Source organism: Anthonomus grandis, chromosome 3 (genome assembly GCF_022605725.1).
Source record: "Anthonomus grandis grandis chromosome 3, icAntGran1.3, whole genome shotgun sequence".
Taxonomy (NCBI): Eukaryota; Metazoa; Arthropoda; class Insecta; order Coleoptera; family Curculionidae; genus Anthonomus; species Anthonomus grandis.
In genome coordinates this window covers 23,277,098-23,853,813 of record NC_065548.1, presented here as the reverse complement: position 1 = coordinate 23,853,813, position 576,716 = coordinate 23,277,098, and the positions used below count along the sequence as shown (strand labels likewise).

Genomic DNA, 576,716 nt, shown 5'->3' with positions numbered 1-576,716 from the left:
AATTTATTAGTGCCGCTAAATTGAAAAGAAATTAATGGTTAAAGGCAACAGGCTTAGGATTTGAGCATGTCACGAAAATATTTGTCTCAACTTTACAAGAAAGCTAGGGAATTTTGTAAGAATTCGAACATTTGCTGGGTGAAACAAATGAAAGTTTTCATAAAGAGGGACGAGAACAGTAAAGCCATTAATATTATTAGTGAGCACACTCTGGCTTCCGTGCTAGCATAACTATAAAACCATACCTTCTTATTTGTACTTTTCTAATTTCTTGTGGCAACTATTTTTTTTTTAATGACTTTGTCTCAGCAATTTTTTGTTTACTACCAAAACCCCAGAGGCTTTAGGACAAAGACCGTAGACTTTTATCAGTCTGCCTGCACCTGTCTATACGACTGTACCTCAATAACCAAGTCTTGGTTAAATCCCAACTTTTTGGACTCGGAGCTGTTTCCTAACAACTATAACGGTTTTAGACTTGATAGGAACGCTAACATTAGTGGCAAAAGTGATGGTGGTGGTGTCTTATTGGCGATTCGTGACGTATACTGCACGGAACTTGTCCCTAACCTGTGTAATTCTAACACAAAAATCGAAGACATATAGGTGAGTGTTACTTTAGAGGGGGGCACAAAATAATTTTTATGCACTGCTGATATTCCACCTCATGCGGTAGTAAATAAGTATCTGAACGTTTTTTATTTAAGCTGAGGAAATTACTAAAACTAAGGAATGCTGGATAAGAAACAGCAGATGCCAACAAGTCAAGGAACTGCTGTCAACTCCAAACAAAGCGAAGGCAGCCTGGGATCATCATGGGATCTCCACACTGACTACGTGATGAAATCAACAACCTGAACTGGAAAGTCTATAGGCTTCCCTTTACTTCGACGATAGGTGATAATTACTACTTTCATCTTAACGAATCTTCAATATTAAATCCATCTTCAATTGATTGATTAACCTAGAGATGAAATTATTTTTATATGATCACCTTCTTCTAAACGAAAATATATATTTTTTCTTTACAATTTTAATTTTTTGAATAACATATCTAGTATAGCTCTAGTTATAGCGAGGAGAAATAAGTTTTCTTAAAATATAGGGCACACTAATATTAAAATGAAATACAAACTAAAAAGAAAAGAGTCCTATAAAATGAATTGCAAATAAAAAACAATTCTCGCATTGTTTATTACTATTTGCCGTTAACAAACACCGTTTTTAAACTCGATTTTCGCCAGCACGTATCAATTTCCCAAGAGCCGAGTATTTTATTTATTTTGTGAAGAAAATGCTGAAAAACACATTTTTAGGTATATTTTTTCAATTTCGTTATGGCTTACTTTACGTTTCTTAGGAAATAAATAAAAGGTGAAATGTTTTTTATCATTTGTCAGTACTTTATAAGGCAATTTATTTATTAATAATGCTAAGTGACTTAAATAAAAGTAGTCAATAGCGTCTTTTAACATGGATGCAGAGGACGCATTTTTAAGACTGATCCTTAGTACATGACATTTGATTTACGTTACCCAAATTTATACATTTTAACATGTATTGTATTTAATTTAATTATGTGATCAAATTCCTTTAAGAATTATAATAATAAATTTAATAAAATCTCAAATTAATATAGTTAATTAAATTATATTTCTATTACATACCAACCACACCTGCAAGTAATTTAAAGTACTATTCAATTTACAAACGATGACGACCTGGTAGTCATTTGCCCGCGAAAAGTTTCGCGTATCGTAGACCGAGGGTGTCTCCTGGAGGGTCTATAGATAATCCCTAAAAAAGTAGTGCTCCTACTTTTTATAAGGAGACGTAACTTAGCATACCAATCATTGGTGCTCTGGAAGGTCTGCAGCTGAAATAATCCAGGACAAGACGATTTCGAGGAATGACACTTAATTCTAAACTCTCCCAGTACTATCATGCAGATATTAGGATCAAGAAGACCTCTTATCTATTTTGGAACTGCAGAAAGGCTTTCGGTAGCACATGGGATCTGTACCTTAAGATTTCTTATTGGATTTACTTATCTATTATTGAACATCTCACCTAAAATTATTGTTTGGTGGCTCCGCATGGGATCAGAAGTAACAGAAGTAAAACAAGTCCCCAGCTGGATCCCTTCACACTCCTCCGACCTTACTATACCCTGTATTGGCGTACAGGTATATGTATACATACATATACCCTGTACTGGCGTACAGTGTATGTATACCTGTAGGCATGATAGGGAGTGACTTATATGCCACATGTTACAGTCGTCTATGCGTATAACCCATATGATAGGCAGGGAGGAGTGGAGGACTCTCTTTCTGATCATAAATTAATATATTGCAATATTAAGACCGAAAATAAAAATCAAAGACCATCATATAATTTTAAATTTAGGCGTCTTAGTTCTATCTATAACGTACTATTTCAAACTGATCTTAAAAACATTCCCTGGCAGAGTTTTTATAAATTGGATAATGCTAACGATATGGTAGAGTTTCTAACTTCAAATTTAATTTGCCTTTTTCATGACCATGTGCCTTTAGTTATTGTAAAAGGCAAAACTAGCATACCCACTCTGTATAATATACAATATTCATCTCATGATAAAATTAGGTAACAAAGCTTTTAATAAATTCAAAGCAACTTAAAATCCGAATTATTGGGTACTCAATATTGTAAAGAACTTCGCAACCTGAAAGCATATTTAAATACAACTTTTCGACAGGGCAGCACCAAACAAAAATGGCAAAAGCTAAAAAACTAAATTTAATTAAAAATAAATGTAACAATATTCCTGAACACCTCTCTGACGTAGAGGGACTAAATAAATATTTTTCTTTTATTAACACAAAAAACCAAAATAGACATCAAGAACTACTGACATATTTTAATTAATCATTATTCCTATGGCTGAAACCTTTGGTGTGACATTCGAAAACTGAGTTTCAATCTGCTCGCGAAGATGCTTACATAGTTAGCGAAATACGTGTCGAGTAAAATCAAGAGATTTGGGTAGTGATAGAACTGTCTCGTGAATTTCGCTAATCATTGTTTACGTTCTGGTGTGTTTACAGAAAGTTGGAAACATGCAAATGTGATCCTTTTGTCTAAATATAACCACCCCAGAGAATTCAATGACCTTCGCTGTATTTCTATTTTACCTTTTTTATCTAAGAACGTTTTTTTTCTTCACTTTGGGGGCAGGTAAAAGGCACATCTATGAAGACCTTTTCGGGTGTTTTCTGTAATTGGCTCAATTTTGGGGCTCTTTTTAATTTAATTATGTTTTAAAGAAGTATCATCAACATTATTTAACACCGCCGAGTGATTATTTCCTAAAATCTTTTAAATGCTGTTATAGTAAAATTAAAAGCTTTACGAGAAGTGGAGAAACTAATTTTCATAATGAACATGTTTACGCTGATGAGAATTCCAATATCACGAAAGTAACTCATTTTCAACACGAGTTTAGGGTCAATGTGTGGGCGGGAATCATTGACAATTTTATAATCGCTCCTGTAATTTTACCACCAAGGCTAACTGGTATGAATTCGATAGTCGCGTGTAACGTGTTTTTAAAGGTTAAGGGTTTTTTTATTTATGCAAGAATTGTAAGATTGGAATGTTGACCTAACTTCAACTGTTTTTCCTCAACGTGTTGACTGATTATTGTCCTGGATCACTGATCGCCAACAGCTCTACCCTGGTTTAGCTCAAGTACCTGACTGAAACTCAGCTACACCTTTCGAAGTGACCACTTGGTTAATCACCTAATTCCAGTCGGAGGATATTTAAGGCCAGTTGTCATTTTCTTATAATATTAACATTCTGGTTAAATTAATATTCACCAATTATTTATTTAAAACTTTTATTATATAGATATTGTGACGAAATTCAGAAACATACTTTTAATGGCAATGTCAAAAACACTAACCTGGCTCGCGTTTATTGTTGTTTAATTATTTCCATGGTAAAAACTAAACAATTAATTAACTTAATTAACTAAATAAAATGTCGCAAACTGCGTCCCTTTGAAAAACCCATATTAAATGTTACTAAAATGGTACAAAAAGTAGGAGAATAATTATCGGATTTACATTTTCATAATAATATTAACAGTGACCTTAGGAGGCTGTCAGAAGTGTCAAGTAACTTAACCCTTCAGAATCCAGTACAGTTTTTTGTTATTGAATAATTTAAATTTAAAAATTGGCAACGAGAAAATAATATTTAAAGATCAAGCGAGGGATCTGGGTTTAATATTATATCATAAATCACGCTTTAAAAAACATGTCACATCAAAGCTCAGAATAGCGTATTTAACTTCAAAGATTTACAGATATTTATATATCTTTTTGATATACTTACATATAAATATTCGTATTTGATATATAGATATCAGATTAATTTTTTCGTTGCACGTGACTTCACATCGCACTTAATATGATTTCAGGCAACACGTACTTTATCAAAAAGATATTTATATATCTTTCTGATAAAGTAAAACTAAGAACCCCAGAACATACAGTAAACAACATAAAATTGTAAAGACAAATAACAGTAGACAGAATTTTATTTTATTTTTAAATTTTCTGCTTAAGTTCTGCTTTAATTGCCATATTTTTTAAAAAACGCTGTAATTACACACACATTTATTATATTAATTTAATATTTTAGTTTTTAAAATTTTAGAAACAAAATGAATACTTTGATTTAAACTTTTATTACGTTTAAAAAAGTGACCAACCTAATAATGAATTACTCGAAATTGTAGGACTATTCCAAACATAAAAGCTTTTACGAGAAATAAAAATATATTTTCTTATATATTTACTTGAAGATATCGTATCGTACAAGGAATACATACATATACAACATAGGAATAGTTATATGCATCTTAACACTATCCTTTACTGTACATATTCGAGATTTAAATACATGCTGTCTTCTTCTGTTTTTCTAAATTATAATCTATAAAAATACAATGTAAACATAAGAAAAAAAGACTGCCTGTTTTATAGTGTCTTTTATTTAATATTTTAATTTACTTATTTATTCATTTATTTGTAAACTCTAATGTGTCATTTCAAGCCCTAAAGACGCCCTAAATAAAGTCTGAAACGTCGGAATTTATTCTGAAATAAAATCAGTTTTATTTGAAGTCCTAAACCTCCGATACTTTTCTTCCATTTTACACTTAGGACGTTAAACTTATTAATTTTATGTGACCTTTCCTCCTTAATACAGACCATCCATAAAAGAGATTGACCCACATTTTCCCAATGGCTTTCCTGTGTCAGGTATTAGTAAATCAATAAAGCGAAGTAAAGTCCAACAAATGCGGATCTAGTAAATGTTTTTTTGCATTTATTTTTATGTAGTATCCTATTTAATGAAAAGGCATTTTTGGAGGAAAATATTAGGCTTAACCAAAAGAACTGAGTTTCAGCATACAAATTAAAATAATAAATACTTCGGTCTTTATGCTTTTCGATACAAAAATGCACGAGCGGACAGTTTTCAAATGGACACTGCATGCTAAATTTTCATAAAAGCCGGTAAATTTACATTTCGAGAGATTTGTTTTTAAATCTCTTCGGCAAAATTAAATTCTTTATTGACCGGGAAAAAATACTGGCCGTTTAACAAGGATTTCAATAAAATGTCTACTGAATTTTATAGCTTCTACTAAAGGAAGTTTATATACGAAAAAATCATTAACAGTAAGAATATAGATAAAATTTTATTATTAAATTATATAGATTAAATTTTCTAAATGGTTGATTTAATTTGAATATTTATAAAGAGACTGAAAAATGTTAGGAGCCTTATAAAATACAAGAGAAGTACAAAGTTAAAATTACAAGACCAATAAAGAAGTCAGAAACAAAAAAACAGTAATAAAACTAGAATATGATGGTTTCTCACCAGTTTTTATTACAACAACCTTTTTAAAAAAAAATCCAGTTTATAAGTAAATAAGAAATTTTTAAAAACTAAGAAAGACTAAAACGATAAAAAAATGTGAAAAAAAAATAAGAAGACTAAAGAAATCAGCATATTTTCGAAGGATTATGCAAGAACTAATAGTTTCATGATAAACAGTAAGAAGTAAATAATGGAATTAAAAAACTTAGAATAGTGTAATGAACAGATTCCAGGTACATCACTTTTACATTTTAAGTTCTTTTTGGGCTATGTGAGTTTCTTTTTTAATGAAAGACAATATAGTTTTCATTAGGTGACAAATTACTTATTTAGCAATCTATTAAAACAACGTTTCGCTGCTTGTCTCGCATTATTATTATGAGACTAAAATACATAAAATAAAATACGAATAAAAATTAGTCATGTTTTAACTTAATATGATAAAAATTTAGGAGGGAATTAACTCAGATTGCTTTAAAAAATGTAAAAAAGTTCTCATCACAACAGTAGACATGTCATATGCCATTTTTTTCCGATGGTCTCTAATTAACAAATGTAATAATTTAGCATGTTTTACCTAACAAAATCCGTTGCCTAACCCATATAAATACATTTTCATTATTTTAACAAAGAAGATCGATGTTGTTGCTGCAAATTAATAAAAACTTAGTTAAGATATTAAATGAAGCAAAAAACTTTTTGGTGCGCTATAGATGCAAGCAGTAGAGAATTAGAAATTATATAACTTCTCATATTCACACGAGGTGTTACTCAAGATTTTGAAGTCTTAGAAGAGTTATTAGGAATGTGTTCATTGAAAGGTCAAACCAAAGGAGTTGATATACTCAATGTACTTTTGGATGAGTGTTAAAAAACTGATTTGGACTTATCCAAATTATCGGGAGTTGCGACTGACGGTGCTCCTTCAATGAAGATCTCATGCAGTTTTACTGCATTATACACCAAGAAACCCTCTTTTCTTAAAAAAAATAAATTTCAAAATGTCATGAAAGTGGTAGTTTCGACTGTAAATTTCATAAAATCACGAGGACTCAATCACAGACAATTCAAACAATTCCTTGATGACATCGAAAGCGAATACGGAGACTTACTATATTATACAGAAGTAAGATAGCTAAGTCGTGGATTGACATTGAACGATTTCTAAATTTAATAGAAGAAATTGGAATATTTCTGGCTGAAAAGTAAGGAGATGTTCCGGAACTTAAAAATCCTGATTGGTTTTGAATGTCTTAAACACACGGCTTTAAGGCAAAAATCAACTGATATCCCAGCTCTACGCTCATGTATCATCCTTTCAATGCAAGCTGACACTTTTCAGATCACAATTGAATTCTGGAAATTACAATCATTTTCCGAATTATAAGAAAATGGCTAAATATTCAACAAAACTGCGATTAATTTCAGTCATGTAGAAAAGCTAGATATTTTGATTCAATCTTTTCAAAACAGATTTTCGAAGTTTAAAAAAGTGAAACCTCTGTTGGATATATTCAGCAATCCTTTCATAATTTCAGTTGAAAATGTGCCAGAGTCAATGCAGTTAGAATTTATCGACATTCAAAACGACCAAGATTTACGAGGAGACTTACTGAACTTTTACCGCTGCATTGATAAAAATATGTACAAAGAGTTGCGCATAAACGCTCTGAAATGTAGCAGCTTATTTGGTTCTACCTATATATGTAAACAAACTTTTTCAATACTAAATAATAATAAAACAAAAAATCGGAACTGCCTTGCAAATGAAAGTTTAGAAGCAGTTTTACGTGTTGCTATAAGTAAATTTGAGCCAAATGTAAAAAAGATTCAAAGCACTATGCTGTGCCACGCTTCAAATTAATAAATTCTTTTTCAATTTTAATAAATTATTATCAATTCTTTATTGTCTCTATTTACCTGTACTTTTGGAAGCTGGCCCGCCATCAGTTCATGATTTGCTCGATTGGCCCCTAGTCTTAATAAGTCTGTGCAACCATGCATTAATGAGAGTTTGACCAAGAAAAGGACTCAACCAGATTCTACGTAGATTACGGGTCTTTTCCATGCTAGTGAAAAGTGGATACTGGCACGTCGAGTTGGCCCTTGAAGATTAAGAAAAGTCGGCTCTCACGGTAGGTGCTATTTAACCTTATGCTATTTGGACTGTGCAATGGGCCTGTCACTTTTAAGCGCCTCATGGAAACGATTTTGGAAAGGCTGTCCTGGAAGACTTATTTGGCTTACATTGATTACATTGTTGTGATAAATAAAATCCTTCTGAGACTACAAGGTTATGGATTAAAGTTGTGCCTAAAGAAATGTCTTCTGTTTCAAAGGGCTGTGCACAAATCCAGAGGGTTAAGTGATAAGATAGATAAAGAGATTACACCAGTTTGACTTTCACAATCGAATTTCCTAATGTTGGAAGATGGACTCTTACAGAGGTAAATAGTTGACCACAATGACAAAAAAGAAAGAAGGCAAGTCGTTATGCCTTTGTTTGTGTCCGATTTCGGAGTTGCTAAAGAAAATCAATGCCGGTGTGTCAGGAGGACATCACAACAAAAAAAACCCTGGGAAAAGTAAGGAAAAATTTTACTGGGTCAATAGCAAGGCGGACACCAGTCCCTTACTGGTACAGGAAATGCCTTGTATATGCGGAAAGTAATGTGCCGCAAAGGAAGTAGATAGATTGATACTTTGATACGTTAGTACAATGTGGAAAGTCCCTTTGAAAGAATTGTTGGCCCGTTTCCCGAATCGGAAGTAAAGAATAAATACATCATGGTCCTGATGGACTACTTTAGCAAATGGATTAAAGCGTACCCTTTATCAAACTTAATGAAAGAATGAGTCTGTCGATATGGTATATCTTTGGAGATACATTCTGACCAAGAACCAGAACATCTGTAACACTAAATTGAACCATTAATTGTTACTTGGCGCAAGTAGCCTCTAGCCACCAAAGAGACTGGGATAGGTTTCTTCGCTTGTTCCTGCTGGCTTATCGACCGGCTAACCATGAAAGCACAGGAGAGTCTCCGGCTCAAATAGTGATGGGAAGAGAACTCTGTTTAGCATGCGATCTGAAATCTGCTTGCCAGCCAAGAATGACTCTCCAATTGCACCGCAAACGAGACGTATAGTAGTAGTTGTAAGTGAAAGGAGAAAAAAAGATCGCTTTACACGTTGATAAACAGTGGAAAATAGTAAACTTTGAAATTTAATAACTCCATTATTTAAAGAAATAAAATTTTTCTGATTGCACAACGTTAAAAATAAGCTTAAAATATATAAGAGTGAATTTAATATGAGAAATTGAATTTTTAGACGCTTAGATGGATTTCTTGATGAGGAATCACATCTGATGTCAGTGCCAAGAATCAGAGGTCTAACAACAGTGACTTGGTTTGGCTTTATAACCCTAAAAGACGGAAGAGTTTGTCACCGAAATTTTAAACATCCTGATGACCGAAAGACGGTACGGCGAGACTTATGAAGTTCATTAAGATCTGTTTACTGCTACAGCTGAGTATGCTCTGATACATTGTGTGGCTAAGGATTTACAAATATCTAGAGGAATAGCTGAGGTTTTCCGCAGAAAATTCGAAAAAAGATCAAGAATTGCATCGGTCTAACTCTAAGTCGGGTAAGCACTCAAGAAAACTGATGAAGAGGCCGTTAAAAAGATTTTTTACTTGGTTACCAAGGAGGCGTTATATCAGAAGCTAGCCTGTAAGGAAGCTTAAGACGCATTGTGTTCTCTAAAGAAAAAGTTCCTTGCAAGGGTTTTGAGAAGCATATCAATTACCAAACTCATATGCGGACTCGATAACTTAGACTAGATGCTGATTCGCCCTGTGAACCTAAGGTGATCCTCAGGTTCACAGGCAATCTTACAATTCTGGTGTGCTGTTATACTCCTCAACGTCGTTTTCTGGAGGTAAGCGTGTATTATTATTTTTATAAAAAGTTCTGTTGCAAGAGGGGAACCTTATGACAGTCGATATCGTCATAAGGTTCCATCATCTTTGAAATCATTTCGGGACAAAATGAGCTTAGGGGATAAGGTGACGATATTGACAGCGCCACGACTCTCAGCTGTCCTACGCCTTTCCGAAATCATCGCGGTGACGCAAGCAGGCACACAGCATACTAGTTGCAAACGCGTGGAAGGTTCCATATATTTCTAGCTTTATTAGCGGATTTATTAATGAGTCAATAATCAGTTAATCTGCTAATAAAGCTAAAAATATATGGAAAATAATAAACAACAACAGGGGAAGCAAGGAACGTCAGGGCCTAAGTGCGCAGATCTCCCCAAATGAGTTTAACAAGTTTGTCTCTGAAGTGGCTGGGAGTCTGGTTGGAGATGGGCCGTGCTCTATTGAGAATGTCCATTTTCGGCCGAATATTTAGCCCGAAACAGCTTTTGAATTTGGAGAGGTTGGTTTCATAGAGGTTAGAGACATCATAACCAACCTAAAAAACAAAGACTCACGGGATATCTTTGGTCTCTTCGTTAAACTTATTAAGGTGATTAAACCCATTATTGTATTGCCTCTTACAAAACTTATAAATATTTCCTTTAAAGAAAATACTTTTCCATCTTGTCTAAAACAGGCAATCATAATACTCATCTTTAAAAATGGAGATAAAACGGATGTTTCTAACTACCGCCCAATCTCCTTGCTCTCAGTCTTTGCAAAGGTATTACAAAAATGTATGACTTCTAGATTGGCGTTGTATCTTAAAGCAAATGCACATTTATGTGAGAAACAGTTTGAATTCAGGAAGAGCCGAAACACTGTTCAGCCTATCATAAATTTGGTATCATTCATTGGTTTTGAAAATAAAGATCATATTGGAACCATTTTCTGTGACCTTAGTGAGGCGTTCGACTGTGTATCCCATGATCTGCTTATCAGAAAACTTCATATTTATAACTTTACTCAAAATAGTACTAACTTGATGAGCACATACCTAGAGGGTCGTACCCAAAGGGTCGTGATTGGTGGTGTGTCATCGGACATAAGAACAATAGATATTGGGGTACCACAAGGATCTGTCACAGGTCCCTTACTATACTTGATTTACAATAATCTTTCCTACATCAAGGTAAAAGAACAGTATGTGCTATTTGCTGATGATACCATCATATCGGTCACGGAGCCTCAAGTGGAGACTTTGGAGAGTGAAGTGCGGGATGCACAGTCGAGAGCTAAAATCGGGTTTCGTAAAAATAGCCTTGCCCTAAATGAATCCAAGACTGGATATCTTCTCTTCACCCTAAGGGAAGCTAAAGATTGTACTCTGCCAATGGATAATGCATCATTCCTGGGGATCCAGATGGATAGTGGACTCAAGTGAGAGGCACATGTTGAGGGTTTGACTAAAAAGCTGAATAGAAGTTTATTTGCCTTGCGTAATATGTTGGGAATGGTGTCGGATAAAGTATTAAGGACTGCGTACTTTACCTTGTTGCACTCTGTCATGTTCTATGCTATCCTTGCGTGGGGACATAGCGCACAATGGCGCAGGGTTTTCGCTCTTCAGTGAAGGGCCATACGAATTGTTGGTGGACTAGATTATAGAGATGATTATAAGCAAAAACTCATAGAGTTAAATATTATTATATATTTAACACTTCCTAACGTGTTTATTTTAGAAAATCTAATCTATATAAAACAAAATCCTAATAAATATCCTACACATAAGTACCCGACCCGCTACGGCGGGCGGCTTGCTGTTCCGCTTTGTAGGCTTGAGAGGTGTCGAAGTGGCCCAAGATTATTGGGGCATAAAATATTACAATAAACCTCCAAATATCCTGAAGGCTTTGGCTGGCAGTGTGTTCAAGAGCAGGATTCGCCAAGTGCTCTTAAGCAATCCCTTATATGACCACATACAGTTTCTCTTAGAAAATATCTCCTTCAGTGGTGTCTAATTTATTCTTTTTGTTGATTGGTAATGTTTAGTGTCTTATATTTGTATTATGTGTATTTAAAAAAAATTACATGTTTAGAAGTGCGAACTGCTTATAACTGCTTATATATATTATAGTATATTTTAACTTTTCTTAGTATTAAATGTTTAATTGTATATTTTAATATTTTGAGGATAGTAGCTGACTGATTTTTTTTTCACTTGTGTAAACCTTTTTGGTATTCAACGTGAATAAATGATTAGATTTGATTTGATTTGAAGGTTAGAAAATCTTCCAAAACCATGGTCCGCCAATATATAAGAGGTCCGTGGTGCCGCGAGGTCATTTCAAGTCGGAACAGTGCTATATTTAATTTGACATAAATAGAAGTCAATAAATATAGTGACTATTTTTCTGCATCGAGTATTTTAATTCACAGCCGAACAAATGATAGACACTGCAGTATATTATGTAAAGTATATATCACGTATATGTTGTTAAATTTCCTTTATTAAGTAAACAGCTTTAAAAATTATTGTGCCAATGACCTCAATTTATTTTATCGTTAAGTTTTCTCCAACGAACCGAAAAAAAAACATAATAAATCTTAATACCAGAGTTTTTTTGCCCTAGTTTCCTGTTTTTACACGAAAAACCCACAATAAATGCAGTTAACATTAATTAAAATTCCTGCTACATTACAAAGAGTTAAATTCCCATATAACAACCCACGCATTGCAATAGGGGAACGTGAATTTCAGGTATCATTATTATTCCTGTTACAAGATCACAAAGTACACAAAATTCACTTATTTAAGCAATACTAGAAAAAAATATATTAAAAGTTTCCGCATCTCTATCCGCTGGGGGCCAAATTCAGTTGCCCCAACCAAAATTTCAGGCAAGAAATTGTCTAAACTTGTTCATTTCGTATGCAAAACGAGTTTCATTGCCCGATCGTCAGAAACCTCATGGCAACAAAAAAGAAAATAAGATGCACCAGAAGCGAACAGGGAAAAAAATAAGCACGAAATAGCGAGAGTGCGGGCGTCTGAAACGAGTTTTCTCTAAGATTTCGGAAAATTCCTGGCACGACGGTTCAGACAATATCTGTTACCCGGAAAATCCGGCACGATTCGATACATAAGCCGTCTTTTACGCCTGTACAACATGGGCGGAACCGAGGTTTTATTTTGGGATATGATATTAATAAATTATAATTAATATTATAATTAAAAACAAACTATAACTGATTATGTAAAAAACAATGATAGAAGTATTTATTTTGGATCTTTTTCCTATATCTGTATTTTTGCTATTTCACATTGAGTATAACACTAAATCATGTTAGGAGCTAGTATACGTATTATACCTGAATTTAAAATAAATTAGATGAGAAGCATTTCTATTCTTAAAAGAAATTTGAAGTTTATTTGGCCAAATAGTTGAAAAACAGAAAATGATCTTCTTACATAATATAATTAGTGCTATACGTGCTTCACGCTAATTTCTGAATATATTTATATGAATATTTTTTCATGATGCGTAAATTAAGATAACGATCAAAAGCATTTTAACCACTTTTTTATTTTTGTAAATAAAACAAGAAAATATTTACACATATCCTTTATTGCTTTTCAGCTTTTTAAAAATTTTAAACATTTTTTTTTTAATTTAAAAAGGAACAAGTATACAAAAATCACACGAAGTACATAAATATCACATTAAATTAAATATGCTACTAAGAAACAAACTAAATGAGGAACTCCAAATATAATTAATCAAAAGTTATGATATAGGATATGATATAAGCTGCTACTTTCTTTCAAAACTTCAACACTGATTTCCCCAATATTTTGTGAACCACTTTCACAGACTCAGAGTCGGAGGTAGAATTGTCTTTACATGTTTCATTTCGCCCTATAGCCCTTTTAGCTCGCATGTAGTATTTTTGCAATTTATTTCTCTTCATTTTTACTTGCAATCGTTATCTTGACAAGGAATTAAGGATGTTGTTAAGGACTAATCGGTCCACCGATATATATAAACACATCGCCGGCGTCAGTAGCATCGCGCATCTCACTGCGCTTGCGTTCATAGGAATATAAGTAAAACCACTGGTATGAAGGTTGAATGTGGCGGAGCGGAATAGTCTGCCACCCAAGATGGCCGATTGATTCTGATTGTCTAATTTTTGACGTACATCAAATATGACAATAGTGACGTTAATGACATTTTAACTGTCGTATTTGACGATTCTCTTTTTTAAGTTCTCTTTGGGTGGAAAACAAGCCAAGCCTCATGATTTTCTTCCAATTTAAAGTTTTTAAGTAATTTTATAGCTTTTTGTAGTATTTTGAGTCCTGGATTAATAAATTATTTTACAAACGTGCCAACATCGAATCATCGTGTAACTACATAAAGCAGGAGATAGGTAAATTTCAATTATGGCATACTTAAGTGTTTTCTAATAATGTTTAGGTGTATCTTGGATGTATTATCATTTTCCAGGATATAATAATTATAAATTTAAACCTATTTTGGACATATTTATCACTGTTCTCACTGTTCACTGTCACTTTTCTCAATTTAACTTTTTTTTTACAATTCAGTTTTAGTTCTTGAATCTTCACTGGGAAAATATCAATTATTTCTTTTTCTTTGTCTTCATCTAGATTAAGATATTCATGCAAATATCCTTTATTTACTAGTTTGTATATTATGAATTGGCCATCACAAGAAAGTCTCAGAAATCATAGATTTTTTAAATTTCCATTGAATCCAACCTTACAAAAATCTTGTCTGTCATGTCTGTCAAGTCCGACTAAAAATGTAACCAATTATCGAGTTTGCTTTAAACACTTTTCTGATTCTTGAGTAGAAATCATATTCACATGTAGTAGAAACACAACACCTATTTGTTCAATTTAACAAAAAAGATGACACATTTATACTTCTCAAAAACTGATGTCCCTAATCGACTTAATCCACCTTAAGTTATGCACATTTATGGATAGCCATGGTCATATTAGTCAATTTAGAGAAAAAGTTTTGGTTGGTTTATAAACATTTAAAGGATAAAATCAAAAGCCTACTTCAAAACCACAACAACAATCTTTAAGTGTTGGTCATTCTAGAAAACAGAATAAGTTTTGACAATCTAAAATGCCTTCAAAAAAACAAAAATCTTGAATATCCTCATTTAATACTAATGATGCACAATCAGATAATTTTGTTTTTTAACTTCTTAGCTAATGATACTAAGATTTTAGTATGTAATATCTTATTTTTTTAAATACCTAAATTATCTGAGACATTTTGATAGTAAATGCAATGTATATTTTTACAGTCCTATTTATTTACTGATCCATAATTAAAATCATGTTATTAGCTTAAATTAATTATTAATTTACTTATTTAATTATTAACTAAAATTATAGATTAATATGAAATCCTTTAAAGCATTTAACCCGATTAGAATATAATATTGTATACACAATACACTGTCCTAATCTGTTTTCTTATGTTTCATGTTCCATACTTACTGGAGACAACCCCACTGACTTGTGACATCTTTATCCGATTTTGATTAACCAAAAATCAAAAGTTATATTTTGTTTTTATTTGCTTATACTAAAAAAATAAAATGGAAAAAAACATGCACATGTACATATGTATTTGTGTTATATCTAGTCATTATTAATTAACTTATTTACAATGAGAAGCCAGATTTATTTCAAGAGATAGGTTCAGTTTCTGTCTTTATAAGAGCTTATATTTTGTTTGCCATAATTTCACGAATGGAGACATGTTACTTCTGAAAACAACATAGCTGATGTTTTATCAAGAGGCGTAATTCCTCATCAGATTTCAAAATTAGATACATGGTGAAATGGTCCATCGTTTTTGTACCAACCTGAGGAAAATTGGCCCACTTCCACTGTAACCATTCAAAACCTTTCTGAGTTACGTCCAAATGAAAAAATGTTTAGCTTTGTTTCAGTTAATTGTTAAGAACAGGTATTTAGTCAGTTTTCCGAGTTTTGGAAACTGGTAAAGTTTTTTGCTATCTGGTTAAGATATTTCCACAACTTGCATTGTAAAGTTTCAAAGAAACCAAATGAACATAGAAAGGGTCGCATTAATTTCTTTGAGTTGATTGAGTCTAGGAATACTTTAGTTAAAATTTCTCAACAGACTAGTTTTCCCGATGAGTATTTTTCATTGTTGACCGAAAAAGAACTGCATCCTAAAAGTAGAATATTAAGCTTAAATCCATTCATGGATAAGGATGGGATAATGTGTGGAGGCAGATTAAATCAATCTAATTATGATTTTAATAAGAAGCATCCTATGTTAATTTCATCAAAGCATCGTTTGGCTACCCTTATTTTTGAGTTCGAACATAAACATTTAATGCTTGTGGGACCACAGTTGTTACTCTCATCTGTGAGAGAAGTACATTGGCCTATTGCTGGCAGAAATTTGGCCAAGGCTGTCGTAAGAAGACGCTTGACATGTTTTCATTTTAAGCCGCAGCAGACCTATTATGGGTGATCTACCGAGAAACAGATTGATCCCTGGTAAAGTTTTTGACGTAGTTGGTGTTGACTACATGGGACCACTAAATTTTAAAGATAAAAAGGGACGCGGAGCAAGGCTGCTAAAATGTTATGTGAGTGTTTTTATGTGTTTTATAACGAAAGCTATTCACCTTAAAATCGTGTCGGATTTGAGTAGTGATGCTTTTATTTTGGCACTTCGCAGATTTGTTTCGCGTCGCGGAAAACGAACAGATCCAGTTGCACTTCATTCCAGTCAATTCTCCACATTTCGGTGGGTTATGGGAAGTGGGTATCAAATCTTCAAAACATCACCTAAAGAGGGTAGCAGATAACGCACATTTTACCTTGTGAAGAGTTGACAACTCTATTAGCCCCAATAGAGGCTATTTTGAACTCCCAGCCACTTACTTCCCATTCAACTGATCCCAACAATTATAATCCCCTTACTACGGCCCACTTTTTAATTCGGAAAAGCCTGAGTGTCACATCAGGAACGGATATTTCGGACCCGTTCCTGATCTGAAACTTATATCCGAAAATAGACTTTCCACAGATCAGCGCATTCAGCAAGTTAAACAAAATTTTTGGAAGCGCTGGAATAAAGAGTACGTAAGTGAACTCCAGCAAAGAACGAAATGGAAACAAACACAATCAGATATTAAGGTAAATAGTTTAGTCATCATCAAGGTTGGAAGTTGGGTAGAATTTTGTCGGTTTATCCCGGTAAAGAGAAGATTAATCGTGTTGTTGATATTTAGACTTCAAGTGGTGTGATCAAACGCGCGTTTTCTAAAATATGTCCTTTGCCAATTGACTGTTAAGGTTGAAGCTGATAAAGTGCAGTGCTTCAAGGCGAGAGGCATGTTAACATAGAGTAATTAAAAGTATGTTTTAAAGAGTAATTAAAAGTATTAAAAGTATGTTTAATATTCATTTCTCTATGCATGTTAAGGACTAATCGGTCCACCGATATATATAAACACATCGCCGGCGTCAGTAGCATCGCGCATCTCACCGTGCTTGCGTTCATAGAAATATAAGTAAAATGACCAATCGACGGTCGAGTCAGTCCCCGTACCAGAGACAACCAAAGAACTGTGCGCTAATAAAATATCCGATTATTTTCCATCTTTGTCTTTCTTCGTGAAAGGTAAACGTAGATGGCGCAGATAGCGTTTGCCGCCATAATTCAAACCTCGGCTATTAAGCATTTAATTATTTATTTTAATTAAAATCAGCCGTTATGTCTCAGAAGTTAGAACATCATTATGTTCTGAGACAGAACGGCTGATTTTAATTAAGACAAATACAAAGTAATTGATATGTTTTTAATTGCTCAGAACAATAGCAGACTTTAATTAACACAATGCAATCAAAATTTAAACTGGGGAACTAAATAAACTAAATATAATTCTGAAACATTTTGTATTGTATTTTCAGTATATGGTATAACTATAATATGTGCATGCATTTTCTTAATTATTTTCATAATTTATAATTTAAGATGGTAACAGTAACATGCATATACATAAATGCAATTAAAATATAAAAACATTTTAATTATCACAGTACTATTATAATATTCCAAAAAATATATCCTTTAGTGTAACACTTTTAAAATAAAAAAAGTTTAATGTTTTGCTGAAGATGCTAATATCGTTAGCGAAACAGGTATCCAGAAAAAATGAAATTGATTTGGTAAAGTGGTAAAACTGTTTTTCTACTAATTAGTAAAGAATAGGTAAGTCTGTTCTATTCTATAATAATGAATATACTGTTCAATTTGTATGTGTATGAAATACATATCTCTTAGCCGCTATATCTTATGTCTTATCTCAGTGAACACAGGAAGTGGTTTGATACGAGCAGTAAATAAAATAAAAAAATAGACAGTGCAAACCTTATAAATCAATTTACTAAATGATTCATGTAAAAAAAGACAAAATAAATGTTTAAATAAATATATATTTTAGTGTAAAGCCAGCGGTATCAGCATTAATAAAATTTGTAGAGAACTGATCAGAAGAAATTCTATAGCTCAAAGTCTTAATAATATTTACATTGCATATCCCTCTCCATGTTTTTCTTTTAATATGAACTGAAGGAAATTAAAGAAATCTTTTATTACTGTTTCTCAGAAACATTTAAAATATACATACTCTTACATCAAGGTCAGGAAAATTTCAATCAATTTTTAATTGTTGAATAGAAAATGAGAGGCCAGACATTTTGTAATATATATTTATAATCATCAAGTTAAAAATTAAATACTTGAAAAGTAAAACTTCTCCATTGAAATCAACTGAATTTGATTTTATTAAAGACTAAAGATTGACAATACAAAAACATAATAGTAATAAATAAAATCAGATTTTCTTACCAAATTAATTAAAACACTACTCCCAATATTGAAAGAGAACTTTTTAGAAAAAACGTCATAAATTTAAAATAACATCCTTAAAACAAATAGCAAACTCAACCCACGCTGGCATTCATTGAAATGAAAAACAAACTCAAATCTCAAATGGTATGACAATGAAAAATGATGTTCTATCAGTCAATGTCAACAACTGTCTGTCAGCTCCCTGTCAATTTTGCCAAGCAAGATGGCCGATATACGATTCCAATTTTCACCATAAAAGTTTCATCCATGTGGAACGAGAGAGACAACGAAATACAATATACAGATCGTGTTATCGTTTGTTACTTACAGGAAACCGCATAGAGGCGAAATCTTGCAACGTTGCGCGAGTACGAGTGCCTGCGACAGAGCACCGCCCCGGTCGGCCCGAGGATGGGATTAGTAAACATCTGACTTTCATGAGAGTTGCGTCGTTTGGCGACAAAATGTCCCGAAATATTACGCGAAAATCCAGGCATTTTTAAAAAATTTATTCTAATGCGGGTTTTACAGACATGATTATGTGTAAAACCCACATAGAATTGCAATCTTTAAATGTTTAATATGCTGTGTTTTGCATAATGAAAATTAAAGCGTTATTAAAAGCGTACTGATTTTTTATTATATAAAAATATTATAAAAAATCAGAAATAAAACTCTAATAAACAAACTTAACAACTTATCATTTTTTAAATCAAAGGCTCAAATAAACCGCCTTCTTTCGCTAAACAAAAACTTAACCTACCGTAAAAGCTATTTCGCAACTCGTCTAAATTTGTTGGCCTACTAAATTCATGCTTGTAAATGGTCTGCTTAAAAAACCCCACAGATAAAAGTCATTTGGAGACAAATCTGGAGATCTAGGAGGCCATTTAATATCACCAGTCCCACTAAAAAGGCGGTTAGGAAAAGTATTTGTTAAAAATTCTTTTACCCTAGTCACGTTATAAGCAGGACAACCATCTTGCTGAAAACATTTGTACCCATATTTTTTCCAGATACGAACAACAGTTTTATTGCTCATTCTCAGTTCCTCTCTATTCTATATCCTGGACCACTTCAACAGGTGGTTCTTGACGTTTTGTGTGGCATTTTTTACAATCTTGAAGACAAAAAGATGTCTCAACATTTGTAACCACATTTAAAGCCTTTTTTTTTTGCACAAGGAATCGGTCTATTCTCAAATGTCACTGAAAACAAATCTCTATATTGTACTGCCGAATTGCCTCCATAAAACCATTTAATTAGTTAAACTCTTTCGGAAGGGGTATAAACAGCCATAGTGAAAAAAAAGACGAAAATAACGCTCAAAAATTATTAATGCAACATGCAGTAAAACAGCAAAGTGAGGTCTGCTGACTCCCGGTTCAAAAAATAAAAACGAAAAATTCCGCCGCCTGCAACCCGCAACTAAGCGGTGTTGCCATTATTTTGGGTAATACGTAGCTCACGATAACACGATCTATATAAGGACAAGTACACGAAATCAAGCACTACTTTATTTTTATTTAATTTATTTAAAAGAATAAGCTTGATACTATATATATTTTAAATAGAACGCTTTATGCTGCGCAGCAAACTGTTGCGAAGTAGGTTAAAAAAATTGACGCTGTACAGCGTTGTGCCTATTTTTTAAGAATTTAATTTGACACCATATAGCGTGATCGCCCTTTAACGTGTTAAAATAGGCAAAATCTCAATATAACTTAGAAATAGAAAACATGTCGAACAAATCTCGCGCAGCTTGGTAGCTTATAATTAATTTTAATAATTAAAGTGCCTAAAAATTACATCTATATTTAGGCAAAAAAATGATTCTGAGTTATATATTAATTATCGTCCGATTGCCAATAAATCTCAATTTGGAAAAAGCTTTCCTGGATTTACTTGTAAATTATTTAGATGTAAACCAAACAATTACCCCTCATCAAAATGGTCTTGTAAAAAGTAAATATACAGAACGTGCATTAAATGAGAGCGTAAACTATGTACTTAATTCTTTAGAGAAAAAAAAAGGTTTTTTCTTTGACCGAGCGTTTGAAACAGTAGAACATAAGATTATTTTACATAAATTAAAAAAAGTTGGAATAAAAGGAACAGCACTTAAATGGATAAATTCATATTTAACTGACCGCTTTCACATGATAAGCTTGAGAAATGTAAACTTACTAAAGCTACCCAACAATGTTGCAGTTCCGCAAGGCACTTAACTTGCATGAACCTTATTCCTTCTTATGAATAACGACTTATTCGCGATTGGAGATACAAATATCTTTACAGCACTATCTGCAGACGATTTTAAATTTTATCCTTCAAATAAGTAAAATAATATCTAACATAGATTGCAAGGCTCTAGTCTGTAATATAGAGACCTAGGAGAACATAATATGCACTTAAAAAAACTCAACTAGTACTTTTTTTGCCTAAAACTTACCCCAATAAAGAGATTATTTACTTTTTAAATACTAACTATAAACAAAGTGTATGTACAGTCAACAAAATTGAAAATGTCCCTCGTTCCGTGGCTCTTTACCCATTTACATGTAATTTAAGCACAATTTGGCTACACTGTATGAATGAAGAAAGTATAGCGGCATTTTTCGAAAATAAGTAACGGGGGCTGATGCGGGGGCAGCTTATGCGATCGATCCCAATATAACATTGTGTGTAAGGTACCATTGTAAATTTTAAGATCTATTTTTAAGGAGCGTTTTTCCATATTAATTGGCGGCACGGGGATGCAGGTAAAATGTATAAGGTGGTAATTATAAATAAATTTGATGGTAAGTAGTATTGTACTGTCTTTTGTGTTTATAAGTGCCTCGAGTCTATTTACGTGTTTAATTTTTTTTTTACGTGTTTTATGTAATATTTTTTCATAATGCCAAGATTGCCTGGACAGAGGGAGAGTATCATGAAAATTCGTACTAGAATTATTGTTATGCATGAGATGGGTGCCACCTTACGAGAAATAGCAATAGCTACGGATCTTTCAGTAAGTTTTTTTCTGTATGCATTTCGTTTAAATTTTTTGTTAAGTAAAATCTATTTAAACTAAACTATGAAATTTGTCAAGAATCTTCAAAAATTCTCTTTAACTTTCATTAAAAAAAAAAAGGTTTGTTTTTATACAGAACCAACTTTTTTTGATATCCCGAAATAAGCTAATAAATTTAATAGATCAAAAACGAAAATTATTATCCCATCGTCCCGGGAATCTATTCAAATAGGAGTGATTTCGAGGGTAATTTATAATTTTTTCATTAAATTTTTTATTTAGAATAATTGGTGAAAATTACATATCTTAAGTTTAATTTATCGATAGATATCTAAAAAAGTTATAAAACTGACCTATATTTTTTAACAAAGAAAAATATACATGTTATTGGGTCTATCCAAAAAAAAATGTTTTTGTTTTATTTTTAAAGTAAAATCATTTTATATATGATTGATTGTTTTTTTTGAGGTAGTATTTTTTAAATCCAAGCAAACCTTATACAGGGTGAGTTTTTTAAAGTGTTGCAACGCGATATCTTGAAAACATTCAAGTTTTTTCTAAATATTTAAAAAACGAAGGTATAGTTTTTTTTAGATAATAAATAAATTTAATGCAGTACCATACCGTAAAAAAAGTATTAATGGGTTTAAAGGTTTCTCAAAAACGGTAGTCGAATGTAGTATAGATTGGCGATATTTTGAATTTTAAATTTAATATCTGACTCACTACTGCACCAGTTGAGGGTTAAGGGGAGTGGCCCTATTAAAAAATGTTTATTAAAATAATATTTAGTCCAAAACGCACCATGAGCCAATCCACTACCTATTTACCGCATTATTTGTATCCATCTAGTATATTTTTATATCCGTATTATTATTATACCTGTGAATGGGTTTTTTTATGCCAAATTTAAGCTTTACCTCGTTAATTATATTTATTCGATTTAGTAATATGATACATTATGTATATGCATTTTACGATATTAGACTGAGCATTGACATAAGCGAGCTTTGACATAGGTAATTTATGAAAAAGAAGAGAAGAATTCTATCGCCTGCTTTTATTATAATTTAAAATAATTTTGTCTCTTCGCGCCGATTGTTATTTTTAAATATGAAGGTTTTATAAAAGTCATAGCAAACATTTTAATCTGAAATATTTTCACTTTGAAAACTTTCTCAATATTTTCGCTTTATTTGCTTTTCACCATATATTTAAAAAAGTTGTTATAGAAATATATTTTGACGTAACGCTCTGAATGTTTTAAAAAAAACGTCAACAAATAATATAAAATTATATTATTGTTAAGAGACGCTGTTTATGCTTTTTTAATACCTACTTTATTAACTTATTCATAATAATAAAATATTTACTGCTATTTTTATCTATACCTATACATATAGGTCACCCCTTTGCTAAACTGTTGTCACTAACCTAATAGTATAACAGATATCTATTTAATTAATTAATACTAATTACTGCATTTGCTTTTAAACAGGTCAAACAAGTTAGACGCTGGATCCAACGTCAAGAGGCAGAAGGGCATGTAGAAACCAGACAACATCCTGGAAGGCGACCTGTATTTACCGAAAAAACATTTTTTTCGGACATAAGGTCCCATCAATTAGTGTGGAGACCTACAAGTATCAGATATGATTCCCATTATGTCCAAGAAACTGAAAAAAGCGGGAGAATAACATTGTCATTATCGGGTTGGATGACCCAAAATGGACCCGGAATGCTAGTAACCACGCCACCCCCAAAGAATTCCGCGGACTACGTGCACATTTTGGAAAATTCTTTTCTGCCTTCATACAGAATATTATATACGGCTGGACCAATATCCTTTATGCACGATAATTGTCCAATTCATACCTCCCGTATAGCGAGAACATGGTTTGAGGAACATCCGGAATTTAATTTAATTCCATGGCCATCCAGAAGCCCCGACTTAAACCCCATCGAAAATTTGTGGGCTGAAATGGTGAATTTTTGGGATACTTTTAATCAAGGCCAAATTAGATCGAAGGAAACGTTACTAGCCCACGCTCAAAGAGTTTGTGAATCTTTTAGAGGGAGACCCGATTTTAGTAATTACGCGGGATTAATGCGGAAAAGGCTGCAACAATGCATTGACGCAAATGGTTTTTATACCAAATATTAATTAAGAAGCCATACCAATACAAAATGCACTCTGTGATATTAGACGTTAATTATTATTAAAAAAAAAAGTGTAAGTTTCGAAAAAAACACAATACATAGGCTATTTAAAAGTTTAAATAAAAAAGTATTTTTATTGTAGATTTAAATTATAATTATACTTACTAAAGCTTGTTAGGAGTAGTGTTGAATGTTATTAATTGTTATTAAGATGTTATACTTAAAGAACTGTAATTTGTCATTAAATAGGAAATAAAATTTTCGCTTTGAAACTGACCTTTGATCCATTACTTATACGTTTTATAAGGTTTAAAAAAAAGTAAATAAAAAAAGATACGGGACTACTACAATTAAAGTTAAGTAATTAAAGTTAACTTCGCTTTAATAAAAAAAATATAAAAAATAGTTTTTTACCCAAGAAGAAATCACGAGAGTGCCTTATTTACAAACGGAAATATTACTTTATTCATCACTTCAGTAAAAAAGTGTGCTTTACTTATGAGAACCACATAGATTTTTTTCTACCTCTTACCAAAACATAGACATAAACAATTTAAAATATGGATTTGCCGAACAACATTTTGGGTTGGGTTGGGTTGGGTTGGGTTGGGTATGAAACCTTTAATGCCTTAAACAGGTTTGAGTTTACGTTTTTCATTTCCTAGACACACGATGAAAGAGAAAAATCTCAACATATACAACATATACCTATCGTTTCTGCTGTAGCACTTAAAGTTTCTATTATTATAATGTTTCCCTTTTTTATGATTACCTTTATTTTGGTTTACACATACTGGTTGCTGCCAGAATTAAAAAAAACTATTATTTTATCATAGAATTACATCTGTTTGTTTACTTATTTTTAAATACACATCATATATTTAAAAATAATATAAACAAATAGGTATTTTTTTAAATTATATTATTTTATACAATAACGCACACTTTAAAAGTAAAAAACAATTTAAAATTTGGATTGGTATTTTTATTTAAGTTGCATTTTATTTTTCAAATGTTGGGTGAGTAATATAAAGTAATACTTTGATAAAAAAAGTTTAAAGAAAAACATCGATTAGGATTTTTATGTAATGCATAAAAAAGTAAAAACGATTTTTTTTTCTATTTATTTTGACAACAAGCAGCATTTGACAACAAAAATATAGGTTGTGAAAGGTCAAGCAAAAAAATAATAATTTGGAGTTAAGAAATATAGTGTCCCAATAAAAAAATAACTGAAGGTAATTTCTCAAAAGTGATGAACCAAACAGAATTTTGAAGAGCGCATTTAGCCAACGTATAAAACACTATAGCGCATTGTCCTAAAAACTTTACATAAGGAAGAAAAACAAACTGATTGATTTTTTTTAATATCAGCTTGCACAGCCACAAAAATATTCGAAACGTCCCATTGCAAAAACCCCATCTACTGAAAAATGAGTTCCGTCACCCCTGCCTATTTATACACGACTAAACTCGATCGATACTCTACACCCTACCGCCCGCCGTACGCTACCCCTTTCAGTCAAAAGCCATGTTGCCAAATTGTAAGGCAACGAAGTCCGAGAGCAGATGAGAGGGACATTTTCAAATTTGCCGACTGTACATTCAAGTAGCGGTTTCAGACTACCTTATCGGAGCCATATTCCATGTCAATAAAAATATATAACCATTTGCCACAACATACTAAAGTAACTAATTACATAAATTGTTTTAAAAAACAACTTAAATAATTTTGGGTTCCCAAGGCTTTTTACTTACTCAATGAATTTCGAATTAAGAAAAGTAATGTTTGTAAAGTGTCTTTAATGTGTTCGGTAAGATAAATTTCATTAGTAACTGCAACAAATGACGTTTTCTTATATCATGTATTTTTGTCGATTTTTTGGAAGTAAATATTTTTATATTTTTAGTTTTTAGTACTTCATATTGTTTCGAACTCCATTTGGGCAACAATTTAGGTTACTTTAATTAATTTATTACAAATGCTGGTATTTTAAATCTTCTATAATTATTATACTTGCTTGCTTTGACTGTCATAAAATAATGAAGAAAATTCATTGTTTCATAAAGCATTAAAAAAAATGTAGAAACCTTTTAGTGTTTCCAATTTTTTTCATTAATTTTTAAAAAGGACTGCGTTTTGTGATATTTTAATGAGTTTTACTGCTTATCCTGAAAATAACGAAACAGTCAAAGCAAGTTAGGTGGAAAGTTTGACGCTGTCAAAAAAAATTGTGGGATCAACGTAACGAAATTTAAGTCACAAGTATTCCAACATGTATGCCAGTTGCTGGGAATCAATAAGACTCGCACAATCCCTTTATATCATCAGTCTGATGAAATAGTTAAAATATTAAATTGCCCTTTTAAACTCTATTTCAAAATTGTGGTAAGCTCTAAACAAACCAACTGGAATATCAAATGTTGTCATCGGTGCTAAACTTCGTTTACCCATTGATTATTACGTAGGAGTAGGTACGTTGACCATTTAATAACAACCAAAAGAGCATTTGCAAATGCTTTATGAACAGGTACGAGATAAACTTCACCTAGAAATTAACAAAATGAAATTAAGTTTTGACATCCAGGCAAATCCAACCGGTCTTAATCCTGGGGACAGAATCTGGTTATCTGGTATAATCTGATATAATCCACCTAGGACAAAAGGCAAGTCACGATAGCTCCAGAAGTATTGGAAAGGTTTATTTTATGTGGTCACCAGAAACAATGACGTGGTGTACCGGATCCAGCGACGTCCGGCAACAAAGATGAAAATTCTAGACATCATCTGGCTAGTATCTTATCATGACTGAGATGGCCTTTGGAGGTATTGATAGATTGAACAATCACTTAAGAACTTAAGGGGGGAATACGTCCAATAATCTGAAAGTATTTATTCTGTTTTGTTCTTACTTTCTTAGTCTAAATTGATTTGTTAAGTTCATTAAGGCTTCTACTTAAGTTGTGGATTTTATGATAGCTATTATGCCCACTTAAATGAAATCTGAATTGAGTTTGCTACGTATATATGATACGCTTAGCAGATGATTTTCTGCCTATAATGTATTTAATATACCTAAAAAAACAAAATTTATTTTGCGAAATAAATTTTAAAGGAAAACAAGTTATAAGAAAATGCCTCCTTATATAACTAATAAGTCCGACAAAGCATATTTTCCGTATATAATAAATTTTTACTAATATCGTTTTTAATAATGCAATTATATTTAATACAATAAAATAATCTCTATAATAAAAATATATAATATAATCAATAACATAAAAATAAAATAATTTGATAAATTTAACCAAGGACTTGCTGCTTTAATATATTCGGAATAATTAAGTAAACTCGTAAGATATAATGTCAGTTTTTTGGCCAAAATATAGTATTTTTATTATTAAATATATTGCATCAAAAGTCTATTTTAATAAAGCGAGTCTGATAGAAAATATCTTAATTTACAATAATTAGGGTTTTTTTTTAAACCGAAAATTTAGCTTTAATTGCATATTTATCATTATTTGTCCTTTTAGTCTGTAAAAAACAGTTAAGGTATAGTTTAAGTTAAAATAAAATTTAAAGTAACTTATTATATAATTTACATCATTTATACCATCAAACGATTACTGACAACCATGTAACCTATTGACCTAATTTATGATAGGCAATATATAGTTTAATAAGGCACGCAGTAAAACTCAGTTAAAAAAGTTAACGGAGACCTTTAACTATTTTAATATAACGTGAAATATTTCAGGAATATTTAGCAATTTGAATATTCCTGGAAAATTTTATTGTCACATTCACCAAATGTCAGTTATATCTAATTACTACCGCCGGGCTCTTTCCAGATTTGATACTCATAAATATGTCAAATCTCTATGCGTATTCTCTCTAATTTTTTGATTTATGCATATAAAGTTAATCATGAAAAATGCGTATAATTCGATACAAATTGAAGTTCTACCTATTTTTTTTAACCTAAACCACAATTATTTATTTATATGAACAAGAACAAGTGTTTAAACCCCGCATATATGACAATAGCAAAACAGAGTTTAAATTTAATATACCAGCAGGCATTAACCAAAAATTTAAAAAGCATAAATTCCTTTTAAAAAAATACTGCTAATTATGATAGTGAACTGGCAAAAAGATTTTTTTTTCGAATTTTTACTTCGAATTTTTATTACTGCCTGACTTATAACTAACTTAACTTAGTCTAAAATCTAGCTTTTAGTCTTTAGCGTAACTGCTCCTATAAGTAAACTAATCTTTGTAAAATAAGGAAAAAATCATATTATGTTAAATAGAGAAAAACATATATTAATAAGAGATTCATAATGCCTTCTTTCTAAGAAACGAGCTTACGGATGACTCAAAACTGGCGAAATTATATACGAAATTCTTAGCGAAAGACTTCGTCATAGCTATTTCTTAAGATATTCTTTGGTTCTATAATCTTGGTATGACTAGCTTCTGGATTATGAAGTAGCTGAATGTAGTTACTAGCAGAACATACAGTAGTGCGGTTCAAATGCTATTTCTTTATTAGTAAACAAGTTGATAGCCACAGCTATAAGTCATTTCTATGTTCAAAATGCAATAATTTAAGAACAGCACATAGGATACAGGATAGATATGTTAAATAATTTAGGGATTCGCTTTTAACAAAAAATGTTATTGTTGTATTTAACAAAAAAGATATTATTGTAATTACCAATTATTGTAAAAAAAACTCTTAACGTGTAACTTGGACTACCTTATTTATTGTGTATATTTTAATAATATACAGAGTATTCTGGAAAAGGTAGGAAATCTCTTGCATTGAGGTAGAAAATAAAAAAATATTACAGAACCTTCCTATAAAAAAAATTTCCTATAGGCCCTTCCTATGAAGATACGGCCCCTTAAAGACGCCCCTGGACATCGGTTTTTAATATATTTATTTATGTATTTAGCTTGAGCTAGATAGGTAATACATAATATAGATAATATAATACATATTTAAAAAAAATAACTTAAAAATTTACATCAGTACAAAAAAAATGCATGCATACAAAATAAATTACCAAAATAAAACAAGTGCGAATTGAAATTGTAAAACTAAAATAAAATAAATATACATACGAAACAACAAATACATAAACAAAGATAACATGAAGGATAAAACGGTAAATGAAAGTATGTATAAATAAAACTTAATAATAACTAAAAATTACTGTTTAAAAATGTATAAATAAAATGAAACAACTAAAAAAACTTTTTCTTAAATCACTTTTGAAGTACTTGGTATAATTTAATAAAAATTTTACGTCATCAATACTTCTACTACCTCTTAAAACGAATTCCTTAAAACACATTTACCTTGTTTATTTTACTAGGGGCGGACTAGGCTGCACATTATATATAATGCTTAAATTTTTAAAACCCTGTACGATAAAGACTCTGAAATAATAAATATGAATATCAATAAATGGATAAATAATGAAGCGTTTTGAAGAAAACGAAATTAAGGAATCACTGTTTTATTTTATTTAAAAATAAGCACGATATGTTCTTTTTTTCTCAGTGATACGACAGTTATTCAAACAACGAAGAAATTCCATTTTAAGGTGTTTAATCTGAAAAAGTACATGTTTTGTAAACGCACCATTCTTGCAAACGGTTCTATTGTATACAATAAACAAATACCTATCTTTCAACACTTACCATCTTTCACGTTGTGAATACATTGATCCGTTATTTCGATAAAAATTTATAGATTTTTAGATTTCTTGGTGCATTTAATTTGAATTAAGTCGAAATATGCAATTTACGTGTATTGAGTATGCAGATATGCATCTTATGTATAGTCTTGCCTCTTGCAATGCATTGGAAGCAAAAGTTTGTATAAAGAAAGATATCCTAATGCAAACCAAAACACCTTTTAACGAAATGAGAAACGTCTAAGGGAAACAGGTAGGCAACTCACACTTATTAAGATGATATTATGATTTTATTTAATGTAATTTTAGGAAATTTTGGGAAAAATAATATTGATGCTGGTCAGAAAAGAACTGTACGTGCAGTACAATTAGAGAAAAATATTTATTAGCTGTTTACTATTTATTTTTAGCTATTTACTCCTTTAACGAGCACTCGAATAATACATAAAGTCTTTGAAAATTATATACAGAAAGTGCATAAACTAACTTCTGAAGATTTTCCTCGTAGAATACAGTTCGCGAACTGGCTATTATATTAGCAGCGAACTAATCCAAACTTCATTGGCATTATTCTTTTTACTCATGAAGTCCTGCGACAGAGCACCGCCCCGGCCGGCCCAAGGACGGGATTAGTAAACATCTGACTTTCGTGGGAGCTGCGTCGTCTGGCGATAAAATGTCCCAAAATAATACGCGAAAATCCAGGCATTTTTTAAATATTTATTCTAATGCGGGTTTTACAGACATGACAATGTGTAAAACCCGCATATAATTGTATTCTTAAAATGTTTAATATGCTGTGTTGTATAATGAAAATTAAAGCGTTATTCTAATAATAAATAAAATATCAACTCTGATGAAAATATAATAAAAAATCAGAAATAAAACTCTAATAAACAAACTTAACAACATATAATTTTTTAAATAAAAGGCTCAAATAAACCGCCTTCTTTCGCTAAACAAAAACTTAACCTTTCGTAAAAGCTATTTCGCATCTCCAAAAGAGTTTCAGGTAAAATGGAATTGGCACCTTCAACAATTTTATTTCGCAACTCCTCTAAATTTGTTGGCCTACTAAATTCATGCTTGTAAATGGTCTGCTTAAGGTAACCCCACAAATAAAAGTGACTGAAAACTTCTGTGCTCGTTTTCCTGAGACCAATAACGAACAATGGAAGGATTGTGTTTTCCATGTAATGGAAAAGAAGATTCATCAGAAAAAAAATTTTATTGCTCATTCCCAGTTCCTCTCCAACACTTCTTTTGGACCATGTTGAATCAAGTTCTATATCCTGGATCACTTCAACAGATGGTTCTTGACGGTTTGTGTGGCATTTTTTAAAATCTTGAAGACAAAAAGATGTCTCAAAATTTGTAACCACATTTAAAACCGTTTTTGCACAAGGAATCGGTCTATTCTCAAATGTCACTGAAAACAAATCTCTACATTGTACTGCCGAATTGCCTCCATAAAACCATTTAATTAGTTGAACTCTTTCGGAAGGGGTATAAACAGCCATAGTGAAAAAAACACGAAAATAACGCTCAAAAATTATTAATGCAACGTGCAGTACCACAGCAAAGTGAAGTCTGCTGACTCCCGGTTCAAAAAATAAAAACGAGAAATTCCGCCGCCTGCTAGCCGCAACCAAGCGGTGTTGCCATTATTTTGGGTAATACGTAGCTCACGTTAACACGATCTGTATACAGATTAAAGAGAGCAACCAACAATAGGATAAAAATTTCTTTCTAGTTGCACGTCTCTTTGGTTGTCTCTGCCCGTACGATCGATGAAAGGTGAGGGTCTCGCGCGTCACCAAGCTCAAACATATGTGAGATGACGTCATTTTGTACTTCATTCAATTAATAACGTTTTCTGTACGTTTTGTTTAAACTTTATATTTCTTTCGATGTGTAATAAAAATACATTCCATATCTTTAAATTGTGTTATTAAATAAAGTCCACTATTATCGAAGGTGATAACAGATGTCTCGATTTAGTTTAACATTAATACTGTAAAAATTTTAATTTTCATTATACTTATCACATTTGCAATAATTTAACTTACTGAATAAAAATATCAATTTTTTATTTACAAATTGTCTTAATTACTATAACGAAAATGTATATTTTTATATATTTATTAATCCTTAAAAAATGTATAGGAAAAGATATTAAGCAGATATTTTAAAGATATATTCTATTGGACATATTAAAAATATCTTTAATAAGACATCTTAAAGATATATTTTACTGGTCTCAAGATATTAGTACGTTATTTAGATATAAAATAAGACATAAGACTTGAAAATGTCCTGTGGTATATGGGTATGAGTTCAAATCCCAACCTCGAGCAATTCGAACTTGTTCAAACCTGAAGGCCACACCATTTGAAAAAGAAAGCCCAAATGGGGCAATTTCTCTTCGATGGATAATCCCACGCAGACCCAGTTTTACAAGAATTGACAATACAGCGTTGCCTTGCTTAGCTTTAGGTTGCAGCGAGTACGGAAATCAATCTAATCCCAAAATGTAAAGTTAATAAAAAGTTTTATTTAGACCTCCTGGCTTAAAATGGTACTTAATATTATTGGTACATTGGTCCATCAGAGGCTGTAGCACTACGAAGTAAATAAGTAAAATAACTCAAAAATACCAGAAAGAATATACCATCAACGCTGCTGCGTAAACCAAAGAAATCGGCAGGTCATTAAAATTTTTATTTTAAGTTAGAATTCTTGCTATCTTCTTTTTAAATATCAGTGGCAGCAGCGAAGGTTCAATATTTTACTTTAAAAAAATATATTTCTCACTTCTGGTTGTTATAGAAAAATCATAAACATTTTGTTACTCTGAGGTTAAGAAAGCAGGTTGTAATAATGAGATAAAATGCTATTACACTATTACTGAATTTGAAAATGAATAATAATTCAATAATATGCATAATTGTAGAAACAATGAGGGTCCGGTAAAGTTAAAGCAACGTCTAAAAACCGATTTTTTTTTTTGAAAATATTTACGTAGGATGTTGAGTTTGAACATTTTATTGATAAAAATCTGAGGTTGAAGTAAAAAAATGCAAAATTTTAAAAATTATCAAGGATTTTCTACTTACGTATAATTCACAATTACACCCGGCTTAACTATACTCTATTTGCAACTAGCCATCACGTTGATCATTATATATGCTATTAATACAAATTTAAAGCCTTAAGTAACCAAATTCTGTAACTTACAGGATTTACATCACTTCTTTAGGTCATAAAACACAAATTTCCACGCGCAAATCAGGAATATCAAATATGTAAATACGGATTAATTCATAAATAAAAAAGACTGTCATATGTCACTTACGTCAACAAATATTATTTTACTATTTATTGGGAGTGGCTACTATACTAGTACGATTATCTTAATTTTCTGTCGTGTCCATATATATATGGACACGATTAGGGTCGATATAGATGACCCAAATCCCGATATTTCTGTTCTATTTTACTGACAGTACTTTGAGATATACGTGGCCTATCAGGATACTTGGCATGATAAATTTCACAGACTTACATCTGAGTGCGCATCCTGTTTCCATAACCAATCATCATCAAAATCTCTATTCGCTCTCGCTCACTAAGACGTACCATTTTTTGAAATTTTAATTTTATCTTTTGATAAACTTAACACAAGCAAAACTTTGCTTAGGCATCTAAATCAAACTAAATTCACTTAAAATTATTTGATGTCAATAAATTGTGACAAGTTAACAATCAAAAACACCAACCACAAATGTAAATAACCAAACAATAACTGATAGGTTGCTTGATATAAATAACTCTTCCAAAAATAGCCTTTTATTATGTTCAATCGTCAACGGTCGAGTTTAGGTATAGGACATGGTACATGAAATGTACTTAGAATTTGATGTAGAACCTAAATCTAAAATAAAAAATAGGTGTTTACATTTAAAAAAATTACGTTGATGACCGTAACTTATTTTTGGGCCACCCTGTATACATAAAATTATAGTAAGAAAACCCGCAGTTAAAAATAAAAATCGACATGTCCGAGCGTTTTTTTTTTGAACATACCCCTGAATTTTAAATGAATTTATTCCAGCCTTTACGTTCGCACTGTATATTTAAATCTTGTTTACTTTTAAATATTCAAAAAGCGGCTATTTACTAGATTCTTGCTTTAAAACCAGCAATCCTAGATATACTATACCATAGGTGTGACTGATAGTCAATGAGCTGAGCTTATAATGACCTAAGGTAGGTATACATAGTTGCCTTATAGTTCGCTGATGATATATATAACGAGTTTGTTACGACTATCCCCGTTTCTCGAAATCTAGCTTCTAACGCTTGTGATCTGTTCAGTTATGGGCGTGTAGACCTCTATCTTCGATTGCGTTTATTTTACTTCTTCTCTTCACGCTCTTCGTACCGCTTTTCCTGCGGTGTGTGAAGACCCACTACAGCATTCGTTTTGGCCATCATTGATCATTCATCCTTTTGACAATCATTCCATTTCATCTTTTTGCATTCTGTAGTTTCCAGGATGTCGATGTCTAGGCCTATACGCTCTCTGATTATAGTAATTTTCAGTCTGTCTTTTCTGGTTAGTTAGCAACATCTACGCTAGCAGTTCATTTCTATTGCTTTTATTTTGGAGACGGCTTTTTTATTCATATTTCAAAGTTCTCAACCATATGTAGCAATAATACATATATAGCAAAACTTTCTATGATACTTTCGTGATGATCAAATTTTTGTATGATGTGGTTTTTCCAGAATGTACTTTTTAATTGAGGTGTTGCTGAATTACCTTGACTAATTTCTAATTGCTATTTCCTTTTTGTTCCGACCATCATTTGTAATGCTTACACCGAGATATTTATTTCTGTAATTATGTTCGATTTATACGTTCCTTAGTTTTAAATACCTTCCTTCACTTCGCACTACTACATATTTTGTTTTTGATGGGTTGGTAGATAATACACTTCGTCTATTTTTCGTATCATGTACTGAATATCAACCTGATCTTCCACACTTATTACTGGATCATTCGCAAAATGCAAGCTGTAGAGTTTATGGTCGTCAATTGAAATACCAATAAGTTCACTTTTTGTTCAGGTTTCCAAAACCTCTTCAAATAAATCTGATCTTTGCCCAATCTTCATTGAACTAGTCTTTTTTCAATATAACTCCCTCACGGCATTAATGTACATCGGTGGAATCCTCTTATGATGCTTATTAAAATAAATTATTATTAAAATACATATCTTCAAAATTAAAAATCAAAAACTTCATAAGATTCGTTATTATGGAAAGTGTGAGTCCTAGAAAAAAAATAAAATATATCAGAATACATTTTATTTTTCTAGTCGGTAAGCAGAGTGAGCTTCGAATATATTAAGCTCTTTAGAATTTTCTAATGAAGTAATTTATATGACAGATGATACCACTATTATGTATCATTATAAAGACCAAAATTCTGTAAGATACTTCTTTATACTAAACACTATTAAAATAAAGAAATAAGTGCTTTTTCATATGCGACTAAATCTTTTAATGATCCAAGCTGTCTATATAATTTATCTTTTCTATAACAATCAGAGTAATTATGCTACTGGGAATTAGGTAAGCCTCTCATTAATCTCTCTATTTTAAATATTGCTTTCAATTTTATATTAAATATTATATTTGAGAAAAAATTGTATTCGTTAATATAAGCAAATTAATGGCGCTATAAAACCCTAGAAGTACAAATATAAAATCAAAATAATTTTTTAGCTGAACGCCACTGATCGGGTCCTTTTAGTGGTTTTCCGCATCCACTCGATTTTATCACTGATTGAAATTTATTTTCGGGAAGATGTACACATCAATTCCGCTTCGCTAGGTAGATTTGGTAGATTTTCTGCAATATAGTAGCTGTTAAAAGCAGTGCTCGAAACGCTGTACGAACAGCATTTATTTGAGAAGATATATTGCTATACAGTTTATTTTTTTGTAAGTAAATTGCCATTTAAATTTGGGTTGAAATATTGAAACTTAAATTAAAGTTTAAAATTATTCGGCTTTAAAACATATATTTTCATAGCTTTTAAAGACGTGGGCAAATATTACTGAAATGTTTATGGAAAACCCGCTATTTAAAAAAATGATTAAACAAAGGATATCTTTAGATGGAATGATTAAAAATCCTCTCGTTAAAAATCGTTAAGAATCCTAATTCTTCAGTTATAGTAGTAGCTCTTTTCCTGTTATCTCTGCAAATTTTCTTTCCAAATTGTTGTCTTTATTAGTTTGCTCGGATACCTGTTCTGCTGTAAGTCTTTGGTGATGTTTTCGATTTCCCTACTGAGGTCAACATTGTTGTATATTGTGGCTACCCATATACAGGATTTTACTTACTCCCACCATTGTTGAACTAGGATAATCGGTGTTGTACTTTAAGTATTCTCGTGTGTGTGTGCTTTTGCAATAAACTGATGTCTATCGTAAACTTGATGTTTTGCCTAATGTTATTAATGTGCTTCAGAACATGGGCTAGTTCTGTATCGCTTTTGTCCTTAATAATATATATGTCCTATATATGTTGGCTACCACTGGAGATGATGACGAGCCGATTAGAAGTAATTTGTCTTTAATGTAAAACCTGTCTTTGAATTGAAAGTAAGAGTTACAAAGACAAAAGATTTATCACTCCCTCTAGTGAAGATTTAGTGCGTTTTGTAAGTGTTGCGTCTTTCGCTGGTAACCTTAAAGGATCCTCCGAAAAGCAACTTTGTATGAGAGCTCTCAACATCAAAGTTTATCGGTGGGTCTAATATTACTGGCTGTTCAGACGTATTATCGAGTTCGACTAACTGAGCTGACTGAAGACGCGTGTGCAGATAAAAAGAATAAAAACTGCAAGTACTGTAAAAGTACAGGTACAATACACTTTTGTGCAGTATCTCCGTTATTTTTATGTTAGCGGGATGCAGTTTTTGCAACAGTGTGCTACTTTTTCGTGAAGCTAAAGATGTCGTTAACAAAATTTTCATAGCTCTCTTAGTTTTCAAAATACTGGACATTTTTGAAAATCTTGCATTTTGGGAATACCCTCATATCTTCGTTATCTTTAAGTTTTGAAAAGGTAAAATAATATTGTTATAATTTTTTCTGTAGAATACAGTGGTGTAAGTAATTGTTATTAAATATTTACTATATTACGCAAGGCATCCCTTCTTTGTGTATTTTAGAAAGCTCGTAAAAATATGGCGATCTTGACGTTGGTATCCCTTTTAAATCTTTAAGTGCAGTCCATTTCTGTCTCAAGATATTCCTTTTAGTTAAGTTTTTTTAAATTAATTTAAATTAATCAATTTGAAGTTTTAAACCGCCAGCCATAGCCCAGCAGTGATGAGAATTTCGCACTGAAGCCTAAAAGCAAAAAAAAAAATCTTGTTATGCTATAAATAATATTCCGGTAAGACTAACCGGTTTACAGGGATTATTTCTAGGGAGTTGAGTTTGTTCGACAGTCTTGATTTAAAAGTTCTAAACAACAAGAACAACTCCCTAGATCTGATAGGTTCCAGAAACCCTGTTAAATTTAAATGATGGAAAAAAAAGAACCCATCAGGCCGGCTTCGTGGGTTCTCTGTATGGTCAGTTGTCTCAGTCAGATTAACTCACTCAGTAAAACACCTTAATTTAATTTAAATAGGGTGTTTATTAAAGTTAATATCTTACTTCATCAGAGACAATGAGTTAAAGTTGTAAGGCAAACAAATTCTACATGGTAAGTAAATATAATTAAATATACATGATGGTCTTAAAGATGTAAACAAAAATAAACAAAAGATATACATATATAAGTTTATACCCAAAGGTATCTGAATTCGTCAGTGATCACTTCGGAAGCATTACATAATAAGGCGTAACATTGAAGTGTTTTAATTTACATAATTATAAGATAGATATAGTTTTAAAGATAAAAATGAGAAGGTGATAAATAAATAATATAGAAGAATAAATAATAAATAAATGATGATAAATAAATAATATAGAATAGAAGATAATAAATTCATGTTAAATCATACAAAAAAATCAAAAGAATATGGTTAAGATTAAAAGAATGTGCTTACGGGTCAAGTTCCATGGTGTTCTTCTTTCGGGGGCGAGAGCCCGCGATAAGCTATTTTTCACCACATAGGGTTTAAGGCATGATGTGGGTTGACGGGGCTAAGGGCGGCGAAATTCTGCTTTTAGGCTTCAGGGCGAAATCCTCATCACTGCTGGGTCATGGCTGGCGGTTTAAAACTTCATTTTTAAGGAGCCCTAAGAGATATTTCTCAATGGAAACACGAAACACCAAATAAAATGTCACCGACGGTGAAAACTACTTACGAAGTTTCGAGAGGCACCAAACCACTAAAAACCATCCTGCTTAAAAAATATTTGCTTGAAAATGAAGAAACACTAATGAATTATAGTTTTTAGTATTAATTTAGATAAAAATGTGCTGGCGGAGAGAGATGATACTAGATTTATTTCACTACACCATTAATCTCTCTCCGTCACAGCGTACAGCACGGTTCACCTTTGACAGACGCAGGAGCTGGAAAGACCCCCCAGGTGCGTCGCGGAACTGCTTAAGTAGTAGTCCAAAAGACGTCTGGGCGCAAGACCGAAGATTGAGGAACTTCGCTCGTTACTTTATGGGTTTAGCCGCTATGGGCCCAACCAAAGCCCATACGTAGATCACTAATAAGCAAACCATAGAGTGCCTGGTAGAAAGTACAAATACGGGCCAAATCGTAATAATTCGACACGCGGCGCCACTGGCGTCCGCTTTAGTAAACCGGTTGACCAATTCAATTGCCGTGAAATCTTCTCCATGCACAGCATATTGTAAACAATAACAAAGGATTAAAATGGTGATAATATTGATAGTGGTTCAATGAAAAATATTGGCGAATTTCATTAGGAGTCGAAGGCAATTGTAATTATGATGGGTGTCTCAGTCAGCAGTCTCGTACTTAATATAATAAAGTTTTTAAAAAAAAATTTAGAACAAGGTCATTTTTAAATATTTTAACCAAATGAATAAAAGTTAGGATTCTCCAGATCCCCTCTAAAGCGTAATTAATCCTGTACAAATTATTTATTTAATTTAATTAAGATATTCCTTTTAGTTAATTAATTTTCTTTTTCCGGTTAACTTAGAGTTAATTTATAGCAAAATTCATCCGCTTCTACTCAAGGTAAACTGATAGACTCTATAGAAGTGATAACATCTAGGAGCGTTGGCTTCGACGATACTACAAAATTAAACCCTTTGTTTAATACCTTTTCCTCAGTATTGGTTTTTCTCAAACACCTTGATTATGGTTTTTTTTAGAGAGATTGAGTCCGTCTTTCTTATGCATGTAGTTTTCAGTTTTTAAAACTTTAATTAATATTTAAGTTTCAAAATTCTGACTGAAAGATTGACTAATAGTTTTCATCCAAAGTAAATTCTTTGATTTTTTGGTAACATTGTTCGCAGTCATTTTCCAGCTGTGCCTTCTTCCAACCGTGTTATCTAAGTTGGAAATGCAGCAGTTCTTTACTGGCTCATGTTATAATGCTTACTGATCTTGTTCCGACATTGTGGATTATAATCGGAAACCCATCGGTAACATTGTTATCTCTGGCCTCTCGTAGAAAGTTGATGTGCTTTTCCTCCGTGTTCAATTTTAATCCTCAATTTTTAAGCATCTGAATAGGTTGCTGGTTTCGGGCCCGTCCTAGTTATCCAAATTTTTTTGAAGGTAGGTATCGGTACATGATAAGGTATAGCTCATATAAAGATATACTATAGTACAGGCACATCATCATAATTTCTGAAAAAATAAATGCGGTATAACTTCGTTAAAATATCAAAAAAGTTTTTTGTGCACCGTTACATATAAAAATTAATATCACTTTTAATAGAAAATTTATCAGAATACTTGAATTTGAAAGCATATTATATTATACATTTTTCAAATTTCACTGAAAAACGTAATTTTATACATAGAGAGAAGCGTCAGTAAACATCCATAGTACGGTAATTGCTAAGATCTAATAGAAAAAATGTTCAGTTACTAAAGAGAGAAAAAAGTGATACGAACGAATATATAAATCAGGTTAGCAATAGACTATTTACTACTAATAAGGACTCATTTCTTAAATATGAATATTTGAAAAAAAAATTGTTTCTTTGAAATGATGTATATGACTCAAGTATTTTTAGTGACAGACAAAAAGTTATAAGGGTTTTTTTTCTAAGTACAAACCTATTGTGTGCAATAACATATTTTTTTTAAATATGTTTCGGGTTTTTAGATAAATGGGCCGTTTCGATAATAAAACTAAAATATTCAAACTTGCGTTTCTTTAAATTAACATACGCTATTTGAAATATGCAAAGAAAAATAGGTTGATGGCTATCTTCTCAATAAAAATACCAGATGAATGTATTTCAAAAATTGAAATACATAAAATTTGATAAAATTGCTAAATATTCCAAGTAATAGAGAAAAAAAAATTATAGATATAGGTAGAGAAACTATTTTGCCATCATTTATAATTTTCTAATGGTTAAAAATGTGATAGGTCCGATAGAAATACTAGAAAATAAACTATTAACAAACTATATTTATAAAATTAAGAGAAAGCGAAATATACTTAAACAATGAAACACGTAACATTAATTTGATTTAAAATAAGGATCTGATTTTTATATAGGAGATATCAGAAACAATCTTCAAATTAACTTAGAAATATAATAAACTAAGTAGTATATCCTATAACAAGTATGGAACAACCAAAATTTTATCATTGAATAATTTCATTTATGTTGGACTTTATGACTTTGGACTGCGCCACATATACCTATTCTGAAATAAGTGCGAGACATGCTATTCCTTTATTAAAAGTCGGAATGCATATAATTCGTAATAGTCATATAAAAAAAATTTCTCTTTACCAAAGTAACCTGAAAGTACTAATTATTCATAGCACATTCCGAAAAGTAGCTATGAATATATTTACTTGGTTCAGGTGTTTGGAGTATATAAATTTGCAGAGGGACATACATTTAACAATAGATTCACTTCTTTCAAATCGTCACCTCATGATCCTTCATATTACTTTATATTAAAGAAATAAATAAGCAATGTCTTTATTACACTAAAATATACAAAGGCGAAGTCTAGCCTAGAGCTAATTAACTTAACCTATAATTACATGAACAAAAATAAATACCAAATTGCATAGATAGCAGTTATAGGAAAAAGATAATAAGAAACCCGCTAGATTCATGAAATCATTTCTGAGTTGAAAAATAAGCAATGACATAAAATTAAAAAGAGAAAAAATTACACATTTTCTCTTTAAATTATAAGATCTTTTGTAACATGAGAAAATGCAATTTTGATTTTACTTTACATTAAACATACATGGACATGTACTTAACCCTTATGTGACTGGAAAGGTACCCGGGTACCTTTTCAGTTTTCAGATCTGAATATCTTTTTAACTCACCTTCGATGAAGCTTGTACTTTTGTGACATTTCTTAATTTGTTTTTTTTAAGTTATTGTTAAAATTTGAAATTATTTTTTTTTTTTCAAAGTAAATAAGGTGTAAAAAATTTTCACCCATAGTTGACTGGATGGTTTTTCGGGTTACCTATACTATGTTTATAATAATAATAAAATTTTGAATAGTTAAATTCATATGTTTTAATATATATACAGTAATAAGAAGTCATAGAAAATTACAGTGAGGTACAAATTAACGCAACATAGCAAACAAACACTAAAAAACATTACTTATGAATTAAAGTTTTGACAAATAGTTTGAGCCACTGAATGCTCATTACAAACTGGTTTGGAGCACGATTTATAGGCTTTACGAGTTTTTCTCTGTTTAAGGGTTCGCTCTCGGCATATTTGGCAACTACCAACCACCTTTACACGTCCAGATGCATCTCGTTCACAAACTGCTTGTTCTCTAACTGGATTATCTAAAGGAACAGGCATTCGTCGGTGAAGTACCATTTCTATAGCCTGACAAGTAAAATAATTACCAACAACTTTTGGAATTTGGGATCTTATTTGGATACTTGACAAACATAGCTCATTACCAAGATCTTTTAAAAATCGCCGACGTTGATCAGTAGCTTTGAAAGAAGGATTAGGTTCCTTGTATATACAATAAGAAGCTAAACTAGCAACGTCAATTATGTTGAAAAAAAATGCTAATGGCCAGCGATTTGTTCTACGTTTGACAGTATATTCACATAGCATTTGGTCCATAGTGTCAACACCGCCTTTAGTTTTGTTATAATATTAATTTGTTATAATAAAATAATTGTTAATTTCAGGCTTTGCAACAGAAGTATTATCTACTTCGCCTGTTGTGTGCATAGTTGATAAAAAAATCACTGCCTTGTTTTTTTTTTGGAACATAAGAGCACAATGTAGCACCTTTGTTGAATGCAAAAATGGTTTAATGGCTCTATCTTTTTGTGCTTGCATATTGGAAGGTAAAAACGTTTTATTTTTTCTAACTGTTCCTACTAAAGTCATATTCCATGAATTTAAAGTACGAGCAAGTTGTAAACTTGTAAAAAAATTGTCTGTTGTGATATTTCTTCCTGATCTCTTATAATGTGCAACTAAGTCCAATACTGTTCTCTCACCAATATTTGCCTGACGTTCATCACCTGGTGGTTTTTCGGTATATAGCTGACCCTTTAGAGGATAGGAATTTATCGCATCACAAGCCCAAAAAACCTTTATTCCATATTTCGCTGGTTTCGAGAGAATGTACTGGGTAAACTTAGTGTGTCCTCTATACGGAAATAATTGTTCATCTACTGTAATACACTTTGTTGGCCGATAATTTTTTGCCAAATTTGAATTCAGCATAATCCAGATATCTCGAATTGGGGCTGCTTTATCTGTCTTTACACATTCTATACGCGTATTCTGGTCATAAAACCGAATAAACATTTTGAAGCGATCACGAGGCATAGCTGCCCGAAACAAAGGGAGCGAATCCATCTTCCACATTTCAGAAATATGTTCTTTATTGAACCTATGTTAACCAGCAGTAATTAGAATTCCGAAAAATACATCTAGTTCTACATGAGTAAATGGAATAAATACTTTTGGAGAAAATGTTTTCGGAGGCTTAGTTATTGCCAATAACCTTTGGTTATATTCCTCCGTAACTCTATTCCCTTTTTTATTGCTATATTTTAGAATGCGGATACACATTTCTAAATAATAGTTTATATGTTTATAAACAGTAAATAATAGTTTTGAAAATGTCTTTGGGCGTATATAAACGACTTAAGGCTGGTGCACCACTTTTTTTACGCAAAATATTTCGACCTACTTGTCGTTGTTTGTCGTTGTGATGTAGGTGAGTCTATCGGTGGCACTGAGTGCTATCTTTACTAGTCCAATGGAATTGTGAAGCTAAATCTGGATGAACGTCATCATCATCATCATACTCCGAATCTTCTAGCTCTACAACAGGATCGTTTTCAACATCAGAATCCTCGCCCTCTCCATCTGACAGTTGTGGAATATACTCCTCTTCATCAGAAGCAATAAATGGCTCTTCTTCTTCATCACTTAGGTGTTCTAAGGCTTCTTCTAATTCCGAATATGTCAACCTATTATAATATTCTTATTATTATTTAATTTACCTCCTTTTGTACTCTGTATTAACTTTGACATTTTACCTATTATGTAAAAATAATAAATATATTTGTTTTACCTTGTCTTCCGCTATCTTCCTCTTGCACTATCGCTTCGACTAAGACCGGCCTCGCTATCCGACATTTTAACGTATAAAAAATACTTTAGATTTAACGTAATTCAAACTCTACTCAAGTAGGTACAACGCGTTACTGACGAATATGAACTGATCTTGTGCAAAAACATAAACAGTCCGAGGCGCCAGAGATAGAGAAAAACCCACACAGATGTGCATGTTTATAGTTAAGGATAGAAATTCACAGAAAAAGCCACGGCTCTATATATATATATATGTTTTTTTCCCAGTCACATAAGGGTTAAGTGAATTTGGAAGCTCATTATACACCGAAACAGCAATAAAACGTAAACATCTGTGAAACAATGCAGAATGAAAACGAGGAGATGATAATTTACTTTTACATCTTAGATTGACGTCGTGCACATCTTTTCAAAATCTTAATTTTTTACGAAGGTAAGCAGGAGAGGATGTACCAGGCAATCGATGCACAAAAACAGCTAACTGATGAAGATAAAGATCCTCTACACCAAGAGTATACATTTTTTCTAAAACTCTGTCATATTTTCTGAAGTTAAAAATTAATCTATAGCACTCATTTTAAAGCTTCTGCAAACGACACAAGGTGATTTTATTTAAACAAGGAACATAACCAATTTTACAGTAGTTCATAATAGGAAGTACTAAAGACTTGCATAATTTCTTTCATACTTTGTAGTCAATGACACTTCTAGTAGCGTACAATGGCGTGGGCGTAAAATAGAATTTTTAAATTACATCAGAAACGTGGATTTTGATTCTCAAGTCCTTCTCAAAAATTACACCAAGATTTTTAATGTGATCAACTATTTTTAACTGCTTCCCCCACAAATAGTTGTAAATTTTTTTCTTATTTTTAGGAGAGAAACACATTACAGAATATTTTAATTTTAAATTCATTTATTCTTTATTTATTATTATATTCTTGATTTATTCCACTACAACCCAATACATCATCAGCTTTAAAAGAATAATAAATTTTTATATCATCCGCAAAGCCCTGAATACTGCAATATTTAATTACCTTATACATGTCTGCTATGTACATTAGAAATAATATAGGACCCAAGACGGATCCTTGAGGTACCCCAGAACATATATAAAAGTGGCCTTAATGATTTCTTGAGTATCTTGTAATAAGGCAGATATAGTGTAGTGCTACTTTCGGAAGTCAGACTAGCCCTGTGGAATTATGTTATTTGTGATAAAGAATTCATAAATCTGTGGTTGAATAAACTTTTCCAAAATTTTCGAAATTACTGGAATAATGGATATAGGTCTAAGATCGCAGTAGTACTTTGGACTACTGATTTTAGCTAAAGGCATTATAAGAGAAGTCTTCCAAACATCAGGAAAACAACCTGTTTGCAAACACGAGTTTATAACATAAGTCACGTGAGGAGCAAGAGGTTGAACACAATGTTGGAGCATATTCGCTGAGATGCGGTCAGTATCTTTAGATTTAAGGTCTAATAAAACTATTTTTGAAATTTCTGTTACAGTGTTCTGTTACAAATTTATGATTAAGAAAATATTCGACAGTCTCTGGGCAGTTATTTGAAGGACTATAAACTGGTAAAAAATAATCATTTATTTTGTCAGGATTTGGAAGGTCTACAGGTATAGAATGGTTAGAAGAAATTCTGAGGCTATGGTTTTTTATTGCTTTCCATAATTTTTTACTATTTCTTTTTTGATGAAGTTCCAAGTATGATTTCTTTTCCCGCCTAATCATCCCCACCACCGAATTTCGTAGTTGCTTATAGAATAGCCAATCAGCTAAACTCTTAGACTTTTTAAATATCGATACCGCTTTATTTTTTCCTTTTATAAATAGTTTAACGCTTTCGGTGATCTATGAAGGGCATAGAAATAAGAATAGGATTTTGTTTAGAAATCCTTGAGGTCATTAATGGGGCATGTTTCAAATAGTAAAGAAGTATTCTTTAATAAAAACTCGACTTTTTCACCCAAGCCATAAATATGGTAAATATTGTCCCAATTTATCTCCCCTAGATCAGCAAGAAGCAATGATTTTCTGTCAAAGAAACCTAAAATTACGGTTAATTAAGACCTTTATTTTATTTGTTTATTTTCAACCCTAATCCTGAGGTCACAAACGATTTTCATGGTGATCGAAAACTAAATCAGCATTTAGAGTATAAACGTACGACATTTGTGGCCTTGTTGAAATAAATCACATCAATCAAAGTTTGTGTACTAGCTGCTACACGAGTAGGCTCATTTCCTATCTGGACAAAATCTTATGCAGAAAATCAATCCAACAAAATATTGTCTGAAAAATGATAAATCTCCCCTTGGAGGCCTATAGAATGAGCCGACTAGAAAAAGGTCGTTTCTTAAACGTAATTAATGAATAAGCACTCCAGATCAAGGGAGAAATCAAAATCCTTGAAGGTTATAGAACTTTCAAGAGACTGCTGAACATATAGCAACCTTCCCTCCCTTCCCTCTTTTATTCCTTACAAAAAACTTTTAATTTGTAATTGAAAAACTGTAAGATCTATCGTCACTAAAAAGTCACAAATCTCAGAAATACACATAACGTCAATTCCACCTGATACAATCAAATCCGAGAGGTGATCAAAACCCGGAGACAGTGAACGTATGTTAAGGTGACCAAACTTAACATCACTTAAGATTTCAGGCATTATAAACTTATGTGGGAAATTAATTGTTATTAGTTAATAAGTAATGTTAAGATTGGATACTCTCCTTTTAGCAATATACTCTTCTTTAAGCAATATATATTTCACAGAAATCACGGAAAAGAGAATAAAACTGTGTTATATAAACTAAAGAGAGATTGCTTATTCGACTTTATATACATATATTATTTGGCCATGTTTTAGCTTATATTGGGTCTCAATTTATCAATCTGTATTGTGGTTAGATCTATTTGCGCCTTTACTTCGGTTTTTGAGAGTGTTCTTATGCCTTCGATCTTATTTAGTAAATAGGGTCAATAGACTTTTGCCATATACTCACAAAATTGCCTGTTTTAGGAATTATCATAACGAACTATATTAGTAGTCCTTTTTTTATCAATATTATCTTGTTGGGTAATTTTGATTGATGATAATGATACAGTATGGATAGTTGGTAGCTCCAGACATTCCATTGTAGAGCTGGCATGCCTGATATTAAATTCCTTTAACCCACCAACTTTATAAGTCTTTCCTCCTCTAAAAATGTGATATGATCTGGAAAATAATGAAACTTAATTTTTAATCATCAAAATATTACCTAAAGCGAAAACCTGGTATAAATTTCTGCTAGTGTTCTTACAAAAGAAAAAATATGGACCGCAACCCCCCAGGAAAACTTAAAATCAACCATCTCACTGATTTATGTTCATTTTAACAGCTATTACTAATAATTAAGATGTTAATATGCAGGCGGCGAGTCCACGGCTGGTTTACGGTATACGTGACTGGGTCAAAATAAAACTTGCGGGTGTCTGCAGTCCTTATTTACGGCAGAATTATACGAGCCACAACTGAATGAGGCACAACAGAACACCAAGCAGTGGCGCTTCTATACATGGATACAATAAATATAAGATATTTATTTATTTGAGATTTTTTATTGGAGCGAGAACTCGAACAGAAATTTTAGGCTATTCCTAAGTTATTATTCTTATTAGCATATAAATAAGCGTTTTATTGCTTTAATTACCATTAGGTGATTCAAACTAACTTTTTTTGCCTCAATGAAAATTAAAAAAAGTTTAAGTTTTAAAAAAGTGGATAAGAAGCCAGGCTGATCAGGGAGAAAAGCTTTCAATTAACATAAAAATTACTAACAGAATAAATTTTTAAAAGTAACGTTTTACCAACAAAATGCTTCTTAAGCAAAACTGTGTGCTATAGAAAAAAAGCGGCAAAAAGTATAATTAATTAATTTGGCATCCTGAACAAAAGAGGTTCGAAAAACGGGAACGTTAGTTAAAAAAAGGAGAAAAATTATCACAGCAAAGGGCTACATAGGTTTACAAAAGATACCGAAATCACGGTTAAGTAACTTTCTCGTCCTCGAAAATTCCGTTGAATTTTTCAGCCACATTTATTTTTGTGGCACCAGCGACCGCAGCATTGCGAGCCTAAAAAGGGGACTATAAAAGGGATAAAGAATATTTATTCCGCGTCATCAAATGTCTATTATTTTCTTTTTGTGCTAACTGAATCGGACGTAGAAAACCTTTTTGGTAGGATCCGGCGATACAATAGAGTATAAAATGGCTTCGAACGTCAGAGCCTGGGGTCAGCCCACAGCATTTAGATATTGTAGAATGTTAAATCCCTATAATTTTAAAAATTTTTATTACAGGGTGTTACAAAATTCGATGCAAATATTTTAAGGGCGTATTGTTAGAGTCAAAATAAGACTTTTTTACTATAAATTACTATGTGTCCTAAATTGTTTTCTCTCTAAGCTACAGCCCGCGCAAGTTGCTCAAAATAAAACGATTATTAAGAACACTGACTTTTGTAAATTTCCAAGTAATTTTTTTTAGTTTTTTAGTTTTTTTTGAGTGGTTTTGACATTTTTCATCCAAAAAATGATGTAAATCCAGATCCAGGGGGGCTTATCCTTATGGCAGCCCATCTTCTTGTTCTATCTTAATGCATCTGGTTTAACAGCTTATGTTAATGAAATTTAGGACTTGACCATTAAAAAAAATCGAATAGTAGTCGCATTGTCTGAGACATGCTTAACAGATAATATTTTGGACACAGAACTTGACGTTGCTGGTTATATTGTGCATTCTTGATAATCAATGTTCTGTTATCATAATTGGTGACTTGTGTCGATGTTGGAACTCGGAAATCAGAAAATTTTAAAAATATCTTAATTGATGTTAGTTTATTTAATATTGTATCTGACACAACCCGGTCAGGTAGATGTAAGGATTTAATTGATCTAGTATAAATAAATCAGAATATGTTTTAGGCAAGAGTATTAGAAAGTCCAAGAACTACTGATCACTACATAATTGAAATTTTGCACAACAATTTATATTCAAGAGAGCCAAAAATCTTGCAAAGTAGAAAGAGGTATATTGATTTTATCAGTATCATAATAAATACATTAGATGTTATAGCTCCGTTAAGAACAGTTCACATTTATTCTAGATATAAAGTTTGGCGGAATGATGTTGTGGAAGCTGCTACTAGAAATAGGGATGTAAGTTATAAGTTTTATACAAAAATTAAACTTCTAAAAACTTCAATAATTACGAAGAAATTAGCTCAATTGATAATTTGAAAAATTGTTATTAAAATTTTGACAATTGCAGAAAGCTGCATTTAAAACCTTATCACCTATTTCATCTATCAGTGACATGAGCAATTTCGGGAACATAAAGGACATTTCTTTATGATGAACTAAATACATCCTGTGGATTTAGATAGTACAAGATTTAATTCCGCTTGTATCTTCTATGTTTCTTAGCTATAAATGTGTCATAGCGACACATTTACAGATTGGATTTGGATTTAGATCGAAGAGTTATGTCATGGTTATGATATTTCAGTGTCTAATCTCATATTAGACATAAAATCGAGATAACTATACAAAATAGTTCAAAAATATTTTATACCATAATTATTATTTGAACTTGAAAAATAGAACCACCTATAATATAGTAAACCGAACAAGGCCAGGAAGTCAAGGAACAGACCAGTCCGCAGCAGTCAGCAGTTTTTATCTATTGCATTATAATCATTGTTACTAATTAAGTTTGTATAAATAGGAGAACTAAATAGATAGATACTACTAAACTGACCGCAGTAGTATTCATCTAAATATCCTTAAGGGCTAAAACCCCCCCTTATAAGTTAATCAACTAGAAGTCACATAAAAGGGCTTCACAACAGTTAAAGAGTTTGTCAAGAAATAATCTGGCATTTTTTCTCTTCATAGTCCTTCGAGCCTAAAAAAAAAACCCTGCGACCGAAAACTCTAAGCAATTTCAAGCAACTTCAGCAACTCCAACGCAATTTAAGTACCATAAAAAAAAAATACTTGGTTTGGCTTGGTACTCAAGAATCACACCCTCACAGCCATTCTTGCATAGTGGTGTAGACTATGCAGGACCATTTCAAATAAAAACAACAAAAGGACGAGGATTCAAATCTTATAAGGGCTACATAGCATTATTTGTATGCTTTGCAACAAAAGCTATTCATCTCGAAGTTGTCAGTGATATGTCAACTGACACCTTTTTGGCAGCATTTAGAAGATTCATTGCGAGAAGAGGTCGGTGCAGCGATATGTACAGCGACAATGGAACAAATTTTGTAGCAGCTAGCAAAATTCTTCACGACGAAATTAAAAATTCAATCAATACCAAAGAAGTTCAAGACCAATTAGTCAGAATGGGAACACAATGGCACTTCATACCACCATCAGCCCCACATTTTGGGGGCCTTTGGGACGCAGGAGTCAAGTCAATGAAATATAACTTAAGGCGAATTGTTGGAGAAAGACGGTTGACCTACGAAGAAATGAACACGTTGATCCATCAAATTGAAGCATGCCTGAATTCCAGGCCACTATGTCCATTGTCAAATGATCCGACAGACCTTGACGTTTTGACACCAGGTCACTTCCTTATAGGCAGACCATTGGTAGAACCTCCAGACATAATCACAACAGAAATAAACTTAAACCTTAATGAAAGATGGAAGCTAATTCAAAAGATTAAAAAAGACTTTTGGAAAGTTTGGACCTCAAACTATCTAAATCAACTTCAACAACGACACAAATGGAATGACAAAAAAGAATCGTTAAAAATTGGAGATTTGGTATTAATAAAAGAACAAGATATAAACCCAAGCAAATGGCCACTAGCAAGAATCATCGAAACACACCCAGCAAAAAACAGTGATGAAGTTAGAGTAGTTACACTGAAGAAATCTGATGGAAATCCAATAAAACGACCTATCCATAAACTAGTTCATTTACTAGAAAACAAACCAAGCGAACAGGATCCAGAAGAAAAACCGCAAAAAAGACCAGGCTATGGAGAATAGCTATTACAGCGATATAATTTTTAACAATGATAAAAAATTCGACAGCCGCTGATTACAGTATTCATTATCCACAGCCTGGAATCTACATTGAACAAATTGGTTACGCAAAGATAGACAGAGGCACATTTAGAATCGAACTGAAATTTGAGAAATTGAAAATAATCAACGATACCAAGAATGTGAACAACTCTATATCACAGCTAAACATTCTTTGTGAGAGGAAAAGGGAATTAGCTCATAACACTCAATGTATTTCGCTAATTCATCATTTGCAAGAAAAGCAGCAAGAAATTGAATGGATGAACTAATCTCATATTAGACATAAACTCGGGATAACTATACAAAATAGTTCAATAATATTTTTTACCATAATTATAATTAGAACTTGAAAAATAAAACCACCTATAACATAGCAAAACGAACGAGGCCAGGTACGCAGTCCGCAGCAGTCAGCAGTTTTTATCTATTGCATTATAATCATTGTTACTAATTATGTCACATATTGTATATAGTTAAGTTTGTATAAATAGGAGAAAATTACGTTATTAAAGACAGTACTGAACTGACCACAGTAGTATTCATCTAAATATCCTTAAGGACTAAAACCCCCTATGAGTTAATCGACTAGAAGTCACATGTAAGGGCTTCACAATAGTTAAAGAGTTTGTCAAGAAATAATCTGGCATTTTTCTGTAGAATACTGAAATTGCAAATTCCATTATTTGAAGTCTTCATTGATAAGTTTCTTTAGTAATTTTATAAAATTGTTTTGTATTTTTATCAGCTAAAACACATCCCGATAGAGCACTTTCAGGACGTGTTCTAAATATTTCGAATGATAGTAATAGAATGAATTTCTTTAAAATGTTATTCATTCAGAGCAAACAAGTTTTAATTCAGCTTGTATCTAAACTACAAATGTGTCCTCGTTTTATTGAATTCATATCAAAGGTTTGTGATGCTAGTACTTCAGACACTACTCCATATATTTTTATATTTCTGAACGTAGTGTCTTATATAAGTATCTTTTAGAAGGACTAATAAAACTCTTAGTTAAATATAAAAAGCTGTAATACAGGAACGATGTAAAAACCCACTTTTTTATAAAAAAAATAAGTAAATATATATTTCTTTTATACATACGTAAAAATGCGATTCAAGAGGCATAACTCTTCAAAAGAGAAGAAGTCATGTAATTAGCGCCCTCTGCAACTAAGGTCAAATCTAAATTTCTTTTGTTCAAATATTTTTGTTTGGTAGTTAGTGTTTTACTTTGTATTTTTAATAATAACCATTATATCCTAATCCATTAAATAAACCACTAGCCTGGCCGCAGGTAATTTTATTTAAAATATAGGTAATTACATTTTCCAGACTTTAATTTTGTTTCATACCATAAATATATTTAAATATTCTTTTTTACAGAATAATTATTATTTGCGGCTTTTTCTTTTAATAAATCGTAACACTTAATCTTAATTTAAGTGCAGAAAAGGGTATTTAAATAATAGGCAATATAAGTTTCTAATATTAAAAGAAAAATTATTTTAATTTCTATTTAAATTTCATAAGCTCCTGTTAAATTTGGATCTAAATAAAACCTGAAACCAAAAGATAAATTACCTTTTGGACAAAAAAAATGTTTTTATATTATGAATACAAATAAATAACCTACAAATAGATCTGATTTACAAGCATAACAAACATGACTCGTAATTTTGCTGCTAAAAAGTGTAAACATATTTCGATGGTTACTGTAATTTATAGGTGGGCAAATATTTGCTATACCGAGTGGAAACTATTGTAAGCAAACTTTTTAGATGAGATTAAAAATATTACTATAGATGTTATTTAGTTGATTTGTATTAGATTTATAAGTTAAAGAGTATTCTGTTTTGCATATGTCATACATTAACAAAAACAGGCGGTTTTTATAGTTATTTTCGTACGTTAAAATTTTAATTGAATTTGTCCTGTTTTTTGAAAATATTCACCAACCGCGCAAGACTTTTTTCCCAGTTTACAATAACTTTTTTGTTTTAACCACTGAGGTGTTTCACCAACGTAACAACCCTGAACCCTAAACAGGTAATTTTATATATCACATTGCTGCATAAATTTAGAAAAAAATTTCGGTTAGTTAACGTATTATATTTTATTATTTTAATGTGGGAAAACTTCAATGTGGTTTCAACTTGATCTGGAGGAACAGCACAAATTAAATCATCTGCGTATTAATAAATAAAAGGTATATGAAATGGTAAGTTGAGGATGGTATTATCTAATCGATAATCCAAAATAATAGTGGCTAAAATAGGACTTATAAAGGTCCCTATTTGACATATCAAAATTAGCTGAAGGAAAGGAGGATATTGACAGAACTTTTTTTAAATATACAACTTAACATCGCCCTGTATTGACGTATTATTATCTAAATTGACTTGTTTTTTTTAAGAGTAAAGGGGTGGTTCGTTTTGAAATGAAAAGTTTTTTTTTAACTTAATATTGTATAAAATAAAATAAAATCCTATCTTGAACCAAAATTTCGGTTTTATATGAATTAGTGAATTTTGGTTTTGTGTTAGTTATGATGGTATTCCTCTAAAAATACATAAATTATTTCGACCAATAAACCTTTTCTACTATAATAAATGTTTGATAAGATTTTATATAAAATAATTCTTCATTTTTTGTAAATAACCACTTATATACCAAATATCCAGTATGGATATTTTGAGTGTCTGGAAATTCAGCATCTCTGTCATATTTATTTTTAAAAAAGAATAAAAAACATGAACAAGTTAAAATCGTTCGAACTTTCTCGTAATCCAGATATTTCTGTTTATTTTCGATTACGATTTAGCGAGCACGAGGAGAAGGAAAGAAAAACGCAAAATCCAACAGATCCCGAGGAGAGCGCCCTTAACTTCCCGAATGATTCACGTTACTTTGCGGACGAGATAAAGGTTGAATTATGAAATAGCATAGGTAAATTGTATGAAATCACGCTGAGCACTACTGAAAACTGTATAAAGAAATAACAATTAAAATATTTAATATTACCAGTAAAGAATACTACTGTTTCTACCAACCTGCTGCGCTGTCAGGACCGACAATAAAGAATAAAAATGAAGAATTGTTTCGTGTGTGGTTTGTGTTTTGTGTTTTGAAAATTCTTTTCACCTCAAACCGAGTCGTTTCAGAGAGCGCACAAAAAAATTAATGACAAAAAATTAAAATACTTAGGGATATAATAAAAAATGCTAGATTAGCTCTACAAGGTTTGGCAAAGAATATAATTTGACAACCGAACGCTGCATAGCGGCATCAGAAGCAGTTTATAAAGTGAATACCTAAAGTTTAGAACTATACCGTCACTCCCATACTGAAGCGTCTGAACTCGAGCCAAGGGCCAGTGGAGAGGCAATTTTCGTTCGTTGTTATTACCACTAATGAACCTTCCTTAATATTTGGTACTGCCTAAGAACATTTTTAAAGAGAATTAATATAATCCCCAGTTCAATCTTACCAAAAATCACTCTTTATTCGCTGAACCAGTTGCCAGTGATTCAGGCGGGATATATGTAGGTGACTATGAGTTAATGCCTGCAAGTCATTGGTATCTGAGCTTGTTACTATTAGTGGGTGCAAATTTAAACTAGCTTCGGTTTGTGTGAGGAGTGTATAAAATTACTCGAAACACAAAATTTGATTACTTATAACTCAGTAAAAGTAATTTTTGAGAGACTTAATCGCAGCTTTGACTAAGCCGCTCAAATGAGGAGCACTAGGCAAGTTAAATTACCACAAAAAGGGACAATATCTGAGTTTGTTTTACAACGTCATTACTAGCTCCTTTGACATTCGTTCTTTGATCACTCCGCATCAATGTACATTGACCACGTCTGACCATGAATCTTCGAAAGGAAGCTGAAAATCCGAACTTAATTTGGAAGTTAATTCTGAATGGACAGCCTTGGTTGCGGTAGATACGAAAATATAGACATAAGCTCGTCAGTGCTTACTTATAAGCAAGAGAAAATGTCCCGCGAATCAGAAGCACGCAACGGCGCGGCGCAGCGAACCGCGAATTAAAGGCAGATCTGTCATAAATGGATTATAGGATTTAGATCGACATCGAAAACAGCGAATACTTTTGGATAAACATTGGTAAATTGAACTTTTAGGAGATAAAAGTCCAAAAACCCTGTTGAAAAAAAAATGCATGATTTGTAAGCCGTGATGCAAATTAAGTTTATGAGTTCATTTGATAATTAAATGAGTTAACCTTTGAACTTTGGATAAAAGAAGCGGGTAGTGGGCAAGAAAAATTACGTTTTTTGCAAACACCACCGACTCTAAGCAGCCCAGATTCGACAATAAAGTAGTACCAACTTTAGCAACCGCTTTGGCAAAAGTAGTGGACTTTGCTTCTATTATTTTAGGAGAATCACACAAGGCAAAATGGATTTGAAAAGGCCATAGTTGCTTCGATTTTAGGTCCGGTCCACTAAGATGAGAAATTAAAAAGTTGTGCTAGAATTAAACCACGACTGGCACAGTCGGAAGGATTTTGCTATGAGGCCACATATTGCCAAGAAGTTGCTGGTATTAATTCTTGAATATATCCAAGTAGATTTACGACAAAGGTGTTCCATATATGGGAAGAAGCAAAAATCCAAGTTAGTGCTATCATAGGATCATACCAGGCATATAACTCATGGAAATTAAAAATACCATTAGAACTTTGTTTAACAAATACTACTAGATCATCCATCAAGACAGCAGCCAAAAGTTATGATCTAGAAGTTGACTGGGTTTTAAGTGGAGATTCTCGACACTTTGCACAAAATAAATTTGTCTTGAAGATGTAAAGTGATGTATTGATGCTCAATTCTATAATATCCAGATTATTTTAATAAGCAAAGCTTTTATACGCTGCTTCCTCGTTAACTAACTGTTTTTTTCACTTCTTATCTTTTCATAAGTAGCCATTTAATAAGCTTGTTTTTTATTAATTCGCTTTGTGTTATGATAATAAAAAAGCATTATTTAGTTCACAAATCTGATTATGGTCATTTATTTTTTTTCGCCACACAATATTTCTAAATAGATCCAAGATACGCACTATTATACATTTCCCATCTTCTACTCTAGGTCATGGCAATCCTGGCCATTAACAATGCAATCCCGTCACGTAATACTCAATAAATTAAATCCAGTCTGCCTATCCAGACAAACAGGCCCGTTTTCTCAACAATAAGTGCATTTCAAACTATCTCCGACATGTTTTGTCCAGTGTTGCGGCGGCCACTTCGCTAGGGGACGCACGGGTTTACAAGTACTTACTCTATGCGATATTCATTAAGTTAAGAGGTTTCCCGTTTGCGGTCGAGTTTTTGCGTTCATTTTGAGGTAGCCCTCATAGGGTTATGTGTGGATACAAAAACTAGGCCTCTTTGGGCAAAAAGCGGGTGCAACACCACTTGAGAAATATTGAGGCTAGAATTAATTATATTGAAGTATGAGGTTAGGATAAAAATATTATATATAAAAAATATTTAAATTTAGTTTATTGGGGTGAAAATACTTCAGTAATATTTAAAATAATAGGCAAAATAAGGATTATTATTGTACAAAAAAAAATCTTGAAATAAATCACCTAAAGGAATAAAAAACATTAATTTTCAACTAATAATAGTTCTAACGTTTTAAAAATGACTTCATGAGAAATACCCTCAAGATCAACTTTTGCTAGTTCCTTTTTTAAAATATGAATTTTTTGGCTTCACAAATTATAGAACTTAGGCTTAATATTTTTGAAAATGTTTTAAAATTATTTTTTGGCGACATTCACCATCTATTTAATGGAAAATGGTATAATTGGATTAGAAACATAGTTTTCTTAGCAATAAATCTACACTTTCTACATTGTATGTAGAGAGTGCACTGATGTAGCGATTTTTCATGATTTCAGCAAGGCCTTTAACTATGTCGATCATGATAATCTTCTGTACAATATTTTTTTTCATATATTCCATTAATTGTATAAGAGATATTGGAAATGAAATTTTTTCACATGGCTGTGTCATATTGAGTTTTATATTGTTTGTCCAGAGTATTGGCCTGTCCTCTAGTTCATTTGATCTAGTAGAGTCTCCACTTTAGTAAGTTTTTTGACCATCGTTCTTTCTGTATTATAGCCACATGACCTGCAAAACTCCATTTAAGCTCAGATCTTTTTTCACCGGCAACTTTAACCTGGGTTACACGACTGTATTTATATACATGATATATTTATTTTGCTTTCTGTCAAGTAGTAACAGTGCAGGCATTTATATTTCTATCGCACGCTGTATTATTCCGAGTTTTTTCGTGATTTTTTTGTGATTTCGTATTTGGTAGGACACATTGGTTATATACTTTCAGAGTGTTCTTCAGTTTTCCAAAAGCTACCCATGTCAGTTTTCTTCTTCTTTCTATCTCTTGGGTCTAATTTTCTCTTCTCACTGGTAGTACATGACCTAGGCATATATAGTTTGATACATTCTTTGTTTTTTGATATCGAGTTTTTATTTGAGGGTTTCTTTACATAGCACCTTTGTCATTAAAAGGTTTATTTAGAGTCCGATTGTTTTCATTTTTTTTCAAGTTCCATTAACATTTCTCCTAGTTCCTCTATTTTTTTTTCGATATCAAAACCATATCATCTGCATACCTTAGAAACGAGGTGTGCAATATCTTCCCACTTATTGACATATCCTTTATTTTAGTTACTTGAAAGCATCTTCTAGGGCCAAGGTGAATAATTTTGGAGATAGCGGATCCACTTGCCTGATTTGTATTTTGATAGATTTCGTGATATTAATCAACAAAATATAAGAGGTGGCGTTTTCGTATATTACTGGAATACCTTCTATCTATTCTTGCAATTTGAATTAAAGACTTTTTGAAAATTTACAAACGCCAAATAGATTATTCCAAATTATATTCAATCGCTTTTTCCACTAGGATCCTCATTGTCAAAAGATGGTCGCACATAAAATACTGTTTTCTTAAACCCACTTGCTCAACGGGCTGGTATTAATCTAGATTATTGGTCAGTCTGTGCATGAAAATTTTTCTGAATTGTTTGTGTACTTGCGATAATAATGATATCGGGTGGAATTGTCTAAATTTGTTTTATCTACTTTCTTGTATAGAAATACTACAATAGCGCTGTTCAAATTTTAGGGGCATCTTTCTTTGCTCTATCTATTCATTGGACAGTATGCACAATCTTGACACCAATACGTCTCCCCTTATTATCGCATTTCTATGAGAATTGCATCTTCACCCGATGCCCTATTATTTTGGTGTTAGTACTTGGCTGGTTTTGTTAATGTTTTATTTGTGCTGTGTTTTACCACGTATTTTATTTATTTTTCAAGTCTTTCCCGGTATGTTTTCCTTCAACGTTTTTGAAATGTTTTCTTTTGTATGAGAATCTTCTTTATTCTCTTTTAGTTTCCAAAACTAAGTATACTTACATATACATCCAAATCTTAAATGGCCTAATCAAATTTTATACACAACAAAAATGTTAATGTAAATTAGTTTAGAGATCTTAAGAATACTTTTTATTACATTTATCCATTTAATTGGCCAAAATGTTGATGTCAAAGAAACGAAGTCGAACGAAACATGGTTTTTTTATTCTTCCGCCATCACAGCTAAAAATTATTACCTATTGTACTTTTATTGATAATTTTCTAATTTTTTGAATTTATAATTTTATCGAATGTGTGAAAATATTACCTGCTTTTAGCCTTGTCTTACCTTAATTGACTTAATTATAATAATTTATTTTCTCTGCGTTGGATGAAATGGAAGCACCTTGTTATAAACACATATCAAGAAAGAGAATTCTTAATAGTAACAAATTAATTGTTAATACTGTTTTTATGAATAGAAAAAAGTCTTGGATCACCTAGATGTTGTATGCACTCATTTAGGAATTGCTGTGTCCTTTTCGTAAAATAATCTAATTATACCTTAAATATTAAGACAATTCTATAAAAACCTGCAATTTATTCATCAAAAAAAAAACTATGCTGTTGACTGAAGTAAAAATAAAAAACTACCTATATTAATAAATTAATGAATATTTACTTATCATTCTATTTATATAAGTCTATCTTATAAACATTTATAATATCTGACAGTATTTGTACGATCTACGTTAGGTTTGTTCTGAGTGGGGCACCTTGTCTGCCCTAGGTCTATTGTGGCTTACTCGTAGGTATTAATACTTCCTCAATCAAGTACGCCCTCTTTAAGGCTTCGATAATTTAATGGAAGAAGCATTCTTAATATCTTCCGTCTTAGGTAAGGCATTGCCGAAAATGGCCTGCCTGATTTTCCCTAGTGCCGGACATCTGCATAGGATGTACAGTATATTCCAGCTCCTACTCCAAAATTGATTTTGAAGCCGTCTGAATATATTCGGATATCTGCTTTCTCTAGTTCCATCCATCTCTAATCCCAGTCCGCTCGGTCTGGTATGTTGAAGTATGAACTTGTGTTTAGTATTTTTCTAGGCATTAAATCTGATTCTTAACCAGTTCAGTTGATTCCATCTAGACTTTATTTGCCGAGGTGCCATTTATGACATCTTGCCACCTTTAAGTAGTTCTCATGGCTTTCCCCTGCAGGTATATGTACAGAGAGGTCAGTCCAAGTAGTACTTCCATGGCGGCGGTCCAGAGGCCTGTCTTTGAAGGCTGTTGAAGTTTTGTTTTGGCCAGTTGTTGTGTTGCTTTGCTCCATCATACTACAGAGCCATATTTTGTATTCATTTCATAGGTTTTTCCGCATATCCTGCGACAGTTCCAAAGGGACAATTTTGGTTTCTTAATTATTTGGTCAAGATACGAGTTCTTATTAAGTGTCCTATCTAAGGTTACCCCAACCTATATCGCCTGCGTTGCAAATTGGATGATTTCGCCTCTCAGGATTGGCGGTTTCAGTTTGCCCATATTCCTTTTTTTGATGAATGGCACTATTACCATTTTATGCAGATTAATGGACATTTCCTTCCTCTCGCTCCATTTTAGAATGATGTTTAGCACTTCTTGTAGTATTGTTGATTGAGATTGCTTTCTTATTTTTTCTTTTTAACATGATCACCAGATTATCTGCGTATGCTTGGACTTTGACTTCCCACAATCGAATTATGGTCAACAGATCGTTAACGAGTAGTGACTACAGAAGAGGAGATAGTACCCCTCCCTGCGGACAACTTCGCGCGACCCTGAAGTGCTCACGTTCGCCCTGGAAGGTGGTGGTCGTTATTCTTCTGTCAGTTATCATGGCTTTGATCCAGTTGCAGATAAGAAGCCTAACTCCTCTTGGTGCTGTCAATTTATCATTGAAGGTCCCTTTCTATGTCTAAAAAGGCCGCCAGTGCCACTTCCAATATTGAGCGGGCGTTTCTCCAGCGCGACATCTCTAATTTGTCCATCAATGACCAGGATCTTCAACAGAATAGATGTCAGGCTTATTGGCCTGAGCGAAGATACCTCGGCAATTGGTCGCCCGGCTTTCGGTATGTATATCACGTTGAAATGTACACCCGTGCTAGGCTAGCTCTAAGTAGTGCTAACAGGTAGAATAGAAGTCATTCCAGCCCTTGAAAAAGTGCTGAATCGATTCCGTCCCCTTCTAATGATTTAAAAGGCTAAAACGATTTAATAGCACCTTTAACCACACTAGGCGAAATTTTATTTCTAGTAAAAAGCCAGTTTACTTTAGGTGGTCGCCGGCATTTTGGCCCAGTTCTTCTGCCACCTGGTTTGAGCTCTTTAGGTCTCCCAGGTCCGCTCCCTCTGGGCAGTGAATGAGGTGCACGTTGCTTTAGAAGGCCGTTGTTATCGCCCTCTTCTCCCACCTTCCATCGTACGATCTCCCATTGGACGATCTAGGTTGTTTATATAAATATTCAATATTTAGTTAGCCTAAGGGTAAGTAGGTATCATTTCAGTTGTGTTTAATTAGACAAAACTCATTACAAGTAAGTAAAGGTTACTCACTGCTAAAAGAACCAATCACTTAGCTTCTGATGATTTTTTTTGAGGAACATTTTGTTTTTGGTATCGTAATAAATAATTTTAATTTAAATAGAGTTCTGACCCGGTATGTATTCTCCGTTATGTCCGTAATATATTATATAGCAGAGCATACCATATTTTAGCACGCAATTTTAAATATGCGACTATCATTATTTTGTCTACATTTGCATAGACCGTGTACTTTTTGTTTCTATTTGTTCCCATGTCATTCAATGTTTTGTTCGATAATACTCATCCTCCATGCGGTTTATCTAAGACTACTTTCTAGAAGTTACAGAAATTGCTTTCCGGGGTAAAGTAATTTATGCTTTCCTCTTATTTTTTTGATTTTTTTAAATATTGTTTTATGTTAAAGTTTTGGATGAATTCCGATGGGTTTGTTTCTTAAATTATTCCTTAATATATATACATTTTGGCCTAGAAATAGCTAATGTCCAAATTATTTTTGGTCTTCGACCACATATTTATTAATTATTAATATCAAAAAACATGTTTTAATTTATCGCTAAGCAATTTTAACCGATAAATCATAAGATAAAAGCGTCTTACCGAGCAAAACCTCTGTTCTGGCCTTTGATACCCTCTCGGGTCTAATATCGAATTGATGAAGTTTTGAAACAAATAGTCGGCGGAACAATGCTAGAACGGCGAATAATTCATTTTTATTACACACCCTAGAATAAATGATTTTCTACGCGTTTTTCTGTGATAAACTACCGCGTCGCTTGCCGGCGAAAAAGAAATAAAACTCTATAAACTTTTGTTTGCAAACTTTATATTGGTTTTTATGAAAAACTAGAGATAGAAGACTTTGTCGACAATTTTTTGGGTTATAAAATAAAGATCTTTGGTCGGTATATAACTGCGACAATATAAAAAGTCATAACAAAACTTAGCTTCATTTAAAGTATTTTATGAGGTTAAAAGGCAATTTTTAAACATGAAATGAGAATGAAAGAAGATATTAAATTTTAGTTTTAAATATATAAATATGGCACGCACTTTAAAAATTACGTTGTTTAGATGTTTATTTTAAAACTTTTTGTCTTCGTTTCTATTTTCTCATTTCTTTTTTTTTCCTATTTTGTCTTTTATTTCTTTACTACTCCTCTTTCTTTGTTTATAATTTATGTGTTGTCACGGTCTTTTTTATTTTGATCGCATACATTTTCAGCATATCATTTTTTGATAATATTTCATATTTGATAGAGGCGACAAAACTACCTTAAAAACTGTATTCATATAAATAAATATAAAAGGTACATTTAGACAAAAATCGATTTACTTTTGAAGTTTTCAAGTAATATAAGCTACAAAATAACAAGATACAGACTTTTCAATTCTACAGTCGATTCAGCAACAGCGACATTTTAAGTTTTCAGATTGGTTCTGTAAGGGCTTAAACTTTAAATGTGGAAGCTTGGATGCTCGAGGCGTCGTTATTATTATTTTTCAAAGTATCTAAAAGTCTTAATGCTATCAACTATGGAGTTTAGAGCCATTGTGTCTTTTCTCAATATAACAGAAGACGGGAAACCATTTTAACTTTTCCTTGCAACTGGGTTATTACTGAAATGACCCTTCCTCGGGTAATATTATAAAGTTTTATGTTTGTGCCAGACAATGTTATAAAGCTATCTGCTTAGTTTGGGTGGCATTTTGATATAGATAAATAACTTTAATTTATAAAATAGAAGTTCTAAGAAGTCTGTTAGTTTCAATAGTTAAGTTTGCAAAATTTTAAATTCAAAACTAATTTATAAGCACTTTTAAAAGCTTAATAAAATGTATCTTAACTTTCATTTTCTTGGTAGTCTCTTTTCTAGGAGTTAAAAGTTTTTCGAGAAACTTTAATAACCAGGAGTTCTTTTTTGGGTCTTTTCGTGGCTTTTCAGTTAAGTTACAACCTAAACCGAAAATCTATTCAAACTTATAAACTAGGTTATGATAAAAATGACCGCTTCCGGGTAGCATTACCAACTTTTATGATTATAAGTTTTACTACTCAAGAATATAAAGCGGTGTTTTTATTTTATAACAGTCGTTTTCATCGAGCCGTATGTTTCTCACCTTGGAAAAGGGCAAGTTTTATAACTTTGTAAGTTTACGGAAGACGCTACTAAAATATTAATTTTTCTTTCGAAAATCTATTCGTAAAATAATATGAATATAATAATAAAGTAAAAATTTCAATTTAGCGAATTTTTCTTATTAAAATAATGGAATATAAGTTATTTTATTAACTTAATTTGGTATTAAATGTTACAATGTATAGATTTTTAAATACAAAACATAAAAAGTTATGCTGCTCATTTACATAGTTTTTATGATAGTGTCAGTTTTTACAGAACGCTGGGATGATTTTACGATAAAAACAAACATAAAAGCACAATAATCACATTTGGCTAAGCTGTCTGCAAAAACCTATACATGTAAGAGTATTTATAAACAAACTAATAAATAGTTTCCGAGTGGGAAGCATGTTTTTTGTTATCGCAACCTAAAAAGACTAAATCTGTCTTTTTAATTAGACTCAATAGGCATGACATTCTGGCTTCGCGTCCCTTAGTCTCTGGAACCTAAAGCTCCGTAGTTGCCCTCTAGGTGGTTAGAGATTTCTTCCTCCTCTCGACATAACCTACCCATACTTTTGTGAGATTTTTATTTTTAAGTTATTAATTGGCTAGGATAAGATGAACTATTAAACTGTTAAAATTATAGGTCTTATCTAAATTCGGGTTTACCAGTTCTTACAAGTCTTTTAGCCTGCCTTTGCCCTAGGTTCTACAGCCACAAAGTGCAATTATCTTTTTGCTCAACTTTTAACTATTAAAAAATCTACAGATACTTCCCAAAGAACAGCCACAAGTCTATTAATTTATGGCTTAAATCTTTTAGTGCTGATGCCTTAACTAAGCTATAGTTCGTGATAAACTCAGGTATCTCTATGGCTGGGATGAAAATTTTTTCATACTCTAGTAATGAATGTGATGTCCTTGAAACTGCCTGTTTACTTTCGTTTATACGGCCTTTTCTCCCCAAGCAATTAAATTTGATGTCAATGTAGTGGTTACTACCATTTTGTACCCATATTTTATTAAGCTTTAGGTTTTTTCAGCTTTTGAAAGGAATCTAGGAGATAATATTCTAAAAGATGCCACTTTACTTCCACTGTGTCTTTATCTGGAATCCTTCCACTGTGCCTTTATCTAGCCAATTCATTGGATAGATAAAGTCCTCAAATACTTTAATTTAATTTTTTTATAAATCTCATGAATATTCAAACATCTCTCTCCTTAAAGAAGCCCATTTGCTCTCTTTAACTGTATGAGCTGATTTACCTTAGCCTCATCAAAATATGGAACGTGGATTCGGTGAAAGAATTATAGATTACAGATTAAAAGAACGTATTCTTTTTAGGGTTCTTCAGAGTTTTTATGCGAGCTGAAGTAATAAAATAATAATACAAATTCAATAATAATGAAAATGAAGCCTTTTAGCCTTTACTTACTTAGGCTAAAAGCCTTTGGTAGATCTCTCCTTACTTTTCACTATTTTCAAATGCATAACCTAAATGGGCATTGTATTTACCTTTTTCTTTACATAATATTTAATAAAAGGAAACATTTTGTTTGTTAGGAAAAATAAATGCCATAAAATCAATAAATAAAGTTGGCTATTGTACTATCTGCAGAACTTATTATTCAATTATTCCTTTGCAAAAACAAACAATTAATAGATTAAGAGCCAGTATTTGATAGATTAGTAGAGCTACGTACTCCTTTTGATAATTTAATATTGGATTGAGAAAATTCGAAAATCTTTAGTTAATTCAGGATTATCAGTTTTTAGAAATCTTTTAGCATGCCTCTGCCCCGGTCTCTACAGTTAGTAACTAGAATTGTTTGTCGTAGAATTGTAGAAGTGAAAGTCTACAATCAGTTTCCACAAAATAGGTCTAATCTTTTATGCCATGAATCTTTTGTTGCTAATGCATTTGCTTCTTCGTTTCTCTGATATAATTGGTAGCTTAGCATTTTATGTCCGACTTCCAGGAAGACATGAATAATTTTGGAAAATCTTTTTTGGACCAAAAGATGTAACTACAGCGCCACAATGGTCCAGTTATTATTTTGTCCGCCAGAGTTGTCAGACACGGCATATAATATTTCATCTCTGATATCCAATCTCTCAAAATACTTTAATAAGCAATACGCAAATTCATCGGAGCCCCTTTTTGCTAGACACATTCCATAAGTAGAAGTGTATATTAAAATTGTAGCACCACAACTTCTTCTTATAAAAACGTGTCCGGTTGCTAACTTTGAAATCGGCAGTGCTTGCTTCAAGTCAAATGTAATGAAACGATTCTTTTTTGACATGGTCTTAGCCTCTTCAACAGTGTTTTAAAAAATATTTCTAGCTGCTTCAGCCTTTCTGAGGTGCAGATCCTTAGAACCTTCCAATTCTTTTAGCAGCCCTTGATTTCCTGATTTCTTAGTTGTGGAAATCTTGATTTGATTTTCATCACATTTAGCGCATCTATCTGGATTTTGGACCCTTAAAGGAAATATTATACTCTTCAGTAAATATTGTCCTAAATTTATCACAAGATATTGGGGTTTTTCCTTCTTGAATGCGTTTCCTTGCAAGTTCTTTAAAAAGAGATGCGATTTTATACTCAGGACTCATGTAAAACTTGTCAGAATTTTTATTGTGGCTATAATGGCTCTTGTATTTTGGCAATGAGTCTATGAAATCTTTGATACCTTTAAGATCAACTTCACTATTTTTTTTGTGTTGTTGGTGTTTTCCTCTATGATCCAAAACAGGAACTGAATGTTGTTTATGACATTTTTTCACAAGGTATTCAAATCTTTCTCGGCCAATTCCATGGATTAATATAAATACTTGTTTGCAAATTTTATAAGTGGAATTATGTCATACAGGTTTGACGCGTATCTTTTTTTTGTTCGTCTCTTAATCGGGTTGGACTTAATACAGCCAACTAGATGTGCATTTCGTAGGTTGTAATTTGGTAAACCCCAAAAATCTTAAATAATTTTAGACGTAACAGCGTTGGGTACTATTTCAAAACAACATTTGCAACGATTGCCCTCCCGTTTTCTTTCAATTACTCGATCTTTTCTGCAGTATGTCTACTATTTTTCAGTTTATCATTTTATTCTGTACACCTCCTAGGCGAAGCCGTTTTCTGCCCTTGTAAGTTGCAGCAACATTTTAAAACAAAAGTATCAACGTAAAACTTATTAGGAATAACACTCAAGGTTAGAATGTAAAAGATGTTAAGTGCAGTAGACAACCTATTTTACATGAACCTTGATCCGCTAGAGTCATCAGAGTCACTACTTAAATAGTTTCATTTTTCACTTTTATACCCACAGCAACAAACACCTTTTAAGTACAGCGGTCATATTGATTTGGCACATAACACATTATACTTGCGGCGGTTATCAAGCACCGCGATTGAAAATAATTTACTTACTTCGAATGTGGCGCCATCTCTGATTAAATGGTAAAAGTAAATATTACCATGAAAAAAGATTGCATTTGACAACTTTTACAGCACAAAATCATGATTATACATTTTTCCTTTTCCTTTGTCGTTTCCTGATAGACCTAAAGAGTAGAAATGCCTACCGTAGAAGAAGTGCTAATCTAGTAAATAAAAATACACATGAGGATTAAAAAAAGAAACAGTGAAATATTTCTGAAAGTAAATAAAATAAAAATATTACTCGGCTAGCTAATTTATATTCCACTCAGAAAGAGGGTTCTTCTCAGTAAGCACGTCGTATACAGCGCCTAAACTTGCAGGTTCAAACTATGTTGGGGGAATCCCTTACATCACCTGCATCAATTAGCCGACCAAGAATTGGCTCTTTGGCCTGATGGAGAAAGAGACTTCCGGGGAAGGAGGTGAACTCCTAATAACGGAGGCCAGCAAACTCCCAAAACCACACAAGGTGGTGGCTTGGGTACCGGGTCCTATCGGGAAAGCGAAAGTACACAGGCTAGACGTACAAAACTACATCAACACGAGGGAGGACTAGAAGGGAAAAAGCTACCTGGCAACTTTTCTCACAGACAAGGGGTTATCGGTAAAAGTGAGGGAAGCGAAGCAATCTCAACTTGAGCAGCACAAAGCTGAGGTTCCTAAGTCCCAAGAGAACGGGGACCCACGCCGGGAACCTCCGCTCAATCGTAAATCACAGGCCTACATACAAGAACTGAGTGAGCTTAGGCGGCCAGTAAGAAAACTCTTTAACAGAGCCAAAAAAACTGAGGCGTGGAATCAATATAAACAAATCTGTAAATACCTCAAATAAAAATCATAATAAAATTTAAATTATTAACAAAATAATTCAAATCAGAGTAAATAGCGTGGGTTGCTCGATATATTTAATTCTATTAATTATATATATTTAATTCTATTGGTAACTATCTATGGGAGAAGAGTTTATTTATGAAGTTGAACTCTTTCGAGAAAATATTGATTTTGGTAAACTTTGTGCTTTTCTTTTAAAAGGAAACGAAGAGATCATCTACTATAATGAGCAGAATATGCTTCTCTTGCTTTCACTGAATATTTATTTACAACCCTTCTACTCTTCCTTTATCTAGCCAAATAAATTGGCTAGATATTACCTTAATTTCTTTAATTATATTTGTTTTTTGTATTAATTTGTTGAATATTTAAAAAAAAATCAGAGGAGAATTCCTCTGACTAATAACTATTTTTCTCTCTAAAAACGCTCATTTGATGTATTTCTCTTTAAATTCATGATCTGATTTACTTTAGCCTTATTAAAATGTGGAACTTAAATTTGGTGAAAGACTTAGATAATAGATTATAAATGTAATACAAAAAAATCATCCTTTTTTTTCGTTTTATTCCAGCTGGTTCAATGATTTCATGATAATTTTGATGATCAATTCATAAAGATTAATAGTAAATTCAAATGCATAGCCTAAACTTGCATTCTACCTACTTTTTTCTTCACAAAATATTTAATAGTAGGAAAAGTTTTTAGTTGCCCGGAAGAGTTAATGCGACAAAAATCAGTAAATAAGCTTAGCGACCATATATACTACCTACAAAAGATAACACTACGTTTATGCTTCGCAGAAACAAATAATTAATTAATTTCCAAGATTTCATAGATCTACGAGAATTCTTTTGATAATTCAGCATTAAATTAAGAAGGTAAGTGCAAGCTTTACTTTGGCTAAATAGAAGACTATAACTTGGAGGCTTATCTGCAGAAATATACAAAAACTATTTAAATTACTATTATTTGGGAAGATTGAAGTATCGCCTACTGTTATACTTTATACTGCTCTTTAAACGAATAAGACGGATTCATGGGAAAGGTCCTTACGTCAATAAAACGCCTCGCAGTCCAAGGACCTACAAAGTGCTCTTAAGGGAACGTGAACAGGAGTCCAAACAAAGTCTAAGCTTACGCAGATGATCTGGTGATCCTGTTAAAATGAAAAAATGAGAAAGCAATCTCAACAGTACTACAAGAAGTGCTGAATATCATTCTAAAATGGTGCGAAAGGGAGGAAATATCCATTAATCTGCATAAAATGGTAATTGTTCCATTCACCAGAAAAAAAAGAAATATAAGTTGGAATTCGCATCTTGACAAAACAATCAAGAAAGCAAAACTGTCCCTACGGAACTGTCGCAGGATGTACGGCAAAATCTGGAGAATGAATCCAAAACAAATGTAGTGATTATATACATATCAGATCTACGATATGCTACGGCTCTATGGTGTGGTGGATCAAAGCAACACAACAACTAGCTAAAACAAAACTTAATAGGCGCAGAATCTAATCTGGTAGGTCCAGAACCACCATTACGCATTGCCTACAATACGGCAAAACACACAATTAAAAATCTGGTGCATAACAAAGCAAAGACCTACGGGGAGGGCCACCAGGAGTACCAGGACATAACCTTGCGAAGGCTTTAACACCGGACGAGATGTCCGGCACTAGAGAGAATCAGGAAGGCCATCTTCGGAAACGCCTTACCTAAGACGGAAGATATTGACATTAGTATGCTTCTACCAAACAAATTATCGAACTCTTAAAGAGGGCGGACTTAATTGGAGAAGTGTAAACACCTAGGAGTGAGTCACTATCGACGTGGAGTCACAATGGTACTCCACAGGACCAGTGACCACAAGGTACTCCGCTCACAACGAACCTAACCTAACTATCTCTTCCAACTCAATAAAATATACCAGGGATTTTCAAAAGATTATTTATCTCATTAAAATATAGAATTCTACTGCGGTTAAGAGCTTATACAGTTGTACAGACAGCTTTTTTGACAATACTTATACGAAAGGTCAGAGCTAGGATATCTATATAAAGTAGTAACATCTAAATTACAGATAAACTCTAATAGTAGATACACTTCTTTACTATTGTTACTCCTTAATAGCTTAATCGTTTCTACACATAAAGATTGGGAAAGAAAAACTCGTTATACAGAGATCGGGAATAGAAAAGTAAATATCAAAATATTTATTTTGAATTTACCATTTGGCAAAAATTCATGAAATGATGCTTATGAAAAATTATTTTAAATAAAATCTACAATGTAAGAAAAAATGTATAAATTTCCAACTCTTATAACATTGTAAATCTGCGACCCTGCTAAACATATTTGGTTCGAAAAATCTTTCTATGAAAATAGTATTTTATTTTCTATTTTATTCAGCCTTTTTTGTTTTGTCGTTATAGTAAAACTACTTACATTGTGAATTACATGGTATTTTATAATAAGATTGGTTTTTACACTTGAATTCACTTTTTAATGAAAAGACGCAAACTTAAAAGCTTAGTGAATATGTTGTAAATAAAATTGTATAGAGACGTATAAAGTAAAAGTTGTACCTAAGAACAAAACTATGCGAATTCCATAAATATTAAACCAGAAAATAATGGTTATAAAAATTTATTTGAAATAAAATTTACATTGTACAACAAAGTGTATAAATTCACAAGCAAAATAAAAAAGTTTATAGCATAATAAACACATCAAAAAATAACCTGCTCGGCGCCTGAAATATATGTTTACTCCCTATTTCTTTTGACAAATAATGTCGACCGAAAAATCATTTTGTACCAGAAACAGTATATCCCATTATTCTTTTGGTGAAATGTTCTGGCGATCGATTCTTTATTGTATAAAAGAAAAGCGGATTTCGCGAAAACATATCATTTATTTTATTTTCCTGTTCAATGATGAATTCGGTGCTTTAGGAGCACCGAAGGTGTTAAAATGAAATTTTTCTTAAAAAGGACATTACGTAATAAAGAAAGTGTGGACTCCATCTTTTTATTTTATGTTATATGTTCCTAATAAATGCTTAAATTTAGTTTAAAAATATGTTTTAAATTTTTAGCATTTAATCCCAAAAATACTATTTACAAAATATATAGAATAATTGCCTCTTTATATTAAACTAGATAATACCACCGAATATAAACTAGAATCTTGTTCTTTATACTGTGATAATACATAAGCATCGCCATTACTAAATAAATTTAATAATAAACCAAAATACTTGTGGTATTCGCATAAAACACGAAAAAAATCCATATTTTGAATTTATTTTTACAAAACCGCTTATCTTATAACGATATTTTACGCAAACCAAAAACTCCTAATTTTTGTTTAAAGTAGTCGAAGTACTTAGATAGCTTGTGCAACCCTTATATATTAAACAATATATACAGGGTGTTTATTTGAAAACTTCCCACCACGGATTTATCGAAAACCACTTGTTCAGTAATGGCATTAGCATTACTTGCAGTAATTGTTTAAATACTTATATTAATCTCACCTCTCTAAGTAAATTTTAAATGACCTCTATATCTAAAAATATGTCTGCTCGCTAACACTAAAATTCCTCATTCCCCTCCTAAAAATGAACGAGGAACCAGACGTGAGAGGAGTGGACAAGCACTTAAAAGGGAACCATTTTCATGCATTCGAAGTATTTGAATGTATACTTCACTAGTACTCAATTTAAGTAACTAATCCCGTGAAACCTTGCCGATTATCGAAAATACCGGCCGGTAGCGGGAGTGACGGGCAGCTCAAGTATATAGAAGAAAGGAATCAACAGCCTATGGTATGTTCATTTTTATTATCCTTTTTCTCTCATAAATTTATTGCTCTCACCCCCACATGTTGGTCCTTCAAGCCCGTTATCCTTTCTAAAAAATACTGAGCCCACATACCATAATTCTCATGTTTTCAAAATTAAATAAAAAATAATTTTTAAAATCTCGTATTCATACATTTAGACCCTCTTAAAACCGTCATATCAGTTCCCTTATAGTTTCACTTGCTCATTATCGATAATATTAGTTTATTTATATGCGATATTAACTCGTAATCCAAATTTATTTTGTTTATTTATATTTTTTTTACCGAGCATAGTTGTATTGTTCACTGCAGAAATAAATTCTTGGCGCATTCTCGCGTAATTTTTTCTGGAATTCTTTAATATTTTGCGCTAGTTAAAGGACAACAACCGGCATTTGCTTTTTTAAAAAACAAATTTATTGAGAACAGGGACTAACTTAACTTACAACTAACTTGATTGATAGATAATGACTACATCGATTACTATATTAATTGTTATTGCTCTTGTCTATTACATTATATTTATACGTTCTAAAAATGATGACAATACAAACTAAGCTATTTCTAAATAAAGTATGCAGGGTCGGCATAAGGTGGCGGGTTGGTACCCGTAACTCCTCCCTCCTAAGAAATGAGCCCAGGGGTGAATTATATGACAATATGGCTCGGATTCTGTAGGGTTTCTTCGTCGTCACTGGTCGTGGTGGTGGTTTGGTGGGGATGTTTTCTTTTGATCTGGATTAATTTTCTTGTCTTTCTTAGCAACAGGAAGGCGGCTACAGTGGTCATCAGGATATACAGGATGATGGTCCATACGCTAACATTTGTTATATGGACAGGTCCTTGGCTGGTTTCTTCCATTTTCTTGGCTTGGATGTCCATCATGGTTTGAATGTTCTTAAGTTCATCGAAGTTTAAGCTATTGAGTTCAAAGGGCTGTAAATCAATAGCATTAGGGCGATCATTTAAGTCTAAGGTCAGCTTGGGTAATTCAATGTTGTGAAAATGGGTGTTTGTATCGTGGAAACTTCTAATCTGGAGGTCCTGAATTTGTATAGTGCAGCTAGGGTTTAACTCAAGGACAAGGGTGCCTTGGATTGGGATATTTTCTTTATTATGGCCACATTGTTGGACAGCTACGGTTTTTTGGGGTGAAACAATTATCCATTTTTCTTGTTCCAGCTTCTGGATTTTCAAAGACTTGACCTCGGTTTGAATGGCTCGACAATTTGAGGGATGTTTTGAATACAACATCATTTGTACTTCACATGGCGGATCCTCGGATACGCTCAGAGGGCTGTTTTCTTTGCAAAGGTAGATTTCTGTAGCTACCTCTTGACATTTGGCATTGAACAGTACATATGAGTGTTCATTTAGGATAAGGTATTGACTTTGAGGGATAATTATTTGGTAAATGGAATTTAAGGGTACGGGCAAAGGGTAGAGGTGATATAATACATAATTTTCAAGTTCAACTATAGGTACCTCTATTATAAAGAATATTTTGTTTTCCTTTGTATAACCCTTAATTTCGACAATTTTTTCGAATAGTAAAATGTTCTCTAAAGTTGCCGCAAATGGTAACTTAGTTTTACTTAAGTTAGGGCCAATTAATTTTATTTCATTTAGAAGTTCTTTTGGGTCGATTATAGAGCTGTGAAATATATTTAATTTCGAGAATGTTATCGCTATTTCGATGTTATCCAAGATATCGTATATATTTTGATACGCATTTATCACTTGAGAGACAAGTATTTCACTTAAAAAGAAAGAGTATGTATTTGTATTATTCAAATTCATTTGTTTAACCACCAATTCTAGTTTTTTTACACGATTTTTTAAAATACGTTGATTATGTGACAAATTTTTGCTTATGCTTTCGAAATGTTCGACAGATTTTTTAGATATAGTTATTTGCTCTTTTATAAAAGTTTTTTGCGAATTTTGGTTATTAGAGATTTCCAAAATAGCTTTGTCATATTTTTCAGCATCTTCTTGTGCGAGATTACCAGTTATGGTTTTTATAATGGAACCTAAGCCGGTAATAAGTCCACGTTTGTTTCGGTTGTTAAATAAGGGATTTAGTTGTTCAATTTGTAAGTTTACTTTAGCACTTAACGAATTGACTAGATTATAGGAGTTTAAAAAGGAGTTATTGTCAAAGAATTTATGAATTGATTCTTTTAGTTTTATAAAAGTCTGTTCTAGGTATTTGGTTTCTTGGATTATGTCACTTACGTCAAAAATTTGTACAAAGGACCAATAGTCTGCTGTGTTTTGGGCATTGCCGAGTTTAAGTGGTAGTAGTCCAGGGTTCTGGTTGAGGTTATGAAATTGGGGAAGGGCTAGTTCTCTTCCAACGAAGGTGAGGATTCTGTAACAATAGGGGGTTTTCTTAATTCTTTAACGTGAATTGTTGTTACCTTTTTAGATTGTTTATTTTTTACTTTAACTTTATTATGTTGTAGTAGTTGTAGTATTTCGTAGGGGCCTTTAAACTTATTGTCTTTTTTGTTTCTAGTGTTGTTAACTATATATACAGTTTGACCTATTTTAAATTGTGTTTGTTCTGGTCCGGCAGTGTTATGTTTTTCTACGATTTTTCTTTTTGTTTGATCGATGTTTTCTGTCACTTTTTGGTAAATGTGTTTGACTTTTTCCTTGTGATTCTTAACGTAATCATTATAGAATGTGGGTTCTATAATATCGCAGGGATCTCTACAATTAGTATGTCCAAGTGTTAGTTCAAAGGGAGTAAACTTTGTTGTTGAGTGTATAGAATTATTATAGGCAATTATTGCGTAATTCATTAAAGAAGTTACATTATCTGATTTATGTTTGTGTCTAAGAATTCGCAGGTGTTCAATTAGAGTCGAGTGGAATCTTTCAACAGGTGAATTAGATTCATGATGGAGTGGTGTAGTAAAATGTATTTTGATTTTGTGTGCTTTTAGTAATTTTTGTACAGTTTCATTCTTAAATTCGGAACCATTGTCCATTATAATTTTTTGGGGGATGCCATAAAATGAAAAATATTTTATTAGGGCATTAGAAATTTCGATAGCAGTTTTTCCAAAAATTGGAATTGCTTGTCCTAATTTTGTAAAGGGGTCAATTAATGTTAGGAAGTCTTGATTGTCGAATTTAAATACGTCAATGTGAATTAACTCAAAAGGTTTGCCTACTGTTTCGGTTAGAACCAGGGGAACATAAGGTTTTGTTCTGGAATATTTAGTCAGTTGACATGTTTCGCAATCATTAATATAGTTTGTAACATCTGTTTTCATGGAGGGCCAATAGTAATTTCTTTTAAGGTGTTCTAGAGTTTCGTTAATTCCTCTATGATTACATTTGCCTTCATGTTGGTGTTTTATTAATAATATTTTATGGTCGTATTCTCGTATGTTAGTGACTATTTTTGTACACTTAATTAGTTTCAGTCCAGAGCTATAGAAATTTTTTAAATACACTCTGTTAAAATCTAAATAAAGTGAGTCGTCATAAAAATATAGATAAAATGTTTTATTTCCGGTGGTGTAGGTTTTTAGTAAATTAAATATTAGTTGGTCGTTTGATTTAGGGATTTTTACTAAAAGAAGTTTTAGATGTTCGAACTTATCGTGTATAACATCAAGTTTGTTTATGGAATGTCTAGAGATGATCATTTGGTGTGGTTTGTTATTTATTATGTCATCTAGTATTTTAATTCCTTCACTAAGATTATCAGGGTCACTGCATGAATGCGGTGTTGCCAAAGTTGGGGTATTGTCTATGACTTCTAAATTCGTGTTATTGTTAGCTGGTCTTATTAAAATATCTTGCAATTTTTTAATTTTTGGGGACTTTCGTTGTTCGTTTTCATTAAGGTTTATGGTCGGGTTGGAGTTATAGTTGGTGCTTGTCGATGGTTGCGGGTTAAAGTATTGCGATTCAGGTGGATAAGGGCGGGAATAAATTGTATCATGATTTTCGAGAGGATTTTCAGCCATATTACGCAAAAAATCTAAAATGTCATTGTTGACTTCGCCTGGATTGTTAATGATGCTTTCGTTTTCTAAAGCGTTTATTTGAATTCTGGAAAGGGCATCGGCATTGGTGTTTTGAGTACCTTTTTTATAGATTATTTCGTAATCAAACTCTTCAAGCTTGAGGCGCCATCTGATAAGTTTACTATTTGGTTCTTTTAAACTAAAAAGCCAAACAAGAGGACGATGATCGCTATAAATTTTAAATTTCTTTCCATAGAGATAAGGGCGGAAGTATTTACATGCCCAAACTATTGCTAAAAGTTCTTTCTCAATAGTAGAATATCTGGATTCACTATCATTAAGTGTGCGGCTGGCATAAGCTACAGGTTTGTCATTTGGGACGTTGCCTTGTGAAAGAACGGCTCCTATTGCAAAATTACTTGCATCGGTGGTAAGGATGAATGTTTTTTCGAAATCGGGGTACTGAAGGATAGGGGCATTAATTAGCAGTTGTTTACAATGCTCGAAAGATCGGATAAATTCAGGGGAATGAACTACTTTTGAATCTTTTTTTAAGCAAGCTGTCATGGGCTTAGTTATTTTTGCAAAGTCTTTGATAAAACGTCTGTAATAGCCTAGAAGACCCAAAAAGGCTTTAATTTCTTTTGGACTTTTAGGAATTGGAAATTTCTGGATAGCAGATATTTTATCTGGATTTGGTTTGACTCCATTGGATGTAACGACATGTCCGAGATATTGGACTTCTTTCCTGAGAAACTCGCATTTGTCCAGTTGAACTTTAAAATTCGATTCACGAAGTCGTGAAAAAACTTGCTTTAGACGAGAAAGATGTTCTTCAAGGGATGTGCTAAATATTATTATGTCATCGAGATAAACTACGCAGATTTCATTTTGGAGGCCACGAAGGATGTTATCCATCACTCTCTGAAAGGTGGAGGGTGCGTTTTTAAGACCGAATGGCATTCGACAAAACTCAAAATGTCCAGACTCAGTAGAAAAAGCGGTTTTAGAAATATCATGTGGATCCATCTCGATTTGGTGGAAACCATTGGCGAGATCTAAAGTGGAAAAATACTGACTTCGACCAAGTTTGTCCAGAATATCGGCAATATTGGGAAGGGGGTATTTATCTCCTACAGTGCGCTCGTTTAATCGCCTGAAATCTATAACGACTCTCCATTTGCGTTTGCCAGAAGAATCAAGCTTTTTTGGAACGATCCATATTGGACTGGACCAGGGAGAAACTGAATTTCGAATAATTCCTTGATCTAGCATTTTAGAAACTTGTTCCTTGACTTCTTTTTTGTGAATCTCGGGGTAGCGGTAAGTTTTAGTGAAAATGGGGCTTTCGTCTGTTAAATTTATTTTGTGTTGAATTTGGTTTGTAAAAGTTAATGGGATTTTGTCACAATAAAAGATGTCTCTAAAATTAAAGCATAATTTTCTGAGCTTTTCTTTTTCTTCTTTATTACAGTGTTGTAAGCGTAAATTTTTCAGATTTTCTTTTAATAAATTGTCATGTTCGATGGTAAGAGTTTGTTCACTTTCCATTTTTTGACAAAAATTTACGTCTAAAGAATTTATTGGTTCAACGTTAAATGATTTATTTATGTTGATTTTGACGGGGGTCTCGTTAGAATTAGTGACCATAGTATAAGCGTAAAAGTTAGAAATGTTTACTAATGCTTTTGGAATTTCTACTCCATTTTCGAAATTTATGTAATCAAAAATTCCTAAACCAGATTCAATAGTCACAGGTAGTTTAATAACTTCTTGCGATCTTGGTGAAATGATTATAGAAAAGTTTTGAAAAAAATTGTCGGAATTATTATTGGTTATTTCTTTAGAGTTTTCGAAAATTATTGGAATGTCAGAGTTTTGTGTAGAAAGTTTACTATTTTTTAGGTCAATTTTAGCGTTTAGTTGTTTTAATAGATCAGTACCAATCAAACCATCATATTTTTGAGAGAAGCTAAATAAATAAAATTTGTGTGAGCCACGGGTGTTAAATATTTTAAAAATAGGGATGTTAGCAACTTCATCGTGAAAGGAATTAGCGTGTGCCGTCTGTATATTAAATATCTCATTTGAAATGTGATTCTTGAAACATTTGTATGCTAGTTGCGGACTCATCAAACTTCTCGAGCTTCCAGTGTCGATTAAAAAATAAGCTTGTATTTCTGGGATGTAAACGTACGGTAAATCTGATCTGATATTGTTAAGGTATATTATGTTACGGGTTCGTGGTTTGTGATTTCGTGAAAATTTTGCTGTTCAGATGTATTGTAGGGTTCATCGGAACTATGAGGTAGATGACTTTGATCGTGTGATGAACTATTATGAGGTTCATCGTATTGAGTTTCTGGGAATGCACCAGTTAATTGTGCATGTGGCGACAAAATTTCACTGTGATAATCAGAATAATTGTAATTTAAATTAATATAGGGGTCATTGGAATAATTATCAGGATCGTAGTAATTATTTTCTGAATATTCGGGGTAGGCGGATTCCAAATTATTATGGATAATTGTGTTGCCAGAACTTGTATCCATAGGCTCAGGTTGATTTCTTCGAATAATAGAACTTGCTCGGGGATTAAAATTATTTGGTCTACTTGGGGGTAGAAAGGGTTGTCTAAAAGTAGAGCTATTACTACTTCTCAAAAGGTGGGGCTGTGAAATAGAGTCAGTACGAGATCTATTTTGGAAGTTATTGCCTAGATGAACAGGGCCTTGAGGAAAATTTGAACGATTCAAATTTTGGGGAATTGATCCAATACCTTGTGGTACATTAGATCTGAAAATATTTTGAGGTAATGGGGTCGGTTGAAGAGCATTTCTATATGGAAAATTAGAGGTTGGAATATTCGTATATGGTCGTTGTTGGGGTTGATGCCTGGAAGAATGTGGGAAATTTCGAGGTGGTAAGGGTGGTAAAGTAAGCGGTCTTGAATAGTTTTGTTGAAAATTCTTGCCTTGAGAAAAATAAAGAAAGTTCTCTTCTTCTACGACTAAAGAAATTGCTTTTTCCAAAGTGTCAGGGTTTCTTAGCCTAACAACAAGTTGGATTTGGTAAGGTAATCCATTTAAAAATGTTTTAAGGGCAAAATCTTCGTAGTGTGCTAACTTAATTCTACGTTCATTTTCATCTGCAACGGAAGTATTGAGTTTTGAAAATAAGAGTGAACGAGCATCTTGCACTCTCATACCAAATTGAACAGGATTTTCATTTCTACGTATTTTTAGTAAAATTAAATCTTGTATCAAACATTCAATACTACGCTGATCTGAAAAAGCTATTAAAAGTGCGTCTTTAATTAATAACCATGAATTTAAATCTGAGTTAGAGCATATGAGATCGGCTGCACGACCTCTCAGTTTCATTAAAATTGTATCAATTAAAGCTAAATTTATCGGATTATTTAAATTAGTGGCATCTTGAAAGTTTTGAAGTACATGCTCACAAGCAGTGATAAATCTATTGAGTTGTCTTGGATTGCCATCAAAAGTAGGGATATTGTCAGCTTGATATCTTAACATACCAATATCTATTTGACTCATTTTCTTTTTTTCGATAGTAATTGAAGGTAAAGGTCTTAGTTCTTCGTGAGAAACGGTTTGCAAAAAATTTATGAACTCGTTGAGTTCTCTTATTTCATGCTCAGACATAAAAGAAATTCAAAAATCTAGTAAAATTTACAATTATTAACTGTAAAAATTGTAAAAATAAAGGTTATAAAAAGGTAAAGCGTCTTTTTTTAAAGAAATAAAAATAAATGGTAAAAACTTCAATTAAAATTGCACTCAAATAAAATAAAATACACCTTGGTAAATATTAAAATATACCAAAATACTCGAAAATAAATGTAAAAATATATCACCAAAAGGATTTAAAAATAATGGTAAGGAAAAATGTTCACTTACAGTAAGGTTCTTGCCAAAATTTCCATTTGTCTCTTAGCCTAATTTCCTAAAGGAATCGATTTTTGTATTCCCAAGACCTAAACTATAGCTGTTCTCAATCCGGTGCTGAACGGGTGGTTGCTTCAATTGGATCGCTGCAGGTACTTCCGACGATTCTTGTTCTTTGAAGGTTTCTGCAGATCTTCTTTTAGCTTCCAGGGATTGTAGCGGTCTTCAAACCGTAGAAACGGACCCAAAATATGGCGATTTTTGTCCAATAATGGAAAGACCGAACTACCGACTGCGCCAGTTAAAGGACAACAACCGGCATTTGCTTTTTTAAAAAACAAATTTATTGAGAACAGGGACTAACTTAACTTACAACTAACTTGATTGATAGATAATGACTACATCGATTACTATATTAATTGTTATTGCTCTTGTCTATTACATTATATTTATACGTTCTAAAAATGATGACAATACAAACTAAGCTATTTCTAAATAAAGTATGCAGGGTCGGCATAAGGTGGCGGGTTGGTACCCGTAACTCGCTTAAGAGTCCGAATCTTGTATGTAAATGGTTATTTGAATATTAAAATTATCATTATTATACACAAGAAAGCATATTTACATTCATTCTTATACGCGTACACATACACATTTTCTAACTTTCTTAAAAATGGCTGATCAAAAGAAGTTAAAACAATACATTGCTCAGCGCGATATTGAAATAACAAAAATGACAGAATTGCTTAAATTAGCGCAAGCAGCGCTAAGAGATCCTTCTCAGCACTCTATTTTTAAGTGTAGGTATAAGTTGATTGATGTTATATATGATAATTTTATGAAAATTCACAACAACATAATTGTATTAATTTCTGGACAGGAAAATTCTGAATTGGATAATCAAAAAGAAATTTTAGTGAATTTTGATAAAACTAATTTTGAAATTCAAGCTATATTTTCTACAAATTTTAAAGAAAATAATGGTACTCAAATTCAAACTCAATCAAAATATAATAACGCCAAACTTCCTAAAATTTCTGTACCTGTATTTGATGGAGATTTGAAAACCTTTATCGATATGTACGATTCTTTGATTCACAATAATGACTCTATCACTAATATTGAAAAGTTGAATTATTTGGTTAGTTATTTAAAAGACGCTCCTCTCTCTCTCGTTAAATGTACACCATTGACAAGCCAAAATTATATAGTTGCCTATAATGCATTAAATGCTAGGTATGATAATAAGCGTTTGATTGCTCATACTCACTGGCTCTCTATTCAATTAACTGTTCGAATTCCTTAGCTAGATACCTCTGCTCCTTTACGATTATTAGTGGATACTTTTTTGGAAAATATCTCAGTTTTGGAAAATTTAGGCTACTCTGTCAAGTTCTGGGATTTTATTTTATTTAATATGTTAATGGATCGATTGGATCAAGACTGCTACTCGTTTTGAATTAGAATGTGGTTCAGAATTAGTCAAAGATGAAAACTTACAAAACAACTTTTAAATACTTGTCAGTTTTTGAATACACAATGTTCAGCATTAGACACTGTTTTTTACTCTAATAGCTCTGTTAAAAGGTCGGAGTATGAGAAATCAAAGTCGCATTTTAAACTCAATGCTAAAAAACCAAATATTCACTTTCAGTATAAAGCAAAACCTACTTCTAGTTTTGTCGTTAACTCACAACAAAATCAGAGGAACAGTGTAATAAATAAGAAAATGTCCTGTCAGTTATGTCTTGAGGATCATCTTATATATAATTGCCCAATTTTTAGTGCAAAAAATCCAGGTGAAAGATTTTCTCTTATAAAAGAAAAGAGATGGTGCACTAATTGTTTGGGTATGAAAGACACGTCCTGGCACTGTAATTCTCGTGCAGTTTGTCAAATTTGCTCTAAAAAACATCACACACTCTTACATATGGACACTCCTCCAGTCATTAATAATAACTCTGGATCTGAAACCAATGTTCCTCTCTCCTCAAGTATTACGTCAAAGGTTGATTGTAACTTAGCCACTACAGCCTCGCTAGTCTCAAATAATTCTAGCACAGTATTATTAGCCACTGCTATTATAAAAGTCCGCGATGCAATGGGTATATATAAACCTGTTCGAGCTCTTCTAGATAGTGCCTCTCAAAGTAATTTTATAACCTCGAAATGTTTAAAAAAATTAGTCTATTAAGGTATTCTCTTTCTCTGGATATAAACGGTATCGCTCAAACTCACTCACAGGCTACAGGTGGCGTCTCATGTACTTTTAAGCCAGTAGGAAAACGCAACCCCTCTTATACACTCGATTTTGTTATTTTGTCCAAAATATGTAATAATCATGCTACTGTCTCTCTTCCTCAAGATTTTCTCATTTATCTCTCGCTGACTCAAAATTTTATGAATCTCGACCCATAGACATGCTCTTAGGTGCTGATATTTTTGGATATTTATTAAGCGGAAATTCTCTCTCTATGTCACTCGATAAACCTGTAGATACCTCTTTTGGATGGATTGTTATGGATAAAGTTTCTACCTCCCCCTCTCAAAATATCTCTCCTTCTAGTAATACTTATTTAACCTCTGTCAATAATCCCGAAGACACTATATAAAACAATTTTGGGAAATTGAAGACGATCCTGCAAGCTCTCAGTTATCTTCAAATGATGTTTTGGTTGAGGAGCATTATGAAAAGACCACTTTTAGAAATAATGATGGCAGATATGTTGTTGAACTACCGTTCAAGGTGGCGGAACCCTCCTTTGATGGATTCCGAGACATAGCTCTGCGAAGGTTTTTATCTCTTGAAAGAAAGCTCTTAAAAAATAACTCTCTTTACAATAAGTATAATGAATGTTTAAAAGAATATCTTGATTTGGGACATACGTATCCCATTGATATTTCGAAAAATACTGGATGCTTACGGTCTTACTACATACCTCATCATTGTGTTCTCAAACCAGATAGCTCTACTAGCAAGTTAAGAGTTGTTTTTGATGCTAGCGCACCTGATTTAAATGGGCAAAGTTTAAATAAATCTCTTTATGCAGGCCCTAAGCCTCAACAAAATATTGTTACTATTCTCTAAAATTTTAGATTCCCCTCTATTGTCTTTACTGCAAATATAAAGCAGATGTATAGACAAATTTTAGTAAACCCTAAGCACACTCCCTATCAACGAATATTGCATCGATTCTCCCCAATGATCCAATCCAGGACTTTGAATTGAAAACTGTTACTTTTGGCGTTAGTTATAGTCCCTATTCAGCCATCAAAACTATTTTGGAGGTAGGAAAAGAATGTTGTAAAGACTATTCGAAAGCTTCAGAAGTATTGAAAAATGATATTTTTGTTGATGATATTCTCTCAGGAGAAAACTCTTTGCAAGATGCATTACAGTTGCAAAACGATCTCATATTAATTCTTAGGTCTTCTGGTTTTGAACTACGAAAATGGGCCAGTAACCATCCCGATCTTCTCTCGCACTTACCTTTCTGTTCCAGGCTATTCGATCCTCTTTCATTTAAGTCAAGTGATGACTCTACTTTAAAAATTTTGGGACTCTCATGGAATTTCAATTTTGATAGTTTTACATTCAAAATTACTCAAAGAGATATGGCTTGCACTAAGAGAAACTTACTATTAGAACTTGCAAGAATATTTGATCCTCTGGGTTTTTTGTCTCCAGTGACAATATCTCTAAAGATTTTAATTTAAAGGCTTTGGAGTAGCGGGTGTGATTGGGATTACCAGCCTCCAAAAAATATCATAATAATAATAATAGACAGTTTATATTTCCTCATAAGATATTACATATGCTCACTCATAGATATAAATAAGTTTACAATATAAATACAAAGAAAAAGAAATCCATCAGTGTATATTAATTCAGCATGTAACTGTAAAAGGGAAATAAAGGTCATGTTTCAGCTACCCTCAAAAGAAGGAGCTGTTAGGACCTTGAATATTACACTTATGATTTAAAAAAAAAATATCGCGAACCGCATTATAAACTGTACGAGTAGCATGCATACCCTACATCCAAATCCAAACGAAAAGAAAAGAAATCTAAATTATCCTAGCTTACTTATTATTTAATAATAGGAGGCAGAAAAGGAGGAACGAGGGGTACAGGTATATTGACTATATTTCTGTTGTAAACTCTTATAGTAGAGCAAAATATACATATAAAAATTTATATTTCCAAACGCGCGCCAGATCCAAACACGGAATCCCGACACAAAAGAGAGCAGAACCAGGGCGACGATTTACCAGAGATGTCTTAAAAAGAAATAAGTATTAAAAAGAAATAACATAAATTATTTCAATGCATTAAATATTATTTTGTTTAAATAAAAGAACCATTTTTATTGATTTTTTAAAAGCCGATGTAGATTTATAAAAATCCCAAATTTTGTATTTATTAATTTTGGACACAATATTGTAAGAAAATGACTTTTTAAAGATTTCTTTCTTATGTAAAGGTATAGACAAAAGGTCATGTCGGCGAATATTTATATTGTGAACGTTAGTATGGTATCTGAGCTTATTATAGAGATATGGTGGTGCTTTAAATTTTATTATTTTATAAAAAAAACATATGGAGTGCAACTCTCGGCGATTTAACATATTAAGCCATTTAAGATCGACTAATTTATGTGATACCCTTTCCCTACGTCTAATTCCACAAATAAACCTTATTGACGAGTTCTGTAATTTTTGAATTCTTGCAGAGTTAGCGCAGTCTAAAAATGGTCCATATACTGTATCTGCATAATTAAAATGGGATAGAATAAATGAGTCGCATAAAATTTTTTTTGTTTCTTTTGACAAATAAGATCCATGCTTGTAAAGTTTTTTTAGCATTGAAAATACCGATATATGCCGATATTGATACCTGGACTAAAATAAGAATGCAACTTAATAATTTATCTCAATTAAAAATTCCTCGGCGAATCATTGAAAATGATTTAGTCTCATCTCAATTGCACGGATTTTGCGATTCTAGTCAGGACGCATATTGTGCAGTAGTATACTTACGAAATTTGTATAAAGATGGCTCAATAAAAACCAAATTTTTGATTTCAAAATCAAAGGTATGCCTTTTAAGAAGGATTTCTATTTTCCGCTTAGATTTATGCGCGGCCGTATTACTCTCAAAATTGGTAACTTATATTTTGAGAGTTTCCTCTAATAAAATTAAAATTAATGAGATTTTTGCTTGGACAGATTCAACAATTGTTTTGTGTTGGATAAAAAATGAGCCACGAAAATGGACAACCTTTGTCGCAAATAGAGTTGCTCATATCCAAGAATTAATTTTTCCCTCTAAATGGCATCATGTTATTTCAGAGGATAACCCGGCTGACCCAGGTTCCAGAGGTCTTTTTCCCTTGGATTTACTTACTAATAACTTATGGCGGGCGGGGCCCCCTTGGCTTACTCAACCTCATTCTAATTGGCTAACAAGCAATTTTGAACATTTCGAACACTCCGAAGAATGTTGCATTCAATGCTTATCGGCATTTGAGACTTCTTCTTTCTTTGCACTAATAATTAATCGATTTTCTTCTCTGACAAAGATTCAAAACACTGTTTGTTACTTAAAGAGATTTATTGATAATTGTAAAACTCAACCCTCAAATCGCAAATATGGAATGTTTTCAATTTTTGAATTGGAAGAATCCTTGCTCCTCCTCATAAAGTTTGTTCAACATGAATGTTTTTCAGTCGAAATACACGCTCTTAAATCTAATAAGTTTTTAACAAAAGTATTTCGCAAACTCACCCCATTTCTCAATAAAAGAGATATTTTACGCGTTGGCGGCCGTATTAAATATAGCCAAATTGATTTTGATAAAAAACATCCAATTCTCTTACCTTCCAATAATCGTTTAACGGATTTAATTATAGAATATACTCATAAAATTATGTTACACCCTGGCTTACAAACTCTTCAATATATTCTCTCGCAACAATACTGGATTATGGCTCCAAAACATACCATTCGTCGAATAATTTCTAAATGTCATAATTGTTTTCTCTCTAACCCTGCGCCAGTTCAACCTCTCATGGGTGACTTACCCCCTAGTCGACTAACAGCAGTAAAGGCCTTTGCTCATGTTGGTGTTGATTACACCGGACCCTTCTCTATAATCTCAAGCCGTGTTAGATGTATTAAGGTTTTAAAAGCATATGCTTGTCTTTTTTTATGTATGGCAACTATGGCTCTACATATAGAACTTGCTTCAGACATCAAGTGCCGTATTTTTGGCGGCCTTGGCCTTGCGCTCGAAGAGGTAGGGTGAACCACATTTATAGCGATCAGGGAAGAAACTTTACCGGTGCATCGAAAGAAATTAGTTCTTTTATGCATCTCGCCTCATAAGAAGAAAAAATTGAATGGCATTTTAATCCACCCTATGCTCCAAATTTCGGAGGTTTGTGGGAAGCAGGTGTCAAATCAGTAAAAACACACCTTGTTCGTGTAATTGGTTTGCAAACACTCACATTTGAAGAACTCAATACCATCCTCATTCAAATAGAAAGTGTTCTTAACTCTCGCCCCTTATGCCCTCAAAGCTCGGACCCAAATGATTTTAAGGTTTTAACTCCAGGACATTTCCTAACACTCGCCCCTTTGAATTCTTTTCCTGAACCTGACTTGGGTGCTATCAATATTGGTCGTCTTTCACGCTGGCAATTATTGCAACAACTTCATCAAAGTTTTTGGGCCAGATGGCACGCAGAATATTAACATACTATAATGCAACGCAGTAAATGGACAAAAAATACAGTACATATAATACCAAACACCTTAGTTTTAATTAAAGAAGATAATTTACCTCCCTATAAATGGTCTTTGGGTCGAGTTACTTACGCATATTTCGGTCGCGATGGCATCACAAGAGTTGTCACATTAAAAACTAATAAGGGAACTTTTATTCGCCCAGTAAATAAACTATGTCCTCTACCAGTTGGGACTACCGCGGGCGGTATGTTCAGTAATGGCATTAGCATTACTTGCAGTAATTATTTAGATACTCATATTAATCTCACTTCTCTAAGTAAATTTTTGAATGGCCCCTATATCTAAAAATATGCCTGCTCGCTAACACCAAAATTCCTCATTCCCCTCCTAAAAATGAACGAGGAACCAGACGTGAGAGGAGTGGACAAGCACTTAAAAGGGAACCATTTTCATGCATTCGAAGCATTTGAATGTATACTTCACTAGTACTCAAATTAAGTAACTAATCCCGTAACACCTTGCCGATTATCGAAAATAACGGCCGGTAGCGGGAGTGACGGGCAGCTCAAGTATATAGAAGAAAGGAATCAACAGCCTATGGTATGTTCACTTTTATTATCTTTTTTCTCTCATAAATTTATTGCTCTCACCCCCACACTCACTATTAAAAATTCTTAAAACTGAGGACTTACTAATTCCAGTTCTTGCCGCCATACGCCTTACACTTATTTCTGGATCTTCAGCAACCTGGACTAACACTTCTTCTTCTTGATCCACATTGCGTCTATTTGAACGCCCAACATCTCTCTTTGGCCTGAATGAACCCGTTTATTTGGATACAATTGCGCATAACGATGTCTAGGCATCTTAACCTAAAGTGATAAATAAAGACTACTGGAACTAACACTAACGCAACAAGTAAATATTAATAACAGAACTATTAATAACTAACAAAAATAATGCAATAAAGGGTAATAAAGTAACTAATCGTGTGAGCTATAATGCGCCACAGCAACTAAAAAAACATAAATCGTGACAGTGACAGTGACTTTGTTTGTTTTCATTTTTTTGTTAGACACAGCCTACTTATTTTTTTTTTCAGCTTAAAGTAGAAAAATATTCATTTTTTCTTGAGCGCATTGCAAGTTTTAAGTCCAAATATCTTGAGAACGGTAAATCCTAGTGATATTTTTAAAGTAAAAGAAAAACACTTGCAGAATAGAAATTTATAATAAAACATTACAATATACAAAGTGTAAAAAAGTTATGGAGTTTAAAAAAGACTAAAATAAGGCTGGTGGCGCCCTCTATGAGATATTTAAAAAAAATTTAAGTTTTATATTTAGCATATAAAGAAACTTCCACAGACCAAATTTCATTAAAAACAAAGAACAAATGCTTAAGTTATGAGCAAAATTTAAAAAAAAACTTAATGTTTATCACCCTGTATCTTGGTTGCATTTCATTTTCGGACTAGAAAAATTTGACCTAACCTCATTATTTTTATGAGAGGAATCTGCTGTTAAAATATTTACTATTATGAATGGGACTTCAACCATAATTGAAACCATAATTCCATTTCATTGAATTTTGTTCAGATTTACTTCCTAAGCATCCAAATCACTTTGATTTCTAATCAGTTTTCTTTGGCCCGAAATTTCTGCATACACCAGTCTATTAAACGTCTATACAGATTTTTTCGTATATTTCTCTCGCCATTTTAAAAAGTTTAAGGTTTTCTATACTTAAAACTTCCGTTATTAGCACACGCAAACGCGTAATTTTTTGTTAAGTTCTTTAAATGTGAGTGTTTGCAAAGCCAACTACATAAACAAAATGTGTTTTTACTGATTTGACCCCTGCCTACCATAAACCCCCGAAATTTGGAGCATAAAGTGGATTAAAATCTCACTCGATTTTTTTCTTCTTCTGAGGCCAGATGCATAAAAAAACTAATTTCTTTTCATGTACCGGTAAAGTTTTTTCCCTGTTCACTTTTAATGTGATTTACCCTCCTCTTCGAGTAATAAAATGGCGCAATACTGCCAAAAACGCAGCACTTGACATGTCTGAGGCAAGCTCTATAGGAGGAGCCTTGGTTGCCATACATATAAAAAGAACGACACGTGCTTCAAAAAGCTTAACACCTCTAGAACGGCTTGACGTTATAGAGTAGAATCCAGCTTAATAAACACCAATATGAACGAAGGCCTTTACTACCGTTAGACGACTAGGGGCTAAGTTACTTATGAGAATATGGAGTGGTGTAAGGTATACCGTAATCCAATATTTTTGAGAGAGACTATATTGCAGGGTTTGTAAACCAGGATGTAAAATAATGTTATGAGTATATTCTATAATTAAAGGCGTTAAACGATTATTGGAGGGTAAGAGAATTGGGAGGTTTTTATCAAAATCAATTTGGCTATGTTTAATAAGGTTTTCCAACGTTAAATATCCTTTATATCGAGAAATAGCGAGTTTGCAAAATATCTTTGATAATAATTTATTAGATTTAAAAGTATGTATTTTAACTAAAAAACATTCATGTTTAACAAATTTTGAGGAAGTGCAAGGATTCTGCTAATTCAAAAATTGAAAATACTCTACGTTTGCAATTTGACGGCTGCGTGTTACAGTTATCAATACATTTCCTCTGGTAACAGACAGTGTTTTAAATCTTGGTCAGAGACGACAAGCGATTGATTATTATTGCAAAAACAAAAAAACTCAAATACCGATAAGGATTGTATGCGACAGTCTCGGAGTTGAAAATTGTTTGTTGGCCTCCTAGAGAAAGGACCCCGCACGCCATAAGCAATTAATGAGCAAATCCAGGAGAAAATGACCTCTGAAACGTGTGTCAGCAGGGTTATCCTCTGAAATAACACGGTGCCATTTGAAGGGAGAAATTAATTCTTAGATATGAGAATGAGAAACACTATTTGCAACAAAAATTGTCTATTTTCGTGGCTCATTTTTTATTCAACATAAAACAATTGTGGAATCTGCCCAAGCAAAAACTTTATTAATTTTAATTTTATTAGAGAAAACCTCAACATTGTAAGTTACCAATTTTAAGAGTAATACTACTGCGCATAAGTCTAAGCGAGTAATAAAAATCTTTTTTTGAAGGGCATAGCTTTCATTTTAATGTGGGAATTTTTTGTTGTCTAGGGTATTTGAATGAAACTACTGGGGTTCATTTTAAAAAGAAGTATAATGATAAGGTTCGAAAATCCGGATAGATACGCATAGGAAAAACGATTTACACAGAGCACAGCTAGCTTATAAAATTATAACTTTAGGTACACAACTTTTACAGTCCAGGAACAGCGACTTTTCAACAATTCGTCTTGTCGTCTTAAATAATAACACCAAGACCCCGTCTGGATAATTGGCAATAAATTATCATCAAAGCAATACCGGTAATTAGTCAAGCGTCTCTCGACTAATATCTTTCGTCTTAACCCGGAAAAATGCTTTTTCACGTCTTTTCGTCAATCAATTAAAATATCGCTCTTAAAGCTCGAAAAAAACCCAACTCTCTGAAATGATGCAATCTTGTTAACCTAAAGATCTTTACCCCACCACGCTCCCCGCAATTGTCGATTGACTTCGGCGCGATATTCTTGCAACCACCTGAATAACAGTTTTTTGGAAAAAATTAAAAGACCGTTTCGCCAGAAAAAAACATGCTTGCATGTCTCACTGCCTTTGACGACGGCGTTTCCGTGAAAGTGTTTTCGCGCGGTATCTCTTTCTTATTAAATGCTTTATGTAACAAGTTATTGTCAGGGCGTTAAATACAAAAATAAACATAACTTATTGAAATAAAATGTAATCCCACATTAATATCAAAAAATTAGTTTTTATTCAGCCATATGTATATAAATTCCTTAAGTATACTACTGCATAATATACATCCTGACTGTAAAGTGTGAAAATTATTAAGCTGCACTCTTATTTTGGTCCAGGCATCAATAATATTTTAAGGAGGCTGGGTATCCCAATCATAGCCTTTACTCCAAAGCCTTTGAATTAAAATTTTTAAAGATAATGGAGACAAAAAACAAAAAGGATCAAATATTCTTGCAAACTCTGAGAGTAAGTATCTCCTAGTACAAGTTGAAATTCCATAAGAGGCCTAAAATTTTTAAAATAGATACATTCCTTGATTAAATGAAAGAGGATCAAACATTTCGGAATTAAAATGTAAATGCGAGAGAAGAGCGGGATGGTTACTGGCCAATTTTTGCAATTTGAAACCAAAAGACTTAAGAATTAATATAAGATCATTCTGCAACTTTAATGCATCTTTCAAAGAGTCTTCTTTTGAAAGAATATCGTCCACAAAAATGACATTCCTCAAAGATCGAAAGCTTTCGGATAGTGTTTAAAATATTCTTCTCCTACTTCCAAAATGGGTTTTATGGATAAATAGGGACTACAACTAGCAACGCCAAAAGTAACGATTTTTAATTGCAAGTCCTCAATTGGATCATTGGGGAGAATCGATGCAATATTCTTTGATAGGGAGCTAGGACTATAGGGCTTACTAAAATTTGCCTATACATCTGCTTTATATCCGTAGTAAAGATGATAAAGGGAAATCTAACATTTAAGAGAATAGTAACTGGGCTGATTTAACTTCAATAACACAGAAGACCATATTTTTTGTGGTTATAAATTTATTGACACCGTAACAAATGAGATAAATACAAAATGTATCAACAACGAAACATCTGATAAAGCCAAAATCACACTTCGTCGGTCGGCGGCGTCCTCCTCCACTCTTACGACAGGAAAAGCGATGTTACCGATGTGAATGTTGTAATAAACTCAACCAGTAACAATACTTGAAGCATATCTAAAGAGAAGTAACCTGCAAAAAGACTTTTGCACTTTTCTTTAGATCTTGCCCATTCAAATCAGTTGTACTATCATCGAAAACAACTCTTAACTGTTTAGTAGAGCTATCTGGTTTAAGAACACAATGGTGAGTATATAGGAAGATCTTAAGCATCCAATATTCTTCAAAATATCAATGAGAACCATATGTTCCAAATCAAGATTTTCTCTTAAACATTTAATATATTCGATAAAGAGTTATTTTTAAGAGCTTTCTTTCAACAAATAAAAACTTTCGTAGAGGTATATCTGGGGATCCATTATAGGAGGGTTCCGCCACCTTAAAGGGCAGTTCAAGAATATATCTGCCATAACTATTTTTAAAAGTGATCTTTTTATAATGCTCTTTAACCAAAACATCATTTCAAGATTGTTTAGAACTAACAGGAACCTCTTCTATTTCCCAAAATTGTTTAATAGTGTCTTCGAAATTATTGAGCTGACGAAAACTTCTTTGTTTGCCTCAATTTTTTTATGTTGGTCTCTTTGAGAATAACGAATGAGATTTTTGTATTTCAGATTATTGAGGTAAAATAATTATTACTAGAGCGAGCAATATTTTGAGTGGTGGAGCTATAAACTTTACTTATAATGATCCATGCAAAAGAGATGTCTAGTACTACAAGTTTATCGAGTGATCTTGAGAGAGAATTTCCGCTTGATATATATCCAAAAATATCAGTACCCATGAGCATGTCTATAGGTCGAGATTCATGAAATTTGATAATAAATGCGAAAAATTGTTATAATAATTATGAAACGCCACCTGTAACCCGTGAGTGAATTAAACCGATACCGTTTATATCTAGAGAAAGGAGATACCTTAAGAGTCCTAATTTATTAAAACTATTCAAGGTTATAAAATTTCTTTGGGAGGCACTATCTAGAAGAGCTCGAACAGGTTTATATGTGCCCATTGCACCGCGGACTTTTATAATACTGTGCTAAAATTATTAGAGACTAGTGAGGCTGTGGTAATTAAGTTACAATCAACATTTGATGTATTACTTGTCGAGGCTAATGAAACATTTGCCTGAGATCCAGAGTTACTATTAATGAGTGGATGAGTCTCCACATGTAAGAGTGTGTGATGTTTTTTAGAGTAAATTTGACATACGGCATGATAACTGCAGTGTCATGACATGTATTTCGTACGCAAGCAATTAGTGCACCATGTCTTTTCTTTAATAAGAGAAAATCTCTGACCAGGTTTTTCAACTAACAATTAACAATTTTTCAGATTTCCAACTAACAATCGTTAAGGACTAAAGATGTCTAGCTAAGAATTTCTAACTGTTGATAGAATAGATGGCCAATGAGTATGAGCAATTAAACGTTTACTATCATAGCTAGCTTTTAATGCATTATAGGCAACTATATAATTTTGGCTTGTCAATGCGGTACATTTAACAAGAGAGGGACGAGCATCTTTTAAATAACTAATCAAATAATTAACTGATTTAATATGTTCAATATTAGTGATAGAATCATTTGTGAATCAAGAAAGTCGTACATATCGATGAAGGTCTACAATTTTTTTAAATCCCCATCAAATACAAGTAAAGAAATTTGAGGAAGTTTGGAGTTATTAGGTTTTGATTCAGTTTGAATTTGAGTACTATTATTTTGATGGATAGAAGATTTACTTCGAATTTCAGCATTAGTTTTGTCAAAATCTACTAATTATATATTTAATATAATTAGTAGATAATATAATTATATAATTTTCATAAAATTATCATATATAACATCAATCATCTTGTACCTACATTTAAAAATGGAATAAGAGCAATAATTATGGAGAATTAATAATACCATAGGTTTCTGATTCCTTTCTTCTATAAACGTTTGTGCTACCCGCCATATACTAAGAATATTATTTATACAGTGAGGGCGCGCAAGTTGGAACAAATTTTTTTTAAATTCAGGGGTGTGTTCGAAAAAAAACGCTCAGACACGTCAATTTTTATTTTGTATTGCGATTTTTTTGATGATGAATTTATGTATACAGGGTGAACCAAAAATAAGCAACGACCATCAACTTCAATTTTTTAACTGGAAACATTCTGCATAGAATTTTAAGTATATTTTGTATACCTTGTCTTATAACTCATACTAAGATTATTAATAAATTTGCAACTGTTTGGGTCATTTGAGCATATTCAAACATGTTTTTTTAAAGTTTTTTAACAGGTATATTTGATTGTTGAGACCTTGTCACCATTTACTCGCATGGAAACAGTATGTATTACTTTACGTAAGTGTCAGTAAGTGTCAAGTGCAGTTACAAAGTTTAAAAGTATGGCGCGTTTAACTCACAAACAAAGAATTGAAATTTTGATGATAGTGGGATATGACGACAAGACTCGAACACAGGCCGAAGTTTGCGATATGTTTAACAATAAATACCCGGAGAGGCCTATTACATGTTCGGTAGTAAGTAAAATTGAAAAAAGTTTCGAGATTTTGGTCATGTTAGAGACAAACATGACCTGGACCGTCCCACGCTTCCAGAAAACAGACAATTGGATATTTTGCTCAATTTACAAGAAAATCCACATAAATCAACTCGACAAGTTGCTGCAGATCAGTCGGTTAGTAAATCATGTGTTCTAAAGTATTTGCATAGGAATAAATGGCATCCATATAAAATTCATTTAATTCAGGAGCTTATTGAAAATGATCACATCAATTAATGATGAATAAATGTAATGCAAATCCACAATTTTTAAGTAAGATTGTTTTTTCCGACGAGGCAAGTTTTTTTTTAAATGATTCTGTAAATAGACAAAATTTTCGTTATTGGGCACCAAAAAATCCATACTGGAGTATGGAAAGTTACACAAAATTTCCCAAGAAGTTAAACGTATAGGCAGAGGCATTGTGGATCCCTATTTTATTGAGGGCGCACTTACCTCTGAAAAATATATAGAGTGGCTTCAAAATCAGAAATACACAAAATCATTATTTTTTGAAGTACTTGTCCACAATACCCCTTCTTGTTCCTAGTTCATTTTAGGAGGGTAATGAGGAATTTTGGAGTTTGAGAGCAGACATACTTTTAAATATAGGGGTCATTCAAAATTTACTTGGAGAATTAAGACCAATATGTACATATCTTAAAATAATTAATTTAAATAATGCTTATGCCATTACTGAAAATTTCTGAATTTGATTATGTACTTTTGTATAATTACTGAACTGTAAAATTAAAGAGAGCTATCCCTACGTTTTTTTTAATTCTATTCCTTAGCATACAGTGTATTGTGCAATATGATGTTAAGCTGATATGTGGTTTGTTTTATGCATATGTAGTTGGTTGTGGTTGTTTTTTGAATTTGTGGTTCTATATTATCTATTTTATGGTTCAAAAATGATAATATATAACAATTGCACATATATATTTTTTTTATGTTAAGATCACTGAACTGATAATTTTTTACTTGAATTCTTCAGTTAAATTTTTCTTTCTTTTTTCTTCTGGATTTATTAAAAAATTTGATCTAATTTGCGATAATAAAGCTTTTTTTTATGAGATTTGATTTGAATATTGAGAAAAAAAAACAATTTTTATCATAGTAGTTAATTAGTTCGTTAAAATCAGTTTAAATAATAATTAACAAGAAGAAATAAAAGTAGTAATAAAATGACAAATTGTTATTTCAAATAAATCATATTTTAAATCAAGTACCTTTAATATTTGGAAATTTACTTCGTTTATGGTGGAGTTTAATGTTATAAATACCAGATTGGAACATTACTTACAAAAAGTCCCTCTTCGAAACAAAGATACCGTTACAGTTTTAATTTCTCCAAAAGTACCTACTACTGGCACTCAACCTCCTTTTCTATTTAAGATTTTAGGGGTATGTCCTTCCGCCCCTCCTAAAGGGTTATTGTACTTTTACTTACACCCTTGATTTGATTTTTTATAAGTCAAACAAACGAAAAAAAAACAATCAAAAAGCGTTTTCAAATATGTTAAAAACAGGTTAAAATAGTGATTTTTTCATTTTTTTTTGGATCCTTACTTCAACCGTCTATTACTGTCTAAATTTTCTAGAAGTTATATTTTTCTTACGTAATTTATATGACTACATACCAAAATTATCATTTTAGTACAATTATTTTTCATATCTAATAGTAAAAGTTAGATATACAGATTACAGGCTGAGTCGGAAAGAACGCACCAAACTCCAGGTGAGTATTGCACACGTGAAAATAATTTGAAAAGCCCCATATTTAAAATATATAAAATAATTTTAAAAACGTTTTAAATAGTTCACCGCTTCTTATAACAAATGCTGTACCTACCGATTATTTGGTCCTTTTTGTTGTTTTGACCTGAATGTGTTAGTGTCAGTGTATTAGTTTGTTCATGTTAGTGTAAAAAGTATTACCGACACGATGGAGCTTCCACACAGTTCGCTCGTCAGGTCAAGCAATATTTGATAACTTCCAACAATATGGACACCAGACCTCACACCAATTAAAGTTTTAAAAATCAGGTGCACAAAGTAGTCGACACTCGAGAGGCGTAATTCAACGCATTAGAAATGCGGCCGTGTTTGTCAAATAAAGACATGAATCACTTAGAAAAGCAACAAGAGCCCTTCCTAGACAAGGTAGAATGTGCTTAGAGGTTAATGCCGATATTTTTGAACATTTGCTAAAACAGCGCTATAATTAAAACCATGTTAATGTAGATTATTTTTTTTTTTTTTTTGTAAATACGTTATATTTTGAAGATAAATAAAAATCGCATAAGAACGTATTTGGTATTGAAAATTTTGTTTTTTGGCCTATTTAAAACATGTTTGACATGTTGAACATAAATTTTTTTTAATTATTTTTACTGTACAATACTCACCTGGAGTTTGGGGTGTTTCTTCCGACCCACCCTGTAGGTAAAAAATATTGTATTGGTACAATACTGATTTTTAAATTTTTATAAATAAATATTTTTGGCTCAAGTATATATTAGGATATATAGTATTCTAATGTAGTTTGATACCAAAAATTACCACTTTAACTATCTTAAATGAGTATATGTGTCTAATAAATGCTCCAAAATTAATAATGTTACTTCCTTGGAGAAGTATATTCACGACTCATTTGATAACTATTTGCTCTATTAGCTATTAGTTGTTCCTGAATATTACTCTTGTTTAGAATTTAATTAAACTTTAATTAAAGAGCTTCTAGATTGAGGAAATTATGCTGCAACTCCAGGAAACTATTGTGCTATTGTGATTAATTTTGTAAACTTTTAAATAAGAAATATAAGAGCGCGTAAATTATAAAACTTTCCGACGTCCATTTTTTGCTTTATAACTAAACTAATAAAGTTTTATTCCGAATAAATCGCCTCAAGAACAATGCGGGAGCTCCAAATATTTCATTTTTATTACACCTTCAGAAATCAAGGGTTTTCTTTCGTTTTAAAGTTGCCGGTTTTTCTATAATATATCGACGATACGTTAGCCGATGAAGAGAGAAAACTGGATAAAGTTTCACTGACAAACTTTATATTGGTTTTGACGAAAACTCCGACTGAGAAGAAACCGTACTTCTGAAGTTTTGAATGCGAAAGCCGAGCTTTCAAACGGTATTTGTCGCACTATATATTCTAGAAAATTTATGATGAACTCTATCTATGAAAATAATATATTTAAAATAAGATTTTTACGAGTTACAGAAAATAAACATCAAATACAAAAATTAAGTAAATAAACAATAATCACAAAAGCAGCTCCACATAAAATCACAAGTATAATACGACATACCGTAGCTGTTTTTATTTTCCTACCTCACTAAAAATTTATGATAAAACTAAAATAACATATTAATAATAAATTTAGTCAAAAAATTAAGTAGTCATACATTTGAGTTGTCAGAAACATTGACTGCGATACAAAATGGGACACACCGTACAGACGTTTAGTTAAGTGGTTCCGTTACAGTAGCCCCCCCCCCCCCCCCCAGTTGTTTAAGAGCATTAATTTTTTAGCACCCTATAGCTCTCACCTAGCACTACCTAGCACCCAACTTACAGAGCTAGCACCACACCCCCCAGCGAATTATAGGATATTTTCACCGGGGGAGGCTAATGTAACGCGAACCCCCCCCCCCCTTCCCCGTTTGTGTTATTTCTCCAAAATTTTAGCACCCGATAGCCCTTACCTAGCACTACCTAGCACCCAACTTAGAAAGCTAGCACCTCCTCCCCTAGTGAATTACAGAATATTTTAACATTTTTAGCGGGAGGGGGGAGGGGATTCGGGTAGAGTTAATTGGTTATATCGATAGACGCTGTTCGTCTTGAGATATGATTGAGACGTGTATGTTTTATTTTGTGTATTTATTGTATAAGATAAATTCAACTAATAAGAAGCCACGCGCGTCACATAAAAAAGTACAGAAAAGTGTATATTTCTTGAGATGGAAAAAGCGATTGGGTGGTGTAATTGCGAGATGGGGAATCAACGAGCTCGTTGCCGCTGATGACGCGGTGGCTTATTCTCAGTTGAATTTAAATCAACAGAGGTTTTTTTAAATTTTGCCTTCATTATTTGATTTATAACCTAAATACTTTTTTGACAATATTGTTTTTCTTACTCGATGACCTTGGTTAATTTATTATTTTACAAATTATGTACAGGATGGCCCAAATTCTAATAAATAATAATTTGATGCTTAAGAAAATTACGTTAAGAAATAAAAAAAAACATATATTAGCTTTTTAATTCGCAGATATAGGCAGGTCTACCAAAAACGAATATCTGTTAAAAATATAACCTTGCAAACAAAACTACATATATTATTTTCAGAATTTTCACTTTAAAGAAAATTTAATTAAAATAGTTCCCTCTCAAATCAAAAAATCAAGGAAAAAATCAATTCAGAATGAAAAATATAATTAACAGTATAATTTGTTGATTATTAAGTATATGCGTTGGTATTTAAGCCGCCAATTTGCTAATTTTTATTAATTCTTATAAATTATTGCTTAATTTTATTATATTTATCTTTTTCAATCTTATCATTCTCATCATCTCTCAATCTCAATCCTCAATTTGAACTAACCAATTGTCAGTTAAAGCGATATGTATGACAACTTACTTTATAGGGACAGAGAAATACGATATACGGAATACACGCAACCCGCAACACGCCGAAGCCCTGTGACCGGTCTCCCTAAATGTCAGTCAAGATGCTGGGATTCCCAATGCTCCTCTGATTTGTTTTAGGCTTGCTTTATTTACATTTACACGCGTTACCTGAAAAAGTGAAGTTGTACTTACATACACTTTTATTTTATTAATTGAAACTTCCTTTTTTAAAAACAATTCGTTTAATTAAAAAGAAGAATACAATTAAAGCAACTTACAAACTAACATGAAGTTTGCTTAAAGACTACCGTTTAATGACTAATTCGCGCCTGCAAAGCAACTGGTATATATATAAAATAAATGCTGAACAAGCTGGATGAAGCGAAAGAGAATGAATAAAAATATACATAGGCATAAATGGCCATATAACTCCTCCCCTCTTTAGGTCTCAGAAAACCGGGGTTGGTTTTCGAGGGATGTTAATTCTATGTCCATTTTTATATTATTCCTATGTTTCCTACAATAGTAATAATACATACATGCTACAAGAATAATTATAATAATTATAATTATCAATAGTGTGATTGATAGTCCTGAATTTACAATATCGAAATCTCTTAGAGGGTGGACAGATAATCGCTGAGCGTTCTCTAAATCTTCTTTTATGTTTTCAAGATTGATTTCTGTAAGTTCTAGAGGTTCAATATTTTGTACTAATTGATCGTCAATAGTTATTGAAGGCAATTTAAGTCTTAGACTAATAGTTTCTGGTTCTTGTGAATCGTAAACTTTGTCTTTAATTTTTACATTACATTCCGAAGGAATAATAAGGGATGGTTTACTAAGTGTTTCAATGCTGTGTTGATTTGGACATGTAAGGTAAATGTTTTGTTCTAGAGCTGGAATTACTATGATAGAATTATCACTTAATTGAGTAGCAGATGTGTCTGTGTACTTAGCAGGTATCATAGGGCAATGGCTTGTTAAGTTAATAGTTTGAATGATACAAGGTTCATTCTGGCGCAATAGGTAGTTTTGGCATAAAAACATGTCTTCTATTTTATAACAACTTTCTTTTACGTTGTAAAAATCATTACTTGATCTTAATAGATAGGGGTTGTTAATTTTTACTATTTGCCTATTAATGGGGATTGGATAAATGTGATAAAACATATAAGGATTATTAGATATTAAAGGGATCCCTACGTAAAATATGATTAGGTCGTTATTTATGGTTACGTCCGCATGTGCGACTTCATAATATTTGATAATATTATCAAAAGGAATTCTGGTTTTTGGGTCAAGTTTCATAATGATGTCATTTAACTGCTGATATTTAAAAATACTATGGTGCATGATGTTAATTTCGGCGAAGGTTATCGCGGTTTGTACATTGTTGTACGTCTCATATAATATGCGAATACTATTTTCTACATTGTCGAGTAAGAGAATAAAATAAGATGTTATGGTAGCGGATTGTGTTAACTGTTTCAAATCATTGACCTGGGTCATTAACTTTTGTTGATTGTTTTTAATATTACTCAGCTGTAAGTCTATATCTTTGGTTACATTTTTAACAATGGTCTGGGTTAAAGAAATATCATGGTGTAAGATATTTTGATTGTCTTGCAGGGTTTTAATATATTTATTATAACGTTCTGCATCATCATCGTCTAGGGTTCCAAACAAGAACTTTTGAGCTTTACCAATAATATTAAATAATCCTCTTTTAAACCTCGTTTGGGGTGTGGTATAATGTTCAATAAATAATTCAATCGATTTTATTTGATCGAATAAGTAATTTGTTCTGGTTAAGAGTAATTTATACAGGGGATAATAGGGTGATGTTACGCTAATATTACCAAGGGTCTTATTAATTTGTAATAGGGTGGATTTTGTCATATCTAGGCAATCTTTCATATTAGTTAAATTTACATGATAGTATACATGATGGTAATTGGTAACTCTATAACTATTTCCTTGATAGACTGGCAGCAAGGGATTGGTTAATTCTTCTATTTTATATTGAGCGTCTATTCCTATTAGTAGTGGAAGTAATAAGATTATTACAATCCTCATTTCCGTTCCTGAAAAATAATTACGAACGTCGTTTAATATTTTTAGGATGTCTTTGACCTTTAAATTTAGTTATTTTATATTTTGGTTGTAACTTCTGAGGTAATTTCCGCGGGGTACCTACTAATTGATTAGTAGCTTCGGGAATTTCTGGGTCATTTTCGCGTTTCTTGTTTAGTTTAGATAGAACATTTGCCTTTTTAGCATTTAGTTTTGAATTAATGTTTTCATTTAATTCTTTGAAAATTTCGGCAAGTTCATATACGTAATCAGTTTGCATTTGGTTAATATCTTTTTCGAAATTTAACTGATAGTTCAAGTTTCCTTTAAGAATTTGAAACGGAGTATATTCGTGTGAAGAGTGGATGCTATTATTATAATTTAATATTGCTATATCTACTAATTCTTGTATAGTTTTACTTCTATGATCATTTCTAAGAGCAATAAGGCTTTCTTGAAGGGTTGAGTGGAATCTTTCAACAGGTGAATTCGAGTTGGGGTTATAAGGGGTGGTAAAATGTAGTTCAATTCGATAAGTTTTACATAAATCTTGAATTAGATTACTCTTAAAAGATGTTCCGTTATCTGTTGTTATTTTACAGGGCGTTCCGTGATGTGAAAAGTATTTTATTAAACTTTGACATATCTCTATAGAGGTTTCGTTTATAGGATATGCTGTTGCGAATTTAGAGAAATTATCAATTAGGGTTAAATATTTTTGTCCAGATATAGAATAAATATCCATGTAAATATGTTCAAGAGGTTTTGATCCTGTTGGTGTAGGCTTATAAATTACTTTATATGGATGTCGATCGTATTTTGTCTTTTGACAAGTTTCACATGTATTTACAAAATTAATTACATCACGCTCTAAGCTTGGCCAATAATATCGTTGTTTGATATTTTTAATATTTTCCGTAATTCCTCGATGTGAAGTTTTCGTCGTATAGTATCTCTCGATAACTTCCTTTTGTTCATCAGGGGTTAAAATGTCTTCTAATAGGGTGTTTGAAATTAATAACTTATACGCGTTATGCTTAAACGTTTCCTGAAATATTCTTATGACAACTGGTTCTAATTCTTTGTTTTAAAAAAACAAACAATAAGTATCGGGTGGTAAGTTGTCTCTGAATAAGATTTGTATTTCATTAGTTATAGGGTTGTTATTTATAAAAATTATAAATCTCTTTTTTGTTTCAAATAATCGATCTTTCTGTATGTATGGCTTTTCTTTAGTTGTCCATTTAAAAATAATTTGGTTTTTAAATGTATTTATCAATTTATTTACATATGGTGCTCCTAAGATTGGGTCTTCTTGTGACGTATGCACCGTATCTGTTTCTGAGTTGTCTCTCTTGTATTTGTCCTTTTCTAGTTGTTCTAATGTCAATTTTTCCAATGAACTAGCTGTGTCTGTTTCTGAATTATCTTTTCCTAGTTTATCTACTATTTCCTTTTTACTTGTAGTAGGTTTTGGTGATTCTTGTTGTGGTAGGTCAGGTAGTTCATTAACCTTTGGTTGATCAGCTGGTCTTAATAAAACATTAGAGATTATATTTATTTTCTTTTTTTCTTTCTTTTTCTTTGGTCTTTCAAATAAGTTTTCTTGTGTATCAAAGAAATGTTTTATCTTATCATGCCATGTATATTGGTCTTAATCTTCGTTATCTTCACAAGTTGCTGACATATGCGTGGGTGATGGTTTTCTTATTTCCATAGGATGAATTTCTCTTGGTGGTCTAGAAAGTGCATCGGCATTGACGTTGTGTTTTCCTTTTTTATATTGAATGGTATATTCGTATTCTTGGAGTTTTAATCGCCATCTTACCAATTTTGAATTTGGTTTCTTAATCGAAAATAGCCACTGTAGTGGTTTATGATCTGTCACGATGGTAAATTTTCGACCAAATAAATATGGACGGAAGTATTTGGTTGCCCATACAATAGCCAATAATTCTTTCTCTATTGTGCTATAATTACATTCTGCTGTGTTTAGCGTTCTACTTGCAAAAGAGATAGGTAAATCTGATCCGATGGATCCTTGAGATAAAATTGCTCCTATTGCATATTCTGATGCGTCAGTTGTCAAGATGAAAGGTTTACTAAAGTCGGGGTACTGCAATATTGGATCGTTTGTTAAAATGTTTTTGCATAATTCAAAAGATGTACGAAATGCCTTATCGTGGACTATTTTTGCGTTTTTCTTTAAGCAGTTTGTCAGTGGTTTTGTAATTTTTGCGAAGTCTTTTATGAATTTCCTATAATATCCAATGAGACCTAAGAAGGATTTGATTTCTTTTGGTGTATTTGGTATTTTAAAGTTTTTAACAGCTTCTATTTTGCGAGGGTTGGGTTTAACACCTTCCGCAGTTACTATATGTCCTAAGAATTTGACTGTTTTTTGTAGGAATTCTGACTTATCTAGTTGTATGTTCATGTTGTGCGACATAAGTCTTTCAAATACTAATTTTAAGGAATTCATATGTTCTTGTGAGCTGGTAGAAAAAATTATAATATCATCCATGTAAACTAAACATATTTTTCCTAATAAACCGCGTAATATGTTGTCCATTGTACGTTGAAATGTAGCAGGTGCATTACTTAATCCAAATGGCATGCGTGTGTACTCATAATGTCCATGTTCGACATTGAATGCAGTTTTTGGGATGCTTTTAGGGTCCATTTCTTTTTGATCGAAGCCGCTAGCAAGGTCTAATGTGGTAAAGTAGTTACATTTTCCTAATTTGTCCAATATATCAGTGATGTTAGGTATTGGATATCTGTCACTGATCGTCTTCTCATTCACTTTTCTATAGTCAATCACCATTCTCCATTTCTTTTGTCCTGTTGCATCTAACTTCTTCGGTACTATCCATACTGGTGAACTCCATGGCGAATTAGATGGTTGAATTATTCCGCTGTCTAACATTTGTTCTATTTGTTTGTTTATTTCCTTTTTATGAATATAGGGATACCTGTAATTTTTTGTATATACTGGAATTTCATCTTTGGTGTTTATAACGTGTTTAACTTGACTAGAGAACGTTAATATGTCTCAAGATTTATGTAAAATGCTACTATATTTGTTAATTAAGTTAAAGAGTTGTTCTCGTTCTTCTTTATTTAGGTGTTCATGACGTAACAAGGTTTTTAAATCTAATGGTTCTGTACATTTAGATTGACTAGAATTTTCGCCTATTTGTATATTAAAGATTTCAAAGTTGTTAAGTTCGATTGGTTCAATTGGAAATCCATTATCTAAATTTCCTTCTAAAGCTATGTACCTGTTCGAACGATTATAAATATCTACAATATAGGAACTTTCTTTAATTGTAACAAGAGTGGGTTGAATTTCAATTTCACCGTCAAAGTAATATGGAACAAACCATGTTGTATCTTCGGGTAAATTTGTCTTAATCGGGGTTTTTTGTATAGTCTCTGGTGGTATTTCGACAATAAATTTTTCAAAATCCTGTCTATACTTAAATGGAATAGTTAAATAATCATTATATAGGGTTTGATTTTGTAAATCAACATTTAGATTTAATTTACGAAGATCTTTTATACCTAAAATTCCATCAAAGTAATCATGAAAGGAGTATAGAATAAATTCGATGGGTTCTGAAATAGCAAAGCTTGCGAATAAGGGTATAAGAGCTTTATATTTAGCTTTTTGCGAACCTGTACATGTTTGCAGGGTGCTAATATAAGGTCTTATGGTTTCTGGGAAAAACATTTCTACTATGGAGGGTCTAAGTAGTGAAGCATGTGAGCCTGTATCTATTAATAAACGAATCTTAAAATCAGGGCTCTTGATTTCTATAAAGGGTAGTTTATTTACCTGAAAGCTATTTAATGTTAAGCATGGTTTTGTTTCTCCGAGGCTTGGATATGAAAATTTTCGAATTGATCTGTTAAATCTTCTTCATAAGATTGTAATTGATTATTATCGAGGTTTCCATATTCTTGCTCATAGTCACAAAAATCAGAAAAATTAGGGTTATCATGATTAATAGAGTAATCATCTTGAGGGTAGGGGAAATTTAAATCGGTATTTTCAAGATGAGCTAAATCGTGTCTCATTTGAGGTTGAGGGATTTTTCTTGGTTGAACACTCACTCCGGACATAGGTTTTGGAAATTGGGATTTAGCTGAGGTATATTGTATACCTGACATTGGTTGTGGAAATTGATTTTTATTTTGTTGGGGGTTTCTTTGAGAGAAATCTTGATTTTGTGGACCTTGGGGTCTGACAAAGTTTTGATTCTGGTGCCTATAATTGGGATTAAATGGTCTATAACTACTATATTGATTCTGAGGTTTTGGAATCTGACTCGGGTAATGTTTATTTTGATTGTGATTGTTTTGTGTTCTTTGCATATTATTTTGAGGTTGATTTAAAGGTTTTTGTGTGTTTTGTTTGTGTGGGTTGTGATTTTGTAAATAGTTATTTTTAAAATGGTTCTGACTGATTAATATTTCATAATTAGTAATTATGTCAATTGCCTGATCTAGAGTTTAAGGGTTTTGCACTATTAATAATGTTCTCAATTCACTAGAGATATTAGCAAGAAGTATTTGAGTTGCTGTTAGCTCGTTTTGATTTATAAGTATAGTTCTGGCTTCTATATTATTTATTTCTGAGCAAATTTTATTATTAATTTTATTTACTAAAGCGTTTAATCTTTGAATGTAGTCATTTGTTGACTCATTTTTTCTAGTAAGGAAAATCAATTGTTGTTGTAGATTTGCTCTAGTTATAGGGTCACTGAATTTTTGCTGTAAGGCTAATTTAATTTCATTCCATGAATTCGAATCGCTTCTAGTAAGTAAAAAGTCTTCTGCTTCTCCTATGATTTTACTCTTAATAGCTAAAATAACATATTCCTGTTGCGATGGATCTGCATTGTAATATCTTGTGTGAAATAAGTTAATTTGGTTAATGAAAGTATCTAACCGTGATGGCGTACCGTCAAACGTTTTCAAAAGGGTTACAGTGGATCGCAAAGCATCAGCCATATTGTTATTATCTGATTTCAAATTAAAATCTAAATTATTTACAGTGGAACTTTCTGCAAAATTTTCGTTATTTACAAGACCTAGGGTTACTAAGCTATTCGCAGAAATTTCAGCGTATTGTTGTTCTAAACCTAAATTGCTAGAATCGTTTTCAAAAATTGTAGTTTCAGTACTACGACGACTAACTCTTGGATAAGTTATATCACTTAACCGATCATTAAATTTTTTCATTTATAGAACATGTGTTTCAATCTTAATTAACAAGAGGTACAACTATAAGAAACAATTCTGTAAACACTTACAATTGAAAGTTTCTCAGTTTCGTTCTTGTATCAACTATCTGCTGCTGCTGCCGTAGATGGTTGTAGTGGACACTAGCATACGCCAAATTGTCCTACTGGCCTCTCACAATGGCGAACCAATAATTGAGATGATCTGCCAGGAGCCAAAAATGTAGTCTTGTTGCCTGAGATGTTCTAGATCCTTCTTTAACTGTTAAAACAGATGAGCGTTGAACTCAATCGATTGGATGCTATCACTTACACTAAGTATCTAGTACTACTGACTATAAGATACTGGTAAGCACTGATAACTATCACTTAGCACTAATATCACTAGCACTCACGTACTCACTGAGTATTCGCGTACTCAATTTTCGTGTTACTCGAAATGGATCAACTTTTCGCTCTTAAAGGATCCTACCGACTGCGCCACTTTTATTTTATTAATTGAAACTTCCTTTTTTAAAAACAATTCGTTTAATTAAAAAGAAGAATACAATTAAAGCAACTTACAAACTAACATGAAGTTTGCTTAAAGACTACCGTTTAATGACTAATTCGCGCCTGCAAAGCAACTGGTATATATATAAAATAAATGCTGAACAAGCTGGATGAAGCGAAAGAGAATGAATAAAAATATACATAGGCATAAATGGCCATATAACTATACCTACGTAATTTTTGTTGTGTTTAGTTGAGTCATTGGTTGAGTTGGTCATTTTTCTTTTGATTCTGTTTATCTAAGAGGTAAGTGTATTAATACCAAACTAGCTGGTATCCGCTGACAGGACAAACATGTGAAGTAGTCAAAGGCACTAAGGCTGGGCCAAGAAAATCGAATTTTTTTTTTTGTAATGAAAAGCCTTGAGAATGTTATTCGTCATTAGAATGACGAAAAAAATATCACTATGTTATGATTATTTACGATTTTTTTCCTGAAAACTGCCAAACCATTGTGGTAAATTTTATATCTGTTCTAATTTTTGTAGGAAATTTAATTGCCTCCAAAAAACGTTTTACTAAAAATTTAGACCCATGTTTACTATTCCCTTTATAAATTTGTATTGTTTTGCTTTTTTTTACGTAGGTATTGATTTGTTGGGGTAATTAAAAAATTCGAAAATAAAATAGTCAAATCAAAAAACATGTAGTGTTAAAAACACTTATGTACATGTTATGGTGCTTGTGCTTACTTGGTTATTTTATAAACTAACCAATAATATTAGCTATTTGTTCGAATTATTAACTCAATTATTATTTTATCGGTGTAAGTTAAAGAGACCAGAAGAAATTCAGGCTAAGAAATCGAAAGGTCCGCGGCGAGACACTCAGTTTATTTTTCTTTCCTTATGAATGATCGTTATGTATTATCTAAGAACTGTTGTGTAGCCAAAGGATACCGCGGTCGATTTTGTCACGTAGAACCAGTTTGTGTAATTGTTTTAATATTTTAGACAGGGTGTCCCGAAATTAGCCGTCAATATTTTAACCACGTATTCTATGACTCAAAATAAGATTAAAATTTCATATACAGTGGGGTCCAAAACCTCTTAGTTTTTAAGATACAGGGTGTTAAAGATGAAGATTCAAAGATTCGATTTTCTTGGCCCAGTCTTACTGCCTTTGACTACTTCACATGTTTGTCCTATCAGCGGATACCAGCTAGTTTGGTATTAATACACTTACTTCTTAGATAAACAGAATCGAAAGAAAAATGGCCAAATTAACCAATGACTCAACTAAACACAACAAAAATTACGTAGGTATCTAAGTACAACTTTACTTTTTCAGTTAATGCGTGTAAATGTAAATAAAGCAAGCCTAAAACAAATTAAAGGAGCACTAGGAATCCCAGCGTCTTGACTGACATTTAGAGAGACCGGTCACAGGGCTTCGGCGTGTTGCGAGTTGCGTGTATTCCGTATATCGTATTTCTCTGTCCCTATAAAGTAAGTTGTCATACATATCGATTTAACTGACTATTGGTTAGTTCAAATTGAGGATTGAGATATGATGAGAATGATAAGATTAAAAAAATAAATATAATAAAATTAAGCAATAATTGATAAGAATTAATAAAAATTAGCAAATTGGCGGCTTTAATACCAACGTATATACTTAATAATCAACAAATTATACTGTTAATTATATTTTTGATTCTGGATTGATTTTTTCCTTGATTTTTTGATTTGAGAGGAAACTATTTTAATTAAATTTTCTTTAAAGTGAAAATTCTGAACAATAATATCGGTAGTTTTGTTTGCAAGGTTATATTTTTAACAGATATTCATTTTTGGTAGACCTGCCTATATCTACGAATTAAAAAGCTCTTATATATTTTTTTTAATTTCTTAACGTCATTTTCTTAAGCATCAAATTATTATTAATTAGAATTTGAGCCATCCTGTACATAATTTGTAAAATAATAACTGAGAATAAGTCACCGCGTCATCAGCGGCAACGAGCTCGTTGATTCCCCATCTCGCTTTTACACCACCCAATCGCTTTTTCCATCTCAAGAAATATACACTTTTCTGTCCTTTTTTATATGACGCGCGTGGCTTCTTCTTAGTTGAATTTATCTTCTACAATAAATACACAAAATAAAACATATACGTCTCAATCATATCTCAAGACGAACAGCGTCGATCGATATAGCCAATTAACTCTACCCGAACCCCCTCCCCCCTCCGGCTAAAAATGTTCAAATATTCTGTAATTCACTAGGGGAGTGTGGGTGCTAGGTAGTGCCAGCTGAGGGCTATCGGGTGCTAAAATTTTGGGGAAATACCACAAACGGGGGAGGGGGGGGGGGGGTCGCGTTACATTAGCCCCCCCGGTAAAAATGTTCTGTAATTCGCTAGGGGAGGTGGTGCTAGCGTTCTAAGTTGGGTGCTAGGTAGTGGTAGGTAAGGGCTATCGGGTGCTAAAATTTTGGGAAAATAACATAAACGGGGGGGGGGGGGGGGGGTTCGCGTTACATTAGCCCCCCCCCCGGTGAAAATATTCTATAACTCGCTGGGGGGTGTGGTGCTAGCTCTGTAAGTTGGGTACTAGGTAGTGCTAGGTGAGAGCTATAGGGTGCTAAAAAATTAATGCTCTTAAAAAACTGGGAGTGAACACATTGCATGTATTGTTCTAATAATTACTTTATATTCTTTACCACAATGGACTTCCGTCCGTCCCATCTGAGCCGTCTTTCGCCTAACCGGCTAAAATAAATTTTCGTTATTTCTAATATTCCTAATCGTCATTTTTTACGCCACTCTTAACTCGAAATATGTTTTTTTTTTCGTTTTTTGCTAGATTTAGCCACCTTGTTCAGCCTAGGGACATATTCAGTACAAAAAAAGGCTATTAATATAGCATTTAATCAATTATAGTTTTGTGTAATATAACATTATACAGGTTGTTTCATTAATATTGCGAAAAAATTCAGGGGGAGTGTCCTTACTTAAAAATAATAAAAAAAGTCCTTATTAACCTATGTCCGCGAATGCTTAATTTTTAAGATACAGGGTGTTACAGTTTTATTTTTTATTATTATTATTTTATTATATTGTTTTTTCCTAATAATTTTGGTAGTTATGCAGATATTTGAACGAAAATTGGCATCTGAGGGTTTTCTGATATGATAAATTCAAATTTAATATTACGAGAGTTCGCACTTGTAGAGGGCGCTACATACACGGTTTTTTATACTTTAAAAGTGTCATATCTTTTTTATGGTTGCTTAAAATTTTTTTTTAATGAAAAAGTAGATTTTTTCTATTATTTTTACGAAAACTTTAGCCTTAACATAATAATTATACCGAACGGGCTTAATAATTTTTAAATAATTAATTTTTTGCAATGGTTTACACAAATAGTGAGATGTCCGATGATATGCATTTTGTTTATGGTTTGGCCAACGGCATTAGCAGCCAGGCGTCTTTATGAGGAGAAATATCCTAATCGTGTTATCCCGCATTATACGATATTTGCCTGTCTCCATCAACGCCTTTATAACACTGGAAGTTTTCAACAACAAACTACTGATAACATGGGACCGCGCACAGCAGTCATGAAATTGAGGAAAATCCTGCAACAAGCACTACAAAGATTGCTTCAAAGTTAAATGTAAGTCCTTCTACAGTTTTCAGAATTTTAAAGAATAACTTTCTATACCCTTATCATATCCAGCGGCTAAGATGCACCAAAAAATTGGCGAAAACCTCCAGTTTTTAAGAGAAATATTATTTACGGATGAATCAAATTTTTCCAGAGAAGCCATAATGAACTTTCACAATAATCAGCTATGGGCGGATGAGAATCCACAGGCAATTTTAGAAGGCCGTCATCAACATCAATTTTCTCTTAACGTATGGGTTGGAATTGTTGCAGACCATTTGATAGGCCTGGAGAAATTTATCGTAATTTCCTCGAACACGAATTGCCCATACTTTTGGAGGATGTTTCATTGCATTAAGATTGCAAATGTACTTCATGCACGATAGAGCTCTACCTCATTTCAGTTTAATTGCACGTGAATATTTGAAAACAGTGTATCCGAATCGTTGAATAGGCCGAGGAGGAACTGAATCTTGGCCCCTCAGATCTTTTTCCTTTGGGGTCACCTTAAACATTTGGTTTATATAACCCCAGTAGGTACTGTGGAAGAATTAAGAAATCGCATTATCGCATCCTGTGAAACAATTAAACGCACACCCGGAATATTTGAACGAGTTCGCCAATCGATGCGTCGTAGAATAGACGCCTGTATTGCAGTTAGGGATTCATATTTTGAACAACTGTTATAACTTATGTTCCACCAAGTGGCTTTTTTAAAAGTAGATATTTGTCGTAAGAACTTTAGATATTTTTTTTTCACTAAATATTTTGTAAAAAAAAATATAAAATAAAACTTTATAAAATATTGACATTTATTTTAAAGTTTCAAAAGAGCATTGAATAGTGAATAAAAACTCCAGATTGCATATTTAAATCTGATGATATATCGAATCTAAAACGTTAAAATGTAATGCATTTATTATTTTAATTCCAAAAATCTTTAAAACGCTGGCTTGTAGCGACTTTGGCCAAGATATCGTTTTTACGTGAAAATAATAGATAAATTTATTTTTTTTGTAAAAAAAAAATATTAAACCAAACATAAGAAAAGTATGACGCTTTAAAGTATAAAAAACGGTGTATGTAGCGCCCTCTACAAGTGCGAACTCTCGTAATATCAAATTTGAATTTACCATATCAAAAAAACCCCAGATGCCAATTTTTGTTTAAATATCTGCATTTTGGTAGTTTACCAAAATTATTAAGAAAAAACCAAAATAAAGCTTTAACACCCTGTATCTTAGAAATTAAGAATTTGTGGACATATTTTTATAGGGACTTTTTTTATTATTTTTAAGCAAGGAAACTTCTGAATTTTTTCGCAATATTAATAAAACATAGTGTACAACGTAGTACAACGTAGTGTGTTCAAGATAAGGATGTCTATCATGGGGATCTTGTAAAATAAAAGAGATACGAAGATGGTTAAATTAGAGAAAAGTTGCGCATTTTTAAGGCTACCAAAATGTCGTTTATAAAGTTTTAATTTTCCGGATAGTTCTGGAGATAAAGCCGAAATTTGCCGATTTCGTTTTAATTTTTTCGTTTAAATCTGATGTTATTTAAAGGGTTATGGAAAAACAAAAGAAACTTTCTCTTGGCCACTTTTTAAGCTCTACAAAACAGCGTTGAGAGATTTTCCATACGACATTTTATTTTGGAGAAACCATCATCAACTTTATTTTTTTATATGGCGCGTAAAAAAAGTATACCCTCCCTGTATTGAATAATATAATTTATTACGAATATAACGGTGTATGACACAATACGATTCTGCAATATTTAAATTGAAAGAAAAAAATGACTTCTTATTAAATATTTAATGTTTTGGTGTAGGTAAACTGATGGCGCTGAGTAAATGTCAAAATAATTTTTATTGAAATGTTATATACTATGTTACAGCAACGCTATTGAAGCTAGTCGTATGTATTTAAATAACTATCTAAAGACAAAACAACCCAGTAAATTTTTGGGATAAAACAAGTATTGTCAAGAAATATAGTAAACTCTGCATTGGAAAAACAGAAAATAATGTAGTATTAGCTGTAATTGAAAATCCGGAAATATATAAGAAAAATTGATAATACCATTGAAATACCGAAATCTACTGCCCATTTCATTTCATTTTGAGAAAACAGAAATTCCACCCGTTTAAATTCAGAGTCAGTCAAGGCCTTAGACCAGGTAACGAGGAAAGGCAAAAAACATTTTATGAATGGTACATCAGGAACTGTCAGGAATATGTAACATTTCTCTATAGGATTGTCTAATCGCTTCAGAGTAGTGTTACAATTAATCGAATTTTTAACTGGAGAAATATCCATTATTGGTCAAGTAGCTAGACAAACAACAATTTCCTTTTCCGAAGCATTATCGCCACTTATTAGAACGCGATTTTGAAGAATCCTTGGACAATCCTCCACTTGCAAAGGTTAGAAACTGTTTGTTTCAGCAGATTTTTTTTCTGGAGGTATTGCAAAAACTGTGTTTTTGAATCTGACGATCAGCTGAAAAGAATCGTTTTTGAAGAATTCAAGACATTACAACTAATATGTTAAAAAGTGTTTTAAATTCGACAGTTAGATGGCGTTATCTGAGTTTAGAGAATAATGGTAATTTATTTGAATATTATCTATAATCTAAATTAGTAAATGACTGTAAGAATATAGACGCCGCTCCAACACACCGAAATAAGGGAGGTGATTCTCTGTTATAGAGGCACACCTTTAGTGAATACGTAATTAGCTCGATATGACGTAATAATTTAATGGTACTGATGACAATATGGTAAATCAACAATAAAATGGAAATTGCTCGGTTTACCCTAGTAGTAAATGGTTCATAGGATGTGGGCACAAGGGAACACCCCAATCAGCTCTGATTTATTAGTATTGCACATGACGCACTTCGATTTTTATCTCGCATGAGATACATTTACTGTTCAGTGATTACTACTACTACCTTTCTGGTATCGCACACAGATTCTGTAGTCAACTTTCGGCGGATAACCTCGGTCAAAATATCTCACTCCTCTCGCCCATAAGGTAAAATAGGATAAAAGAACACGGTTTTTTGAAAGGAACGTTGGAGTAAGAGAGTAAGGTAATGTAAGTTAGGTCGACTTTAAGTATTAATAATTTACCAAGAAATACGCGTGTTATACCGGGTGGACTTTTATATGCAAAACTAAAGTAACTAAATAAAAGTAAATAAAGTAATACCAAATTAACTATAAAATATTTGAAACGTTAAAGAAAACTTATAGTAATTAAAAACTAAGTAAGATTAGTAAAGAAGCATGAATGAGAGAAAACAAAACAACTGATATGTTTAATTAACTAACATACGACCTACCTACGTATCTGAATAAAGTTTTTAAATCGTAATAATAGCCTACTGCTCCATACTCAGCGCCATCATTTCACCACCTACTAAACCAAATCATTAGCAATTTATCATATTAATATATATTTATTTTTTAATAAATGCTATATTTCCATAGGTAAATTAGAAGCCGTTATATGATTACCTACCAATTTCTAATATTGTTATTTTATGCTTGTTAGATATCCAGAGAGAAGGCAACCGGTTCTTTGTGTATTAGCTTCTTATAGGACAATTTACTTGAGCACGGTTCTTTCGTTCAGCCACGTCCCAAAGCATACAATAGAGAAAATAGGGAGAAAACAGAAATAATTGTTTTAGCGTATATACAAGCAACACATTCGAACTAATACAGAAAAATCGAAAAATTGGTGTCCCAAAAACTAATGCACACTATATTTTGTAAAGAATAGTCTTCTATAAAGAATAGATGACTATTCTTTACAAAATATAGTAAGTTTTTAAGAATGTACAAGGATGGCAAGTTAAGTATTCCCAACTCTATAAAACTACGTATACAATTATCACTAAACCCTAAATTACTCAGTATCCTAACAGCCTTTCTTTGGAGATTAAAAAGACCTTTGGTGTTAGAAGCATGGCCTCAAACCAGGATGGTGTAAGCAAAGCCTGAGTGAAAAGTGGAAAAATACGCAGCTTATAGGCGTATATGTAGCAGCTTATAGGTTTAGACTTTTTTTTACTTAGCCTTTATAGGCTTTTAGTGAGCTTTGAAGCCCTACTTTCCAACTGTGCATTCCAGCTGGCCACAGAATCAATGTGTACCCCAAGGAACTTAGTTTGATGAATGGCGTTAGTCTCAGGTCCGACAAGATTTTTCAGGGTGAAAACCAAACAGTTCGTTTTATTTTGGTTTGAAAGTAGCTTGTTTGATTCAAACCACTTTTAAGCCATTCTCTGCCTCGATGGAACCCTGCAATGCAGCTTTGAAAGCCTTTGCTTGCATAGATATGATAGTGTCATCAGCGAAAAGCGTTCAGTTGGCTATCTTATTTAAATTATTATCACAGAGGTAGATCATTCACATAAATAAGGAAAAAACTGGGCCAAAGATAGACGCCTAAGGTACTGTTCTAGGTAAGGTAATGATGGCGTCCCCTTTCAGTCGATGACACAGCCATGACTTTATCGAAAGCTTTGAAAATTATGGGAAGGAGAGAGATTGGGCTATAGTTTTCGACATCATCTATATGTTACCGAAATATCAGCCGAATCTGACATAGGAATCAATTTAAAAAACTTTACTAAGCGAGTGTTTAAAACGCGTTGAAAGTACAGAACAAGTATGCTTGCTGGCTGTTTCCATGATTATTGATTCACAGTTTAAGAAAATGTATTTTAGCAGCCCATTAAACTGCGAAAGAGCTGTTCAGAATTTTCAACATGAGATGCACGAGGACATTCTAAAGGATGCAGTGGAAAGCGGAATTGAGTTGAACACGGGAAATGAAATGACATCAGGTTATAAATGCTTTTTTTAACTTTTATAATACATATCTAACTTTTGTATTTATTTATTTGCGAATAGATCTTTTCATTTATGTGAGACACACGAGAAAATAATTCGCGAAAATCAGAAGGAACACAAAGATATATTACATTTTTTTTCAAACTAAGCATCATTCTGAGAGATCCAGTAATCCAGTAGTACCTTGAAAACCTGTTTTCGGCTGTTTATCCTATTCTAGCTAAAGCGGCTAAAAAATATTTAGGATTAGTGGCCAAGTATAATAAAGTGGATATCGGAAAAAGTAAATTCTTCAACTTTATCACCCTGTAGTGTAGAATCTAAGACTTTTAGGATATGTGTTAGAAACATTTTTGCTTGATTTCGTCCATGGAAAAATTCTCTGAATTTTGTCGCCATTTAAAAAAAAAAGACACCCTGTATACTTACGGATTCCTAATTTCAAAGAAATACAAAATGTTTAAAAAAAAACAATTGGAACCCTAATAATTTATATGCTACTAATTTTTGGCATAGCGTATTAATTTGGTGTTCTTAAATTTTTTATCAGAAAACCAAAAAAGTTGTCAATACTGTCGTCAGTCGTAAAGTTGTCAAAAGTTGTCAAGTCTGTTCAAAGTGAATACTTATATAAAATATAAAAATAAAATACTGCTGGATTTACACCAATTTAGGTTGCGACTCCTATATTATTCACAGTTGCTACAGTTACGGGGAAAATATATTTATCATCTTTTAAAAATGCCTTGACAAAAGTTGTTTACAAACACGAAAGTGCGGAATATAGTCTGTATTTACAAAAGATGTGGGTTCGTGCTTCTACTAGAAAGAAGTTTTTAAAAGGTATCAACGAATATATAACTTCAATAACCTATACAGAGTTTACTATAATTGGGTCTTATTAAAAATTCTAAAAGCAGCGACTAAAATTTTATAATCAAATATTATTTACTAATGATTTGTAATTAGAGAATTATTAATTATTGTACAGTCAAAGAACCACACTTAATCCGGATAAAATATTGTCAGCATAAATCATTATGAGTATTATAAGCGACGATATCCTTGGTTCTGTAGAATTATCCAATTTTAAGAGCCATTCTTTGAATTCCTGCGTTTTGAATGCCGTCCCAGCAAATTAAAAAATAACGTCATGTGTTTTATGTAGAATGGAACTGCTGCTTATTTTTCAACAAATATCGGTATAATAATAATTACTTAAATAATCTTTTATTCTCATCGGTCGTTCATTGACCTGCCCAAAAGTCAAATTAGTTGATCTTCTTGAAGTTCTAAAAGCAACTAAGATTTTAGCATTAGCTTTTTACTCCGGTCCAGAATTTGTGACCATGTGCTTATTTTCAGCAATTTGATAACAACAGAAGTAAACATTGTACAAGAAAATATTATTTACTGATAAAATAATACGCAAACATGGATATGTAATTGGAGAAACATTAATTATTGTACAGTTCCAGGGTTACATTTCACACATAAAAGCAGTAACTCAAAAAAATATATCGAGGAGTTTTATCGGTGACAATATCTGTGATTCTCTGGGATTATTAACTTAATTATTAAGGTTTCTTTGGACCCCGATGGTCTACCTAATACCTAACTATTTTTTAAAGCGATCTCTTTGCACAATTACCTTGCCATTGTATATTCTTTTGTACCAGTCGGACATTCTGAAGAGCATGCAAGGGCAAGTAGAGGTGGACTCTATATATACTGAAAGCGTCCGATCGGGTTAACCTTCCTATCCTATTCGGAAAGTTGATGTGTCTATGTTTTCATTGGCAGCTGGTGTTGTGGTTCTTTAGTTTATTGTTTGGTCATGTGCGGCATATTAAAATTGGTGGTTTCTTGTCTAATATCATATACATCAATTCAGGTGTTCCTCAAGGCGGTCACTGTTCGCCTCTACTCTTTATTTTATTTATAAATGATATTACTTATTGTTTTGAGAATAGTAAATGTCTAAAATTTGCTGATTATTTGAAGTTTTGGAGATCTATTATGAGTCCATTGGACCAGGAACTCCTGCAACAAGATCTTGATAAATTATTGTGTGTTTGGTGTACGAAAAATCAGCTGAATCTTAACATAAGAACTGTGTATTTATTAGCTTTACGCACAAAGAGAATGGATTCTATTCCATAAATGGTAGAGCAATTCAATGTGTTACTACTACTAAGGAGCTGGGTGTCCAATTGGATAGCAAATTAACCTTCGTTAACCACATCAATTCCATATCTATAAGAGGCTCAAAGATATTTAGTTTTGTTGTAAGAAATTGCCAGTATTTTCCAGTGAGGGCTATCAAATTGGTCTCCTATGCGTTAGTTAGGCCTGTCTTGGAATAGTGTGCCTGTGTGATCACCATATTTTCAAAATCACAGTTTCCTTGGAACGTCTTCAACATAAATTAATTAAGAGATATTTGGCATAATATTTATGTTTAAACTTGTTAATGGCATGTTGGACTGTCCTATTCTCTTAGATTCAATTGCTTTTAATGTACCGCTCCAACGGCTAAGACACCATTCTATATTCACTTTCATGAACATTGTATGGTGTAAATAATCCTATTGATAAAAATTGATCCTGATAAATAATCTTGATATTGATGTATTTAAGTACTCAGTAAAATTTAAAAAATAACGTCATGTGGTAATGCAGAATGGGGTTAATGCTTATTTTTCAAAAAATATCCGTAATAAATTAAATAATAATTTTTCACAATCGGTCTTTAGTTGTCAAAGTATGATTTGATTTATCGTTTTTTCCTCATAGGTCCTGAACCAAATGACATACTGACATGAAATTTAGGACATACGAGTCTTTAAAAAAGAAAATTTGGTCTACAGTTTTTGTGTTTTCAGTAGAGGGTGCTCGTTGCATTTTTACTTTTTTAAATCCCCTAACTTTTTTGTAGCTCCATATATTGAAAGAAGTCGTCCATATTCTCAAAGAGACCCCGATATAAATATATCAAAGAAGAACAACACAAAGTGTCGGTCTCAAAAAAATTCTTTAATTTGTTAGAGTGGTGACACGTGTTTCGCTCCTAAGAGCATCATTAGACCTAACAAATAATGTAAACAAAACCAAATAAAATTACAAAAAGACCTTAAAGTAAAACAAAAAAGTATACCTCAAGAAGGTTAAAAACACGCCCGACGGGGTCGACTATACACTCACACTGAACGGTAAAATATAAGTTTAAAAAACAACGTCACAAATATATAAAAAACAATAACATAGAACTTGAGTACAAGAAAATATTAAAAAGTAAAAAGAAACTATCGAGATTTGAACCTACAACCTTGCAGCAAGACTGTTAGAAGAAACTGTTAGAAGAAGCAAGACTGTTGTTCTACCGTTTGCTGCGTTGACCGCTAGGCCACACCGTTCATGCGATAGCTTGAAAAGAAAGGAGGGGACTACAAGATGTTATTAAAAATGAGTCCCGGCTCAAAATTAAACACGTCATTAATGCTAGTTAAAACTGAACTCTTCTCCGCTCTTGTAATCTCTAGCTTCTCTAGAAGATCCAGCTGTTTGCCCTTCTGGCAGTCATGAACCACTGCCACATTATTGGGGTAGGAAAAATTATGACCTGTTGACAATAAATGATTGGCAAACGCTGACTTGGTCTCGACAATATCGGTGGCTTTAAACTTATTCACCAGACCTAGATGTTCTTGGACCCTTGTTGAAAATGCCAGTCAGGCCAAACTCGTCCGGATGTACAGATCAAACTTGATTACAAGGAAGAATCTCTGCCTGAAAATATGGTTCCTACAACGATGCCTTTTTCAGAAACTAACACCTAAATTCATTAATATTAAGTGCACTACACAAACAACAGCATCCGAAAAAGCTCTGAAGTTAGCAAAAACGACGTGGATCAAGGAAGAGATTAACCAACATTATAGGTCACTTAATGTAGTTAACTCTAAACTGAAATACCTATATATTACTTTGAGTCTCAGGTTATCCTTTATAGAGTTTTCTTTTTTTGATTACAAGTGTAGAGATGACGTAGAAATATTTGGTAGAATTACTTATAATAATTGACTAAGTAGGAAACTGAAAATGTTAGTAACATCAAATAATCTTAGAGCCACGGTAAACTTGGAAGAATTGGAGGGGCCGGGTAGGAACTGCTTTTCTTTTCATAAACGCTTTCTTAACCTCACTAATGTATCTTTCACCAAAGAAGAAGAAAATATCCTTAACCTTAACTTAAAATTTATTTGTACCCAAAATATAAATAAAAGTGTTAATGAAATCCTGTCAGTGGAGGCTGAGAACATAATTCAATCTAATTATAAATTTTCTTAATTCAGAAGGGATAAATAGAACACCGCATAACTTTAACAAAAGACATTTAAATTCCCTTAAAAATAAAATTCAAACATACAATCTCAATAACTAAGGCAGACAAAGGCGCGTGTCTGGTAGTCATGAATAAGGCTGATTATGTGGATAAAGTTTCGGAATTTCTATCTGGCGATGATTTTGTTTCGATGAATAAAGATCCCACTCCTAGCTTTTTTAGAAGAGCTGTCCGGACCGTTGCCTCATAACTTTAGAGTATTTCGAGTCCAATAAAGCCAGCCTATACCCTATGAACCCTAGAACTCCCTCACTGTACGGCTTACCAAAAATACATAAAGAAGGTATTCCTATGAGTCCAGTGGTTTCTTTCGTCAGTTCGCCCTGCTATAGACTGTCCTCTTGGCTTAACACTATTTTCAGGAGAATAACAGGATTTTAAAATGAATTTTCGGTCAAAAATTCAATAGAAGTTAAAAAATATTAATATACCCGATAATGCTATTTTGATTTTCCTGGATGTAAAAAATCTTTTTCCCAGCATACCCGCCTCAGAATGTGTAACGTTAGTTGAAGAATTGCTTAACTCCACGAACCTCTCTAAGTTAGTTATAGACAACCTCGTATGTATCTATCGCTGGTTTTGGAACAAAACTTTTTTAAATTTAATGGAAAATTTTTTAACCCTGGAATGCTACTTGGGGTACATTTGTACCCCATCATTAATCATATCTCAAGTTAAATGGAAGTGGGCGGGGGAACGAACGCCGACGTCTTATTAGTTTCAAGACGCGGCAAGGCAAGTCAGTTCGCGTGCGACAATTGACATTGGCACACGGTTTTTTCTTTTCGAGATTTGTGATATTTGGGGTTAGCGCGTACCCCAGTGTAGCAGTTTAGGTTAAATTTACTCTGTGATTATTTCGCTTCTCAGTAGATTTTGGTGATTATTATTATATCTCACGTCCATTCCGAAGATATATTTAACTAGGTAGTACGCCGCTGGTGTACTTCATGCCACACAATTTTAAAGAAGCTAGAAAATTCCCCATCCCCACTACATCCCAGGGTCATCCGTCTATACCGCTCATTCGTTGTTTTATGTGTGCGGTGTGTTACACGCGTTCTTAAAAGATTGTTGAAATTTGCGTTTTACTTTGCTGTTACCTTTATCCAAAGGTTTGTAAGCTTTAATAGCGCATGTAAGTATCATTTTCATCTACTTGTTTTAATATTTATTGCAGATGGGAAAGCACAAAAGGTCTAAAAGTAGATCTAGGGATCGTAAATCTCGTAAACATAAGAAAAACGGAAAACAGGCAAATAACACAATGGACATTCGACACACTCCCGAAGCGACTCCGCGAGCGCCCGAACAGGGTGACCTCGACACATAACACACCGCTCGGAAATACTCGATTATGTTGAGACGAGAGAGACAACAAATCGGAAATCATTTACCAGAATACGTACCGAAAAAACCTTTCGAGACACTGTATTATCGGGGTTGCCAGCGCTATTATTTTACAGGTAATATACTATTTTTTTAGGTGATCGAATAGTGATGCCATTCGATAAATCGTAAAAAAAAAATAATTAAAAAACAAAACTAATTTCAATAGCTGTCTTATTATTCTTTTTAGTATATGCTTCCTATTTAATGGTTGGGTTGAGTTGTATTGGGCTGGGTTGGGTTGGTTGGGACTGAGCTGGGTTGGTAGTGATTTTTTTTATATAAAAAGGCGCTGGGTGCAAAAAGGACCTGGGTGAATAATAATTTTTCATAAGAAAAACTGATTGCGCAAAAAAAAACGGGGGTAAAATTTTAATATTTTTATTTAAAAAAAATAAAAATGAAAAAATTGAAATTTTTGGTCTCCGACAATGAAATTATGATGAATACGACATTCACTATCCTATGTACCTGTCTCTTTTTTAATCTTGAAAATGGGTAGTCGATAAGATAGTAAACTGTTACCGTAATTTGTATACACTCTAGCCCTGACAAAACTCAACAATATGAATGAAAACTTGGCTCAATCTAAATAAGGCTGTAATATATGATATTCTCTAAGAACCTGTTTCTTTTCCTACTTATAAATATTATTAACTAGTAACTCATTGCACTTTTTACGACACCAATTCAGAAATAATGTTAGTCACAAATTACTTGATAGCAATAAGTGTGTGTATAAGTTAATTAAAAACTGTATAGTCTATTACAGTCCTTTTGGTTATTCAGTATGTTATATTTAAGCTATCACACTATAGTTTATAATCCAAATATCCTCGGAGGCATATGACTTCATCAAAATCATCCAGTTTCTCCAGCATATTATCCTAAATTGCACTTTTTTTAAGTTTATTAGTCAAAAGTAGTAAATATAAACCCTATCACCACACCTATGCAAGTCAAATGAAACTTTGTTTGCCACAATTTTACACAAAAAAACTTGCACTTTTCCAAGTGATGGTACGTTTTTTTGGAGTCAAATTCCTCTTCACTTTGCAATAAGTATAATGCAGGTATTTAATGTTCTAAGAAAAAGAATCACAGTATAGGAGGCCAAGTAGTAAATTACACAAAGTTAGTTATAGTGTTTCTTAATCAGATCAGGAAGTATCATCCCAGGTCCTTTGTAGTTATATCTTAAAGCTTCAAATATACTGAAGAACTCACAACTCACAAATTAATAACTTTTGGCAAACTATCGATAAATATAAACTAATTATTGTAAGCACGACTCGAATGTAAACAAAATAATATACCTATACCTAACCCTATTTTGTGTTAGATGACAAAACTACTTCTATTTCGAATAAAAATTGGCTGACGTGTAAAAGACCCAACCGATCATACTCGAACGTTTAAAATATTTCGCGGGTATTGTGTCGAATGTCCATTATGTCGAATGACGATTGTGTCGAATGCACCCGTCTCAGAAAAACAATGACGCAACCAAACGTCGCTCGTCTCGCCACGAGGAAAGGCGAGCCGCGCATGTGCATTCTCGTCATCGTCGTCCCTCCCCCTCGCATAGCCATGTTTCTCGCTCCCACAATCGAAACTCTCACATCTACGATTCTCGGTCTCGCTCTTATTCTTCTTCCTCGTCCTCAGCTTGCTCCGATCCCGGGCGTTCGGCGGAACGGCGGGGAAAAGATGTGCGGCGAAACCAGAGGCGGCGTCGAAACTTGGACAGCTCGACCCGCGTAACAAATGAATATACTAACGGGCGCGCTCAGCGAGTCTTGAACGGCTCGACTAGCGATTTACATTCGAGCATTGGGGTACCGTTAAACACGGCTCCTGATGTCTCGCCACCGCCCGGATCTCAATGGGATGATGATGCGATTAGTCTGCACGACAGATCCATCGTTACTAGTGTCAAGGAGTCTGACAATGATGCCTCAAATGTGTTTGATGAGTTGCCGGAGACTGTCAGAAAGGTTTTAGGGGTGGATTTGAATAGTTCTAAAAATGAGTCTTATGAATTACACGAGGCTATTAAATCTGTTTGGATTAAAAATTTATTACAAGGCCTTTCTAAAGAATCTCGTGATCAACTTTTGGAACGTCATAAAATTCCAAAGATAAATATAAATTTCAAAGAACTGTTCTATTCTATCCCCTCCAGAAATAAATCCTATTCTATCACAGCCGTATACAAAACGTGACGAATGTCACACTAACTATCAAAATTTAGCGAGCAAAGGAGCATCAGCGCTGGGAAAATGTTTAACTTACGTCTTGGATGAGATTAAGAAAAATCCTGAATCGCCATTAAGCTCTATTCTTCTCCCAGATCTAGTAGATGCCGGAAATTTTTTCACAGAGATATTTCACGAAGCTACTTCTACACGTCGTAGCTATATTTCTCAAATTTTGTCAAAAACCGTTAAAGAGGCGGTAAAAGGCACAGTTCCGGGCGAATATCTCTTTGGTCCGGATCTAGGCGAGAAAATTAAAGCGTTAAAAAATTTCGAAAAATCTGGGAATGAAATGAGAGAATTTGCCTTCTCTAACAACAAATCAACTGCTTCAGGTATAAAAAGGAGAGGGGGGCAGTCAATGCGGCAACCAAACAGATTTCAACATTCTGCTGGGTATCAGCGTTCACAGAGTTTTCCGAACACTCGTAAGCCGGAAAACCGAGTACGCCCCTCTCATGTGACAAGAAGGGACATGAGATCGAAAAGGGGACAGCCTTTTGCTCGACGAGACTATCGCCCGAAATTTCAATAGAGGTAAGTAGAGAAAAATTGGCTGGGAGGCTCTCTTATTTTATTAGTTCCTGGTCAAAAATTACAAGGAATAAAACAATCCTATCCTGGATTAAAGGTTACCAGATTCCACTTGTAAGCGAGCCTTATCAAGGATCTGTCAATAACAAAATATATTCCAGGTAAATGTCACATAAAGATATTTTATTAATGAAGCATGCAGTCAAGGAGCTTTTAAATTTTGGGGCCATCACACCTTGTTACAAGGACAATCAACAATTTCTTTCACCAATCTTCTTAGCAGAGAAATCCAATGGCAAGCAACGTTTTATCCTAAATTTAAAGGAACTAAACAATTATGTAGTTTGTCCTCACTTTAGGATGGAGGATTTTAGAACAGCGCTTAAACTGGTGCAGAAAAATTTTTGGATTTCTACAGTTGACTTGAAAGATGCATACTTTTGTATTTCAATTGATAGTTCCTGTAAAAAATTTTTAAGATTTTATTTTGAAGAAAAATTATATGAGTTTACATGTTTGCCATTTGGACTCTCATCAGCACCACACTGTTTCTCTAAAATAATGAGACCTGTATTAGAATTCTTTCGATCTAGGGGAATTTTGTGTGTTGGATATTTAGATGATTTTTTTATAACAAATGACTCATATGAAGGCTGCATGAAAGATATACAATTTGTTGTAACTACAAAAAATTGTACTGTGTTTACAAAACTTAGGCTTTGTTATAAATTTCGACAAGAGTTCACTAATACCTCAACATCGTAAAAAATATTTAGGTTTTATTTATAACACGAGTAATATGACAATTGAACTTCCTTTGGAGAAAAAGAAAATCATAAAAGAACTAGCCAAAAATGTTAAAAGTAAAGATTTTTGTACTATTCGCTATCTTGCCAAATTTATAGGAATTTTAACGTCGGCTTGCCCTGCAGTAAAATATGGCTGGCTGTATACTAAACGCCTAGAAAGATTTAAATGCTTAGCTTTATCAAGAAACAATTTCAACTATGATATTTCGATAAAATTAAGAAATTCTGATTTAACGGAAGACTTGTGTTGGTGGGAACAAAACATATTAGAGGCCAATAATGAAATTTCTCAAAGGTGTTTTGCCATGGAAATTTACACAGACGCTTCTCTCACAGGTTGGGGGGCATGCTGCGCGCATGAAAAGACTCATGGTTCTTGGAGTGACCTAGAAAAATTAAATCATATAAATTTTCTTGAGCTGAAAGCAATTTTTTATGGCTTAAGATGTTTTGCTCCCAACTTACATCACTGTCCGGTGTTAATTAGATCAGATAATACCACTGCAATTTCTTGTATAAATCGTATGGGTAGTATACAGTCAGAAAAATTGTGTAATTTAACAAGGGCCATATGGCAATGGTGCGAACAGCGCAATATCATTATTTTCGCATCATACATCAACTCTAGTCATCAACTAAGATAATCGGCAGGCTGATGCAGAGTCTAGAGTTATATCTACGGAAACAGAGTGGTCTTTATCTATATCAGCATTTAAAACCTTGGCTAAATCTTTTGGCACCCCCGATATAGACTGCAAAAAGTGTGCAATAAGTGCAAAAAATTTTGTTCCTATAAAAGAGATCCTGAGGCCATGGCGGCGGATGCTTTTACTATTAACTGGTCTACCTTTTATTTTTATGCCTTTCCGCCATTCTGCTTAATCCTTAAAGTACTTCAAAAAGTAATCCAAGATAGGGCTACAGGTATAGTGGTGGTCCCAGACTGGCCAGCACAGCCCTGGTTTCCATTATTACAAAAACTAAAAATCACAGAACCTATTATTTTTAAACCAGACTTAAACCTGCTTTCTTCTCCTTTCAGCCTGGTTCACCCTCTAGCCAACAATCTTTCATTGGTAGCCATGAAACTATCAGGAGAGCATTTATTGCCAAAGGACTGTCAGAATCTGTAGCTGACACAATAATGTTTTCTCTCTCTGACGCCACTATAAAGCAATATGGCGGCACATACCAAAAATGGTGGAAGTATTGTCAGGAGAAGCACGTTTCTTTATACAATGCATCAGTTTTTCAAATAATGAATTTTTTACAAACTCTCATAGACAATTCAGACTGTAACTACAGTAGTTTTAACACCCATCGCTCGGCTATTTCCTTAATTTCCTTGGATAGTATAGGTACAAACCCTTTACTTAAAAGATTTTTGATAGGTATTTCCAGAAAACGACCCCAAGCCCCACGCTATAACTACACATGGGATCCACAACCAGTTTTCAAATACCTTGGGAATTTAGAAGAAAATAGTCTTAAAAATTTAAGCAAAAAACTAGCGACGCTTTTAGCCCTTATAACGGGAGGACGCCTTCAAACTCTATCTGTAATTCGATTGTCAAATATACAAATTAAAGAAGAGAAGATTCAAATCTTCATTTCAGATTTTATAAAAACTTCTTTGTCTCTAAAAAATCAACCCCTATTAAACATACCGTTTTATAGAGATAATACTAAAATTTGTCCTGCAACAACTTTAATAAAATATATAGAAATGACAAAACCTTTACGAAACCCAGAGGACTTCCTCTTTATTACTAATAAAAAACCACATAAGAGGGCCACTAAGCAATCAATCTCTAGATGGGTAAAACAAGCCCTTACGGACTCAGGTATAGAAACCAACATTTTTAAACCTCATTCAACTAGACACTCTGCTACTTCGGCAGCCTTTAGGGCAGGTATTTCCATGGAATCGATTTGCAAAACAGCAGGATGGTCTACTGCGACTTCAACTTTTGCAAAATTCTATAACAGGCCGATAATAAACTCGGAGGAATTCGCTGTTAAAGTGCTAGATAACTATTCTAAAGGGAAATAATCTTTCTTTGTTAAATTACCTATATACAAAACAAAAACTGTATTTTATTTAATGAAACGATCTTTAATATTCATTTAATATATAGGACTGAAGTATATGTTTGGTTCTTTTCCTTAATTGGATTGTATCTGAAAACCGACATTCTTTAAACATCTACCTAGTTAAATATATCTTCGGAATGGACGTGAGATATAATTAAACGATTAAACGAACTTACCTGAAGTTCGATCGTAATTATATCGATCGTCCATTCCGAAGATATAGAAACCCACCCTACCCAAAAATCGACTTCCAGGAAACCTTATATACATACTAAAGAACTGTCCATCAATTTTTATGCCCTTCTTTTCAGATACAATATTTTATACTTTAAATAAATGAGCGGTATAGACGGATGACCCTGGGATGTAGTGGGGATGGGGAATTTTCTAGCTTCTTTAAAATTGTGTGGCATGAAGTACACCAGCGGCGTACTACCTAGTTAAATATATCTTCGGAATGGACGATCGATATAATTACGATCGAACTTCAGGTAAGTTCGTTTAATCGTTTAATTATATGAGTAAGTTTTTTTTGAAAAATATTTCTAAAATATGTCTATAATACTTTGAAAATATTTTAGTTTTTTTTTAAGTTATTATATTTTTCTTTGATTTTTAAGTTATTATTGATTTTCTTTGTTAGGCTGCACGAATAATGGCTGGGCAGAAAAAGTTCTTCGACCTAACAAAGCCTGAAGATGTCGTAGAAATTCATCGCATTTTCTATGAATCTGATTCAGACAGTTTTTCGGATGACAGCGAGGAGGAAGATGCCGTTATACCTGATTTTAGAAAGGAGCCAGAAGAGGATGAAATACGCGGCAATCAAATCAATCCTAATTCTTTTATTGCACCAGAACAGACTCAGGATACCTTTCCATCTGATACAGATTCGGAAGATGACAATATACCATTGGCAGAAATACAGGCGATCAACAGAGATATGGTGGAAATTTTACCAGCGCCTACCAAATTAAGGGGTAAAAATGGGTTTATGTAGTCAGGTAAGAAAGGCGCAATTCTTCAGTTTTGCATTTACCTGGAAACAAAAACCAAGCAAAACATATAACATCGGGAACTGCTTGAAAATTATGTTTCTCAATTACCCAATATACTAATATACTAATAAATTACCTAATATACTAATAACGAGATCCAAGTTCAACGATTGAAATATTCAAATAGGAACGATGACCAAGATACTGATGCACCTGTTATGACGCCAGTAGGTAAGAGACCCTCTTGGACTAAGGATAAAAACAGCATTGAACTCCAAGCACTTTTCGGGCTATTTTATTATGCCGGTGTTATGAAAATGGCTGGAGTTTTGACCAAGGAACTATTTGATAAAGACACAAGAATTCCAATATTCCGATGCCAAAACAGCTTTTGCACTTGATGCTGAAATTTATATAGGAAAAGGTTCCACACCAACTGATGTTTCTGTAGCTCAGTATTACTGTAATAAGCTAACCAGTTCTGTCCAAGGAACAAATAGGAACTTGACCATGGATAACTGGTTTACTTCTATTGAGATTTGTTCGATATTCTGGGATATAATTCAATGATTCTTTTGCGTGGCTCTGGTGAAGTGAATAAAGAAATTGTAAAGCACAGGGGAGAATACCTCAAGAAGCTTGCCCTTGACCTGGTCAGACCGCACATGATGGGTCGTTTGGAAGCTCCTACTTTGAGGCGCGAACTCCGTGAAACTATATGTAGGGTCCTCAAGATAACCACTTTAGAAGAAGTACCTACTAGGCTTACAACAACAGTGGGTAGGTGTGTGCTTTGTCTCAGAAGAGAGGATCGAAAATCGAGAGTAAGCTGTGCTGTATATAAAAAGTTCATGTGTTTACAACATTAAAAAAAATGCTCAGTGTGTGCCGCATGAACATTTTATAATGGATGTGCGTTAAAAGTATTCTTAGACTCGGTTTAAATTATTATTTTTCTATAAGTGAATAAATTTTTCGTTTTTCTAAAATACGACGTGTTTTATTTGAGGTACGGTTGTACCCCTGTGTAGCAGATGCAGAGTCGGAAATAAGTGTAGCATTCCAGGGTTAAGCAATCAGCAGGACTCGCTATGGGCTCATGCCTTCCACCTTTCTTAAGCAAAGTATTTATGAGCCATTTAGAAAATCAAATTATGGTTAGTAAGTTTTTTAAATTTATAATTATATACAAGAGGTATGTCGATGACATTTTTCTAGTCTGGAGAAGAAACAACGACAATTTGGCGGGATTTTTGAATTTCGTAAATTCTCTTCATAGTAACATAATTTTTACTTTGGAAAAAGAAGTTAATAAGACTTTACCATTTTTGGATTTACTTCTGACTAGGTACAACAATGGAATAGCTTTTGAAGTGTACAGAAAACCATCCTCTACGGATAATATTATCCAATTTAATTCCCTTTCTCCTGGCCAACACAAGTTTGCTGCTCTTAACTCATTCTTCTATAGATTATTTAATTTACCTCTCTCCAATGTAGCCTTTAAAAAAGAGTACAATATAATAGAATCTATTGCAATCAACAATAAGTTCCCTCTATTAAGTTTCAAAAAACTATATTTTAAGTTTTTTAATAAGTACAAACTTTCGTACCACATTGTAATTGTATTTCGTGCTCTTAACTCATTCTTCTATAGATTATTTAATTTACCTCTCTCCAATGTAGCCTTTAAAAAAGAGTACAATATAATACAATCTATTGCAATCAACAATAAATTCCCTCTATTAAGTTTCAAAAAACTATATTTTAAGTTTTTTAATAAGTACAAACTTTCGTACCACATTGTACATCAGGAGGAAAGGGAATGTAATAATAAAAATTTTAGATGTTTAACTTACTTTGGAGGTATTTCCCAAGGGGTGGCGAAATTCTTTAAACCTTTTGACATCTAGGTCTGGTGAACAAGTTTAAAGCCACCGATATTGTCGAGACCAAGTCAGCGTTTGCCAATCATTTATTGTCAACAGGTCATAATTTTTCCTACCCCAATAATGTGGCAGTGGTTCATGACTGCCAGAAGGGCAAAAAGCTAGATCTTCTAGAGAAGGTAGAGATTACAAGAGCTAAGAAGAGTCCAGTTTAAACTTGCGTTAACGACGTGTTTAATTTTGAGCCGTGACTAATTTTTAATACCATCTTGTAGTCCCCTCCTTTCTTTTCAAGCACATGAACAGTGTGGCCTAGCAGTCAACGCAGCAAACGGTAACAGTCTTGCTGCAAGGTTGTAGGTTCAAATCTCGATAGTTACTTTTTACTATTTTCTTGTAATAAGTTCTATGTTATTGTTTTTTATATATTTGTGACGTTGTTTTTTAAACCTATATTTTACCGTTCAGTGTGAGTGTATATTTGACCCAGTCGGGCGTGTTTTCAACCTTCTTCATACTTATTTGTTTTACTTTAAGGTCTTTTTGTAATTTTATTTGGTTTTGTTTACATTATTTTTTAAGTCTGATGATCCTCTTAAGAGCGAAATACTCTAACAAATTAAAGAATTTGTTTAAGACCGAGACTTTGTGTTGTTCTCCTTTGATTTATCCATATATTGGTTTGAAAAGTAACAAAATAATTTCCTTTTTTAACATTAAATAAAAAATGTATACCTTATTAAACTCGCATGGAGCAACCATTTTTGAAATAGTCGCGCTTTTAGGTTTTCATAATATGTAAATGACTTAAATTTACTACATTTTTAGCAATGCAATCCTAAATAAAATAAAATTTTTACCTAAGATTATTGATATTTATGTAAAATTGAAATAGTTACCAAATAAAAAAAATATTACGACTTTTTTGTTAAATCTTATATCATAACCAAAGTAAATGTGAAATGATATTTATAATTTTTTTTTTATTTTTAAACAAATATACCAAAACCGATAATAAAAAAACATACAAATAACGCTACTATAACAACTGTTCAAAATGCCCTCCATTAACTTCAATGCATTTTGAAATACGTTTAACAAATGACTGCCGTATTTTAAAAAGAAGGTCCTCATTATTTTTTAATATATTTACAGAATTTACAATTTTTACATTTAGTTTATTTAGATTATTTATAGGACTGTCATAAACAATTGATTTCAAATATCCCCAAAAACAGAAGTCCATGGGGTTTAAGTCTGGACTACGCGCAGGCCAAAGCAAAGGTCTTCCACGGCCAATCCGATGTTCGGGATATTGTTTGTAACTGCGTATCTGTTGACAAAAATGCGCTGGTGCCCCATCTGACATTTAATGGTATATCTTTTAAAAGACCTCCAAATTCATTTCGTAAGAAATGAAAGTACGAGTCTCCGTTCAAATTAGGTGGTAGTTCATGGAGGCCTATTATATGGTTTCCAATAATACCACACTAAATTTTAACTTTAAATTCATGCTGGAAATGAGGACTGACAACTGAATGGGGGTTTTCAGTATCCCACATATGAGCATTTCTAAAGTTAAATACGCCATCTCTAGTAAATGAATCCTCGTCTGTGAATAACACTCTGCTATTAAGCATTGGATCTGCATTTTGCATATTTTTAAACTGACGACAAAACTGCATAATAACATATAAAAACAAATTTAAAAAAAAATTTTTTTGGGACTAAAATTTCCTTTTCCTGTTCTTGGGAAATATTTTTTGAACGACCCAAAACAGGCATTTTTAGCCAAAATAATCCAGTTTCTCCTAGTCGGCTATAAATTCTTTGGAATAATTGATGGTTTGGTTGTTGTCCATCTGGAAATATTTCCTGACACCTGCGTCTCGCATGGCGTCCATTAAAATTTACTTGCGCGTAAACACAAAGCATATCACGCATCTCTAAATTGGGAAACAAATTGTGCCTAGGCATTACTTAAAACGATTAAACTTAATTTAACTGAGAACTTTTTTACACTATTTAAAAGTTTTATGTTTCAAAAAGTTTGACATAAATAATACAAACACTTGTATCCAACGCCAATTGCCAAAGATACGATTTAAATTAAATAGTAAATAAATATTATTTTAAACATAGGTTAAGAAAAAAAGCGATAAATCAAATAATACTTTGACACCCTGTATTTCAGTTACTATTAAAGTAAAGATAAGGCAAGTTGACTTTAATCACATTATTTTGAAGTAACGAATCTGCTCTTGTTGAAACCCTGTATATACCACACTAATAACTTCTACACAAACGTATGTAGATATAGATAAATCGATTTTTTTAACCTTACTTGCTACTAAAGTTTGTCACATTACTTAAACTCACTCTGTATATATACAAAAGAACTATTAATTATTAAATAATATTCTATTAATAATAAATTGAGTAATGTACTAGTTTATTCATAACATTGATTAAAGCAAACATATACAGGCTGACAATTCAAAAACTTGAAGCGGCCATGTATTAGGACCGAAAAACTTAATAAAAAATGCTGCAAATAGTTTCTATAAAACATGGGGAAAACAAAATCAAAAATAAAAGGGAGAACAAAATCAAGCTTATTATCTCAACCTAATCTGAACCTAAGCAACCCTTTAGACAGGGAGAAATAAACCCCTAAACCCTGTACAATTTTGTTTTATTACAACCCTAAGTATAACGTTTTTTTGTACAGCCCTACGTCATGTCAAGTCTGTCTGTCAAAGATATGTTGTGTGGGTGTGATTTTTTTCTATGTGCTGTAAGAATAATCTGAATAATAAATCAAACACATCTTTGAAATTTTTTATTATTACTTAAATTAATATTCAAAATGATGGCTACCGATAAACTGGCATCTCTTAAAAATTTTAAACATGTCAAGCCGGTCAAACTGGTTTAGGTGCTATGGTTTTTTTACCAAAAGAAAAGCGGTTCTTTACAAATATTCGCATTCTACTATCACAGAATTTACTTTAAAGGTAACTTGTCCTAGTATTATTCTTTTAAGCAAGGTTGACTTTCGGTTTCTGTTTAACCGAAAAGCAGCACCTCTTATTTTTAATAATAGTGTACAGCATAGAACGAATAAAGCAAGTCAACATATAGGCATTTTTTTTATTTATGGTTACGACTAAAAAGAGAAATCAACCGATATTAGTTCACGAAAGAGCGCAAATTGAAATTCTGAATAAGTTTGCAAAGAATTTAATTTTGTTAACTCGTTAAGCAGCTGTAGCAACAAGTATGAATCAATAAGAAAGCTACTATTACCTATTAGCTGTAAATGCTGCAAAAACTTGGTGCCAACGACCCGCAGAGGAATTAAAAATATTTCCTTTAATGATGAGTGTATCTTTTATCGAAATGGGCATGTTAATAAGCAAAGCTGTCGTTAGTAAAATGACGAGAACTCACACGCATTTAGCGAACGGCATACCCAGTATCCCCAGAAAATTAATATTTAGGTTGGTATATTGGGAGATGGTATTATCGGTCCTATATTTATCCCAGGAAATTTAAATGGCGACATGTAGACTGAATTGCTACAGAGATCTATCGAGCCACTTATAGTGCGGGAATTAGAAAACCAGAGTGACATACATGGGAATTTATCTTTAGAAGAACGCTTACTACAATTCCAATAGGATGGAGCATCTCGTAGGGTAGATCCCGTTAGGCAATGGTTGGATGGTCATTATCCTAAGCAGTGGATTAAAAGAAGAGGACCTATTGAATGACCACATAGATCCCAGGACCTAACACCTCTTGACTTTTTTTGTGGGGGTTACCTAAAATCTGTAGTTTTAAAAATGCAATCTGAGTCACTAGAGCAACTCCAGTATAGAATAGTTCAGGAATACTGTGCTATATCCAGAGAAACATTTGTAAGTGTACGTAAAGAATTTGAAAGTATTAAATAATAATAATTAAATATTAATAAAAATTTAAAATAGTGTTTTTATTTATCATTGGAAAGCATTTTTAAGGGCTGCAAGATCCCATATAGCACTTAAAAGGTATCTTATTCAGAACATGTGACTTGATGATGATGTCTTTAAGACACCTGGTATTTCCGGAAAGATGACTTTAAGACGTCTAAAGGTGCGTCCAGACCAGGCGCGCCGAACCGCGCAAAACGTTTTGCAACGTTGCATTGCATTCAGCATGAACGGGAAAGTGCGCACAAACGCGCACTAATGATCTTCTTTGCGCGTATTCGTTGTTGTTCCGCCAGTACATCAAAAGAAAACTAAGGCTCGTGCGCGTCTTGTCGCGGTTAATTTGTTCGAAGTTTTTGAAGTGAACTGTTAACATACGTTTTTTTTTACGTGCGTGTATTGATTGTGTCCGATATCCACCTTGACTGTTTTTGATAATTGTGTATATAAGAATGACTGACGGTCCACCCGTCAGACATTCTTCCTCCACGAAAAAATATTTAGATTAATAAATATTTATGAATCTAAGCCAGATCTGTGGAATCCAACCAATAACAATTACCACCTAAAAAACAAAGAGTATGACGCTTGACAAGAATAGCTAATAGCCTAAATACGCACGTTTGCTCACATAATGCTTCACATACTTCGATAATTATGTTTCAAATGCTTGGCTTCGAAATTTTAAACAAAACACAATACATTAAACTAGCATATGTATCTTCAGTTGCAAGAAAGCAGAGGGTAACAGCTAATCTTTCTTTCACTGGAATCGCCTCCCTGTAGTTTGTACCAGATTTCTGTATTTTGAAGCCAATTAAATTTATAGGATTTTCAAAGTCTTCGGATAACATTCGGCAAAAATGTCGAGAACCAGACATTCATTTAATAGATCCCTTCCACTATACTTTTTTCGATTCTAATATAGCCTTGTTGTCCACTAGCGTCGTCTTTTCTTTTTTTGAGCCTTTTAAAGATGATCACATATTAAAATAAATGCAGTGGCGGCAATTGCAATGTCACTATTACTCGTATTTTAATATTGACGCAAAACTATCTGTATAACGAGCAATATTCACCACAAAATTTAAAAAAACCAAACGACTAATTGCAGGGGTTGGAACACTGACGAATAACTGTTTGTTGCAGAATGGAGCAGCTGACTTTTTTTTTAATAATTTTTTTATAATTTGGCCACGCAAAGACCAAATTATATTCGCTAACGTTGGCGCAACGCGCACAAATGATCAGCGCGGCTTGGCGCGGATCAGCGCTCCTAGTCTGGACGCACCTTTAAAGATGTACGGATGTTACAAAACTGAAAGTCTTTAAGATGCCTTTTTACAGTGCCTTTAAGATGTCTTTTTATAGCAATATTAAGGCTATCCATATATATAATTATAATTATATATATATATATATATAATTATAATATAATACATAAATACAATATATAATTATATATATATATATATATATATATATATATATATAATTCACACTAAAATCACACTAAAGTTAAAATGGCATTATTTACATGCCAAACACGAAAATATTTACACATATTCTTTATTGCTATTCATCTTTTTCAAAACTTAAAACTTTTTTTTTAAATTATTGAAAAGGAATCTTCAACACTGATTTCCCCAATATTTTATGAACCAGTTGCACAGTTCTCAGAGTCGGAGCTAAAATTGTCTTTACATGTTTCATTTCGTCCTATAGCCCTTTTGCCTCGCATGTAGTATTTTTGCAAATTATTTCTCTTCATTTTTACTTACAAGAACTTTGGAGTACACAATTAAATTCGTCGTCTTAACTGCATAAAGTTCACTACATAATCAAAGACACACTAATAATTCTATACAATTCAATACAAATAAATTTCGAATAACTAACAAATCACGACAAAAATACTCAGATGAACAATCGGAGCTGGGAGCACGCGAAAACAAAAGAAGTTCTAAAACATGTGCGAATGTTTTTTTTTAAATGTTAGGTTACGTTACGTTTAAGGTTAAGATAGAAATTCTGCTGGTTACATACGAAACAGCAGAAATGTATTTATCTAATTGGTGCATTTGCTTCGTTCGTACCTCATCCTGTCCAAGGGGTTGTAGATAAGGGCTAGATAATATTCTTCTTTTTATTTCCCCTTCGTTTTATAGAAACGGTTTTCAGGGTTTTTTATTCAGTTTGTCGTTCCTAGTATAAAGAATGTTACAAAATTCGATGCAAATATTTCAAGAGCGTATTGTTGGTGTCAAAACAAGAACTTTTTCTTTTTATAAACATGTATCCTAAAATGCAGCCTGTGCAAATTGCTTGAAGAAAATTGATTATTTGGAACCGGAAGTACAGTTATGCGTCAATTTTCTAAAAATTTGTATGTCCCCGTTTTTTGGGTGCTCTTTTCATTTTCCCTCCCAAAAATGGTGGAAATCCAATTTTAGGGGATGATTCAGGGGAGCTTACCCTTCTGATGGCCCCTATCTTATATTTTCACTAAAATTAAAAAATCTAGCAACACCATCTAGCCATGAAAAAGTCTAAAATTTCTCTCTTCCATTTTTTGATATAATTAAGTGATTTCGAGAAAATCTCTTATAAACAAAAAAGGGAGCATTATTAAACCCGATTAAACTAACAAATTAGAAAAATCGAAATGGGCTGTGACGGCTTCAATTTTTGTCAAATCAAATTATGTTATCGAAAAAATGCAAAAAGCGAATTTTAGATTTTCGATGGCTAATTAGATGGTGTTCTAGATTTTTAAATTTTCTATTGGAAACATAAGATACGAGCCATCATAAGGGTAAACCCCCCTGAATCCTTTAATAAAATTGGGTTTACACCAATTTTGCAATAAAAAATGTCAAAAGGATCCAAAAAATGAGGACATGCAAATTTACAAAAGATTTGACGCATAACTGTAGTCAGTGTTCTAAAAAAATCGATTATCTTTAAGCAATTTAAAGGGACTGTAGCTCTAAGGGAGTGCATTTTAGGACTCCTGTTTATAGGAAAAAAAGTCTTTTTTTAACTCCAACAATACGCTGTTAAAATATTTGCACCGAATTTTGTAACACCCTGTATGGCCATATCAAGTTTTTAAATTGTAACCCTGTATACGACACTAAGATTTATAAATACACAAGAAAGTTACATTTTACATTAAAGCCCTCTTTGCCTTTTTTCTAATTGAATAAATTTTAGATTTTTTTCGGAATTTTAGAATAACTATGATTAATTTATTTAAACCAGTTACTGAATTTACTACACACATCATAATAAATTTTAAATAAAAATTGTTATCTATCTTTAAATTGTGAGCATGTGTGTATATGATATATTATGTATGCTATGAATATCATAATTTAATTTACAGGCCCTTTTGAATAATTAAATATTGTTGATAATATCGAACTAATAAATTTCGAGTCAAACATATTTTACCCTAAAGGATCAAAGGCATTATATTCAGATCACCGTTATCGCAGATACCTTTGAGTTATAATAATCAAAAGTAACTTTTTAATAAATCCTTTTTAATAATAATATAACAATATAAAAAACTATTATTACTATCGTCAAATCTCTAGTTTTCTTCCTATAGTTACAGCTTCTTCTACAGTATGAGGCAGATGTATATTATAAGTTTCTGGCAATAACAAAGCTAAAAATCCAAACATAAAAGACATCGCACTAAAGAGAAAAATGGGAAGAGTTTTCGAGATGTTTGCCTAAAACCAAACATATTGTTCTTAGTGTTTATTCAAAAAAAAAAACATATTACTTACTAATAAAGGAATTTGTGGAGCAACCATTGAACCAATCCTACCAAACATTGAACAAATGGAAAACATTGCATGTCTGGAAGAGGTAGGAAAAAGCTCAGTTGTATACACGTATAATACAGTATATGCAATTGTTAAGCTACATTTACCACCAAAAAAAGTGGCGAGCTTAAGCCATCCTAAAAAAAAAGTTTTTCAAACATATATATTTATTTTTTTAAGTATTAACTTTAAAAAATAATAATTAATATTATTAATAATATTTATACGGAAAAAAACCGTTGAAAAGTAATTTTTTTGATTTAAGAAAGAACATTTTTTATTTTTGCCTTTTTTGTTCCTCAAACGGCCCTGAATTAAAAAGTTATAAAAATTTTACCCAGGAGCATTGAAATGGCAAGATTACAACTAATCACCCCTAGACATTAACCGCAGACGATGGGCCGGCCTTTTTTCATTATGACGGGAGCGCCTCATTTTCGTAATATTTTTTTATTAATAATCAGATATCACGAACGTAATAAGAACAAAAATTGGGGTCATTAATTTCATTACAGATTCAGACACGTTTTCTTACGTCGATAGTAATAAAGATAATGGAAAAAAACTATGCATTCCTGATATCGATTTTGTATAGTTTAAGCTTTATATCTTTAAGTGGTCATTGGTGGAAATAAGGATGAAAGAAACATTTGTGTAGGTAATTTTCTTTTGTCTCCTTTATCGTTTCCAATCACTCTTAGGATCATTATATTTATTTTATGATTACTTAATGGCAAGTAAAGCAATATAAATTAATTAAAACATGGTGAATCTTATAACAGAGCATACATAATTTCACTTTAATATAATAAACTAATTTGTACATAAATAAATCAAGATGATGAATTTGTGAAAAATATTATTTTGCTACTTGAAACTTGATTATTGAAAAAGTCTTCTCTCAACTTGATAGGGATAGAGTGAAGTCAATTAAATAAATTCTAAGGAGCAATTATCAATTAAAACTATCTTTGGTTTTTATTTGTTTTTTTGTGCAGTTCGAGATTCAAATTTATAAAAAATAGATGATCATTAACTATTTAGCCCATTATTGACTATATGAAAGGAATTATAGGAAAGGACTATAGGAAAGGAGAAAGAATAATATCTGCAATAAAGTAAAATTTCTTGCAAAAACAATTTTAATGTTTGTGAGGAAAATGAAATATAAGTAGCGTGCGAAGTTATTTATTATTAAATAAATTGGGGGACGAGATATTTTGTAGTCAAATCTCTTTTAAACAGCGTTTGAGTATGAGCTTAAAGCAAAGTTAGGCGAGATGAGTAAAATTAATTTAAGAAAAACCTTAGTTAATTAAATAACTGGTACTGGTAATATCTAGTTTCAGTAAACAAAACTGAATAATTAAATGTAAAAACGACTTCGGTAATAATCCCTAGAATATCTTATAAAATTAGATAAATCAGTGCCTGGTATCTAGGCAAGGTGAAGTTATGGATTGAATACCGAGATGTGCCTATTAAATGCCAGAAAAATTCTACTTATTTCTTACTCTTCCAGGATGAAAATGTTTCTAAACTTAAGTTGGTCTTCCTAGGATGATTCGTATAAATGAAATCTTTGGTAGTGATATTCTTCGAACGTATTTAGTTTTCTAAATACATACTTTATCCACATTAAGAAAACCTCACGTCATTTTGACTAGCGAACTAACCAAGATAGCGGCAAAGCAAAACCGAACATAATAAGGCATGGGGCTGAGGAAACTTTCTTTGTAAATCCAAAAGCCTGAGTCTTAGGTGCTTTAAACTTAGTCAGATTGCAGTCGCCCTACTCCGAAATAATGTCGGGGTTGGCATTCATGGTTCTGACCAGGCGACGCCTATATGGCACTGAATGTCGGCTGAAATCGCCTAGTTGAGCGACTTGAAAGAAGGCACCAATGTCATCAGCAAGGCTATAAGGGAACAAGATGCATCCCTGAGGTATAGCGTTAATTTAAAATGTCTGCGAAGTGTGTCCATTAATGATAACCTGAATGGAAAGCTTTCCAGTTAAGAAACGAGAGTTGATGGCAAACCATAAGAATACAGTTTATTTAGGAGATTTTTATGCCAGATCCTATAGAATGCATTTAAAATATCCAGAGCTATTGCACTAGAAGCTCTATTTCTCAATATCCTCGGTCCAAATATGCGTCACATAGGCAAATAGATTGCCAGGAAACCTGTGTTTTTGAAAACCATACTGACGGTGGCTAATATTGTCATTGTAAGTGTTCAGCTTTTCAGAACTTTTTCAAGATTTCTGTGACGGAAGATTATCTCTGGCATCGAAAAAGCTTTCTTAGTAAAATCGGTGGTGTTTTTCCTTGTGGATCTCCGGTAGAGTTTGATGCGAACATCTGACCCAGCAAGCCTTCCTTTTCTATTACGGCCATTGCAATGGAACCGTCTTCCCTAATCAATGATGGAATATTTGACTTACAGAAACCTTGATCAACTGCATTTGCTACAGATTAGAATGATCCTGAACCATTTGGGTAAGTGAGAAGATTGTTTTTCTTTTATATTTTTGTTTGCAGGTATCGATTGTCTGCTTGCACACATTTATGAAGGCAACAAAGTTGATACCATTTGCAGGAGTCTTGGCGCCATTTGCGATAAGCAGCATTTTTCTTGTTGACTACCTTGATCAAACCTTGGTTTGCGTTTTGAAGCGCTTTTCAAGATGTCCGGAGTTTAATTGACTATATATACTTAAACGCGATAAATCTAAACCATATAATAACTAAAGTGGTAAATAGCATACGAATAAATCAAAACGTAGGTACGGTAGATATGAACATAAACAGAATATTAATAATTCTCTTACTCAACATAAGATCGCGTTCCAAAATCTGGAACCTAATAGTATTGTGGATGCGACAATAATCCCCAATTTTATAGCTCAGGAATTTCGTAACACTTAATTAAGTACAAAATTGTATTCTGTTCTCTCAGTAATTAATTTACTAAGAACTTTTTTTGCATGACAGGAAACAATAAGCGATCATCCCAGGCTAAAATATATATTTTTTTTAACCATTTTACTACCGCATGATACTTATTTAAATTTCAATCGTAAAGAAAGGCCGTCGTCAGGGTTCCCGCTTTTATGGATTACAATAACAAGATCGTAAAAAGGGCGCTTTATAAGTCTGGTCGTCGGGAAAAATTACCTTCTGGCAAGAATCCCACAGCCAAGCAGAAGAGACCTCCTGAAACAAGGCTGGCGAACATCAGTTTTCGCCGGCCCGATTTCGCATTGGCGTAGTAATATATTACGTAGCCAGGTGTCTCTGCGATCGCGCCGAGTATAAAACTTAGGTGGATGTTTTTCGATATTTCCACCGAATGGATAGTCAGACCGTAAAACACAAAAGTGCAACATACCTGAAAATAAAAAGCCTGTAAGAAAGTTATAAACCTAAAGGATCGTTTTATCTTATATTACAAATAGCGTTTTTTATTTTAAGCTCGGTCCCTACGTTAACTGAAATATGTATAGTTACATTCATGGAAACTCCACACATGTTATAGACCTATGATTTTTTATCAATGGTTTTAATTTTTCAATAGTTCACCGTTTTGACTAGATACCTTATTATGCTTTAAAATATAACTATGAAATTGCGCCACGATATTAAACTAAAAATAGAACATATCACTGATCTGAACGACCTTTATTCTGTAATAATGTTTTGAGATCAGATGGCGCCACATTCTTTGCGAAAATGAATGTTTTCGATATGGAGTAGGACTGACGCTATTCATTTATAAAACAACTATATGGGAGTGCATATATCCCATAGTAGTCGTACAGTAACCACTTAATGATGATGTTCACAATTACATACCTGTGAGTATACCCTCTTCAATACACAAACTATTTGTACAAAATTTAGCATTTCTTCACAGCATGGATTCGTGTTGGACCGGTCTACGACCATTATATTAATTCATAGCCATAAAAATGCCAAGTCTAGTCATGGGAGCTCGATCCCAAGCAGCTTCTGGAGGAGAAAATCTAATAAATTTCAAGATAGATAGCTATCTGTTTCGGCTCATTATTGTTTTATCAAACAATTTTCGTCCAGAACGCAATATCCTTTTACTCCTATAATCTGTTATACAAGGACATTTAGTGAGTTCTGTGAGAAAATGAAGTGCAATATAAATATACATTAGCTCTTTTTCAAGCTTCTCCCACTGAAGGCCAAATACAGTATTTGTATTATTTTCTCTGAAATAGATTTCTGCTCTATTTTTGGTCCATTCGCACAATTTGGACACAATATTTGGGCTCATAAAACATTCAAAGCAATTCACTGGGTCTTTACATTCTTGCAAATCAATTACAGGATGAAAATCGTAGTCAGAAGAAAAATCTCTTACTTGCTCAGGTAGTTAATCGGCAAATGGATCACCTAAAACTTGCCAGTCGTCCATAAACACATTCTCAATTTCTTCATCTTCGTCAGTGTCCGAATAAAAATCCGAGTCGCTTATCATTGAATTATCACTCAATCGGTAGTCCGAATCATCAATATCACTTACAGAATGATTATCCGCGTCTATAACGTCCTTTGTAAAGTGTTAGCACAATATCAAAGACAAAAGTACGTAGAAAAACGTTAAAAACTAACTTTCCCGCCAAAACGCAGTAATTCGGGCCTATACCAGCGAGGCCAATTCGACACTAACAAAAACAACAAGTGCATGAAACTTTGCGAACCGGTTTATTTTGGTGGGCATAAAATATAATATCCCATACCAGACGAAATAATATAGTAAATAAGAGTATTAATAGCTCCGCACGGAGCTATTAATACTCTTATAAATAGCTCCGTGCGGAGCTATTTACATCTGTGGTATTACCATCATATAAAATCTATTTGCAAGCAAATAGACACGATATTTATATGTGGATATCATGGTATGTGCCGACCTTAATAGAAATATCCAAATGGTGGATACCTGTAAAGGAAAGAGTTAATCATTTCATATTGTTAATAAAACTTCTTTACTATGACATCTCCAAAACTTTAGTATCCTGGACACAATCAGATCTTAGTCAGTAGGTTACAGAGAAAGAATTCTGTGCGACATCTTTTGTTCCACAAAGGTCGTATCTTGGACATCTCTTTTTCAATTTCTTTATCAATGATATTTATTGAGAGAATTCTGAAACTAGAATTCTTGAAGTCTGTCAATAACTTATGAATCTTTAGGAGCGTTAAATATAGTATGAATATAGTCATCGAAGTATTCGTAGAATTATGGTTTGAATGATATATTTCCAAAGGAAGTACCTGTTATTAAAGATCTGGGAGTCTAATTTAACCACTCTTAGTTTTTTCTAGCCCTGGTATACTATATTTAAAAAAAAAAATAAATACATGTTCTTACCCATGTTAGTGAGCAGTGAATAGTTCTTGCAAGCAACAGTGGTGTCTTTAGTACCGTCCAAAATGATTCATTTTTCGTTTTAGTTTGCTCACAAAAATTAGTTTCTTCAAAACCATCATGTTTCATATTTATCCATTTATTTTCCAAACTTTGTGTTTCTTCTAGGGATAACCTATTTCCATTAACAGAAGCTATTTTGCTTAGTACTGCTATAGCTTCATGATGTTTTCGTTTCGATAATAACCACCTTACAGATTCGGGTAAAAAGATCCATATGAAGATGGAAAACAGTCCAGGGAAATAAAGGGATCTAACCATGACCCTCCAGTTAGGTGTTAGCCATGCTACAGCTCCAAGTACTACTTGCCCCAACGCATATATACAGCTTATAATCACATTCGCTATATCTCGATCGTTAGCAGTCACTAATTCCATGGCTAAATATTTTTTTTAAGGAATAAATAACTATATGTTTTTTGTATATTTAATATTTACCTAAGACAAAGGCAGCTCCATACATTGCTCCTCCTAAAGCAGTATCCAGAAATTCAAAACTGATAAAAGTGTAGTAATTTTGAGAAAAAGATTTGCATATGCCACAGAGAGCACTAAGAAATACACTTGCTGACATAATAGTATTACGACCATATCTGAAAAATGGAAAGAAGACTGAGAAATTAGTAAAATATTTTTCCTATTCTTCTTCTTTATTTAGTTTAGTATAAAGTAATACTTTGTAGTAAACCAAATGACGTAAAAAATCCTGCTTCACATTCATTCAAGCAATAATGAGAAAATCAAATTCGACACATATGCGATTGCATTTTATAAGTCGTTATTTTTTATGATAGAGTTCCATATTGCCTTTGGGATAGCATATTACTTTTGCTTTTGCATTGCAATGAGTTTTACCACCATATTTATTTTGCAAAAGAGAATATCAGGTTTATGTTTTCTTTTAACGAGATTTTGACTGTAACATGTTTGTATATAAAAGTATTTACTTAAGTTAAGCAAAAGAATTTTAATTCTCTTTCATCAATTAAATCCAAAAATCTCATCCATTATTCTCTAAGAGACCAACATACAAAATTTACGAAAAACAAAGAAAAACACAAAGTCACGGTCTTACAACATGTAATTAAACGGGCTACACGTGTTTCGCTCTAGTTAGAGCATCATCAGGCCTAAAATAAATTAATACTTAAACAAAACTAAAAATTTACATACAATGAAAAATCTTTAGAAGCCATCCACACACTTCGCTGTACATAAATAAACAATAATTTTAAGGTTATAATTGTACAAAGCAAAAAATAAAAAATTAAAAAGTGGAACGCAACAACATAGAGTCAACGAAAATCGAACCCGGTACAACAAGGTTATAAGTATAAGTGTAAAACCTATCGGCTATACGGACCTAATGCTAAAAACAACTTAACACGTTAGCCAATGTAAATTGAAGAAAGTGACTACAAGAAAAATGTTAAACGATACTTAGCTAAATTAAATTAGGTTCAAAAGTAAACACGTCATTCACACACACGAGAACAGGACTCTTTTTAGCTTTTGTAATTTTCATTTTCTCCAGAAGGTCAAGCTTCTTACCTTTAGGGCATTCATGAAGCATATTTTTTTTGCACGGAAGAATCTGCTGCTAAATATATGGTTTCTTCAACAATGTTTACTTTTCGGTTTGACCCCGAAATTCATCAATCAGAGGTGTAAAACAAGAACGAACTCATCAAAAACTGCCGTGAACATCGCCAGAGCAACTTGGTTGAAGGAAGAAGTGAAGTGCCATTATAGAACTTTAAACAAGGTGAACTCTTTACTAAAATACCTCTATTTCACGTTAAACTCATTTCTAAATCACTTGGAATTTAGTACTTTAGACTGTGTATTCAGAGATAAATTAGAGGTTAGTTCTAGAAACACTTTTAATAAATTAAACAATAAGTTGAACCATCTTAAAGCCACCGTTAGGTCTAATAACTTTAGGGAATATCAAATAAAATTAGGCCATTGTCATTTTCAGTTCTATAAAAGATTTTTTAATTTGTCTGATGTTATTTTTACCTCTGACGAAGAAAGTATACTAAACCTTAACCTTAAGTTTAATCTTTATAATAAGGTGGACTCACAAACACGAGAGAGTTGTGGAGGCTGAGAGTGTTTTGCAGACGACTGATACAAGAAATAAGAACTTAATATAAGATAAGAATCTAATATAGAATAAGAATCTTACGCGCTAAAATAATAAACTTTTTAAATTCTAGATGTGGCTCGAACAGCTTAAACGATAACATCAATAAAAAGCACCTAATTTCGCTAAAAAATAAAATAAAGAGTAACGATTTGATATTGTCAAAAGCAGACAAGGGTAATTGCTTAGTCATTCTAAACAAGACTGACTATATTCAAAAGATATTGGATTTTCTGGACTCGGAGGATTTCATTACACATTACATTTAATAGAGACCCCACCAATTCGTATTTTACGAAAGTTAAGCAAACATTGGACAGATGTAGGTTAACTCTCGATTTCTTTAACACTAAAAAAGAAAAACCATATCCTATGAATCCTAGAACTCCGATCCTTTATGGTCTCCCCAAAATCCATAAGACCAATTTTCCCATAAGACCAGTGGTTTCCTTTGTTAACTCCCCATGCTATCATCTTTCCTCTTGGTTGAATAACGTTCTCAGGGAGGTTCACAATCGAAGAAGAAAAAGATGGTTGTTTGTCTTTTCTTGACCTTCTAGAAATGCAACAATAAACTTATTTTTGAAATATATCGTAAGCCCACTACTACCGATAATGTTATTCAGTACTCTTTAAATTCTCCCTACTCATATAAATTTGCCTCCTTTAATTCATTTTTCTATAGATTGTTTAATATCCCAGTGTCATAAGAAGCTTTCGCTAAAGAATTGAATATTATAAAACATATTGCTCTCAACAACGGATTTCCCCTTCACTTAATAGACAAAATTTATTACAAATTTTTAAATAAATATAAATTTACCTATAGTATTGTTCATAATAACGACTCAATAAGTTCCTTTAGATCCTCGACCTTTTTTGGTTCTATCTCCGTAAATTTAGTAAGATTCTTTAAATCCCTAAATGTAAAAATCGCATTTAAGACAGTCAATAATTTAAAGAACCAATTGGTCAGTAGAGTGGACAAGGCAGGCATCCTTTCTAAATCGGGAGTTTACTCTTTAAAATGTGATGATTGCAACGCAGTATACATTGGCCAGTCTGGAAGGAAAATCTCTACACGCATTAAAGAACACGTAGCGCTTTTTGAAAAATTTAAAAATACCAATGTCAGTGATACCAAATCAGCGTTTGCGAATCATTTGCTGGCCTCTACTCATAATTTTTCTCCGGGGGTGGGAGCTGAAATGCTTCATGAATGCCCTAAAGGTAAGAAGCTTGACCTTCTGGAGAAAATGGAAATTACAAAAGCTAAAAAGAGTCCTGTTCTCGTGTGTGTGAATGACGTGTTTACTTTTGAACCTAATTTAATTTTTAACAATTTAATTTAGCTAAGTATCGTTTAACATTTTTTTTGTAGTCACATTCTTCAATTTACATTGGCTAACGTGTTAAGTTGTTTTTAGCATTAGGTCCGTATAGCTGATAGGTTTTACGCTTATACTTATAACCTTGTTGTACCGGGTTCGATTCTCGTTGAGTCTATGTTGTTGCGTTCCACTTTTTAATTTTTAATTTTTTGCTCTGTACAATTATAACCTTAAAATTATTGTTTATTTATATACTATAAGTGTGTGGATGGCTTCTAAAGGTTTTTCATTGTTTTATGTAAGTTTTTAGTTTTGTTTAAGTGTTATTTTTATTTTAGGCCTGATGATGCTCTAACTAGAGCGAAACACGTGTAGCCCGTTTAATTACATGTTGTGAGACCGTGACTTTGTGTTTTTCTTTGTTTTTCGTCAATTTCATCAATTAGGTAAATATTGTACAATCAGTGTCCAGGAATAAAGTAGTAAGAATCAGATCTTCATGAAAATGGTTTGTAATGAAGTAAGCTTGGTTACTAAACTTGCATTGACTGTCAGTATTCTCTTGAAATTTTTAGTCTCCATCCGAAAAAACAATGTACAAACTTCTAAGCATTTTCAAGTTATTCCATAGGGCTTTAAAAGGGACCGCGTTTCGTGATATTTTAATCAGTTTTGTTGTTTACTTTAGAAACAATTAAATGACAGTCAAGCCGAGTCAGGTGAAACTCTTGACGTTGTCAATAAAAAGAAAGTGTTGCTGATATAGAAAAGTATTACTGAAGGAAGTGTGTTCCTAATTACGAATTACGTTTATTACGTCTGTTAAAGAGCATGGATAAGGAGAAATTCATTTATTATAGTCTTTAAAAACAGTAATGAAATAATGAATTTTATATTGAATCGAAGAAAATGTTAATATTTTCCTTATTTTCAGTGATGATAACATTTGAAACAAACGACAAAATGCAAAGTCTCGGTCACAAAACTGAAGTTTTCCAGTCGTTTGTTTTAAATTATATGAAGGTCTCATTGAGCAAAATGGACAAATTCTTTCAACATGATGATTTTTCGGAGAGCCAAATATCAGATACAACACAGACGAAGAAAAGTTTAATAGTTTTCAGATTTGATGATAAACCGTTTCAGATCCAAAGTATCATTAATTTATAGTGAGTCAAATTACGTCGTTCTATAGTATGTAAAGACATTCGATTTCAAAGTGGTTCATAATTAAAAAACAAAATTCAATATCGATGCCACTACATTTTAACATTCCTTATTATTTTTTGAGTCTCATATTACCTAAGTATGAATAGATTTTCACTCCGAATGATGAATATATCATTGATTACTGTTATGGAGAAAAAAGCTTAAATGCATTGTTTTTCATACGTTCAGATCGGATAACTCAATTAAAAAATACATTTTTTTAATCTGAAAATGATGCAAGTAAAGCACCGAAGCGTCAAATAAAAAAAAAATCCATTACAATATTAATTAACTAAAAAAGAACGAAGATCTAGCATTTTTCTTTATATTGCATACATGCAAGAGAGAATATATAGTAGAAGAGTTAAATTAGAGATGAAAAATCAATGAAAATATAGAAAGTAGTAGAAAAATGCCATAGAAATGAAAAATATAACCTTTCCTAAGGCAAACGCTTGCTGATATCATAGTTTTAAATGATACCTTAAAAAAAAAGCACAAGAATTTCTGAATAAGCTAATTAGATCTCTTAACTTAATAAGAAAAAAAGACCTAATTCGGAAAGAAATCTCAGCATTTTTATTAGTCATTTTTTTAACTTTTAAATTAAATCGTGAAAAAATCCTCGACTGAAACCTTAATTTTTCAATTATAATGCCGGTCTCATTAAAATTCGAAAACTTTATTGGCATCGTTAGGACCGCGCAAGATAAAAAGGATGGTATTCTCTATTCAATGGCGATTCTTCATTTTTATTATTAGGTTCATTTTTTCATAAAATTTAACGTGAGGTTAAAATAAAGACTGTAGAGGATATTAATGTAGCTAAGATCTAATTATTGGGTGCTGACAACCATTAATTACCTGTCAGATAAAAATCCTGTATAAGAAAGGTTTATTAACTCCCCTATAACGTTAATTGTTCCAACCAGAGTTAATTTCCAGAGGTTGTCGATACAGAAAATATTAAACTGAAACGACATATCATAATCAAGTATAAAAAGAAAAATTAAAAATACTTACCTCATGTACAATGGTGAGTTTTGGTCTTTCAAACACAAATTGGTTGCACTTAATAGTTTCATTTGTATCTCTATTTTGACACTCTTTCTTATTAACTTGAAAATCAGATTTGTTTACATATAATGTGTAGTTGTATCTTAAGCATTTGTCTGGTAGGCCTGCTCTGTATGGCACAACGTTCTTAAGAAATTCTGGCTGAAATTGTTGGGTATTATGTATTTCACATTCTGGTATTAAACACCTAAAAATAATAAGAATCATATTCCAGTAATTCAACCACTCTTATATTTCTCAGTGATTTTTTTAAATTTTATCCTTCAGGTTCTTATGGGTTTTTTATCTATTTTTGATAATTTTAACCCACTAAAATAAAATGAATATTCTATATCATTTTAAATATTTCTTAAAAGAAGAAAATTCTGTTCCCTACTATTTTTGTTTTACGCCATTATCAAAATTGTGATTTTTATATAGAAAGTTCCTAGTTAAATGTTCCATTATCGTTCGAACGATCCTATTGAGATAAACCTATAGACCAAGGAAGTTAGTGGGATTACCCATATTCATATACACTCTTTTAAATTATCAAGATAAACAGATAATTAGAATTTTTTTAAAAAGTACAATTTTTTTAGATAATAAGCAAAGGTCTAAGATTGCTTCGTTAAAGTACTCTGGAAATTGAAATAAGCCTCACTGATTGTGATCCTCCAAACGGGATGAGACATCCACAAAGATCAGACAATTTTTCCACAAGAAAAGAGTGATCAATTTTATCGAATGCTTTACTGAAGTGAGTGTAAACAGAATCTACTTGGCAATATTATCCTTGTTATCCAGAATAAACTGTGAATAAGAAATCAGATTTGTATCAATGAATCTGTCGAGAAAAAACCTATATTGCTTAGGAGGTAATACTTTTTTGACTAAAGAAAAAATAAATTTATGAATAATTCTTTCATAATCATTTCCAAATATACATAGCTTTGATACAGGTCTACAATTCTTTATATCAGTTTTGTCAGGCGATTTCGAAATGAATATAACGATAGCTTCCTTTCAGATCGGTGGCAATATTCCCAACCTAAGCGATTAATTAAATATTCTAAGAAGTAAATATTGCCGGTACACTATCAGTTCCGCTTCTTTTTTGAGGTCTAGGTCGCGAAGTACTAAAAGAATCTCTCTATCTTGAATTTACAAACGACTATGTTCAGCTATTAGACGTTTCGCCCTACTTCTTAGGAACTTACTTAAATACGTTAAAATCACTAATTTCCATAAAACTTCAATCTTGCAAATCTTGCTATAATTTCCTTTAGAGTGAAATCAAAAATTGATATACTTTCATTAAGTGATGCTTTATTTAAGAGAATACTCTAATTAACATTTGATAGTGCAGTATTAATATTGAATTAATACTTAATGGGACAAAAATAGTCAACTAGTTTATTTACACACTTTCAATACTAAACACGATAACTTACGACTACTAGAAATATTTATTTTCACTGTATTTATTTACTACTATTACTTATGTCCAATTTAAATATCGCGCCAATATTCCGAACTGCACTGTACTGAACTATCAACTGCCTCCCAGTGGTGACGCGGCTCCTTTTATACTCGTCAACCGAGTATAAAAGGAGCCGCGTATATTCGAGACGTTATACTGTGTGCCATTTCTGTCATTTCGGAATGTCCGAGAACCAGCTGGTTTCTCGGCATTTCCAATATCGTTATACTGCCTAAACTCATTTTGTCTCTAAATTATTTCAAAGATGGTGGATGTCGATATCGGCAGAGCGTTGTCTCTTGCAACTGGACCTTTTGTAGAAATAACAATTAACAATTTCCTATAGAAAATGACATTGGATAGAATAACAGCACACGAGAACTTTCACGCTTGTAGATTTGAAGACCAACAACTAACATGCTGCGAATCATCCTCCAGTCCAGGTTATCGAGTCCGCATGCGAGTTTGGGAATTGTTAGGCGTCTCAGATCCTCAGAAAACAACTCCTTTAGAGAACACTATGCGTCTGCAAACATCATTATAGGTTGGCTTCTGGTATGACGTCTCTTTGGTAACCAGGTAGAAGATCTTTCTACCAGTCTCTTTATCCGTTATCTTGTGTGCTTGCTGGACTCGAGGGTTAGAACGACGCAGCTCTTCAATTTCTGAGTTTTCTTTTATGGCAAACTGCAGCTATGCTTTCAGACATTTATAAATCTTTAACTACACAGTGTGACAGAGCATACTAAGCTAGAGTAGTAAATAAGTCTCGATATACATCACAGGTCAGACGGTACCGAGTCTTTCGGCGATTAGAATGCTGAGCCATGAATTTATCGAAAATCCGACTCTAGTTGGAAATGCCGCAGGTCAGCGTTTTAATGTTTTCCATAATAGGAGCAAGTCGGTTAAAGTGAATGACTCCAGATTCACTTTAACCGACACACCTCGGCGATTTTTGTATTTTGGAAAAAACATCGTTGATGACTTCCAGCAAATGGTATGGCCCATCCGAGGATATTTGAAGTTTCGGTGACAGACTTCCCGTTTCTTAGGGTCATAAAGCAGAATTAAGTCACCGCTGTTGTACTTCTGGTCTTTGGCAATGATACCATCTGCGTCTTTCATCTGATCGTTGGCATTTCGACTGGAAATTCGCACTTGATTATGAATGATATCCATTCTCCTACACATCTCACTGAGCTGTAGTTCTCCCTGGCAACATCGGTTTTTGACGAGCAACCAAACATCAGATTACATGGGAGACGGAATTTTCTTCCCATCAATATTCGCACTGGAGACTCACCTATGGATGGAAAACCTATTCCAATCAATTTAGTGGCTCGAAAATTATTTGCCCAAATACCGATTAATGGTTCTATCTATTCTTTCTACCATGCCATCTGACTGCAGGGGTAATGAAGTAGTTCTCGTTTTCTTAATTTCAAGCATCTTACAGATGTTGAACTGGACTAAACTGGATTCAAAATTTAGCTCTTGGTCTGAATATAGCTCGAAAGTTACACCAAACCGACAGATCATTTCTTTTATTAAGGTGTTTCTGTGAGGTTTTCTGGTTTGGTCAAAAATGTGAACGAAGCGTATTATATTAGCTTCAAATTCTTGCAAGGACTCCCCTGACTTTTGGTACTGATTTTTACCGAACCGCGTACATGTTCTAGGTATGACTTGCCATAACGCATTTCCAAATGCCTCACTAGATGGTCGTACACTTCTTGCAGGATGGCAGCAGCATCTCCTCTCAAGACCAATGTAAGGGCAGTGGCCTTCTCCCTAAATGACCAACCGTTTACTCTTGCTGGTCACTGCTGAAGATTTCCAGGACAGTTCACCGATAGTCAAATGTTGCGATTCTGCTTTGAATTTCCTGGATCCTGTCTTTCACCAATGAAATAATTCGCTTTTCTAGTGAAGAAGTATTTTTCAGAATTTCTTATTTTAACTCCTTCTTAGTTTCTAAATTTTTCGCAGTCCTTTTCCTACAGCTCCCTTCCACTACAGCTCGGATGCTTTTAAATCCACCAGCTTTGGCATTTTCACACACCTTAGTCTATTTTTAACTATTTTTGTCCACTATTATTTGTTTTGACCAATGTCCAGCTAAATGACATCCAATTCATGTCCCACGTCTGAGATCACTGTAGCGTTTTTCCCGTTCGTTCGAACACGATCACTCACTCTACTTTCTCGGTGTTTGCAATATCGTTACAATATACTAACTAGACCATTGTTTCTAAATATTCTAGAGCAACTGTACGCAAGCTGTGTGCCCACTGCTTGCGCTACCGAGATGATTTCCAAATGACGGAGAACAGCTTATAACATTCTTAGCGTTTAAGATCATATTACTATAAAATAAATAGTATTTCTAGTAATTTAACTACAACTATCAAACTTAAGTATTTTTCCTTTGAATATTATTATCTCAAGCGAATTCCATGTGTCATAGTTCTCTGAAACATTAATCGTTTACAGTTCACTGTTACAGTTATAATAAATATCTGAATACATTTGGAGTGCCCAATAACGCTATATGAATTTTAGATTTTTCATTCAATAATTTCAAAGTATGTTTAGTAGTAACTCATGTCTAAAAATGGATAAACTGGGTAATAAATAAATTCCCCAATTTATTGTACGGCGTTAAATTTCTGATAATATGATAGGAAAAGAAATGGGACCATTATAGGGTTAGGTAAAAACTGTAAAAAATTTAAAAAAACAAGAAATTTAATACTATCAAATTAAGAAAAAAAAATTTTAAAATTTAAAATGAAAATTATAATTTGCTATGCGGATTTGCTATAGCGGATCAGAGACAGTAAACCATTCCTTAAAATTAAAAATTTCGACTTTTTGACGTTACCAGAATAACAACAGGTACCCTACTTCCTATTAAATTAGATAGCTAATCAATAAACATAAAAAAACATATGGTCTTTTTAAAATTATATGGCAAGTATGGGAATATTGACTTAGTATGTTTATATTACTTCTTTTAAATCTTACGTCCCAACTACGTTTCACCATAACATCGAGTATAATACTTTACTTATAAATATTGAACTTTTCTTGGTTCCTAAATTGCTTAACAGATGCCGCTAGCTGTTTCGTGTATTTCAGGATAATGACCTGACCAGCTCAATGGTTTTATGAAATAATATTTAACGTATGCATATTATGTTAAATATAAGATTCTCCGGTATTATCAGTCAGTATAACCGGTAACATGAAATATTTTGCACTTACCTATATTTTATATCTCTGGCAACAAAAATATAGTTCATGGTAAATACCGAAAACATAACTACAAAACCTAAACAGAGGTAATAGAAAAACTGAAATTTTCCCCATTTTCCAATTTTGAGTAGGGTTTCTTCTAAAACTAACACTTCTGTGGTAGCCATTGATTAAAATAATAGTAATAACTTATAACACCACTTAAGTCTTTACAAGCACCAAGTGCAATACGCAAATATGCAGCGTCGGCGCGCTGAGTACTTAATACGTTAGAAAGAATGAGACGATTTTTTTAGAATATTATAAGTAAGACAACGACTGCAGGTAACATTTATCTTTAGAACAACGAAACGAATCGTCGTATGTGATTATCGATACTGGAATAAATCGATTTTTTAAGAAAATCCTACAAGAAACTTTGCTTTGGTTAACTTTAGGTATCATAGATATTTTTGTCTGAGAATAAAAGGATGAAGGAAAAAAAGCAATAATTTTAATAATATTATATAATATGTAACATGTTAATTTCAATTACCCTTATTTCAAATATTTCATAATTTAGTACAAGTCTTAAAACGTAAGTAAAATTTTAAAATTATTTTCCACATAATATGGTATACGTGTTTTGCTCTTAAATCAATAAAATAACCATCAACAGATTTATTTGATTTTTAAAGAAGAACATGAAATATTTAATTTTGGAAAGATTATTACTTTAATATGACTTTAATTTTAAAAAAAATATTGATATAAATGATTAAAATGTTCTAATAAAAAATTGTGTTTAAAAATTTGATTTTTTAATATTTAGCTTATTTTTTTGTTTAAAGTTTTCCGGGATATTTGCCAATGTAAAAAGTAATATAATAAACAAGCAATATCCAGAGTGTCCCAACTACATATATAAACGATTTTTTTTCTCCCCTGTAAAAAAAAAGTTAAGATAAAAAGTATTTTAATAATTAGTAATTTTACAGTGTGTCTCAAAAACAAAGTTTTCATTGTAAAATAGGTTTTTTTTTAATGGAACGCCCTGTATATTTTACCAAATTTGTACTCTTAATTCGACATCAAAAATTTATAATACACTATACGTCAAATATTGATGGTTTTTGAGATAAGTAAGTAAATAAGTATGATGTATTATTAGTAAATAAATAAGATGGTGCTCATTCTCATAACTCGCAGATTGTATCAAATTTTTTTGACAAATAGATTTGTAATTTGAAGTAGAAGTCCTGTCCGTTGGCCAGCCCGGTCACCTGACTTAACACCACTAGATTTTTTGTTGTGGGGATATTTAAAAGGACAAGTTTACGCTGAATAGCTATGAAATATGGATAATTTAAAAAACAAAACGTTACACGTGCTTTTAGAGCATTTCTTTTTATATACCTCAAGTAGAAACTATGGCGTCAACATTTTTTTTAATGGAACACCGCGTATATCATGCTATTTTACAAGTCTTCGATATATGCTGAATACCTTTTGCATAACATACCTACCATATGCCTAAAGTCAGGAGTCAAGTCACGTAGGTCAAGTGACGTAATAGACTGATGAAACATACGACATAAATAAAAAATAAAAATTTATACAATATTTATTTCAACTGGTGTTCAATTTGTTGGCCATTACCTTAAATGCATTTTTGAAGTCGGAAAATAACTTTCAATTGCACATTTTCAATCACTTGCGGATCGATTAGTCTAATTTCTTGTCGAATTCAGTGCTTTTAATCATTAACATTATTTGGTCTACTTACATAAACTTTCGACATCAAATAGCCCCATAAGAAAAAATCTAATGGGGTTATATCCGGTGACTTTGGTGGCCACTCAATCGGGGTCGTCTTCGTCCAATCCATCTGTTAGGAAAAGTTGCATCAAGAAATTGTCGAACGGCGATGGCAAAGTGAGAAAGTGCCCCGTCTTGTTGAAGCCATGTCTCGTTACTAGGTATGTCCAGCTTCTTGTGGATTAGGGAAAAAACAACTAAAGCAAGGATAAGTTCAAACTGTAGAAAGTAGTTTTGCATACATATATTAATTTTTTGAAAGCGCTTTATGTGTATGTATTGTTGGGTCATCAATGAGGATTATGGGTTACCCAATATGTGCAATTTTGCTTGTTAACATGTCCATTTAACGTAAAGGTGGCCTCATCAGCAAAAATCATATTTCGAATGAAATTTCCATTGTCATTGTTAGCCTCAAGAATCTGTTCACAAAACTGCACTAGGCGGTCAAAATCGCCTTCTAACAATTCATATATCAGAATGTACTTTATAAGAATGATATTTTTTTTTTTTATAATTTTTTTTTTATAAAAGGTAACACAAAATTTACAGCATCACAAATAATTATATATATATATAATTATATAATTATTATATAATATATACATATTTGTGATGCTGTAGATTTTGTGTTTTTACCTTTTATAAAGTGTATGACCAGCATCTTTGGGATAATGAATATATTTTTCGAGTTTGATATTTATTTGTTTACACTGATTGACACATATTGATACTTATTTCCACGAAGTATTTTTGGCACTGACCCTACTGATAAATTCCAATTGCTGGAAATTGTACTAATTGCAACATGGGGATTATACTCCGTTTTTGATAGAACATTATTCAGCGTAGCATCTTCAGTTACTTTTGGAGATTTTTCTTTGTATAAATTTCTTATATCGCCGTGTTCTCTAAATTTTTATTCAATTTTGTAAAGATGGAACTAGTATTAATTGCAGGACGATTAACATGAGTTGCATTAAATAGATTACACACGTCTTGTGTACACACCCGGTCTCCAAAACCAATCATCATGAGTATTTCAATTCCTTCTTTTTTTTCAAATGCATTTTATTAAAAAATGATACGTGAAATTACAACTAATATGACAATTATACTCACAAATACATAACAAACCGTCATCAAGTAGGTTCTAAAATTAAAAACTTCGAAAATAATAAGGTCTACTTACTTTCTGAGAAATCAAATAAAAAATTTATGTTGTCGTCATTGTTTCTAATTGAGACACCTTGTAACAACAATGTTTATTGCAAAGGACGCATTGAATCAAGTGGACAACAAATTAAACATTAGCTGGAACAAATTTTTATGTTTTAGTTTCATATGTTTCGTTAGTCTGTTACGTCATATTTGACAAACTATTGACTTTAGGCATATAATTTGCTATACAAAACGTGTTCAGAATAAACTTCTTTTTTTTCAAATGCATTTTATTAAAAAATGGTACGTGAAATTACAACTAATATGACAATTATACTCACAAATACATAACAAACCGTCATCAAGTAGGTTCTAAAATTAAAAACTTCGAAAATAATAAGGTCTACTTACTTTCTGAGAAATCAAATAAAAAATTTATGTTGTCGTCATTGTTTCTAATTGAGACACCTTGTAACAACAATGTTTATTGCAAAGGACGCATTGAATCAAGTGGACAACAAATTAAACATTAGCTGGAACAAATTTTTATGTTTTAGTTTCATATGCTTCGTTAGTCTGTTACGTCATATTTGACAAACTATTGACTTTAGGCATATAATTTGCTATACAAAACGTGTTCAGAATAAACCATAAAATTGTAAAACATCATAATACAGGGTGTTTCAGAACTATGGGATCAAACTTCTGGGGGTTGTTTAGTGCAACAGAAGAATCCATTTGAGTATAGGAACCCATGTCCGGAAATGCGTCACTACGCCACTACGGCCCTAAGACGCGTTAAAATTTATAAAAAACATTAATTACCTAAATAGGATCTGCTGCATTTATTTTTACCTCTTGTACATGATACCATAACAACAATTGTTTAAAATCAACGCTTATCAATGTTAATTCTCAATGTCATGTTTAAAAATTTTATAGCTTACAATTTTTAAACATTTATTACTAATGGAAAACTTTACCAATCAAGAATCGGCGGGTATGCATTTGGCATACGGAGCAACAAACTGCCATTCACGAGCAGCATCGCGGTTGTATCATGAACGTTATCCCGAACGACAGCATCCTGGATACAAAAAGTTTATTGCAGTTCATCGGCGGTTCGCTGAGACAGGCATGTTTAAGACCAAGATGCATGATACTGGTGTTGCTCGAACGGTCGAATTTGAAGAAGAGGTGCTTCAGCGAGTTGCCGATGAACCATCAAATAGCACACGTGACGTCGCTAAGAATATGAATACGAGTAACGCTTCTGTCTGGCGGGTACTACACGAGCAACAACTTCATCCTTACCACTTCCAGAAAGTTCAAGGTATGACTGCAGCCGATTATCATCCTAGAGTTCAATTTTGTCGATGGCTTCTGGATCACATCATTGCACAACCAAATTTTTTACGATATGTTTTGTGGACCGATGAAGCCTCTTTCACAAGAGACGGTATTTTTAATAGTAGGAATAGCCATGTTTGGGACAAATAAAATCCTTATGCAATTTTTCCAAGAAAACATCAGAATCGTTGGTCTGTCAACGTATGGGCAGGCATTGTTGATGAATATTTAATTGGGCCATACCTTCTACCGGAACGGTTAACAGAACCTATTCATCTGCGTTTCTTGGAAGAAGTTCTCCCAGAACTCCTCAAATTTTCAGTGTGATCAAATTTTTAGTGTAGTCCGCCGAAATCATGTGCGGCGTTTAAATCGGTGTATTGAGGTTGGAGGAAGACATTTTGAACAATTGTTGTGATGGTATCATATACAAAAGGTAAAAATAAATGCATCAGATCCTATTTAGGTAATTAATATTTTTTCTCAATTTAAACGCGTCTTAGGGCCGTAGTGGCGTAGTGACACATTTTCGGATATGGGTTCCTATACTCAAATGGATTCTACTGTTGCACTGAACAACCCCTAGAAGCTTGATCCTATAGTTCTAAAACACCCTGAATATAGGGTCCATATCCATTAAAAAAATGAATATTGACGCCATAATTTCTACTTGAGGCACCCTATATAGAAATTTTTTATTTCGAAAAACGCAAAAGTGACAATACTAAGCGATGCGCCCAAAAAAATGAAACAAGAAAATAATACCTAAATTTTAAATGAATTTGTTCCTTTCATGGTGAATGCACTGTTGATATGGATTTATTGTATGTAATAATACATAAAAGGTTTTCATTAATTTCAAATGTTTAAAAATGATACCATAAGTTTCTTGCAGTTTGTCCGTATATAAGATCAACAGCTGTATAGTTTTTGAGATGTAGCCTTACCATTATGTTTAAATAATGAATTTGTTTTTTTTTTCGATCGAAGTTTCTCTTTCGAAATAAAAAGAAGACCTTGACGTCGTGAAGGAAACTTTAGTGGCTTATTTTTTTCCTATTATCCACATAAATACAAATTCGCTAATTCCAAGGATTCTGCGTACTGAAAACTTGTGGTCAGCTCCAAATACTCAGTCCTTGGAGAAATCCAATAACACATTATGTTAAAATTATAATATAATGTGTTAATGCATTTCCATAATTTCCATATAACAAAGGTTCTTTATTATCTTAATAATATCTATGAGTTTTTGCATTGGTACATTTCAACATGTTTTAAAAGAAGGTGAGATAGGGCCATTAAATAAAACTGGATCAAAAAGCGAACTTGGCAATTACAAGCCAATATCTTTAATTTGAAATATCTCAAAAATATTCGAGACTCGAGATAGCAAAAACCGCTTTATGGTCATATTTATATATACATTAAACCATATGCACAGTTTGGTTCCAAATTATACATTATTGGATAAATATAAATACATTATACAAAATAACAGAATACATTATTGACCGAAAACTTACATGCACAGAGGACAGTTATAGGACCTTTATTTTATTCACCATTTATATTTTACGTATACACCAGGGCAGTAATTAAATGTTGGAGTGTTTACTGGATCAATAAAATTAAAATTAGCAAATTTAAATAAAAGATTAAAAGAATGCTAGCCTATACATAAATATTAATAAAAAAAGCAAAATACAACAAAAAATTAAATATACCTATTAAAAGAATCAACACCCTAAACATAAATCAATATTTGACAGCAGAGTTGAGTTTTTTATACTTCTGGTACTTCAAATAAATCTAAATCCCACTTTTACATGCAGTCTTAAAACATTCTATTTATAGGAGAACAGCTTAAGGAAGAGCTTTGGATTTCTTATTCTTAAATTGATCTTTAGAACTAAAAAAATGTTTGTGTTTTTTGTTATTAACAATATAATAAATAAAAAGTGAGTTATTTACATTATGTCTTTCATTAAGACTTCTTAAATCAAACTCTAGCAATATATTTGAATATGATATTCTAAACGAATATATAATATGAGTTTTGTAAAATGCAAATATCTTAAAGATTTTCTATACTTTTCTTATCATATTACTGTGAATTTCGATCCAATGCATTATAGAGACATATAGTAGGTTTAATTTTTTTTTAAATATTTGGTGTTTCTTATTTTGAAACGCAGAGTTTCTAGGCATTGCTTAGTAGTATCTATTTCTTTACTTTTTAGTCAAAATAACATCTTTTACCTAACTACATGTGGATAAATTAAGAGTTTTGGAAGAGGTAAATAATTATGATACTACAAATCGCACAGATTTTATACTGACAGGCAGATGTAACACAAATCAGTTGTTCAACTCTATTCTGTACAAAGGCTTAATAGAATTCAATAAATTGCCTGTGATCAGTAAAACCTCTGATAATTAACACAGTTCAAGAGGATTATTATACTTTAGGTTTGCCTGCAGTTGTACCCCAAGATCTCTCCTCCCTCAAGACTCGCATTTGGTAAATAAAGCTAAATAAAAATAATTATATTTAACACTGTTTAATTTTTCTAAGAAGGAGATTATATAGTCTTTAAATATACGTCCGAAATCTGCAAAAATGAGACTTTTAATATATTTAATAAAACTGTTTATGTAAATAATCTTCTAAAAGACAACTGAAATGGAAGTGATGTAAGTTTTGCTGATGACACAGCAATTTCTTACTTTAGAAAAACCTGGTCGCCTGCCCAAAAAATCAGAGATGTAAAAGAAAAAGCAGATCACACCCATTGACATTTTTCAATGCTTTCAAATGAATAAAATATCTTTAAATTAGTTCAAAACCAAATACGTTTCTTTTGCTTTAAGTGCTCAAGTATCTTTCCTAAACTGAAATTTTTCCAATTCAAAATCTGAAAACGTTATATCTAGGTATAACGACTTACAAGGACTTGCGTAGGGATAAGTAAGTAGAGTATAAATACAATATATCATCAAAAAAAAAATTATTGGCCAATTTAAATTCCCACACTAGTCTTTTTTAAGATTAATCCACTGAAAATCGTTTACTATGCATTGGTTCAAAACCAAGCTATAATAACGGGTTGAAGTACTGTAAGGCAATGCGTTTTGCATAATCAAAATATGGTTCTAGAGAGATTGTATGGAGGTTTAAAAATTGACAGAAAAAGTATGACACCAAAATTTTTTAATTAATATCACATACGCTAAAACTTACAGAGTAAAATTTTTTAGTTCAAAGTAACAACAGTTCAGACTAACAGAAGGGATATTCCGTGCTTTGTTCTACAAATTCGTTTAAGTGATTTAGAAGTATTTTTATATTTTAAATTGGATTATATATTTTGTGAACTAAACGTAATAGTTGTGAGACTAAGTAAAAATGTTTGAATTGTTACAAAAAACACGATATGACTTTTATGTTATAACGCTAATAAGCCACAATATTGATGCTTCATTGTTAACCTACTTATTTCATTATATAAGCTTAATTAAATATCAAAGAATATTTAGCTGAATTAGCCAAACAGTTTTAGTTGATTTATTTAAATTCCTGCTAATGTTTAGAGAAATTCCAGGCTGGAATATTTCCTTTAACATGTTTATTGGTCTGAGGGTAACAAGGTGGTCGATTATAGAGATAATTATCTATATTAGAGCTTAGGTTCCGATATTTTTTCCGAAATTTAAGGGCGAATTACAAATTAATATACAATTAATAAACATCAAGGCACGCTTCAAGTTTACACTCTCCACCAGTACAAAAATACAAATAAACGAATTATTTAAATTCAAGGATTTCCTGTAATTCGGTTGTTTTAGATTACCTTATCAACATTTTAACAAATGTCAAATTCATCTACCACAACACCTACATAGTGTACTATTAGATATGTGATTATTCAGAATTTACTTATTTTGTTCGGCTAAAATTAGTTTCTTAAAAATAATCTAAAAATTAATGATTCTTTTTTTGGTCATATCCTTTTTTGATTTCTATGTGAGAATATTTTACGTAATATTGCAATATTCGTTAAACATAAAATGTATAAGTGATAGACCGGTTAGGGGGTGACATGAGAATATCATAAAAATGCTCCCAGTTTTAAATCATATTTATTTTAAAACAATTCATAAAATTGAATGTTTTTTTGGCGAAACGCTTAACAATAAATATACATACATCCAACTTTCACGCTTATGCATGGTAAAAATTCTAACAATAGTGTTAAACTCAACAGCTTTAGACAGACATAGGAATAAAATTATAGGTTTACCATATATACGTGTAGAGCTACAATAGGAAATCAGTAATAATTAAAAGCAAAAATTCTGCTAAAGCTGACAATTTTACTTATCAATATGTATTATAGCTTGATAGGAAATATACCTAATATAGAAAGGGGTTCATTTATTTGTCTATTTAATACGTAACACATATCTTAATGTTTACACATTTGCTAATCAGAGTTTTACTATGTTTTTTCGTACATCAATAATGTATTTTTATGTTAAAAACCTAGCTGGTGGGCTAAATTACGTACCTAAATAAATGTTACAATATGCAATAAAAAGTTTTAAAATACATAATCTTAACAATTTTAATATATATAATTCAATATAAACAACACACAAATTTAATAAGAAAACGTTTAAAATGTAACACAAAAAGAGCTAAATAAACCATTGATAAATACTCAGTCTCCATAAATGGGATTAAACTAAACCAGATAGTTTAGAAAACGTTTAATAACTAGGAAAAACAAAGTACATCTACAGTGTGCTAAAATTGTGCTTAAATCTAAAATAAAATTAAATAATTTACCAAACCATGTTTTGATCGACAATTTATCCAATTAAGATAAGTTTAAATATCACACGAACAATATATGATAATATATCAGTTATACTGTTGGGATTGCCAAATAAGAGACGAACTTGGGCCAAAAACACAATTGTAACATATCCTTATTATAATCTTCACCGTGGAAGTTCTACTTTTTTATTTTGCAATCCCGAAACACTAAACGTAATATTAATCTACTTCATTTTTCAAACTGGAGTCTCATAAAGTTTTTTTTTTAATGGTTTTCTTAGCACGTGGTAGGGTGGCACTGGACTGGTCCTAAAATTTAAATAATAAAATATTTTACTATACTACTTTTTTGCCGTCAAAAAAAGAAACATTTTAGTTTCGTAGGAAGATTAGAGTGCTACTTTCTTCCCAAAAAGCAGAAATAACAATTTTTATACTTTGAAACCGAATTAACTGAAATTTTGATTTCACTTAATCATATATGTTAAACATATTACAACTACTAAGTGTAAATGCCAATCCTCAGTTAATAATTTAACTACCGTAATTTCAATAATAAAATTAATATCTAATGGTCTTAAAATATTTATAGTTTCCGTTTTGTATTTTAATTGAAAATTTAATTATTTATGCTTAATGACACTAACTGAAAAATATTTCTCACTTTAAACGTAGGTATCTTTGCTATAGTTATTAATTTTGACTTATAAGATTAAGCAGTGTACCGACGTTTCGATCTTCTGTCATACTTCTAAACGGTTATCCAATAAGAGCTACCGGACGTTTAAAACAACGTATAAAAGTCAATTTAATATTTAAAACTTTTGTGGATTGAGTGAGAGCTTGAGTCTCCTACGGCATGAGTGAGAGCATATTGTCTTAAGTCGCAGTTTTTTCGGAAAACGTTTCCACAACTGTTACACTCGTAGGGTTTATGGTCGGTGTGAATTAACAAATGGGTTTTGAGGTTCGATCGCTGATTAAACGACCTGGAGCACATGTGGCACTTAAGAAGAGATTCGTACGGAGGATCTTGTGGACCGCGAATGTGCGGGATTGGCAGAACCGTTTACCCCACTCGTTGCATTTGAACCGTTTTACTTTTGAATGGATGTATTTGTGTTTCCTAACTACGGTACGAAACTATACAGGGTGAATCGTTAGGTCGTTTTATGAAAAAAAGTTCTATGAACGTATGTCGGGAGTTGCTTTGTTTCTGAGATACAGGGCGATGAATTGGTTGAAATTTGGTGCAGTTATTTGAAGTTGTAAGACGCTTATTTAGCTGTAACTAGATTGAAATTATTAGGTCCAGTGGCGTGTCAGTGGGTACCACATGCTTATTGTTGAGAAAAAAACAAGGCCAATAATTAATTGTTTTGCAGCTTTTTATTTATTTTTGTATTTAAGCAACAAAAAATACAACTTTTTCGTATCTTATCTTATTATCTTCATATCTGGCTTTGTTTTCGAGAAAAAAAATTTAAAGTATCTTTAACTCATTCTAAAAATTATCCATGGACGACAACATGAAATAAAAACCAATTAATTCGATAAACAATTTCGACCTTAAAGTACATGAGCAAAATGTCCACCCTCCAATGCACAACTTTTTGGTCTCTTGTGTCTTGTTTACTATGATAATAAACATTCAACTTCTACGATTTTTATTATCAGATTTTTGAAATACAACAAAATAACAAATACATTGCTTCTTATGACAAATAATTGGCAAGTCCATTCAAGTACCTCCTTTGTACCTACCTGCTTTGGAGACCAGCTGAAAGTGATAGAGTTGCTATAAGTAAAATTCAGCTGTCAATTAGCAGTCATTTATTACTCCATCATGAATAATTTTACTAACCATGAAATGACCGACATGCACTTCATTTATGGATTAGCAAATGGAAATGCGGAAGAGCACGAAGAATTTACCAGGACAGATATCCTAACAGAGTAATTCCATGTGCAAAAACATTTAGAAAACTACATGCAAGAATATGTGAAACTGGGAATTTTAATAAAAATATGGGTGGTGGAAGACCAGAAACTATAACAACGCCTGAACTGAAAGAAGCTATACTTGATGCGATAGAAGAAGATCCTTCCAATAGTATCAGGAAGATTGCACTGCAGCTTGAAGTCAGTTCAAAAACCGTTTGGAAAGTTCTTAAAAGAAACCTCCTGCATCCATATCACATACAGCATGTACAAGCTCTACTGCCTCGGGATTTTCATCCAAGATTAATGTTTTGCAGGTGGTTGATTCATACGATGGCACACAATAATAATTTCCTACCAAATATTTTATTTACGGACGAGGCAAATTTTTCAAGAGATGCTATTATGAACTTCCACAATGATCATTTTTGGGCCGACGAAAATTCTCACGTTATTAGAGAAACTCATTTTCAGCAATAATTTTCGGTGAACGTTTGGATAGGAATTATTGGTGACTACCTTGGCAAGATTAACAGGTGAATCCTACACGGATTTCTTGCAACACCATTTACCCACTTTATTAGAAGAAGTACCCCTACAAGTAAGAGTCAACATGTGGTTTATGCACGACGGGGCTCCAGCTCATTTCAGTGTTCTTGCTCGTCAGCATCTCGACGTCATCTACCCTAATTGCTGGATTGGACGTGCAGGACCTCAAAATTGGCCGGCTCGCAGTCCTGATATGAATCCCCTGGATTACTATTTATGGGGCCATCTGAAGGCTCTTGTTTATAAAACTCCTGCTCCAGATGTGAATCACTTGAGGAATCGGATAATTGTCAATTGCAATATCATAAGGGATACTCCAGGTATTTTTGAGCGTGTCAGACACTCAATGACAAATCGTTTGCAGTCGTGTATTTTACCAGAAGGTAGGCATTTTGCTCATTTACTTTAAGGTCGAAATTGTTTATCGAATTAATTGGTTTTTATTTCATGTTGTCGTCCATGGATAATTTTTAGAATGAATTAAAGATACTTTAAATTTTTTTTTTCGAAAACAAAGCCAGATATGAAGATAATATAAGATACGAAAAAGTTGTATTTTTAAATGCTTAAATACAAAAATAAATAAAAAGCTGCAAAACAAATATTGGCCTTGTTTTTTTCTCAACAATAAGCATGTGGTGCCCACTGACACGCCACTGGACCTAATAATTTCAATCTAGTTACAGCTAAATAAGCGTCTTATAACTTCACATAACTGCACCAAATTTCAACCAAATCGGTTTAAGGATAGTTATAGTATTTTTAAAATACCGTTATTTTTTTGAACCTTCATCGCTCTGTATCTCAGAAACAAAGCAACTCCCGACATACGTTCATAGGAACTTTTTTTCATAAAACGACCTAACGATTCACCCTGTATAGTTTCGTACTGTAGTTAGGAAACACCCTGTATATAACTATATTCATATAACCATGATCTTAGAGGTCAATTGACAAGTGCCTGTAGGTGAATAATTTGCTCATCAAAATTTTCCTTCAATAATGCGCAGGTTTCACCGACTGTGTGACAAGTTTCGTCATCTTACTAAAATGACAAAGCAGTCGGACCATTTTTTAAGTTTTTAGCAAAAGAAAATGTGATAATTTCTTCACAGCGCATGCCACTGACGGTTATCCGCTGATCATTTCGTCGGCTCATAGACTACAGCAAACAGTGCAATTTTCGGGATGTATACATATAACTCTTGAATTACTTTTAGCTGCTTATCTGCCTAAATTCGACAATTTTGCTTGTTTACATGCCTGCTAAACCAGAAATGAGCCTTATCCTTCTACACGATTTTTCGGTAAAAATATGGGTCAATTATGAGCTGTTCCAATGACCACTGACTGAATTCACAATGCAAAGATTGGACGGCTTCAATTGTTAAATAAGCTGTATTTTGTAAGCATTTAACCCAAGATCTGACTTCAAAATAAGCCACAATGTTCCATAGGAAAGACCCAAATCTTGACAGCGACGACGAATCGATTGTTTGCGATCTTCCCGAACACTCAGCTATAACAACAATATTCCTAGCTGAACAATCTCTAAGCATCCCAGTCGATAGAATGATGTCAAAAAGTTACCGAACTTTAACGTTTGTTTTGCGAATAGGATGATTATGAACGTCATCTAATGGCCGAAATGCATACAAAATATGTTTGACTGATTTTGGAGATACAATACCACAATTTGTAAACGATGCTCTGGCGTAAGTCTGTTCATCGTAAAATGTGAAAAAATACAAAAAATTTTGAAAAATTGAAGCATTTTATGTGGAATGTAATATATTATATGGATAATTTATTTGGAGCCTTAGAAAAATTTGATTTAAGAAAGATTCAAATATGTATTTATTTCTTAATTCTTTGAAAATTGTCCAAAGTACTACTAAGATACTAATAAGTAAATTGTATGTTTCGTAAAAAACGCTTAAAATAATAGTTTTTGACAGTTACAATGTAATGTTTAATATATTTTTAATAAAAGAAAGATCTGCAAAAAACTTCAGAGTTAATTTTTACTTTATAAGACTTATCAATATAAACGTTTTATTAAAATAGACATCAGACATCAATACGATATCAAACAAAAGACAAATAATGTCATGCAGTATTAGAACTGTTAGCTCAAAGGACAATACAAAAACACAAAAATTCATCAAAAAACTGTCAGTATCGTCAAGACAAGTCTCACATCAAAACAAAACGTATCATGCCTGTCTAAGAAGAGTTTTCCAACATCTAAAGCGGCTTAGTCAATATCATTGTCCACAAATCTTCTGATTACTTTAATTCGGCGGTGAGCAGTGGGCGAATTGGACAAGCTCCTCATAGATATCTGACTGTCACTTCTTTTTATTATCGGTTGTGATACATCCTCTTCTTTATTAGTAGTCTCTGAGATAGTGTCCAAGGTGCTGGCGCTCCTTGATTTACTTTTTTTTACATTATCAAGGGAACTGCCATGGAAAAACTCACTCCAAGAATGTCTTTTATCTTTTTTTGACCCAGGCAAGCTTAAATGTGCCATTTTCTTCGGAAGCCGGAGCATTTTGCTAAAAACTTTTTCAGTTTTACTGGAAGAAGAAGAATCAGAACTACTCCTCGACACAGGACTTTGATTCCTAGATCTCCTTTTTACTTTCGGAGAGTAATTCACGAAAACTTCTTTGCTTAGACTTTCAGCACTAGAACTAAGACTTCGGAGAACTCCAGGCTGAAGCACTAAAGTAGCTTTAATCGGGTTGACAAATATATTCGTAGATAACGGTGGTAGGGGAGCATGCTTTTTGTTATATTTTCCACCTCGTTGGTCTCTAGGGGGTGGTTTTGGAGGTAAAGGGGCATTAGACACAGATGATAGTGAATTAGCAAGAAATTCTGCTTTTAAGTTGGAGATCTTCTGAGAAAGATCTGTCTCAATAAGTTTGAAATCATCTGTTGAAGAAGATTTTAAAGAGTCTTTCGCCGATTCTACTATTTCAAGAGGTTTTGGCTCCTCTGCTTCTAAACAAATTCTAGATTCATTGTCCATGGAAGGTAATATGTTAGAAACAGAAGAATGCAGCGAAGATAACGCTGAAGAGAGTTTACTCAAATTAAGACTCAAAGACAAAGGAAAGGTGGAAGAAGTGTCATTATCACTATGGCATGCAGTTACGTTGATGGCATCATCACAGCCAACGTTATTATGGACCATTTGGGATTCACTGTCTGGGTTATTAGAACAAATGGGTCGAACTTTACCATGCAATTGAAAATCGTGGTTATTTTCAGGAATATCATAAAATTCACTCTCACTAGAAGACGATTCCTGCAATTTGTCGATTTTCTTCGCCTGGTCGTTTAGGAAAATTATATTCGTGTCGAATACTTCGTTCTCGTCGCTATCCTACGTGTAGTAACAATACTGTTTTAATTAACCAATTATTTAAATTTATATAATAAATTAAAAAACTTACATCACTAGTAATACTAGCTTTCTTTGGTAATGTAGATCTGGTAACTCTAGTGGATCGAGATCTGGTTAGTGAGCTTGTCCTTTGGTTAGCTATACTCTCTCGAGCTTGTAACTTCAAAGGTTGGTTGGCTATATATAATTGTTCTCCACTGGAGTAACCTTGGCAAATAAGGGATAAGATATTTTGAAAATGTCCAATTACATGTAAATAGTGAAAAAGATTTATTAAAATGATATATTTACTTTGACTTAAGATACCTGAGCTAATATCTTCAACGCTTCTGACTTCGGTGACCCTCTCAGCTACACTGCTGGAGGCAACATCTACTTCAGAAAAGTATACTGAAGCAGATGAAGCCGAGCTGGATCTGTGTGGACTTCGACCAGGTCTACGCCTAGAATTTTTTTTTAATATTATTAAAACTGTTATACACATGATAACTAAATTGTCACATTAAAAACATGCAAAAGTACAACAAGTCAATATAAGAACATAATTATTTGATATTGAAGTTTTTTATTTTAAGCAAAAAGTGTATGTCAGCTATGCATTACGCCTCCTATTTTTCACTCCTGTAAAGTCGCACGAGTGAAAAATACAACATGTACAAGTTGTAGTCATAACTGGGACTGCGTTAACGATTTGTCCATTATAAATTATGATTCTCGAAATTCGAGGGATCAAAACGGGTTTTTGAGAGTGTCTGCATTTAATAATAAAAATAAAGGTCCAGAAAGAAAACAGCTAGATGTCTATATACAGTATACACAGCTGCCGCAAACAGGTGGAATTCACATTTCAATGGATACGATTGGGAGGGTTTTTGGCCCGATTAACGAGTACGAGTGTATCGAAACCTAAATGACATCGGTATAATGAATGTAAATGTTTTTTGATAAATTTCTTATTACTGCTCGCACATACCAGGTTTTTATTAATAACGGAAAATTAATTACAAATCGTCATCACAGAGAGATTCTTAAAGAACAAACATATTGTACTTTTTGTGCCTAACATTTTTTTATTCCACTATTTTAAAAAAGTTGAAATAGAGAGCAACGTAGAGTGGCTAAAGCATAAAATTCGGCATTGTATAGAAATCTTCACGGAACCATTAGAAACGAAATCAGACACGCTAAAGAGGAGTGGATGAGCGATAAATGCCAAGAAGTATTTTTAAATGCAGAAAGACCAGATATAACCATTTCAGAAGTCCAAAACGCTATTAAGATAACAAAAAGTGGCAAAGCGCTGGTCACAGATAACATACCAGTAGAAATTCTCAAAGCCATGCAAGAATATTGCCTCAAAACAGTTCATTTATTTTTTTATTCATTTTTTTCACAGTTCTTCAATCAAATATACAACACAGGAAGTATTCCAGATAAATGGATAGTCTCTACTTTCGTCGCTCTACTTTTCGTCTTCTACTTTCGTCGCCTAAAAGGCCCAGTGCACAATCATGCGAAGATTTTAGAACAATTACTTTAATGACTAATGTGCTAAAAGTGTTCCTCAAAATAATGAATGCACGTATCTACAACGAATGTGAGCCGAACATTACTGAGACTCAATTCGGTTTTCGTAAAGGCCTTGGAACACGTGAGGCACTCCTTGCAGTACAAGTGTTGTTTCAGCATGTAGAGATGTTAATTGCAACGTACACGCATGTTTTGTGGACCACACTAAAGCATTCGATAGATGTCGACACGATAAAATGATGGAATCATTGGAGCGAGTGAGAATCGACGCCAAGTCCAATCAACGTTTATTGGGGACAGAAGGTAAGTGCGGTTGGATGACTCTGAACCTGTTGAAATTCGTCGTGCAGTAAGACAGGGATGTATATTCTCACACTCTTTTGTTCAACCTCTACTCTGAGGATATCGGATAGCGCTGGATAGAGTTCATAGAGGAATAAAAGTCAATGGAGAAAATATAAACAACATTCGATACGCCGAAGACACACTTGATAGCCGACAGCTTGGAAAACCTGCAAGACCTAGTAAGTTCTCGCAATATTACCAGCAGAGCGACCATATGCTCTGGCAAAAAGACAAAGTATGCTGATACCGAAATAACTGATCGTCAATAATGAGGTCGTCGAAAGGGTGGACAAATTCAATTATTTAGAATCTACTCTAACTGAAACTTGGGATCATTCTGTGCATATTAAATGTCGCATAGAGAAAGCACGAAATACTTTCGTTACAATGAGAGTCATGGAGTTGAAAAAACGAATAGTAAATTGCTACATCTACCCGGTACTCCTATACAGATTGGAGAGCTGGGCAGTTTCTAAGGCAATGGCGAAACTAAGAGGAATAGGGGCCTTCGAGATGTGGGTTTACAGAAGAATCCTGAAGATACATTGGACCGGCCATATAACAAATAATAAAGTACTAAACAGAATGAAGTGCCAACCGCAACTCTTACAATTAAAACACGAAAACTTGAATACTTATGATACGTACTGAGAAATGATAATAAATATAGTCTCCTACAGAACATCATAAAGGGCAAAGCAGAAGGAAAGAGAGGTTCGGGTAGAAGAAGAACTGAAGAACTTGAACAACCTGGTTGGCAAATCTCCGCTACCTCCACTGAGCTGTTTAGATGTGCTACCAATGAGGTTCGAATAGCTATGAGCATCGGCAACATTCGCAACGGATAGGGCATGAGAAGAAAAACAAGAAATAGAAAATAGAGAAATAGGATTGGCCAGGGAACATTCTGGATCTAAACCTCATTGAGAATATTTGGGACATGATTTACGGACTTGCTTCCAACGGCTCCCAATAATTTGCAAGAGGTGTCGAGCTATTTTTTCAATTAGGAGAGCGGCGTCTTTTCCATTTGGTCATTGGCTTAATGGCCCCCAAAAGAAATAGTTTCTTTAAAACTGTATCTACGACAAACTATAAGACAAAATTAAAATAACTCACAATGTCTGAACACCATAAAACTGGAAATATATTTTGAATTTCTGTGATAAATAAATATACCTAAAAGACTTGTTCAGCAGCAACAAAAATCATTTTTTAACAGAAATAGCTGGAATAGGATGGAAAATGTCTTAAAATTCCTAAAAAAAAAATAAAAAACCATTTCCTATTCATAGAAGATCAAAAACCTGGAAAACGCAAAAATCTATTTACAATTCCTGGAAAACATCAACAAATTTTACGACAAATACTTGGAATAGAACGAAAAATTACTTCTTAATCTGCCTAACAGATAAGAAGAATTATTTCTTCAAATAGTTTATTGAACTCTTGGAAGTAATATAGTCAATGCCTAAAACAAAATAAAAAATTACAAACCTACGTTATACTAGGGAACAATTACAAATGAGCCAACATTCAGTATAATCTTTAGAATTTGAGACAGATGTTTGAAGTAAAACCATTTTCTTAGAAAACTTTCGAATTTCTTAGAACTTTGAACGCTTTGAAATATCAAAGTAGTTTAATTAGGTTAGCTGAAATATTGGAAATTAAAGATGTAATGAAAGTTCAGTGTCTCACCTTCGAACTAATCGAGGATCCATAACCAAAACATCATCAGCTTCATCACTGGCTTCGTTGGTAGGATCGCTGAGATCTCCAAGACTATAAGATTTTTTTAGTTGGTTAACTATTCCACCGCCGCTCTAAAATATAACATTCGATAATTAAAGAGACCTAAAAACGAGTTTAAAATATACTTACATCGTTGAGATACACAAAACACCAACCAAAAAATCAAGCCATGCAAAACAGCGAAAAAATTAGAAGAAAGCTTAATATTGCTTGTTTGACAAATGAAAATACACGGTGAATAACTTAAAAGACGTTTATTCAGTTCTCACCATACTTAAAATTATATTAAGATCTATATTTTAAGGCACTTGCTTCCACTTGAGCAAAATGGGAACGCATATCCATTACCATATTTTTTTGTATAAATAAAATCAGAAAATGTCAAAAATTCAGTTCCTTAATCCCTCATACGCTAATAAAATAAAATAAAAAATCAGTCACTTCAAACAATAATTAAAGTACCAAACACAATAAGGTAATAATATTTTCAAAATTGTTACAATAACACATATAAACTAACAGAAATACATAGGAATTACAAGTAAATCACAATAATATGGTTGTATAATCATAAGAGTAGTAGGTAAGAGAAAAATTGGTAAAAAAAATTGAATTTTGATTAAATTGTTAAAAAAAGAGGCTGACGGAGATTTTTTTGAAAAATAAAAACAAATATTATAAAAACCTACCGTTTGCTAGTTTGAATATATTTTGTGATGCTAATAAGATTCTCTCTTACCCACAAAATTAAAAATAAACTTAAAAATCACTACTTTCGCCTTCTTCAGTCTTTCCTTTATTTCTAGTAACCCTCTTTGTCGCTTTAGTGCCCCCGCTTTTAACAGCTTTCTCCTTCTTAGGTCTCCCTTTGCCTTTTGAAACCTTTTTATCAATTATTGGTGATTCAACTACATCCTCATCATCACTAATCAACTCGACTTTAACTTTACGAGATTTTTTTACTATTTTTTCTGTCACTTCTTCTTCATCAAGTAAATACAAATCTTCTTCACTGGTTGAAGGTGGGGTCTCGCGTTTTGCTTGGTTATGTTCAGAATTGACGTTTCCTTTAATTCTTGGCAAGTGTTGGCCATTGTCTGTTTGGTCCATGCTACCGGCTTGAGGTGTTATTAGAGAGCTAACGATATTATTTGCGCTTACGGACTGTGTGAGAGAAAAACATGGTGTTAAATGCTTGTTAGATTCAGTTTTGGGTATTTTAGCAACCTTTGTTAGCTGAATCTAGAAATAGAAAATTTATGGAAAATGTATAATTCTAAAAGTGAATTGCAATAACTTAATTAGCAGGGTGGTATATTCAAATTCAAAATATTTTATTTGCCTATAGAAAATACAATTCTTAATAACGTTTAGCAAAAAGTATAAAGATTTGAGACAAAAAGGATCGAATCACGATTATTAAAACGGATGCCAACTTACTCAAAGAGACAGGCTTAATATTAACAAAACAAAAAAGAATATTATAAAAAAAATAGTATATGAATGAGACTACTATTTAGATAATTCTTATAACAAATTAAGTTGTATGTTCAAATTACAATATTTCCTCTTAGTGTAAAATTTAATATTCACTGTTTTAAAGATAACTAAAATAAAAGGTAAGTTTTAATTATAGGGAGGAAAGAAGGACAAACGAAAGAGATTACTTTAACAATTTTTAATTTTTTTCTGAGCCGGTTCTTAAGAAACACTATTTGTTCAAATTTCATCTCACCTTGGAATTTTTCGTTTAAATTTGTACTTGTTGGTGGTAGAAACCATAAAGGTGGAATTTTTGTTTTCCCTATATAAGTTCTAATTAACATGTGGGCTAATAACAATCTTCACTACATTTTTAATTTGGTGAAGTGCAATAATAAGTTAAATTATATATTTTTTAATTAATGTTACTTAATACATAGATCGTGTATTTATTTTTCATGTAGGTAAAGATGGATCTTTACGTACAGAATATAATCGTTAGAATATGTTCTGAATATGCAGAAGCTAAAAAAGATTCATTATTTTCCAGTCATAAAGAATACCACGTAGAAGCACCAACTTGAACACAATCAAAAGATTATTATTAATAGAAATAAAAAACTTACTTAAAATTACGAGAAAAAAAGTTATAGGATGTTTTACATTGGAAAAGCAATAAGCCATAGGGAAGTAAACTGCAAAAATCTGATAAAACGAATACGTTTTTTTCTTGAAATAAATGAATGTAGCAGGTTATGTACTGGAAAAAAGAAACTCGAAAAATTGGGTTCATTTATTGAAAACTCTTTATCGACAGATTTACGATTACAGAAAATATTCAAAGCAACTATGCTACTTTTTGTGGATCAAAGCCTTATGTCGAAGTACCAGACCGAAACTCATGTCTTTATTTTCGGACTTGGTTTCGGTCATGTCTTTATTGCTGCAAAAAGCCAAGACCTGTCAATATAATGACAAATAATAAAAACACCTCATGATATCTGTTTAATTCCATGTTACTTAGGAATATTTATTAAAAAGGAATATTTTGAAAGAAAATAATGGAATACCGTACATTATTGGTGTTCTCCTAAATTGAAAAATTGAGAGGACTTTATATTTAAAATTGTATAACCTACAGAAAAGCATGCAGAGGTCTATATCAGGAGTGGATGAAGCGAAAATGGAGAGCTCCTGTACATTATGTTATGTATCAGTAAATTTGTAACGATCTCCATAATGATTCCCTCTATGCAATAACACATTTATAATATACACCGAATTGTGCAAGTGGAAATAAATAATAATTTGCAAACTATTATTTGCACCGAATTTTGTAACACCCTGTCTAATACAGTGAATTAATGATTTTTGATACGCTGTCCTTGGCGAGACTTTTCCCTTTGTTGAATTGCTAGGATAGAGAATTGTGTGAAGGGGGTGCACAATAATAACCCGACTGTATCCTAACTACTAGGGTATCAACCACATCTAGATATTTCTTACATATGGACCCCTTACTGGATTTTATATCAAAGAATGAATTGACTTAATTGAATTAACAAAATTGTATTAAATAAATTGTTCATACTTAAATTATTAGATCCTACATTTTAAGGAACCTGGAACTTGATCCTCCTAAGAAGAAAATGAAGCCATACATTTTCTTAATTAATACCTATATTTTCGTATTTATATGCTAAATTTGCTTAATATTCAAAGCATTCTGTGTTCTTCATTTCTGTAAAATAACAGTTGCTGTCATATGATTCTCATATATAAGATAAATTGCTAAAATAATGAGAAAATATGACAAGATTACAAAAGGATGGCTTAGTCTGGATATTCAGACAGTCAGGAGTTTGCGAGTCAGAAAGCTGAAAAAATAAGATAGATACTTGCCGACACATGCTTCTGTTTAATGGCTTCTTCAGAACAAGGCAACCAAAAAACCTAGGAAAAATAAAAAATAGGAAGCAAAATTCTATTAACTTAAAATAAAATTACTTAAATTTGTATCACACATATAGCTTTTGCTTTCTTATTTCAGATGTTTTTTTTCCATCCAAATCCGGAGGCACTAAAGGTATTTGTACACAAGTTGGTTGTACGAACCTTTCTGGTATCCCCATGCATTTTTTCCTCTTTTTCCCTTGGTTTTCTGGTTGCCTTGCCCTAAAAAAACCTACATAGCAGAGATATGTCAAGTACCATCCTTATTATGTCTACTTCCTAAAGCATGGAATATTCTAACTAACCCATCATTTTGTTATTTAACTTTTGGTGTTATTTAACTTCCATTTGTGGCAGGATTGCTTTTAAATCCAATATATAGACCAATAAAGAAATTTTAGCAAATTGATATAAACAGGGTAACTTGCAGTCATGCAACTATGGAAAAGTTGTAATACACTACCTATAGCAATAGTATATAAATATTGGCATATATTTTGTCATTCTTCAAAATTTTAAAACGATATCGACGATTGCTAGTAAGTAAGAAAATTTTACATGTAGAGCTAATGATTAGCTCAATTCTGGTACTAAATAGTTCAAAAGTTGCCAATTTTAATAATTGTATGCAAAATAAACAAAGGTTGCAAAATAAACCAAAACAAGCAAAGTGAACGTGTAAATACTTGAAACAGTGATTAAAAAACAAAATGTTAAATCATGCATTAAACGAGGGTGCCAAATAATTCGAATTGTGGCATAAAAACAAAATTAATTACTTTAATGGTTTTAGTTAACATAGTGAAAATAAGTTACCTTTATGGCAGTCTGCATAAGAACAGTCACACCTTTTTGTCCCAAGTCCAGCACCTGTCTGTAACTTTGCTCTTTTGCTTTGTTTATGTATTCATCAATTTCCTTAAATTAAAGGGAAAAATATAGAAAATACATAACCTATTAAACAAAGATATTTTAGATTAATGACGTTACTGGAGTTATGGGCAAGTTGTCTTTTAATGTTGATTAATAATAAATTTTTTTCAAAGGAACATAACCTCGACCTTCCCAAAAATCCATACTGACAAATACAATAATATACGTTATTTCTCGGTACATTAAAGCAATGGCAAACCATGAAATTATAAACCATATCGAATGTTTTAAGTTTTCCTTGTTAAAAAATGATCTCATTGAGGAGCAATATTAAAAATATCAGATTAGATCCGGTAGTTAAAAGGTACCAATGGCCCAAAGGTACAATATGCCTTTGAACAAAAGGTAATTACTAACTACACAAAAATTGGTATGGGGTTTGCTAATGTTTTTTAATAGTTAAATTATTAAACAATAAAAAGCATCATTTGTAAAATTGGCATTTAGTAGCAGAATAGTGCATATTAAAGATATTTCTACAGTCAATGAATTAATGATTATTATTCAAATAATACATTACACAAAATATAAATGTTTGAAGTTAAATCAATATGTACCAATAATAATAAAGATTCGTTAATTACCCAATAAAGCATTAAATGTTCGATAAAAATTTCCTATATGATCTCATCTTACCTGTTCTCTACTGCTTAGCATAGGATGGACGAATTTCCTATATAAAATACTGGATCCTTTCGTAGCTGGCGAAAGCAACCATATCACAAGGATTATTTTGATTTCATAGTAAAATGGAAACCTAAAAAAAATAATAAAAAAAATTAAATCATGGTTTACACAAGTTTCTTTGTGTAAACCGCAGATCAAACTAGTCACTCGTAAATTTATGTAAATATGTACAAACAAAAACTATGTTTACAAAAGCATTATACGGTTATTTTGGAATTAAATATAGTTTGTTAGTCATCATAAAAGCGGCCAGTATCTATTTATACATTTTTGAAAAGTAACATAAATAATAAAATTATGCTTACCAACTAAGGAATATATCTGTGAAAGTTTCTGTGCACGTGAAGAGAGCAAATACTATCCAATACATCATCCATTTCACCTAAAAAAATAGATAATTACATATTTAGACCGTTTAAACTTAAAACATTATTGCGGATATAAAGGGTTGTGAATACTGCAAAATATAAGAACGGACAGGGACAAAATAGTTAAGAATTTACATAGAAGTAGATTGATATAAAAAAAGCAGATCGCATGAGATCTCGTTGATGGAATTTATAAATCAGAGCTTTTTGATAAATATTAAACAGACATTACATATTTAAATAAGAAATAAAAATATTGATAAAATGACACGTAAGGCTTAGGTATAAAACAATATAAATATTAAATCCCAATTCATACACCGATATTTAAATTGCCAACTATTCTGCCTATCTTAAACCCGTAACTATATTAAAGAGAGTCCTAATTTAATTTATTGCTTCATTTCTCCCCATTGGTTCTAAATGAATGCAATGAAAACTGATCCAGTCGTCTGGTTGTTTGTAAACGGAAAATTATATTTTTAAAGAAATCGGGCGAATTAATATATTAATTAAGTATTTTGGAACCGAAGGATTTATTAATAATATATATAATTTAAAACGCCGTTGGTCTAATAATTTTATTCCAAGACTGTTAAGTAGAAAATTAACAAGCTTTCATTGCACCCTTTCCAGACGTTTAGTTTTGGACCTTGTAAACAGGAGACCAGACGATGCAAGAAAGTTCCACTTTTGACCAGACAGCAATATATAGATTCTAACGAAACCCAGCGCTGTAATAAATGTTGGGTAAATCTTAGTTCTGTATTAAATGTCTGTATTGAGTGAATTAGAAGTTCTATGCTTCAATATTATCGATTTGCTTACTGCAGGCCCACAACAGCCGACAGTGAGGTTTTCAATATTTTCTCAAAAGTGGTGACATCTGTAGAAGATAAAATAGATCCATATATTTTTAGGTCATCTACAACAAATAGAAACGAGTACTGAGGAAACCCAAATAATAAATCATTGGACAACGTAATGTGAAATAGCACTTGTTGGATGCCATTCCTCAAGTAGCTTTGAAATCAAAATATATTAGATCTACTTGAATGTGGCTGTAAAAATACTAGCTGCCAGTTCATTACAATAAATGGCAAGGTTGACATCAAATAATCTTTTTGGAAAAATCCATATTGCTGGGGTAAAATAATTCTATGAATAAAGGTACATTTTTCTTTAGTCACAAACAACTCCAACATTTTACTAACGGATGCTAGTTATCTTTTACTGATGGACTCAAAATAGTACAACCAGTCTCATTATATCGGTATATTTCATTATAATGGTAGAGCAATAGACTCCTCCAGTAACCCGTGTAAAAGTATGTGACAAATTATAAATTACAAATGACGTAAGTAAAAAAATGCTATTGACTGTGATATATCGCCTTAAGATTTCCTGGTTATTTTGCCAATTGAGACAGCTAATAACTTAATAAATCACATGCCAACTTCTACCACTTCTCCACTACAATGCTTGAGAAATGTGATTTCTATATCTAACACATTTGAATATAAAGACATCTTATATTGAAATGAGAGATACAATATAAAAACTGAAAAATAAAAAATATGCAGATACATAAACAATTTATGTACATTCCTCTCACCTTACAAATCTTTTTAATTGGTGTATCCATGCATCTGTATTTCCAAGGGTCCTAAAGAGAGCTGAAGAGTGTTTAAGAAGGGAGACAAAGATCAAGTTACAAATTACAGACCAATTCCCCATTATATCAAAAATATTTGAAAAGATCTTGTCAAAACAACTTGTTCAATACTTCGAAAACAAAAAATTATTCAGTGACCATCAGGTTAGCGTCAGATTGGAGAGGAGCTCAGTTATGGGGATTCTTGACCTTGTAGATGCCGTGAAGGGTTCATTTAAGGGCTTACAATATTTTAATACCCTATTCTGCGACCTCAGCAAGGCATTTGACTGTATCACACATTCTATTTTCTAAGAAAAGTCAAGGTCCTATAATTTAAATGAAAATATTATAAAATTGACACAGTCATACCTTGCTGATAGGTATCAGAATGTGCAGGTGCATGAAGTATTGTCTTTGGAGACAATTTTAGATATTGGGATACCGCAGGGATCCTAATTCTATTTCTGATTTTCATGAAGGATCTTCCTCTTAGTTTTAAAGGTGCCAAATTTGTTCTCCTCGCGGATGATACAACTGTTGAGACAAATTTAATGACGGCTAGGGAAGCTGTGAGGGAGTGTGGGAGTGGCGAGCTGAGAGGAAGTGGAGTGGAACAGGTGTTCAATCGCTTACTTTTAAATGCAAAAAAGAACCAGAGTATGGTGTTTTCATTGAGAGAAATTTATGGTGACCAATGCAAATTTGTCAAGTTTCTTGGTGTGGAATTGAATTTGAGGTTGATCTGGGAGCCCCAGATTGCGGGGTTGTGTGGTGAAGATTTTTTGCTTTAGAGGCTCTAGTGGGATGTGTATCTCAGTAAACCCTGAGAACTGTATATTTTTCTATTATCCACAGTAAAGTGACTTATGCTATTTTAGCGTGGGATGGTTCACATTCGGTCCGCGCTTTTGGGCTGCAGAGAAGAGCTATGAGGGTCATGTCGGAGTTACAGAGAAGATTGCAGAGTAGTTTTTACACAGAGCAGCATATTAACTTTTCCTTGTGAATATATCCTGGAACATTTCTTATATAAAAAAAATTGTTGGAAGGCATACAAAACTTATGAGAACGTCCATAATCACAACACTAGTGAAAGATTCAATTTATAGTTACACTCTAAGCAGACCAGTGTAGGCCTGATTTGCTGGATGTCGGACTTTTTAACAAATTACCTTCAATGTCACTGGGTAAGGAACTTCCCGCTAACCAATTCAAAAAGAGGAAAATCAATTTAAAAAGATGTTCTAAAGCACCTCAGAGTTTCTTTAACTTAGAGTCTTAGACATGAGTATTTTCGGGCCCTTAGTAGATAATATTAGTAAAACTTTTAGTTGTGTTTAGAATTTTATATCTAGAATTAATTTTTTAATGTTTATATCATTTTTTGACTTTGTGTAAATGCTTGTACATTTTAACAAGTAATATATTTTGTAGGACAACATAAATAGATTGTTGAAACTTTGCAAAAAGATCAGATGTTACTTTTGTTTAATGAAATTTAATCATTTGACTCAAATGTGTGCATAAGCAATTAATAATCATAATTACTTTTTAGTTTACGGGTATGCTTATTTTTATTGAGTCTGTTTTATGAAATTTACTTTCCTAAAAAAAAATATTATTAAAATATTCCTATAAAAATATTCCTAAGTAAAATATTTTCTAAAAAAAAAAAAAAAAAAAATATAGTAAAATAGAAGGGTCTGCTGGACAAGTGGACCCACCGAAGATAGACTGAGTCCCCTGGTATGAGACAGGCCAAAGCGCACATAGGTGCGCCCTCTGCCTGTCTCACCAAAAATCTACTACGCCTAAAAAGACGCGAAATTCGGCTAGTGACAGGTCTTTTAACCGGTCACTGGTACTTAAGAAGCCATCTCCATACTAGCGGTATTGCGGACAACCCGGAATGCCGATGGTGCTGTGAGGAGGATGAAACCGTTGACCATGTATTCGGGGAGTGCCCAGCACTCACGCGCGCCAGGTTCAAATACTTGGGTAACACTTTCAGTGTACCGAGCGACTTTAAGTCCTTCAGACCAGAGAGCCTTATCGGTTTCTCTAAGGCCGTTGGGCTCTGGTAACCCCCGGTGGGGCATGACGGGTCCATCAGGAGACCTATATGCACAACTGCCTTGGCAGCCCACTGTTTCGTCAATTCAATAGTAAAATAGGAAAACTAAGGTTTTTGCCTAGATTCTAGGAACATATTGGTTGATTCTATCGACTTCAATTGAGATTAAAAATATAGAATTGTCAATATGTCATAATTTGAAGGGGGTATTCCTGAACCGATTTTAAGTCGAAAATTATAAATGTGAACCCTAAAATGCTCTATTTTGAAGATACGGGTATAAAAGTTTTATTTTATTTGCAGTTTTTAATACATTTGTCAAGAACGCTTGAGATATTGAGTTGAATTTTGGCATAGAATATTACGATAAAGAAACACTTTTTAGATTATGATTTAGATTTTTCAGCAAGCAGTGTGAGACTGTCTTTTGTTTTTGATTAATGATCAAGATTTACACAAAAATGATTCAAATTCAAAAAGTAGCTTTATTGTCCCAAACAGTTACTGACAAAGCCTTAGTAAAAATCTAAGTCAGTAAAACTTACAATAATTTTTTTTTCAAATCACACATACATATTTGGTAATCAGGACAAAACATCATTAAAAAACTCGTCTAATGTATAATGTGCCTTAGTAACTAACAATCTTTTTAAATGGTTTTAAAATCTAATATAATAGTTAAGTTTTCTTATATGAAGAGGAAGGTGATTGAACATTTTTTCACCCATGTAAATATAACAATTTGTCACTTGCTCGATATGTGGAATAGGCAACTGAAGGGTGTATGTAGGACGAGTTCCAAACGAACTGCCTCCTATAATTTCCTGCTGGTTAGTGCTAATATATATTTTGCACAAAAAGATGCCAACAAGATACATGACACCTCACTCCACAAAGGGCTATAATTGCATTTTTTTAAGGGCTCTTTTGCTTTTGCAGAACAAATACTGCATTAAAGAGATATTGGGCACATGATCTCCAGAAACAAATCCCATGCGAAGATGTGACTCCACAAGGGCATGATAAGCATTTTTTGCAATATAAGCATCTAAGTTCTTAGAAGTTATTCTCAGGACATAGCAAACTGATGACCCTACTGCACACTTTAATTATGTGTTCCTGAAATTTGAGTCTGCAATCAATTGTCAATCCAGGTCCTCCAATTCGGTCCAAATTGTTGGTCAATGTATTTTCCATGCCAAATGATGGTGATCTGCAAACATAGTTACCATACCTTTTATGGGGAGCAAAGGAAGGCCGTTAACATAAAGAAGAAACAATAACGGCCCCAGTACAGAACCTTGGGGAACTCCTGTAGTAGTCTGTAGTTTTTTAGAGCAATGACCACCAAAATTAACCCTTTGGACACGACTCGATAGATAGGAGCTGAACCAACCCAAAGAAGATACTCTGAAACATATTTTTCGCATATTTTTTTTGCTTCTTTTTAAAGCTGAAGTTAAATATATAAAAGACCTATATCATCATAGTATTAAATAAAAAATAGTTTCATAACCATGCGACAAAACTAAAAGCTTCCGGTACCCCTACAATGAAAGTCAACGCACCTTTTACTACAAATATCCGTTTATCACCCAGATACGCACTTATTTTTAGCGTCGAGTGTAAAATGCAAAGCAGTTCTCGAAGAAATAATGTACATGAATGTTCTTTGTGTGCTGCAGACCAGAACAGTTCTTTTTTTAAATTTGGTCTATTGTCACTACACTTATTTAAATTTGGAGTATGGCCAAATATTTCGGTAGATTAGATCTAATTTTATTTGTAATTAAACATATATAATGAGCAAACTCAAGTTCCAAGGTTTAATCGCGGTAACCATTATTTTATTGCAAACATTATTTACCAATAAACATAAAAATATGGTTTTTGTTTAAGAGATAATAATTCTGCAATATTTATTAACGGTCTATTTAGCACAATTGCGGAACGAACAAAACAGAAATAGTACTTACATATTCTTTGACGTGCTTCGATTTCACAGCCTTATAAGATGCATAAGCAGGGTACAGGGTGCCAAAGACTAATCTAAAAATAAGATAAAAGGCGAGGTTAATAACAACACTTTTGGCAAACAGCCCCCTCCCCCAAAAGCATAAATTTTTTAAGAGACTTCTTAGAAAACATAACCAAAAATTTCGTTAGGGTGTCGAAGGTTGTGTCGGGAGAAATTACGATTTCTTCGAGAATTTCATTATTATTTTGAATGGTTGACTTCGTATCTCGTTCAGCAAATAAATGTTCATTAGGTGTAAAATCTTCTTCCTCTACAATGACCACATGTGATCCTTTACACAATCTGAACGATAATGTTCGCCGGTAAACTTCAAAGAACGAATTATATGTTGAAAATAATCACTGATTAATAGAGATTGCTCTATAGAGTTTAAAGTGTGGACGTTCGTAAGACGTTTATCACGGGCCGGTGGGATGAGAGCGAAATAAATTGGGGCAACAAATGTTTTTATTAAGAATTTTATAAGTCTGCGAAAGCTGAAGCGCTAAAAAGAAAGATATTTTATTTACTTTGAAATATACTTTAGACGGTTTTCTTTTCACTTCCATACTAATTTTAAAAATAAGACAAATTTGAATGAGCATTTTATAAAATAAGCGTTTAAAACGAAAAATGTACGGTAATTAAAAATGGAAATCAGGCATTGAATATACTTTATATTAAAAAGGAAAAAATCGCATCAATACGCGATACCGTTGGCTCAGTACTAATATCAAGTTTGTATATCGGTGTAAATTTTAATTTAATTGTGGCTTAGTTTAATTAATTTAAAGTGATTTTGGATTAGAGGACCATTTTTAGAGCTGCCCTATGACAGTTAAAAAATAGTTAAAAAATAATTAAACAATATACTATTTTTTTTGCAAAACTGGATGGTCCTGTATTTTTCTTTAATATTATATGATCACTGTTAAGTGGTTATAGTTGTATATATTCGGATGTAGAAAGTAAAAGCACGTTTATGATTTCTATATTTAAAAATGGTGGAAAATCTGAAGTGTCTCAGAACAATAATTATAAAGAAGGTTAGCGACCTACTGCTCTTCAGAGAACATGAGAAATACAGCAAATTTTAAAAACTGTTGGAATATTTTATTTCATTGTTAGTTGATAAACAGAAAGTAAGATAAAATTGAGAAGTTTTTTTTCTCTGAGTCTTAGTTTTATGTCTCTCCATTCATTAATTTAATTCCTCTGAGCAAGAGGAGAACATATTGTTATGCGGCATTCCAGAAAATCCTAAATGATTTAATAGACTGTCCAGAATTACTCTCTTTGATGGAATTAAATATTCCACAAAGAGCTTTGAAGAGTATTAACCGATTTAATGTGCTCTTTTACAGAATAAATTATGGCTTATCAACAAACTTCTTCGTTAGTGTAGATGTTATATTTTTTCTTCAAACCTGGAAGTCGTAAAGCTTAATAAACAAATTGGGTTTTCGCAGTTCGTGATTTCTTTGGCTTTATGGTCGACTTGCTCCGAAAAGGACAATGAACAAAAACAAGCACTTAGCAATTACCACGCTTTTCTGCTTTCCTACTTCCGGAATGTACCGAAGAACCTATACTTTTGTTATTTAACTATCCGTAATATCTGTCGTGTTTAAATGAAATCTTATGACATAAAATTATTACTTTTGAGATTCTAAAGAGGTAGATAAAATACAAATACTAATTAGTCACTTATTTTATTGGGTCTTACGGCACTATTATAGTAAAAGACGTATTTTGAAGAAATATGAACTTAAATCTTTAACTATACTTATTTAATTCAATCGAAGTCCTATAAATGTTAAATATAATAATTTACATTCGTGAAGTATAGTAGATTTTTTTATATACCCAGGGGAATAGGTTTTACCTATCGACTGAGATCGTTCCTTTTCTAAATTGATTTTTACTGTAATAGTGACGTAATAACCAACAAAATAAGTAACTAGTTATGAATTCGGCACAACAACAAGACTTTACATAAATATCGGATATCTGATATTGATTATCAATGGGCTTAAGATGTATTTTTGAATAGAATTATAATTTTTGTAGTAACATACAAACCTCTAGTTTTATTTCGTCTCTTAGGTTTAATATATGTACATAAGACATGTCTTCAAAATGCAATTTAAAGTTCAATCCACGTAGCCGAGTTAACAGATCTATTTTAGGACACTGTACGAGTTCTTTGCCCTTATTTTTATCGTCGAGCACAGAGGCTTACAGTAAACGAGAGCAAAACGCAAACGTAAGGAAAATCTTCCGTTTTTTTTTTTAATTCGGCTTTATTCATTATTGACGACTGATCTAAGAGTACGACATTTACAATAAAACATATCACAATTGAAATATTAGTCATTGCTGTAAAATCCATCTACAATTAATCTCATTTTTATTAAAATGTTAAATTTATAAGACCTTCTTAATCTAACAACACTAATTTATTCTGATGGATTTCCATGTGAGTGGAAGTAACTGTTGGATCTGTACAAATGTTCATATTTATTTAGATCAAAAAGACTCTTTAGTATATGATATTTAGAGCTCACCGAAATCATATGCACCACCATATCTGTAACCTAATACAACCAAAAAGTAACCTTAATAAAGGTGTTTCTCTGCCAACCATACCGACTTCCTGACTGAGATTTTGCACCACAACATATTATAATATACTATTTTTAGGGTATTACGGAAAACGCGAATAATTATTTAAAAAAATAACAATATTAATTAGAGTTAACAATATTAACAGCTTAATTGATAATGGAAACAGAAATGGAACTTTTGTTTAAAAAAACTTACATTTGACAAAAATATAAGTGGATTTATCCACTAAGAAGTCTTACATACCTAATAATAACACTGAGACAAATAAATATAAAAAAAATACTTAAGAATAAAAAATTACCATAGGCGGTTAGTGGTCTGTTTGACAGTTGAGTCAACATTTTTAGACCACATCTTAATTTCGACATTTTTTGTTTAAATGAGTTATATAGACATGGCCCCCTTTAATAGTGACTTTTTTAATTTTAGTACATAAAAAATCCAGTAATTCCTTAAACCGGGCTGTTGACCCGAGGTCGCCTAACTTTGAGAATGTTTTGCCCCCCGATGTCATATTGTCAAAGTTTGGCTATCTGTGCGACGTAAAAGTTGCGATTTTTAATTTCAGCTGATCGTTTAAAGGCATTTCTTATTTACGTTCCAGACTTTCCGAGTAATTTATTCCTAAATTGGATGATAGCGTCTTTAAATAATTCATCGGATTATATCAGCATTCACAATGTTAAAATTAAAACACAGATTGTTCTAAGAAAAATCAGTATAGATACCTACTTCAGTGTTTGGTCAAAAAATGTTACACATATATAAAATATAAAATTAGCCTAAAATGAAATTCCTAGATAGAGAAATTATTAATTAAACATTAAAAGATCAAAAAAAAATATAGGGATAAAGTGCTCAAATATCTGGAACATATGCCTGAAATATACAAGAATCATTAATATTTTTTGTAGGATCCTGAGGATAACATCATAGAGGTCAAAACGTCGAATAATATAAACCCTTTTTTGTCTAATGCTGTTATTTTATTTTTGGCCTAAATCTAACAACCATGCAAATACTTGATTAAAATATTTAGGAACAAAATTAAAATGATATCATACCTCTGAACACTAGAAGGCTAGGGTTTTGAAAATTAAAATACCAAGAAGATTTCTAATCTACATATAACTAAAAAGTATTTCACTTTATGAAAAAGATCCCAACCTAAAATTAAATCCTGCAAAGACTCAAATATTCATTAAATAGCTAGTTACCGCCCCAAACATTACGATTGTAATGGCAGATAATAATATTGATTGGTTCAAAGATGATCCAAAGATTTTTAAAAACATCATTCAGTCAGCTGGCTTTGGACAAATCATCATAAGAAAAACTAAGGTAAGCAATCGCTCTTCCACGTGTGTATGTATGTATATCTATGTATACCGGGTGGTGCGTCGCCGAGCGGAACATAGGAAAACCCATGTAAATTTTAAGGGGGTCAATTATTGGCTTCCCTATACATTTTATAGAAAAAAGTAAGATAACTTTTTGAAGCGACCAATCTGGCAAACCCTTGTGCAAAGTTTCAAAAAATTTTAATAAGCAAATCTTGAATTATTCAATTAAATGTAATTACAAAATTAGCAAATTTTCGGTTCATATCTTCATATATTCATATCTACTTATCTTCCATATGTGTATGTACGTCTTCCATGTATGTTTCTTAAAATGACGGACCATGAACCAAATAGTGGTCATATATCATTACCCCATGCATTAACATTCATTAACAGAAGAAACGTCCTTCTACCGGAATTTAAACCGAGCAAATGTTAACCGCAATATTGGAGCCTTAGTTCGGCAACACTGGGATTATACATCTACAAATGTGAATGTTATTTATAGACTTCATAAAAGTCCTCAAAGAGGTTCAGAAAAAAGATGACAAGGAAAAAACACCCTAGGATGACAGGACCGGAAAAAAACTCAGAGACGTGGCGTATAAGAAGTTTCATATTACAAGAGCAGAGAATGATTACAAAAGAAAAAGGAATATGGTTATTTCTGTTTTAAGAAACGAAAAGGTAAAATGCTTCAACAGAGATATTGATGAATGTAGGAATAATAGAAAAAAAGATGTGGTCTACCCTAAGGTTGTTAGTTTGCAGTCAAGGTAAGGAAGCAGACTTAATAAGTATTGACTTTGGAATTTATTCTAACAGTGTCGAAAAAAAGATGTAAAAACTGTTGTGCTGATATGCATGAGTAGCTAGTGTTACCAAGATGCAACATGAGTTGATAAATTTCAAAACGTTAGCATTATCCGAGCACAGAAGTCTAGTGCTAAATTTAAAACGTAAAAGCAGTAGTGACGAGTATCTCTCTATAAAATTTACAAAGGACTTATTTGGTGTAAAACGATTTCCACTTTCATATCTTGTTAATACTTTTATTTTAGGGAAATTACCAGATAGTTTGAAAAGTAGCTTTATAGTTTTAATACCAAAAGTATAGTTCAATCAGCGATCTTCGACCGATAAACGTTTTACCAGTAGTAGACAAAATCCTAGAAACTATTATGTCCAAGCAGTTAAAAGACTATTTCGAGACTAATGGATTTATATATATTAACGCCAATCAGGAATCAGGAGTAGACACTCGTGTGAGTCAGCACTTCAGTATGTGGGTATACAAAAAACACATGAGAAAGTCAAAATTAACCTTAGGTACATAAGTAGACTTAAAGGGTTCTTTTCAGACTAATGACAGGAATGTACTATTCGAATGTACTCTTAGAAGTTCTGAGACAAAGATATCATTGAATGAAGGTAAAGAATAAATATCATCTTCTAGAGAAAGTGTGTGGGGGTACCCCAAGGAAGTGTATTAGGTAGTGTGAAGTGTAAAGGCCTCTGCTATTTATTATTTATGTTAATGATATTCACAGTTATTTAAATAATTCACTTGTAATGTTATTTGCTGATGATACTTTAATATCGGTTTCTGGTACGGATTTTGAATTTATAACCAACAATTTAAATAAAAAACTTAGTTTATTATATGAATGGCTTTCTTAAAACAAACTTAAGTTAAATAGCTCAAAAACTAAATTATTGCTCAATAGGCTTTAAACTTAATATAAATGGATATGATATTGATTTTCTTACTAGCATTAGATATGTAGGTATTATATTATATACCTACCTATATAATATAATACCGTGCCGTTCCGCATAATTGGGGTCGCATTATCTTAACAATGCTTCATAAAAATGGTCCCGTTAATGATCCCAACAATTATCGCGGTATATCTTGTCAATTGTATTATGAAACTTTTCACAACGATAATTTTAAGGAGACTGGAGGTATGGTCAGACGAGAACAATTGTATCCCTGAGTGTCAAAGTGACTTTCGAAAGTCCAGAGGGTGCGCAGACAACATTTTTACACTATTGATGTCTGCTCAATTGCATCTGCGTCTTAGAGGGCGAAAAGTTTATGCACTTTTTATCGATTTTAAAAGAGCCTTTGACTCACTTTCACACGACCTTTTGTGGCAGAAACTTTACACGTTTGGGCTGTCAGCATCAGTTATTTCTATTATAAAGTCGCTATACGATTGTGCCAGTTTTAGGGTAAAAAGTAGCAACGAGCTTACCAGGGAGTTTCCGGTGTCGGGAGGAGTTCTACAGGGAGAATCTTTGAGCTGTTTTTTATTTTCACTATTTTTAAGTGACTTTGAACTATTTTTTCGGGGTCGGGGACTCGATAGTATTGATATTGACAGTATTTATGACATCCTTGCTTTACTGTACTGCGATGATGCAATTATTCTGTCCTACTCTGAAGTCGATATGAAGTGAGAATTGATGGCTCTTAAAGATTACACACATCAAAACGGGCTTACTGTCAATTTAAATAAAACCAAAATTATGATCTTTGCTAGAAGAGGTGGCCGGCGAGCTAATGAAGATTTTAAATATGAGGGCGAAAAATTGGAGATAACAAAGTAGTATGTTTACCTGGGGGAATCTTTTACCGCTTCTTCATTGTTTAACGTTATGGCGAAAGACACCGCACTTAAAGGTAAACAAGCTATTGGAGTTGTTCGCGGTATTATGGCCAAGTCCACCCATACCAGTTTTGGAACGTGTACAGGTCAGTTTTTTCAAAAAGTTGTTTTATCTGTCTGCTAATACACCTGACAGCATTGTGCACCTAGAATTTGGTGTAACATACCTTTATTTAACTATTTTTAAATTAGCTATTAATTGGCTAATCAAACTTTTATCTATGAAACCCACCAGATACCCACAAATCTGCTATAAGAGAAAGCTGGAACTTGAAAACCCTGACCCTTCTCATAATTGTATTCAGCAAGTAAAGAATTTATTTTTTTCAAAAATTGATTTTGGCCATTTATATCATTAACGACTACCAACCTAAAGAAGAATAAAGTCTTATTGTTGGATAAATTTAAACAGGTTTGTGTTCCAAAATGACCTTGAATTCCTTTATAGCTGTGTATGTATTCCTTTATACCTTGACTCTCTTTTATAGCTGTTTTTCAAACGTCCAAAAGCCCAAAAACTATTTACAATTTAAGAGAATTTCTTTTTTAAGTATTTAAAGTTTCTTTGCCAAGTTCGGACTGCCAATTGCCATTTTTTTAAGGCTACTTTTGATGAATTTTCTTACTCTAGATCTTGACGATATGTCCACTATATGTAACGCAAATGTAAAGCAGACCTTTCAGCACATATTTTTTGAGTGCGCCCCTCTTCGTCAGGGTCTAATTTCTTCTGATGAGGTTGTATTTAGTGTGCACAACTTTATATGCTTTTTAAACAACATAATACCTCAAAAAGTTAAACCTGTTGTACATTACTTTTTAAATATTCTCCGACTTAGAAGCTTTATAATTAATGAGTAATTTTGTTCTTTTTTTTTTTGTATTAGGGAGTGATTATTGGGGCTAGTGCGTAAGTTGTATTATTTTTCTCCTAACTAAAGGTTCTATATTCAATAATTAGTATTTTATTTTTCTTATAATACACATAATATGGCTTTGGTTTATGTAATTATATATTGTTGTATAATTAGGTTAGTGATTAGTTTATATAGGTAATATAGATTATAACTATAGCCAATTTTTTACGTTAGTTTTTAGTTTTTTATATTAAATAATTTTACCTCGCTACCTATTTTTTAACTGTAATTTTTGTAATCGGTGCTTTATGATTCAGCAGATTTTTTAGTTTGTTTTTGTTTAAAGATATTTTTCCTTGTAATGCCTGTACTCTATAAGTATATATTGTATTACTTTAGAAGCAATAAAATTCTATTATCTATTTATTGTCTATTGGATCCCCAACTAACATTTTGTTGCCATGTTGACTATATGTGTAAAAAACTGGGCTCTTCTGTCGTACTGTCGCAAATTGTTTGTCGCCATGGTCTAGAATGTTAGTGTATAATAGCATAATCTTTCCCCACTTTTCTTATGCTATGTAAGTCATAATTTAAGAAGAAATCAGAACTTTAATATCCTATAAATGAGCATTGCAAAAGTCATTATTTGATAATGGAGTCCGCATTGATAATGTGTTACCTAAATAGGTAAAAAGTGCAAATTCAGTAAAGATGTCGGTGTTTACTTAAAAAACTGAACTTTTATAGTTTCTTTATATTAATTAGTATAAGCTAGCCAAGTGCTAAATAAACATATATTCTCAAATTTACTGCCTTTGTAATACAATTTTTAATTTATTTTTTATTTTGCTTTACTTTTTCTCTCTTGTCTTGCTTTCCATGGATCGCTCTCTGGCTAGTATTAGTATTAATGGATGTGTAATCCTTCTCCATGTTGACCCAAAAACTGGATATTGCAAAGAATGTATATTTATGTAGTTTTCCCTAAAGTAAAGTATTTGAGATACCATTAAACTCTTTTATTAAATGGCAGAAGGCAGCAGATGTATATTTCCTTATTTAAAGAGCCTTCAGAGACAAGAGACACAATGTCGCAAATTATCATAGTTGGGCAACTGTTAAGATAATCCCTTTTTGGTGAATTACTCTAATTTTCAGAAAATTCTAATTTTTGCTGTCAGGTTTAAGGAATTCTTACTATTCTTCTTTTATATATCGGGCTTTTAAAAATAAAATATCTAAATTATTAAATTTCATTAAGCATTATTCACAAGCATTATTAAATCGGTCATATCAAGTTTTTAATTTGTTTACAAAAAACAGGTTATTCGTTGCCTTATCCTATATACAGAGTGGTCAGTTGGAAAAAAAGAGTTCTTGAAACGACTTTTTTTTTTTAAAAGACCGTTCTTTATTTATCTTTATGAAACTCATCCTTTTTAACGTTAACGTTTACGTCTGTAGTCTAACCTATCTCTCTATTAATTCCCATTTTAATTTCATTAATATTTGCCAACTTAATAAACTCCTGTTGTGTTATTTATAAAACCAGGAATTTATGTTTTTCTTGGTCTTCGGGATTATATTATATTCAGCCACAATTTATCATTAATTTTATACATAATTTACTAATAAATGGATTAAAAATAGCACAAGAAATTAACAAAATATAATAAAAACTTTAAAGCTGACTATTAAGTAGTTAAGTTTAAAGAACTGTCGATAAATTGTTATAAACATTATACCTGTGGCTTACATCATTTTCACATTATATGCTTCCGGATGCACTGATTCAAAATAAAGGACTGTCATACTTTCATGAACACGTTAATGGTAACTAACAAACTGTAATACAGTTATTATATACTTATATATGTGTATATGAAAAATTATACTAGTAGAAGTTTTTTTTTACCTGAGAATAGGATAAATCATAATCACGCTCACAAATAAATCACAATAATATCATTCCAAATGTGCACAATAAATCGAACCCCAGGCTTGTTGCTTTGAGACATGATTCTTTTGTCACTGACATCAAATTTCGGCAAAAAATCTATTTTAATGCCTCACACTCAAACATCGTAAGAAAAACATCAAGAGCAGATTCGATGTCTACACTAAGATTTACCCCAAATATTACGGTGTAGTGAGAACGAAATTTGGCATCGAGTCAAAAAAATTATCTTAGTATAGGTAGGTATTTATAGAATAATAATAGTGGACTGCATTTTTAACTGTAAATAATTTATGAAGTCAGATAAAGTAATAAGTTTAATTAATCATACAGGGTGTCTCTCTTAATAAAATATATGTTAAGAATGAAGCATTTGAGCCAAATATGCTTAGACATTAAAGCATGCTTTTGCTTTCCGTTTTACATGATAGTTTCTTGAATGATGCTTTTTAATATTAAGTATAATATAAAAAGCTGCTACGTATAGGCAACCAAGCCTACCCTAAAAAAGCTTTTTATGGTCTATACATTTAATTATTTTTTCGTTAAGTATTGTGAATTGTGATTAAAGACCTTTAACTATGTACCTAATCAATATGTACTTCATCCGGTAAATTTCCTTCTAAGTTGAACTCAATAACTCATTTCTATAGTTAGTGAATTTTAGAAAACCATAGAAATGTTTAATTTTCAATTTAGAGAAGCGTTATTTAACTTATGAATAAGTTGGAATATAATTATGAAGGATGTGTTTTCTTCTCAAAGAAGCCGTGGTTAGAAACGCAAATTTTTTTTCTTTTTACTTTTCTTAAAGTTAATATGTTGTACGTGCATTCGAGAGTATGATCAGATTGATAAAAAAACAATACAATTTTAACTATTAAAAATTAAACTTGAAATAATAGAAAATATTTTTAAAATGCTCATTCTTTGAAAATAAGCCATATTTACTTACAACTATTAATAATCAAACAAAATTAGTTAATTATTAAAAATTAAACTTATAGGGTGTCACACCTATACCTGCACCATATAGACGTGTTTTAAAAAAATATTATCATAATTTTATGGCACATACAGTGCTTTTCTTTGAAGTCCCCCCCCCCATTTATTTTTTAAACGGGTCAAAAAAAATTTTTGAAACTTGGCATAAGTAAATTGGTCTATAGATACTATTTTTCACTGTAAACTAGGTAGTTGTAAATTCCAAAATGGCGGCTGGGCGACATCTTGAGAAAAAATTTTAAATAGAAAGGGGGGTCGTGTGGTACCTCATTTTAAAGGTCTCAATGAGTACTTTATAACCCTGAAATATTAGACCCATATCTTAACTCGTTTCAAAATGGCGGCCTAATAAAAAAGTATTTTTTTTTATTTTAACGTTTTACCTTTTTATGATTTTTGAATAGGTAAAAATCAGTGTACGAAAATAAATGCGTCACTATTTTATTTTGACATAAAAACGACAGTTCTAAATGTCAAAATAACACATAAGCGCCATCTTGAATAAATGCATTAAATAGAAATCTTGTGTTACCTCATTTAAAAGGTTTTATTGAGTACTTTTAATATTTATTACATGGACCCGGTGGACTACGTTTTGACCTGTCTAAAAGTAACAGCCAAAAAATACACTGTTGCGATTTTATTAACGTTTTTAATAATAATATACAAATAATTTATAATTTTTGAATTTTGTATTTAAAGATTAACTTTTTGGTTTCTAAAGACTTACTGAACCGCCCTTGTATGTCACATTTCACATTTCACGTTTGGAATGTCTAAATAATGTTCAATAACCTTTAACGTGAAATGTGAAATGTGACATACGAGAGCGGTTCAGTAAGTCTTTAGAAACCAAAAAGTTAATCTTTAAATCCAAAATTCAATAAATCCAATAAATTTTAATAAAGGATACCTACTTGTGAAAAAATCTTAAGATCATACTAAATATAACCTGGAGTCATTGATGCCATTGAAACCACCAAATATGGATTAACGATGGCCGCCCGCCAGAAACGAAACAAAAACCTCCACACATGTGAGAGCTTTTAGCAAGAATATATTTCATAAATATCGTAAAAATACCTTCTAAATTGAATTGTGTGTATTGTATTAAAAGTAAATTATTCTCTTAACACCTAATAAAAAAATAGGTTCATCAAATAAAGAAAATTGTTGCATTATATTTACTGAGGTCATTGATGCTTAAAAAGCTAAAAACCCACACTTTCTTTTAGTTAAAATGGTAACTGGTTTATACAAATATTTGCACAAAGAAAGAATGATACATTATTGCTCTGATTAATATGAGTGCCTTATGAAATACTCATTAAAAATTAACAAAATAAAAAAGATTTGTCTTAGGAACAGTAGATATTATACCTAAAAATAATAAAAATTTACGTTATTTATTTATTTATATTTTCTTATAAATTCTGACTTTTTTTTTTCGAAGTTATTTCTAACAAACCTTTTGCGTATTACTAGACAATTAATACCATATACCAGGCAGTTTTCTATAAATATTATTTATAGAAAAATTTAGGTTCCAAAAACTTTTCTTTTCTCAAAATGTAGTTGTATTTTTTTTTAATATCTGTATAGAATATACCATTAACAAATTCCCAGTAAAACTACATAACACTTTAACATTTGTCTTAACTAATAAATAGAAATGAAGCTTCATATTTAATACAATATTCTAATTAAATTTTGACCAATATATATATATTATAAATATGCCTAAGAAATACAATCTGCAGAATATTTACTTTTGAATATTTTTTTTTACTTTAAAATTATATTATTATCAAGGGTACATACCCGATTAGAAATTGAATTATTGTGTGCCATCAACAGAAACACAAAGAAAATTGATTAAAATTTGATAATTTATAAATACATAACCCTTGAGAAATTATATTTCATAGCTTATATTCTATATTAACTTTGTAAAATACTGAAAGCCACATTAATGTTGTACATATTATCATCTGCAAATATAACCATTAAATTAAATTGGGAAGTGGGTTATTGCATATGAAATAAAGGAGTCCCCATTTGCACAGCTTATTAATTTAATCATTCTATAATAAGTTCAAAAATTCTTCTTAGAATATAAAGAACAACACAAATATTAAGTAAGCACTATGGATTTACCTATACTAGATAAAATTAAAACAAATGCAAACAAAAAAATTATTTAAAGCAATTACAATTGGGTCCACTGATGCAAAAAGCTTCTATTCCACATAAAATATGTCTTGAGTTATTCATGTTTACTGTTTTAGCTCAACAATAAACTACCTAAGGCTTTTTTGACAAGACTAAATATAAATATATGAATAATGTCACAAAAATAGACTATTTAGCATTCGAAAAAATTAATGAAACACTCTTTTTTTCTGAAAATGTAAAGGCAACTAAAAATGACAAGTGGGTTGGAAAGTTTTTGGAAAAAGTTGATTATGTTTTTTCAAAAATATGTAATCTAGTTTTTTCAAATATTATTTTTAAGGTTATTTGAACCAATTTGGTCAAGGAACAAGTTTTTGCAGAATGAAGATTGTGTTTTTTTCTTTTGTTTGATAAAATATTTAATTTTTTGAATGATTTATAGGGGGGTACCTGTATGCATATGTAGGTTGACACATTATAGGATGTACCAAAAATCTATGAAGCCTACAGAAGACTTTGGAAATCAAAAGTTTCCTTAAAGATTTTTGAAAAATGGTGCAGTCTTGACTTAAGTAGTGTTAGAATTTGTCTAGCTAAGGAAAGGTACACCATCTGTTTCAAAGCTGCTCCAAGTTTTGTCCCCTAATAACGCGCGATTAGCGACAGTAGCGCGCCTTTTTTTAATTTAATTTAAAGGCACAGAACACAAATATAAGAATTAACGCAACGGCACTGTTTATATGCAAATCGGGGCGATCGATACCGTTGCTTTGGCAGCGGCGTAAACAAATTTACTGCGCAACCGAGCCGAACAACACGTGCTGTACCTTTCCTTAGCTAGACAAAGTCTAATCAATATAAAGGTAAAATATCAAAGTCAAAATTAAATTGTTCATGCTCATAAATTCCATTTTAAAGATTTTAGCCCTATAGAATGGACTAGATAAAGTTGAAAATACTTTAAAAAAAAGGCAAGAAATAAAAATAGTTTTTTTTAACACATTATTATATAATAAAATGATTATGCTGACACTTCAATTTAATTTGCAAATGAAATGGTGACAATTGTTTTGAAATCTGGGAAAAATAATCACTAATTCCTTATATGTTTCCATTAATGGTATATCTTAGCATATTAATAGGAATAACCAATACAAAACTTGTTTGTATGTTTAAAAGTTCTTTTCCATTGTCTTACTATATCTTGAATAAGTACCTTTCTATTAGATGATGGTCATATGATCCATTTGAACTCATAAGAATCCAACTGTTCCCAAAAATATGTTGCAAAATAGACAAAATTTGTAATTTTATCTATGAACAGGTTTCGAATCCATGAATGCCCTTAACCTCCATCTCAGTTCAAAACAGGTCTATCTGCAGTATTTTTTTTTACCCTAATACAAAAATATTTTCCTTCAGTGATTTTGTGTATTACCATGCTACTTTATAATTTGTAATTATCCCAAAAAGTTGGTATTTCTACAGTTCTATTAATTCTATTACTAGCCTTGTTTATCATCTTATACTTCACAGTAAATTAAAGGATAACTTTAACTTGCTTAAGGGCAAAAATCAATCCATTAATCTTATCTATGACATTTACATTAAAATTCACTTATTGACTTAAAGGTTGTTGGTTTATCAGTATTAGACTCGTTAGTATAGACTCTCTTTTAGTTTTAAAGTACTCCTTTTTAAAGTAAAATAAAATATGTATAACACACATTTTAACAATATACACAATTTACATTGCTCCAGTTATCCCGAATATATTAAAAATATTCCTCAGTGCAATAAAAAGGATATTATTAAAAAAATACTTTATTTATCTGACTACTTTCTTGTATGGCTGCAAAGACCTTTCTTAAATAGAGTGATAAGGTATTTGAGAGTAAATATAGACAGTTTTCACCCTTTATTACTATAGAAGATGCTAGAAGTGGTAAATTAAAACACACATTTGTTTTTTCAAGATCTCTTCCTAAAAATCCAATGTATCCCAAATTTGTATGTCACTGACAAACATGTACAGTAATGGACAAAAGTATATGGACAAACAAATCTCCTTATCTAACATATTTTGGTAAACCACTAAAATATTTATTTATATTCTAAAAGTTGTAAATATCAATAAAGATAAAAATATGAAGTATTTATCTCATGTTAACAATAGACAATAATGTTATTTAAAAAAATATACTTTTTCTTAAGACAAAAGTATATAGACAATAATGTATAAAGTATATATATAAACTTTTCTCTATATACTTTTATCCATACTTTTATCCATTACTGTCTATATACTTTTGTCCATTACTGTATATTCATTTAGTAATTCTGTTACCAGACTTTTTAGTGACCCAAATTGCTTTTCAACCAATTTCAACCAACTTGCTCAAAATAAAGCAGTTTTGAGTAGTCGAAAATGCACTACACAGCCATAAAAGAGTTTGATTCTCATTGCTCTTAGAATATATAATGCATTACCTCAAGATTTTAAAAATAGGCACTCGCCAAAGTAATAAGCAATATAAGTTTGTGTTTGTCTGATCTTAAGAAGATATAATTGCAATTATTGTGTATAGGGGCGGAGCCACAGGGGGGAACTGGGGAAGTGTTTCGCCCCAAAATTTCTTGCAATAGGTGCAAAAAATTATTGAATGCTTAACCCTTTTTCATACCTATATTATTTTCTCATGACAGTACTACTTCAAGTAACAGTTGCGCTTTGTTATATTTTGAATTACCATACTGTAAAGATTTAAAAACTAATAATATCAAATTATTGGGAAAAAGAAACCACATTTCAAAAGTGGCTGTTCCCAATGTCCTATTTAAAAAAATAAAGTAAACGCCAAAATTAATGGTTTGGACGCAAAGTCCTAAAATGCAATGAAAAATATTTTTTCTGTGATTACTTGATTAAAAATTAATACTTTCAACGCATTCCTGGCACTCTTTTTTAAAATTTTAAAACATGATTTCTTCTATAAGAATAAACCATATATAATAACAAAAAGTAGCAAATAGAGTATCATTGTTTTCAGAATATTATTTTCTATCAAAATATGTAATAATATATCAAGTGTCCCATTTAAAATAGAAAAGTTAGTGTCACTTCCTGTTAAGCCAGAAGTGATGGAAAACAATATCATAAAATACCAATATTTTTTAATTTCTTTCCATAAAACCTTTTTGTTGAAGTTCTCTTGCTCGCAATTGTATTTTTTGGCTCTCTCCAAAGGTTCTCAATCAGGTTTAAATTGGGCACTTGAGAAGGTCAATTTAAAGGTGTAAAATTTTTACTGCTAAACCACTTCTTCTCAGTGTGTTTTGGGTCATTGTCTTGCTGGTAAACCCATCAGAGGCATATTATCTTCTACATAAGGTAGCATGATTATCTCTAAAATGTTTTAGTAGATTTCTTTGCTCCTAGTTTCCTTCACATGAAAATGAAAAATTGGACCCACACTATTATGAGAAAAACAGCACCAAAGTTTGATATTTCTCCCACAATGCTTCACAGTGCCTATGGTATGTCTAGGATCATATTCTTGATTTTAATTCTGTCTTACAGTCTTCCCTCTGATCTAAATAAATTTATCTTCATTGGAAATTGATTGGAATATCTAACTATATATACAATTGCGTAACTTTTATTTTCACTTTAATTATTAAGCATCTTTCTTCAAGAGTACAATGTTTTGCTTGACCCATTATTGAAAATGTATGATGTTTACTAAATTTAAAAAAAGATCTGATCACAACAAGAACTTAACAACAACTGAAAACAAGAATCTCAAATGTAAATGGTATTACTCTTATTTTTTGTCCAGACAAATTTATTTACAAAAAGAATTTGCGAGATAAAAAAGTGCTCGACATTCCAATTAATATAAAAATAAGACCTTGGATTATTGGGAATATAGTGTTAATACATACAATTATACATATTGCCCAAAAAATGGAACTATTTTTGCAATTATTCTAATACTCTATATTATATAATTTTATATAAATAGAGATTTTAATATTTCTTTTCTTGTTTTAATAAGATGTTTAATAAATAGAAAAACTGAATTGTTTAATAATAAAATACAACTGCACCATAGGGTATTTTGTAAAAGATATCTATAATTGTTTTTTTGATTTTTCCATAAAAATTTAAGTTTGCATAATATGCCTTCTTTATTAGCTAATATGCAATATAATAGATATACAGTACCGAGCAAAAGTGGAGAAACATTTTATTTAATTTTTAAGGATCTTAAGATTTTATCGGAGTGGTGTGCTGCAAACAGGCTTGTATTTAATGTGGGCAAAACCTTTATTATGGGATTTAAGTGTGACGTTCAGGGCCTTGTGTTTAGTGAAAACTCCCCCTTGCAAAACAAAGAAAGCTGTAAGTTCCTTGGTATTACCATTGATGATCGCCTTCGCTTCGAAGATCATATCCTAAATCTTGCATCAAAATTATCCTCTGGATGCTTTGCAGTAAGAATGGCGGGGCATGAGCTGGGAGGGGTAGTTGCACGTTCAGTGTACTTTTCTCTTATTGAGTCCCACCTTCGTTATGGCTTGCCTTTTTGGGGTTTAAGCAACAAGGGAGTTTTAAACATAATTTTTGTGATTCAAAAAAAGGCAGTTAGATACCTATGTTCCGCTGGGTTAAGAGATTCTTGTAAACCTCTCTTTATATCTCAAAAAATCCTAACTCTTTTTATCTTAGAAACAGCTACTCTTATTCATAAATGTCCTAAACCTCCCTCTAACACTGGTCATATGACTCGCCAGGTTAACGATTTTCCCTTACCAATCCCTACATCCTCCCTCACGAAGAACTCACTTATATACCTCAGCAAAAAAATTTACAACCATGTTCCTCTATGTATCAGACAAATTTTAGAAGTTAAGAGATTCAAAAAGGAATTAAAATCACTTTTATTATCCAGTTAGAGGGAGGTTCAGGACATTTATGAATAAGTCCACCTAAAACTGGTAGGCCTAGAAAAACGACGCCTAGAGTTGACGAGAAGATTAAATCTTTTTAGCTCTTAAAAATCCATTTAACACAGCAGTGGATATAAAATCTCAACTAGACGATGTAAATATTAGTGTCCATACAGTTCGAAGACGTTTAAGGAACAGTGGCTTGCCGGCAAGAAAAGCATCCAAGAAACCCTTCATTTCGAAGAAGAATCGAACCGCCCAACTTCAATTTGCACATGACCATTTAAACTTTCAGAAGCAAGATGGAATAGAGTATTATTTTCGGATGAAAGTAAGTTTAATTTATTTTCTTCTAATGGTATTTTATCGGTCAGGCGTCCTAGAAATAAAAGAGTTGATCCAAAGTATACTTTGGGCACTATTAAGCATGGAGGGGGAAATGTACAAGTGTGGGGTTGTTTCTCTGGTATGGAAATGGGCCCCATTGTCAAAATTGATGAAATTATGGATCGGTTTAAATATTTAGAAATATTAACTGATAATATGTTGCCATATGCAGAGAAAAACATGCCATTGCAATGGAGGTTTCAACACGACGATGATCCGAAGCATACAGCTAAAATTATAAAAAAAAAATTTTAAGCACAAAAAAATAACTGTTGTTAATTGGCCAGCTCAGAGTCCTGACCTTAATCCCATAGACAATCTATGGGATTTAGTAGAAAAAAAAATTCGTAAGGAACATCCCAAAAAATTTAAAAATGGAGACGAGTTGTTTAAAGCAGTTGAAGCTGCATGGCATTCTGTACCCAAGGAGACCTTAGGGAATCTGATTGGATCTATGAAAAGGAGATGCCTTGCAGTTATTAAAAATAAGGGATATGCAACTAAATATTAATTTGTTGTTATTATATATTTTCTTTAAATATGTGTTTCTGTATTTTTGCTCCCTGTTTTTTTAAATTAATTTACATATCTCTTTATAATACGTAGAATTATATTGTTTATGTTTTATTTTTATTATCTAGTTTGGTGTAGTATTATAGGATAAAAAAATTTTAGTTAACTTTAATAAAATAAATTTAAAAATAAAAAAAAAAGTTTCTTTACTTTTGCTCCGTACTGTATATATTAGAAGAAAAATATCTGGACTGTCCCATTTAAAGTTATTTGCTTTTTGTTGACCACCTTTGTCTTGTCAAGTCCTTTGTCCTTGGCATTTTTTAAAGCAAAGGCAAGAATTTCAATTCTGTAAACTTTAAATCCATAAGAAGCAAACTTCATAGATCTTGTCTTCATTGATATTGTCTTAAGTAGTTTTTTTTGTCGTTCAAGTTTTTTTCATCCGTTATTTTTAATGTTAAATGATTTTTTGATTCAAAAACAATGGAAAATATGCACTTCAAAAAAAATATCCCTAAAAGCAATGCTACATAAATAAAAAATAAATGCACTTTATTGATGTAAACAAAGAAGGTCATCAACAAAAAATACACAATTTCTTTACTTACATGACTACTCTGCTGATAATTGCCGAGATCATCGTGTAATTCGGAGACACTTCGTGTTTTTGATATTCAAAAACCGGAAAGAATTTGGTTTAAACGAAAATCATTGCAAAAATTTAAATTTTTTCCTCTCCGAACTTCAACGATCAGCACCTTCGCGAGACAGATTGACATATGATTCATCCATTTTGAATTTTATTTGGCATTGACATTTTCGCTTTACTTCCCCCACCACTAACCTAATTTCCTGTCATTGATTGGATAACCTATAAAGGCTCTCTACACACCTATAGCGAACAAATTCGTTCAGTTAGAACAAACGCAACCAAATTATTGAAGAGCTTTAAACTCATATAGTCGTTCCCAATAAAATCATTCCTTTATTATAATATGATAATTTGTTTTTGAAAGTAGTAGACATTATTAAAGTAGTAAAATCTAATTGTCGAACTTCCATTGCGTTTATTTTGAATTTAGCACGACGTTTCGGTTGGGAAATATCTCCAACTACAAGTTATCAACTATAAACTAGCAACAACATCTACAGGCTTATATACAAAAGGTCTGATTAAAACTTGGAGTATCCTGAAGGTAAGATGTAAGATGGTAAGGGTCTCCAGATGTTGGGAGTATCAATGGAATTGCTTGCACAAAATCTTTGCTTGTACCCAATGTATGTTGTGGCTATTGAGTCAAGCATGTTCTGCTATTCCTGAGATAGAAACATCTTCTGTTGAGGTCCGCATTCGATGTTCCTTTGTCCTGACTTCCAGTGATCGCTTTGTCTCGCATTCATATTCATACAGAAGATTTGGTCTACACAGTTCTTGGGGTCTAGCACACATTTTGCCTTGGTCTTTAATACAAAACCTCATATGGTTGTCGTCGAAGTTCTTGATGTACGGAATCATTAAAAATCTTGTAGAATCCTAGAGGGCTCTTTCCTTGTTGTCTCTGCTGGTTTCTCATAGTTGTTTTTATTTAATTGCTTAGATATCCGTTCTCCTCTTGATGATGTGGTGATGTTTTCTATTTCCCTGTTGAGGTCAAAATTGTTGTTGCATATTGCGGCTGCCCTGTGTGTGTTGGTTTGCTATAGACTTGTCCTGAGTCCATTAGTGTTCTTTGCAAAACAACACAACGAAATGCGGTGCTGACTCAATTTTCAAGTTCATGCTTGGCTTAATGTTATTAATGTTCTCCAGCTAAGGTTGCTAGCTCTGTATCGCTTTTGTGCAATATAATAAACATGTCATTGACATATCGAAGCCACACCTTGGGTTATTGAGTTGTCTCTATAGCGTGCTCAAGCCGATTGAAAGTCCTTCGTCCTGGGTGTAAAATCTATCTTTGAATTGAAAGTAGGAATTACGAAAACAAAGCTTCAAAAGGTTCATCACTCTTTCCAGTGGAAGCTATTAACATCAAAGCTTACTAGCTTATTGGTGGGTCACAGTGGCTAGAAGCGATTCGCCGAAGTGAGCTGAGTTTCGTACAAGACTTTGATCGGCAATGCATTAGAGAGATAAGCAGAATATTTTTGAAGAGTAGTACTTTTAATTCAACTTTATTCAAGATTTCCTCAACCTTGTTGTAGCTTTTTGCATACATCATATCTGTTGCTTTGCCTCTTGCTCGTAGGATCTTCATGTTGGTGTAGATCTTTGAGTAAAATTATTTATCTAAAGCTTTGGATTCTCCGACCAGATCGGCCCGAAATATTTCGGTGCATATTCGTGTACAAAACGTTCCAGATTCCCGAACTAAGTTCGTTCAGAAGTTTCGTCTCTTCGTGGTTTTTCTGAAGCTAGGTTCAGAATAAATTCGTTGCCATATATAGTAATAATAAGCCTTTATTTCCAACAGGCAACTTGCCTAATAACAGGAAACAGTTGCAAAACAATGAAAAATATAGTTTAAAGAAAAAAAAACACAAAACAAACCTAAAAGAATGAATGAAAAGAAAAAAGTAAAGTCACAATCTCAAAAGTTATCCAAAAAATTAACAAACAAATAAGTATTAATATGATATAAAAACCCAATTATAAAAGTTTAACAAGATAATCAGATATTCAACAAAATTAAATAAAATTAACTGCAATATACCTACTAACTATTATTTAAACACAGGGGTCATAATCCCAAGAGTAATGATCCACCAAGATATCGACAATCACATGAACCGGAGAGAAATTTATATCACACATGTGACAGATCCGATTAAATATAGCGCATTTTGTACATAGCTGCGATTTTAACAAAATGTTAGTATGAGGCCTTGGCAGAAAGATGTTAGGGGATGTCTAGCATTAAGCGTAGGCACCATGAAACGTACACCAGAAAGAAGTACAAGACTATCAATAAATCCATTCAGTAACCCATGCAGGAATTTTACAGAGAAGATCATTCTTCTGAGATGTAATGGATGTAAATTGAAGCGTTCCAATAGTTGCCGATGATCAAACCCTCTAACTGGATATATGCCATCCTGCCTGAAGGCCAAAAACTTAGCAAATCTACGCTGAACAGATTCAAGGAGACCAACATGATTCTGATAGAGCGGGTTCCATATAATGCAGCCAAACTCCAGTTTTGATCTCACAAAGCAACAGAAAAGCAGTCTTAATGTAGATTACAAAGTAAAACTCTGAGAACTTCTAATTATGAACCCAAGCCTTCTCAGGGCTGACTTGACTATGTTGTTGAAGTGTGGAACGAATGTAAATTCAGAGTCAAAGGTGATACCAAGATCAGTAATTTGCTCTAATCTACTCAACTGAAACAAAAAACAAACTTCAGATATATTCGTAATATATTTCAGTCTTGTAAAATTTTACGTGCAGTACATCTTGCTTTTAAAAACTAAAAATGGATTTTTTTATTGGTATGATTTTAGAAGAAGAACAGGATGATAATGATATATCTGCATTGTTAGCAGTAGGCAATGAAAATAGAAGAAAAGTTTTTAAAATGTTCGAGAATAGGAGTAAAGATAGAGTGTATAAATTGTTATTGATAAAGCAAATTTCGAATAACGACACAAGGTTTTCCGTTTAAGGCCGCAACTGTTTTATACTGTACTACATCATATAAAGGACGAAATTAGTACGCAACGTACAAATAAAGTATCCTATTTCTCCAGCAAAAAAGTTATCTCTCAGCTTAAGGTAAGTAAATATATGTAGTGTGAAGATGTCAAATTAAGGAAGATCTAGGAAATAATATTTTTCTAATTTATTTATTTGTTTTATAAAAGAAGTTTAAAAAAATGATAAAAATATACCTTAATTATTAGACATGTCCATTATGTTATGTATTATTGTGTATTATTCCATGGGTTATAAGTGGCTAAGTAGCTATGTGCAATCTGGTGGTATGTCCTGATCAGAAGGCTTGTTGTAACTTTAATTTTTTTGCATATAACGCAGGATTTTCATTTACTTTTTGGATTAATATTTCATCCTCTCTAACGCTAAAAAGACCTTAAGCTCTCCAAAAAGACTAATTTATGGTACTTTTTAAGCACAGATATTTTACTATTAATATATCATACTATTATATATATAGTATTAAAAAAAAAAAATTTATAGAAATATTGTTGTATTAACGCGCGTTGTATAATCGTCTATACAATAACAAACAAATCGGCAAACTGGGCCGTCTAAAATCGTGCAAATCAAAAACTCTTTGATTTCGACGAACTGCTCTTCGCACACCTCCCCGAAATTTCGATCTTTTGTAAAAACCACTACTATGTACTATACGCATATCCTGAGTTTCACCGGATCCGTGATGAACTTTTTGTTCCATATCGCCGAAATAATTCGGACCGGTCTGGTCAAAGAAACCAGGCCTTAATACATCACATTCTAAAATAAGATACAATATAGAAATATATTTAAGAGATATTATAGAAATATAGAATATATTTAAACTTGTGAGCATACAAGAGAACAATACACAACTTCCGTTACATCAATTGAAAACTTACTACAATTTCTCGATGTAAAACCAAGGAGTTTAGAAAGGAAAGGTGTGAAATAGGGTCATTAAAATTACTGCTTTCATGAAAAGTCGATGCCAAAGTCTCTAACTCGATTTTGTATTTTAAGTTAAAATTATTTATGAGATAGTTTGAGTTGTATTTTTATTAGCTTTAAAAAACTAATATAAAAGCATTTATCGAGTGTAAGATTATTTTTCATATTCCAGTCCCATATCCTGTCAATATCGCTTTGTAATGTATATACCGGGTGATGCGTCGCCGAGCGGAACAAAGGAAATCCCATGTAAATTTTAAGGGGGTCAATTATTGACTTCCCTGTACATTTTACAGAAAAAATGTAAGATAACTTTTTGAAGAGACCAATCTGGCAAACCCTCTTGCAAGGTTTCAAAAAATTTTAATAAGCGAATCTTGAATTATTCAATTAAATGTAATTGCAAAATTACTAAATTTTCGGTTCAGGTAAAACCAGACACCAGCCACCAGCAAACAATTTGTTATAAGGCTTAAGGCGTCAAATCTGACGTCCTGCCAAATACAAGAATTTTTTTTTTTCGTTTTATCAATCTCACAACCATACATTCAAAGTAAGACACGTTAACATTACTTTTTTGTCTAAACTTTTATTTAATATATTTTGAATGTCGATTGAATAATTCATACTTGTTTTCAAATATCGACTGTCACTGATTTATTGACACTTTTCCTCACGTCAGTGACAATATTCATTTTATTGGTGCCCGTTTGGTTTTACCTGAACCGAAAATTTGCTAATTTTGCAATTACATTTAATTGAATAATTCAAGATTCGCTTATTAAAATTTTTTGAAACTTTGCACAAGGGTTTGCCAGATTGGTCTCTTCAAAAAGTTGTCTTACATTTTTTCTGTAAAATGTACAGGGAAGCGAATAATTGACCCCCTTAAAATTTACATGGGATTTCCTATGTTCCGCTCGGCGACGCACCACCCGGTATGTTAAATGTGGACATATACATCTCTATAACTAAGTCATTTACAAAAAGTAAAACTAACGATTCAAGATCATCACAAATATATAATTTATAAATAATATGTAGATTAAATGATAGAGGTGAACAGTAGCTGCCCTACGAAACACCTGATAAAATCTGAAATGATTCTGAGGAAAATTAAATAGTTTCACTCTTTGTTTTCGATTCTTCAAAAAACTCGACATCCGTTTTATGGCTTCCCAAGTAAATCCTAAGTATGTTGAACGCTTTGGAGAAATCAGTGTAGATTGAGTCCACTTGTTCCTTCTTCTCCCAAGCTTGCAACAGATCCATCTCATATACTGCTAAGTTAGCAATCGTGGATCTTCCAGCTGCAAGCAAACTCATTTTGTACCTCAAACAATGTTCCTTCACATTGCCAATATGGTTGATTGTATATTAACTTATTAATTACCTTTGGTATTGCTGATTTAAAGATACCACGATCATTTTTCACATTATTTTTGTCACCAGCTTTAAAAATAGTTACATAGCGTTTTTTCATCTACTAGAGAAGATACATGGTAGCGAAGAAAAATTAAAAAGTAAATATAATGGTATAGAAAGAGTAAATGAGCAACGTTTCAGAGAATAGTTTGGAATATTATCTGTCCTGTTGAAAAAGAATTTCCGTGTTCGTAAATCCCCTCATAAGCTTCGCATGAATCTCTTGGCACGTGGTTAAATCGTATATACCAAAAAAAATGTTCAGCAAACAGGCTCGCTATGTTTTGGGCACTATCTGCCGTTTGGTTTTCAAGGTACATGTGATTTGTACATTACATGTTTTTTTTTTATTAATATATCTCTAGAAATGAGGTAGATTGTAAAAATTTAAGTATAGCTTCGCGATAGTGAAATTTTTGGAATATGGAGAAAACCATTTAGGAAATTAGAACTTTAGAGCTTTTAGTGAGCTTTCTTAGAATAAATTGATTAAAGACAGTGCCTAGAATGTCAAAACAGCAGATAATTACCAATTCGGTAGTACATAAAAGATAAAATGTATAAGCTATATGATCGTTATATAAAAGCATTAAGCGGTGTAGGCATTAAGGCTGGTTGCACTTTGACTTCAGATATATTCGTAAACATCAAATCTTAGAATATACCCCTGTCGTTTGGATGTACTATTTTTTGAATATGGAGAAAACCACTTAGGAAAGTTAGAGCTTTTAGTGAGCTTTCTTAGAATAAATTGATTAAAGACAGTGCCTAGAGTGTCAATAAAACGTTTGTACTTTGTACAGCAGATAATTACCAATTCGGTACTACATAAAAGATCAAATGTATAAGGTATATGATTGTTATCTAAAAGCATTAGGAGGTGTAGATATTAAGGCTGGTTGCACTTTGACTTCAGATATATTCGTAAACATCACATCTAAGAAAAATATTCACCGATCACCATTGCATTCGAGTTCTTAGGACAATCCACATAATCTCACATCATTATACCATATCACATGAGGTAAATCATAGGCACCCAGTATTATGAACTTACTGTCTGTTTGTCTTTGGTATTGACAGATTCACAGTGATTTATGTAACATTTCACTGGGGGTCTAGGTAGTAGATATACTGATTCAATAATGTAATGTTGGTTGTTCAATTTTATTTTCACATATAATTGTTCAATGTTGTTATTACGGGAGGGAATGATTTTTGACCTAAGTCTATCGGATATTGCAATAATTACGCTTCCTCCCCACTTTTTGGAGCTTGTTGCTTCACTCCTATAACAATGATAGATATTGTGCTCGCGAAAAGTTACTCAACCATGAATCAATAATAATTATAATATAAGAGCAATATGTAGTACTAAAAGCTCTGACGGATGAAATCTAGTTCTTAATATATAATATATGTATATTATTGTTTACCAGTTCTTCCAGAACCTTTATGCACTTATCCAGTACGAGCTTGGACCTCACTTTTTTAGAAGAAAAAAAAACAAATCTTTTGGTGTACAAATATTAGTATATTATAACAACGTAATATTGTAATAATTACAAAAATAAACATCTTTTAATCTTAGCATTATCTCACTAATTTTTGGTACCAAACTTGTCCGATTGATCTGCATAGGGCAAGAATGAGGTAGTAAAGATCTATGCTTATATGTCGTATATTCCCAGAAAAAGTCACTAGATGAACTGCTGGTTAACGCTGTATCTACAATCCTTATTATCTACTTGGTTTTACTGACATTATCAGTCATTTCAGAAATTGTCATCGGTAAATACCATCGGAGTGAAAGAACGATCTACGTTTAATCAATTCAGTTTTTGACATATTTTAATGCATAGCATATCAAATATGTATCTAACTATTGTTTTCACACTAATATATAATAAATATGGATATCCACAAGGATGACTTGTCACTGGTTGTAATGAGAAAAATATAATCATTAGAATACTGCTGATAATTGTATGGACGTTGAAAGGAGCTAAAAATCTCTCACGAAAAAAAAACAAAAGAATTAAATAAGTTTTAACACAGCTAAAGCATAAATAATAAAACAGAGATTGTATTAAAATTTAATTTATCAATATTTTTTTTAAACGATTTAATGATATATTTGCTACTACACTACAATCCAAACGTGTTAAGTTAGAGATAATTGTTGTAATTTGTGAGTAGAAGGCCATTCTTGAAGTGGAGTGGATATAATATAGCTAGTTGGGAAGATTTTTGTCCACAAATGAAAATGCAAATCTTTTGTCAAGAGTTATGCATTTCGATGAGTTCACTCATCATCATCAGACTCTAACACTACATAGCTGTGATGTTTACATACAGCTGTAGTGTTAGAGTCTGATGATGATGAGTGAACTCATCGAAATGCATAACTCTTCGACAAAAAAAGGCATTTTCAATTCTGGAGAAAAGTCTTCCCGACCTTCCCAGCCCGCTATATTGTTGTAATTTTTGAAACGTTTTAAAATTAATTTAAAGCGTTCTTTAAGAGTAAAATAAGAATAGGGGAAAGGCGGGCAAAACGGGTGCCGTGATTATTTTTAGTACAGCTAGCACCATCTATCCGAAAGTTCGTACAGCTTAGTTTAAGACCATGCCCGATCGATGGCAAAAAGCGCTGTCACTTCAGAAGCTGCGTGAATATCCGTCGGTCGAGCGCTGTTTGTTTTAGAGGTGCAGGTATATTTTCGTCAATAATTTAATAAAAGGTAAGTGAACCATAATTGTAATTTATATTTAACTGTTATTCTATATGGAAAAGTATACACATTTAGGCATATTTCTGTGTAAAAATGTTTAGTAATTTTTTAATCGAACAGGGAAAAAATATACCTAACCTCAAAATGTGCATTTGGGCAAAATCGGGTACTACCCTATTTTATCCGCCCAATATAAAACAATAATAATTATTATTATTTTCAGATGGTGTTTAAGTACAACCGCCATTCTGACCGACACGAATGGTCCACGGACAGTATGCAGAATGCTGTAATAGCAGTATTAAATGGCAAAATGGGGTACTACAGAGCATCTACCAGTTTTAATGTGCCTCAATCTACATTAGAGCGCCACATTAAAAAAGCTAGGGAAAATCCCGGGTATGTTGTTACTAAATCTTTGGGACGTTTTAAGGCAATATTCACTTCTGAACAGGAACAGGACCTTGCAAATTATTTAATGCACATGGAAAAAAGATTGTTTGGATTAACGATGACTGAATGCAGGCGTTTAGCATTTCAATTAGCTGAGCTCAATGAACTTGATCATTCGTTTAATAAAGAACTTGCCATGGCTGGGAAGGATTGGATGCAGAGTTTTTTGCGTCGACACCCAGAACTTTCAATCAGAACACCAGAAGCAATATCTGAAGCTCGAGCAATGGGGTTTAATAAAGTGGCTGTAGGTAATTTTTTCAACTTACTTATCGAAACTGTAGATAAATATCAACTGACAGCCTATAAAATCTATAATGTGGACGAAACCAGAGTGTCAGTTAATCCAAAGGGAATGTCTAAAATTATTGCCACTAAAGGGAAAAGACAAGTCGGAGCCTTGACGTCAGGGGAGAGGGGTGAGGCCGTCACTGTTGAAATATGCTTTTCGGCTTCAGGAGCATACATGCCTCCCATGTTCATATTTGGTAGAAAAAAAAATGCAACAAGCTTTCATGGATGGAATTGTTCCTGGCGGTTGGGTAGGGCTAAATGATAGTGGGTGGATGGATAAAAATGTATTCTTTACTTGGTTCAAAAAATTTGTTGAATTTGCCAAGCCCTCAAAAGACCGACCAATTCTGCTTCTTTTGGATGGACCATTCATCTCACACAAAAAACCTGGAAGTTATTAATTACGCCAGGGAACATACAGTTATTTTGATCTGCTACCCTCCCCATTGCACCCATCGGCTACAAGCCCTAGATGTAGCTTTAATGAAACCAATAAGTACCTATTACGCTGAAGAAGTACGCAAATGGCTTAGAGCTAATCCTGGTCGTGTAGTTAGTTACCTTACAACAAATAACTAAATTATTTTGTGTAGCTTACCTCAGAGCAGCCACACCGCTTACTGCCATGAATGGATTTTTAAAAACTGGAGTTTGGCCAGTTAATAAAGATGTTTTCACTGATGCAGACTTTTTGCCTTCCGAAACAACAAATATTAAACAAAATAAAAACTTACCACCTAAAAACAATAATAGTGAAAGTATGAATGAAACGTAACTATCGGAAATTAATTTACTTAAAGAAAAAACTCTAGAACCAATTGATATTTCCAAACCAGGTACATCAAAAGATTCAGAGGTAAGCTTTAAGATTGTTAGTCCTGAGGGTATAATTCCAATACCTAAAATAAAACAAACTGAGAAAAGAGTTTCTCGTAAAAGAGGAAAGACTGCTATTTTATCGTCTTCGCCTTACAAAAACGAGCTAGAGGAAGCTGAGCAAAAAAAGAATAAAAATTCTAAAGCTCTTGTGAAGAAAAACCTTGCACCATCACCAAAAAAGAAAAAAATTACTAAAGCCTCCACTATTCTGAAAAATAATGACTCAAGGGAGAGTGAAGTCAGTGATGCGGAGTGCCTCTACTGTGGAGAAATGTACTCTTCGTCAACGGAAGGATGGATAGCATGCTCAATGTGTCACGACTGGGCCCATAACTCATACGCAGGATTTGAAGACGAAGATGACGAAGCCGTTTTAGTTTGTGAGTTATGCAAGTAAGATCCAATCCCATTTTGCCCGACCGTGCGGGCAAAACAGGGCAATTAGCATTGTTTTGCTAAAGTTACTGTAACAAAGAACTTGTATATTTTTTATTTTATTTAAAGCTCTTATAACTTAGGCATGATATGTAGAAATTATTTTTTCGTTAATTAAAGTTTCTGTGTCAATTAATACTAAAGTTATCTTTATTTGGAGACAAACTACCCCATTTTGCCCGCCTTTCCTCTACATTTCTTAACTAGATATTAAATTTAGAAAACACATATAACTTTAATCCAAACAAAGAAAATATATGACAAGTTTAAGTTCTATTTTTATCCGTACATATTATAGCATGAATTAAAAATGCAACTTTGTCAATTTTCATCGGTCTAGAACTAATAATTCTGACTGTATTCTTAAGAATTGATATATTTGCAATAATAAATGACTGAACATACAACCGTAGACCGTTGTCATTCGGACAATTATAGTTGATTACTGTTGACGGCAGCTATACAGCGTTAGCCTAAAACACACAGGGTAGGTCAGTATTTTAATCAAACAAGGTAATAATATTTCTATTACGGCGTTTGCCGGCAGTACGTGTAATGACTTTGCGTCTTATGCCGATTACTTACGACATATATATCAATTAATTAAATAGAACTAACGACTTTTTTTACCCAGTTTATCGGCTTTTTTTAAGTAAGTGGACGAGTTACTAGGCCAATGCTTGAAATATTTACCTTTTAAAACTTCATTTATTTGGTCTATATATTTTTCAGTATTAATTTTTATCAAATGATTTACGATTAACTTCGTAATTTTTTCAGAGTGTTCGCAATACGTAAACTGAATTTCGTTGGACACATAATTCATAACATGATTCAACACTCGCCTTTTATGCAGATCTTTACCCAACATAAACTTAATTAAAGTACACGCGTTCCTAATCTGATCGCTGAATTGTAAGTTTACCAGCAAAGTTTTGATAGAGCGGTTGTCTTTTGGATCCTTGATCATTTTAAAACTTCTTTCATAAATTACTTTTTTGCATTGATCCGTGCAGGTCTTAGAGATAAAGTATCGTAAAACCGATATCAGCTTACGATCTAAGGGATAATCTTGAATTCCAAATAATTCCAATGCCGGTATTTTAGAGAACTTTTCTACCTTTAAGTCTTCATTAAGTTGCGATAACAGTATTTTTTGTAGAATTTCGAATACTTCAGAATTATTCTGGTTACTGTTGTTATACCTTTTAGAGACAGGATTTCCTCCCAAAAAACTACGAATCTTGTTAAAATGATAATGCCTTTGAAACCGTTCTACCGTTGAAATTCTTTTATTTGTAACGTTATTCATAAACTTCTCCAGCTTTTCTAAGCTTAACTTTTGCTGATTGAAAGCATTCATATTTTGATCTTGCAGTTTTTTAAAAAGGTATATAAAATTCTTTGTGGTCAGGATCAAACATTTTAGAGCAGATGATTTGAAAGACGCTCCCTGTTTTTTGAATTTAAATGTTTCAAGTTTTACTACCGCATCTTCCCAAAACTGAAGATGAGGAGATTTAGCAGTTGCGGTTGATCTCAGTGGCTTTGACTCGTCGGGTTCAGAATCGCATCCGTTTAAACTGTCATAAAGCTGATCCAAAAAAAACAACAGATGGGATGTTTGTAGTGAATCAGGTGGTGGTCTTTTTTGTAAAGCTAAAATGAAAAATATATAAATATTTAAGTGCATTGGCGGCTGGTATAAAAGGGATGCGGAGCTCCCAGAAAAATAGAATATGTTTTTTATTTTAATATATATTATTTGTCGCCCATTTGCATAAATATAATGCAAAATACGTTTAGTGACCGCAAAAACTTCTTTTTGAGACACACGTATTTAAAAAAAAAAGATAGAGAGAACGACTGTACTATAAAAAATAACAATAGACGAGTAAGAATGCTTAAATAAAACTACAGAATTTATATATATTTATAAGTTCGGTAACTAAATATTAACTACTATGTATTATACGATTTTATGCTTATAAAGGGTCTACCAATAGACGTGATAGAAGTTTAGTGGGCCATGTACGCAAAATGGTATGTGTCAAAACGCGGATCAAGCGTCAGTTGTGTTAAGTATACTTTGACATTTCATCATGAATCGCTTAAATCAAGAGCAACGTATAGCTATCATGAAAAGGTATTACGAAAATGCGCAATCGGTTAGAGCCTGTTATCGTGCTCTTAGAGAAGATTTTGGCCATCGTGGACGGCCTTCTGAGCTTGCAATAAGGCGCACAATTAGTAAGTTTGAACGGGAGTACACTTTTCTGGATAATAAGCCACCAACGCGACAAAAAAGTGCAGGGACCACTGAAAATATTGCCGCTGCAAGAGAAAGTGTTGACGCGAATAACAATGTGTCTGTTTTGCGTCGTTCTCAGCAATTAGGCATTTCATCAATGTCTCTGTGGCGCATTTTGAAGAAAGACTTAGGCCTACATCCATATAAGATGGTTCTAACTCAAGAATTGAAGCCTGCTGACCATGGTTTGCGAAGAACGTTTACCGACTGGGCCCTGTTGCAGTTGGAACAAAATGCCGATTTTGGGAAACAAATCATCTTTTCAGATGAAGCCCATTTTTGTCTTAGTGGCGTTGTCAATACGCAAAATTGCCGCTTCTGGTGTCAGAACAATCCCCAGAAATTAGTACAGGTGCCATTACACCCGTTAAAAGTGACTGTGTGGTGTGGTTTGCATGTCGGTGAAATTATCGGTCCATACTTTTTTGAGGATGCAGGGGGGCGTACTGTGACAGTCAACGGAGAGCGCTACCGCGACATGATAACAAACTTTCTTTGGCCTGCAATTGATGGTGGAGACTTCGAACATCACACACCGCCCGAGCCACAATTAATTTATTAAGAGAGCGTTTTGAAGATCGAATAATTTCGCGACATGGCAATATCAACTGGCCACCAAATCCTGTGATCTTACTCCCTGGACTTTTTTCTTTGGGGATATGTGAAGTCGAATTTGTATTCTAACAATCCTCAAACCATCAATGAGTTGAAAGTTAACATAACTAGGGTTATTCGCAAAATTCAACCCAACTTGTTAGAAAAAGTGATTGAAAATTGGGTTCATCGTCTAAACGTCTGCCGCCGTAGCCGAGGTGGACATCTTAATGATATTTTGTTTAAAACATAATGTTACATAATAAACTACAACATGAAACATCAATCATAGAAATTTTACCAATTCGTTTTTTTATTTTTTAGCAATTTAAACTTATATCATTCTTATTGGTAGACCCTATAATTCAAAGACAAAAAAAGTTGCACTGTTTTAAAAATTTGAGTGAATATTGATTATTTAAACTCGTTAGACGGCCATTTTTGGATTCTTGGAAAAAATATAGTGGTAGTTGAGAAAAAAAAGGTAAAGCTGGGATAGTTCTTCAGTGTAATAAACAACCCGCCTTCGCACTACTGACCCTATATAGTGACCGCCTAAAGTTCCGCATAAATTCGATAAAAATTGAGACATGATTTTTTGAGAAAACGTCCGTCGACTTTTATTTTAAGTTGCGCATTATTTAACATAAATTTTTGTATACAGGGTGGAACAAAAAAAAAGATATGACGATGGACCATCCTATTTCTCAATTAACAGTTAGTAGAATAGAGCACAAATTCATAACTTCAAGTCATGTTAGGGATTTGCCAAGATCAGGTCGTCCAAAAATTTCTGAAGAAACAAAGTTAAACGTTCTGCTCTCCGTCGAAGAAAATCCAAACAATGCAACTTCACAAATTTCAGTTGGTAATAATATAGCCGGAACGTCAGTAAAACGCATCTTAAAAGCAAATGAATACCACCCTTATAAAATTAGACTAATACACGAATTAAATGAGGACGATCCTGATGGAAGAAACCAATTTTGCGAGCAAATGATGAACATTTGCAATAATAACCGTCAGTTTGTGTTACGAGTTTTGTTTTCGGATGAAGCAACTTTTTGTTTAAACGGTGTCGTAAATCGGCAAAATTGTCGGTACTGGTCAGTGTCAAATCCACACTGGGCAACTGAGGCTCATACACAGTACCGTAAATCTATTAATGTTTGGGCTGCTATCGTGGAAAATAAAGTAGTAGGGCCATACTTTTTCGAAGAAAACTTAACAGGACAACGCTATTTGAATTTTCTTCAAGAAGATCTTATCCCTGCTTTAGCTGCACTATACCCAGACGAACAAGACCCTGCTGTCCCGACAGATAATTTGTGGTTTCAGCAAGACGGCGCACCGCCACATTTCTTTCGAGTATTTCTTTTGTTCCCAGGAAGATGGATAGGACGAAGAGGGCCAATAGAGTGGCCGGCCAGGTCACCAGACCTAAATCCCTGCGACTATTTTTTATGGAAGCACCTAAAAAGTAAAGTTTATATTGAGAAGCCAAACAACGTAGAAGATTTGAAAAATAGAATTAGATATGAAATTAGACGTATATCACCCGAAATAATTAATAGTGTTTTACATGAGTTTGTAAACCGTCTTGCTTTCTGCCAAGAAGTAAATGGGGATCAGTTTGAACACTTGACACATTAATAAGAGTTTTCACAGTTTATAACATTTTATCCTCCATTTTATCTTAATTTGTAAATAGATGTACTTACTTGCTTTCTTGTTGGTTAAATGTAAATATACGAAACTTGCTTGGAATTTCTTCTATATTTCATAAATGCAATAAAAAATATAGCATTCCATTTAAAAAAATTGCCGATGACGTCATATCTTTTTTTGTTCCACCCTGTATACAAAAATTTATGTGAAATAATGCGCAACTTAAAATAAAAATCAACGGGTCCGAGCGTTTTCTCAAAAAATCATGTCTCAATTTTTATCAAATTTATGCGGAACTTTAGGCGGTCATTGTATAAACCTAACTGGGCGATACAAAGCGGGATATTTCTAGCCCACTAGAAAACATTTTGACATGATTGACAATGTTGGCACTGAAGATGACTTCCTCGAGGTTAAAAGCTCTATATCAATAAAATTAAAAAAAAAACTTTTCCTCGAATATAATAGTCTAAATATTCCTTCTACACGTAAAAGTAATACAGGCACATCCATTCTTTAAAATAATTAAAGAAATTTAAACCTACTTGAAAATAAATATCGTGAGTGTAATTGTTCTTAATTTTATAAGGACGACAGAGTAGTTGTAATTAGTCCTGTTATTTTTTGCTATTTCAGACATAAAATATATATACCTACTTTGTCTTGAAATAGATAAATCCAGTTATAATCAATCAAGATAAAAAATCTTAAACAGAATATGTCTGAGGTACATTCTAACCTATAAAAATGTAAAATTAAAGAAAAAAGTAAAAAACATAGTCGAAATATAAGAGTAAATAATGTTATTTCTCGAAGTTTACGGGTTTATGATTCTTAATTAAATTTAATTTGTTTCTAAGTTCATTTTACATTTTTTAATCCCTGTTTATTTCTTGTGTTTTAAAAACCTTCGAAAATATCACGAAAAACCAGAATTGTTTACTGAATGTCGTGCAATGTACCATTCGAGAATTATTTGTTGTTTATATTTTGTGAATGTGTCAAGACAATTAGTAACTTGCTACAACTTTCTAGTCTGATGATGGCAAGAACACTTGCCGAAATGCATTACTCCTGATATTGCAATTGGCATTTTATTTGTGGAGAAGACTTTTCCTACTAAACTTTTCTATGTTACATTGACTCCACTACAGAATGGACTTTTCCCTTAATTTAACACCATTCGTTAGAAATGTTCATTGAATGCTTAACATTGATACAGGGCCGAGCCGTGCCGGGGGTGCAAGGGGTGCGCCGCACCCGGGCGGCGCTCATTTGGGAGCGGCAAAATATCCGAAAAATAAAATAAAAAAGTAATGAAAAAAAAATTATAACAAAAATTTATAAAATTTAAAACTTATAATTAAGGCGCCAACAGAATACAATGTTTTCTGAAACCGAGCATTGTTCCCCGAATCGTTGCTATAATAATAATAATAATAATAATAATAATAATCTATATAGATAAATAAATAGGTACCAGGACCAGGTAATAAAAACAATAGCACCGCAATTATGGTGGATTCAGCCAGGGCGGCGCCGGTAAAAGTTTAAAATATTTTATTAATATCTTCCAAATATTTAGAACTTCATACCTTAAGCAATTTTTCATTGAAAAAAGTAATGTCTGATTTTCGTGCCAATTCTAACAAAAATATTTGTTGATTTAGATGGCTGATGGTCTAAAGAGGCTTTCTGGTTCCCAATACCGAAAAAGGAAGCTAGTTAATTATGCCCTTAATAATTTAAATAGATGTTTTAGCGCTGCTCACTTTGAAAAAAAATTAACTAACAATGAAAAAGTTCCTAGAACCTGGCTTATTTACTCAAAATCTAAAGATTCAATGTACTGTTTTCCTTGTAAATTATTTAAAGTTTCTGATAATAGTTTTAATGAGGGGAATGGCTATAGTGACTGGCGACATTTATCTCGGAATTTAGAAAGACACGAAACCAGTAAGGGGTATTTTGAAAGTGTTAGGAAATGGCTTGAATTAAAAAAATCAATAGAAAAAGGTTTAACTGTGGACTCTATCAATCAAAATTTATTTCAAATGAAAAAAAAAAGATGGACTTCGATTTTAGAGAGAATAATATCTGTTATCCAGTTTTTAGCTGGACAAAATTTAGCTTTTAGGGGTAAGAGTCAAAAAGTATTTGGTAAGGGTAACGGTAATTTTCTGAAATTAATTGAGACGATTGCAAAACTTGATTCTGTAATGGCCGAACATATTGATAGAGTCCAAAAAGATGGGAACAAAATGCCGCATTATTTGGGAGATAAAATACAAAATAAATTGATTTTTTTAATAGGAGAAAAAGTAAAAAAGTGTATTGTTGAATGTTTAAAATTATGCAAATATTTGTCAATCATTCTTGACTGTACACCTGACGTTAGTCATTAAGAACAAATTACCATTATTGTTAGATTCGTTTTTATTGATGATTGTTCTAAAAGTATAGAAATTCGAGAACATTTTTTAGGATTTTGTAAAGTTACAAACACTACTGGTCAGGGGTTAACAGATTTTTTATTAAATTATTTAAAAGAACTGGATATTGATATTGCCGATATGAGAGGTCAGGGCTATGATTAAGGCTAAAAATTTTAAATATTAATCCTAGAGCTTTTTTTGTACCCTGTGCCGCCCATAGTTTAAATTTAGTAGTTAATGATGCAGCAAAAAGCTCTCTAAAAGTAACTAATTTTTTTAGCATTATTCAGGAAATATATGTCTTTTTTTCGGCCTCAACTTACTGATGGAATGCTCCCTTAAAAGAGCTGCCCAGGCTAACACTAAAGCCCTTATCGGATACCCGCTGGGAAAGCCGTATTGAGGCAATAAAAACTCTTAGATTTGAGTTAGAAAAAGTGTATGATGCTCTGTTTACGCTTTTTAATGATGAAAGCAGAGATAATGAAACAAAGAATATTGCAATGTCCCTAATAAATAAAATAAAATCATTTAAATTTATTTGTTGGTTAGTTATTTGGTACAACATTTTGGCAAAAATTAATATAGTAAGCAAAACACTGCAAAAGTCTAATGTTATTTAGTTGTCAAAAGTCTATGTTATTTAGTCTAATGTTATACAGATGCTAAAAGAAATCAAATTATTTTTGACACAAATGAGATCGGAAAACGGGTTTTTAGACATGATAAATGAATCTAAGAAAATTGCGGAAGAAGTAGACGCCGAAATTTTCCTTCCAGCCATTCACTCAATAAGACCAAGGAAAAAAAAAACGTTTTTTGATTATGAACACAAGGATGAGCCAATCCAATCTCCAGAAATAAATTTTAAAGTACATTTTTTTTTTAATATTCTCGATATTTCAACCTCAAAATTGGATGAGAGATTTCACGATTTACAAAAACATATTGAATTATTTGGTTTTTTAAACAATTTGAAAGCATTTTCCAAACCCGAAATAATGACCTATTGTAAGAATTTAGAAGCTAAATTAACAGACCCTGAAACAAAAAATATGGACATAAATGGATTGGACCTCTATAATGAAATCGACATATTATCAATTTACATTAATGATAGAAATATTTTCTCAGCCAAAGAAATATTAATATATCTGGTTGCTAACGATTTGAAAAGCATATTTCCAAATTTATTCGTAGCTTTAAGAATATTTTTAACAATGCCAGTCACTGTAGCTCATGGGGAACGCTCATTTTCCAAACTAAAATTAATAAAAAACTACTTAAAATCCACAATGAGCCAATCAAGACTATCAAATTTATCAATAATAAGTATTGAGGAAGACATTGTTTCTAATTTAGATGTTACCGACCTAATTAGGGAATTTGCATATAAAAAGGCAAGAAAAGTAAATGTTAGCATTTAAACCAGGGTTCTAATTACTTTTTTTTAATTTTTTTAAATTAGTATGTAAGTAAAATATCTTTTCTTTAGGTGTTTATATCGATGTAATTACATATTAATATAGAAATACTTATATAAGTAAATAATACATGCTTTTATGTATATTTTTTGTATAGATAATATTGATATATTGATTAATATATGTGTGTTTGGAATTTAATTCAATATGATTTTTTTATTACACCCTTTTTTTTAAACGTTGTACTTTGGTAAGAGCATTTTTTAAAACACTTTTTATAAAAATCACTGCAGAAGGGGCGGCAAAATTAGCTCTTGCACCCGGGCGGCAAATACCCTAGGCTCGGCCCTGCATTGATATTCTCAGAATAGAGCAAAAATGTTTTGACACGTCTATAGATACCAGATGTTAACATAAAACAGGCCAACTGTTCTAGAACATTTGACACTTAATATTTAGAGAATGTTCATAGAAATCAGTGCATAAAAAAAAACAAGAATAAACTTTCTTATTGGGAGCCATAGGCATTAATAAATTATTATTATTGTATAAATTATCCGCCATAAAGTTTCTTAATTTTCATAACACTTAACAAACAAAATTTGGCCAAGAAAAAAGTATCTTTTTTATGGCTCGGTAGTCTAGGTAGTTTTCTTTAAGTTTCTGTACCTTTTTGAAATTCTATATTTAATCCCCAGGGGTAAATAGCCTTTAGTAAAACACCATCCGATAAGACTAATAAATCAACCGGTTCCATGGTGTAATGGTTAGCACTCTGGACTCTGAATCCAGCGATCCGAGTTCAAATCTCGGTGGAACCTGAACTTTTTTTATTTTAATTTTTCAACTTAGATATCGTTAAATATGTTTAATAAAGTCTAAAATTATAATATAAAACAATTATGCAATATATTCGAAGTAGTAATACTATAGGGATCATATAGCTATTGAAAATTTTGTTAGCAATGGTTAGTAATTTTATTGTCAAAATTTTGGTTTTTGTTTTTAACATATAATTCATGGCATATTTTTTTTTTTAATTTCCAAATAAACCTTTGTAATGTCGAAAAAATATAATTTCGAACAAATATATTCTCACACTTTTGATTATTCCGTAACAAAACTTAAGAATGTGAACCATCTTTTTACCGAAATTCAATTAAAACTTTCATATTATAATGAGCTGAAGGAAATCCCTATGCAGATATAGAACTAAAGAAGGTATTAGAGAACTAATTATCAACACGTTTTTTGTAACAGGGCTAATGAATTATTGTCCTTCACTTTTTAACCCTGAGATTAAAAATGCCCCACTAGCAGAAAGACATTTTTGGCAACTATTATTAAGTTTTATGATAACGTTTGCTAAAATGTTATTAAAGAAAAAATAGTGCATAACATTTGTTTAAGTTTGATTGATTTTAACAATGTGCTTTTACTTTTAGACTGTTATTATTTATTGGAATTTATGAATTTAATTTTAATTTAGTAATTGAATTTTTATTTTGAGACTATTTTTTCCATATTAATAGTTTACTCTGGTCTGATAGTCTGATAATAAAAGATGTATAAAACACATTGTCATTGTCCGGACATGACCAGGATGAACAATTCCAAATATTTAAAAGTTATTCTTTTGGTGAAAATATGCATTAAAGTTTCTCTTGGGACACACAAGTAGCATCTTGAAAATGAAGCATTACCCTATATACTTTTAACGTTGTTTGTCATAAATTTATTCACCTTGTAAAGTTTGACAAATTTTACTAATATACTATATATTTACTAATTACTATATATATTTCTAGAATTGCCAATTTGCAACTGATTTTAATGCTAATGTAATAGATATACTTACCAGCCATTTTTGCAGGAATTAATATATTAGTAGCTACTCTCTGGCTAAAAACTTGCAAGCTCGTAAGCACATCATTTTTATTGATCTTGTCAGGATAAATATGCTTATCTGTCAACTTTTGAGAAAGTTTAATCCCAGGCATCTCATACATTTCCTTAATATGTTCCCACTTGGCTATTTTTTCCACATTTTGATCCACAAAATGAATATTGCTGCTCAAGAAATTATTCCTTATTCCAGTAAATAATTGCTTTACGTCATAGAGGGGAACTATTTCTTGTCCATCAAAGTCAATAGTACTATCTGCTCTATCGTCAATTCCCGTTCTAATGCGAGCCTCTTTAGTTGTCCTTAATAATGTTTTAATCGCTTCAATATTATTTGGTTTGTGCTTACATATAATCGAAATTATTTTTAATGTAGTACTAGAACATCTTCCAAGAATTAATTCTAATATTTTTATAATATCTGCAGGCTTGATAGGGCCATGGGAAAAACTGTAAAATACCGGATGGGTCCACTTCCTTTTTAGGTTTGTTAACATAAACACCTGAAAATGTATAAAACAAGATTGAGGAACCTTTGGCAAACTTAAAATTAATATTTATTGAGATTAGATAAACAGAGTTATAAAGTCTTTTGGTATGATTAATGATTTGTAGTAATAATTTGAATACTCTTGAAACATTCGATCACTGATTCACATTAAGATTTCAAACATTGAAATATGTTTCCTGAAAAATTTATATCATTTTATTTTACAATAAATTTCATTCTCAATTGACTTTGGCAAAAAAAAAGTATACACCTGACTGACCCTATTGAACTTAAAATCAAAGATTAATTTATATATTAAAAACGTTTATGGTTGGACAAAATTTAGCTGGGCAGTCATATTTAAGTTTTTTTCTCATTCTTTTTATGTTACTAGATCATATTGTATACAGTGCAGCTATTGTCCCCCACTCCTCTTATCTTTTAAATGCACTTAAGTAAAAAATTTGAAATTTGGCACACATCATTAGCGACCTAAATACTACTTTTTGGTCCCAAGCTCATTTTGCAAAATGGCGGCGGGACGCCATTTAATAGTTATAGTTATTTTTAGCCATTTAATCACATAAGTTAGACAAAAAAAGCAAGTTTTATGAAGTAAAAATATCAGTTATATAAAATTGTAATTAATTTGTTTGGTGGAACAATAACAAATTGTAGTATGTTTTGTGTATTTTAAAAGCGTTCCACATAATCCTATGTGAAGATTAGATATTGTTTGTTAATAATAATATTTCATTAGTATGAACTTCATGTATATGGACAATACTTAATCTTACCTGTGCATGAGTGGCAATATCTCCACCCCTTCTATACCCAAAATCTTCAAACCCTAAAATGCTATATTGTCCCTCTTTCCTACACAAAGTAGGGCAAATAACAATTTCATCAAAGAGCAACATACAAAGTTTGTCATCATCCTTAAGTTGCTTGGCCTCTGCCTTAATAACTTCAAAACATACATCATCAAATCCAGGATTTGAGGAAATCAACTGCATTAGTAAGCTTGCCATAACAGGTTTCGATGGTACAACCAAGAAACTTGTCCACAATGGAGGCAAATGTCCACAATTCCTGTACATTGACAGGGCAAAGGCAAGATCTTCTAAAGAATAGTCAGCCTCTGTTTTGCCACTTTTGAGCTGCACATGACGGTCTATAAATCTGGATTGTATTTTTTGCTCATATGTTACTGGGTGAATAAGGCCTTCAACTTGTTCCTGAGCAATCATGTTTCTTATCACTGCAGTTCTGAAATTACCTATAGTGTCTGAGGTTTCGCTGCTTTTTTCATCAATTGGGGATGGCTTGGTGGAAGCACCAAACTTGCCTAAATAATTTCAAAAAAAATGTGTTATTTCATTTAGATGATTAAGAATAATGCTTCTTTTTGCAATGCAATTCTCAAGGAGAGCAGTAAAACCATATATAAATTTAATAAAATGTAGTAAATGATTTCACATTGGGAATTAAAGTTAAGGATATTATTACACTTAAAAAATGCATTTCATTGTTTCATATCTGAGCTACAGTCAAATGGGTGTTGAATTGGATTTACCATCAGAGCTGCAAGGCAAGGGTAATTTTATGATTACTTTGCGAGAAGCAAAATATTTCTTATATTTTGTTATTTTTTTCATTGATTTTATATGCAATAACGCAAAAATACTGTCACATTAACTTTAGCACTACCACGAGTCTAGTACACCTTCTTAATAACTGTAGGATAAATGAGGAAAAAAAGGAAATAACATGTCTTGGATTATTGGATTTTAGTAGAGCTTTCAATACTTTAAACCACGAAATGTTATTAGCAAAGCTTTATTATTTTGGTTTTTCGAATAACGCGATTGATTTCTTTAAGTCATATCTTAATAATAGAGCGAATTGCGTAGTAATCAACAAGGCTTCTACAACTGAAAAATCAAGTTATTATCCTGTATCTACCGGTGTTCCCCAGGGTTCTATTTTGGGACCGTTGCTTTTTTTATTGTATGTTGCAGATATGAAATCCTGCATAAAGTACACAATGTTACAACAATATGCTGACGATTCCCAGCTGTATACTTCATTTTCACGTGAAACTCTACCCATAATAGAAGAACAATTTAATAAGGATTTAGAAAATATAGATAACTTTTCCTGCGATCATAATTTGAAATTAAATTCGTCTAAATCATGTGTAATTTTTCTGGGTGGTGGAAAGAACGCCCTTAATGCAGCAACAACTTTAAATGCAAAAATTTGTAATGAGCAGCTACCAGTAGTACGAGAGGTCAAAAACTTAGGAGTATACATTGATAGCGGTATTTCATTTCAAACACATATAAAGAATAAGCTCAAAATTGCATACAAGCGCTTAAGAAAACTTTACGGCTTAAAAAATCATTTACCTCCTAAAACTAAATATTTTTTATGTATATTCAGATTCATTGACTGAAGACTCTGCTTACTCAATACAAAAACTTCAGAATTGTTGTATGCGTTTTTCTTACAAAATTCCATTTAGACGTCACATTTCTCCTTATTTAAACAATAACTTAATTCTAAATATGAAAAATCATAGAAAATATCACATGTATTCCTTCGTGTATAAAGTTATAAAAACTAGGGAGCCATTATATTTAGTTAACAATTTTACAAATTTTCTTTGTGAGCATAACACTAGATTTATAAATTTATTTAGAATACCACAGCATAGAACAGCAAATTTTCAAAAATCTTTTGTTTTTGTCGCCTCTCAACTTTGGAATAGACTTCCGGCTAATTGCAAAAGTTTTCCGTTTACTGCATATAAAAAATATATTCGTAATAAACTGCTTGATTCTCAAAAAAACAATACTTAATCTACAATAAAAATGAAAAGAGCTGAGCCACTCGATCTTCTATTGCTGTCTACTTATTATTGTTATAAATATTAATTAATTTACCTTCCTGCATATCCAGAACCCCCGCCTGCTTCGCCTTACTTAAATACTTAAATAATATGATACTCAACACATGCATGTCTCGATTAATTAAGAAAATCTTTTTTTACTTTTTACTTTTAAGGTTTTTGAAGGGCTATGCCACACAGGTTCTATCTTATGATGAACCTGTATAAACGGTTCTCTGTAATTGAGGCATGGTCTTATTTATCATGTATTTGGTGGGTTGTACAACAAATGTATATTATTATGCTACAATTTTGTATATGATTATTTATTTACCTTCATGATAAATAAATTTGTTTTGAATTTGAATTTTTACATAACTGTATAGCAAAAATTTCATAAAACATAACACAAATTTGGGTTAAAAATAAATCACAGGCTACATAGAGTACAAACTAATATTAAACCCTAGAAATAAGGCTACCTAGATAAAGGCTAACACTTAATGTACAGTAAATTAAGAATACAAAATAGAGCAATTCACAAAATTAACACTAAAAAAAAGGAAAACAATCAGAAAATTAAGGGTAGAACTATGTTACCACAAACAAAAACCATTTATAATTTAACAAGGCCTTCAGCTTTAACAATTTTCATAAAAAATAGTGAGTTTGTATTATAATATTGAGTCTTAATAAGGGTGAATAAATCAATGAAATTTGAATATATATATATAATGTTAAAAGACCAGCAAAACCATATAAATATTTTTATTTTTTTTCTTCCTATCAAATTATAAAAATAAGATTAATAATATAAATTAGACAAAAAAAACTGAATATCAAGTATTGGATAATGCATAATATAATCCTCAGAAAGATCAAAAGTAGTACCCAAATTTAAAATCAACATAATATGGACTGAAGGTATACTGACTGTAATAGCTTATTACTTATTTTGTTATACAAGACCAATAGTTGTATTAAAGACAACTGTTGATTAATAAGTAGATGAGAAGAAAACAACAAAATTATCAGTAATAAAGACATAATATATTGGTCACCATTTCAGAAATTATTATCAAAATATTTGTGTAAGTGAAGGACGTAATATTAAAATTAAGGATTTTATTATGCATTACTATATTACATTTTCTTAAACATATTTTTAAAGTATAACTAATGTATGCTACATTTAATCTAAAGGTTTGTAGGATGTTATTTAAATTACGAATTTGTTGGTTCTATTTAAACCTACCCTTCAGCTTATTCATGTTTTTAAGCTTCACAAGCTTTTATAGTTTCATAAAGCAAATAAATATAGGGCCTATAGGGGTGTTAAATCAAATAATAAACACAACACAACAAACATTTCAAATTCAAGTTACGCATACCACGCAGTTTTATCACGCATATATTATATACGCATGTCAACCGATGTCATCTGTCACTAAAAATAGAGATGAGTTCTTGTTACGTCCATACTTAAATCTTTGTAGCGCATAAATGTTGCCGTACTGTAAAGGCTGCATCTTATTGTTGTATCTGCAATAGGTACAAAATACTAGCCGCTCTTTGTACACAGGTTGGGAAATTGATCATTATGCATAGAGAGGTGCTTAAAGGCAAAATATGGCAACGCACACGTATGAAGTGCGAGTTCAGGCATTTCTAAAATATTTTTTTGGTTTTCTGCTATATATCCAGCGGTGTTCAACCCACATAGAATCGAAATCTCTACAAGTTTAGTATTCTACATATGGCATAATGAAAATTAAAGCGTTATTCGAATAAAAATAAAATATAAACTCTTATAAATGTAAAAAAATTTAAACACAATACAAAAATAAAATTAAAACTCTGAAAAATAAACCTCAGAACAATAAGTTCTTTACATAATATACTCAAACAGACCTCCTTATTTAGCTACGTACAATAAGTGAACCGATCATAAAACTCATTTCGTACTTCCAAAACCATTTGTAGTGACATGAAATTTAAAAATTATTGAAAAATTATTGAATGTGCCAAATTCAATAATTTTCTCTGGCAATTTTTCTAAATTTGTTGGCCTACTAAATTCGTGTTTGTAAATGATCTCCTTCAGATAACCCTAAAAATGAAAGTCATTTGGGGACAAATTTTTAAGATCACTTCCGCGTCATCCTTTACAGTCAACTCGTGGTCGTTCTCTTCCTTTCCTATCCTTCGGATTCCTTTCCTAAACCCTTTCCTACCCCTTGCCGTTGGTTATAACGTGCCTTTAAGAAGTAAATTTAGTGAAAGTATCAAGCCCACTTCCGCATCATCCTGCACCCAGTCAACACGTGGTCGTTCTTTCCTTTCATATCCTTTGGTACCCTTCCTAGACCCTTTCTTGCCCTTGCCCTTTGCCAGTGGTAGCTGAACCTACCTATTCACGCCGGTAGCCAGGCCGGATAATGCCGGGTGCATCGTGGGGGAAGTCACCGAGCATTTCAGTATTAAAAAGTGTGAAAATATCGTTTTGGGGCTCAGGGTACATACCAGACGGTTTTCCCGAATCTCCAAATCGTGCTGGCTGATTTCCTCGTAGCAGAAGCCATCAAAACTAGCAGGTCAAGTCAAGTCAAATTTTAAGATCAGGAGACCATTTATATATCGTCTAGGTCTAAATCAGGGAGGATTTAAATGGTAGGAGGAACTTTGCAGTTTTGCAGCAATTCAGGGCTGTGCGCAATTTATTTAGCTTTTATAGTACCATCAATAAAAAATGCCTCTGTAATATAGTCGCCGAAAATACCAGTCAAACAGTCAGTTTTTAGGATACTGAGTACGAAATTAAAAACTTCCGTGCTCATTTTCCCAAGATCAGTATCAACTAACGGAAGGATTGTATTTCACAAGGTATTTTTTAGCGTTTAAAGTACCATTAATAAAAAATACCTGTGTAATATGGTTGCCGAAAACACCCACCAAATATTCAATTTTGAGGATACCGAGTAAGAAATTAAAAACTTCTGTGCTCATTTTCCCGAGACCAATATCTAATAATGATTGTATTTTCCATGTAATGGAAAAGAAGATACATCTGAAAATGAAATATTTCGTTAAAAAAAATTAGCTTAATGCTTTTTTCAATATGGTCTCATAAAATTCACACATTCTTCACATTTTTGGTCACTGGTCTGGGAAATAGCTCTTGAGTTTTGGAACGTTTTTTACACATACTGGTAATACTTTTATGCTCAATTCCCATTTCCTCTCCAACATTTCTAATTGATCGGGTTGAATCCACGTCTAGGGTACTACAAACCATTTCTTTCAGTCGTTCTTACTTGTGGAGCCTTTCAGTAGAGGTTTATGTACTTAAGGTTTAGTATTATGAGAATCTTGAAGACCAAATGATATCTCAAAATTGGAAATCAAGTACCCGAATGAACTTTATATTTACACTCTTCGCAAAAGATGCGACTATTCCAATAAACTGCACTTTCACATATCCTAATCCGATTTTACTTTACATTCTGATTTTTTTTAATAGATAATGCATGAGAGTACTCATCAAAGCAGAAAATTTGTTATTCACAATATTTCAAGACTTTTTTCTCTAGTAGCAAAGTGGTATGATTTAAATTATTAACATAATGTGATTTTCTATTTAAGAAATTCATTACATTTACATAACATTACTTTTATTCCTTTATAACTTTTATTCCTATAAACTGCAAATGCTGCAAGAACTTGGTGATAACGACCCGGACAGAATAATCCAGTTTTGTGAAACAATGACAGAACCTCGACTAGTTTAAAATATTTGCTTTAGTGATGAGTGTACCTTTTATTTAAACGGTCATGTTAACAAGTATAACTATTGTTACGGGAGTAACGAGAACCCACACATATTAAATTTAACACATATAGAAGAGCATAAGTACCTCCAAAAAATTAATATTTGGGTTAGTATAGGTAGTATTATCGACCCAATATTTATACCAAGAAATTTAAATGGCGTTATGTATGCTGAAATACTACAGATGTCTATCGAACCACTAATAGTGCAGGAATTAAAAAATCAGAGGGACATACACGGAAATTTACCTTTAGAAGAACGCTTACTACAGCTTTAACAGGATGGAGCACCACCTCATTATATAGTTCCCGTTAGACAATGGTTGGATGATCAATATTCTAACCAGAACAGGTCCTATTGAATGACCACCTAGATCCCCAGTCCCAACACCTCTTGACTTCTTTTTTTCGGATCGCCTAAAATCTAAGAATTTTAAAACGCAACCTGGGGCACTAAGTCTAGCATAGAATACTTCAGGAATGCCGAGCTATATCCAGAGAAAAATTTGTAAATGTACGTGATGAATTTGAGAGTAGGCTTTATTATTATCTTTAAAAGAACGAAATCATTTTCAACATTTAATTAAATAATAATAAAAAATTTAAAACAGTGTTTTTATTTATTGTTTTGCTTGATAAGCAGAAAACAATTTTCTAAAATGTGGCTTTGTATAATATCATTGTAAAGCATTTTTCAAGAGCTTCAATATGATGTATCACTCGACTCCCTTTCCTATTTAAAATTTTAGAGGTCTATATCTTACCCTGTCCAAGGGGTTGTAGGTAGGATGAGATAATATGATTGTTTTTATTCCCGCTCCGTTTTATAGAAACTGTTTTCAGCGTTTTTTTATTCAATTTTTTATTTCTAATATATGGCCATTTCAACTTTTTTTAACTTGTCACTCTGTATATACAAGGTGTCTCCTAAAAAAACCGCCAAACTTTAAGAGGTGATTAAACAAGTCATTTGCAACAAAAAAGTCATATAACATTTTTTCGAAAAGTAACAGTTCTGGTATTTAACATTTGTTGATTTTATCAAATTTCTTTGTTTTTTTTTTCATATAAACGAATATCTCCGTTATTCTTACTACCACATAAAGTTTAGATATACCATCTGAAAGAGAATTTAATTTACTATAAGATAGGTATATTTAAGTTTTTGAGTAATTTTTAATACCAGGTGTTATCAGAAGTTAAATGTAACATTTGGAAAATGTGCAAAATTAGTGGTATCTTCTCCGTTGTCGTTTTTCTAAAATTTGGTAAATAGGGACATGTTTTGGTTTCAACAAAAACAACTGCATTTAATATGCTTTTTAATGATATACTTACTTTTGTGATAGCTATTTGTTTTCACAGAAATATCATGGATAAAAGAAAGAAAACCACAAAAATTTAAAATTTTCAAATTTTATATTTCTTGATCTTTTGAGCATCAATGCAGTGAGTACTTGTAGATCTATCTTCCCTTACACAACAACTCCACAAATTTCCATTAGAGAAGCCGTAAACAAATAACATATCGCGATACTCAAGAAAAAAGGCAGGTTTTTCTTCTTTTGTAAATGGCAATGAATCCGCAAAAGAAGGAAATTCACAAACCATGTATTACTTGATTTAAAAAAAAAGCATAGCTATTTACAATTTGACAAGAACTGTCATTAAATTTTCACTTCGACTTAAAGTAGTTAAATAAGTAATTTGATTTAAGCGTGCTTAAAAAAATAATGCCTAGTTTCACAAACATTGAATATCGGGACATATATTTACGGTGTCGCAAATGGAAACTCGCGGGAGGCAGCAAGGGAGTATGCGCTTCATTTTCCTAATAGACGGCAACCCCATAGAAGTACATTTGCAGAAGTGTTCAGACGCTGTGGGGAAACTGGTTCCTTTAGAGGTTTGCGTATTAGAGAAGGTGGTCAAAATGGTCAACGCTGGAGATAAGAACCTGCGATTATGAGAGCTGTTACAGAAAATAGATCTAGAAGTACTCGCCGAATTGGTGCTGCATTAAGGATTCACCATTCCTCTGTACATAGTTCTTAACAAAATAATTTGCATCCGTTTCATTTGAAAAAAGTCCAGGATTTATTGCCAGTGGATGGTGAAGTGAAGCTTCAATTCTGTAGGTAGTACTTGAATAAGTTGCAAGAATGGGGAACAGATCAAATATTTTGGACAGATGAAGCAACATTTACAAGAGCCGGAATAATGAATTTAAGAAATAACCATATATGGCATACAGAAAACCCTCATGCCACTGTTGTTTCACATTTTCAGCATGAGATAACGGTCAATGTATGGATAGGATTAATGATGAGAGGTCGTCTTTTCGGGCCTGTAATACTTCGATCGGCTCAATTCCAATGAGTTTTGAAATTTATTAAATAATGACCTTGTTGACTTTCTGGAAGAAATTCCCTTAGCTGCTAGACAGGAACTTTGGTTTCAAATGGACGGATGCCCAGCCCATAATGGCAGAATTGTGCAAAATTCTCAATCAATGCTTTGGGGAGAAATGGATCGGAAGATACGGTCCGGTAAGATGGCCGCCCAGAAGCCCTGACCTTACGCCCCTTGACTTTTATGTCTGGGGCACATTAAAATCTAATGTTTATAGTATTAACATTAATACTCGAGACAAACTAATTAATCGAATTGGTGTGTGTGTGCAATGAAATGCGACAAAAACGCGTTGAACTTGAAGGGGTTGTTGATAGTGTCAGAAGAAGATGCATCAAATGTATTAAACAAGAGGGAAGACATTTTGAACAATTGTTATAATTTTAGGTTTGTTTAATGAAATTTTGATTTTTTAATTTTGGTCAATCATGAAATATAAAATTTGAAAATTTTCAATTTTTGTGGTTTTCTTTCTTTTGCCCATGATATTGCTGTGAAAATAAATAGCTATCACAAAAGTAAGTATATCATTGAAAAGCATATTAAATGCAGTAGTTTTTGCTGAAAAAAAACATGTCCCTATTTATCAAATTTTAGAAAACCGACAACGAAGAAGATACCACTAATTTTTCATATTTCCCAAATCTAAGAAAGAAAGAAAATGTGCTATATTACGTAAGAATAATCTTGTGCACAAGCATCCTACAAGCTAGAAAATTAAACACAAGAAGACAAAACTTTTTGAACATACTTGAATTAAAGATAACTAAATAAAACAATCAATTACTAAATAAAGGTAAACTTGTTGACAAAACTAGAGAAGAAAAAAAGGAAGAAAAAAAACTTTCCAACATGTCCAAGGTTAAAACCTATCATTAAAAAAGTCATCCAGGTTATAATATCCCTTAGCCAATAAAAGCGTCTTTAATTCTCATTTAAATTTCTTAACATCCGATATATGTCTAACACATAGAGGAACATGATTGTAAATTTTTTTACTTATGTAAATTAATGAGTTTTTGGTAAGGGAAGACGTAGGAACAGGTAGGGGAACATCATTTACACGACGAGTCAAATGGCCAGTGTCAGAGGGTAGTTTGGGAATTTTGTGAATAAGAGCAGCTGTTTGTAAGATAAAGAGTGAAAAAAGAGTTAGAATTTTTTCAGAAATGAAGAGGGGTTTGCAAGAATCTCTTAACTTAGCAGAACACAGGTATCTAACTGCTTTTTTTTTCAATAACAAAGACAATGTTAAGTAGCCCCTTATTGGTTAAACCCCAAAAAGGCAAGCCATACTGAATATGAGATTCAATAAGTGAAAAGTACACTGAACGTGCAACCACCCCTCCCAGCTCTTGTTTTGCCATTCTTACTGCAAAACATCCAGAAGATAATTTCCCAGCTAAATGTAAAATATGATCTTCAAACCGAAGGCGACCATCAATGGTAATTCCTAGGAACTTGCAGCACTCTTTATTCTGCAAGAGGGAATTTTCGTCAAACATCAGACCCTGAACATCGCACTTAAACCCCATAATAGACGTCTTTCTTACATTAAACACGAGCCTGTTGGAAGCACACTACCCTGATAAAATCTGAAGGTCTTCAAGGATACAAGTCTTAATATAATCAGAATTTTTATGGCTCCATAGTATAGTGGTATCATCAGCAAACTGAACCACCTTGCCCTGCAGTTTCAATGAACTCAAGTCATCCACATACAGTAAAAATAACAGTGGTCCCAACACTGAACACTAGGGAACGCCGCATTTTAGGGATCTAGAAGCAGACAAGCGCCCAGACACTGTAACCTTCTGAGTACGATTTGATAGATAGGACTCAAGCCATCGCAACGCTACGCCCCTAAAACCATATTTATCGTGCTTAGATAACAGTATTCTATGATCCACACAGTCAAATGCTTTGGATAGATCACAAAACACTGCCGCCGATGACTCTCCAGAATTCACGGACACATAGACGCTCTCCAAAAAGCTAAAAACAGCATCATGAGTCCCTTTACCGGCTTGAAATCCAAACTGACTTGCAGACAAAATGCCATTATGATGTAAAAAGGACAAAATTCTGCTTTTTGCAAGTTTTTCAACTATCTTAGAGAGGGTAGACAAAATAGAAATGGGACGGAAATTACAAGGCTGATCAAAATCTCCACCCTTATGAAGAGGGATAACCACTGCCTCTTTTAAACATGAAGGAAAAATGCCAATATGTAAAGAATTGTTTATGGCAGAAACTAAAGCATTTAAGGCTGAATCAGGCAAAAAGAGTAACAACCTTGAAGATATCCCATCAGCTCCAGATGATTTATGGTTTTTTAGGCGTTTGATTTCATTTTTTACTTCGGTAAGATCGACAGGATGAAAGAAAAATGAATGCTCAACCGACACTTGTTAAAGATAGTGTAAGGGATCAATGTTACTACGAATGCCCTTGAGCAAGATATTAGGTATATCACAATAATAGTCGTTTAAAATGTCAGGTCTTAACTCCGGTTCAGATACTTTTCTATGGCAATGTCTAAAATCATTATAATAATCGACCAACACTCTCTTTGCCTATTTGATGACATATTTAAGCGATCCCTATAATAATTAGATTTTGCTGCTGAATTGTCTTTCTGTACAGACTACGGTATTTCTGATGATATACAAGGATATTTTCATTTGTGGTATATTTGCACAATTTAGTCAAAAAACGGAGGTTTTTAGCTGAAATTCTAAGGCCTCTTGTAACCCATGGTTTTCGTTTCTTAGTTTTAAGCCTCATTTTAGAAAAGAACTGATTGATCTTATCACACAGAACTTGAAAAAATAAAGTAAGTGGGTCAGAAGCCGTTTCAAGTGCATTCCAATTTACCGAAGCTGTAGCAGCAGAAAAAGCATTGAAATTTCTCCTGCTGAAAATTCTTCCCATATAATGAGATGAAGATAATACAGTATTATATGGCATTTTAGCAAGAATAGCTTCATGGTCGGAAATACCAGATGGGAGTACTGTGCATAAAACGTCATGAAAATTTGTACAGAAATAGTCAATTGTAGTTGCAGATGAAGAAGTTATTCGTGTGGGAAAAAGAACGTGCATTTTCAAGTCGTAAGAATTTAAAATACTTAAAAGAGAAGTACGTGGCAAGGTTGTATATGAAGATTGTATATGAAGAATAAAGATACTTAAGCTTTTCGAAGAGCTAATTTCAATCTTACTAATAGAATATGAACATGAATGAGATTCAACCTTCGTGGACATGTCTATAAAAAAGAAGAATTCAATTCACGATCAGTAATTAGTTCAGACTCATTAATTTGATGATTCAAAGACAATTTATTCGATGAAATATTAATTTTAAAATATTTGAAAATATGTGCATAATAATGATGCCAAGTCTGAACCAAAGTTACTGGCGTGATTAGACTCTAAAATCCCATACAGATTAATATTATTTGCATGAAAAGTACGATAAAGGGCCTTATTACTATTATAGATAACATTATGGTTTAAATAAGTATAAGGGCTTGTCATCACTAAAGTGTTTGTACCAACATGATTTTGAATGAAATTTTTTTAAACATCAGAAGAAGAACAGATTCCATTTAACATTTTTTTTTCCATTTACTATTAAAAAATCTTCTTTCGTAAAGTCCTTAATGTTACATTTAACTTCTGATAACACCAGGTATAAAAAATTACTCAAAAATTTAAATATACCCATCTTATAGCAAATTTAATTCTCTTTCAGATGGTATATCTAAATTTTATGTGGTGGTAAGAATAACGGAGATATTCTTGTTTATATGGAAAAAAACAAATAAATTTGATAAAATCAAAAAATGTTAAATACCAGAAGATCTAACAACTTTTCGAAAAAAAGTTATACGACTTTTTTGTTGCAAATGACTTGTATATTCACCTCTTAAAGTTTGGCGGTTTTTATAGTAGACACCCTGTATACGCATATTATCGTATTGATATTTTTAATATTCCTTTCTTTGTGTCAGGATCTTTATTGGCATATACGGATGTTCATCTAGGTGCAACTTACAAAGAAATTGCACCTGTTAAAATGTATAGAATAATTTAATAATTTCTAATTATATATGGATTAATAAACCTAAAACACCGATTTGCGTTTGCAGTAAATGGGTTTCCTATTCAAGGAGTAAAACCCCATCGTTTTTTATCAGTCACTCTATTCGCACATGACGAGATCGTAATAGGTCTCTCGAACCCCTACATACGATGCAATCTGCAGGGTTTATTAAAAATGTACCCTGCTGATTGCCAGTTTTAAATAGGTCATGTGTAGGAGCTTTATCGTATGGAAGCTAATTGAAGCAACTGATTGGGACGATTCTGCCTACCGTAAAATGGGGTGAATAGAAACAGTTTCGGACCTTTCCTACTCTGTTGCTAACATGGTAGTCACTTTTTTGACAACAAAAAAAAAGGAATCTACAGGTCTCGACTTGATGATCAAAAAGCGCATAATAGATTTTTTTTTAAATAGAGGTTTTTCCACAAAAAAATAAAAACGCTCTTTTTTCTACTCACCCTTAATGTGGGTAGAATAGCACCACACGAGGGCGAATAGGAACACGTGAAAAAAAATTTAAATTGATAAAAAAATATAAATACACAAAAAAACTGACAAAAACACCAATTTTACAAAAAAAAACATTTATTTCTATAGAAATGTAACAAGTTTAAACATATTATTTAAATTAAACAACTTTGATGCAAATTAAATTTTAAAATGTCTCTTCTTGACGTAGATGCTTCTATCTCGTCATGAACTGGGAAAACCTCTCCAACAACCTGGCTAAAATGAAAGGTGGAAACATCCGGAACTTCTGGAAATCCATAAATATATCCTGACGAGTGTTTGGTGGGACGACTTCTTAAGAAAGTGGCTTCAATGTCATTTTCTGTAATATTAATGATTTGTCCGATAAAATATTTATTTCTTTGTCTATTTCGATATTTTGTTGGAAAGCACACCAGGAGCCAAGTTCCTTTATCTATTAAATCAAGCGAAATAGGAGAAATACGTCGGAGCAATTTATTCTCAAAGAAGACTGATGCTGATAAATTATTTGTATCTAACTTATTCTCGGACTTATCGGTAAAACTTGGTAGTGGAGTGTCCATTCACTGTCCGAGTATTCACTTGAAAGAATGATCTTGAGCTTTTGCCATTATTGGCATTAAATTACTAAGGGGCATTTCCGGGTCTGAATCTTCATCTAAGGTTTCCATACGTCTTTCCAAATCATTATCCTCTTGATCGTCTTTATCCAACGTGCTTTCAAAATCTGTACTTTTAACGCTTTTGCCAGCAGGAACGAATTTTATGACATCGAATCATCACATTTTGACCATCGCCATATCTCATTGTTCTTAGAAGGTTTACCAAAGAGTTATTAAGTCCTTCTTTAATGTTCTGATTCTCATCATTTGTCTCGTCAAGATTTTGCTGCGGAAGGCGTCCCAAGACTTAATCCCTATCTAGTGGAAAAATTCCACACTTTCTATACCCAGATTGTATGTTTTTTCTAGCATTAGGCTCAATAGCCTTTGATAAGTCATTTAGCAAGAAAGGGAATCTGTCCTTTGGAACCGTGCAATGCTTTGAACCAGCCCACATTTTCCATTTTTCAAGGATCTGTCGCCAAGCTGTTTTAAAAGGCCGGAAAATGCCACGTCCAGAGGCTGGGTCAGATGAGTAGAGTTAGCCGGGAGGTAGATAAATTAAATATTATTTTCTTCGCAAAGAGATACCGTACTTGCAGAAAAATGTGAACTCAGCTTGTCACCAATTAAGTACTTCTTCCCGGTAGATCTTTTACTGCAGGTATGACACTTCTCTCTACCCAATCTGAAAAGGAAATCGCATCAAACCAACCTGATGGACTTTTATTTAATCTGACGTCGTTTGGCCCACCAACTGTCCAAGATGTATACAAATTTTTAGCTTTGTAACCACGTATGGTGGGAACAATTTCCATCAGCTGAATCAGCGTACATAATAGAAACGGCTGACTTCGACGTATTGCAAATACGTTCTGGATAGCGACAGCCCCTTTTCGAGATTACTTTCTTTCTACCCGGATCGTCAGTTAAATTTGTAATTATTATGTTTGATGGCGGTACATTTTCAACTCCGTAGCTAAATTTTCAAAATAAGCATTAATAGTATTGGGAGAAACAGCAGCTCTTGAGCGCTTGATGTTTTGGCAGATTCTAGATCTTAATTCATTTTTGTGACGTTTTAAAAAAGAATAGACAAAGTCTCTGCCAGGGATATTATCTTTAAATCTCGTTATTGGTTTACCTCTACTGTCTAGGTAATTTTTTATCATCATCCTGACGTCCAAATGGTCAAGTGACTAAAATATCTTCTTCTTGTTTGGTTAGGGCTGTTTGTCCTCCATGACGCTTTAGATTTCGGGTTTTGTGGTGCCGATGAAGCACAGAATAATGAATGTTGTATGTTTCGTGAGCCACTCTATAACTCATCCCGTTGTCAATTGAAGCAAGGGCTATTTTTAGAGTTTTTTCATCAATTTTCTTATATGTTTTACCTCGAGGGTCAGGTTTATAAACGCGAGGCATTTTCCTGCAAAAGAAAAAACAATTATGGGATGGATAGAAATAGCGAGTGAATAGAAACAGCGTGTTTCTATTCACCCCAAAATTACTTAAAAGTGACGTTATGTATTATATTACATCATAGCAAAAAAAATAAAGACAAGCAATTTCTAAAATAGGCAATGTAAACCAGACACCTTACAGCTACCTTAACCAAAAACTCAATGTCTTACCTGTTTTTAGCTAACCACTGTGAATAAAGTTTTGCTAGTGATGAAACAAGCACATGTGTTCACTCCGACTGGTGGTTGGTACTGCAATCAGGACTGCCAACATAAAACATCTTTGGCCTGTTAAAGTAGTTATGGCGACATCTGTTGACCGTTTGAGAACAAATTTGAAGCGTTGGGAGGTTTAATTCTGATGTTGATTTTTTTTAAAAGAAGTTTCCCGTTTTTGTTGCTATTCACCCAGCAGTTTCTATTCACCCCATTTCACGGAACATAATTATGGTGCCATTTGCAGGATTCCTGCACGTTGCATATTGCCATTGAAATTAAGTCGTGTCTGGATAAAGAAATTCTGCTTTAGCCAATCAAGCTTCACGGCCTTACTTTTGAGTATATAATAACCGTTAATCCGGCCCTGTTTTGATTGTCATTTCTCAGTTGTAACTGTCAACGACCTTTACTGTCTACTGACGTAATTCTGACAACTTAGATTTGCAAACATACGTTTTATTGGTTTCCTTTATTTTTTACTTTTACCGAATAAAGACAGAGGATCAGCGAACTGTTCAACAAAATGATTTTATAACATTTTCCTGCTGCTGTAGACTCGTGTCCTCGTTCCTCATAACATAACAAACAAAGGCTAATGATTAATGACTCAACTTTATTAAACCAAAATATTGCAAAATATCAATACTAATGTAAACTTTCACCTGTGTTTGCGGGTCGTGCCTTTGCTAAGTGGCGTAAAACGGTATCTGGAGGTAGTTTTCCAAGATGTTTTCGTAAGGAAATAGGTGATTATGGCGACCTGCAGCAGTGGTAACAGAAGGGACGTCCTACAAACCTCAATGGATAATTTGCCAGGAAGCAATGATCCCTTGAGAGAATTGTTTGAGGCCTGCAAATTGGGAGATATTGCTAGAGTGAGGGAGTTAGTTACTCCTACCACTGTTAATGCTAGAGATACTGCTGGAAGGAAGTCAACACCCCTTCATTTTGCTGCTGGTAAGATTTTTTGGTTTTTTAATTTGTAATAGCAAACTGGAATACATTATTTATTCGTGATTCAAGCAGAGAAAAACAAACCACCGAGAAGCGACAAAACCCGCATTTACCGTTGATTTTCTGGGGTCCAATTTTGGTGCCCTTGAGCGGGCTTAAATGACTGGCGCTACATATAAAGTAAAGGAGAAAAATCGTTTTGGCAATTTAATAGTTCCGTACATGGAGAGAAATACGACAATTAATAGACTAAAAATTTTATTGGGAATTTGAAATGAAAATTATTACATTACTTTACTGTTGGTATAGTTAAGTTATAGGTATACCTAAACTATACCGGGTGACATAGGAAAAAGGGAACACGCAACAACTTTTTTATTTTTCAAGATAAACAAATGTATGAAAAAATATACTGGGTGTCCCATTTAAAATAAGAAAGTTCTTGTCATTTCCTGTTCAACCGGAAGTGATCAAAAACAATTGAATACGTCAAAATATGCCTTTATAACCATTCTATTAACATACCAAATTTCATTTGTTTATCTTGAAAAATAAAAAAGTTATTGCGTGTTCCCTTTTTCATGTGTCACCCGGTATAGTGCCAACTATAAAAATTACCATTTAGGATAAATAATGAAAAACAAAAAATCTTCTAAACAAACTTTCATTTTTTGAGGAAATAATATTGGCTCATTGTATAATGAAACACAAAAATACATTGGCAATAATTAAATTAAACCTAGGTACATTTATACATTCCGCAAAATTTTTAGTTTTCGAACATTTTTATCTTTATTTGTTTTTAAGACCCTATTATTATATTTAATGGTGTAAAATATTTTCAACCTTATAAATAATTTTAAGATAAAGGTTTTTGGAAAATGTGCACAAGGGTGTTCATAATTAATAGTTTTCATTATGTTAAATAAATTGTTAGATATTCCCTGGTTTATGCACATTTTCTCAAAATTACAATTGAATATTTCCTTTAATTTAAATATATATTATGAAATAAACTCTTCTGGAGGAGATTGTAAGCCACCAAAATTACATATACTGGAATTATAAGCCTTAAAATGAAGAAATAATCTATTTATATCCATTTCATCACACATTTTGCCGAAATTGGTGCAGGTATCACAGTTAATATGAACTTCAAGTGCTCTTTTCATAATATAGCCACAAACATATCGAAAGGCATTTTCTGTGGAAATATGGTCGGTCCTATAACCAGAGAAAAACAAATCACCTAAACCACCAAAAAAAACCACCACATGGTGGTTTGTTTTTCTCTGATATTACCGGACTAACCGATGGCTGGCAGGGGACCGGCAATAAGACAGGTATACCAAATAAGCTCGCACATGCGTAAGAAAAATCGGTCCGTCTTGAAGACTGACAGTATTTCGTCAGTATTTTTCACATGACCTCACACGATCAGTATGAGTAAAATTAACTTTATGATTAATATTAAAAAAAATATAGAAAAATTTCCTTATGACTTGCTCTGTTAGTCATATAATAAAGGCATTTTTAGAGGCCACATAGGAAGATACCAATACTAACTTATAAAAAATATGATTATAAGATGTACTAATAGTTATGAAAAGATAAGGCATATTTAGATATCTACAGAGTATTTAAATGTTACTGATGTAGACTTAAATGAGGGATTAGGAAGGGCCATTTAGAATTAATCTTATGATTTTCAAGTTAATTATATTCAAATTCAAATATATATTTCCAAAATAGACATTACATTAATATGTTGTAATTGCCTGTAAACTTAAATATAAAAAATAGGTTTACATACAGAGTCTCCTAAAAATCAAAGATAAGCTGAAAATGGGCAATAGACTAAATGCTCAGGGATTAAAAAAAAATTAAAAAAATCTATCTTAAGTATTTTCAAAATTATAGGCATTCATAGAAAACCGAAAAAAATTTACACCACTCATTGATCTTTTTAGTAAGTTGGTTAAAAATTTTTGAATTTCCTAACAATTATTCTTAACAAAATAATGTAACTCTGAATAACCCTTCGATAATTTATTAAACTAAATTCAAACACAACTGTTCACATTTTTAAGAAATTATTAGACTTTTGCCCAACTTATGTTGAAAATTGTGTCTTTTGACCATCATTTCCCAATTTTAACTTGCTGTCCTAGAAAAGAAAATTACTTCGATGTTTGCCAAGTGATTTCAAAAGTCATGCCTAGATCTAGTCTATGCCAGTCTAATCTAGATTTTAAAATGGTAATATACTTGCTAGATTATTGGTTCAGTAGGGGTGTATTTTTTTTAGTACATTTTTTAAGTTCATATTTGTACAGTCAAAATCAATTAAAAATAAAACTTTACTTAAGTCACAACTAATGTTCAAATTGTCTGCCTCCATTTCTGATACATTTTATAATAGATTACTGTACACAATGTCAGATCGTGATACTGCACCGGAATATGCAAACATGCATCTTATCTATGGTCAAAAAAAGCCAAAATAAATAAAACATGATGATATCAACACAAGTACACTGTGTCCCATTTTGGATGAGACTGCAGGGTATCTCTGTCATTTTTTAAGATAGAGCTTTGCGGTTTTCGCGACCCTGTATCAGTTTTTTGTAAAACTTTTAAAGCCACAAACAGAAATATTCTAACTACTTTTGTTCCTGAAATACAGGGTGAAAATGAAAATGTTCACTTTTGGAGATGTTATTATTTCTCAGGCCCTCTATAAGATAGAATAAAAATGAAAACTGCTTATAATAGATATTTTTACATAAAAGTCAGTGGCGTATTTAATTTTTTTTTCTAATGCACTGTTTTTAAGATTGGGCACAAACTTGGTATTTTTTAAATGAAACACCCTGTATATTTTAACGTCAAATTTTTGCATTTTTTTTTTCTGAATACATTGATGTATCACAACCTATTCTTTAGTAAATTTTAGCTAATCAGAAAAATCCATATTTATTTTTGTTTTTAATAGTAGGCCATGAATTCTTACACACATGCATTTAATTATTACTTTTTTAAAACGCCGTGTGATTTAAACCTGTTTATTTAACTATATTTTAAACATTAACTTAAAACATTAATATAAACATAAAAATGTTAAAAACAAAAAAAATATATCGGACCAGGTTTAACATTAAAAACTAATTAGTAATTCCAAGAATCAAATTAGAAAATTAATTACAAAAACCAAAAAAAAAACAACAAATATAAATTTAATAAAACTGTTCAAACTGCTGTCCATTTTGTCTTATACAAAAACCACATACAGTCTGTATTCGTCTTAAGGCATTTAAAATTATAAAGGGTTGCCTTTGTAAGTTTATGAATGCTTCTTCAGTTGTCGCTCGGAGTTCATTTATATTATTATGCCGATTTGCATAAATTTTATTTTTTAAGTACGACCATACAAAAAAGTCCAAAACACTTAAGTCCGGTGACCTCGGGGGCCATCTGATTGGCCCGTGTGTGCCAATCCAACGTCTATCAAAATGGGCACTTAAATATTCTCTAACTACCCTTGAATTATGAGCGGGCGCTCCATCTTGCTGGAAATATATTTGATGTCGCTGCGCTAAAGGTATGTCCTCCAGCAACTCTGGCAAATTATTTTGCAATATATTTAGATATCGTTGGGCAGTTAAGCTACCCTCAAAAATTGTATATACAATTTTAGTGCCCAATATAAAACAGGAAACACTAAAACCAAATCGGCCTTGTTGCTGTCGTTCAAAAGTAATATGTTGGTTTTCTTGATACCAATGTCTGGTATTTTGCCTATTAAATATGCCACTACTGCTTATATGGGATTCATCAGACCATATTACCTTTTTTACAAAATCCGGATCTTCATTAGTTTTGGTTAAAAACCAATTAGAAAATTCCAGTCGTTTAAACGGATCGTCAGGATACAATTCTTGAATAATATTTATCTTATACGGTTTAAATTTATGCTTTTTTAAAATTTTTTGCACTTTTGTTTTGGAAACTCCTATCTCTTCCTCTATCTTTCTACAGGAAATTTGGGGTCTTGCTTCCACACACGCTAAAACATTAATTTCGCCAGCTTCATTTCTATCAACATGGGGTTGCCTAGGTTTTGAATAACAGCCATAATTTAAAAGATTAGATTTTAACCGGAATACCGTAGCCCGAGATGACTGCGTCTTTCTGGAAACCTAATAAGATCTTTTTTATTTTTTGAATTTTGTAACAAAATAAAATAAGCTAGAGCTTTACCTATTTAAATATAATTGCTGCGCCGCTTCGACATTTTCGTTAGAAAGGTTTAAACATTTTATAATATCATACTTTTCAAAATTTTGGAATTCCATATTTTCACCATCAGCCATCATTATTGATATGTATTGAGTCTGTTTGTGACTTAGTTTCCATGAATGCAATAAACAAAACATTTTTTTATGCATGTGTCAAAGAATTCATGGCCTACTATTAAAAACAAAAATAAATATGGATTTTTCTGATTTTTGAAGCTAAAATTTACTAAAGAATAGGTTGTGATACATCAATGTATTCAGAAAACAAAATTCAAAAATTTGACGTTAAAATATACAGGGTGTTCCATTTAAAAAATACCAAGTTTGTGCCCAATCTTAAAAACAGTGCATTGGGAAAAAAAATTAAATACGCCACTGACTTTTATGTAAAAATATCTATTATAAGCAGTTTTCATTTTTATTCTATCTTATACAGGGCCTGAGAAATAATAACATCTCCAAAAGTCAACATTTTCGTTTTCGCCCTGTATTTCAGGAACAAAAGTAGTTAGAATATTTCTGTTTGTGGCTTTAAAAGTTGTACAAAAAAGTGATACAGGGTCGCGAAAACCGCAAAGCTCTATCTTAAAAAATGACAGAGATACCCTGCAGTCTCATCCAAAATGGGGCACAGTGTACAGAAAAATGCCTAGTAAACAGAGGATAGCAAAGTACTGCAGTAGCAAAGGTCTTAATTAATGACCTACATTGCATCACTACCTGTCTTACTTACCCTGTAGAGTGTAGAGGTATTTCTGAACAGGGAATACCTGTACTTCTGTAGAAGAATAGTCTGGCGTTCACCCAAATTAAATAAAATCTTTAAATTTACCTACTTTATGGAGAACAATAATTAATAAAAAGTGAGAAATTAAAATTAAGAAAAACTGTACAATAATTCAATTTAAAAAGTCGAAATGGAGGCAGACCGTTTGAACATTAGTTATGACTTAATTAAAGTTTCATTTCAATTATTTTTACTGTACAATTATTAACTTAGCTTAGTAGCTAGTACTGTACACTTTTTTCTAAATAAATAAATAATAAAATAAATAGCGGTGTACATTTGACTATGTCCAGATATCTGTTAATCTATGTATAAGCTGGCCTCCTTATGCCATACCAATATAATTTCTTAAGCAGGATTAATGATTTATGATGTCAAGTACAATCAAGTACCTTTTTAAAATTATAGTGGATTCCAATAGATTTAAGGTTAGAGTTAAAATTTTTCAGTATTTTTAATTTAAAAGCCAGAATAGCATCAATTGTAGACCTTTTCAAAAACCAAATTGTCAGTTAGTTGATATTTTATGTTTATTTAAGAATTGAAGCAGGTGATTCTTAAATCCTTTTTCAAATTTAAGTATGTATTAAATCTGGTCCACTCAATTTCTTTTTTAATACTGATTTTATAATATCCAGTACTTCATGAGATGTTGTATAAGGTGCAAGAAAAATTGAATTTTAGATGGGACCTTGTAGAGTTAGTTGTGAGAGTATTAGCAGTGACCAAGTTAATAAACAACTTGTATAACGATTAGCTGCATTATCAGTTCCCTCTATTTGCTAACCATCTAGAAACATTATATTGGGAAGACCATTTGGTGGTGGTTTGTGATTTGTGTGTCAATCAAATCAATAATCAATAAACCATATTTTGATTTCATTTGATTTGATTTAATCTATTTATTTTCTTACAATTATTATTTGACTTATTAATGAATTATTAATGAAATGCAATGTTAAAGGGCTCATTAAAGGTATTAAAGAAAAAGGTAATTTTTTCATTGATATTGTTGGTTCCATTTGTACAATTAAAATGATCAAATGTCTCTTTCGTTAATATGTGGGAATTAACAAAAGAGACATTAGATCAAATATAGAATATTTCTTTTATATCGGATGATAGTTTAGAAGGCCCAACAATAAATAAGGCCAGATTCTTAAGATTTATCTTAAAAAACCCTGTTTTTCACATTTGTCGCCTACTGTTATTAAAACGAAACATAGCACCTTGGTGATGCTTTTCAAATACTTTCTATATTTAGTTCAAGTCCACCAAAAAACTTTCTATAACTATAATTTTTATTAAATAGTTGATAAATTACTTCTAAATTAATTTAACAGGTAGCAATTTGTTAAATAATTTAGATCCCAGGTAATGAATTCTATCTTGGGTTCTTTTAGGTCAACAGAACAGCTTGAATTTATGTCACATATCAGTGTGAGTGAATATCACAATGACAAACATGCAAAGACTTCTTCTATATTACATAAATTAAATGTTCCAAGATATACATGGAAAGTAGTGTCAACACTTAAAGATAAACAAAGTGCCTTATGCAATCATTCCTATAACCAAATCCTCCCACAAGGGCCTTCTCTGCAATCTGAAACAATCTAAATGGAGTGTCTCCATACTAAGATAGCATGAATCAGACCAAAGTAGGTAGATCTTAAAAGCTTCTCTAAATACCAATATTCAATGTACACCTCTTTGATATGGCACCACCAACACAGACCACCAGTGTCATGTCTATGAAAATGGTAGATAGTAAGCTTTTTTATTAAAATCTAATGAGAGAAGGCCTATTTTACAATAACAAAGCATGGATGGCTCCTTCATTGAATGAGGCTAAAACAAGATGTCAAATCTTGTTTTGCACTGGTGGTGCACATGCATTTGCAAAAGCTAAATTGACCATTGGTGAAATATTTATAAGTAACAATGATATTTTTCTATAGTTTTTGGTAAGATCTGTGTTATCCTATTGCAAAATAGAAGTGACTAATGTAACTTTAAGAAGATTTGGAAAAATAGACTTAGAAAACTACAAATATTTATTAATTCAATCCCCTTATTATGCTAAAACCAAAGATATTTTGACTATTTTGCCTCATTTATATAGTTCACTTCATTAACAGACACTTTTTTAAAGGTAAAACTATTCAGTGGAGGAGGAAAAGAAGGCATTACATCAATAGGTAGCAATTAATCCAGCCAAATCCAGTGAGCTCTATTTGTAAAGAACCTGTTAAATTCATTTTGAGAAATAATACTGTTATGATTAATTGTTGGTTTTGAATGATTTTTCTGTGCACTACAAGATTGTTTGCATTTCTTATAAGTTGGTCTTTTGCCATAACTGAGCCCTTTAAATAGTCTTCCATACTCCATCTTAAATTTATTCAGCCCGTCTAGAGGCTTTACAAGGATGGGCAGTCATTTAGCTTACTCAAGAAATTCAGCTGCTCATGTATACCTCTCAACTCATTATTGAATCAGGTAATATTATTACCCTTATCTGAGTAGCATTAAGTAGTAAAATATAATGCATAAACTTGGTTGGACATCATAATACAAAAGGTAATTTTCCCAACCTGTTTTATAGGATGACAAATCTCCAAATACATATCGACACATATTTCTGTATTGGTAACATGAATCTGATTATTTGACCTCAATGATTACAATGGTACAGTTGTGGAGTAAGCAAAGAATCAATAACTTATATGTTGTCAAGAAGTGCATTCCTATGGGTCACAGTTTTGTCTCATATCAGCTATGTCAAACAAATTTTTCAAATACACTGCTTTGGTTTCTGCCTATTTCAAAATTAAAATTGCCTGCTAGTATTAACTATTTATTAGATCATAATGCTGCATAAAATAATCTTTATTGAATGGAGAAACAAGTCAAAGCTTTCAGATGGAGACCTATAAACAACAGTCACAGTATATAATTTTTGAATACCTTATACGCTAACAAAAGTTTAAAACTTTACATTTAAGACTATATTTTAACAATACTGCAGTAATACCACCAATGATAATTGCACAAATAAAGAGAGACGCTAATTTATAGTTTAGTTTAGAGAAGGCTGGTAACTCTTCTCAAGTCAACCATCCATGCTTAGATGTATTAATTTTAAATGTAATAATTTTTCCGGATATTCATAATGGATGCCTTAGGTTTCCTTTTGGGTACTAATGTTCTCAAGTTTAAAAAGTTATTTACCATTACACCTTTTGGCCAGAAATCTGTATTGAAGATTTGCTCCTTTTTGTTCATATGTATTCCTTTTTGAAATGTTTTTTCCTACTGTTTTTCTTACTGTTTTGTTGCAGTTTTTAATTTTTTGCACAATATACAGCAGCATTAACTTATGTGTATTATTTGATTTTATTTGGGTTGTCTCCGAACACTCATGGTAAGAACTTGGTTGAAACTTTAGTCCCTTCAATATAAAAACTTGATCATTTTCCTTGTGAATTCAATTTGATTACCTCTGGAAAATATAAGGTTAAAAAAAATAACTAAGTTTTTAAAGTTTATTACTAGTTTGGAGTTCTCTTGTTTGAATTCTTGGACTTTTATATCATTTTTATATTATGTGTGACTTTAGTAAATTTTTATATACTAAAAGCGCACATTGCAAAAATATGAATTTAACAACATTGTTTGACTTACATGGAATTGGAAAAGCTATGTTCTGAAAAAATATGATACAAATTCATTGAACTCTGTACATACATATATATTTATAGATATTTATATTTACACAAAAATACAAGGTTTTTTGAAAAATAAATACAGCTCATCTTTCACTCACAGGTTATGGTAGACGAGATGTAGTAGAATTCCTTTTATCGGCCGGAGCCTCAATACAAGCCCGAGATGACGGTGGCCTGCATCCCCTGCACAATGCATGTTCTTTTGGTCATGCTGACGTTGTCAGACTTTTATTGGAAGCCGGAGCCAGCCCAAATACACGAGATAATTGGAACTACACTCCATTACATGAAGCAGCAATTAAAGGAAAAATTGATGTTTGCATTGGTAACATATAAAAGCAATGAACTGGTGAATATGATGTTTAATGTGTTTGTTGTAGCACTTTTACAACATGGGGCAGACATTAACATTAGAAATACCGAGGGAAAAACTCCACTTGAAGTTGCAGATCCGGCGACCAGACCCGTATTGACAGGAGAGTACAGAAAAGTATGTTTAAAATAATTTACTGATAATATAATAACTTAATTTTTGTTATTATTTTTGAATAATAATTTTTTGTTACAATTACTACTCACGTCCATGATAAATTACGTATTACATAATAACGTCGAGGTAAAAGTTATTATGAGGCGATTATAAGACAGCTGATAAATAACAGAGTAGTTTTACGATGTCCACATACGTGAAAATATGGAATAACACTATGTTTCAAATAAATAATTGCTAGACATTAATTTACCAAACATGACACGAATATTTATGTTTAACATTTAAAAAGTGTTGATTGAAAATGACTGTGATTTTAAACAGTGATTTGAATCACCGCAGTGACCGAGTATCAATAGTAAACACAATATCAAAAGATTACGAGACATCGAAGACGAGTATATTAATATTATTTATAAAGCTCTTATCGGCTTATTGATTAAAAAAAATTAAAATTTAATTTCTTCCAAGTAAATACAAATAACACAAAAGAGTAGAGTTCACTTTTTTCCCAACAAAGAGTCTTTCCTTAGCAACTTTACTTGGGTTGGGGATTTTAAATCTGTGTTCTTTCCAAAATTTTAATGGATCGTGATTTCTTGGCAGAATGTTGGGTGGCTTTAAATCAATGCACTCAGTTAGTAGTTGCTTTTATTTTATCTCGATTTTAGCTGCAACTAAAGAAATTACCTTTTTTTTGTGTTTCCGCTATTCCACGTATTGGAATGGTAATGAAATCGTGAATCGAGAAATGCTGCCATAGCCACAGTATTACTATTTTCGAGCTGGCCCATTCTGGCCTATAATCCTTTTAATTTAGTTATCACATGAAAACAATATTGTCAAACTTTTTTTTCAGAAGATGGGTACAAACAACAAATAAGCCATTAACTAAAGTAATGACGTACGAACCTGTTGTATAATTTTGTCTACTTATTATTTGTGTTGTTTTTTCAAATAGACGGCATACTTTTGGAAGTTTTTTAGTTAGATTCCATTCAGACGGACTGAAAATAGGCACATTTCCGTAGTCTAAAATTGCTATTCTGTACAATGCGGTCAAGCATATAAAATGTTGAGTTTTAACGTGTGGCTACTCCATGAATTAATTTTAGTGGGTTAGCAGATAGATTAATTTGTTTTTGGTATTCTATTAGCCTTTGTGTAGCTTTACAGTTTTACAGCTTCGCTTAAAATATCTAACAATCGCTCTAAGTTTAGTAAGAAGATCAATAATCAGGCTCAGATAAAGAATCTTTAACTATCAAATTTAAAGTATGGGCAAAACATCCAAAATGTTTCCACTCTAATTCGTTAATGGTAGTGTTTTTAATATTGGAAGCGTTTTCAAAAACTATCAAAATTATTTTTTTCTAAAAAGTTCTAATCTGATACAATTTGATTTATTTTTGTAGCTAATTTTTGGCCAGTACGATGGCCTTTCACGGGAAAATTCGAGCAGCAAAGATCTAAATTGGAAATTATCCTCAATGAAATGACCAGTGAGTGCAACGAAACTATATTGACTGTGGTCCAGCAATCAATTGTTAGACATATTTTTTTAACACTACTATTCACGAATTGACGACAATTGTTAAGGCACTCCTCATATCCTGCAGGCGTACATTAGTGTACTAAAAATTTTCTTTCTATTGGGAAATTCATATGAAGGATTTAGTGCGTGAATAAATTCTCTAAATCCCGTGTCCTCTACAATTCTGAAACTCTAATAAAAATAATGATATTATATCATTATCGGCGGTCATCCAATGCTGGACGCCAGTTCGCCGATTGCAGTATTCGCTTTGATCATCCACCACCGTCTTTGAAAGAAGTAAATCCAATCGCGCCAGTGATTTTCCATTTACCGGTTAAATATCGCGGTTATCGATATATCAGCATACGTTAAAATACAAATATGCCTAGCCAATGAGAGCGCTTCGGCATCCGCGAGGGCGTGGTATGCGAACCGCCAAATTCAAAATAGGAAATTTTCAATGTATGTCGAGTTTTTCTATTCATATTTATATTTAATTAGGTTTTTATGATGCGTATATATTTTAGATGAAGAAAAGTGCAATATGCATTAAAAACATTTAATAAGAAGATGTTTTAGCTATTATTAGTAAATGGATTATTGATTTTTTTTTAATATTTACAGCGTGTGATCAATTATTATTTTAAAAATATTTTATAAATACTTGCCAAATTTGGTTTTTATAGCAAATTATCTCTTTTAATGACGAAATTTGTTAATCATTTTGTTTGATGCCGATGTTAGTTCATCAATTTTGATGTTGTCTCGATAGCTGGTTCCGTTTCCCTTTTGAATTAAAGACTGTTTTGTTCTATAAAAAACTTTACTGACAGCCAGCATTAGCTCCAAAACAAAATAAAAATACAACTTTGGAATTTACACGTGCTACGTCGTAAGAAAGAAAATAACACAAACAAAACAAAATTACGAGCTAAGCTAACCCCTTCAATTAAAACATTAAAACCGACTGACACGACTCGACTCAAAGCGCCGCGCACTCCCATCGGGAAGAAAGCATGGCAGTTCGGTCACGCCGCTACGTTGCCGTTGTTAATTAAAAATCGCGCTATCGCTAAATTTCGACTTCGCATAAACTTAAACAATTCCTCTTTAGTTGAAACCAAACATCCCGCCCCCCTTGAAAGCCTGTCTTTCAATTAACCTAAACAATATATACCTAAAATACTTAGATCCTAGTAACATAATATTACTTAACAAAATTCCTTAATCTACACCTTAACATCCTTTTCAAATGGTAGAGTACAAAGCCTCGAGGCGGCTCTTTTACAAAATCCGTTCGATGTTTTTATAGTCACTACTCGACATTTATTGTCCGACCCTAGATGAAGTTCCATCACTCGCGCTAATTGCCACCTCATTGGTGGAAGGTTCTCTTCCTTCACTAACACCATATCACCAACCGAAATCGAGTCCCCATTAGTAGTCCATTTGGTTCGTTGTTGAAGCTGACCAAGGTACTCCTGTGACCACCTTTTCCAAAACCCTTGCACGAGCTGCGTTAGTAACTGATATCGACGCAACCTATTGGAACTTACATCTTCCAGATCTTCCTGAGGTAAGGCGCTTAGGGACGTGCCAATTAAAAAAATGCCCAGGCGTGAGAACATCTAGATCGTCTGGCATTTCTGACAATGGCGTAAGAGGCCGTGAATTAAGGCAAGATTCTACTTGGGTTACAATTGTGTAGAGCTCTTCGAAGGTCAGCCTCTGTACCCCAACTACCCTTTTCAAATGAAATTTTGCCGCCTTCACTGCAGATTCCCACAGCCCGCCAAAGTGAGGTGAGCGTGGCGGAATAAAATGCCACCTTATGGAAGATTTCGAAAAGAAATTTGAAAAAACACTCTGGTTTTCTTTATTCTGTAAAAATTTGAAAAGATCCTGTAACTCATTATTGGCCCCTGTAAAATTAGTCGCGTTATCTGAAAACATATTCTTGCATAACCCCCTTCGAGCGATGAACCTTTTAAAACAATTTAAAAAAGCGTGTGTGCTTAAATCTGTCACCAACTCTAGATGAGCAGCTTTCGTGGCAAAACATACAAACACACAAAGGTATGTCTTTGTTTCAACACAGCCCCTGATTTTGTTAACCTTAGTAGTGAATGGCCCAGCGTAATCTACCCCGCAATTTGTGAAAGGTCGAGAAGGCGTTACCCTGGCCCTTGGCAGATTACCCATAAGTTGTTGAAACCCTCTTGGCTTTACCTTATAACAAGTTATACAACCCCTTAGTACGTCGCGTACTGTACGACGCCCAGATATTGGCCAATATTTAAGTCGTATGTACCCCAATAATGCTTGAGGCCCTGCATGTAGTTGTTTGTAATGCTCATGTAATATGATTAACTTAGTAACCTTATTTTTATTTGAAATAATTACTGGAAACCGTTGATTAAATTCTAAATTGGAATTTGCCAACCTGCCTCCCACCCTTAGCAGCCCCTTATCGTCTATAAATGGATTCAATGACATTAGCCTACTTGATTTTGACACAAAGCTACCCTGCCTAATATCATTTATCTCGGCCTTGAAATCCTGCAATTGAATACACCTGATTATGTAGACCCATGCTTCTAATAACTCCAAAACTGTTAGAGGCCCAGTATCCCGTAAACTTTTAGATCTTCTACAATTACGCACAAATCGTAAAACAAATGCTACAGCTCTCTGTAACCGAAAGAAATTAGAAAATCTGTCAAAACAAAATTTTGGACTACAACTGTCTTCTTCGACCACAAAAGTTTGTCGAACAGCTCTCTGCTCCGGAATCTCTGAAATATTGAACCTTCCTGAAGTAGGCCATGCAACCTCTTCAGCTGATAACCAATGAGGCCCTTGCCACCAAAGTCGATTTTCCAATAAATTGTCACAATCTACGCCCCTGGATATTAGGTCAGCTGGATTGCTTTCTGACGCAACATGAAACCAGCCAAACCCCTTTGTAATACCTTGAATTTCCGCCGTCCTGTTAGCAACAAACGTTGTCCAATTTGAAGGTTCCCCCGCCAACCAACAAAGTACAATTGAAGAGTCGCTCCATAACCTGACTTCTGAAGGTTTGATTTTAGTGGACTGTAAAACTGAATTTATTAATTTTGCCAATAGAAGAGCTCCGCAAAGCTCTAGCCTCGGAAGCGAAACAACCTTTAGAGGAGCGACCCTCGATTTGGAACACAGAAGGCGTACACAGTATCTTCCATTTTTATCAACCGATCTTACAAATACACAGGCCCCATACGCCCGTTGAGACGCATCGCAAAAACCGTGAATCTGTATGGACTCTGCCTCCTCACAAGAGACATGTCGTTTAATTTGAAATGCCTTTAATCTCCCCAATTCTTTGCTCAATCCCAGCCAACCCTGTAAAATTGGTTGCGGCACCTCCTCATCCCATCCTAATTTTTCTCTCCATAAGGCTTGCAGTATTAATTTCGACCTAATAATCAAAGGTGACATCAAACCTAAAGGATCGAATAATTGGGAAATTAAAGATAAAATCATGCGTTTTGTTACCACCTCACCCTTAAATTTTACATCATTTCCTAGACTGTCATAGTGTAAAGTATCAGACTGATTATTCCAATAAATTCCTAATGTCTTTGACGCGCCATCATTTTGAGCAATATAATGATCGACATTTTGATTTTCTTGACCATTTGAAATAACCTCAGATTTGTTTGAACTCCATTTCCTTAAAACAAACCCACCCTCAGAAAGTAAACGGCCAATTTCAGCCTTTAAACATGCTGCTTCTTCGATATCCCTACCACCACTTTCCAAATCATCCATGTAAAAGTCTTGCATGATGACTTTGCTGACCTTGGAACTGCATGCTGAATTAGAATTTGCCAACTGCTGTAAACATTTGACTGCCAAATACGAAGAGCAAGCCATTCCATATGTAATAGTATTTAATCTGTAATGTTCTATAGGACCCTCTTTATCAAATCGCCATAAAATGCGCTGCATATCCCTATCCTCGTTTGCAACCCACACTTGCCGAAACATCTTTTCAATATCTCCCGTAATAACCACATTGTGCAACCTGAAACGCAATAGTATGGAAAAAATGTCTTCCTGCAACCTTGGTCCCACCATCAGCTTGTTGTTAAGCGATACGCCATTGCTACTAGGAGCGCTGGCATCGAAGACGACCCTAAGCTTAGTGGTTAAAGAGCTTTCCTTTACCACTGCATGATGAGGTAAGTAATATGTTTCAAAACCTGGTGAATTATCGACATCTTCCAGGTCTATCTTGGACATGTGCCCTAAATTGATGTATTCCCTAATAAAATCAGAATATAACTCCTTCAAATGACTATCCCTTTCAAATTTCCTTTCTAACGAATTGAATCTTTTTAAAGCCGCATGAAACGAATCGCCCAATTTCGCGGAGCCCTCACGAACTGGCAACCTCACAACAAATCTCCCATCCTCTTGTCTAGTTGTTGATTCCATAAAAAATCTTTCGCAGGCCTCCTCCTCTCTGGTTAACCACCTTTCCTTTCCAACTTCCTCTAAAGCCCAGAATTTCTCCAGCTGATCCTGGACCGATAAAGTAGAACTCAAATTGCAACTAGAATGTGTGTTTGCACTATTTTGAAAACCGAAGGGCCCTGCAATGACATACCCTAATCTTGTAGCTTGAATTACAGGCATATTTCTTCCTAGAGAAATTCTTTCACTTTGTAAGATGTCCCAAAAAATAGAAGATCCCAATAAAATATCCACCTTGTTTGACCTTGCAAAAGAAACATCAGCCAAGATTAACCCTTCTGGTAATTTCAACTTACTTACATCAATATTCCTAGATGGAATGCTATTGCAAATTTTATCAATAAGCAAAAATGAGTTCTCGTGTTTATAATCTGAAACTTTGGAAATTATTGTAGCCTTAACCGAGTGTGTAATGTTGGTGACCCCTGGACCTATACCTAAAATTGAAATGTTAATTTTCCGTTTCAGAAGCCCCAACTTATCTCCCAATTCCTTTGTCATAAAGCAAGACTGAGATCCTGAATCCAGTAACGCCCTACATTCATGCAGACCTCCCTTATCATCTTGAACCCTGATGATGGCTGTTGACAGCAAAACGTCTGAGACTTCTTCACCTTGAGTTTGTAAACTAGTAGATGCGCTGCTGTGCCCGTTAAAAACCTCATTGTCACTTGTAGTGACCCCAGTAACCCTAGTGCTATTCTCCTCCCCTTGACCTTGCCTCTCATTCCTCTCACGTGATGGATCAGTGTGAAGCAAAGAGTGATGTTTCCCACCACAACGACGACAACCCTGTGACGTGCATGCATGTACTCTATGCCCCTGTCTAAGACAATTCCAACATAAATTAACCTTGTTTATAAAATCCCTTTTACCTTGCAAATCCAAATTAAGAAAAGATGTACAACCTTGCAAATAATGTTCTGACGATTTGCATTTTAAACACAAAGCCCGTGGTTGAGTCCCTTTATTAAATGCCCCATAAGAGTTTAATTGTAAATTAGAGTTACGTTTAAAAGGTTTGACATTTTTACTTCCTTGTTCACCCCCTGAGATGTTGCTACGATTTGTCGTTTCTAAAATCGCACATTTATTCGACAAAAATTGTAAAAATTCCTCCATAGTAGAAAAAGTATCAACCGACCCTTGTTTTTGCCATTCTTTTCTTGTCACATTGTCAAGTTTAACCTCAAAAATATAAATCAGTAACGTGTCCCAGTGCTCAACCTTTAACCCCAATGATTTTAAAGCCCTCAAATCCTTTCTGACCTCATCAACCAGTTTTCTCAACTCCCTATAATTTTCTTTAACCATGTTAGGAAAATTAAACATTGACTCTATGTGACTCAAGGCTATTAGTTTTTTATTTTCAAACCTATCCTTTAATAATTTCCATGCCTCCGAGTAGTTCAAAGCAGAAACCTCCAAAGAATGTACCACCTCAGCCGCACTTCCCCTAAGAGCCCCCTTTAAGTAGTAGAATTTCTGTATATCTGACAAATTTGGATTGGAATCCACAAGCGTTTTGAAAGTGTCATAAAACTCTGACCACTGTTTATATGACCCATAAAAATGCGGAATTTCCATTGCTGGAAGTTTTACCTCTGGCTTTGAAGCTGTACCTGTGTTGGTCGGCATGCGTGCAACGTCATTCTGCAGCCCCCCATCTAGATTTGGCGACCTTATTGGATTTAAAATATTATTTAATTGCCCAACTATTTTAAAAAATGAGTTACAGAATGCCTCTCGCTCATCTAACTGATCATCGGAATCGTCTATTTCTTCTATTTGACACTGTATAACTTCGAATTCATTAAACCACTCGTTTATCTTTGTCAAGCGCATGGGTACCTCAGAAATCTTAGAACTATCGTAACCCCTTAAAAAATTATTTTGCAATGTAAAATTACGTTTAAGATTTCCCCTTTTTCGTATTAAAATTTTAAATTCTTCATCTGAATCCTCTCGCACTTGATACGAGCTACCTTCATCCCCTTCAGATGCCATTTTGTGTGATATTTATTATTTATGTAAATTATTTAAAAATATAACCCTTTCAAAGTTTTTGCATAGATAGTAAAAGACCTTATTAACCTAAAACCTTATCATATAACACTACCAAAATACATGTATGTTTTCTGCAAAACTTTGCACAAGCATCTGTGAAATATTAATAACCTAAACCGTGTTAGATGTTATGCAAAGTGAAAAATACAACCTAACCATCTGCAGAATATTACATAAACCTTTACCTAAATATCTTTTACTTAAACCTTGTAAAAATATACAAAACCTTTTAAAATGCCCGTAAAATCGTTTGCTGCAATTTGCATAAGAATCTGTGTAAACAAATGCCCTTTTTATTACAACCTAATATAACCTTGTCAAATTCTATGCAAAACCTTTGTAAGTGTGCTACTAAGTTTGTATGCAAAATGAAACCCAAGTAAAACCTTTTACAAATTTGTGAAAAATACAAAAACACGACCACAATATTTATTTTACAAAATTTGCTTTTATTGGCACTCACCTCTTATGTATAGCACCTACCTCAAACGTCAAATACTTGCACTTTTCACAATGAATTAGTTTTCGTTTGCACCTAGTCTTGTGCTGCCTTCCTGTTTCCTTTATGTTTCAAAAACAACCTTAAAAACTGAGCCGGTCTTGCCCCCAAGAACAGAACCCTTCTTGATCCTTCCTAGGCTAGAATACCTATTCTAACCAATCCGCTCGATTGGACCAAAATGTTTGATGCCGATGTTAGTTCATCAATTTTGATGTTGTCTCGATAGCTGGTTCCGTTTCCCTTTTGAATTAAAGACTGTTTTGTTCTATAAAAAACTTTACTGACAGCCAGCATTAGCTCCAAAACAAAATAAAAATACAACTTTGGAATTTACACGTGCTACGTCGTAAGAAAGAAAATAACACAAACAAAACAAAATTACGAGCTAAGCTAACCCCTTCAATTAAAACATTAAAACCGACTGACACGACTCGACTCAAAGCGCCGCGCACTCCCATCGGGAAGAAAGCATGGCAGTTCGGTCACGCCGCTACGTTGCCGTTGTTAATTAAAAATCGCGCTATCGCTAAATTTCGACTTCGCATAAACTTAAACAATTCCTCTTTAGTTGAAACCAAACACATTTGGTATAGCGGTACGTGTAAGCGCAATGTATGAATTATTTAATTATTATTGTTAGTTAAATATTAAAAATGGGGTGGTACGAAATTGAATTGGTGTGTAGAGCTGATAAATTAATTGGTTAATAGGTGGATGAGTGGATAAATAAAAAAGTTAGAAAATTAAAATAAATGGCAATTACATGTTTTAACAATATATGGTGAACATTTTAAAGTTCGCATTTTTACATACCTCTGTGTCATAATTCTAATATGCAACTTAGTAATATAATAATTGTCAATAGTTATTTGAAAGTATATTATTTTAAATTGTCCACTACCACTATACATATTCTATACATTATACTTTAGTGGTTGATATAAAGTATATATATGGTTGGAAAAGCTGGATAAAGGGTAAATATGACTAAAAAGTCGAAGTATAAGAACAGAAAAAAATAACACGTAGAAATTATATTTTAACTTTGTTTATTTCAAATAATAAAAAATCTATAAATTTATTTGTTATTTAAATATAATAATTTATGGTATTTTTAATCTCAACAACCTCAAAAATTCTATGCAAAGAGGCTAAATGTATTAATCTGGTATATATATAGTATGTAGTATGTAGACTCACACTTTTTTAGCTTATTTGTCATCTCTGCTGGTTATGTATATACAGACCAAACCATTCAAACTTCCATACAATAGTAACATGGAAAAAAATTACTGCTCTGTATACATTTTAATTAATAAATATATACTCACAGAGGATCTTCCCCCTGGTTCCATGTCAATTTCAAGTTAATCCAATTAGCTTTTCTGCACCCTAAAAAATATTAAAAACATAGCAAACAAAATGTAATAGAAAATGATTAGTTGAATATTAACATACAAAATAAGCTAACATTTTAGTCTTAAAATAAAAGATATAAAAATAGTTATACAGAAAACAACACCTATGATGTCTTAAAATTTGTTTTTACAATTTGAAACCTACGCCAAAACTTTACAAAAAATATACTTAGTTATATTATACTGATTATAACACAAAATACCATATAAAATACCACACCCTATTTTTGTTAACTTCACAGCTATAATACAAACATAAAAAAATAGCTACAATTCAAATATTATCTAGCCATTAAATACACAAAGAAATCTAGCTTATTTTTTATTTGGATAGTACATTTGTTTTTCAATTTTTCTTTTCTTTTCAATGCCCTGAGAATTTTCTTCCTCCACTTCTTTATTTTTAAATTTGTTGATTACAGCCATAAATCTGGCAAATGCATTTTTATCTAAACTTCTACCATAGCTACAAATCTCTTGCAATGCAACCTTAAAATAAGTATAAATGATGTAATAAAAATGTAACTTATATTTTAATCAAACTACTTCTCGATTTTCTTCAAAGTCCATTGCAGAACTATTGACTTTCATTTTTGAACTCTCCTGAATAAAATGGTTTACATCCTCCAGATAATTGATTTGGCTAGTTGTGGGTTGATCAACAAACAAAACATTATCCTCTTCCTCTTTACTCACAGTTGGGGAACCTACAACAAACTCGCTCCTCTGCTCAAAAATGGCTACAGCCTACAGCATGTATATGTTTACAAAGTACTGTTTAGACAGAATTTTCTGGACACTCACATCTGTATTTATGAAAACATATTTTACAGATGTTACAGTATCCAGTGCGACATTGCTCATCACATAGTTCATGACAAGACACAACATAGAACTTACCACTGACCGAAACACTTTGTACTTTAAATTTTCCAAATTCTAAAAATTCTACCTTACCATTAATTTTTTCGGCTTTGTTATGGGTTTCTATTACAATTTTATGCTGATAGCTATTTGAGTTTGGTCTTGTTGACATGTTCCTTGAATGCGAATGCTTCCTTCAGACTTCTCACTTTGCACGCGCTATTAAATCCTAAAAGTAAACACAACAAAACATACTTATGTATGTTTGATAATGATAACTAAGAGTTTGTACAACCTCTGATATCACTCCTGTTGCAATTGTAAAATATGTGTTTTTCCCCATTCTTAAACTTGTTTCGGGTCTGACAAGCATAATCTACTTCCCTATTATCTTGTGCCCTCCAAGATGTGAATTCTTCAAAATTCCTAAAATTTAAAATTGATTCTTTGACAGTTATATGGTGAATATCAAGCAAATGTTTGTTTAAACAGTTAAAATATGAAAATGTCTAGATATCATTCGTACACATTGGACATATAATGTGTTTTATTTGTTCCTTCCCAACAAATTCAGGGTGAAACTTTTTCCAATGCCTGTTTCTGGTAGATGTGCTTGAAAATTCCTTATCACAAACTTTACAGATTGCATTTTGTTGACTGCAAAATAAATAATTATTCAAATTAGAACTAAAAAACTTATATGTATCTTACCTTAGTGATGCCATAATTGTCTAACAGACAGCAACAGATACGTGCAAATATTGGTTTAAGTGGAAGGAAATAATGCACTAAGAAACACTGGCAAGTTTATTGAAAGTAATGAAACTCAAACACTAAATTGTTTGTTTTTGAGCCCAAAACCAGCACAGATATGGATTGTATAGATAATGGAGTAAACACTCAACACTATACACTATGAATTTTCACTCAAATAGTCGCAAAGTTGATATAATTGTTGATAATTAAATCAACTATTAGGAAGCAAGCAAAGCAAATAAAATCTGCAATATACCTAGGTTAAGTTAAACAAAACCAATGCCTTGATTTTCAATTTCCGTAGCTAATCGGCAACGAAATTTGACGTACGAACTTTCACGAGGATCAGCAGTGCTGCTCCACTCTCAATTTCTCTGATTGGCTGGGCATATTTGTATTTTAACGTATGCTCGATATATCTCCTAATACTACCACAAAGCTTGTAATTTTAAAAATAAAATTATATCCTGCTTTTAAAAATGAGATTGTTTATCTTAAGGTAATGTTATGAGTCAATATTATGCAGCTATTTTGTAATTTTTGTAAAGTTCAGGTTTTTTGGAATAAACCAGATTACCACAATCAAGTAGCAAAGGATCAAGGTCATATAAGTAGTACTTAATTTTTTTAGATTTTTTGTCGTACATTAGCAAATTTTTACATTATTTGTCATCACTTCTAAGGGAAAAATGCGAATCAAATAATACTTCTAAAACTTGTGACGCCCCACGAAGAAACACAACTTAGCGTCTTAACTCTGTTAGAGAAAAAGATTATTCGATTGCACCATATTAAAGGTGAACTTAAAATTGATGAATAATATAGGTGAAAATGAAGAATCGAATTTTTGGACGCCGAGGTTTGTTTCTTCGTCGTCGTGAAATAAATATATTGTTTCACTCGATTTTTTTTTATTATTTTAGACTAATAATTCTAATGTAATAAACCTGACTTTTTTAGGATGAGTTATTAGAAGCAGCAAGATCAGGTTCTGAAGATAGATTATTAGCTCTTCTAAATCCTTTAAATGTCAATTGTCACGCCAGCGATGGTAGAAGATCCACACCACTCCATCTTGCAGCAGGATACAATAGAGGAAGAGTTGTTGAATTATTGCTACAACATGGAGCTGATGTGCATGCTAAGGATAAGGGGCAAGAACAATTTTTATCACTTTAAAGTATTTATAATTAATTATATTTTTATTGTAGCGGGTTAGTTCCTTTACACAACGCCTGCTCGTATGGGCATTTTGAAGTTACTGAAATGCTTATAAAGCATGGAGCAAGCGTGAATGCTCATGATTTATGGGCTTTTACTCCACTGCACGAGGCTGCTTCGAAATCTCGTCTTGAAGTTTGCTCCTTACTTTTAAGTGAAGGTAAGAAATCTCTTATTAAATAAAAAAAATATTTCTATTGAAAACCAACATTTTAGGGGCTGATCCTTTTCAATTAAACTGCCATTCAAAATCTGCTATTGATGTGGCTCCTACCAAAGAGCTACAAGACCGTTTATCCTGTATGTTAAACATATTTCGTTTATTATAAAAGGTTTAATAACTATTGATTTTAGATGAATATAAAGGCCATAGTCTTCTAGATGCTGCCAAACAAGCCGACAATAATAAATTAAAAAAATATTTGACCAGTGATATAATTGGCTTTAAACATCCATATACCGGTGATACTGCTGTTCATTTAGTTTGTCAATCTATGTATCCTAAAAGAAAAACGGTAAGAAAAAATGTTGTACTAGATCAGAATTCGTGAAATCGGCACGACAAATTTGCTATGCTCATTTTCAACTTGATAATGAAAAATTGGTTCTTTTTCTAAAAAAGAATTTGATAAATTTTTCATAAAGATTATTTGAAAAAAAGTTTTTCATTTAATCAATTGTCTGATGGATTTAATAGTTGTATATTGAAGATGTATATACAGTGGAGTGTACTTTCGATAATCATTTAGAATTACGCTATTTAATATTTGATTAATAATAGAGACGGTTCCTTTATAGATTTCTAGTACATATATGTACCACTTGATGTTTCAACAAAATAATAATAGATGGAGGTGTATGGTGCTTCTTAAAATGTAGGCATAATATCTACTAGCGAGCAGTGGTCTATTTGTATATCATATTTACTCTCAGCTCCATGTAGTACAAAATAAGTACACTATTCGTCTTAAAGTGGTACAAATATATACCACTGGTATTTTTAAAAAGTACAGTGCTCTTAGAGAGTTTTTTAGAGTTTTCGGCCTTTTTTTTTAAATGTGGTAAAAGTTTTTTAGTGGAAATTTTGATATGGATGGTAAGTTTAAACTAGTTAGTTATAGATTAATTTAAAAGTTTTAGTATGTCAGTATAAATAATCCTTGTTTACGACGATTACGACGTTTACGAATATTGGTAAATGTTCATTTTTAGGTTATAATAAACATTTTCAATGACCTGATATATTTTGTAGGAAATACTTATTACAGAGTTTGTACTACTTTAAACTAGTGTGGTATATACCATAGTAAATATTTATTCCAACCACGGATGAGATATCAGTGCCGCTACGATGTTTTTCCAAGAAACAAAAGTGGTACATACCACTAAGCGTTAAACTTAACTCTTAAATTTGTTTATTTTTATTTTTTGTCGTTATTTTTAGATGAATGATAATAATAAACATGTTTTTGCCAGGTCTTTTTTGAAGATACGTATTTTGGCACAAAAGTCGTAAATTAGGCTTATTTTTATTGAAAATCTTGTTGTATAACATCTTTTTTTATATAATTTATACACATATACCATAATAAAGTATTTCTTCAGATGGATAAAAAAATAAATTCAATCTAGAAAATCCCAATGATGTCGAGTATCTTTTATCGGTCATAGATGATGACATGGCCATAAATTCAGAAACTGAAGGTGATTCAGACGCTGATGACGAATTGCCTCTATCTACATTTGCGAATACTTCTTCAACCCGATTTTCAAGTCCAACTCTCTCTGGTCCGTCCACATTTAGTTTGCGAACGTCCAAATAGTTTAGATTTTTTCTTTTTATAATATTTATTTGTTTTGTTCTCCAAATTAAAACTACCATTTCAATTAATTTAATTTTCTCCTTTATTACCAAGTTAATTAATATTTTCTAAGTCTTAACAACAACAAATCTACGCGTGTACGATAGCCTTTAAATTTCTGAATTCCTTTGGTTTTGTGCTGAACGGAGACCAGAAAGAAGACGACTTCCTTGTTAGCACTTGATCATCGCGCATTGATTCCAGTGTCGTGATCTATACATTTTTTCCGCAACTGTTGTCTTAATCTTACCGCATCACAGATCGTGATTTACTTATCAAACCCGCAACCACTCTTAGTGATTAAACCCGAATTAGAAGACCCAAGAAGTCCAGAGCAGGCCTGCTGAAGCCGGATACAGACACCTTAAGGTAAGGATCTTTAAAGGCTGGTTTTTCGACCTTTCCACATTTACTTTTATTCACACAAATACAGTCCACTTTAAATCTCTCACTGAATTGTCTAAGTCCACCTTGTGCTTAAATAAAAAATATAAGTCACAATTTTAATTAAAAAAAAAAAAAAAAAAATTGGTTTTCTAAACGACCACTCTCTGATCAATCTTTTCTAAGTACTTACGTAGATGAAGGTGAAATTGGAGAAGAAAGCGCGAACGAAGAAGAAGAAGCAACTAAATTTGCCGAAAAACCGGAAGAAGCTTCTCCTAGAAATATAAATGAAGAGGAAAGGGATGAAACAAGCTCATCAGATGTTTCGGATGAAGAGGCGGGCCCAACCATATGGGCGCGCCAATCACAAACACCAAAGCAATATAAAGACCATGGAGAAGATTTCTCATACCCTTTTGGTATTTCTAAAAATATAAAAATTGATATATCTCGGCCATGTAATATATTCTTATCAGTACTTAGTAATATATTTTTGCAATACATTGTCGAGTAATCAAATTTATATGCGATTCAGTGCAATAAAGTATTAGATTTAACTTTGGACGAGCTAAAGGCGTACATTGGTATACTTGTAATTATGGGATTTCATTCTTTACCCAGTATGAGGCTATTTTGGAGCTGAGACCAGAATTTTGAAGTGACGCGAATAAAAAATGTATTGACTGTCAAAAGGTTTCTCAAAATTACGCGCTTCTTGCACCTAAATAATAATACTTGTATGCCAAAAAAGGGAGAAGAAGATTACGATAAGCTCTATAAATTAAAGCCATTATTAGAGTACGTCACAAAACGTTTTAAGCTTATTTTTTTGTCTATCAAGATTCCTCTCCGTCGATGAATCAAGCATTAAAATTTAAAGGACGAAGCAGTTTGAGGCAATATATGCCAATGAAGCCCATAAAACGGGGATTCAAAGTGTGGGTGATAGCATGTGTTGGGTAAGACATAAAATATCTAAGAAAATTATGATGACTATTTTGATTATTTCAGGTTACTGTTTAGGGATGTATTTATATGAAGGAGCTGAAAAAGAAGGGACAACTATGGGTTTAGGAAAAAGAGTAGTATTAAAATTATCACAGTTTTTTGAAGGGCTCGGATATTGTCTTTTCTTTGACAACTTTTTTTCATCAATACCGCTAGCAAGAAAGCTTTTGGAAAAAAAAATCTTTTCATGCTCCACCATTCGACAAACTAGAAAATTTTTTCCAAAGACTATGCTAAAAGATGATAAAAATATGAGTATTGGAGAAATAGATGGGCTCCTACAAGGGAATTTGGGAATATCTAAGTGGAAAGACAGGGGTAAGAAGTCTGTTTGTATTATAAGTACTATGCATAATCCCCTCAAAGAAACTGAGGTTCTGCGAACGCAAAAAACAGGAGAAAGAGCCAATGTCAAATGTCCTGAAGGAATTGCTGACTATAATCGCTATATGGGTGGAGTTGATCATTTCGACAACCAACGACCAACTGCTTTCAGCTTATAGTATTTCATGGAAAAGTAGAAGATGGTGGATGAGAATTTTCTATTACCTTTTAGAGTCATGGATTGTAAATAGCTATATAATTTATCAAACAACTGTCAAGCAATCTAACAGCAAGGATAAGCCCATGACTCATCTGCAATTCCGATCAAAATTTGCGACAGAGCTAATAGGTTCATTCCGTGGACGACTAAAGGCCAGGACAATTTCACAATTTGGACGTGCAAGAAAAAGAAATCATTCGGATGGTAGACCTACTGTTTTTAATGCTGTACGACTTAATAATGTTGAAACTCACTTACCTATAAAAGGTACAAGACGCAGGTGTGCTCATTGTAGCACAAAAAAATTACAACAAAGATCAAACATTATCTGCAAAAAATGCGAAGTTGCTCTTTGTCTGGAATTTGTCCATTTCTGAATCTGAAGATAGAGTAGGTTACAGAGAAATCAACGTAATGAAAATAAAACATAAAATCAAGTTGTCGAGGCTAATCCAAACCTAACCAATAATGACTTATTGAAAATCTTGGAAAAGGAATTTGAAGATCTGCAAGAATCAGTAATATTTAACTGTAATACAGGAGGAAATAAAAAAATCTCTAACTCAAATTATTAAGGAAAGAAGTAGTCACAAAAATAATAGCTAATTCTTTTGTTTTATTTTTAGTAATTGGCGTAGTAATTTTTTAGTAAAGGCTTGTAATCTAAGCTAAATGAATGAATTAAAGAACAGGATAAATTTAAGTCTGAAATAAAAGACTTACAGCAAGATCTTGCAAGATTAAAGAGATCACAAGCTTTTAATGATTATAGAGAAAATAATTTATTAGTGATGGGTCTAGGAGCGTCTCGAGATGAAATTTCAGATATATAGGAGATATTTTAAAAACTAAAAGTTGAAGTGGCCGAGAATTAGAGACACATTATTCTAAATGAGGATATGCCCAGGGATGTTAGAGATTTATTTGGTAAAGCAAAGGATCTAGAAAGACAAGGCTATAAGTATGTGTGGTGCAAGAATAAAGCAAGGGATCTAAAAAAACAGGGATATAAGTATGTATGGTGCAAGAATACCCGAGTTCTTTGAAGAAAAGTGACACCTCAAAATTATAAAATTAAAGTTTTCACACCTCTTTGAAATAATGGCCTGTATATCAAGTATAAGGTATGTGCATAAAAAAGCAAAATGGATTAAACAGTCTCTATATATTATAAACTCTAGGTTATTAAAAAATAAATTTACTCAGGTATTATTCTCAGAGTTTAGTGTGGATATAGCTATGACAGTGGTGACAGAAACCTGGCTGCAGGAAACTGAGTAAGATGACAGTATGATGGTTTACCCAGTTTCAATGCAGATTTTGTAAGTAGACAAGAAAGAGGTGTAGGATGTGCAATTTATGTAAAAGAGACCCTTGATTACAACCCCATAAAAGGTGTTAATAGGCATATTTAAATATTATGTGCCCAGTTTCCAAAAATATTTTGCTGTCATCTACAACTCCTCTGGAACTAGAGAGATGGTACAATACATTCAAGGAAATATTTTCATTTGGTTATAGACCTTTTAACCAGTAGTTGAGACAGATATTTATAAGGAAGTTTGTTTGGGTAAGGGCCTTAATTTTGCTAATTATTTTGCTTTATTTTTGCTAACTATCCACACGGAACTCTTTAACACTTATAGATCATGTTGTGACAAATTCCTTAATGCATAAGTCATTGTCTATAGTTGAATGTTCTATTAGTGATCACGATTTACAAGTTTTAAATGTTATGCATATGGTAATATTCAGCAAAACAAAAATTGTAGAACATATGACCAAATGTTCGTTATTATATTAAATGTTTGTTATTATAAATATTTGTTAACTATGAAACCCTCATTCGCCATCTAAATGCAATTTTTACAGACTCTCCAAGTTACAGTAAAAACTTGATGACATATATACAGATCGTGTTATCGTGAGCTACGTATTACCCAAAATAATGGCAAAACCGCTTGGTTGCGGCTTGCAGGCGGCAGAATTTTTCGTTTTTATTTTTTGAACCGGAAGTCAGCAGACCTCTATGGCTGTTTATACCCCTTCCGAAAGAGTTCAACTAATTAAATGGTTTTATGGAGGCAATTCGACAGTACAATGTAGAGATTTGTTTTCAGTGACATTTGAGAATAGACCGATTCCTTGTGCAAAAACGGTTTTAAATGTGGTTACAAATTTTGAGACATCTTTTTGTCTTCAAGATTGTAAAAAATGCCACACAAAACGTCAAGAACCACCTGTTGAAGTGGTCCAGGATATAGAACGGCGGGAAAAAATGGTTTACAGTACCCTAGAACTTGATTCGACACGATCCACTAGAAGTGTTGGAGAGGAACTGGAATGAGCAATAAAACTGTTGCTCGTATTTGGAAAAAATATGGGTACAAATGTTTCAAGTATTCAAAAACTCAGGCAATATTTCCTGAAGACCAGTGGCGAAGAATGGAATTTTGTGAAACCATGATGAAAAAGCAAATGAAAACGAATATTTTTTAAAAAATATTTTATTTTCTGATGAATCTTCTTTTCCATTACATGGCAAACACAATCCTTCCATTGTTCATTATTGGTCTCAGGAAAACGAGCACAGAAATTTTCAGTTTCGTACCCAGTATCCTCAGAAATTGAATGTTTGGGCAGGTATTTTGGGCGACAATGTTATAGGGCCATTTTTTATTGATGGCACTTTAAACGCCCAAAAGTACCTTGAGTTGCTGCGAAACCAATTTCTTCCTGCCATTCAAATCCTACCTGATGTAGACCTGTGATCGGTTTATTTTCAGCAAGATGGCTGTCCTGCTCATAACGCGGCTAGGGTAAAAGAATTTTTAACAAATACTTTTCCTAACCGCCTTATTAGTGGGACTGGCGATATTAAATGGCCTTCTAGATCTCCAGATGTGTCTCCAAATGACTTTTATCTGTGGGGTTACCTTAAGCAGACCATTTACAAGCATGGATTTAGTAGGCCAACAAATTTAGAGGAGTTGCGAAATAAAATTGTCGAAGGTGCCAATTCCATTTTACCTGAAACGGCGGTGCTCTGTCGCAGGCACTAGTACACGGTTTCCTATAAGTAATGAACGAAAACACGATCTGTATAGCAACCTGATGACACCCTACTGCTAACTTTAATTATGTGTTCTTGGAATTTGAGTATATAATTCGTAATGCAATGAAGAAAAGGGATTATTTTTATAAAAGAAAACATCAATATTCAGAAAACATATTCCTACTACCAAGTTAGTCCAAAGAGTTGGACCTTTACTTTAAATATAGTTGAACACTTATATTTTGCGAGAGAATTTGTAACATTGGATCTGAATGGGCGTGGAAGCTACTTGCCTCCCGCTGATAACTGGTTGGAGGTGACTAATTTAAGAAGTATGGTTTTTCTGGAGGTGGACAAATAAGAGATTGGTTCAATTATAGATAAATTTGATTCTACAAAAGGTGCTGGTGGAGATGGTGTTGACGTGCGGTCAGTGGAAAACTGGCGCAATAGTTTGGTTCCTGTACTTTGCAAGGCAATAAATCAGCCTCCTAGAACAGAAGTGTTCCTATGGGTATTTAAGTCGCCAAGGTGAGCCACTTGTATAAAGGTGGTGACAAAGTGAAATTTTGGATAGTTCTTAACAGACAATTATCTCCCAATCTCAGGGTTACCGTTAATATCTAAAATATTTGAAAGAGCCGTAAATTATAGATTAGTGATAAAAGTTTCTGAATGCTCAGCAGCTTATGTATTTGCATCAGTATGGCTTTCACAAGACTGGAGACACAACTTCTGCTGCAATTGATTTAGTACCCGACTTGCAAGTTAATTTAAATAGTAAGAAAAAGCATCTTGACTTGCGAAAGGCATTTGATACGGTTGGTAATGCCATTTTATTGAATAGGATGGAGCTTTTTGGCATACGTGGATTCTGTCTTAAATGGTTTCGGAACTTTCACAAATCGAAAGCAATTTGTTTTTATTAACAATACTTGTGGTTCTGTCCTAAATGTAATAATAATAATAATAATAATAATATGTCTTTATTAAAAAAAAAGCAATATTAATCTTACAATATTAATTAATACTACATTGCCAAAGAAGGCGAAGATTAGCTTAAAGCTACTCTTTAACTCTTAACCTTCCTAACATTCCTAACATTCACAGTAAATGAATAATGTCACAGGTGGTTAAAAAAAATATAATGTTACACAAGGACTTCCCCATTCCAATATTAGCCTTAATCTCAGAAATAATTGACCACATAATTATGATATACATAAGCATAGTATTTACCATAGTGTTTAAAGTTTATAATACAATTTCTTTAGAAGGGAGAACCCTTTCACTAGGGGAGTTTAAAAGAAGAGTTAAGATTTTTGTAGCGCAGTAAACTTACTATATTCTTATGGCATTCTTTCCACCTGGATTTATTTTTGTTTTAAAAATGTTAAGGTGTTATATTTTTTCTATTTTATTCCTAATTTATATCATGTTTCTACTATATATAAAAATTTGCATTATGTACTTGTCTTTTATATTGCTCTACACTCTATTGTTTAGATAAATTTATTGATAAGCAGTGATGTATTCATAAGATCAAAGGAATGTATCTATATAGATATTGTATCTCTCGATTTTTATAAATAAACATGTTTTCTTTCATTATTCTTTTAAGAAGTATAAAAAATCTATGTGTTTATATTTTATTCATAAGAACTTTTAAAAGTAAATATTGTTTTTCTACATAAGACGTGTTATTTTGTGGGTAGATTTGTTAAATGCTAAAAAAAAACTATTAGTACCTTGCCAATGTTTCGAATTATGTTTAATTCATTCTCAGGATATTTTCAGAACATGCCTCGAAATTTTTCAAATTCCTTCAAGTTTTGTTGTAAAAATTTTTTCAGATTTTTGAAAACTTGAACAACATTTAAAAATTGATATTTTTTAATTTCTAAAAGATTATCGACAGTCTATTTTATTTCCTTGATTATATCAATAAATCCAATAAAATTGGCCGTTTTAAGAAGAACGGGCTTTTAAAATAATGAATAAAATGTATTTCTCTTTAAAGATTTTAGAAACTTTAATGCGGAAAGGAGCTCCGGTGAACGAAAAAAACAAGGAATTCTTAACACCGCTTCATATCGCTACCGATAACTCATATTATGATCTCATGGAAATTTTATTGAGAAATGGGGCAAAGGTTAATGCACTTGATGGTCTGGGTCAAACGGCCCTTCACAGATGCGCCAGAGAAGATAACGTTCAGGCTTGTAGAATTCTTGTGACGCATAATGTGGATACGACGATAGTTTCTCTGCAAGGATACTCGGCGGTCCAAGTAGCTACGGAAAATATTCGCAAGCTTTTGGAAGGTACATTTTTGTCTTTAATTTGTTACTTATACTTTATTTATTTAGCATGAATTTTTTGGTTAGTATGGCTTAAACCGCTTGTGTACATTCATGATTTAAAAATAATTAATATAAAAAAAATGCTTAGCAGTGCACAGAGTTAGGGAAATACAGTTTCTATCAAGGCGCTTTTTAGTATACGGGTAGTGTTTCATAGAAAGTAATATTATTTTACTATTTAGATCCTACCTTTCCTATCCTAGGTAAATCAGAGCCAACATCATTATTCTACTAGACTAGATACTTTTAACTACAAATGTGTAATTTATGGTTATTGAAATAGTACAGCTTATGGTGGTATCAGTGGTATTAGCTGCAGCTGAAATGCAGTTGCTTTAAAAATAGGAAAATATGACAATGAAGTTGAAAAAATCAAAAATTTTGATTTTTAAATCAAAGATTATATCAATAATTCTCTTCTATTTTTAAGTAACTAGTTTTTATTCAGTCCTAAATATCTGTTATTGATTGGTGGTGACTCAAATTCAGAAAATTTATTTAGGTTTTTGTGGAAAACATAAGACATTCATAAATATACAATCTTGATGTGTCAAAGAGTTTTTCGTTTTTTAATTGTTATGATGCTTGCTTTGGTGTTTTTTTTTTCGTTTTCATGAATCTGACTTCTGCAATAGCTTCTCGTAAATGACATCTTTTGATTCCAACATTTATTTTTGCAATAATAAACAATTGACTTTACCGCCTTTCTTAACACCGCTATCAAAGCATTCCTGCCATGTTTTTTTGCCAGCTGTTTTTATTGTAACCGACTGGTTGAGAATATCTTCAAAAAGTACCTATACCTTGTAATACCTAAATTTTTTACTGCATTTTGCAAATAACGGCGATTTTTATGGTCACGTTTGTGGAACATGTATTTATACACTATGTAGGAACAGTTTCATAATAAAAAATATGAAGTTGAATCTTTCTTACGGTAAAAACATGCTCCGCTCGAAATTCTTGGTGGCATTTTTTTAAATTCGATTACCAGATTTTTTTTGCTGTCGAAATGCAATTGAATCACAACTACACCATTATGTTATTATGCCTAATTTTGGATGGAACGACTGGACTAATGATAGAGAGACTCGGACTGCCCGTTTTTGAGTAACAAAGACACCGCTAGCATCAACTCTTTCTCTCTAAATCATTACTTCAAACTTAGAATAGGATTGACATTTGCAAAATATGTTTTTTCAAATTATTCGAGTCAAGGTATTGGACATAACTCTTCCAAAATCTTTCCACAAAACTTTATTTTACAATTTCCACTAATCTACTTCTTAATTATCCTTGATGGAAGTCACCTAATAAATACATTCTGAATAAAAAAAAATTTAAAACTTTGCTGCACATAGGGCCATATTTTCCATGGTGTTTGAGCCATTTTTTTGTGTATAGGACAATATGGATTTCGTCTCCATGTTATATTTATGACTCTGAGGTATTTATAAAATAAGAGATAATTTTACTATTCAGGACATACTAATACGAGACAAGCAGTACCTTAATATAATAGAAATTATCGTTACGTCGATGTAAGCACAACAAAATACTTAATAATAATGAAAATTTTCGGAATTTTAACAATGTTCCATAGCTTAGGTCTTGTCCTTATCTTTTATTGGGAATAAGTAAAAACCCTTATCTCTTTATCTATTTTCTATACAGGGTGTTTCAGAACTATGGGATTAAACTTCTGGGGGTTGTTCAGTGCAACAGAAGATTCCATTTGAGTATAGGTAATGCGTCATTACGCCACTACAGCCCCAAGATGCGTTAAAATTTATAAAAAACGTTAATTATCTAAATAGGATCTGCTGCATTTATTTTTACCTTGTGTACATGATACCATAACAATTGTTTAAAATCAACGCTTATCAATTTCAATTCTCAATGTCATGTTTAAAAATTTTATAGCTTACAATTTTTTTTACATTTATTTATTTATATTTTAAACATTTATTGCTAATGGAAAACTTTACCAATCAAGAATTGGCAGATATGCATTTCGCATACGGAGCAACAAACTGCAATGCACGAGCAGCATCGCGGTTGTATCATGAACGTTATCCCGAACGACAGCATCCTGGATACAAAAGTTTATTGCGGTTCATCGGCGGTTCGCTGAGACAGGCATGTTTAAGACCAAGATGCATGATACTGCTATTGGTCGAACCGTAAAAACGGTCGAATTTGAAGAAGAGGTGCTTCAGCGAGTTGCCGATGAACTATCAAATATCACACGTGACGTCGCTAAGAATATGAATACGAGTAACGCTTCTGTCTGGCGGGTACTACACGAGCACCAACTTCACTTACCACTTCCAGAAAGTTCAAGGTATGACTGCAGGCGATTATCATCCTAGAGTTCAATTTTGTCGATGGCTTCTGGATCACATCATTGCACAACCAAATTTTTTACGATATGTTTTGTGGACCGATGAAGCCTCTTTCACAAGAGACGGTATTTTTAATAGTAGGAATAGCCATGTTTGGGACGAAGAAAATACTTATGCAATTTTTTCAAGAAAACATCAGAATCGTTGGTCTGTCAACGTATGGGCAGGCATTGTTGATGATTATTTAATTGGGCCATACCTTCTATCGGAACGGTTAACAGGACCTATTTATCTGTGTTTCCCTGTGTTTACCTATTTATCTGTGTCTCCCAGAACTCCTTGAAAATGTTCCACTAAACGTTAGACAGCAAATGTGGTTTCAGCATGATGGAGTGCCGGCTCACTTTGCTGTACAAGTACGCGAGTATTTGGCTCAGCGGTTTGGGCACCGTTGGATTGCCAGAGGTGGAGCAGTTTCTTGGCCTCCTAGGTCACCCGATTTAACGTCGCTCGATTTTTTCTTGTGGGGACATGTAAAGTCTTTAGTCTACGAAACTCCAGTAGAATCAGAGCTAGACTTAATTCGACGAATAACAGCAGCATTTGAAATCATTCAAAACGAGGATCAAATTTTTAGTGTAGTCCGCCGAAATCATGTGCGGCGTTTAAATCGGTGTATTGAGGTTGGAGGAAGACATTGTTGTGGTATCATATACAAAAGGTAAAAATAAATGCATCAGATCCTCTTTAGGTAATTAATATTTTTTCTAAATTTAAACGCGTCTTAGGGCCGTATTGGCGTAGTGACACATTTCCGGACATGGGTTCCTATACTCAAATGGATTCTACTGTTGCACTGAACAACCCCTAGAAGTTTGATCCCATAGTTCTGAAACACCCTGTATAATTCTCAAGAATCTAATCCTTAACTTTTATGGATCTTAACCTTAGATTTTTTAATCGGAAGGGTTCGATAAGGACCATTAAACAATCCTCCAATGTTTAATGGTCCTTATTTTGAAGAATGGGAAAAATCAAGTTCCGGTCGTCAATTTTATTTTATTAAATAAAAAAATAAGATTACATACATGACACTTAACCTTTACATCATCATGAGATAGATGTAAAGGTCTATTAGCAAGTAAAAATATAACAGTAATCAGATAAAATGTCAGTTTTTTTTTAACATTGTGCTATTATTCGAGGTTATTAATAAAATTAAAACAAAAATAATTATCTGGCTTTTAAAAATTAATTTTCAAAAAATCTCGTTCAAAAACTATGGAAGGGTGTATTTAGATCTGTTAGAAGTATATTATGTAATAACTTGCTTGACTTCAAATTTTAATCTAAGACCTTAATAATTTAAATTAATAAAACCCAGGATAACCCTTGTAATTAAATAAAATGTTCTTAGCGGATTACTTTTAGCAAATGTGAAAAAAAAGAAAATATAATTTTAGATCCACCAGCAATACCAGCGGACATAGAGGGTCAACTCTTGGAGGCGGCTAAAGCGGGAGATCTGGATCAGGTTCAGAGATACCTCGGTACTTATCCGCATATCGTAAATTGTCGGTAAGTCATATATTATAACTAGAATATTTTATATTGTATAAAAGAGTTATTGGTATTGTTAATTTTCATGATACATTCAAATTCAGAAAGTGCATTAATGCTGTAATTTTAATAACAAAGAATATCTTCCTAACATCCACTTAGCTAAAATACATTATTTATTTATTTATTTCGTACACCTTATAAATAGTAAAGTAATTAAAATAGGGAAATAATAAGCAAAATGAAAAATACAATAGCATATTTTACTGTTTGATCTACATAAGACATCTAGCTACGATAACAAACAATTTTAACTATTTTTAAAGTTGATAATATTTATATTATTCTTTGTTAATATAACATGACAGAAAATTATTTTTATTAATTGCCAATAATTAAAATAGTTGAATAAGATAACACACTAAAAAACTTTGGTTTAAAATATAATATGTCTACTATTGCAAAAACTTTTAACATTATTTACAGTAAATAAGAGATACAGCATAGGTAGAAATTTATATAAATAAAAAATGACACAACCTCAAAATTCATTGAATTTTAATGAATTTCAAATCGGCAGAGGATTAAATACTTTGCGACCTTTATATACTAGTGATTTTTTTGTTACGTAAAAGTAATAAGTATAAATTAAGTCATAGTGAGTCACTGGCTGTTGTGTAGGACTAAAAAATTAAAGGTACGTCTCCAAGATGAAAAGAGAAGCCAGATTGAAGATTCTCTGAGCCACAAAATACGGCTTACACTTTTTGAGACGCATAAAATGGACCTTACCTTACTAACATTTTGATAAAAATAAGTAGTTTTTTCGAGATAGAATAGATTACTTCAGATAACAAATTTAATTATGGAAAACAATATTCCTTGCTGTCTAGATTTGTTGTGTTTTAAAAATACCTGATCATCATAGAGATTTCTTAATAATATTAAATTGATAATAATATCTGCCATAATAAGAGTTAATTATTATATATTTAAAGTATTTTGACGTAATGTATATAATTCATTTAGGGTTTCCTTCACGTAGAGCCCCATCGGTTCAATAATTTCGCATGGAAAAAATATATTAACATTATTCTTGCAATGTCAAACATTAAATGTTCATATTTTTAGGTCTTCTATCACCATATTTCGTTTCTAATGTTAATGTTTACAAATATTGTTGATAAAGAATGATCTGAGAAATGTTTAGGATATAAGCAGTTGCTGAACATACCAACTGTTGGAACATCAGGAAATTTCATATACATAATTTCAAATTTGAATGAATACTTTTTTGCAGAGACCTGGATGGCAGACATTCGACTCCTTTACATTTTGCAGCGGGTTATAATAGAGTACCGGTTGTCGATTTCCTCTTGAGACAGGGTGCAGACGTTCATGCCAAAGATAAAGGGTAAGAAGCGATGTTAACCACTATCAATATTATATTAAAAATTTGCCTCTTAGTGGTTTAGTTCCTCTTCATAACGCATGCTCGTATGGCCACTACGAGGTGACAGAACTCTTAGTCAAACATGGAGCCAGCGTTAACGTGGCCGATTTGTGGAAATTTACTCCGTTGCACGAGGCGGCTGCGAAAGGAAAATACGAAATTGTTAAACTGCTTTTAAAGGTTAAAAGAAAACATTTTATATTTCACAAACCTAACTAAAGGAGATTTTTTAGCATGGGGCTGATCCTAGCAAGAAAAATCGCGATGGGCACACACCACTGGATCTTGTAAGGGAAGATGACCAAGATGTGGCTGATTTATTACGAGGCAATGCGGCTTTGCTCGACGCTGCCAAAAAAGGAAACTTACAAAGACTGCAAAGGCTCGTCACGCCTGAAAATATTAATTGTAGGGATGCGCAGGGCCGAAACTCTACACCCTTGCATTTAGCTGGTAAGTTACGTGATTTCAGATGGTTTAATATGTACACATAGACTTCCAATTAGATTTAAAGCATTTTTTTAATCAACGAATGTCTATGACTTCATCAGTTCTCTTTATTCTTGCGTTATAATTATGTTCTTTTTCTATCTGCTTTTTTGTTTTATTTCCTGGTCTGTTTTACAACTTAATCATTTTATGTTAATGTGATTTTTATTTTTATAATATCTTGTTAATAATCTTAATATTATTAGATATTATAATAGGCATTAATGTAATCATATTCTACTGCAACAGCTTCCCTTTTTTTGATGTGGGAAGCTGATAGCTCGGCCTTTACATCCTCAGTATAATTCATTATTCAATTTATTCAAAATAATATAAACACAAATTTTATTTATCCATTTATTTCAATATACGGCAGAGACAGTTTACAAAAACAATAATAGATAATACAAAATACTAGATAATATAACAATACAAATATAAATATAATACTAGAATTACAAAAAGAAAAAATATACCAAGATAAAACTCTGAAAAAACAATCATTAACAAGGCTAAAACCACTAGCCAAGGAACATAGGTTAAAGTCTAAGATTATTTATTTTTTATTTGAATGACCGTAAGCCGCTGGAAAATGCATCCAAACTATTTTCATTAAAGAAACGCAAGTCCTTAAGTCCTAGTCAGTGGAGAAATTTTTTTTAATAAACTGTACCTACTATAGCCTTATAAAAAAACAGAAACGTTATACATGAATGTTAAATCTCTATGTGTTATTTATAGAAAAAGATTTCTTTTTATAAAATAAAGAAGTAAATATTTTTCCAAGTAGTAGACTAATATAATTATTAGTATCCCGAGTTTCTTATGTTTAACTTCCGTATTTGTATAAATATACTCTTCGCATTTTTTTCTAAATTTCTTTGTTTTGAATCTCTCTAATAGTGTATGGAACTATATTACATAACTTTGAAGCTAAATAAACTAAAGTTTATGCTGTAAATTATTCTTTTTACATTTTGTGTCTGTAAAGGTTTTTTTGCACTATTTGTCTTGGGATATTCAAAAAAGTTTGTGTATAAAAGCAAAGTTTAGAGAATAGAATACAAGATGGGTCACTCCGGTCGGCTGTCAAAATCCACCCCGCAGTTCCCCATCTGTCCGGTGCACCAGGTCTGGTGCACATTTATTTATCGATATATACCGAGCGCGCTAAGCTCATTTCAGTTTTACTCATATTTCGGTGTATAGGGTGGAGTTAAAAGAAATAGTTGTGGATTTTATTGCTTGTGTAGGGAATAAAATGTCTAATCGAAATATTTGTTCAGTGGATGGTTGGTTATAACCGTATTAGAATTTGTAGTTTGCATTTTAATGATGACAGACGAATTCATTCGTATGCTATCCCATCGATTGGAGTACCTACCCAAAAAGGTATGTTTTTTTTTATAAATTCATACCTAATTAAATTATTTTTTATTGATTTTAAATTAAAAGAATATAGGACATATTGTAGACCATGCACATTTTCCTAAAGCCAGTGTTGATGCGATTGTTCAGACCCTTCAAAGTAAATAAGCCAAAGCAGCCGTTACTAAAAGGTAAGATATTTATTTAAATCAAAATACCTATAATATACTAATACGTATAAATAGTCGTTATGTTTTTGTAACATACCAAAATAAAAATATTGCGCCTTAAAAATCCATCGTAGATTTGATTATAAACGGCATAAATTAGTTAAGTTTTTCATATAAATTGAATACATAATATTGAATATATAATCTAAACTAGCAAAATTAGTTGCAGGAACTCAAGCGTCAGTAAAACTTTTAGCAGATACGCCAAGAAAAGTTTTACTTAAGGAGACAGTAAAAACACTAGAAAAAAACTATTACTACCCACACTTGCAAAAAAAGCCTTGAAACAGAAATTACCATGGATGACGTTCTGAAATTTTTGGAATCAAATTTTTCTGAAGAAACATGCATTCTGTTAAAAACTCAAATATTATTGCTGAATAAGGATTCAAAAGGACGCAGGTATACCAATGAATTTAAACAGTTTGCTCTAAGTGTGTTTTTTCTGGGTACAAAAGCTTACAAAAAAATGTCCACAGTTTATCCTCTACCATCAAGATCTACATTAAACCGTTTTATGCAACAATGGGTAATACATCCAGGTTTTAACGAGTTTGTTTTTAAAGTAATTGACTGTAGAGTAAAAATACATCTGCACCTGTTAATCATTTAAAAGATATTTTATTTGAAACTGTCCGAAGGATACGCAAAACCGGTTTAAATATTTTTGGGGTTGTATCAGATCAGGGTACTAATTTTCAAAAACTAATAAACTATTTACATCCTCTACATCATCCTCTTTGCGTATTTACCAACGATTATGTAAATTTAAAAAGCGCAGAAGGAAATGCTTTAGTATATGTAGCTGGATATTTATTTAAAAGATGTCTTTCACGTCACTCTTGTGATATATGCAATAATTTTGCAACTGAGTCAAATGCCCTGTTTAATGAAGAGTTATTTTATTGTAAATTAAAAGCATATGAAAATAATACCTTATTTGGTGGTCTAACCATACCTCCAAAAGACATTATTGAGTACATAATAAAATTAGAAAGTATTTTTATCGCTGAATTTAATAAATTATCAGCGCAAGAAGCAATTGGTTATAATCTTAAAAAAACTATTTTCTAACATTACCTTTAAGTATCTCTGTAATGAATTTCCCATTGACTATTTTTTAAGTTTATACATAAGGGTGCGTATTTATTATACATTAAAATGTATAAATGCCGATATTAAAAAAGAAAAATCTAAAAAAAAAAGGTAAAGATGTTTATGTAAGCAAGCAACATATTAAAACATTTGTTAATACTCGTAGTACTTATGTATCATACTAAATAATTATTTTATATAAGTTGATGTATTTCGTAATTAGGTTAAAAAATATGTTTAGAATGAAGTTATTATATCAATAAAATGGTCAGCCTCCGTCCATTTATATTGTACCTACTTATTTTAATAAAACTTTAACCAGTCTTTGTAATTATTATCTTTGTTTCATTTACAATAATAACATATATACCTAGTTTTATATCCTACAATCCCAAATATGTTCATGACCAAATAGGTACAAACAGGTAAATTGATGCAAATATGTACTCGTGTATTGGTATTAGGAGCCTATGGAATTTCCAGCGATCCCCTACACCAAGGTAAACACTATCAATGGCCAAGTTTTGGCTTTCATTGCCCCGGTCTCCACACTCGTTTTATAGTTCACACCTGCAGAAGCGGCGCGTCTTTGTTCGATGATTTTCAAAGAGCTGGCGCCGAGTGAGCCAACTTGTATTCTATTCTGTAAACTTTGATAAAAGCAAGTTACTAATATGCATGTGAAAAGGTATCTTCATCTTAAAGAAATGGTATCGAAAATATTTTATCCTTAAATTTTGTATTTAACTTTAAATATAAAATTCTATTCAATATTAAGCTGATGCAAGGTATTTTCATACCAACGACGATCATATAAATGGAGTGGGTATAATTTTAAATGAACAAACTGCCGCACTCGTTAGAAACTTTATACCAATATCAGAGAGACTGTTGCTCATCTAGCTTAATACTATCTCAATTAATTCTCACATTATACCGGTATATGTCCCCACATGAGATAGTTGAAGTATTCTATAACGATTTAACCAACATACTAAGAATTTTGCAATAATCAAAATTGCCAATGGCCATTTTGAGGATCTTATAGGACCTTTACGACTCGGAGAACGCAGTGTACATAGAGAACGGCTGATTGATTTTGCGGTTCAATACCTTTTTGCCACCAAAACCTGTCTCAAACTTCCTCCAAGAAGACTGTATACCTAGAAATCACCTAAGGATACTCCAAACCACCTAGTATGAAACCAGATAGATTACATTATGATTAACGAAAGATTCCATAATTCTATAACATCAGTCAAGACACATCTAGGAGCCGACATCATGTCAGATCACAATTTACTCCTTGGTACAATAAACTTAAAGAAGATCCAGTCCACAAGAAACAAAAAGACATAAGACAACTAAAAAACGCATCGCATAAAACAGATTGCACAGCAGTACATGAAATACATCTAAATACTGAAAAGGATACCCGTAATACAGGACAAGAACTCGAAAAATTACATTTAATAGCTCGGGACATACTTGACAAGCACCTAAAAACAATAAGATTGAAGAGAAATGAATGGATGACTGAAGAGATATTAGACATGATGGAAGGAAGATGTAAGGTTAAAAACCGGGATATAACAATTTATAAAAGGATAGACAAAGAAGTTAAAATACTGTTATAAATGCAAAAAATTAATGGTTAAGAGGGAAATACAACGATTATAACAAAAGCATGACTCATTCAACGTCCACAAAAAGGTCAAAGAGGCGGCAGGCAAACAAGTTGGACGCCTGATTGATGCTTGAGGAAAGTTAATAATAGAGGTAGAACAAAAAAAGAACGTTTGGATGAAATATGTAAAGGAAACATTTAGAGATGAACGACACAATAACACAAGTAAAACACACTATAACTGGAACTTTGATTATAACCAACGACGTACGAGCTGCTATAAGAGAAAACAAAGATGGCAAAACAATAGGATCTGATAACTTTTCTTCAGAATTTTTAATAAGTTAATAAATAACAACGGAACAAAATGGCTCACAAAAATATTTAATAGTGTCTGTAATACTGGAAAAATCCCCCAGAGCTGGTTAAAATGACCTTACCGACTTTTGTGACCTTATCAAAGAAGCCAAATGCAAAAAAGTGTGATGAATACAGAATTCTAAGCCTTATGAGTCATCTACTTAAGACCTTCCTATTTGATATACACTTTTTGATATACAGGTCTTGTTCCAGAGGTGCAGAGACGTCAGCTGTGATCTGTATGTATGCTTTGTGGAACTTATATTACTGCTTAAATGATAAGGATTAAATAAGAAGGAGAATCATCAAAATATTTACTGTAACCAAAATGCATAATAAAAATAGACAACCTTTAACAGAAGGAATTTCAATACAGCATGGAGTGAGGCAAGGATATATACTATTCCCTATGTAGTTTAATGTTTACTCCGAACATATCTTATCTATAAACAAGCCATGTATAACTGAAATTATCCAAGTACGAATTAAACCCAAACACAAATAAGACAAAATAAATGGTCATTAGCAAACGCCCAGTCTTAAACACATAGCTGACTATCAACCAGCAGCCAATTAAAAAAGTTGAAAGCTACAGTAAGCTAATATAAACACCTAATGGGATCACACCTTGGAAATAAGACAACATATACCAAAAGTTAAAGCAGCATTTATAAAAATGAGTACCATCTTCAAAATCCGTGGCCTGTTGCTGAAAACCAAGATTTTCATACTACAATGATATACTTTTTCAGTTCTGCTTTGCGGAAAAACTAGAAGTGTTCAAGATGTGGTGTTACAGACGCATCCGACGAATACCCTGGGTCTATGTGCTAAAATGTTTACGCTGTTTCTAGGGGATCGAAGCTCGTATAGGGTAGGTAGGTAATAATAAATATTTAACTGCGGACCTTTTGCCGTCGCCATTTATGTTCCGCCATGTTCTCTTTTCAGCTTGGGAGCACTATTCTAATCGAGCACGTTCTAAACGTTCGAACAAAAAAAAAATCAATCTTTTTAATTTAAAAAAGATTGATTTGTTGATGATTGATTTAAAAATGATTGATCAAAGTTTGAAGTAAAGACAAATAAAAGATTTAAGAAAAACTCATATCAAATCCATGGAATTCCTCGAAAGCATAGATATATTTTAAACTCAGGAAAACTCATCGCTTAAGATATTATAGAGCTTCACACCCATGGACCGAGTACTTAACAAATTGTGATATGGTAATTGCAATTGCTGTAAAATCTGTACTATAATTATGAATTTCGCCCATGGATTTGAAGTTATTTAAATTTTCAAAAGGGCGGAAAGAGCTAAAATATTATCCTTTTTAAACATATTTTTGTAAGAGTGCCTAGAGTCCGATGTAGATGTTTCTCAAAGCTCTGCTTAGCATCTGAAAAACTCTAGTGACACTGGGGTTAGTTATTCCCCAAGAAATATGATGCAAAATGAGCAATAGAAACGATATATAATTTTATAGATAATAGCAATCAATTTCAAGACATGTTGATCCTATTTGAGATGCCTGCCAACAGCAACCCCCAAATACTTAGTAAATCTAACCTCTTCAATTGAATCAAGTTTAAATGCTAATAGTTTTTTGAATCCAATCAATCTTTCAGTTTTACAAGACCATGTCTTGTTGCTCCTTTTTACGTTTTCCCAGGAGTTTCCAGAAAATATTACAACACTGCGTATGATGTAAATGGACCACTATCAATATTGATAGTGTATATATTATAACCATATTATATCGATATACAGACTATTTATTAGTATCATTATAATTTTATTAAGTTCTTCTATAACTCAACATACTTATTTTACTATTCAAATTAATTTTATAGCTGGCTATAATAACGTGGAAGTAGCAGAGTATCTTTTGGAAAACGGAGCAGACGTTAACGCACAAGATAAAGGGGGATTAATTCCGCTGCACAACGCCTCGAGCTACGGCCATTTGGATATCGCTGCGCTGTTAATAAAGTTCTGTACAGTGGTAAATGCTACTGACAAGTGGGGATTTACGCCTCTACATGAAGCTGCGCAAAAAGGGAGGACACAATTATGCGCCCTTCTGGTAAGGCCCTTTTTTTGTTCCTAGTATTTTGGCAGGTAAACTTGTGGCAGAAAAGGTATTTTTAGGTTTGGCATTAAAATTACAAACAACGATTGTATAAACATATTTAAGCTTGTACGGGATGTTTCATTCAAACAAGTCTTCATCATATCTTATCGTTGTTACAAGCTGTGAGCTTTTAAGAGATACAATTAATTTTAGAACGAAAAAGTAGCTTTAGATAATTGTTGAATTCAACAGAGTTTAGAGATCTAAATGTTCGTCACTATGCTATATTAATTTCATTTGCCGTAAAAAAACTCTTTTGTGGTAACATCGTTGTAATTGAAAAATTGCTTATATCTTTTTACCGTTTTGCAACAATAAATGAATTTAATTAATCCATATTAGTTTATTAAAGATACGTCGATGACAAAAAATATGTTTAGACAACTTCAGAAAATAATTCAGTACAAGTTAAACTGGCGAGATAGATGCACATAAATTTGCTTCTTTTAATTCTTTATTTTGTAGACTATTTAAAATTCCACTTTAAAGAGATTCCTTTGACAAACGAAAGTTAATCGACTTACACACTAAAATATTATTAAGATTTAATAAATCAACCCAACCCATTTTGCGGAGATTTCTTTAATAAATGTTTAGAATTTTCTTACCTTACAGTATTTATATTTTTAGTTTTAAGACTGATAACACCTTTAAGAAATATTTGTTTCTGAGTATTTACCATTTTGTCCTAAATCAATATTTTCATTGTTCATATGTATTTAACACATATCGCTGTTAGTAGTCAATATTATTATTATTTTAATTATTTGTTATCGTCATGTTGTTCTCAGCTTTTGACACCTTTGAACAATTTTTTAACCTGTATAACCCAATGTTAGATTGGGATTTATATTTACTTATAATATGGAGGGCTCAGAGGTAGTCACTTAATATAGAAAATAAGATAATTTTTTCAAAGTTTTAATAAAATAAATGTTTTCCTAAAGACTAATAACTATTTTTGTTAATACATAAAATATACTAATAAACATTAAAATAACAATTTCATAAAAAGGAACATGGCATTCTTTTTATTTCGGTATTGACCTGCACCACCCATTCTTTGCCTTTCTGCTTAGATGTTATGACAGGCATTAGAATCAGATGAATTATTTTCACTGTTAGTGTAATACCACCTCTAGTAATGATTTCCTTATGATAATCCTTTCTAATGATAAATCAAGTGTATTTTCACTCATAATTACACACAAAAAAAGCACAATATTATTTTAGGGTGATTAATAAAACTGCAACTACCTTTTGACGCTCCGAGATAACTTTCACTTTCTGACTTTAGAGTATTATTCAATTTTATGCCAATAAAGTGCTTTAATTGCACTTATTGGCATCGACTTAGGCGTTCTGTAGTACGAAAAATTTAATGTAAATGAGGTGAAGAAACACCAATAGATATAGATTTCAGTATTGTTTTATCGAAAGATGTTTGTAATATTTACGTTACAGACAAACATGCATTAGACGAAAATTATATTGCAAGTTAATATTGATATGTTTTGTTAAATATAATATAGATAGATTAGATTTTTAAAAAAGGGTTTGCCCTTTCTACTTTGGATTGATGGTATTTATATCGATTACTACAATATAATTTACTTGCAAGATGGATTATTTACTGTTTCGGGAGTTTTCCACGTTTATTCAAGATTCATTAAAAATTTCAAAACGTCAACATTCTTAAACTAATTTTCTTCTTTAAACTCAAGTATAAGCACTTCCCTCAGTTTCTGGCCTATATTAAATATTATATACTATATTTTATGATAAAATCATTACTTTTTTTTCTATTCAATTCTAAATTACTTTTTTCACGTGAATAGCTGGCTCATGGTGCCAACCCGTTCTTAAAAAATCAAGAAGGCCAAACTCCAGCAGATCTTGCTTCAGCAGATGACGTAAGATGCCTTCTACAAGACGCAATGACTTCCCAATTTGGTAAGCACTCACTTATTACTTATTTGATTTAAATAGCTTAATTACCTAATAGTTGTACCAATAATTATTGATGTAACAAGGGTATTAAATCCTTTTTTATAAAAATCATAAAAATATCAAAACAAATTATAATTATTTTAACGTGTAATACTTAAGCTTTTCATGTAAAAGATATTAAACATTAATATTATAAATCAATCAACAAATTTACAAATTCCTGACCCAACTAACATTGTAAAAAAAAATGAAATGTATATAACATTGAGCGGATTTGAACCCAGGACATTTTGAATACAAATAGCAAGGTTTACGGCTGTAAATGTGAACATTTCTAAAAAATCTTTGGAACCGTATACTTTTATTTTGAACTTAATTTTTAACTAAAAAAAGATTTTACACCAAAGTTTATAAACTCTGCAGAGTGCGTAAAGTGAGTACTTTAGGCATGGTAGTAGAATTTTAAATGTTAGCTGTTTGAATGCCAAAGAATCTTTCAATATCAATTAGCCATAGTTTGATTCCAGTATGAATTTTGTATAAATACAATACAGAGTCGCTAAGAATTTTTAAAAGCCTGCTTAGTTTTAGAAGTAAAAAAAAAACAATTTCTGTAATGCACTGAGACTCATTGTGTACCGCGCAAAGCCCAGTCTGCTTTAAAATATTGCTTTCGGTATCTATTTGAGATTTTTAAATAAAACGAGATTAATCCATTCATTTACATGTAAGGATAATGACAAAAAAAAACTCAATAAAGGTCAAATATAAAACAAGTATGAACATGCAAAGCAACATGAAAAACCGAGGTGCTTTTAATCGTGACGCAGTCATAAAATAAAAAGGTTGTTTAAATTTTATTATATTTATATTTTTAAAAGATATAAAATAAAAGTAAAACTTACACGATATTGTCATAACATGTCGATTAACACATTAAAATGTACGACAAAATGATAATAAATCACACATAGTGAAACAATACATAATAAACATAGTATACAACTATTTAAAATGCTAGGTCTTAATATTTAATAGTAAGTATAACTAATATATAATAATATATACTAATATATAATAATCTAAACAATTATTTAAAAGTGGTACATTGTGAAGTAGAAAGGATTTCTGTTTTTCATTTTGCTTTACATAATGGTACTTCACCCTAGAGGAATCCATCATAAGTATGAACATTTTGGGTGGTTTCATGATCCAAGTGCTGTTCAAGGGTTTTATTGCGGCATTAAAGTTCACGGTATATCTTTGCAAATACTATACAATATTGAAAATATATTGAAATATTTCTTATATAGGAGAACTGAGAAAGACGAAATTACTTATTGGAATTTATGTATTATCAGGTATTCCAACAGAAGTAGCACCAAACAGTATAAGACCTCCGTCTATTGCACTGCCTCCTCATACTGCAAGTCCGTCCATTTCTGGTAGTGTAAGTGGTGTTACAACAGAAACGGTGGTGATGCCGTCTGGTGCCGCTGTTCAACTTATGGTTCCTGTAGGTCCGGTAGGAGGCAGTCGGTGTAGCGTTTCTATGGGCGTTGCGGAAGGTAAGGCGATAATTAAAGTAATTATTTTTCTTTAAATCTTAAAAGACAGATTGTAGCTTTTTAGATTCCATATACAGGATGTTTCAGAATTATGGGATCAAACTTCTAGGGGTTACTTAGGGCCGAAGGGACACTTTTTTGGACGTGGGTCCCTATACTCAAATGTTTTCTACTGTTGCACTGAATAATCCCTAGAAGTTTGATCCTATTGTTCTGAAACAGTCTGTATACTAAGTTGGTCAATAAGTTCTTTTTTAGCAATATACAAAGAGATCTAAGTCTCAATTCTTGTTTCTACTGATGATTTATTTTTTATGTGCTAAACAGCTAAACTATAAAATTCGTTTCGACTGAAAAAAAAATTACGATAATAGAAACCTAGAATTAATAAATATAAAGAGAAATATAACTAATATTAGCACTTTCGCCATCTATAGGTGAAAAAATAAGTAGCTATTGTAATACGGGTATTCTAAATATGGCACCCTGTAAGTGCTTATACAATACGAATATATTTAAGAAAAAATTGTTGAGAATAAATTTGTAATAATTAGTCTATAAAAATGCATCTAAATGTGATAACATTTCAGTCAAAATTATTTACCCACCAAATTATTAAAAATTTGAACTTTTTTTTTCATAGTTTCTTTGACGAATTTTTTCGGTCAGTTTCTTTCCAAAACATTTTTAAAAAAACGATGGAATAATAAACTTTCTTAAAAATAAAAATTATTTAGTAAAAGTAACTAAATCATGTCATGTTAAGAAGTTCCAGCTCTACTTTCAAGTTTCATTTATTTATGGTTGAAGAACTAGCAGGTAAGGAAAAGAAATAAAACTTGAAAATTCACCGATCTTGATATATATGTTTACCTCTTTTTCAGGGCTAAAAGAGAATAATTTTCTATGTTGTTTATAAATTGTGAAAAGAAATTCATGTATTAAATTAGACAAAATCCGGAAAAAAAATTATCAAAAATTACAATTGTGATGAATAAATAGTTTTTTACATAAACTAACATAACTTGTTTGTAACATTTTAATATTAAATAAGTTGATATTGCATTATCTAAATTAAAAATACTAACATAATATATATATAACATAAATATATCACACTGTCAAAATATTAGTGATTATGATTATGTAGAGCCAATCCTTTGACTTACATGTTAGTTGAATGCTTCATATCTGCTTTTAAAAATAAGGTCATCATTTAATTTCATTGTTATATCAATTATCCAAGGAAACTTTGAATTGCAAACTCTTTGCTGAGTTTTCACCTCAAAGTTTAGGTTTAACAAAAGTTAAACAAAATTGAAATGCAGGCAATTTTCTAACATCAACAACCAACTGGCCTTAGTGTTCATCAGATCGTGGACTTTGTCGTTAAATTACTTTGATCTTTGCCGCCCTAAACCAATTAAGAATTCAATCAATAGAAATATGATATGTTAACTGCTCGACCCTAATTAAGATTAAATTTTTAACATGATTGTTAAAAGCCTTATATTAGGCCTTAAATAAGGCATTGTGATTACTTTATATGAGAAATCATATCAACTCTTTGATGGGAATATCCTGTCTTTTCAGAAGCAAAATAAACATACAGAAGATAAAGTTGTTTTATTAGCAAATACTGTTACCTCTGTGTTTGCCCGATCTGGTACCAGTAGACTTTTTCGCTAAAGTTCTTTGATTTTTGCCGCCCTTAATCAGTTAAGAGTTACTCAATCAGTTTTGATCGAATCAATTCAATTTAACAAACTGTATAGTTTGTATAAAATCTATAGCATTATTGTGAGTTGACTTAAACAAAGAAAACACAAAATCACTGTCACACAACATATAATCACGATACGTGTTTCATCAGACCTAAAATCAAAAATAACAGTTTTTTGAAAAACGTTTACTGCATGACCAAATTTTATTATACAATGATTTTTCTCAAAATTAAAAGAGTCAGGGTCGTAGTGACGGCGTTATGAGTCTGTGTTCTATGAAATTTGCAGACCGTTTAAACTTTAAAAAACGTAAAGTACCTACACTACCGCTCAAAAGTATTTGCCTACATATGACTGTTTTAAAGTTATAACTAACAATAATAAACCCATCAGTTATTCTTATGAAACGGTTTATTTATAACAAAATGAATATAAACAATACATTTTTCAATTAATTAAATTTAAGAAAATCAAATTTTGGATTCATCTACATGTCCGCCTCGATTTTTAATAACAGCTTCACAGAGTTTCGGTAGTCTTTTAATTAATTTGTCTAAAGTTTCCTGAGGTATCTTATGCCACTCTTCTTGGATGATCCTCCAGAAGTCTTCTTTTGATGTGGGGCATGATTTTCGCACGTCTAACCAGTTCATCCCACAGTAATTGGATAGGATTGAGGTCCGGTGATTGTGGGGGCCATACCATAACTTTCAGAAGATGTTGCCTTTGTAATTGACCTAAATATTGCTTGCACAATTTCGACGTGTGCTTGGGGTCATTGTGATGTTGAAAGATGAAGTTTTCCCCAATTATTCGAGTACCAGAAGGAAGTACATCGTCACTTAAAATTGTTTTGTAACCCTCTTTTCGAAGAATTCCCTTTATTCTAATTAGATCGCCCACTGCAGACCCTCCGAAACAACCCCACACCATCACCGAACCACCACCGTGTTTAACTGAGGCCACCATACAGTTCTCAGCGACCCTTTCATTGGCATAACGGCGAACAACAACTCGCCTCTTCGTTCCAAAAACCTCGAATTTCGACTCGTCACTGTAATAAGCAAGCGAAATTATTTACCAATGTTACACAAAATCAATTCTTGAAGAGTAAACACCTTTAAATGTTTTAAATTTCATCGGAAACGAGCTGTAAACAAATTAGTTTTTTAGAAGAAGTTCATATTTTCACTACATTGTTTGTTATTTGCAAGATTATTTTAAAATATTCAGTGTTTTTCAACGAACCATAGTTGATAGGTATGCTGTTTAAGCATATATGCAATTTACAAAAAAAAAAGATTTTTAAAAGTATCTAATTTAAAATATTAAAAAGAATACATGGTGGGCAAATACTTTTGAGCGGTATTGTATTTATTTTTATCTGGAAAAAAATCAAAATGACAATTTTAGAATTTTAGATTTAAATGAAAGTCTAATAAAAATTAAAAACACACTGTATTTGCTACTGAAAATTAGGAATATCAAATGTGACCGTTTACACCAAGGCTCGTGGTGATTCTGTCTTTTTGTCAACGATCTCAAATCTCGCTGACGCAAGATCCTATCGAATTACCACTTGGACTTGCCTGTGTTCTATACAGGGTGCCTCCGATTAAGTCGGCACTATTGGTATCTTTGTTAATATTTAAGATACAGGGTCGGTTAAATTAGCAAACTAGTAGGATTTTTTCTGTTAATTAAAATAGTGAAAACAGAAAAAAAATGAACATCGCGTTTTCGAGAAAATGTGAAAAATGTACTTTTGTTAAATAGAATCCCCTGTATATTTTTACATAAATCAAAAAATAATAATTTTCTTAATAAAAAAGTTTATTTACACTAATAGCCTAAACCTAAAAATAACAAAGTTATAGCGATATTAATAATTTTATCAAATTTAGGCAAGTTGGCTTTGAAATAAATAACATCAAGTAAAACTATTAATTTACAATAAATGAGCAAAAACATCGCCATCTTGTTCAATACATTTCTGAGCACACTTAAGCACACGTCTTGTAGCTTTTAAGACTGATCTTCTATCTATTGATCCAATTATTTGCCTAATATGTGTTTAAAGTTCAAGGGTTCTGTATTTTTTTTTATACGCTTCATTTTTTATGTAACCCCAAAAATAAAAATCTAGAGGGGGTAGATCTGGTGACCTAGGTGGCCAACGAATCGGGCCACGTGTCGCAATCCATTTATCGTCTTGTTGCGATTTGTTGCCGTTTCTCCAAGTTAACATTATCCAAGTAATCTTCCAGCGCTCCAGATAATATGAGATCAACATATCTCCTTCTAGTCAAAGTGCCATCATAAAACACAGGTCCTATCACTTGGCTTCCTATTAAGCGGCACCAAACGTTTATACTAAATTGATTTGAGGATTGCTGGGATCAGTAAGGAAAATATTTTCTTGGGACCAATAGGGTACATTTTTACGGTTAAACATACCTTTGTTTGAAAAATTAGCTTCGTCGCTTCAAATTATACGGTTTAAAAGATTATCATTAGCTTCATATGCATGACGTAACCAGTTGCAAAAAGCAAGTCTTCTTTCGTTATTGCCAGGCAACAATATTTGTACTGGTCGATACTTATATGGCACAAATTTGTGTTTCTTTAAGACCTGCCAAATTGTTACTAAGCTCACACCGTAAGCTCTTGCTAAATCTCTAGTTGAGTTTTCCATATGAGCTTTAAAATATGTCAAAATAGAAATTTCAACATCCTCGCTTACTATAAATTGGTTCCTTCTTCTAGTTCTTTTAAACACGTTTTCATTACTTCTAAATTTTCTGTAGAGAATTAAAAAGTATCTACGGTTTGGCAAGTTACGAGTCTGGAATCTCTGGCGATACTCTTCTAGCGCTCTGTCACTATTTTTTCGACATACAAGGTAACATTCTAACATATCACATTTTTCAATATGCGTAAAAGGCATTTTACTAATTTAGATTTTACAAAAATCACAGACTTTGCTAACATGTAACTGTCAGTATTTCTTTATTTAATAAAATCTACGGCTACTGTCATTTTATTATTCAAATAGTGATTTATTTGTTTTCCTCTCAAAAAGTTCAAGGTCAACTTGCCTAAATTTGACAAAATTATTAATATCGCTATAACTTTGTTATTTTTAGGTTTATGCTATTAGTGTAAATAAACTTTTTTATTAAGAAAATTATTATCTTTTGATTTATGTAAAAATATACAGGGGATTCCATTTAACAAAAGTACATTTTTCACATTTTCTCGAAAACGCGATGTTCAATTTTTTTTCTGTTTTTACCATTTTAATCAACAGAGAAAATCCTACTAGTTTGCTAATTTAACCGACCCTGTATCTTAAATATTAACAAAGATACCAATAGTGCCGACTTAATCGGAGGCACCCTGTATAATAAACGAATTACACACAATTACACTAAATAAATGAGTAAACTAACGTACCGTCAGTATAAAGTACCGTCGCGAATAAAATAAAAGAATATTGAAAAGTTAGTAGGGGAAGTATTTTCTCCACAAATAAAATGCTATTCCTCTAATTTGAGGAGTGATGCATTTCGGCAAGTGTTCTTGCCTTCATCAGACTTGAGTTACTTAACACATACACAAATTCTAAACAATAACCTTAATATAAAATAAAAGAACTAGTGATCCGAAGCCGGTCTATCTATCATCAGTTCTCTCAAAAGACTGCCTTTCTTTTCCTTTATGCTTCTCCAAGCATTCACTCCCGGCTTCGTTCCACTCTCTCGATATCTCTTAAAAGATATTGAGTCATGTCCTCTATTTTATTTCTAAATAAACTTCACTAAAAATCAACATGAACCCAGACTCATAAAAATAATTAATGGACGGCCGTAGCGCCGATCAGTGACAGTAACTTAATACCAAGCCTATTACTAACCAAACAAATCCTTATCTTAATATTCTTAGAAAAATACGTATAGCCGACATATATTTTAACTGAACGCTAACAGACAAAAACACAAATATTAAAAATAAAAAAAACTATTCAATAACAACTGTATACTTTTTTTTATTATAAGTACTATATACCATAAACTACCTAATATTAGAGTATGATATAAACATATTATAAAATGAAAACCTCGATCTATAATAATAATATCGTTTATTTAGCATAATAATAGCCACATATAAAAACTAGTGTTAAAGAAGATTATAAAATATACAAATAATAAAATAAACTCCTGGACAAAATTATCGCACCACTTGATTTTTAGAGTTTTTTTTTTAAATAAAGATAAAAAAATAAGCAAACTTATAAGCATTGTTAACTATGCATTATTAATTAACAAAAACAATTATATTCTATTTAACAAAACGAGATTTAAGTAACTAAATTCAATACAAGGAAAAGCATCGATTTTCACTAACTTCAATTTTGATACAAAAATAAAACAATAGACCCATAATGAATTCTTAATAACGTGTATTGCCACCTCTAGCTGCAATGACCGCTTGAAGTCTTCGCAGCATTCCTCGTATCAAATTATGAAAACTTTCCTGCGGATGTATTCTCACTCCTCACGAGCAGCATGTTCCATGATAAAGCATAAACATAGTTTTTGTCCAGTTCTGCTTTTTATACGAGAAAAGATATTATAACTGTTTTAACTGATATTTATTTTTATTTAAATTTTCTTGACAAAATAATTAGTGGTGCGATAATTTTGTCCAGGAGTTTACATAAGAATGGATACAAGGAAAATATACATGAACTTTGAAAGGCACTTAAGACTAAACATTAAGTGATAAAACTAAACTAGATAAAAATCATAAAGATAAAAAAGTTTAAAATTATAAACTTTAAAATTTAAATTAAAATGGTACATATAAAATGGTAAAGTCAAAATATTACAAAAAACACTGACGAAGACAAAATTAAAATAAGTAACAATATTTTAACATTTATTTAAAACGAATCCTCTCAGGAGCCGCTTGAACCGGTTTAAATTATCACAACTTTTGACATTACTAAGTAGCTTATTAAACTCAATTAAGTTCGACATCTACCTACCAGAATAAAATCTGTACGATTTCTTGTATTTTATTCATGTACACTTGCAAACGCTCCTAATTTGTGACAAATATATTCAGGTAGTAGACGGTTTTTTATTTTAAAAATAAAAAAACAAGTACAATTTAACATAATTCTCTACTTTACAGATAACATATTTAGGATATTTAATATGGACGCAGCAGGAGTATAAAAATCACATTTTAAAATTAATCTAATGGCTGTTTTGTATTATTTCTCGTTTGTCTATTTTATATTATATATAAAGCAAACCAAACAGCAGCGTAGAACAGAATTATGACAGTATTAGACGTGCAATGGCGCGTAGCCGATCGATAGTTTTAGCCTGGACACTTATCCCCGCTTCCATCGATACCTCACAACAGAAGCCGAAATCATGCGAGGCGACGACCGCATCGCGATGGAAAAAATTCCGCGCTGGGGCACATTTTTTGCGTTGATTCGAAATAATATTTTACTGCAGTATAGTAAGATTACGCATTTAAAATTTTAAACCCAAACTATTTTGATATTCGCTTTGAGTTTTAAAAAGAATAAAAATTCGGTATTTAAATTAGGTGGGTAAATTAACAATTTTATTTTTAACTTACATTTCACAATCTTAATTTTATTTAGAATAATGCCTACCTCTTGTTTATGTATATTTTTCCAATAAAATAAATAATAATACATATTTAAAACATTTATCATATACCTAAAAATACGTAATAATAAAAAATATATTATCTTGTAAAATGTAAAATATTAGGTACCGCGGTATCTCCGCTTAGTCGTTCCACTGTACGGCGTGCGCCACCAAATCTCGGCTTCAATTTTGACGCCACGAAACCAGTGTCACGGCTAGAACTATCGATCGGCTACGAATGGCGTTGTAAAGTTGTAGTTTCGTTTGCATAGACAGGTTTTTACAGATTCATGTCAGAAATGCTATTTTTTGGAAAATTTTTTTATAATATAGTCTGCATGGGCGGGGAATTTTAGGTTTGCATCTAAAATTACTTCTAACTATTTAATTTATTTTTCATATAATTTTTTTTTCCCATTCAGTAATCTGCAAATCATTCAGGTCTGCTTGACAAGTTTGTGATTTTTTTCGCAAACACGCAAGATTTAAAGTTGTTTGCATTTAAGCTTAATTTATTTATATAGAGCCATTCGAATAAATTCCGAAGTTCACCGTTCATGTCTGCATCTTGCATCTTATATAAACATATATGCAAGATGCAAGCATATCTGCAAATAAACTTATCTTACATTTTTTTATTGCCTCTACCATATCGTTAATATAAATAATAACGGACCTAAGACCGTTCATTAAGAATTTCTGACATAACATTCTTATATTTTTTCTTTTTCAGATCACAAATCAGATTTTAACCAGTCTAAAACACTCTCCCTAATTCCTAACTTTTTCAACTTTTTAATCAAAATATCCCTATCTATTGTTTCAAGGGCTCTTGAAATCCAGGAATACCGTCAAAACCATTTCACCAGTATCAACGGCCCTGAGAAAATCATCACTCAAACTAACAATAACTGACTCACATGAGTGAGACTCACGAAAACCCGATTGATTAAATCTAATTAATGATCTATTTAATTATTTTTCCTTGCATACGTGAAAGTTGAAACTATGGAACATGATATACTCTATTTTCCATATAATCACTGCAACCTGGTTTTTAATTCATAGCTTAGAGAGTCTTTCTTGTCTGATGGAGTTTCTTAGAAAACATTGCTAATTCTAATTTTGAAAATGGCCGTTAAGTCATTGCAAAAGATACGAGGATGATTAACAAATTGTCAACTAGGTTAAATTCCGTTAGGTTTTTAATTTTAGTTAAATTGCCCTTAAAACAACTTCTAAAAGAAATAATTTGTGTCAAAATTGTATCGGCAGAAATATGTGAAGTGAAATTTCTTATCAAACCAGACGAAAAGTTTTACAAATTTCACTTATCCCGGACGTTGTTCCTGTTAATTGATAAATTGAATCCAATTGTATCTAACGTTTTATAAAAAGCTTAGTTTAAATAAATTTTTGTTAAGATTGTGTATTTGAAAATATTTTTTCTTTTCATCAAAAAATCGTTTGGTCTTAGCTATACTTTTCTTTTAAACATTCTGCCTCGAATTTGCTTAAGAGTTTATACAATTTGCAGGTGCTCCAGCTCTGGATGCAACATCACCAGATGACAACGAAATCCATTCAATAGCAAGATTCTTACAATCACAAAACCTGGACCATTTACTGGATATCTTCGAAAGAGAGCAAATCACCCTCGATATCTTGGCTGAAATGAACCATGAAGACTTAAAACAAATCGGAATCTCCGCTTATGGATTTAGGCATAAACTTATAAAAGGTAAATTGCTGAAACAGCAAAAGTAACCGGCAAAACTGACTTTTATGAATTAAGGAATGGAAAGACTAGTGGCAAACTGTGGAAGTTTATCGACTCCATCGAATCCAGGAACGCTTTTAGTTGATCTCCTAGCCGATGACAAGGAGTATATAACCGTCGAAGAAGAGATGCAGAACAGTATCAGGGAACACCGGGATAATGGACACGCCGGTGGAGTTTTTACGAGATATAACATCGTCAGGGTTAGTTTAATCTAAATATGGAAAATATCTTAATTTTTGAATGTTAATTGTTATTTTAGATTCAAAAAGTACAAAATAGGAAACTGTGGGAAAGATATAACCATCGCAGACAAGAAGTAGCTGAGGAAAACAGTAACCAGTCGAACGAAAGGATGCTGTTTCATGGCTCGCCCTTTATTAACGCAATTGTACAAAAAGGATTTGATGAGCGGCATGCCTATATTGGAGGTAAGTACTGAAGCAAATTCTATGTTTAAATCAGTTTCGCTTATAAATGTAGGAAAATACATAAATATAATGGGGATTATTTATGAATTGGGTAATTAAAAAAAAAATATTTTTAGGCATGTTTGGGGCTGGAATCTATTTTGCCGAACATTCGTCAAAAAGTAACCAATACGTTTATGGAATTGGAGGTGGCACTGGTTGCCCCACGCACAAGGATAGGAGCTGTTATACATGCCATAGGTAAGAAGCAAATTTAGTTATTACAATTTAAGTTATGCTAGTTTTTTTGGAATATTGACATAGTAAATAAGAATATCGATTGATTTTTGCAATATTTACATAATAGTTCGATGTAGGAGGTCAAAAGTAATTTTATTTTAATGTCTCAAAATCTGGGATAATAATTTTTAACCCAAAGAATTTATGACGTATGAAATTGTTGGAGGATTTTTTGAAATTATTAGATTTGCGAGAGCTTAAGAGATTTAAAATTTCTTTACCAACGAATTTATACAATTGGTTAATTTATCAAAGATTATATTTAGACCTTAGAGCGGTTTATGCCTATAAAGTACTTTTCCTTAGCAAAATATCTATTTGAGAATATTTACCAAAATAAAGCCATGAAAATTGGGAGTCAGAGTCAAAGAGAAAAAATGTGGTATTCATAAAAATGTATGTATATTACTTTGTTTCATTTATTTAAAAACTTCGTTATTTAGATATTTGTTACAAAAAAATAGTAAGATGTATAAGGAAAGCTAGAAAGATAAGATACAAATTATTTTAACTAATTATAATTTAACTTAAATCACTTTTATAACATTATCACTATTTAAACTACAATTAGAAATTATTAACAACATTTCCTAAAATTATAAATTAGAACTGAATGTATTGTTACTTAGAACCAAAAAAAATATAAATCAGCAAACCAAAATAAAATTTAAATGTCAGCATATGCGTTTTCAAGTCGGTTATCGATGTAATCAGCTAGTTTCTAAATTATAAGTTTTGCATAATTAAATGTAAAAAATAAATAATTTAACTTTACTATTCTTCAAGTGAATAAACAAACAGAAATACCCCAATGTAAATTTAGGCTGGTATATTCCACCTTTAATGAAATTTTCAAAATTTGATTGAAGTTTTCCTTTTCCTTAAATAAGGATGAGATAAGTTAGTCTCAACTAATAGTTTAGTCCACATATAAATTATTTCGAAATAACAATAGAGCTTACATTACCAGCCAGTACATTGCAGCTTTGTTTGTACAAGTTTAATTATAATATAAATAAATTCATATAGGATAAAATAATATGAAAAGCCCAAAAACATTTAAGACGAATTTTGATACGTATAAGCTAATAATAATTAAATGAAATTTAGAGATAACATGAAATATACACTGTGACCCGAATTGGGTATACGTTTATGGGTATCTTGTAAACTATCAGAGATAGAAAATTGTTTAAATGGAAAAAGTTGTATTTTCGAAAAAGAGATGTATTTTTTATTTCAAAATATTTTTAAAAGGAAGAGGTTTAAACCCGTACTCTTCATTTTTAACATATCCCAAAGATGAAAATCGAGAGGTGTAATATCTGGGGACCTAGCTGGCCAATTTACAGGTCCGCGCTTTTCGATTACTTTGTTGTTAAATACTTGTCTTATTAAAATTTTGTACGTCTCGAGTATTATGTGCGGGGTACCTGTCGTATTGAAACCACACAACATTCCGTACTTCTTCTCTCTGGGTGCTAAAACTTTCACGGCTGGTAATATAGAGGTAGCCTATGTTCGGCCACTTTCTTAGCCAGTTAGTAGTCCAAAAATGGTGATTATGTCTGTTAAATACTCAGCAGTTGCTGAAAAACGTTTCGTCGGTCCAAATAATTTTTCTGCTAAAATTGGGTACTCCTTGACATTGCCTTACAAGTTTGAAAATTTTAATAGTCTTGGGTAGTATGTATCCCTTGTATCCCTTAAACCTTAAACAATAGTAGGCTTACATCTTTTTGTTTTTTTTTAGAATTTGGCAGCTCTTAATATACGCATATCAACTGCAGCTTTCCTGGTGGACGGTCTCGGGTTCGCATTATAATTTCTATTATATTATTTTTATTACGGGCTACATTCTCATTGTTCCTCTGATAACTATTTGGCGTTGATTTTTCAAAACTTCCGTGACTTTTAAGGTACATGACAACCCTAGCGAATAATCTTACGCTTGGCTGTTGTCTTTTAGGGTACAGTTACCCAAATATCTGGCGGTGGCAAGTTTTGTATTCCTATTACATTTAATATAACGTTCCAATATGTCAAATTTTTTCACAAGTATATTGCATAGTTATTTTTGGAAGTCAAAATGAAAAACTACTAAATACGAAAGGACTAAATATTAATAATATAATAATAAGATCAAAAGTCAAATCAAATGTTTATACATATCAATATTTTGCAGAACTCTCAGCAAAATGATGTTATAGCATTAGACAATTGTTGATGTCCGCAGTCATGGCCAACTCAGCGAAAAGTGAACCTTGTAATTTTTTGACATAAAAGTAAAATATTTTTAAGAAGTGTCATATTATTTTAAAGATTTTTTTTTTTATTTATGCAAAAAACAAAATGACCGCCATAAGAAAAAGAGAAGTCGATAAGGGTGTCTCACAACCGAAACGTCAAAAATAAAAACTGAATGTAGGGATGCATTGCTCTTAAAAATTCATCCCAATAATATTTTTAAAGATTTAAAAAATATTTTCAAATGTAGCTTTCTGGTTTTTTCAAAATATTTCAAAAACGAGAAAAGATAAAATTATTCTCAAAGCGGCATTGGATTGACAATTAAATTAACTAAAACTTTCCCCGTTAAACTAATTTACTATCTCTTATCGCTTCCAAGATGCCCATACATGTATACCCAATTTGGGGCACACTGTATATAAACTCCAAAAATTATCGCACCACTGATTATTTAGTCAAGAAAATTTAAATAAAAATAAATATCAGTTAAAAAAGTTATACAGTGCATCCCAAAAGTTATGTCTAAATTCATTTAAAATTCAGGGGTGCGTTCGAAAAAAAAACGCATTGCACAAAAATGCATTTTTGTACGTGAAGTTTGTATATACAGGGTTGCTCAAAAATAAATTACGACCATCAACTTAATTTTTTCAAACGCAAGCACCTTTTTTTATTTCATTTTTGAATTTCGCGTTAGAATTCTACGTATGTTTCATGCATCATGTCCTACACCTAAAGTCAACAGTTATCGAAAAAAAGACGACCAAACATTATTATTAAAATTCACCTTACGAGTCACCTTATCTCTGATAATTTTTATACAGAACAAAATTCCATTCATTCGTGTTTTTTTATTGTTGGCTGGTGACCGTGTATTTTCATAGAGTATCACCGTGTATTTCCTATTCTTTGTATTAAATTTAGTTACTTAAATATCGTTTTGTTAAAAAGAATATAATTTTTTTTGGTAATAAATAATACAGAGTTAACAATGCTTATTATTCTTTTTTTTATCTTTATTAACAAAAAAAATCTCTAAAAATCAAGTGGTGCAATAATTTTCCCCAGAAGTTTATATCATCCGGCAATTCCTATCAAAAAATGGATTATCATGTATAATATCATAACCTAAATCCTTGGAAAAAAATTATAGCTAGTGTGGCGGTAATTCTTAATATGTTGAGTTTAATATATAAATAGAGTTTTGAGACGTTTTTATTTGTTCTAGGCATCTTTTATTATGCCGAGTGACCTTAGGAAAGTCGTTCTTGCAATTTAGCGCTATGAAAATGGCGCACGCTCCTCCGGGGCATCATTCTGTGGCCGGGAGACCGTCTACAGGCGGTTTGAACTTTCCAGGTATAACTTGTTATATTGCAAATACAATTACACGTATGAATCAATTTTGTTTATTTATTATAGAATATGTAGTCTACAGAGGAGAACAAGCTTATCCCGAATATTTCATTACTTACCAAATTGTTAAGCCCGAGGAAAGCACTAGTGGAACCGAATCTGATGTTAGGTGATTTCCGGTAAGCACAATTTTTATAGCTATTTTGGATAGTTGTAGTTATAATAGCTAATCTTAGTTATTCAACAGGTAATAGTTATAATGGCTAATCTTTTGCGTTTGCTTAAAAAATCTTTTAAAACATAAATTAGGGCGTTTTTTTCAAAACTTGATAGTCATTTTTCATTGGCTTTTTTAAATTATTGATTTGTATAACATAGGTCAACTAAATTTTCCACCGAAACCATGCTATTCTTTTTCGAAGGTCTTAAGTGTGCTCAATTGTCGCAGACTATTATCCATTATTAAATTTTTTCTTGCAAAAAGCACCCTCGGGATTTTAAAGTATAATTTGTTTTGTGAAATATTACAATTTTTAGTTTACAAATTTTTTTGCATATAGAGAAAGTCATGAAAATTACTTGAATAAATAATTCAATTTATTGCAGAATATAATATAAAAATCTATATTTGAAAAGTCTGGTATAATGGAATGTAATTCAATTTACAGGATTACAAATTGACAAATTTGATTCAGAAACACAATGAATCATAAGATTTGTGTGTGTACCTAAGTTAATATAAATAATATTTTATTTTAATTAATTAATATTAAATTAATTACAAAAAAGCTTCATTAATATTTAGAATCTATCGGAGGAGAAAAATTCGCTTGTAATAAAAACATGTATTAATGGAAATGCGTGCAGCTTATAATAACAACAATATCAATATAATAATACATAATAGCGTATTTTTTAAATACAATAATAACGAATCGATTTATACATAATAAAACTGAAAATAAACAGTTATAAAAAATCACTTATTATTGTCTTTCACAAGCCACTTTTTGTCACAACTTAGTAAAATTTTAATAGTTTTACATGACAACATAAAATAAGCATTAAAATATTAGATAATTTAACGTTGCTTTTATGTTATTATCTAGAAAATGGTCTATTACATCTTATGATTTTCCCTATACAGTGTGGTGACTTTAACTGGAATAAATTCAGTTAAAACTAATCAAATTTTATCTTGCAAAATTCCTGAGACCCGTCGATTTTTGTTTATTTTTTTTCACATTTTAAAATAGTTTTTGTTTTTTTTTTCACCTACAGAGGGTGTCCAAATTAACCCCAACTTTTTTTTTCAAATGGAAAGACACTTTTTTTAAACTCTCATTGAAAAGAGCCCTTTTTCTTGAATAATTGCCCTATTTACTTTTGTGATTATCTAAAGGAGAAATACAAAAAAAAAATAAAACCATTAATAATAAACCATTAAATTAACCATAAAAGTTGCGTTTAATGTATAAGATGCTCAAAATGAGCACCATTTACTTGTTGGCAAAGCCCAAGACGATAATAAAATTCGTTTCTGACATTTTCTAACACTTCTAGAGATATTTGTCGGATTTCTTGCCCAATACGTTCTTTGAGTTCGTCTAGGTTTCCTGGTTTGCTCATATAAATTTGACTTTTCAAATGTCCCCACAGAAAAAAATCAAGTAGGGTGAGATCGGGAGAACGTGCCGGCCACTCGATTGCACTCCTTCTACCAATCCATCTGTTTGGAAAATTGTCATCTAAATACTGGCGTACATTACGAGCATAATGTAGGGGAGCACCATCTTGTTGCATCCAGATTCTTTCATCATACAAATCTGGATCGAACTGACTCGGATATAAGGCACGTAAGACTGGAACTAGTTCATGTTCAAGAAATTCTAGATATCTTTCCCCAGTTAAAGTATCATTGAAGAATGGGCCCTATAACTTGCCTGCCAATTATGCCAGCCCAAACATTAGTTTTCTGGGGATATTGTGTATTAGTTTCCCTTACCCAGTGTGGGTTCTCGTCAGACCAGTAGCGACAGTTCTGCTTATTAACATGGCTATTTAGGGTGAATGTAGCCTCATCAGAAAAAAGGATCCACTCCGAAGATATGCGATTTTCGTCAATGGCGTTCATCATTAATTCACAGAACTGAACTCTGCGATCTGGATCGTCTTTCAATAACTGTTGAAAGGGTTGTATTTTATAAGGTCGTTTGTTTGCACTTTTTAAAATCTTTAGCACAGATTTATGATGAATAGAGTTTTCGCGAGCTACTCTTCTGGCTGTAGTTACCGGATTTTCTTCCATCGCTAACAATACATTTAATTGGGTGTTTTCATCGATTTTAGAAGACCTTTGTCTTGAAACATCCCTCACGTGCCCAACTTCTCGAAATCTGCTTTCGATTTTACTAACCGTACCTTGGTTAATAGGTGGCAAATCTGGATATTTCTGCCTGAATAAGTGGACAACCTCTAGCTGAGTACGACTTCTGTCCCCATAACCAATCATCATTAAGATTTCAATCTTGTGGGATTCGGATAAATAAGGCATTTTTTTAATATAAGTTAACTTATTTAACAACTGGTTGAAATTCACTTTAACAGTGACACTACAACAATGTCAGGAAATGTCTCGATACCAATAAAATAAACAAACACGCCAAAAATTTACTAACACAAAATATTTCGAGACTTTTAATAATTTAATGGTTTTTTTTTTCATATTTCTCCTTTAGATAATCACAAAAGTAAATAGGGCAATTTAATCAGGAAAAGGGCTCTTTTCAATGAGAGTTTAAAAAAAGTGGCTTTCCATTTGAAAAAAAAAAGTTTGGGTTAATTTGGACCCCCCCTGTAGGTGAAAAAATACAAAAACTATCTTGAAATGTGAACAAAAAATAAACAAAAATCGACGGGTCTCAGGAATTTTGCGAGATAAAATAAAACTACCTTAGTTGGGTATTAGTTTCAATGTAAAATTCTTTCTTTTCGTTGATTGCAGGTAGTGCCACCCGGTTTTGGGTCAATTTATGAGTTTTGCCCATTGTTACCCACTGATAAACATTGAAAACGGTTCGCCAAAGGCGTGCAACTGGGACTTGTTTTTTACCTTATAATTAATGTACTTAAATGCTATTTTATTTTAGAAAGTTACTTTTGTTTAAATGGAATAATATATTTTTTTCACAAATTTATTGAACATAATATGTAGAGTAAAACAGTTGAAAATGTCACTTTTGGATCTGGCACTTTTTGAACAGTGTATAACAATTTTAAATTATAATAGATTGTAGTCTTCTTCGTCATCTGACGAACTGTCATCACCTCTTGACATTATAATTAAAGGATCGACTGTCTGATCGATGAGGTTGTCAAGATCCCACATTTTGTCCTCTTGCTTAATTACATGCTGGACTGCTTTTCGCCAATTCTCTGGTGTCGCTTCCGTAATGGCTTGATCAAACAGTAGCTTAACATCTTTCATTTTAAAAGTCGTGTTTTGTCTTGCTACAAATCCTTTTACCTGCGCCCATATCAGTTCTATAGGATTTAGTTCGCAATGATATGGCGGTAAGCGCAGTACAGTTATATTATATTTTTCGGCTATATCTTCCACGGCGTATTTCATGAAACGAGTTTTGTGTAAGTTTGCTATTGCCAGCAGTTCTTTTTTATCAAATTTGCTTCAAACGCAATACCTTTTGCAGTCAGCCAATCGATAATTTCTTGCTTTCTCCAACTCGAAGTTGGCGTCTTCTCTATTCGCCGTGAATGACAGCTTGCGTTATCCATAACCACCACCGAATTAGCCGGAAGAAATTTTATCATTTCACCAAAATAGTCCTCGAAAACGTCTGAGTTCATGTCTTCATGGTAATCTCCTGTGCGAGTCGACTCAAAGGTTAGCAGACCTTCTTTTAAAAATCCCTCTTCGCTTCCAATATGTGTGATTATAAGTCTTTTTCCTTTTCCCGAAGGTACTTTAATACCCGTAGACAGGCCTTCTATGAAAGCTTGGCGAGCACTGGTTATATTTTTGTCTTGCCACATTTTTGGGACTATATAACCTTCGTTAATCCACGTCTCATCAAGATAAAAAACTTTCTTTTGCTCCCTGCGGTACTGCTTGATACTTCTCAAGTATTGTCGTCTCCAACAAACAATTTCGTCGCTCTCCAGTAAAAGTGCTTTGCGGATACGCTTTTCCCAGGCAAAATCCATATTTTTTAAAGTTTTCCATAAAAGTTTTCTACTTATCAACGGAATACTGTCATCTCGACCAAGCTCCATTAAAATTTTGTCTAGGGTGGGTATTTCCTTTTTAAAATAAAAAGAGTGAACTTTTCTTCGAATTATACATTTAGCATTTTCATCAAGGACTTTTGTAGGTCGTCCTGGCTTTTGCTTGGGAGATTCCACTTGACCTGCTACTTTTCTTTCCCGCAGCAATTTGAAAATGGTGGACTTTCCAATTCCACTCATTCGAGAACATTTTTCAACAATTTCTTGCACAGTAAAACTAGGGTAATCGTGTTTTATGCAATCATCTACATTTAAAATAATAACTTTTTCACTCAGCGATAGTGGAGAATTTTTAGTACATCTTTTCGTTGGACTGAATACCTCCATTTTTTAAATATTGGGATAATAATATTGTGATTACACTACAGCGTAGCAGTGACTACTAATGTTTAAAATATGATTTAAAAGTATTTATAGTCTGTATATATTACCTGACCCCATTTTTGCATGTTACAAAGCGTTAAAAGATAGGTACCTATACAAAAGGATTAAAAGTATTTATTTAGTATTTAATCTCTTTCAAAATAAAGGCATTTAATCCGTGAAAATTAAATTCATAAATATTATAAGTACCTGCGCCTATGAACTACCACGAAATGTAGCCAAACAGAACGGAATTCCCCAGTTTATTGCTCTATACACTTCTGAAATAGAGTATAAAGTCAGCACACTGTATAGTTGAAGTTGTAGACTGAAACCAGCAAACTTAACGCTATTTAAAAGCGGAATTCTTCTACTCTACGATTCTAAGGAGTCTCATTTTGTTGTTCCAATAATTCTTAAATTTTTAGATTTTTTTGTTAAAAGAACTGATTTTAGTGTCAAATCAAATTTAAGTGGTGGAATAAATATTTCTTTCTAAATATTTTAATTATTATTAATGTTTAAAATTAGAAAACATTTACTTACATATACATACTTTAGGCAAATCGATGTGGCACTTACAAACAGGCTGAGAGGCTTACTAATTTGTCTTGTTTTTAATTTTGAAGGCTGAGGTAGTTGTAGGAGAATCAAATTAAAACGTTACCGGATTGTAATTTATTGGTTTTTTTTAAACGTTATTTTTTATAAAGAAAAAAATTCTTTTGCTGGGAGCTAAGGGCTGCAGCTGCGAGAGCGTATACATTTGCTTAGGATAGGATTAGGTTGAGATAAATTAGTCTAGGTTAAGTTGGCATTAGGTCTGCTTTATTATTTAATTTTATATTCGTTTTTATTGCATATTTTAAACATACGAAAGGATAAAATTACCTAAAAAAGTAAAATATCCTATAAAAATATGACTAAATATAGTTGCAGTAATATAACTTTTATCCAACAAAATGATTTTTCGCTTAATAAAAATAATCTTATTAAAAAAAAAAGTAAATAGATTTGCAATCCAGCAACTTTGTAGTTTTTAATTCGTAATATTTAATCCAATATAAGTCAAATAAATCTTAAGTACAATAATTTACTTAAGGTTTAATAGATTTTTGGATATATCCAGAAGCTAAGGTCTATCGACCTTTGAGCTTGTTCTTGAAGTCGATAGATAAAGTGCTCCTGGGTATATAAAAAAAATTATACGTCAAGTAAATGATTGTATTTAAGATTTATTAGACTTATTGGATTACATATAACAAAAGTTGTCGTTAAAGATTGTAGTGCATGTTTCTTCTAAATACGTGAACAAGTCTATGTCTATTTTCTTCTTTTTCAATAATTGAGCGTATGCGATTTTTACTTATAATCTAATTTGCATCCTTATTTAGGAACAATGGCTAATGCTCCAACCTCCCCGATCCTACAAGGATCTCTTCTGCAGTCTGATGTGTAACGTGATAAAGTGTATAGGTCCAGTAAAGAAAAAATGCAGTTGCGAGGCACCAAAAAAATAATAGTTTATTATTTTACTGTTTATATTGGTGCTGCTCCCATCCCTATTTTTATATTTTATTTAACCGTAAGTAGATTAAAATCTGGCCTCATTTTTTTTTGAACATTTCATTGACTGAATGATTCTGTATGTCTATACACTTTTCCCTTATCAAGGAAACCATGTGTTCAAACTTGTATATATTATTAAAAAAAAATTCGAAATCACTGTGTTATCTGACTATTATTACCTACCAAGTACTGATTATGGTACATTTACAGAGATTAAAGACAAGCGTATAAGTATTTAAAAGGAATGAATTATCCATCGACCATGGATATCATATTTATAAAACACTGTGATTAGAGGTATGCAATTTCCAATTTTAGAGTATGTCATTCTTTTTCTTAGAATTTAGAGTTGAGAAATTATTGGTTCGAGCTACAGTTGAATTTGTATGAAACAATTTTTCCGTTTCCAGCCTCTAGTCACAGCGTTAATATATTTTTTTTTTTATTATAGTTTTTAAAGGAGTGTAATAACATAACCACTATAATATAAAATGTCATGTACATCCCTTATATGTCCAACTTTATAATTGAGTATACATATTTGCCTACATTATAATTTCTGATGAATTTCATCTGAAGAGGATAGCATTTTGAACTTGTTTATTTTTTTCCTCAGTGTCAATAAACCATAGAAATCCTATCAGAAATTAATCTTTGGCCAAATGTGTACCTAGATATGTATTGCCAAAAAAAAATATTTTGTCAGTGACATTAAGATATGGCTATTACCATCTCTGTTAAACCTAAGCAGTATATTGTTAAAAAAAATGTGATATTTTACAGTTTTTTTTTGTTTTTACTTAGATTTTAAGAACGAAGTAACGGTGTGGTGTTTTCCTTTAATTTTTAAGGTATATTGTTAATCCAATAAAATGCATTTCAACAAAATTTATATCTGTTTTTTTATGACTTTTTTTTTATAAGAAAAAATTAAGTGTTTTTCAACCAGTTTCAGAAGTATACATCAGCAACAAGACGAAGGGGAGCAGCTCAAGATTTCTCGCATTTAGTAATACGTACAGTGACTTTTCAAAATGTTCTCGAACGTTGTGAAGAACATCGGGTATAATTTGATGGCTTTCATTCAGGAGGGAGCATATATTTTTGATTTCAGAAGTTGCCATAAAAAGAAATCAAGGGCAAACAAATCGGGTGATCTTGTGAGGCATTCGATGGCACCCGTTAATAATTTCGAGATACGCATTTTGGTCGTATTAACCTTCGTCTTCCCATGTTAGAAAAGTTACGTAAAATCCCAAGTGTGGTACATTTGTACCCCATCATGAAAATGATACTACTGATACATTTACATGTTTTTAATTATACAAATACATAAAATAAACTTGTAACTAATCAAATTATAAAAAAACATAGTTAATTTTCTTTGCACTTAACACACTTCACTTCTTTTACATGGTGTTCCGCGCATACGAAATTTTGACACTCCTTGCAAAGTCGTCTAGATTTGCGATCTCTATTTCGATCACAGAGATAACAACGTCCACTTTTAAGTGAACAATTTTTGTTTTTTTTATTTTTTTAAAATTCTTCATTGATTTCGAAATAAATGAAATTAGAAGTATTTATAATACTTTTACTTACTACTAAAAAAAATTCCTTTTTTTAAATTTCTCTTCTAATTTTATTATACAGCAAATTGCGCGTCAGTTACATAAGTCTGATACGTCTGGTATATAATAAAGCTAGTTCGAGTGGATCACATCATTTTTTGGATTATACGTCGGGTATTTACGAATATGCGGCTCTCTAGGCTTCCAGATCTCACACCTCTCAATTTCTTTCTGGGGTGCTATCAAAAATAAAGTTTATGAGACCCGTCCACAAACATTAGAAGAATTGAAAACTCGAATAAGACTACCATGTGAACAAATTTCTAGAGAATTACGAAAAGTTTGCTTAAGAAATAGGAAAATTTATTAGAACGTTAAATTCATTAGACGAAAATGTTAACTTTTAGTCTATTTTTATCGAAGTATGTACTTAAAAACTAATATTAAAAATATAATCGTATTAAAAATGAAAATGTCTTATTTCAATAACACATCCTGTATCAAGATTTATAAAAATTAGAACTTAGGTATCTTCGCTAAGGAAGATCAATATAATTTAACAGATTTAAAATAAATAGTGTCCTAAAGGTAGTTTACTCTTACATCAAAAAATATATCAAACACCATTAACACGTACGTCTATGAGGTATTGCATTTTCTTACCCTGGGCAAAATATGCGTCTTATAGACATACAGCCTTCTACCAAAAATGAAAGAGCGCTCAACAAACAACCAAGATATTGGCTCGTATCCATCTTAAGTGGGACACCATGTTTAAGATGCGGTTAAGATGTTCCAATTAAATTAACGAAGGTAACATCTACATTCGGTACAACTTGAAATGCGAAAACGACAAATAATATTTTAGTAGCATTGGAGAACAATGACCTTTTGACAAATTTTTAATACTTATTCATTATCGTTTTCCTATAATCGTTCGATGAATTTCCCGGAGGTTGTTCCTGTCTACAAAAAATACATTACTATGGTATTGAAAGCAAATTCCAAAAAATTGATTAGGTCTTGCTGGAATGGCTTTTCAGAAATACCAAGGTAAAACGTATTATTATGAAAATGTAAATACGTAAATTATTCTTCTGGTTTTTGTTCGGTTTACTTAAGTTTAGATTAATATTTGTTTCTATAGTGTCTAGTTTTTAAGTAGTTCATCTTGTCTGAGGGTCCCATTTTGGCCCCAATTTAGGCTATATTATTGTAAATCCCTGTATTTTACATTTTCTACAATTTCGATAGTTGCTTGCTTTGACTGTCAGTATTCTCCTGAAATTATTGGTTTCTTTCGGCAAAAACAATGAAGAAATTTCTAAATATTTCGAAATTGTTCCATCGGGCTTTAAAAAGGATGCGCTTTGTGACATTTTATTCAGTTTTAATTGTTTAGTCAGTTTTTACCTTGGAAACAAACGACTGCCAAGGCAAGTTAGGTTAGTGTTTTTGATGTTGCCAATAAAAGTGTAATCCCGAATTTCGTTACAGTATGATGAAATCAAATGCCTATATCTTAATAAATGCAAACAAATATATTAAACAACTAATCACTTATAGAAAGTATTTACAATTTAAGGAATTTTACAATTACGATAAATAAATGTAAAAAGACAGTCACTTTATTTGATGTTCAAGATACACACCAACCAAAAAAAAACCAATTACATGTGAAAAATCTCGAGGCAGAGATGAATCCAGCATCTCTTACATTTCCAAACTGAAAATAATGTCAAGTTAGAGACTCATTTTTTTTTGGTTAGCGGATACGTGAAAATTTGATAATTCAAATTTAGCTGCATGGGGTAGAGGCGTTTTTAAATAAAAACCTTTTTAACAAAATGTATAATTTTTCATCTTAAGAAAATATTGTTATTTAATACCTAATAAAATAAAGATAGTACCTATACCAGAATTTTAATCTCTTTTTAAATTTAAACTTTTTAAATAAGTCTTAATTCTAAACTTATTTGTAGCAAAAAAATGTAGAAATGTAATTCAAAGTCTTACATACAAAATATGCCAAATATTGTAATTCTAGACGGTTTAGTCTTTTTGTATACACCAAAGGCGTATCTCGTTTTCACAAAAATTTCAACCCCGACCACACTTTCTTATGTTAACACAAATAGTGTGGCATGCAAACAAAAAAAAATTACCGTATACATATCTGGCCACAGAAAAATATCAAAGGAATATAATGTATGTATTCTCATTATTGTGTCTTTTTGGTGCAAGCCTGATGGTTTAATTTTAATTATTGTGCTAGTAAGAAACGAAAAATTTAGCCGGTAGAAACACAAATCAATTGTATTTTTTTAAATTAGGGTGACACGTTTCGCCTTACAAAGGCGCTATTAAACATTATACGGCCAACAAATTATCGTTGTATCCGGTTTTATTGTTATTGCTGTTTGCGGTCATAGACGGGTCTGATGATGCCTTTGTGGCAAAACGGGTCATAATTTAAAAAAAAAGAGAAATTGAAATAAATAAATGTAGTTTAGCACTTGACAACATAATTTGGGCCGTAAACAGGAAAGACATAACATCTTGGAAGCTTATATCCCTTTTGGTATAAATTTAATCCTTCAATCAATTAAATCCGTAATCAATTTATTATTTTAAAACCATTAAATTATCCATGGAAAAACAAGTATGTGCATGATTAACTAATGTTGTTCTCTCCTGTGATCAAACGTGTATAGTAATAACAGTATCATAAGGAACTACCAATATTCACTGAGACGATAATAATATTAAAAAATTACAAACAAAATCCTCATAAAACAATTCCACCCCATTTTTAGGATTCAGTATACAAAAAAATCCTCTTTCCTTATATTTATCACAAAAGCACTTTAATAGACAGGTTTCCTCGTAACTACATATTTTTTGGCAAACACTCGTTTCAGTTCGGCAAGAAAACGATGCCTGAATTTTCCCTATATATCAAAATACTGGTTCGTATTCAAAGAAAGCATATTAATTTTATATACAAGGTCAATTGAGGAAGTTTCGATACGGTTACCACAGTTATATTTCTGCTAGCGATATCTGTATGGAAACTTGTACTTTAAATGACCCCTGAATAAAATGCGTACAGGACTATCCATGTGGAAGTACTTATAAGTAAATATATTTAAAAACAATTATTAGTGCGTTTTTTTTTATCTAAATATCACAGTACAAAAGAATTTCGTTGATAAATAACTTTAAGGTACAGAGGGCTGAAAATAGAATAACTGTGTGGAACTAAAACTTAATAGTATCAGACATATTATTTTTGGATCGTTATTTCTTGGAGAATCTGCATGAACGTTTGTACTTTGATATTTTTTCGATTTTTTTTTCCAATTTCACCTTATAATATAACAATAGAATAACCTAAAACAGTGCTTTTTGAAACCTAACGCTAACTGAAGGCGTCAACCGGTGACCCTAAACATTTACACACCACGCACATTTAATTATTATTCATTTAAATAACAAGTTAATAAATTTCCTTTACTAAACAATAGAAACATTTTGGTTTCAGAATTGTTGTGAAGTAAAAAAGGATTCAAAATTTGCTAGGTAAAGTGGTTTGTATGAGAAACTTATAGCAGGAAAATGTAATTTTTCGTCGCACTGATGGTTTTAAGCATTTATCAGGTTCTAACAAATGAGCAAAAATAGAGCACATGATAGAATCTAAAATTTGTAAAATAATATACATTTATTCAAATCAATAATATAAATAGTTAAACAAATAATTATCAAAATCACACTAAGTCAGAACAATTAAGTGTTCTGACTGAGTATCCCCGTACTTCTACGTAATCCCTAGACTATCAGTGTTTAATCAGTTTGCCACTGCGGCAAAAACAGACACAAAAAGATAGAATATCTATATTTATCCCTTTACATAATTACCTCTATAGTTGCTCATCAGAAGTATATACTTCAAGAAATTAAAACATTTTGTATTCTATTTCTCAAACTATAACCATATTTACCCAACATTCAAATTAACTCAAATAGTCATAGAAATATAGATAAATTATTAACCTTACATTTTAATTACATAAAAATCACCTATTTTATTATTACAAATATGTAAAAACCAAATTGTAATAATTACAAAATAAATATGAAGTTTCTTTTAAAACTTGTCATGGAACCACACTGACCTCACACACTCTAGTTGAACAGTAATTCAATTATTTCTTTAAGCTTTACCTAATTAAATATGTTACTGTAAAGAACGTAAAATCTATTCAGATATAATCGCGTTTCTCGTTATTTGTGCCGACGTTTTGCCTTGGTTCCGGCACCGTCAGACTTTTTTTTGATTTTAAAGCATATTTAAGGAGATCTTAAATAACAAAAAAAAAACAAATCCATACTAATAGATTTTTGTTATCTAGCACGTCACGATCGGGAGGCAGTCATAATTCTATGGGCCGCCAGAGGGGGCGTCGTACAATACTTAACCACAGATCTATTAATTACAATCACTTTTTGTTCAGATTTTAAATGTACAGCGGCTCTCTCTCTACCTAGTTTTGCTCCTTACGCAATCTGTGTTTATTTGTGAGTGTTATTCACTCCAAACAGCTGAAACAGAGGAATAAATATTAATAATTAAACAAAAATTGTACCGATTTAATGTTTTGTTAAGAAACATATGGTCGTTTATTGTAAATGTTTTGGCAATCTGCCATTTTTTTGAGGTATTTGAAGTATTTCCATAGTGTTGAAATTTAATACTTTTCAAAAATTAATGTGCTTAAAAGAAATATGTAGAAGACAAAGAGGGCAAATCAAAATGTTTAAATGGTTGTGTTACTAATTGCTTTTAGGAAAATAAAGTTGTTTTTGCTTGGAACAAGCAAAAATATGTTCAAAAGAAAATTTTTGGTTTCAGATATATATTGCAATAATTTTTTTTTTTAAATTTCTTGAACCCTTAAGAGATATATTTAATTTCGTCATGCTACAAAATTAAAACTCTTGGTCACATTATTCTAGATCTCATTGTTTATGAGATTAATGTCATTCAAAATCCCAAAAAAGTCCCGAGGACTTAGTACAAGAAAAACTATAATTGTAGTACCAGTTCATCAAACAGGTGACAAAAATTATCAGAATGATATTCGACCAATAGCACCTTATTAACTAAAATTTTTAAAGGTTTTAAAATTCGACTTTTATCTTTTTTAGATTGGTTAGACTCGAGACAGTTTACTTTTTACGAGGAAAAGTGAAGTCAGGAGGTTATTATGTCTATTGTAATTGTAATTGTAATAGGGTACCTGAAAAAAATCAGCCCTATAATTCTAGATATTTTATTACTGAAGATAAAATGATAGAGGTATGGAGTACATAGTGTATGTGTACATACAACATGTGTTTTTCCAATATGATAAGAATCTATGATAAAGTGCAGAATATTGTAGTGCTAACTCTTTTTAAAGATGAATCTTTAGTGTGTTTTTACCCTGATTCTGGACAGAAGTAACGTATGCAAAATGTTTTGGGGTGGTATTAGATGTGGTGGAAAAAATAGGCCCTATTTTTTTTTTTTGGAAAACATGACAGGAATAATTTGTTAATGCAGAACGGGTCTCAATTTGAAAACATCTTGTCGGACTTGCATTGTCTTATTTATTTATTGTAACACGACGTTTCGGTTGGTAAGTATCTCCAACCGTTATCAAGTGTAAACTTTGAACTAAAACTTTTCAGTTTACACTTGATAACGGTTGGAGATACTCACCAACCGAAACGTCGTGTTACGATAAATAAATAAGACAATGCAAGTCCGACAAGATGTTTTCACTGTACCATTGTCTACCACCTTCAAAAACGGGTCTCAATTTATTGTTGCAACTAGATATTGCAGCGTCACATCGAACATGCTTTGTTACAATTGCTTTTAATAACGTCAACTTTTTACGATGGCTCTCTACGTAACCAGAAATATTTGGCATGCTAGAAAGCAACGATTTGATTTTATTAAATAGTTTGAATATAGAAAAATCATTTTAAGAAATTCATGGATTATATAATTCTTATAAACATGTGTACATGCTTTAAATACCATATAAACTTCAATTTTAACACATTTCTTCGGAAAAGGAACTGCCTAAGTTTTAAATGACTCTTTTAAGATTTATATGCTTAATAATCCTTCAATCTTAAAAAGTGCATGTGAAAGAAACCGTGAAATGCATTTATTAATAATTATATAACGCAAATTTAATTCGATGTCGGACTGGATGTTCGAACTGGATTTATATAAAAAATTATGAAATAAATGTAGGAAAAAAAGCATTATGAGAAGAATACAAGAAACAAGACATACAAGAACAATCTGTGTACACGATTTATATTTTACTTTAGATTTTTCTGAAAAATCAGTGGATCAGATAATCATGTGTAGAAAAAAAAATGAGGTTTTTCCGAAGAAAACACCTGATTTCCCTCTTGAATTTCTTTTGATTGTTCTTCAGTTGTTGTGTCAGAGGTCATCTAGAGGTTTATTGAAAAGTAAGGGATCAAGATAAGTGATAAATCGTTGGCAAGAAGAGGTGCACATAAATAGAAAAATGATATTTTCTTGTAAAGCAAATCTGGTTAAATGGCTAGGATTCTGTGAAACAGGTAAATGATCCATTTTTAAAATTTAATTTAATATGCAGTTGACATAAATTTCTTATATTTCAAATATTATTTTTAAAAAACAGAATTCTTAAAATAGCATTTAGACAAGTAGATATTTTTATTAGATCATAATTATATAAACTGCCTTAAACGATAATACACTATCTAAGCATTGATTGCACCAAGGATTCCTACAAAATTAGTAATATTTTTTAATAAGTATTTCACACAATGGAAAAAAAATGAAACGGATTTCTAATTTTCTTATTTAAGTGAGTAACGTGTTTGTTCCATTTTAGATGTTTATCCAACATATTGCCAAGGTATTTAATGGTATTAGTGCGAAGTCTGTCAGCAGTCATGTACAGTCACATTGAATTTACTCCTTATGGGGCTGGACAGACATTGTCGGGAAAAAAGTAAGAAAAGATGAACGATTTGGTATGAAGAGAGCTTTACTTTGATATCACATTTTTAAAATTTGCATGCGACTTTCCCAGGTCATTTTGTGAAATAATGTACAGGGTATTCCATTAAAGAAAAATGTTTTATGTTTTTTTTTGTGACTTCTCCATATATAAAAATATTTTTAGTTTATAGATTTTTGGCAACTTCACAATTTTGCCATAAAGCTTTTTGTTCTACTTCGTATAATGACGCATCCAGTATATTTTTTGTTCCAATAATAAATACAATTCCATCTCATTTGGTTTCCTTTTACACTCTTACCAAAGACGACGTAATTTTATTTGTTGACTCATACCTTTTATAATACACTACATTATTGAAGCAAATATTTCTTCTGTAAAAAATAATGAAATAGCCTTATTTGTATTAAAATAATACACCTAAAACCAAAAACGTTCTTATATATATTTTTAACAATATATAAGTATTTTTTTAATATATAAGTAACAAAAACATTCCATTGACTAATTGACTAGGAATATTCAGAACACTTCTAATTTTTTGCGCACCAATTAACTAATAGTGTATTCTAATACTTACGCGAAGAAGGTGATGTTCCACATCCAGTATTGGTCATCCCAAGAGGCGCTGGTTCGGGAATAGAATTAAGGAAATCCCATATCAAGATAGTATCATCGTGGGAACTGCTTACTATCTGGAACTCGTCGAACTGTAGCCTAAAAACGCGACCACTGTGTTCCTGGAGCAAAAAAGAATTTTCGGTAATTTTCAATTACAGTTATGCGTACAAATTTACCCTAAAAAAATTAATACTTACCACCAAAGTACGTAAGCAAAGCGCACTAGTCGACGCTCTAGGATCAAGAGCCGCCAGGAGATCCCAGACTTTGATTTTACCATCGTAAGCACCACTGACTATCCGTTTACTGTCAAACCTTATACACCTAACTAGTTCTTCATGTCCTTCCAATACCCTCAGGCAAGCGCCGCATTCTATATCCCATAACCTTAAAAAAATATTAAGGTTTTTAAAAAGGTTACACCTTTTTTCTCAAATAATTCAACCTGATTGTATTGTCTGAACTACCACTAACGACCAGTCTATCTCTATATTGCAAACAAGCTATCCCTCTTTTGTGTCCATTTAAAGTGCGAACGAACTCACACGTCGATGTGTTCCATACCTAATAAATCGAATGTGATGAATATTTATGAAAAAAATTATTATAACTTAAGATTCCTACCTTAATAGTCCGATCGCCACTAGCAGAAACAATATATTTTTCGTCAAAATCTACCACATTTACGGCCGCTCTGTGGCCAACTAATACCCTTCTTAGTGTGATTTCTGTTTGTGATACCATATCCCATACAGCTATCGAACGATCCTAAAAATTAAACTAAGTGATGTATTCAGAAAAACGTTGATTATGGCTATCGGCCAATGTACTTCCTTCACTATGGCAATATGGGTAATAAAAAAAAAATAATGTAATGATCAATGCTAATAGAAAAATAGTAGACAAAATATTTTTTATAACAAAAACATAAATTATTTTAGGTAAGTAAAAGAGAAAAATAAATTAAATTTTTCATTTAAACACTTATTAGTTGAGTGAACTTATTAGTTCAGGTGGTATAAAAATTTATATATAAATTTAGGATACCTTGGGTATCAGTTTTTGTTTCAGCCCTGTCAACGTTTGTTTTTATTACAGCTGAAATTGAGTCAGGAATGCCGGTTTTAATCCATAATATACTTTTGTTAAACTCGATATAAAAAAAACCTTATGTACTTCACTAGCCATTTTCATGTACTTAAAGAAAAAAATAATAATTTTGCTCTAGCTGTCCTATTTTTAAAGATATGCCATGAAGCTATATAAAAAAAAGTAGTTTTTAGAAAATGTTTCAGACACCGCCATTTTGTTTTAAAAATTCGATATTTTTTGTATCCTTAACCTTAACGAATACTTCATTTATAACTAGATCGGTAGGGAGGCATTGCAACGGCAAGCGTTCGATACCTTAAGGTTCAAATCTGGTCCGTTGTTATTTATTTTGTTTATCAACTGGTTAGCTCACTGAACTGATATAGACTTGCTTTTTTCCGATGACTTAATTTTATGACCTATTTTTTAACATAGAAGTATTAATAGCTGCTTATTTCTTGTCTTCTCTTGTGTTTGGTCAGAGTATGTATTATCAAGTTATTCAAGCTATTCACAACTACTAATAATACCATTCTGAGCAGGCTTAGTCAGATAACTCATCTTTGTATCGCCTTCGATGCCCAATTTATACTTATACCACATTTTATTAGGGTGATATCAGCTATAAAGAAACTTGCGTTTATGAGTAGAAGCTATCAGAGCTTTACTGCCGAGTCTACGTTTAAACTGCTTTTTAGATGCATTACCAGGTCAAAATTGGGATATAGCTGCATCGTTTGGAATAAAATTTACCAGAGCTACAATGATGTGATCTGTTCAGCGCAGGTTTGCTAATTAATTAGACTATAGACTCTTAGAAGATTAAAAGGCTAGAATTAGCATTGCCGTGGAACTATGGGCAGTTTGATTGCTTGCAACATCTCTGATGCGAATGCTTATGTAGAAATGGCAAAAAACACACTTTATAATATCATAAAAATTTGTCACTTATTTTGACAGGAGCAAAACAATACTATTCCTCTTTAATAAAATATGAAACATTTTTTTCCATAAAATATGATAAGATACTCTATAAAGAAGTCAACATTCAAAGTTTAATGAACGTAGATAACGAATTTTAGAGAAAAAGGCAACAACATCGCAACGCCGCTCGATCGCATTGTTGATTCCACCGACACAACTAATCTTTACCAGTGACGTCGCCAAAAGATGATTTACATGATAAATATTTATTTCTAATAGATTATGCCTTAAATTATAAACAATATTACCGTTTATGAACACTTTATGCATTTTTTTAACGTACTTCATTAGAGTAAGGGGAGGAACTTATCCAATAAAAAGCATTTATATGGAAATTGAATATTTTGTAATTATTATAGATTTCTTAATAAGTTTTTATTATTCTACGTTTATGACGACGGTTGGTCCTTGCTATAATGTTATGACAATATCGGTGAAAAGATTGGCTTAAATCGCCTTTTTCCCATGGTGCAACACAAACAGCACAAGTTTTTACTATCGTAACAGTTCACAAAAACACTCAAATGCGTCTTTTTTCAACTAAAAACTTTTGTGTTGATATATAGCTAAACATTTCCTCTTTTGAAAATGCGTGTAAACTTCGATGAATCGAAGGAATCGATGAATATGTTTGTAAACAAAACACCCCCCTTGCCCATGTGCACAGGACATATTGAACACAACAAAGTCGTTATTTACTAATTCTAGCCTTTCAATATTCTAAGTATAGACTTGATGGTCATCCCTGTAAGGAATTTTGACCACTGCTAACGATTAGGTTGCTTTAATCTTCGTTAACTGTCTTAACTTTAATTGTCTTTTCTTTATTCGGGTAACTAATTGTTTAATGGACTGTCCTGTTCTTCTTTCTTGTATTTTTTTACTAACTTCTTCTTACCAATGCGACACTCCAATATGTTGTTAAAATCACCTTTATATGTAATGTGTGTTATATTAAATAAAATTTCCTATTTGTGCGACATAAATGTTTCTTTAATAAATGTGGTCGCTATGATATAATTGATATATATTACCGTAACTCTGATTAGGGCTTATTGCGGTCGGTTATGTTTAAAACTTAAATTATATATTATTAAATTTATATATTGTTGTTGGGTTTTTTCTTTTACTTTGATTTTTCGATTGCCTCCTTTAAGCTTAGTTTAATTATTGTTTCTATCAGTTAACATGTTAGCAAATTTGTAAACAATTTCGTATTATCGGGCAAGTTACCAATAGGAAATGAAGGCTTAATTAAATAAATCAATCACGTGCGCGTATGTTCGAATAGCATAAACGGTTTTCTGAAAGCCGAGATGGCACCGAAAATTATCAATATCCATATCGACCTGTTTAAGAATCGATCTGTTTTAAGTCCGCAAATAGTGACCAAAATCAAAAAAATTATGCGCGGAGATCTCGTATTCATTCGTATTTATTCATTAGACGTGTAAATTTTTACAATTTACACGTCTAATTTTATTAATTCTATTCGCCATTGTGATTATCATTTATATGCCGACGACACTCAAATTTTATACTCTTTTAAGCCAGAAAATGCGACAGAGGCTAACCTGAGATCTGTTAATAATACGAAATTAATACGGATCTTCGGGCGTTTTGTGAGGTGTCCGCGGGTCACATGCTGAGGTTGAACCCCTTGAAATTGGTGGCTTTATTATTTTGTAATGATAAACTACGTGAAAATATCTTGAGTCAGTTGAATATAAGTATCGGAAACGCTAATATTTCTTTTAAAAATTTTAAAATTCCACTAAAAACCTGGGTTTAATTTGTTACACTAAACTAAAATTTACCGAACACATAACAGGTTGTATTAAAAAATCCTACTGCGCCCTTAAATCTCTTTTTCCTCATAGGCATTACTTAGAAAAGAAAACCAAAATTGAACTAAGTGACGCACTCGTACTATCACACTTTAACTTCGCGGATAGTGTTTATGGTCCTTTTCTGGATACAACACAGGCCCGGAGAGTGCAAAAGGTTCAAAACTCATGCATACGTTTTATATGTGGCATAAGACGTGGACAACACGTATCACATAAGCTTAAAGAACTTAGCTGGTTATCAATGTTCAATAGGCGTGTACTGCACTCGGCTTGTCTGTTTTATAACATCATTAAATTTCAGTGTCCTATCTATCTCAGTAGGATAATTGTTTACAGAACTGATGTTATAAATATAAATATATGTAGAAAGCACATCCTTACGATCCCCAAGCACAATAAGGAACTTTTTAAAAGAGGATTCTCTTATAACATAGCGTCAACCGTAAATAAATTTCAAGTTACTCATTTTAACACATCTTTATCCTGTTTCAAAAGAAGGATCAGACAGCGGCTTCTCAGTGAATGAGTTTTTATGGGCGTTTATATGCATTTCAGAGAAAATAAGATATTATATACATACAGTTTTTTTTTTCTGACCAGAGCTTAATAGTTTTACCGTGTACTATCTCTGTACCGCTTAACATAATGGACCGAGTCATCTAGCTTTTCATGAATGTCTTGGGTTTTATTAGGCTTAGGTTAGGTAACTAAATGTAAGTACAGCTTAGAATTTTTCTACGGCTTTAACAGCCTCTCCTTTTGGAGAGAAGCTGACTATAAAGGCCATTTGTTTCATTTATATATTTGTTTTGTATTTGCAAATTTGTTATAATTAATTGGACCAATAAAATGATTTATTATTATTATTATTATTATTATTATTATTATTATTATTATTTGGTACCTCTACTCCTAAAAATGAAAAAAATAAAAATGTCGAAATCCAAATGTAAAGCCATCATACATCAACGGATGACTGAATGGGTTCCAGAGGGTCAAACATTAAACCAATTTGACAGTTTTTCCAATAATGCAAAAGCGAATTTGTAAGAAATGACCGAGCTTGTAGAAAAACAGGTCGTGACGTCCTGACGATGGAAAGGACGATGTGAATTTTATTTAGCCGCTAGAGGAACTCCAGTGCTTAACTGTGCATCGCACTCGCCTAATTTAGAACCATGTTCCTTTCCTGCTTCTGAAATTAAGTCTGCTTTAAAAGCAACCAGGTGTGATTTAATGGAAAGGTGAAGCGAAAATCTGCATTTCCTAAATGTTCTTACAAAAGAAGATTTTGGGCCAATGAAAAAAACGGTGTGTGGCGAGAGGAGGGAAATACATTGTGGGCAGGTGTACAAGTGGAGCATTCGATTGTAAAATAGTTTTTATAATAAAATTCTTTCATAAGCATTTTCCTTACCTAATAGATTCATTTAGTTGATTAAGCAGTTTTAGATTATCATAACATAAAAGTAGATTTCAATATTTTTTCTCTAAAATGTAGCGAGAATGCCAAAATTAAAATACTTAAAAATAAAATTTGACTACCAAATTATAAAATCCAACAAAATAGGCAATCGTGCTTTGCATGTTATTAAAAATACATGTTTTAACCTCAAATTGAAACATACATTTTAATAAAATTGTCCATTCTGATTCATTTCCCAAAAGTCTTTGAACATTAAGTCATCCATTTTTATTAATATACTGCAGATATTGGCAATTATTACTTCAGTAGTAAACCTTTAAGTTAATCTTTAAGATCTGTGTGAAGGACTGTCAATAACTCTGGAATTGTAGCAGCATAAAACCAAGTAATATTTAGGATTATCGTTTTGGTAAAATTTATATGAATCTTCTTTCCCAAATTTTTTAGAAGTTAAAATTTTGTTTAAAATATTCAAATACATATATTGGTCCATATTACCTTTTATTAAGTATCGCAATTTTCTTTCGCTCTTGTGCTGCTTAACTTGTGATTTCGTAATTACTAAGAAATTTTGGTATACGATTTAATATAGCGAGAGTTACTTTTAGAGATTTTTGGCAGATTTTTGCTCCCTTTATAGTAGATTCTTTTTTCATGTTTGTAGTATTCGCGTATACATCGTGTATACGATCCGTGGACGTGTCGTATTGACCCTTTATCCAATTAATTCTCTTTAACTTTATTGATAAAAATTACAAAATTTAAATTGAACTAATGTAAAACTCAGAGTGTCAGTTTCAGTGTGACTAAGTGTAATTCCGACAAAGTCCAATTACGGAACGCCGACAAGATTCAAATTTTTCTTTTCTTCATATTGCTATAAATGACTATATTTGATTTCTCTTCCGTCAGATTACATTGATTTACTAATATAAATCTTCCAAACTAAGCCATCTTGATGATAGTTAAATCTAACATAAATTTTTTTTCAAGAAATTTGTACCTTAGAACATGTGACCATCATTCCATTATTAAACCTCAAATGTAAAACAGCTTCGCAGTGATGAATTAAAGTATTGACCATTTCTCCAGTGTCAACATTCCATACTCGAACTGTGCTGTCACTACTGCCACTTATGATCACTTTATCATCATATTGTAGGCAGAGTACTGATCCCGTGTGTCCAATAAGAACCTAAAAAATATTTATATTAAGTTTATCTGATGATTTATTATAATTGTATGAAAAAATAGAGACATCAACCCATTGCTAAAAATAAAACAGAAAAATTTTTAAGAAGCTTTTTTTATGCCTCTCCTATTGAATTTTTAAACTAGATTTATCTACATTATAATTATATGGTATGTCAAAAAATACTTTGCGATGTTAGTACATAAAATTTGAAATGCGTTTTTCTCATAGTGTACATCGTAGGATTTTTGCTATATATTAAAATCATATAAGCAGTTGGCCTATTCGATAGATTTTCCTTTTTTAAAAATCTAGTGCTTGTTAAAAAATCTTTTATGTCAATTAAAATATATTTTTTAAATTTTAAATAAAAACCTCTTCAATGACATACTTTTACGTAATTCGCTGAAATTATTTTTTAGCCATCGTCTTCCGCATTGGAAACCGTTTTAAAAAGCGACGGTAGCATATTGGGCTCTTAAGCATTTTTAGAAAAATTATCCCTCTCTTTTGCGTTTGTCTTCTTTTATTTTTTGTCTATGTTGGTAGGTGTATTAATGCAGATGAATTATTCTTAGAATTACGCGATTCTTAAAAAAAATTAATAACATCGAAAAGCGTAATGAATCAGACATTCGATGTTATTCTATTTACAAAACGGTATTCTTAAAAGTCATATTGACACGTCATTTTAAAACATTCTAGAACGCTAAATTATCGCTTTGAAAGTGTAATTGTACTCTCCAAAGAATACAAAAAATAAAGCGCATATCGGGTTGTTTTTCTTGCCTATCGGTAGGTTTAAAGAATCATAAGTAAACAGTTTTCGATTACGTTTGCATCGACCGCCAATATTGAATTACCCTTCCTAATAAGGTAGGCAAACATTCGAGCCATCGATAACTTTAACCTGTAATGTACACGAAAACTGTATGTAAATAAAATGCTAGAAATGGAAGTATTATTCGTAGCATTTTATAAAATAATAACTACTATCCTAACACTGTACAAGAAAAAACTTGCTCACATCAGATTTTAAAAGTTGATATTCCAATAATCCAAAATTTGCTAAAAATTATGATGACAATTATTGAATTTTTGTTAATGTTTTGACGACGAAATATTGCAATTAAGGACCGAACAAATTCTGGAGCAAACAAAATTATACAAATTTAACCTCGATGTTAACTGTAGCCCCAAAATAGATAAAAAACTAATATAATGAAACCTTAAAAATGATAAGCATAAAGCTTACTAAAGATAAATACTGGGGTTACCGTCAATGGCGAATTATATCCCTTCTAGTAATCTTCTTTATGAAAAACGGATTACATAGGGTTTATACAACGCTTTGCCGTAGGGATTCAAAATAAAGAGATTTAACCGAATTTGCCTCGTCGGAAAAAATATAATTATTTATTTATTTATTTATTTATTTATTTACACCACTCCACAGAATAAATTCCAATTAATGAGTGGGAAAATTACAACAATAAATTACAAAACATAGGTATCTTAAGAAAATTAAAAAGAATACAATATTATCAATAATTACAAGCAAATGGTATTAAAAGAAATATAGACAAAGTAAATTAAAAGTAAAACATCTAGGAAAAGTGTACTCTTTTAATTTCCGACAAACTGCAATTAAAGATGTCACACTGATCCAGAACAGAGTCATGTATGTTACATGCTCTGCGCAGAGGAGAAAATTTAGAAATGTTGGTTCTAGGTCTTGATAGGTAAAAAGTTGATGTATTCCTTGCTGATATGCGAGGCACATGAAAATTTAGTTGCTGCAATAGATCTGGTGAATCAATAATATTATTTACCAACTTAAATAAAAATTGCAAATCAGCGGATTTTCGCCGATCCTCCAGCAAAGCAAACGAAAATCTTTCCAATAAACGCTGATGTGGGAAACCCATTTCTGGGTACACTCCGTCACTCTTGTACCAAAGATATTTGAGAAATTTTTGTTGAATATTTTCAAGTTCATGAATATGATTTGTATAATATGGTGACCAAACTTGGGATGCATATTCCAATATTGATCTGACATAAGAAAAGTACAGGATTTTTAGACTAGGAACATTATTAAAATTTTGCGAGTTCCTGATGATATATCCCAACATTCTATAACTGCGCTTGACAATATCTAAAATATGCGGTTGAAAAGAGAAAGAGCTGTCAAAGATCACCCCTAAATCTCTAAATTCAGTTGATCTAGGCAGAATAGCATCATCTATGGTATAGTTGTAAGTAATGAAGTTTTTCTTAAAGCCAAATAAGACAACATTACATTTAGCCGCATTAAGGGGTAGATTATTATTTTTACACCATGTATTCAAAAGACTTAAATTATTTTGTAGCTGCTCACAATCCAAAATAGAGTCAATTCTAATATATAGTTTTATGTCATCTGCGTACAGCAGGCTATTAACATCAAGTTGGTCAGATATTGTATTAATGAATGAGTTGAAAAGGAGTGGTCCCAGAATTGAGCCCTGTGGGACTCCGGAAGTGGCAACTATCTGCACCGAACTACGACCAAAACATTCCACGTGTTGTGGTCGCTCGGTAAGATAGGACTGTAAAAGATTTGACAAAGAAGAAGAAAATCCATAATATAGGTCGAAATTATTAATAAGAATGTTGTGGTCTAGTCGGTCAAATGCTTTTGAAAAGTCTGTATAAATAACATCGACTTGAGAGTTTGCATTTATTGATTCGGTGATATATTCTGTAAGAGAAATCAAATTTGTAGTGGTAGATCTACCTTTCATGAATCCATGTTGTCGAGTATTTATAAGACTCCCCACTTTAGGATATAAAGCAGAATGAAGTGCGCGCTCAAAACATTTGGAGAAGTTATTTATTTATGTGATAGGCCGGTAATTTTCAACCATGTTTTTGTCATTCTTTTTATGTATGGGAACAATTTTAGACGACTTCCAAAGATCAGGAAAACATTCTTGTTTAAGGGCCAAGTTAAAAAGAATTGTTAATGGTTTTGCAAAAACATGTCTACAGTCTGATAAAAGAAATGCGGGTATTTTGTCAGGTCCAACTATCGGTGTGGGTTTTATAGTTTTTAAAGCACTTAATACCTCGTTTTCAGTAAATCTAGTTATGGTTATGCACTCCGGGTACGGTGTCTGAATATTATTAGAGTTAGAGGCTTGAGGTGAATTAAAAGTCGTGTATGTGCTCCGAAAGAAAGCTGCAAATGCATCAGTAATACTCTGCGGATCCGATAACAAAGTTCCTTGTTGATCAAACATATTTTGGGGCAGGGAGTTATTTTTTTGTGAACTCCGAATTAACTTCCAAAAGTTATTAGGCTGCGAGTTTAAATCATTCTCAAGTCTCGCACAGTATTGTTTGTATGACAGCTCAACATTTCTTTTTATTTTAGAACGCAATTCTCGAAAATTTATTAAATCTTGTTGAAAATGAAAGCGTCTAAATTTTATCCAAAATTTATGTTTTTGTTTTATGTCTCTTACTATTTCAAAAGAAAACCAGGGCGGGTAGGTACGAGCTCTTTTTGCAGTTTTCGGAACATACATATCAAGACAAGAATAAATCTTCAGATAGAAAATGTTCATAGCAGTATTAACATTTTTAACCGCTTCTAAATCACTCCAATCAACTCTAAGAAAACTGTCATATAACAATCTGAGGTCAGCTTTTTTAAAATTATAAAAAATATTATCTATTTTACAGTCATTAAACTTTTTGTCAGGGGTATAATTGAACCTTATAAATAACGAAGGATGGATAGCTTCCTCGTCAACCAAGAAGTCGTAGCATCGCTCCACAGTACAGAATTGAGGCTCTGATGTAATGACCAGATCCAATAATTTACCTTGAGAATTTTTAATAAAATTTACCTGATTCCAGTCAAAAAAGTTTAAAGTATAAATAATCTGGTTTAATCTGTTGGATGATAATGAATTTTCCGAATAATTAATATACTCAGGTATATTAAAGTCTCCTAGCAAAATTATTTTTGAGTTGAAAAGATAGGTTAAAGAAGATAAGTATTCAAAAATATTTTCATATATATCAGCATTAAGTCCGGGTGGTATGTATATTAAAATAACATATACATAAGAGTGCTCAAATATAATTTTTATACCTATGATTTCAATAATATTTTTAAGGTTATAAGAAAGCGCCAAGTTTAACTTTACCACCGAAAATGACTGCTTTACTGCTAATGCCACCCCCCCGCCCCTCTTCTCGGACATCTCTGCATAGTTTCTATCGCAGCGGTAGACAGAGTACGCATTCGGAAAAAGTTCCGAGCTATAAATCCCATCATTCAGCCAAGTCTCGGCCAAAGCAATAACGTCAAAATTGCATGTTAAAAGAGAATTGTAAAGTACTTTTGTTTTCGAGCGAAGTCCTCTAAGGTTTTGATAACAGATGCGAAGGTCATTGCAACGATCATGCTGCCGAGACTCGACTGAATGCGAGCCGCAGGAACCACGAGAGAGAGGGCAGGCGGTTTTACCTTGCAGGTTGGGGGAATCCAATAAAGTTGGTTGCTACAGAGTGGACCCAAAAATATCGGACTTGAATTTGCTATTAGATTGTTTGTATGCATAGCAAGCAGAATGGTCCCAAGCAGCGTGATTGATTTCAATATTCAATTTATATTTATTTTTTAAAGACTCGCAATTAGCACACTTATAATTTTTTTTATCTGCTGCTTTTAATGTGCACATTCTAACTTCATGTGCGCCTGCGTAAAGAGGACAAACGACGTTACTTTGGCAAAACTTCACTAAATGACCAAGAACATTGCATCTAAAACAGCGTGTTATTGACGTGGAGTCATAAATGTTGCAATTGTCAAGACCTACAACAATTCTTTTTTGATCAATTAGCTTTTTAAAAGTAAAAGTATCTACACGTAAAGTAGCCTAAAATATAGTTTCATTTTTTTTTGTAGGCCAGACCTTAAGTACACTCATCCTAGATGCACCACTAAACAACAATTTATTTTGAGACCGCAAATGAAATTCTAGTGCTTCGTTAGAGTAATCTTCTGATAAACCAACTATTCGGATCAACGGCATTGTCGACTGAAGTTCTCGAATCTCGTAGTCTTCCCTAAGTTTCTCATTGGCCAGATCCTTCATTTTTCCTGCGCTATTAGGTTCAACTGTGACAAGAACACCGCCATTTGCAATGTGTTTAACATGGTTGAAGGATATGCTTTCATCCGCTGGCTTGATACGGTTTAAGATGTCAGCCTTAGTGTGACTGTTATCTTGTGCCGTATTCTTCGGTTTTATAATAAGCCTTGTTTTTTGACCGCTCAACGCATCTGCATAACTAACTCTAGGTTGCTGGATCTCAGTAGGTTGTAGAACAGAGAGTTTCTCATCTGTGGTCTGCAATATTGATTCTTTGACAGAAGAAATGTCGTTCTGCAAAGATTCCCGAATGGTACTTTTAATTTCATCCAAAGGTAGATTACGACAGGAAAGACAACGCCAAATCAGTCCAGGAATCGTTGTAATAATATTTACTGCATCACTGGGTATACGCATGCATTCAGCATGGAATCGTTTCTTACAAGATCCTGCGCAGGTGAGATGCGGCTTGCTGCGAGAGGATCCTGCCCGTGTTGCAAAGCCCACACAAGGACATTTTTTATCTCTATAGACTGATAAGAGATTTCATGCGGTGTGGATCAAACTGACTTTATTGTTGGTTATTCAATGGGTTAAGTGAAATTAAATCACTTACCCATCTGTAGTGGTCACCAGAGAAGCTTCTGTGAAAATTTCAGAATTTTCGAACCATAAATACAGCCAAACCTTAACACTTTACTGGTCAGCGCAAAAACACACGTCCGCTCAGGTCAACGCCTATACTCAACTATAATAACTATAATAACTATAATAACCTACATACAAAAAAAATTTACTTCATATCTGTCGATCTCTAGTTTATTGGATTGTTTAGTTGTACCTTCTACAGAGCGCTAGCAGCGACATTTAGCGTACCTTAAAAACCAACAGGTATATCAGTTTCAAGTGAAAAATGATTTCTTTATCTTACAGAAGAAATAGGGCCTTGTCTGGTTGCTAAAACCAATTTTTTTTTAGAAAAACGCATATAAAGCTTTAATGAAGGATTAAAACAGATTTTAAATGACACATTGAAAATTGATTTTTATCAGCTAATTGACACATCTATAAATTGGTCCTTTTTTTCATTCTTTTTTATGGTTAGAAAAATTGGTGACAACTTTTTATAAAACAAAATACATTTTTCTGTATTTTGCAATTCCAATAACCATGGCTTTCATTTATTTTAGCTTCGAACTTTCGAGTCACTCTAGTAATTTATATCCATTTATATTGCAGGCAGTAAAATTTAGAACTTCTTTCAGCAGGAAAACTGAGGAAAAACGACTTTTTAATCAAAAGTGATATACAGGGTAAAAATCAGCTAGAGGTTTTCCAAAGATATCAAAAAAGGAATTAGTTTTTCCCTTCTGACACGCCGTGTTCCTTATTTCTGTATTAATCATTTCGTAATATGTAACAAATATATTATTTAAATTGTCATTTCTCATTAGAAATTAAAAAGAGAAAATACAACATTAGGACCTCTGGAATTTTTATACTTTATTTCTGCAATTTATTGCAAGGTACAGGGTCTTTCCCCGTATATTGTTCCCCCCTATACAGAGGTTGGGTGAAAAGTAAAAAAAAAATTACGAAACTTTTGGCATTTGACTTCAATTTTTTTAATCGAATGTCAATTTTTTTTCTTGTTGAAATTTCAAATTTTGGAAGAAGGTTAGTTTTTCTTATGGAACACTCTGTATATGGCTTCATAGTTAAAAAGAGAGGAATTTTCCGATTTAAAATATAGGTAGTTTAGCTACTTTCAATTAAGTCGTTTTGGAAATATGGGGATCTTGGTAGGTTGTCCTTTGTTAGTGTTTGACGTTCATTAGAAAACAACTGATTCAGAAGACATTATCATTTTGCCGTTTTGTAAGATAAATGATTTGTTTGCTAGTAAATGTGAAACAAAAACAATGCACCGCCTACCAAAACCTTCAATAATAATTTTTTTTTAAGTTTGGATTCCGATATTTCCAAAACAATTTAATTAAAAGTAATTAAACTGTATATATTTGAAATCAAAAAACTCTCTTTTTAACTATAAAGTTATATACAGGGTATTCCCTCAGAAAAACACTAACAATCTGCCAAAATTTGACATTTCTTAAAGAGAAAAAAAATGACATCGGATTCAGGAATGTTAATTATGTGTTTATATATATTTATTTATTGTTGAGATTCAAATTTTCAATATGGCTTTTTACAATTACAGTTGGAAATAAGTATGGAAACTTTCTTTATTTTATAAATTTTATTGTTATAAATATTTTACTGAAACATCATGGTTTTTTGGATTTAATATGATATTTATACTGCCAAACAAAGACTGAATAAATTACATAGATACATACAAATTAACCCAGAATATAAAGTTTCAATACTTTCACTACAACCTTAGGACTTTGGACTTCCTTATCCCAAAAATATAATTAAAGATAAGTGGTACTCAAGACTGGTGACTACTACTTAATGTGAACGCTAATTACTCTTTCCTTAATTTTTGCCACTACTATATATAAAAGTATTTCTCAATATTATCTTACCTTAGTACATTGTAGTGTACTCCTATCCCAAATCTTAATAGTGTTATCCCTTAAACCAGAAACGATTTTTTGGTCGTCATATTGCAAACAATACACCCCTTTACTATTCTCTGATCTACAATTGATTCTTTGTAAAATGTGTTTTCCATTTCTCCAGTTACTCTCGATGCTATCTATATCTCGTATGATCTTCGGATACAATGATCTATAAAAACTATGCGGTCTGTGATTTTCGCCGGGACGTGGTTTAAATAAGTATTGAATCCTAAAAGCATAAATTTTGTAAAAAAATATATTAAACTTGAAATATCTTATTTCTCACCATCCTCTACGTTCTGCAAGTCCTCGCCAAAGAGACACCGTTCTCACTTTCCTTTCAATAAGTTTTTTCCATAGCATTCCTTCTGATATCACCCTAAACCACTCTTTGCACACTAACTCCGCGTTTCTCAGGCTATCCGCATCCAGGTAGGATAAAATGTTTTCCGCTACATGGTCCAAGCCTTTTTCTAAATAAGGAAATTAACTTATAAGCAAACTAAAATACATTCCTTAGGAGTCTTACTAGGTAAAAGTGAGATGAAATCTCTCTGAAGCATTGGTTTGAGGTAGGAGTTGATGTGTCCGTGTTGGTAGTGGCACATGCGAGATAAAAGATTCTCTACGAACTCCACTTGGTCCGTTTCGTTCCATTTTTCGAAGCAACGGATGCACGCCTCGCGTTCCGAGTTAAAGTTTGCCGATGATGCGGTGTCTTTTTTACGAGATCCGTCGTATGGTAAAATAGTCATTGGATACTGAAAATTAAAAAAAAATATATAAATATATCAATATTGTTGAGGCTAGCTACTTCTAAGTTGTTTTTTTTAATAGATTTTGTAATGTGAGTCTTCATGCATACACATACTTCATGATTAGTTTCTGGAACTAACTTAGTATACTTTAATTCTTCTTATGAAGATTAAATACAAGAGAAAGAGAAAAGTAAAATTCAGACATAATTTTTTTATGGAAGTATGATTGATGACCAGGTGTTAAAAAAGTAGGAAAAGCCATTAACATTATTAAGAAAAAAGTAAAAAATACCTAAGAGTGGAAGCCAGTAATATCATTCAATAGATTTTTTCTATTTTTTCATATTTAAAGATTTTTTTTAATACAATAGTGTTTTTTTAAATGTGAAGTCTTTTGTTACAAAATTATATGAATTACTTCTGAAAAACTATAGTATAAATATTATTATTATTTTAAATTTGTGTTCAAATATTATTCTTTTTTTAATATTTCCCTTACATAAAGTCAGACAGATTAGAAGACTGATTCGACTACAACGAAATAATTTTTTGTTCTTCCACGCAAGTCAGTTCAGTTAAATCATAAAATTTTTTTTAACATCTTGATTTTATCTCAGAGTAAGTATTTCATCAGTAAAAAATACCTTCAGATGCTTGTAAAGGAATATATGTATAAAATATATCTATTCAGGTTTGTAACTGTTTTAACATTTTATTCTTTTATCATTTTACACATTCACTTCTAGTACATTCTTTTTACATAGATCCAAACTATAAAAAATAATTATTTATATTCTTATTATTTATTTGATATATTATTTTACAGGTATCTAAACCTAAATAGTACATAATACCAATGATTTTTTTAGTTTATTTATTTCAGATCTCTAATCAGTTGCAAATATAACTGGAACTGGTGCCTTAGATTTAATATTTTTAACACAACAAAAATTATCAAAAAAATTAAATTAAAAAGAATGCAAAAAAAATTTCAATATCCTGAACAAAAAAAATAAAAGCAATAAATAATTTTCAGTATTTGTATTTCAAATGTCTTTTGGGTTACGGCTCACAGTCTTTTCTTCACCAATAAAAAGAGTTTCCGGTAACTTATTATAAATGTATCTACACTTTTGCAGATCGGGAACTCTGCTTTTCTTGTTCTGCTTCCTCAATTTTCTATTGGTCTTAAGTTAAAATTATGTATGACTGTATGACACTGTTTGATTTAAATTCTTGATTTGTTTTTAATTTTTTTTTGTATCAAACTAGAAAAAATTTTTTAGTATTCATTTATTTTGCAGTCTTTGTAATTCGTATGCAAAAGTCATATTATGGAATATGAGGTTCAATAAAACGGTTATAGAGTAAATATTTTGTGATTTTTATTCAATCTATGCTTACACCTCTTTATTATATCCAACATTGGTAAAACTTTGTCCAAGATATTTTGAATATGCCCATGTTATTCTTTCATTAATCACTAGACCCAGATATTTGTATTCAGTTAATTTGTACAAGATTTTATTACTGATCTTTACCACTGATTCTATATTTTTTTGTTAGTTTGATTTATCACCATGTATACAGTTTTTTCCAAATGTAACCTTAATTAATCGTGGAAGCCAGTCAAAATATTGTTGTAGTTCATTGTTAACTAATTGTTCAAGTTTTTCTTGTAAGTACTGTAACGTCAGTTCAAAGTTGCTTTATATTTGTTTTTATCATATTTCATGTTTTTTTCAAAATGCTGAGCAAACCGCGTTTTTAAGATTTTCTCAATAATTTTGCTAAATGTACTCAGTAACGATTTAGGGCGGTAGTTGCTTATCACATCATGTCCATATTTTTTTCGGTATAGGTCCTATTTTTGAAAGTTTAAGTTTTTCGAGATGTTGTCCACTTTCTACCACACTGTTGCTTCAAGTTCACAATCAGAGGTCTAATTATATCAAATAGAGTTACAAAGTCTTTTTTTGTTATACCGTCTATGCAAGGTACGCACGCAATTATTTTTAATGTTACTCATTATCTTCCATGTTTCTTCAATATTTGTTTGTTAAAGAACAACAGTTTCTTGTTCCTCCTTCTCCGTGAATGGCAGTTCTGTTTTTTGGTTTATTGCTATTTGAAGCCAATTGTTATTTGAAGCCAATCTTTGATCTGTACTTAAAAAATATGCATTCATTTCTTCAGCCCTCTCGGATTCAGAGACAGTCATCTCCATTTTCTTTCTTTATTTTGCTTATTTTTCTTGGAGTTTCTGCTGCACAGTTCATTAAGTATTTTCCGAGTTTTCTTTCCACCACCTTATACTTCTTTTAATTTTTTGTCTGTAAATTGGTTTTGAACTCTTCTCAGTTTATTTAGTTAATTTTTTGATTTCTTATATTCAATTTCAGTGTAATCATACTGTGTCTTCCTCCATCTCATATATAGCTTGTCTTTTTGTTCCAGCTTTGTTAGATACTAATTTCCCACTTATTATTATTTCTTATTTTAATGGTTTTACTCTTGTTCATTAATTTTTTTATTCTCTTGGAATATGTTTATTTTATGATCACTTAAGTATTCTATAACATTTTACTTCCATTGTTTCATATCAAGGTGTCAATTGTGGTTTACTTCTCTTCTAAATTACCTTCTTCACTGTAGCAAACACTATTTTATGATCTGATGACTTATGATCCTGTAGTGTTATCTGATGAAACACTGTATGTTTTTGTTTGTTAGTAGGTGATCCAATATTGAGGCCGTAATTTTTGTTGTTTTTGTTGCATTTTGCATAAAATCCATCACATAAAAAAATCATACATAGAGAGCGATCATGCAAAGTCATATAAGAATATTAAAAAGACATTAGTAAAAAGTTGTTGATTTCGTTTTTTGGTAAAACTCACTTAAACTGCCCAAAAATCTTGGTACACTTGCATAACAATACCTATTTTTCTATTTATTCTAGGCACTTTCTTTGTACAAACCTACTTTCATCACTAAATAAAAAATAAATTTTTTTCTAGGCAATTAATTTTGCTTGGTGAAACATTCCATTCTTGGAGAAATTCTTTGTGCTTTAGGATAATAAATAATAATCAGATAATAAATTCCACCTGTTGAAATTCTAACCTATATGAACAATTTGGATAGAACCCGCTTAAGCAGAAATCTTAGGACAGAATCATTGGTCTTACGATACATTTGGTCTAAAATATCTAATCAAAATTTTCTAAAACCTCTTAAAATATATTTAACCAAAGTGAGAATGTCTTCAAGACAAATTTATAGAAACTTCGTGTGACAAAGAAACCAGGTGGATTAATAAATCTCTATCCGAACTGACGTCAATGTTAAAAGAAAAACACAATTTATCTGAATCGATGAGCAATAATCATAAAGAATATTAATACCTAACGTGATACGCGCAACACATTAAGGATTCCGCATCCTATTTCCGGAATGAAATTTATATCATGAGATCGATCGATATATAGCGGTCTACATTTCCATACTTTTGAAATAAACATTTTTTATTTAGGTAAACCACCTACGGAGGTCACATCGGCAGTAGATAATTAAAGACGACAAATGGACTGAATCTGTGCAAATGGAGCGATAAAAAAAATCAATTGTGAGGTGTCCTCGTCTATATCACGTACCAACAATTTATCGCCGGGATTTTTAATAGAATTTCCACAAACTGGTTTATGATTTAATTTAATCAATGTAATTTATGTTTGTGCATGTAATGAGAATACCTAGGAAAAACGTATATTTTAAGTGAGGAAATTAATAAGTAAAACGTTATTTTTATCTGACCAGTATTTTCGAGTTTTTAAATCAGTCAGAGTCACAAATATTACGTTTTCTATTAAGATGTGTGTAAGAATGTTTTCTGCAACACTATAACCTTTGGTTTCAGCGTGTATATATGAATTGCCAGTGACTGACGAACTTATGCAGGCTCAATATAAATTATTAAAAAGAAAGAAAATCCATGGGATCACATTCTTATAAGAGTTCTGAAAATAAATATATATTGAAAAATTTAGATTAAAGTGACATTTGCTATAAAGGCTTCATAAATAATATAATAAAAGTCTTCAACATCTGTGATATATGAAGCGGCAAAATTTCATTTGAAATTTCTCCTCAAACATTGCAAGATACCACTTTATTATAGAATAATAAAAAGTGCTAAACCACTTCCTTTCATCTCGGCAATATTATCGTTCCTAAGAAATTCTACAATAGGAAAATGACGTCGATATAAAAGACATTCGATACGGTACCGTGACTTAGTTTACGACTATGGTTTTACGGGATTAGGAGAACCCATCAGAGTAAACAGTTATCTGTAACCAATATTTATGACGGAATGTAATTCTTGTCTTTTTGAAGGGCTTCTAGTTGAGATGTCCATATAAAAAATTCTTTACAAGCAAACGATAATCGGTACTCCAGTGTAAATTATGGGTAGTACGTAATTATCGGTTCTTATACTTCTTATATTTATTTACATATAAAACCGAAAAATATATTAAATTTAAAAAATGTTCATCGCTGGCCATAAATTTGTTGGTGCTAGGATCAATGTTTTAAATCTAATTCATAATAAATATTTGATTTATAGTCTCTTAGTCAATTGAAGCTATTGTATTTTTTATTTACTTGGGACTAAAGATGGACTACATGCATAGAGTTCTAAACTTGGACAAAGGAATGATGGTTTATTTTCGTTATGTTGAACCATTCACCTACAAAATTTAGTAAAAATATAATTGAATATTTGTTATGTTTCTATTTTTGCTCAAAAAGTAGATTATACAAGATAATTAAGACTAGAAATAGATGGCATGCGCCAAAAAATGTTTATGAATTAAATAAAGGTTTAAGACAGATTTATCTCACACGCCAAATCTAAAAATTTTGCAAATTCTTCCGATACTCGATATATACGATATTTTAAAACTTTAATTTTCAAAAAAAATAAATAGATCATGAATCAACAATGAAACTAAGTATTTATTACACAAATAATAAAATCATTCTAATTTGAAATAAATTCATTGAAATTAAAACTTTTTAAAATTGTTCTATTGGCATTTCAACTATGTATTTGCAAGAATTATATTTACTTCCATTTAATGATATATCCTATATAAATTTTATTAGCTATAAAACTAAGCATATTTGTTATCTTGTTTTGGACATCCTTAATAATCATGGACCAATTAGAGAAGCTCACGTAACTAAGCCAAATTATAAACAACCTAGAAACTTGATTGCTATAAGAAAGGGAAAAAAAGGTATATTTCATTTCAATTTGCAAACAAAATACTCCTCATCGGGTGTAAAAAACTTTCAAAAATCTGCCTGCCTGCCTGCAAAAATATTAAGAACTATATTGCAAAACACCTGTCAAATAGCAATGATATTAATAATTTTTTTGCTAAATATTTTCACGATATCATCTTGTTTAGAGCGGATTACTATAATAATAAATCGTTGTACTATTGAACACAAACAAATGCGACTGGCGTTGATAAATTATTACCCACATCATTAAACATTATAGTCTCTTTATTGACAAATACATATATGTAAAATTATAAATTGTTGCATTAAGGCAGGTTATTTTCCCGATCAATGGAAGTTTTCTATTAATACGCCCCTTTTAGAAGGCACTAGCCCGTGGTCATTTAATGACCTTCGAAAAATAAGTATATTGCCGACATTGTCAAAAATTTGTGAATATTTGTTGAAAAACTATTTTATCCAATACCCAATGCGGCTTTATAAAAGATTTTGGTACCTTCATAGCATTAACTAACATTTTGGATAATGTAATAAGGACTGACAAAAAATTAATTAGTATATTAGTAATTTTCCAAAGCATTTGATACTTACTATTAATTATAATGTTCTGGTTTTAACGTTAAAATATATAGTTGAATAGAAGTCCATATTTTGTAGGAGAATGCGTATATAAAGATAACAAATAGGGGAAGTCTTTATCTCCAAGAAAAATGTTCTTTGTTCTCTCTTGTGACACAAACCACTTGATAATGATAATTTTTAAAAAAAGACAAAAAGAGTGTTAAAATATTATCATATTATTCACATTTCAATAAAAATTGCTTTTGAATATCTTTTAGATTGCAGAAATGTTCTATGTAAAATGGTCGAGTAATGCTCTTATTATGTACCTTATCTTGGATTTTATATTGCTTTAGATTTTTTTTATCAGTGATTCCTTTGTGATATCCCCACACAAAATAAGATATTATCAGTTTAAACTATTTTCTTTGTCTTTTTGTGTTTGTTCTTATAATACTTAATATGCTTTAAAGAAATTAGTACTTAAAAATCCATATATTTCAAATTGGAGAAAGGAGTTTAAGGAGTTCAGTTTATTTTATTGAAAACATAACTTCTTGGCATACAATCTATAAGATTTAAACCCAGATCAACTGTGGAATTTTTCTTATCATTATCTTGTAAAACTTCTCATTTAGTTATGAATATTGTTTTTCCGGAAGACAATCCGTGCATCTATATTTAAAATCTTATTGTAGAGGAACTGTCAATTAATTCGTGATTTTACAAGAATAATGCGTAAACAAAACAATGGCCACTTCTACCTGGCGCAGTGTAGCCATCGACAGCTACTCTACCGAACCCAGTTATAAGAGCCTTAAAGTTTCCCAAATAAACAGAAATATATATCCTAAAGGTTAATAAAAGTTAAATTCTCATCAAGTAAATAATACAAATGGCACAAAAGTCAAGTACCTTATATTTGAAAAACAACCAATAAATAATTAAAAAATTCTTATCGCCTTAAAAGTAAGGAAGCAAATTAATATGTATAAAAAAATATATGTATACAAGACGTTTTAGCATTGCTTAGGAAACCAATTAATTTTTGTATTTCTTCTGATTGAATGATTTCAAGGTCCAAGAGTTCAGCGTTGTATGAAAAGCGACGTGTAAATAATACCCTTTGAAGAGGCATAGTTAGCTGTGTAAGTTATAATAATGCATAAATGCATGCGAATTATGCATTTATGCATTAACTGTCTGCATTAATCTATCGAATTGATGAGGGTGGTATGGAATTCTTTAATATTTTAAAAAGGAAAGTACACGAATGAAGTACCCTACGACCACAATTTTAAGTCAATTAATACTTTTATAACAAGAGAAGATGTGATGGTATTTCCTTAAAACAAATAAAAAACGTCTACATGCATGCTGAACTTGTTACACTCTTGCTTTACATTCACTGTCCAAACAAAACCCATACAAAAAATTACATTAATTAAATTGACTCAATATCAAGCTCTCACGTAAGTTTCGTTTAAGGGACTGATTTAAAATTAATTTTTCTTTTTTTTTGTATTATTATACAGTAATTTTAACGCCATAAATGAATTATGGATGAATGTTTTAGTGTGGTCTTTTAATCTAAGGTGACAATTCCCAAATTCTTTGCAATATTAGTAAATTTAAGAGTTTTAATGAAAACAAGAATACAATAATTGTGTGTAATCAGTGAATGCTTGTACCCAGTGAAAACTTACGGGATTCGTCGGATGTATAAATTAAAAACAACAGAGGGCCCAATACAGATCTCTGTGTTGGGTTGGAATATATGCACACCATTCAAGCAAATTATTACTAATTATTTTAATTAATATGAAGTTATTTACTAGGGTAAAATTGAATCAGGTGACCTGAAGTTGGTCAGAAGCCATAATATATATTTTAAAGATAACAAATAGGGGAAGTCTTTATCTCCAAGAAAAATGCATGTGGGACACTTAGGTAAATGTATTATGCATTTCGGCTGTGTAAACAGCCATCATCAGATACAGAACATTACAAAAAACATATATGTCTAAGCAATGCTAAAACGTCTTGTATACATATATTTTTTTATACATATTAATTTGCTTCCTTACTTTTAAGGCGATAAGAATTTTTTAATTATTTATTGGTTGTTTTTCAAATATAAGGTACTTGACTTTTGTGCCATTTGTATTATTTACTTGATGAGAATTTAACTTTTATTAACCTTTAGGATATATATTTCTGTTTATTTGGGAAACTTTAAGGCTCTTATAACTGGGTTCGGTAGAGTAGCTGTCGATGGCTACACCGCGCCAGGTACAAGTGGCCATTGTTTTGTTTACGCATTATTCTTGTAAAATCACGAATTAATTGACAGTTCCTCTACAATAAGATTTAAAATATAGATGCACGGATTGTCTTCCGGAAAAACAATATTCATAACTAAATGAGAAGTTTTACAAGATAATGACAAGAAAAATTCCACAGTTGATCTGTGTTTAAATCTTATAGATTGTATGCCAAGAAGTTATGTTTTCAATAAAATAAACTGAACTCCTTAAACTCCTTTCTCCAATTTGAAATATATGGATTTTTAAGTACTTATTTCTTTAAAGCATATTAAGTATTATAAAAACAAACACAAAAAGACAAAGAAAATAGTTTAAACTGATAATATTTTATTTTGTGTGGGGATATCACAAAGGAATCACTGATAAAAAAAATCTAAAGCAATATAAAACCCAAGATAAGGTACATAATAAGAGCATTACTCGACCATTTTACATAGAACATTTCTGCAATCTAAAAGATATTCAAAAGCGATTTTTATTGAAATGTGAATAATATGATAATATTTTAACACTCTTTTTGTCTTTTTTTAAAAATTATCATTATCATGTGGTTTGTGTCACAAGAGAGAACAAAGAACTTGGTCTTTTAGGTAAACAATCCTAATTATTTTATGTACACACGCACATTTAAAAGCGTATTCAACAGCTGCAGCAGCATTCAACCATTTGGTTCAAATAGTATTTTTAAGGTTCTTACAAATTGTAACATTACAACTTAAAAGTTCTTATAAATTGTAACATTAAATTATTTTAGCCTTGATAATAGCTACCGGCTTTTTCTTATAGATCGGATATTAAAGATAATAATTGATGGCTATTGAGTCAAATAGGAAATCAGATTAAAATGCATTGTATAGTTTTAAAAATGACTAAAAACATTTGACAGGAACGACTGAAAATTGTATGTATTCAGGTGCTAAATATCAGTTAATTTTGGATTACCATGATAATGATCGTAACCACTTATGATAATTGGCGAAGGAATGCTTGGAGCAAGAAAACATAAATGTCCGGATTTAAATCCACTGAAGAATTTATGGGAACTCCTTGATCATAAAATCCGCCACCCTGAAATGGTCCAAATTGGGGCTTGGTTGGTTTAAAAACTTGTTGAAATCAGAGCCAGAACTAGCCTAGAAGCATGTATACGAGTATATTGCTTAAGAAATACAATCATTTGTACTCTATGGTATTCATATATTATATACAATAAATAGCATTGGCCTGTAGTCTGCAACAATTTGATTTAAACATCATAATCATTTTAGATTAAGCTAACAACATTATGTCCAGTCCAATGTATTTAATTTAATTAAATTAAACAGAACAGTAAAACAAGTTATTTGACACTGTTTGAAATATTTTAAGAGTTTTCCAAGTAAAAAGTAGAAATCCATTGATATTTTTGAATTTTTATCATGATTATTTTATATAAAAAAGAAGTCACAATAAAAAAAACAGATTAATTAAATGGTATTAGTGGAAATTAATTTGACATACCATGAGATCTGTCGCAGAAACCTAATAAAATGCTCTTGGTAGCTTTTAAATTCATAACATGGTGGAAAGTCAATATTAAGATTAGCAGATAGCAATATTTGTAACCAGAGGGTGATAAAATTCAAGATTTCGCAAATTTGCTTTTTACAATATAAGAACTTCAAAACTTTTTTATTTGTCCTCAAGATACAGAGTTATAGTTACAACACAATAATAATAAAAAAAATAATATGACAAATAAGGACCACCTCGCGATTATATAACCGATCCAGAAGACTCGTTTGAATACAAGCTTGTGTGAAGTAGCCCTGCTTTCTATAGTACTTTACAAATAATATAGAGGTATAGTTCAAATATACAATATTAGAACCAGGTTAACAAATAAAATAAAATTAAATATAAATCTAAGTGTAAGTTAGAAAGAAAACTTATACATCCTAAAGGTAAGAGGCCCGAAAGGGAGCAAGAAATACAGAAAAAAGTGTGCAAAAGAGAAGAAAAGATCACCGAGAACCAGGCAAAAACAAAGTAATGAAATGTAAATTTCAATTGTTAGTGGATACTCAAGATATGCATAAGGCAGGCGAACATTAACAACACCAAAAAAATAAATAATGTATGTATAGAACTGTGAGATTATTACAGTTGTGTCTATAAAATGAAACAATACAGAAACATTGTATGTTATAATTTATTATTTTTTTAATCAATTAAAGCTCTCTAAAGTGTAATACTTATTAAGAGCACCACAAATATAATAAAACCAAGCGATGATGATATAGTATAAAATCATAATTAAAATCTTTCAAGTATTCAAAAGAAAGCTTTTTGAATTAATGTCACAATGTATTTTATATATTTTTTATTATATATGATATTTTCTTCATAAAAATAAAATCTCTTATGAACAACAAGAACAACAAGTTTTTTTAATAAAATATATAATTTGGATCTGAAAAACAAAAAGATTTATTTTTGATTTTCAAACGACTGGTTGTTCAAACCCTACTGATATCTTTCCACTTTTTGTATTTAATAGCACATTGTTTTGACACTGATGCCTAATAATACTTAAAAGGATTTAAGCAATATTACACCAACACAGTGTTAATTTTATACAAGACTTTGCCTCGGGTGTTACAATATGCATTTCCCAACACCAAAACCATCGACGATTTCCGCAAACATGGTACGGTAATACCTAATTAAAACATCTCGCTTAAAAAGCAATCCTTCTCTCCATCTTCAGCGTTGACCTTAAAACCGCCACGGCGAAAGACCCAAGTGTAAAACAACACCTAAACAGAGAGATATCGGGACAAGAAAAAAAATAGACAATAATTGCATCGTCCTCGCCAATATTTTCACGATAAATTATTAGAACGAAATCAACTGTATATGGAGTTACGGCGCGTTGTTAATAACAAATCTTAAATGATAAATCAATTAGTTTAATGCAGGTTGACCTTTTTTTTTCATAATGATTTTATAAATTGCCGGTTTTTTGTTCGGTGCTATGGTTAGACTCCGTGGAATTCGTGGCAAGGCTTTATTGGGTGTTTGACGTAAAAGGAAAAAATAAGAAAAATTAATTCGCGGTACGCGTAGGATTGCGAAAAATTGAAAATGCGGTAGGAATGTAAGCGACAGGTTTTAAGAATGCCAGTTGATTTTAATATAAATTAGATTACTTCCTCGTGAGGACCTATATAAAAATCTTAAAGTAGCACGTTTTTGTGCTCGTGATCGGTCGAATGTTTAATTAAGTTTTAGAAAAAGGTCAAACCGACATTTGACTGCGGCAGTACTCAACATAGAAGAGCAGTAAGAGGTTATTTTCGTCAGAGTAGATTAAGCAACAAAATAAAAAGTTCAAGAAAGCAATAAAGGAAATATATGTGATCATGATTCTTTTAAATGTAGGTGTGCTAAGTGGAGAGAATGGTTAACGTAGATGGCAGAAAAAAATAATCCAAATAATTTCCAAAGTTTCCATCAGCTCATCCAAATAATGCAATTTTTTATTTACTGGAAAAGCTCTATTTAGGCCTCAATGTTACCAACGAGATCTACGAGGCCCATGAACACTCCAGTTTCTTTGATCAGTTGGGTCAGATCAGGCAAATTCATTGAGATAGTCGCATACAGGATCATCCAAAGGTGATGGGTGAAAACGGGCCTCTCTGTCAACCTTGTCAAAAAAGAGCTCATACTTTTCATGAAAAGGAAGAATCTTCCAAGACTCACATTAATGTAGCACACACCTTTGTAAATCATGCAAGTGGTCAAGTTCTTAGGCGTGTACTCGGAAGCAAGCTAACGTGGAGTAAACACGTTAGAGGCCATCAACAAACGAATTGCCATTCTGTGGCAAGTTCAAAGGGGTTGGTAGGAACTGGGGTATAAAGCCCAACATCCTACTGGCCACTTCCCATCCTGGTGATTGACTATATGCTGTTGTGATCAGACCTAAGGTTAAGTATGGCTCGGTGATCTGGTGGACAGCATCAAATACTCAAAAACTGGCTAGACTACAAAGGCTCGCTCGTCTTGGCACAGCGCTCAACATCAGATTGATTTATTGTTCTTTTTATTCGAGTAATATAAGTTCGTCGATTTAAGAATAGCACTAATATTAAGATAGTTAAAAAGTTTAAAATTAAAATAGTTAGAACTAAGTAAAATTAAAAAAAGTAAAACACACCTTTACACTAATTACACCAATAGACACAGACTTGTGAAACTAGCAATCTATAAAAAAATAAATAAACATTTGCTAGCAATATGGACAGTTAAAGCCAAACAGATTAAGCTTACCTGAGTGAGTCATGTATTCACCCACTGAATAAAAAGGGTGCTGAACAAAAAACTTCTTTGATATTGGCTTGAACTGCCTATATCTCTCTATCTTCCTGAGGTACATTTTAACACACATATAATATTGACTCATTTTGTCATAGGTGTCTTATGTCTAGGCACTACAATATATAGTCTTAGGCACTGCAAAATCAAATCTATGCCTTGTCTTATTACTATTAATATTTACATAATGATTTTTTTAAAAGAGGTGTTGCTTGGAGGCAAAATAGCATACTTTGTACAAGTGAAAAGAATATATAGACATAATTCTTATTTTTTAAACAAAGGAGCACAATGCTCTCGAAAAGCGGATCTGCACATTGTTCATACAATTCTTTTTTGAATAACAAATATTCTTTTTATTGTCTCTGCATGAGATCTCCAATGCATGAATGTACATAATAATAATAATAATAACGTTTATTAATCCACATATACATAAGTTTACAAAGCTGTAAAAAAACATCATTGTAACAAAAAGTGACAGACAAAATGCGGATTAAAAGGCATAATTTCAGCTTCTCAACGCAGTTGAGGGCTCTTGTAGCCTATAAAGTAGAATAATTTATCCAAAAAAAGTATCTAATATAAGTACCCAAAGAAAAATAAACAAATAGTACTAAAATCGAGGAAACACATTTATAACATTTTTACAAAAATAAAATGAAAAAGAGAATATACAAAAATAAACACCTATAACAAATCCAAAATTCATATTTTTAAATGCATTGCTCTGTTTTTAAATAATATTCTGGATTTCATGCATTTTCGGAAGCCGTTTGTCGTTAACGAAAGATCAGTAATATATTTATTTACTACAGATGCAATATTATAAGAAAATGATCATTTAAAAATTTCTTTTCGATGTCGTGGAATATCTAAACGCCGTCTATTTCTTACATTAGCCTGATGATGAATATCAGCTCTAAATACCACCCTATCCAAAAGATATTGTGGGCACCTCATCTTAAGAATATTGTAGCAAAATACCACATAATGTAACTCTCTCCTCGATGACATATTAAGCCACTTAAGATCTTTCAACTTGTGCGACAGTCCATATGGCCTGCGAATACCAAAAATAAACCTTATACATGCATTTTGCAACTTTTGTATACGCTCTTTATCTCTGTTGTCTAAACAAGGGTCATACACAGTATCACAAAAGTTAAAATGAGAAAAAATGAGAGTCGCACAGCATTCGCTTAGTATCCACATTTAACTCATGGCGCTGCGGATATAAAGTTTTCAACATTGAATACGCTTTCTGCAATTGTGATATCACATGATATGAGAATCCTAATCCTACATCAATGTACAAACCGAGATTTTTGCAAATATCTTGAAATACGATAGGCTCGTTATTAATTTATATCTTTAAAATTTCCAATAGGTGCTGCCTTAAATTTTGTTTGGTAAACAACATCGCAACAGATTTCTTCGGGTTTAACTCTAAGCCATGTTTTACAGATAAATTATATAGACTTGACAAGTCTTCATTTAAACAGTCACCAGCATTGCCCGGATTTGACGAATCAAAAGACAACATCAACTGAGTATCATCAGCATAACTATAATGTTTAGTATACTTTAAACATTTAAACAAAACACACGTATAAATCAAAAAAAAAAGAGGACCAAGAACACTGCCCTAAGGAACTCCCATAACTACAGCCATGTCTTTCGAAAAATTTTCATTTAAACAAACTCTTTGCTTTCGATGTGTGATAAAGTTTTCCACGAGTTTCATTGCAGCATTAGAAAATCCTACAAAGCCAAGTATCGACAATAAAAGCTCGTGGTTAAGCATATCGAAAGCTTTGCTATAATCTAGCATCACTAGTACAAGGGATTCGTTTTCATCTAAAGATCGAATAATATTATCCGTCACATCGCATAGTGCGGTCGCACAGCTATGATTAGAACGGAATCCAGACTGCTTCAAAGGAAGGATAGAACTGCTGTTTAAAAACAACGTAATTTGCTGCTCAAAACATTTCTCTAGAACCTTTGATAATATAGGCAGAATCGAAATTGAACGTAAGTCGCTAAATTCTTTTGGATTTTTTACTTTGGGCAATGGAAGTATATTAGCTAGTTTCCAACTGGTCGGAAATATATTTGATGTTATGCATGAATTTATCAAATGAGTAATATGTGGTATTATAAATGGACGACTTATATATTATAAATTTACACATATGCATAATAAAATTGGCTGTACTGACCATATTTTAAGTTGTGAATAGCGAAGTTTGCCGACGTTATCTTTTTGCATATTTCATTACCATGGCTTTGCCAATCTAAATGTTTGTATAAAGTTAGACCCAAAAACTAAGTTTCGGCCGATTTGTATACAATGATTCCATCAATGTTTAGAGGCATATCATTATCAGTTACTTTCAAAGGCTGCCTTTTGTCTTGAAAATTAATAAATTTAGGTTTGCTTGAATTAAGGACTAGCTGATTTTCTTCACATCACTTTTGCATCTGTAAGGCTGTAGAGCTTGCAAAATCCAAAGCCATTTGACAGTTCTTGTGAGATATTACGCATGATTTGTCATGGGCAATCTGAGCTAGTACTAAATGAAGAAAAGTGGGTATAAAAATAAACCTTGTGGAGCACCAGTATTTATGTCTCAAAACCCTATTGGAATCTATAATTCACAATATTGTTCTTGTCATCTTTAATTTCAACTGACTGAGGCTTGTGGGTCAGAAATGACCTGATCCAATTAATTTATTTGGCCTATTATTTGTTGATTTTAAAAAAGAGAGTTTATTTAGATATTTAAGAAGTGTATCAATTCTCTTTCAAAGATTTTGGAAAATACCAAACATCTACTGGTCTATAATTACTCGTACTAGTCCAAATAGTGCCAATTCTGCTGACTCCTAGTGCAAAGTCAGAGGACACTGTATGGCTAAGTTCCTTTAAGGTTGACGTAGCAAGCAGGGAAGAATGGCCTAAGACAAAGCCTCGATATCGAACGATCTCGAAAGGGTATGTTTAAAAAAAAAACTTTTGAGCCACAATAAACAGATTCCTATAGTTTCTTGTTAATGATCTTAAAAACCCTTATAGAACGACGAAAACATTCATAATTTATTTAATATCCAAATTAGGAAAAATACATAATAAGCTGATCATATCTCTTGATGACAAATGTGTTCCAAATATAAACTTAAACCAGAAACAGTTCATTATTGTTCACTGTTTTTCTTATTATCACTTTATGATTCATTATCTGATTACTTCTCCTTATTAATACATCAATAATCTTAAAAACCCACTTATTATACTTCAAATATTGATAAGACTTTTTTGGAATACATAAAGGACTAGTTATATCAGGACCTCCATAAGAATAGTAACAACCTTAAAACGCTTATATAGGGTTACTAATATTATATTTTATTCCTTGATCACCTTTTTGAAATTACATTGAAGTCGTATTTCACATATCACCGTAATAATTGGCTTCAGAATTTACCTAATCAACGGCTAATTCTAACCTTGCAAATACAGGAAATGTGAGGTATATAACATAACAAATTGATTCAGTGCTATTAGGATTAGGCAATGAAATTTGGGTGCGTCGCCTTCAGGCCTCTTAAACATTCAATCGGGGTATCTTTTATGTTTACTTTCGATTGGCATTTACAATGTGATTTGTATCAGGAGAGATTATATGATTTAGGAATGTATCCTCATGAATATGTTTTATCGATTTTTGATAAAATATATTCGTAATCGTAATATTAGATTCATATTTACACAAATTTCTGTATAAAGGACTATAGGGTTTTACTTTTATATAATTCTGCCCTCTACAACTAAACAAAATCAATACAACTGTAAATGAATTTATCAAAAATTTATTTTAAAGTCTAAACATTTATTTCTGTTTATTTATGTCTCTACATTTATTGGATTTATGTTATCAATTTATTTAATTTTTTTAGGCAATAAATTTCAATAGAATTTCTAGCAATAAAATTAGCTAACAGAATTGTACATACAGTTTCTAATTGCTTTTATAGACTTTGCTAGGCCAGTGCTAGGTTTTACAATTAGAATAAAATATTTCTGCATTCGTCAAAAAAGTGAAATCACGACTAGACTCAATATTATCTATTAATTTATCATTTTTGCAAATGAATTTATGAATTTGAGATCACGAGAAGTTAGTTTCTTCTACACAAACCTAATCTAGCACCGATTTTTCATTCAATATGTTAATCATGTCGGGAATGACTTTTTTTATAGCCAAAGCAGTCTAATTTTTGTATTAAACTCTTCCCAGACTAAGACATTTTTTTTTCTAAAATGATATATCCAAGATAAAATAATAAATACTTTCTTCTCACATACTTTAATTACTACAGTAAGAGACTAAATCTTTAGCATTTTATCAATTGTTTTGGCATACTGTAGCTTTAGCTTGATTATTGACAGTGAATTGAGTACTTCTTCATACCAGCCAATCTTTAAAAGAGATCTATAAAAGATTAAAACTTGATGTGATGCAAATTTTGTAGAATTTAATATATATACATAATTTAGAAATACTTCTGAATTATCAAGGTCGGTTGGCAAGTTGGCTTTGAATTCTACAGTCAGGACACATACTCTTAGAACATTGAAAGGCTAGAATGAGTAAACAACAACTTTGTCTGAGTTCAACATGTGCACAGGGGCAAGGAGGGTGTTTTGTTTACGAACATATTCATTTATTCTTTGTTGTCAAGTTTACACACATTTTCAAAAGAGGAAATTTTCAGCTAGATATCAACACATATTATAATATTAATTTAACTTATTGGTGTTAGATTTTGGATTAAAAATAAAAAGTGGAAATAGATAAATGTTATTCTAAACCCAAAAATAATTATTCCTTATTCCTAAAACAGCTTTTAAAAATTTTGAAATGGCAACCCAGCAGCCAAAGCTGATGTCATCTTGACAAACGACTTTTTGTTTACATTCGGCATTTTTGAAATTCTGTGTTTTTTTTTAGTTTTTGGTTGAAAAAGGAAAAAGTTTGAGTCATTTGAGTATTTTTGTGAACTGTTACAATAGTAAAAACTTGTGACGTTTGTGCAGCACCATGGACAAAAGGCGATTTAAGCCAATCTTTTCACAAGTAAATACCAATATTGTCATAACATCATCAAGGGAACACCGTCGTCATAAACGTAGAATAATAAAAACTATAATAATTTCAAAACATCGAATTTCCATAAAAATGCTTTTTATTAGATGATAAGTACTTTTACTCCAATGAAGTACGTTAGAAAAACGCATAAAGAGTTTATAAACGGTAATTTTTTATACGGTAATATTTTATACGTGATCTACATTCATTTAACTTTAAATGTTGACTTCCTTATAAATAAAAATTATTCATATTTTATTAAAGATGAATAGTATTTTTTTACCCCTGTCAAAATAAGTTATGATATTATAAAGTGTGTTTTTTTTGCCTCTTCTATATAAGCATTTGGCATCATTGCATCAGAGATGTTGCAAGCAAACAAACTGCCCATAGTACTTGCCTACTTGAAAGTGTACTTTTCATTCTTTAGAGCACTTCTTTATTCGTTTGAATCTGTTAACTCTGCTGCCTCATATTCCAGACCTCATCACTAATTTTCAAAAGCTGACATATTGTGATACCAAACCAGAAAATAAAACAAGAGAGAATCCTTAACCTGATTTGTGCATGCACAGATGAGCATTGGTTGAGAGGTAGATAATGTGTAATGGCGGAAAAATATTTAGTCATCTTCTTATTTCAATTGAGACTGCACCCACCATTTATTAAACATTTTAGAAAATCCTTGAAAAGTTTGGATTTACAAACTCGTGTGTAATTTGTGCTAGCACATCTGTTTTTTAATTTTATCTTATATATACATTCCCTTTATGGTTTTATTTGTTATGTAGAAATGATATTAGATTAATTATTTTTGTAAATAGGAGCTACCTGTTTCTTATACAATGAAGCAATTTGGCTTGAAAAACAGGTCCAATGAAATCCAATGACAAGTCATCCTAGATCTCACAAAGTATCCAAAACATCTTTTTCTCTTCACAGTGCATATATCTCTATATTCAGTAGAGGATAACTGCTTCTGCTTAAAGCAGCTTGATTAAAATAACGAAGTGGTGATATATAAAGTTACTTTATTATTTATTCATAAAAACTTACAATTGCCCTAAGCTCATTGACTTTTACTGTTAGGATATTCTAATTTTAGTGCTTTACAACCTATTATAATTTGGACACAGTACAAAACAAATGGTCATCAATAGAATGGCAGGTAACTTATTAAAAAAAAAACATGAGACAATAATGTAAATCCAAGGACCTAAGTAATAACGATTTAAATAAAAAAGATCTTATGCCCCAGGTATATCACTAAAGCAAGAAATAAATCTCATCATAACAGGTTCTGGGTCGGGTAACAACAAGTACCTGCGCTCATATAATATGATGGTTACAATTTTAGGAAGTGGAACTCAAATAGACTGCCGTGCTTTTATGTTTTACTTTGTCTGTCGTCTAGAATTGTATGACCTCTTACATGTGTAATAAATTTTGTAGTGTTACTAATAAAGGAAGTTAGTATGGCTGGAAAAAAAATAGTTCATGAAAACTTATTTATTGAGTACGTCATACTGCTTATTTTTTATTATTAATTGATATTTAAATTTCAACGGTAAAACCATTACCTATTAATTATGTTTCTTTAAAAAAAACACACAATGAAGTTCTTTTTTAACTAGCCTGGCGGTGACTCATTGACCATCGTTGATCATAACAGAATAAAAGGAAACATAAAATACCGCCGCCCTCAACAACAAAATTTCACCCCAAACAAGGAATTATCGGATGTGAATTTTTTTAAACGATCCTAATTATAAAATCTCGTTTTGGCGAGAATCGATAATTAGCTAGAAGCCAATTATCGATCGTTTAATTATACATCATTGTTGCAATTAATCGATAGACTTCAATGTTAATGACATTTTGATTGCCGCTTTAACTAAATAAATTTATCTGGTATTCTGCTAATAAGTAGTTTTATAAAATAATACCCGCAGCTTTGCAATTAATAATCTTATTTTTATTAAGTGAGCTGGTAATATCTTACAGTTTATGTTTATTTTTAATTAAATGTATAATGAAGTTTTTTGTGCTTGCTTGCAGCTTAGAGTAGCTACGTGACTCAAGGTTTATAAATAACATTTAATAAATATGGAAAATTTATAGTTTGTGCTACACAGGGTCTTTAATATTTCTACCATAATTTTTTCAATACCTACTTGTTTTAAAAAATTCTGAAAGGTAAGCTAGATACAAATAGTATATTGAGTAATCCGTCCTTTTAATTATCTTTTTAATCCCTACATCATCTGGGTATTTTTTCTTTTTAACTGATCGATCGGCTGTCAAAATGCAATTAGATGCTGATGTAAAGTGCAAATTACAAAAACCTTACACCAAAATATACTGTCCTAGAATGTTTACCTAAACTCTAGCCTAATCAGTTCAATTAAGCAAGAAACTTGTTAAAAAAGTTTACTTGATACAATATTATTCACAATTGTATTAATGTGTAATTAACACACTGTAACATAGAAAGTCCTTAACAAAAAATATTAATAATCGGAGAACAAAAAAATCTTCAATTATTAGTTAGGAAATAAAATTTATTTCCTGTATTTAATGCATTTTAGTTATTCATGAAGAGTTCTGACATCATTACATAAAATTTATCACAGACTAAAATCTATTTTGTGAAAGTGTCCATCCTTATCTGTAACTGTTAGAATAAATAATTCATCTCATTTTTTCCAAAAATAATTATAATTTATAATTGATAAAAGACAAATGAGAGTAACTGCAATTACCTTACATAATAAATAAAACATTGTTATAATATTAATTTATAAGCTGGGAGAAAGTGAGTTGGAAAAGTAATAGTTGATGGACAATTAAGTAAGCAATTTATGTGACACTTTCTATTTTTTTATAAAATATTTAAAAGATTTACAGGGACATTCTTACTAGATAGAGAAATATTATTATGCCATTGAAAACCTTTGTTCGAGCAGTTGCCGCAAAGAAATTGAGGTGAAAAAGGAAATCAAAAAGGTGTTAAATTTATTTGTAATTCTCATGATAGATAAAATCGTGTTTTTTAAACAAATAAAACTTGAGAACAGTGTCAATGTCAGATAATTATTGAAACCAATTAAATATTATGAAATAAAATATATTATGATTTTATTAAATTCAATGCTGTATTAAATTTCCAGTTTTTAAGGGTTTTATTTGTATGTTAGGATCTATTTTGTATTTTTTTCTTGTTTAGTTTATATATCAAAGACCTAAGTTCATTACCACTGCAAGAACAACTTGTGGAGTTTCTCAATGATGCAAAAAAGTTATTAGAACTCTAATTGTAGAGCACATTTACAAAGTTGATGAGAGGTCTTCAACATTAAAATTGCCATTTTGTGTTTGAAGTTATATGCAGGGTCTTCTGAGGGAAGAATCATCTTTAATCACCAGAGCCCACAATATAGTAGGGATTGTTGTCAATTTCTGGGCCTCTTCATTAATGGGAGTATAAGATGTAAGAACCATGTTTTAGGCCTTGCTAAACTTTCTACTGGTTGTTATGCAGTTTCAGTTTATTTTGTCTTAATAGAATCTCAAACTCAGTATCGGTGTCGGGAGTTGGTTCATTTTTATCATTCTGAAAAAAATGTTAAGGTATCATCTGTATGATGTTACCTTATGATGCTGTGGATCAAATTCAAAATATTGTAAATACCATGTAAGTTTAGTTATTTATTAGATAATAGCAACTTAATTGGCTGTTTTAAATTCAAATAAACATTATTATGAACAATTCTCTAAATAACCTGGATCATAATAATCTTTTTGATGACTATCAAGTTACTGAAACTAAGACCTGCAATCATATTGGGGATATAAATACCCCTACTAATTCTAACTGCCTTAATTCAATACATTTTAACATCTCAAGCATTAATTCTCATTATGATGATCTGGTGGCATACCTTGAGTCAACTGATATTTCTCTAAATTTTTAAGAGTAACTCTGATTAAAAATAATATAAAAATAAGGCCAATTGCATTATATATAACTCTCCTAGTTTAAACAAAACAGAATTTATCAATAATGTAAGGCTTTTATTCAAAATATACTTTCGGAGATGTCCAGTCACGGTTTTTTGTTGAGATATAAATATTGATATTATAGATAATAAAGTAACTTAATGCTCTACAGAATATCTCAACTATTTAAATCACATGGGATACATTAGTCAAATAAATGGTTTTACTCGGGTAGCAGGAAATGCAAAAACCTGCATAGACCACATCTTTTTAAAAACTACCGCCAATGATATAATTATCAGTTCTTATACTATAACGAGTGGTTTGCCGGACCATTTCCCAACACTACTGAGCATGCAGTTTTTAAACAAAAGTAATAAATGAAAAATAAACCCGGAAAAGGTACAAATGAATACTAAAAAAATTGTTGCTTTTAAAAAATAGCAGACAATCTAATGAATTTTCATTGCGGCGATATATTGCATTGTAATGACCCAAATATTTGCATGAATAATTTTACTAAAACCGACGACCTATATTACTTTATGTAATCAAAAGAGCAATACATGAATTTAAATTTGAATTTAAATCAGGGAGGCAACCAACGAAACTGTAAATAAAAATGTAATTATAAATTCTATAATTGAAAATGCTAAGGAAATAACTGAAAAAGACAAAATATCTCGAAAATTCCTGGACTATTATTACTGTAATATCGGGAAAGACCTTAGTAAAAAAATACTTAAAAATAAATATGTGTTTAGTAAGCCTACTTCTTGTAATCCAGCGAGTTTCTCGGAAGTCATGGTAAATAAATTGATAATGCAAATAAATTCTCTTAAAAGCAAGGTTTTATGTACAAGCGATGATATTTCTGCATTGCAAAGACAATCATATAGGGTTAATGAAGCCCTTACTACACATTATAAATCTAGTACTAAAAACAGGCATTTATCCAAATATTCTGAAAAACTCCATAATAACTCCCATATTTAAGTGTGGTGATAGCCAGTGCGTATCATTATTATTAAATAGTTTTAATGAGGCTTATAAGATAAGACCTTAGGCATTTTTATTGATCTCGCAAGAGTCTTTCAAACTGTGGCACATCACACTCTCTTGCAAATATTGGGTGACGTGGGTTTAAGAGGTATTGAGTTAGCACTCTTTGAATCATACCTTAGTGATCAAACACAACAAGTAAAAATTAATAACCTCGTTGGAGAGATAGGTACAGTTGAATATGGTGTGCCACAGGGTACAGTTCTGGGGCCACACTTTTATTTTTGATCTATATAAACAACCTTATAAGAATTTTACCCAAAATAAATTGTTCTATTATTTGTTATGTTGATGATACTGTAAATCAACAAGAAGAACCTGTGGAACTAACAATACATACTTATCCTTGTTTTGCAAATCAGATGGAAAGTTGTACTTGTGATTCTAAGTATTATTAAGTTTTGTACACAAATACCTCAGCATTTATATTGATAGAAATTTAAGATACAATATACACATTGATTACATAACTAAAAAGATAAGGAAAACAATTTATAAGTTTTATCAACTATGCGAATTTATGCCTGGTGAGATGTTGGGAGTGGTCAATCAGGCTCTGGTTAAATCCATTCTAAATTATGGTGTAACAATTTGGGGTAGTGTGTGCAGCACAATGTTATCAAACCCGGTTATCACTCAAAAATATATACTAAAAATAATAAATAAAAAGTCAAAAAGATACTCACTGTAAGAGAAACTTACCTGAAGAGCACCCTTAACTTTATGAACAATAAAAACATTTATAAGATTCTACTCCAATCGCCTTAATATTACTAGATCTGTCACGAGAGAACATGTTTTTTTGACTAAGGTAGAATTTACAATTTGTCAGCATCATATTTCTTATGTGGGGCCAAGAATCTTTAATCTTATACCATAGGATTTTAAGGTTATAAGAAAAAAACTGTTTAATCTATGCATAACTGAACGGATCAGGTGTAACTATGAAAATGTTTTGTTAAAGCTACCTTTTCTAATGTAAACAAAAGTTATAATTACTGGTATATTTGCAAATATTTATTGATAGAATAGAAGAATGAATTAATTTAAATATTACTTTTACAAATTTAATCTAAGTTAATTTAATTTGGTTTTTATAATAAGCTCTCAATATTGTTAAATTATTTATTATTGTATTCCTAAATATGTGTCCGGACAAGTCACTAAAAAAAAAAGGCATTTATTTCCAATAGGTTTGTTACCCAGTTACAAAAAAAAAGAGAAACAATAAAAATATGGTGAAGTTGGTACTTCAGCACATGCAAAGCGGGAAAGAAAAAAGAAAATAACAAAATATGTATAAAAATGGAAAATAAAAATGCATTTAAATTATATTTAACATTCTATGTACTCTCACTTGTGACTTAGGGCACAAACACTAACTTTGTAACAATACTGTACAATTTTAAGTAATACAGTAGACACTCGACAGTGTAAATATCGGATAGAGGAAACCCCGCATAACGGAAACAGCCCTATTTTATGCATTGACCACCGTATACCGTGAACAAACGATCCCCCGTTAATGGAAACAAATGTAATTGGATCGATAGTTCACCAGTAACGTAGGCGAAAGCAGCCGGTGCTTCCCCGATATGCTGTTTTTGGCGTTCTTCGAATCGATAGGCGCCGTGAATCTATTGTGTGTTAAGCAAGGCAGGTTGTTATCATTTGTTTACGTTGTCTGTTAGTGTGGTTTTGAAGTTTAGTGATTTTTATTAGTGTGACTTAAATTGTGTTGGTGTTAGATCGTTTATAAATTAAACAAAATGTCGCTTATAAAACCAAAGTGTTTAACCCTCTATGAAAAATCTCATCTCTTGTAATTCAAGACTTAAATAATGGACAAGGTGTTACATATTTAGCGAAAAAGGATAGTGTGGCAAAATCTACAATTTGCAAAATAAAAAAGAAAAAGGAACTGATTTCTAGTGCTGTTAGAAACACGTATGTTGGACCAGGTAAAAGACAAACCCTAAAGGGTTCCCAGTTTCCAAGAATGGAAAAAAGACTGTACAAGTGGTTTCTTGACCAACGGAATAAACATTTAATGGTAAGTGGCGACATGATTAAAGAAAAAGCAAAATCCTTTTATTCACAGCTCAATGAAAGGGATAAATCATTTACCGCTAGTGAGGGATGGTTACAAAGATTCAAAAAAAGATTTGGAATTCGTTTTTTAAAAATGTCTGGGGAAAAACTGTCATCTCAACCAGAGCTTGTAGACCCATTTAAAATGGCTCTAAAAAATAAAATAGCAGAGCTTGGAATCTCATTGGATCAAGTTTACAATGCTGATGAGACAGGACTTTACTGGAAATTATTACCAGAAAAAACATTTGTTTGTCAACAGAAAAAACAGCACCTGGTAGAAAATTGGAGAAACAAAGAATAACATTTTTGGCTTGCACTAATGCTACTGGGCTCCATAAAATTAAACCATTGGTGATTGGTAAAGCGGCAAAACCAAGATCGTTTAAAAATTTCGAGTGTCCTGTTGACTATGAACATTCTAAATCAGCTTGGACGACTGCCGCAATTTTTAAAAAATGGTTTCATTATTCGTTTGTACCACAGGTATGTTTTCCTTATCTATAGTTTTGTTTTATGATTAGTACAACCATATTATTAATTTTTTTGAAGGTTAAAAGGTTCTTAAAAAATAAAGATCTACCATTGAAAGCTCTACTTCTTCTGGATAATGCACCATCGCATCCAACCGAAGAAGAATTAAAAAGTGAAGATGGACAAATTATAACCATGTACCTGCCACCTAATGTCACCCCACTCATACAGCCTATGGATCAAAATGTTATTAGGCTAACAAAATTGTACTACAGAAAAGGTCTTTTATCATCCATAGTGGCCAACAATATGAATGTCATTGATGCCCTAAAAAACCTGACAATAAAAGATGCAGTGATCAATTTAATGTCTGCTTGGATTCTCAAGTTCAAAAATCATCAAAAAATGTTGGAAAAACATTTTAAATGTGGTGCCGTCTACACATGATGTAGACAGTGATGATGAAAATGTACCTCTTTCTCTCCTAAAACACCAATGGGACAGCACTGCTCAGAAACCCATATCTGAATCTCTTGGTCTTTTACATACATTGACACCTCAGGTAAATTTTGTCATTTTATATTTGAATATTAAGTCTTAATTTGGATTACAATTTTTTTTAGGGAAGTTTTGAAGATTCTGACATTGTAGAGTGGAATCAGTGTGACAATAATTTTGCAGAGGACGACATTGAAGAATGTCAATCGGATGAAGCAGAAGTATTAAATGAGGTTGAGCAGGAACGCTCAAATAAAATTTCATTAGATAGGGCAATTAATGCCTTTAATATAGCGATTCTGTGGGCAGCAGAGGAAAATGAAATTGACATAAATGACCTTGTAGTCTTAAAAAAATTAAGAGAGAAAGCTGTGATGGTAAAAGTAAAACAACCTAAAAAACAAACAAAAATTTCAGACTTCTTTAAGAAAAACTAATTTCTTAAAGTTTGAAATTTGTTGTATCTTTTTTTCTTTACAGTAAATAATATTTTTAAGTAGGAATATGAACTTTATGTTATGTTAATTACGTTTTGTTTCTGTTACTTTTGGTAATTATAAATGTTTAGTACACATAAAGTGTAACCTTCGTTAACGTGAATAAATCGATAATGTGAACAGCCTTTGTTTTTTTGAGTTCACGGTATTGAGTGTCTACTGTATAGGTATTTGAATTTGAATGTTGGTCTACTGAAATTTTTTTAACAGATTTCTCACACTTTATACCTACTGAAAACTACTGCATTCAGACATAAGTATGTTAAACCTCCTTCCAATACTAGACAGAATACTCATCAATAAACAACTTACATCTTCCAACTCCCACCTCCTCACATACAAGAAACTTTCTCCAAATGTATAATTGTGTGCCTCTCTCAAATAGGAAGGCACTGAAAAAACTAATTTTCAATAGAACACTTATTACAGCAGTTAATTTTATTATTGATTTTGGTAAAATCAACAAGAGATATTTGTAGTTATTAGAATGCAACACAAGTTTGTAAACTTATTAGAAAAGTATATTTTGACCTTAATATTATTTAAAACCACCTTCTGAACCACCATATATAATTATTACTTTTTATTACAGGAGTATGGAAAAATGAATAAAAAATTATAAATTAATGTTATTTTTAATTTATGATTTCCTACAACCCAACTGCTAAAAATCCCTGATAGCACTTCTTCTGAGAAGTCTATGCATACTACATGTCCCTTAAAGGAATATATTACAAATAAAAAATCCTACCTATATTTTCCAATACGAAAACAATAATAAAAATGTTATGAATAATAAGTAGTAAATAATAATAAATAAATATTAAAAAGGTCTTGTGTTATAAAGCTTCTTTTTTGTGAGCACAATGAAATGAAGTGTATTATAAAATGTAGAGTTGAAATATCTTCTCTCATTGTGTTAAATTGTTACTTCCTTAAAATCCTATTAACTTAAGTTCTAGTTTCATTACTTTTTTAATAAAAGCCTACAGATTAGCTATAAAATAATATTATATTCTAGAACAGTTCTTCCAGAGAATAAATAAATTATGCTGATAAACATGGGTACTTGCTTAAAATTACAAAAACTGACAAATTAAAATCACAGCAATTTAACAATTATAAGTATAAAATAATGTTTGATTACAAAAAATAAACTGCTAGTAAACAGATGACTGCTCTCCTGGATAAGGTTAAGTTTAAACTGCAGATCTTCTATTAATATATAAGAAGAGATAATAGTAAAGTCTGCATTCATCTATTAAACAATATTTGTTGCTCATTGCCACCTAAATACAAACGAGTATAGCAGTAAAAATAAAGAGATACTTGTTTTAAATATTTTCAGCAAAAATCTTCTTGCATAGATACTTGCAATATGATTTCAATTTACATTATTAATTTTAAAGCCTAGATACTTTATTTTATTAATAAAGAAATTTAATCTTGTGACTTGTGAGTAAAAATCAAAAACAACAAAAAAACACTTTTAGAGTGCTTAATTAAAAGTGCCTCTTACTCATACATATATTTATTCTTGTTACCACCAATGATTAGATGATAATGGAGCAAATCAATTTCTTATTTAAAATTACTAACTATTAAATTTCAAATATGAGTGTTAATTTTTAGAACACCTAATTATAAATGGCTTTTACTTATTTGTGGAGTATCTATGGTTCAATTTTACTGACCTCCTGTCACCTAATGATTTTATGCCTTGTGTTATTTTCAGTTGCATTGTGTTATTTCATTGTTGGTTTTGAGTAATTTAAGACATAAATACTTTATATGTCATTCATGACTTGTGTAAGAGTAATTTTCTTGTTGACACTAATAGAAAAATAAATGAATAAATAAATTGAATTTTCATATATCAAATACTAATTTTTAGTTGATCCCCTAATGCATCCCAGATAAAGGACCCAAGATAAATGACTAAAGTTTGTTATAAAAACATTCATTATCACCATCTCTTTATAGTGGTATTATCTTAATGCACATCTTAAATATACTCAAAGGGGAAAACAAAACAAACCATGTAAAGATATTGCAAACAAGAAATTAATGTCAATTTAATGTTTTGCAATCACATTAAAATGACATTAATTTCTGATTGGCTAATTCAAGTCCAAAGCTTATAGTTCTTCTTCTGATTACCAAAATGCGATTACTCAACCGGGTTAATGTAGATTTATTTGATGAATGTGAAATTGAGATGTTTAACCTCATCATAAAATTTATGAGACAATGCAATTTTGAAAAACTTTGACATGACGACCATGGCATTCAAGAACATGTCAATAATTTACTATTTAATTGTCTACCTACCCAAATTACAAATAATTTGGTGGGATGCATATATAAAGATCACTCCATAACATTCCAAGCCATAAAACTTGGTATTTATGTTGTAAATGTTTTTTCTGCATTTAGGCAGAGTTAGTCCCATTTCTATGACAAACCAAAATAATTACTCATCTTTATTACATGATTTCAAACTACAATGTGTATATGCCATAGACAATCAGCTAAGACAAAAATAAATATAAAATCACAGAAAGGTATAGAGTACTGCAAAGTATATTTAAATACTAATTAAAAAATGAGTACAATAAACCAGAAACTAACAAGAGAAAATTTAAAATATTTAATAAAAACAACAAATATAACATAAAAAAGGTTCATTAGGGCAACAGAATCACAACAAATCATAATAGTCAAAAGTAATATTTCTTGACATAATGATCTCTCTGACACAATATGCTAAAAGGTTTTTGAAATTGCTCAGGTCTTCAAAGGAATGAGGAATAAAACTTTATATATGAGCCAACAGACATTTGAAACATTTCAAAAAGTTTGTCCTGTTTTATTTCATATGTTATGTACAAAATGAACATTGTGTTGATGAGCAGCTCCTTGGTAAGTTCTCAACTATCACATAAAGAAACCTGTTATGATTAATTGCTTTCTAATTAGGTCTAGAAAAGTAGACATTTTATCATTTAAATTCAAATCCATCTATTGATGTAAACTTACCAATAGCCTAACATACATCAAAGAATAAAGAGGTTCAATTGAAAAAAACTATAGATAGTTTTAGTTACATACAAATTTAAAAAAATTAAAAAAACAGATTAAAATTAGGATTTCAGATATTCTTCATTACTATAAAATAGGTTTCTTATTAAAATTTCCCTAAAATTGAGTTGTGGGAAGATGTAGGAAATGCAATATTTGTCAGAGCTATAATAAATAAAAATAACAAAAATATAGGGTTAAAAGGGCACTATAATAGGCTTCCGTCATTAGATAAAAATAACTTTATATTTCAAACAGGTGACCTATATACAAAATGTATCACAAAGTTTTTTTACATTGAATTTTTTTTAGGAAACATAACCATTAATATAATGCAAATAAATAAAATTGGTACAATATTAAAATGTGCCAAATGGATTTGGGTATATCTGTGCCATGAAACCTACTAGAGCATAAAATGGCCAACAACCTTCAGCTGTTTTCTGCTGTACAGTTGAGAGTTATGTACAGTGGAATTTCTAACCATTTTCCTATCCTATTAAATATTAATTTAAAGTCATTGAATAATGACTTACCTAAAAATGGTGTTATCAAAAGGTTAAACTATAAAAAACTTAGCTTGTTCATTAAAGAGGAAAATTGGTTGTGCTAATCTTTTTGTGAATAAAATTAAAAAGAACATTGACTTTGTGACAGAAGAAAAATATATTAAAAGTAAAGAAAGAAAATTAAAACCATGGATAACACAGGGGCTTCTGACTTCTATTAGGCAATGCGATAAACTAAAAAAAATAAGCACAATTCAAAATACAGAGGAAGCATTTAAAAAGTTGAAAATATACAGAGATTGGCTTAGTAACCTAATAAAACTAACAAAAAATAATTATTATTCTGGAAAAATTGAATTATCAAAGCAAAACATTAGACAAACATGGAAAATTATCAAAGAGGCAACAAATGAAAAAGGAAAAAAAAACCTTCAAAACAGCTACAATGTGATTGATAATGATGGCAGAACTATAGATAATAATAGAGATGTGGCAGATGCTTTTAATAATTATTTTAGTAATGTAGGTAAAAATATGGCCAAAAAAATAAAAAATACATAACAAATTAAATTTAAAACAGATAAAAACAGTAGGGAAAACTATGAACCTCAAACCTGTCAACAAAAATGAACTTATACTTCAGATAAAATTGCTAAAAAATAGGGCAGCTCCAAGGTAATGATGGTATATCTGTTGAAATCATTAAAAAAAAATGAAATCTATATAGTAGAGCCAGTTTTACATTTAATAAATTAAATATTTAAATGTGGTTATTTTTCACAAATTTTTTAACATGGCATTATTACTCCTATGCATAAATGAGGAGCCAAAGAGGCCTTAAATAACTATCTATCTATAGTATTAACTAGCAACCTCTCAAAAGTAATAGAAAAGTGCATTAAACTTAGGCTGAATGAATATCTAAATGTAAATAACATAATATCAGAGCAACAATTTGGGTAGCAAATAGTACTCAAAGCATTAAAATCAACAATTCAATGAGCACATACAAGTTAGTCGAATATGGTGTGCCACAAGGGACAGTGCTTGGCCCTATACTATTTACAATTTATGTAAATGGGTTATTTGAGATAATTAAAGAGGAGCAGGGACAGTGTGTTTTGATGATGACACAGTACTGATTGTTACAGCCAAGACTTGGCTTGAAGCAAAAATAAAGGCCAAAACTGCACTTATAAAAATAAAAAACATATAAAAGCCTGGTTTGATCAGCACAATGAATGCCAGAAAGTCAGTTTTCCTGAACTTTTCAGCTGCCAAGACTAGTTGATCCCAAGTCACAAAGTTAAAAGTTCATCAGTATGAATGCCAGTGCCAGTGCCAACTTGAAATTATTTTTGTTGATGAATGCAAGTACCTTGGAATGATACTGGACTCTAACCTAAAATGGCAGGCACATCTTCAGTATACATCAAACAAAATCAGGAAATTAATGTATGTTTAATTAAGTTTTATCAGTTGCACAAGTTTATGAAGTTAAAAACTCTAAAAATAGTGTATTCTGCTACTAAACTTTATAAATCATGGACTCTCAATATGGCAGATAAACATGGCAGTAGTCCCAAATGCAAGACTTACAAAATGTCAAAGAAGCCTTTTATATACAGTGCCAAAGATTTTTAACATATTACCAAATGAACTAGAAATTGCTCCTTATAAAAATATAAAAAATAAGTTAAACAATTGGTTGATGGTTAATAATATTGTATTTAATATATAAACATATTTATTGATATAGAACTATATTATATTATAATTTTGATAATTATTAGTGATCCATTTTGTGAACAAAATAGGTTATTAAAATTTGTTATATTGTAAATAGATATATATTAAAGTAATTACATCCCTTATACACACACAGAGCTATGTTCCATTGTGTATTATATATATTTGGTTTAAAATGTATTCTAAACAATTCTAACAATAAAAACTTTAGAATAATGCAGATTTATATGTTCTTTATGACTCAATGACCCACAAAAGGTAAACCTTGTCAGGAGCTTATATAATATACAGAGTAATAATTTAAACAAAAGTCTTAATTTGGTAGTATCAAACTTATTACAATAATACCCATAAAAAGCTATTTTATATCTCATAGTCTTTATAAAACTATTTTATATATCAATTATGCTATTTTAATGCTAGTGCTAAAGCACATTTATATAATAATTTTTAAGTGGATGATATTGTACAATAAACAATTGATAAAATCTTGGAAGTTTAAAGGGCAAGTTGCTAGTGATATCTGTCAAAATAGGGTTTTGATTCTAAATCAGGAATAAATAGTAATAAATAAGGGTTTATTTATACTATCTCTGGCAATAAACATGTATGTTGGAGAGTATATGTGTTGCAACCTTTGCACATACAGATATTAGGTTATCTAGGTGTAGGTTGCAATATTCTGTTCATTATTATCTTTGTATCGACCTAGCAAATCTGCTACAATATTGTAAATTCAGTATTTAGGACTTAAAATAAACTTTGTCTACTTCTTTAAAACTATGTAAATGTGTACCTAAGTATAAAGATAATAAAAGGGGAAGGTTAACAGAGCTACTGTTCTTTCCAAATAAATTTAAAAAATTTATAAATATGTCTACTTATTTTTAAAGTCTATGATATATTTAATATACTCTCTAGATTGGCTTAGAATTCACTCCTTTAATTTTACTTACAAACAAGTAGATACAAGTAGAAATGCTGTCCTAATGTGGTGTTTATTTTTGGTACATAGACAGTTAGGTTCTTTGAGTGAGTAGCATAAGGGTGTGTAATTAATGATAGTATATCTTTCTTATTAAATTGTCTTACAGCTACAGATTAAAAAAGTCTGGTTTCTTTATAGAGTGGGTCCGAAAAATATGTAATAATTTACCAATTATTTAAAATAAGAAAGTTATAGTGTCATTTCCTGTTAACCGAAAGTGATGGAAAACGATATAATATGTCAAAAGATGCTCTTATGACAATTCTATTGATATACCTAGGTACCGATATACTTTGGTATTTTTAACAATATTTGTTGTACAATAATACCTAAACAAAAAATCAGTAGGAACACCAACAAACAGATGGAGACAGCTTTTACAATAAACAGACATTCAGAACTCCTTGTAGAATAAGAAGAATAATACTTTATATTGTTGTTAAATATCCCTAGAGGCATTGTAACAGGGATTTATTTATTTCTTAAAATTACTACAGAACGTGGGCGTACAAAGAAAACCCTGTAAGTCCACTTTTTTCAAAAAATCGTTTTTTTGCATAGCCAAGTCCATTTAAATATAACCTATCATACTAAATACCCGTTAAGTCCAATATAGTTCAAATAGAAGATATACGTCTAGCTTCCAAGTTATTAAGTCTGGAGAGACTAAATATTATTCAGGAAAAATCTATTACATGCATTTAATTGGTTTATAAATTATTAATAAAAGAGTATAATTTCGCTTTTTTAAACCCAAAAAGGATCTCTACCAGAAGTGAGAAAAAAATAAGAAAAAATTAGTAACAGCAGACCAACAACAGGAATATGACGAGATTTACCTGAGTCATCTAAGAAGAAAGGATGACTGCAATGCAGAAAAAATTAAAGATAAGGATAGGGCTTTTTGCTCAGTAACATTTGACTTACAGTCTGTGTTGCAGATTCCGTGCTCAGATGTTAGCCCAATGTACTATTCATGAAAAGTTTGTGTTTACAACCTTACCATTTATGAATCAGCTCCTCCAAATAGAGCCCTTTTGCTATTGCTGGACTAAGCTAAACGGCAAGAGGGGAAGTTCAGAAATTAGCTCCTGCCTCTTTGAATATTTAAAAAATTTGCCACTAAATATAAAAGAGGTCCGATACATGTGGAGGTCAAAATAGCAGTGTTATTGTTTTATTTAGTGCATATGAGTCATCTTGAGGTAATTGAACACAAATTTTTGGAGAGCGGCCATTCCTATATGGAATAATCATAATCATAATCATAATTTTTATTGATGCCAGTAATATAAATTTTACACAAGTCAAAAAATACATAGGTAAAGTCAAAACAGACTACTTAACAGTACTAACACTAAGAACATTAAATTAAAATTCGACTATAACTAAAACAATAAATGATGTTATACAAACACAGTAAAATCACCTTAAAATATGTGGTTAAAAAACTCCTCTAATGAATAAGAATGGAAGTGGATTCAATGCACAGCTCCATTGAATGTGCAAAAAAATATGTGCCAGTGCATACCATTAAAAATTGGACTAATATTTTCCGTATCGCAAGATCAAAAAGAAATTGTAATAAGCAGAGGGAACCATACAACGTTAAAGAATTATGTTTTAATGAATTCTACGATTAAAAAAAATTATCTGATTTGCTTATTAAAAATAGATCTAAAGATATTGGAGGGGAAACAGTCAATTGGCTACTGATTAAAAGTTTGCAGTATTCAAAATTGCATCCTGATATTATTTATTTATTTATTTATTAACGGAATCCATTTACAAAAGTATTACATAGCATACCCATACAAACATATATATTCAGATACAAAACTATCTATAAATCAGTGAAAGGTGTAGATGAGTTAATTAATTAAAGCCCCTATGAAATAATACTCTTTAACTGCCCCTTAAAAGATGTTATCCTAGAGTCAAAAAAGTTTATCTGTCCTGACAGACCATTAGCACTTCGAGCCATTCGTGTAATTGGCTCATTAATGCCATAATTGGTATGGTGGAATGGGACTGAAAATATTTCTGATTGTCTATTCAATCTGGAAGGCACCCTAAGTTTAAAAAGAGACAATAACTCGGGACAATCTATAGTAGCATTTAAAACTTTATGCATAAAACATAAGTCGAGTAATGTTCTTCGTGACTCTAATGTGGGTAAGTTCAGGTTATCCCTGACCCACTGATAGTAATACTCCTGTCTCCTGTAACCACATCTAAAAGCCGCCACCCTTAAAAATTTATTTTGAGTTTTTTCAATCTGCTCAATGTAGCAGTTATATGACGGGGACCACACAATTGAGCCATACTCCAAGATGGGCCTAACAAGAGAGCAATAAAGTAATCTAAAAGTAAACAAAGACAAATCAGTTGTAGACCGTTGGATAAAACCCAGCATTTTCATTGCCCTACCAGTCACCTGATTGATGTGACTTTTAAAAGACAACCTGGAGTCAATAAATATTCCTAAGTCAGAAACCTCTGTTTTGACACCAATTGCTACATTATTTATTTTATAAAGAAAAGCAATAGGGTTTCTTTGCTTAGAAAAAGTAATTTTATGGCACTTATTGATATTAAGGGACATTCTATTCAAGTGGCACCAATCAAAGAACAAATTGAGGTCTTTTTGCAGGAGCACAGCATCAGAAAGGGATGTGATAAGCCTAAATAGCTTCACATCATCAGCAAACATTAGCACACGACAATTTTCAAGTTTCTAAACTAAATCAATCAAAAAGAGGCAAAACAAAACAGGGCCCGAGTGAGAGCCCTGTGGTACCCCAGATGGCACCAAAATTTCAGAGGAACATGTACCTCCAAGATTAACAATCTGGGTTCTACCTCTGATGAATCCCGAGATCCACTGAACAAGAGGTCCCACAATACCTAAAGCCCTAAGCTTCTGCAAGAGTACCCCCCATGGTTAACCCGATCAAAAGCTTTGGAAAAATCTGTATATATTGAGTCAACCTGAAGTCCCTTCTCCAAGCAGCAGTAGAGGTAGTTGACATACAGCACCAAATTAGCATCAGTAGATCTGCCTTTTATAAATCCAAATTGCTCAGGATTAAATAAAGATTTTAAACTCCAGGCAATCCTATGACTGACCAGGCAGTCAAGCAGCTTTGGCAACTCAGGTTACTCTATTATCTCAGGTTACTCTATTATCAAATATAAATACGAACATAGCAGCGATTATAAGGTTATTAGAATTTGGGGAAAAGGTAGACCACCAGCAATTCCAAAAAAAATTAGAGAAACTATATAAAGGGCCTTTACCGATAAGCACAAAGAAAAAAGAAGATCTTTTGAAATTATGCAAAAGTGGTGCTATTCCTTCGGAATTCCATGGGTAGTACCAGTCTCTTTCTACTGCAAAAAATATTGAAGAAGCCAGTATTGGAATTTCCGATGAAGAAACTAATTCTGATTCCGACAATGAGCCTCTTTCTCATTACCTTGTTCAGAAAAACTAATACAGTTTATGAAGAAAAATCTGATAAGTCTCAAAAAATGTGATTAGTTTGTCAGCGAAAACCCATTAAGTGCAATTATTATTTAAAAATGTTAATAAACAATTTGTTCTAAAAAATAATGTATTTTAATTAAACCTAAATTAACTCTAAGCAGATGTTACTACCCAAAAAATGCATTTAGTAAACATAAAAAATTAAATTGGATTTTACATAAAACTTGGAAAGTTTAAAATTGCTTTTTTTCACATTTTTAGTTTTAGGACTTACAGAGTTTTCCTTGTACACCCACGAGAAGTGCCCTCAAAAATTTTATTATTGCTATTTTTTGTCTTAATATAAGCATTACTTACCTACAAAACTAAATAAGAATCAAAACTAATTAAGGAAATAAGATTGCATAAAAACAGGCCAACAAAGGTATTGTGCAAAAAAAGAAACTAACTTGCATTAAAATCTAAAAAGGTCAGCAAACAGACTGTCTTAAGAATTAGTGAAGAAGAAACAATTCGTCGACAAAGAACAACTAGTTATTATTAGAATAACTTGGTATATAAATAAAAAAAAACTATTTACAGTTATAGGATAGAACAGTAGAAGTGTTTTGTGCTACTTACTAATTTCAGCATAGTTAACCAGAATGTCTCCTAATGCACAAATAAAAGGGAAATTTATAAATATGACATGGCTAGTATAAAATTAAATTGGCATAAACAATAAGAATGAATAATTCCTCCAAAAAAAGAAACTTTCTTTCTTATGCTTTACAAATAATAAGCAAAGCCAAAGCAGGCAAGGCTAAGGTTGACAGATAGATGACAGTTTACTTTTACAAAAAGTCGTTGCCCACGTAAATTTTATTCCTTTACATTTCCTTCTATTAAACATGCATTCCATACAAACAATACTTTGTAAATTTATCAGTCGTGTCATAGACTGCCGAATAAATCATAAATTACGAGTTAAATTGGGTTTACCTGCGTGTTATTGCTTGTAACGTCTTCGATCTTATCCGTTTCCATTTTGATCATTTTTTAGGTCCTAATACTTAAATTACTTGAATATGCTTTGCACAATGTTTCTATAAGTCCCAGCCACACAGAATTCTATCACTTCCACATAATTTTTTTGATAAAAATAGTAATAAACGAGTCGATTTCACCGAAAAAATCTTGTGCACACAAGTACACTTCACCGCCGAAGTGTACTCTGAAGAATGACAAATAAAAATTGACAAACAGGGTTGCCGGGCTGTCATTTATTAGCAATAGTCATGGGCGTCGCATTAGTATTGTACTAAAAATTGTGTAATACTGGCTTATGTGGAAACGTAGGCAACCCAGTATACGAATATCTGAATATCAGAGTTTTGCCTAATTTGTCCTCAGGTCATACCCGAATCTCAAAATTTTATTTTTGTTTTTAATGGAAATTTATTATGAATAATAAAAATAAGTATGGTGTTATATGAATATGTTTAAATAAGATCGGAAATGCCCTTTTTAATGACCCCAGAGAACTAGCAAATTATTGCAATTCATTAACGTAGGGTTAAATATGTCTAGAAAAATTAAGCCAACTCAAAATATGTTATTGGAGGATCCTGTTCCAGTAGTTGATTCATTATTTTTAAATCCAGTTAATGAAAACGAAGTAATCATACAAATAAATAGTCTTAAGAATGATAGTTCTCCGGGAATTGATAATTTTACATCTAGATTTATTAAGACGGCACATCAATCTTTAACTCGTCCCCTGGTTCATTATTAACCTAACTTTTGCCACAGGTAAAGTCCCTGAACAATTTAAAGTTTCAGTTGTTTCACCTATTTTTAAATCCGGAGACAAGGCAAATATCAGTAATTATCGTCCTATTAGCGTAATAAATAAATTTTCAAAAATCTTTAAAAGTGCCTCAAAGATAGCTTATTAACATATTTAAAGAAAAAAAAACATAATATCCAAACACCAATATGATTTTCTTTGTGGATCTAGTACCACAGACTCCCTTTGCCAGCTTACTAAACAAATTTCAAATTTACTCGACGATAATAAAAAGTGTATTGGGGTATTCTTAGATCTGGCAAAAGCCTTTAATACCGTGCCCCATGACCGGCTTCTTAATATATTGTCCAGGTCCGGCATGAGGGGCCGGTCTTCAATTTATTGAGAAACTATTTAAAAAGTAGATAACAATTTTTAAAAATAGAAAATATTTTGAGTGATCCCCTGAAAGTAAAGATTGGGATTCCTCAAAGAACCGTACTGGGCCCATTACTCTTCATTTTGTATATTAATTCACTAACAGATCTAGAAATTGTGAATGAATGTGTAATATCTTATACCGACGACATAATAGTAATTTTTTCAGATAATACTTGGGATAAATTAAGGAGAAGCACAACAATGGGCATTCGTAAAATAAAAAGATGGTTAGACTCATTTAAGCTCTCACTCAACATATATAAAGTACATTATATTGCATTTTCTTTAACTGAAGCAAACCACCCAACATTCCCTTTTTTACATGTAGGTTAGGATACTCAACATGAAGTTGTAATTGAAGGTCTCTTTTACTAAATATTCGGGTGTTACAGTGGATAAGCATTTAAAATGGAGCGAACATATTCTAAATCTAACTAAGAATATTCGAAAGCTATTACGAACATTTTATATCTTAAGGCACATTTTATGTAAAAAATTATTAATATCTGTATATAAATCTTTGGTGGAGTCACTTATCAGATGTGCTATTGTTGTATGAGGAGGTCTGTATCAAAACTTTTTAAATTTCTTAAACGTAGTGCAAAACTATATTTTAAAAGTTGTGTTTGAAAAAATAAGCTCTCCTCAACAAATCTCTCCATGTTATACTCCAGCGACATTTTTGATGTTCGATTATCTAAAATTAGAGGTATACTGCCTTATTAAAAAAAAATATTTATGTAATGCATTCTTAAAATACCAGAAATTGCGTAAACAAACACTTACTTAAAAAGTTAACACAAATTTGAACAAGAGATCTTTAAACTATCTTGCACCAAACATTTTTAAATTAATTCCAAGCAACATCAAGAGTGTTTATAGGTTCAAAACATTTAAAAAATTATGTAAAAACTTTATTTTCGAAAATAGAACAAAACTTAAAGAACTCTTCATCTAGGTTAGATTTTTGTGAAGGTGAATTAGGGTTGGGGGTAAGATGATGTGTATTCATTTGTATAATTTGTTATTGTGACTCTTTATTTTTGTAATGGTTAGGGTATACTTTGATAATTTTTTTTTTCGTAAAAACAGTTAGCACATGCAGATATTCGGTTGTCTAGGTGCATGATTTTGTATGTATGTGGATATATGAAGTAAAATAAATAAATATTTAAATTAAGCTATTCAATGCATATATGACCCTGTACTATAATTTCGGAAATCTGTAGAAAAGGAAAAGTAAGGGGTAAACTCTTCATACTCAATTTAATATATACAGTATGTCCACACTAAATTGTTTCCACCCCTATAAAAATTTTGTTTTTTGACCGATTTTCAAAATTCAAACGTACAGGAAAACTTAATAACCACTCTTAATCGCTTTAACAACAAATTAAACGATCTTAAGCGTTATTTAATCAAAATCTTCTCGTGTTTGAGGTCTATTGACGTATACTTTATTTTGCAAGGTACTTCCCCAGAAAAAAAAATTAAGCGATGTCAGATCCGAAGGCTGCGGCGACCAATATATGGACCAAAGGACTGTTTTTTCCTATCCAGGTATTGGAGAAATTTTTATTGAGCCAATTTTTAACAATCCTTGCATTATGAATTGCTGGTATAATGCCCCATCCAATTATTAATGCAAGTTTTGAAAGTATTTTAATGGAAATTTGTTAATAGCATTTGAAAAATCAGTTTGTGAAAAGTTAAAAAAACCAGCCGCGTTTAGGTTTCCATAAAAAAAACAGCCCGAACATTTTATCCTTTAATATACCATAAAAGACTTATGTTAAAAGAAGAATGCCTTTTACATGATTCTCACTCTACATCTTCATATTTTGTGATGAAACCACGCCGTTGGTAGCAAATATGGCTTCATCCGTGTACAAGATATTTTTGAAAAAGACACCGTCATCTTCAAATTACATCCCTTATAACCACAGGCAATAATCTAATCTGGCATTTCAATCTCCTTCTTTCAGAATATGTTTTTAAACTTTGGACATCCTGCATTTAAATCAGCCAGCATCTCTTAGGTTTGATCTTGGGTTATCTCTAAAGAAGTTAAAATTTTTTTCATCCTTTGTTAGTCGACGACGTTGACGTGACGTGGGGGGGAGGGGGGTAACCTGCAGTCGTAATGCTGCCATCCACTCGGAAACTACGATTTTCGCCTCCTACCAATCGTATGATTTCAACTTTTTTATTTAAAATTTTTCCAGGCATTATTGTAACAAAATTTCTGTTATTCTAAAAGACTATCTTTTAAATTTTACGACAACATATATAAACACCACCATCTCAAAGCATGTACTGAAAAGTGAACACTACTAAGGCGAAAGGATAATACAGAATAACCAAGTCATAAACAGTAAAAATGCACCACTGACCGTGCGATTATCGCTGAAGACAAAAAGTATATCCCATTTAATCTTAGTAATGGACAATTAGCACTTGACATCGAAAGAAACGAAAACATTTTTTAAAGAGAATTTGTTTTGAAAAGCCATTCATGGAAGTCATTTTGCTGATATTCCAGCTTGAATATGTTTGACAATTGAATGACATATATGCGTCAAACAATTGGCTGAGTTAAGTCGACTTATTCACTGAATTCGAGCGATATCTACTAGCCATTCAAGATAAAGTAATGCCAACAGAAAACTATAAAAATATGCTATTAATCTAGCAAATATTGAAAATTAATGTCGAGGATGTGGAAAAATTAGAACATATTCTAAATGGGTGCCAAAATATGGCTCCAAACGAATAGACTGAACGCCACAATGACGTCGGAAAAATAATCCTCCAAAAACCGGCAAACAAACATGGTCTCCTACAAAAAAAAGTTACCCTATTACAATACAAGCCTAAATCAGGATTAGATTCAAAAACACAAAAGATATTATGGAATAGAGCGATCATTAACTGGAATAATAGCAAGGTTTTTTGCCATGATTCCATTAAGCCATAACATCTACAGCCGGGAGCCTACACACTGGACAAAACTACTACAAAAGCCATGTATATTTTATGTATACTTTATATCTAAATTATTGAATGCAAAGAATTCAATATCAATGTCTTTTTATTTGAAAATAAAAAGACAATAACCAACATTAGGAAGAAAATGAAATTGAATGAAATGATGAAGAAAGTTGTATGAAATGATGTTCACAAACTCGATTAGCTACTTGCTAAAAGAGGATTTGTTAATTTTGCAATGAAGTGAATTCTAAATAATAGTGATCCAGTTTGGTCGCCTTTTAAAAGAACATTATTCTTAATTGGCGTGCGTACGAACTAGGCTTAATATTGATTTTGTTCGAAAACTTAACATCCGCGAACATTATTTAAAGTCAAGGAATACAAACGTCATTTACGTCAAAATCATTGACGTTCTGTTTTCAAACATTTTTGCCACCAAAACAAAACTTCTAATTTACAAAATAAACAAAAATAATAAAAGGAACTTTTTGGTTTTGGTCTTGTGCAATATATTTAGCTAAATTTATTATTTTATCTTATCAAAACTGTGATGTTAAATTATGTTGCTTAACTAAGATAAATGTACAATTTTAAATTAGTATTTTTCTTTCATTAATAATTATTACATAATCATGAATAAAAATTATTTTTCTTCTATAAAAGTTACATGTAAAGTATGTGATATGATTAGTCAAAGAACCATGTCGACAGCGGGAAATTCTTTAGAAAACTTTGTAAAAAATGGTACAAAATGTATTGGAGTTGCTGCAAATTATAAGTAAGAACAAATATCTATAAACTGCACCCAACTATAACGGATTTAATCCATTTTTAGGTCATTACTTAAAGTTTTAAACAAACCTCACCCTAAAATTCCAGATTTCTTCATAAAACCGCTAAGTTCATATATTACTGAGGGTGAAAAAATAATAGTAAGTATAACCCACAAAATCATCTGTATATTTAAAATTGAAATTTAATTTAATTATATCTGAATAAAATTTTAGTTACCAAAAGATTTTATAGTAAACGAAGAAATAGAACTGGGTATAGTTATTGGCCAAAGATGTAAAAATGTAACAGAAAGTAAGGCAATGGAATATGTAGGCGGATATTGCATAGCATTGGATATGACAGCAATAAGTACTTTGGTAAGATTTTCATAAGTCTATTTTATATATAAATAATTTTATTTATTTATTTATGTCAAAAAGTACAAAGTCTAATGCAAGTCAAAATACAGAAAAAAAAGTATTACAATTAAAATTATAATAATAAAATCCATGCAGTAACTATATAATATAATAATGTAATCCACAATTAAAAGAAAAATACATCAAGGTTTAAGTATTAAGAAATACTAACAAATACAAAGCAGCTTTAACAAAAATACAATATAAACATGAAAAACATAATACTCCTAAAAAGCCACAGTGGAGTAAAGAAATTCCTCAAATGAGTAAAAAGGGTTGTTACTTAAGATATCTTTAATTTATTTTTGAATATACAAAGTGACAACCCTTACAGAGGCTGCCAGAGCCTTCCTTAAAAAATTTCAGTTCGTAGTGTGAAACCACAGTTCTTGATCTGGAGAGCCGATGGAAAGGTGGTATTAAGGAGTTATTATTTCTGGTAAAGTGCCGGTGGGTATGAGCATATGTTGCATAATCAGTCACATTTTCCTGAACATATAATAGGCACACTATAATAAATCGTCAGGGTAGAGTGAGAATTTTCCTGAAATGGGATTTATAACACTCTCTATAGACCAAACAAGCAATCATAGGAAATCTATTTTTTATCCAGAAATTATATAGAGAACATCTTATAATCCCATGGGGCATTGAGAATAAAGTGAGAATTTTCTCATTGAAGTTTTTTTTCTGGTATCTATATTGGCAACACAGTACTGAGATATTAGATAATTATTGCAGGCTATTTTAACATTATTTTTGTTAACTGTGGTTTTTCTAATCAATTTTGAACTACTGCAGCCTATTGCTAAAGTTTAAGAAGATATTAATGAGTTTTGTAACAGTACCCTAATGCATTGTGCAGTTAGTACTGTTGTGATAATATTTATAATCACTGTAAACTTCGGTCCACCTAAAGTAGAAATGTTGGGAAAGAACCAGAAAATATTTTGGCTATTTTCTAATAGGTCCATTCACACAAGCAGGGTAAGATACACACCAAAAATCTTAAATAGAAAGAGGGTTAAGTGAAGGGCATACCCAGTACCCTCAAAAAATTTATTTTTGGGCTGGTATATTAGGAAACGATGTTATCAGGCACCGGCTCAATAATTATACCAGAAAATTTAATGGCAACCTTTATGTTGAAATGCCACAGAGGTCTATTGAACCACTAATAGTGTGGGTATTAGAAAATCAGAAGGACATTTATGGAAAATGATCTTCAGAAGAACACTTACTACAATTCCAATAGGAGGGAGCATCTCCACATTATGTAGTTCTGATAGGGAATGGTTGGATGATCATTATCCTAACCAGTGGATTGGAAGATGTTTTGCTGAATTTTCTTTGCTGAAACCTCTATGCAAGGTTGTAATCTACAAAATTTTAAATAAAAAGAAAAGATGCCATTTTAAAAGTATTTGACTTAAGTATAACTAATATAATTCCTGTTAATATAATAGGTTGCATCTTGCAAAAATAGTTGAAATATCAAAGTTATACATATTATTACAATATATAGCTATTTGAAACTAAACTGATACACGATACATTGGAAATTAAAATGCCTTCAATATGTGCTAAGTATATTTTTTTACTGTGTGAGACTTTTCTGATGAGAACTATGCTTTTTATATAACAAAAGCTCAGTCTCATCATTTCCTATATTACAGATACACGTCCGTAAAGTGGGCTACTTCACTTCCATAAAAAAACCACTGGCTTGCATTTTGCTGCATGATTTTTAGATTTTCACCTGTTGTTGAGATTGTCAAGATCTGCTTATAAATCGTTGTTGCTGCTGAACTCTGACAATTTCTCCTGTACATCCGTAGTACAATAGACCTTTTGAAGTTTTGGTGCATCTATAGTGACATCGTTTCATTCACTTTTCTTGAGAATGTTCCACATATATTCACTTGTGGCAGACGGTTAATCAGATAAGATCTTATCCATTTGATGTATATTCCAGATATTTCCATGTCGGATAGCTCCTTTATTAAGATGGGGTGGAGAACACTATATAATTTATTTTAAAATGAATGGTATAGAATACATTTTTAATTTAAATGGACGATTGCATATATCTCCTATATCCTAAACTGAAATGTGTTAGTCCTGGAAAATTTGTTAACTCCCTTTCAATCTGGTAGACTTTTTTTAAATATTTGCTAAAATTTTGCTCGAAAGTGAGACCTAGCACCATACATAAAGAAAATCATAAGGCATAACATCAATAAAACTGGGAAAAAATAAAACTGAATTACAATAATATTATATTGGGATAGGAAAAATATTTAATAACACTTATATTATATACTTATGTGGTGACTTTAACTGGAATAAATTCAGTTAAAACTAAATAAAACTATTATGACAGTTTAAAAAAAGTGGCTTTCCATTCGAAAAAAAAAAGTTGGGGTTAATTTGGACCCCCCCTGTAGGTGAAAAAATACAAAAACTATCTTGAAATGTGAAAAAAAAAACAAAAATCGACGAGTCTCTTCGGACGGAATTTTGCGAGATAAAATTTGATTAGTTTTAACTGAATTTATTCCAGTTAAAGTCACACTGTATGTCCAAGTTCCAATCATACGCTGAAGTTAAGGTCTATATTGGTGTAGAACAAATACTCTATCTATATGATCTAATTATTTATAAATATTATCTACCTTTTTTTAGACTCCTGCCAGACAAACTGGTGGTAGCTGGACTTTATCTAAGGCTTTTGATACTGCTTGTCCAGTTAGTAAATTCATCCCGAAAACTGACATAGCTGACCCACACAATGTGCAACTTTGGTGTAAAGTTAATGGTAAAGAAATTCAAAATGGTACGATATAGAAATTATAATAAAATCCATTTACTAATATACAGATATACAATTTTACAACAATTTTTGCGTCTGGATAAAAGAAAATTGTTATGTGTCTTATTTAAACCAAATCTTTTACATTCAAAAATTACTTAAAAATGAATCAGTGAAGCAGCATAATTGTGAATGTTTTAAAAATATCCAAAATACCCAAAAAAAAAATAATTTGTAAAGAAGATCCAGTGCATAAATATAAGTTGCCATTGTAAAACTGTAGAAATATTAATAATATCTGCTCGAAATAAACTCAAAAACTTTAAATTTTTAGGAAATACTTCTGATTTACTTTTTAATATTCCATACTTGGTATCATACATTTCCCAATACATTACATTGGAACCAAATGATGTCATCATAACTGGATCACCACCGGGAATGGGTCCTGTAAAAAAGGGTGATGTCATAGAAGGAGGTATTGTAGGGGGTGTACATATAAAATTTGAAGTAGATGAAGCTGCTTAAAAATACAAAAATAGATATGTTAATGTGGGATATTGTTGTTTTAATTTCAATTGACTATATTTCCTGGCTTACTATAAGAAAAGAAACTCTTGATTGACGTTTATTTAAAATGAAAATGGAGAAATTATTCTTAGTTATTATTATATTAATCAAGAGAAAAAAATATTGATTTCTACGGAAAATTCTATGCAGCTTTAGATTTGTCAATGTAAAAAAAAAATTTTCTAAAAATATTGAATTTGAAGAAAATCAGTGTTTAAACAAAAATTATAACTACTGGCCAATTTTCTCGTGGGGTAAATTCGGAAAAAACATACCTACCTAGTTTATATGTTTTTGTATTGGTAATCGGATTTAAGACTACATTCGAATTACGAATCCCTCTGATATTGTTGCTTGGAGTGTAGCAAGTAAAACAATCACAAAATCTTTGATTGTTACCCAAAATTATATATTAAAACTAATAAAATAAAAGTCATTAATTAAATACAAGAGCAAACTGCACCAAATCAGCAGATTTAAAAATCCAAGACTAGAAAATAATGAGAAAAGTCAAAATTTACAATTACAATATGTCGGCAAATGAAATGAAAGATAAATTAAATCTGACTGAATGATTAGAACTATAATCTTTCCTGGTTTTTTTTTGCTAATTGTTCTGATGTATAAATTATAATAATTAGACATTTGGATAAAGTTAAAAATTACTAAAATACAAATTGCTAAATACATTATGTAGTAAGTTTATTCATTAAACTTCAATTCAATTCAATAAACAATAAAATTGTTATTTACTCTAACAGTATGTTTTGCAATTAATATGTAAAACAATATCATTATTTGCACTTTACAGTTACCTTTTGATATAAGTGACGAGATTAGACAATTAGTTGATCAATTTAAGCGGTGAAATGCTTGTCATATTATTAGTGTAAAATTGATTCCAGAATAGTTTGAAGTAAGAAAAAGATGAGTTCCTTGGAAAATTTCGTACAATATGGCAGAAAAGTTATTGGGGCAGGTGCAAACTACCAGTAAGAATAAATCATTATTTGACTATATATTAATTTGAAGTATAATATTGGTATTGCATAAAATGAATAACTATTTTGTTTGTCAAGTTTGGTATCTCTCAAGTACAGTAATAGAGACGTTTAAGCAATGCCACAATCTTGTGTTGGATTTAATATTTTTAAATTAAAACTAATTAAATGGAGATAATATCTTTACTTATTAAATTTGTTTTTTTAAATACAAATTTAATTAAACTGTATTTAATGTTATTTATTTTTTTAAACAAAAGCAAAACAGATTCAAGGTTAAATGCAGATTTACTATTTTGTAATTTCTTCGGGAAAAGGAGTACTATATATCCAAATAAAGCATGAATAAATTCTATTTTTTAGTTCCTTCGTGAAGTATACGGGAAGATCTCTCCCTACAGAACCAGAAATATTTTTAAAGGCTCCAAGTGCCTATATTACGGAGGGTAATAAAATTGTGGTACGGAATTTATGGACGTTTATGAATTTACCCTGATTACTTTTGTCTATACTTAGATTCCCAAAGGATTTACCAATGTAAATGAAGAAATCGAACTCGGAGTTATTATCGGAAAAAAATGTAAACATGTATCTGAAGCAGAAGCCATGAATTACGTTGGCGGATATTGTACCGTATTGGATATGGCAGCAATATGTCAAATCGTAAGTCATCAACCGATCTTCAAAAAAAAATCCAAAAAATCATTGATTTTCTCAGAAACCGAATAAGAGTTGGGCAATTGCCAAAGCGTTCGATACTGCATGTCCGGTCAGCAAATTTATTCCTAAAGAAAAAATTCCGGATCCAAATAATGTTGACTTATGGTTAAACGTAAATGGGGAGCAATGGCAAAAAGGTAAAGATTTATTTTAATATACAGGGGTGTTAATTAAGTACGTACAATAAATTTGTTAGGCGATTATTTGAGTAATTATAAGATAAAAAGTTCAAATAAACATGTGTCCGCAACGGTTCGTTTACGAGATACAGGATGTTAAACTGAAATAAAAAAATGGATGTTCGTGAATTTCTTAAATATCCTTTATTCACTTTTGTGGTAAGTTCTCTGTATAATTTATACTAGTAAGGTGTGGGCAGGTGTCCTAGTTTAATTAAATTTAGTAAGTTCAGTGGCGTCCCGAGCGATACTTAAATTACTATTTTTGAGTAGAGAATTGCACGTCACTGACTTTTACGGATTTTTATTTTTTTTAGATAAACCAATTAATCTACAGCTTTTCTCGTCTTAAATTCTTTTCGTAAATTGCTTAGTTTTCGAGAAAAAAATTAAATGCACTTAATTGCATATCTTTAGACCACACAAGAAACATGGGAAAAAGTTTCTTTTGGAAATTTTTATCTTTTAAACGAAGCAGACACATGTTTATTTGAACTTTTTGTCTTAGAGTTACTCAAAGAATCGCCTGTCAAATTTATTGTACATACCTAATTAACACCCTGTATATATTGATTTGACGGGTTGTTATTGTAAAAATATTTCAAATATTTCCCATAACAGCTCCAAGTACGACTCTGAAGCAGCGAAAAGTGCCAATAAATGTATGCAAATTATTTTAAAATCGATTTTGCAAGAGAGGTACTACGTTTTTGTAATACTGGGCTTCCCAATTATGTAGAATACATGTGAAAAGTAAGAAACTTCAATTATGTTCAATACAAATCCATCTAGATCAAGGTAGTTTAGACGATCGTAATAAAGTGGCATTTCTCGTTTAAAGGAATTTCAATTGTTTGAGAAAAATGTCAGAATAGAACTGTAAAAAAATCATCTCGTTTATTTGGATTATAAATATTTAAGGAATATACAATTTTAGGACAATGGACTTTTTAGACTTGGAGCAATGAAGTGCGGTAGAATCCGAAAAATCTTCTTGTTTATCATAACCCCAAGTTTCAGTACCCCGAGTTCATAACCCCGAGTTCCAAGTATCTATTAAACGACATTCGTATTAAAATTATATTCGTCATTTAAAAAAAAACAATTTTAAGATGATTTTAGTGGTCACAACTAAAAAAATTAAAAAAAGTCAAAAATGATCTCTTTACCGCATTTTAACTCCTTTAAAGTTCTGAGAAAAACTATATTTCAAAATTTAGATTTCTTCCGATATCTCTAGGACTTCAAAAAAATTACCCTAGTTTAGCCTAATTTAATCTTCGTATTTTACAGTGCGCAAGATCCCAATGGTGATTTGATTGATAAATGAAATTTTTTACAGCCTGTATCTGAAAATTAAACAAAAAATTTATAACCATTATTTTCCAGACAACACAAAAAATTTGGTATTTAACGTACCTCAACTTATATCGTACATCTCAAAATATTTTACTTTGGAAGTGGGTGATCTAATTTTAATTGGTACACCAGCTGGAGTTGGAGCAGTAAAGAAAGATGACGTAATTGAAGCTGGTTTAAAGGGAATTGTTACAATTAAGTTTGAAGTTGATGAAGAGTAATTTAAAAGAGATTATATCGACATAAATGGTGATTTTGATACTTACAAATAAAAACTAGTTTATAAATTCATTTTAATCACTGTAAATTATTTAATAAAAAGCGAAAAAAATGGTTTTTATTTGAATTAATTATGTCCCATAAAAATCCTGTATCTATATTTAACAGTAAAATTTAAAATTATAACTGCGGCTGTTTAATCTAATATTAATTATTTGATATATATTCTTTACACACTAAAAAACTTAAAGTTTTTGATCTCAGTTCTTGTTTACAAAATAATTATCGTATTGTCGTAATGATGTGATTTTAAGGTTTTTGTAGATCCAGGTTTGGTCTCATTATCATGTATCGTAATATAAGTTTTATGTCTTCAACGTCCAATTATTTGTTAATTAATTAAGCTTTTATCATTATTTTAGATGCTATTTTTAGTAGTTTTAACGTTGTTTGAGGCACTATATCTATAAGATGTATTAACGGAACTCCTTAATTTGTGTAAGTAGTTTTAATACCTTTTGTAATTTAACAATTTGAATCTATATCTTATAAGTTTCCTTGGTTCTTTTATAGTATCCCTGATGATGGACATGTTATATGTCCGAAACATGTCGGATTAATAATTTTTAAATAAATTTAGTGGAGGATGACCGAAGTATTTTTAGTTACCCTTTAACATTTTATGTTGAGAATCCTTATAAAAAAAATTCAAGGACCCTAACTGATGTTTTCTGACTAATTTAGTGATAACCACTGTTGCATGATCTGACCATGAAACAAAACAAGGTAGGCTATTAAGCGATTAAATTAGTAATTCTCCTGATTCGCTTAACTCAAAAAGGATATACCTTCAAATACTGGCTTATTTAAATTAACTAAGTGTACACCATACTAACGTAAATCAAATACAAGAAGGCAGGCAGCTTTTTGGGAAGAAATATTTTTTGAGATATCTGTGGAAGTGCCATATGTATCTAATTCCCATTCGGCTTTTTTGTGCTGCAACACTCCACATAAATACATGTTTTGTTCCCTCTGGACTAAATCGATAAAGCTGTTATAAGTAAAATATTTCTTTATTTAAATGATGTGCAGACATCGAGTGAAGTTAGTTTGGTATCTGGTATGATTCTACACCCATCTCACTTTTCAAAACTCAAAATTTGATTGCATAGCAATGCAAAGAGGATATATAAATTTAAAAAAACTATAACCTTACTTAAAACAGGAAGATTTAACTTGAATTCCAAGACAACAAAAAAGCTGTCTGAGGTTTATTCATGGTATACGAACATATTAAGCACTTTCACATACGCTTAAATTATTTTAAAAAATCGAGGTTTAAGAGTAGTTCTAAATAGTTTCTACTCTCAACTTCATCAAATATAAATTCTATGTAAGCATTTACTTACACAAAAAAAATTAAATGGTATATGTTATTTTGTGTAATATGGATGTGGGTAAAATTTTAAGCTAAAGACATTTTGATATTTAATTTTTAGTTAGATAAAAATTAGGATTTGTTAGTATTATATGAGTTATAGCGCTAGAGTGGAAGAACAGATATTTTTTCAAGCGCTATCAAGAGGAAATAAACTGAACCTCGGTCGTGATTCATATTTATCATTATGGTATATTAAGTTACTATTTTTTGTAAATTGGTAGTTTCATAATAAAAGACCCTTATTATTAATATAAAATTAATTAAACAATGATCCGATGAAAATGGACTTACATTATATACAAGGTGGATCAATCAAAACGACACAAGGCTGATATTTCATATACCGCTTCTTAAAAGAAATCGTCGATTTTATTTCGAGGAGCAAAGATTTTGTGCATTTCATCAACTTTGCGATTTTAACCCCCTCGCGAAGATGAGCTCTCTAACCCCAAAATCTTAAACGGGATTACGCGTCAATTATGTTATAGGTTTTTTTTTTAAATTGAAACCTCTTTTTAAAGATGTCTTCTTTAACTTTTTTTGCAGCCATTTTTGACAAAATAAGAAAAAAGAATAATTAAAAAACTATTTCTCTTTATTTAACAATTTATTGGTTCTTAAAATAATGTTATAACCCGCTAATTTTTTTTGTTAGTCCATTTTTATCGTAGAAGTCTTTTTTCTGGTTTTTTTCCGCACTTCTGACGGAATTTAAAAATAAATTCGACACGAAAATGAGTAAAACTTCATATTGGTATACTTCAATTTAATGGTCATGAAATTGTCTTTTCAGAAACAAAATAAGGATATATTTTTTACATTTATCATCGAAGATAAGGAAAAAAAAGACAAAAAAAGGGAAATTTTGTTTATAATTCATTGTTTATGACAATAAATGCTCAACGTTTTGGCCTCATGCATCCATACAAAAATAAAGATTTTGTTCATTTCTGGTATAATGGACGGCATTCATCAATGATACGCTGGCATACAATTCATTTATTGACTCTGGCCGAGTTTTATTTTTGATTTTCGCTCATAAAAAAAAATCTAAAGGAGTCAACTCTTGTGATCTTTGCCACTTTATTGGTCCTCTTCTATGTATTCTCTAACAGCAAATGTATTCAAGATTTAATGAGGAGGTCCATCATCTTGTTAACATCTGCAGAAATTGAATTATTATTATTTTATAACGTTTTTGTCAATGCAGGTTTCAAATTGTCAGCCAGTATCGACTATTGTGACAGTTAACAGATTAGAAAAAACGAATACTCTTCGTTACGTTAAATATTAAATTTGGATTATTTATTATTGGTTTGGTCATAAACTCGCAAAATTCTAAACGTCTGTCAAAATCATCTTCGTTCAATTTTTGTACAAAATGAAGTTTGTAGGAGTAAAATTTATGTATCTTTACAATTCTAAACAAAGGTAAGAACACAAAGTCACGGTCTCATCAAAAAATGGATGATACGTTTCTATTATCTTTACAATTCTGCATAAAATATTCGTATGAGGTATGTAACAAACTAAAAATAATTTCCTAGTGCTTCATGTAGGGTCCATATTACCTTTGCCCAAAACAGCAATGTCCATAGGTTCGTTTCCATCGATTATCGACTATCCATCGATTTGGAGCAATTGGTTTTCGGTTTGCAACTGATCCTGTCTCCCAAAAACATTGCCACCAACTCAATTATCTATTTTCGCTAAAAATGTTCATTCTCCGGATCCATTTGATTAAATATCTGAGGTGCAACTTTAGCACATCTACCATTTTCGTATTACAGTTCAATCAGCGATACTCTTTCTGCACTTGATTAAACCATTTTAGGATAAAGTATACAATTTAGTCACAAAGATTTCGATGAGAGGTAATAAATTGAAGTAAAGAAAGAAGAAAAAAAATTCAAAAGTTGTAAACACAAAAGGCATTTCACAAAAGAAAGAAAACTAGTACGTTTAATTACTTTTTTCTTCAAATAATAAAGTTAAATTTAAACATTTACAGTTTAAAGCGATAAATCCAGAAAACATAATTTTTTTGTTATTTGCATTCAAGGGATGAAGTTCACCCCTGCGTGAGATTTACGAAAGTGAAAATAAAGCACAAAAGACTTTTCCAATATATAAATTAACAGGTTTTGTTATTTTTTCAAGAAGCAATAAAAAGATGCATTGAAAGGAGAATTTAATTACCCATCTGTATATAATGTAGCAATATAAACAAAACCAATAACATTACTATTCAGAGATCCGTAGATAGCCCAATAGATAGCCTATTATTATTGTCTTACAAATTTAGTAAACAAATAAAAGAACTGTAAATAAAACAAATTTAATACACAGTTATATAGATACAAAAGTTTTCTATAGATTACATCTTGTAAATGAGTAATATTTTATTCCTATTAACTTCTTGTATGGTTTCAATATTGTGGTAATCTGCTTTTAAACTTTTTATTTTTAACCATTCTGCATGTATATACAGGGTGTTACAAAACACTCGGCCGCTACTTCAGGGGCGTAACGTGTATACACGTTATTTTAAGATAAAAGTTTAAATAATTTTTTTTCCTGCCTCCTGAGGAAGAGACGCTGGACTAGATGGCGCTACTAAAGTGATTTTTTGCTCATAATTCTTGAACTAACCATCACAAAATCATGAAATCTAGCAAACGGCAAAATTTTCGAGCAAACAGCGTTTGAAGAAAATTTGCAATGCATATGAAATTCTATAGTTCATTAGAAAAAATTAAGTTAAGCCATAGAAACTTTCAAAATTCATATCCTGTCATCAAAAGGCATTTAGCTTAAATTGAAAAGCTACTTAAATAAAAATTTTAATTTATATATTAACTTATTTTATAAATGTTTAATTTATTGGGTTTCAACATCAACTTGAACGCCTGCATCAATATCTCGATTGAATAATGGCATGAGGATTTTCAATTTGCCTTTAATGCACATTGTGGAGGGTAAATATTGAGTAAATCCCGATTCATCGATGAACAGTATAAATTATGAAAGTTTCTACCCACTTCTGCAATAAGTAGCTAATTGCAATATGCTATTTTGGAGCGTAATCCGCAGGAACCAGCCTTAAACTCTTTGGTAATTATTGAGATAGAACTGATTACCTTAAAACTTTTCGCTACATTTTTAAGTGATGTGTTTTTCCGCCAAAGCAATTTGTCTAATACTAATATCAGGTTCTTCTTCAATACGCTGAACCACACTCTCTTCTCAATCATCATCATCTTCTAAATCATCATCAAGAAATATAAAATCTGAAAATTTTCAATTTTTGTGGTGTTCTTTCTTTTGCCCATGATATTGCTGTGAAAACAAATAGCTATCACAAAAGTAAGTATATCATTGGAAAGCATATTAAATGCAGTAGTTTTTGCTGAAAAAAAACATGTCCCTATTTACCAAATTTTAGAAAAACGACAACGAAGAAGATACCACTAATTTTGCACATTTCCCAAATGTTAGATATAACTTCTGATAACACCCGGTATAAAAAATTACTTAAAAACTTAAATATACCCATCTTATAGCAAATTTAATTGGTGGTAAGAATAACGGAGATATTCTTGTGTATATAAAAAAAAAACAAAGAAATTTGATAAAATCAAAAAATGTTAAATACCAGAAAAAATGTTATACGACTTTTTTGTTGCAAATGACTTGTTTAATCACCTCTTAGGGCGGAGACAGACACAGCGGCCGAGTCGGCGTGCCGACTATTCAAAATACATACAGCGGCACTGTATGAACCAGGATGCTGTCCAGTCATAATATGATTCAAATTTACGTGAGTTGTTGATTATTGAAAAATGGAAGATTTTATCATTTTCATCTCATTGTTTTATTTAATCTTGAAAAGAGAGAAAAAAGGAGAAGAAGGACAATGCGGGTACATCCGATTGTTAGCGAAAGAAAAGGCATTATTACATTTTATTTTTCGATAAAGGGCAAGATAAAGACACATTTTTCAATTATGTAAGAATGTCAATGACTTCCTTTGATGAGTTGTCGAATACTATTAAGCCAAATGTAACTAAAACAAACACCTGCATAAGAACATGTATTCCCGCAGAAGAAAAACTGCTTACTACTCTCAGGTAAGTAATTATTAGATGTAGATGTACTAATAGTAATTTTATTTAGAAACTTTTCTACAAATAGTAAATCTTGATTATATTAGAAAACGCTAAACTGGGATTCCTCTTCTAGGCTGAAATTACTTAGGTACGATTGGACAGAGCCAGCTGGAGAAGGAGTTGGTACAGGAACTCTAGATTGTTCTTGGTAGTCAGCTTGGAACTGATTGTTACTGAAAGAGTTTTTTTGAACTGCATATGAATAAGTAAGTTGTTCCTGTGTGTGTTGTGAACTACGACTGAGAACAGAGTGTTGTTGAGCTTGTTGCGATAAATAGACTGGTTGTTGTTGCTGCGAAGCGTACGATTCATATTTGCTTATCACTTGCATAAGCTCTATCCTACACTTTGTATTCAACATCTTTGGCAGAGATGCGAAACTAGGTACCAAAGAAAGCAAAAAGTGGCTGTTATCATCATAATTTTGTGGGGATTCCATTTTGACCCTCTTTTCATAGCTCTCCAATGAACTAAAAATTTTATCTTCAAGGGCGGATTGTGATCTTTTTTTACCTACACTCGGTCGTCCTGAAACACATTTTGCAGTTGCTGTGATCGAAGAAGGCGAAGAAGTAGGTCAAGATTCTTCACTTTCTGCATTACTTGCTTGGGTGTTTAGGTCTTTTAATGTATATGTAGTTTTTCTTGGTGTTAGGAACAATAGTTGTTGTGAATAGACATATGGCGCTTTTTTTCGGGCTCGGTCTCCGGATATTCCTTTTTGGCTTTGGCAAACCGATCACGTATATTCCATTTTTTATGTAGTAACTCTCCTGCAGATAAAAAAAACATACTAAAAATACATTTACTACATACATGTCTCTACTTTTTCCGGCATTTTCAATGAATAGATATTCTTATTTCAGGTATTCATAATTCTTGTTTCAGGTATCTAGCAACTGGATGTTCCTTAAAAGAACTGCATTATAATTTCCGAGTTGGAAGGTCTACTGCCAGCGCCATTGTCAAAGAGATTTGTGAAGCAATTTGGGCCTGTTTAGTTGAAAAAACCATATCAAAATTATCTACAGAAAAATGGTTGGAGATTTCAAGAGGATTTGAAAAAAATGCGAAATTCCCGAACTGCATCGGTGTCATAGATGGTAAACATATAAGGCTAAACCAACCACCAAATAGTGGTTCAATGTACTATAATTACAAAAAATATTTTTCCACTGTTTTGTTTGCAATGTGCGATGCTAATTACTGCTTCACTTACATAGATGTCGGATCGTACGGAAAATTCAGTGATTCAGGAATATTCAAAAATTCCACACTTTTTGATAGATTATGTGAAAACTCTTTGGCAATTCCTTCGCCACGCTGTCTTTTAGACTTCAATGAAACGTTTCCCTATGTGATAGTGGGCGATGAGGCATTTCCTTTATTGGAAAATTTACTTCAACCTTTGGGAGGAAAGCAACTTACTGATAATAAAAAAGTATTCAATATGAAACTATCCAAGGCTAGAAGATACTGAGTGTACATTTGGAATATTGGCCAACAAACGGAGAATATTTCACCGGGCTTTTGATGTTGATATTGACTTAGACGAAACAATAATTAAGGCTTGTTGTATTTTGCATAACTTTGTAAGAACACGGGATGGAACACGTGGCCAGTTTAATGTATATGAAATCGATATTATACCTGCGGGTAACTTATTGCATTTTGTACAGCCAGATTCAAACCATAGAGGAAACTTTAGAGCAGTATCTTCTAGAGATAATAATTTTGTCGTTATTTTACAGAAAAGATATTGAAAATGTATATTTACCTTAAATGTACACTTGAATAAAATAATAAACAAAATCTTACCAATTTCTTTCTTTTCTTCTACAGTTGCATGTTCACCAGCAAAAATATTTGTAATGTCTTCCCAGTTTTCTTTCCGTTTAATTCTATCACTATATTCAGATGTAGTCATGTCCTATAATGCGGGACGCGTTTCAATTTCCGAAATCAATTTGTCCACGTCAAATTTATCCACCTCCATATTTAAAAAAGCAGCAATTCCAGAAAAGAACAGAACGCCAAACAACTGTGTCTGTCTGTTCAGCTTTAAAACAAAGTAATAATAAGCCGACTCTCTAAGCAAACACCGCCTCGGCACAACAATTTAACGAAGCGCCGAGTCGACTTCAATTGACGTGTCGACATAAACCGTAGTGTGTGTCTTAAGAGTATTAAAAGCATTGATGAATATTGTCGATTCGGTGAAAACCGCTGTCTTGTCTTCGCCCTTAAAGTTTGGCGGTTTTTACAGTAGACACCTTGTATTATATTGCTATGTTCCCATATAGATTGAAATTTGGCTGTTTTTATGTTGTATTAGCTATTGTTTTATGCATATATATTATGTAAGCTTTGTAAATGAGGATTTTATAGGATTAAGGTGAAACTAAAACACAGATTACTCCACAATAGGATATGACTTTATTTGGATGAAATGCTAACCAAATTATCACAACACCTGCATACCTTGTATGTAATATATTAGACACCAGTACTACACTATTTTATGAAATAGATAAAATTCTTATCTTTTTTAGCGGAAAAATTTAAACTACAAGTTTTAAACCAAAATAGAAGTAATTCAAGGGTTGCACGCATGTTCTCCACAAACTTATTAATTCAGTCTTACTCTGGTTCAATTTGAAACATACAAAAAGGAACAAAAACGCTAATTAAAATAATTTTTAAACATATTAAGAAGTATAATAAAATCCCAACATTGTATCATCAGAAAGTCGATAGTAAGGTAAACGCAGCAAAATTTAAAATTCATAAAATTAAAATAACTAAACATAATAACCCCGTACTTTCTACAATTTACGCCGAGACCTAACGACTTTAAACAATAATATTTCGCTAAAGTTCTGCGTTGTTGACTAGTTTTCAGGGGTTCGGTTAAGTCCACCGTCCTTAATAATGGTCGGCGCTTTATCTCGAGCCACTTATCCCGATTTCAAAGCTCATCGTGGGCCAAATGCTGGTTGACAAAGTCAGCGAGATCATCTAGTCCACGATTACCGTTGTATTCGGAAATTTTCTGGCCGTCCTTATACAGATACAAGGTTGGAAAACCATTTATCTGAAATGGAAAATTGGCTTTGCTAAACTCGTTTTTACGTTGTACAATGAATAAATTATTTAATTATTTTAAATCAAATTAGATCAGATCAGAAATAAGCTACCTAAAAAATAATACCTTTCAAATTCAAATATATTGCTTAAAATTATACAGTATTGTTACAAAGTTAGTGTTTGTGCCCTAAGTCACAAGTGACTTGTCGGGACAAAATATTTCAGAATACAATAATAATCTAACAATAAATTTGAGAGCTTATTATAAAAACCCAGTTAAATTAACTTACATTAAACTTTTAAAAGTAATATTTAAATTAATTAATTCTTCTATTCAATCAATAAATAATATTTGCAAATATACTAGTAATTATAACATTTGCTTACGTTAGAAAAGGTAGCATAACATTTTCATAGTTACACCTTATCCATTCAGTTATGATTAAACAGTTTTCTTCTTATAGCCTGATAATCGTGTGGTATAAGATTAAAGATTCTTGGCCTCACATCATAAGAAATATGATGCTGACAAATTGTAAAATCCACCTTGGTCAAAAAAAAAATGTTCTCTCGTGACATCTAGTAGTATTAAGGCGTTGGGGTAGAATCTTATAAAAGTTCTTATTCTTCATAAAGTTAAGGATGCTCTTCAGGTAAAGTTGTCTTGCAGTGAGAGCACCAATTTCCAAAAACAAATTAACTGTTGGGTATCATTTTGGTTTTTTATTTATTATTTTTAGTATATATTTTTGAGTGATTACCGGGTTTGATTGATGAACATTGTGCTGCACGCACTACCCCAAATTTTTATACCATAATTTAGAATGTATTCAGCCAGAGTAATTAAGAAATTCTTGTGGTTGATAAAACTTATAAATTGTTTTCCTTATCTTTTTAGTTATATGACCAAGGTGCATATTGTATCTTAAATTTCTATCAATATAAACGCCGAGGTATTTTGTGTACAAAACTGAAGAAATTTTAGAATCACAAGTACAATTTTCCATCTGATTTGCAAAACAAGAATAAGTATGTATTGATAGTTCCAAAGGTTTTTCTTGTTGATTACTATTATAAATCGAGCAATTTAAAGTATGTTTTATTACTATTTAGAGATAGAAGATCAGTCCAAAGTTTAATTAATGTGATATATTTTTCAGCTTTGGTATTTCTGACCATGATTTTGCTTTTACTAGAATTACAGTATCATCAGCTTAAAAAATAATAGAACAATTTATTTTAGGTAAGGTTGTTTATATAGATCAAAAATAAAAGTGACCCCAGGACTGTACCCTGTGGCACACCACATTCGACTGCTCACTTCTCTGCACGTGGTAATATTCTATTCTTGTAATTATAAAAGGTAAGTCCAGCCAATCACTTCTGACCAACAGCGCCAATATGGCTACTTTTTGGAACTAGTTATCGTTCATTTCTGGGTACGCTCGCTTAATTTACAAATCAGTACACATCTCGTGAGAGTCATTGCCAATATACTTACAAAAAACTAATTATGAACTAGAACCAATAATATACATATACAGAGAAGGAAAATCAAGTTTACTTTCTCAACATGTGTTAATATTCTTTTTGAGGCTATGGACGAAAAAAAGTTCTGTGCGTCTGTTTTCTAAGATTTTTCATATATTTGATGTTTTAGCCCCATTATCACTGTAAGCCTCTGTTTAATGGCGAAGGGATATCGACTTTGACTTCAATTTTTATCTTAATGACTGCAAATATGGTTTACAAAAAATACAAAGGATGATACAAGGATGATACAATGATGGTAACGAGATTCGGAAACAATAATTTGGGATTACCCATTCCAAAAACTTCCTTGACTAAAAGTTCAAATATATGATAATTATGAGGGAATAAAAATATTTAACCATCTGCCTCTGGAAATTAAAAATTTAGATAGTGGGACACTTTTTAATAAACAGGTCAAGAAAGTATTGTTAACCAAGGCCTTTTATTCGAAGAGTTTTATCATGAAGCATTGTAAATTGCAAGTATTTTTAACCCTCTTGTAAACTTATAATTGCTGTTCTTGTTTGTTTGCTTTTATTATTATTTTGTCATACATGAAAATTACCAATTAATGTTTTTTGTACTTTTACCTCACAATTTTTTCTTTTTTAATACAGCTTTGTAAATAGCATTGTTAGCCCCTCATACAATAACGCATAACTGAATTGATAAAAACATTTATTATATTGCTTGTCAGATAATTAACTTTTGTATGAATACCTTCAACTTGATAGATGGAGTGCCAAGTACAATTGAAATAGAAGCTCAAGATCAACCTAAAACAGAGCTAAGATAATCAGATCGAGACCTAAACGTATATTGACTTACGTATATTAACATTGTAAAGTTTTTGCAATCCTTGTGTTATGTAACCGAATATCATTAGGTGTAAACTCGTTCCTTAATATAACTCAAATTATCTTTCTGAAGAGGTTCCGGTTGTTTATTTGATATTATCGAGACGTTACCATTTTCTTTATTTTTTTGTTAGAATATTGTTTTTGTTTGTAACTTTTTTCATATATACTAATTGCTACTTTCTAGAGATTCAACTCGATTTTTTAATTTTTCATTTTATTGGGCATCTTTGGCCTGAATCCAACATCATTTGTGAAACCATAATCTAAGGCCAGGAAAACTATTGATGTTTTTTTAGTTTATTTAACTTACCTCTTGCTCGTTACAAAACTCCCGATTATCAGGCACGGTACAATCAACTTTCGCAATTTTGATACCACTGGTACTTTGAAAGTGTTTTCCTAACAACTCCCAGGTTGGTACGAGTCTTTTGCAATGTCCACACCACGGCGAAAAGAAATCCACAAAAGTAATTCCAGATTTAATATCTTAAATAAATCATTAATAAATAATAAATAACATATTGGTTTTTTATTACCTTCTCTAAAGGACTGAGCAGTTATTTCAATAACTGGTTCCTCTGCTTCCTTTTCACCTCCATTCTTCTGTTCTTCAACAGGTTGATAGGCAACGGGTTCAGCTGTTTTCGATTTATTCTCGACATATTTCTTGAAACCATCCAATGTTCTTTCTCCTGGATATTTTTCTATCTGGATAATTGTGCAAAAAAAGTACAATGGTTTACTATTTGAAAGCGCCGGGCCATTAAATTAAGGGATTTTAGACCGAATTCATTTCAAACTTGGTTGCTATAAAGCCAACGTTTTGACACTCATTTCTGTCGTTGAAAGATCAACAATTTTATTGAGTGAGTGAAAAATAATCATACATTATTTTAACTGTTACAGAATTTTTACACAATTTCTTTAAAATTTATATGTTGCACACTAATTTGTTCCATCTTCAGAGCAGGAACTTCTAGTTAGGCAGAAATGTACGTAAGTTATCTGTTTTTTTTTTTTAACTGACCTGGCTCTGAAGATGGAACAAATTAGTGTGCAACAAATAAATTTTAAAGAAATTATGTAAAAATTCTGTAACAGTTAAAATAATGTATGATTATTGTTCACTCACTCAATAAAATTGTTGATCTTTCAACTTTGACAGTTTAAATATCGATTTTCTTAAAGTTATTCTTTTATTAATAATGAATCCAGACTAATCTGACTGGATAGATAGACATATATTTCGTGCCAAAAAAAATCAAAACATTTACACGAGTCAAAAAAATAATACAATATTAATATAAAACTTACAAACTAGATGACAAAAGAGAATAGGTAAGAATAGGTTTAGGAATCCTTCCGACAATGGAGAATTAAAATGTGTGGGTAAAAAACTGGCCATACACAATATATATAGAATAAAATGAATTTTGTTGTAAAATTTGTTGGATTTTGCATTTAGAATGTTTTAGCCTGAGTGACTTAATTTCGTCAGGTAGTCTGTTGTAAAACCTCGGACAATAATAATTGAGAGAAATCCTGCTTCTGCATATTGTTGTGTAGTTAATAACTATATCTACATTGGTTCATGTGCGATACTCATGAAGTTTATTTTGCAAAGTGTAACTGTCTAGGTTTTCCTTTATTTTAACTTAACAGACATCTAAGTATGTATCCCAAGGCAGTGTCAAAATTCCGAAGTCTATAGGCAAGACCCGCAAGAACTCTGACAGCCCTAAGTTGTATAGAAAATAAGGTGTCCATGTGTCGTAAATGGCCCCATGCCAGAACAGAGTAGCACATTCTACTCTGAAACAAGCTATGATAAGCCATCAGAAGCACTCTCCGGTCTACGACTCCAGAGAGGCCGCAGAGAGCAAATACTGTGCTTGAAAGTTTACCCGACATAATTCTAATACGTTCTTTTCAAGTTAATAGGGTATCATGGCTTACACCCAAGAATTTTACAAAATCTATATCATTTTGACATTCCCTCCTAGAAAACAGAAACTTTGGTCTTTTGAATATTAAGAGAGCCAGATACCAATCGAAAATTCCCGATTGCGTCTCCTCAAGTCTATCTATAGTTTTTGTCTGTCACAAAAGCAGTTGTATCATCAGCATACAAGACAAAAGACAGACCCCAAAAATAAACACTCACCAATCAATTTTCAATGATTGTGGGAAAATCCCTTCCAATACAAATTAAATAATTTTGTTAAAGGTCTTATTAAATAGTAAATCTTTAACTCTCTTAAGCATAAAAACATTCATGCCATAAATATCACAGCTTCCTGAGTTTTTTAATCCCATTATGGCATCACAAACTTGTAATGAAATCAGAAAGGCTTAAATTGGATGAAGATTCATTCCCGAACACCCCCATATAGCTGTTTACTATTTCCCATATGGCTTTAGGTTTATTTATATTTATTATTGGCCTGTCTTTTGGCTACTTCTATTTTATTTTGATTTAGAAATCTGTATTTATGAAAACTATCTCTATTTTTATCTGTTAATTGTTGCATATAAAATGATCTAATAAAATTAAGCTTCTCCCTCAAGCATTTTAGTTCTGGATTAAACCATTTAATATTTGACTTCAAATATCTAACACTTGTTTTAAAAGGAAAAGAGATATCCACTTCGTTTTTCAGTAAATTTATAAAATATTGCTATCGTGCATCAATATTTAAAGAATTATCATACAGAAACTCATAGTTTTATCTCTCAGTAAAAGAAAAAATGTCAAACAGTCCTACTTCTGTAATCGTATAATTCCGAGATTATCATGATCAGAAAGAGAGTTAGCAATTACTTCTGTAGTCTACTCATTCTTTAAAATATTGTCTATTGTGTTATTTTTTGTAATTGTTGGTGTAAAGCCAAATAAATGCATTAAATTATAGAAATCAATTAAAGTTCTATCATTCGAGAAAAAACTCACATTAAAATCTCCTAACACATATGTTAGTACTATGTAGTGAGCTAAAAAGGCTTCAGTCTCACCAATTTTTTGCCTCATGCATTGTACATTAATATGAGATATAGATAAAATTGAGGAACTAACTGGTGAGTGTGATGTGATGTTGGACGAAAATTGTCCGTAGGATTTTCTTCTGGTTCTGTTAGTAGCTGGGTTTGTTTTAAAAGGCCTGATAATTGTATATTGTAAATGCTGATATTTCAGTTGACTGTATCTCAAGCTTCTCAACATATTGAAAGTGTACTTTCCTTTCTATAGGATGAAGTTTCAGCTGGTCTACGGTTGTTTCAGCTCTGAGTCTCGATACAAACATACATCTATGGCTTTCAACTGCCGATATCCCAATAACACTTTTATTTGCTCCCAAGGTTGATTTATTTTTGGAAATTGGAGCATAGTCAACAGACCTTACAGATTATTACTATTACTCCCGAATCACTTCTTTGTTTAGTTTTGTCATTTTCTCTGGCAGTCTGATTATTTGGAGGTACATCCAAGTTTATATAAGTCTGCAATTTTTGACTGTTACTGTCTCCGCTAATGCACTGTTAACCAGATTTTATTTTTATTTTCTCAACTATTTCTGATTCATTTGTCATTTGATGAAATTGTTGGCCCTCTCCTAGAAAAAAACTTATCTTTTTCAGCCATTGCTGCATTTGCAGCTAATGGATTGGGTTCACTACACTGCAGTTTTGGTGCCATCTTCAATTTTCGAGTTCACTACCTTTTGTACTTGATGCGATAAATTGTTTACTTGATGAATTCACGTTTTAATAGGTTTCTCAAGATCGTTTAGTTGACTTTCTAATAAAAGCTTATCATTATTGCAGTTGTCACGAAAGTATTTTAGCCTACGATTCGTTTTTAATTCCATAACCTTCCATTCTGATGCAGTCAAATTTATACCATCCACACAAGGTTTGCTCTCACAGCCATCGCATGGCCAGAGCTGACTTTGGGTGGTTCCCACATCACATGTTTGACACTTGCTCATGTTTTTGAGATGTTATGTTTCTTAGAGAAAGCCCCACCAAAATTTAAAAAAAAATGTTAGTGAAAAGCAGATATTAATAAATCTCTTCTTATAGAATTACCCACTGATGGAATCCTATTGTTTCACCATTATGGTAGATAGTACAATAAATATATTTGAACAATGGATTTTGGTATTTCTATTAATACAAATACCAAATCTGATTGACGAAGATTCTAATTACCATATGCTATGTCAGATAAGATTACTGCTAAAAAAATGTGCACTGTGATACAAACTACCATCTCAAAATTGCAAGAGCGAAAAATAACGCGTGTTGTTGACAATATGTTGTTTTATGTAATGGTATACTATACATTTACTATACTGGTCTCTATTAAGTTATTCATATTGTGTTATATTAAAATTCAATTTTAGACCCAGAGGATTCCAGGCATATAATTAAATAGTGTATTATTTATGGTAATATGTATACATATAAAATATTACACTTGAGTGACACTTATAATATTTAAATATATTTATTATATTAATTGTTTTAATCTCGAATATTTTGAAGTTTACTGTAAGCAAATCAGAATCTTTCTGATTTAATATAACAAAAATAAAAAGATGCTGAATACAGGGTTGTGTATAGCATAAAATAGCCTTATGATGATGTTTTGGAACAGCTTAAAATTTTTTTAAAAGGTATGTAATATCAAAACAGGGTATTTTGCTGATGAGAGGATAAAATAAATATTTAATATATAAATATAGTAAATAATGCGATAGTATTGAAAATATTGACAAAGGAAGAAAAGAAGAGTTAAATATAATTTACACAACTTATATAAAAAAATAAACTGGAATGGTGGAAACTTTACACAAATATGACGGATCTGATGACATTTCTAAAAATCACACAATAAAATTGGTATAAAAAATAAAAAAATATTTATAATATAAAAAATATTTATAAGCAAACTAACATTTGATTTAAAACAATGAGAGTTAATTATGTAAATTAATTATGTTTTAATAGGTCTCAAAAACTGTCAACACTTGCCATTTACCTGTAAAAGAGCCATTCTGAAATATCTGGCCAACCCTTTATAAACAGTTAAAATCTTCAATATTAAAATACATATTTTTTTAGCACTAATTACCTTTTGGCCATTTTCAAACCACAACAGTGTAGGATATCCTTTGATTTCATATTTTGTACAGATTTTCCTATGCTCTGTACAATCAATTTTTCCAATAGTTACTGCCTCATTGAACTCATATGCCTGGGCTAAAAGCATCCAAATAGGTGCTAATCTCTATGGCAAAAATAAATGAAACTTTGGTATCTAAAGATATACACTAGTACAAAAATAACTTTTGACCCGAAAAACAAGTATAATTTTAACATCAGAATAATTACTGCGTTCACATACTTTCATTAATTAATTATACTTACTTGACAGTGACCACACCATGGAGCATAAAATTTAATAAATGATTTTCCTTTGCTGATAACTGCATCAAAATTTTGCTCATCTAACTCTGTGAGTGGACTGGTTTTTTTCATGACCGCCTCTGGTGGATTCTCATCACTCTAATACAATTTATAATAAATAAACGGTAAACAAATACATTTTTTAACCATGTTACCTCTCTTAGCTGCTCATTAATAAAGTTGGTTAAAGTAGGTAGATCTCTTGTTCCTTTAAACTTAATTCCATCTTTTTCTCCTGACTTAAAGAATTTTAATGTTGGATAGCCTGTTATATCTTGGTCAGAACATATTTTTGCATCTGTAGTACAATCTACTTTGGCAATTCTAATGTTGCTATCATCCTCATTTAACATTTCAGCTAGCTGCTCCCATGTTGGTGCTAGTCTTTGACAGTGACCACACCTAACAAGTTATAACATTTAGTTAGAGAATATGTAATTAAGGAAATAAATAGTTTTCTTTTAACCAACCAATGTACTTATGGTAATATGTTTGGTCTAATCAGACCTGTAACAGAAAAACCTCATTTTTCTCCCCAAATTAATAAACTTAGAATAAACATTTACTAGATGTTTAACACAACATTTACAATATAAACATTTAATATCTAGCAAAAAACTAACAGTTATTAATAAACTGGATGGATAGTGACATCTACAAATTGCATCTAGAGGAGATTAAAATCTCCCCTGTTTTGTAAATTTTAATGTAAGTATTTTGTTCATTCTTTGCTACAACTAGTCATATAAATTGCTGTAAGTTCTTTCCTGTAATTTGCTGTGGTTTCATTGAGGAATAGATTTGGTTTTTTTTTTAAATAATTTTAGGCACCTTTGGAAGTGAATGTTTGTTGGCCAAAAAATAATTGGCAAAAGCAGATTTGGAAATAGTTATGTTGGTATGAAAGTATTTAAAACACATTTGTGTTCTTTGATTCTTTGTTAACTTTTTGAGCCTAACTGACCCATATAGACTGCTGGATACTCAGGACCCATATAGACTACTTTTAGTAGTCTAAGATTTAAAATACAGATCACTATCAAATCGATAATATTATAATATATTAAAAAATTCAAGCTTAATTATATTTAAAAAAACAAGAAATGTTAGAGTAGACATGAAAGTTTACTAAATCTTATATCCACCATTATTTTGGGTATTATCTTCTTTAGATGTTTATAAAAAACATTTCCTCTACTTTTTTCTTAAATAAGTAAAATGAATTTTAGACTTTGGGATAAATCTAGAATGACTGGAGCCATTTTTCAATCTCTGAATTTTTGAAAATGGATCCATTAGCTCAATACATCTCAGATTTGATCCTTATCATCATATTATGTATTTCCAAATGTGTTAAAATATTGAAAATTTAACAGAGATATTTACCTAATTAAAGTGCTTATTATTATTATTATATAAAAAAGTGGCTGCTAATTAACATATTTTTTATTCCTATTGCTTAAGGTGGGGCTGCAAAATTGATATTTCAGAAACACCATAAAGACTGTTCTTTACAGTTTTTTACTTTAAGTTTTTTAGAATAATGGTGGGATTTTTCTATTGAATAATTTGTTTAAAGGTTTACAAAGTATTGCTGGTGTATTTTCTTCTAGTCTTAATATTTTATATTAATTAGTATTGGAGCTTTATTTCAATTTTAAATTTTATGTTCACTTATTATGAATATAGTTCTTTGACTGATTCTTCTTGTTTCTCAATAATATACTTAGACAAATTTTTTAATTGACTATCTTAGATTATAAACATGATAGATAGATGACTTTTCCTTGAGTTTTTGATGAGTATTCATTTTATCTTTATTATTCTTTTAAACTATTATTAAAGTTAATTATATTGTTAAAAACAAATTAGTAACTTCGGTGTCAGTGTACTTCAAATTAAGCCTAGGAAAAGAAGATATTTAGATGAAATTACTATTCATAATTGTTCACTGAATTTAAATTCGCCATCGGTTTATAATATGGTGGCACCAAAACCCAATTTTTAATAGAATCGTAACTGTACAGCTGGTTATTTTAGATGCCTTTATATTGTTCTAGCAAAAAAAAATGCTTAAATTTCTTCTATATAGAGTTTGACTTAATAAATAATTATTCCCTAATGAAATAAATAAAAATATATTGGATTTTAAAAATATTATATTTATCCATAATCTAGTAGAATGAACAGTTTTAATATAACCAAACAAACTCAAAAATTATACTCATTACAATGTGATGAGAAGTCGTGACAATTTTTCAAGACTAACTAAAATATAGTGATGGTAAAAATATTAAAAAGGTGGTTCAAAAGGAATTAGGAAATAATTATTTTTTTAAGTTGCAAAAGATATGCTGTCAATGGTGATAAAGTTCTGATCTTGACTTTACTGTCTACAAATGTGCTGCCCTGCTTAACGAAAGTGCCGTATGTGCAAAAATTAGCAAAATTAGTTTTTTTGGTCTTTGGATTCTATGTGCAATTAGGTATCTTATTGCTAAGTAAAAATGCAGTATATTCCATAAGAAATTTAAAAAAACGTCAATTTTATTTGCAGCATATACACAATTTACCGTACATACTAAATAAAAGCGCAGTATCGGTCATGTACTAAACTAAACCGCAGTAAATGATATGCATATATTACTCTTATTAAGCAAGTATCTGTTACTGCTACCTTGCGTAGTAAAACTCCTTCAATTTAATTGAGCGCGTCAACAAATAATATTATGGTTACAATAATAAAATAAATTTACGTTTTTATGCTGGACCGTCTGGAATGTCTGTTTTGCGCGAAATTAGACAATGGCGACGCACACTGACAACCTTTGGCTAAACATAAACAACACGTGGAGATTTTAATTCGTTGCATTATAAGTTGGCTTGGAAGTTTGTTTTTTTAATTTAGGTATTAGTGACAAAATACGCCGGTTTTGACAATGTCAAAGCGTAGTGATAAAATAATGGCACTTGTGAAGGCACAATCTAAACCAATACATCGGTTATGTATGTGTAATAAAGAAAATGTTGCGCCAAATAATTTTTTATCTACATTGGTTTCTTGTGATAATAGAAATAGTGATAATAGAATAGAACAAGATATTTTGCAGGACTTACTCAGGAGACGAGAGAAAATCCACGATGTGGTAAGTTTACTTATTTTAAGATCTGCATTACCTAGAAAATCAACTTGAAGTTCAGTTGAGTGCTGATCAGGGTGGAATCATAGTTTCAGCAGAGACAACCTTGGAGAAGGGAATGCAAACGAGTTGAGTGATGATCACCCTAAAATCCCAGTTTTCACAGAAAACGTCGTAGAAGAAGAACATGCATTGGAACCGGCTAACTTATATATTAAAGAGGAAAACTTGAGAAAGAGAAAAAAATATGACCTGACGAAACACGTAAACGTATAAAATTAAACCAGATAAGAGAAGACCATAGACCGTTGCCGTCGTGCGATCGTGATAAATGCAGAAAAAAATGCAATATTAAAATCTCAGAAGTTTGACGTTCTGAAATCAATCAGCAGTTTTGGAATTTGTCTTAGTTAGAACGGCGAACATTTATTTTTAATACCTGCAAACGCTTGGCAGTGAAAAGGCGACCCAAGTCTGCAGGAAGTGAGAAAAAACAAAATACTTTTAAGTATTATTTCCCCGACGAAAAATTATTAACTGAGGCAGTTACTCATGAAGTCTGTAAGGTATTTTTCCTTACCACATTAGGTTATAAGAAAACTAATGATCGGGTGATAACAGAAGTTTTATCAAAAACAGAAAAAGGAAATCTTCAACCAAATCGAGACCAGCGCGGGAAACACAACAAACACAATAAATTTGAACACAAAGACTTACTTTAACAGCACATTGAATCGTTTAACCCCACAATCTCTCATTATCGCCGCGAGCACGCGCCGCACACTAGATACTTACCCAGTGATGTGAACATCTCCCTAATGTTTGACGATTTTAAAAAGAAATACCCCAGTTTTAAATTGTCGTATGAATTGTATCGCCGAAAAGTGAAGAACTTACGTATATCATTTGCATCTCTAGTTCACGAAGAATGCGAAGGTTGTGAAGAATTTCAATTGCATGGCCATTTGAAGGACAATCTACAACCTGATTGTGAGCAATGTGAAATCTGGAAAAAACATATAGATAAAGCCAGTGCAGCTCGAAATCTGTATCGACAACATGCTGAACAGACGTTTGAAGATGGTATAGTTTGTTGCTCAGCAGACCTCCAGAAAGTTATCATGCTGCCACGAATTGACTGTTTTAAAAAAGTTATCTTTACAAAAAGAATAGTCGCATATCACGAAAGTTTTGTTCCAGTTGGCAAGAAATCAAACAAAAAGCCATATGCCTGCATATGGCATGAGGGCATCACTGGGCGAAATAAAGAGGATATTGTCAGTACTTTTTATGCATTCTTTGTGAAATACAGAGATTCACCACAGATTATCTTATGGCTGGACAACTCCTTCAGCCAAAATAAAAATTGGAGTTTTCTAGCCTTTTTGATATATATTGTGAATCCGGATGAAATGGCCATTAATGAAATAAACATACACTACTTTGTCCCGGGCCATACATTTAGGTCAGCTGATAGCTTCCACCTGATGGTGGAAGCTGCCTTAAAGAAGCAGAAAAAGACCTATGATTTTAAAGATTTTTCAGATGCTACTGTTCAAAGTGAGAATAAGTCAAAATGAGAATAATCAAAAGTGGAGGTAAAAGAAATCCAGTACTCGGATTTTTTTGTTTGGAAAGACTTTAAGTCACAACAAAAAATACAAAAGGCAGAAAACAGATTATATCTAGCAGACATTGTTAATATAAAAGCTATAAGGGGAAGTTATGAATTAAAATGTAAATCTGATTTAACAAAACATTAGAATTGTTATGTAAAAAAATATGAAAAAAAAATGGAATGCCTGCACCCTCTCCTTTAAAAGCACCATGTGAAGTGTCATTTGAAAAACGAGAAAGTATTCTCAAAAATTTAAGTTCTGTTCTTCCAAAAAAAAAGAAAATTTTGGGAAGAATTGGCAATAAACACTCCTCCGTAGTGGACAATACTTTCAGGCAAGGTTAAGTTTTTATTTTGTTTAGATTTTTTTGTTTTTGTTAAAAATAATTTAAGATACTTTTAAGATAAGATCTGCAAAAAGAATTTCAATTAGTTTTTTAATGCATTACTAGGCATATATGCAGTAAGTCTAGCTTTACTTAATAAAAAAGCCATATGTGCGTGCATAAACGGCATTTTTGCTTAGTAATGTTAATGCCTTATTTGATGTATATACATTTATTAGTAGAAATAATTATTTTATATTAAAACTGATTATTGGAAAGTATTCACAATAAAAAATTTGCATATAAAACATGTGTTTCATTTCCTAATTGTGAGCAGGGTTTTTGGTAACCATCAAATGAAAAAAGGCTCGATATCTCAAAATGGCAATTTTGCACTTAAGTCACTTTCATTTAGCACGGCAGTGTGTAAATGTTCAATTTTTCTAGTCCCCACTATATCCTAATCCGAAGGAGTTACTACAGTGCTAAGATTATCAGTCTAGATTGGTTGCTTCCCTGTCAGCCTCTTTACAATTACAAGGTACTTATTAACCTTTGTTCCATTACATTATTAACAATGCTGATAATACTTATCTTATATGCTGATTTTACTTACCATGGTGCATAGAACATAATGAAATGGTGCTTCTGAGTTAGTTGATCGTCAAAATCGTTAATAGTATACTTATGGGTACGGATTCCTTCTTCGTGAGCATACATTTGGGGCCACCATACAGAGAAAATCAAAAAAACATTAGCTAGCAAATACATTTTTTACCAAGACGTTAGACGTTCTTCGGTGATATTGTAGTTTTGTCTCTAGGATTTGGTTAAGTCTAAAATATCAATTTGATTAATTTCATTCATAAAGTTAAAACAAAGCTTTTCTTTGTATGAAATAGAGTTTTTTGTTCTAAAATCGAATCACCGGGACTGATTTCCCTTTCCCCTATTCAAACTTATCTGAAATGACAATTGACAATTTGGGTTAATGACATTATGACATATTTGACCTGTCTGTGTAGCTAGCGTCTGATCGATATCCAGCAACCAAATCGAGAACGCAGTACATGTCGGCTGCCAGCGAACTATTTATAGTCCGCGCTCCCTGTTATTTAGATTCAGAATCAGATTCATATTTTTAGATCAACATTTTTATATATAAATCAGAATATTTATTCTCATAAATACATGGTATTTGTTGATAAAGCTTTTTATAATATAAAATAGGAACATAAATCGACATATACACGTTCGGCGCTTGAAAAATTTCGAATATGATTTTTGCGTAATGTGTAAGAAGGAGACGGAGTAGGGCCAGAACAAACTTGGCTCCACCCTGGGCGGCTATCGCGTCGTCGTTGCGCTTATCAGTCCGGTTGCAATTCCTCGCATACCCATGTACGTGTTAGCCGATCATGTTTACAATTTATTTCAACCTTTGGTACGAAGACGGACACAGTAATAAAATAAAAATGGTTTCCATTGTTGATCAAAAGATTAATATCATTAAATGGTATTGTCATGCGGATAGTGCAGAAGAAGTTATCGGCCGTTTTATATTAGCATATCCTGATGAGCAAGTCCCTACTGCTAAAACAATTTTTAATATCTGGCATAAGTTTGAGCAGTCGGAATGTGTAAATCGGTGTGCAAAATGTTCTAGTGGCGATCAGGAACCTCGTCGAACACCTGACGCTAGGATTGAAAAGGAGGTCAATGTGTGTGCTTATGTGGAAGTAAGTGAACCTTGTTTTCCCAAATTTCTGAAGAACTTGATATTCCAAGTCCTACAGTTCGTGATATTTTGAAAAGAAATAAGTACAAATCCGATAAAATTAAAAACACTCAAGAAATTTTTCCAGATGATCAAATAAAACGCTTGGAGTTTTGTGAAATCTAGAGAAAAAAATGATCAAAATGACGACTTCACAAGTAATATTTTATTTACAGACGTGTCATCTTTTTCTCTTCTAGGTCGACATAATTCTTCAGTCGTGAGATATTGGTCTCGGGAAAACCTACATTTGAGTTTCAACAAGACGGATGTCCCGGTCACAACGCTAGACACTTTTCCTGAATGGCTTATTTCCACAAGAGGTACCGTACCATGGCCTCCGCGATCTCCAGATTTGACGCCTTGCAACTACTTCTTATGGGGCTATTTGACGAAAATTCTTTACCAACACCGACATGAAAGAACCGTTAATTTGGACGAATTGCGACTTGTTAATTATTAATATTTCTAGGTCCATTACACCTGAAATGTTAGTCAATGTACGTAGAGAATTTTACGACAGGTTGGGATACTGTGAAGCCCAACAAGGAGGTGTATTTGAACACCTTATTAAATAATCCATTTAATAAGAATTATTATTTTGTTTAAGAGTTATTTTTTATATTATTTTAGAATATTATATTTAGTTTTCACCAAAGGCTTTTAAGATTTAAGTATATTAAAGTTGTTTTTTTGACTTGCGACTATGAGCACGTCAAAAAACAACATACATTTTTATCTTTCGTGTGCGCGTGAAATTCTAATACTTGATTCGAGGCTGACCTACCCATCTCCAAGCGCTTGCTAAACATCACTTACCGAAATTAAATTCACAATTCACATTGGGAGCGGTACGGAGAATCGGCGTCGCTATCGGTGGGAGGTTACCGATGCAGTCGTTCTCTGTCTACTCTCTATCTATTAGGTCTAATACATTAAAACTCAATCCGTAAGATTCAACTCGCCAAACGTGTATACTAGCGCATGATTAAAAAAAGCAATAGTGGGTTCAACATGAACAAATAAATAACGTTAAATTTATAAAAGTATTTAGTATCCTCAGTGTAATTTTAGGATCCAGTATACTTAAGATGTAGTGTTTTTTATAAGATTTTTAGTTTTTAGTATAATTACTATTAATATTTATTTAATATTTATTATAATATTAATAGAAATTAATAATTATTACATTCAGGATGCAAAGTGTGTTTTTTTATAAGTAAAACTTGTGTCTTTTACACGCATGAGATATATACAGCTAGATGCTTTTTAATGTAGAAGTTTATTTAAAAAAATATACTTCCACTTTTCTGACTACATAATTACTTTTTATCAAAAGATGTTGGTACTAAATATAGAGATAGGGTTTTCATGAGTAAGCTATTATAATAATATATCATAATATGTATAAATAAAAAAAAACAATAATAAAGGACATTGAATGTGGCATCCCCGTTAATACTAACCACCTAATAAAATTAAATCTCAATACCCAAAAAAAGGAAATATATAAAATTTGAAGACAAACCAAAACATTTTACCCTTTTATGTCAAAAAGTAAATCTTTAATGCCTTAATCCACAGAATAAATGGGCCTAAGTAATTTGTTCCACCTATTCTCTCATCATAAACTTATTAAATTAACATTTTTGCTTGAACTGATTTTATGTACTATCCCGTGCAACTTTTCACGCTTGAGTGGCTGGGACTGAGGTCAGACGTATAACCACGAACTTAAAAAATATACGTGGATTGCCAGTCCATTAAAAAGTAAATGACTACTACTGGGTGGCCGCCATTTGGCATGATTGTGTCCTTTCGATGTTGGTCACTATGACAAATTTCAGTGGTGCCAATTGTAAGGAAACAAGACAATTAAGGAGGGCTTGGAACACGAACTTAATAAATATACCCGGACTGCCAATTTAATGAAAAGTAAATGACCACTACTAGGGGGCCGCCATTTTTCGTGATTGTGTCCCTTCGATGTTGGTCACTCTGACAAATTTTAGTTGTGCCAATTGTAGGGAAATAAAACAATTAAGTTTTTGAGAGGTTATGTTAACAAAAATACAAAATAGAATTTAAGTAAGAATTTAAGAAAGTTGCGTTAGATCTGTGATTTTTCTTGTATTTCTTTAAGAATTTCGTTAAAATATATGAAAGAAAGTAATTCTCACCTAAAATGACAAAGTTTTAATCAACTTGGGATAGATGCATGCACTTTAAAATATATGTTTTTTTATTCTGATAATCTTATAACTCTAAACTTAAACTTGAATCTTATAAATCCTAATAGTATGAAAATAATGATCTTCATTTGAATTTTTGTTTGTATTTACTTAACAAATTCAGTTAAAAACACTTTTATTTTCTTTCTATTTTTGCTATTACGAGTTTTACTTTCCTATCTATAAAAATCAAGATATAGATGATTTTATGAGGGTTTGTAATTAGCAAGGGTTTATTCAACAATTCAATATATTATTCTATCATAAACAACACAGACAGACAATTCACAATAATTCGGTTTTGAGAAACAGTGAACAGTGGATTGGATCATGAATCGTTGTATGAAAAAAATTTTAAATTCCATGGAGTTAATGTTTTAATTTCAAATTTTTAGTCTTGACTTAAGTTAAGTTAGTATTAAACTAATTTTTTAAATATTTGGATATATATTTTTTTGAATTTAAATACAAATGTTAAATTTCTAGCCATAGTTGTTGAATTGTTGGATTTCTGGATGCCTAGATTACATTTTTAAAGCATTTTTGAGTTTCAGTCTTGGCTCATGAATCCTTGGATGCCAAGGATAATTTTTAAATTCGATGAGCCTATTTTTTTTTATTTTGCATAAAAAAATTTAATTGCAATGTCTTAGCACTTGAATCCTTGCATTATAGCGCTCCAAGACAATTTTTTTAAGTATTCGTAAATTTCTAATTTTAGCTTTTGAATTCTTACAAACAAATAATTTTGCCATAATGCTATAATTAAAGCAAATGAGAGAACTTCAATAATTTTTGTTTTTAGCTAAGTTTGCTAAGTTAATACACGCAAAAATTTAAATGAACACTATAATTTTTATGGTATTAGGATTAGTAAGATTCAAATTTATGAAAACAATAAAACACATATTTTAAAGGCCATGCATCAATCCCAAGTTGGTTAAAACTTTGCCCTATATTAGGTGATAATTACTTTCTCTCGTAAATTTTAACGAATTTCTTAAACAAGTACAAGAAAAATCTCAGATTTAACGCCACTATCCTAAATAACTAACCTTCCAAACCACGAACTTAATAAATATACCTGGACTGCTAATACAGATGGAAACGTCAACTGTCTTTTCTATTGATAAACACTAAGGCTTTTTATTTATTTTGTTATTTTTTTTCGCCTCCGTGTTTTTTATTTAAATACATGCCTATATTATTTCTTTAAAATAAAAAAATGTCGTTTAAAACCACCACTATCTAGTGGGAAATAATAATTCAATTCGTATAAAATCACAAAAAGTTGTTCTGTTCATCCACTTTTGCATTAAATATAACAACATGGGTGCAATCAATAGCCAGGGAAATTGGGTCCCACCATAAATGTTAATTTATTAATTTGCCTCTCATCTCTTATATTTGGAAAATTAATGAATCTGTCAGCAAGTTGATTATCAATAATTTTAGTAATTTTATGGATCCAACGACTTGCAGTAGTTTGGCTAATTCCAAAATTAAAATCTTGTTCAATGCTTCTTTGGTAACAATCTATGGCATAAAATCTTGACATAAAATGTCAATTTTTAGAACGAAAATAATATCACAACAACATAATATAAAAAAATTGACCGCGGACTAAAATCCAAGCATCTTACAAAATATTTTAAACACTTCCAACACTCACAGACTTGTCACCTCTTTTTAGCCAGTCTATTAAACAAAGATAAAACACCTGCGTTCTGGCGATTCCTACTTAAGGCTGTGCAAGTGATTGTGTATCTCTCTCTATCCCACTGATTTTGAGAATTACGGGGCCGTACCCAAATAAATTTTTGGGCTGTTTTTGTATTAATTTCGACGTGTTTTTAAAGAGACCTTTAAGGACGGGTCTATCGCCTTTAAAATAGTTGTTGGATGGGTCTGTCACCTTTAATTGTTGGGAGGGGGGCCATGTGAGGTTATTATTATTTGATGGGTTTTGCCGGTTTTGCTTTTTTACACGTTTATGAAAGTGGAGAATTTAGAATTTGGCCTGTATTCGTCTAATTTTTTTGCAGTTTTTACTGTAAGGAAGTGTGTTTTTTTTATTTGTGTTTGTGGATTTGTTTTGGTATTATACCTAAAGACCTTAAAAAGTTTTGACCCTGGGAAAATAGGCAGGAAAATTGGGCAAATGAAGAGGAAGTGTTTGTGTGGGCTTATGGAGACTGTGAGTGCACAAGAAAGACAATAACATTTGTGATGAAAACAATAAGAGGGATTTGGACAGTGATGTAGACTTACATAGTTCTGATAGTTAATTTTCTAGTGTTGAGGAAGCAAAAAGAAGCAGGGGGAGTAGAAGCTACAGGGAAAAATCAAGCAGTTTTAAAACGTAATTGTTTAAGTACAGACGCCAAACAAATTTATCTAATGATCCTCAGTTCACAAATGATTGTAGTGCTTTGCAAAAAACAGCGTTTTTAACAGGGATACCCTATAGTACTATATGTAAAAAAAGGGATTAAAGACAGAATAAAAAGGAAAGATGCAGGATAATCAAAGGGACTTGACACGGATATTGCCAAATTGCTAAGGAAAGATGTGCATTCTAAATACAAAAACAATGAGGTTCTGGCCATAGAGGTGGTTAAGGACACCTTATCGGCAAGGGACAAACATTTCTCAGTTTCAACCTTGCAAAGATACCTGATAAAACTTGGATTTAAGCTTAAGATAATTAACAAAAGAGCTGCTGTAATGGAATTATCATGTGGTGTATAGAATATTTGAAGAAAATTAAAACATTTGGGAGGAAGAAGGATCCATATATTATTTAGCCGAAATATGGTATGATACATTTATGATTGATGAATGATTTCCATTCTCTGGGAAAAAGTCCCTTTTTTGCCATAGTAAGAAAACCATATTTTTACTAATTAAACAAGTTTAAAATTTTGTTTTTTACAGCTTATTGCCCCTGTTTGTCCTTCAGTGACACAATAAGGACTGCTTCTTCCACCATTCTCTAGGAAAAACCCCCTTTTGCTAAGAAAAACACTGTTTTTATTAAGAAAACAAGTCTAAAATTTTGTTTTTTACAGCTTACTGCCCCTGTTGTCCTTCAGCGACACAATAAAGACTGCTTCTTCCTCCATTCTCTGGAAAAAAGTACCTTTTTGCCATAGTAAGCAAACCCTATTTTTATTAATTAAACAAGTTTAAAGTTTTGTTTTTTTCAGCTTACTGCCCCTGTTTGTCCTTCAGCGACACAATAAAGTATATATAATGAATGCAATGCTTTAGTATCGCGGCACATCAAAGTTTCTAATAGATCTCTGAACTGAACTATACTCAAGCCTGTTCTGCCTCTTGTCGACAAATCGTTAAAAAGTAGGCAATCCGCAAGACACTCACGATTAAAAACTTTATTTAGAATCGGTCATATCGAGTAATCGTGTCGATATTTTACTGCGTGATTTTGGAATCCCAATGATGGTTTAAAAAGAATGTCATTAAAAAAAAATATTTAGTTCGTGTCACACGTCAAACGTTAGAGTCGTCAACTTAACATGACCGTTATTAAATATATTTTTGTTGGCAACACTGAAAATGTTAAGAGTGACCAACATCAAAAGGACAAAACCACTATAAAAATGGCGGCCACTAGGCAGTGGTAATTTTTGGATATAGGGGCCCTATGCATTTGCAGTCCAGGTATATGTATTAAGTTCGTGATTTTGGATGATTTTCAGGCAGCCATCAGACGATCAGACGTTAGAACGACATTTTGTCTGTTGGTGGAAATACTGCCTTCTTATTGGTCAGAAAATTACTATATCTTTAAATTTAGTTGTATTTTTTTTAATCTCATGCTTTCGATATCTCATGTACGTCAGTATGAAAACCAGTACGAAATTATTTGTAAATCAATATTTTTGCATCCTCTGTGATTTTTCCGACCTTTTGAAACACAGTAGGTACAAAGCTACTACTGGCCGAGAGTTTCTAATTATTGTCAAAGTGATGGAGTACCTGTATGGTAGCAAGTTCTTCCTGTGAACTGATCCTGAAGATTTAAAATGGGCCCTTCAGTTTAAAAATTGGGAGGGTCAAGTGGCAATATAGAGAGGTTACAAGGAGTTTAACTTTGACACTGACTTCCGAGTAGAGAAAATCCATGGAAATTCAAATGCCCTATCAAGAAGATCCTGTCCAGAGGATTGCAAAAAAATTGCCAGTGGGCAGAGAAGAAAGATGCTTAGCTCTTAAAGAGACCAAGATACAGATTTCGATATAAAGATAGTCTTAATCTTGTGGCGGAAAATTGTTGACTAGGGCGGCAAAGAACAAAGGAGGCAAAACGTTGTGTCTAAATTTCGGATTTACTAGGCGAAATCCATATAGGTGTGTCAGGAGTAACAAGGACCCTGGGAAAACTGAGAAAAAGATTTTACTGGATTAATAGCAACGCAGACGTAAGGGATTGGTACAGGATATGCGTTTTATCTGCGGCAAGTAATGGGCCGCAGAGGAAGCACAAGGCTTTGATGCGCTAGTACAATGTTGGAAGTCTCTTTGAAAGGATTGCTACTGATGTTGCCGGTCCGTTTCCGAATCGGAAACAGGGAGTAAGTACATCGTGGTCGTAACTACTTCAGCAAATGGGTTGAGCCATACGCACGCTCTACTAAGCCAGGAAGCCTCCATTACGGCCGACGCTTTCATAAAAGAATAAATCTGCCGATTTGTTGAACCTTTGGAGCTACATTTAGACCAAAGACGAAATTTCGAATCCGGCTTGTTCCATATACGAGGATACTTGTTACATCACGAGGACCTCTGAATTACATCCGAAATCAGATGGCATGGTGAAACGAATAAATAGAACCATTATCCATATTTAGTTAAAGTAGTCTATAGCCAATAAAGAGATTGGAAAAGGTTTCTTCATTTGTTTCTTCTGACCTATGGATTATCCATCCATAAAAGCACAGGAGAGTCTCTGGCTCGAATAGGAATGGGAATAGAACTCCGTCTCCCATGCGATCTGAAGTTTGGTTGTTTGTCCGGAACCTTTCTGATTTGACTGTCGATTTTTCTTTCCTGTCGAGATTTACGATCAGATAATATAGGTATTACTGGAGAAATGCAATTTAGCTTCAAAAACTGTTTAACAATGATCAATACTGATCTTGAAAATCTAATACAAATTGTTTGACCCTTGATACAAAAGAAAAATACAAATTTGCAAAAGGTCATTAATAGCAGAATGTTTAGAACTTATTTTAAGGGAATAGTACAAGAGTCTGATTTATTTTTTCAAAGTGTCCAAATGGGCAATATCAATAATAGTTCTAGAAATGTGCGATGCTCTTATAAGTGGGCTAAATACATATAGCAAGGTAAAATTTAAAATATTAAAGGCTATTAAATTGTAAAATATTTATTATTATAAGCTTTATCTTAAATGTATTTGAAAGTTACATGAATGACTGAGTTGATTCATTTGTTGTAATCTGCATAGCTGGCCAGGACTCATCAATCTGGATCTGTAGAACTAGTACTTTCGCACTTTTCAAGCAACTAGATCACCAAATATGTTAAAATCGTCGAATTGTACGGATACTTCTTGCTGGTTTTTTTAATATAATTCTTAAATCATTCATAAACTTTTGAACTTTACTTCTCACTACCAAAAAAAACTTTTTTACTTTTTTGTGGTAGATTTTGCTTGTAACCTTTTGATGTTTTTTTAGTAAGGTTATTTGTGTATTATTAATAATGTCGTTTTGAGCCTGCGAACTTTCGCCTTTTTATTGGTTTATTTTTATTTAAAAAAAATTAATTTGGTTAATAGTAATTAACTAAATTACTTCGAAACTAAAGCTTATATCCTCCGGATTTCTTTAATAACTGGCAATTTTTGTATTCTCTTTGGTACCAGCTGTTGATGTTTTAAATTTTTCTGTCTACTTCCTATGATGAAACACCACATAGTATTCCGATTTTCTTTAAGGCGTCTGCATTTTTATAACAATTATTATAATCTGGGTGTTAGGTGTCCCATAACAATCTGATATAGTTCAAATAATTTACACGTAATTTTAAGACTCCATTTTATTGTTTTCCCCGGCGTAGCCATTTTTTACACTATGACAAACTGAATCATGAATTTATTTTTGTATACTTCTTATTGAGCGAGTACACACTAGATCAACTGAGTTGTCGGAAATACAAGCAAAACTACATTGCTGCTTAAATGTTTCTATTTTGCTGGTCAATTGTTAAGAAACATAAAGTTGTTGTTTTGCTTTTACTTTGTTGTGGACCCGGCATTATGTTTAAAATTTGTTTCAGTAGAATGTAGCGGCATAGTTTGATCTAAAAATTTTAAATTGTCATTTTTTGTCGCTTGTATAGATAAGTATGTATCACTTTATTACGGTCTTTTCTACATGCGTCTAGAGCTAGTTTGCACCTTTTTTTTACGACTACTAAAATAAAACATATTATTTACCTGCTAGAGTATTTCTATTTTAATAGTAAATTTCACATTTTTTTGCAGGTATCTTGCAAGTGAAAACATATGTACCTTTTGCATTATACCTACAAGACTAGGCATTTCCACAATTAGAATAACAGTTTAAATTAACGATTTCCCTGCCGCTACTTAAGAAATTAAAAATATCTATGCATACTTTTTAATAAACGTTTATTTTAAATTCTATATAAACTCATTCATTTTTATAAATGTCCATACAAATATCTATTTACACTATGTAGTAATATCTACAAAATAACTATTTCCTAAGTCTGTGTATATTTGAATATAATAATTATTTAACGGTGTTTAATATTAAAAAAATCTTTTGTAAGAAATCGACAAAGTTCTATACGAATATATCATATTGTTTAAATATAAAAATTGATGTGCTACTATTTAGAAAATTGATATATTTTTTAAGAAATTTTTGGATATGATTTTTGATGTATTTTGATGACAGGCCTGTTAAATGTAAAATTAGTAAATTTTTAAAGGCACATCATACTTAATTTAAAGCAGTTTTTTTTCTAATTTGTTGTGTACAAAAGCCATAAATTGTTAAAACTTGCTTTTAATTATAGTAAGTTTGATAAGGCTCTACGTTTAAATTATGTCAACTACATGTTTGGCACAACTTTCAATATTAAACTTTATTCCTTTGAAATATATTCTATTAATTAAATATCTATCACAAGTTTAACTGTCTTAACATTATACCAGTACATTATATAGTCCATCACCAAGAGAGCTTACAATAATATTCCATCAATTTATATCATTCATATAATTACTAGATCATGTAATTGAATTTTGCAAAATAAACGTGTGCTGTTTTTTTTTTCTGAGAACATTTGAATTTGTTGATTTAACTATAATCCAGAAACAAAATTACTAACAAATTCTCAATATCTTTACCTTGACCTGCTAATTCTACCTTTAAATATGAAGTTTATCATTCTTATATCTTGCAAGTATGATAAAAAATTATGAACATACATTTTTAAACATACTCAACAAAGTATCCGACTAAATTTTCTGGTAAACTTGATCGTCCACTAATTTCAGGGATTGTCAATGAATTCTTTTTTTCTCTACAGGTGGGACTATAGCTGGATCATCTGACTCGTCCAGAAGGAGACCTAAGGTGAGATCTTATGTAGCCTGTCCTATAATCTACAACATCACGTCGGTGGAATCCTTGGATACCATTTCGACTACGTCTACTCCACCTATAATATACAAGAATATTATTTAAGTTTCATTATGTATCAAACTTAATGTTGTTATGAAACTTCTAACAAGAATAAGAGTCCAACGGGGGAAAAAGATGAAATGGAAAATCGCTTAAAAGTAATTGGTTTTTTTTTAAGTTGCAATTTGAGATAAAAGAGGTTCTTAGGAAAAAATATCTTTCTTTTTTTTATAAGTATACCCGGGTTATAGAGGTTTGAAAAGCATTTACAACAAATATTTGTTCACTAGTTGTGGTTTAGTACTCTATTCAGTATTCTGAAGTGATAAGAGTATTACATTTCATCTAAAAATGTAATAGCATAACACAGAACCAAAGTTTTACATGTTAAAATTTTTAAGCCCTCCGAACGTTAGGACGCGGCCTTTTTTCTTGGGTTTTATTTTTATATTTCAATTCAGAAGCGTAAAGGCGGCCGTTGGGGAGCTATTAGGCCTTATCTCTTGCGGTACAATAGCCCTTCATTTTAGGAAAAGATAAGCGTGGTCTTTTATAAAAATTGATCCAATTTTGTTAGAAAAAGGCAATTTTGTGTATAAAATTCGTTATTCTGCAAAACTGTATACTTACGATAAAATGAATACAAACATAATATATTTCGTCTAGAATGAAATCATTTCTTGGGGTTTTCTCACAAAACGCTAAAGATGAATAAGCAATTGGATTGTAAATATAAAAAGAACTTTATAAAATTGCATTGCAGGAACACATCAAGATATAAAACTGAAAAGAATTGTATAATTTTATAGAATAGGTACATTTTATATATTATGAGGATGCTCTGTTGTTGTGTTGGTGTTTTGGAGATTAATTACAGGATAATACAAACATCACCAAGGCATTTAACAAAATTAACCACAGCCATTATTCAATAAATACAACTTTTTGATTTTTTGCATAGTGGTATATACATTTTTTGGCTCACTTTGAAATTTATTCAAATGATTTTATGGTTTGCTTGATATTACCAAGACATTCGCTTTGGCTATGACGTTTGTTTCCTTATTTCTTGCGAATTTATTTTTAAAATTTTTATGACTATTTATAATTTTTTTTAGTTTCCACTTTATAAAATAGTCTTGTTATTTTTTTCTTAGTAGAATTTTTTGGTAAACTGAAAATTTAGTCTATAGAGAAACGAATATTAAAAAGGTAATAAAGTTCTTAACAAAATTGGATTTTAATCTATTTTCAGCTAGTTTATTCTAATAACTATACACTATCTCGGAAATTTTACTTCTTAAATTCATTAGATCCTTTAACCTACATTTTTATATTTTTATTGTATTACGAGGGTGGTCCCAGAGATACCCGACCTGACCTAGAGATGTCGGTAGTAGTTTGAAAAATATCAGTGTATTAGAAAGTATACAATCTATAAAGCATATGTTTCCAAGTTTGAAGACGCCACGTTGTTTAGTATTTGTTTGGCAGCCATCAATAGTGAACGTTTTCAGTGAATTTGTGAAAATGGAGAAAATTGGGCATCGTTATGTGATACAATACTTTTATTTGAAAGACCTCAGCCCAACCAATATAAAAACCGAACTGGATTCTACTCTGGGTGAGTCTGCTCCTTCGTTAACAACAGCAAAATATTGGGTAGCAGAGTTTAAACGAGGCCGTACGAGCTGCCAAGACGAGCATCGCAGTGGTGAACCAAATGAGCTGACGACTCCAGAAATTTTAAAGAAAATTCACAAAGTGGTGCTGGATGATCGCTGACTGAAAGTTCGCGAGCTAGCGGACATAGTAGGCATTTCAAAATGTGCGGTACATCGCATATTAACTGAAAATGTTGACATGAGAAAGCTGTGTGCAAGATGGGTGCCGCGTTTGCTCACACTCGAGCAAAAACAGTGTCGTGAAGATGTTTCAATTGAGTGTTTAGCGAAATTTAATAGCAACAAAGCAGACTTTTTGTGTCGTTTCATAACCATGGATGAAACATGGGTCCATCACTTCACACTTGAGGTAAAAGAACAATTAAAACAATGGACTCAAAAGGGAGAACCGGCTCCAAAGAAGGCGAAAACCGTTTCATGTACAGGCAAGGTCATGGCGTCGGTTTTTTGAGATGCGCGAGGGATAATTTTCATTGACTATCTTAAAAAAGGTAAAACTATCAACGGCGAGTAGTATGCGAACTTATTGCAACGTTTGAGCGAAGAAATCAAGCAAGAACGGCCGGATTTGGTTAAGAAGAAAGTGTTGTTTCATCAAGCTTACAAATCCGTTATTGCAATGGCCAAAATTAACGAATTAAAGTTTGAATTGCTACCTCATGCTATTCGGCAGATTTAGCCCCCTCAGATTATTTTCTGTTTCCAAACTTAAAAAACTGGCTCAGTGGTCAAAGATTTTCCAACGATGAAGAAGTGATGTCTGCAGTTAATTGCTATTTCAAGGCGCAAGACAGTTCTTATTATAAAAAGGGTATCGAACTTATGAAAAATCGGTGGGAAAAGTGTATAGAGCTGAAAGGAGATTATATTGAAAAATAAATAAATTTTTTTCCAAAATTTTCGTGTTTTCTTTTTTGGCTCGGGTACTTCTGGGACCACCCTCGTACTATATAATATTGATCGTATTCTTTTTTTTTTAATTGACTTAATTTGATTTAATTATGTTAAACATCATAAACTATGTTTTAAACTTTTTTTTTTACTTTTTTTAACGCTTTTTATGGTCAATATTTGAAAAAATTAAAAAAATTTTTTTTCACAATATTTAAATACTAGTGATGCTTACAGAACCAACACACAACAACAAATTAAATTATAAAGTACTTTTTGTAAAGGTTTTTTAGATAATTTGTTTATTATAATAATATTTTAATAATTTTTTTATACGCGCGTAAGAATTTTTTTACTTAACCAACTTAATCAGTAGACTTAAGGCAAGGGATTCCAAGAACTATACTTAAGAATATTCGGAATAAATTTCTAATGCGTTATTTGAATTAAAACAAGATTCAAGATTTATTAAACAAGCGGTCTTGCGTTAATTGTTAATTTTTTTTTCTAAACTGATATTTCTTCCTTAACCTAGAACTATTAATTTGCCTTTTTCTAATCTAACTTTTTCATGTTATAAAAGCACCAACATTGCAAAAAAATAAATGCTTACATCTTAACATCGTTGAAATATTTTGAAAATGGCTCAACCAAATGTCAATATGTTTTATAGGCTACGTACCGCAGTGCCATATATGTCAACTGATGCCATATACGTCATTAGTTTTATATAATCGCTGTACTGTTCGCGTTCATCATTGATCAAATCCTTAGTATTTATTTATAATTATATATATGAGGAATAAAATGTTTTGAATTTGAATATATTTTTTCTTAAATTTATAAAAAGATACTTGTCAAATGTTGTTTTATTATGCAGAATGTTCGATTAACGATTTAGCAAGTTTCTCTTGTTTTTCAGCTTTATGATTTTACTGTACTATATTTTAGATTATTTTCGTATATACTTTAAAGTACATACATTAGAGTATATTAAATGCAGTATTAAAATAAAATCATTAATATATTCGTAGTACCAGAACAAAACCTTTATTTCCAATAATTTAATTCACGAAAATAAGAATTTCAAAATTTGAAAAAATCTTAACCGAAGGCTACAAAGACATGAATCTTGTGTGGAATATATCATTAGGAGTATGATTATTTAATTCAAAATTTTAAAAATTCTTTTTCTTATTGGAAGTCATATTAGAGACTTCCAATAAATCAGCTCCTTATAAGTAAAGAAAGACGTGGCTTCATTAAATTCACTTATAAGCATTAAATCGGTAATTAATTAACTCAACCCTTTATTCCCCTTAATATAGGGCGATAATAATCAGACACTAAAATATTTAACAAATAATAACAACAATCAATATCATGCAACTTATAGATTGACAAAACATAAAAAATTGGAGAAAAAGTGCAAAAAAACTATCAAATCTATATGTTACGCATTTAAGGGGTATACCAAAAAATCAAAATAAAACCTCAAAACGTCAAAAATACATAAACATTAATGCTACGAAGCATAAAACACATACATAAAGCATAATAATTTACACCAAAAACACAACCTACCACACATTTAAACATAACACTCACGGTTCAAAGTGTGTACAAGGGCACTAGTGTCTGATAATTACTGTGGTCACGTCGCGGCCTCTCATGCGTTCTTCATTGGCTGGAACGTCTCGCTTGGTGTAGAAAGTCGGTCTTGGTGATGTCACACGTGATGTGATTTACACACAGAGCCACAGTCACACGTGTGAGATACAGGAAGGGATAAAGAGACAGAGCTTATGTTAGAGAAAGCGAATGAAACTAACAGAGATGTACTGTTTTTCTTTCTTTAATTTTTGGTTTTCAAATTTTAAAATGGATGTGGTGATTACTTAAATGGGATGGGGGAAATATGATTTTTCTTTCTATGTGAAATGCTGGTGTATTTCACTTGATATACAGCTAATATGTAGAAAAGAAAATTAATTCTAAAACAGAAATATAAACATAAATAGTTAAAATATTTTAAATACTATGGCTTACTTTGTTTTTGCTATTGTAAATAAGAATTCTATTGATTTACCCAAATTTACCAGCTGACTGGTACATCTCCTGTTTATTGGACGTGGATTAAAAAAAGTGTGTATTGTATCCTTTATAATTATGCATTCATATTAATTTATAAATTGTTGGGAAAACATATACGTAAATTGTTAGGGTATTCTTCTAGTTGGTATAAAAAGCATTATTTTGACTTAGGAAATATACTGTTGTTTTATATCGTCTTATTTTTAGGGTAACCTGTATATAGTAGTTTATATAAGTTATTGTTAAATGAAGGTTGTTATTCTATTACTGTGCATAATTTAAAGATTTTTTTTGATATATAGCTTAAAGTTTTCTTTTAAAATAAAAATAATTGGTATTATTTATTAACAGTAGCAAGTAGATTTTGACAACATTTTTAAGATAAATAACTGATAAATTAGTTTATTATTAAAGGCATTTAAAGCAATGAATACTTACAGTAACTGACATAATTTTACTTATAAAAATGAATACGTTTTTCTATTTAGTTAATATTATAAAACATAATAGACCAAATATCTTAAAAAATACTTAATACAATTAAAATTTAACATGGCCGCTTATAGTTGGTTTTAATACTAAAATAGCTTAAATCTTACTAAATATTATGCTCTCAAGACAAATTGTAGTCCTAAATGTCTACTCAATACTAGTCAATTCTATTCAATATTGCTATTAAATCAAGAAACAAAAAATTTATAAAAATAAAATTACACATTTTAGTTACACATTAGATTAATAATAATTCAATGCTTTAGACAAATTAATTTGACAATTATTATAACGGAAAATACGTCATAAATTAAGTTATCTAATAAACGCTAAACTCTTTTTTGTTAAAAGAATATTTTCATAATAATATTTAGAGGAAAATATCTCGAAGGAAAACTTGCCAATATAGTTGGGTTGGATAATAAGACCTTTTAAATACGTAAATATTTATAAAATATAAAAGCTTAAAGAACTTTATTATAATTAGTAGGATCTGCCAATCTGCCATTTTTAACATACATCATAATTACATTGATTTTAATTTGTTACCAAATGGCTACTAATTAATGATTTATTATATCTAATAAAAAATATTCATGTCAAAAAATCCTTTATTCATTATAATTTCCTTATTTTTTATTATTTCTACTTTTATTTATTTAGATTCTATTGTTGACAAGGATGAATAGAGACGTCAGGGAAATAAAAGGTTTTTTGATATGATATGCATAACATATAACTGATATCAATTTTAAACTTTTTATCCCCTGATGATGGATACCGCTGTGTCCAAAACATGTCAGGCTATTAAAACAAAAGTGTAATTCAAAAATATTATTTAATACCTCATAATATAAAATGCTAATTAATCTATGTTATAGAAATATGCATATAAAACAATAAAAAATAACGTTCATGGTTGGTTGAGTTATTGGCCTGGTTGTAACACATAACCCATGTCGTGGTTCGAGCTATCGACGTTATAGTTATTTTTGGTTTAATTTTTTTGGGAATTTTAAGAACTGAATTATTATAATGAATAAAACGTTTAGCTTTCTGATCTAACAGCATATCAAAAATAAATTAAATGAGGATACTTGAAGTAAAAGCAGGCACAATCACCCTTTGTATTTTAATTTATTTTATATTTTAATGAAGACGTTTCAATCAATCAACATCAATTGGAAATTATTATAATGAGAATGCATTTTCTTTTAATTATTATATTTTCATTCTATATTACCTTCTAATATCCCCAACGATTTATAAATAATATTGAGGTTAATTTAAGTACGTGATTCAAAATATGAAATATTATTTTCTCTTTAAGCACGTGAATAAAAAACAAAAACTTTAACATTAAAATGCAATGAAAGCGCAAAATTAATGAAAAAATGTGAAGTGGAAGCAGCAAGAAAGTGATCAAAATAATAAAACCCACATTCAGGTAGTTGTATTTTTTTATTAAAGATACATTAAAAAAATATCAACGGTAAAATAAAAAGTTTAAAAAATTTATTGTCAGACGAATCAAATTCGGGGGTGTCATAATAATTTCCTTAATTAATCATCAGTGCTACTCTAATTTTAAATGAAATACAATGTGGTTTTGTTACTTGGGTGACAATAATATTATGAATTTGCCCTTACCATTTTACCATAGCTATTTTATATTTATTTATTAATATATATAATATTACTACTTGTTTCATGCATAAATGTAATGTTTTGTCTTTTTTTTAATATGTGGATCATTTAAAAATCGTTGTACTTAAGGATGGACACTGTTTACTAAGATAAACTTTAATATTTAATATAAAATTACGTAAAAAGAGTACATATATTTATCTTTTTTAAGTTTAATACATTTTTAAAATATATGAATTCACACAATATTTATAATATATAGGTACTAACACTAATTTTGTTTATAACTTTGATATACATGTTTTATGGAAAATTGTACTACTTGTCATTGTCACACGAGTTTTCTATATAACATCAAATTCATACATTGATATTGTCACCCATTGATAATCTAAACTATTTCAAAAACAATCTAATGGCACTATCTACTGAACAGTTCTATCTTATTTTGTACAACATCAGCAGCGCGACACAGCCAAATACACATACATACATTAGTTCACGTTTTTTGCCCCTGTTGGGATCGGGCATACTAAAAAAAAACGAAAAAAGAAGACTTTAGCTAAATAAGATCTAGCTAAAATAGATAAGAAACTAGCTAAATTAGTTATAAGCCCGCAAATCTGATTTAGAGCTATAAAAAATTGTGGGTGTTATGAGTTTTTTGGTGTGAATAGTTTTTCAAATGTTTTACAGTTGATAATTGATGTATTAAAGATAATAATAATAATATAAAATATGATGTATAAACAGTATTAAATCATAATTTTGTTTTATAAATTTGTTCCCTCAGTCAGATTATAGTTGGCTTTTAAAATAAAACTTACTGGAATCTCACTGACGGTTATTCCGCAACATAAAACAACTGTCCGTTGTTTTTAGATTAATTCAATGACATATAAAAAGATTTAAAAAAAGTTAATTTTAAATTAAACAGAAAAGAAAAAAATTAAAGAATAACGATAGAATTTATTTTACGAACGTTTTTAATCGTATTTAATTCATCCTTAGGGCTTGAGACTACACAAGGAAATCAGTATAGCACAATACAATAATATCTCTAAGAAGATCATTCCGTATATGACGATGGTTCAAAAAACCTTAAGGGAAATTAATTATTTTTTTACCAAAATGTTAAATGAACATGGGTGTATTCAATCTTATTTCCAGAAACTTTTGTTAATTGATAATAAAGTTATCAGGAGCAGTGTTCAGTATCTAGTGTTCTACAGTACAAAAATCGTTTTAAATAATAACTCTGTGTATTTATAAAATAAAAATAGTAATTATAATAATAATTTTATAGCAAAAGATGCACAAGTTACTAGATACGGATGCTAAGGCTCTGAAACCGTCCAGCATGTAACATAACAGGAGAGTATCAAATATTTGCACCTACTGATTACAAAAAGAGACATGATGTTGTAGCCAAAATAATACACCAGGAGGCTTTAAAATTAAATCTCTTGCAGTGTAAGAAATCTCTACACTATAGTTATCTCCCAAAAACTAGTTTAGAAAACGACGAAAACGAAAACTAAAAACTCTCTGAGATCGCACCATCTTGACCATTCAAACAGTAACGAGTAATAGATCTGATATAGTGTTAGTGGATATAAAGGATTAATAAGATAAAAAGACTATGTTGAGAAAAGTAGCGATCACAACAAAAAATTATTTCTCTGCTTCAAAAATATACAGAGAAAATTTGTAATACCACAACCTAGAAGTTAGATGAGTAACATTAAAGATGTAAGGTTCAGCCAGAATATCTATAGAGAGTTACTGAAAACGAGGCTATTATCTACAGTCTATTAAGCTTTGGAGTGTCTGCATGATAGGCTGGTTTTAAGAAATGGCCTGCAAAATCATCAATAGCGAATACCCACTACTACTCCTCGTGAAATATCATAAGAGCGCTAATGTCAGAGCATTCCTTTTTAAGAAGACTAAAGGCTTTCTACTTATTTTGGCAGGATAAAGTAATTAATGCCCTTCTAATTAGAGTCCATTTAACTACATTTATCGGAAATGAAGAACCTACATTCTAGAAAACGACGATTATCCCTCTATCAGTTCAAATAATTAATCATAATCAACCAGACATTGCACTTGTAAGCACTATGAATTAAGCAGTTCCAGTAATAACAATATGGTGAAAAAGCATGCTGAAAAGGTAGCAAATTAGAGAGACTGAATTATGAGACAATAGCAAGTGTACGATACTAATTTTAATTTCAATGAGGATTATACCAAATAATCTATTAAAATAATTGAAAGAACTTGATTTTATACAAAAAAAATTTATACAAAGCAATGCTAAAGTCTGTTTCCTTAACCATATTGAGAAGAGTTAGAAAGTTCCAAAGAATAACCCTGTATAAATGGCCTATACTATAAAATGGTATATATTTCTTTCCAGTTATAAGTAGATTATTTGTCAAAATACTGTTCGTCAGAACCAACTAGATCGCATGACACACACTTGGCATTTACACTAATCATCAGACATTTGGCCGACTGACCCACCGACATTGACATTGATTGACTTAATTTAAAAAATATTTTTTATATCATATTTAAAATTATTTACTTTATTGATTTTAAATAGTCCGGATTTCTATTGTACAAGTGCTAGACGTTAAAGGAGAAACTTCGTTTAAGTATTGGAGTGGTATGCCAAAGTGGCACTAATAATCCTTCAAATCTGAGGTTTGGGTTATGAAGGTCGGTTCAATATTTAACTCGAATCAGATATAGAGATGGGGTAAAGAAAACAAAATAAAACGTAGCGATGAACGCAGAAAAGGAGATTCGGGGTGATGTAAGAAAAGCGTCAAAATAAAACTGCTTTTCTACTTGATAAAACTATTTTATGAATAGGTATTAACTCTTCACTAAAACTTCTACTGAAATTAAATGAAATCTGGCAGCAATTCGGTATTAACATAGCAAGTGAAACGGTGAGATTTAATCTTGATTGAGTCTTTGCCAAAGAATTCTGCCAAAAAACCGCTTCTCTCAAATAAGAATAAAAAAAGTGAATTCAAATTCCTATTACGAAGTATAAATAGAAAATATAATAGTATGAAAATGATTTTCTCGATCTCAAACAGGGACAATCATTCAAGTGTAAAATGCATAGATTACAAATGCAACATCGGAAAATTTAATGCTCCCATTTGTAGAAGATTTGCCATTGTGAACATGCGCCAAAAATAGAAAAAGGAAAGCAGTTGTTTTAAGGTATTTATTGATTTTTAAATGACTTTCCTTACTAGAGTTTTAAATTTTTTGATTAATGATTACTCCAAGCTTTTGTATTTCAACACTTCTGAAAATAATATTACCAATGAAAATATTTATACTTTAACTAAGTTACTTAGTTTATCTGATCCAAAACATACCACAACGGACTTTTTGGTATAAAGCCCTGAGATATTGTCACACTCAGTGCATCGAATAATTTGTCATCGAAAAGTAACCCTTAGCAAAGGTTTAATCAAAATCTCAATTAACTTTGGTTAAAAATATGAGTTCGAATTGGCGATATCACGGGAGGACACGGTCTAATATATGAACATATGTAAGTTTATTTTAAGTTAGTATTATGCTGTATATATTTTGAATTACATTTGGTACGCAATCGTTACTATACATGTGATATCTATATTATAATATAGTGATGCCTTGTAAAGTATATTAAATTTAGTAAATAAAACCTGCCATCTTGAGCCTCAAAAAACATGAATTTAATAAAATTTAAAACGTTGAAAAATCATATATAGTTTTAATTAGTAGATTTTTTGTTACAAAATAAAAAAATTGTAAAAAATTTACGTTCAAAGTTATTTTTGATCTTTCGTTTGTAGTATGTTTATAAGAAATTCACAAATTATTTATTTATTTCATTAATAGCGGTAATTTAAAAGATTATATCTGCGGAATGCATAAAAAATAGGTTTAATAATAATACAAAAATATGAAAAAAAATTGAATTTAAACGGTAGAGAGGCAAGTTCTCTATATATTTTAATGTTGTTACAAAACCAAGTTTTTTTTTTGTAAAAATTGCTAAAATAAAATTGGATCTCATGGTAAATGAGTTTTTTAAAATCAGAAATGTACCCTTTTATCGCCCTCTTTACTTGGGATCATGATTTATGAGACACCGATATAACATACAAATTTAAGAATATAGACAATTGACCACAAATTTAAGAATATAGATAATTCTAATTTTTTTTGCAGATTAAACAATTAATAAATTATATTAGGGTATAGATAACGTCGGTCTTTTGCTATTGTCCTATTTCTATTTATTTGCCTAATTTTTACTAAAATTAGACGGTAAATATTTTGTGCAATAAAAAGTTTGTGTATAGTGTGTAGAGTGTATAAATCACTAATTATAATAGGAAATATAAGAAAATTGTAACAAACACGCACAATATTTTAATCATGCCAAGTAAGAACAAAAATATAAAAAGACTCTTTAGTCGACTTACCTCGCACTGTGCGTTAACATGATGATATTTCTGAAAAAAATAGGTTATTTAGCACAACTAATTTCTCTAGCCATAATTTTAGTATAGAAGTAATAGGAATAAATAGGGAAAAATAAGTTTAGCAGTAAAAGAAGTAGTGGTATAAAGAATTATTTTTTTGCCTATAATTGTTTAAAGATATTATTTTGAAATAAGAATTTTAAGTATCTCATACACGTGCTCGGAAAATTTCTTTCTTTCTTTAAAAAGAAGCTTTTTCTTCCTTGCGTGGATAATTAAATTTAATGAAATATAAACCAGGGCAGTCATTTGAAAGGTTTAGAAAATGGTCACCAATAAAAAAGTATTTCCATCCTTTCTCCTATATGACAATAATTAATTTAATAATAACAGATTTATAATTAACCTAATCATACTTCTTATAACTTATGGTTTTTTATAAGATGGTGGTTATAACAATGCTAAAATTTCAGTTATTATATTTTTAAACTTTTGCCTAGGACTCATTTAGTTTAAGAGCCAAGTAAATGTTTTTGACATTTTAATGTATAAAAATAACTCCCATTTATTAATTTTTTAAAAAATTCTCATAAGAAACTACCTTGTATATTAACTAGTAAGTCTAATTTCTGAGTTTACTTCCAAAGCTCAAGCTATTTTTTATTTTACTTTCCCCCCGTGTGAACTCTATCTATAGATTAATATTTTAGGAAATTGAAATCGTTTGTTGCCTTTAAAAATGTTGTTTCTATTGACTTTTAGATCAGTAATAAAAGGGACGACTAACTACATTTTCATATTCATTTTTGCTTTTATACTTGGTTGTTTAAATAACGTTTTGTTTACTTTGCTCATTAAAAAGTGATTAAAAAGGCATATTAAAAGCATAGAAAGATTGACGTTTTTATGCAATCAGAAAAATATGTTTTTACTTATTGGCTGTACTAGAGCAAGATATAATTAGGTTTTTTTCTTTGGCATGTTTCCAACATTATTCACAGTATTGATCAAAAGATATTGGATGATTTAAACATAAAACGGCTCATAGATTTTTTAAAAATATTATTATCAATTTATTATTATATAAAATAAGTTATTTTTTTCTAGGAATAATTATATTTGCATTCAAAATAATGTGCGATGTGAATTTAATCAAGCAGAGTGTAGGAAGCGAATATGGTGAAAATTGTAAACAAGTAGAAAGTAAACATTTTTTTGATCGTAGATAGTCACATAAATCATTTATTCGATCGTCTAAGCATATATATTTTACTAATGAATTTAGCTTACGAACTGACCTTCCCATTGAAGATACGCGTGGTAATTCTGCAAAAATATTATATTTGGACAGGGAATATTTTAATAAAAAATATTGCCTAAATGAAAAAAAAATATATATAGTACTGGATACGATTTCTACAAAATTTAACTACATAATAAGCAAATCTACATTTTAGTATTTACAACTTAATTGTTAAAGATAAGATAGCTTTAATTTATTACAAATTCTTAGTATACTTAAATATTATTAATTTACAAAAAATTAACTGCAAAATATTATCCAAAAAAAATATCTTACCTTAAGAGCCTGGTAATATAGTCTGGCCAATTGTCAGGAAACATGACAAGAAAGAAACCGACTGCAATTAAAATCATTCCCGCCAATTTCATCCCTTCGAACTGGGCACCATATAAAACCACATCTAGAGCTAAAAACAAATTAAAAAGTTAAAGTATGATTTTTTAAAAATTGCAATTAAATTGGAATAAAAAACAGTGTATAAAATCACTTACCTGCAGATACTGGTACGGCAGTAATGAGCCCTAAGGTTATAAACAGGTCATAGGTAAGTGCAACGCTGAAGTTGCCTAGTAAATTGGCCACTAAAAAGGATATAGAAAATAAAGGATATAAACAGTGAAAAAAATGTTTACTACAGATTTTTTGAAGAATTTTTTTTTTTGGGGTGCTATGGATTTTAATCAATTTTAAATCAATACATAAATATTTATATTTCCTTACTCTCTCTATAGGTGTATTCTCTATGATAAGATTACCTTTGATCTTTTCTCGTTCAATTATGACTATAAACTTACAGGCATCATTTAATTTTTATAAAAGTATTTGGAGATCTTTGAGATTATCTGCCTTTACCATATTATCATCAGGAAATTGCATATTCTTGAAAACTTGACCATTAATGTTAACGCCTTCTTGTCTGTTACTTAAAGCCTTACGGAAAATTGCCTCGCTATACAAATTAAATAATAATGGAGAAAGCAAATATCCCTGACTAACCCCTTGCAAAATTCTTACTTCTGCCGAGAGTCTGTCATCTACTCTAATTTCTGCTGTTTGTTTTCAGTAGAATTTGGTAATAATTTTGATGTTCTAGCTATCAATGTTGAGATCTGTAAGTATTTTGATAAGTTTATGATATTAAACCTTATCGAAAGCTTTTTCAAAATGAATAAAGCATACATACATATCTTAATTTCGTGTCTAAACCTCTCTGTGCCAGACCATTTATACTAAGTAGAGGCTCTCTGGTTCTTATACCTTTTCTAAAACCCACCTAATTGTTACTTAATTCGGAATCCTCTTATAAATTTTCCTCTTATAAATTTTCACACTTTTTAAGAGTATTCCCTCGGAACACTCTTAAAAAGTGTGGATTAAAGGAAAGTCTTTAAGAGTGTGGATTATAAGCACAGAATAAACGATTTCTGAGATCTAATAACTAAGATCGTTTATTCTGTGTTATAAGTGCAATCATTCAACGGTCAAAGCACTCTTTTGCATTGGGTTTTTTAGGGATCGTAACAAATGTTGACAACAACCAATCTTTTGGTATAATTCCCGATGCATAGATGACATTAAAAAAGTTAAGCAAAACCTTGCTGGCGTCATCGTCTATAAGTTTAAGAAGTTAAACTGGCAGTTCATCAAGACCACTACCCTTCCTCCTCTTGTCCGTTTGACAGCATGTAAAACCTCCTCACAAATAATTGGTGGACCTATGTCTTTAGAATAATTTAGCATATTTTCTAGACAATTATCATAGGAAAATTCTTTTAGGTATTCTGAACAACGAACCAGCTGTTGTCTAAGTCCAAGATCAGATTAACGTCTCCATCTTTTATTACTGTAGGACTTTTCTGATGTGTCCAGTCATAACCATAATCTTTTTATGTAGATTGAAACTATAAAATTTTATTTTGCATCTTTGATCTTCTTCTTCATTATTTGATTAATTTCTCTATACTTGACAGCATTATTTTTGTTTTCACGCCTCTTATCCATGAGATTTAATATTTCGTCCGACATCCAAGTTTGTTTTTATTTCAGTTCAACATTTAAATTGGCCTGACCCACCGTAATGATCTTCTGTTTAATTTAATTCCATATTTTATTTATTTGAGAAGCGTCTTGATAACTTTTAAGGTTTATATTTACATTATGTTGAACCTTTTGCAACAGCTTCTATTTAATGTGTATTTAATAATGCCAAAACTGTATTGGATGTCCGATACAGCAAGTGATGTAATTGTTGACATTTTATTTTTGATGTTTAGCTGAATTTTTAGGATGGATCTAATTATTCTGCATTACTCTGTTTAAGGTTTATTCTTCATCTTCTTGTGTTGGATACCGTCATTTTTATGAATACCGAGATTTTTAGTGATTTCATCAGTTTAAATGTTTTCTTTATTTTGTAATTTGTCTTTGATAGAACTCACTTTAGCACACTTTTCAAGGCCATATTACATGTGTATGTCATCTCTAAATTCTTTTACTAATTCTAGTTATTTTGTGAGTTCTTCATCATTGTTTGCTATCAATTTCAGGTCAGGTCAAGTCAGGTTTCATTCATTTATATTCAGCATTTATCCTATTCAAAATCGAGCTTAATGAAAGTAATATAATTCAGTCTCCTTGATAAATACCAGTTTTAATATTAATATCTTTAATTGTACTTCGGCTTGGCCCACTCCTCAAATGGAGATTAGTTTTCCAGCATTATGAATGAGAGTATTACTGAAGATGTTCTGTATATGTTTATGGTTTTAATTAATCGGCTATGAGGTACAATATCATAAGATTTCTTGTAATCAATCCGTGGTAATGAGAGACTTCTTCTTTGGTTTTTACAGTCTTTTTAAATCATATTATTTGTGAAAAGGTGACCTTTAGAAATCTTTTACACCACTTTTTTACTCATCTGAAAATAAGTTATTCTTTTACGGATAGATATACATTCTTTCCGAAGTTACGAAATTATTTTCGTGACACATTCTTCACTTTTTGGTATAAGATGTGTTTTCCCTTTTATCAAGCATTCAGGTATATTTTGTCTCATCTTGGTTTATTGAATTATTATAAGCTTTAGCCTTTTTGTGAGTTATTTCTAGTTGTTTTCACCAGAAATTTGTCATGCCATATACGCCTGTTGCCTTCGAATTTGTTAACATTGTTAGGAATTGCTTTGAGTTTTACTTCTCTCATACTTTCCCGTATCATGCTTTAATTATAGCTGTCTTCTCATATTATTTCCGTATCCAGTCTGATTTGCAGTTGTATTTGACACCTTCTTCCAATATATTTCTATTTTCTTTTCAGCATGTACTAACTAAAATATTATTGTAAAATTTGCTTGCATTATTTAAAAATAGTTTGCTTTGCAGATATTGGTCTTCTCGATTCGTATATCTTCTAATTCTATAAGCTTTAGCTGCTATCTGTTGTTTGAATTTTTTAGATATTTGTGTATGATCTTTCATATTTTGTTGCTATATTATCCGTATTAGATTATTTTCTGTTTCCCCATTGTTATGCCTATGCTTGGATTCTGTAGTTCCTTTAATTGAGCTTACTCTTTTTTTTTAATTAACGATTTCATTCTGTATCTTTTTTTTCTATGGCGGCCCTTCGTAGCTAGTTTTTTGTTTCTGAGGTTTTGTTAATAGGTTTTAGATTAGAGAATACATTGTTTAGTTAGCCGTTACGTATGCGAGTATATTTTAGATTATAGATAAAAAATTCCATCTATTTTATAGCCATAAAAATCAGTAAAGAAATATACTAAATTAGAATAAAATAGAAATCATAATAGTTATTATGAATAGTTATTTAGATTACAGATTGTCATTACAAATTAAAGACTGTCATTTATAGAATCTCTTAAATATCGATAGTAAAAATATAAATATAAATGTAAACGACCAAAATTTTATAAATAAGACACAAATGCTCACAACAAATATATATTCCAGACTACCGGGCTTTTTCTTTTTAAAATACATTCTAGCAGATCTAAAGTTTATCCAAACAGTTAGAAAACAGATGTGGGTAGATTCCCACCATAGTTCGAAGGCTCATTAGGATTCTTATCACGTCCCAGCCTAGGGTTGCTTTTAGCACCATGTGGTCTCATTTTGGGCCCGGTACTTTTCCGTAGATTACAGTCGGCCATTCCTGACTATCTTCGCGCCCTCGTGAAGACTCTCTTTTCTTACGTAGGCGTTACCTATAATAAAAAAATAAAAAAACAACAATTAGTAAACTATTTCTCACTACAGTTGTTAATTCTCGCAGTCACTGTCGGACTTGTTAGAACTAACAACTGTAGAAAACAATTTTAATTTCTCAGAGGGACATATCCCTTTGCGGTTTTACAGCGTTCTGCACCCGCTTGATAACGTGGTTTGAGTTTCTTGCTCTGTCCATCATTTGAACACTTTGTTCTTTGGACAAGGACTTGTTGTCATACAGTAAACGTTTTTATGCCGGCATGTCTTTGGTTGTACAACTCCTTTTGTTTTTTGCTGACTTTCAGTAATCTTTGTTGACGCTTCCGCTCTCACAGTCGACAGGTCAACGGGTTCTTCGTCACAAAGCTCAGCTGTAAGATAAGCGTCATCAATACCACGTGGCTGATAACCAAGAAATAGCTCATAAGGCAATTTCCCGGTGACCGAGCTTACCGCTGTATTGATGCGCCATCTGACAGTAACTAGGGACTTTTCCCAATTTTGTTCATGTGATATGCTAGCCCTTAACGATGGAAGGATTGTCCTGTTATACCTTTCAACTTGCCCGTTGGCTCGAGGGGTGGCTGTCGCACACAACACACGTTTTATACTCATTCCAGAGCAAAAATCTGAAAATTCTCGACTGGTAAAAGCAGTTCCTCTGTCACAAATGATTCTTCGGGGTACACCGAACGTTTCAATAATCTCCCCTAACCATTTTGTAACTGGTCCAGTTTTCGTGTTAGGCACCGCTTTTAAAAACACAAATCTTATAAACGCGTCTACACCTACAATCAAATAACTTTTTCCTTTTTTACTTTTAACAAATGGACCCAAGTGGTCAAGATGAAGGGTATCCATTGGTATTGGTTTCTTCTCGATATATTGTAAACTACTTGGCGTTTTACCTGAAGGCTTTTTATTATACATGCAACCCAAACATGATCTTATATAATTCTTTACGTAATTTCTCATGGATGGAAACCAATAACGTTTTGACAAGATATCTAAAGTTTTGTCAACGGCAAAATGACCTGCGTCGTCATGATAATAGATAAGTATTCGTCTTCGTGCCGATTTAGGTATCACCCAGCGATGCCCTGCGGTAGTCTTTTTATAAAGTCGGTTTTTCTTTAGCACGTATTCCTTGTGAATTTGCCCCTTATTAGAATCGATAGATGGCCTTGATATTATTTCATATATATTTTTACAGTGTTTCTCCTGTAATTGTGCAGCTAGAATCCAGTCGTCTTCTGTGACGTTTACAGATAAAACCTCAATTTCAGCACCAATGGTATCGTTTTCTAAAATAGGGTTGCGGCTAAGAGCATCTACATGATTCTTTTTTGTCCCAGGTCTATACTCAATGGTAAAATCAAATTCCTGCGTACTCAGCCACCATCTACCTATACGAGGAATAAGGTCTCGCTTCACTAACGTTGTTTTTAGTGCATTGCAATCGGTGATAACTTTAAAGGTAATATCAACAAGGTAAACTTTAAACTGTTTCAATGAGCAAACAACCGCCAGAGTTTCCAGTTCGTAAGAATGGTAAACTTGTTCTTCTTTCGTCGTTGCTCTGCTAAAGTAATGTACTGACTTTAATTCTCCATCATTCTGTTTCTGCAGTAAAATCCCACCTATGCCTAATTTACTAGCATCTGTACGTAACTCTGTTACCGCATTTCTATCGTATATGGTTAGAATTGGTCTAGTTGTTAATTTTTGTTTCAATTCATTAAAAGCACGTTGTTGTTCATCGCGCCAAATAAATACCGAATTTTTCTTTGTTAGGTTTGCTAGTGGTTTTGCAATGAGAGCAAATCCCTTAACATATTTCCTAAAAAAATTTTCCAAACCTAAAAACTGTCTAACAGAATAAACATCGGTAGGCTCTGGAAAATTTGTTACCGCTTTTATTTTCTCTTCTACAGGCTTAACCCCTTCTTGAGAAATTTCGTGACCTAAATAACTTTTTTTTGGACATTAAAAATTTACACTTATCAAATCTCAAAGTCATACCTGCATCTTGCATCAATTTTAGAACTTTTTCTAATTGTGCAAGCCCACCAGATATATCCTGAGAAGGCAGCAGAATATCATCCATGTAAGCCATGGCCGTGGCATACCTAAATGACCCAAGAATTTTATTAATTGCTCGTTGAAACACTGCTGGCACATTAACAAGTCCGAAGGGCATAGTCATATATTCATAATGACCCTCTACTGTAACGAAAGCTGTTTAATGAATTGAATTTTCCTCTATGGGTATTTAGTGATAACCGGACGCTAAGTCTAAACTCGTAAAATAATCACATCCTTTTAAATTGTCCAATAAATCATCGATTCGTGGTAACGGATATTTGTCTTTAACTATTTTTCTATTCAAGGCCCTGTAATCCACACACATGCGAGTTTCGCCGTTCTTTTTGCGTACTAGTAGGATAGGACTCGCATAGGGAAAACAAGATTCATATATTATTTTATTCTCTAATAAGCCATTTACTATTTCCCTAACTGTATCCCTTTCGCAAAATGGTAAACGATATGGTTTATAGGTGACAGGTATGTCATCAGTTAAATTAATAGAAATTTTTGTGATCTTTGTTTCCCCCTACTTCAGTTAAATTTGTAGCACAACAGCCTCTATATTTATTAAGTAATTCTAAAAGTTTCATTTGATCTTTCAGTTTTATTTTATTATAAGTAAATTTTTTTATATCATTCACTGTAAAACTGGTTAAAGGTTCTTGACCAATAGTGAGACGCTCAATTTGATCTTCTTTATCCGCCGCTGGATCTGCTGTATAAGCCACACCCATTAATTTCTTTAAGGGGTTCCTTATCTACACTAAATAAACGTACTTGCCTTCCTCGTACTACCATTGTAATATCTGGGTGATTAATAAAAGGGTGTCCCACAATAACTGACAATAGGGTGTCCTACAATAAGTGCTTCGACAAAGGCCTTTCCCAAATCTACTTCTAAATTAATAAACGTTTTATGATGACTAGTTACTGAGCCACCGGCATAACCACTTAGCTTTACCTGTACCGCGTAAAGTTTTAATCTTAAATAGGCAACGTCAGATTTTCGTAAAGTGACCGCATTACTACCTGTGTCGACATAGCCACGAAAAATAGAATTATTTATGCGACAATCGATAAAATAGCAGGTACTACCCAAATAATTATTTTTTACGTTTAAAGGTAATAATTGTTTAAACTTACCAGAGGATGTTTCTGGTCTATTTTTAAGACAGTTCTGCTCTATATGCCCAAGCATTCTGCAAAATTTGCATTCCAAAACTGGCTTCATGCACTTTGCTGCTAAATGGCCACGTTGACCGCAGTTAAAGCATTTCGGCTGGAAGTTAGTGTTATGAACTGATCGTTTATCTTTTATGATTGCTCGAAGGTCGGAAGCATTTTGATGATGTGCAGGTTTACTTACATAATTTCTTACTGAGTGTTTTGCTGTCGGCTGTTCATGAAGAACTGACAAATATTCTTCGTATAGATCTTCCGGCGTTTGGTAGCGGCCCGCTCTGGCTCCATTTTGTACGTTAGTATCACAGAGTCCATGTATTAAACATGACACAGCTTTTTTTCCATAAACGTCGCATGTTCTTAGCAATTCAAATTTTTTCAAAATAATATGATGTCATGCTTTCATTTGGATCTTTCTTTCTATTTGGCATTGTTTGTAGACTCACGGCATAGTCAGTATGATCTGGAAAGCTTTTCTTTATTAATGCTTTCCACTCTTCCCACGTGTGGTTATTATTTTTTTTTAGGCTATGGTACCAGCTTTTAGCCATTCCTATAAGCCTGATGATAAGCTATGATAGATAGTATTAATCTTGTCCCACTGGTTGACATCTTTTAATTGGTCGATCTTATTTAACCACTGTTGGGTAGTCAGATTTGTCTTTTCGGGGAAAACTCTGGAATACAATCCGCTTTCACATTAGGTCAAATTGTACTGACGTTGCTATTTTCGTCCTTTCGTTGAGCCAAATTTTCAATCATTTTCTCCTACCTGCATCTTGCATCAATTTTAGAACTTTTTCTAATTGTGCAAGCCCACCAGATATATCCTGAGAAGGCAGCAGAATATCATCCATGTAAGCCATGGCCGTGGCATACCTAAATGACCCAAGAATTTTATTAATTGCTCGTTGAAACACTGCTGGCACATTAACAAGTCCGAAGGGCATAGTCATATATTCATAATGACCCTCTACTGTAACGAAAGCTGTTTAATGAATTGAATTTTCCTCTATGGGTATTTAGTGATAACCGGACGCTAAGTCTAAACTCGTAAAATAATCACATCCTTTTAAATTGTCCAATAAATCATCGATTCGTGGTAACGGATATTTGTCTTTAACTATTTTTCTATTCAAGGCCCTGTAATCCACACACATGCGAGTTTCGCCGTTCTTTTTGCGTACTAGTAGGATAGGACTCGCATAGGGAAAACAAGATTCATATATTATTTTATTCTCTAATAAGCCATTTACTATTTCCCTAACTGTATCCCTTTCGCAAAATGGTAAACGATATGGTTTATAGGTGACAGGTATGTCATCAGTTAAATTAATAGAAATTTTTGTGATCTTTGTTTCCCCCTACTTCAGTTAAATTTGTAGCACAACAGCCTCTATATTTATTAAGTAATTCTAAAAGTTTCATTTGATCTTTCAGTTTTATTTTATTATAAGTAAATTTTTTTATATCATTCACTGTAAAACTGGTTAAAGGTTCTTGACCAATAGTGAGACGCTCAATTTGATTTTCTTTATCCGCCGCTGGATCTGCTGTATAAGCCACACCCATTAATTTCTTTAAGGGGTTCCTTATCTACACTAAATAAACGTACTTGCCTTCCTCGTACTACCATTGTAATATCTGGGTGATTAATAAAAGGGTGTCCCACAATAACTGACAATAGGGTGTCCTACAATAAGTGCTTCGACAAAGGCCTTTCCCAAATCTACTTCTAAATTAATAAACGTTTTATGATGACTAGTTACTGAGCCACCGGCATAACCACTTAGCTTTACCTGTACCGCGTAAAGTTTTAATCTTAAATAGGCAACGTCAGATTTTCGTAAAGTGACCGCATTACTACCTGTGTAGACATAGCCACGAAAAATAGAATTATTTATGCGACAATCGATAAAATAGCAGGTTCTACCCAAATAATTATTTTTTACGTTTAAAGGTAATAATTGTTTAAACTTACCAGATGATGTTTCTGGTCTATTTTTAAGACAGTTCTGCTCTATATGCCCAAGCATTCTGCAAAATTTGCATTCCAAAACTGGCTTCATGCACTTTGCTGCTAAATGGCCACGTTGACCGCAGTTAAAGCATTTCGGCTGGAAGTTAGTGTTATGAACTGATCGTTTATCTTTTATGATTGCTCGAAGGTCGGAAGCATTTTGATGATGTGCAGGTTTACTTACATAATTTCTTACTGAGTGTTTTGCCGTCGGTTGTTCATGAAGAACTGACAAATATTCTTTGTATAGATCTTCCGGCGTTTGGTAGCGGCCCGCTCTGGCTCCATTTTGTACGTTAGTATCACAGAGTCCACGTATTAAACATGACACAGCTTTTTTTCCATAAACGTCGCATGTTCTTAGCAATTCAAATTTTTTCAAAATAATATGATGTCAGGCTTTCATTTGGATCTTTCTTTCTATTTGGCATCGTTTGTAGACTCACGGCATAGTCAGTATGATCTGGAAAGCTTTTCTTTATTAATGCTTTCCACTCTTTCCACGTGTGGTTATTATTTTTTTTAGGCTATGGTACCAGCTTTTAGCCATTCCTATAAGCCTGATGATAAGCTATGATAGATAGTATTAATCTTGTTCCACTGGTTGACATCTTTTAATTGGTCGATTTTATTTAACCACTGTTGGGTAGTCAGATTTGTCTTTTCGGGGAAAACTCTGGAATACAATCCGCTTTCACATTAGGTCAAATTGTACTGACGTTGCTATTTTCGTCCTTTCGTTGAGCCAAATTTTCAATCATTTTCTCCAAACGTTTGAAACGTTTTCTTGAATTACGCCTCGATTTCATATAACGGTAACTCTCATACTCACTATCTGATGAGCTAGTGGAATCAGAGCTACTGTGGGATCTCTTTCCCACTGTTGAGCCTTTTTTTATATATACTACAACTTGAGGAACTCACTAAATTACAAAGCAACTAATAACTAATAAACGTATATACAAAAATGTCCAATGCACAATCAATTAATAAAAAAAAATGTGGCGCGACCGAAAAGCACGCGAATTATTATCCCACCTGAACTGTAAACGACCAAAATTTTATAAATAAGACACGAGTGCTCACAACAAATATATATTCCAGACTACCGGGCTTTTTCTTTTTAAAATACATTCTAGCGGATCTAAAGTTTGTCCAAACAGTTGGATAACAGATGTGGGTAGATTCCCACCATAGTTCGAAGGTTCATTAGTATTCTTATCACGTCCCAGCCTAGGGTTGCTTTTAGCACCATGTGGTCTCATTTTGGGCCCGGTACTTTTCCGTAGATTACATAAATACTTACTAAATATATACTAAAATTAGAGGCATAGGAAATACAAAAAATCACTTAGACGCCTTGCAATAAGTTACAAAAATTATGATTTACTCGACTGCATGTATAGCATCCATTAAATGATTAATTTTCAACTCATGGATCATTTCCATCAAAATTTTAAATTAGTGTTCGCATCCTCTATACACAATTTCACTACAGGTATTTAAATTCAGCTCGATGTCGAAAGAAATTATAAAGTGGTAAAAAAGTCGAGTACCTCACTTAAAAATAAAAAACTGGAAGAAATATAACAAATGGATTTAACCAGTATTAAAAGCCTAATTATTAAACTTTCTTAATTCATGAATAATGTAATTCCCGTATACCCAACAAACAACTATTGAAAAAGTTTTATTTGACCGGATACATCTATAGTAATAACTTCAGCTTAAAAGGAAGTTGCTATTTCTAAAATAAGTTTATAGGGAGAAGTTTTCAGAAAGTTACAAAATGTTAAGAAGTTTCAAAGTATTGCCGTATAAATTCGTTTTGTGTCGAATTTTTGGGCTTAATGGATTTTGTATAAGTTGGTGCATGAGAGTCATGGAAAGTATGTTTTATTTTTGTTTGACGTGGAAATTCTTTTGTTTATCTTTTAGAATGTTAAAAAAACTTGGCAAAAGAATAATTAAGTACGTCTTGATTTATAAAATAAATATTTTTTAAAGAAAACATTTTTTGATCTTATAACTAAAATTTAAAACTTGTACTATCTGTTATCTCTGTCACATTCTAAATTCAATTTGTTTTTAAGTAATTTATTTAAAAATTAATAGTACTCGCCCAAGGAGAATGGATATAAGGAGACTGATCTCCGCGCTTCCCAAGTGAGGTGACGCGTACGCAAAATTGAACGATAACTGGGTTCGTAAAGTAGCCACCTAGGCGTTGTTGGTGAGAAGTGTACCTCGCTCTGATTGATGCATGTTGATTTTATTTTCACTATTAATTTTCATTTAATATTGTTTATCGAAAAAGAGAATTTTTGATAAACAGTAGTTTTAAATTCATTTTCAATAGGGATAAGTCTTTGTAACGTTCACGGTTGCACGATCGGCTCCCGTTCTTATCGGGAAAAGAGAAAAAGAGAAGAGAAAGGTTTTAACTCTTTTTTAAGACTCCACAGGTCTGTATATTATTATATAAGTATGAATATTTTTTTTTTATTCTTCATATATTTTTTGAATTTTATTTACTACAAACTGTTTCGCATCAATTTCGTTTTTTTATTCGTTTTATTGTTTTGCAGAATGAATAGATTTCAAAAGTGGCGAGAGGTATTTGATTACATTAAAAAAAGGACATCATGTATGTCAATTGTACTTTCCTAAAAAAGGTGTTGTCAGGATATGTCGAAAAGCAGTGTTACTCAAACTTTTTTCGTGCCGGAACCCTTTTAAAAAACTAAATTTTTAACAGAACCCTAAACTCTAAACTAAAAGCAAAAGCAGTTATATGTGAACTGTTTATAAATAATCATACAAAAAAAGATAGATACAGTAAGTAGTGAGTTAGTAAGCAAATGATAACACTAAGTTCATTTAATACGAGGCATGTAATTGTTTTTTATTTCTCATCAACTGGGTAATGTCAGGCTTGATAGAAGAAAGTTGAATTCTCATGTCTGGTTCGGCATCCAGTCTATTGCGGTATTTTGTTTTTGTAACTGTATATGATGAAAATCCCGTTTCACACAAATACGTTGTTGGGAACGGCAGAAGAATATTCAAAGCTTCTGTGGCAAGTTGTGGATATTCATCACGAACCCTGAACCAAAAATCATTTAGTGAAATTGTTTTGAACAATGATTCCATGCTTGTATCCAATGTCATTTCTAGAAACGATTCATAGATCTGATTTGACATATTTTCAGGCTTCTTCAATTTAGATGAAAAAGAGTTTTGAATCCATGAGTTTATTTTCAATTTTGTATTCTGTTCTTCAGGAAAGTAAGATTCAGAAGTCCCTTGTAGATCATTGAGATATTGCACCAATTCAACAAATATTTTATTTTGAAATATTTCTATATCACTAAGACTATGGTGACTAAGGAAATCACTAAGCAATGAAAAGCTTTCGATTTCTCTCTTACCAAAACAAGTAATCCAAAAATCTAATTTTCTTTTAAAGGCAGTTATTATGTTGTTAGCACTGAAAACTGTTCTACTGTTTTCCTTGTAGTGACAGGTTTAATTCGTTAAGTTTTCCAAACATATCTGCTAAAAATGCTAGTCTAAATAACCAGCTTTTATTGGACAAGCGGTCTTTTAAAATAAAAGAAACATCTGTAAGAAAAGCTTCTAATTCTGTTCTTATTTCAACAAGCCTTGTCATAGTTTTACCCCGAGACAACCATCTTACTTCAGTATGGAGCAATAGTGTTTTATGATCGCTATCATAATCTTCACATAATGAGAACAATCGGGATTGTAGTCGACGTGACTTGACAAAATTAATTATTTTTACTGACTAATCAAGAACTAATATTAGATTTGGTGGCATTTTCTCAACCGCGAGTGATTGTCTATGCAGGATGCAGTGGCTGGAACTATAATTTGGCGCTTTAATTTTTTTTTGGTTTTTTCGCTTCTGCTGTTCTACCTGTCATTGCCTTGGCTCCATCGGTACAAATATCAATGCAATCATTCCAATCAAGTTGGTTTTCTTCAAAAAATATGTTTATCGTGTTAAAAATTTCTTCTCCGGTTGTGTTAGTAGGCAGCGATGAGCACATAAGTGAGTCTTCTTCGAGTGAATGTTTATATGGATATCGCACAATTACTAGCAAGATGGCCAGTTCAGCAACATCAGTCGACTCATCCATTTGCAAGACGAATTTGTTATTTTGAAGCCGTCAAACCAGTTCTTATTTTATGTTTGCTGCGATATCCCCAATTCGGCGCGTAACTGTATCGTTCGAAAGCGGCACTGTGGAAAGATGCTTTACAGATTTTTCAGATGCTTTACAGATTATCTCTACCACACATGGTTTTATTAGCTTTTCAGCGATAGTGTGCACTCCTCCTGCTTGGGCAATGCGGTAACTAACTAAATACGATGCCTCCGTGGCCTTTTCATTCACAGTCTAAGTCGCATACGTCATAGTTTTTTGGCTTCCTAATTGTTCTTTTTTACGCAGAAAAAAATCTGTACTTTTATTTTTGAAGTCGGGATGTACAGTTTCTAAATGTCGGCGCATCTTAGCAGGTAACATCGAACTATTAGGAAGGAGTTTGCTGCACAACATACAAAGAGGTGAGCCGTTGGAATCAACAAATCCGAGATTAATGTATGATTTCGTCATACTTTCGTTTTTTCACCTTCAGTGTGTCATTAGATGTTTTACTACTTGAACTTGAAACCATAAAACTAGAACCTGACGCCGTCATATCACCTTGATTTGAATTTGACGCATCATCCAAACGCACATTTTTTGCAACAGCTTTAAACCAGCGTTCCATTCTTCTTTAATACTAATTTGATTTGGTCAATTTTATGACAAATAGTATCTCTTGACGCACGAAATACAAGATTTTACAACCACTACGAACAACAACAAGACAAGCGAACATAAAATACTAAGCGCTGTGTGAGTAAATTTTGCGATACGTTGCTTGATTAATAAATTCTCCGCGCCAAACAATCCTCCTTTATATTATACCAGCAACCATCGAATCATCTGGAATTCCTCGGAAACTTCGGAGAGCCAGACGATTTTCTCCGAAGTACGCGTCGACGCACGAGCACGAGAAACAGCGCGACGAACCGAGGTCATTCGATTGCTTATAGTCCGGGGGCGAATAGTGGCGTACGAGTAACGCTGTAACATTTCAATGTAATAGGTCGGTCATTCACTTAATAATATGGGAGATAAATTATTAAGTAAATGGGTTGGCCAAATCGCCATTCACTGAACCGGGAAATGGCACAAAATCCTCGTCGGTTTTTTTTAAAAATATTGCAAAAACATATATATATATATAACTATTAAAACCCATATAGAGCACAGTAAATTTTGGAGCACTGTTTAGCTTTTATTTTGAATATTGGCTAATAATCAATTTTGTGGAAATACATTTTTAAGCATATATTATATTGAATTATTTTCACATTGATTTCAATTAATAACAATTTTTTTAGTGAAACACTTTTTTCCTGCTAATGTTTCCCTTTAGTGCCAAATTTTGCATTTTATTAATATAATTTCTTGTAACTGCCACAACTATAGCTTATACTGTGCGGTGATGAATGACTTGTGATTGTTTGGACTTGTTATGTAGGATAATATTGAAATCTTATTCAGCAAGGAGTATTAACAAAATGGTAATGAGAAAAATACTAAATTCTAATGCAGAGCTTGAAGTCTGAGGCAATGCAATATGCTATTATTTGCCCAAAGAAGGTCTCGATGCCAACGAAATCAAGGCAATGCAATTGGTAATACAGTTTTTAATTCCACTTAAATTACGTTCTTAATTACTTTTGTTATTTTCAAAAATTATTTTTATAAGGGGAACCAAAACACAACAGTATAAAAAAGAAAAGAATAGTTGAATATGAAATTGTCAATTACATGGCTCATAATAGCCCCGTCTATTATAAATTAGCAATTCACCAAAAAATGCGCTTTTTCCAAAAACTCAATATTCTTTAAAAAAAAATTAAATTTTTGATTAAAGTAGTTCGATGATCTTTCGACGATTAGTTTTTTTGACTTGAACTATTTGTCATTATTTAAAAAAAATCTTAAAAAATGCTTCTTCTTAAAACAATTATAAATTTAACAAAAAAAAATACATGAAAATCAATGCAAGTTTTTTTAAAAACTGGCAATATTTTTATTCTGTTGCTTTTTTCATTTAATAAATCCCATTTCTTTGTTCTTAATCCTTGTGCCATGATTATTCCTATTCAAAATTGTTTAACAATGTTTTCCGATTACTGTGTTGTTACTCTTTGGTTAAACCACCAAAGGGTAATGATCCCGAGCTTTTGAGAACATTGATGAACACAAAGGAAATATTAGGTATTACTACAAAAATTAACCACAAATGGTTGGTCTTGATAAGCTTGTTAATAGCGATCTAAAAAGAAACGAATCGATATAAGTAGCTACTGACTCAGAAACAGGTAAGGAAGAAGAAACAAATGTTGATAGAAATCAAAACAGAGATACAGATTCAGGAAATGAAATTCCGACCAATCATCTGGATAGAAAGTAAGATCACGGATACAATGTACGCAGCACCCCAACTGCAATTCTGGCCTATGTTGCTGAATTTTGCAAAAGGAATATCAAAAATTGTGTAAATTGTATCTCATCCATGCAGGTTCAAAGGGATGAAGAAAAACCTTGAAATTCTATCTTGTTGATATTGTGGAAACTTACCAAGGGCTTACGCGACCAAGCGCAGCGGTTCTACAATTATTTTCCACATTTAAATCAACATTTTTAGACGTCGTTGGAAAACAAAAGGTTACTTCTGATTTTTGTGGCAAGCTAATGGAAACATCTCACAACAAAAAAAAAATAAAACAACTACGAAAGAATGCCAAATTAGTTTCAGAAAGAAAGATCTTTAATTGAAAATTTTAGAGTTAAAATTGTAATGTTCATGAACAAAAATATTTGTTGTAATATGATAGAGTAAATAAGCGTAAAATCAAATCAATCTTGATTTTCAAATTCTTTTGAAGAATGAATGTGACATCTTAATGAAATCCTGAATTAAATCCAGACCTACAAAATAAATCATTTCATGTAAATTAATTTGTATTTTATTAATTTTGTCATGTATGACCGGATTACTTAAAGCTTTTGAGAAATGATAATGATCTGTGCTATACAGTTCTCTGGAGTTTCCATTAAATTCTCGACAATACACAGGAATAAGAATATTAATTTTCTATTTTTAAAAGATAAACTTAATTCAATTTTCCTGGTATTTCATACAAAAATTTCATAAAAAAAACATATTTTGTGCATTTTTTCTTTGGAGTAAACAACACATTGCCAACTTTTATATTTACAGTTATTTTCGGCTGCCTAATTATTATTACGTGTATATATCAATAACGTTATCAAAACGTAACTTCAGTCAAATAGTGAGTGAGGTTCAGATACACTTCCGACCAACAGCGCCGATGTGGCAACTTGCTAAAACTACTTTTTGTTTATCTTTCGGTACACACACTTAGCATACAAATCAGTCTCCTTACCTACCCTTGTACTTACCTAATGAAAGACAGCTAGCGCTAAGTAGCGCAGGCCAAGGTAGTCTATCCCAATGTAGGGTCTCTACCCCTGTTAAAAACAGCCCTAGGCTCAGAGGCCACAAAAGAGCGGCATTGAGCATTCCTATGAGCGAGAAAAACAGAGCCACTTGTCCATATGTGGCTTCTCCAATTACCTAAAAATACAATTTGCAAACAATTAATTAAATTAAAAAATAATTCCATTAACAGTATATTTATTTACGATCCAAAAACTAAAATCCCTAAAGCTTCAATGGTTTTAAAAAGTTGTCGAATTGGAATTTGATTTAGGGCTCTAGTGGGACAGTGTACTTGATAGCTTTTGGCGTTTTATTTTAAGCGAATTTCCCAGAGGAAAACAAACAATCATTGTGTTACTAATCACTTTTAAAAGCTTTTTTCCATTTAATTACATGATTAACTAATACAAACTAATAACTCTATTTATTAATTCACTTATAGCAAAAATAAACAGACGATTCTATATAAATTTTAATTGTTAATACTTAAAATTATTACACCCTCTCTTATTATTCATGGATCTTGGTCGCATATTTTGTTCTCTAGATTTAAAATTTTATATTCATTTTAGGAATTTGGTTTTTAAGAAATAAACATTAACTTTATACAAGCAGCTAAAAAATATAAAAATTATGTTTAAGTTCTATACAAAAATTAGCAAATTAATATGATCACACATTCAATACATGTATAATAAATACATGTTTCTGTTTTAATACAATTAAGTGAAATCTTAGAAAGTTAAAAATTGACTCGGCCATGGTAGCCTGGCGGGAATATACCTGCCTGGCAGTCGTATAGCCGTGGGTTCGAGTCTTCTTCGTCTCTCTGAGTCTAGACTTAAAATGGTCATTTGTGAGTGTCCGACTTATTTTAATTTATTAGAATATGTTATGATAAAACAAGTTCCAAATTTAAAAAAAAAAAACATTAAATATTTTAAGTTAAAAAATATAAATAGTATAGTGATGTCACAAAGCTCTAATATAGCTGTGCAGTTACAGTTATAAATTTTATAATATTGAGATTGTCAAAAATATTTTACTAGTCGATAAATGACATATATTTTCAAAGAAATCACCTGGAAGATAAATTACATTAAATATTAATGTTATCTACGGTTAACTGAATATTGGAAAACAGGGAAAGTCTATTATTCAATTCATTTTAGTCATACCAGATACCTATTAATCCAATATTTCTATTCAATGCAATTCATTTCAGCAAAAAGTAAGAAAACTGTTAAAATAGAAACCTGGTGTATTAACATTTTAAGAACGCAATAAAAGGCAAAGCTTTCCAAGACACGTTAAAGAGAGTAAAGCAAAAAACTAATGTAACAAAAATGGACAAGAATAAACAGGATAACTCACATTTAAAGAAAAGTTAACAAATGCTATTTATTAAAAATAAATATTTTTGAAAGTGGAAAATAATGTACGTAATTTAGTACAGTAAACAGTAATTTATAAAAAGAATGGTAAAAAATAAGTTTTTCTTAATATCTTTGTAATAATTTATTATTAAAAAGTACCTAAATAGTAGTTAGAAATGATTAAAAATTAACACTTGCATGAAAGTAATTTTTCTTGTCCAATTTACATGTTGTGTATAAAACAGTAAATTAAACAAGGCGAGTTTTTGTTGTTTTCAAAAATGTGTTTCTGTCATCGCTAACAAGTAAATAAGAAGCCAAAAGACTTTAAAAGCAAAAGTAAATAAAAAGCCTGGCCGTTCTAAATTGCTTTTAGAATGCACTCTGCTCCGGGGAGCTCGTTTAAAATTCCCTTTTGATGTTGTTTGCAGCGTCTTAGACAGGCTTCGCATTTTAGTCAGTAAACATCAATCATTTGAATAACTGGAATAAGTTTGAAGGAAAATCGAAAGAGCTGCTCCACATTTAAAGTAAAAGGGAATCGAGAATCGGGTTATAGCTAGTCATTTTTGAAATACAATTAAGATTATAAAGTAATACTGCAGTTCTAATTCTCATATAATTATTATATAGCAATACTGTGATTTAAATAACAAATATCCTAAGAATTTTATGTTAAGAAAATTGTTATATTGAAACCAAGAGACCAAGAGGTAAACATATATTTTTCTTATTCTAAATAGATCATTGGACAATAAAAAGTAAAAAAAAAAAACATAAGATTGTTCCTAAATCTCAAAATGTAACATAAATAAAAACTATTAATAGCATTTAAAAATCACTGAAGATGAGCAATTGATGGTAGGTGTCAATAAAGATGATCTTGCTGAAAACGGTATTTATATATGTCTATGGATGATTATGGATATTATGTCCATTTTATTCATACTAATTTCAGTAAGGCTTTGGACCTATTAGACCAATATAAATTAATAATAAAGTCAATAGAATTAAATTTTCTTTTACTTTTAATGCTTTTTTAAATTTTCTAACCTGTCCTAGAATTATTTCATTAATTCGAGTTTTTTTATTACATAGGAGGCAGCCTTTACTCAAATTAATTGTTTTTCGTTAATTGATGGATTTGTGGCAATTGTTTTTCTATAAAAACTATTTGAGGCTATAGAGCAGAGTAATGCCTACCTAAGGCGTGGTAGGGTAGAGTGCTCTAAGAGTGCGCGGTCAAGAAGAGTACGCACTCGTCGATTTTTGGAGCATGTCGTCGATAACAACAAGGTGTTAGTTTGTACTGATTAAGAGGAGTGTCTGCATGGTTCTTGTGCATTTTAAGCAAATAAACAGCGATAATAACGTTATTTGGTAAGTTTAAGGAATTTTATCTGTTTTGTTATTATATTTTGACATTTTGGATATTGTACACAACTGTAGTTTTCAAGAATTTCGCGGTCATATTTTGTCATGCTTACAATAAACCTTGAAGAATCCTATAAATCATACCGTTGTTTACAATTTCGAACCAAGATGGAGGCAGCACTGGCGCTTTTTAAAATATGCTCGTTTTATAAGAGTGCGCAATCATTAATATTGTAAGAGTACGCGCGCAATCTTACAAACCAGGTTTTTTGTTCTAACGAATTAAACGTATTTTTTCTTGTGTTTCAGCATGTCTGGCAGAAAACGAAGTTCTCAACGTGCTTTATGCTTACCGGCGGTTATGGAGGCAGCAAGACAGAGGATTGAAAATGGAGAAAGTAAAAGAAGCGTGGCAAAATCCTTAGGAATGGCGGAAAGCACGTTAAGAAAAATGCTAAAAAGGACAACTGTAGCTACCAAACTGGGAAGATTCGACATTACCTTAACAGCAGAAATGGAAGAAGAGTTGTGTAATTATATTAAAACAATAGATAACATGTTTTACGGGTTAACTTCTAGAGCTCTAAGAAGTCTAGCATTTGAGTTCGCTGAAAAAAACAAATTAAAACATCGTTTTAATATAACTTAAGGGCTGGCTGCGTGGATTTTTAAAACGGCACAAAGATGTTACATTAAGGCAACCCACCGCTACAAGCATCGCCAGGGCTGTTGGGTTTAATAAACCACAGTGTGAGCGGTTTTATAAAAACCTCCCGGAGTTAATGAACAAATATAAATTTCCGCCACATACAATTTACAATATGGACGAATCGGGATTTTCAACTGTCCCAAACAAGCCTTCTAAAGTTTTTTTTACAAAAGGAAAAAGGTGTATCAATAAAATATCAAGCGCAGAACGGGGAACCAATGTTACTGTTTTATGTTCAATAAGTGCTAGTGGACAATTTATTCCTCCCGCATTTATATATCCACGTAAAAGAATGAAGCTTTTGGACGGAGCTCCGCCATCTTCAATTGGAATGGTATCTGATGGTAGTTTCATCAATCAGGATTTGTTTGTTGATTATGCCACTTATTTTCGAGATCATGCTAAGCCAACAAAGAAACAACCAGTACTAATGATAATGGATAACCACACTTTCCATTGTTCTATTGCAGCAGTTGATTTTTTTCGACAATATAAAATTATCGCATTAACACTTCCTCCTCATAGTAGCCACCGTATGCAGCCACTTGACCGATGTTTTTTTAGCCCGTTTAAAAAGTTTTATTCCAACGAGTGTGAAAAATGGTTGACGAACTATCCAGGGCGGGTAATTACGGTCTACCAAATTGCTTCAATATATCTGCAATATATACTTCAATATTTGCACCTGCATATTTTAAAGCTGCTTCTTTAACGAATGCGAATGAAGGTTTTAAAGTGACAGGGATATGTCCCTTTATAACCCCTATATTATATTTACCGAAGCTGACTTCAGGGCCACTTTAGTCACAGAACGAGAAAATTCTGCTACAGCTACAGTAGCTAGGCAAGTAGAAGCGCCAAACATTTAGTTAGAAGTCGCTGATAACTCAACATCTAAAATCAATATTCAACTTCATCAAATCTCTGAATTAGCCTCTGAAAATGCTTCCAAAGTTCTTGACAGTCTAACTGTTGTTCATGAGAGTTCCACTACAAAGAAAAATTCACCTCAGCCTACAGAGCTGGTTTCCAACACATCTGCAATCACTTCAACTTTGGAACAAACAGTTGCTGTAGCGCCAAAAACTAAAATATTTGATTTATCGAATACTGCTGGAACATCATCAACTTATATTAAATTAACAACAATTTCTCTATTACCCAAATCAATTACGTTCAGTCAACAAGTCGCAGAAGCAAAAAGTCGGAAATTATCACCAGCTCCCCATATAAGGACCAACTAATTGAAGAAAAAGAGAAAAAAAAACCGAAACCCATAGTCAAACTAGATATGGGCGATAACCTACAAGTGCTTTCGGAAGAGAGTTTAAAAAGAAAATGCGCTGTGAACCTCAGACAGGCAACGAAGACACCGAAAAATGGAATGGCTGTTTTGAAGAAGCCAAAATCACCGCCTCATAAGAAAATGTGGAGTTGTCCAGGGTGCAACGAAACATTTAAAGAACCTGTTATAGAAGACTGGACTGAGTGCATATTGTGTGCTGAATGGTGGCATGAAAAATGCAGTGCCTACGAGGGTTCTTATACATGTGACCTATGTTCATAAAATTGCGTGCGTACTCTTACAATACTAAATGCGTACTCTTAAAAAGCGGGTTTATAAGAGTGCGCAAAATCACTTTTTTTAAGTTTAATTTTTTCTGTTGAAGTATTGATGTTTAGTTTGCGAATTATACCTTATTTTGTTGTTTAAGTATCAACAGTCATAAATAAAAAAAATATATATTTTCAACGCAATTCGTTTGGATTTTTTACCTGATTAAACCTTAAGTGCGCACTCTTGAAGCACTCTACCCTATATAATATGCCTTTAAATTCAGGAGCAGAATGCCTACTGATTTGAAAATATATATCTATATATATATCTATAATCTGATTTGAAAATATATAGTTGAACTATTCCAATTATAGGTATTATTTATTCTAAAATTTTCTTAACTATATGAAGCAATATAAACATAGAAATATAATTTTAAGATACACATGGATTCATAAGTTTTGCATCACCTTATTCTCATATAAAGAAATTCTTTAGCCTCTGCAATTTTTGATTGGCTTATTTACCAATGTTTCGTACTCGTTGCATATTTATTTCCCGATAAAAATTTTAACAGTTTTTTTTTGTAAGTTCCATTTTTGGTTCGATTCGGTCAAGGTTGTTACATTTTACGAGTTCACTCAAAAAGATCCCTCGACAAATCATAAGTGAGATTGATTCTGCAAGAATAGTCACTTTGCTTCCAGAAGTTTTACTTGAAGAAGGTACGAGGCTAATAGAGTTGGGGTTTGGCCAAAGTGATGTGTCTCGTAATTGGAATCGTTATCTACTGAATAATTCTCTTCATGTTAAACTGATAAGTAGTAAATAACTAAAAAGCGTGTAACTTATTAACAACAGCACCGTTAAAATCACTTAACATTCCGAAGCAACCCAACTATAGCAATGAAGTTGGGTTGTATATACTCCAAAGAGATATGCATAATGCTTTGGGAATTCAAGTATCGATCTCTACACTGCGGAGGCGAATACTGGCAACAGGTTTGAGGTGTCGCCGACCATTAACAACACATGGCTTTACCTGCAGAATTTTGCAACTTAGTGTTTTTTACTGAGGAAATAGTCATCGGATACGGGTATGGAGAAGGCTAATAAGAGATATTTGGCGTGGAGCTGTTGGTGAGGCTTTCGTTTTTAGGGATACTAACCTCCGACCTCACTGTACTAAAGCTGTAAATGATTATCTGGAATCGAAAGACATCAATGGTTTGGACTGGCCCGTACTCTTGCCAGACATGAATCCCATAGAACATATATAGAACTTGTTTTCCAGGGCAGTGGCAGCATGCAGAGACCCACCTAGAATTATACAAGAGCTGTTCACGTGGCTCAGGAAGAATAGCACAGTATTCCTTAACAGCATACCTCCAATCTCATAGACGGTATGGCCATGCATGTTCAAGCTTGCATAAACGCTAGTTTTCATATCTTCTAAATTCACTTCGTCGAGGAAACTTTTGAGCCGCACTTTTTGAGAAATTCTTAGAATTACTATTATAAACAAAATTATGAAAAATTACAGCCGGGTTCTTAAATTTGATGAATAGTTGAGGCGAATAGTTCTTGAAGCATTGGAGAGCATTACACCTTATATGTTATTAAGTGTTTTAAATTGTACTCAAAACGGGTTTGAGCAAGTGAGATGATATGTAGGGCATGTAATTTATATTCTTGGCATCTGTTTAAATAATTTTAAGCTTAAAAGGCTTAAATAGTACATATTTTAATATCTCGTTATTGTCTGTAAATGATAAAAATACCAGTGGCGAAGCGTGAACTTTTTTTTCGGGTAGACAAACAATAAAAATCGTTAATTAGAAAAAAATGTGTATTCAATATTATTCATTTTATGAAATAGAGAATGAAAGCGCATGAAATATTAACTCAAAGAGAAAAATTATGTAGTGATATAAAAAAGAAAAAAATAATTACTACTAGCATAAAAAGATAGATAAATAAAAATAAATACTACTTACAAAAAAACACAACATAGGTATACCTATAACTTATAAATCCATAATATCCATTATTTTAAAATTAATTAAAGACAAATAAAAACACAACTAAAATACAATTGCCAATATCGAACAGTCGTTCATAAATAACCACTAAAAAAACCTGTAAGATGTATTGCGGCCGACCAGATCAAGCGTGTCCATAAACAATAACCCTCAACAGCATAATAAAATAGCTGGTCGACTTCGATAGACAAAAGCTCGAATGTCTTTCCCGCGAGTAAATTTTGCATACGTAATAGGCTGAATGCTGATGCGACCGGACCTCTGCCACCTGCTTGATGCGTATATGGTTCGATTAATTGCTCTAAATTTCGGAAGACAAATACCAATGTGTCTTTCTGGGGCTCGTATACAATAATTGGGTGTCAGCCCTGCATTTTTATTTTAATTGCGTCAGGCGGGGCGCGCCTTAGATATTATAGATAGACAGATATTATAGCCGTTTAGATACTTTATAATAATAGTAAGGAGCGACTACGTTTTGTGTTAATTTTTTTTAAAATTGTAATTCAACAATTACATGAAATAATTACGTAACAAATTAATGACAAATAACTGGATAATTTTGGGTAGACAGTGTTTACCTTGTCTACTCGTACACTTCGCCACTGAAAAATACAGATTTATGATAATATATAAAAAAGATTAATTACTTAATTAAGATATTAATTTTTTTGAGGGTTTAAACATTATTTTACTATTGATAAGAAAAACGAGTTTTCAAATAAAACGCTTAAGGAGAATACTAGTTTAATCTTTAAATTGTTATTAATTTATGATAAAATAGGTATTATTAGATTAAAAAAAAATACAAATTAATTACCTAAACCTAAATTAAAATTTACAGAAGAAACGAAACTTGTAATTTTTCAGCTTAAATTTTAAGACTATTTAAACTTACCTTCTTAAACAAAACTTTATAAACTCCAGAACCTGCAGCCGCTGACGTGGCTAATACTACACCAGCTAATGTAGGACTACCGGTGATGCCATCCATATATGCCAACAAAGCCACACCTGTGTCGCAAATTATCACAGCTACAATCTAAAAGAATATCATAGACAAGAAATATAAAATAATTGCTTTTTATCACTTACACGTATGCCGACAAATTGCTCATGTAGAATAACCCAGCTTAACAAATAAACAAATGATACATTTGTTGCAAAAAGTGCCATCACATCGGTTGCTAATAATATCCTTAACGATAATATGTACATGTAGTTTGTCCCCACCCAAAGAAGACAAAAAAGGCTGCACCTTGTCATGAATCTTACTGAAAATTCCATTATTTAATATAAGAAATATTGTTGTGTTTAATAAAATCATAATTACCAGCTGTAAACCCTTTATCTCGAAAGTCTCGTATGCTTTCTGAGAGTATATCGGACATGGATTCACATCTTTTAGTACTCAGTCTACTTATAAAATAAAGTGGAAAGAAGAACATGGTCCAGTTAGTCACAAACCATGTAGTAAAAAATGGCGCTTGATAAGAAACAGCCTAATAAAATTTTAATAAATTTAAATCTTTCTATGTTTGAGACTTAACTTACAAATTTTGTTTGCACAACAGTCATATTTAGATCAGTTGTATCGTGGGGAACCAAAATAGGATCATTATATTCTTCATCTTTTGGGCGCCTTAAGTATAAGTATTTTATGCTGTGTGTTGCTCCTACCCACGAGGCTGTTACACATACGGTTACCCATACTCCAAAGTATATCTAAAATTTGTATAAATAAAATAGTTTTTATGATTTTTTTTTACGAAAAATAAAACATTAATTCTTAAAAGGTTGATTACATTATTAAATCAAGATTCACGTCTATTAATTGCCTTAGTAGTTTCGTGTGTGTTAGGCATATCGCGTGCAGGCAACCGCACCGATTGAGCATTAAGTGCCCAGAAATTGCAGTAGAACTTCACTTTTGTGCGTGATTTACGTTTTTAGCTTTATTCACACGCATACACGTACGGGAGTTTGACCACGTAAATCTGTTTAGCACCACTTACGTGCTGATTATGCCAGGTTCAAGATAATGGTATTTACTAAAATTGTATGTTGACTTTGGTTATTTATAAGTGAAAAACGGAAATGGGAATTTGGAGCTATGCTCTGCTATGAATGTGTAAAGTATTTTTATATTATATGAAGTATTTTTTACCTGCAATCATTAAAAATACTCTCTGAGTTTTATTATTAAGGAAACGCTTTACAGGATTATTTTTCAAAAACGTTATGCTTGGTTTTTTTATAACGTCTTTAGTTTAACCTGAAAGTAACTTATCCAAGACATGTCCTGTACGAATTCAGCTCATTGTATTAAATTTCTGCATTCTTTATAAAATGAATTATTTTAATTATCCAAAATACGCCAGAATTAGATAGCAACAGATTATAATTTATTTTAATTTTTCTTATAATACACATAATATGGTTTTGGTTTATGTAATTATATATTGTTGCATAATTAGGTTAAAGATTAGTTTATATAGGTTATAACTATAGCCAATTTTTTATGTTACTATTTTTAGTTTTTTATATTAAGTAATTTTGCCTCGCTATCTATTTTATAACTGTAATTTTTGTAAACGGTGCTTTATGATTAAGCAGATTTATCTTTATTTTGTTTTTGTTGAAAGATATTTTTCCTTATGCTCCCTGTACTCTATTGCTATAAGTATATATGATATTACTATTATCTAAGTAAGTTCATAACCGTCTTTAAGGATTAAGAAAAAATGAAGTAAATAATTAAATATAGACTAAATGCTTAAAAGATTATACGAAAATTAAATAAAATAAATTATTTTAGAAAAGATAATTAGTTAAACTTTAATTATCTTAAAAAATAATTAATTCAATTTTTTCGATATTTGAAAGTTAATTTAAATAATAAAATACAAAATTAAAAAAATAATTTTTCAATCAAGGTAATCAAAATAATTTATATTTTTGATCATATACGTTTCTATATTTGCCGTCCTAATAAAAAATATAATAAGTAAATTTAAAACAAATGTGACAAATTGTTTAAAACTGATTTTTATCAAAGAATCTAATGTTTTTGAGTACAAGAATGTATTTTCCATTAAAAATTGCGTTCTTTATTTTTTTTTAAGGAAATTCATAAATTAAAGAGTGTTCTATGCAAAACTGAACTTTTGCTGCTTAGAGACTTAAATATACAACAGATAAGTAATTGTGTAAAAGTTTGGTTTCACGAAGTTTCAAAAGTGGTAAAAAGATGGTTGAAATACTATTATTATATATAAGTACAAAACAAGAAAATATTAAATAATAATTAATTTATAAATTGAACTTTGTTTAACTTGTTCTTGTTTTAAAGTATATTATTACCGAATTACTTCAAAAATTCTATTTAATTTTAAGATTATTTAGGTTAACGATAATGCTACAAAATATTTGCTAAAAGACTAATAGGACGAAATTAAAATAAAAGCAGAGATATAAACTAAAATCTATAAAAATTACACTTTAAGAACACATTTTTTTAGTAATAGTAATGGCATTTTCTAATTATTCAAATTTCATCACCTATAAAATAAAATAGGTAAAATAAATTTATAATAATATTATACAATTTATTTAATTACATTTTTATGATACTAATTTTAGTAATATAAAATTTAATTTTATAGTGAAGTTCTAGAAATCGTGATATTAAGGGATTATACGAAAATAATAATCAATATAGTTCCCATACCAACAAGACTTTACTTTAAAATGAAACAACTCTACGAATATTAAAAATAATATTAAGCATTAAAGTTACAGTAAAAACTATTTGCTATAAAGAGGTAAGTCAATGTAATAATAAGTACTAAAAATGGTGTCTATTTACCTTTATGCCGTAATCCATTTTTTGTTTGAATCTATTCCTCACATTTCCAAACAGGTCTTAAATTATTTGTCAGTTATTTATGTAGCCGTAATTCGCTCGTAAAGACCTTTAATAAAATGTGACTTCATGCCAAACGTAATAACTATGGATACCAGCAAAAACATTTACCTTCAGTCAGCATCATACTATGTCATCAAAAAACTTGTTTAAAACAAACTGTCCTTGATTTTAAATCTTAAAAACTTTGCTGCCTCCAAACAAATCTAAAGTACTTAAGTTTGGAGATCTTAGCGGCCACTCAATGCCTACCCACTGATTCGGGAAATGGGTCTTCAGAAATTATCGTAATTTTCTTTGATTTTCTATTATTTTGATAATTCGTGACTATATTGTATTTTAGTAAGTCCAAGTGCCTTTCGCCGGTCAAATCAATGTAAACTTAAAACTTTAAAATCAATGTATACTATTGCTGTTTAGATAAATCAATTTCTTAAACTAATCATTTCAGAGCCTTTCCGACCTGAGCAGTATGTTTGAAATATTACAACCAAAGAAACTCCTGTTTTATTCAAACGAAGAGATAATAAACGCACCCGAAAAACTATCATCTAAATACAGTAGACATCTCAGTTAATCTTTATGACCAATTAAAAGCTATAAAAACATGCTAAATAACTGGAATTCCAAAAATTCATTCCATTAAGAAACTCATTGAATTATTGCTGATAAAATTCAACAGTAGACATGCACGCCTCTCAGACCATCATCAGCTATAAATGATTTAATAAATCAGTTTGCCGAAAAAAAAGGTACGGAGAGTGTATATTTAATTTTAATTGTTTGTAAAAATTTTGGAAAAAGTGACAGATTGATAATTATGAATAAATATTTCTTTTAATTTTATGCAAATCCCTTTATAAGAGCCTCTAAATAAATTTTTATCCGGGGACCCGCCAAGGTACGCTACGCATCTGCAGATCAATGAAATAGTACTTAATATAGCCGACACAATATGCATGCTGCTAAATGTAGTTAAGTGCAGGAAAATCTAGTATAAATTGGATATGTAGTATCTTTAGAGAAGAGCGATACAGAATCCTAACACTGATCATAATAGGAAATGTTGAAGGACTTAGTGAAGTGGAAAGAAAGCAGGTCTTCTAGGCTTTCTAAGGAACATCCGTGAATGGATTGATATATGCAACGTAGAGGAATTATTCCGATTAGTTGCAGAACCGAGAAAAACATGCCTAGGTAATTAATTGCCAATATCAGGAGGAGCTGATAGGGTACTTGAAGATAAATTTGTACCCTGCCATAACAACTATTTTGTTTAAATCCCTTATTTACATAATGTGTCACAATTGTGTCATGGGGTATTTCTTTAATTGCAAGTACTATTTTTTCAAATATTTTGGTTGTTCTTGTAATGAGTCTTTAACCTATTGGAAATAAATGTCATTTTTCTATTTATAATTAGCTTTAAAGGTACTTGGTATAAATTAACTAACTTCTGGAGACTAGACATATTCACATTCATCACAGAGAAAATAAAAATAACACAACTTTGAACATACATGTTCCATTATTTTATTCCTTTCCATTACATATATTTCCCACAAGTAAGTAATCTATCATTTTTCTTCCGGTAAAGTTCCGCTCGACACTGAGAACTCAATTTACAAATTGGCTGCCAGGAACACCGGTAATATTGGACGGCGACCAATACAAGAAATTGAAAATAATGATTTTGCGATATAGAGCAGCCCACACACACTGTTGTTTGCCAGAAACAGGAACCTTTGACATGTTACATTAGATATTTTATAGTTAATTTTATTTTAAATTGGTTTTAAATATAAATAAATATAAAAATAGACTTTTAATAAGAATAAACTTTTTGGAGTATAGTGTTGCATTTAAAACAAAACTTGTTGTAACTAGATATTCTACTCTTACCTTTCTTGCAGACCTTGAGCAAAATGATGCAGAACATGACTTTAGTTTTGCCCTGAATCCAGTGGCTGGTGTTGACCCATTAGCTGCACCCTCAACTGTACCATTACTATCCATAAGGCGAACAACTGCTTGAGGAGTAGCAGGTGATAGTGGCTCTACTGAATCGAGTTGACTACCCAAGGAGTCTGAATGACCAAATGACGGACCTGCAATAACTCAATACTAATCAAAATGATTATGTAATAAAGAGCTGAATAAATTACCATTTGCCACTCCTTCCTCTGTAACCAAGACACTAGGTGTGCGATTTCTTTGAGATCCTCTTGGATTAAAAATTGTTTGTATATCATTATCTCTAGTCATCTTGATTTTTCTTTTATATCTTTTTTATCTGGCTATAACATTTATCGTGGTTCTGTTGAGTTGGTATCGAATATTGCTTTTGGACCATTTTTCGTGCATATTAATCATCTGTAATATTTGTTATATAGTACAACTCATATTTTTTTTAGTAATAACTTGCAATTATAAAGTATGAGTCGGTTAATAGAATATTAATATATGCACGTTCACAATGTCCATGAACTTTTTTTTGTCTTGGCTTCTATTAATAGTCTCCTTTCATTCGGTTGATTGGGACGTAAATAAATAACAATGCGGGAAGAAAATCAATTTTGAGCTGTTTCGACAAATAGAACGCGGCTATTTCGAGCATGCAAGGTAGTCAATTTCTTTTACGAGTCTCATCAGCTTTTCTTTTGCCAACATGGCTAATTTAGATATAAGTAAAAAAAATATTTTTTTTTGTGACGATAGTTGTTATAAAATACGTTATAAAAACATAAATCGTATGTACTTCTTGATATTTTTAAATAAATTACAGTTTTTTTCACCGTTTAGTTTAGATATTTCTTAATTTAAAAAATGTGATTAAACCCTTGTATAATTATACTGAAAAATCTGTCGAAGTTAATTACAGAAGAAATATTTTCTATATTTACTGCCAACTTCCTATATACAGGGTGTTCATTTCAAAACCGCCCACCACGGAATACGGATTTATCAAAAACCACTGTTTAAAAAAAAACGTCGAAATAGGTCAAAAGGTTTGTCAAGGGGCACAACTTTCTAACCTAAAATTACTTCTTCCCTTTTCACCCTCTGTCCCCCAGGATCATCCCCTTAAAAATTTTAAATGGCAAGGGGTATCGAGTAATAGCTTGTTTAAAAGGTCTTTCAAAACCTTTTATTTTGACGTTTGATTTTTTAAATCGGTCGATTCGTTTTCGAGAAAATTAGAAAAATCTTTGTTTATCTTAATTTGTTCAGATAGAAAACCAAAACATGAAAATATCAGTTTTTATTTCAATAAGTCTTCAAAATGTTGCCCGTTTTTGGCCAAACAATGATATAGGCGATGTTCAAATTCCTGACGGACATTTTCAAAAACATGTTGTGGGATATCATGGCAGCTGTCGATGATGCGTTGACGAAGTTCATCCAAACTTTCAGGTTGGGGAGTAAATACAATAGATTTTAAATGACCCCATAGAAAAAAGTCTAATGGCGTTATATCAGGAGATCTAGCAGGCCATTCTATAGGCCCCCTTCGCCCTATTCATTAGAATTGAACATTATGAATTATCCACTTCCGTTATTATTAAAAAAAATCACATAATTACCATTTTTACCTTAATAATTAATAATACTTTTTATAACATATAAATAATATTATATTGAACTAAAAAGAAAAAAATGTTTCTTTAGCAAATTATTAGTAGAATCCAGGTAGAAAATAGATTTTTATTGCATTGCATCTGATATTCCAATATATGAAGCCTTAATTTTCTCACGAAAATAGTTCGTAAAATTTATTATAAAGACTGTCACTGATGAATTGGATAAATACAACTTTTAGTCTAATTCATAAATAATATATATTTGAAAACTAGAAATATCCAAACATGTGTATTTGTACTTTAAATTTTCTTGTAAAATGTTACAATGTAAAAATGCAAAGTATAATTCATAATTTTAAAACATCAGCAGATCTAGGAAAATTTTGTATGTAGGGGAGAGTGGTACACATTGACACATAGTACACAATGAAACACTGCTATTAACTCGTTTAAATCTGCCGCCACAATTTCACTAGCGCTGTCGCCAACGACCCATACAGTATTGCGTCAGCCACCATTAGTTCAAATCAAATCAAATGCTTTATTGTCAGAAAATTTACATTTTATCGACAAAGCTAAAGGAAAAAAAATACAAATATAAACAAATAAACATAAAAAAAATACTCAGACAAAATACACACAAAGTAAATAGGTACATAACAAAACAAAAATACTGTATAAATTATCAAATTGTACAATTTGGTCGAAATACATAAATAAAATTATTTTTATATACAAATATACACACAATTAAATGTATAAAATTGTCATAAACCTTAATCTAAAAAAAAACAATAAAATAAAACATACAATAAAAAGCAGGCAAACATTTTGCAAATAAATAGGTAGCTAATAACGCCAGTCTGTGTGCTTTAAAAGGAAATATTAAAAAAATCTTGTACTGTATATTGGGCTTTTTGCAGTAGTAAAGATTTTAGGGCATTGCGAAAACAACTAAAAGTAGTCATCGATTTTATTACGGAAGGCAGATGGTTGTGCAAAGAGTTCTTTACTAATTCCGACCGTGGAATTGGGAGATGAAGATTATGATCAACGTTCCTTAGTGAATAGCTGTGGGATGGTCCTTCTGGAATCTGCGACACATGTTTGCGGATAAGGCAGATAGATTCAAATATAAATAACGAGGGAAGCGTAAGGATCTTATATTTTATAAAATTTACTTGGCAGTGAGCTCTACTATCAAGTCCTAATAAGTAGCGAAGCACTCTCTTTTGAAGTTTAAATATACGCTCAAATTGGGTCTTGCAGCATGTACCCCAGAATGGAAGGGGGTAACGAAGATGTGACTCAAAAAGAGCATAATAAACTGTTTTGGCCGTGAAAAAGCCTAATTCTCTTGAGATTGATCTTATGGCAAAACATGCCGAGCTTAGTTTTTTAGATAACGTATCTATGTGCAAATCCCATTTCAAAGAGCCGTCCACAACAAGACCCAAGAACTTGACAGACTCAACAACTTCCAAACTGGTATTGTTTAGAATAAATGGAGGAATGGTCGTTTTATATGATAAGACTTTAGTTTTTGAGAGATTTAGGCATAAAAGATTGGAATCGCACCACGATTTAATGAAGACCAAGTCGTTGGAAATTGTTGTATGTAGTGCCATTGCATTCGGATTGCTCCAAGTGAAACTAGTATCATCAGCAAAAAGACAGATTTTTCCGCCTATGTTCAGGCTGGCCAGGTCATTTATTAACAGCAGAAAGAGCATAGGACCCAAAACGGAATCTTGAGGTACCCCACATTTAATTGGTTTACAAGAAGATCTTGACGTATCGACCTTTACAAGTTGACTTCTGTTGCACAAATATGACTTAAACCATTGAAGGGATATACCTTTGAATCCATAGTGCTGCAATTTGCAGTTTTAAGGCAGTTTGGAAAGACCCCATTTTGAAATAACATGTTGATTAGGTCTACTAAATGGATTAAAGTACAATCAGGCATATTTAAAAACATTTTAAGAGTAAGCCCATCTGTACCAGCTGATAATTTGTTTTTTATTTCGTTAATTATACTTCGAAGTTCTATAAATGATACTGGCGTAAAAAAGAAATTGTGCAAATTTTCATTAGAGAGATATGACAGAGGATCATCAGAAGGTGTTATGGTGGCCATTAGATTTTTTGCCACGTTTACAAAGTAATTGTTTAGGTCCTCGGGTGATGTAGAGATAGTGCTAGTTGAGGTAGACTTATTTCTTAGTTCGTTAACAATAGACCATGTTTCTTTAGCTACATTGGCAGATTTTGCCAGCCTCCCACTGTAATAGATTTCTTTTGCAGCCTTAATTGCTTTAAGATGAGTTTTCCTATACTGCTTGACGTAATTATGAAAAGCAATAGATTCTGAGAACTTTATTAGGTAGGAAAGTGAGCGCATGTTTTTTGCCGATACACGAAGACCTTTGGAGGACCAGGGCTTTTGTTTTTTAGCTTTAATTGGCCTTAGAGGAAAAGATATATTTGCAATATCTGATAGCGAATTTAAGAATCTGGAGAACTCATTATCGACATCATTTGAAAGAAAGTTCCAGTTTTCCGTTAGACAATGATTTTTAAAATTTAGAAAATTATTTTTGTTATAAACACGGCCTAATTTACGTAAAGTGCTATTGTTAATCAAATCCAAAGAGAAGCTGGTTAATATAGCTTCATGATCTGAAAAGCCCGAACTGAAAACAGTACAATTTAAGAGTTCTGGAGCAAAGGATGATACTACGTAATTGATGGTGGTGGAGCTATTTTTAGTTATTCTGGTGGGTGAATCTATGTGCATTATCAAGCCCATTGACTTGAATATAGACTGGAGTGATTCTTGGGAAGCACACACACTGAAATAGTCAATATTAAGGTCGCCACATAAAATTAGTTTGCTTTTTAAGGGCATGGATTCTAGCAAGCTTAGTAGTTTCTGGCTAAAACTTTGTATATCAGAGTCGGGTGTTCTATATAGACAAACAATGTAGAGATCATGTGAATTATTATAAACAATGGAAAATTCAAACAATTGTTCAGATAATAAGTTATCAAACTTTGTCACTACTGAAAAGTCGCTGTTAGTGGACATTATCAATGTGCCTCCATGCGTTATGTTTGTTCTATTGTATCTAGCTATGATGTTGTAATTTTCAACATATATGGGTTCATCAGTATTTAACCAATGTTTAGTAATAGTAACTATTTCAGGGGAATTTAGTTCTTCTAGCAATAAAAATAGATCGTTAGTTTTGTGTCTTAAGGACTGAATATTTAAAAGAAAAATACTAAGCTCACTATCAACCAATTTTAAGTTAGTTTTCGTATGCCGACCAACAAAGATTTTACGGAGCGTTTTCTGTTTACTTGTGGATAAATATTGAAAAGAGGATCGAACATAGAAAGGTTTGTTACCTTCAAATAAATAGATTTAGTTTTTATTAATATGTCATTTTACTTCTTGTGATGTATAAGTTTTAACCTATAAATATTGGGGCCAAAATTTTTCAGGCTTCGCATTTACATTGAATTGAAATTTAAAGCATGCGGTAGTACACATTGAAACACATGCAGGTAGTACGCAATGATACGTGTTTCATTGTGTACCATTATGATCATTCTATACTGTCGTTTTTTTATTGCAGGTATACCATGGTAAGAAAGAAGAAAGAACGAACAAGAGCCAAATTTACAAGCGAACAAATGACGGCAACCGTCCAAGAGGTGAAAAGAAATGGAACTTCACTTCGCGTTGCTGCAGAGATGTTTGACATAAACTTTAGCACATTAAGGCGATATGTTATGATGAAAGAGAAAAATGACCCTAAAGCCAAGATGGAGCCAAATTATGCTGTTCGATTAGTATTTACCCCAGAGCAGGAAAAGATTATGTGTGATTACATTAAGACCTGCAGCAAAATGGCACGCGGATTAAATACCCTAAAAGTTACACAATTAGCGTATTGTTTTTAGCCGTTTCATCTAAATTATATATTCGGATATCTTGAACAACTGATGGGTATTTTTTATATATTTGCTCTAAATGTGAAAAAAATCGTTCAACATTAGGTTTCGTAAAAGAAGTAAGCCTCGATAGAGAGCAAGCTTCGGGCCTTCTAATGCTTAAGGATAGATTTCTCCTTATAAAAGCCCGTAACCAATCTTTGCTTGCGCACTTATTAGTTTTCCAAGATTCTGGCATAGTTTTAGCTGCTAAAAACAATATTACGCTAAAATTCGCTAAAATTTTGGAAGTCATAAATTCTAATGAGTTTAAAATTTCATATTTAAGAAGAAGTGCTAAGGTGTCCAATTCATTTTACTTTCCGGATGTTGTTGATAATCATACGGGACTGAAATCGGATTTCGTTATGTTATTATCGAAACCTATAAATACAAAGAACAAAAGGCTTTCTTCTTATTATAAATTTGAATTAGAGTTTAACAATATCATTGTACGCTGATATAAACGTAAAAACATAAAGATTTTTTGTATTAATATATTTATTCCAATGTGTTTCATTGTAAACTACCTTATGTTTCAAACTGTACCACTAGCGGTACACATTGATAAAAATGCAGAAATAAATATTTTTAAAATTTTTTATGTAATTAATTGTGTTTTTTTATTCAGTAAATGTTAAATTTTATAGGAATATATATACACATAACGACATCTTAAATGCAGATTTTTGAAACGTTAAAATCGCACACTACAGTGAATTTACTAAAAATTGTGTCATTGTGTACCACTCTTCCCTACTAAAAATGTATTTGAAAAGCTTTGAGAAGAATTAGTAGAACCAGAAATTATAGAAACCATATTTAGAGTATGAAAAACAATATTTATTGTTATGTGTTAAAAAGAAAAAATATATTTCAACATATTTTAATTAACATATAGATAGTAATAATGTATTTTTATTTCATTACATCTGATATTTCCAATATAGGTAGCTTCGATTTTTTCCTGAGAAGTGTCTTTTTCATGTACATTGTTTAGTTTGATGGATAATAATAGAACATTATTATAATTATAATTCAAAATATTTTTTTTTTAAATTAACTGTATAATATAAGGGATAGCATCCTATAAATATGTAAAAAAGTATATAACCCCTGTGTATTTATTATACAAGGCATCTGTAACATATGAGATTTTCTATTCCTAACCAAGCTGATATAAACTAAAAACGAACAGTTAAAATGCAAATTAAGGTGTCAATTATCACGTAATTGTGTTAGCGCCGCGGCTGGCTTAATACATACACATTTTCTAAATTGTATTATAATTTGGATTTAAAGGCATACTATTTCGAAGATCATGCTTATTGCAATTTGCATTTGTTTCCATATATTAAGAAACTAGTAATATTAAAACCAAAGTTATATTAAACCTATATACAGGGTGTCTGCGAACTATTCGCAAATCTCAAAAGTGGAAATTCTACAGACCAAAATATGTGATTTGACCTAAACATGCCTTAGATTAAAAGTTGAAAGAGATACAAAGTGTCAAAGTTATAATTTTTTTTTCTATTTTGGAAAACGTAGTAGATGGCGCTGTTAATGTAAGCTACGGCTTAATATCGTCTGTCATTTTCTTTGAAATAAAGTAGTTAAAGTAAAGAAATATTTGCTATTTTATACTTAAAAGTGTTTGTTGTAGGATTGTTGTGGTTTTTCTAGTGCTACCCTAGAAAGATTAATATTTTCTTTTGGTTAATTCGATGATTTTGTGTTTACGTGCGTAACTATTATCATAGTTCTGGTAAGCCCAGACATTCGTGAAATTAAAAGCCTTATAACTATATGTTTAGTGAGAAATTTTTATGTCCCAACAAAAATCTGCGCATATTGGGAATCCCGTCAGCTGAAGGTGAAAACCCGGAAATATTAAATGGCAAAATACTAAAATTATTTAATTCTGATCTGAAGGATAGTATATTAAACAAAAAATGCCACCGAATTATTTCTAAGATTCCGATAGACCAGAGGCATTGTTAGTGCGGTTTTTTTCAAGTAACGAAACTAAACTATCGGTGTTAAAATCGAAAAAACTTCTGAAAGGTAAACAAATTCAAATTAAGGAGGATTTGACCAAAAGTCGGCCTAATTTATTTATAAGTGCCGTAAATAAGTTTACTTATAAATATTCGTGGATATCTAACGGCAATGTTTATGTAAAAATTGGTGGTAAGATCTATAGAATTAGCCATGTTATCGAGTTAACGCAGTTAATTAAATAACCACATTATGGATATTTTTGTATTTGGTGAGTTATCAAGATTAGTTACTTAGCTTTTAGGTATTTTTCTTTTTATTTGCTACTAACCATCATAAATGTATAATGGTACTATTTTTGTTTTTTCTTTATATTAACTGTTTATACACTTACATCATGTGTACATGATGAAGTTTTCCAATCTTACAAAATGATTACTTTTTATGTTTGAAGAGTCATTCTTGTGGAATTTTTTTTTTAAATATATTTTTGTAGTTATTTGTTTTTTTATTTCTTGATCTTTACGTAACCAAATAGTAAGCGATTTATTAGGCTTAAACTCATTGCTTCTCTAAGAAACTTTACAGGTTGAGGAACAGATACTTTTTCTCTTTTCTCCTTTCCCTCCTTTTCCCATTATCCCTTTTTATTTTCCTTATTTTTTACCTATTCTTTGTATCATTGTAAATAAAAAAAAATGTTTTTTTTATATGCGCATATTAATGCAAGATCTTTGACTAATAACTTTAACTCTTCTTAAGCATGTTTGGATTGAAGTTAAAGTAAGTGGAAAACAAATCCTTATTGGGGACTTATCACGCCCACCCAAAGGCGATTTAAACTTATTTTACTCTCACTTAGACACCATTTTACTCGATTTTTATGTAGTGTATGAATCTGTCTTTTTACTTGGTGATCTTAACCTTAAGGTTTTAGGTTTAATCTTTTTATCTTTAAATTAATTAGGTTATACAGTGACCGCCTTAAGTTCCGCATGAATTCCATAAAAATTAGTTACGCATTATTGCACATAAATTTTTGTATACAGGGTGGAACAAAAAAAAGATATGACGTCATCGGTCATTTTTTTAAATGAATGGTATAATTTTTATTGCATTTGTGAAATATAGGCGAAATTCCAAGCAAGTTTTGTATAACACACCTTATCTCAAAACTCAACTGTTTCCGAAATATTTACATTTAAATAACAAGAAAACTTCTCCATTTCGCATATCACTGTCAGTTCGAAAATTAATAGTTTTTATCAGAATAAATTATGGCTAATTTAACGGAAACCCAACGAATTGAAGAAAAAGTTAGTGAACTGTTTAATGCCAAATATCCAAACCATCCTATTTCTTAGTCAAAAGTTAGTAGAATAGAGCACAAATTCATAACTTCAGGTCATGTTAGGGATTTGCCAAGATCAGGTCGTCCAAAAATGTCTGAAGAAACAAAATTAAACGTTCTGCTCTCCGCCGAAGAAAATCCAAACAATGCAACTTCACAGATTTCGGTTGATAACAATATAGCCGTAACAATATAACACCCTTATAAAATTAGACTAATACACGAATTAAATGAGGACGATCCTGATCGAAGAAACCAATTTTGCGAGCAAATGATGAACATTTGCAATAATAACCGTCAGTTGCATTGGGAAACTGAGGCTCATACACAGTACCGTAAATCTATTAATGTTTGGGCTGGTATCGTGGAAGATAAAGTAATAGGGCCATACTTTTTCGAAGAAAACTTAACAGGACAACGCTATTTGAATTTTCTTTAAGAAGATCTTATCCCTGCTTTGGCTGCCCTATACCCGGATGAACAAGACCCTGCTGTCCCGACAGATAATTTGTGGTTTCAGCAAGACGGCGCACCGCCACATTTCTTTCGAGATGTCCGTAATTACTTGGATACAGTGTTTCCAGGAAAATGGATAGGACGAAGAGGGCCAATAGAGTGGCCAGACCTAAATCCCTGCGACTATTTTCTATGAGGGTACCTGAAAAGTAAAGTTTATATTGAGAAGCCAAACAACGTAGAAGATTTAAAAAATAGAATTAGATATGAAATTAGACGTATATCACCCGAAATAATTAGTGATAGTGTTTTACATGAGTTTGTAAACCGTCTTGCTTTCTGCCAAGAAGTAAATGGGGATCAGTTTAAACATTTGATACATTAATAAGAGTTTTCACTATGTATAACATTTTATCTTAATTTGAATAGTCGTACTTACTTCCTTTCTTGTTGGTTAAATGTAAATATTTCTGAAACAGTTGAGTTTAGAGATAGTGTGTTATACGAAATTTGCTTGGAATTTCGCCTGTATTGCATAAATGCAATAAAAAATATAGCATTCCATTTAAAAAAATGACCGACGACGTCATATTTTTTTTGTCCCATCCTGTATATAAAAATTTATGTGAAATAATGCGCAACTTAAACAAAAAATCGGCGGGTCCGAGCGTTTTTTTAAAAAGTCATGTTTTTTGTCACTCAAATCTTCTAATTTTTATCGAATTTATGTGGAACTTTAGGGGGTCACTGTATATTTGATAGTCAAGGATACATTATTGTTATTATAATTTTTTCATACCTATACTACATTATGTCATAATTAAATATTTTAGATCGTCATGCATGCTATTACATTATGAGAATTGCATTATTATTATGTCCATTTATGGCTTAAAGCAAATTATAACTAATTCGACAAGAGTGTCAAATTTTACTATGTCTTTAACTGATCTTATTTTTTCAAATGTAGATTTAATTACGGATTGTGGGATAAGAAATGTTGAGATATCAGACCACTTGCTTGTTTACTGTAATATAAAAATTTAAACCTTAAAACCCCCTAACACGAATTTTGCATATCGTAATTTACATAATGTGGACCGGGCTAAATTTATATCTGACATAAAGCTAATACCATGGCACACTATGATTGTACAGTATAGTATATATAGACAAAAACTCTATCGATAAATATCGATCTACATGCCCCTTTAATTCAAGTAAATCATAAAACCAATCCTTACTGCCCATGGATAACGCCAAATATAAGATTAATGCAGAAAATTCGTAACAGAGCATTAAACAAATTTAGACAAAGCAAATCCCGGAATGATTGGAATACATACAAATAATTTAGAAATGTTACTACGAGTGCAATAAGGGCTGAAAAAAAGCATATTTTAATTTCAAATTTGCAAATTGTAACAATAAAGAACTTGGTATGAATAAATCAATATTGGTCTTCGTTCTGCAAGTATTCTTCCTGTTCTTTCAAAAGTTATGGATCAACAAATACTTATATTTTAATAATTTCATACCAGGATATCAGTCTGTTTTTCCTATAGGTTACATCTGTACTACTGTCTTAACTCAAGTAACTGAGGATATTTTGTATGCTCTGGATAATAACCAAGCCTATCTAAAAGAACCAACGCGGTTCTTTTATCTTTAAATTATTTTAGTATTACTACATTATTTAGGCTTTTGTGAGTCGGCCGTTTCTTTAGTATGTCCTTATCTGTCTGATTGGAAACAAAGGGTAACATTAAATGGCAAAATTTCGAAAGTCCTGGATGTGATCATTGGCATTCCCCAAGGTGGTGATCTTGGCCCATTGCTCTATGCACTTTATAAATCACAGATTACACAAATAATAAAATATTATAAACACCATAACTACGCTGATGACACTCAAATTTATTTTTCGTTTAAACACACTGATGTTGCTCAAGCCAATCAAAAAACTAATACTGATCTTAGCAACTGACTGGCGGAAATTCAAAAGCTATATTTAAAAATTAACTCTGCTAAATCAACAGCTATTCTTTTCTGTAGCGATAGCCACAGAGCTGCCTGTTTGACTAATTAAAATTCAACATAATAACGATTAAATTATTTTTAAAAACAATGCCAAGAATCTTGGTCTGATAATCGATCATAAATTAACATTTAAAAAGCATATTACGCTCAAATTAAAAACTGGATATTCTGCTTTAAGATCTATTTTTCCCAAAGACACTTTTAGAGTGCCAACTTTAAAAAAATGCTTTACAATTCACTTGTATTATCACCCATAATGTGATATAATGTGATACCATCTATGGGCCCTGTCTTCATTGTGATTATTGTGATTCATATAGAATACAGAAACTCCAAAATTCTTGCCTTAGGCTTATATTTGGCATAACAAGAACAGAGCATATATCTCATAAGCTGAAGGACGCAGCATGGCTAAATATGGAAAATCGACGATTGCTGCATTCTGCTTGTTTTTTTATAAGGTGCTTAAATGGGAAACTCTACCATATCTAGTTAGAAGGGTGATCTATCGAACAGATGTACACAATTTAAATATAAGAAGAAAAAAAATTAACTGTTCCCTCTCACAACAAATAAATTTTTAAAAAGTAATTTTCATATGTAATAGGGTATCTTGAAAATAAATTTAAAATATTAGAATTTTCGATGTCTGAGAATGCATTTAAAGCGACATTTGTTCAACACATAAATTTTCTTTTTCTAAACTAATTGAAAATAACTATAAATATTAATGTGCAAATTAATATTTTATAATAAAATAAAATAAGGTTTTTTGTAATAATATATACAAAGATGGGATTTAAAATTGATATTATAGTTTAATCTTTTCCTCTCCTCTTTCTGTCCCATTCCTATTTTAGGTATATGTTCCTGTTTATTTTTTTGCAAACGATTTTTAATTCTAAGGCCTCAACAGAATTTAAGGCAACTTCTTGAAAGTCATCCCTGAAAGTCTGAATATAATGGCCTATTGGCCACTCACTTCCATTATTACTATGTATGTAGGTATACATTATTACTACGTATGTACAAAATTATATTGTTAAGGGTAACGAATAATATTCTTATTTTTCTTATTTACATTGAAATAAAATAAATAAAAGACTAAGATGTTTGTATAACATATATATTTAAAAAAAATCTTATAGCACAGCGCTTTCGATTTTTTTAAAACTATATAAACATCAACATTACAGTTATACAAGCATATTAGTCTTTTATTTAGACTTTACGTGTATGCAGCTAAAACTTCAAACTGAAATAAAATAGTGTTGTTCACTGCCTCTGTTTGTACTTTTTTTCGGCTTTTTAACTGACTAATAAACGTATTTATTATTATTATTTTACCTTATTGCTTAAGAAGTATTTTAGATTTTTAACATAAAATTCGATATTTGAAGGTTTTCTAGTTATAGAAATATAGCTCTGTTACTTTTTACAGCCAAGCTTCTAGAAGACACCACTTATTGCACCAAAGCAAGTTGATTATTATGTTATACATATATTCTATCATCATGGTATAAATAATGCATTGATACTTTTAAAAACAAATATTTCCAAAACTATTAACTTTAGACAATTCTAACAAGTAGACCTTTTATTGTGGAATACCGAGAAAATAAGATTTTTTAGTCAGTTATTGTATAGAGGGTAGCACAAAAAAGTTATGATTTAGTTGTTTACCAACATAGTGCTATAAGTGGAATTCTCTAGAATTTTGGCCATAAAAAAATAAAGGATTCTTGTTTCTAGTACTAGAAAATCTTCTTATACCAAGTCTTCTGCCAAAATCTGAAATGCTTTCCTTAATGCCCATGCAATAAGGAAATTAGAAAATAAAATTGTAACTTAGACACCCTTTATCTTGCAGACTATTAACTTTTGAACCAAGGTATGTTTGAGTCAATACACAGGCCTATACCCAAGTAGCAAAATGACGTTTTTAAGACGTCGTTTTTCGTACTTTTTGGTCTATATGACGAGTCATATTAACGTCCTTACGACCTGAAAGAGACGTACAAATGTCACATTTAAAATGAAGTTTTACGAGACGTCGCTGAGACGTCCTAAAGAAAAGCTAAATAACGTCGATGAGACGTACTAAATAAAGGCTAAAAGGCAAGGCAAATATTTATATAGGTCGATGTTTAAAGGTTATTTTAGGTCTTACTTTTGAGGACTTCTTAAATATAAAATAAAACATTCTTACTTAAATTCCAAATATACATTTAATTCCAAAAATATATCATTTATTCATTTGTAAGTATATAAAAATGAAACAAAAATTATCAGTTAATTTCCTTGACGACACATTCGGTACAAAAATACTGACAACTTTTAAACTTTATATATTTCGGACAAATCTTACCTCCGTAGTAAATATCACATCTTTTTATAAAGTCTTAATTACAAGACAGGGTTGCCTGTCGTCGGTCGGTAGCAATGGTGGAGCCAGCGCCAGCGCCACCTGTACCACCAATTGCATATTTTACTTTAGTCACGTGATCGATTACTGAAAGTCAACCCCCTTTGGCTATTAATAAACCAAGCCGTCTTAGTATATTATAAAAAAATTATAAAATTGTATAATTATGTAATTAATAAAATTGATTTTGTTAATTACTTATGTAATAAAAAAAACTGAAACTTTACCTGTGGTCATTTTAAAGACCACAAAGTAGACGTCATTGTGTATGAGTAGAAGTCATAAAGGATATGAACGACTAACCTGAAATGACCAATCAGGACGACATAAACACGACTTCACTGACGTCAAAGTGAGTGACGTCGAGATTTCCCAACCTTTCGCAGACACCCTGTACATAGTGCTCTAAATGTTACGGTAAATCATATAAAGGTTTTTAATTAATTATAAACTATTTAAATTATAATAATTTCATTAAAAGCTTAATATTTGTTGCTGTATATTTATTCTTTAACCTAATCATTTCGATTCCTTAATTTTATCTATTAGGAAATAAAAAATAACTAAAAAGAATAAAAACTCTTTAATATTACCTTAAAATAAATAAATATCGATTAAAACATTATACCTAAAAACTCTTTTACAGTCAGACTGACTATCAGCTGGTGCATGATGGATTAATTTAAGTGTGCTGTTATATTATCCCAGAAAAAATCGATATTTTAAAGCACTAAATCATTTCCTATTTATTAATTAATGTTACACTGGCTTAAGATTTTCAACTATATTAAGAACCAACTGGAAACAATTAAATTAGATAATGATATTTAAATAAACGAATAAATTTCATAAAACAAACAACAAATTTTAATGTTTTTTCTTACCCCACCTTTTCATCTCCATTTCCAAATTTATTCACCTCAAACTCACTCATAAAACATAGGTTAATAATTTTTTCATTGAAGAAAACCTGAAAAGAAGATAGCCTTCCACGAAAACAGCCGCCCGGGATTTCCTCGGTAACTATCCATGCAAACGGCTTGGAAAAAGAGAGAAAACTGAAATGAGCAGAAACATTGTGATGAAGTGAGGAAATAATGCTTCGGTACAGTGAAACGCCCGGTATGGTTTTAAGCATCGATTTTTAGGGGCGTTGTGTCGCTTTGAGTTCAGAAATGGGATAAGTTTAGGCAGCGTTGCCGTTTAATGCTCATTTTCAGAAACATTTGCCCTAGCAGATGACAATTTCAGTCTTAGGCCATCAGTGCCAATCAGGTGTACAAAATACTCTACAAAATGCTATTATGGTGCAGCTACTAAAAGATTTTATAAATTTTGCTATTTATTTCTTTATACACAAAAAGATGAATCAAAAACTAAAAACACTAAGCACATTAGAATTTTTAAGCAACTAATAAAATAATAGATAATTTATGAAAAAATTATATTGGAAATTAAAAAAATTATGGTCTACAAATTTTATCCATATGTGAATAATAAGATTTCTTGACCAATGAAACATAAATAGCTGAAAAAAGCGATCAACGTTCCTAAAAAACCTTTATTACAGTTAAAAAGTTCAAAAAGAAGAAAAAGTTTTCATAAAAAAGGTTTATACGATCTAATGTTCTTTACTATTTAGATCTAATGACACTTGACTATTATTTTTAATTTTTTTGAGGTTGAGACTGAAATTAAATATTCTTAACACTGATAAGATTGTTGAGGCATGTTATAAAACATTTTGTACAGGTCGTGTAATCTATTGTGTGTTTTAAAAGAGTAGCATCTATACAGACAACACTTAACCAGGTACAATGATGCTATAAAAAGAGCAAAGAAAGAAGGGTGGAGGAAGCTATGCCGGGACCTAACAGAGACACCAGCATATGCTAGACTCCACAAGGCAATATCCAAAGGGCCACGACAAACCCTAGGCTCTTGTCTAAAACCCGATGGAGAATATACGACAACCGAGGAAGAAACGCTTGGCTTAATGCTGAACACGCACTTTCCGGGATCGAAAATTCTCCACCAACCAGAACATACCCAGGACCCAACTCCTATCATTCCGAACAGGGGCAAAAGGGAACACTGGGAACTAGCGAAAAAGGTAGTAACCTACGAGAAGGTTAAATGGGCGATAAATTCCTTCAAACTATTTAAATCTCCCGGAATGGATGGCATAATGCCAGTCATGCTACAGCGGGGTAGCGAACTGCTGCTGCCTGCACTATGTAAAATAATGCGGGCAAGTCTAGCCACGGCGCATATACCAGAGAGTTGGAGGGAAGCAAAAGTAGTATTTCTACCAAAGACGGGACGCGACTCCTATGCGAAACCTAAATCCTTCCGACCAATCTGCCTTACATCATTCCTCCTAAAAACAGAGAAAAAGCTCATAGAAAGGCATATCAGGGACAATGTATTACGGGTCAACCCTCTACATCGACACCAGTATGCCTACCAAACAGGTAAATCTTGTGAATAAGCGATTCACGAGATAACCCAGAGGATCGAACAATCTCTGAACAACAAAGAGATCGCCCTAGGAGCTTTCTTAGATATTGAGGGAGCATTCGACAATACGTCATATGACTCAATCAACCGTGCGATAGCAGCACGAGGAATACATCCCATGATTGGCGGCTGGATAACCCAAATGCTAAATCATAGGAAAGTAGCAGCAAATCTCAACAGCACAACGGTTAAGGCCAAAGTGTGCAGGGGAATACCGCAAGGGGGCGCACTGTCACCGCTGCTGTGGAACCTTGTATCGGACAGCTTGCTGATACGACTGGAGAGGCAGCTTATCCTTGCTATAGGATATGCTGACGATATAGTCATCCTTACACGAGGGGGTAGTCAGGCTTATGTATTCGAAAAAATGCAAAGAGCCCTGACTACTGTCGAGCACTGGTGTGAGGAAGAACAACTAAGGGTAAACCCCACAAAAACTACTCTGGTTTCCTTTACCAAAAGAAGGAAACTAGAGCCCATTAGAAACATAAAATTTTATGGAGAAAATCTGCGACTTGAAGACGAGGTCAAATATCTAGGTATAACCCTGGATAAAAAACTCAGCTTCAAGAAACATGTAATCCAAGCTACAAATAAAGCCACGAAAACTCTTATGTACTGCAAGAGAATGTTCGGCATGGGGACTGTCACCAAAAATGGTACATTGGATGTACACGACAATGGTTAGACCCATCATTACATACGCAGCACCTATATGGTGGCATGCGGCAGAAAAGAGGACTGTAATACAGATACTCAACAAAACACAACAAATAGCATGTCTGGGCATAACAGGAGCGATGTCAACAACGCCGACTGCTGCCCTAGAGAACCTGATAAGACTAAGCCCGCTACACTTAGTGGTACGGGCTGAAGCTATAACGGGGGCGAAAAGACTGCTGTCAAATGGCGCAACAATCCTATCGAAAGATGGGCACAATGCCCTATTTGACAAAATACAGGACCTTGGGCGCCTGGCCCTAAGAACAGACAGAACCAAGGTCACATACCTAGACAAACCTTTTATCATCAAAGAAAAAAGGGGACCACTGGACGCAGAAGCGAACAGGCTCAGGCAAAGAGGTTACTCAGTATGGCACACGGCAACCAAACGATCCAAGATCGGGGTAGCTGTGGGCATGGTGGAGAACGAACAACAGGGCAGACAACTTATGCTAAACCTGGGCCTCGAAACAACAAATTTACAGGCAAGCATAATAGGAATTCAAACCTGTGTCCAACTGATGAGAGAAGGGCTGCCAAGAGGCAAAACCTTCGCAATTTTCACAGAAGACCAGGCTGCGACACTTGCACTACAACAGTTCGAGACTAAGTCAAGGACTGTGCAAAGCTGCTGGGAGGATCTCAGGAACCTCGCCGAAGCGCAAAATAGGCCAGAGATAATCCTAGCAGAGAATATGGGCAACAATAAGGCTGCAAGAAGGGCTATCCAACTTGCAATCCAGGGAGCCAGCAACAGCCTGGTAGGCCCTGAACCAACATGTTATGTCAGCGATAAGACCTGGAAGAGGGAAATCGGCAACTGGCTAACAAACCACAACAAATTCTACTGGGAGCAGCTGCCAAAGATGGAACAATCCAAACAACTTATAGGCAGCCCACCCTTCAAGAAGGGTGAGAACATACTGGACCTCTCCAGACAACAACTGCGAAAGGTCGCAGGGCTACTTACAGGCCATGCACCCAGCAGGAAACACCTGCATACGCTAGGGAAATCAGTTACCTCGCTATGTAGGGGATGCAATGAGGAGGACGAAACAACTCTTCACATACTGTGCTTCTGTGAAGCATTTAATCAAACCAGGGCAACACTCCTGGGGGAAGAGAAACCCGCACCAGAGGGTATAAGAAATCTACCACTGGGCACAATCCTGGACTTCCTTGAAGCTACAGAATTGAACCTGTGGGACTAAACATATGGGACACAATAGGACTGCTTCTTAGCAGACCGCAGTGTAGGGAGCCACAAGGCACCACCCAGCGGTGGAGTTTTAGTGGGTATAGGACGAGACAGACTCGACACTGAGTCCCACACTACTGGGGGCGGCGCCGCGTAACCCGTGTTCATAAAGAATTTCTCCACCGACCCAAAAAAAAAAAAAAAAAAAAAAAAAGAGTAGCAGCTATAAGACTACACTAACTTACATTTCATCCAAAGATCACATGTTTTTTTCAATAATGGTTGAAAAAAAAAAGAGATTTAAGAGATCACGATAATTGAAGTTCTTAGAAATAAATTATTACCTATTTTTTATTAATAATATCGTAATGATAATACGAACATCTGTTTGATCCAAATTTTAAAAATATTGTTAGGTTACAAATAGCACGACGAATTAAGAAATGACTTAGATGATCAAGACTATAAAAGCTTCTTTGATTAACTATTAAATGAAATGATGCATTTAACAATAATTCCATTGGACAATTTAAATATTTTCTGCCTAGAATTTCATATTTCTTATTAAATATTATACAGATTTTGTACTACTTGCACTACAACTTACTATACTTCTTTAATATACTTCTTCTTAAATATGTACTTCTTTTTCCTCCAGTGTTGTGGGACCTTCCGTACTATGTGAGAAGTTCTCAGCACAACTGTTTTATGTAAGACCAACATGTTATGCTTTCCAGATATTTAATCAGTGGTTTTCCATAACCTTATTGATATTAACTCTGTTGCTCCTAATATCACAGGTATAATTATCGCCTTCAAATTCCATATCATTTGGGTTTCCATATCATTTGGGGAAGCAGAGAAATACCTTCCTTTTGGGTGATGTTATAATCAGATGGGATTGGCACGTTTTCTCGTTCTTATCTTGATTATAATGTCTGGTTTGTTTGCTTAACTTGCTTATAATAATAATAATAATAATAATAATAATAATAATAAGCTTTATTTCTAACAGGTTACAAATACCCAGTTACAGGAAAATCATTTAAATATATAAATGTACAAGTACGAATGCATGAACTGTATTAGATTCATGCAACTAAACTTTAAAAGAATTGCTATATAATAAAAAAAGTAGTGAGTTTGAGAAAATATATAATAATAAATCAATACTAAATTAGGATAAGAATCAAGAATTAATTTAAATCGAAAGAGCAGAAAAAAAATGAGTAAATAAATGTATTCAAACTAAGAAATAAGAACTAAATAACCTAGCCTCCCCCATCGACCACACGCAGGTGACTGAAAATAAGTGCTAGATTGTCTTGGTGAATATCACGAGAATCAGCAATAGTGTTAAAGTTTTGACACATAAAGTGAATAGAACTCTGGTACAGAATGTTGGACCTGGCTGTGTCCAAGTTAAAAGCAAGATACTGTCTAGATCCTGGCCGTGGTATATGAAAGCAAATCCGTTGCAAAGGGGATAAGCAGTCAATTTTATGGTTAAGTAAATTAAACAAGAATTTCACCGAATGCATTTCTCTCCTCTTCGCAACTGACCGTTCAGTATATCTAGAGAGCAGCAGATTATTGTCAAAACCCCTTGGAGGATAGACTCCATCATCCTTAAATGCCAAACATTTAAGGAATCGCCGTTGGATTGACTCCAATAGATGAAGGTGCTGGTTGTAAATGTGTTCGAAAAAAGTTTGCAATTTCTAATAATAAAGCCCAGCATGCGAGTAGCTCTAGATACAGTATCTTCGATGTGAGGGATAAAAGAAAATTTTTGGTTTAAAGGTGACTCCAAGACCCTTAAAACAGGTAGACCTTGACAGAGACTCTCCATTGACTGAGTAATTAAATACAACTGGACTTTTGATTCGAAAGTAGCTGGCCACATTACAATTGGAAACATTAAGGTTAAGCCTGTTCAAAGTGCACCAATGGTGTACAGTATTGATGTTCTCTTGCAGTTGACCACAATCTGCTGACGGAAGAGCTTTAGATCATCAGCATATGCTAACCGAGAGCAATTAAGGGTAAAGATCAAGTCATTAGCGAAAACGTTAAAGAGAAGCAGGCCCAAGTTAGAGCCCTGAGGAACTCCAGAGGTGGGTGAAAAACAAGCAGATCTGAAGCCTTTGACCACTACAAACTGAGAGCGGTCAACTAAATAGGAGTTTATTTCAAATGATGGGAACTTCTAATGGGTTGGTTACAGTGTACGGGTTGTATTGATACCACTTGTCCTAAACTTTGATGTTGTATTCTGTGTAGATAATCCAGTACAGATATTTGGCAACTTGGTTATGCCGATCAAGATACGCTTTTTTACCAGGATTCGGCAATCCGGCAAAGTCTGCAGTTTGGTTGTTGGCCGGTCTTATAAGGAGCTATGTTTCTATTTTGAAATTGGCGCATCGCAGACAGCTCCATAATAGTGTCTCATTATATGTATCTTTTACTATCTGTCCGTGTAAAACTTTCTCTGTTCATTTTTATTTTCTTTCTTCATTTATTTTTTGCTTTAAATTTTTAATCACAATATCTGTTTTCTTGATGAGCCTAATTCTCGTTTGGTAATATTAATTATTATTAATATATAATAATTATTATTGTCACTGTTACTATTTTGTGATTTACCCAGCTAGTGACATGGATTTAATGAAAAGTCAATTGACAAATTTACCCAATTTTAATATTCTCTACTCGTAATATTATTATGCAGAATTTATGAAACTAGTACGCATTTCTATAACGAAACCTGTATTCAAAAATTAAAATTTTGAGCAAATATTTATACCATGAAACTGAAATAAGCCATAAATCATCAAGATAATTAAAGGTTCTTTGATTAATTCTTAGCTGGTTACCATGGATTTAGCAATAGCTCAATCTCTAACTTGAATATTCTCTTCCAGCCTTACGTATTTCTTAATAGACGTTATGCGGTGATCGAATGTCTCACGAAAAGTGATGAAACTTATATCAAAAATTTAAATTTCAATTTAGATTTTAAACATACTATTAAGCTAAGCTATGTTGCAAAAAACTAAGTCATCAAGATTCTTATACTTTTTTTTATTATTCTCTAGCTGGCGACTTTAGATCTGACGAAACCTAATTTAGTTAGATAGCAGATTCTTTGCCTTCCTGACTTACTACTTTCACAAATGAAACACACCTTGTTTTCATTATCCTAAGATATGACTGGGGTTTTTATTAATATTATAAAATAATAGTCCTTTTTGTTTGAACGCAACTATCACGACAAAACGTACATCAATCTTGAAATTATTTTTTGGTGAGTACGAAAATCTAAAAAGTGACGTAAGTAATGAAGTTAATACCACATAACGATTAAAAACTAATTCATTAAGAAAATTCACGGCTATCATCATAACTAGAAATTGATTGAATTCAAAAATGACTTAGGTAAGTCAATAGGCAATTAGGTAGTATATTAAGTGCCAGTGTTCGGTTAAAAGGCCCGTCACTAGGCGAATTTCCCGTCTCTTTAGGTGCAATACTTGTTTGGTGGGACATACTATGCCTCTTTCATGCTATATGCTTCCGTTTATCTCTAAAGATTCTCACTATTAAGAAGAGTCATCATTATGCTGTATACTTAATTTTTACGTGAAACTCTACCCATAATAGAAGAACAATTTAATATGTATTTAGAAAATATAGATAACTTTTCCTGTGACCATAATTTGAAATTAAATTCGTCTAAATCATGTGTAATTTTTCTGGGTGGTGGAAAGAACGGCTTTAATGCAGCAACAACTTCAAATGCAAATATTCGTAATGAGGAGCTACCAGTAGTACGAGAGGTCAAAAACTTAGGCAGCCGCTAGCAAGGATAGCGGTATTTAATTTCAAACACATATAAAGAATAAGCTCAAAATTGCATACATGTGCTTAAGAAAGCTTTACGGCTTAAAAAATCATTTACCTCCTAAAACTAAATATTTTTTATATAACACACTTGTTTTATCCTTATTTGATTATTGTGATGTGGTATATTCGGATTCATTGACTGAAGACTCCGCTTACTCAATACAAACACTTCAAAATTGTTGTATGCGTTTTTCTTATAAAATTCCACTTAGAAGTCACATTTCTCCTTATTTAAACAATAACCTAATTCTAAATATGAAAAATCGTATAAAATATCACATGTATTCTTTCGTGTATAAAGTTATAAAAACTAGGGAGCCTTTATATTTAGCTAACAATTTTACAAATTTTCTTCATGAGCATAACACTAGATTTATAAATTTATTTAAAATACTACAACATAGAATAGCAAATTTTCAAAAATCTTTTGTTTTTGTCGCCTCTCTACTTTGGAATAAACTTCCGGCTAATTGCAAAAGTTTTCCGTTTACTGCATTTAAAAAATATATTCGAAATAAACTGCTTGATTCTCAAAAAACAATACTTAATCTATAATAAAAATTAAAAGAGCTGAGCCGCTCGATCTTCTATTGCCTTCTAGTTATTATTGTTATAAATATTAATTAATTTACCTTTCCTGCATATCCAGAACCCCCGCCTGCTTCGCCTTACTTAAATACTTAAATATGATACTCAACACATGCATGTCTCGATTAATTAAGAAAATCTTTTTTTTTACTTTTAAGGTTTTTGAAGGGCTATGCCACACATGTTCTATCTTATGATGAACCTGTGTAAACGGTTCTCTATAATCGAGGCATGGTCCTATTTATCATGTATTTGGTAAGTTGTACAACATATGTATATTATTATGCTACAATTTTATATATGATTATTTATTTACCTTCATGATGAATAAATTTGTTTTGAATTGAAACTGTGGTATACCACCTCGATATACCAATTATATTCCGATTGTTAGGTCGGCAGTTTTGCAGATCCCAATCTAGTAAAAGAGTACGCTTCCTCGTTACTAGCATTGCTTAAGTGACCAGGAACTGAAGACAGTGGGGTCCTCCTGTTTAACAATATAGACCTATTAGAGTATTGCCAATAGTGTCAATATTCCCTGCCTGTCATGCCGAATAGTCTTCTGTCGCAGGTGCCATATAGTCACTTGCCATTAAAATGAGAAATTATTGCACAAAGTGAATGAAAGTATATGGCCTGTGACCAAATGTTTGCATAACCAGCCTTGCTAGCCCGTAGTTCGCCGAGGACATAGCCTGTACGCAGTCTTCATTGCTTCGAGCCGCACCACAAAATCTAGGACAGGAAAGGTTTAACACACAGTTTAAAGGCTTCTGGTTGAGGCCTTAAGTTTAAATGTACAATTTTACCAGAAACTAGAAAGAAGCAGAAAAAACTTAGATGAGCAGCAGAAAAACCTAATTTTAATATGGCAGAAATACATTTTAGTATTAGGTACATAATTTATATTTTTTATATCTCTAAAGATTTCACCTTTATACATTTTTTCTCAATTTACATCTGCTTTGCTCTTAAACTGGTTGAAGCTCGCCACACAGAGATCTTGATACTTATTCCCTTCGCAATATGAAAATGGACTATAAAATGAAAATGGTTAAATAACTTAAACACTCTAAGTATAAATTATACCAAAGAAAATAGGTCGGAATTACCGGAATTAATTTGACGATTTAAAGGCATTTATAGGTTTTCTTTTTTACACGTCAATATTCAAATCTAATCGCGAAGGCCTTGAATCTTTATTTGCAACAGATTGTAGTGCACTTGATATTTTTAGATGCGTCATGCCATTGAAGTTTTTGCCATCCTGTCGTCCTCTTGAATACTTAGGCATAATATAGAGAATAATTTTCTAATAAAATAATCATCAGCGGGTACAAATTTAACTTTAAATTTAGATTTTCTTAGGGTACACATCTTAGATCGAAGTAATACTATTCTCATTGACTTCAATCATAAACTAGATATTCCGAGTAGGATAATTATAGTTCAGATTACTGTGACAATCATAAAGAATATTTTTATATATAATATCTTTAGTTAAAAATTTAATTTCGATACAATCCTGTTGATTGGAATTGACCTCAAAGCACAATGTAATATCATCTGAACTAAGTTAAATACTCTTCAGTTTCTGTCAATTATACGTGCCGAATTTAGAACCAAATTCTGACCCTTTCCGCAGTAGTCTTGTAACATTTGCAGTATAATAATTAACGTAAGAAGTTGGTAAATCTATATTATTATAAGGCTTGTAGATGGATAAGGATTGATTTATGTGTCGATGTCCGTAAGCTTTCATTTTTTTCTCGAACAATTTTATTTTAATTATACATATTATTCTTAAAACTAAACTAGGGAGGCCATCTGAAATTTAAATTTTTATCCCAGGCTTATACTTATAAAAGATTTCTAAAATTCGTGCTTTTGACTAATGAATCGATCGGCCGTTGTATAGAATGCTCTGAGACACCTAGATGGTGCTGGTTTCCATTTTCGCACAATATTTTTCAACAAGAATTCTGTACAGTTTTCAAGTTTCCTTTGAAATATATCGAACTACTTTTTTTTAAGATTAACACAAGTAAATAGAGATCGATGTTATAACTGAGTGAGCATGTGTTCTACAGATGGCAGAGCTAATAACAAATGAATAAAAATATTGGTATTTAATAAATATTTATAAACGGTTTCCTATCCAATAAGATTGCATGTTTTTTAATGTATATAAATAATTTTTAAGTAAAATCTAGTAATATTAATTCTTTTATTAAAGTTTCATCTTTATGTGTATTATTTATGTGTTAAACAATATACAGGGTGTTTCTTCACCTATACGCATAAACTTGGGAAATTATTGCTGACGGCAAATAATGTGAACTAATAGTGAAAAAAAATTTAGTAAAATAGTTTTAGTTACGGAGATAAACGAATTATTAATTAAAATTAAAAAAAAAAAAACGTAAATTCTCCAAAATAAATGTTTATTTTACTATCATAGTAACTGTTCGAAGTTATTTACATGACTGTTCCATGTTGTTGAAAGTTTGTTTCGCCGAATGGCATGCGGATTTTCAACTGCCCAAAAAATGCGTGTTGCGAAAATTGTGAATACCATTGCGTGTGAAAATTGCTTCATCCGTAGCTAAAATGTTCTTGGTAAGGTTTGGGTTTAACTGCTGCTGATGTAACAACCACTCGCAAAAGTTTACTCGAGGCGCATGATTCCTTGGAAGTAAAGCTTGTACCCTTTGGACGTAATATGGATACAGTAATTAAATGCCTTAAAATTCGCCAAACTGTGACTGGTGATAATCCAAATTGCGTTGCAATTGTTCTAGTGCTTATGTCAGGATGCTCTTCGATGATATCTAAAATCAAATTCTCCAGATTTAAAATGCGCCTAGGTCTAATGGCTCCACCATGTTGCCCTGGCCTCGGCCGCAAATTTCCAGTTTCTTTACCCCGCTGAACCACACGCGAAAAAGCTTCACGCGACGGATGATACCTATGAGGAAACCTTTGTGCATAAAGATTAGCTGCAGTCACACTGTTTTGTCTTGATTCCCCGTATGCCAGTAACATGTCCATTAGCTCCTCATTCGAAAAATTATGCGGCATAATTTTAATAAAAAACGAAATACGACCACAACTGTATCAACTGATAGCAAAGTAGGTACTACTATAGATAATAAACATCATCCGGACTTGTTTACTTCTTAATTTGAAAACAAAATTATACCTGATAAAGTTATTATATTTTTTTGAAAAAAAAAGAATTATCTCAGAAACTAAAAATATTTTACTTAAATTTTTTTTCACTATTAGTCATTATTTATTATTAGCAATAATTTCCCAAGTTTCTGCGTATAGGTTAAGAAACACCCTGTATAATTCAGATATGCTCGGGGACTATGAACTCGAGAGCGAATTCGAGGCATCCAATCTTCATTCACTTTGTGTAATAAATTCGATTTAATTTATCGAGTCCCATGGTCTATGTTAGATTTTTTGTCGTTTAATGTTTGTGGTTTGTTTGCATAGACCAAGGATTTAATACAACCCTCAAAAAATAATTTAATTATTTTGTTTTAAGTTACAATGTTGAAGTTGCTCTTAATACCAATGTATTTGTTAATGATTCTCAAGTAGCTTTAATTCTTCACTTTTATTAAAAATACGTAAATTTTGTAATCCTGGAAGTTCTTGAAAACGACGACTTACCAACACATTTATATTCTCTTTTATACTAGTTCTTACAAGTGGTGCTTTTTGATCGTGTTGAGTAAATTTAGTTATCAGTTTCTATATATTACAGTTTCCTTCATATTTACAATTCGACAAATTGTCGGTACAGTGTTATTAACATGCACATTAACATTATCATGTATTACGAGCCTGGAGAAAAGATTGATTCTTTCATAAATAATTGAAATAACAAGCAAAGGCTTGAGTCGTGAATTTTGCTATGACAAATATGTATAAGACTATTCTGAACCCAAATAGAAACCTCCTTTATTATTGTCACCATCCCTTGGTTTTTAGATTTTTCCATATTTCAATTGGTTTTTTAATGGAATGAAAAAATTTTGATATTGTCAAAGGCTTTATAAAAATCAAAATTTTAAAAGTCTATAGAAATATTTTATGAAAAAATCTATTATAACTTTCCTATTGATCGTTATATATACATATATATATATATATCGTTATTGAAAAGTCTTGATTTTGTCAAAGGCTTGATCAAATCTTAAATATTTTAAAAACCCATGTTATGATTGCGGCTTTTTTGTTTCTTACTAAAGACGATGAGTTTCTTTATTAAGAGATCTATTACAACTTTCCTTGTAAATACAGTTCTTTTGAGGTTATTATAGTCTTGATCTTGTCAAAGGCTTCATCAAAATATAAATATTTGAAAAACCTATTTAACGATCTTATAGATTTGAATTACATTTTAATAACGAAAGGCGATGAGTTTCTTTATTGCTGGTAAAAACTGTAAGTTTCTTGAAAACAGAGCCTTTTGATGTTATTCAGTAGTCTTTTAATGGATTGAAGAAATGTTGTTACTGTCAAAGGCTTTACAAAAAAAGAAAATATTTTGAAAATTCGTGTAACAATGTTATTGATTTTAGTTTCATATGAAACCTGATGAAATTCTAATGAAACTAAGATTTTCTTTCTATAAGTTCTCTATGAGAAAGAAGTGTGTAGAAGATATTTTTTTTAAACTTTAATAGCTTTAAACATAAGAAAAATATTTTTTCGGATTTCTCCGGAGATATTCGATTTAAAAAAAAAAATTAAAACATTTTAATAATCTTTAAATTACGCAAGCTTGTATTAGTTTACTGGATCGTACCGTAAAAGTTTGTAATCTTTCCGTAATAGCAAAGTCTATAATTTCTACAATTTTAAGTTGAAATATATAGACTTTGGTAATACAAAACGATACAATTACGATTTAGTTAAAAAAAAGAAAATTTTGTTTAGAAATTTTTAGCTTTACGACTCGGTAAAAATAAGTACATAACTTGAAGAATAACTTCAGGGGTAAAAAAAATTACGATCAGAACAACTACTTATGATAGACTGAGCCATGAACCAAAGCTCTGCTGTGAAGAAGTCTGCAGGATAATTAACAAAACACCAGATATTTCAGAAAAGTTCTACAGTCTTTAGATGTTTCTGTAAATTATTACAATTAAGCTAATAAAAATAAGTGAAACCAATTTTACCATAAAACTTTTATTTTACTGAATTTCGTGATACTCATTTTCTAATTTTCTTAATTAAACACTTTAATAAAATACATTTATTCAAAATTTAAGTACCCTCCAGGTTATATCGATATTATTTTTATAACCACTACAATTTTATGCCACTTTCGAAGTAATCGAAATTCAAAACGACGTTACAGTTGCACGTGACTTAACTAACTGCACCGTATATGGTCGGAAGTAGATAATTCTTGTCTTTTGTCTGTCTCTTGCGGCTTCGCGTTTTGGATTTACTGCAGAGTGCATGCATATTTAAATTAGGATACTGCGGAATTAGAGAGGTAGTGGCAGCAGTTGGAAGTTCCTGATGGTGTATTTGAGCGTTTTAAAGTAAAATAGCGACTCTTTGGGAGTTAAGTTAGCCGGAAGTTTACCCTTATGTGCCTTTACGTAGATTATTCTATAAAAGCAGGTTGTTGTACTAAAACTAGGTGCTGCTAAAATGCTTAAGTAAAAATAAATGATATCTTTCAATAAACTTTTAATCACTTGTACATTGCTCTTTACTGTCAATTCTACTTTTTCTAATTGTTTTATTTATTAAAAACTCTACTCTACTTTGACGTCTTAATATTTAATAAAAGCGTCCTAAAAGATACTTCGCCTCTATATTTATGATAAATCAGTGGGGCTTTTAAGACGCTTCCCACCTATTTATTCATCTTAGACAGCTTAATATTAAATAATGGTATACCGTAGAAAATTATGTTATGCTTAAAATAGGTATTTAATAGTTTAACATGTAACATAATAATAACAAATAATGTGAATATTAACATAAATATGTTCTCTCTATTTGTTCTTAAAATCTTTTTGTTAGTAGCTAAAATACTATTTTACTTTACAAAGTTAAAAATTCTAGTTAATTATTCCAGCTGTGTTAAGCATAAAAATTAAAATCATAATTATTTAACATTTCTTAAAACTGAATAATTGCATATATTAGTATTCCGCTTTAAGTATATTTTTTTTTCTTCACATTCAGCATAAAATCATGATTCAGCTTGGAAATCTGCAGATGTAATTTATATATTTAAATCCGAGTAAAATATGGTCATACCATCGGTTTATGATGAAATATGAGAAGATCCTTATGAGTAACAGCATCTTCTAAATTTGGAAATCTTGTGGTTTTTTTAACTTTATAATTAGTCCTTTAAATCCCAGATCTCCGAAAGTACGGAAATTTCGGAGATTGAACATTATCTCATTGGATTCAGAAGGATGAAATTATAAAAAAACGAACTTTGAATTAATAAAGCCATGTAATAGCTGGGTACTTAGGGCAAGTAAAACAAAGAAGATTCCCCATCTAAAACTGTTTATTGAAATTTTGTCTGCGTTGAGTGTTATTGTAATAATTATTATTATTATTGTTATTAGGTCGCCTACCTCTATTATTATAAAAAAATCTGTTATTATTTCTAAAATTATTTTGACCTGAATTAGCATAAAAAATGTTCGAAGTTGAAGCCTGTGCATTATTATTTATATTTATAAATTTATTGACAACCTCCTGCACTGTGGTAAATGTACCTGCCTCTATAGCTACGACAACGTTTGGAATGAATATAAAGCTATAAGAAATAACATAGTAAGCAAGATAAGAGTAGAAAAGGATAGATTTTTTGCGAATACCATAGATCTAAATAAAAATAATCAAAAAGAACTCTGAAGACGCTTTTGCCAGGAAAAAACCAAAACATGCCTAATGAAATAAAGTTTGAAAATGAAATCATTACACAGGAGGATGATATTGCACATAGATTTAATAATTATTTCGTGAATAGTATTGATTTTATTCTTGCAGATATTCCACCAGCAGCAAATGGCCAAACATATTTCATTGAACCACCTTCAGTCCAGAAAACCTTGACACAATTTAATAAAGTTTCGATGACTAAAATGAAGGAAATACTTAAAAATCTAAAAAACGTTGGTGGTGGGGAGAGTGGTATCTCCAAGCAGGTTCTTTGCGATGTTGCTTATGTTGTGGGTGATCGTCTTCTGGATATTATCAATACATCCTTAAGTACTGGGATTTTTCCGCAAGCCTGGAAACTTTCTACTGTTGTTCCTGTTCCAAAAGTGCAAAACACTAAATTGTGTAATGAATTTCGGCCAATTAACACCGTACCTATTTATGAGAAGCTCCTTGAAGTATGTGTTAAGGAACAGCTACTCGAACATTGTAATATAAATAAAATAGTTGTGCCTAACCAATCGGGGTTCCGTGAGAATCATTCATGTGAGTCTGTCATTATTAATATAGTTGATAATTTTCTCAAGGCCCTTGACTCTGATAATCTAGTACTTGCTGTATTTTTGGATTTTAAGAGAGCGTTTGAAACCGTGAGTAGAGAAATGTTAATTAGGAAATTAGAACGGTTAGGCCTTAAAAATAATGTATTGAAGTGGTTTCAATCTTATCTAAGTGGTAGAGTTCAGCGAGTCATGTACAAAAATAGTTCATCTGAAAGTGTAAATGTAAAGCATGGTGTACCGCAGGGAACGGTCTTGGGTTGGGTTGGGAACGGTCCTTGCTATTTTTATTGTATGTTAACGATATGGTGGAGGTAGTGCGGGGGTGTAATGTGGTGTTGTTTGCGGACGATACAATGTTATATGTGGTGGGTAAAGACATTCATCAACTGCAACAGGTCATGAACGTTGAACTCAATAACTTATTCATCTGGCTCTGTAGAAATAAACTAAGTTTAAATGCAAGTAAATCCAAGTTTTGTATATTTGGCAAGAGATCTAGATTAAGTTCTATAGACATGGGCAATGTACAGATTTCTGTGAATGGGGAAAGTATTTTGTACGACAAAGAAATTAAATATTTGGGAACAATTTTCGATGCCAATCTGAATTTCCATGCTCATGCAGATTATGTAATGAGAAAATTTTCAAAAAAAGTTGGATTTATCACAAGAATTGGAAAAAAATTGTCAATGTACATCAAATTAAAACTTTACAACGTCATTGCTCTTCCTCATTTACAGTTCTGTTCAACATTATTGTTTAACTTGCCACAGTATAGAATTGACCAACTGGAAAGAATTCAAAATAGAGCTATGAGACTGATTCTAAATTGTAACCATTACACGCCTGTTGTCTCTATGTTGGGTGTCCTAGATATGTTGTCTGTACATCAAAGAATTTTGTATAACGTTTATTTGTTTATTTTTAAATTAAAACATCAGATGCTCCCCGATTATATTTGTAATAAATTAGGAGTTTTTGGAGATATACATAACTATAATACGAGAAATCGTATAGACTTCATACTAGTCGACAGATGTAACACAACCCAAATGCATAATTCAGTTCTATACAGAGGTTTAATACTATTTAACAACTTGCCTGCTAACATCAAAAATTGTATTACTTTAAATCAATTCAGAGGGCTCTTGAGAAAATTTATTATGAATAAGTAAAATTGTGTTTGTTATTTTATTATTTTATTTTAATTATGTAGTTTATTAAGTTTTACTATAGTATGCATTGTTTCCGCTCCAATCATCATCTTGATTGTTGGTTTATCTGTTGACTGGGTATTTTTGGGCCAACCGGGATACTGGTTACAGCTTCTTGGAACTACCGAAGCCTTTCTAAGTATTACACGGGGGGACCAATGTGTCTAGTCGGCAAGGTCAACCAAGTTCCAAATGTGTGTCATCGGCTGATTGCAACCGAACCGACTCGATCAACCTGAGTCGACATTATTATTTTTATTACTATAAGGCAAACAATAATTAACCGTGCTTTTAATAAGTAGGGCAAGGAAATAATGTTTAGGTTAAGTCTAGTTTTAATTTATGGTCTACCTCTGACACGATATTTCTGGAACCGGGATGCTGTTTCTGGATTACCGAGACCATCCATGGACAAACCGGAGTGTCCTGATACAGTTATAGCCAATTTACACTTTTAGTTTATTTTTCACCTATGTTTTTATTGAATGTAGCTTTTTGCTAAATAAAGATATTATTTATTTATTATTTATTTATTATGAAGAGGACATATTTTTCTCAAAGCACCTCATAATAGCCTCTGACATTTTTTCGAGTTCCACCAAAGATTATTTTTTTTACTGAAGTAATGGCATGATCCCACCCTTAGGTAGGACTATTTACCAGAAGCTTACAAATATATAGGTATACATAGATAATGTAATTACTTAAAGGTAAAACGTTACAGAATTTGAGTAGAGAAACATGATAAATATAAATATATGACTAGGCTAATGACTATGGATAAGAAAAATGATATCTACCTGCATGGATTTTTTTCTAAATATCATTTTTCTTAAGAATCCACTGGTTTTACTATTAAAAAAATCTTTACCTTGAATGCCTTAATTAAATTATAAAACTTAAAAAAGAATTACCCTCCTAAGCCTATCAACTTTTTAAAAGACTACTATACAACAGGATTGGTTCAACAATACTACAACATATACCTATGGATCAAGCAGGATTTTGTCCGAACCGCAGCTGCACAGACCAAGTACTCGCACTAACTAACTGTGTGGAAAATGGCTTTCAAAAGTAAATAAAAATATCTGCTGCTTTCATAAACTTATCAGAGGCATTATACATAAATTAATGTGAACTGTCCAATAGACCTTTTCAAGTCATTATTGGTGACAAGACCAGCACAAAAATGATAGCCTCTCATAAGGATCGGTGCTTGCTTCCTTGCTCTTTAGTCTTTACATAGCAGACATGCCCCGAGCTACATCAAATAAATTCGGCTACGCGAATGACTTACCACTTGCTACAAGCCATAGGGATTTTAAGATAAGTGAGCAAGTTCTAACAAAAGAATTGGCTAGCGTTAGGAGATATTTTCGCGACTGGAGATCAGCATAGCACAATGCCGCAAGAGATGGAAGTATCATGCTTCTACCTATGCAACAGAATGACCAACTACTAACCTAAAATCAACTTTAAAGGTAGACTTCTTAGTCACAATATGCGTACAAATCAATCCAATCAAGGCCAAGCCTACTTATTGGCGATCGACACTGAGCCACATAGCTCCTCCACAAATTCGCAGAGAATGTAGTCTGAGCGCTAATTCTACTTCATTTCGATAGTTTACAGCGACTCTGCCATGAAAATCGCGAGTTAAATTGAGATATCGACGAACGGTCTTTTAAAAAACATTTATTAAAACAAAAGGGTCTTAAACTATGTGAACAAAAATATGAACAGCAACATTATTAGCCGAGGCTTTGACACAATATTAATATTAACGATATATTACCAGCAATTCCTTAAATATTAAAATAATCCTAAGCTAAGCATATTATAATGTAATATAAACAATTAATTGTAGTTTGACGATATGTCTCGCGTTTGTTAGCGAATCGTAATGTAGGGACATTCAGTCGATAATGTTGGCCCCGCATATTATATTGACTACTAATTCATCCAAAATAAGTAGATTTGCATTTAAGTAATGTCATTATTAGTAACTTTACTAATTTAGTTTACTTAGTAGCTGCAAGACACTGTAAAATGAGAAATATTAATTTCTAAAACAATACCTTATTTATTAATAACCCAAGAAAGGAATATCAAACTAAAATCTAGGGTTATCTATAAAATGTGTTTAAGTCTAACCACAAAAATACCTTTTGAAAAATATTCACTTTGACCCATAAAACACAAACAATAATAATAGACATCTGACTAATTCCATTCTACAATTTCGACTCAAGTTGAAAATTTCATCCCCTTTCTTCAAGTAGAAGTTAATTTCAATTAGTCGAGATTCAATGAGATCATAGCCATAGTTTAGCCGAAATCCGCAAAGTCGCATTTTGATGTAGGCATATTTATTTCGATCTGTTTTCGCTTGAAATATCAATTAAAATGAGGGCTCCGGACAAAGGATATGGAAAACTTACGACGATTCTATGCTCCGCTCCCACGTTGCAGAACTATAAATAGGCTACGCTCACTTAAATCTTCGTTAAAAATGACAAAGATACTTATCGAAGAAAACTTGATTAAGCGGTGGAAAGAACACTGGGAGAAAAAGGCTACACCTGCCAATCGGGATATTCCATGTGTTACAAGCAAGCCAGAGGGTTTTAACCAAGAGGAGTCTAGATAATACTTAATCGAATAAGGAGGAATTGCGGCAGGTGCTCTGACTACCTTTTTAGGTGGGGAAAAATACCTGCAGACAAACTATTAGACATCTGCTGTAGGACTGTCCAATTAATTCCTACAGTGCCAACCCACCCAATACTCTGATTGGTACAAGAGATTTACCAGAATATTAAAATTTGATTATATTCTTACGTCGTACGCATTCTTAAACAGGAGCTATTCTATTCACATTTATATAACTTTTCTGCTCGCAGCGGTCTTAATGTATTACGGTATTTCTATAGGCTGAATTTCAAAGAATCTATAGGCAAACCAGTTTCTAGACTGACTTAACTTGAAAGAATTTTTAATTTTTTTCACAGGGAGTGATAATAAAGACGGAATCATGCTCAGGCTCCCATAGTTAATTCGCCAAAGAACATATTTTTTACTATTTACCCAAATAGCCTTAACTCAGGTAAAAAAGTGATCTCAGATAAACTATATGGATAATGAGTATTCTTATAATTATGGCAAATAACAGGAGATCGCGTACTTTTATATTTATATAAATACTGAAACTAACTTCTGATAAGAATAGATCAAAAATCAATGTTTTAATACATTACTTGTAAGTCGTCAAAAATTACTAAAATAAATGCTTATTTAGCACCAGAATTATATTAAGACCCACATGTATTAAAAACAGATTTGCTAAGCCAAACATATGATATCATTCTGAGATTAGCATTTATTACAACTTTATAACGTATAAAATGGGATATATCTCTGGACTTTGGTTTATGGCTTTTATGTTCATATCCAAGCTTATTCAAATTTCATTACCATGTCAAAATACTTTTATATGCCTGAAACATAAAAGAAAAATGGAGTGCCTCCATTATGTAATTTATGTTGTCAAAATTTATATACGTAAACAAGTATCCCCCCAATATATTATCAAGCGCACTAGAGCAATAGCAATTTTTTTGTTTGTTTTTGTTGAAATAACATCGATCAAAACAATACCCATCAAACAAAAAAAGAGGGAGAGAAGAGAAATTTTTTCACTCGTATATTGTATGGGAAACATTGGACAAGGCAGTTTTTTATGTTTGACTATTGAAATCAGTGGTTTTCAACTTTATAGAGGTATAAAATTCTAAGTAAATATTTCATAGACATTTTCACAGACCAGTAGAAAAGCATTTTCTAAAAACCACCTACTAAAAACCTGAGAGTATCCTTTCGTAACATGTGTTGTAAAATAGAGTTTTGAAATAAAAATATCCTTATAAAAGCAGCCGGGAGAAAATACTAGGAATATACTTTGAATTTATATTTTTTCCGCTAGAGAAAACAATCATTATAGGAAACCTTGTTTTTTTTTATTTATAAGTTGTGTGGGTCTGAGACAAAAACCTGTCTTTCAGATTTTTTTTTATGTAGTGTTTTAGGTTAATATGTGAACATTTAAGGTAGTACTCATTAGGTGAATATAAGAAAAAAAATTTCAAATAAACTCTTGTTCTTAACTTCCTAATTTTTGAGCTACAGGGTGTTAAAATTTTAAGAAAACAAAAGTCTGTTTTATTTTAATTTTAGTTACTCTTATAGTTTATATAGAAAATTTTATATAGAAAAACACCCTCTGACGGTCACCAAAAATGTTCCATTTATCCACTGTATTTTTTCCTAATGAAAAAACGCCTATTTATAAATATATAAAGAACTTTTATAAGAAATTTTAAAATGAAATTTATTAAGTTTTCTATACTGTTGTATTATTTCTTTTCAACATTTTGTCGTCTTTTCAAAAATCCGTCTTTAGTTTACTTTGCCTCATTTATAAAATAAACCGAAGTAGATTTGGGGTCTCGTGAATAGAAATTGGGGTTTTATGTATCAGCTTGTGGGGATGTAAGGCTCCATTATATATATCTAAACCATTTTGTATATTATTCAAACGCGGGCCTTATGTCAGGCGTTGCAGGTTTTTGCTATTTATTTTGCTCGAGTCTGGTTGACACGTAGGCAAAAATATAAAATAAATAAATTGTTCGAGCCAGTCGCCAGTCGCCTTATTTCCTTGTCACTGCAAACTTCGCCACGTACTTCACGTAGCAAGACGGGAAATTTTATATTGGAGTATGCGGTGTGAAAAGTTTGGTGTACTATTGTTACGGCTATTTTATAAGTTAAATTGAGGTTTCGTGCACCAGTTAAATCAAGGCCATTGTAGGGTTTTTTTATATTTGTTATTTTTCAATATACATATTTACTTTGGTAAAGGAAATGTTTATATCGCTTTGAGAAATGCAGAAAGTTTTATGCAAAATGTATATTCGATTTTTGTTTTTTATTAAGATAGTATTTTTAGTAAAGTATAAAATTTTAAGTGAAGTCAATTTAATACAATAAATTAGTAGTATTAAAATCTTAATTTATAAAGAAAATGTTATAGTTTTTATTATTATTGTCATTAATTGGTAAGAAGAGACCTTTAGAATAATGTAGTTCTTCGTTGGTCAGCTTTTTAACTTATATACAGGCTGTTTCGTTGATCATGTTTAAAATTTCTAGGGTAGATAAAAAACATCAAAAAAAGGAAAGTTCATAGCAACATGGGTCCGGAAATGCTTCCTCAGGGAGCTAGAGCTCTTTGAAGATAACTTTTAAAAACTAGTTTTCGTTTTATAGCTTCGGAACTACTTTAGGGACAGTATCGAATTATAGGACATAAATTATTGTTAGTACGTTTATTTTTTTGAACCTACTAAACAAAAATAATTTTAACCAGGAGCGTGGAAACCAGAGGGGTGAATCGTGAATTGTCGAAACAGTGGGCTGCCAAGGCAGTTGTGCATTGGTATAGGTCTCCTGACGGACCCGTCATGCCCCACCGGGGGTTACCAGAGCCCAACGGCCTTGGAGAAACCGATAAGGCTCTCTGGTCTGAAGGACTTAAAGTCAGTCGGTACACTGAAAGTGTTACCCAAGTATTTGAACCTGGCGCGCGTGAGTGCTGTCCGAGCATATTTATACGACTGTATTGCGGTGTCCGCAGCTTAGGATTTTCTGTCCGCATTTTAATACAACGAATACTTCGGCCTGGAAGACAGTGGCGTGCTCCCCCAGCGGGTATGCCCTACTCGTATGTGGGATCCCACCACAAAGCCCTGATCCAGCTCTGTTATTTATTCTGGAGCCATCTGTGTACCAGATGGTCCCCCTATTTAGCAATGCAAGTTTATTGGACAGCTGCCTTTCCTCTCTACCTGCAATGTGCGTCACGAATCCCTCGCAGTCCACAGTCACTGGAGCCATGCAGTCACTGCCCATCAGAAGGAGAGGACATTCGTGTATGGCCCGTGACCAAATATTTGCGTGACCGGTCTCGCCAGTACGTAGTTCGCCGAGGTCGTATAGTCTGTACGCAGTCCTCACTGCCTCGAATTGCACAACGAGGTTCAGAGGCGGAAGGCTCAGCAGAGTCTCAAGCGCTGTTTGCATGGAACCCGTTATGCTGAGACATGCAAGACGTTGGACTCTGTCCAGTTGAGCACGAATATTCGCTTTCTCCGTACATGGCCACCAAACAATAGCCCCGTATGTAAGAAGAGGTCTCACAATGCGCGAGTAGATCCAGTGGAGGATCTTAGGAGACAGACCCCAGTATTGCCGAAAGCCCGCCTGCAGGCCCATAGCGCGCATGATAGTACCATGAGAGTTTGGGATCTAACTTGATTCCCAGAAATCGAACTGTCCTGGAGTAATGCAGCTGCACGCCACCTAGAGATATAACAGGGGGCGTGCCGAAGTTACGTCTCCTCGTGAATAGTAGGAGCTCTGCTTTTGGGGTTAATCCTGAGACCCTCCGAGAGGCACCATATGTTCACCATATGCAGGGCTCTCATCATAGAGCCCCGCATTGAGACGGCTTCTTTCCCCGGGCAAAGGATTACTAGATCATTAGCGTAGGCCTGTGTGTATAGGCCAGCATTGTTTAAAAGATTTATTAGGCTGTCAACCAATAAATGTAAGGAACAATACTTCTCCCTGCGGGCAGCCCCTAGCCGCCAACGTTTCGACAATCTCGTTGTTGAGCTGGACAGATACATGACGTTTCGAGAGCAAGGCCTCTATACAGCTAACCAAACAGGGTTCTGAGCCGCGGCTCTCGAGTGCTTGGCAGATTAATACGAAAGGGGTGTTGTCGAACGTCCCTTCAATGTCTAGAAACGCACCCAGATAGGCCTTGCCACTACTACCCAGAGCACCTTCCACCTTCCTCACGAGGTGGTGTAGGGCCAGGTCCGTGGATTTGCCCGCCTGATAGGCGTATTGGTGCACATGCAGTGGTTTGTTGACCAGGATGCTTTCCTCAAGGTACCAATCAATTAGCCTCTCCATCGCCTTCAGCATAAAGCTGGTAAGGCTGATAAGTCGGTACGATTTGGAATCTGTAAAATCGCTTTTTCCGGGTTTCGGAATGAAGACGACTTTCACTTGACGCCATAACTTTGGGACGTAGCCCTGAGCAAGGGACGTCCCGAATAGTCTGACTATGTGTAAGGTTAGTACTTCTAACCCGTTTTGCAAAAGGCATGGATATAATCCATCCATGCCTGGAGATTTGAAGAGGGGGAATGTCTTGATTGCCCATTTCACCCTCTCGTAGGTAATTATTCTTCTAGCAGTCTCGAACTCTAAGCGAATCGGAGCCCGAGAATAGCTAGGAGGATTGCGAGATGAGTTGGAGTCTGGGAAGTGAGTGAGCAGCATGACCTCCAGTGACTCCTGCTCATTATTAGTAAAGCCGCCATCTGGAAGTGACAGCGACCCCACTTTAGTAGTTTTTTCTTTAGTTAGTTAACCAGAGAGATATTGGGTAAATTTAACACCATTTCTCTAAGACTTACATTTCTGCCCATTTTGGCATTAGATTAGACAGCAAAGATAATTCATTGTCTCTCATCTTTGTCCTCTATTCTTTAAAAAAGGGAGTTAGAGGAAGAGGAACTGTATAATGCTGTCTAAAGCCGAAATTTTCGTCTAAACTTTAAATTCAATTTAATTGTCATTACGAGTCAAAAGTAAGTCCAGAAATGGTAATTTTTTTTTCATGGTAAATTTGATCTTTACCATGGGGTGTAAAGAATTAGCAAACAGCGAGAATTCGCTAAGTTGATCGTCACTACCATCTCATATTATGAAAACATGATCAATCTATCTCTTATAAGTTATGACGAAATTCGAAATTGGAAATTGCACTTGACATTATATTATGTTCTAATTTACTCATAAATAGTTCACTTAAAAAATGTGATAAACATGACATTATAGCCAAGCCATTAGTTCGCTTATATTAAGTCAAATCAAATCAAAGTATGCTTTATTATCATGAACAAATATTTGTTGTTAACAAAGCAACTTAAAATTAATAAAAAAAAATAGAATAAAATATATACAAATAAAGGAGAAAAATCAAAAGCTGGATACTATTAATACAAACAAAAAACATACACAGTAGATTCCATAAAACATTAAGCATAAAACTCTTTAAGGTTATAGTAGGCCTTTTCTGTCAGACACTTTTTAAGTCTATGTCTTAAGCATTTGAGTTTTGCAAGGCAGGTGATTGAATACCTTTATACCTTCGTCAAAAATTGATTCCTGAATAAGAGCTGATGTGGGAATAGGTAGTTGCAGATTGCCCATCTATCGTGTCACATACCTAGGGTCCTCTGCCATATACTTATACCAATTTTTAAACCTGATGCTAGTAACTTTCAGTATACAGTATATATTATATGTGTATAGTATATATTATCAATAGGAATTACTTTGGCGGACTTTAAATAATTCAGAAAGGTGCCTATTGTCCATGACCTATTGATTGCTTTAGCAAGAGACATAAGAGCAATATTTGGCAAGTTAAGTAAAATCTTGACCGTGATCCCATCTTCACTTGATGACTTTCTGGTTTTCAGCAAGTTTAAAACTCTTATTACTTCTTCTAATTCAGTAGGTAAAAAAAGAACGAATTTTGAACTATTGTATTTGTAAGATAGCTAAAATTCACTTTTCTCCAGCACTCTTTCGGCTTGTTTGAACTCTCATACAATCGTTTAGAATGATGTGATTTTGAGTGAGATTGAGTGAGATTTTTTAGCTAGCCTGATAGGACGCCAATATAATAAATGATACAAATTAAAGTACGAGTACAATACTGGCCTTCAGTACGCTTTCTGATAGTATGGAGGGAACGCACATTTTTTGAAGAGATTTTAAGCTCCGTTGTTAGCCAAGACATTTTAAGCCTAGATTTTGACGTGAAACAATGGGAAAAGTAACATTAAATAGTTGTTTTATAGAGTTTGGAAGGTTTGAGTATATGTAGTCAATTGTAGTGGACGAATATTTAGTCACTCGAGTTGACGAGTCCACATGAATTTGCAAGTTAAATGAACTAAGCATATTGCGTAAATGGAGAGTCAAAGCAGAGTTAATATCATCGTAATTTACGTTAAGATCTTCACAAATAATTATTTGTGCTGAGCAAAAAATTTCAGATAAAAGATGAAGTCGTTGAAGTCCAATATTGGCGATCGATAAATATAAATAATATATACATTTCTTGGTCTATAGAACATTACACAAAATTCAAACGCGGTTTCTTTTAGGAGATATCTATTTATTTATTGAAAAGAACTCTGCTCAAGAAAGAAATTATTACTAACCAGAATTATACAGCCTCCGTGAGACACTCGAGTCCTACAATAATTAAATACTCTTGTACAATTAGGTAGATATATCAATTTATTCGTATTTAACCAATATTCTATTAGTAAAATAATGCTTGGATTTTTCAAGTCATTCAAAAAGATTGTGAGTTCAGAAGTTTTATTACGCAGTGACTGTATATTAAGTAAGAGGACAAAATATACTTCTATGTGGTTAGATTGAATTGAATTGTTTATATCACTAGTGCACGGAGTTAAAAGTACCTTACAGCCGGTCGTTGAGGAACAAGAAGGAGACGAAGACAAGCCTATTCTAGTCTCCTTAGATTTGGATTTTTTGAAAAATTTAAAGGTTTAAAATCTAGATCGCACACATCAATCAGGTAGAAAGTCATAAGTCTCTTGTAGGTAGGATCCGCTACCTACAAGCTTGTATCTACATGGTACAAGTATAGCATCATTTTGGGCATCAATAAGGGATGACATAAGTGGCTATAAGTATATTAAGTACATGTCGATCCGTTGTAAGATGTGTTCCAATCGTGAACATTAGTGTGCTGCATAGTATGCAGTGCTTATGAGATGTTCCTTTAGAACTTTTGAGTTTAGGCGTTTTCCGATAACTGAATTTTGCGAGTTGAGAAATCTGAACACAAAATCGCTTTTTGTAAACCTACTATAGTAGGGAATATAGCTTTCATTATTAACTCTGAAGAACAACTGGTCAAGTATCAAGTATCATTTAATACTATTTAACAACTTGCCTGCTAACATCAAAAATTGTATTACTTTAGATCAATTCAGAGGGTTCTTGAGAAATTTTATTATGAATAAGTAAAATTGTGTTTGTTATTTTATTATTTTATTTTAATTATGTAGTTTATTAAGTTTTACTATAGTATTCATTGTTTCCGCTCCAATCATCATCTTGATTATTGGTTTATCTGTTGAATGGGTATTTTTGGGCCAACCGGGATACTGGTTACAGCTTCTTGGAACTACCGAAGCCTTTCTAAGTATTACACGGGGGGACCAATGTGTCTAGTCGGCAAGGTCAATTAAGTTCCAAATGTGTGTCATCCGCTGATTGCAACCGAACCGACTCGATCAACCTGAGTCGACATTATTTTTATTACTATAAGGCAAACAATAATTAACTGTGCTTTTAATAAGTAGGGCAAAGAAATAATGTTTAGGTTAGGTCTAGTTTTAATTTATGGTCTACCTCTGACAGGATATTTCTGGAACCGGGATGCTGTTTCTGGATTACCGAGACCATCCATGGACAAACCGGAGTGTCCTGATACAGTTATAGCCAATTTACAATTTTAGTTTATTTTTCACCTATGTTTTTATTGAATGTAGCTTCTTGCTAAATAAAGATATTATTTATTTATTTATTTATTTATTTATCAACGTAAGAAGAGAAGAAAGATTATCCGTAACTAGGTTAGGAGGACCACTACAGTGCAACACTTTCTAAACTAGGGTAATACAGTAATCTGCAGGAATACTGCGAAAAAAGGCTTTTTACATCTAGGGAAATTAAACTAGAATTATTATTTAAAGTAAGATTCTTAAGGGCAATAACGTAATGAATAAATTTTTGTACGAAATAGGGGCTCTGGAAATTTAGTGTTTCTCTAAACATTTTGTTAACCCACGAAGACAAATTGTAAGCTGGAAAATCAACAAAAGACCCATGTGAACTTTTGGTAAATCGTGCAGGATAGGCGTTTAAGGATTAATAGGGTACAGTTTAGTTTTCGAAATGTTAAAAATTCTAAAGTGACCAGGCACTCATCCAACGTCTATTTAACGCATGTGAAAATTTGTTTAGTTGGGCCGTTTTTTAATCCTAAGAATATCACCTGACATCAAAAAGTCTCAAGTTTAGCTATATAATTACATATTCTCATTTTCACTAGACAAGAACCCCTACCTGATTTAGTAGCAATTAAGTCAGGTCTTATTGCCCAATTTCTTTCTTAGAGAATTTAAGTATTCAGGTTCTAAATAGGTAGTTCTTGATTTATACATTTTCAAAATTCGTATCGTATTTTTGCTTGTGACTAAAGATACTGTGTAAGATGGTGAATCATGTATCACTTTATTGAATATAAATTAGATGCGAGACTTAAGACTAAAACTTTATTTTCTTTATATTTTAATTAAGTCTCTTTGAGAATTATAGACGATTTTTTTGTATCTAAATGTGGTATGTGTCAAGGGTCAAGCATCAAAGGTTAGTTTGAGTGACTTCGGAAATAATGCACGGAAATCAGTTTAGTGGCTTTTATGTTAGTCGCATTTTAGTGATTGGGGAGTGTGCTATTGATGTTTTTTTTATTATTTTTTAATTTGAAATATTTTCATTTATTTTAAATATGTTTATCATACATCAGAGATACGTGAGACACATCTTAATGCTTTATATAAACGTGAACATGTAATAGAAAAATCGTACGAAAATACGTATTTGCTTTACTGTCAACAAATTTTTTAGAAATTTTATAGACAGAGCTATGAAAATAAAAAAAAATAAAATAAAAAGAACAAACAAAAACAAGATGCAGAATACATATAAATTCATAAATATAAATATGTAATATAAATCTTATAGATAATAAAAAATGTAGTTGGATCTTTCTGAAATTAACGATACATGCTCGCGAATTACAAACATATTCAAATACGAATAAAGAAGAAGTACAAATTTTATATTTAAAGAAAATCTAGTCAGGCAATTCTACTACTTAGTCTTAGTAAATAATCAATTACCAGCTTTCTTTTGTAGTTTAAAACTACGCTCAAATTAAGTCGTATAACATGTACCTCAAAATTAAAGGACGTATCAGAGATGAGACTTAAAACATTTAACTCTCTGCAAACCGATTTAAGTGCATAACATGCTGTACAGGAGACTCCTGATTACGGTATTTTCTAGTAAATGCAAATAAATAACGAATAAATTATATCTTCTTGTTTTTTTCCCTTTTGTGCTTTGTCCATTGTGCCTGACTATACCTCGGTGTAAAGGCTTATTGTGCTTCTATACTAATACTTAATATCTCCTTTATAAACTCTTTAGTTTTAATTTACAAACTCATACTCGCCATTAAAAAAGTTTTAACTAAAAAAGTTCTAACTCAAAAGCTGGCGTCACCAAAGTGCCATCTTTTGAGTTAGCGTAAAACTATTAGTAAACCAGAGGACATAAATCAAGGAATCGGCACCTCGGTTCGGGCGAGTTCGGCCAGTCTCGTCCAGTGTTTTATTATATTAGACTTGTTTGTTTGTGAAAAATATTTAATTAAAGAGAATAGTTAACGATATTTAATTACAATAGAGACAAACGCAACTGTAAGAGAACAATTAAGATCCAAATATTGAGCATTAGTCCACCCAGACCACACAAATCAATTTCAAAAATTTCTTTTATAAAACTATGAGAATGTAAACAAAGGGAAGTGAGCGTATCTCGGTGCGGATTCCACGATTTATGCCCTTCTAAAATAATAGAAGAACACATGGTTCTCTTTTTACCATATCTTATACTCTTTTTACCCATAGTTTTGTTTCAAAATTGTAGACATAGACATTCACCATTTTGAAAAATCTTATTAGTTATTGATAATATATAAAAAAAACGTATTTGAATAGAAATATTGTTTTAATAAATAAAGGATTAACATCAAAATACTTACTAGATTTAATTTGAAAGAACTCGTCTATTATCTCAAAGAGACTTACGTAACTAGAGAAAAAATAAAGTCTCAGTCTTACTAGATTTAAGGCGTACCAGTTCAAACTAAAGCCGTCACATTTAGGTGCCTGGCGCATGACTCAATATTTTAAACGTTATTTCAAATTTAAATGGCGCAAATGCTCCACACGTGGCAATACTGCTCTCGGCGCCGCGCCGCCCCTAATAGTTCTATACCACTCATAGGGATGGTGCATAAGAATACAGACGGAGAGCGATAAAGTACTTTTCCAGAAACTTGCAGCGCTTAACTTTATATGTGTATGACATGTATATGTCCCTATTAATAATTAATAATAATCAGCTTTATTTTAAAATTGTGCTCTTATAAAAGATACAGTGAATAAACCACTTATAAACATACTTGCCCAAAGGAATTAGTGCTTAAAACTCTATAACTGAAGAAAAAAATCATTACAGCATACACTGATACTAACTAGTATACCTATGCCCAATAAAATGCCATTTTCTATAGAAAAAAAATAATTAATTGTGTCCGGCTCTAAATAAAATAAAAGATGTTTTACTTTATTTTTTAAATATCTTTAAACATATTACAGTTTTTATGCTATATGGTAGCCTAATAAAGAGTTTTACACATATAATATGGTTTTTTCTCGGTGTCAGTCAATGTGCAGGATAATTAACATTAAAGGTTCTTGTGTCATATCTATAAAACGTTTGTGGCATCAAAGTTTCTGTATTAAATATAAAAAATCGGTTGACATACCAGCGAATAGTGAGCTAAAATGTTTGGTAATAGTAAATATTTTATAAAAGTCATACGTTAGTTTTCCATTCCCTCTGAAATATATCTTTTCCCATATTTTATTATACCCACCTTTTATTGTCTTTGAGATAAATAAGACTTGTTCCAAATTGTGTTGTTTCCTTTGAAGGACCAGTCTGCAGCAGCGTTTTTGCGTTATAATAAACCTCGGGCAAATAACACAGTTTGTCATTTCATACATTCATTAAAAATGCCCAAATAAAACACTAATACAAACGCATTTTAAATGAACTGTAATAAATTTAATTCTGGTTCAAACAAAGATAAATTATAGATTGCCAGAAGCATTCGAAAAGAACCGGCCGTTAATATGTAAATTACGCGTATGCAAAGGTGAATTTGTAAATTTGTATCATCATAGTTCGCAGAGATGTTAACCCGTTGAAAACCACGTACTTTTTTCTTTGACCCAGAAAACTCTACTGCTTAAAACCTTAAAACATAAAAATAAAAAATCTCTTCTCCCCCCAAAGGAAGTTTTTCAGAAACCTTCAAACCGGCCGCTTTCTCGGATTTTCTTTGGCGGTGCGCTATAGTACGCTTCAATTCTAAAATCTTGCGTTTTTAAATTAATATTCATATAATACAGTTCGATTCACTTATTACCTAACAAGACTTAAATAAGAAAACGATTTTAGGGAATGACCTTTAGCTCCATATAGATCTAATTTTTAAAAGATAATTTCCCTATCAATGCAATCATAGGCCTTTGATAAATTAAGGCATACGCCTAGCGTGTAAACTAAAAGAAAAAAATCTTAAAGAAATGGAGTAATCTTATATACATAGCCAATTTAAATAATTTAGAAAAATCAGGCAAAAGGCGGATTAGAGGTCTGTAATTCTCCATAGCTTTTAAATCACTCAATTTTCTGTGTATTGGTATCACTAGTGCAAACTTGAGACGATCCGGAAATATTCCTTGTTTGCAATTCCGGTGTAATAGGCAATACATATAAATTATATTGGTTTGCAATGTCGTTTGGATCCCCAATGAGCGATATGTCTTTATCTTTATTATGTTCTTTGCCCATTATTTTATTACATACTGTCCACATGCATTTGGATTTATTATCGGAACGTGTTAATCTTGGTCCATGTGAATCAGATATAGCCTTTATTAACAAGTTATCATATTTTTTTACATTTTTATGATACGGTTTTAAAGTTGAATCATATTAAGACAAGGTTTAGAACGATATCCAGTCAATTTTTACACGCTATAATATTATCATTATCTTTATAATTTTATTTTAATTTCTTTTTATTTGCTTTGACTCGTTTCAATGAAAAACTATATTTAAATAGTGACTCTATAGTTTTTATAAAATTAGTCTACTACAGACATTATATATTTAGTGCTCCCTTTGCATAAATATTATTCCAAACCTGTTGTTTTAACTTGCAGTTTTTAAGTTTATAAATGTGTCCATATTTACCTGTAAAAAAATCTTGTGAATTGCAGTGTAGTATTCTGGCTTTGTTTATACCTAGGGAGGGTTAATTTTTTGGCATTTTTGATCAGATATAAAATATTCTAAAACTAAAATATTTATGTATATATATGTTAAATCACAATCACTGAATTTACTTTTTTAAAAAAACTTTAATTACATTATAAAATAATAAAAGAATACAATTATAACTTTTGGATTTTAAAACAATTAAGAGTTAAACAAAAGATATGATTATTACTACAATACAACAACAATAATAATAATAATAATGGAGACATGGTCAAGCTTAAATAGTTTCTGTGGTGCTGATGCTGCATTTTAGGTCACGTAGAGTCCTGGTGGCGTTGTGGATAAATAAATGGAATTATCGTCAACAAGCTTCTTGGGTTTCGTGGGAAACTACGCCTTATTTACTGTTTATTAGTTCTTCTATGATTGAAGTAATTAAAGATGTTTATGATTTAGAACAATAGTCCTTTGTTCTAGAAGTAATCTAATATCTGTGCGACTTGTTGATGTTTTGAAGATCTATTGCGTTGTAGAGATAACTTAGGTTGTCCTATTAGACCACTGATATAACAGCTCCCCCTTTTAGTTAAAAGCTATTGCGTCGAAATAGCTTTTATGCAAGGCTTTTATTGGAATTTAGCTCAAATTCCTCTTCTATAGGTTCTCCAACTCGTACACTAGGTCTTTTTCTAGGTAGAAAACTTCTGAAATTCTTAAGAAGTGGAGTTCGATATTGATCACTTGGAGGAGATGGAGGATAGCCTGAATTTGATACAATGCCAATCTTGAAACTTCTTCTTTTTCTGCATTTGCAATAAATGTATAGGACAATTAGAAAAACAACAAATATTATGGTTGTAATAGTAAACCAATGGATATGTTTACTGATGAATGGTTGTTGGATTAGTCTGTCCAATTCATCTGAATATTGATTCAACTTATACTGAGCTATGTTGAGATCATCAGTATTTAATTTACTGATTCTTAACGGTTTCAGATCTGGCATATATGATTTATTTGGAAACTTTTCACAGCATTCATAAGGGATTAAAACTGGATGATGATTATCGGTTACATTACTGTCTGTTTCAATAATGTCTTTTGCATGAACTCTGGTCGTACCAACAAACGCGTTACACTCACGTTGTAATTTTAAAATAGTATTGTTTTTAATGATTTCGGTCACTATGTCTTTTGAGGAACACTTTATAGTTACTGGTAAGGAGTCCGAAACTGTTATTAACCACTGATTAAGTCCGATTTCATGAACACCATAGTCTTTTGCAAACAGTACTGAAGTTTGGCATGTCCTTGGTAGTTGGTTCATCGGCTTTAGTAATTGGGCTTCACAGATAGCGTCACTGTCGATTGGATATGGCAGGACATTTGAACAGATTCTGGCTCTTTGAGTAATGGCTTTACATTTATCCAAGTCTTGGATCGGGGTATACAAGAGTGAATCCTCATTTTTAGCAATATATTTTAAAGATATTAATAACGTGTGATGAAGACCTGTTCTTTCATCAAAAATTGGTATTGGATAGAGATGATATAAAGTATATTTTTCTGGTTCTACTAATGGTATATTTAAAACAAAAACAACTTTAGAATCTAATTGGTACGCTTGCAACTCAATTATCTCTAAATATTGAGCAATGTAAGAGAAATAAATTGGAAGTGGAAGATTATTTTTTACTAAAGCTTGAGAGATTTTCTTTAATTCTTCAATTAAATCAAAAGGTGTTATTATGGAGCTATGTAAGATTTTTAAACGTGCAAAGGTTATTGCATTCAAGATATTATCAAGTACATTCTCAATAAAGGTATAACTTTCCATTAGTGACTCACAAAGGTTTAAAAGAGAAATTTCAACTGCATAAAAATGCATATCATTAGCTAAATCATAAATCGATTTTCTAATTGCTATTATATCCTTATTAAATGTTTCTTCATCGATTTGTAATTTCTGAATTGTTTGGTTGAAACTTTTAATTACTGAAGTTGTTACAGAAATTTGATTTTTTAATAGATTTTCAATTTCATATTCATCCCTGGAAATTTTGTTAATACAATCATTAAAATATTCACCGTCGGAAGCATCCAAATTGCCTGTTATGGATTTCCATATAGTGCCATTACCATTAAAAATACCACGTTTTTGACGATAGATGTATTTTCTTGTATTAGTCATAATTTCAAAATATTTTTCGTTAACTGATGTTGAAATTTGACTAATGAGACTTACATGTGTCCGAACATCAATATTTAATTTATGTATACCATAAGCATCTATTTTAAATGTATCGAGAATATTATCAAGAATTTTATTATTATTATCAATCGTATCTTTGATAGGTTGCATATCTTTATAAACAATAAGTTTCCATTTATCATTAGATATTTTAATTGTTCCTTCATCCTTATAAAATACTCCAATAGTATTATTTATAGGGGTTAAATTATACTGGGCTTGCACTACAGCTATTAGTCCCAAGTATCTAAAAAGAAAACTAAATACTAGATACTTAATATAATATTGTAAATTAACAATTAAATACTTGATTAAATATTTTCGTGATAGGGTAACATCCTATCAAAGTTATTGCCTATGTCGTTACTTTCGGTTTCATCCGCGTAAACACTTTTATTTTGATCGGGCGGTCTGCCACTATAATTTCCGCTTACGCTCGCCTTTTGAGAATTATCGTCACAATCGGTGTTTATTAAGACTGACATTTTATTATGCAAATTAATACAATCTCTAAAATGGTTTATTTTGATGCGAGACAATGCATCTGCATTCTTGTTAATTTTGCCGGGTTTATAAATAATTGTATAGTCGTATTCTTCTAGTTTTAAACGCCAACGAGCTAATCTTGAACCAGGATCTTTAATTGAAAACAACCATGTGAGTGGGCGATGGTCTGTTATTAAAGTGAATTTTCTACCGAATAGATAAGGACGGAAATGTTTTACTGCCCAAACAATTGCTAATAGTTCGCGTTGAATGGTAGAATATTTTGTTTCGGCTGGACAAAGCGTTCTCGATGCGTATGCGATAGGAAGATCTTTTCCAATAGGGCCTTGTGAAAGAATAGCACCTATAGCGAATGCGCTAGCATCTGTGGTTAATAAGAATTGTTCGTTAAAATTGGGATAAATAAGTATCGGATTTTCGACAAGAGCTTTTTTTAATTCTTCAAAAGCATTTTTACAATCTGTACCAAAATCAAAAGGAATATCTTTTTGAAGTAATCTAGTAAGGGGTTTCGAAACTTTTGCGAAGTTTGGAATAAATCGCCGGTAGTAGCCTACTATACCAAGAAAAGATTTTATGTCTTTAGGGTTTTTAGGTATAGGATAATTAATTATAACTTCAACTTTTGATGGATTGGGTTTTACACCATCTTGTGTTATAATATGACCCAAATAAGCTACTTCTTTTCTCAAAAATTCGCATTTATCGGGTTGAATTTTGAGGTTAGCTTTTCGTAGTCTTGAAAATACTTCTTTTAATCTCTGAATATGCTGATGAAGTGTAGCTGAATAAATAATTATATCGTCCATATAAACCAAACATCTTTCGTTATTAATGCCTAAAAGAATATTATCCATTACTCGTTGAAAAGTGGACGGGGCATTTTTTAATCCGAAAGGCATTCTTTTAAATTCATAGTGTCCGTTTTCTACTGAAAAAGCAGTTTTAGGTATATCTTTAGGGTTAATTTCTATTTGATGAAAGCCTGAAGCAAGGTCTAGAGTTGTAAAATATTCACATGAACCTAACTGATCTAAGATATCTGAAATATTTGGCAATGGATATTTATCATTTACAGTTTCTTGATTTAATCGTCGATAATCGATAACAACTCGCCATTTTTGTTTACCTGAGGCATCTAATTTTTTGGGGACAACCCATACTGGAGATGACCACGGAGAAATTGAAGGTTGTATTATACTTTGATCTAACATTTTTTGAATTTGAGTTTTTACTTCTTCTTTATGAATTTGAGGATATCGATAAGATTTTGTAAAAATAGGTTTAGTGTTTCCTGTATCTATTGAATGTTTAATTTCGCTTGTAAATGTTAAATTATCTCCTTCTAGATAAAAAATATCTTCAAAATCTAAACAAAGATTAATAATTGCCTCTTTTTCTTCAGAATTTAAATGGTCTAGTCTTAATTGTTTTTTTATTGAGTAAAGACGGTCTTTTTGTTGAAAATTGATATTTTGATTAATTTTTAAAATTGTTTCTGTTTGAAAGGGTTCAATATTAATATTAGAGAAATTAACTGTTTTTATAATTGGATGTGCATTTAAAATTGTTGTAAAAAATTCGCCGTGTTCATTTACGTGAACTAGAGAATTTGGGAGATAGACTTTGTCTATTTGTTTTGCTGTAACTATTGCATCCGTATTAGAAAGATTACATTTTAATTTAAATACTTTCTCTGTACGAGGTTCTATTTTTATTTCATTTTGAATTGTTTTATTTTCTTTTATTAAGTTAATTTCTGGATTTTGTGGAATATTTGTTGATTTGTCACTTATTTTATGAAGTGGTACTGTTTTAAAATTAGTTATCAATTTCCTGTTTTTAATATCTACGATTCCTTGGTAATGTTCTAAGAAATCTGAACCTAATATACCGTCAAAGTCAATATCGAGGTTGTAGACATACATTTTATGTAATTCACCTGAATCATCAAATGGTACTAAAACAGATTCGTCAATTAATATTTTTTGATCTGTAATTCCTTGTATAATTAAGTTTTCTTTTAAATGGTCACGATATTTTTTTGCAACATTGTTTTTTAAAATAGAAATTCCTGCACCTGTATCAATTAATAATTTATACTTATTTGATGCGTCATTGACATAATAAAGGTTTTCTGAATTGACTGAAAGAAAAGGATTTACATTAATTTGTCTTGAAGGGTCTCTTGATCTTTGATTGTTAAGGTCTGAGTTTCTTGTTCGAGTTCTGAGAGGGGCTGATCGATCGGTGGGTGATTTTGATCGATAACCAGAGGAAAATTTGACTGATATTCGACTTGATCTGTTTCTTCTTGATCAGGATAAATTTCACATTCTTCTTGTTCAATATTAGAATAAATATACTCTTCAGGATAAAAGTTGTCATTATCAGAATAATTAACAACATGTGCCCTTTGATTTAAATTTGGATTTCTTTGAGTAACTATCGGTCTAGGTTGAAAATTATTTGGTCTTTGATTTGGTTGAAATTGAGGTCTCTGTGTTTGAGGTCTTTGGGTAAATTGTTGTGGTCTTTGCTGCGAAAAATTACTTGTGTTTGACTGATTTTGATAAAAATTCGGTCTTGAATTGTAATTAGAAGAAAATTGTTGATAGGTTGGTCTTGGAGTATACATTTGTTGTTGTGAATTACTTTGGTTGGTATTAAAGTTTTGTGTTCTTACATTAAATTTCTTTTGAATTATAGGTTGAACTTGTCTTAATCGGGAGTTTTGAGTTTCGAAATAGGAGAGTTGTAATTCTCGTTTAATTCGTACTTGCGCTTCGAGCATATTTCTTGGATTACTAGCTCTTATTATATGTGCAATACGAGGTTCTAAGCCAGTTAGTAAGGTATTTAACGCCATGGATTCAATTAAAGTGATTTGTGCTTGTTTTTGATTTGCTGACAGATTGGATTTTTGAATATTAGCATGAATTTTTGCATTTAAAACTTCTAAGCGATTAAGAAAAATTAACGGATTTTCATTATTTAATTGTCTTATTCTTTGCAAATCTTGAATAAGCGACGATAAATCGCGAGAATCGCCAAAATGAGCATTTAATAATTGTTTAATTTCTTCGTAGGTAGAAGGATTTCGAGAGTTTATCAATTGAGCTGCTCTGCCTCTTAATCGGTTTTTAATGTGAATAAGCAATAAATATTTTTGTTCACCGACACACATATCTATTGCATGATTGCAAGCATCAAGAAATTGGTTTAAAAAAATTTGATCACCGTCGTATTCTGGCACAATAGAGAAAATTTCAGACAATTTGTATGGTTCAATTACAGTTTCTTCACTTTGCGTTTGAGTTGATGTCGCCATTTTTTTAATAAATTTATTGAATAATGTACTCAATAATTTATTATTTGTCTAAATCGGTATAGTTAACTCTTAAATAAATTTTAAAATAAAACTTTATATTAGCAGTGATTAATGATTTAAATTTATATCAATAATGAATAATATTTCAATAATAATTCTTCAATATACTTCAATAATATTTCAATAATGGAATTCTCAATATAACTCAATATAATAAATAATATTTAATGAAAATATTCAATCAAGAATATTTAATCATTAATAAATAATAAATCTTCATCAAAAATATAATAAACAATGAGAATTCAAACTTACAGTTTCACAATCTTAATTATCATTGGAGCCATGATTTCTTTACCAGATCTACCAGGGGTTTCACTAGGTGTTCCTAATCCGTAGTCCGATAAGACTATGAGGACCAATGGCTGATGTCCACCAGAGATTAGCAGTGATGTCGCTTTTAAGTCGTCTGATGTAGGCACCACAATTTTTATTGCCTTCTTGGGGCTGCTGGTTCTTTAACCATTTAAAGGATAAGAATCCACCACCAACTAGGTGTTTCTTCTGGATATCCTACCGACTTGCGCCAATTTGTTAAATCACAATCACTGAATTTACTTTTTTAAAAAAACTTTAATTACATTATAAAATAATAAAAGAATACAATTATAACTTTTGGATTTTAAAACAATTAAGAGTTAAACAAAAGATATGATTATTACTACAATACAACAACAATAATAATAATAATAATGGAGACATGGTCAAGCTTAAATAGTTTCTGTGGTGCTGATGCTGCATTTTAGGTCACGTAGAGTCCTGGTGGCGTTGTGGATAAATAAATGGAATTATCGTCAACAAGCTTCTTGGGTTTCGTGGGAAACTACGCCTTATTTACTGTTTATTAGTTCTTCTATGATTGAAGTAATTAAAGATGTTTATGATTTAGAACAATAGTCCTTTGTTCTAGAAGTAATCTAATATCTGTGCGACTTGTTGATGTTTTGAAGATCTATTGCGTTGTAGAGATAACTTAGGTTGTCCTATTAGACCACTGATATAACATATATTTATGTATATAATAAATTAGCTATATAGCTTTGTAACTCCTGTATTACTCTTGTGTTCTCAAAAATGGTTTGATACATACCAAATGATGACAATAGTCCCAAGAAATTTGATAATATAATAGGTCTATAGAATATGCGACAGTAGCTTGAAATCCGATGTATTACAAATATATTGACCAAATTAAAAAGGTACAACGCAAATTTCTAAATATAGTAAATTTCCGCTTTAATGAAAAAAGTAATTTTTTTACTTAATATGATAACTTAAAGTTTTATAGTATGAAGCCCTTAGAGAGTCGTAAAAACAATTTTGATTCATAAAATTATTAATAATTCAACAGACTGCTCTTTTTATCTGGAAAATTTACATATCAACGTTAATCTTACTTCATTATACCTTATATTTTACGTTATAGATCGACCTTTAGCATCTCAAAATATTCTTCAAACTATTTGTCTAACTCTTCATTGTTCAGATGCGCCTATAGTTTTAATAATTTTTAAGAAACTAATTTAAATAATGATATAATTTTCTCTAGTATGGCTTCATTTAAGCGATACTTAAGAAATTCCACCTAATTTCGCAAGGAACGATAAATATTGTCCTATTTTTCCTATTGTCATTATTCATATGCATATATACTTCTTTTATTGTTTATAGAGATATTATTAAATAAGGTACTTAGGTTTATGTTACTTGGTATACTTGTTAAGTTTGGTGAAAATGTAATATTTGGTGCTTTCCTGTTATTGGATTGCTTAGTCTATCTGTAGGAGAGCCTTGTACTCGAATAAATAAATAAACAAATTATCACCCTATTTCAAATCAATAGCAATGTTTTACTCACTATGAGTATGCAAAATGAAATTCTCCACAGAACTCAAAAATGTTTAAAAATTACCCGTTGGTGGTCTGTAAATTAAAGCCACTATAAATTATTTATCATCAATTTTACATTATATAAAATACAAGATACAACAGTTAACAGATTCGATGACGGATAAACTGATGTTATGAAGTACAAAAGGTTCCAATGTATTTTTGTATGACACGTTAGTTTTAGAAACGTTAATGCACCGAATATTTGAAACGCACATCGATTATAGGGCACATGATGCGGCTTTATGTAGTACTTTAATATCCGGAGAGCCCCAAGTAAAACTTGTATCGTCTGCAAAGACACAGATTTTACCGCTGATGTGAAGAGTAGCCAAAGAGGTTAATAAAAAATCTGAATAGATTTGAAGCTACTTATCTACGATATTTTTTAATAACTTATATCACAAGGATCATTGTACATAAAACTATTACTTAGATTTGCGAACTGATTCGGTTATCGACTTCCTATTTCAAACCATACATTTCTTATATTGTATTCTTAGGAATTTGAATAAAAGTTTTGGCTGACGTCCTTATAAACATGTTCGTACATAAATAATGCTTAGATACATCTTTTTTGTTAAATTTTAAAGAACAAATAATTTAAATGCTTAAATTAAACATCACGAGTAGCGAGCATTCACCATTGCGAAAAAAAAGCGTTTAACTAATAACTGACATCACTCCCTGTATCGCTCGATGGGCAGCGATTTGACGTGCATTCTGCAAATTTAATCATTAAAGTAATATGATTTATCCATAAACAAAGATGCTATGAAAATTATTTCGATTTGGTTTTTATTATCAAATAGGCTATTGAAGAAAGATCTAGTTTTTATGCAAGAATCTTTCTAGAAGTTGACCATCCAGACTTCCGCACCTTACATTTTTTTTTTCTCTAGAGGTGTTTGAAGTTAAAAAGTCTTAAGTCAAGATAAATTAGCGAAAACACTATTGGTTGATATTTATATATGTCGTAGTGGCTGCTAAACGTTAAGCCTTATCAAGCTTGGGTGGAATGCCGAATGTATTCTCGGGGAAGTACCGAAGTGATGGAAGTGCTGCTTGCACACACGGGACTGAGGCAGTCACGATTTGGGATTACCGTCGAGATCACCGCGTTTAGCGATAAGCCAATCTTTTATCTCTGTATTATTACAACTGTATTTTGTTTATTCGAAATAATTATTATTCGTGGACAGTTATTTTGTAACTTCATAGTAGGTACTTAGTTAATAAAGTTTTGTGCAAAGACAGTGTGTTTCGATTATGGCTGACAAACCCTCAAAGAGTCATCCGACATATAGATAAGCTGTGTAACAAAATATTAATTTATAGCATTCTATAAATCTCTAAACACTAACACAATATTTCTGTAATTGAAGGCCCTTTTTTCAAATATTTAATTAAAACTATTCTGATTATTAAAATTGTTCTATTTTTCTATATTTATTGTAAATTTTAGATATTCATTTAAGATCTTCAAACCAATTATATTTCATTTTTCTGTAATTTTATGAATTTAAATTGATTACCAAAAATCTCCGAAACTTTCTACTGTTATCATGTTTCAGAAACATATATAAAATATGTGTCATTTTTGGCGGAAAAATTTCTAATATGAGATGTTTTAGGAATATGTAATATATCGTCAGAACCCACTATATATGCAGTTCTAAAACTAAAAATCATTAATTTCCAATTCCCTTAAAGAATAGCGTATGGCCGGACAAAAAACACATAAATCTCCAATCATTCTAAAAGCGAGACTTCGGTAACAAAATGTCCCAAAAAATAGAAGTCGCCCTTGTTTCCCAGCTACAACGGAAAACAGAGAACATTATTCTACCTCACCCATTTCAACGTACGATATTTTGACTGATGTTATACGAGTAGAAAAAAAAACAAAAAAAAGCTGTCATTGCCCCACTGCGTTTCGTATTATATCAGAAGCGTATTTGTTTTGCGTTTTCCTATAAACATCAGGATTATACGTGTGTTACATAAAAGAACGAATTTCTTTGTTTCATGTCAGAAGATTTTGATATGGCTGCTAAAGTTGGAATAGGTCTTTATTAACAATGGTAAAATTATGCACGTTTGGTGCCATTCTGAATGAAATAAGAGCATGTCTAGATAATAACAAGATATATGGGCTATACGGTTTGACTTAATGGGTTGGTTATTTTAGTTAAAATGCCTAAGAAAGTTGATTTTTAATTTTATTAAGAACAATTAAAAAAAGCTAAAATTAACCAAACTTCGCCAGTGTTTGATCAAGAAAAGCACTATTGGGCTAACCTATGATTCCCAACAAAAATTGTTGAAAAAACTGAGGTAAATTATTAAAAATCCTATTCCGTAAACATAAACTACAGTGTATAAACCGAACTTGCAGACAAGATTGAAAATACTTTAACTTTTTTATGTTTCTTCAAAATGGCGTCATTTAAGCGAGAATATCCGACATCAGATGGATGTAGTATATTAGGGGGCGGAGCGAATTTTCCATTTCTGGAATTTTAATTACCCTGTATGCTTAATAGGTGCCTATTGTAGTCGTTAGTAAGCCAAAAAAAACTTAACGTCAGAAAACAACTTCTTCGGCTGCCGAAAGTGCCTTAAAATTTCGGAAATTATTATGTTTTTCATTATTTAGCGAATTTTTTATTTTTTAAAATTTAACCACCCTGTTTGTTTAAAAGGTGCCTATTGTACTCTCAAGTGAGCCAAAAAAAACTAAACGTCCAAAAACAATATTTTCGGCTGCCGAAACCTCCTCAAAATTTCGATTATTAGATTCGATAAGATAGAATCCGACCAACCTAGGAAAGATACAGCCAGATGCAATGCCCGAGAATTTGCCTACGGGCGTATGAACTATAAATATTATTGATTATTTACATTACAATAAACAGAAATAATTATCGTTTAGCAGACTATCATTCTTAGAAGAGAAACCAAAGGAAAGAAAGCCAAAAATAAAGCAACAACTTGAACGTGACCAAAAAGAACTAGAGGTAGAGAGTATTCCGTCAACTTCTAACGCAATCGTTCCTTTAGTACCCGCCTCTCAGATGAGTTGTCAAATCACCAAATCATTATCCTCTGCTCAAATGCGACTTCATTTACCAACATTGGCAGAAGCTTGCGATCGCACAGGAGTTTCTGACCGATCAGCGGCAATTATAGTAAGTGCCATACTAAAAGATGTTGGTATTGTATCATCGACTGATTTTTCAAAAATTGTAGATCGTAGTAAAATAAGGAGGGCTAGAATCAAAAATTGCACAAACCTGAAAAGAAAATTTGACGATGATTCTTATGAAGTTAAGACAATATATTTTGACGGCCGCAGAGATAAGACGTTAATCCAAGAGAAAATAGGAGACAAGTATTATCAAAAAACAGTTGTTGAAGAACATTATGTTTTAGTTTCTGAACCAGGATCGAGATATTTTGGACATGTTAGTCCAACATCTGGGAATGCCAAAGCAATTAAAACATCGATAATCAACTTTTTACAAAAAAATATTGATTTAAATAAACTTGTGGCCATTGGTTGTGACGGAACCGTGGTAAATACCGGATTTAAAAACGGAGTGATTCGAGCTTTTGAATCGGATTTAAAAAGACCATTTCAGTGGATGATTTGTTTATTACACATTAACGAATTGCCCCTGCGCCACCTGATTAACTATTTAGACTATTTAGAAAAACTACTGGGCCCAAAGGATTTGCGGGAGCCATTGGTAATACCCTTGAAATGTGTGAAAATTTACCAGTCGTACAGTTTGAGAAAATTGAAACAATTTTACCATTAGTTGATCTAGAAACCGTAAGTACCGATGCAAAGTATTTATATTAGGAATTTAAATGTGTCAAGGAATTTCTACTGGAGTTTTTAAAGACGATTGGGCTCTAAAAGCGCCAGAGAAAATGTCACACTCTAGATGGCTTACCACAGCCAATAGAGTCCTAAGATTATACGTTGCTACCAATAAGCCCTCTCAAAACCTTAAAATGTTAACAGAGTTTATAGTAAAAGTGTATGCCGTATGCTGGTTTCAAATTAAATGCCATTGGTCTTGTAAGGATGGTGCTAGGCACTTGTTTGACATTATAAATAAATCTCGTTACTTCCCTGAAGAAATAAAAAAAGGTAATGATCCCGTAATTGAGAGAAATGGATTTTTTGCGCACCCAGAAAATATTTTATTAGCCATTTTAGGAGATGATAGAAAACATATTCGAGAGTTAGCTTTAAAAAGGATTTTAAAATGCAGATCAATCGCAAAAACCGAGGAAGTTAGAATATTTCGCGTGAATAAATTAAGTTTTGATTGTCAAGATTATGTCGACTTAATTGACTAGCAAAATGTTGTTATAAGCGAGCCCCCATTAACAATGGAAATTTCGAACGAAGAACTAACTAACATGATTTCTTTGGTTCCTGATGAAATAGGGTTATTAAAATTCCCTTGTCATTCACAGGCAGTTGAACGAGCAGTTAAGTTATTTACTGAAGCCTCTATGGCGGTTTATGGCCCTGAAGCACGAGACGGATTTATTAGAGCTCGTATTGAATCAAGACAAATATTGCCGCAATTTGATACTAAAAAACAATTCTTAGCAGTTTTAGAACAGAAAAATTAAAAAAAAATATTCTAAGGGTGGGAGGGTAGGTTGGAACTCGAGATGCAGCCACCTCCACGTGGTGAGTCCTGGGTAGTTTTTCATGAAAAACTAGCTGAGAGCTGCATGTTTGGCTTTTTCTGCAGTTTTAAAGATTTTTTTAATTTAAAAATTTTCAAGGTCATTTCGGCAGCCGATGGAATCGTCATAAGTCATTCGGATTTTTTTTGGGTAAATAAGAAACTCGAAAGGCATCTTTTGCACACCCAGGCATATTCGTTTTCGAAAATTAGTTATTTTGGTCCAGTTTTCGCTCCACCCTAAATATACAGATTTCTTTTAAGCTTTTGATAGGGTTTATCAAAAGCTTTAGCTTGGTATTTACAGATTATTGCTTAGATGGATTAACAGTTATCACATCACTTCAGGCTTTTAACAAAGATCCATTGTTTTTACATATTCACGTTATTGTAATTCAATTCTCTAGGTCGTTTTAAAATTGATGTTTGATTTTAATGATTGATACAAAATGACTTTAACTATGTATTAGATTGGAGTTTAAGAAATGGACTGAAGCTAAATGTAAAAAAATCAAGGTTTTGACTATTACCACATCAAAAATCTTATTTCATTACAGCCTAAATAATTGCAACTTGGAAATAGTTGACAAGGTTTTTATTTAGATTTACACTTAATATGTAATTCCATTAGAAATAGGGCTATGCAATTATTGAACTTTATTATTTGAGCTATTTTCTTAAGTTAATGTTCTTTTATATACCATTTTGAAAAATTAATTACCGGATTAATAATCATCAGTCATCGGTCATTAGTCATCAATCATCAATCATTAATCATCAAAGTAATGTGATTAACCACATCAAAAACCAGACAGAAATTAATAAGACCTGTTGCAACTTTTTTACTTTCTGTTTATACTTGTAAAATAAATAAAATAATTGCATCTTATGCGCCCTTTCTAAATCTAAATTGTAAATCTGGTAGTATATTCTTACAATTAATAAAACTAGTAAAGCAACTAGTATTTACATGTAATGTAGAAGAAACAATTTTTCATTAAGATTTCCTTATGTTTTATCTTTTTATCGATATAGTATACTTTATTGAAACCTTCCAACTCTATATATAATATTTAACTTCTAATGTTAGATACCAATTTATTTTATAAACCTAATAAGTTTAAAATAACAAACAATAGAAACAAGGGGAAATTTTAAAAATCAATCAACATTTATACACAGCTCATTACACTTCGAAAGTGTTGTATAGCAGTAAGGAAACACCTGTTTAATTGCATCCAATCTGTCTCAATTACCTTAATAACGCAAGACGGTTAGACGTTTGCTTGTGTCTCATATATCAAAGTTAATCCTTCCCCGGTATTAACTCCGGTATTTTCTGGAAAATCGCGGGAAGGAGTTTGGACCGGTGTCGTTATGAAGTTTACAGTCAAGAAGATTTTTCTCATGGATTACAGTAATTTCGACTTTATACTCTAGTAAAATTTAGAGCCAATTTTTCATGAAAACGAGAGTCTTTGGTTTGTAAAACCCTAAGAATTATCTTAATTTCGAAAGAAAAATTAAATTTAATGTTTAATTTAAAAAAATATAAAAGTTTAAAATCTTTTATCTTTTTTTGATCTCGTTTGTGCATTTTGTCCTTATGTTTATAATATAAAATTAAAATATATACAAGAAACAACTATTTTGTAGTAAGTTATGTGTTTTTATTTTGCGTTAAATGTAGGTATACAGTGCGAGTCCGCAATTTGGAATACATTTTATAATAAATAAATGGAAGCGTTTTCGGAAAAACGCTCGGACATGTCAATTGAAATTGTAACTTGCGTATATTTTACAATATTTTTTTTTTATACAGGGTGTGCCATATAGGCGGGGCTAATACCAGTTTTCTTATTTGAAATAGGATAGCCTATATGTTATTATATATTTATTATCCCCATTTATTTATTATCGAATTTATTCCAAGTTACAGACTCGTATTGTATTATATAAAGTTGCAATGTTCAGTTCATAAAAAAATATCTTAAAAAAGTTTATTTTTAAAATCTGTACCAATTTTTGTTTGTTTCTTAAATTGGGCATAAATAAATATTTTCACTACTAGAAAATATTTTTTTCTTATTTATATACTTATTAGTTAAACATACTGACAATGAATTAAAAATTCTGAAGGCAAAACTTAATTACTAAATCAACAATTTTTAAAACATATTAAAAAAAGTGGTACAGATAGAAAATCCGGAAAGAAGTATTTGACAATTTTGTTAAATTTATTTAAACGTGTTCTTTTAAAATCCTTTCTTTCTTTATTTATTCCTGGCAAAAATTTGCTGCAAGATTTTAACACCAAATTTTTTGTCAAATTGGTTGTAAACTAAATATGTCTATATATGTTTTTATAGTCTTACAATGGATATTTTAGTTAAATATCTATATTCATTTCAGTTTGTATACACTTTTCTTATTAATTATTTTTTTCATCATTCCTTAGTTATGTTTTTCTTTCTATGCTTAATATTTATCATGATTTATCATGATTTTTAATTATTTTATACCTGTTATGCATTGGTCTATTAGTAGTAATGTTTCCGTTACGAACTGTTTACTTTTATCACAAGAACTATTTCTGATAAATAAATAAATATATATATATATATATATATATATATATATATATATATATATATATATATATATATATATATATATATATATATATATATATATATATATAGTATAATACAATATATATATATATATATATTAATTATAAAATCTCTTCTGCCTTCTACCAATAGTTTAACTAATATTGCCAAATCCTATTATTCTTCGCCTGTCTGGGTGCGTTTCTAGACATTGAAGGGGCGTTCGACAACACCCCTTTCGCATTAATCTGCCAAGCACTCAAGAGCCGCGGCTCAGAACCCTGTTTGGTTAGCTGGAAGAGGCCATGCTCTCGAAACGTCATGTATCTGCCCAGTTCAACAACGAGATTGTCGAAACGTTGGCGGCTAGGGGCTGCCCGCAAGAAGGAGTATTGTCCCCTACCTTGTGGTGCCTTGTGGTCGACAGCCTGATAAACAATGCTGGCCTATACACACAGGCCTACGCTGATGATCTGGTAATCCTTTGCCCAGGGAGAGATGCCGTCTCAATGCGGGGCCCTATGATGAGAGCCCTGCGTATGGTGGACATATGGTGCCTCTCGGGAGGTCTCAGGATTAACCCCAAAAAAGCAGAGCTCCTACTATTCACGAGGAGATGTAACTTTGGCACGCCCCCTGTTATATCTCTAGGTGGCGTGCAGCTGCATTACTCCAGGACAGTTCGATTTCTGGGAATCAAGTTAGATCCCAAACTCTCCTAGCACGATCATGCAGACACCAAAATGAAAAAGGCCACCTACGCGCTATGGGCCTGCAGGCGGGCTTTCGGCAATACCTGGGGTCTGTCTCCTAAGATCCTCCGCTGGATCTACTAGCACATTGTGAGACCTCTTCTCACATACGGGGCTATCGTTTGGTGGCCATGTACGGAGAAAGCAAAAACTCGTGCTCAACTGGATCGAGTCCAACGTCTTGCATGTCTCAGCATAACGGGTTCCATGCGGACGCCGCCAACTTGAGCGCTTGAGACTCTGCTGAGCCTTCCGCTTCTGGACCTCGTTGTGCAAATCGAGGCAATGAGGACTGCGTACAGGCTATACGTCCTCGGCGAACTACGTGCTGGCGAGACCGGTCACGCAAAAATTTGGTCACGGGCCATACAGGAATGTCCTCTCCTTCTGATGAGCAGTGACTGCATGGCTTCAGTGACTGTGGACTGCGAGGGATTCGTGACGCACATTGCAGGCAGAGAGGAGTGGCAGCATTCTAACAGACCTGCATTGCTAAATAGGGGAATAGGGGGACCATCTGATACACAGATGGCTCCAGAATGAATAACAGAGCTGGATCAGGGCTTTGTGGTGGGATCCCACATACCAGTAGGGCATACTCGCTGGGGGAGCACGCTACTGTCTTCCAGGCCGAAGTATTCGCTGTATTAAAATGCGGACAGAAAATCCTAAGCTGCGGACACCACAGTACAGTCGTATCAATAGGCTCGGACAGCAGAGCTGCCATTAAGGCTATCACGGCCGCAAAGGTAAGCTCCAAGCTTGTACTAGAGTGCATAAAAGTCCTGAAAAAACTGGTACAGATTGGCTGCAGGGTACAGCTCGTCTGGATACCTGGCCACGCAGGCCATGCAGGTAATGAGGAAGCGGACTCTCTTGCCAGACTGGGATCCGCGAATGTGCCGATGGGGCCGGAACCCATAGGTGGTTTCGCCAAATGCGTTGCAGTCGCGTCAATGAAGGGTCTGCTGGACAAGAGACCCACCGAAGATGGACCGAGTCCCCTAGTATGAGACAGGCCAAAGCGCACATAAGTGGGCCCTCTGCCTGTCTCACCAAAAATCTACTACGCCTAAAAAGACGCGAAATTCGGCTAATGACAGGTCTTTTAACCGGTCACTGGCATGTAAAAAGTCATCTCTATACTATCGGTATTGCGGACAACCCGGAATGCCTATGGTGCTGTGAGGAGGATAAAACCGTTCACCATGTAGTCGGTGAGTGTCCAGCACTCACGCGCGCCAGGTTCAAATACTTGGGTAACACTTTCAGTGTACCGAGTGACTTTAAGTCCTTCAGACCAGAGAGCCTTATCGGTTTCTCTAAGGCCGTTGGGCTCTGGTAAACCCCGGTGGGGCATGACGGGTCCATCAGGAGACCTATATGCACAACTGCCTTGGCAGCCCACTGTTTCAATTCAATCCTATTATTCCAACGTTTATAGTTCTCATTGACCGAAGAAGAGACCATGGAGAATAATGGTTTCTTCTTCTGTCAACGAGAGTGCTATTTTAACTGTAGATGATCTTTCATGCACTTAACAATAATTGCAACTTTATTATAAAAAAGAGCTTAAAAATACTGATTAATTAAATCCATTCTAACTAAAATCCGTCGCTATATTTTCACTCATCCCTCTTCGAATTTATGCAATTTTTACAATATCTATGATACAGGGTATGATCGCGAGAGACTTGAGTTAAGAGATTCTTAACTTAACTGCGGCTACCCCTTTGCCTTTAAATGTTTAGCGAAGAATTTTTTATAAATTAAAATGTAAAAATTGAAAAAACTCATAATAGGAAAGAATTAGGACGATATAAATGCACATGTAATTTTCCATTTGATAATTATTAAGCTGTACAGCTTTGAACATAAATGCTTTCATGCGCTCTCAGACACACCATCTGGAGTGATCTCATGGGTAACTGATGAAATATGAGCATATTACCTGTAGAGCATCTTTACGATATCTTGCTGATTAAGCACTGAATTTCTAGAATTGCCACTAGATAACAATATAGGTCCAGAATTGTTCATTTTAATCTGTAAGGAATATACATAGTTTGAATGTTAATGAACCTTGTTTAGGTTTGAAGGCCTATAGTTAGAGCTTCTCCATGACATTATGGAAAGCTCTCGACGTATTGCAAGTAAGAAAAACTTTTTCCGGTGTATTACGTTAAATAGTTGCCGATGCACTCATCAAAAGTATCAGGATGTAAAGGTGCACAAGTAAAAATATACTAAGGGAAATGGTAGCTACTTCCGATATAACCAGACCGAGAATTCATTCATAAGAATTATTAAAGATTAGAACATAAGAAGTGCTTAAGCTAATAGAGATACATTGGGAATACTTTTAAGGGACTATCGACACTGTAACGAAGTTACTAAATTTTCTGTAATTCTCTTATTTATCTATAGAATTTCTCGGTTATTTTTCCAACTTAAATTAATAATTTTCAAGATTCATATTGACAACTAAGATTTGCCTAGTAAAGTTAGGAAAGTTTCTATTTTGTTAATAAACGCGCGACCGCGTTAATTATTAATTTATCACCGCGTTAATACTTCAGTACCGTTCGTGTCCGTACCACCACTACTGTTACCGCGTTTACTAAGTACCGCGCATGTCCGTGCTCTATATAACGCGATGCACTGACCGGCAGTCGGCTGTGTTTCATTTTCAGTTAGTTAGTTGGCAGTTCAACAGAGCAGTTCAGTTGGCAGTTGCCTTCGAAGAGTCAGAAGCAATTAGAGCAGCAAAAGAAGAAGAATAAAACCCACCCAAAACGGCGGACAACAGCGTCAATTCGCCCCCCATAGTCAGTGGGGGGTCTAACCACCGAAGACAGAGACGTCAACCTATCCAAAATGAACCCTCTAACACCGAACAAACGGAGAAAAGAGAAAAACTAGAGCGGGGTAAGTCTCTAGCAGGCAGTCCTTACCCCTTCCAAAAACCTCTTCTTGAAAGAAGATGTTCTAAAACCCCATCCCCATCCCACAATCCCGATCAGAGTATTGAAACAGGGAAATTCAAAAATAATGAAACGTGCAAAACAATCTGCGATGGCCTCCAGTCGGAGATCAGGGTGTTGCGGTCGGAAATTGAAGAGTACAAAAAACTTGAAGATGAAAACTTACAACTAAAAATTAAGTTAAAAAACACTGAAGAAGAAATAGAAACTCTTAATGAACAAATCCGTGTCTTCAATTCCCAACTGCAACTAATGAACGATAATATGGAAAAAATACTTCAAATAAATGAAAAATTAGAAGATGAAAATAAAAATTTTGCCGAGCAGCTGAAAGCGTTGAGGGACCAGCAAAACGACAATAAAATAGAAGAAGAAAATACTAGTAAAAGATTTAAAAAAGATACAGGCGTCTCCTCCCCGCAAGAGGAGGAGATGTCTCAAGAAGACACAGACTCAGACGAAGAACCTGGTCCCTCAGCGCTCCCAGATGACACGGCGGATAACAATCTGGGAAAGCGGGACGAATTACCTGAAAAAAATCCACTCTATATACCTTTGAATAATCTCTCAATTGCAGGAAGAGGGACGAGTGCTAAACCTAGCAGCTCAAAAATACTGAAAGTTGTCATCAGAGACACTACCAACTGGGCAGAAAAGTACCAAATTATTATGGAAAATAAAATTAATATATTAAAGGTACAAAAAGAGAGGCTAGGTTTGGCACTCTTTCCAAAAACGGCTCAGAATTACAAAAACCTGACTGCTCTCCTCAGGAAAAGGGAGGTGGAGTTCCACTCCTTTTTCCTGGAGGAGGACAGGAAGCTAAATTTGATCCTGAGAGGACTTGACAGGAACTTCGACCTAAGAGAGATAGAAGAGGCACTAAACCGGATGGGATTCGAGCCTGAAGAAATGGGCTGGTTTAACACCGGCCCAGGCCGAAAAAGGCAAACAGATCTCATCCGGTTCCTTATCAGTAAAGACCAAGAAGATATCTACAAAATCGATAACCTCCTGAACATAAGGGTCCGTGTGGAGCACCTTAGAACGTTTAAAGTCAATAATATAAGACAGGTGGGGCAGTGCCATCACTGTCAAGAATTTAGTCACGCCGCGATCAATTGCAATGCGGGGCTGAGATGTCACAAGTGCAAAGGCAAACATATATACACAGAATGCAAAAAAGAACGTGCAGCACCGGTCCAGTGTTGCAATTGTAACGGCGACCATCCGGCTAGCTATTGGCGCTGTCCCAAAAATCCTAATTATATAAACAGCAAGAAAAACTTCGCTGAAGCGTTAAAAAGAGTGCCCACATCGGGCCCGGTGTCCGGGGGGGGACAGAAATAACAAAACAACCCGACCTGGGGGCCAAACAGATTGAAATACCAGTACAACACAATACTCTAATAACTCTTTTATCCTTGCTGGAGGACGAAATAAACCTTAAAAGAAATAATTTAATTTCAAAACTAAATAAACTTACTTCAATCCCAGCATTAAAATTATGACTGTCTTAAACTTTTAAATTTAAACTTTTACTTCTTCATAAAATAAAAAAAACATATATAAAAAAACACATAAATAAATAAAACACAACACCGGCCCAAAAACGACGAGCTGGGTGGGCGTGTCCTAAACCTGTGAATCCAACCAATTCCAGCCGCCCACCCAGTGTATAAATACAACCAACGCTTCTTCATCCTATTCGTCGTTCTGCGTGGTGTACTCGAGCACTGGCCCTCGTCACAGATCGCTGACGAGCTGAGAGCACAGGGATTCCACCCTACTTCCGTTTCGCGTTGGTACAACGCAAACAGGCAACCAGTACCCATCGTACTGGTCGTTTTGCCCAGGAAAGAGATCTTTCAACTCCAATCACTTCTCGGCATGAGGATCCGTGTCGAAGCCCAACGGGCTAAGACAAGGAGCACCCAATGCCACCGGTGCCAACTCTATGGGCACGGTCAATCCCGCTGTAGCGCACATCCTAAGTGCGTTAAATGCGAGAAAGATCATCTTTCGCAGGAATGCGAAAAATCCCTTTCAACTCCCCCAACATACGCCAACTGTGGCGGTGTCCATACAGCTTCTTATCAGGGATGTCCAAGAAACCCTAAGCAAATCGCAAAAGCCCGTGCTGCAACAGCAGCACCCCCTACCTCTAATTTCAAATGGGGGCAGCAAAATAACGCAAAGCTCGCCTCCCCCGCCCCCGCCGCCGCACCCCAAGCTGCACCCAACTCCCCCATCCCCCCAGAAGCACTGGCTGCATTCATGTCTACTATGCAACAGCAATTTATGCAGCTGATGCAGTCATTCGCTTCCCCTGCACAAACCGCTAATGTGTAACGCCCCCAAATCGAAACTTTCCTTCTTGAAAATCGCCTCTGTCAATATTAACAGTATTGGCAGAAGAAAGGCTGAAATTCAAAGATTCCTTGAAGATCACGCAATCTTAAATTTTTAATTCATACTCAACTTGTAATTAATCAAAACCAAAACATTACCAATAGTACCTTAAATGAAGGGTGTACATTTAAATGATTACTTATATTAGTTTATACTTTACTAGGGAAACTATCAAAAAGTAAAAACACATGATACTCTTTTGTTTACTTTCAAAGTATGGTCGAAGGCACAATCACATTTAGTATCAAAGTCCTTTAGGTTAACATTGATATTTCTTAAGGTTACAGATTTATTATCATGAGGTTATCAAAGAGATGAAGCAAAGGACCAGTAGTTGATGTATCGAAAGTACAATTTTTTTATCTCCAAAAAATATACGAACTTAAGACTTTTTCTCTTAAAGATACAATATCTCATTCATGAAATGCCCCGACTGTATTGATTGTATCAAATAACGTGGCAGAAAAAAAAGCTCTGTTATGTAATAATCAATTTGCTGTTGGGTGTGCAAATATTTATTCTCATTGTCAAATATGTAAATGCAAGACAATAATTTTGTCATAGTGTAAATTACTAGTATTCCAATTATTTTTACAAAAATTAAAAATATTACTCACTCGAAAATTCGATTTTATTGTGTTATATTATTTTAGATAACGCCTAAAATAAAAAAAAATATACCAAGAGAATAAATGTGTCATGCTAAATATTATGAAGGGCTGAAAGGGCTCGAGGGAGTGACGAGCACTGTGGGAAATTATGTTGATTATATGTGTATGAAGAGGCAATCCTTAGGGATATTATTAAACACTACCAAAATACATAATAAAATATTTGAGTATTATTTTGCCTATATATCGCAATGGTATTTTTGGGTATAAAATTTTTTCAAATGTATGAAATTTTGCATATATTCCTATTTTTCTAGATTCGAGGATTATTAATAAAAACTGAATAGTGCTTAAAAAATTCTATGTAATTATTAAGATAAAATCTCAAACACAAAAACGTATATTGGAGTTAGTAAATGGTGTTATGGAAAAACTGGTAGGATGTACGTTTATTAAAAAAAAACGCTGTATTTCATTTCGTACATAAAGTCATCAACATAATGAGGATCCTATTTTTCTTTGATGCCCAATTACTCCAACCTTTATGTAAATAAATTTAGAGAAACCATAAAATATACCATACTCTGTTTTGACTGTATTTATGAAAAGCAAATATTACTAAAAAGTCTTTTTCTACTACAAAGTTTATATCTATATATTAAGCTTTTAATGCTTTAAAAGCTCTGTGGCTTGGTGGTGGCTGTAAATAAGATATTTCTTACTACTTGTACTTGAACATCTTAGACATAATGATTTTAATTTTTCCTTAGAATTTATGTTCAATGAATCCAATTGAGTTTCTATTTCGTTAGTTGATAATAAAAATGCAAATAGTGCAAAAGTCACTATGCAAAAGTAAAAGTGCACTAGGAGTAACGGAGCTGTAAATAACCAGTGGCATCAAACGTTTGGCTTTACGTCACGCACCCGGCCCTTTATAGGACTTAACCCAACTTAAAATCTAACCACAACAAGGCCACTGAGGAAAAAATGAACTAAGCATTACTGGAAAATACTAAAAAAACATAAAAATTCAAATTTAGTAAACAAAGTCACAGCAATTGGCGGACAGGATATTTAGTGGAACCATGTTAAGCAGAAGAGCTGAATAGGTCAAACAAACCAAAAAAGCAATGAGTAGGAAAAATCGGAAATAATCTAGTTCATCAGAAATACAAATATTTAATAAAAAATAGACCTTTCAGTAAAAAAGAAACACAACGGAGAAAAATTGGTACCAATTTTTAAACTGACGATTCCGGGTCCAGCAAGCAGGTAAACCAGAGTGGGAAAATATGGCTGTTTCTCACAAAGGTCAAAAACTTACCGGTACTTAACAGTACCAGAAAATTGTAACGAATTATATAATTAAAAAATACCAGCAAATCAAATACTGAGGTCATAATATGCAAGCCAAAATCTTCAAAGAAATATCAGCAAATAGCAAAACAGCAATTATGCTTTATGGATGCGTAGATATGGATATTGATATGGATATGGATGAATTCCAATGCTTTCATTTCACACTGGGTAGAATATTTTACAGAATCAGTAACAAGTTTAATATCCGATTAACCAACGAAAAATAGATTAGCAGCTAAAAAGTGTACCAATAGAATTAATACTTTTCCATCTAAACTGTAGAAGAATAAATAAAACAATCTTTACTTAGATGCTCTGTTAAATGAGATCAATCTTAACATTTTCTGTGTCTCTGAATACCGTCTAAACAATGATGACATAAAGAAGGCACACTTGCAACTTTAAAATTTAGTTTGCTACTTAGGGAGAAGTGAATCTTGACTATTGAAGTAATATCACTCGAGAATTTTTTTAAAAATTTTGTTTATATGAGCTAGTTTTGACTAATATTACTTATATATACTTACTCATCACAACAATCACAGAACCTTTAGATTAAATTTATTATCCTAGAAAACATGTAATTCCTAGGGTAGATTTTAATTTAAATTTCTTAAGTGAAAGTCATCTTACATTTTCAGTTTTACAGCTAATTTTAAAATGTAGTTTAATCCCTTATGTAAATGGGATTACTACAGCAAATTTTACTTCTGATACATGCATTGATAATACTTTTAGTATCCTAAGAAAAGATCTACAGTATCAAATCAATACAATACTGATATCTCAGACTCCTATGGTCAGGTTTTAAGGTTCCATGCAGAAGAAGCCTAGAAGAAGGTATGGTTTATAAACAACCATTTCTTTACTAACATTATTATAAATAAAATTATCAGCTATATTAGGTAAACGAAGAATATAAGTATATACTTTAGACTTTACGGTACAATAAAAAAAATTAAAGATCCTAATACCATTACTGAGTTATTTAATCAAGAGATTAATATCTTACTATACGATTCTTAAAAAGATGTAACCGAAAAAAAAGTAACAAACACTTTTTCATATTATTAATTATGAACTCGTATTAATGAGATTTTCAGATTGTTGATGAATCTGCCAAATAAATTTTTAGTGCTTGATGAATTTTTTTTGTATATTGCAGAATGAATGTGTCGGCTTTTAACAAATATCGTAGATCTATATTTTTATATGGGAACTTTTTCCTTATCACTTTAAACCGCTAAAATAATTCCGATATTTAACAGATGGTATGGAGAAATAATCGCCCAGTGTCACTTTTGCCTTATCAATCTGTTTGAGACATAATCGTCTTTTTAAATTTATTGAGCAGCATAATATCTTAGTATTTTTTCAGCATCTTTTAGACTAAAAAATTCACATAGATAGCAGGTTATAAAGTGAGATCATATATAGTTTAAAATGTTGATAGTGACAACAGATTTCTGGAATGTTTTTTGATCTCTCTGAGGCCTACTTTAGCTACTAAGGTAGGCTTCAGAGGCTACAGAATTGTCTTTTTATTGTATGTAAATGCTCTCAGTAAAGAACTTGTCTAACTAATCTGATTTTATAATGTGCAGATAATATATTTTTATTACTTGTCGAATATGACTTCAGCTCAGTAGTGGCTAAACATATACAGAAATAATGCAGAAAAAGCTGTCTAGGGATGAATTCAGGTAAGACAAAACTTGTGTGCTTTTGTAAGCAAATGCATATGAAAAATTCTCTGTGTCCATATGAATGTCCATTTAAATATGATATCCATATCAGTGGTGGAAGATGCGAATTTTTTGGGGGTTTACCTTGATGGTACACTTACTTGGATTTTGCACCGCCAGAATCTGATATCTAAACTAAATAGTCATTATTCTTTAGTGCAAAGACTAAGAAGCAGAATATTAAAGATATATTTATTAAGACAATTGTACTAAGTCAGTGTACAATCAATTATTAGCTATAACATCATATTTTAGGATAAATCACAACTATCACATTTTCGTATCACAAATGCGTCACAAATGTATCACAAATGCCTTCATTGTATCCTGGAGAATCCTATAGATCATACTTCTTCCAGCTGAGTTTTCTAATAGTATCTTCTTGTAATTAATAACCCTTGCAATATTTGTAAAGAAATGTAAAAGTTTTTTGTAAAGCAGTTTGAGACATTAAAATTACCTTATGTTTTTCAGTCAAAAATAGGCAACAGTTTATTTCAAAATCAATAATTTAATTCTAAGTGAAAATTAAATTCTTGTTTGTTTCGATGTATCTTCTTTGTTTCCAAGCATTCCCATACCAATACTTTGGAATATCTGATTAAACTTTTGAAAAGTAATGATTCGATAATATCCAAGAAATAATTAAATTAACAAAACTGTGTATGTCACAAAATATTTTTTAATATAACAACTCATACTATGAACAACTGGAAGGTACAGCCAGAAAGTACGCCTCTCTCGCTTCTCTCCTTTCCATCTTTATGAACTGTTTTGAGTTAAATGCAAAAAATACATTCCATTACTTCCCACGAGTTTGGTTAAGATATGTTGATAATGTGTTTGCTGTGTTCGACAAAAGCAAATGCAGTATTGATAATTTTTTAGAACAACTCAATAACTGTTTTCTAAAAACTGTTCCAAAAACCAACTTCTATTCTTAGATACTCTTGCCATCAAAAATAATAATAAGTTAGAATTTGATATTTATAGAAAAGAACTCTAACCATTGTTTTCAACATAAAATGGCTAGCATGCATTCCTTGGTACATCGTTTGGTCTGATTTACTCTAAGTTAGAGCAGATTTAACAAAGAAAAAGCAACAAGTAAAACAATTGCTAGGGTCAATGGTTATGACGATAAGATTATTGATAAGCTGATCAGAAGACATAGGTTTAAAGTTAATCTTAGAAACTCTACCACATTTCAAAAAGATGAAAATAAGCAAACTTTTGTTGTAATACCATATGCTCCTATCTTGACGAGAGGCTTTAATAGAGTTTTCAAAGACTTAGGTCTAAGAATGGTCTTTCAAAGTTCGGCCCAGTTACGAAATCTTTTAGGAAACCCAAAAGAAAAAATAAAGACTATTGAAAAATCTGGGATCTATGAGATTAATTGCAACGATTGTGATAAAAAGTACATGGGACAAACCATAAGATCAATTAATGTCAGATTTAAAGAACATGTAGCTTATGTGAAATATGGAAGAGTTAAAAAGTCAAGTGTGGCTGAACATGTTTTAAATACTGGTCACTTTGTAGCGATAGACAACCTAAAATTACTTTACTAGTTTTGGTTAGTGGTAAGACTGTCTCGAAATTTGAGCATTTCACCAAAGATTCCAACCATAGGACTAGAAGAGGCTAGTATAAAAAATATAAATGATATTTTCCCATAAGAGTGCTGATCAAATATGGCCTTTATTTACAAATATAATTGCCTAAAATTTCTCCTATTTAACGATTTTTCTCTCTCTAATAATACTCAGATCACCAGCATCAATAATGCTGGACACACTCTCCGTTAAAATTACTAAAACGTAAAACCAAAAACTTCTGTAAATATAAATAAAATGTTAATTAACACTTGAAAATTGTGAAACTTATCGAAGTAAGACGTAAAACAGTTTTGTTTCGTGTCAGAGGCATCCGCCTCAGCAATCCCATCCCTGCGGCTCAGACTGATCAGCATTCAGTACAAAACTTGAACCGAAACGTGACCCAAATAACTGTCGTGTACGTTTGGAAGAGGATTATTTTCGCCTTTTGTCCGACCGTGATGGGCCTTTTATTTTGACCGATGCGGACAATGTTGTTCCTTTTAATCAATCAGCGCAAAGGATTGAAAAGAAATTAGTATTACCCTAACGAGATGAAAGACAATAGGTCTATATTTTGGCCTCGTCTTACCAAATCAACGGGAATGCCAAAAGGTTAGTTTTTATTTCATTAGGGATTCTATATAAAATGCTTTGCACTAATCATAATAAGACTCCTTTCTATTAATATTATTAAAAATAATAGAACTTTAGTTCTTTTTTTGTGATAATTAAGTCTAATCAAATCTATATTTTCTATACCTCTATAGACTAGGTAAAATGGATCTAAAAGTAAGTTCATGCTAAACAAGATGAAATATTATATGTTTTTAAAATTAATAAAGCATCATGTAATCACGTTTTAATAAATAAATATCTTGGGATAAATAGATTTTCAAACTAATTTGGATCCCAATGACCGTTTTTAACAGCAAATGAATAATGGGATCAAATTCTTGCCAATGAATGAACAAAAGCCCATTGTTCATTCACACCGTTTTCACGCGGTTTCATCCTCCTCACAGCACCATCGGCATTCCGGGTTGTCGGCAATACCGATAGTATGGAGATGGCTTCTTAAGTGCCACTGATCGGTTAAAAGACCTGTCACTAGCCAAATTTCGCGTCTTTTTAGGCGTAGTAGATTTTTGGTGAGACAGGCAGAGGGCTCACCTACGTGCGCTTTGGCCTGTCTCATACCAGGAGACTCAGTCCATCTTCGGTGGGTCCACTTGTCCAGCAGACCCTTCATTGACGCGACCGCAACGCATTTGGCGATACTAACTATGGGCTCCGGCCCCATCGGCACATTCGCGGATCCTAGTCTGGCAAGAGAGCCCGCTTCCTCATTACCTGCATGGCCTGCGTGGCCAGGTATCCAGACGAGCTGGACCCTGCAGCTAACCTGTACCAGTTTTTTCAGGACTTTTATGCACTCTAGTACAAGCTTAAAGCTCACCTTTGAAACATTTTCAAGTTAAAACAAATTGGAAACATACATATACTATTTAATCTCTTTTTCTAAAGGCCGGGATAGACGTTCCGTCATGCACATCAACTTGCTTGCGTAAACTTAAAATGCACGGTTTATTGCGGCGCTAGTGCTGATAACTCGGTAGACTTGTTGAAGTTGTACAGACAATTGCTTGGATTGAATAAAATCAAACCTGCCCATTTTTTTCTTGCGAGTACAGACTTGTCTAGCGGTAGTAGCAATGTGTGGCGGTTCTTGCGACCTATTAATTCCGTCTTCTTGTACTATAGAGTATCCTGGGCGCACAGAATATATGTTAAAATTAAGAAGATTATATAGTTATGTAGTTTATTAATTACTGAGTTCAAGTTGGATCTACGGCTTATGTCGAGAAACTTCCTAATAGACTTTATAAATTTATATAGACCAAAAGACACCGCGACAGGATGGGATGGACATTATAAATGAGTCCAGTAGTAGATGTAAAACTTTATAATTTATTTATTTATTTAATCACAATATCAACAGCCAAAAGCTACTTACAGATACTAACCTAGATACTAAGTAATGTAAAGTATACTATGTTAATAGGAGAAAAAACAACTAAACACTAAAGTAAAATGTACCAATTAAATCATATCTGACATTTATATAACACATATATTAAAATAATGAGGCAACAATGATTAGAATTGCCTAATTATTATTATGAGTATTTAAAAACGAACGGCCACTTGAAATTCTCTTACAACAGGATTAAAAAAAAAAACAAAAAAAAAACGTAAGAAAAAACTTTGTTATGTATATTCAAGTTTATTCGTGATGAGTGTCCTAAATTGATTGAGGTTAGTCTAGTCAATGTCTATATCTGAAGCATATAAATTAAAATAATAGCAGAGTTTATATATGAGTGAGTTTTTGTAAAGGTTTGTACGTGATTATGCTAAGTAAAATATTCTGGAAATACGAGAATTTAATCTGTTAATGGTAAAGGGCAGATGACGAAGAATGTCAGAAAAATCAATATTGTTTTTGAATATTTTATAAGTAGTTAACAAGAATATCTTAATTCTCCTCTTACTCAAAGAAAGCCTGTCAAACACCGACAATAAGTGTTCATTGTCGCAACCACTAGGGGGATAAACACCAATTTTCCTGTAATACATACACTTCAGAAACCTCCTTTGCACCCCTTCAATCAGAGCCATCCAAACGTTATATAGGAGAGACCATATGATGGAGTTATCCTCTACAATTGGCAACACTAAGCTATCAAAAAGATGGAGGCTGGCATCTAATGCTAAGCTCCTTAGTGGTTCTAGCAATAAAGCCGGAAAACTTTGGGCACTGTCAACCTTGGACAAAATGTGGGAAGAAGAAGATAAATTACTATCAAAAATAACTCCCAAGTCCTTTTGTTCGGTTACTCGTTCTACTTCCACATCATTTAAGATATAACTAAATTCTATGGGGCTACTATTGGGAGTAAATAACATGCAAGCACACTTAACATTCAATTTAAAGCTTAAATGTCATACCAGTTAGCAATATCAGAGAAATCATTTTGTAAGTTGTGACAGTCTTTAATGCAGTCAATCTATAAGAAACACTTGAAATCATCAGCAAGTAGAAGACCCTTTGCTTTTTTAATGTTGCATATTAAGCCGTTAGTGGCCGCCAAAAATAAAAGGGGACCAAGATTCGAACCCTGAGGAATCCCAGAGGTACTCTTAAAGATAAATAACCTAGATCCCTTAATCTCAACGTATTGGAACCTCTTACTCAAGTATGACCTAATAAATTCAATAATGTATGTGGCTACATCAAAAGCCTTTTCCATGGTAGTATACATGGTGTCCGAAAAGTCAACGATAATACTAAAGGGCCTGATGGAGCAACTCATAAGCACCCATAAAAACATAAAATGACCTTAGTAAAAAGTCGATGGTTTTCGAGATATTGGCACTTTAGTGGAAGTCACCAAAATCCTACTCTTGGATCAGATTTTCGATTGTCACGCCTTAAAAATAGATATTTTTTAGAATCTCTTTTTAGCTATGCAACACTGAATAGCCATTTTACTGATCAAAGACAAACATTAAACTAAACGGCCAAAAAATTTAATAAGAAATCTATTCTAAAATAAAGTATTACTTATTTTTATTTTTTAAACTTTGAATTTGACCGCTCATACTGGACCAAAAAAATTGTACGGCAACCTGGCTTATACCTTAAAAACTTTGCTCCTCTCTGACTCTTATTTGTTAACAACCTATTCCTATCCTTTCCAAAAATGAGTCTATTGCCAAAATTAAACTCTGCGATAATTATTGATTCATTGAGTTCAGTTTCATATAACGCAATTAATTCATAGTCATTAAGTAGCATGTTACATTTAAGTTTGTCTAATTTGGTTTTAATGCCTCTATAGTTTTAATAAAAGACTGAGAAAACATTATTTAAGTGGCAACCACCTCTGCAAGTTCTTGTTGAAAATTTACACTTGTGGCATTAGTGGAACCTGGGTTGGCAGGATGTACATAATTAAGAATGGAGATAGATAGTCAAAGCTAGAATCGTCGATGAATGAGACATCACTGGTTGGAGTAATATTAATACTTGAGGCAACTATTTGAGTAGGATGAAGGTTAGTTCGACAAGAATTATCACATACAGCTTCGCCGTCCTTATCACAGAAGTTGTTACACCGAGCGAATAGAATCACACAATCTTCCATGCCGAGTTCCTTCGTCAAAATCTCAACGGCTTGATAATGCTTTGGACCGCGAATGAATCATCAAGGTTTTCTCTTAATTCGTAGTCCAAGCCCCTACCCATCTGGTCACATAAAAGAAGCAGTCGCTTTTTACGCCCGAAGATAGGGCTTGGGCTTGAATCAGTGTCGCGAGTTGAATCCATATTGCAGAAGCCGTTTCTCCGCTGATACTGCTGAGTTCCAATAAGGGCGCGGCAATGGTACCATTAGAAACAGCAGAAAAATGTAGGTCAAACTGGAGCCCCTTATCGAGCGAGTTTATTAAAAAAAGTTTTTTGTTTAGGTTTACAATACTTTCAACATGCTTCTCATTTTCGATAGTTAGGGAAGAGATGTTACTAAGCAAGGTGCTTTTACTACTTTTTAGGTCATTTAGCTTTATGTCAAGCGACCTCAATTTGGCCACTAAGCTATGATTTGACCTAGATAGGTCAGAGTTTTGCACTTGTACCTCGATAAATTCCTTTCTTAAACACATCAGTTCATCACTGGATAATGGATTCACGAGACTTTTCGGCTAGAAAAAAATCATCTTACAAAGTTTCCATTCTCCTTTGAAGTCGCTTATACGATCGTCCTTCAATTTATTGTCCAAAACCAATCTATCTATTTCGAGACTGAGGCTTGATTTAAGCTCCTCAAAGTCAGCCTCAAAGCTAAATATATAATTGATTTTTTGGCTTAACTGCGTTTTGAGAGATTCAAAGTGCTGCGATTAATCTCTATCGGAAAAAGACTTTTGCAGCATATTAAAGGTTTCTTTAAATTTTGTTACTTGAATAAAAAATAAAATGACAGAAAGAAAAACAAATTTGAGGTAGTTATTATGCTAACTGCAAATATTTCTGCATAAATATTTTGATATAAAGAAAAATTATAAAATATTTACTTTAATAATAATGGTTTCTTTTAATTACAAAGATAATGCTGATGCATTTAGTTTATGGCGAATCGCAGCTCAACGCAAGTATACTGGAAAATTTCCTAACAAAAGACATCCATTGCACTGTACGTTAACTGCTCTTCATCAGCGGCTGAGAGAGACAAGAGCAATAATTCCAAAGAACTTGAGATAGGAAGATTCCTCAATATTAACGTTGATGATGAGAAAATTATTTTAGCGGCCGTTTAAGAAAATCCTGAAATTAATGTAGGAAGCCTCGCGGTCGTTAATTATTTGTCAAAATTATCTAGGTGAATATCTTACATCAAGATCTCTCTCCATTTTATTTTCAAAAAGTTTAGGCGCTTTTGAAACATGATTTTCCCTCCGTTTAGAATTTTCGCAATGGCTGCAAAATAAAAAAAAAAACACGATCACCATCGTTTTTTTCCAAGATTTTGTTTAATGATAAATTCCTTTTTACTGATTATATTCATTACGCCTATTGTTCCTGAAATGTTAAAGAAAATACTCACGTTTAAAAAAAAACATATCATCTACATAAATGAATTGAAATAGATTGCAGTAAATTCCGAAATAAAGTGAAAATTTTTCAAACAATTTGTTGTTTCTTATCAAAAAGAGCAAAATTATGTACTGAACCAAATAGCCGTCATGTAACACTTAATGTAAATAATTAAATCTTTGTTTTATTTTATTTTGGTATTGTTGCTATTATATATTTTTTAAATAAAATAAGTATTTTCTATTTAGCTTAAAGTTTATAATAAATAAAATTATTTAAATCTTAGAATTTAGTGCCCAAAAATTTTTAATTTATTAGAAAATTCTACTTAAAAATCTCTTGCTTTTTGTCCCACTTATCGTATAACATCCTGAAAAATTGCATTAATTTTCAAGAAGATAAAGTTAATTTATTTTAAAATCATAAGCTTAGGAAAAATTATTTTGATAATTGTTGAGTAAATATCAGTTTGACCATTCCAAAAATGATGTTTGTTAATTTAAACCATACATAAATAAAAAGACTTAGGAATACAAATTTGCTCAAAACTAAAGATGGATTAAAGGAATAAAATTTATTTGGGAAAAAATGTAGTAATGTACTGTTTTTTTATTAACAAATATTTACGATAAACCCCCTTACGGACACCACTGGTAAATTTTCTGTTCTTGTACGTGAAAAAGAATGTCTGTTTCACAAAACGGCAAACACAACACATAAAACACAATTATAAATTTAAAAAAAAATCTGGTACATTTTTTGTAAATTTTTAAAATCGTATAGATCCGAAAGGAAGACGTTTAGGACATACATTCACATACATTGTTTGTACAGTTCCTGGGCACCTGGTACAACTTAATAAATTATTTAGTCATATTTAATCTATACTGGAACTATTCATTTGTTCTTTTCTCCTTAGTTATGATATGCGTTAATACCTTTTTAACTTTTCCTTGTTTTAATCGAAAACGAATTTATTATTTCATCTAAGATATTTTCTATATCTAACATTTTTCTTTCCCCTCTTTTATGAAGATATATTTAATAACATCTAAACGTTACCTATATAAACTAGCTATTATTAAAGCAGTGGTAACTAAAAAAAATTCTATAAATAATATAAGCGTAAACGATATATAAACTTAAATTTCATGCAGAAAATTTTTTTATTGTGGATTCTTGGATTGAAATTGAAATTAAGCGTCAACGAAAACAAATTTATGGGATGAATATTTTATGATGAATATTATAGGAACCATAGTAAAATAAAAACTGCAAAAAATAATCGTCTGTGTATATCAAAATGTGTGTATAATCAGGTTAATGTGCAAGTGAAAAAAAATATATGTAAAAATAGCAAAAACAGGTGAAAATTAAAGCTAAATAAAAATAATTTGTAGTAACGACAAAAGCACAGCCATTTATTTTAACTACTTTGTTAAAAGTATTTCAAATAAAAGTTATTTCATTCTCCGGTTAAGTTTCAGAAAAACAATAAACCAAATTGCCCGAGCCCTGTAAAAACTGTAAAACTACTTGCAATTCTGGCTCTTTTTTTTTCAACAGTTTAGCAAATTAATTGGACTTCAGATAAATTGGAAAAAGTTAAGTTTTAGCAATAGGGTAATAGAAAACCGTCGAACCCTAGCGAATCACCAGATTAGCACGGGAAGCGTCGAGCGCCATTTGCATTTCGGTTTTGCATATTCGGCTGAAAACTCAAAAGGTCGTAAAATTGACGACTTCTACTTTAATGCCCAAAATTGTAACGATTCGGGTATATACATTTTCTCCTATTCGAGAGATTAACTTGTTTGATTTAGTATGCATATAATAAAAATTGGATTTCTTTTTTTTGCATTAAATTAATTATTTTTATATACTAGGTAGTTTCCAATAATAAAATAAGAATTTTACCTACAATTTACCTACAAATTAAGATTTTCAGTCTTAATTTTGTCAAGAATCTTAAAGCCAGCATCTTTGGGAACTAAATGAGTTCATACAATTATAAGTATATAGGTTTATATTTACTATTTTTACTTTTTAATTCATCAAAATACACGCATTTTAGATTTATTTTAGTTGACTATTATTTAATTTCCATCAGTATCCAGATGAGTGACTTTCTATCGCACACCGTAAACCAATATAGCAATTTTTCCTGTTCATTTGGTTTTGAATTGAAACTGCCATTGCGCAAAAATAGTTAACTGATTTATTATTTTTTTTTATTTATTTACACTTATAACTCAATTCCTACTCAATTTACATAAACCATAGAAGTTCATAAACCCAAAAACTTAAAAGGCTTATTGGTGGAAGCTTTGGTGGGACACTAGTTTTTTAAAACTAGATTTAATCTTCTCCCAAAGATGCTAATATCATTACCGAAATACATGCCAAGACTAAAAATTCATGCCAAGACTAAAAAGAGTCAAAAACTAAGACTAGAAACAACATTTATTTATCTAATATTTATTTCGATTTAAAAATCGCGCCAATATTCAGACCTGAACTGACCTCCTCGCCACAGAGCACAAATATAGAGAAATGCGTGTTGCCTAATGATCAAATAGAAATTCCATTGACGTTGATGACAAGGACAGGGGCGGCCATCTTGGGTGGCGTGGGGCGGAAAATTGAAACCTGGGCTGGGATTCTAAAATCACGACTCGATCTCGATACGATCACGACTTCGAATTCGATCGCGACTCGGTCGTGACGAGAAAGGTGATTCTTAATTTCAATCGTCGGCTAAACTCATTTTATTTGATTTGATTTAGGTTTCTTGGTATATATTTGTTATTTTCCCTAATATTTGACAGATGAAAACGTCAATTGTCTTTTCTATTGATAAACACTAAGAATTTTCATTTATTTTGTTAATTTTTTTCGCCTTCGTGTTTTTTTATTTAAATATATGCCTATATTATTTCTTTAAAATAAAAAAATGTCGTTTAAAACTACCACTGTCCATTGAAAAATAATAATTCAATATTGAAAAATAATAATCACAAAAACTTGTGTTCATCCACTTTTGGTTTTAATATGGCAACATGGGTGCAATCAATAGGACCTATAACACCAGGGAAATTAGATCTCTCTATAAATGTTAATTAATTAATTTTTCTCATCTCTTATATTTGAAAAATTAATCGGTCAGCAAGGTGATTGTCAATAATTTCAGTAATTTTATGGATCCAACGACTTGCAGTAGTTTCGCTAATTCCAAATTTAAAATCTTGTCCAGTACTTCTTTGGTAATAATCTGTGGCATAAAATCTTGATATATGTACTAAAACTGCCCATTCAATGGTAACTCTATTTCCTCTGCCTCTATTATTAACAGAAGGTTGTGGAAAATAGGGTCGAATTAAATATATTAGTTATTGTGTTTAAGAAAGCTTGATATACTAATAAAGACCCGGTATGACCACAGAATAAATGATCTCATGAGATCGTTTATTCTGTGGTATGACTATTGGTAAACAATAAATGAAACAAATACGTTTAAAAAAGGATGCTGTCACATTATGCATGTATTAAAAAGGAACAAGCTATATCGTCTGGTGTATACGATATACCCAAGCGTGTCGTCGACAAATCGTTAAAAACTAGGCAATCCGCAAGACACTCACGACTAACAATTGTATTTAGAATCAGTCATATCGAGTAATCGTGTCGAATCGTGATTTTAGAATCCCAGCCTAGGTCTATTGCTCGATATTTAAAGTTATTCGCAGAATTACAGAAGTTGATACGTTAACTGAAAAGTGATGAAAGATATATTTAAATAGAATTTTATTTTATTTTAAAAAACACTATAGTTATCAGTTTAAAAATACCCGCATTTTAATAAAGTTGTTAATTTTAAATTCGAAAGAAAAATGAATGTTAATATTGCATATCTCAGCATTCCTTATCACTTTCTTCAAGAATTAATACATCAACTAAAATATTATTTGATTTGAATTTAGTTCTCAGGAAATTGCTTACTTAGGTGATTCAAGACCAGTAATTTTATAAATTAGCACTATAGATAAGGAGCAAATATTAAATTAAAAAAACCAGATTAATTAGTCTTTTAAATATTTTCTTTTTAGATGAATTAAAACAAATGTAACAAAGGATTTTAAAACACATAAAAATAGTAACAATACATTCTAAATTATATACTGTAAATTATAAACAATGTAAGCATGGTATTAATGAGACCTTTTATGTATGAATATGGAATTGTTGATATTTTCCTTTTCTCAATTTTTATAATTCCAATTATTTCTAAACTTTCTAAAAAGTTAAACATATATATATATGTTTTAACCATCTATACATTCAAAACAAAATAATATATAACCACGTATCAAAAATAGAAATTGTACCAATTTCTTAAATTAAATCTATATTTTCATGCTTAATAAATTAAATAATAACGGTAGATATAACCCAAATAAATTCTACACAACTTAACTAAACGTAAGATATGTATATAAATATTGAAAATTAATTATAATAAGTATATCATGTGAGTGAAAATAACATTTAGACTAATTTCAACAAATTATTAATATAATGCAGAGTAAACAGGAGCTGTGATTTATGTATACAATACAGTGCATACGTAAAGTATAAATTCAATAAAAATGAAATGTACCGTTTCTGGAAAAAATGCCCGAACCCGCTGATTTTAATATTTGGTTTAGGGTTTTTCTACGTAGAAATTAAATTTATAAGGTGGCTCAAAAAAAAAAGATATGACGTCATCATTATGTTTTTTAAATGGAAACCATCATTTTTTAATGCAAAATCAGAAAGAACGCATTTTTATACAAAGGATATGGTCAAATCACGCACATAAGCAATTTTGAATGAAAAATTATGATAAAATGTAAAATTAAAGAAATACCTACTCGCTGGTTTCGTGACATACACTTGACATATACTTTTTAAATATCTCCATAAAAATTAATCGAGCGGAGTTAAATCCGGCGATCTGGTCTTTCAATGAACCCCTGTCTACCTATCCCACGATTTGGAAAAATTTCATCTACATAATTGCGAACGGGTAAAGCGTTCGTGGCGAAGCGGAGCTCCATCTTGCTTAAAAAAAAGATCACGTTGGTGCATGTCGGGTTCTTCCAATTCCGGATACAAAGTTATCAGCGGGGGGATAAGATCAATTTGAAGAAAGTCCAAATACCTCTCACCAGTGAGTGTCATCAAAAAAGTAAGGTCCTAAAACTCTTCCTTCCACTATTTGACACACATTGACTTTTTAAGGGTGTCCTGTATGATATACTGTGAACCAGTGAGGATTTCGTTCGCCCAGTATCGACAATTCTGTCTGTTCACATGGCAGTTTAGAGTAAACGGTGCTTCGTCAGTAAATATCCGTTTTACAAAATTATTATTATCATTACTGCATTAATTGCAGCATTTGCTCACAAAATTCATTTCGGCGATCAAAATGATCTTGCGATAGCTCTTGAAGTAAGAATATTTTATAAGGATACTTGCTTTTTTTAATACTTTATGCACAGTAGATCGCGATAAATTAACATTAGAAGCCGTGCCGGTGTTTGTGGCTTTGGGATTATCTTGGACTGTTAAGCACATTTTTATTTGTTGTTGCGATTATCTCTTCCATGAACATTAAGGCTTGATGTTACCTTATAGTGTAGGCCAGTACAACTAGTACTACCTTATGTACAAGTCTATCCAACTGTAGTTTAAACCGATCTAAGGACATCCATTTTGAGTTCTTTGTAGGCAATTTTTTCACGTTGGTAAAGTGCTGGCAGATGAGTATATTTGCATAGCTCATAAGAGATAATATTAGTGAGTCGCAAAGGTACAGTCTCATATCTATTCTAATATATTCTTTTTTTATATATATAATTTTTAATTTATAAAAACATGCTGGCAATAACCTAGACAGTTGCTCCTCAAATGTAAAGTCAATGTCTAAAACAAAAATTATATTAGCTCGTTTCCAAACTTCTGGAAAAATATCAAATTTAATATAATAAATATGGAATAATAAGATGAGTCACAAGATTTAATTATTTTTAATCGAATGAGAACTTGTAGTGAACTTTTAATTTGAGAAATCATTACGCTCCTTACTATGATGTATCACACGATGGGGTTCCCATTTGACATATTAAAGTGAGGTTAGCTGGAGGGGAGGAGGTGATTGACAGAACTTCAGTAAATGCATAATTAAATGTCCCCCTGTAAATCTAATTTGACCTGCTTTTTTTTTTGTTTTTTAAGAAAGTTATTAAGGGTGGATCGTTTTGAAATTAAAGCACTGTATATGTAATGTAGGTATGTATGTATGTATGTAATGTAATATATATATGTATATATGTAAGTATCTTATATGTAAATTTTGGATAGATAATATAAGTGCTATTAATATTTAATCATTTTATTGGTTTTCAGAAAGATTTCGGATAATGTAATTTTGTTAATATCTGTTGAAAAAAATTTTTTTTTCATTCCTCACTGCTGATTTTATGAAATTTCGAAAAATTGAAATTTTGAAATTCAATAAGTTGTTTATATTCCGCAAATGCTGCATTTGTCTTCAGGTTTTTCTATTAAGAAAGAGCCCTTTGCCTCAATTTCATCATGAACTTAGTATTAGAAGTAATCAAAGGAGCCAAGGATCCAAGGAGAAGCAGATACATCCATGTATAACTTTCTTTGCGTCTCAAGAAATAAAAAAAATACTGATTTTTATTATAAAATTCATAATTTTTCAAAGACTCGGTTGTTATATTATTTTGTGAAACTTTTAATTATAATGTATTCTTCACTTTATTTTGTTGAATATATAGACAAAAAAGGATACAACGATTTTAGGATTTATAAACCTCTATAGATCCTGTCTTTTTAATCAGTATCTATGAGTATAATTCCTCTATCGGAAACTTTCCTAATACTATCATATTTATAGAATTGAGAAATTATTTAAAAAAAAATCAACTACATTGCTAACGTCCTATATACCTAGATATAACGAATAAAAATTAATTACGTTTAATTAGTACTTGGTAAACTAAAAGTTTTTAAAATTTATCTTTCAGTATTATTTTACTGTTTTATTTCGAATACCTACCTTCGTAGCTTCGTTCCTTCAAAAATTAATTTCCTCGTGTAATAAAGGAAATTTATGAGAAGCTGTAAATTTTTTGATTCGACAAATAGACCGTAAAGTCCTAATATTATATTCTCCAGATGCTAATTATTTCATTCTCTTTTCGGTCCATTTTCTACAAAAAAAACTCTTATTAGAATATAAATTTAATAGCAACTAAACATTTTAAGGAAGCATTTTGATATAATTTTATTTTAAATATTTTTGTTAATTGAAACAAGCGTTAAAGATAAATGAAACTTGGTATTGTCATCTGAAAAATAATATATCTAGTATTATAAAAAAGAACAAACATAGATAGTTAAAGCACAATTTTTTTTTCCAAATAATAATAATAATGTTGGTTGCAAAGAAAATAATCTAATTGACAGATGTATTATCCAAGATTTAGTTTAATACAAGCGCAACTTGGATTGACTATAAAAAAGCTTTTCACATAACATCACATAAATTATTATCGTATATCTGCTTAAAAACGTTTAAGTTTTTCCTATTCTGATAATATGTATTGAAAGACTGATGACACTGAAAATAAAAATTCTCCATAGCATCAGAAGCTCAAAAAGTCGTCACATAGCCTATTGCAGTCAGGAAAGGTGTTTTCCAGGGTGACTCACTTAGTCCTCTGCTGTTCCGTATATCGCTGCTACCGTACCTGTATTCCTTCGCAAGGCACGCGGTTATCACGGTGAACCGTAAGGAAGCCATGAACACAAGGTAACACATCTATTTTACATGGATGATTTTAAACTTTACGTAACTAGCGAGCGCGATCTACAGCAGTCTTTCAAAGTGGTTTAAGAATACACTAGCGATGTAGGAGTTTGGTTTGGACCAATGCGTGAAGCTGAAAGTAGAAAAGGGAAGATAGAGGAATAGATTATTAGACAAATAATTCACTGATTATGCATTCATATTTTGCTTTCAAGAAGCTGGCGAAACTTATCGTTACCTGCATCGAACAAAACAGAGTTCAAACGAATCGAACAAACGAGAGATTCATGGAAGAGAAATAAAAACAACACGCAGCAAATACAGGCAACTATTATGTAAGGTATAGAAATCCGCGTTGTTTGGAATAAACAAAGTGATTGCCACTAACATGCTTGCAGCCAATATTACTTTACTCCTTTGGAGTGATTAAATAGTCTAGAGAGGAACTGCGACAGTTGGTCAATACTACACGCAAAATGATGTATTTACAACGTAGCATCGTTGCATCCTCGCCAATCATAATCTCGTATTTACCTAGCACTTCAACAAGGAGATCGCGGTATATGCACGATCGTGTCGGCTTATATCTGGCCTGCTAGGTGCTCAAAAGTGCGGATCTAATATTGCAGTTTGTGCAAGCACCCGAAATCGCCAACGGATCATTTCTATTTAAGGGATGTGAGCACGCATCTGGTTTGGCTAGAGATTCGGAATCGATCCAAATGACGATCAGTCTGTTATAAGACTAGAATCTGCAGGACTGCAGTAAAAAAAGCTAAACAATGAAAGCTCTTCAAAGATTATATGACGAATCGAAGGATTCCGACATTTTAAGATTTAGCAGAACACCTGGCGATGAAGATGCAGAAATATGTTATTCTTGGGTATCTTTTGTTTGTTGAGGCAAATGAATTTGGCCAAATATTACTACCGCAACAGATGCAAGGAGTAGATTTCGAAACGACTGGCCTTCCACATGACATCTTTTGGGGTCGAAACCATAAGTACGAGTAACCTCATGTTGAATTTTAAAACAATAAATATATTATTTTTTATAATCATAATTGTTGTGGAAAATGCCACAACAAAGAATATAATTTTTAATTTAAAAGATTATTTTTAAACAGGCGGAACTCATCAAACACTTTACTGAGAATAGAAGTATTTTTCTTCAGTTCAGGGAATTTGGCCCCGGCACCAAATGCAGCGGGAGTAAGCATGCGGACGTTGTGATTGGCTAGTTCGGTGACAAAGCGGGAGAAAATTACGCGATATTATTTAATTTGAGAGATATTGATCAACGATGAGAGAGAACACAGGGTTCGCATTCTCCACTATTTGTTGGCCCAACAGCGGCGTACTAGTATTTTTAAACGGTTTTGAATTTGTGTTTGTTGAAATATTATCATACTAAAATAAATACAGTCCACTCATACAATAAATTGTGTGCTTAATCAAACAATTGGCCCAATATAATGGTCATTCGTGCCGGATAATTTTGAGAAAATTTGAGGCAGCCCAAGCAGAAATCAGAGGATTTTTGTGACTATTTGGTTATGGTTTTTTTCCAACGAGCAGGGACGGGAATAGAGAATTTGTGAGACTTCGACTGGTTTGACATAACACTGCAGTTTTAAGGTAGGAGATTTCCGATTTATTAACTTGAACTTTTTGTGTTTGATTAGTGTCGTTTTAGACTTAATTTTTTCGTATATTTTAATGTTAACTTTTTACCGAATTTTATTCGTTTTTATGAACTTAAAGACTTAACTTTGATGGTTTTTAATAAACAAAACTATCGTGCTCAATTAAACATTTAGTTTTTTGTGATTATTTGACGATACTTTTAACGTTGTATTTGTGATGTAAACGGTACTTTTTTCTCGACTTTTTTACTTAGTAGTACATTAACAAAAATACAAATTTGTGGTGTAGTATTTTTACTTTCATGCTAATACTCGTTACTTATTTTACTTTGACAAAATATTATTATAGTATAGTATTTTACACTTGCGCTGAGGCTTGTTATGCTTTAACTCAATAAGTAATAGGTATATCTTAGTTTAAATATTTGACACTTTTACAATTTTGGTAGACTTGTTAAGTATAACGGGTTGACATTTGTAAGCTCACTTTTGCATAATTTGTCTTTACCTTTTTATATATTTGTATTCATATATTTGTCTTGTATTACCTTGTATTAATTTGTATACAATTCTTGAAATCTTTTATCGAAATGGAAGCGCTAAGAAAGCAGAGGGGTATTGCAAAGGGTACCATAACTAGAATTAAGAATTGGTTTTCACAGAATAGTGATTTAACTGAGTATGAACATTTTGAAACTAGATTACAGGCTTTAGACTTGGCCTTTCATAATTTTTGTAATATTCAAGAGAGAATTGAGTTGAGAGAGGATGTAAGTGAATTGGATGAGAGAGGCTTAGTCGAAGAGCAATATTTAACTTTATCAGCTTAATTAAAGAATAAAATTAATTTACTTACAGCAAAACATGTCGCTGCAGATAATACAAATATCACTACATCCGTTCAACCTTTGTCATCGAATATAGCTAAGCCGCAATTAAATATTCCAACATTCTCTGGTGATATAACTACGTGGTACGGTTTTTATGAACTTTTCAAAAACTTTATTGAAGATGACGGTAAATTAACTAAAATTGAAAAGCTAATTTACCTAAAAAGTTACCTTAAAGGGGAGGCATTAAGTTTAATTTGTAATTTACAGTTGTCTAGTGATAACTTTGATGTTGCCTTAAAAACTCTGAAGGATAGGTATGATAATGAATTAAATATTATTTATGCTTACATAAAAAACCTCATCGATGCTCCCTCTCTTAATAAAAATAAGTCGATTTTACTTCGAGATCTTATAATGGTTCTTAAACAGAATATAGAAGGTTTAAAGAACTTACGTGTTAATGTTGATCAATGGGACCTTATACTTATTTATATTTTTTCACAAAAACTACATGCCGGTACTCGAAAGGCCTTTGACTATGAGCTAGGTATAAACTCTCGCCCTACTCTAACCTTATTTTTTGAATTTCTTGAAAAACGTTGTAGTATTTCTGAACGATCGTTTATACCAGACATAGGAATAGATTTAAAACATAGAAAAGTGATTCATAGAGTACACCTTAGCCACAGCAACTTTCAGCGAAATGATGCTATTGTGCCTTCTAAAACACAAGTGAACTTTAAATGTATTTTTTGCAATGTTGTTGGACACAGAATATACAAATGTCAGAAATTTTGTGCTCTCTCCCGTACTGAAAAATATGATGCTGTAAAGGCTAAAAAACTTTGTTTTAACTGTTTAGGCTCCAACCATACTACCCAAACTTGTTCGTCACGTACTTGTGGTATTTGTAATAAACACCATCATACAACAACATCTCTTGCAACAACCCAATCAACCTTTAGTAACACGTAATAATAACTCAGAAGGACACTTAAGTATATAAACAACCAGCAAAGAAATCAGATGTCTTTGCAACAAAATCGTGCTCCCTTGCAGCAACATCACACTTCTTTGCCACAAAACTCATCGCGTCATAATCATGAAACTTCTGTTGTTCATACTAATGACTCATCATTGGATGCTACGTCATCTCACACTGTATGTTCGATGCTCTCAAGTGGAGAGACTCTTTTGGCCACAGCGCTTGTAAAAATTTTTGATTCTGATGGCGAACCTATACTGGTAAAAGCTATTCTTGACTCTTGTTCTACAACTTCTATAATTACTGAGCGCATTCTTGATAAGTTAAAGATTTCTTCTCAATCTAGACATATTAACCTCAGTTGTATTGGAGAAACAATGATGCACTCTAGCAAAGTTGTGAACTTAACGTTTTACTCAAATATTAACGACACCTGTCAGTTTGACATAACCTGCACTGTTCTACGTAATATAACAAAACCCTTGCCATCTATTTAAAACGCGACTTGATACCTATACCTCCCACAGTAACTCTCGCAAATCCAGAATTTTTTGTTCCTTCGAATATTGACTTACTTCTTGGAGCTGATATATACTATCAGCTACTTACCGGAAAGATACTTCGCCTTGAGGGCAGTTCCCTTACTCTGATTGGTACATACTTGGGCGATGTAATAGGTGGACCAATTTCTACAGGTCTAATTTCGAATAAAGCTACTTACAAGGATGCATAACCCCAAACTTGTTTTTTTACACAACAGTCATCTTTGGAAACCTTGATGGAGAAATTTTGGGCTCAAGAAGAGTTTTCAGCTAAAGAAAAGTACCTCTCTCCTGATGATGAGCTAGCAGAGAAAATATTTTGTGACTCAACTTGCATTCTTGATGATGGGTCATATGAAGTAAATCTTCCACTTCGAACCCCAAATGAATATTTCAAGCTTGGTGATTCGTTTCAAATGGCAAGAAAAAGGTTTTTTAACCTTGAAAAACGTTTTAGCAAGGACATATCTCTCTTTGACAATTATAAAATGTTTATTAATGAATATGTAACGTTAGGTCATGCCCAATATATCCCTTTGGAACTGTATAATAAAGACGGAAATCACAAGTATTTTTTACCTCATCATTGTGTGATACGAGATCAAAGTCCGACCACAAAATTAAGAGTGGTGTTTGATGCCTCTATGCGGACTTCCACGGACATATCATGAGCCTCTAAAATGTATTGAGCTTCTAACGGTAACGGTAATGGTACGAACAGTGCGCCGTATCTTTCGACTCGTGTTCTAAAAGAAATAGCTCTTAGAAATAAAGATATGTATCCTCTAGCATCATACGCTATTTTACAACAGATATACGTTGACGATATTCTTGGCACAAGTGATTTTCTAGAAGAATTATAGTAACTCAAAAACAGCTTGTTAAAATGCTCCAAACTGCAAATTTCAATCTTCACAAGTGGTGTTCTAACAATGAGGATCTTATGTCTATTTTAAATCTTGACTCATCGCCAATCTCAAAAATGTATGAAATTAAATCTGACAATAAGATCTTGGGAATTTCGTGGAATGCAACTACCGACCAGCTCTCGATTACTCTTCCCAAACCTTCTAATAAGGTAGTCGCAACAAAACGAGAAGTTTTATCTCAAATCGCTCAACTATTTGATCCATTAGGTCTTGTTGCCCCAGTTGTGGTAGTTGCTAAAATTATAATGCTGAAAATTTGGCTATCCAAAATTGACTGGGATAGTACTTTAAATCCGCAACTTTTACTTGAATGGACAGATTTTATAACCCAAATTCCTCAGCTTGAAAATTTAAGAATAGCGAGACATTTATCTTCTAATGACAACATTTTGAAAATCCAGCTTCACGAGTTTTGTGATGCCAGTTTAAGGGCATATGGCGCATGTATCTGCATTCGGACTGTCTATGTAGATGGTCAAGTTACAAATAAATTGGTGGCGTCAAAGAGTCGAGTTGCTCCTCTGAAGATACTTTCAATCCCTCGATTAGAGCGCTGTGGAGCTTTACTATTGTCTAAATTGGTTTCAAAAATACTGGCAATTTTATATGATAAACTTGTCTTTGACAGCGTTAACTTATATTCGGATTCCCAAATAACACTTTGCTGGATCAAGGCTCATCCCTCCAAGTGGACAATTTTTGTTTCAAACCGGGTCTCGGAGATTCAGCGATTAACTTCTTCGTTTAACTGGTGTTACATAAAGTCTATAGATAACCCAGCTGATCTTGTATCCCGGGGTACGACCCCTAGCGAGTTAATGAAGTCCGATTTATGGTTTAACGGACCTCAGTTTCTAAGATCAACAGATTATGACTTTCAAAACTTTAAACTGCAGGAGCCTTCAATGGAAAACGTCCCTGAACAAAGGATCTCAAAAACTGTATTTCATTCTTCAAAGGAAGATACATTTTGGGATTCCATGTTTTCAAGGTTTTCATAATTTTCGAAACTACAGAGAACCTTAGCATTTATGCTACGTTATTTATCTCGGCTTAAAAATCGTATGTCAAATAGAAATTTTGACACCCTTAAGGTTTTACCTAAGGATGAACTACTAAGTTCAATATCAATGGCTCAACCTCTTGATGTAAATGAACTCAGAGAGTCAGAACTCCGCATCGTTAAAATTATTCAACTTAAAGGATTTTCTCAAGAGTTGAAATATCTACAAAATAACAAGCTTATTTCAAACAAACCTGTCCTTAAACTTCACCCAATTATTGGCGAAAGAGACCTCCTTAGAGTGGGTGGCCGTTTAGCTTACGCTGACTTGCCCTTCGAGCAAAAGCATCCTATTTTGCTCCTATCGAGACATCCTGTTGTTTCCTTAATGCTTAAATTGGAACATATACGTTTGGGACACGCTGGGGCACAATGTGTTTTGTCCAACATTCGATTAAGATATTGGCCTCTTGGCGGCTTGACAGAAATTAAGCGCATTATACGAAATTGTAATATATGTTTTCGTTTTAGCGGGCAAATAGGCCAGCAATTTATGTCGAATCTTCCTAAGGATCGCACGACACCCTCACGTCCATTTTCAAAGGTCGGAGTTGACTTTGGTGGCCCTTACTTTGTTAAAAACTCATTGGCAAAACGCTCATCCTTATCAAAGGCCTACATTTGCGTCTTTGTATGCATGGCTACCAAGGTTGTGCATATAGAGTTAGTGTCCACGTTATCCACAGAGTCATTTATTCTCACTTTAAAACGATTTATATCCCGTAGGGGCAACCCGGTAATTATCTATAGTGATAACGCTACAAATTTTATTGGATCAAACAATCAGCTCAAAGAGCTTTACAACTTTTTCCGTGACAAATCTACGAAAGACGATTTAGAAAACTTTTTGTCAACAAAGAGCGTGACCTGGAAATTTATTCCTCCGAGAAGCCCACACTTTGGTGGACTGTGGGAGGCAGCCATTAAAAGTGCCAAATACCATTTGCAGCGAATTGCAGGAACAGCTCACTTTACCTTTGAAGAACTATCGACAATTTTAGCTCAGATTGAAGCCATCTTAAATTCCTTTAAAAGATCTTTCTTGTCTCACACCTGGACATTTTTTAATTGGTCAAAGTTTGACAGACTTTCCAGAGTTATAATAGATTTAAATGAAAATAGACTTTCAAGATTTCAACGTTGTACAAGAGTACAGCAATTATTTTGGCGAAGATGGGTTAAAGAATATTTAAATCTTCTGCAAAATAGACCAAAGTGGCTCATACCTAAAGAAAATTCAAAGGTAGGCGATGTTGTTCTTTTCAAGGAAGAAAATACACGACCTTTGGAATGGCCGGTGGCGAGAATTATCGAGGTAGTTCCTAGTCAAAGCGGCAAAATTAGAATCGTCAAACTAAAGACTAAAAATGGTATTTTTACGAGGTCTATTACAAAGGTAGTCCCATTACCTAATAATGATAATATAAATATTTACTGAGAATAGAAGTATTTTTCTTCAGTTCAGAGAATTTGGCCCCGGCACCAAATGCAGCGGGAGTAAGCATTCGGACGTTGTGATTGGCTAGTTCGGTGACAAAGTGGGAGAAAATTACGCGATATTATTTAATTTGAGAGATATTGATCAACAATAAGAGAGAACACAGGGTTCGCATTCTCCACTATTTTTTGGCCCAACAGCGGCGTACCAGTATTTTTAAACGGTTTTGAATTTGTGTTTATTGAAATATTATCATACTAAAATAAATACAGTCCACTCATACAATAAATTGTGTGCTTAATCAAACAATTGGCCCAATAATAATAATAATACGTATGAAAAGAAACATACAAGAAATACCTAAAAATTCAACAAATCAATATAGACCAAGCTCAAGAATAAGCTATAAAAACACAAAAAAAATGGCGATGATACATAGAAAATACCTCTACTATACAGGGTGTTTCAGAACTCTGGGATCAAACTTATAGGGGTTGTTCAGTGAAACAGTAGAATCCATTTGAGTATAGGAACCCATGTCCGGAAATGTGTCACTACGCCCCTTCGGCCCTAAGACGCGTTTAAATTTAGAAAAAATATGAATTACCTAAATAGGATCTGATGCATTTACTTTTATCTTTTGTATATGATACCATCACAATAATTGTTCAAAATGTCTTCCTACAACCGCAATACACCGATTTAAATGCCGCACATGATTTCGGCGGACTACACTAAAAATTTGATCCTCGTTTTGAATTATTTCAAATGCTGCTGTTATTCATCCAATTAAGTCTAGCTCTGATTCTACTGGAGTTTCGTAGGCAATCCAACGGTGCCCAAACCGCTGAGCCAAATACTCGAGTACTTGTACAGCAAAGTGAGCCGGCGCTCCATCATGCTGAAACCGCATTTGCTGTCTAACGTTTAGTGAAAGATTTTCAAGGAGTTCTGGGAGAACTTTCTCCAAGAAACGCAGATAAATAGGTCCTGTTAATCGTTCCGGTAGAAGGTATGGCCCAATTAAATAATCATCAACAATGCCTACCCATACGTTGACAGACCAACGATTCTGATGTTTTCTTGGAAAAATTACATAAGGATTTTCTTCGTCCCAAACATGGCTTTTCCTACTATTAAAAATGCCGTCTCTTGTGAAAGCTCCATCGGTCCACAAAACATATCGTAAAAAATTTAGTTGTGCAATGATGTGATCCAGAAGCCATCGACAAAATTGAACTCTAGGATGATAATCGGCTGCAGTCATACCTTGAACTTTCTGGAAGTGGTAAGGATGGAGTTGTTGCTCGTGTAGTACCCGCCAGACAGAAGCGTTACTCGTATTCATATTCTTAGTGACGTCACGTGTGCTATTTGATGGTTCATCGGCAACTCGCTGAAGCACCTCTTCTTCAAATTCGACCGTTTTTACGGTTCGAGCAACACCAGTATCATGCATCTTGATCTTAAACATGCCTGTCTCAGCGAGCCGCCGATGAACCGCAATAAACTTTTTGTATCCAGGATGCTGTCGTTCGGGATAATGTTCATGATACAACCGCGATGCTGCTCGTGCATTGCAGTTTGTTGCTTCGTATGCCAAATGCATATCCGCCAATTCTTGATGGTAAAGTTTTCCATTAGCAATAAATGTTTAAAAATTGTAAGCTATAAAATTTTAAAAAATGACATTGAGAATTGATATTGATAAGCGTTGATTTTAAATAATTGTTGTTATGGTATCATTTACTAAAGGTAAAAATAAATGCAGCAGATCCTATTTAGGTAATTAATGTTTTTTATAAATTTTAACGCGTCTTAGGGCCATAGTGGTGTAGTGACGCATTTCCGGACATGGGTTCCTATACTCAAATGGATTCTTCTGTTGCACTGAACAACCCCCAGAAGTTTGATCCCATAGTTCTGAAACACCCTGTATTGCTAAGATCAGATATCAACATATGGAAAGCGCCAGTACTGACATATAGTGCCTTCATTTAAAAATAAACTACTTTTAATAACTTCTTAAAACAAAAAAAAGACGTCAATTTAGATATACAGGAGGACGTTTTATAATCGCAAGACAATAATAAAGTCTTTTTTGAAATTCCTCACTACCATTTGCTAGTGATTGTTTGTTAATATCTTTACAGTCGCCAGTAATTCGATCCTTTAAAACATTCATATTTTCAGGTGGGATTTTATAAACTTTTTATAAGCTTTTTAAATACCTCCAAAGAAAAAATCAAGTGGTGTTAGGTCCGGCGATCGTGCGGGCTATTTAATTGCACCACTCTTGCCAATCCACATCTCTGAAAATTGTTCATTAAGCCACTCTCGAACTGTCAAAGCTTAGTTCGAGGAAGCTCTATCTTGTTCAAAATACAAATTAGGTTCCTTTATTATCTCAACACCAATTTCATCCACACAAAAATATTTGGACTCAATGAACTGGTTATCACCATACACTTTTATTTGTAAATCGCTTCAACTTGCATCAATTTGGTCGGCAAGGTAAGATGGTCTAATGGTATGATTTAAAATATACCTACCAAGGTTTTAGTTGATAAAATCTCTTTTATTACCAAACATTTTTACTTACTATTTACTCACACCTTAACCGATTTTATGTTTGTTCAATTTAGTTAGAAAGAAGATTGTATGCCCTTTACACTTATGGTTCCTATTTGAAATACAAAAGTTTGAGATCGATAGAATATCTATTATTTCCAGAAATTTTTGGTCATTATTTTCTAGTACAGTAGCTGATTAATTTTTTTTTGGCACTGTCACATGATGCGGGTACCTACGAGTATTAAAGTGCGGTGAGCTGGTGGTGAGGAGGTAAGGAGGTGATTAACAGAACTTTGTCGTTTCTAGTCGTTCTTATTATAAATAAAAAAAAAGAAGGTGACACGCATTACACAACAATATCCTGCAATCGTCAATAAAACAGAAAAAATACGTAAATTTATAGATCTATCTCAGGAAATCAAAGATACTTACAATGGGAATTTGTCGCTCTGATCTAGTCTGAGTACTCGGCATTGAGCTGTTAATCAATCATAACAAAATACCAATGGTACAGGTTTATGTCAAAGCTCGTGGAGCTATAACAATTAAACTCGGAAATTTCCTCCAAGAGATCCTTAATGATGATTTAAATATTAGTAAAATCAAATGCACAGCACTGAATAGAATATCATAATAATAATAATAATAATAATAATAATAATAATAATATTAATAATAATAACAACAATAATAATAATAATAATAATAATAATAATAATAATAATAATAATAATATAAAGCACATAGTGAAAACGAGCCTCAACAGTAAGAATCTATTTAAGTCGTTGAATACGTATGCCTGTACAGCACTAACATACTCCTTTGGAATTGTGGGATGGAGCAAAACGGACATCCAGAAGTTGCAACGGAAGGCACGAACATTATTGACTAAGGCTCAAAAACACCACCCTCGAAGTGCCACAGAAAGAACTACGCTACCAAGACATCAGGGAAATTGAGGATTGGCAGACATTGGCAAACAGTTGGACCGACAAATTTCAGTTCTGAGAAATTTCTTTCATGTCGACACCAACGCGTCGAACTACTGATTAACTTCAGGACAACTGTTTCCCGAAACGGAAGGTTTCCTCTTGGCCATATAAGACCAAGTTATTCCAACTAGAAACTACTTGAAGTGCATTATTTCGGATCCTTCAGTACAGAGTGACAAATGTCGATATGGATGCCAAGTGACAGAATCCATCCAACACATAACGGGAGCATGTCAAACGTTTGCCCAAACTGAGTATAAGGCACGTCATGACTGCGTGGGAAAAATACTGCACCAAGAACTTGCAGTTAAACTGAGCCTCTTGAGGACGGACAAAATTCCATATTACAATTATACTCCAGAGCCAGTTCTTGAAAATGGCGAGAATAAATTGTACTGGGACCGAACTGTTCTCACCGACCAAAGAACTGTCAACAATAGACCAGATCTTATCCTGGTGGATAAGCGACTAAGGAGAACCACACTGATTGACGTTGCTATACCTAATAACAATAACCTCCAAGGAAAATACAATGAAAAGATCATCAAATATCGAGATCTTGAAGGGCAAATCAGACGGCAATGGGAGATGGACAAACAATTCCGATAATAATCTCGTCAACTGGACTTATACCAAAAACCCTTGTAAAGAACCTCAAACAACTGGGACTAAGTGAGTACCACTACAAAAACATGCAAAAAGCGGTGCTACTGGGGACAGCACGGGTCGTCAGAAAATTCATGGGTACAGAAGACCGAACACCATCCAGGGCCCGACAACCTGGAAAGGGTCGCCTCAGAGCTTAATCCTTTTGATATCTTAGATATCTGGGATAAGTGAATGTTCCCCATAAAACGGGAGTGTGATTGCCACAAGGCAAAAATCTATAATAATAATAATAATAATAATAATAATAATAGTTGTAAAGTAAAATTAATATATTTAAAAAGAAAGCAAAATAGATACAAACAAATTTAATGAAAAATACATTTTAGAGTCTGATGATGATGAGTGATTCGAGCTCATCGAAATGCATTACTCTTGACTAAAAAATTTGCATTTTCATTTGTAGAAAAACTCTTCCCGCCATTTCTAACACACTATATTATAGCCACTCAAGAATAAACTTTTACTCACAAATACTCAAATATTTGTCTGACAAAGTAGAAAAGGTCCTTCCTTTTAGACTTTCTTAATTATTTTAATTGTAACTTACAAAAATGTATGTTTGTGCTATGTTTATGCGTTATTTTACTAATGAAGCGGATTGTTTACAAGTTCGTATTTTATTATCTGTTATGCTTAATATTAGCTTAATTAAAGGTGGTTGTATAAGCAGGTTAAGTTCAATAGCGCCACCAAGCTTCAAAATTATATTATACTCTTTTTACACTACTTTTATAGGCATGTTTGGTACCACTGCACCGGGTCAGTTGAACAACATTTATTATTATTATTATTATTATTATTATTATTATTATTATTATTATTATTATTATTATTATTATTATTATTATTATTATTATTATTATTATTATTGTTAATATAAGAATAAACCTAAAGTTAAGTAGCTCACATATAGAGTAGATGTTGTAATTGTTATTAATATATCGAAAATGCATTTTAATAAAAAAAATATTTTTTAAAAGCAGAAATTGTCAACGTTTATACATATTAGTTCAATACACTAATTTTTGATAAAGGTATTTTATTCAATAATTTTGCAGAAAAATACAATCGAATGCAAAAATGGCGACTAAACATATTTAGCCATCCGAATTCGGACAATTTATAAGATATTCTTTGTCGACATCTTATACCAAATGTTAATTTGACATAATATACAGCAGAAAAAGAGATCCAAGGCATCACGTAGCGTGTCTATTTAATATCTATATGAATAACTTAGCAATTCAGCCTAACAATATGCTTTTCATGTGCTTTATATAATATCTCTAAATTTGTAATGAACGATTACCTTAAATGATTGATGTCAGAAATTCTCCTTTATAGGCACACTATTTGCTAAAAATGAACGCTTAACTGATATAAGAAAAAGACTTCTCAAAATCAACATACTTTAAAACAGCAAACATAATACTGTGACCGTTCATGTCAAACGTAATCTAAAAGCGTCAAAACAGATGTATTGCGTGAATCCTAAAAAGTAGCTACATCCTTAACAATATCCAGGTCAAGAATTTAAAAATCTTTTGAGGGATTATTTAGCTAAAGCCAAAACATTCACAAATCGTTAATTACTTGGAAAGTAAGATCTTATACAACAAATAATGATAAAGGTTATAAAGTGTATTTATTATGAAGGAACACCAAGAAGTTGTCAGTGTAATACATAAGTTATTAGAACCAAAAGCTTTAGAGTTACTGTCCCACAAATAACTTCCTTATTTATTCGGATGAACCAAATTGATCCATGTAAATATTGATTTTTGTAAAATTTAAGCAAATTGGGTTTAGCTTTATTGATGCTTTGTGCAACTTGAGTAAAATGCATATGCGTTAAAAGACATGCATTATATAGGTATTATTTGTCACAAAACTAAATGATGTCTTAGTTCTCTCTCTCTCTCTCTCTCTTTCCTGCCTCAAATTAAAATTGATGTGACATCGAAAAAACATCTTTTATAAATTGCTCAAATTAGAATAGCATTTATTCTTATGAGCAGGATTTAGTGTTGGCCTAAATCGACTCAGTGCTTGATTTCTCATGTTTTTCTTCAATTTGATGTTCAATCGACAATATGGTTTTTTTGTTATTATTAAAAAATCTACTTTTGTAGCGATATTTTCAGTCTTGTAAATTACATCCCAAGAATCGCTTTCAAAATCAGCCTGACATTGAAGTAAATCAATTTGATTAACGGGCCTAAATGTATGCCTGAATACTACCTTGAGGTCTAAGGAATGTTTTATTCCTAACACTACATTCCATTCGAGTTGAACTTAAAATGTAATAAACTTATGGTCAGAGCAGCTCAAGATTAATTTATCAAATTCTCTACGAAGCATTGAGCATCAAGACCTTGATGATCCATTGAGTTTGAGAGTGTGTCCTAGAGATATGAGTTATTTTAGATGCCCTCAGTTAAGAGAGCTTTAAACTATAAGGCACATCTAGATGTAACCCAAAATAAGAAATTCTTGAATTAGGCATATATAAGAGAAATAGAGCTAGTAAATCCAAAGATCGTGCTAAGCCTCAACTTGTCCAAGAGATATGGTTATAATAAATTATTTTTTTGTCATTTTAAATAACAAGACTGGCTTGAAATATTCCCTTTCTGTAAAAAACATATATGTTTTGTAGAAAAATAGTTTTCTATAAAAGAAAACATTTGTCTATAAAACATAGATTTATTTTACTCTAGAAAATTAGTGTAAAATATATTTTTTCTTTTGATAGATCTAAAATAATAGCAATATAAGTAACGTAAACCCAATTACTAAATGATCAAATGTAAGAAAAAGTTTAATATAAAGAATAGACAATAAAGAACATAAAACAATCAGCAAGAGCTTTTCATCTTCCAGTATTGAAAAAAACAAAAAAAACAAAGCGCCTCTATTTTTTATCAAAAATTCCAAAATAATATATTCTTCAAACATACAGGCTGATATATAAGTAGGCGACATCTCTAGACAACCGAACAATATTATTATATTCTCCAAGCCTGTCACTTTATTAAATTTAACTAAACTTCTCAAATGGTAAAATGGATAAAGCTTCTCGTATTATATTATAAGGGAATTGAATTAATAAAATAAATAATTTAAACATGGAGGCACTAGTTCAACAGGGTTTTATATTAAAAGTTTTTCGTTTAAATGGGGAACCTGTATGGCAGAGACCATTCACTTGAAAGACGTAAGCCTAATATTAATTTTAGAAAAAGTCTTACTAGTTAACATTATGTTGTTGGTTAATGCTGTACAAATATAATAAAACGAAACTTCATGTGTAGAAAGACAAGCATATAACAAGATATCTACATAATTTCCCTGGACAAGCACCTACGTCCCTTAAGGTGTTTAGAGTTACTTTCCATTAAATTTTAATGTAACCCTTGTGTTTGGATAACTTACCATATATTGCTTCGTAATGTAAGTCAAACAGTAGTGAATATTATGGCTACCATGTTTGTCCCTCTGTATCCCCTGTTTGTGTGTTTATTTTAGCGTGTTCTGCTCTGTTATGAAACACTGGTAAACAGTAACAAGTGGTTATTAAGATAAATGAGGTTTTGAACAAATTTGGTGGAAACTCTGGCTTATGTTCAGCTTAAGATGGAATTTATAGTTGTATCAACCATAGTACTGTTAATAATATTTATATATAGCCAATAAATAAAATTGGATCAAGCAAAATATGTATATTTTTGGACTATTCACTATACCTGTCAATTATAAAAAAATACCTTTATTTACTTTATCATTGTTCCATCAAATTTTCTATATAGAAATACTGTAATAATATAATATGACATATAATATATCGTATTGATTTTTGCCTTTACCTACGTGTTTTCGCCCTTTAGAATTTAATAAGGAGGGTAAGAATGTTATGAGAAATTCTAAGAGCTAAGGTGCTAACCTTGTTAATGCCTTCTAAAATTTTTATGAAAGTGGTGTAATAGGCTAAAATAGAAATAAAGAAATAGAAAGCTAATAAAGAAAAGTTTTACAGGTTTAAGTGAAAAGTGAATTTAGAAAATAATACAATCTTTATATGATTAATAAATAAAAGTGCTTTTATGCATTTATGCGAAATTATATAAGTTTTTTTATTTGTTAAAAAATTGCTTCTTTATATTAACTGAATAAAGTAGATTTGGCCACTAATAGATGTAAAAGGGTCATAGAGAAAATTATGAGTAACAATTTCATCAAGAAGCTAGAAATATTCGTCCAAGATATTCACTCTTTTGAATCTATTTTCTTTTATGAAGAGAAGACAAGATATTTTTGTTAAAAATTTATTAATCTCATTCTCAAGAAACTAAATTATGACCGGCTTGGCAGCTCTTAAGGTCGCATCATTAGACCAACAAGTAAGGAAAATTAGAGAGAACAACCAAACATTGAATTGAAAAGCGTAAATTTTGTTATGTACATATAACTTATTATTATAGTTCAGATAATTTACAAAATTCAAAATGTAAAAAATATGTAAGTTAGTTGCTATTAAAAACACAATCGAATTTTTTCAACAAAGTACAAACGTTAAAGAAAAACCTTAATACAACACAAAAAACATATAAATACATAATATTATTATGTTATTTACATGACTTCATTAAAAGATGCGAGAGGATTCCGATGTGGATATTAAAGGCAATAGTACCAAATTTTATAAATCAAAAGAAGATTAGTTATATATAAAAGAAAGAAAAGAAAGTAAAACAAAGTCTTACACTAAATATGTATATATTGTATGCTTATTTGAATGTTTTTTTTTGTGAATTTTACAATTTTTAGTACTTCCATTGGGAATAAACTTAATAATTGTATTAAGTTTATTAGGATTTTCTATATGAATAATTTTTGGAAACATCTGTAATGTGATTTGTACAATAATATGCAAAATGTAACTCTTTATTATTAGGGTGAATAAATCTATTGTGCTCATAAACATGAGTTTTAAAATTGCATGTTATTTGTCCTATGTATGAAGATGCACATTGACAATCAAGTTGATCGAAACCAGGTATTATAGATCAAGGTATTATAAGATCAATTATATCCTTATTACTTATTAGTATCGACCTCAGAGCATTGGTTGATTTAAACCATGTACATATATTATTATTTAATAAAATTTATTGGGAATTAAAACAAAAGTTTTTTTTGAGAGAGATTAGAGTTAGATTTTAGGTATTTAATTGATTTGGACCTTATGAACTGATCTTATTCTTAAATAAGAATTTTAATCTAAAAAACGTATGACAATTCTTAGTTTATAATTAATTTTGTAATTCCAACTATAATAGTTTTAAAGTAGAAAATAAGAAGATAATTCCAAATTTTAAAGATGACAAAAATGAAGGGTTGTTATTTGGATATTTTGATTGAAAGGATTCTTAAGTAGTAATGAATGACCAAATTATAGCCTATTTTAAATATTCAAAAGAGTAATCCATTTTTCTTTAGGAGACCTCTTAATAATAATAAAAAAATTGTGTCTTTCTAATCTCTGACTTTTTACTATTTAAACTAATTTGGATACTTTTTCAAGCTAGAAAAATAACGGTATTACAAAGGTCACAAATGAAGGTTTTAATCTAATCCACGATTATATTATTTACAAAAGTTAGTTTTTACTATTTAAAACCAAAAGTATTGATGATAATGTATGATATGAATATGTGAAAAATGTAATAACTCCAAATTTTAGAGCCAACAAAAAGTGAGATTGTGAAGATTTAACCTTTTATTCTGTATAAGTCAGTTTCAATCCAACAACCTATCCAAACCCAAAAGAAGACGCAATGTACAATTTCATGGAATTTTGGTGTATTTGGTAGAAAAGCATGCTTAAAGTGCATATTTGAAATGTATCTTGATTTTTACACTTTGTATAATAAAAGTAAAATCATATATTTTTTAGTAAGTACGAATCCTACTCTAAAAAAAGGTACTCTTAGTCAATGTCCATTAAATTAGCGGTTTTCGTAAAAAAATTATTTATCTTCAATTAGGTTTGCATTAATGAATTTATTTATGCTATATTAAGTATCTTTAAAAGGTTTCAAGTTGTACCATGTATTTTTAATAAGATAACAATTAGGAACCCTATGTTATCCTATCTAAATGTTACAGGCAATACATATGACAGTGGCGTGAATAATGACAATGGCATGCTCGCTGGGGGAGCATGCCACTGTCTTCCAGGCCGAAGTATTCGCTGTATTAAAATGCGGACAGAAAATCCTAAGCAGCGGACACCGCAATACAGTTGTATCAATATGCTCGGACAGCAGAGCTGCCATTAAGGCTATCACGGCCGCAAAGGTAAGCTCCAAGCTTGTACTAGAGTGCATAAAAGTCCTGAAAAAACTGGTACAGGTTGGATGCAGAGTCCAGCTCGTCTGGATACCTGGCCACGCAGGCCATGCAGGTAATGAGGAAGCGGACTCTCTCGCCAGACTGGGATCCGCGAATGTGCCGATGGGGCCGGAACCCATAGTTGGTATCGCCAAATGCGTTGCGGTCGCGTCAATGAAGGGTCTGCTGGACAAGTGAACCCACCGAAGATGGACTGAGTCCCCTAGTATGAGACAGGCCAAAGCGCACATAGGTGGGCCCTCTGCCTGTCTCACCAAAAATCTACTATGCCTAAAAAGACGCGAAATTCGGCTAGTGACAGGTCTTTTAACCGGTCACTGGCACTTAAGAAGCCATCCCCATACTATCGGTATTGCGGACAACCCAGAATGCCGATGGTGCTCTGAGGAGGATGAAACCGTTGACCATGTAGTCGGGGAGTGCCCAGCAATCACGCGCGCCAGGTTCAAATACTTAAGTAACACTTTCAGTGTACCGAGCGACTTTAAGTCCTTTAGACCAGAGAGCCTTATCGGTTTCTCTAAGGCCGTTGGGCTCTGGTAACCCCCGGTGGGGCATGACGGGTCCATCAGGAGACCTATATGCACAACTGCCTTGGCAGCCCACTGTATCGTCAATTCAATTCAATTCAAGGAAAATAATGCATTTTACTTGACTCGCCTGTAAAAATTTGGTTTACAGTGCATTTTAATAAAAATGGATTAAAAACTATCTATTATCTGTTATATTTTTAGTAAATCTTTTTAGTTATGAAGCGTGTAGTTAAAAATATATTTGAGCCAATTTTTCTTTTAATTGAGTTAATTTGTTTACCTTCATATAATTTAAATTTTCTAAATATGCTGATTTTTTAAAATAAATATTTATTCATGACCTCAAATCAGATTACCATAAAGCTGCCACCAATGCTTTACAATATAACACAGATAACATTTTTTAAATAATTCTCAGAAAAGCTTTAATAACTGTGTTTTTTGGTTTATTTGTCCCTGGTTTTCCAGAAAGTCTTTAGATTACGATACACAACAACAAAAGTTAAATATTATGACTGATATACTTATAAAAACATAAATGAACGAAGGAACGCTGGCTCGAGGATAAATGCGGTGAAATCGAAGATATGACAAGAAGATCAAAAAATTGACAACTTAAAGAAAAACCGATAATCCTGTCTTAGACTTAACCGTAGAAGAAGCTCATTGCCACATGGAAAGATTATACAAAACACCTTCCTAGCGATGAACCCAGAGTGACAAGACCATAACGAGATTCAAAATACTAAGGTCTGAATTACTTTATCGCTTAAAGATGGCAAAACATCACCCGACGACTTACAGGGCGAGATTATAAGACTGCTATGAGAAACGGATGACCACTTTCTCGATTTTCTGACAGGCATTTTTAGCATCTTTTACGACAAAGGGAAGATTCCGGAGGAATGGCTTTAATCAATGGCTGAAATGAGGATAATCAATAACATTAGATATTCTGATGATACATTTATAATCACAAATAACTGCAACGTTTTAAAGACTCATGCAACACCAAGTCAAGAATATGCAACAACAATCAAAACTAATGCATGCTCATCAGCAGAACACAACAATCTCAAATCAACAAAATCAAAATATAGAACAAGTTGAAAACATATTCAACACAAAATGGGATTAGTTCATAGAAATAAGAACACGAATTGAAAGGGCGAAAAATGCATTCAACACTAAGAAAAAGTGGTTCACAAGCAAAATCTTAATAGAACTAAAATTAAGACAGGTCAAGTGTTATGTCTTCCGAGCCTTGTTCGTTGGAGCAGAGACATGGAGTACAACGAAAGTCACTGCTGTGGATCGACCTGTGGATATATCGCCGCATTGTTCGGATATTCTAAACTGACCATTTCACTAACGTGAAAGTGATGCAAAGGATAAACAAAATTATGGAAATAATCTTCACCGCAAAGAAACGAAGGCTTGAATACTTCGGACATATCATAAGGCACTCTAAGTACCACCTCATATTGGCAGACACGGATCTTTTATATGATTGATCTCATCAACATCAGATGCAACCCAACACAACCCATTAATGTTTGACCGAAATTATTAAGAAGCAAAACAAAGTTAAAAACACAAACTCAGGATCCCAAAAATATATATAATTATACTACTATACTACACGTCTTTCGCTCCTATCGGATCATGTTTAGGGCTAGACCTAAACCTACACAAATCACCTTACAACTCTGAAAGAAGTCGTCCATTTTCTCAAAGAGACTTAGATTCAATAATCTAAAGAGAACTACACAAAGTCTCGGTCTCAAAAGTATTTATTAATTCTAACAGTAGGTTACACGTGCTTTGCTCATAATAAGAGCATCATCAGACCTAAAAATTAAAAACAAAAAAACTAAATACATTAAGAACCTTAAAGTTAGATACAATTGGTACCTTAAAAATCGACTACAAACAGTACATGCTTTACGGTCACACACTAAATAAAATAAATTCTTAGGAATGTGATACGCCACAAATTTGTAAAAAAACCAAAATAACTAAATTAAAATTGACAAAATACAAAATACAAAAATATAAAGTTATTGTCCTAAGTGAGATTCGAACCTACTGCTAGTCTCGAAAAGCATGTCAGTTAAGCAATGTAAACTACTGCGCTACCAGGTCCTTGGAGATATTTCTAGTAGAAGTGGAGTATATCAGGCAATATTGTTAAAAATGAGTTCGGGTTCAAAATTAAAAACGTCGTTAACACAGTCTATGATTGGGGTTTTCTTGGCTTTGGTGATTTATAATTTTTTCAGAAGGTCCAGTTTTCTGTTTTTTTGACTGATACATTATGACGAACAGTAAAATTGTGGCCCGAGGACAATAAATGTGTAGCAAGGCAGTAACAATAACAAGACAATAAAGGCCGACTTGGTTTCAGTAGTATCAGGGTCTCTAAACTTATTCACCAGACTCAAATGTTTCTGTATTCTTTGGAAATTGTCCTGCCTGACTGACCTACATAAATAGCGAGACAATCGGCACATTGTAAGCTATAAACCCCAGATTTAGATAGAGGGTCTTGTTCATCTACTGGTCTTACCAAATTTATTTTTAACGAATTTGAAGTTTTAAACGCAACAGATATGTCGAGGGGCTTAAGGGGACTTATCCAGCTGATGTGAGATACCTCCAAAGTACGTTAAACATCTAAAGTTTTTGTTACGTTCCTTCTTTTCTTGGACAATATGATAAGAGAGTTTGTACTAATAATATTTAAAGCAAATTTTATATTAAGCTTAATTTATTATTAATAGCAATAGATTTTGTGATGCTAAATTCTTTTTGAAATGCTGCGTTAGATAGAGGTACTTTAAATAATCTGTATAGCAAAGAATTAAATGCAGCAAATTTATGCTGTCCAGGAGAAAGAGAGTCAAATTGAATGTTGTTGTCCGTTGCGGTTGCTTTTTTATAGGCAAAGGAAATGCTCTTGTTCTTTCTTCGCACAAGTAAGTCAAAAAATGGCAAACATTGATTTACCTCCGTTGTCAGCGTAACTACCTTTGTGTAGGGAGTTAATAAACGTTAAAAATTCGGGCAAATCCTTATCGTTACCTCCCCACACGAGAGAAACATCGTCAACGTACCTTTTGTAGGCAATGATAAATTAATAAAATTTACTACCCATTATTTTCTTTTCTAATTTTTCCATAAACACTTCGCTCAGGAAGGGAGACAGACAAAAGTCCATGGCGCGACCTATAGTTTGTTTATAAAACTTTTCGTTGAATTTAAAAAAGTTTTGATCTAAGACTAACGATAAAAGAAAAATAAGGATTTCAATAATCAATTTTGGAAATCTACTTAAATTAAGAAAGTCTTCTGCCAGGACTTTGCACTCTGACAAAGGTATACTTAGGAAAAGATTTTCAACGTCTAGGGAGAGCAAAATGGCATTACTGGAGATGTTGATATTCTTTAAGTAGTTCGCACAGTCTATAGAATTGTTAATCGAAAACTCATTGTTAAATCCAGTTACAACTCTGAGGGTGTCATTAATTCAGGAAGATACTTTATAACAGGGCGAATTGACGTATAAAACCACAGGTCTTATTGGGATTCCTTCTTTGTGTACTTTTAGAAAGGCATATAGTTTGATTTACCAAAACCAAAGTATTCCAGATTTAAGAGACACTGACCCAAGCAACGCTTAACATGTCTTCGCCAGCCAGAAAATCGGAAACTTTCTCAACGAAATCAGTCCTATTCATGACAACCAAGCAAGAGCCCTTATCAGCATTAGTGATTAAAAGATAATGAGTATTAATTTTGTTTTTAAGCGAATTTTAATGATTTAAAGAATTTAAAGTTAAGAAGTGTTTTGTCTGGACCCTCTGAATTAAGAAAATTGAACGTTTTTATTAGGGACATTGCTAGACTGGATAATATTTTCGGCTTAAACCACAAGGAGCTCTTTAACGTTTTTGTTTATATTTTGTGAGAAATTGAATTTTAAGTTTAGATTTTACATATTTTCCTCTTTTGAGGTGAATCCCATTTTCTGACTCCAGTTCTTCTAGAAATATCCACAAGGACCTGGTAGCGCAGTAGTTTACATTGCTTAACGGACATGTTTTTCGAAACTAGCAGTAGGTTCAAATCTCACTTAGGACAATAATTGTATATTTTTGTATTTTATCAATTTTAATTTAGTTGTTTTGGTTTTTTATAAACTTGTGGCGTATCACATTCCTAAGAATTTATTTTATTCAGTGTGCGTGTATAATGTGGCCGTAAAGCATGTGCTGTTTGTAGTCGATTTTTAAGGTACCAATTTTATCTAACTTTAAGGTTGTTTTCAGGTCTGATGATGCTCTTAATATGAGCGAAACACGTGTAAACTTCTGTTAGAATAAATAAATACTTTTGAGACCGAGACTTTGTGTAGTTTCCTTTAGATAACTACAACTCTTTGCTGTACATTACAGCTCCTTGAGACCATCATTTTGTGTTTTTACTTGTTTTGTTTTTTAGTTAGTCTCTTAGAGAAAATGTATGATATCTTTGTATCATTAAGAAGACTAACTGGCAAACTTAAATTTGAAATTTCGCTACATTTTAGCCTAGCAGTTTGAGATTATTTAAATAGGCATTTTTTAGGCAGTAAAAGCCGACAAATAAATAGTTGGGCACGAATGGGGTTAAAATAAAAACTCTGAAGCTACACCTGTTGTACCTCTTAATGTCTTTAGTGCATTACTTATGGTAATATGTTTCGCCTTAAGCGCATCATCAGACTAAAACTTTTAACACAACATTCATCATAAAGTCAACTGGATTAATTGAGTTGAAAATTTAAAAAATAATTCTTGGAGAAAATATATTAAAAATAATTTATTTTTACTGCGATGGAAATGGTAACAATATTTAATAATTGCGGAGGGTCTGACTATATTTTATTCAAGGAATAAGGGAATGCGTACATTTAGAAGGAGGTTATAATAAACTTACATACAAAAAAAAATTTTAATAAATACTTATATTGGAAACACGTTCCCTTTTATTTTTTTTAAGTTAAAACACAATAGACTAAAAATAGATTTTTTGAATTCGTTCATTTTATCGATATTGACAAAGAGTGTCTTTTATTAAAGTAAAATTCGTCCTTTCCCAAAAACATATGTTCCTTACTTTTATTATGGAGGGTTTAAGAATTAGTAAGAGATCGAACGGAACAGGTAAAAATACAACGTGGGATCAGACAGGAATATCTCGTCTCGCCTTTGATGGTTAACTTACAGTCCGAAAAAAAAATCAACAAAGCCCTTAACGGAGTAAAAGAATGAATTCTTTTAAACCGAACAAAATGATTTTAATAGCAACGTAAAGAAAATGAAACATGATCATCAATCAGCAAAAGAGACATAAATATAGATCACTTTTATCTCAATAGAAAATTAAAGGTGTTCATTAATATTGCTACCTTGAAGCTATCACAAATGAACAATGGGACATTGCAGAAGAAATAAAACATCGTATAGAAAAAGTAGGGATGGTATTTCACAAAATAAGTGTTATCAAAAGTCTTAAGATACCTCTTAAAACAAAAGTAAGGCACTTAAGATGTTGTCTTATCTATTTTATGGAATGGCCTAGAATTGTGGATACTGAGAGAAAACACCACTCAAAACTTTGAACCAGAAGGATTTGGGAGGTGGTTGTATAGGAGAATGCTCACAATATCATAGATGGCTCATATTACAAACGCAGAAGTGCTAAGAAGAATGAAAAAAGATCTAGAAGTTATGTACACCATTAAAAAAAAAAGAAAACTCGAATATTCGGGGCATGTTATGAGAAATGAAGATCGATGCTCCCTACTGCAAACCGTATTATGATTATGGTAAGAAAAGGAAGAAGAAGAAATTGTTAGATATGCGTTACAGGTAGTCCGTTCCTGGAAAGCATTATCCAGATATATCTCTAATAGGTTTATTTAAAACGTTAAACATTTATTAAACGTTATTTAAAAAAAAACATGATATTAAAGGTGTCTTTTAATAGCTTATAATTTCATTGAAAGAGGTTGTAGGAAAAAAAATATTATTTTTTTTTTTGCAAGTCATCCAAGTTCAGAAGATTGCTTACAATTTTTGGGACATCCTGTATAATTACACAAATTTCTTTTAGGTTATAGAAGTAAGTCGCAAAAGGGAGTTTTCCAAGCAATAAATGAACAACTGATAAAGACGATACTAAAATTTCAATTTTTCAAAAGGACAAAAAGAGATAAAAATGATAAAATATGATATTGAGTCAAATTTTATATTGTAAGGCTCTAAGAATGTCTAAATCTCGTGAAAAAAGCATGCTTGAGAAATAAATTTGATTCTTTTAAATTTATTTTTTTTGATAATTTAATGGCAAAGACGCCATATCTCGAAGTAAAGCGAACAACAGCTCGGAACAATAAAAAAAATCGTTGAAGAACAGTTGGCAACATTAAGGAATCACGGCTCTATTGAAATGTACTTAAGTTTCCTCTTAGAAATTCCCGAATAACTTTTTCAATAAAAATATTATTACGAAATTGCTTTTTCACCAAGTAAATTGTATAAAATCTAATATTGATTTCCTAAAAATTTTATTTGCCCCACATTTTAAATTTTACTACAATTATTTAGATTTAATCTTTTTACTTTAAAAAGTAGCACACCTCGGTAAAAACTGTAATATTTTAAGTATATTCTAAAAAATGTAGCAACTTAATTTAAAAAAACCTACGGTTCTGAAGCGCTGCTATAAATTTTTATATATGTTTTTTATGGAAAAAGTATTTTTAATTTAATAATTCTACGTTGCTTCCAGAAGCTAGGACGTAACTTGGGGATGATGTGTTTTTAAATTAGCGAATTTATTATAAATTTAATATGTGTGTTTTTTTGATATAGTTTATTATTTCTGCCTCACTAGGCAGATGTAAATATATAATTTTAATTAAATATTTATATATGTATCTTTTCAATTTATTAATTTAATTTAATTAGTTTATTGTATGTTTGTGCTGGGATTTTAAAAACGTGAAAAATTCTTACGCATTGCATAATTGCAAATATTTGCATATATACATTTAAAATTAAAGTTATTGTGTTATTTTTAGGAATTTATATAATATAATAAATAAAATAATTTGAGATAAATATAAATAATTTTTAGTAAAGAAAATTTCGTTGAAAATAAAATGAGGATTTGGCATAAATACGTTTTATCAAAAATCAATATTGAATTCTGCCAAAACAAAATATTTTCTCGTAGTTGAAACATATACAGAAAAATTGTGTTACAATATAGGTTTAATAGAAAGTATATCAGAACATGCAATAATAGTATTAAGTATGCAATTACTGAAGTTGAATATACTTTGATTCAATTCTAAAGACAATTCATAAATTTGCTTTAATGTTTATATTGATGTTTTGATAGTAAAATGCGTCGACGGAGTTACCCCCAAAAAGGAAAAATATTTTTATAAATAATCTTCATAACAACTTTTGCCTGTCCTCAATCTAAAATAGCTTATATTAGCAGGTATATATGTATGTATATATATATACCGGGTGGTGCGTCGCCGAGCGGAACATAGGAAAACCCATATAAATTTTAAGGGGGTCAATTATTGGCTTCCCTGTACATTTTATAGAAAAAATGAAAGATAACTTTTTGAAGAGACCAATCTGGCAAGCCTTGTGCAAAGTTTCAAAAAATTTTAATAAGCGAATCTTAAATTATTCAATCAAATGTAATTGCAAAATTAGCAAATTTTCGGTTCAGGTAAAACCAAATGGGCAGCAGTAAAATGAATATTGTCACTGACGTAAGGAAAGGTGTCAATAAATCAGTGACAGTCGATATTTGAAAACAAGTATGAATTATTCAATCGACGAAAAAATAGCCATAATTAAGTGGCATTATGCGGGAAACAGTTTTAGAGCAGTATCTGAAATGTTTTCAGTTTATTTCCCCATTCCGTCCATTTCAACTATTAAACGTATTGTCAATAAGTTCGAGTCCAAAGGTACCGTAATAAACAATTGTAAATGTTTAACTCAGGATATCGAAAATAGAGCCGAAGAAAGAGAGAACAGAGATCTTAATATTCTACTAAGTGTGAAGGAAAACAAGATGGTTAGTACAAGGGTTCTTGGGCAAGAGGTAAATAAACATCTTACAACGATATTGCGCACTTTAAAAAAACACAAATATTATTCGTATAAATTCGAAAAACATCAAGAGCTGCAGGAAGGAGATGAAGAGCGAAGACTGGCATTTTGTTTTGAAATGATGGAAAGAGCAAATAAGGATAGGAATTTTTTAAGAAATATTTGTTTTATCGATGAATGTACTATCGTGCCGAAAAAAAAATGGGACAGCAAAATCTCCTAAATCTCTTGGTAGAATAATATATTTTGATGTTGTCAAAGTTAATTTAATATTGTGACAGCCGCGTCAACAAAATTGTTCTTTCAAAATACCTACATTATCTCTTCAGCAAAAAGTGATAATATACACTCGTCTGATAGATGGAGTTCCTATAAGAAAAATCGCTGAAGAATTGGGCATTAGTAAAAACACCATTTCTTTAGCTGAGGCAAAAATTGCAGAATATGGAGCTATTGTAAGAAATCCAGGAAAGCACAAAATATCTTATGAATTTAAAAACAAGTAAGCGCTTTGCCAAACATTACATTTTCATCAAACTTAATAAATATACTAAGCAATATAAACCTAACTAACTTATCTAATAGTATCTCTTATAAACAATAAAGAAGTATATATACATATGAATAATGACAATAGGACAATATTTATCGTTCTTTGCGAAATTAGGTAGAATTTCTTAAGTATCGCTTAAATGAAGCCATACTAGAGAAAAATATATCATTATTCAAATTAGTGTCTTGGACATTATTAAAACTAAGGGCGCATCTGAATAATGGAGAGTTAGACGAATAGTTTGAAGAATATCTTGAGATGCTAAAGGTCGATCTATTACGCAAAATATTAACAAGGATTAACGTTGATATGTAAATTTTCCAGACAGAAAGGGCAGTCTATTAAATTATTAATAATTTTATAAATCAAAATTGTTTCTACGACTCTCTAAGGGCTTCATACCATAAAACTTTAAGTTATCATAGTAAGTAAAAAAATGTCTTTGTCTATTAAAGCGGAAATTTTTTATATTTATAAATTTGCGTTGCACTCTTTCAATTTGGTCAATATATTTGTGATACATCGGATTCCAAGCTACTGTCGCATATTCTATAGTAGGTCTAACGAATGCATTATATAATAATATTTATGATGGTTGATTATTGAAACCCTTTGTAATTCGAGCTATAAAACCGAGATTTTTTGGAGCTTTCTGAACAATGTTTTCTATATGAACGTCGAAGAGCAGTCTGGAATCCAACGTCACACCTAAATCTTTAATAAACTCCACATACTTCAAGATAGTGCCCCCGAGATATACATTACATTTGTTTTGTGTGAGTTAGTTGGCTTTCTAAGAAACAATCCATTTGAAACAGTAATAAAGGCGAAAGAAGCCACGCATTTTTCTGGTTCTGCTAATACAGCTCGTAGTAGGATAAGAAATTTGGAAATTAAAAGTTGCTGTGCAAGAAATAAAATATTTTTGACTGAAGCAAACAAACAGAAAATATTAGAATTTGCCCATCAATATGCACACCAAATCAACATATGGGAAACGGTAATATTTTTGGATGAAAAAATCTTACAATCGTGCAATAATAGCAAAATCCGCGTTTAAGGCCTTCCAATACCAGATATGATGAAAGATATACACATAAGACTAATCAAAATGGACGTTTTAGGATAAACGTTTGGGCCTGGATTAGTTTTAGAGGACCAGGCGTTTGTGAAATAGTGCAGGGAAAGCTTAATGCCTTAGGATGTTGCAATATCCTGAACAATGTTATGATGCCATCGGTTGTTGGGCAAGATTTAATCTTCCAACATGATAATGCTAGACTAACGAAAGACGAATTCGAGTTTTACCGTGGCCCTCGAAAAGCCCTGATATCAACCCAATTGAAAACGTTTGATGTAAAATGGCAAAATATATGTATAAAGATAACTTTAGGCCTAGAAATCAGAATGAATTACGCCTAAAGATAAATGACGCATGGGACCAAATAACCGAAGAATATACCAGAAACCTAATTTTAAGTATGTCACGACGTTTGCAAGCCGTAATTGATAATGGCGGTGCGCTTACTAAGTATTAATAATTTTTTATTCCATATTATTAAAAAAAGAGATTATATGTGATGATTATGATGTCTTGTATCAATATTATTATTTATATATGTAATTATTAAGACTCCAAAAATTCATAATGCGTAAATATGCATACTATACCCAAGGAATGTGATTTACTATAATAGACTAGGAGACAATTCCCTACCTAAATTTTAATGTCCCAGTTTTTTTTCGGCACGATGGTACATTTACCCTCAAGAATGAACCAAATGTTCAGAATTGCCGGTATTGGAGCCAAGAAAATGAACATCGCTTTGTTCAAACTCGGACAAAATATCCCCAAAAAACAAATGTATTTGTGGGAATTATCGAACACCATATCATTGGAACCTTTTTTATGGACTATAATCTAATAGCTGAAACCTATTTGGACATATTTCAAAATCAAATTGCACTCGCCTTGGAAGAAGTTTTTCAGGAAGATCAAATGATTCCTTATTCTGGTATCAAATGGATGGTTGTCCGGCCCATAATGCCCGTATGGTTAGAGAGTGCTTGGAAAATGCTTTTAACTTCAATATTATTGGTCCAAGGTACCGGATAGTTTTGCCAGCCAGGTCACCTGATCTTTCGCCGAATGACTTCTTTTTGTAGGTTCATTTAAAAAGTGTCATTTATAAAAGTGTAAAATTTGAGAATCTAAACCAGTTACAAAATCCTATTTCGTTAGAATGTAATAAAATTTCCCAATATCAACTTAGTAACGTTAGAAATGAATTTTATGATCGGTTAGGATATTGTTTAGCTGTTAATTGGGGGTTGTTTGAACATTTGATTAATTGATGTTTTTATGTAATTATCTATTATTTTTAAAAAAGTTATTGTATTTTATTTTATTTTATTTTTCCACACTTAGTCAAAATATTAAGAGTTCTGTTGTCTCTTTTTTTGGATCTATTTTCGATCTTCTGAGTTAAACATTTACAATTATTTATTGCAATGTCTTTGGACTCGAATTTACCAACAATAGGTTTATTAGTTGAAATGGACCAGATAGGCTTGATGGGGAAATAAGTTGAAAATATTTTAGATACTGTTATTGGTTTAACTTCATCGTTATATTAAATAAAAGTTTAGATAAAAAAGTAATGTTAACGTGTCTTACTTTGAATGTATGGTTGTGAGATTGATAAAAGGAAAAAAAACATTTCTTGTATTCGGCTGTACGTCAGATTTGACAAAGCCTTATATCAAATTGTTTACTGGTGGCTGGTGTCTGGTATTACATAAACCGAAAATTTGGTAATTTTGCAATTACATTTAATTGAATAATTCAAGATTCGCTTATTAAAAATTTTTTGAAACTTGCACGAAGGTTTGCCAGTTTGGTCTCTTCAAAAAGTTATCTTACATTTTTTTTGTAAATTGTACAGGGAAGCCAATTATTGACACCCTTAAAATTTACATAGGATTTCTTATGTTCCGCTCGGCGACGCACCACCCGGTATACTGGATATATTCTATGAGAAGTAATTGACAAAATTTTAGAGTTGACTTAATAGTTAAATGGACAAGAATGACAAAGAAATCTACATTAAAATACGGGTGATTTTCTGTAAATAACATCATCTGTTAAGAATAATACCTTTGATATAAACAAAATCCGTATTGTTGTGAGGAATTCATAATGAGTTACCTATTTTGTTGGATAATACGTCACTGTTATAGTAAAAATTAATTTAAATACTGTAAAAATATAATGAAAATACTATCTTATACTCAATTATTCATAAGAAGAAGAAAATAGACCTATTATAATTCAAACTTATTCCTGCTATAGAAAAAAACCTTCACAATTCCTGTAGTAAATCTCAAAATATTTCATTATCTATCAGCCAGGAATTCATTTCTAAATTCCTTATAGTAGTACTAAATATTAGTAGTACTAAATACTTTCTAGATAGTACTTAATATTTACCAAGACTAAATATTTGATGTGTGTTTACATACAACGGAAAAATTGGATCCTACTTCTTTCAACAAAATGTAATTGAAATTATTAAAATATTTATCCTGCGCATTCTACAGTTTTCTATAGCACTGGATTGGGAGATATGGACAAATTCTTTAGAAGGCAGCTTGATCTCATAGTAATTGAATTTTACCAGCTAACTTTGCTAAATTATGTTCATCAGTTACATTAAGAATCGATTCAAAGTACACATTGCAAGAGATTTAAAACACTTATAAAATATTTATTAAAAGGCTTTAACCATGCAATTAAGTTTTCTTGTTGTCTCTAAACCTCTCTTTTTCCATCTTTTTTAAAATTATGAATTATCCACAGGCTCTATTTTCTAATATAATGATATTAATTTTAAAATAACTAAAATTATAAATTTAGTAATTAAAATAAAATACGTAATTTACAAAAAATTACCTATTTTTATGTAGATTTTTATCATGCCTTCATTTAAGAATACACGAGAAATCTGTAAACTTTTGAAATCCAAAAATTGTATGAAATTTAGAAAAAACTTCTATTATCACATAATCTTTGCATAGAGATTGTTATATTTGTATTAAATATTACAATATTTGTATTTAATAAGGGTAATGCGAACTGCAATTATATCAAGCCAGTAACACATAAATAAACTAAGAAGCGAGGGCGGGGAATTTAGCCTGTTAAACCATACTTAAACTATACTGAACACAGTATTTTTAAATTTTAACTAATCAAAAAATAAGTTTATTAAAGCCTTTAAAATAAAGGCCAAAGAAAAAGTTAAACGAATCATATAACTAATTGACTAAAATATTTTATTAATGGTATGCTCATGAAATAATGGGCAGCGAAAACTCAAACACAGGCCGAAAAGCGAGGGCAGCACAAGGTAACAATGAATAATTACTCTCTGATTAAAATTTTAAAATTCAATATATATCTGCAAGATCGACGAGATCATTATCTGTTTTTTAAACTTTAGAAGAATATAGAAGATTTTTTATGAATATAACGATGCTAATTATGGTTAACATAATTACTAACTAATAATTCAAAATTGTATTTTTTTTTTAAATATGCAAAAGATTTTTTGGTGAACTATTCTTAATGCAGTCCGGCAACTTCCAATATGAACTTCTACATACTGCAGTTATTTTTTATAAATACATTGATGTTCTATGATATAGAGTTCAATATTTTATAGAGATTTGTTAAAGGTAATGGACCCAATATGAAGCCCTAGAGCAGCCTTATCTTAAATAGCAAAAACTTGAGATATATAAATCCACTTTCATTTATAGTTTAAACACAATTTATTTAATAAACACATTAATTAATTCTCAAGGAATCATCATATGTAAAGATAGGTGATTGTTTGCTCCGTTTCTTAATTCAAGATGAATTAATTTGTTTCGTTTTCATATATTAAAAAGTTTTCCCACCTTGTGATACCATTCCTGGACATACTATAAAGTACAAAAAAATTACATCAAGAAGAACATTTACTAATATATATAAATGTTAAAACATTAGAGAATAACTATTTTCTAAGGACCATATAATCTTTATTAGGTGTCAAGCAACTTTTTAAACCAACAGTTATATGCTTAGTCTGCCTCATCATTAGGTCAATAATATTTGAGTTGAATAGGAGAATACAAATAATAATGATACCTATGATGTTATGGCACACAAAATGAAAGAAACATTGTTTTTTTTAAAGAGGGATAAATAGGTTATAAAAAACTCAGACAGCTAAAAAAGTATACAAAAAAATTTCAGATCTCAATCCCTAATTTAAACTCAAATAACTAAAATGGGTTTGAGCAGTTTTTAAATACTTGAAAGTAACTACTTGAAAAGCTACAAAGTAACAAATACTCGTTTACCAGTTAAAGATGATCATCGATTACTGATACTACTTATATATATTTATTTGGTCCAAATATGACAATTTTAAAACGAGCTTTAGTATTTTTTCAGAAAATAAAGCGAAAATAATTGTATGTAAATTTCAAAAGAAAACAAGTTTGAAAAATAGGATGCCTATATTTGAAGCATTGTTTTTCGCTTATTGTGATTAAATATTCCATTTTTTATTTATGTCGAAATTTTGAAATATCACAAATGTTTTTTTTTTGCATGCATAAGAACAATTCAATATTTTCGGGCGCAATTTGGTAATCGGGTTAAAGGGGTTTTTAAAACTATATTGATGGAGATACCTACTACCTCGACAAATGT

General features: G+C 32.0%; 9 protein-coding genes and 1 non-coding gene across 28 annotated transcripts; 4 read left to right on the top strand and 6 right to left on the bottom strand.

Moving 5' to 3' along the window:
• Nucleotides 1–135,836: 135,836 nt before the first annotated feature.
• Nucleotides 135,837–155,620, bottom strand: LOC126733911 (solute carrier family 22 member 3-like). Of its 4 annotated transcripts, none has more exons than XM_050437370.1 (9): nt 155,476–155,620; nt 153,872–154,100; nt 147,330–147,524; nt 147,171–147,277; nt 142,056–142,210; nt 141,561–141,997; nt 139,331–139,544; nt 136,110–136,285; nt 135,837–136,052 (listed from the first exon to the last, which is right to left on the bottom strand). In XM_050437370.1, exons 2-9 carry the CDS (start codon nt 153,971–153,973, stop codon nt 135,900–135,902), a joined length of 1,539 nt encoding a protein of 512 aa, XP_050293327.1. In that variant the 5' UTR covers nt 153,974–154,100; nt 155,476–155,620; the 3' UTR covers nt 135,837–135,899. The 4 variants fall into 4 exon arrangements, with proteins under 4 accessions (XP_050293327.1, XP_050293328.1, XP_050293326.1 ...); XM_050437371.1 differs by lacking the exon at nt 155,476–155,620 and adding an exon at nt 155,096–155,250 and having other exon boundaries at nt 147,330–147,570; XM_050437369.1 differs by lacking the exon at nt 155,476–155,620 and adding an exon at nt 155,096–155,250.
• Nucleotides 155,621–160,923: 5,303 nt separating this feature from the next.
• On the bottom strand, nt 160,924–257,713 carry LOC126733907 (receptor expression-enhancing protein 1). Of its 10 annotated transcripts, none has more exons than XM_050437358.1 (10): nt 191,388–191,625; nt 181,926–181,998; nt 176,156–176,232; nt 175,800–175,920; nt 175,047–175,148; nt 170,742–170,866; nt 167,457–167,608; nt 167,215–167,372; nt 166,041–167,144; nt 160,924–161,566 (listed from the first exon to the last, which is right to left on the bottom strand). In XM_050437358.1, exons 1-10 carry the CDS (start codon nt 191,405–191,407, stop codon nt 161,507–161,509), a joined length of 1,992 nt encoding a protein of 663 aa, XP_050293315.1. In that variant the 5' UTR covers nt 191,408–191,625; the 3' UTR covers nt 160,924–161,506. The 10 variants fall into 10 exon arrangements, 8 of the variants coding, with proteins under 8 accessions (XP_050293315.1, XP_050293314.1, XP_050293317.1 ...); XM_050437357.1 differs by lacking the exon at nt 191,388–191,625 and adding an exon at nt 201,074–201,267 and having other exon boundaries at nt 160,926–161,566; XM_050437360.1 differs by lacking the exon at nt 191,388–191,625 and adding an exon at nt 201,074–201,266 and having other exon boundaries at nt 160,927–161,566; nt 165,970–167,144.
• Nucleotides 208,049–226,447, bottom strand: LOC126733910 (uncharacterized). The gene is made up of 4 exons (XM_050437366.1): nt 226,307–226,447; nt 222,956–223,506; nt 221,622–222,171; nt 208,049–212,990 (listed from the first exon to the last, which is right to left on the bottom strand). Exons 1-4 carry the CDS (start codon nt 226,320–226,322, stop codon nt 211,945–211,947), a joined length of 2,163 nt encoding a protein of 720 aa, XP_050293323.1. The 5' UTR covers nt 226,323–226,447; the 3' UTR covers nt 208,049–211,944.
• On the top strand, nt 220,513–220,584 carry Trnaq-cug (transfer RNA glutamine (anticodon CUG)). The gene has a single exon. It is a non-coding gene; the product is annotated as a tRNA-Gln (tRNA).
• Nucleotides 238,651–307,371, top strand: LOC126733909 (poly [ADP-ribose] polymerase tankyrase). The gene is made up of 22 exons (XM_050437365.1): nt 238,651–239,135; nt 248,049–248,273; nt 248,329–248,438; nt 261,064–261,257; nt 261,315–261,484; nt 261,541–261,624; nt 261,679–261,839; nt 270,201–270,504; nt 274,352–274,466; nt 275,749–275,862; nt 275,916–276,081; nt 276,135–276,354; nt 282,925–283,157; nt 285,044–285,158; nt 286,517–286,723; nt 295,684–295,887; nt 295,942–296,129; nt 296,189–296,357; nt 296,474–296,597; nt 300,115–300,245; nt 300,309–300,421; nt 306,305–307,371. The coding sequence occupies exons 1-21, from the start codon at nt 238,931–238,933 to the stop codon at nt 300,413–300,415; spliced, it is 3,546 nt and encodes a 1,181-aa protein (XP_050293322.1). The 5' UTR covers nt 238,651–238,930; the 3' UTR covers nt 300,416–300,421; nt 306,305–307,371.
• Nucleotides 307,372–309,570: 2,199 nt separating this feature from the next.
• On the bottom strand, nt 309,571–368,166 carry LOC126733912 (beta-TrCP). Of its 2 annotated transcripts, none has more exons than XM_050437372.1 (10): nt 367,935–368,166; nt 330,565–330,796; nt 330,322–330,508; nt 330,000–330,264; nt 322,109–322,300; nt 316,378–316,521; nt 316,199–316,317; nt 315,951–316,140; nt 315,713–315,872; nt 309,571–312,655 (listed from the first exon to the last, which is right to left on the bottom strand). In XM_050437372.1, exons 1-10 carry the CDS (start codon nt 367,986–367,988, stop codon nt 312,639–312,641), a joined length of 1,560 nt encoding a protein of 519 aa, XP_050293329.1. In that variant the 5' UTR covers nt 367,989–368,166; the 3' UTR covers nt 309,571–312,638. The 2 variants fall into 2 exon arrangements, with proteins under 2 accessions (XP_050293329.1, XP_050293330.1); XM_050437373.1 differs by lacking the exon at nt 367,935–368,166 and adding an exon at nt 367,575–367,734.
• Nucleotides 368,167–372,582: 4,416 nt separating this feature from the next.
• On the top strand, nt 372,583–376,716 carry LOC126733915 (acylpyruvase FAHD1, mitochondrial-like). The gene is made up of 5 exons (XM_050437381.1): nt 372,583–372,931; nt 372,989–373,085; nt 373,161–373,304; nt 376,032–376,182; nt 376,493–376,716. The coding sequence occupies exons 1-5, from the start codon at nt 372,786–372,788 to the stop codon at nt 376,684–376,686; spliced, it is 732 nt and encodes a 243-aa protein (XP_050293338.1). The 5' UTR covers nt 372,583–372,785; the 3' UTR covers nt 376,687–376,716.
• Nucleotides 376,717–377,633: 917 nt separating this feature from the next.
• Nucleotides 377,634–380,685, top strand: LOC126733916 (acylpyruvase FAHD1, mitochondrial-like). The gene is made up of 5 exons (XM_050437382.1): nt 377,634–377,720; nt 378,093–378,189; nt 378,246–378,392; nt 378,448–378,586; nt 380,018–380,685. Exons 1-5 carry the CDS (start codon nt 377,656–377,658, stop codon nt 380,206–380,208), a joined length of 639 nt encoding a protein of 212 aa, XP_050293339.1. The 5' UTR covers nt 377,634–377,655; the 3' UTR covers nt 380,209–380,685.
• A 7,547-nt stretch (nt 380,686–388,232) lies between these two features.
• LOC126733914 (thioredoxin domain-containing protein 5 homolog) lies at nt 388,233–402,822 on the bottom strand. The gene is made up of 7 exons (XM_050437380.1): nt 402,469–402,822; nt 396,924–397,170; nt 396,730–396,867; nt 396,434–396,589; nt 391,836–392,007; nt 391,610–391,785; nt 388,233–388,913 (listed from the first exon to the last, which is right to left on the bottom strand). The coding sequence occupies exons 1-7, from the start codon at nt 402,621–402,623 to the stop codon at nt 388,788–388,790; spliced, it is 1,170 nt and encodes a 389-aa protein (XP_050293337.1). The 5' UTR covers nt 402,624–402,822; the 3' UTR covers nt 388,233–388,787.
• A 10,163-nt stretch (nt 402,823–412,985) lies between these two features.
• LOC126733913 (putative thiamine transporter SLC35F3) lies at nt 412,986–471,224 on the bottom strand. Of its 6 annotated transcripts, XR_007659902.1 has the most exons (14): nt 471,049–471,223; nt 456,469–456,676; nt 456,206–456,411; nt 451,933–452,103; nt 451,712–451,880; nt 451,474–451,652; nt 451,277–451,420; nt 443,280–443,454; nt 426,678–426,767; nt 426,463–426,592; nt 426,182–426,209; nt 424,884–424,913; nt 417,751–417,861; nt 412,986–413,603 (listed from the first exon to the last, which is right to left on the bottom strand). XR_007659902.1 is itself a non-coding variant. In XM_050437379.1 (13 exons), exons 2-13 carry the CDS (start codon nt 456,566–456,568, stop codon nt 413,595–413,597), a joined length of 1,431 nt encoding a protein of 476 aa, XP_050293336.1. In that variant the 5' UTR covers nt 456,569–456,676; nt 471,049–471,223; the 3' UTR covers nt 412,986–413,594. The 6 variants fall into 6 exon arrangements, 5 of the variants coding, with proteins under 5 accessions (XP_050293336.1, XP_050293333.1, XP_050293331.1 ...); XM_050437379.1 differs by lacking the exon at nt 417,751–417,861; XM_050437376.1 differs by lacking the exon at nt 426,182–426,209.
• Nucleotides 471,225–576,716: the final 105,492 nt, after the last annotated feature.

Coding starts and splice junctions, on each gene's coding strand:
- LOC126733911 (XM_050437367.1), bottom strand. CDS start 152,273: ATGGCTACCACAGAAGTGTTAGTTTTAGAAGAAACCCTACTCAAAATT. Junction 142,211..147,170: donor ACAGGATTTTTATCTGACAG/GTAATTAATGGT, acceptor TCCATTTTTCAG/ATATGGTCGTAATACTATTA. Junction 139,545..141,560: donor TTCACTGCTCACTAACATGG/GTAAGAACATGT, acceptor TTTTATTTTCAG/GTATGTTGCACTTTTGTGTT.
- LOC126733907 (XM_050437357.1), bottom strand. CDS start 201,105: ATGATCTCGGCAATTATCAGCAGAGTAGTCAT. Junction 170,867..175,046: donor TTATGCAGACTGCCATAAAG/GTAACTTATTTT, acceptor GTTATATTTTAG/AGCGGCGGTGGAATAGTTAA. Junction 161,567..166,040: donor CTGCTCACCGCCGAATTAAA/GTAATCAGAAGA, acceptor TTTAAATTTTAG/GACCAGTCCAGTGCCACCCT.
- LOC126733910 (XM_050437366.1), bottom strand. Junction 222,172..222,955: donor ATATTGCCACTCATGCACAG/GTAAGATTAAGT, acceptor ATACATTTTCAG/GTGTTTATGTTAACAAACCT. Junction 212,991..221,621: donor AATTCCTGCAAAAATGGCTG/GTAAGTATATCT, acceptor TTTTCATTTTAG/CTTTACAAAAAAGACCACCA.
- LOC126733909 (XM_050437365.1), top strand. CDS start 238,931: ATGGCGACCTGCAGCAGTGGTAACAGAAGGGACGTCCTACAAACCTCA. Junction 270,505..274,351: donor TATTCGCAAGCTTTTGGAAG/GTACATTTTTGT, acceptor ATATAATTTTAG/ATCCACCAGCAATACCAGCG. Junction 296,598..300,114: donor AGCTGTTATACATGCCATAG/GTAAGAAGCAAA, acceptor TATTTGTTCTAG/GCATCTTTTATTATGCCGAG.
- LOC126733912 (XM_050437372.1), bottom strand. CDS start 367,988: ATGATCAAAATGGAAACGGATAAGATCGAAGACGTTACAAGCAATAAC. Junction 330,797..367,934: donor TTACAAGCAATAACACGCAG/GTAAACCCAATT, acceptor TTTAATTTTCAG/TATCCAATGACTATTTTACC. Junction 330,265..330,321: donor CTTGCAGAACGTAGAGGATG/GTGAGAAATAAG, acceptor TTATGCTTTTAG/GATTCAATACTTATTTAAAC.
- LOC126733915 (XM_050437381.1), top strand. CDS start 372,786: ATGAATAAAAATTATTTTTCTTCTATAAAAGTTACATGTAAAGTATGT. Junction 373,086..373,160: donor CTGAGGGTGAAAAAATAATA/GTAAGTATAACC, acceptor ATAAAATTTTAG/TTACCAAAAGATTTTATAGT. Junction 376,183..376,492: donor TGGTAAAGAAATTCAAAATG/GTACGATATAGA, acceptor TTAAATTTTTAG/GAAATACTTCTGATTTACTT.
- LOC126733916 (XM_050437382.1), top strand. CDS start 377,656: ATGAGTTCCTTGGAAAATTTCGTACAATATGGCAGAAAAGTTATTGGG. Junction 378,190..378,245: donor CGGAGGGTAATAAAATTGTG/GTACGGAATTTA, acceptor GTCTATACTTAG/ATTCCCAAAGGATTTACCAA. Junction 378,587..380,017: donor TGGGGAGCAATGGCAAAAAG/GTAAAGATTTAT, acceptor ATTATTTTCCAG/ACAACACAAAAAATTTGGTA.
- LOC126733914 (XM_050437380.1), bottom strand. CDS start 402,623: ATGTATTTGCTAGCTAATGTTTTTTTGATTTTCTCTGTATGGTGGCCC. Junction 396,868..396,923: donor TTAATGAGCAGCTAAGAGAG/GTAACATGGTTA, acceptor AAATTGTATTAG/AGTGATGAGAATCCACCAGA. Junction 391,786..391,835: donor TGCTCAGTCCTTTAGAGAAG/GTAATAAAAAAC, acceptor GATTTATTTAAG/ATATTAAATCTGGAATTACT.
- LOC126733913 (XM_050437374.1), bottom strand. CDS start 456,568: ATGACTAGAGATAATGATATACAAACAATTTTTAATCCAAGAGGATCT. Junction 451,653..451,711: donor AGATAAAGGGTTTACAGCTG/GTAATTATGATT, acceptor TGGAATTTTCAG/TAAGATTCATGACAAGGTGC. Junction 426,593..426,677: donor TGCCGTACCAGTATCTGCAG/GTAAGTGATTTT, acceptor ATTTGTTTTTAG/CTCTAGATGTGGTTTTATAT.